Source organism: Struthio camelus, chromosome 8, assembly GCF_040807025.1.
Source record: "Struthio camelus isolate bStrCam1 chromosome 8, bStrCam1.hap1, whole genome shotgun sequence".
Classification (NCBI taxonomy): Eukaryota; Metazoa; Chordata; class Aves; order Struthioniformes; family Struthionidae; genus Struthio; species Struthio camelus.
The window spans coordinates 24,900,433-25,337,042 of NC_090949.1; the positions used below are offsets into that span (position 1 = coordinate 24,900,433).

General features: G+C 40.2%; 6 protein-coding genes across 16 annotated transcripts; 2 read left to right on the forward strand and 4 right to left on the reverse strand.

Moving 5' to 3' along the window:
• Positions 1–2,209: 2,209 nt before the first annotated feature.
• On the reverse strand, positions 2,210–73,687 carry ST6GALNAC5 (ST6 N-acetylgalactosaminide alpha-2,6-sialyltransferase 5). The gene is made up of 5 exons (XM_068952789.1): positions 73,151–73,687; positions 72,409–72,636; positions 16,617–17,026; positions 11,075–11,182; positions 2,210–3,738 (listed from the first exon to the last, which is right to left on the reverse strand). The coding sequence occupies exons 1-5, from the start codon at positions 73,217–73,219 to the stop codon at positions 3,507–3,509; spliced, it is 1,047 nt and encodes a 348-aa protein (XP_068808890.1). The 5' UTR covers positions 73,220–73,687; the 3' UTR covers positions 2,210–3,506.
• Positions 73,688–135,499: 61,812 nt separating this feature from the next.
• On the reverse strand, positions 135,500–381,739 carry ST6GALNAC3 (ST6 N-acetylgalactosaminide alpha-2,6-sialyltransferase 3). 6 transcript variants are annotated; one of them, XM_068952793.1, is made up of 6 exons: positions 381,709–381,739; positions 373,238–373,373; positions 256,071–256,265; positions 212,589–212,998; positions 145,676–145,783; positions 135,500–144,061 (listed from the first exon to the last, which is right to left on the reverse strand). In XM_068952793.1, exons 2-6 carry the CDS (start codon positions 373,265–373,267, stop codon positions 143,875–143,877), a joined length of 930 nt encoding a protein of 309 aa, XP_068808894.1. In that variant the 5' UTR covers positions 373,268–373,373; positions 381,709–381,739; the 3' UTR covers positions 135,500–143,874. The 6 variants fall into 6 exon arrangements, with proteins under 6 accessions (XP_068808894.1, XP_068808895.1, XP_068808891.1 ...); XM_068952794.1 differs by lacking the exon at positions 381,709–381,739 and adding an exon at positions 380,342–380,356; XM_068952790.1 differs by lacking the exon at positions 381,709–381,739 and adding an exon at positions 380,226–380,311.
• Positions 381,740–392,507: 10,768 nt separating this feature from the next.
• PIF1 (PIF1 5'-to-3' DNA helicase) lies at positions 392,508–400,913 on the reverse strand. Of its 2 annotated transcripts, none has more exons than XR_011142584.1 (12): positions 400,437–400,913; positions 400,248–400,353; positions 400,037–400,162; positions 399,760–399,913; positions 398,943–399,057; positions 398,763–398,869; positions 398,191–398,330; positions 397,378–397,484; positions 396,402–396,489; positions 395,805–395,912; positions 394,614–394,805; positions 392,508–394,274 (listed from the first exon to the last, which is right to left on the reverse strand). XR_011142584.1 is itself a non-coding variant. In XM_068952797.1 (12 exons), the coding sequence occupies exons 1-12, from the start codon at positions 400,911–400,913 to the stop codon at positions 394,218–394,220; spliced, it is 1,815 nt and encodes a 604-aa protein (XP_068808898.1). In that variant the 3' UTR covers positions 392,508–394,217. The 2 variants fall into 2 exon arrangements, 1 of the variants encoding a protein (XP_068808898.1); XM_068952797.1 differs by having other exon boundaries at positions 395,805–395,950.
• Positions 400,914–401,119: 206 nt separating this feature from the next.
• On the forward strand, positions 401,120–404,252 carry CFAP144 (cilia and flagella associated protein 144). The gene is made up of 4 exons (XM_068952804.1): positions 401,120–401,282; positions 401,613–401,672; positions 402,548–402,651; positions 403,723–404,252. The coding sequence occupies exons 1-4, from the start codon at positions 401,150–401,152 to the stop codon at positions 403,834–403,836; spliced, it is 411 nt and encodes a 136-aa protein (XP_068808905.1). The 5' UTR covers positions 401,120–401,149; the 3' UTR covers positions 403,837–404,252.
• Positions 404,253–404,257: 5 nt separating this feature from the next.
• Positions 404,258–409,001, reverse strand: EBNA1BP2 (EBNA1 binding protein 2). The gene is made up of 9 exons (XM_068952803.1): positions 408,840–409,001; positions 408,658–408,741; positions 407,834–408,000; positions 406,597–406,720; positions 405,931–406,020; positions 405,638–405,713; positions 405,278–405,368; positions 404,862–405,024; positions 404,258–404,529 (listed from the first exon to the last, which is right to left on the reverse strand). The coding sequence occupies exons 1-9, from the start codon at positions 408,921–408,923 to the stop codon at positions 404,479–404,481; spliced, it is 930 nt and encodes a 309-aa protein (XP_068808904.1). The 5' UTR covers positions 408,924–409,001; the 3' UTR covers positions 404,258–404,478.
• Positions 408,993–434,645, forward strand: CFAP57 (cilia and flagella associated protein 57). Of its 5 annotated transcripts, none has more exons than XM_068952799.1 (22): positions 408,993–409,223; positions 409,298–409,620; positions 411,766–412,052; positions 412,218–412,425; positions 414,467–414,619; positions 415,705–415,844; positions 416,533–416,698; positions 417,101–417,214; positions 417,658–417,870; positions 418,470–418,643; positions 419,789–419,950; positions 420,437–420,592; positions 422,069–422,162; positions 423,070–423,260; positions 424,410–424,583; positions 425,977–426,135; positions 426,581–426,724; positions 427,737–427,853; positions 428,845–428,979; positions 429,063–429,206; positions 432,983–433,048; positions 433,384–433,852. In XM_068952799.1, the coding sequence occupies exons 1-22, from the start codon at positions 409,067–409,069 to the stop codon at positions 433,402–433,404; spliced, it is 3,498 nt and encodes a 1,165-aa protein (XP_068808900.1). In that variant the 5' UTR covers positions 408,993–409,066; the 3' UTR covers positions 433,405–433,852. The 5 variants fall into 5 exon arrangements, with proteins under 5 accessions (XP_068808900.1, XP_068808899.1, XP_068808901.1 ...); XM_068952798.1 differs by having other exon boundaries at positions 429,063–429,191; positions 432,983–433,109; XM_068952802.1 differs by having other exon boundaries at positions 409,029–409,223; positions 432,983–433,109; positions 433,384–434,645.
• The last annotated feature ends 1,965 nt before the right edge of the window (positions 434,646–436,610 follow it).

Sequence of the window (436,610 nt, forward strand, 5' to 3'; positions counted from 1 at the left end):
TCTATTCTAAAGTCTGGTGCTAAAGTTGTAACATGGTCTTAGTAAGTTATATAACTTCTCCCTTTCTCGGTTTCTCTGTCCAGCTGGAAATAAACATTAACTTGTCTTTCTGAAGCTTTTAAGACTTTGAATGGACGGTTTTCTCAAAGCGCATCATATTACTATTTTATATCATGATGCTGTTAGCTGGGCATCTTGTTATCGTTGTGCCAGAAAAGCAGAAACCAAAGGCGGTATTTTTCCATTCTTAGTTACAGAGATATTTTTTTGTCTTCGTCAATTCCAGTTGGCCATGTCATGGCAAAAGAGCTGTGGTTCTTCAAGGTGAAAAACAGCCGCTCTGATGAAGCCAGGCATAAAAGGTTAAGGTATGATGGAAGTTCAGGACTAAAATAACATAGATCTTAAAATTGCTGATGTCTGTAAACATTGCTTTGCAACAGTTTTTAATATGTGAGGTGAGGCACACTGAAGATCATGAATCGATCAAATTATAGTGACAAGTGTAAGATGACAGCATAAACCAGATAATGGCGGTCGTGCCTACTAGCACTACAGATCTTTGGTCTGACAGTGTTTTCTATCGTAAATCCATACGTTTTATAACTAGGCCATAAAACCTTACTTCAGACTGAAATGTAACAGGATATACTGTAGTTCAAAACTGTGCCTTTATAAAAATACATTAGTAATTTGTAAGTTAAAATTACAGTATTTAAAAATTATTTACATTTCTTTTGCACTCTGGTACCAAACTTGTTCTTTTTGGACTGGAGAGAGGAGACAGTTATTGGTATTTAAATCTGCGTGTTCAATCCCTGTTTAAAACTTGCTGCGTTTTTGGATTCACCACATTGTGCAGCAGATTTTATAGATGTAGGCATGACTCACCCTTAGAAAATACTCCTTCACACATTTTCTAATTAAACTGGGGGGACGTGCTGAAACGTCGTAGGAAGTTGATGGGACGAAACTGAGTTTTGAGTTTGTTGTGCTGTTTAAAAGACTGGACGTGTATAAGGGTAACAAGAACACAGCTGTTACATTAACCCTTTACAATCCAGAGTTCTACCCACTGTTAGATATTAGGATCTATATCAGTTTATCTCATGTGTCTTCTTCAGGTTCTTAATGCTTCATCTGATCTGTTTTATATTGACCAATCCTGCAGACAGGAAACAGATGCATGTGGAGCTCAATGCAGTGTGGCAAGTCCCCATGTTCCTACTGAATACTAAAAATAGGTAACTACAATCTATTTTAAGATGGTCTATTTTTAACAACAACTGAACAATTTCAACACTTAGCGTACACATCCTGCAGCCATGGATTAATAGGAAAACTAAGTGCTCTACATTTTATCATGACAAAATCTTTTTATTATTATACCACTAATAAAATAACAAAAGGATTATGGTGTCAGAGGAGCTACTGTGATCAGTACTAATCTTTGCAGTCACATTAGAAATGATCTGTAAATCAGTTTGACAAAAGTTTTGTCAATTTGAGCAATATAGGCAGAATATATGCCCCCAGTACCCACGCTGAAAGGGATGTTCACATCACCGTTAGTTCAAAATCCATTCTGTTCTTTATACAATTTTGTGAAATCAAATGGAAGGAATACAGCACAATCACTGAAAGAGGGAGTTAAACATCAGCTGATGAGGCTGTTTACGGGTAATTGGCAATAGTAGTGCTTTGCGTTTTGTTTGTATGCTGAATGATGTTTATCGGGAAGAACACCGAAAGGCAAGTTTTAAGGCAAAATAGGCTATAGTTTCTTGCTCTTTGATAGTGGAGACAGCTGCAGCAAGGAGAATGGCTCTCTGAGGCTGGCTGTTTCGGTCCATAGGATTATGGGGGTAAGCGGGTGTTTTACCTCTGACGGAGCAGTTTGCTGCACTTGGTCCCCAAAGAACTGGGGCATCTTGAGGGCAGTTGCAGCTATTGCTGTCAGGTTTTGGCAAGAGGAAGATACTGGGTCATAAATGGGTTTAAATGATAGCAAGTTTGGTCCCGGTTCCATGTACTGCATCTGAGTTTGAGCTTCTTGGGTTTAGACATTTTAAGGTAATACATTGCTTTAGTAGCTGTCTAATGAGAGAGTTTCATCACCTGAAGTACAAGGCTCCATGCAGTAATTATTCCTAGTGATTACTTTGAAGAAATTATTTGAGTTTTAATATTTGTGAAGCAAAAGGAAAAATGCTGTAATTGAAATCCTCTTTATTCACAAGCCAAATATAACCCAGTAAGACACACTGTGAGGTTCCATATACAGAGCTAGTATTATTCACCACCTTCATTTGCAGGGACTAGCCATGTTCAAGTACTTCATGAAGAAACCGCCAAGTGGTGCTAACTTCATTGTTTTTAAGGAAGCAATCTTTCACTCACAGAATTTGTTTCATATCCTAGCTTCAGTGCAGTCCAGGATCTATGAGGAGATCAACAAATGATCTCGGAGAAGTGGAAGGCAGAGATTTTTGAAGGTGCAGTGCTGTAGACTATGTGATTCCTATTTTTGGCTAGTATGGTCAGGATTAGAGTACCTGGTAGTGTAGCTTCTTGGTTTCAAAAATCTGTTCATGTCATTGCAAGCCATTGTTTTCTGGTTTGTAGTTTGTTACTTCAGGAAGACAGTTGCTACTTCAATCTCTTGTAGGACCACGAGAGGCAAAACTGAATGCAATCCTCTGACCCCAGTTGGTCTCTTCTTCATTGCAAACATTTTGCTATAGACAGTGATTTTTTTTCAGATAAGCGTTGCCCTCTGTCCCTCCACCTCTAATTAAAAAACAGCAATTTGATAGCACAGCAGCAAATGCACATTCATATCAAAAGGAATTTCGTCTACCATTGTCATATTAAAATGAGGTGTCAAACTGTAGAGTTAGCTAGGTTTGCACAGAGGACCGTTCTTGCTGTAAAAGGCTTCAGGCTGGAATGGAGCCCAAAAATTTTGAATTTCCAGATCAAATATTAATTACATGCTATATAGAATATTTTTTTTCCCAAACAATATTTATAAATAAAAAGCTAGGCCTTTCAAACCATCAGCAATATTAATTTTGAATTTGAAGGATTATGAAAGGTAAACAACCACATAATTGTGAATTAGAAAAATACTGGCCTAGGTTGCATAAAAACCTCCATTAAATAAGTAAGTACTGTAAGTTTTCACTATGAAAATTCAGTGGCATTGTACTTTAAAAAACCATGATGAATTAACCATCCCATTAATGATACTCAAGTTGCTTTTCACAAATCACAAACACATACAGGAAGTCAGATGGCCAGAAAAGGCTATATATTAGTTTTATGTACAGTTCAGCACAAAGTACTCTTGATATACTCCATCCTAACTTCCTGACTGTTGTCGCAGTTCTCATCTGCAAATCCTGTTACCTTCTTGTCTAGGTTGCCTTGCTGTCCCAGAATGTCCAACACCCTGAAAGCTGATACAGTAGGTGATTGTGATTGCAGTCTTCTGTGTTCATCCCTCAGACCACTGGTTTAATCTCAGGGTGATTTACAGTAAGTGGTTCTGGTTTCCAGTCTGGTTGAAAAAAGTGAATATTGAATGTCCGTGCCCAGTTCTCAAACACTCGTTTCTCTGTGATGAAACGGTGATGGCTGCCCTTTCGGCCCCGCTCGTGTGATATGTACATTGTGCATTCATCAGGTCCCAGAGGTTCATAATAATGATAAGGTACTGAAAGATGATTAGGATCCCTGTGGAAGAAAGAAAATAGATGGAAGCCCCAGATGTTCCTTTTTACTGATTCAAAAGATGCCATCTTTAATAGGCTGAGCTTTTTCTCCTAGTTAAACCAAATTTCTAGATATCTGTATTTTTCTTGCATATTTAATACATCAGAATGGGACAAAGGTTTTTAATTTGCTCTTTCTGTTGTTTTCTTTTAATTCCCCTCCTCCCTGTTAAAGAAAGAAAGAACAGCAGTAGCTCAAAAATAAGGGAGAATGCCACAGGGCTATATTACTATCCTGAAATTTGAAGCACACTGCTTAAAAGAGATTCACATCTACATTGTGACGTGTAAAAAAGCCTTGCAGTGGCATTTACTGAACTGAGGGAAGAAAGGAAGGGGAAAGAGAGGGGAGGAGGCTACTGTGTCACTTCAGCTCAGGTGAACGTTACCAGCGTGGTACATAAGGATGTGTGAGTGCAAACCTTCGTTAGCACATCTCAGAGCAGTTAGGTACTTAGGACAAAGATCATTTTAACAGTTTTAACCTCAATATTTTGATGTTACGTGCTTCAAAAGGTGCATTTGTATTATGCTTGTAACATAAACCAGAGCAGATCATTCTCCTTTTGCCTTATTTATTCTCTCTACTAAACTGTACCCTTTGTGTTTTTACTTTGGGCACAAGTATTGTTCTGACAAGAGCGCATACACAAAACAACTGTCTCTGTCAAACATTGAAAGAGATATAACTGTCCAGCCAGAACAACCCAATTGTACTGACATTTTTCAAGCTACAGCACAGTAAGTGTAAAACTTGTATGCCAGATCTCTACAGTTACTACCAATGAACTATTTTGGGTGTAAAAAAGGATAACCAGAAGTTAATACAAATACTACCACTTAGTGAAGCCTTGGAATTGCTCTGTGTTAAAACCTGAGCTGGACAGGACCCCAGTACAGAGCAAAAAATCTAATGCAGAGTTCAGGTTGTCCACTCTAATACTGAGTTTATTATTTTTGTTTTGGTGAGCTAATATTTAAGCTTATTTTCAATTGAATGCATCCACAGTCTGTCAGTATTCTGCCCTGATCATTATTTTTATTATATAATTGTGTGACCTACACAATTCTCTAATTTTTCTTATTTTATCAGTATCCATGTTATGTACGCAATGGTAATGTATGATACTGCTGCTGCTTTCCATTTGTACCTGAGATTAACATTTTAATTTAGCTTCCTAGTAACATCACTGTGTGATCAGTCTTGCAACATCAGCCTAACAATAAAACTGCATTTCTAAAATAAGATGGATCCTAAATTTCGAGTATATATTTTCACTGAAATACCTAAGAGAAAAAAAAAGAAATCCATTAATACCTTATCTATATAAAGGATATTTTTTTTAATTTGAAAAATATGCTTTCATATATGTATTCAATATATATATATATTTTTGGCTACCACTGAATGCAGACTCTTAGATCTCAGTCGTCAGTTAAATTTTCACACGCTTTTTGAAACATTGGACCTTTTATTATTATCGTCTCAATGAATTGCTTATATGGTTACTATAAATGTCATAGGATACATTTTTAATGATGTGATTTATTTTTTTCTTAAAAACTACTAAACAAATAGGCATCTGCCTTTCATTTGGATTGCTCTTCCTTTCTGTACTGAAGCTGGATCTTACTCTTGTGTTCTCAAGTGTAAATCTGTGTAGCTCAGTGGCAATTCACTGCTTTAAAATAAAAATTAGTAAACTTGAAATCATATCTCCAAAAGACTTTGAGTAAATGCAGTCACAGTGGAAATGCGTTAACTGCTCAGGGCCCAGTACTGCAAAGTGAGCCGATAAAATTGCTGGCCCTGATACCTCCTGGCAGATTTGGTTAGAATTTTCCCCCCACTTTTTTTTTTTTAAGTAGTAGTTGCAAACTGTGACTATAGACAATACAGTAAGCCTGAGGTAGGTTTGCAGAACTAACCTCTGCTTGGCTTGCAGAACAGGAAGAGCACAAAGCAGAACGTGGGTTGTGGTGTGTCCTTTCCTTGTCCCTTTGCTGTATGTTGGAGTTAAGAGCAGATCATGGCGATTACTTTGATCGGAATCAGATTTCCCTCTAAGGATCTGTAGGAACTGCAGTCATTTTTTTTCCCGCACAAAATCCAAAGGATAGAGGTGTAGGGGGGGTGGTCTGTGCGTGTGTGTGTGTGGATCAGAGGGAAGGAAGGAGAAAGAGAGAAGGCTTGACAGTGGTCCTTTTTTCTTCTCCTTCTCTCTGATAACTTAGTATTTAGCTAGGGTTATACCCTTCCTCTTGCCTCTTTGAAGCACAATTTTGAAGCTTGTACTTCCCCTTGGGGGCTTTATCTGTTATGCTATTAATATTCTACAATCGATTTTTACCAGTGGATTTCCCTCTTGAAGACAGGAACTCCATGTTACATTAAATGTACTGAAGGCTAAAACCAGAGTATCCCAAGTGGATGCCCTTAGCTCAAGGCTATAATGGGTCACTGTATTTTGTGCACTGTCCTGATAGAAATGTTCCAGAAACTCCTGCTGCATTGGGCCTGGCCGGCAAGAGATGCAAGAGGAGCACCGTCCGGGCATCCTCTTGGGTTTGGGCTCAGACTGATGGGTACTGTCAAGGCTCGTATGCTGGTTCACTGGCTGAACTGGGGTTGAATTTTAACATATAAATCAAGATGCTGGTGACTTTAGGCCTTTCCGAGATTACTCAGTAGCTAACTGAGGTTTTGAGGCTAAACAGACAAAGCCTACGTTTTGGATTTAGGAACTCTGAAAGGCAGTTAGGTATCAAGAAAGAATTGTCTGAAGTCTTTCTCCTTTCATGGGAATTCTGGATTCCCCATTTCATGCAAGCAAGGTTTGGATTTGAACTCTGGCTTGAGTAACTACACCATAACCCAATTTAGCTGTACTGTGTTATCTTCTAACTCTGCAATTAGCTTGTGTCACCAGCAAATGAAATGCATGAGTAATTTCTATAAGGAAATTGCTTGCCACCTCATTCATTAACATTAAAACAGATGCTGTTTTATCACTGACTGATACTGGACATTAATCAGTATTTTGTCAGACTTTGCATGCATATTAATATCACAGCTGGGAGGAATCTAGGGAAAGTCCTTTGTAAAATATACTATACTTCCTGCCTAATAGCCTGCCAGCAGCAGCAGCAGCACAAGTGCTTGCACCCAGTGTCAATCATCTTCTCTTTGCCACTTCAGTGCACATTTTCCCACAGATGGTATCCACCCACACTAAAAGCTGAAAATACAGTAAACAGTGTTTGCCTCAAAAGAAACAAAGCAGAAGAATAAGGCCATCCCATATCACATTCTGGTCAACCTCTTCCTTTACAAACTAAAAGCCATTATAAATCAGCCCACAAAACTATATGTACTCACTTACTTTGTAAGAGGATTCATATTTTGAAGGGTGAATAAAATGTCATTATCATGTTGAGTGATGGACAAGGCGCTACACCGGGTCTATGAAGATTTCGGGATAATTTTTTGCCTTCTGTTCCCAGTATCGCATTTTCCTGACCTTCTTTCAAGCCCAGTTTTGCTGAGCTCTTTGTACATTTTTGTTCTGGCTACACAAAGCCAAACAATGCAGCAGTTACTAGATAATGAGGTGAGATGTGGGTGTAAGCACTAAAGGGCATGACTATCTGCCATACAGCTGAAGTTTAAAAGTCTTATGAACACCTCCCATTTAAGGCCCGCCCCCCCCAACATCCCTAAACCCATAGGAAAATGATCTGGCTCCATAGGCATATCAGTTAAAATAAGGCTCAGAATAAGCTTTAAGCTTCTATGAGCTCCAGAAGGCTCATGAAGAGAATGGGGAGAAAAGAGGGCTCTTCTCACTAGCACCTTGAATTTTCCTTGCATGGGTGAGAACCTGGAGATACCGAAGGCGATATTCAGCTAGACAGGGGCTGGTGTCATTCCAAACTGTATTAAGGCTTATCCATGTCCTTTCCACAGACGCTGCTGAGCAGCCACGCAGCAAAGTGGCAGCCCTGTAGCTCATTTAGGAACTGCAGTACTGTCTGTGCTGGGTGGCTACTGAAGTGGGGGAGAAAGAAAAATCTTTGCTGTCCCAGTTCAGGAGTCCTTGCCTGTGCATGGCGCAGGCTGCTAAGGGCGCTCCAAGAGGGAACCGCTTCCTGTCTGGGGCACTAGTTTGCTGCAGCAAAGGCTACGATTGGATCCCTGCACACCGAAAATAACACAGCAAGATGACTTTTCTGCCTCGAGTTTCTTGTGACAAAAGAGCCAGAGGTGCGCACGCTCTCCAAAAAAACAAAAAATCTTTCTTTACAGTGTGCATGCTGGCATAGGCTTTCATCTTATTTCTAGAATGTGCACGTCAGTTGTATTTAACAGCATGAGCGCAATATCAAAGCCATTAACCCCCTAATACAGTCCAGCATAAGTGTGTAGCCAAGTAAAGAGATTGCATATTACATACAGCTTTGCTGCAGCACGCTCAGAAGTTCACAAGAGTCAGGTCACCAATTCCAGCTCAGCTATAAAATCAATGTCCAGTGAAAGTAAATAGAAATGAATCTAAAACACGTTGTTGCAATTAATAGTGACAAATCGTTCTAGTCTATAATGCAGATTGCTTTAGCTGGACTGTTTCCTACTGGGTAGGAAGCAATTTGGTTAATGATCTTAAGCTAATAATTTGTAGCAGAATCAACAGTATGATATTCATGATACCTTTGAGATGTCCTTCATGTTACCAATGTGATACTAATTTAGTTCCATGACGGTGATCACCCACACTCATTACTTACTCCACAAATTAATACTTTAAAAAAAAAAAAAAGGGTAGCTGCTGAAGTTGTAAAGTTAGTGACATTGACCCTGAATAGAAATAAGAATATTAGGGTGGTTTTTTTTTTTTTTTTAAATCTTAGATTCTTTAGTTGCCCAGCAAATAAAATATCCTTGGCTCTTTATCATCTCACACACAATTAAAAGTGGAGATATAGTTAAGTTTTGTTTTGTTTTGTTTTGTTTTTCCTCTCATGGTAAATTGTATTTCAGCTGAATGAAAACCAGGGAAGTGTGGCTTAAACTACAACCATTTACAGAGTATTTCTTGACTTATGCTATTCTATTTTGTTGTCTTATTTCTTTGAAAGGAAGCACTCTTCTTTAACCTCTTAGTGAGCAGATAAAGAACAAACTGGGCGGGTTAATTATTTCCATTTATGGCAACACAGTCTTTCTACAGATCTTCATGGATGGCTTCTGCCAGGCTTGGCCACTACAGTTTTCCTCTTTGTCAGTTGAGGAATAAAACTAACGTAAAGACATTTCATACCCTTTTGTTTTTAAGAAACAGGTTTTTCCTTTTTTAGGACCAGATAAGTGAACTTTTATGTTGTGATTTGCTATACTGGCTATAAACATTAGCTGTATTTCTCAACAGTAGGATTGATTACAGTCTGTCTTGTGTTATGATTTAATATTATTTTAATTTGATTACAGTGTATTAATTCTATGAAAGCTTTTCATACAATCTCAGGGACAATCTTAGCCTCTCAGTTTTGTTCTTTGTTTTGTGTGTGTTTTTTTTTTTTAAATAAGTATACCTACCTAAGCCGATCTGACTTTAACAAGTAGGGACCCTTGCTTGGAAAGTAAAGATTGTGCCTTGTTTTATGCTGACTTGCAATCTTCCTGCATTTTTAGTTCATCCGTTCATTTAAGAATTACCTTCATGTGCCACTGGAATACAGCCTCTTCTGGAATAAGACAGAGTCACTGTAGTGATGCCAGGGGCATAACAATTTCAGAACAGGAACTGGAGACAAGTGTCTTGGCCAAATGAAACAACAGGGGAACTGAAGTGCTGTGCTGTGGAAGGTATTTACGTTGCCTGAACTATCTGATCTAGTTTGTTATTTTCCTTGGAGAATTCATGTTGAAATCTGGCAGTATGTCACTGCATTTTTCATCAGTGCTTTGTTATAATTTTTAGAAATTTTCACAAAGTGGAATGTAGGATTGACATTTGATATTGTAATTTCTTCAGGGATTTCTACTTCTTTTTGCCCAAGACAAATGCAGATGCCTGAGTGATCCTTGTCAGTACTCAAAAGGAGAAAATCAAACGAGTCCTATTTCTATGACAGATGAACTAACCTGTCATTGCAGCCTTGCTCCCCTTGCCCCTAAAAGGCATCTCACTAATGAACTAGACTTCAGTGAGGTCAGTAAATTTGCAAGAGAAAATTCAGGAAAGTACCTCCTAGCGAGAAAGGGTTCAGGAGCGGACAATGAAATGTCACACTGATCATCTTCCCATGACTGTCAATACCAGCTCTGGGTATTGCTTGATCACATAACAACACAAGTGGGATCAGGATGAGAGGTGGGCACATGGCCACATTTCTCTGAAAGACCAGAGAGTTAGGCCTAGTGATAGAAGGACAGATGACACTTAACTCAGCATAAGGACTGCTGATGCAAAAAAATTTTTATTAATTTTATACTGGATGGCTGCTTTGCATCATGTAGCTAACATGATTTTTGGTCCAGTAACAGGAATCTGGTTTCCTATCACATAGGAGGTTTCCTGTTACTGACCCATACTGAAACATTAACCAGCACCTGAGGCCTGAGTCCTGAATATGGCCAGAGGCATAACGTAGCTGTAAAATCTGTGCAAACCATTATAGTGTGACCCAGTCGCTTAGCTTCCACGGACGGAACGTGTGTGCTGCTTGTGTCATTTGTAACCCACATTTTGCATGACCAGAATGGGTGATCACAGGACTGACTCTCTATCTAGTCAGTAGGAGCAAATTATATTTTTTGTGGGGATTATTCAGGAAGCCATTCTGCTGGAAGACTGGGATTTATGTGAAAGAGATACAACAGTCTTCATTTTGGTTACATAAAAAGTTCAATTCAGAAAATAGTCACTATGAGAACTCCATTCCTCCATTAAGGGGCAGGCTGAACCTTTAAAAACAAATTAAAAGTAGTATTTTCCAGTATCCGTTACTCCTTTTTTCAGATTAATTTTGTGCCAATTAGTGCATTATATTCAGGTGATAAATATTCAGAAGCTAAAAGAAACCAACAATATGAATTAATTCTCCCACACTACAAACAAAACTTTTATATAACATAATTAAATGGTATTTATTGTTTTCAGAATCAGGTCCTGGGACATGTTAATTAATTGCTTTAAGAGGACTGAAGACATATTTCATAGAAAAAAAATTAAAGATTCAGATACCTATCTATAACGTTCAACCTTGCTGGTTAATAATGGTTCTGAAATAAATCCTACCTGCAGAAATCCGGTGGCACCATGCCATAAACATTTATCCTGTCACAGAGCTCTAATGCGATAGTCATTGTGAACCAGCCCGTGCTAAGCCAAGTGTTGGATATCTTCCTGAAAGCAAAAACATAATTAAGTTTCTAGCCTGACAAATAATTCTTGAGATATCTGAAGCAGTTTCTGGGCATTTTTTCATTCTTGTGAAAGGTTATGAAAATTGGCCAATGAAGACTACATTGGCTCATTCATCTTTTAATGATTTTACTCGTGTCTTCTGTCAGTGGACTAATCTATGCAGAAACCACCCTTGCTGCAATTAATTTTGCGCACAGCAAAGTTAGTTAATATTTAGCTGACCTTTTGGTAAGTTTACCTTAAGTGACTGAAACTTCATGTACTATATTTATATTCTTCTGATAGTAACGTGCTGGGAAAATACCACACATCTATAATCATTTAATGGAACTTGCACATTAAATATTCCGGAAAACGCATCACAGGGGATGAAGAGGGCTATTTAACATGCTACCTCCACCCCGTACAGAAGAAGTCATTTTCTGGAACAAGATCTGGCCTCAAGTGCTCAGTTTAGTCCCATCCTCCCCTTCCATGGTTTGGTTTCTGGATGCTCCCAGCCGTTCAGGCCTCCGTGCGCCCAGAAGCTCACTGTGACTGCTGGTAGGAAACTCCTCCTTTGAGAGCTGCTGCTGTGCCTGTCTCTGAGCCAACCTGGGAAACCTTCCTCCCAAGCCCTGTGTCCCATTCCTGCCCGGGGGAGCCCTGACTGTAGGGGAGAAATGTGTGAGGATGACCCTAGGAAGCCCTCTAAAGCAGCTTCTTTCCTGGCCTACTCTGCAGGCTAGGACACATCTTTAAAAGAAGCGCAACTGATCTCAGCCTTGTTTATGCAGAAATCAGTAGGTGCCTTTAGGTAAGTAACTGCTCACAAATATGAGAGATTTACAATCCAGGCTTAAATCTTGCTATAATCTCACAGGTCCTTAGCTGCAAAACGGGAACAGTAATGCTTCTGAGCATTTGCTTTACATTGCTGTTTAGCGTATAAGCAGTAGCTGTTGTAATGGTCATTGGTTGCCTGGCACATGCACTGAAATTCCCAGTCCTGGTTTAAGCGCCCACCCTCCCTGTATGCCTTGGGAGAGGTAGTTGTCTTGGAAGGGGATGGCCAAGGAAGTGCCAGTGAGGAGCGTCTTAAAAGGTGCAGTGGCAGATGACAGGACACCCTCTCAGATCTCTATTAGAAATGGAGTCACCGCCCTCAGTCCTCTTCTGGAATCAGATGCTTGCTCTAGAGAAAGCAAATTCACTCTTAGTTCTCTCTTGGAGTACCATTAAAAGAGGAAGCAGCAGGTCTCCCTAATGGCTACTCACTCCTTTAGAGAAGTCCCTCAGGAAGGAGAAGTTAAAACTAATGCCATCTGCTTTCGAAAAAGATGGCCTCATATGCCTGACTACAGCCTACCATAGTGGCTGGCACACCTTTCACCTCTTATTAAAGCTCAGCCAGTGTGAGAGCTAAACGCAGGCTCTTGTCTGACGCACAAGCTGCAGCAGATAATACTAATATGGAAGCTACGTTAACCCCACTCCTGTATACCCATGTCTGACACCTGCGAAATTCGGTGAGCTCCCCCCCACCCCCCCAAAAAAAAAAAGCACAGGAGTGAACACGATGCTCTACATCGGAGCATTCACCTGGGGAATCCAAGGTCCTGACCCCAGTTCCCCGTGCCGCCGTTGTAATTTATCCTGTGATAGCTGAATGCAAAACAGTTCTGGAAGCAGCGCCCTGAGCCCAGGATACCCACTGCAAGCAAGTGCCAGCATCACTAGTACTGTAAATGAGCAGGCAAGATCATACCATGCAGATTCCTGAGCTAACGCTAAACAAGTTGGTTTGAAACTGGTCACCTCCAGGGCCAGTAGGAGGGAGATGTTTTAAACACGCTCAGATTGAGGAATGTCTAGTATGGAGGTCTCCATTTGCCTCAATGAAATAGGCTGTTGTAAAAACAAGGAAATTCTTTAACTGAAAAGACCTAAAAGATGCTGAGTGAGCCTAAGAAGTTCGCCCAAGAAGTTCGCCCAGGCCTTTGTGGGTCACCTGGTAAATACATGAGCTCCTGAAAAGTACCAGTATGTCTTTGCTGCTCCTGACATATAGCTTTTCAGGCTAAGCTGGCGTTTTGAGAATAACGTGCTGTGATTTAAGCATCTAATTAGTCCAAATTATGGAGCCTTGCTTCTTTTCTGAATTTGCACTTAAGCTTGGGGGGGGAGGGGAGGGGGGGCGCCAATTCATCACAGTGTAGTAGCAGAGTCATAAGCTCAGCAGAGGCCTTCAGGCACTACATCGGTACGAAACAGTAAATAATTTCAGGCTCAAAATCATTAGGAATAGGAAAAGCAGGGAAAAAGCTTTAAAAAATTTGCTTTCCTGCCACTTGAGAGTTTTTGAGACTATGAATCACTAGGCAATTTAAGTATTTAGTCAGGCTAGCATACGTGGGAGCAGGCACATGGCCCTTGTTTTAGGTGACCAAGACTTTACCTTCCAAAACTGAGGGAACAATTACATTTACACCATGACCTAAAAGTGGCTAGGCTTTGCCCAGGTCAGGAAAGCTATCTTTCTAGGCTGTCTGCTAGGTTAGTTTTCATGCCACTTACATGCAGTTATTTTGTCCTTTACTGCTTTCAATAAATAGGGAAATAACTGATTTGACATAAAACTCACTTAAAAGCCAAACAATGGAGTAAAGATTTAAAAACTTACTAAAGTACCAGTCTAGCCTCTTTTTAAATACCACCTCTATAGGACAGCAGTACAGAGACAGGGTTGCAGCGTCTTGCCTTTTCATAGGAGATCTGAACAAGATTCCAACAAAAGAATACTGTTTTTATACCTAATCAGTTGTAATGAAAGAATATGAAGAACTGTCATGTGCTTATTAGGGGGAATTATCAGATATTCTTTTATATGATGAACTAACACACTGTGCTGATAATTCTGTAGTGCACACTAAATTACAATTAAAGGCCTTTCTGCTCCACCAAAATCTCATTTATAATCTCTATGGAAATACTCTTCCTGCAGTTATTTCATTTATGCTTCCTTTATCTAATTACTATAATATTGGTTCTGAATCATATTTTCTTAATGTACCCTTATTCAATTATAAAGTTATTTTCAAGTACAGTTACTTTATAATATCAACTATATTGCTCTGCAGCCTTTGTCATTCACTATACTGTTTAACTGGCACTGTTTTCTGAAGGTTTCCCTTCATCTTAAAATCAGCTTTTTTTTCCTCGTAAGGTACAATACATCCAGCTACCTTTTTCTGATCATTTTCAAGACAGAAATGAATGGTTTGGTTATTGCAACCTTGCAATCAGACTTTTCTCTCCCTCCTTCGTTTTTTGTCGGCACTAATGTTGAAAGCTCAGCAGAAACCTCCCAGTGAACACTCTAGGATGTACAATGTTCTGCTCCTGCTCTCACAGCTATGCAAATTGTCTTTCCTTACAAATTCCTTACTACCCATGTTTCTTTTCTCTCTCTTTTTCTGTGCTGCCTATTCATTTATTTTCAGCTCTTGTTTTAATCATTTCAGTCCTTCAAGTATGCTGTACATGCCCGCTAAAGGAGCAGTTGCTCTGCAACAGAGCCTACAATTTCCTAAATGCAACAGGACCCGTTTATGAGGCTGAATTTTGCTGGCATCCAAGCACCCTCGATTCACACGGGGAGCTTAGGGTGCCCATGACTGAGCCTGAGATAGCCTGTGATAATGCCACTGAAGTCTCAAACTCCTCGAGAACATTTCAGGAGACGAGACTGGGCCTGGTGCGTGTGCAGAGAAAAAAAATGCTCTTCTCATGTGCACAGCTATAGGTCTGCTCTGGACAGGTGATGCAGAGCAAGCAGCAGCAGCTTGCCTGAAAACACCAATTGCAAAGCAGGTGTCAGGAAGGAACTGGGATCCTGGCTGCTCACCGCAGAGCTGGCCAGACTGAAGCAGAGGAAGTAAGCTGCTCCTCAAAACCAGGGACTGCAAGTGGCGCTACACTAAAAGTGCAATCCAGGGACAAAAGAAGCAGGACGCGCTTCGCTGAGTGCAGCTCCTGGCCCTTGGGGCTGATGGTAACTTATGTCACAGCTCTGCTGCAGCTCTGTGTATTTGAATGCCTCTGTAAATACTAGGCATAGAGATGATCCTTTGCACGTTGCTGGAGAAGTCTAACTGCTTAATTCTCATAGATTATAACAGGCTCACTTGCTCTGCTCTAGATGAACAAATCTGGAGAAGACGTAACAGTTGAGCTGGCAGGGTCGCTGCCCTTGTTATCCTTCCTCCTACTTCCAGCAAAGGAGGAGATTCACAAGCATGAACTTCAAGGTGAAGAGGAAAGGACCTTTAATGGTAAGACAATGAATAGTTACTGTGCCTTTTAGCGTTAGTGTAGGTCAACGGAGAGTTTAGATACTTACTTTGATCCACTATGCCTGAACAGAGCACTGCAAGCAAAGCGTATGGCATCAGACAAAGACAGCCAATGCAAAGCAAAATTACAGTCCCCATCAGGTAAGAGGATGCAACAGTTTACTGTGTCACTTTCTCATGCAGCCCAGGAGACGGTCTGTGCTCCTGAGTCCTCCCTCTCCACAGAGGATCAAGCCCAGCTGCTAGTTTGGGCATGCACAGGTAATTTTTGTGAAGACACCAAATTTCACCATGAGTTACTGCACAATAAGCCTACCTCTTCATTTGCACCTAAGTGGGGACCCTGTTCTGTTTTTTACAGCTGCATATTTAGTATGTAAAAAAATATGAGTTCATTAAAAATAAATGTATTTCCCTCTAGGAAGTCTTTGGCTTAAATGCCAATTTTCAAACATTATATGTGAAAATGCTCAAGTCCTACAGTGGGTCACTTATTAAAAATTTGATTTGAAGATCAGCCTGCAAGTCATAAACAGTCTCATAAAGATGTAACTATCATAATAACTTTCATTTTCCCAGTTGGAAATGTAAGATGAACTGTTCAGAAGCACCTAATGTATGAATAATGTTTATTTGTTTTACAAGAAGCTTTACAGCCGCAATGTTCCAAGAATGCTTAAATTCAATAAACAACTATTCACAGAATGGTGGCATTTCCTCTGTAAGAAAACATAACCTATCCCTTCTGATTTTTCAGAATCAGTAGAAAACTTTCAGGTATATTACCCCAAAGTGAGATTTAAACATTCCCTACCTCTTTGGCTATATAAACAGTACATCCTGATTTAGGTATTATAAGTTGATGAGGCAATACTCCATGTAAATTATTTTGGTGCCTATTTTTTTACTTGCGTTACAAGTGATGTTACTTGGCGTGACATATCATATTAAAACTCATGAAGCAGAGCATTTAATGGGTATGATGTTCCCTCTGAACCAATCTGAAAGTGATGCATATAAACTACATTATTTCCCCACAGTATGATTTCCCCTAAATGTATCCACGTAAGTTTTCTCACCTGTCTTTCCCGGTTTCCCGTTTAAAAAGGTCATCAAATTGAAGCATCTTGTGGCGAGAAATCATATATGCTTTTAACTGAGGCAGTATCTGATTCATCAGCTGCAGGTTATTATACACCAAGCCTTTTCCATCTCTCCTCATGTAGCTGCTCGGACCCCAGAAGATAAATACGGCTCCATGGCTCATGTTTAAGAGTTCGTTCCGATTTCGTAAAATCCTCTGAATACTAGAGTGTGCAATGACTCGAAGGCTCGTTTTGTTTCCAACATCTTTTCCATAACCTCGAGTAGGTGCATCGTTCATTCGTATTACACACTCTGTCTGGTCGATTTTGTCACCCTGTTTACTTCCCAGAAGGTGTCCAGAACTGGTTACCAATGCACAACTCTTGCAGTGCATTTTTAAAGGCTGCAAAGACAGACATACTTCAAACGTTCAGACATACTTCACACAGACATACTCCTCTTCCAGTTTTTGCAGGAAATAGTCATTCGTAAGCCCAGCGCTAGAGAACGCAAGTGTGAACAGCTTTTCAACCCTGAGGTTAGGACATTTTGCTAAGGGAGAAACTTGTGGGTCCAATCCTGAGGTTAGGACATTTTGCTAAGGGAGAAACTTGTGGGTCCAGTCCTTCCATACTATTTCCTAATGAGTACCATAACCTCTGTGATGCGCTCTTTCCTTCACTGTGGCTCAACAGGCAGAGCTGGTCATTACTGTGTGCATATATTTACATGGCAGTGAGTTAATACTCTGAACTTTTTCTAGCTTGTCAGCTCATGTTTAAAAGTTACACAATAAAATGGAACAGGAAGTGTCTCTTCAGTGAGTGCCTGACCTAATGGAATTTGGAGAGTAAAATAAGCTTTCAGGAAAATGAAAATGCATTATAAATCATATTACCACCAGTATATATCAATAAGAGGAGTATGGAAGTGTATCTGCTTCTCAACATGAGAAATAAAAAGGGTTATCTAACAGCGTCCCAAAAGTGCTAATTCATAACAAGAATATAGTAAACTGGGAAGCAGTGCGCATCTTTAATGGGGCTCTTTGAAAGAAAACCTTGCAACATTTAAGAACAGTAATATGTGACTGCGGAACATCTAGATTATGTCCCCTGCGTAGGGGGAATGAAGTGGTCTGACTGCCTGCTTCTGTTAATGTGATGACCGGACACACTGTCGTTTCTTCTGTAATGGCTCTCCAGAAGAGGAAGAAAAGCCACCAAACTGAACTATGGCTTTCTCACCAGTCTTAGGTTTCTTGGAAGGACATTTAGATGTACTGATCTTCTCCGTGGAGGTCTATCAGGTTTTTATTTTATTTTCATCATTAACCATAAAGTTATTTTTCTTTGGAGATTCGGGTGCCGGTTCGTTTCTGGTGTTTAATAAGCTTATTTAATTCTAGAGGCTCCCAATCAGGCACAACATGCTGAGAGCAGTTGGTGCTGGCATTGCTGCATCGGCCTGATCCTGTAACGTACTAAGGACTCGAGAGAGCATTCGTTGGTTTTGGAGAATGCTAGCAACCTAGACCGCCCGTGGCAACACAGGCCTTGACACCTCTTGAGAGAAACTCTGTGGCTCCGCAGGGCAACTAGTTATCCATGCTATTACAACCAGAGCTAGCTAAAACTGAAAACAAGTCATAGTCTAGGTTTTAAGACAATCTCAGTCCACTGTTTGAGAATGCTTTTGCCTCTAGTATTTGAAGTGTTTGATTTAAATAACTGCTGTTTTTAATTCTAAAGTTTCTGAAAGAATACATAGGATGTCGTTTCGTGAGAGCAGTCTGAGCTTATTTTCTGTGAGAATAGCTAATGAATGATTATGTGATTTTTCATTAAAGGCAAAATAACTAAAATATAGAAAATTTGCATAATGATATAACCAATAAGCTTTATATCCCCATCTTCTCCAAACAACAAAGTCCATTTTCTTTCCTATATACGTATTGTAATCCAGAGCTAATGATATGGGTAGAAATGTTCGTGCCTTTGTGAGCCAAGGTTCCTAACACAGTATTTACATGTATTTTCCTTTAGGCTTTCATCTGCCACTTTGATGAATTACCTAGCAAAAGGCTCTAAGGTGAACTAGCTGCTCCACCACCATGCTTGGAAAAACAAGATGAAGTGCTAATGAGGTTAAAGGAAACGTGCTCAGCACCACTGTTAACTCACATGGGTTTGAATATCCACACAGCAAGACATTTTCACCTAACAATCTCTGCTGGTTTCTAGCCTACTGAGCTACAACTTAACTTTTTTCTTTTAAAGAGAAACCATCAATTGTTAGGAAACAAGAGCAAGCATCAGTGGAGACTTTTTTTTTGGGAGGGAAATAAGAAATCTCAACATTTGCGAAAAGAAAAACATTAACCCTTCCCCCAATACCTCTGTCCCAGATCTTGTTTCAAAACTGTTCCTTTTGGCTAAAAAGAACAGACAGAAACATTCAGGTATTGCCCAACGAATTCCTGAGTGATGCATGAGGACTGATCCCTTGTAGCTGCTCAGGGCAAGTCATTTCCACTGACCTTACTCAGATTCATTTAGTCTAGATCTACAAAACTCACACCCACATTCTCATACCAGCTGTTTATAATGCCTTGACAATATTGAAAGCAAGGAGAAAAAAGCTTTTGGCTGTAATATCTCATTGGGGGGCAGTGGTTATACCAGAAATGTCACCTACTTAAGCAATAATAATGGAGGCACAAGGCATTTCTTTGGAATTGATGACCAGCTGGGAAAAGTTGATGGCCTGAGAATAACCAGGGACCATTAAACTAGACGAACATTAACTCCACAGAAAGCTCTCTGTGAAGGTAATTATTACAGTAGCATGTGGAAAAAAGCAAACCCAGAAAAGCAAACCCAAGACATACAGTTTTTAGATAGGGAATGCAATCCTTAGGCCATTAGCCTTGCTTCAAAATGCTCAGAAAAGGGATAGGGTGAGAGGTAGGTGGGTTTCATGACATCTTTATTCATTACCTTGAAATGTATCATACAACGCGTGTAAAAGCTGCTGACACTCACTGAATGGTACCATTGTCACCAGCCGTCTTCACTGAGCGTGAAATATCCAATCACGTTTCCCTGGGTATCTGAACTACATGGAGGGCACCTAGCACAACGTGGCACAGCATGTGGCTGCTTTCACAACACAAATAAGTTGCAACAACGTTCAGGGCATTTTCTGAGACAGCAAATGATCCAAGAATCAGCCAAGCAAATTGAATTCTCTCTCTCAGTTCCAGTCCAGAAGGAGAAAGGAGATTTTTAAAAAAAAAAAAATCAAGCTCAGTGTGCTAGAACCACAGAAGATGGCCAAAATCAACCTCTGCTTTTCATCGATGGATGGGATATGCCAAGGCAATGAAGAGAGCAGGTGAACCTTGCTTGGTTCTGATAAACCCTGTAACAGCACCGTGGTGGCCATAACAAGCGAGTGCAACCTGGCACTTCTGTAAGTGTCATGGGCCAAAATGACTCCTGTGAACGTTGGTTTATATAACCCCAGTAAGTATTATTGCTGTGTCATATAGTCCTGTTTGTTTAAAACCAACCAAAAAACAGACAGACTGAAACACAAAACCAATGCCACAGTTGTTTCTGTGCTTTCCAATTTGAGGCAATCTCTGCTCTGTATTGACTGTAAAATCTATGTTTTGCAATAATAGAAAAACTTGGTTTTCAGACATTTTATTGCTTGAAAGAAATCAATGGAAAAGTGTTATTCCTCATTCAAAATATGTTACTCTTAGAGACGATTATTTTCTTTGTGGTGAAATCAAATGATCAATTTTATTTTTCTTGTTTTTGTCATAAAAGACTTTCGATTTTAAAGCCAAGAGATAGAAAACAAGACAATTCCCTCCAGTAAAATTAGGAACACTAGAAGACACACTTTTTCCTGCTGAGTACTTAATGACCTGCTTTTGAGAGCTTGAGATTCAGATCATTCCATTATCAGTAGTTTTTAAAATTTCCTTTCTAGAAATTAAAAAAACCCATATTTTATCTTGGCAGCGGTGACCTGCTCCCCACCCCCACAAAAGTTGATATTCTGGAGTGAAGAATATAGCTCATTACTGAGAAAAAGACCACCTGTCCCTTCATGACCAGCAGCATTCCTAAAAGACACAGCTGGAAGTATTACAGATGATTTCCAAGGTGTATTGGGAGAAAGCAAGAGAGACCAAGAAAGGTTAAAGAATATCCAAATTTCATATGGATGAATGACCTTTAACTAAGCATTTGAGGGTGCAAAGTGCAAAATATCAATAAGACTGCTCAAGTAACTCTGAAATACGGCTGCTACTAACAGCGTGCCGCAAAGCTGGAATAATTGACAGCCTTGTTTTCCTCTTACGCTTCAATACCTCTGCTGCGTGTTATTACCCAGGACCAGCATGGTTGTCTTCTAGCTGACCTAGAATGAAAGAAGAACTGTAGGTCTTCTTCACCCGGTACTAACTGACCCATATCAACAACCTGTTCTACAACTCCCAAACTGACCACTAAAGTAAAACCAGTGGTAGAAATAAGAAGTCTGATGTAAAGAAAGGCAAACTTTTCAATGCATGCAGTATCGAATTCAGTAGAGGGCCATATTAATGGTTAGAAAAGTACAAATGAACACTAAAAGAAATAGTCTTACTGGTTCAGGAGAAACCTGTCTTTCCTATCGTTCCACAGCAGTTTCTTGCCTTCCTTCCTTCTTTCCAGAAGTGAATTTTATTGGGAGGAGCTCACATCGACACTATCTACTTCCCGTAGTGACTCTCATAAGCCCAACAGCTTGCTTTGTCAAATGCCCCGCATGCTACCTCTGCGTTTGCTTTTTACATTTTGTGCCTTGTGCACAGAACTTCATCAGCATTTCATATGTGATGTTAAACGAACCCTGTGTTCACCCCATGTTCAATGTCATTTATTACTTGTGGCTGGTTCTTGACTGGGGGGGGTCGTGATCATCAGGCCAGTGGCAACAACACTGAGGAACTAATGCACGGCCACTAGCAGCATGCTCTGTCCTGGCAGCTTCATTTCTAACTTTTTACTTTCTTGTAGCAACTGTGGGGTTTCTCACAAGCAGCTGGCTGGGGACGACCGGCTGGCTGCTCCTTCCCAGTTCTCCTCTCCCGTGGCCGCGAGGAGAGTCCCCGTTGCGACGGGCACGCTGGCCCCTGCCGAGCCCCCGGTTCCCCCTGCACTGCTGGCTCATGGCAGACGGCTGCTCCCGCTCGCAGAGCCCTGTCCCTCAGCACGGCTCCTACTTCTCTTGCCGTTACCTCCGTTGCCCAGGTTTCTTTATTCATAGCACGCAACGAGTACTGCTGTCGACGCAGCAGCAGTGAGGCCCAGCTGCCCAGCAAACCACATCCATGGAAACCAAGCTACAGCTGCTGTTCCATACATCCAGCCAGTCCTTTTACACCGCGGCATGTATCCTCCTAGTAGGTATCATCTTCCAGCAGGACTCCAAGATGTCCTTTTTAGCTGGTTAATACCTGTCTCTTAAGCATCCATAAGCTCCAGTCCACAGCCACATCGTGTGTTTACTTCATGCTATGTATTTTAAATGCTATGCTTGGAAATCTCCCAGCGTGCACATGTTCCTCCATATGCTACAACAGGTGTCCCGTGTAGCCTCTCATTAGCTCTCTGACAGCCTCCTCACCAGCCTTGTGTCCGGCTGCATGGCTCAAGCTCCCCACTAAAACAGCAGCAGATCCACAGTAATTAGACTGCATATTTTTCTAGCTTGCACAGTATTGTTTTGGCCTAAGTGAATTAACCGCTCAGGATTGCCATTTCACTGCATGTCTGAGCAAGCAATACGCTGTTGCTTCCAAAGGCGTGTCTCCTTCCTTAATATTTTTTTCTAAAAATCAATGACTCCAAGACCAAATCTGCTCTTTGATAAATTCCCAACAATCACCTTAAAGTAGAATGGAAGCCTTGAAGCTTCTCATTTTCCAAGTTAACTTCTGGTCTCTGAGTCAAAGCAGCGACTTGGTGTGGCTCAACCTGTCTCATCAGTGCACATCAGGATTTCCAAAATACAAGTACTGTGGGGTACCTGATCACGTGAAAATAACCTAAGCGCCCTGATACCTTTTTCTTTGTAATATATTGATGTTGGAACAGTGCTCTCGTAATAATATCAAGAGAGGAAAAAAAAATGAATGGAAAATATAAAAGTACAGAGAATTTGCTTTAGTATTTCAAGTCCCATCTGACATGCTATGCAATGAGGGTCTCTGACTAGTCTCCGAATGTGAGAATGATTCAGATGTATATTGGGATAATTTAGGTAACGCTTCTGTATATAAAAAGCTGGAACAAAAAAGAATAGACTGAAACACTTAAAACAACTGGAGAGTTTAGAATAGGGACCAGCCTCTGCCTTCGGCAGTACTCGCCCTTCTCAGGCCGCTGAAAGTTTTGGTTTTGTGGGGCCAAGTTCTGATCTAAGATATGATTTTGCTTTCACCATGCAATTTTCATACATGTGTTCAGATAAGGAACATAGCTTAAATTCTGCCCTCCGCGTGCCAGCTCAGCCCGTCCCCTCGAGGTTCAGAGCTTTCCATCCCTTAACCTTTATGCCAGCAGGTACTGAGAGGTCTTAAAAAGAAAAGTATCCCCAGAGCAAATGCATTTACAATTTTTGTTGAAGTAGACTTCTGGAGCTTTAGAGAATCTGCCATGAAAACAAACCGCATTATCCACTGAACTAAAAGCACTGATTGCCCTGAAACACTGTAACCCAATGACTGATATCGCACAAGTAAACAGAGAGGGTTAGGAGATACCACTTCCCCAACATTGTTAATCCTTATGCAAATCCAAATAACAAGCATTTGCAGCAAAACTTTGCAATTCAAAAAAGGTCTGGCAGTCTGTTTATGAAGATAAATGCATGTCTGTTTAAAAAGATAAAAGATAAAACAAATGAATTTCTTATTATTTCTCTTTGTTTCTTGGGCTGTGAAGCTTCAATATGCAAATGTTGTGGAAATACTGGAAACATTAGCATCTTCATTTCCCATTGATTTTCCTGAGTTAATTAAATAACTGGACTCTGCCTTCAGATATTTAATACGTAGGAACAATGAAATAGCCAAACTTCAGCAAATGCATTCATCAGACCAGCGATCACTGCCCTTGTTTTTATTTCTCAGAGGAATGGCATTTTTTTTGTCTTCCAGGACGCTATACTGACAGGCATCTACAAAACATGTAGTAAAAATACAATAATTCTATTTTCAAATGGTCCTTAGACAAATCCAGTTCAATTTCAAAACACGAGGCTAGATTACAAAAAGAAAAATAATAACAAAAAAAACAAACGCACTCCATAAAGCTTTCACTGGGATAATTTTCTTAGAAAAAGTACCGTTAGGCACATTAGTCAATGAAGAGTCATCTGCTTGTGTGAAGTGTTTTCCAGCACATTAACTCTTTTTCAAGAGACTGCCTGCTAGTCAAAGCTTTCATTAGATTAATTAAAATATGGCTCCTCTCACTGGAAAGAAAAGGCATGAGTGTGGTTACAGGAGAGTGACCACCTACAGACACCAGGCCCTTATCAGACATGTAGAATACCTGCAGGAGCCTGAGCAACAAGGTAACTTTTAGTATATGGAGCACATTTCTTATTAGGAAGCATGATTACAAGGTGCTGATGTTTTCCCCTAAGCCACCTGAAGTGAATATAAGGTGCAACCTTGCAAATTGTCAGCACGTATAAAGCTAAGACTTAGAGAGTAGTTTCCATCCTGCACCCTATAAATGTGTCCCATGAGGAAGATTAGTATCAATCATAGGCTTATTGGAGAGGGAGATAGAATACAATGATAACCTGAAGCTATCAACTGGAGTAATGGCCTAAGAAGAAAAAGCAATCAAAGAAAGAAAAGAATACCCTCAATGAAAGACGGAACTGGAAAATCAGGGAGGAATGTATCACGTTGATGAACATGAGCTGTTATACAAGAGAGAGAATCATATGAACAATATACAGGCTCTAAAGAAATGGTTATTGCCTAATGTTTATCTTAAAAGGAGTGCAAATAGACATCCATATTACATCAAGCTGCTTTACTTTTGTTCTGTAGCTGAAGTGCTTGCACTAAAATGCAATAAAGCCACAAGCATGGGGTCTCAGCTGTGCAAATTGTTATCACTGAGGTTTCAGAAAAACAGATTATTTCAAGGGTCTACAGAAAAGCTATTGAACAGTTTGGATTTTTGCTTCAGAAAGTTTTTGAAGCTATTGAAGAGTGTGGATTTTTGCTTCAGAAAATTTGCTTTCAGAAAGTCGGCTTCTTCTTTTGTCTGTTTAGGTATGTTTTGGCAATTCTCCCCAGTTTAAACACTTCACAGAAGTACGCCCTCAGCTGCTCCCTCTGCACCTGTCATGGCAGCACAAGGTTTTGTTCGATACTTCAAACTTTACAGGGTCACTCTGAGCGATCTTTTATCTAGCCTAGCTTTAAAGGTGAGCATCACTGATCCTCAGAACTCCATGCCTCCACTTCCAACTTGAAGCATTTGTGTCCTGCTGTGACATCCTTCAGCTCATCCAAATGCACCTGCACTCTGACTAGAGCCGTACCTCTAAAAGGCAGTGACGTGCCAGGAACTGCAAGGACACAGGCAAACCTTTCCAAGGGCACCCCGTTTCTACATGGCAACTGCAACACAGCATGCTAAGTCTCTAGGATGGGCCAGACCAAATTTGAGACCAAATTCCCGATTAGGAAGAGTCCTGACCCCATAGAGAATTTTCTCCAGAATGCATTTTGTCTTGTTTTTCTCTATCGCATTGAAGTAGACCATAATAAAAAATAAGGCTCCTCATTCCTTTTTTGAAACAAAGACCTTTGAACAATGTCTGGCCTCCCTGTATCCTCTGAGGTCTTTCAACTTTTGTGCAACTAGCTCCATGTAATCTTCAGCAGTTTATTTCGTATTAACCCAGACTGCTCTACGCTCTCTTATTTCTGTCCCTCTGAGATCAGAGGCTAGCTCTTCACTCTGATGGGTAACACTACATCGGAAAGAAGGCAGATGATTAAAAATTTGTGTTTTGTCAAAAGATACCGAGTTTAAAACGTGTGGCGGAGAATTTATCAGGTTCAACAAAGCGTTACCAGCTCCACAGCAGCATCCCAAGGTAGCCTTCTGTAATTCCTGGCATACTGATGCCAAAGACTGGTACTAGATTTTTACTGGGTTCAAAGAGTCCCTGGGAATTTCTCCCATGCACGTATGTAGAGATGAGAGAGTGTGTTTTGGGCTAAAATGTTTGTGCGTATAGTTTTGGACTAAAACTAGATGAAAAGAAAACAAGTTGAAGACAGATGCATAATATCCCTATATATATCTGTAACTATGGCTCTCTATAATTTTTAACTTGTTTTGGACTACAACTAAATTTGAAAAATAATCCTGTGACATCTAGGTCTGTTTTGGGAAGGGGCGGGGGGGGGGGGGTGTCTCAAGCACTCCAAACACTTTCTCTCTCCCCAACTCATTGATTACTATTTTCACAGTCCTGATCAGGAGACAAAAATAAACATATTTATCCTATTCAGATGTTTGTACCTAGCCTGCTTGTCAGTGTGCAGGTTAATACAAAACTGAAGAGTCAGTGGATGGAAACATTTAGCACTGAAATGCCTCTATCACAAGGGTTAATCAGACAATCAAGTAAGAAGAAATCGCTGCCATCTGCCAACGTGGAATTTGATTCCCCAAAGACATGAGATGGTCTTCAGTTTACAGCAGGAGCATCCAAATTATCTTCTGAATAAATCAGGGGCAAATAAGTTTGGGGGGAAAAGGCTGAAGTTAACTGGAATCTCTCTGGAAGAACCAGAGGAAAAGGCTGGCCAGAGAGAAAGAGAGGCTCTCTCCAAGGAACGCGGCCTGAGCCATAGGGCAAATCTTTGAAAAACTGAGTCAGGAAAGAGATGACAGCAAGTCAGCTAGATACAAGGAGAGAGGGGATTTGACCTTACTAGAGATAGAGAAATGGAAGAAAATGCCACTTACTCTATCTGTTTAATGCACAGACATTTGGAACTGTGCCACCTACTGTGGCTGTGGCAAATAAATACTTTTATTTATATTTTACCATCATCTGATTTGAGTGAAGGGTGATTCCCAGGACCTTGGCTATCACTCCTTAGTACTATTCCTCACTTAAACATGTAGCTTATCTAAAAACTGAGGAATGATGTCACTTAAAACTCCAGTCACCCAACAGATTAGGCCAGGGTATTAGAAGGGTAGAAAGGTGTGCTACAGAGAAGGTACAAAACATGAGTTTAAGAACAGATATCACAGAAATGAGGAAAAAAGGAATTACAGTTTCAGTGAGCAGCAGCAGCCAGGAAACCTCCCTGGAAAGTGGTAAAGTAGTGTGGTGCACAAAGCTCCCAAAGGGTTTGTGGGTACTTTATATACCTACTTTACTCTAATAGTCCTAAATTGAACTCCTTGAATGTGATGTCTGTGTCATTTAGAGTGCATTTTCCCTCGTAGTGACACTAAAGAAAAACACTTCTTGCTCATTTTTTCTGTTTTTGGGGGGAAGGGGAGCTGGGGGATGTAGGAGAAGTAGAAGCAAGTCAGAAAAAACGAATCTCAGCGGATGGCATTGCTTTTTTTAGTGGCACTGAACATACATCAAAATTCAGCCCAAAGTGCTCCAAGAAGATAGGTGGTAGTGGAGGTAGAAGAATGAAAAGGAAAATTTGACAACATCACCAAGATGTGCTAGGCTGCAGATGTCTTTCAAAATATCTTTTAACCCTTCATTTTTTTAAATCACCATTAAAAAATAGCTTGTTTTGCTTCTGTCAATACTGAACGCCTGGACATCTAACTTAGATCTGTCAACAGAAGATTTTAAATTCCCTAACCAACACTGGTTTTCTCAGTCACTGTCCCATACCTCTGCCTGAGCCAGGCAGCAGCCCAGAATTGTAGTTTCACCTGGATGAACATTTATCAAACAGTTTCATCAGAGCAAAAGTTATATTCTAACTTAATTTCTCAGCACTGCACAAGCAGGTCATCATTCCTGCTTTAACTCCAGATAATGCCTGCTCGTCTTAACAGGGCCTCCGGCAGACCTCGCCTCTCCGGAGCCACAATTTCAAATCGCGTGAAGGACGGCAGAAACTGGCAGCCAAACTTGACAGACACGTCAGCGTGTACAGCGGTAGTTTGGTCCCAGTCATTCACTTTCTGCCATGTGTTGTGCTTCCCAAAATATATAAAATAGCAATAATGCAGCATATCTACCAAACAAATTAATAATTGCACTATAGCGCTACTATAATTGAATAGAAATTAAATTACATTTTATAGAATGGGACAAGTTCTGAAGGCTTAGCTAGTTTCCTTTTTAATTACTGTGTAACATCCTGAACAAAACATAAATCTTTTCGACATGCTAAACACACTGGGGTTTTTGTTTGTTTTAGATGACTGCAATGGATGCTTCATTTGCATTTAATTAGAAAAATAAGTTATTAAGACAGTTTATTTTGGTTCAATATGTATTTGTTTAGCATGTGGACGGTTTCACATCAGAAATCAGGGTCTTTTCAATCAAAATGAAGCAATAGACATCTGGCAAAGCAAATAAAAAAACAGATCAATATGTTTTCAAAGGAAAGCGTGTTAATGCAAAAATGTCTAGTCCTGTAACAACTAGATTATTCACTGTTTCTAAAGCAATCAATGGCTATCCCAAAAGCTAAATAAGAAGCTTTTTCACAGGAACAAAATAATGCAACACTAACAACTAGAATGCATGCAAAAACCTCACACTTTATGCTTGAAGTAACCTCTGGATAACGGTGTTGGGAAGAAGCAGCTCCTATAGGTAGCTGACACCATCCCCTCCAGCCCCCTTTTTAGGGCATCACGTTGGCTGTATGAGTGTACGGTTGACCTGCTTTACTAGACAGAGCACTTACGAGAAAGAAAGTCTAATTTCCATATCCTGAGCAGACTCGCTCCAGAGACGAAAAGCACCCGAGGCCTCTATTTCCCTTCAGAGTCAAATGGAGAGACAACTCGGTGGTTTCTGTGCCTCCAGGGTTAGGCAGCAGCTAAGCAAAGACTTCTGAAACTGCAATTTTACAGTTGGATCTAGGAGCCTGAGGTGGGCTCAAGTCCTGCTTTAGACACCAAAGCTCTTCAGAGGATATAGTGTTCCTATATTAAGGAAAAGTCCTAGGGAACCACTTCTTTGTATTCACACACCTGATTCATCACTCTTGGAAAGGCTGCAATAAATCTGTCATGGAAGCCTCCTAATTGCTACTAAGTCACCAAAGTTGGAAGGGTCACAAGCTCATCTAAGAAGAACAACAGTGGAGAGCGTAACATTCAGAGAGCTCTGGGGTGAAATCCTGTCACTTTACAGACAAACCTGTAATCTATGTGAAAATAAATGATGTAGAATGATTACTAAATTTGAAATCAAATCTTCACATGGAGACAATCCAATAAGGTTAGGTGATTATAGGACTATGCAGCAGCATCAATTATGGAACCAGAAATAGCCTCACATCTCCCAGAGGCTACAAAAATGCTGTATTGCTTTATTCAACACCATCAGAGGGCATCCACTTTTATCAGACTGTCTGAGGGGTTCTCATTTGGATCGGGGGGAAAAAAAAATGAAGGCACAAGTCCAAAATTGACTGGCAATTATCCTAAGTTATCATTTGAGCTCCCATTTGCTCTGCCAATTGATGGGAAATGAAGTGTGATCAATTTTAGGCCATTGTACATCGTTCCCATTGACTGACCTGCCAAATCCTTCATTGAATAATTAGTTAAGATATGAATGTCAGGCATTTTGCAGAGTGCTCGCAAGACAAAGCCCTAATGTCACCATAAAACGGACAATCGCCACGATATCTGTGACTTTATGTTTTTTTCCATGTGTATGACTAAGCCTTCATACTGCCAAAATACGGAATAAAAACATAACTGCACATAAGAAGTAGGAAAATCCAGAGGCATGAAATCTAGAGGTTAGTGCCAGCTCCTGAAGTAATACAACATACATATTTAATCTCGCAGATGGATAATAAGCCATATCAGGCGGGATTAGATCTGTGCTCCTCATTTACAACAGCTCACTTGAAGGAGCAACCTATTTTCCATTCTCAGGATCGGGGAGACAGCACTAAGTCGAGTGCAGTGACAGACTTGGTGACGTTTTAATAGCAGCCGCTGTTTAAGAACACTATCGCTATCCTGCGAGTCTGAAATAAAGGAAGATTTAATCTCGTTTTGATGCAGCAAAGGCTCCATAGACCACACAACCTGCTGTTGCAGCACGCGAAAGGGTGGCGGTGTCCTTCCTCGTGTCGGCCGTTCCCACCCCACGGCTCAGACAGGCCAATCCCAAGCCATAAACGCGGATAAGTGAGGCACTGCTCGACCTTGCACTTCACCTGCAATCCCAAGCCTGCAACTGCCAGTAAACAGGGACACTGCAGGCCCTTTTCTGGCTCAGACACTAATGGCATTAGCTGGAAATACAAATCAGTTATTCAGTGCAAAAGTCACACGTGACTTGTTAATTGGGCCTTTGATGAGTACCTTGGCTTTTTTATGTTTCGTTCACGTGCCTGGATGTATTTCCAAAGTATCTGGATGTCGCAGCAGTATATGAAGACACCACCTCTTCCCAAACCGTTTGGCGGTGGCCCTGGCTGTGCTCAACATCTTTTCCCTTAATTCTCATCTCTCTTCCTCTCTTATTCGCCAGTGCAGAGCAAAAACAAAAAAAGAAGTGCACAAACTGAAAATGTAAACGCATCTTCCAAAAGGCAGGAATGTGCCAATGCCTTACAAACCAAAAATGGAGAAAACATGCAAAAGAGAAAACATCCTACCCCACACAGGTGACTAGTGACTTCCCACACTAGGCTGTAATAAATTGTAGCCTCTGCTAACAATAGAATAGGAAAGCTCTTTCCTAGAGCCAATAACAACATGTCCTGCTTAGTGCTCACTTGAATGTGCATAAACGGGAGACGTTTCTGGTTTGCCAGCTAGTGGCACCTCAGATAGTCCAAGGAAACCAGGTTCATCTTTCCTTCTGGGCTGGCAGCACGTAAAAGCGTAATGCCACAGCTCTGGATCCACAAAAAGCTTCCGTGGGACATCACGCTGGCCCTAGCCAACGTCTTTATTTTTAAATTGGCAGAAAGTACCGTTCCAGTGGGATCGCAGCAAGCGTGTTTGCTGGCGGATGGATTTGGGGACTGCTGCACTGGGCAGGTGCAGGCCGTAGCCACTCGCTGTGGCTGCCGCCGTAGCGCAGCCGTTCGCACAGCGCTTCGAAGCGATTGTTCCTTAAGAGAGGAAATCCGCATTCCAGACCCAGCACTGTATCACATACAAACTAGACATGCAAGCTCAATGTGCATCTTTTCATATCAGACCAAACTTCTTCTGGAACTCTGAATCAACAGGATTTGCAAGTTAGGGAAGTGACACAAGTGGGACTGATCACCACCCTGAACTGCTTCAGCAGTATTTCCTGAGAAAGGACATGCAAGCTTTACACAGCATGTAAAAGCTCTTATTATGGAAATATGAATTACATATGTATTTACCAGGTATAGTCTGAAGGAATCTGGCTCTGTGTGTTTATTTTGCATGTTCACCTAGCCTTCTCCCATGTTCTGAATAACTGCTTTGTGTCCTATCTGAAGACCCAGTTTTCCATATATCATCTAGGAAATTTTTTACAATGTGTTTATCACTGCTGAGTGGGAGTACAGAAAAACCAACATAAGCCCATAGAAGGACAAAATACTAATACACTATCTTTAAATAACTGTATACTTTCTGTGGTTATCCATGGCAATTTGGGTCTATAGCAGTTAGTTGGTCTACCTCTTCTTTTCAAGAACAACAAGTTTTATCTGTAAGCTCTGGTGAGTATTAATTAAGCACTGTGAGTATCTCTGTACAAAAACGCCTCCTTTCTCCCTGCTAGCAAAAGCAGCAGCAAGGGGTATATAAAATAAAAATAAAATATTCTACCCTTTCCAGATCAGCCCAAAGCACAAACAAGTACCAGCATTCTCTTTTTTCTTCTTACCCAGAGCAAATGTTACATAAAGTTCAAGAAAGAGATGTGCGTCTTTAGCAAATTGGCTCCAGGAATCAATCAGCTTATCTCATCTGCGAAGAGCTCACATGTCTAGACTTTTACATTTGTGGAAATGGTTACTAGGCATTCAGTAATAATGACAACATGATGGGCTGACAGGACTATTTTCCTCCAAGACTGAAAAATTCTGATTCTGCTTGGCAAAAAATGTAAATTATTTACAGTGTAAAGATTTGGTAGATACCATGCAGCATACTACACGTGGATATATGTAATTCTTAGATACAATAATTGTACACTTTCTATGCATTGATAAAATTAATAGAACTGTGGACATTTTACTTCTGTCTTAAATAATTTTCCACGTATTAACCATTCATCTTAATACCATGTCTTTTCTTATTTGATTATTTTATTAATGATTGGCAATTTTTCACGCAGCTAAAGCTTACTAAATGAAGAAAAAAAAAAAAAAAAAAACTTACAATTGCTTAGTAGATCAGGTAAAAAAGCAGATGAAGGAGTCTCCATACCACACAAGATGCCAACACCTTCCAAAATAACATTTACTACATGGATTTTCACAAGCAGCAATTTCTATTTACTAAAGAGGTAAATGCCAGTCTTGCAATATCTGAAAGAATTTAACATTCTCTGTGAAAATGAGCCATACAGCATCACAGGAGGTTCCCCTTTATCCAGTACCAGTTAAAATTTGCTGTCTTCTAAGAGCGAGATTTAATTTCTCCTTTACAACTCTGTTTCCAACTGTCTAATGCACTTCAGCAAGCATTCAAAGGCAGGCTGACAGCACTGAATTTGCTCTCAAATCCAGGCTGTTTCCTTTGCACCAAGCTTCTCCCCTCCCAGTCCTTTCAATTTTTTTCCTCTTTGTTTCATGGTTGCTAACTCCCTGGTACATCTTTATTTCCTAAGATAAAATCTCTGTGCCACATATTCTAGTGTTACAATGATACAACATAAATGAAGCACATCTGGTAAATGAGGAACTCATTTGAAACATCCCTGAAATTCATTTTGAAGGACAAAGGGAGCACATCAAAAATTTAGGATGTTACAGAATGTGAATGTGAATTTTAGGATGTTACAGAAATCAGCTGGGCATGCTACAGATTTCAGGCTTTTTTCCTGTTCTTTTTACACTTGCTATTTGCAGTGGGCTACCAAACACTTCCTGTGACTGAACTGCAGCCTATGGACTGCTTATAAAATGTGTTTTCTGCAGGTATTCACCATTTCTTAAAGCTTTGTACAGCTGTTACTTTAATAAAGCATATTTTAGTAACTTGGATAAATTTACAAGTCCCTGATTATGAACTTTTCTAATTATCTCCGGGATACAGTTCAGGTTATGACTTGAACCTGCAAATTAAGAACTTTCCTGAACCTCAGTACATCTCCCTTTTGGCCACCACATATGGTCTTTCTTGACTTAGGCATCACCAACAGAAAAATGAGTTACTGCATATAGTAGTCTTAAGAGTGATATCTGTTTACTCTTGTTACCATATTGCCAAGTGTTACAATTTTACTATATATTTCATAATGTTGTATGCTTTCCTTAAATCCCCAGCTCCCAAAGTGGTGAGATTAAAAGAGAAGAAGTTTAGTTCTCAGCACAGCAGAGAAACTGAAAAGTGTAACGCTCGGCACTCAACGATACTCCAAAAGCAAAAGGAAGAATAAACTCCAAATATCCTATTAGCATTTAAATCTTACAATTTTTAAACTGATATATTCGGTTGAACACAATTTCCAACAGTTCAACTTGGATTTGCAGAGCTGTCATGTTTAGGGAAGGTGCAAAGCGTGGCCACAGTAGCTCACTTCGGGCTTTGGTAGCTACCACAGCTGAGCCACTGCTGGCTAACTCAGTTCTGCATCTACATCCACTCTCCACCCAGGCATCTGAATGGTCCTGACTGAGAAACGTTGCACCCCGCGCTCACCGACAACTTATGTTAGAGTCGGGATCTCCCCAGGCGTCTGGAGAAGAGCTGCTCCTTTGGGCGCTCCCCCTCCCAGTTTTGGTCTCTGTCCAGTGCCTGGCACTCACACATGGCACTCATAGTGACAACGTCAAGGAAAGGAATTTAAAAAAAAAAAAAAGAAAGAAAAAAGAAAAAGTGAGTGAGATTGTAAATGTCTCATTGAACCGCTTAGCGAAATCTTTCATGCCAAATGAGATGTTACAAGCTGCCTTAAAAATTGATCCCAAATGAATGAGTCACCTCCTTGGTAAGTAAGCCTTGGCAGGCTGATTTGCATCGCAAACCACCGCGGCCTTCTGGCAGCAAAAACCCCACGGACCAAACGGATATAGCCGCAGAGCAGAACCACTTACTCCTGGGGGAGCCTCTAGCTGCAGAGCTGGCCTGAACCTTAACTCCTGTCCCCAACACTGTCCTCCCCACGCAGAAAAACGCTAACGGCCCGTCTCCGAGAGCCCTTCCAGCCTGCGCTAACCCAGCGAGGGAAGAACCGGCTCGAGCCCAGCCTCTGGCTCTGCCAAGCTGCCAACTTACCCACCAGCTCTTACTCCTCAGTGTTGCTGGGCATTTCATCTGGGACGAGACGCTGTTGTTCTTGGGCACAAATCTTACATTTTCTGCAGTGGAGTGCAATCATAAAGAGTTGTTGGAGCAAAGATATGCCGTGAGAGGACACTATGGCTTTCATCCATATGTAATATCGCAATTTATCATTAACAATCCCATTATTACACTGAAACTATTTAACTCCATTTAAGGGACTTCCCGCCTCTCAAGGGTTTCAGGCAATTCACAGTAAATTTCCATGTCCAGATATGTCAATAAGCTCAGTCTCTTAAGCAGCAAGAATAATCCACCATGGGAAGAATACTGCATTTACCAATGTATGTGAACAAATTTGACTGACAGAAATACCAGTTTAAAAGCAAAAAAAGACAAAATTATTTGTATTTATGTATATTAAATATAATTTTGCCACATCTCTTGTTTCATACAGGACAAACTGCAAAAGTGTGATTATTTCACAGCCAATAATGCTGGCGAGCGTCACCGTTTACCCCCAGTCTCTTCATGAAATTCGTTCCAACTGCTGAGTGTGACAGGTATGCAGCAATCTACACTTTGGGATGAGCTTCTGTGACATCCTTTAAGCTGACCCAGTTTTTAAGGTAGTTCATGTATCTTACATGGGGAAAAGAACATGCCAATGAATAAATAGACAGGAATGCTCCGTACATTATCATCTCTACCAGCCTCTCCCCAAAGAGAGGAAGAGACACTCTTCTTCTGTATTCAGTCTTTCTAAGTCTTAGGTTATTTTTATTCTAGAGGCAAATTATTGCTATAGGAAAACAAGTATATTATGATAAAAAGCAATCCTAGCAGAGATATAGCTCTATGGTAAAGAAGTGCTTTGTACTGGGGGAGTTGCATCCCTCCCACACAGTCGAGCCAAATTCCACCAGATTTACAGGTGCAACGACTTCTATACCAGAGCCTCTTCCAGAACAACCGTGCCCGTCAGTGATGACACCTATTCCCCTCTCCCACCACCCATAGCACTCCTTAGCATAGATCTGGCTTCCGATTCCCTCCCTTCGCCATCAAAAACAGCGTGGGAAGTTATTCCCGTTATCCTCGTCCTACAGAAGCTCAGCAGCTCCCACTGCCATTGTGACCAGGCATTCCTCTCAGAAGCGCCAGAGCTTCCCATTTCTTTAGCTTTTCTTTTTGACAGACAAAAACTACACCAGGTCCTACCACGGACCAGCGACAAAACCAGACTGACCAGTAATGCTCTGGAAGACTCCTTCAGTCGCTTCTCTGTTTAGGCGTCACATTGGCGTAGCCTCGCTTACTTAGTATTAAATATGAATCCCACCTTACCATTTGCAGTCCTGCTTTTCAAGTGCTTTTTAAAAGCATGAATTGCTTTTAAAGCAATTGGTCTTGAGCCAAGTACTCTGGGCAAAAGCAGAAAAGGGACTATAAAATTCCTCCTCCCCCTCTTCCACGTCAGATTTGTTTAATAAAAATGCGGCTTTGTTCTTTTTCCGTGTAACTCTTAGCACCTGGGACACAAATGTCAAGCTAGGCTCTTTCTCTCTCTCTCTCTCTTATCTCAGAGAGTAGTTAGGGTCCTGCAGGCGGTGCCAGCTGACAGCTTGGCTCTTGAGGAGTATTGCTGAACAAAAGTTCAAGACTCCTTTCCACCCCACTGTGCAGAATCAGTCAAAGAAAAAGCAGGCCTAACATGAATAACCAGAAGAAATGGTAAACAGAGACTGTACAACAGGCTGGCCTGACAGCTAAAGAAGCTACTCTGCGCTCCAAGCACTTTAATGATTTGCACATAAAACGGTCGTTGGACAATACACGGAAAAAGGCAGGCAAGCAGGGGTTGAACGCATGCCCCCAAAGCAGAGGACCTGCTTCATTAGTTGAAGGCTTGGTGAGGGTTTTTTATTTATTTATTTATTTTAAGTGACCTTGCTCTCTGATTTCAGGAAAAAAAAAAAAAAAGAACAAAAAATGGGCAGAAGAACTTATTTCATAATCAGCATTTAGGTCAGAGTGAAGGAAGGAGCTTTTTCACAGACAAGAATAAGCTTTAAAAATACAGGATATTGAAGGCATATTCCCTCCTTCATCATTTTCTATTATCTCTTAGCTTGTCTTTCTAGATTTTTTTCAGGTAATTGTATATCATCTTGAACATGTTAATGGATATATGTTTACTGAATATTGCACAAAACATGGAAATTCGGCATCTTAAGCGCATACACAGATATACCTCCAAGGCTCAAACAATATCCATTCAAATATTTAGGATCTTCAAATATGTTATGGTGTTTTCCATATTTGGTTCACAGGCATTTCTGTAACACAAACTGTTCTTTTTAATAAAGAACAGATGTTATTCCTGCAATATAAATCCAGTGAAAAGTATGACTGTGGTTATGTAACCTTTTTTTTTTTATTTCTTCCTTGCATCTTTATCTCCATCATTAATTTTGTAATTTCAAGTAAATCCCAGTGTACATCTCCTGAGAATATGAAACACTGTATTCCAGTCACACTTACAAAGAAGCATAGATGATGCACTGTTTTTCTTGAATGTAGATTTGAACGTGCTGTTAACGGAAGTGCCCACCTTATTGATCCAAACAGTATCTGAAAGGCATCAAAACTGCAGCAGTAGTTTAGCTCCCAACGTGAAACGTAAACTGTTTTTCAGTGCATTTCAGCCTGGATCTTACTGCCCTGAACACCGATACATAAATACAATTGCCTGACATAATGTAATTTCAGAGCAAAATCACATCAGTGCACTGACTGAAAACCAGGTTCTATGTAAAAGTCTAATATTCTTTCCTGGTTACTCAGAAAGTGCAGCCTAAATAGCATTGCACACAAATATTCAACCTATAGAAAATACGATGAATAACCTTATTGGGCAGGTGCACTCTGAGATTTTAATTCTGCTTCAAATCCTGTTTAGCAGAAGTTCATTAAACTCCTACATCATGAGTCTGACCTAGAAAAGTAAATAAGTACTCTGTTATTCCCTTTAGAGCCCTGAGTTACTAATAAGGAATTATAAATCTCCAGTCACTTTGTCAAGCAGCCAAATACATCCCAAGTGAAACACAACTGCAAAGTTCATAAAAATGAGACCAATTGAAATGCAAGACTAAAAATGTGATTTTGTTTTATAGACCATGAATTAATACCACATTGTTTCCGCTTTTCTGAACTACAAATATGGACAACTAGGAATGAAGTGAACATAGCTACATTCACCAACCTAGTCAGCTCCCTCACTGGCCCTTATTTGTCTCCTCCTTAAAAATATCAAGTTATTGCACTTATATAGCACCATTCATCATGGATGCTAAAGCTTTTTATGAAGACAGATAGGTAGCTTAGCTGTGGAGAGACTCAGGAGCAAAGAATCATAAGCATTAACATGTGACTTCCCTACAGTCACCAAGCAAGCGAGCGAGCGATAGATTTGGTAACAGGACCTCAGCAGCCTGCCCCACCTTTCCCAGCTCTAGCAATGAGAGCGTATCATGGGCCCTGATCCAGCAAAACACTACATATATACATTTCTAGAAATCTATGAATAATCACATTAAAGCTGTTTTCTGAATCAGAGCCACAGTTCTTGCTATACATAGGGTGAAATCCTGGCTCTGCACTTGGCTTTCTTAATAAAACTCCTCTTGGCTTCAGGGGGTCTAAGACCCATTCCTTTCTAAACGTTCCTTGAAAATCTGCTTTGGATTTGTTGATTTGTTCATTGGATAACCTCAGTTATACTATCCAGGCGATGTTAAATATAGCAGCTTGAATTGTCATTACCTACAGCGATTAAGCCTATAATTAGATCCCCTTCAATGTTCTTCTTCGCTTGCAAATGTATCCCTCTAACCTTCCCTTCCCTGGAATAGCTCTGGTTGCTTTCCGGGTGCAATAGCTCCAAAGTCCTCTTTGAAGTAATCTGGCCAAAAAGCCAGACAGTACTTTTAATAGAGACTAGAGAGAGTTATTTATAAACCACTTTCATCCGCCTAACTACCAAAGACCTAGGGATCACTTACCCCAGTTTATCCCGCTGCTTTTGCGGCTGTCACTCAGAGCACGGCTCTGCCCCTAGAGCACTCTGAACCTGCCGAAACCTCCAAAGAGGCAACCGTCCAAGCAAACAAGGGCTTTGGTAGGACTCTGGCTATATTATGGATAGCAACTTAAAAGGTGATTGTGTTCAGGCACTCAGATACCACAGCAAAGAGAACAACGTAAATGTCTAAACAGGTGCAGATAGCAGCAACCATAACCTCAATTTTTGGCAGAATTTGTGCTTGGCTTCTGACCTATGCAAACTTTACAGAACAAACTTCTCTTTCCTTCGGTTTCCTCTGGCATAAACAGGGGCGGCAGAATTTATCTACCTGGGAAAAGGCACCAAAAGTTTATTTAAGGAACAAAAAAAAAAAAAAAATCGGAGTTCCCTGGCAATGGGCCCCGCTCAGTGCTCTGGCGGGGGGAGCCCTCCTCACGAGGCCTCAGAAGCCCCAAAGTCCTGCCTGCACCCGGAAAGGAAGAGGGCAGGCCCTTCTCGCAAGGCTAGGGTTCGCCTTTAGTCCATGAACGAACCTGCCTGGGGCAGATACTGTCTGCTTGGCTGCTGCTTTCTCAGGGCAGAACAGTCTGTAATATATGCATGCATTCTGGATATACTCCGAAAAGCAGTTTGGGACTTTGCAATATGAAAATAATTTAAGATAAGTTATAATGTGGCTTCACAATTTGAATTATACCTGATGTATTTGTCATGCTGATTTTTAATTCTCTATCCACCTCTAACGCTGAGATGGCACCATTAATTTACATGGCTGGAACACTGTATAAAAATGTGAATGAAATTGCTAAACTAAGATTGCCTCCAAGAAACTGCTGCTTAGTTTCATTAGTAATACAAAAGTGTAGTAACTGAAATGCATGCAAGAAGCTGTTTATTCAACTGGTCAAGAAACCTGACATTTACTAAAGACAATCTTAATCTAAACAAAGAGAGGGTTAATTAAAACATGCAAATAATTTGCTTGCTTGTATTCCAGGCTAGGCAGTTCCTTGTGTCCCATTTAAATAGGTGATCAGGAGACAACAAATGTTCCCCTTTGGAAGATCACAACAATGTGGGAAATACATTATAATGGAGGGTGTAAAGAAAAAAATCACAGGTAACATACGATGTACTAGGAAAACGGAAATTAAAACCTAGTATATTTGGTCCAAATTCTAAAGAAAAAAAATGCCTTCCCATGTATTTCAGCATCCCACTGGGGAAATAAAAATGTTTTGTAATTACTGACACCTGCACATCAAGTCAGAGCCCTAGCCACTGGGGGGGATTTCTGGCCACACGCAGTTTTGCAGACAGCATGGCAGTCTTTCCAGCTCTGACAGAAAAAAGATAGACATGGCTTTGGGCCATGGGAGAGCCAATATTTTACTCTTATATGGTTAAATCAGCTAAAAAACCCCACCAATTATTCTTTAAACTGAAGAATAATGCTAGCAACTGGACATTCTGTGTCTCCACTCCAGGCAATTTAATATCGCCTATCTTTTATTTTCTGTTTTCTCTCTGTTCCATAAAACACCAATAAATCCTCCTTTCCTTTAATCTAAGCTTAATTAGGTTTGGGGGGGAAAACTGCTTTCTCACATTCCTGAGGGAAACAGAGCAGCATCCTCAGGAGAGGTGAACACAACAGTCAGCAGCTGGCCAAGGGCAGGGGAAAACTGTTGTCTCCTTTCAAGGAGTTGCCTCCGAGGGTCAGCGGTATCGTTATGACCACAGGAAGGGGCCCTGAGGGTACAACCCACCACCAGGGACTTGCACACCTGCAAGAGACCACAGCCAGTGAGAGGCAGGATTATAAACAGGCATGACAGTAATAAGATGAATCCCTCTACAAACATTTCAAAAGCAGTGTGCTCACTGAAATATGGTCTACACACAGAAGCCAGATTGTTTTAACTGTAAAAGTGTAATGCAAGTGGAGCAATTGCCTTCGCGTGGGTGCAGATTTACAGGTATGAAGGTGTTTCCTCCATGATAAGCTACTCTTGGAAGACAAGAATGTGAAGCGCTGCTGGGATGAGGCATTCTGACGCCAACACATCTACATCCACGGCAGAGGGTAAGTATTTCAGTTAGGGATGTGAACATAATAGAATAAAAGAGGGCACATTCCAGCAGAATCGTGGAACATGGCGTTCTTGATAAAAGCAGCATAAAAAGCAGTCAGCTTTTGTTTGCATGTAAAGGGCACCCCAATATCGACACAAAGGCAATGTTTCTTCTCTTTGATGTCCTCCTGAGGGTTTTCTCATACAGGCATCATGTAATTATAGAAGATTTCTCTGCATCATGTAATTACAGAAGATGGAAATAGACCCACAGTAACGAGGTACTTTCAACAGAGTTCTCACTTTGCAAGTCTGAGCCTAGCATTTATATTATACTTGTTGCTCTGTATCACCGCGCTGTTTGGAATATTTATTCAGTACATTTGTGTTTCAAATATTTCCATTTTCAGAATACAGTTTAATATATAGACAGAGCAGCAGACTGTCTGCTTCCTGACAGGGCTGATAAGAACCGAAATGTTTACAACGTACAACTGTCGGAGAAGCAGAGCAGCAGACCTCTGCAGGACAGGCTCTCAGACAAGAATATCTAGTAGTAAATCTGAAACGCCTCACACTGAGAGAACCATCCTACCATCCAGAAATGCTCCTCTGAAATACTAAAATAACTCATGAGCACAACCAAAACTATTTTTAATGTAAAAATACTACATCTTCCCCTGCTATGGCCAGATATAAACAGGACACCAAGATATCAAGCATTTTGCTACGGCACTCGCCTACAGGCAGGTTGTTTTCTCCCAGCTGAAACAGTATGCAATCTGAGGTGCCAGGACAAACATATCTATTGTGTTATTCTGCTTAGATTTCTTCAACAAGTCTATAGAGAGCGGGAGCTTATTTTAACCTTTTTGCATTGAGTGCTGCTATCTCTAGCTACATTCTTAGGCATTAGGCAACGACTCCTGCAATCCTAACTTGCACCTGAGAACCACTGAACCACTTCCCAGTACCAAGCTGCCCTAACTCAAGCAATTCGCAGAAAGATCACAATATCCATAATTCTACTACTGCTACTTTGGAAGAGGGCTTCAGAGGAAATAAATAGCCCTGAAATAAACTCATTCTATGAATTATTCCGATGCAAATGCATACTCTAAAACACTCGTTGCATGCTAAAAGAAAGGAATGTAAATAACTGAGAATATATTTTTATATTCAGATTTACAGGGGCCATTACAAAAAACAAGCCTCTGAACAAATACTAATTTAAAGAGTCAGGTCAGAACCACAGAAGTGATGAACAGCTAACCAATACATTCACCTAAGACACAGTCACAGCTGAAAGATGTTAATTTCCATAATTCTTATTATGGATTTTAAAATATTTTGGCCTAGATCCTTAAAGCAGACAGGCACTTAAATCTGTTTGAACTCAGTGAGAATTTTCATCTACTTTCGAAGAACTGGGCCTCTGGATTTCTCAAGGTATTATCATTACAGTTAATGTATTCACATAGGAAAGAGTGGTCTAGGCACATAATCCATCAGCCAAGGTTGCCAGCACCCTCCTTGCTGAGGAAAATAATCTGATTCATAAACTTTCTCACATTAAAGTTTTGAACATTTTCAAACTGTTTCCAACAGTAATATTCTTCTGCGCCATCTGATCTCCTCCTACTGACGATGGGTAATGTGCTGGCATCACTCTGAGAACATGATTCCAAATCAAGGAGACGCTGAAGCGCACTAAAATTATTAACTATCGACTCAACTGTGCTGTTGCAGTACTCGTCTGCAAGGGTGCCGTACAGCAGCGGGCAGGGACAGCGAGGGCCATGTGCGCCTTCAGGGCCCTAGAACTGCATGATACTGCTCCTGAGCACTTCTCCGTGTCACCTTTTTCATGTCATGCTACTCTGTGCTGGGGCTTTGCTACCTGCACGGCCTCTCCAGTCCAACCGCAGGGACGATGGACAGCAGGACAGGCCTGTCCATCTTCCTCCCTCCTTTCATGCACCCCTCTGCGTGGCAAAGCAGAACTGCTGTGGAAATCAAGCCAAAGGCCCCTGCAGGTTTTGGGAAGAACGTAGATGAAGATGGTTGTACTGGGAAAGGGCCCTACAGTGAAAGAGAAGTTGGGCAGGAATGTCCCAGTACCGGCTTGTGCTGCCAGATCCCTTACAACATGCCATCAGTCAGGAACATGTCCCAGTCCACAAGGGAGATCGAATGATCTGGAAATTAGGTGTCAGAAGAGAGAGACAGGTCAAATGGTATTTATAGTATTTCGCATATTTAGAGGGATCGTGTGAAAGGTTCAGATACTGTTGCTCATCACTACTAGCAAAATTATTTCATGATGGTATGACTAGACCGAGTCTCATTAAATGATAAGTAAAGTTATTTCAGAAGTTCACCAGTCTAAGGCAAGTCAGGATAAGACACCAAGCTACGACCTCTCTCCAGTATCGTTCTGATGAGTTTTACAAAATGCCAAATGTTGTCCTGTGCAAGGGTCATTATTTTATAATAAGAGTTGAGATCTTTCATTTAAGGGCCCTAAATCAGATACCACATTCAGCCCAAGTAGTAACCAACTAGTATCAACTTGAGGCAGCTTGTGTGCATCCAACCAACGTGCAAAGAAGTCACTGGAAACAACCCAAGCCCTTTAACTTCTAAACACAACTTAACAATCAGCCTTTCAAAAAAGCCACTATGAAATTCACTTTGGAGAATTTTTTTCTTCATCCCTTCCTAACGCAGCTTTGAATTAACACATCCAACAAAGCGAGCAACACTCCAGCTCTAATAGCCAGAATCAGTCTTGACCCTCATTTTATCTTAGCTGGAGATAATTATTTGATACTAATGTAGGGTGCCAAACATATTCCTGAATTTCACTGAGTTATTATTAGACAGATTTTGGTTCAAATTACTCAGTATAACTCTACATAGATACATAGTCATACATATATATATATATATATGTGTGTGTCCATTTATTTTGTAGTATTCTTGGTTGCTAGCAGGCAGAGGTCATGATCCTTGACTGTACATTCAAGTAAATCCCCCAACTTCAGGACCAATCCCATAATCTGATACATGTAAGTAATCACATCAGTTGGCTTGCACAAATCCTTCTTAAACAGAAATGTGCACACTTGTTCCACTGAATCGTTTTAAGAAGTGCATTTATTACAGGTGGAGCGCATGGGTATTATATTCCGAATTGGGTACTGCGGCTGTCACACACGCGCCCAGGAGCAAGGAGCTGCTGCTTTTTGTTGGGGCGGAGGGGGGTTGTCACATGAGCTGTCAATAGAGTTTGTCAAGCAGTGCCTTGAAATTCAGTTATCTCTCAGTGGATGACTGGTTAATTTTAAAAAGTCTAGACGGAAAGTCTGAAAATTAACATGCATAAATTTGAATCAATCATTCCTGTGCATTTAGCAGTCCCTGCACTACCGACACCTATGGAAAAATGACCAGAGCCGTCTGGAATATAAATAAGCCGCCCCATAATAGGTGGTTACCTGTCAACAAACACTGAAGTACCCACGTAACCCCAATTCTGCTGCGTTTGAAGGGGGATACGTTCTCTCTAAATGAGGCAGCCATGCCCTCAGCATCTATTAGCATTAAGTAGCGGTCAGTCACAGCGGAAAATCACCATAATTCAGCCTTGGTATATGTTATGCTCTACATGAGCAAAGACTGGCTGGATTCTTACTAATCAGGTCTGAGATTGCCAAAGGCTCGCTGATTGTTTCATCAGCTCAGGTTTATTCCAAGTATAGCTCATGAGATTACGGCGGTCTGACAGCTGTTAAAGCACCTTACAGCGTTACACAGCTGATGAGCGCACAGTGTCACAACAGCAAACCAAAAAGGGGCAGAATCTTTCTTTCAAAATAAGTTCTACTAACTATTACACTTTCTTCTTCAAAAAAGTGCTTCAAAAATTAACTGTATCATGCAGAAGTGATTTAATATTCTGAGGCCCCTGCATAACTGCCTACTCCAAAGCATCCTTAACAGTTACTTTTACTGCACGTCTGCAGTGGCACCTCTATGCCTATTGGAATAATATGACAAATGTGGCCTTTTGTATTCTTAATGTATCACAGTCGCTACAAGGACACAAGATGGTTGATCTGAGAGAGCATCAAGCACACAGACATTAATTGAACAACGTACCTGATACATGACCTAATCCCCACAGTGGATGTTCCCCCATGCATCAGATGCACTGCTTTGATTTCAGTGCTGCAAAGAAACATTTCAACCTTCCTCTACAGTCCAGTAAGTATTTAATAACTTCAATCTTAGCTAATGTATTTTTAAACTTTGTAAAACATTTTATTCTCTTTTATCTACCATACACACTCAGCCCAAGCAGCAGCAACACATACAAGTGCATACACTCACACTTCTATTGTGAACCTCATGTTATCAATGCTTTGGATCACTTTGGATCATAGGAGCTTAGTGCCCCTGAAATATTTTGCGGTTCTGCAGGAACCTGCCTTTGAAGAGACACTTATGAGAAACACTGAAATTCTTAGGTAATTCGGTTACTTATTTTATCCTGTGATGCTCCAACTTTCTTTTTGACTTTTTTTTAATTGGTGTTTGATATAATAACATTACTTATTTAAATATACCAAACAGAACCTATAACACTTTCTTCTAGCACTTATAAAAACTCCTCATCATTGAGATGCAAGTGTACTATAACAGTCACCTGTTACCTTATGTTTTACCTTACATCTTCTTGGTTTACTTATGGTCTTTCATCTTATACTCAGCCCTCAGGATTTTTAGGTCTAGGTATTGTATTGTATGTTCCTAGCGCATTTGGGCTCGGTCCCCTAGCTGTGCCTTAAAATAAATACAAACTAATGGCAAAGGTTCGGTATTGCAGTTCCCTAGAGCTACCGCTCACCAAGGACGCCTCAGTGCTCCTTTGCTTCTGGTTCTCTGGCTAAAGCAGCGCAAATTCATACATTCAGCAAAGTTCAGCTCAGCAAAGCTTGACCCATACAGCCAAACGTAATAAGCAGAATTTAACTATCCTTAAAAAAAAGCCTCTAAAATCTATAGGATTTGTGAAATGTTTGCAGATTTATGCAGAACAGCAACTGAACCCACCCGCAGAACCAACCGGTATTGCCCTCTTTCATTCTGATCTTCTTCAAACAGATTCCGACCATCAGCGTACAAAAATCCAAGTATTTTATATATCACTCAGATACAAGATGAAAATAAAAGTGGGGGAGAGGGAGATCTTTTTATATCCACGGCTTCACTTGTGGATACAAAAACGTTCACACCATTTTCATGGATTACAGCATGTTGATAGCAACTAATAAAAAGCTACCCACACGCAGATTTAAATAGCTGCTTATTCCCAAAGGATACCGGATCACTTCATGAAAGACCTTCACTTCTGAACCCACTGAGGGCACTTAATACGCACCAGGGGAAGCTGATGCCATTTTGGAATTAGACCAGGACAACCAGGAGCCCAGCACTAATTATTATAGTCTTAACTCAGCAAGATAGTTAAGCATGTGCTTAAACGTTTAATTATTCTCACTGAAGTAACAGAATAATTCACATGCTTAAGCACCTCACTGAATTACGGCTGTAATTATGGTCTATTCTTCCTGCCAATATCTTTCAATATCACCGAAGATGGATTTCTCAAAGCGTGCGGACGTTTCTGGAGTAAAACTAAGAACGGCTGCTGAGAGGAGCTGCACCTCAATAGCAGAGTCGCCTAGTAATTTCTCAGCGTAACATGAGTTAGCACTCACATCCTAGTCTATCTCAAACATTATAAATCCCTAAGTATTTAGAGACGCTGAAGTCCCCATACCTAAAATCTTCTATACTGAACAAAAAACTGAATAAAGTCTTCATCCTCATAAATAATTCATGATAAACATCATCTTTGGAAGTGGAACACATAATTAAGTGCGGCAATCATTAAACATTTATAAAGTTTGAAAAGTATGGTGCAGCTGAAAATACCAAAAATGTTAGTTACCGAGAAATACGACTTGCCCTGATTATTCATTGAATCCCTGACGTGCCGTAACGCACAGTGCTAGTCTTGAAACACTGAATCACTTGAATTACTATGACCAATGTTTGTTCATAACGGATCTTTATGGACTATAAAGGAAGGCTTTTTTTTTTTTTTTTTTTTTAAAGGAAGCTGAAGCTGTACATTGAAGGCATTAACTGAGGGGGAAAAAGACCTGAGGGGAAGACAGCTACATGAGTCCAGATCTGAAAAAACTCACAGGTGTAGGCAAGTAGCTGAATTTCATTTTTAATGAGCAAACTTACAACCTTATGAGAGCACTGTGAAAGGCCAACGGGAATGATCTGGCAGGAAAAAGTTTTTAACAGCACGTCTTTACATCAGAAACTAACCTCCATCGTAATCATTATTAATTGGTTCCTTTAAAATAAAAGCCAAATACTGATGGTGGTCACAGTTATAACACAGATTGTCTCCACAGAAATCCTTTCACAACTTGCCCTCTCATTACTGTCATAACGTGGCTCACTGGTAAACACATAAAGTATCAACCATATGCGACGCTTTTAGACCCGTTCCAGTCACTTAAAAGCTACCGAAGAAATACTTCATGAACCATGCAAGCTAACTGATATTAAATCAGTAATTAAAATAAATTCAATGTCACTTGGGATTCCTTTTTATCTTAGAGTAAAATAAGTAAATACATCCCATTTGTTTTCAGTTTATCCTTTCTTTGATCTTCAATATACAGGGAAATATACTGCATTTTAAAATAATTTTGTACAGTCAGTATCATTAATTCCTACTAACAAAGTTGTCAGAACACAGCCTCATTTTAGGATAAAATACAGCAATGCCCAGAAAGAGAGATTACCCCTTTATCAGAGATTATTTATGAATCTGTTCTAAAATCTCCAAACGTACAGGCTATTCATTTATCCAATAAATACCTAAAATAGCATTCCCCACACCCTCCAACACTCACGACGCTAGATATCCTGTCTTCAGAAAGCCCTTTTTTCCTTCCATGCAATCACCTACATAGGAAATATGAATCTTCACAGTTGTCACAAGGTATCTAAAGCTGTACACAACTTTAGACAAACAGACCAGCTATCAATACCAAATACAAACAAACCAGCTATCAATAAAAACACCTGATACATAATAGCAAGGGATATTTACACCCCCAAATAACTGACGGCATATGATAGCTTTTACTTAGTAACTAATATAAAGATTTGGGTGCCTAACATCAAATTTAACTTCACTGTCATTACAGTGCAGTTTGGAGAGGTAATTAACTGTAAATTTGTTCAACATTTAAATTTAAACTGTCTTTCTTTGGGATTAATGCTTTCCGTGACAAAAGAAATGCACCTGCAGACACACAATTTAAAGACAGGCCCACATAATTAAACATGACTACGAAATTTTGCATAGCTGCAGCCTGGATGCCGGGCTGGATTCGCTCCAAGGAGGTGGCCTTTTCGGAAGCTCTGAGCACCAGGAAATTTGTAACGTGTTTCACAGTGGCCATGCAGAAGCTAAGGGCCTCCAAATCCCCAGCTGCTCCTGAACATTTAAGCTGTCTGCAGTAGTCTAACTACGGACACGATGTGTTATTGAGACTTATGGGGCTCAAACGTAATTCCTGCTTAAAGGCATGTTAGTCTGAGGGGGAAACCAGCTGCGGTATTCATCCTTCTTGCACGTAGTAGGCAAAACAGGCGTCACAGGCCCTGAATAATATCACAAGCCTCCAAGGTGGACTTAGCACAATGATACAACTGAGGGTTAGGCAAATTAAAAGACAGAAGTAGGACAAAGCATGAAATACAATGGTTAACTAAGCAGGCAGGCAGTAGGTAGCAAGCAAAGAGGAGGAAAGGGTTACAGGCAAGAAAATGGGAAATTTCATGAAGAGCATTACACTGTAACATGAAAGAAGACAACAGTACACCTATGGAGTAGGCAAATCTCTGCCAAAAGTCTCAAGGACAGGATCAGAAAAGTAAAAGGGAGGGTGACCAGGCATAATTTTGAAAGACAAAGGCTTCCCTAAGCAGGAACACAACTCATGATCCTTCATGCACATCTTAACGGTTGCAACTGGCATTCAGAAAGGATCAGAAAAACTAGCGCTCATCCACTTTTTGCCTGACATCAACACCTGGTTACGAAAGGAAGGTGATGAAAAGCACACTCCGCACATGAGCAGGCCAGAGAACCCAGCGGGGAGAGGTGCTTGCTGAAGAGACAGGGTGCGCGGGAGGGAGGCTGGAGGAGCGACGACCCCCCCCCGGACGACCCCAGGGCGACTCCAGCACAGCAGTCCTCAGCGTGGCACCGAGCTCAGAGGTCTTCCTAAGGGGCCAACCTGCAGCATTGGCTTCCAACCGCCAGGCAGCACGAGGACGCTTTCCTTCAAGACCTTCCACAACAGAAAACCACCTGTTTGGTAAATGAGCTGTGAGAAGTAACGAATGCACGCTTTTTGATTAAAAAAATGCTAGGATTATATGCTGTCCCTCAAATATGAATATAAACCAACCTATATCACATTTCTGTCTAGAGAGTTAAAATATCAAGCGCTAAGCTAGTGCAGGGACGCCTCACCTCTTCAGAGACATGCTTGCAGAACAACAATGACATCTCGCCCGTACGAACCATGGAAAGGACTTTTCACACGCCCAGAGCAAAAGTCCTAAGCTGTTACGAAAAGAATGGGAACTATATGAATGCCAGTCACATGCAGACAATAAGAATCATATGACAAATATTGTAGAAGTGTGTTATTCAAAGGACTGTATAATAATAGATTTTGCTCAGACCAGCTGAGAATTTAAAACTGAAATTTTGAAGGAAAAAAGAGCTCAGAGGGTTTTATTTCAGAACAAAGGAAAAACAGAAAACCTCAAACACTTTCCAGTTTCAAAAAGCCTGAAGTTATGCAAATGCAGAGAGGCATCACCGAACTATGATACAGATGCTTTGTGTTCCATCAATTCACTTCACAACTTTAAGTAGGTGGTATATGAACCAGGCAAGTTTCTAATTCAATCACCTCTATGATGTTGGAGCATTAAGATTCATGGCATAAGTTCCTCCATATTTCAAGTTTTCTCCTAATCCAGGAACCAAAAGAGTTTTCAATGTGCAATTTGCAATAATGTATGATATGATCACATATAATATGTAGATCCATATAGCTGTCTGGTGAGAGTACCTTCCACCACGGGTATCAGCCTGTTGCAACCCAGGCTAGAACAACTCAGTCCTTTAGCTCCAACTGCAGCATCCTCCAGTTTTAAACTTGCAGGTCTCCAATACAATCTTTGGTGTCTGTCACATACATTACTAAATATAATACTGATACCACTATTAGAACAGCTTAGAGTCTGCACTTATGCATACGTGTTGGCCGGATCATGGCTTTCAATTCGAAGTAATTGGAAGTTCTTGGGAAAGGAAGCAAAAAGAAGTGTATCTCCCAGTTTCCTGGGGACAAGAAAAGAGACCGTCTGTCCCAAAGCGAAGCAAGAAAATTTTTCTATCAATAGTAAAGAGAGCAGACAAATAACCTAAGATATCTTCAGTATTTATTACTGTCCCTTAAGATGACCCAGAACAGTCACTGACAAATTTGTTATTGACTCCAGAATCCAATGTAAGTCATTTTTATTTAATAAAATCTAACTAAGCACAAGATGAAAGCACTGTCGACGTTTCTGGAATGCCTAATGCTATGCTCACCACATTAGGCTATCTGACTTTCAGGCTGAAAACTAAGACAACTCTAAGGAAGAGCTAGTCATTAGCATCCCAGAAGACGTCACTGCTGGCAGAGGCTGGGTGTGAGCAGAGCGTGCATTGAGCGCTGAATTTTAGAGAATCATCTCACAGGATATGACACAAGGGGCTAGAATAGCTCCATGTGTATCCCCATCAAAAGAGGTGAACAGCTAAGGTATCCACTGGTCAACAGATTTTCAGGAAGTCACAAGATAAGACTTTGCAAAAGGTCAAGGAGAAATAGCAGGTTTAAGACTCGAAGTACGATATATGACATATGACATAATTCTCTATAACCTGATAGATATGTCAATAAGTGTCTGTCTTTCTGGAGAGGATGTGTACAGTAGTCAGTAGCTATTTAAACTCAAGATGATGGCACTGTAACTCTAGGATTACTGATTGCCCTTCCTCTTGTTTATAATATGGCTCATCTTCTATCATAAATCACTCAAATGGCACATAAAAGCCCTGACACTGGCCTGTTGCCACAGACCTAGAAACATCGTTGCTTCATTATCTGCAGCACTTCTACATTATCCTCCACAGTGAGACTCAGAGATCAGACTTACGTCTTAGTACACACACGCAACCCCATTGCAACCCCTCTCCAAATCTACATTTATGCCATACTTAAGTGTCAGGACAAAATGAGGGACGTGGAGGGAAGGAAAGACGTAAAGCAGACCCACCTGAAACGCCACTTGGCAAATCATTCCACTCTTGAGTGCCGATTTACCCGGTACGTTTTAAGGGTAACTGAGGTACGCACAAACGTACGCTTTCAGTAATAAGCCCTTAGCAACTCTAAATAACCAAAACATTACAACAAATGAGCATGGTGAATGGTCACATATCCATTTCGCATTGACTTCAAGGGGATTCAATGTACCATATCTGATAAATTATACTATACAGCTGATACAACACATACAGCATTATATTAATAACAATAATGGATATTTCCCTTTTTAACTCATAATTCTACAAATAGCATTTTGCATGTTATATTGATTTTAGGGCACAAATAATACATTATACCCCATTAAAATCAATGAGGGGTGAAAATACAATTACTGAAAATAATTTGGGTTAAGATAAATATGATTGACCTTTTAGCATTTTTTTCCATGTTTTCAACAACACAGCCTGAGAAACAAATTTAAGATGACATTTACATTTAAGAGTAGCACAAAGGGATGAGAAGATTTGTGACATCCAGAAGTATAGGAGGGACCTACAAATCAGACAGTAAAATTGCTCAGGTGAATAACAAATACCCAGAATTGCTCTGACATTTATTTCTTACCGTTTGCTTCTTGTTTGCCCCTTATCAAGCTTACTTTTCTACCGATAAATCAGATACTGAAATCATCAGCACTTTTCTTTCAAAAACTGAAATTCAGGTTCGACAGTATATGTTTAATCTTCTGGAAAACAGCATTAACACAAGCACAGGCAATTATATCCAAATCTGAAATAAATGGATTTAACAGACTTTTGCAAAAACCATATAGATAAACTCCTCAGTCAAATTTAAATGCTTGAACAAAACAATAGTGCTACCTACCAAACAAGCCTATGAAGAGCTGATAGATTCTATAGTTAGCAAGAGTAGCAACACACACCTGAGAATAACCATAAACACTGTAATTAAAAACAAAAATAGGGTTGCACATTCCTCTCCCAGACTGTGCGAAGATAAACAGCATAAAGAAAATTGACAGAAAGGCAAATTACAAATAATAAAAAATATCAACACGCCATCTTCTAAGTTGCATCATGAACATACTAATGCAAAATACTAAGCTTTCTCATGCAGGACACGGGCAAATTACTTTCCAAAATCAGAGCTTCTTCTATTGTCTTCCAGAACATTAATACTGAACTAGCATAAGTGTATTGTTACCTCAAAAGAAACATTTTCCTTCCTATTTCTATGAACTTAATCACATCTCTTCTGCTACTTGCTTTTCCAAAGTACCTAAGTGCTATGGGGTGGTTCTTTTGAACTAATGAGATTAGAGACTTCTATGATCACAGTCTACTAGTAAAAGGGAAAATATATCTCACTGGACTTTAGAGCAGAGGTTTTCAGTATTATATATCTTAATAGTGTATTTCATTTGAATGCACAGAAACAGACTGCACTGAGATGCAATGAGATGAGGAAATAACACACAGGAAAGAGGACTTTTTTTCAACAAAAACATCATACTGAGAAGATATATAATGTACAATTGGCATTTCTGAGATTATCTGTTCCTCCAATAGAGGATGTAACCTTTACTGAAGGAAGACTGAGCATCTAGTTTCTCTGACGTGAAAGACAAATTCTTCACTATGTCCCACTTTGCCTCTAATTACTTTGAGATGCTAAACACAGCTATCACAGATGATTTAAATTGCCACCATTAGGCTTCGAAGCAAAAAAAAATTTTTTTTTTTTTGGAAACTAAATTCACTGCATATCACAAATTCATTGCAGGTCATTATATTCCATTTGTACCCTCATTTTTACTGCAAACAACAAGATGGAGCATTTTGAAAAGCAAATCTGAACTTAATCAAGTGAGCTATTGCAAAAGCTGGAAGAATTCTTCCAAAAGCTTTAGCGGTGAGAAAGTACTGAATCTGGTGTCCCCACCCGTGACAGCTGCAAAGCTGGTGATTTCACATACATACCTCGGACTAAACGGCAAAGAAGGAAGTCTGCTACTTTTGCACTTAGGTATGCCACACAGAGTAAAGGCAAAATCAACGCCCTTGAATGGTTTCACAAAAAATAACAAGACAACCACTTGCGAAATCCAGACACTGAGCTGTGATGCTCTCTGTGCAGTTCTTCAGGGAGGAGAACGCTTCATCTGGATTTAGCATCTACACGGAGTTATGCAATTTTGTAGGACAACTGCTTAACAGAAAAGTGAAAACTTGTAATTTTCTTTCTCTATCCCATTTCACGGCTGAGTCAACCTCTCATCACAAATAAGAATTTGCTGCCTTTCTCTGACCGACCACAGCCAACAGGCAGCAGGTCCAGCAAGTGTGGGTACAGATGTGAAGGGAACCAACCTTATTCTGGCCTGCTGGGTTGCACCTCTTGATCAGCTATCAGCCTGCACTCTGGCTGTTCAGCCACTGGCCAAGGAACAGAAAGCGTCCAAGCAAACAGCACAGGCTGTCTTTCAGCCAAAGAAATAGCCTCTATGGACCACTTCCAGCCCATAGGCTGCCTGGCATATAGTGAAACAAATGCAAATTATTACTTTAAATTTAATCTTTCAGCTTTAAAATGAGACTCGTAACACCGAGCCATGCTTTATCCAGAGAGCTGAAAGTGCTTTAGGAAGAGCTATGCAAGTGCCAGGTGTATCACAGTAAAAGAACCAGCTGCAGACTGGGACCAGCTTCTTGCACTGTGTTTGGAAAGCACCTGGCACCCCAGACTCTGCTCTGCAAGAAGGCTTAAAGGAATAACGTTAACATAAATAAACACCATACTCTGTAAACGTGTGCTGTTTACATGGCTCTTAAAGCCAATTAGTTCATTGCCAGGAACAACAGCAAGGTCTGTTTGTTCATAGCAAAGTTCTCACATACTGGCATACTGTTTTCCTGTCTTTGTTAAGAACCTGCAGATGAAAAAAACTGCCAAAAATTACTCACTAGAGCCAGATTATCACTTGCCTTCTTTAAATGTTGCTTGCAATAAAAAGTATTAGGTAAGTGCCATTTGATGGGAGACATGTCCCGCACAAAACATCACTCCTAAAACAATATGTTCTCAGTGAGCGTTTCAAGAAAGGCTTGAACAAATTGTTTAAGAGAGGAAAATGTACTCGTTTTAACACTGGGGTTCTTGAACGTGTGGCTGAACGAAGACACCGAGAGCATTTGTTCTCAACGGTCCCTGCAGGAACGAGAGTTGCGTGTCGAACGGTGGGAGCTAGAGCAAGGTTAGAAGACACGGAGCTTTCAACACCTCTGTTCCAGCCCTCGCCCAAAATACATTGCTAGTGCCTTCTACTAGGGTTGTTATTGAGGGAAAGCATCTCAGGATGTCTTAATTGCCTTGGGCAGAGGTGGGGGCACTCTGAAAAGTGGCACATCTGGGCACAAACAGATTCGGCTTGAAACACTGAAATCTAAAGACTAATAAGCCTGATTCTCTTTTATCCTTTCATACTTTTAATATATTAGACAGGAGCCTTAAGCTAGGCAGACTTTGTAAGGTTTCCAGGAGCTTCACATCAACCTTTTCCTTAGCTACCAGTATAGGCTGGAGCAAACAGAACAGAACTAAACTACTATTTCTTAACAGAACAAAGGCTGCTACCAAAAAATCACAAAATAAAGTTAGAGACAGCATGGAGCTACTTTAACTCTCACCAGTAGGCAAAAACAACACATCCCAGTGCCAAAATATTCTGCTGCTTGAATTTCTCTTAGTCTCAAATACAGGACTAAAACAACCAGGAGTCAGTTTCAGTGGAGTAAAGTTTACAAACAGGATCTATATTTAAAATAAAATCTCCCCCCTAAAAGTGTACAAAAATATAATAATGCATTGCATTTTCACATTCATAAAGGGTTTTTGTGTCTGTATCTCCAGTTTCAAGTTGAGTGACACATCCTTCAACCTTATCAGACAGATGGGGTTTTTTGTTTGTTTTCTCAGTCTCTTTAAAACATACAAGTGCTCTTCTCCATTTCCTTAGATTTAGAATAACATATTTAAAAGGCATTCAGGACTCACATTAACATCTAACCAGCAGCAAAAACTGTCACTTCTATTTTAGCCCTCTTAGCTCTCCGATTAGAAAGTTCTATTAACTGAAAGACAGCACCAGTTCACAAAGATAATCAAGAAGAAAGGTCAGTGGTTTATGAAAGGAAGTTCTGGCCTTTCAGTGCACCGCTGGGACTTGAGCTCAGTGCTAGCTGGAAGAATAAAAAGGCAGAGATTCAGTGTCCTTCAACAGTAAAAGCCTCGCGCCACTCATAAAACCATACGAATCTCCTCAGATCGGAGAATGACCACTGAAACATCAACCCTCAAATGGAAATTTCCTATAAATGGTGGTTGCCCAGACACTATCAGAATAATATGTGACAGTCAGCATCACCAAAGTCCGTACTTTATTAAAACCTCGAACTACTGATAGAAAAACAAGTGTGACATTCTATCACCGCCACCACTGTTAAGCCAGAGAATCCTAAAAAACCAAAAACCAAAAAACTTAAAAAGTAATCTAATTATTTCCTTGATTATCACTGTGGCTCCATTGTCCATTAGCATATTCTGAGCTCTTCTGCTTCTTTAACAGTGAGACCCATAAACAAAGACTTTTAGAAACATTCAGTCCATGGTCGGAAGTTCCTGGCACCGGACAATTATTAGCCCTAGTACTGCAGATTCCCCCACTTTTTTCCCTAACCAGTATGAATTGAATAGAGAGGGCCTGACCCTACATGATTCATGCCCTTCTATCTTCAAATTTTATTGATCTGTAGATTTCAAGCAGAACCAGGGAACGGTCTACACACTCACGTAAGGGAGACATCTATTAGGGGTTCGGCAGCTGGTGCTTAACCTCTCGCAGGACTGAGCCTGCCGCACCAGCGGCCTTTGCTGAAAGCAGTTGAATGGGCTGCAACCTTGGTACTAAGCCTGCTTCTGCTGATTTTCAGGGGAGACTTCTACAGAGTTTTAGCAGAAGCAAGATTAGGCTCTTCGAATAGCGATATTTCATTCCAAGTGGCGTTTCCTGACTGTGCGTGCTGCCCCTGAGCTCTGCAAAGCTGCACATGAGAACGGCCTTAATCATCCAACGCTATGCCCGTGTTCTCCTAAGAAGCACAAAGAGGTAGAAGTTTACAAGAATATCTGCCAATATAAGACCACTATGAGACGCACAACAAGAAGTGATGGATTACAATAATGAAAAAAAAAAAAGTTGTTTGAGGCTGCCTTTCCTGACAGAGTCTCAACAGCACTTGATGGATTTTTTGTCAGAGCTCGCCATCGGTGAGTCACGTATCTCACTGGAGCTACACTGCTCGTGGCAGGAGTATGTGTATTTCTGTACCTAATGGAAATGCTCTGCTTTGTACACCTGGACTCTAAAAGCTGTGCAGTGCAACTTTTATTAGTCTTATTTTCCATGATGACAGAATTAACTACTTACAGTTCTCTCCTCCAACTGCCCTAATTCAAATGAGAAGGTCAGGACTGTCTTATCTACATTCTCACCCTCTGAAAGGGAGGATAAAAATATTTGCTCCTACTCCATAGGAAGGAAAGAAAACGGAGGTCATTCTTGAGACTTCAGCTGCATAATTTTAAGACTGAAAGACAACCTTCCTTTTTTCAAAGATGGCTACTCCATAAACCCTGCATTGCCACATCAAGTTGCTCATATCTCACTACTGCTATACAGAAAGTAATTGAAACTTTTTGTATCTGTGCTCTCGTATTTGTGTGTTTTTGTCCTTATTCTTTAGGCACTGCAAATTGTAGGCAAAGAAGAGTGAGGGATATCTAAACACTAAGCAAACATTGAGTGCCCTTTGAGTTTACAGAATTTCAGGAGACCTACCATTTTCATTTACTACATCAAATACAAGCTATGCTGATACTGACTCCAGCTGCTTTAGTACAGGAGGGCTGGTGAAGCATGTGAAATGAATGTAGTGATCTCAAAACTGAAACAGTCACATCACAAATTATTTTGCTGCCACTGAATAGCCCAGGAAACTCTGGACCAGCCTTCACAGAGAGGTTAAGGACTGAGCTGACCGTCTAAAGACCACTTCCACTTTTGCTCTTAAAGATGATCTTCCCAGGTATATGGTAAAACTCTTCCTGCTCTTCCTAAACTGTCCTTGTTTTATAGGACCCAGATAGACTCCAGCCTCCAATGCTGTCAGTCAGGCACGTTTTACAAGCATAACATTTACATTCAGATATATTTTAAATCATCTTCTTTCTTAGTTTTTCTGCAGTAAAGATTTTATTTTTCTTTACACTAAAATATGAAGGGATTACTTGAATCCACAAAGAGAAAAGGTTTTCACAATCTGAAATGCATTGCCATAGCAGTTCTCCCCATCATTTAAATTCACTTGTTTGATTGTTAACTATTTGATACATATCATATAACAGATATCAAATATGCAGTGCAGCACAATATAAAACATATACCAAATACTTTTCAGGTAAAAGAAACTGATGAACTTTTAAAAGTAGTCGGTGCTATCACAATGAATAGGCCATCTCCTAAGGACCTAAGTCAAAGGCAGGGGGGTGCTTTGTTCACACTGTTCAGCGCCTGTATTTGCACACCCTATTAAAGCTTATTAGAGCCCAAAATACTGTGCAGCCCTGCTGTGCACCATCAAATACCACGCTCAAAGAGTTAACCTGCCCTTAGTCACCGCAGTCGCTGCAAAACGCAGGTGCTCCACGTGCTCCGAAAATCCGGTCGTTCACGGAGGCACCTGCACGTTGCTTCGGAGCGAGATCACAGAAGCCCAGGACGCGTCTCAGCCCGCAATGAGACTCTGATGGGAGCTGAAAGCCTAAACCAAAGGCACGATCTGAAAGAGCCTCGTTCAGCTGCCACCTAAATCGGCACGTAAGCTCCCCTGCATCCCCGGGCCAGGCTGGGGCCGACACCGGCAGCCTCGCAGGACAGCTAGTGACAGCCTAGGCAGCAAAAGGGCTGAAGGAGGTGCACCGTTACCTAAAACCAAGCAGAAAGCCACCTCGGAAAGGTACACAGGGAGGCTGTAGCCTTCAGTCTATGTGGCCCAACTTTGCAAAATATTTATGAGCTTCACCAGTTTCTGGAGCAGGAACCAGAACGCTTTTCGCTCCATTTCCATGCAAGATTCCCAACTCAAGACCATGGACCGCATTTGCTTTTGTTATCTTTCATTTGGGCTAAAATACTGTCCACCGTGATCCTTCTCAAGCCAAAGGGCTACGCTGGAAGTGCCCTGTGGCATTTTTAGGTTCTGCAGCTCCACAGGGCAGAGCAAGTATTTTGTAGCCGTTTCTAGGCGCGGAAAATTCGGTGTTATACGCAAAAAGGTTCTAAATGTCATTTCCAAGCCAAGCACGAAAACCACGAATCCCAAGTGACTGCTTTTTGGACTTGTTCCTAATTGATGAGTCCCCACGGTTTTCAACACTTTTCAGACTCCCGCCCGAGATCCCTAGCTAGACACTTAAGGTCAAAAATGTAGTTTTAAGTTTGTGTTTCACTGTCCTCCTACGGAATAAGCAATTACTACTCCTGTACTTTAAGGCAAGAGTCTGCATTTAATATTTCTACAGCACTTTGAGATCCCCAAAAGCAAGGTGATATGTAAGTACAAAGTATTATTAATTAATGAGCTGAGGGAAAGTACCTCTTGTTTCAGAAAATGGGAAGGTTGTGTGTGCATAAAATATAAAAACAGCCACTCAAAACTACATTTGAAGGAGAAAAAGAAAAAAAAAAAGAGAGAAAATTAAGATTTGCTTCTTTTCCTATTATCTGAAAAAAAACATAGCCTGGCAAGCAAAGTAATATTTAGGCAACTACCACACCCAAAATCCTCTTTACTGTTTCTGCTACTCCTTTAACATCAAAACTGTAGCATTTCATTAGGTGATTATGTTATCACTTTTGATAATGACATATATTGCACAAATTGTACTATTTATGTATAATCAGATAATTATTCAAAAAAAAAATCATCTTCACAAGTTTCAGCTAAGACAACTTTAAAATAACTAAATATACCAGTACAGTTGAGACATCCAGAGTGAATCTAAACCTTTAATACCTATAAGCGCTACACAGCTTTCCTAATCACCAGTTTTATACCCTGCTGGGGCTAAAATATTAGCTTTAATCCTTCACAGTGAATTTAACTTTACCTCCCAACTTCACTGTTCTTTTCATATAGTTTTGTTTCAAGTCCTGCCTTGTCTAAATATGCTGCAACTATAGCACAGTTCTTTTGTGACTTAATGTTGTAATTTGAAAGAAAAATGTAAGAGTAATTACTGATGTAATAAAACATGAACATACTGTAGACAACTCTATGGAATTGTAATTAGGAAAAGTAGGTTCTTATGATTTCCCTATTCTCCTTTAAATGAGCTGTCACCCAGTGTACATCTTATTTTCATGAATTTATTTTGAACACTTTTTGTCAACTTTGGCTTCATATTTCAAAAGCATAAATGTAAAACAAATTAAGATGTTGCTAAATAAGGGTTTGAAATGCAATCTTCTTATAGAAATATGTATGTCTAACACAGCTTCTCTTTTTACTGATTGCTATGTGGAAAAATATGAAGGCATAAATATTAGCAGAGCTGGTTCTTTTTAATTTCTTTGCACTTAGATATGGCCTCAGCCTAAAGAATCTAACCAGACTCTGACAGTTAAAGATTAACAGTCCTGCCGTACCAACCAGCCTGACAAAGGAGCTTAGCTTAATCCTTAAGGCAGTATAAGAAGTCTTTTGTGTATTACTGTGTAGGAGCACAACTGTAATAAACAGTGTAATGTAATTTTTAGTATTTTAACGAATGTAAAGTATGGGATATGAAAAAAAAAAAGGTGATATATCTATTTGTTTTCCAAGGGAAACCAAAATTAACTAGGTTTTTTTTTTTTTTTAAGACATGACTTATTTTGAATTTCAAAGATGCAATGCTTTGCACATATTGGTATACAAGAAGGCAATTCCAATAAGAAAAGAAAAAAAAAAAAAAAAGGAAGTAAATACAGCCTCATCATTTATACTCCAAAAGAGATGGACTTACAATTTTGGCTGAACTGGCTTACACACCGTTTTGCTATAGCTGCCCTTAGTTTTCACCTCTGATCTCAGTCACAAGGCTTTCGTGCACTTCCTGTGAGCAATGCATGCGATTCAACAAAGTCTTGAGGCCTCAGATAATGGTTTGTCCTTGGACTTAGCATGACCTTGGCTGATATCACCTCTTGCACTTCCAAGTGGAATTAATCTTCTCTCATTTGCTACAGACTGTGCAAATTAACCATCACACCTGAAAGTTCACAAGTTAGGATTCTAACTGTCATCTTAAAGCAATTTTTTTCCACATTATGCACCACAAATAAGATATGTCATCTTCATAATACACTGAAAAATATCCCTAGGAAGCAGCATACTTATAAAAAAATCAGTTCTGAGAAACTTTAATAAAGCTGATGCATCTTATCATCCATCAATTTATTCTAGATGTGTCTGAGAGCACCACTATAGGCAATAGGCCTTTGTCAGTATTTTTGTCATAAACCCATTTCTAAGGTGTTCCCAACTCTGCAGTTTTACTGTATCTCTCATCAATATAAAACGTGGAAGACCAGGTTTCCAGGTCCTGTGAATTGCTTCAAATCTAGATTCGATCTGGAGAGACACGGCCAGTGTTAAAAAGCAAAGGAGAACATATTTTAGTGACTTGTTAGCAAGATTTTATACTAGAGGACTGTTAAGATTTTTGAGATGCAAAAAAAACCAGAATTAAGTTGTTAACCAGGGGTCCAGATATATTCTGGATTTCCTTCAAATCCAAGAAAGGCAAAGATCCAAGCAGTGTTATCCCACCTTGGCCCCAGCAAGAGCTCCGACGGGGACCGAGCGGTGGCCGCACCTCCTGCGGGCACCCAAGACACCGCATCACCGCTGCCCTTCGCATCACCGCTGCCCTTCGCAGCGTAAGCAGTACCATCCTTCCCCTCCCTGCCGCATAACGAGCCAGGAGTGAAAGGTGATTCTAAAGCATCATTTCACTTTCCAGGCCAAAATGGCCACAGGCATAATTTAAGATACCCTGAAAGCCGCTCTGTATTGCACAAATTGCTGCAGATCAAAAGGGATCACTGTGCTGGCAGAAATCAGACATGCTAATACCACATACACCCTCCTGGCCCTGATATCCCTGCTCCATGTCTACCAGCGGCACAAAGTACCTCATTTGTGCCCTTTAGCCATCAGGGACACACCAACACTACTACCGCAAAAGAATATTCAGCATATCTATAACTAGCCTCATTGCTTCTTTGCGCTACTACTGAGACATAAAGCAGATACAAGGAAAGTGAGGAATTTTGCCCTAGTTTTGATTCTACTTTTTAAAAACTATAGCTTTTGGCTATTCGCAAAAATTAAAAGAGAAATCAAAATTAAATCTATGAATATGATAACTATGTACAGGAAGAGGAACATTAAGGCTCAGCAGTCTTACATTAATTAGATTGTGAGGATATTAGTAAACATCCCATCATCTTCAAAAATTCTTCATTGACTGAAATTAAGATGCAGTTGTCAACATTTCCAAAGAAGTGAACATGATAAGAATACCAGAAAACACATTACAAATGACATAGCATATATGGATATAGAAATAGTCACATTACAAATTAAAAAAAAAAAAAAATACTTGGCCTGATTTTCAAACATACGTTTTTAAAGCAAAGCAACTTGCATTTTTTTCTTGGTTAAGAACATGCCCAGTAAAATAAGCATGCTTTGTAGATGATGACTTAGATGACTAATTTCTGCTCTGTAAACTTAATTTTGGCTATTTCCAACTCTGAAAACCTGATGTTACCTATCATATTAGGCTGTTGCATGTAAGATAAACGCTGAAAACCAGTCTTCTTTATAGGCCTACTAAACATCTGGCAATCTGCTCTAATGACCAGAATTTACGTAACAAGAGCCCTATGAAATACGTGACACTTCTGCCTAAGCCCTGAAAAGCATGCAGTTGCACAAGAAGTCTGCAGGCCAGAGTTCATATTCTCCTATCATATTAGTTAGGAAATTCCTGGTGGCGTGGCAGAGGGCTGAAAACACGCCTCTGAAGGAACATTAGGTGACCATCAGGATATGCAATAAGCAGGTTTTTGCAGGTAGATGCAGACAAGTGTTGTCCATGCTCCATACAACAAGAAGCAAGCTCTGCTCATGCATCGAGACTGTAGGACAAACAAAACTATGGTGTAAGCTACACAACCACACTAAAAGCGATGAACTCCAGGTAATAAACCCTTCCTCTCAGTCAAGCTTATTAGTGCTGGCTTAGCAACGTGCATATTGCAGCTCCTCAGCTGCCAGGGCAGAGCTGATGCCTCTCCAACCGGCTCAAAGGGAGGGCAGAGCATGCTCACGTCTGCTGGCAAAATCCTACACAGACATGCTTCGGCATCGTGTCAGCTGGCACTCAGCAAGAGGGGGAAACCCTGGCTGAAGTGCTGGTTATTATGCATAGTCCCATTCTCATTCAAGGTAGTTCTCATGGATAGCATAAGCAACATTAGAACAAATGGACCCAGGCTTCATAATGGTCATGATGCAAATGAATCGATATTAAAAACAGAAACAAAGCCAGAGCGCTGCTACAAAGAGAATACACAAGTAGATGAACAAACGGAAATAGTAGTGACTTTGCTATAGGTTTTTAATTTGCAAAATGTACTTTGGATAGTCATCAATAATTATAAGGAATATAAATGTTGAGAAAGAAATTATCTAAATTAAAAAAAAGAGACACTGTGTAATGTAAGGCGCTTGCCTACAAATACCCAGGCACAAACAGATGAGCTGTGGAAGGACAGGCAGCATTAATTCTTTGCATCACTCTGGTAGCTGCAGCAGACCACTGACTGCATTCTGAGATTTTATGTTCCTATTTTGGAGTCAACCAATAATGCTGAGATGTGTAACACTAACCCTTTTACAGTAGCATTAGGAATAAAATGGACAGCAACAAAATTTAGGAGCACGTTTGTCATTATTCTAATCTCCAAGGATGAAATCTGGCCAAGCATCTGAAGAACTGACCCAAAGATGCCACACTGCAAGCTACAGTGGAGCAGGTAAGGGGCAGCACAGGCTGCACAACAGCACGTACTGCCCGTGAGCCGCTATGCTCTGAATAAACCATCAGGGAAGGGACTGCACCAGACTTGCCAGAGGCTGATGGAGGATGAGGTCAGGGGAGCAGTGCCTCCATGGATGTGGCCAAAAGCTTTCTCATAAGGACTATGAGCGAGTCCTGGAAATAGTGGTTTTAAAAAAAAAAAAAAAAAAACACACATGTTTTTGCCACATCTTTGCAAACACAAAGTGCCTACAGTTTGGATGGTTAGAGCTGAAGAACAGCTAGCATTTCAAATGCATTCTCCTGTAATGGAGGTCCCTGGCCCTACGCCTGGGAACTGTTCGAAACGCTCTGGGCTCGTGTACACAACCAGCCCCACGACGCCCCAGCTAGCTTCAGCCCACTTTGACCCTGCGTGCCACAGAAAGCACAGTGCAGAGCCAGCCAGCTCCAGAAGAAACACTGCTGCCAAAGGTCAGGATTTATTTGCTCAGGTATGGTGTGATTATTCCGCTTCAAACTGCTAACAAGCCTGGCTCAAACTACACTACGTGGACTTACTGACCCGGTTTCCTGTAGCTTTGGGATCTCTGCATCGCACTTTATTACCCAATAACCACGTGCTGCCATCCTATCCGTTACCTTGATTATGTGTTACCTCAGACCCTTATGTTTTGTACAGGTCAAAAGGGTGAATTTCATCGAAATAGAATAAAAATGTCCATCCACAGAGAATGCAATGCAGGCAAGAAAGCTTAGAAGGAAACGAGCTTGAATGTAACTCATGCCACTACCAACGAAACACTGCCTGGCGCCTCAAACCAGGAGAAAAGGTTTTAACCCTGTGCAAGGAAACGGTTAAGCAGTGCGTCGCTGGTGATGAGTGCAATCTCCAGAAGCCTATTTCTTAGTGAGCAGTTCCCTAAGCGTAACAATACTCCTTTAACTGTCCTGTGCACAAAGCTTGATACGGGTGTACGTTTGCACAAACTTTCACTGCTTTCTGTTCCTTAGAGATAACTCTTTGGACCAATGCTCTGCTGAGTGTTATTACATCTACTGTGAGTACTTACGACCTGCTATAGCTGAGGGCAAGATATACTCTAATTTAATGCTGTCCGACAGTATAGGCTTTACCGAATATTTTGTTTCGGCAATATTAGAGTCATAACAATATCTGAGGATGTATGTAACACACTGAACTAAAAATATAGTATTTGCTAGAGTAGTTGGAAGTATCAGTAAACAAAACGCATAGTCTAAATGCACTGTTTACTGAGAAACTTTGTCCTCCTCTTTTTCCAGGCTATTTCTTACTAAACCATCCATTCTGTGATGGAAATGTTTCTATAGCTGCAATTAGTATTGTCTTAAAAGTGTTTTATTTGTGGATAAAGCACAGATTTATACGTTTTGTTTATGTTACTTACAACAATCTAGATCACTAAATCCAAATTAAAACAAAAACACAAAAACCCCCGCTGATCTATGCTGCCTGTATACCATGTAAACCCATTACTGTTCTCTTTCCTTGGCCAATGAACTTTTCGCACTACTGCACTGTCACTGTGGAAAAATACTCAAAGGTGATGTCTAGTAATTACATTGATCTACTCTCTCCATATTTTAAAGCAACCCAATCTTATCCCAAAGTTTTCTAATAATGTTCCTGTAAGAATCCAGTATTTACTGCTGCACTTCGTATACATCGTAAGAGAAGCACAACGTGTACGAGGAAAACTGCCTCCCTGAATCTAATCCAGGCATTAACGGTATTTAGCCAGGTTTGGCTAACCCCAGCTCAAGCACTGCTATGTTCCTTATAGGAACATGTATGTGTTTCTCAGAGCAGAACTCTATATTGCAAATAATACCATCAAGGGACACCTCTAAAGCAGCACCTCAGAGCTCTGCTTTGCCATTTGTGTTTCACACTTCTGTTGCGAAAAGACTCTATGAAGGCAGAAAGTTAAAGCTTTGGTTTGTCCCTTCTCTTTCCTTGCACCTCTTATTCTTGACTGTATTTGGATATTTTCAAGAGTGACAATGGAGACCAATTAATAGAGGTTTCTGAACTGAAAATATTTGCTCTACCAGCTGATAGAAAACTTCGGTAATTAACCTAGTCTTCACACTCTTAGCTTCAACTGTTAGAGCAAAACAGTGATGACTAATGTAGATTGCTTAGGGATGAGGTGAAGCAGCATGATGCTTCATCTCACCTTCAAAGTAGCTTTTGTGCTGTCACATCAGCTTATATCAGCACCAAACGACCGCTGATTTGATCATAATTGCCCTAATTAGAAGTTAAATTAATACACTGAGTTCTTCAGTATCAATGCCACCTCAGCATCAAGGATGTGCATACTGAGCATTACTGAGCAATGTAGGTTGAGCTAATCTGGAAGGTCACTGTCACAAGGAAACTCTTCCTTGTAGTCTGCTGTTCTGAAGATATCACACTCAAGTGATACTCGACACTTGATACTGAAGTTAAGGTGACACTCAACTTCAACTTACACCCCAGGACAGGGGCAAAGAGAAAACTTAGGGAACTTAATTGAGAGATATCCGTCAGTTGTGAACAAAAATGACATTTCCCATCAGTGGAAAACCTCATTTGGTTCAGGCTTACTTCCACTAAGGATTAAAACCCTTTAAAAGAACAATTTGTCTTCCTAGAAAGATGAAAATAGCCTAAAATGCTCACAGTCAAATGCAGCGTGCAAAAAGCATGCATTATGGCAGATTTAAATGGTTATGTCTTGGAAGTATAAATGTGGTCATTGAAAATGATGATGAAAATGGAAAGAAAAGACAATTAAGGGGTTTTGTATGAGACAGGCAAACCTCAGTAGCAGACAAAGTGACACCAATCTCCTATCTGGAAGTATTTTGCATAAGCATCAAATGAGGAATCTTACAGGTCCATAAAAGATGACGAGAGAGGGGAACAGACAAGGGAAAGAGGCAGTTCCCATTTATTAACATATGATGCATAGGATAGTCATAAAACAGGAAAGAGCATGTTTGCTGATTCTTCACTCTTCACAATTCAGAATAAAGGCTATAATCCAGAATCAGTCAAAAGCCAGAAGTGTAAAATAAATAAAAACATGTTCATGTTTCTGCAATTTTTCATAAAGTCTGTGAAGAAAAAAGGATTTTGTCTTAATCATTTGTAAAAACAAGATCAACCTATTATAACTGGTTTCATGATATTGGATATTGCCGTGAACTGTGACTTTCCAAAATGCAAGGAAATCAAAGCAGTGCTCTGAATTAACTGTCTTGATCTGACCATCTACTTACTATTTATGCTTGCACCAAAATCAATCACCAAGATTTCATGATATGGTATCTGAAATAATCTTTTTGTTTCAGGTTCAAACAAAGCTACATCACAGTTTTGGGTATTAGAAGTTCCGTGGGGCAAGACCTTCACCTGGCATGAACTCCAATACTTTTCTCCGCTTTAAAAACAACAACGATCATGTACTCTCCTTTATCTTCTCAAAAACCAGGAAATGATCAGAACACTGCTGGTTTGTGTTTGGGGAGGCTTTTAGGAACCACATTACATGAGTTAATGTAATTACACTGCATATTAGATGAATATTAAATGTCTTTCAATTTTCAGGGACATTTGAATATTTAATGGTACCTGCACTCTTTCCAGTCAGTTCTAAGCAACAAGTCCTGACCTCTGCCTGGAGTCACTATCTATCTCTATTAGTCAGAGTCCACCTCTAAGGCACGTATTTTAGAAAGAATTAGGTAACTGAGATAACAGTGAAATACTATCCTTTTCTATTTTTCTGTTGGCTAACATCGGTGTTCTCTCTCAAGCACATACTGGAGTCAAAATTCTATAAAAATTTTGTCCAGCTACAGAACATGGCCCCCTTCAAAAAGCTGAATAAAATAAAGGCCTAACTGCACAGCTAACTGATACCTAGTGCCAATAACATGCAAAAGACTTCAAGATACTGTAAGGAGAAACAGTGCCAAGCTGGGACTGCTGGCTCCTTGCAGAGGTGCCAAGCAATCTGGAAAACAGCAAAGGTACCATTTTCCATCGCTGTCGCAGGCTCTGTATTGCACAGGAAGTGTTATCACCCAGCCCACACAGAGGCTGCTAAAAATTTTCGACAAGAATCATCAAAACGAATGAACCCAGTATTACAATGTGTTAAGTTGAAAAAGCAGACTACTGCAGTAGCTCAAAAGCAAGAAAATATAAAACACAAGATAGTCATTATTCAAATAATGGGTGAATCTGGTAAAACATAACCGTCAGTGGGGTACGTGTTTATCCAATTACATTCTCCTGTTGTCACAGTCCTACTTTTTTTTTTTTTTAATTCTGTCAGCTTTATGAGGGTTTTAATAAACTTAAGCTTACTGTATTAAAAAGTAACTGCACTACCCCAAAGAAAAAGTAGTAACAAACAAAACACAGAAAAAGAGGCTTTTTGGAATCACACCTTGCTTAGATTTATGGCCCGTGGAAGTGTCCCCCAACAAGGTTATTCTAGAATAAAGTCTCCCCCTTGTGGATCTCTGACATTATAAAGGCTCCATCAACTACCAAGTACGATAAAGCACGCAACGCGCAAAGCGTTGTATCGTAAGGGCCGTGCTCCTTCCTTGACAGCAGAGGATTGCATAGGGGCTAACAGGAACCTGTAATGAAACCACAGTACACAGCTTGCTTCGGCTCAGTGGGTTCAACCCACTGCAGGCAAGACAAGCCGTTTTGCTGTAAGACGCCTTACAATTCGGTAATAAATGCAATTAATTGAAAGAGACTGAAACCGCAAAATAATTTCACTCTTTCCCATTTCTACTTTCCACAGAAGCTAGTTGTGAAGCTTGCGTTAATGACCCCACAAACCATTCAGACCAAAAACGGCAATGGTTTAACTACTTACGTAGTAAGTCCAGTTTCAGACCGTTTCTATCAGATACTTGTTAGAGAGAGCATAAAACACGGCAAGGTATTTCCCCCCTTTAAGTGGAAAAGATTCACTATCCTAGAAAAAACAGTTTTGTCTCAGAGTGAGTACTTGTATCTCAGAGCTTATGGGAGCTATAGGACTATTTGCAGAATGATTCTTCCTCAAGCACTTCATTAACTACACTATTCTCTGATCCACATTAATTTAAAGGGATCATAAAGATTTCTTTGCATATGATAATGCACTATCATAAATTAAATCATTGCGATCATTTAAATTATCATATTGCTTTCAATGCTCTCTTAAGGTGTTTAAACATGGGTCTAAACTCACACATTTGTCTGTAAGACTGATTTTGATATATTATTGTGTTTTCTAAGAAACAAAATCTTGGATGGCTCACAATAGTATTCTATTACATATATGATAAACTCATATTTTATTTGTAGCACCAACTGTTGAGTCAGTACTGGCTAAAAAGCTTTTTAAGTATCCAGAGACATGTTCTCCTCTCATTTCAGAATAGTAATATAATGGTCAAATATTTACTTCTCGTAAGTTTTAGAATAGTGCTAGGTTTCCTGCTCTCATTAATAGCTTCCTATTTGTATGCAATAATTGCTTTAAAAATATTAGCAGTGTGATTTCTCACAGTGCTAGCGAGGAATTAACAGAAAGTTGTATCTCCACGCCTCCTCACAAAAGAGCATAATTCTGCTTCCCTCAACACTGATGACAAAATCTCTCTAATTTCCAGATTACACTCAAAGAATTCATGAAAGACGTGTAGTTTGACAGTCTGGGGTGCTTGTCCTTCCTAAGCACCGAGGAGACGCGACAGCGAAGCAGTGCCGGCTCTGCCAGCGTGCCTCTGCCCAAAGCAGCAGCTCCTGGAAGCAGAGAGGAGCTGCTGTTTCTCCGCTCCTCTTCAGTCCTTGACCTCTCAACAGCAGCTATCAACAAACCATGTTCTCTGTGCCGATTGTGAGAGGGTGGGATATAAACATCTGGCTACTAGGAACAAACATACCATTCATTCATTTCAGATGTCAGTTAACAACAATTTTTAACTGCTGCTGTCCTGGACACGGTGAGGAAAAATGGCAAGAATCACTCACTGAAGCAGTTGTCTAATTTGTGGTTTGTTTTTTGTTTTTTAAAAGCGTTCAGTTCAACAGAAATGAAGTTTGCACTGCTATAACTGTGAAAGGCTGCTAAAGCTGTAAACATTGGTTCTGATCTCTGCTGCCTGATTCAGGGAAAAATGAGCTTGCAAAAACTACAGAGGCAAAACACTAAGAAACAAAACATCACAAATCCGACCAAGTGACAAGAGACTCCCGAACAAAGACTCTTCAGTGTAGTGAAAGGAATATTACATATTTTAGCTGTATTCTCAGAGATTGCCTGCTTATCTTGACAGGATGGATGAGGAACTACAATTCTTACTGAATGCAAAATAAAAGGGGTAAAGTAATTGGTAATTACAATACTGCAAGCTATATTTTAAAATCATTGGTGCTATAACCAAGTGCCTTGATTTTCCAGCAAAAAGTCTCCATACGTGATCAGCCAGCACTACTAAACGAGTTACACTGCTATTAGTGATAGATAGTTGTACTATGTGGTATTTCAATAACGTGGACAATAGTTAAGCTTTATCCTTAAAGAGAAATGTCTATACAGCTGTATAACATAACTTTGGTATGTGCCAATGCTCATAGTTGGATTAATAACTTCATCACTTGTCATATAACTTCTAAATATATGTGTACTCTTACTCTCATTAAGCACATCAGAATGGGAACAGCGCCACAAACATTGAACTAGATTTTCATGTTAAGCCAAACTATGGGATCCAGAGACATAAAACCTATCTAAAGTTGAGAACATGTTTTAGCTCCAGGATCCAGGATTTAGTCTACCGTTAACTGCATATAGCACATGAACGGATGGATTTTGTATAGTTTATTCATCTTCTTGACAGATAAACCAAGATTCTATCCAGGAAATTAAGGAAGCTGTATTGTGAAAAGCTACCGTTAATTGTCATTTCACACTGCCACCTCTGGGGCCATCAAAATGAGACACGTTACTGCTGAAGCCATTTCCTTCCTCACCTTTCCAAGCCTGTTGTCCTCGTACAACAAGCGCTTTTCCTCTTCTTCCAGAGCTCTCTGTCCTCCTCAGAGCTATACAATTTGATCCTGCTCTCCTCTTGCAGGTCTAATATTCCTTAAACTGCTCCGATTCCTTCATTTTCTCTCACTTTGGACTGGACTTACATGCTGCCATTCAAGCTGTCTCCCCTACAGTCTCCAGTGTCACACCCAACACTGTCCAAAAATGTTCCCCTCGCTTCTCATAATACCTCTCTTTTTCTTTCTCTAATTATTACTGATCCCGCATGCTTCATCTTCCAAACCACTGATGGCTGTGATATTTTGTGTTCTCCAGTTTTTATTCTGCAGGAAACCTATGTATTCTAGGATTGTAAATCCATGTTAAATTACTAAAACAAATACACTGTTAACAGTCAAATCTGAACCCTTCTCTCCCCATTGTCTCCCTATGGTAATACAGTCTCCACACTGCTTTGTGTACCACAGTGGCATAGCTCTCCGCATGATCTCATGTGCATTAAAATAAGACAAAGCAAGCTGGGAACACAGCAGGGACTCACATTATCTTCCTTTTGACCCACAGAAGTTATGTGGAAGAGCTATTAAAGCTTCAGCAGATTATTATTGTGAGGCAAGAGCTACGTGCAATGAAATTCAGAAATGTAGTATCTGTGGGTTTTGGGCCATAATACAAAATATTAAAAAGCTAGAGGAATGGGTCTTTCCAAAACGCAAGGAGACATTAAAATCACCTTGGAAAATAAGAAGCATGGAATATTGATTTTAAGCATGTTCTACTAACAAGGGGAGTTTTGTAGTCAGGAGAAACCAAAGAGGTTACCAGTGTCACATGGCTACTCACACAAAGGACCTTAAAAACCTGTAGATGGTTTCTTAATTATTATTACTGCTCATGAAAATCATTACTACAGCCATGTCAAAGGACAAAAGAATTACAAAAGAACATCTCACACTGTAGGAATCCAAGTGGCCAAACTTGCTTTTTCTATAGCCAAGAGCCATTACACTTGAGAAGTCCTGGGAGAACTGTGTAAGACAGCAAATAAAACCTGCGAGGGACTATCATGAGCTATTTCTCTGTGTTAAGAGCACTACAGATAGCTCTTGCATAGAAAGTGAAGCCAGAAGGAACAATAAAAATCACTGTATATCAAAGTCAGTAGTACCTCTAAACTCAGCCCAGTAACTTGTTTGACTGCAGAGCATCTCTCAGAGAGAGATCAGTCTTGAAGCGAAAACACTAAGTTGGGAATCATCACTTTGCTCGTTTTGCCCCTGTTTTTACTGTCAAACCTATGCATAACAAACATTATCCAGAGGTTTGGTAGAGAGGGGTCTTTGGAGCCTTCAGGTAAACGTGGAGGAACCTGGACACAACCCAGGGCAGAGGACTCTGCCTTCTGTGAAACTCGCTGAGGCTCAAGTATCTCTTCAGCAGGGCTGTTCCCACCTTGCCCACCTCACATCACAGTCTGTCCTAGAAAGACAGCCAAGCTTAGTCTGCCTGTGTCCAATAAAAGGGCATCGCAGTCTGGCAGTCCAGCCAGGTAATTCTTGTGCCAAGAGGAGGGTCATCAGTTTGTTCACCGTTAGGGAGCTGCCCCCAAAATGCTGGAGTGGAGACTAAGGTTGACACTTTCTGCTCCAGGAGGAGAATAAAAAGGTCATCCAGGCAGCAAATGCAGCTCTTGGCTTCCGAAGACTAAATGAGTTAAGGATAAACGCCTGCCTACCGACCTTTCCCTTCCAGGTGCTGAACCAACTTCTTTAACCCTGCCTTAATCTCACCCCAAGCTCTCACCCACCCTTGGAGGGTGCCTCCAACAGTCACACCTGAAAGAAAAAAAAAAACGCTTCGCTCTCCATCCTCCACCAGGCAACGGAGGAGGAAGGCGCTACCCCTCAGAGGCCCGGCCGCTTGCTAACCTGTGCCAGGGCCGGACGGGACGGTGGTGGGGAGGCTGCAGCGGGGCGGCCCAGGGCCGGAGGGGGGATACCCTGCGGGGCACCGTCTGGGCGCAGGGGGCGCGGGACCTTCCCCCGGGCTCACCTTGTGCTCCAGGACGCTGATGTAGCCCTCCAGGGGGCCCGGCTCGCCGGGGGGCGCCGGGCGCTGCTGGCCGCGTCCCGGCGGCCGGCTGGGCGCCGCCGCCGCCGCCACCTGCTGCTGCCGCCGCCGCGGCTCCGGGTGGCCCCCGCCGCCGCCGATGCCGCCGTACATGAGCAACAAGCTGGTGCACATGGTGGTGAGAGCCAAGCACACGGCCAGCCCCTGGCGCTGCGGGGCAGAGAGAGGCGGCTCAGCGGGCTCCCCGGCGCCCCCCGCAAGTTTCACGCCGCGGCGGACCCGGCAGAAGTGCGGCGGGAGGATGGGGGGCCCCCCCCCTCTCCCGCGGCTCCCCGCCGCCCGTTTCCCTGCCTCTCCTCCGGCGCCGCTCTGCTCCCCCCGTCGCACAGCCCGTTCGGGCGTTTGAACGGGCGCCGGGGACGGTGGCGCCCCCCCGCTCCGAGTTACCTCCAGCCTCGTCCTTCCCGCAGGTCGGCTTGCTATGCGCTCCTTGAAACGCGCACGCACCAGCACAACCCCCCGCCCGCGACCATTAGCAACATGAATAAAAGAAAGCAGGTGGAAAGTTCGTCTCCCGCCGCCTGCGGGGCTTTGTCCTCCGCCGCGCAACCCCGAGGGAAGCCGGCCGGGGCAGGAGCCGCCCGCCCGGCCGGGGCAGCCCCGCGCTGCGCCGCTTCTCCCGCCGCCGCCCGAGCGGGATAGTCGGTGCCAGCACAGCACTCACCATCAGCGTCTTCATTTTGTGCGGCTCCCGGCCGCCGCCAGTCCTCCCGCTCCCCGCTAGGCTCCGCATGGCGGGGACGCCGCAGACATGGCTCGGCCGGGGAAGCGCCGCCGTGCCGGGGATTAGGGGGGAATTACACCCGGCCGGACCCTCGGAGCCTGCCAGAGCCGGGTCCTCGGCTGCCCCGCCTGCCTCCGCCTCTGCCCCCGCCTCCTCCTGCCGGCGCAGCGGCGGCTCCCGGGCAGGTGGAAGTTAACTTCTGCCTCCCCCTGGGCCGCGCTGCTCCGCGGCGGCGGCCGGCGCCCCCCGCCCGGCCGGGGCTTCCGTCCTGCTTGCAGCACCGCGGCACGGCCCTGCCGCCACATTACTTGTATTTTCCCCTGGCGGATAATCCATCGCTCTCCCACCGCCAGCTGGATTTCCTGAAGCTGGCGGTGTTCAGACGACAGTTTAAATCCATGTTGGTTTATACATCTGTATAGACACCCTCCAACTCGGTGTTCGGCGCCAGCAGCACTTGTGGGCTCGCTCTCACGCAATCTTTCCCAAGCCCTCCCAACCAGTTTGAAGACCTTCTGACACAGACTATCTTCCTTTTCTAAAAGTAAACCTACAGTTTCTCATAGGCTTGCTCTCCATGCCGCCTTTTCGGCTGCTGAAAGTGGAATTTTTTCCAATCTCCTTTTGCAAGCAGCCTCCTAAAGTCTGTCATTGTTCCCTTCTTTGTATTAATGGTGCACAGTTCAGTTGTGAGAACTTTAATAAAGCGCTTAAATTGCACAGATTTCTTGCTCTGGGAATTCCACATTCATAAATGTGCCCCTTCAATTCTGTAATTCAAAACAACCCATTTAAGGTTGATTTCTTATGAAGTTATTAAAATGACAGCATAGCATTTAAAAAATAATCTATATCTTAATCATGAACATATTTCTCTGGAAATTACTCACGGCTGCATGTGTAGCCTATACCAATATAACATTAAAGATTACGTCAAGGAGAAAACGATCAGCAGGCTAACTCAACCATGATCACAACAGCAGCTTTCTCATGTCTGAAATTGTCATTGAAATCCATTTTCCCATCTTTACTAATCCACTGGTAGACTTACAGTGAAACGAATGCCATCTCTAGCAATGGCACAGCACATAGCACTGAAGTGCCTTTTAAGAAAGTAAAAAGTATGAAAGAAATAAAAACGTATTCTATGTCAGTAGATAGCACAGTAAACGCGCTTTATCATTTCCAAGAAGGATGTTCATATCGCATGCACACTAGCTATTTATTCAGCTTGCGGGTTTGGTTTCAACAGTACCAGTTGTTAAGACAAACGAAGCAATATACAAAGAATCTTATCAGGTCTTGGTAATTCTTTATTATGTGGCTGCACTTGACACTCAAATTAGTGAAACAAAGGGCCAACTTGATGTATCATTGAAAGCAAATTATCTGTGGCTCTCCAAGGCTTCCTGCAATAGACTACAAAAGGCAGCTCATGCATTTTACAGTGCTGTTTCTCAACTATCAGCAAGCAGGTTGCTGGTGGCTGACCTTTCTAAGCCTTTCTAATATATTTTGCCATGCCACACTGAAGCATCATTTTTATGATTTAGGCTCACAGCTGTATCTTAGACATCTGCTACACAGTATGTGTGACCAAATTCATTAAGCTTATGGTTTTTGGTAGAATACCCTGGTTCAAAAATCTACTGATAAAGGAGACAAACTAAATTTTCTAATTTAATGCTTAGCTTGACTTGAACAATGTCCAGCTTTCTGCTTCTCAGATATTTAATTAGATTGCTATGATGGTCATAGACACTGTATTTGGCAGTCAAATGCACGGTGAAACAAATACAGTCGTGTAATGTAAATCCTACAGAGGTTTTTTTATGTGTAAGCATGGGAACTTTAGAAGTCATCTGGAAAACAGCCCAGCTATTTAATTTAATGTTAAGTTCCTATAAATTAATAGTTTTAACTATCTGGAGGTGTGTATTTAACTGTATATTTGAGTCTATATATGTGTATGGTATGCATCTATATACACAATAGTTAGATTTGCAAGGAGTGGAAGAACATAGGCTGAGCTCATAAGCATTTAATCAACATGGAAACAAGTCAATAAAGAACATCCTAAAGTTGATCAGGTTTCCTGCTTCTACCATTTTTTTCTCAAAATGCAGGGGATACTTAACTGGATTTCTGACTGTTTAAAATTCTGCCATAATCCTGTACACGCAAAGCATTGCAAGCACTTGGTTTTCTCCATCGACAGTTTTGTTTGCCACTCTTGGCTGACGTGTTGCTCCATTTCCTTGACACTCAATTTGAAGCTGCAAAGCATAGGCAAAGACTGATACTGCTCTTCACAGCCCTATATACGTCACTGTCCATGCATTTATTTTCCTACAGAGCTTAGAAGTAAAAATAGATTACAACATACACAGGTGTTCTTGGCAGCCCAGCAGAAAAAGTGGCAGAGTTGTGGCTAATTGTTTTAATAAAACCTGACTAAGGAGAGCTTTCCTTCTGCTTAGCAGGGGACAGAGGTTGTCCCATCTCCCAATTTACTCTTTTCACGTACAACCTTCTGGCAGCTACAGGCTGACAAAAGAGTCACATGAGATAATAATCTGCTTGTGGCAGCAGGAGGCAGGTTCAGGAGGATCTAAGATAAAAATGACATAAAACAAAAATTCATGTAGACTGAGAAATCCATGTAAGAAGTGGTGATACAGACAGAAACAAACTTCTCAAAACTGACACTGGATCTGGAGTGACAGGGTTCTTTCATTGATTCCTAAATAAAACTGCTCAAACAGCAACTTTCCCTGAGCTGCCTGGATGAATGGAATAACTATCCTTTTACAATGCATTTTTACCCAGCGTGTCTTTCAGAGATTTCCATGTATAGATATAAAACACCCTTTCAAAGAAACTATTCAAGGTTGATTTCTCATGAAGTTAATAAAGTAACAACATAACATAATCTATATCTTGCGTTAGGAACAATTATGAACATATTTTCCACAGTATGGTTGGCCTGCAAAGAGCACTTGAGTGAAGAGTCTCTTACTCTTCATCCGTGCCGGTGCATCTCAGCCAACGGGGGCCAAAACATTCAATGCAATTTAGGATGAGGGCAACAGCTAGCATTCCTGCTGATGCCCCTGATGTTGTTTGCCACGACATTTTCCCTGAACCGGCTACCAGCTAATACCTATGTGACTTCAGCAAACACTGCTTTGGCCTCCCGAAGTCCTCCATCCTTTCCACCATAACAGGAGGCAGCGTGTTTGTGCCTCCAAACTGGAAGCTGCAGCTACTCTCCAGCCCCTTCACCTCCTCAGAATGAAAGCCCAGACAGTCTTAAATGTTTAATTATTTTGTGACTCATTGATGGCACTGTGGCCTCTTTGCTGTAAAAAAAAAAGAAAAAAAAAAGAGAGGATATAACTGATTTAGAGCTGTGCTCAGTTTAAAAAAGAGTAAGAAAATGAAGTTTTTGTTTACCTACCACCCTCTAGAAAAGAAGAGAGAGATCTGGTGTGATACAAGTAGTTAAACCCTGGGTGAATTCTGCACGTTACTCTGCAGAAGGGCTGAAAGTGCTTTAATACATTCCCAACATGCAATGGGTATATGAAGATGTTTTTCGGAAAAATATTGGTGATAGAAGTGCTTAAAATAGATTGGAGGGGGGAGGTTAATTGTATCAGGACCACTCTAATATCCTTTTGCCTTTGAAATGAAGAATCTCAGTTACTAAGACTCTATACATGACTAAGTATGAGAAGATATTTCTTAAAAATATAAAATTAATATAAAAATGACTCCTTTTAAAGCTGTATCATTATATCATTTCCATTATATTTCTGGGGTCTGTGAAGCCTTGGATCTGCCTCCTCCAGAGTAAAATCTCAGCCCCACGGAAATTAACTCCTATACATCTTTTATCCCTCTTTGCTCGCTGGGGCAAGGAGCTCACTAGCAAGCATAAAGGTCCCACTGTTAGCTTTGCAGCCTCATGAGATAGGAGCTTAAACCATGATCACTAGCTTAGAGCAGAATGTTGCCTGTCCTGGGCCTTAAGCCAGTGATATTTTGGAGGATGGCTGGGAGTGCCACATTTCGGAGGGAGAGAAGTAAGCATTTTTTGACAGACTGGTCAGAAAAATGAGACTAACGGTGCTAAGGAGGTTGGAATATGATGAAAATTTGCATGGATTATTGGAGAGAAGGGCAATTAAAGGTGTATGGGGAATGAAATACATCACACTGGTATCATCTGCACTCGTTCTCTTATTATATATGTTTATATATTATTTATGCATATACAATCCTCCTTTTCCTGACAGAAAGGGCTGGCAGAATGAGCATTTTTGCACTGCAAACACAACCAATGGAAAACATTCAGCAGCCAGCACGGTAATGAACTTACACTATAGATTTTTCACACTGCCTAGTGATTCATGAAATGCTTTTCAAAACTGGAAATATGCATCGAGGATTGGTCAAAAAAGGTAGAAACAATATTACAGATCAGTCAATACTGTCTCTCCTTGATGAAAGCAGGCTGCCTTTGAACTTCTGACAGAAGCAAACAGTGAGAGATGCATAAAAATATGAAATATTACATGGAAATAGAAGTGCAAATGAAAACAGAAAGGGGAAAATAGTGAGATAAGATCTGCTGAATCTGCTGTTTTGTTCTTTTCTATTTCTTAGTTTTCTCCCCAATCTAGGAAGCATAAATAAAGGTATTGGATATTTCAGAAGCAATCTTTCTAGCTCAACAGAAAAGACTCATCAGCTTTAAGACCACATGTGAAATATAGTGCTTCATCTAATCACTTTTTCCAGGAAAGCTAGACAAAGAGCATCATGGAATAAGCAACATACCAGTGGCTTACACATGCCAATAGTTCAAAATTCCACATGTCCAAAGTCAGAAAATATGATGATAAGAAATTAATCCAGGTGATCACTGGGGGAAGACACACGGTACCACAAGTGGAAGCCAATAGAGATGACTAGAAACTGTTCTTCATGGCCTTTTTGTGTTACTGTTCATTACCAAAGCACAAGAAGGAAGACATCATCTCTATCCACAAAGCAAATAGTTAACGCATGTATTAAAGCGATTGAGGACGTCATTACATTCCACTACATCATTACCACAGCTACTCGTACTCGTACCACAACTACAGCAGCTACTAAGACATTAGATACATTTTACTGCATTTTCAGGAGGACTTTTGCTACAGTGTAAGAGATTTCAATTCTGTTTTTTGCTACATTCAAGAATATTTCAACTTTCAGTGTGCACGTCTTCCTCTTCCTTGGCAGATAAAAAAAACACCAGTAGGAAGCCAAAGTGTTAAATGGAGCAAAAATTCTAAACTTAAAAAAAATTACCTGGTAAATAACAGGCATGAAGCATTAGAGCGAAAAAAAAAAAAAAGAAAAAAAGTGGAAAAGTGAAAGGATAAGTGCTCATTATGGATTGGTTTGCAGTTCATTATGTATTATTAGAGAGTCAATAAAGAACTCTCCTGCTATTACTAACACAAACACAAACATCACTTATGATGACAGGCTGAACAACAACTTTGGCAACAAGAGGATCCATTACCATCAAACTGAAAAGGCACCGTCACAGAATCACCTAAAGTCCTTCAGCGGTTGACTTATTTATATTTGATTTTGGTAGTAGCTAGTACTCTTACAGGTTTCTAGAAACTATCTTTACTATTCATATAGTTTATCAGTATATAAGCATATATGCAAAACCAGAGCAATAAATCAGTTAATGTACAGTGTGAGAAAGCTGCCAATGACTCCTGTGATAGCTCAGCAATACCATGCTTGTGTCCCTTGTGCTTCTGTTTGGTTAAATAATAGTATTTCTTAGAGTCTATGCTCTCTAATGATGTAATGTTTCATATTCAGCTTTCAAAGACAAAGTAGACAATACATTTAATTCACCGAGCAGTTAGGCTGAAATTATGTAGTGGCCTTCTCTGCTATGCATAAATCTCTTGCATTTACCTACCATACTTCAAATACAGTCATCCAAAAGAAGGAGGATAGTCTTGGGGACTTGGGCTCACTGCTGACAGGTCCTGAGTACTCTCATTTCCCAGGGAAGTCAACAGAAATCGAATGAGGCACTCTGCATTCAAGTGAGCTGCCTGTTAAAAGCCAATCTTGTCTCTAGCCATTTGCAAACTCAGATGATGACAGATTTCTGCTAAGAGATATCAGAGAGCATGAGCCCAGGGTACAGTCATTTAAAGGTATGGAGATAGTCACCACTTTTAAGTAACTTGCTTAAATAATTGCAACTGAACATGGAATGTGGATCTACATGTGAGTATGGAATGGCTGTAAAATGGCTACTTCCAGGTCAGGTTCTGCAAACCATTCCAGGCAACTCTTCTACTTAGGATGAGTGAGGGTTATAGGAACTAGTCTGAAACAGTGGGAGATTTTTTTTCACTGTAATAGGTATCTAAGTGAATGCTTTGGCTGGGTAGATGAGGGGAGAGCAGTGGATGTTGTCTACCTGGACTTCAGTAAGGCTTTTGACACTGTCTCCTGTAACATCCTTATAGGCAGAGGAGGCTAGATGAGTGGACAGTGAGGTGGATTGAGAACTGGCTGGATGGCAGAGCTCAGAGGGTTATGATCAGTGGCACAGAATCTAGTTGGAGCCCTGTAGCTTGCGGTGTCCCCCAGGGGTCAGTCCTGGGTCCAGTCTTGTTCAATATATTCATCAATGACCTGCAGGAAGGGACAGAGTGCACCCTCAGCAAGTTTGCTGATGATACTAAACTGGGGGGGAGAGGCTAACACACCAGAAGAGTGTGCTGCCATTCCGAGGGACCTGGACAGGCTGGAGAGGTGGGCGGAGAGGAACCTCATGAAGTTCAACAAAGGCAAGTGCAAGGTCCTGCACCTAGGCAGGAATAATCCCATGCACCAGTACAGGCTGGGGGTTGACCTGTTGGAAAGTAGCTCTGCCGAGAAGGACCTGGGAGTCCTGGTGGACAACAAGTTGTCCATGAGCCAGCAAGGTGCCCTTGTGGCCAAGAAGGCCAATGGTCTCCTGGGGTGCATTAGGCAGAGTGCTGCCAGCAGGTCGAGGGAGGTGATCCTGCCCCTCTGCTCAGCCCTGGTGAGGCCTCACCTGGAGTCCTGTGTCCAGTTCTGGGCTCCCCAGTACAAGAGAGACATGGCACTCCTGAAGCGAGTCCAGCGGAGGGCTACTAGGATGATTATGGGATTGGAGCACTTCTCAAATGAAGAAAGGCTGAGAGAGCTGGACCAGTTCAGCCTGGAGAAGAGAAGACTGAGGGGGATCTGATCAATGTGTATAAGTATCTGAAGGGAAGGTGTCGAGAGGATGGGGCCAGACTCTTCTCATTGGTGCCTAACGATAGGACGAGAGGCAACGGGCACAAACTGAAACACATGCAGTTCTATTTCTGTGAAATAGGCTGCTAAAATAGATGGTTTGTCTTCTTCAGTGATGTGTGGTGTCCTTGTTTAAACATTTCTTCCAGATTATTGATATTTGCCACTCTTAAACAAATACAGAAAGCAAGTTTTCTCTGTTTCATGCAGGATAGATATCTTGGGTGTTTACTCGCATCCTCAAGTCCTGGACTGGAGCAATTCCATATCGATATATACTCATTTTTTTCTCTTACACTTCAAGGCAGAGGACCAAGTCCGACTCAGCTGCAGAGCTGGATCTAACACTTCCTCTGCAGCAGATGTACTTTCCTTTCTTTGAACTGCTATTCATACTTGTTATCACACTCCTTAGCCTTTTGTCACCACCACCTGCCTCATGCTTTTCATTCAAATGATAAAACTTTTCCTGGTCACTGTAAATATTTTATTCAAGATGATGATTACATATCTATTCTATCCAGAAAAAGTACAGTGCCAGGAACGTGCTGACTTGAATTTTGCCGCAGTACTCTTACTGCCTTCCGATGACTTTCTTGGTGGGAATTGCATTTGGCCTTTTGTTCTGCTGAATTTCTCTCGCAGAGAGAAAGTCCTAAAGCATTCTAATCAAACAGTCGTATTTATCTAATTGTTTTATTTTGTCCTTTTTGCTTATGATTTATTTAAGTTTAGAAGGGATTATTTTGATGTCTACTTTCCCTAAAGTAGCTATTGTTTGTATGATAAGTACCTTATGTTTTAGCTGGTATCAAAAGCCCCCAAATTCTGTAAGGCTTGTTCAGTTTTTCTTGTGATCAGTTCTTGAAATGTGATAGTAAGCTCTGTACAGCATGTGTTGTTTCTGTCCCAAGTTCAAATAAATTAGGCCTTAGGCCATTTATGGTTTAGACCATAAATTCAGATGTCAGGGAAACAGGTGGTAACGTGACACAAGCTGTTCTTGTTCATTGTATGAGTTTCCTCTGCTCAGTCTCCTACTGCTTCATCTCTGTCACAATCTCGAATCACTCTCCAACAACGGTTACTCTATTTTGGTGGTTTCAGTTTCTATCTCTTAATAAATGAGAGCTGCTCTGCTCCTAAGCAATATTGGTCTGGGAAAGTGTACAGCTTGGAATCTGAAAGCGTGCTTATACTGGCACATTAACTCAGGCACAGCACTGCATTACTGTGACTAAAGCCTCTTCGGATAAAGCTGGTTCACATCTGTCCAGCTTGGAGCCTGTGCAGAGGAGCTTGGGTCCATTTGCATGCCAGCTCCAGTTGAAGCACTAATGGTTGTGGTTCAAGAACTTGCAAATACTAAAGAGGAATGAAAGCTTACCAGAAAAGTGAGAGAAACGGACATGAAGCATTAGTATAAAGGAATGTAACAGTTGCTCAATGTTTGTTCAGTCACCGATTTTGGAGATAGTGTATATAATGCTTGATATTCTGCTGGTGAGCATGTACAGACAGTGTGGGACTTTCCAAGGGAAGAGAGAAGGAATTATCTGCCAGTCGTGTTTGTGTAGCTGGTTCCATTGTTTTAACGAAACTATTGATTTTGTCAATTATCTTAAGTTCCTCAAATAATTTTTACTCTAAGCACTGTTAATCTTCAAAGCATTGTCTACACATTAACCTATCCTCACAAAACCCATGTAACTTCGTCTCCATTTATAGGAGATACTGGTGTAGTGATGGTTAGAAATGCTGCTCAGTCAACTCCAGCTGCAATCCTAGAGCTGTACCTTCAGTACTCTAGCCCTCAAAGCCTAAAGCTGGGCACAGAAAATTAGAAGCCTCTTTTGGAAATCTGAACCTTCTTGACTTGTCAAAACCCTGATATCTTATTTCTCAGAATCATTCGAGGATTGCTGAGACAGTAGCACCTCCCGTCTCAATTGGTAGGTGAACCATGACCGCATACAAAAGTTGGTCTGGAAGATTACTTGACTCTCTGATTCTGCACATTTCTAGCTACCTTAAGTTATGAAACTTCACAGTCTCTCCTCAAGTACCATCAGCCATTATCAAAAGCTGATGAGACAAATTTGAGACTAACAGGTCACTGAAAAAAATTATGTTCTCTTCCTTCTTCCCCAAGTGGCAAAGATGCACTGTGTATAGGCTCATTTCATGAGAAACTTGGTCAGTCTTCATTAGCATATGTGCTAGACCAGTTATGATCTGGCTCTTTGGTTTTCAGTTTCCTTTTCTCAGCTTCTGCAGGAGCCCCAAAGAAGTGGTTGCTTTGCTTAGCCCTGCATGACCTCTCCAGCCAGCAAAGGCAAAGGGACCAATCAGAAGCCAGGCAGAGCTGAACCGGAAACAGCTGGGAACCCTTTGTCACTGCATTCCTTTCAAATTCCCTGTACCTCCAACATTGATTGCCTCAACACATTACACCCACAACCAACACCTAGCACAAAAACCTTTGACAAATCCCCTCCCCTCCCCCCATCTTCATCTAGAGCAACCTGCATTTTTTTTTTTTGAACCAGGCCCTTGCACAGTCATGGAGCTGCTAGGCAGGGTCCTCCTTGGCTGCTGCTCCTGCCTACCCTCTACTCCACGACGTACTTCTCCCAATCCATGCAGAGCTCCATGATATAACTACCTAATGGTGGGTCCGCTGGGCAAGTGCTTCAGCACAGCACTGGCTGATTGCTAGCACAGCTACTTAGCCGTACCTCTATTATTACAGCATGTCTTTTTGATTAATTAGAAATGTAGTACTATAAGTTCTAGTTTTACAGTCAGGGTATTATTAACCAACATGCAGAAAAGAGCACCCCATCTGCAGCTTCCCATATTTGAAGGTGAGGGAGAAAAGAAAAAGGATTAGAGCGGGAGGGAAAGAGTTTAAGCAGCAAATACAGATACAGTAGAGAGTGAGAAGCACTTTGAGGGGTATGCCATGGATAAACAAGGTCTTAGACATCATCACAGAGGCCAAGAAGCCAAAAGAGATATTTATAAAAGTATTAAGACTGAGCTGCACAGTTTCACTCACACAAACAGAAAAGAAAGCTATGGGGCCTAAAGGTTGCCCTGGGCTGCTGAAATTTCAAGCCAGCTAATCAGGACTTAGCGAAGGAAGTGGAAGATGGCACACAGAAAAAGCATGGTATCACACCAAATGTAAGGGAAGTATCATTTCTACTTCTTAACACAGAGATGATTTAAAGGGCAATGACAGCTCTGCCTCATCCTTCTTGGAGCTCAAGATCCCTAAAGACAGAGGCTAAGTAGATTAAAGTATATTCCTAAATCCAAATGTAAATATTTCTATGTAAGGATGTTACTTCTCAATTGTTCTTTGCAGCCCAACTTGTGCTGCCTTGAAAAAACAGCTCTAGACTCAAGCTGGATCTTGGTCCTATCTTTCATTTCACCCAAAGCTGCTTAGTCTTTGTCTGCATGTGGACTGACCTTTCACTTTTCCAGTCTACTGCTATTGAGCTGTTCATAAATACTGTGATCATTAAGCAAGGTTATCCCTCACATTTCACAAAGGGAACATCTTTTTTTTGCAAGCTGATGTCGGCTGTTTTCATGTCTTGGTAGTACTAGATTATGTGAACCAGGTGCTGACCAGCAGATACTTCCCAGACCGTAGGTTGCTGATTGTGGCAACACGGAAATAGATTAAAACATACAAATGTGGGCTGCACGGATTCATTTTATTCCTGAATGTAGGTATTAAAAAAATTGGCGAAGTTATTGGCCAATTGACTCAAAGTATAAGCATTAAAATAATTCATCCTGAACAATGTGTGGTTTTATTTTATGTTTAGTACAGTAGGCTCACCTGCATGAATTTGCTGTGCTTATTTAATATCCTCTTTAAGATGAAAAATGATGCCAGTCCTGTGGTAATAGCATCTTTTGATGCTGAGAAAGCATTTCACTGGACTGAATGGCAGTTTCTCTTTACTATGATGGAAATTTTAAAATTTGTTATAAATGTATTGCATCAGTTAACACTGTTCTGAGCAAAGGTGCATACTAATGTCACAATACTATCTCAGTTTTGACTTTTGAGGGAGACTAGTCAAGGGTGCCCACTTTCAGTGCTATTTTTGCTAATGGAAGCAAACCAATCTTTGCAAGACTAAGGAGATTGGGTGGAGACTCTAAAATAGAACGCATTAGAGCTGAGAGATTATATTTGTGGAACTGCCCTTAAAATGGTGTACCTTTTTTATACATTAGTAACCCTTTGGAGACTCTAAAATAGAGTCTTCAGGAAGCTATAAATCCAAGACAACTTCCCAGCCACAGGGTGAATTAGGATTCAGTCAAAGATTTTTGGAGCTGAAGTGATGATAGTTGTGGAGCTGTTTGTGAGCCTCTTGCTGCTTGCTAACACCAAAAATTCACAAGTCTGACAACTTTCACAGTGGTTGGCATGGGGTATGGTGGGTCTTCAAATAAAAAAATGCTCTACTCAAAGCTTAGCTTTTCACACGATTGTCTGAAGCAAGAGTTCTTTAGGAACACTGTGAATTGTTCTCCTGTGTAATTGTCACTGGGATGATGCAAGGAAGAAGTGTCTCCTCCCCTTGTGGTCAAGCCTGTTCTCATGAAGAGAAAGGGAAAATCCTCAGGAGTTCTCAATAGGCTATAGGATTTCTTTATTACTTTTCCTCACTGCCCTGAAAGAGTTAGGCAGAAGTATTCCAGCAGCATTAGAATAAGCTTTTGCTTCTGCAAGCAAAAAGCAAGTAAGATCTGAAAACACATTGAGACCAACCAGGCTTTGTGTGGGCAACTGTGGTGCAAGCTCTGTCCCTCTTGTTTCCTGCCTTCCCGCTTTCCACATTTGAACCACGCTAAATATCAGACTCCTCTTCTGTAATGCTATAAACATTTCCTTGGCTGGTTTCCTGCATTATGTTCAAATCAACAGTGCTGAGAGAATGCCCTCCCATACTGGTGCTCCCCAATACACATCAACCCTTATGTAAATCTTTCCCATCCCTAGTTTTTGTTACTGTTGTGCTTAACCAGATGAGCTTGGAGCTTCTTGCAGATATGTGTTGGCAAAGCTCCTTCCATTGCCAGCTCACTTAAAGCTGTACCCCATAACCTCCACACCAGTTACAGTTACCATGTTACAGTTTTTGGAAGCTGAAATTAGTTCCTACAGCAACAGAGGAATCAGCAAAGTACAAGTGAAAATTTGAAAGGTACCTGATGAAACTAACTAAAGAGATGGATATGCGATTTATCACATGCTTCTGCAGTTAAGTGTAATCACGACATCATCTCACCACTGTGAAGCAGATTGGAGCTATCACTTGCACGGCCAAGGATGTGCTTCCTTGGATGGAGCACAGTCCATACAGTAGTACTCAGGAAAGTCGCAAAAGGTGACTGGGCATTTCATTTCCTCTGAAAGTCAGCAGTGTGTAACTGCCATTACAAAGGCAAACCTTGCCTTTCAGTTACATGGTTAACTGAGGAATCTACAGGGGGAGAAACAAGCTAAAATACTTAAAAAAGACATGCTTGTTTTCCATTCTCACACCGTTCCTGCAGTCACAACTGCAGGAATCATTAGCAAATTCATTACTTTTACTCTCCTCTTAAGTTAATCTTATTTATGGCCTTGTAATAGATTCCAAATATATGTTGAGGTAATTTAAATACATGCTATTTCAAACATTTAGGAATCAAGCCCTCTAGTTAGGAAAATGGAGTTTTCACTAAGTGCTTAGAAGTTAAACACAAAATCACTAAATAAAGTTTAACAAGGGTGAACTGAAAGGCAAAATGAACTCACTCTGATGAGTTAGTGTAATTCCCTTATGTAATGCTGGTTTCCTACAATAATTAATTTTAAACACTAAACTAGTATGTCTGTTTTTTGATAATTATAAAAATACATTCATCCATGTCCTTGTAAATTATTAATATTTATCATAAGGAACTTCCTGTAGACATTAAGAATCAAGGGAGACAGAGTTTTCAGTAAATTCTTCCACAGCTTTACTAAAACAATAATGTAGTTTCAAAGACTTCTGACTCCAAACCAAAGAGAAATATTGCTCTAAATCCTCAAGTCTCCTTCTCTTCATCTTCCTCACAGTCACTCAGGCAGAACTGCCACTGAACCTCAAAATCAAAGAATTTCAGGACTGCAAGTATGTGATACTCCCAAGTACCCTATGCGCTCACTTCATTACTGTTCCACTCCTGAGAGCCAAGAGTACCTAGTGTTATAAAGAGACGATGCCGTAATGATGTTATAAAAAGATTATGAAAGCCCCTGTAGTTCTGTTCCGTTTCAGGGATAACTTTAGTGATAAGAAAACTGCATCACGATACTTTTGAGTTACTTCTCTGACATTTCGGCAGCACTGATTATCGGTAGTTCTGTTCATGGATGTTTTTAAGCCTCTCAGCACATTTGAACATAAAGCTTCACACTCGTAGGAACTCAAACTCATCGTCAGTAGCAATAAGAAACTTCCCTTAAGTCAGTCAAAGTCACTGGGGGGGGTTGCTTTCATAGAAGCTGCTGGATCAGATGCACACAATCTACTTATATATTGGCTTGCTGGTTGTGATAAAGTAAGAACTTGAGAAGCAGAAACTGCAACCAAATATGAAGCACAGCATTTTCCATTTCCAGAAAGTTGGGTTCCAACTAACTTGCCTCTCTGTACAGAGGAGAAAAAAAAATCTATGTATCTTGCTACTTTCTGAACTGATATTTGGCAGGAATGTGCTTTCTTTCAAAATATACCCCAATTCAGAGGCAGGAAGCAGTAGCAATTTAATGGAAAATCTTATTCTATCACAACTTTATGTACATACTTTTTAAATATATATATACTATTATATACATACATATATGTGTGTATACATATATACACATACATAAAAATTTTGCTTGGTTGACAAGTTAGATCTTAAACTTTTGATCCTTTTTTTTTAGTGAAGAAGCACAAATACACCTACAGTAGCCTTCAGGGTTACAAAGCCAATGCCCAATAAAACCCATTGCACCCTTCCAAAACTATAAGCAGTTTATAAGTTGGGGAACTGGTGGGCAACCAGTGCCATCTCCACAGGTTTTCCAAAGGGAGCCGAACCTTGGTGGGGTATCAGGAAGCCTCTGCAACCTTTTCACAGCTAGTTCTTGCAACCAAGCGGAGGAGCTAGGTTATCAGGAAGCTATCTGGAGTTTTTCTTTTTTCATCTTGTTGAAGCAGAGAAGCTCAGCCCGGTTTCTGTTGGGGACTGTGAAAGCACAAAGGAGCAGATGAGACAGACCTGGATAAGAAGAGAGAAGTGCATTCCTTGTTCTAACGCTACTCAATAACTAGAGGAGGAAGGGGCTGCAGCAATGGCAGTACAGCTAGGTGTGCTCTGTTCCCTGCCCAAAGTGATGATGTAGCAACCTGGGATGCTACAACACAAATTAAGAACTTACTGCTGTTTCTTGTACCAATGCAAGGCCCTAAATCCACAAAGTGAGCTCATATGCTAAATATAGCTGTAGGCTGAGAACAGAAAGTATTAGATGTATTTTGACCAATCCAAAAGTATCAAGAGGTATACAAGACAACTGTCTTAGGGTAAGACAGGTGGAACAGGTAATGATGTTTCAAGGATGAATAGTTGTAGACTCTGAAAGTGAAATGTTGTAACTAGTTTGCTCTCTCCCGCTTTGATCTGACATTTCCAATTTTGTTCACCTTGCTGACCACTGAGAGAGGAGGATTGTAAAGACTTAGAGTGTGTGATTGTAGGGTGCAATCTTTTATGCCAGTGTTCTTCACTATTGAGTTGGCTCTTTATGCTGCTGATGAGTAACGTTGTGAAGCAGAGGAGCTGGTAAAGAAGGAAGGGTGTCCTAAAACCTTTGCTGTACTTTCAATTGCATTACAGGAACTTAGAATTCAGAAGGCTGCTCTCAACAAACCCAAAATACAGTAAGATAAACTGCATTAGGAACTGAAGTGCTAGGGCTGTTATTGAAGTAGGGCGAAATGGTCTAACTAACAGCTATTGCATCAAACTCGTGCAGCAGTTACCATAATAATACTGATGATATTGATGACATTGAAGATGGGGTTTAGTTCAGAATGGAAACGAGCAGAGGATTCATCTATCAACTGCAAATTGCTGTAGGCAGTAGGAGGCCTCAGAGTTTCTTTGTTCTGTTGTTCTCTCATTCAGCTGGTTTGCTTCGGTAGCGCAGCTCCAAGTGATTAATATATGTATTAGCACAAGATGGAGCCTGTTCATTTCAGTGGAGCCCCATGGCTGACACTTGGCCGTACCTGAAGAATAAGCATTTATTTGTTTTTATTCCTGCTGTTTGGTTTTTCAGCAACAGCTACATGTAGGTGGGTAGTTAGCTAAGGGGGTCTCCCAACTTCTTTATACTTTTTATAAAATATTTCTCTCTTCTCTGGTTTGTGAAAGCTGTTGGCAGCAGAGAATGCTGCATCCTGAGATAAGGTTTCTTTCTCATCAGTATTTGGTTTCCGTTCAGACTCCTGTTGATATCTATTTCTTTCATTCACTTTACTGATGTATCTTTTTGGCTTGTGTTATTGTTCAGAAATAAGCACATTACAAGGTCTTGCAATAACCAAGCTGATTTATGTACATGGATAAATTCTCCATCAAATGTGAGGCTCAGTCAAGCTCACATCTACTCTGATATTAGTGCCCACTGTCTCACAAACACCACTTATTAATATGAAATGTCAAATTCCAGAATTGAAACAGCAGTCATTGAATAGGACCAAAGGCTAACAAGGGAATCTAAAGCCTGGCATGTACCTAGAGAAATCATCACAGAACTGATGCCCATAACAGTAGCACTTTGATTCTGAAAGGGTCATAGCATACAACTAAGCTCAGGAGAGCCTTATGATCAAAAGAAGGAGTCAGAGCTAACATACACTGGACAAAATCTTTTTCTAGTCCCATTGAATTCGATACTAAAATTATTCCTGGCTTTAGCAGAGAAAACAATTAAATTTCTTGCCTCTTTCCAGACTTGCAAGTGCAGTTCCCAGGTGGGACAGAGAAGCATCCTAGAAGGTAACTCAGGTAGGCAGCTCTAAAATACCCAGGTAGACACAAGCTTACAGGTAAACAAAGAGTGTGCCAGGTCTACAGCTACATTGTAGGCCAGGCTTTCAGAGAGGCAGCTGAGCCTTTTTGGATAGGTCTTGCAGCACGAAACAGCTGTAGCAGTTATTTAGCTGGTAACATAGTCCTCTGGTGAAGATCTGGCATAAGAGCTCTTGAACTACTCCTTTCAAAAAAACCTGAAAATAAAATGGGACCTACTCTAAATACCTCCATGGCTTCAGGAACAGTCACTGTGGTAGAGGCCAACCTTTGATAGTGTACCCTAAGTCAGCGAATGGCTAATTTCTGTCTGCCCCAGGGGCAGGAAGATGCTGGGTCACTCAGTCCCTAACGCTTCCCAAACAGTCCTAAACGTTGCCTCAGGAGCAAAGACTTACTGCTTATCTTCTTTATGTTTTAATTTATCTTCCCTAAAGATCAACACTTCAAATCAGCAACTAATGTTCTTTGACCTCTTTATTGATCCATCTTAACACCTGTTCATCCATTTTCAAAGAGAAACTCCCTGTCTGTGCAGGAGGAAGAAAGGAAACATAGGAAGCATTTTAGAGATCTGGACACATTCCCACACTTCTCTGTTAATTTGCATGCTTAGAATAAAGAATGAGTGAAGGTTTCAGTCATTCTAAGTCATGAATTCGTACGCTACCTCAAACTCTTGCTATGCAGCTTCCTTCTCCTTGATGCTGCACATCATACAAACTCCCCAGTCTTTTAGTCCAAAGCTGCTAATAACATAGTTAATTGCTCCATTTCACCAGGTGTACATGCCACAGAGCCTGTAAATTCAGCTTTTCCAAGGCCTTCATCTGTCATCCCCTGTCTTTTACCATGAACATTTTTCATGTGTTTGCAGGAATTGCCCAACCAATTGTGTAGACGAGGAAAGGATAGTTGCTGAGAACCCACAGAGCAGTAGAAGCAGAGACACTGCTAAGCCTATTGTGTCTTCCCACATTTCCAAATAGCCATGATTTCCATGGTCTTCTTGGTTTGCAACCTACAGCCAACCTGCCAGATTACTCAGTACAGGAAAACCTCTACCACAGATTCTCAGCAAATGTCAATCAATGTAATTCCATCAACTCTGGAGCAGCTACCTAAACTAACCTCAGAAATGATTCTGCCCTTTGCTTTCCCCAGAACAGAGAGCACTTGTTTTTCATCAGTATTTCTGTCAGTACCAAGTGTCACAAGTACCAAGTACCAAGTCTCATGCTACGTTATTCTGTGGTCGTTTGTTCCCGGTTTGGATTAGGACTGGCTGGCAGGTGTTCATTCTGGCAAAGGTCATCAGCTTTGTTGTTACACTAGACTTGTAGGATTTCAGGTGAAATCAGACCTGGTTCCAGGTACTTTTAATATATCCAATTGATAGCAAATGATCAGTGCTAATACAGTTCATATAATACAGGCACATGCTATGGGGAGCTAGTTTGCTGGGAAAGACCATTTAATAAAGGAACACTGAACCAGGCAGGATTCAAAAGATTTCCATCCATTTCTTCAGCTCAGCCAAACATTTATTATGTGAGTAGGGACAAGTCATCTTATGTGCCCTATGTAAATGAGCATATTAAGTCGCTTGGTAGAAGATTTTGAGAAGAAAATCTCCTACTGACTGTGAGGCTCAGACACTGGCAATGAAAGCCACTCTCTAAATAGGTAATGTTAGACCTTTAAAGATCTGTGTTCTTCCTTAAGATCTGTGCAGAAGAGGTACAGAAATTTCACCTTCTGCCCTAACACGCAACAACTGAAGGAACCTTCAAACTCTCCAAAGCTTCCACTTAGGTGGGACTCAGCAGCAAGGAAATCTTCTTGCCTTTTTAACACAAAGCTTCATGATACTCCTTTTGTTAGTTACTAACTAGTTTGCCTTAAAACTTCCTTTAAAGCCCAGATCTGCTCTTATTTACAACCATTTATTACTATTTTAAACAGTATTTATCTTTTAGTATGTTTTTAGCAGGTACTCAAGCCACCTCAGGCTATTTTGCTTTCTAAATGAATACCACTGGTTTACTGTTTTTACCTTTCTATGAACCACAGCATGTTTGTTTTCAGCATCAGCTTCATGTGCGAGTTGCTGCATTCAACAGTGTTTTCTCCCTTTTCTGCTGTCGCATGCAGGGTGGCCGTTCTGTCTGGCCAAAGTAAACACAGCAAAGCCAAGGCTGCCAGCTAAGCAATCTGTGTTTTGCTTGGCATTGCTGGAGCAAGTGGTGATGCGGCAGGCAGTATGTGTATTATCTACATATTAAGAGTATCCTTCAGGGTCAAAAGCTGGCCATTGGAAAGCAAGGATGAGAAAGAATGCACAAAAGTTATACCAAAGTCAAATACTTTCTAAAAGTGCATCAGCTTTAATAGGAAATGTCAGCTCCAGGCACCACACATCTTTTTATATCACTGTCAAAGGTAAATGCACAGGAATGTACAGTACATGATTAACATGGGGAGTAACCAGATCTGCCAAGATATTTGTGCACCTTGCCAAATAACTGCCAGTCAGGTTAGGTGGCACAGACACTGACTCTGGCTTTGGCATCTCTGAACAGTAAACATTTGCCCTGCTAATAAATGGTAAACCACAATCCCATTTTGCTTTCCCACCATATGGTCAGGAACAGCTACGTAAGCCCTTGAAAGGAAGACTCACTCTTCTCTTTTCTTCCTCCTTCTTCTCTAGTATCGCTCTTGGATTTTAGAGAAATAAGTTCACGTTCTCTTTCCTATCAAGCTAGTAGTATGCTCCTCTGCTACCAGTCATCAGCGATATTCTGTGCACTGGAGTGCATGACCTGTTTTAATGAGCTTTGGCAGACCATCAGATTCATTTCTCCTCCCCCATCTAATTATAGTATGCCATTTGTGCCATTCTGGTTCAGGATCTATCAGGAGATCTATTCAAAACACCTACTTCTAGGGATTTTTAAATAAGCAATAACAACGTGCTTAAAAATGACTGAAGAGGGCATGCAGCTGCAATATTTTTGCATGCTTTTTAGGCTATTTATCCACTTGGTTTGAGATGTTTTTGAGGTCTTATAGACTACATAAAGAGCAAAATTTCCTGCAATTAACACAGACTGTAAACGAATTCCTCTTGGTACTTCAATATGTTTCACAAACTCTCGTAAAACAATTCAATGACAAAACAATTTGCAAAGTTTCACCCATGGTTCAAAGCCCTCAGCCTGCAAGGACTAACGCACATATTTTACTTTCTGTAATTTAACAGACTTGTTTACATCTAAAGGATGACTGATGTGCTTACAGTCAAGCCTGCTGCAAGTCTTCAGTAGACCAAGATCTGAAGAAAGAGGCTGAGGCCACTTTTGGCCTGTAAATACTGATAAATTACTTTAAAACAAAACATTTGAAAATTAATTTTTCTTTTACTCACCCAACCTTGGATTTCTCAGGACTCAGATCTTGACAGAGAGATAAAGAATATAGAAAGAGTTTTGTACACGGCCTAGCCAGGACATAAATTACTACAGTGCAGTGTATGCTATTCTGATGATTAGGGACAGAACATAGTCATCCTTGCCCAATCTTTCTGAACCAAACAGGAATTTTGCTCGAGTAAAATCCACACGAGCTAAAAACATGGTGCTCAAGTTACTTTTGAATTTTCTTAAATTTTGTGGATTGAAATACATACCCCCTTCATAACACAAATAAATTTGGGAGTGAAAAAAAGGGTATTCTGATTTTGTGAGCTGTTAGTCATTCTTCAGTAATTGCAGACTGTGATCCAGGACAAATTCAAAACATCATCCTTCCTGCTTATAGAGCTGGCTCCTAAAGAAGTTTTCTAGGGTTATAAAGCCATCAGCTTAGACACTAAGCAGATTTTACAATATTTATTATCTGCTAAGTAGGATTGAATTAGGGTCTGCTCAAGAGATTTGGAAAATAAAGGTATCTTGAGAGTTATCTCTCCTTAATGCAGGAGCCAGTCCTCTCTTTTGCTCACTCTTGTAGTAGGATGGCTATTCAACCTTCCTGTAAATTACAGTTCCAACTCCACCTAGTGACTAAGCAATCAGCTGCTGTGTCTTCTTATTAGCTCCTCTCCTTGGCAATTCTGCAATCTGAACCCCAGTCTGGGGGCTCCTAGCAAGCCCCAGAAAGGAAACCCAGCTGTGTGAGATGATGTCCAGCGTGGCTCCTTAGAAGCCAGTCACTGGGTGATCTACAGAGTTCAAGACCTGTAGATCTGGAAAGCACAGGTCAAAGATAGCTGAGAGGGTGGATAGAAAAGCATCCCTGCCCAGTTAACTCCTTCACCCAGTTTCATGACTCAGCTAAATGTTTTCACAAGTAAAGCTGTTCTGCCTGGGATCACAGAATCACAGAATCGTTTAGGTTGGAAGGGACCTCTGGAGATCATCTAGTCCAACCTCTCTGCTCAAGCAGGGTCACCTAGAGCATATTGCCCAGGATCACATCCAGACGGGTTTGGAATATCTCCGGGGAAGGAGACTCCACCACCTCTCTGGGCAACCTGTTCCAATGCTCTGTCACCCTCACAGTGAAGAAGTTTTTTCTCAGGTTCAGGTGGAACTTCCTGTGGTTCAGTTTCTGCCCATTGCCTCTTGTCCTGTTGCTGGGCACCACGGAGAAGAGGCTGGCCTCATCCTCTTGACACTCCCCCTTCAGATACTTATACACGTTGATGAGATCCCCTCTCAATCTTCTCTTCTCCAGGCTGAACAGGCCCAGCTTCTCCTTCTATTATGTTGAACAACTTCAGTCTTGAGAATACTAAAAAAGATAATAGGTCAAATGAATGGCTAAGGCAGAGTGATGGCAAAAAGGCTCCATTAAGGCTAGTGGAGCAGCAAGACTGCAACAGGAAAAGGGAACACCTTAAACTTACAGGTACAGGTTTCCCCTGTGACTGTACTGAAACAAGCCACACGGATGTTACATGGCTCCACGCTCCATGATTTATACGCACAGTCTGAGGGTTTGAAAGTTTCCACGGAAAATGGCTGTGCATCCCTTTACCCTTACCTACACAGGCTCCGTGCATCACTGGATAAGAAATCATTTTCATTTAAAAATAATAGGAACCCATAGGCTCTAAGTTTAGTCTGAAATGGTTTGGAATTTGCAATATACTAAGAATCAGTCTTCATCTACAGGCACATGAGATTTCAGTCATATATATATGTAAATATAACTATATATATGTGTGTACATGTATGTATGTATATATATGTATATATTTACGACTGTCCAGATAAAACACACAAGGGCTAGACGCAATTCTCTCCACCCTCTAACGCCCGGCTTGATTAGGTGGCCTAAATGTCACCGCAATGCAAAACCTCCTTTCTATTTTCTTTCAAATGTTACCTCCTTTGTATTCCACCAAGAGGACACAAGACAGGCCATAGTTTCTCTCTTTCTACATATGGAATTATTAAATGCAGCAAAGATGATACTGAAGAAAGAGGTGCTTTATAGGAGGTCCCAAATGAATAGCATTTTTTATTTTTGCAAGTCCACTTCACTCTTCACTCTGTACAGCTGTTACATTTTCCATTCTCAGCTTTGTTCTCTGAATACTGGATGTCACAGCTTAGGAGCTGACTTTGTCAGCCTTTGCCCAGTATCTCTCCCTCTCATCTACATAGCTCTCTCTGGCTGCATTATCTGTGACATGTTTCTCAAGAGCTAGTTTAAAAGGGGACAATGCAGGACTACAGTCTTTGCTTCCCTTACCCAAAAGACACAGATATGGCACTATCTGTCCTCTTCGCCAGGCTTTCTTTGCTTTTAAAACCAAAAATGTAATACAGTTTATAGTTTTTTCCTTGCATGCCTATTTACATTTCTACAGCTTAAGAACTTCCATAAATCAAAAGGTTCAAGGGGCTTTTTAAAGGCTGACAAGATCAAACTGTGTCTGCTCCCCTAAACTGAAGGCTGAAACAGTTGTAAAATCCCAATTTCCAGAAGCGTGTGGAGCTTGCAGACAATGGTATAATGGTAAACACAAATGTGTTTCAAACCACGTGGTGAGAAGTGGGTAGAAAGCTCTATTATTAAATTCTAAATTAGAAGGAGAGAAGCTCCATTTACCTGCATCTACTCTGCATCAGCGCCTGATGACATGTACCTCTGCAGCTTACTGTTTCGCCTTTCTTGTTGCCTGTCTTTTCATGAATCCCTAGGGCAAGTAAAAACTTTACTCTCTAAACCACTCTGACATGAACTTCTATATCTACAGTCCCAGTTCCGGGTTTTAGTAGCTGGGACTGCTATCTCCCTTTTTCTGCAGAACTGACTGACACTGTTTTATTAAAGGGACCGCAAGTGCTAAGAGAGTGATGTTTTAAAACGCAAGTTGGGGATGAGAGTCAGGATTTGTTGCTTTTGTCAATTTTTCACTTTTCAATTTCATTACAGTTATCAGTAAAGCAAACTGCTGCTTACTGTAGGGATAGAAGTTAGACTGCAGTGGTCACATCCAATTAGAAATTATTGCTGTACATCCAATTAGAAATTATTGCTGAACCTAAATGGTATTTAACCTAATTCCATCTTCATGTATTTCAATATCAATAACCAGTAATATAAAGTAATATAAAGTAACAGTAATATAAAATAGCTTGCGACCTATTGGATATGTCATTGCTTTGTGACCATTGATTAGGTCTCCTCTAGACCTGGGATCTGCCACAAAACTTTATGACTTTAAACATGACATTTACCTGGCACTCAATTTCCTATTTAGGAAGCAAAACAGTGGCCTCATAGGAATAGATAAAGTTAATGGCTGTGAGCCACTCCACTGCTGTTGAGAAGTGGCCACAAAAGAATTCAGGTAAAATTCACAATACCAATGAAGTAATCCAGGCAGGATGATAGTAACCATGTTCATATATGCTTCAGCTGGCCAAACACTTCTGGATGACTCCATCTAATTTCTGTTCACTCAAGAAACAGTGTGTGGGAAACGCAAAGGTAAGTTCACAGTTTTTCTGTTTGGTAGCTAGCTGAGGACTATTTCTTCATGCTGCTTTAACTTGAATCCTATTACCTATGTTAACAAAATAGTGACAGCTAAAATGAGCTGCAGGGTGCTTTTGGAATATATCTCTCCTGACCTTCTCTTTACGCACTTAATATTTCCTAGGGCTTGGTTATAGTTCCTGAATATACATAGAAGGCTATATAGGGCTTGAATATACTTCCTTTGTATTTGCAAGGTGGCAGAAATAATTAAAAACTGGCCTCATGGAATTTAACACCGAATCTGAAAATTAAATTATACAAAAGATAATTTCATGAATCATAAAAGTAAAGATTCCAGACAAAGCACGTTCATCATGGATCTAACTTTCACCTCTACAATTTTTCATACTACTAACTGATTTTAAATTATAGAGATGCTCTCTGGTAGTGCCCATTAGCCCCTTGGTGCATGCTAAAGAATGAGCTCCCCCAGCAGGTGGTACTGGAGTTCAAGTATGCTTTCTGACAGAAAAATGGAAGAAACCTTTGGAATCCTGAAAGGCATCAGAATATAGTATCATTCTGCTGATAAAGAAAAGCAAATGCCAAGCAGATAGCGTAGCTTCCCAAATATCTGCTGAAAGACTGAACGGCAGAGAGGATGTTCTGGAAATGGAGAGAATTAAATATAAATGCACAGAGCCGGACAAAGAAGAGACAAACCAAAAGTGCACTGAAATAATTTTAGGCAAAAAGATAACAGGGAAAAAAAGAACTTTTACAAAGATATCAAGAAGAAAAGATAGATACGCTAATGAGAAATTAGGGCAGGTAACAAATGGTCTCAAGGATTAACTTACTAGTGATTCAAAAAATGACCGAGGTGCCTACACTTTTTTTTTTCCTTGTTTTTTTAATCTGGCCTGTAAAAAGAGAAATAAAAAAAGGTGGTGCGGACAGTGAAGTAGCAAGAAAGCTATCACCTGTTCGTGCTTGGCTCAGGAGCCCAAAGCTTTTACCACCCTTCCCTCGGGCAGACTCATCTGGAGGCAGGCAGGTTTTCCCCAAAACTCTGCCTTTGCTTCAAGGAGAGTATGTTGAGCCCCGAAAGAGTTTCAATGAACCGGTGTTAGCAATGAAACTTGGTTTTGTCGTGTTTCTACAACGAGCTCCATTAACAGTCACAAGATGGGTCCTGAGCCTGGCTGGGCATAAAAGGAGCAGTTTGTACCAAATCAGACACATCTGACAGTTCTGTTTGATTTAATTCTGGGAGGTGGAAACAGGGCACTGTGAACAGAGAAATATGAAACTCTGGAGCTGGAGCCAGCCTTAGGAAGAGCTATCCTTGCTCTGAGACAGCCTGATTTCCTTTTCTCAAAACGTTCTTGGGAAAGATTGCACAACTTCCGCAGGTAGCCTGCTCAGATCCTTACACTCGTCCTTATAAATCAAAAAGTTTTTCCTAACATCCGTAAAATCCTACATATTTAAAACAGCCCAATTTCTTCCTTTTTAATTTAAGTAGATACAGGGAAATGCCCCTTATCACTGTCCTCTTCATTACAAACTTTTTCACAGATGATGACTATGACACTCAGCCACCTTCTGTAGATCTAACAGACAATTCCATCAGCCTTTCATTTCTAAATCTATTGTTCTTGCTGGTATTCTTTTGGCTTTCTCAGAATGGTCCACGTGTTTAAGTGTGAGGTTGAAAATTGAGTACAGTGGTCCCGGAGAGCCTTAGTGGTACTAAAAATCATGGCATAATGAGACCTCACTTCACTTCCACACTTCAGAATGGCTTTTTTTTTTTTTTTAAATACAGCATCACATTTGTGTGTAGGTGACTCCTGTTTGGTTTATGACCAGACAATTATCTGCAGTGACTTTGCATAGCTAATCACTTCACATTGTGTTGGTGTTTCCATCTAGAGATACATCTCTACTGGATGTTACCCTACTGATTTCAGAATATTTTTTCCAATTTATCATCAGCATGTTCAAGTCTAATGTCCCCCTCCAGATGATTTGCAGTCCCTCCCAATCTTTCGGTCTCATCTACAAATTTTTTTTTACCATGTTTTTCACCGTATCAATCAATAGTGGAAATGCTTCTACTACTGGACATAGAAAAGATCCTTGTGGGACTCCACTTGTTACGTCTTCACGGTCTGATATACCAATAAGCTTAAGCAAAACATCCCTCACAAAATCTTATGAAAAATATGTTCAAATTGTCTTGGATATGAGCACTGTCTTAGCAACAGGACCATAAACAAAAATCACCATGAACAAGAGGCTAGCATGCTTTATCTAAAACAGTAACAATTTAAAGGAAGTAGAAAATATCAAATATTTCATAAATCAGCATATTGTTTGACAATAAGTTCAGCACTTTTGAATTCTAATAAAAACAGAGAAATCACACAAGACCTCTTAGACATAAGAAATAAGAGTAAGCATAACAGGAATTAGATTCTTCCTTGAAAAATCAAAGTCATGCTTTGTTACGCTTCGAAGCACCTGCTGCCCAATAGGAAGGACATACTGGGAATTCCAAAGAGACAGCCAAGCACAGCAAATTAAAGCATCTCGTGAAGAGCTGAAGCAGCCAAAAGAAAACTGTGACTTGAGGTTGCAGAAATGTATCATAGCCCAAGGAGATGAAAATCTTTCTCCTTATGGCTTTGGTGAGACTGTACCAAGAATTCTATACATAGCTTTTGGCCCTGTAACACTGGGCAGATGTCTGAACTAAATGAAATACAAAAAAAACCCTGAAAGATCATGCGTAGATTAGAGAGGATGCTTTTGAAGAAGGACTAAAATAGTAAGTTAAGACTTGCTATGGAATGGCTATGAGGAATGTTATAACATCTACAAGTATTTGACAAAGAAGAAGTGAAATTGTTCTGAGTTACACAATGGACGATAGTAAGGAATTACAAAATGAAAGGAAGAAGCAGCCAATATAATCAGAATACCAGGAGAAATTTCTTAATTCCGTGGCCAAGGCTAGAATGTACACTTCTTTTCTACTGGGAATTAGAAAGCACAAGCAGAATTTGCCTGGGAAATTCAATGGAAGCCAGGAAACGGACGTCACCTTAACGAACCTCCTGAGCATACGACAGAGTGTTATCGAACCTTCCTCTTAATGTTCTATCTTACTTAACCAAATTGCAAACTGGCCTCCAGATTCAATTTGGAGTTCAGATTTTGAAAACTAGGATCTCTTAGCAAATCTTTCCAGGAGGCAATGAAAGATGATCAAGTCAGGCAAAACTACTGTTAAAGATGTCTCTAAAGCTTAACGAATAATCTTTCCTTGCTACTGTTAAATGACAAACAGAACATTTAGTTCTATTCTTATCTGAGCAGCCGACCAGTAAGAGAAGAAGTTACTAAAAGAAAATGGTGATGCCCTGGTCACCTGGATGACAAGGATAGATTAAACTCATTTAGATTATTGGCAATCATAGAAAGATCAGGGTCCTTCTGGTAAATCACTCTCACAGCTGCATTCATGGTAATGCACCTGCTATTAGACTCAGAAATAGTTTGAGCACCATCCTTTTTTTTTATTTTAAAGGAGATTTTCTATTTTCAAAATATCTTATTTATCTGGATGTACAATTTATACTTTTCTTAATGAGCATCCTCTGTCAGTGGAACTGAAATGTGCAGGAATTTGTACATACTGAATTATACAGTTAGCATGTGAAATATTCCACTCATTTGAGCTCAAAGCTATGAACGGTACTTTCACTGCAAGTGAACCAAAGTTATATACCAAGTGAGCTCACCTGCTTCAAATTGAAATAAAGAACATCCTATCAAATAAATGAGAAAGGGAATTTTTAAAATGTACATTATTTCCCCTGCCTTTCTCCACAAGTGATCCTGTCTTATGATTGAGATGGATGCTAGCTGGTGCACAACCATGTATTTTGATATCCATTATGTCTTTAATTATTGCACACAGAGTGTGTCAGGTGCTCTATAAACAAACAAGGAGACAAGCCCTGAGGAAGTGAGAATCTAAATAAGTTATAAGTCTTAACAAGATCCCTAGCGAAGCAGCCCAAAGTGCTGGGTACAAAGATGGGATGCAGATGACATAACACAACAGAGCTCAATTTCTGCCACAATGGTTTTCAGAAGGTGAAGAATGAACTGTACGTGAACATGCAAATATTTGGTATCACCATCACTTTACTCTTGAAAGCAATGGTGTAGCTTCTACCTAGAGCCACTCTAGAGATTACAAAATTTGCAAGTACTCCTTGCCTTCAAGATTTGGCCTTTGGTAAAAGAAATAATCACTTAATTAACTGAGGCCGCACTTAAATGGAGGTACAGAGAATATATTTAAAACAAGAATGCATATAAACAAGAGAAAAGTATGACGTTTTAACTAACGCAATTGAACTCTTTTTTCTATGAAAAAAATCACTTCCCGTTATTTCCAGTGCTTTGGCCACGCGTTGTTCCAAAAAATACTCCTGCCAGAATATCAAAAGTCAGAATATCAGAGATTCTGTGTTTAAGTACTTTGCTTAACTGTGGTCCAAATATTTTTACTCCTTTTTAAAATAACCTGTTGATTTTTTTTAATGACCAGCTGCAATCATAGTTCTCTAAAAGCTCACATACCCTGTTGGTGGACATCTTCCTAAAAACCTATACACAGGTAAAGGTTAAGTACATTTCTGTTCTGATACTTCAACAATCACTGCTGATACATAACAGAATTGGAAACAAAACAGATAAATTGAGGAAATTGTGTCCTTTGGCAGACAGCTCTGCATTATCTTGCACATTTTTATTAACATTCATATAGTGCCCTCAGGTAGTCACAAAATGCATCAAGAAAAATTTAAAAAGTGTAACTTATCAGAGTCTTTTAATCTGTTTAAGAGATTTCATTGAGTTATATTAAACTGGCAATGTTAAAAGTCAGACTGCTACCTGCCTCTGACAGTTACCAAAATCACATGAAAGAAAGCTGTGCTAGAGCTGTTAGGCAGGAAGCCTGGCCAGGTTTTCTGCCATACTTGCTGATGAAACAAAGGCTATAGCTTGTAGAGAACAAATGAATGTTTCCATGCGTTATGCCAATAATAGCTTTCCCTGTACAGAAATGTCTCTTGCTTCTAGCTGGCAGCTATGCTAGCTACCCAAAATCTGACAAATGGACTGTGTTCAAAGTTGGCTAATTGGAATCTCAGCAGCGTGGACGTGACTTTTGTCATTTAAAGCTATGACAGTTCATCTGTTCTCAACGGTAACTTAAATAGAAAGCAGAGACTATTCTTTTGTCATCCACATGTTATATAGTCACAAGTGTTGCTGCTGCAATTATCAGTATCTTCAAAACAGAACTATTGTGAAAATAGTTTCTATGCCTTGCTGCCAGCTGATTCAAAAAAGTCTCTTAAACATGAAGATAAAATAATATACCAATGCAGGTTCTATAATATAGTTCTTGAAGCTTTAAAAAAAAGCTGAAATTTAATTTAATTTTGGAATTTTCAGGATTGAAGGTTATCAGAATTGTGCAATAATTTCAATTTATGTTGGATTCTGAAATCAGCTGGCAAACGTACAGCTAGTAAGACCTGGAGGACCCACATTTAATCACTCCATCTAATACTATCTTTTCCCCTAAAATATGTGATAAATGTTGTCCATAAATGATGAAACCAATAACTAATTTTTTTTACACTATTATGGACTAGGTCAAACGGTCACTCCTCTGTCTGCTTTCAAATGGGAACGTACAATGTGCAAATTAGCAGATAGACATGCTGCACACACATTTGGGTTATGCCAGTTGTGCATGACAAAGAATCCTGATTAACATTTGGGAAAAGCATATTCCTATTTTTTACCCCCCAATAAACACTAAAAAATAAATCCGCGAGCTTAATCCCATTCTCACTGTTACCTCAGTTAAGCAGTAGCGCATAGTTTAAGCAGGCAAACTAGCAATGTCTTTAAACTCATGGCTCCATTCCCAGGCTTAAAGTTTGTTATTTGCCTACACTGGACGTCAAAGCAAGAACCTGTAGGAATTAGATTATTTTAATCATGCAGACAAACTTTGGCCTTCAAATAGTCTGACCAGTGATGAACTAATGATAAGGTCATGGGTATGTGTGTTTTCAGGATCACTGGCTTTCTCTTGGTTAGGAGTTAAAGCAACCTAAATGGAAACGTGAGCTGATGTTTCCTTCTTGTACCTTACATGGGCGCCTTCAGCAAATCTCAGACGCAAACAGAATCTATTAAAATTCAAGTGTTCAGAAAATGGAAAAACACATAACCTTTTTTATCTAAATTTTACAACCATTTTTAAGTGTTCCGTAAATTAATTATAGCAGACTTCGCAAAAGTTTGGAAGAAAAGCTGGTATAAACATGCCAAGAAACTCTTTACTGTCTATTCAAACTGAGCCCCCAGTCAGAGACCTTACAAATCTTTTCCATAAATATATTTTCATCCAAAGCTGTAGCAAATCATTGCTGAATGTATTAACAATTCCAGTAACCGCTTACGTACGCGAGTTCTTTTTCATATGAGTCATCACTATCACTATATCTCAAAAATGAAAGAGAATAAAAAGATTGAGTTGATCTGTAATTCATAAGTCTGTCAGAAATAACTTTTTTATAAACAGACTGTGAAACAGTCGAATCAGCCATAGTCTCAAACAAAAAAAAAAAAGCCTTCACCTCCTTCTAAAAAACTAAGTAAAATAAAAATAAATGTTTTGTATTTTGAAAGAGTATCTTGGCAAGCAGTGACTGAATAAAATAACCCTGTTTTACTTTGCTATTTCAAGGCAGTAATTTCCACTATACCTTCAGCCACCTCTTACTGCAGGCTAGTTAACAACAAATCAATCCAGGGATCTGACAAAAAGGGTACAACAGTCTTTCCTCCAGCTTCTCTCAGGTGCCTTGCAGTAGTCTGAAAACATGCTCTAACATATGCCAAGGCAGGTATCTTTTATTCTTATCTCCTTACTTACAGAGCATAGCTTGCTCTAGTTCTTGCCTTGCACATCTGGATGCAAATAAGGCTAAAGGCTCAATTCATTTCTAGAATAGTCCAAATTCTGTCAGCATCTCTCAAGAAGCCAAAACACTGGGGGTGAAAAAGCATCTGGGGCAAAGCACCATATTTAGGCTGTTTGTGAGCGCTTTTGAATTATGTGCTTGAAGCATGTTGGAAAAGTGACTTAGGGCAACACTTAGGCTGCCCAGGGTGAGCGTAACTCTCATGGATCTACAGTGATCTCATGTTAGCAGAAGACTCTGTGCTGCGGGTATGCTTGTATGTATATATGCACGTAAGTGTGTGTGTAGGTGTACGTATAAATATGTAGGGGTTCATTCCATAGATCAGCGGCATAAAAAAATGCAAGTTCATATTAATTCTCCACTCTCTTACGACATGTGTAGGCATTTACACCTGCAGTGCCAGAGTTTAAAATACATATACTTGAAAGTATTGGATCTGCTTTGACCATGTTATGGGGCCTTGAGTGGATAGATATCAGCTCTGCAGATCTTTTTAAAGACTCCTTTTCACCGCTCAACAGACGTCCTAGTCTTCATGTGAAGGAGAATCAGACCTTATCAAAAAGCAGGACAGTACATATTCAGATGAATAATTATTGTGGTTTGAATGCCTGCTAATATCTGCAAGGAGCAAAGTAACTAAAACAGTTCAGAAATATTTAAATAAAACAGTACATGATATTCGTAGTTTGATTCACAGAAAGTCAGATTAAACAGTGTTATTTTTCCTATCTGATAGAAGACCTTATTTATATTTTTTGGATATAAATGCTTTTTACAGAAGCATCTTCCTTATATAGTTCATGAAAATAACAGTATGTACACGTGTAGTCTTATTTGTGTAATAATCCGATTTAATTTCTGTGGAACTACAGACATGAGAAAGAGCAGCCAGTTAGAGTTTGAAGATCAGCCTGTGTCTATTTTCCTTATCCAGTATTGTTAAATTCGGCTCAGTGTATGTAAGCATTTGGCCACATAAGTATAAATGGAGGACTGAACCTCCTCCACATACTGGTTTATACTATAAAATAATCTTTCCTAATTTAGAAAAAAATTAAGAAACAACAAAATTAGACATGATATTTTCATTACATTAATAGTCTCACATAGAAAAACAAACAAATCCATTAAAAAAGAGTAAGAATACATGTACTCAGTTGAACGTCACCAAGTGACGTTGTGAGGTAGTAGAAAATGCAGTGTTCTATTATTATACTGCAAGGTAATTTTATGGTATTTATTTTCTAGAATTTTGATTAGAAAATAAGCATCTTTTTATTCTTTTATATCATCCAAAGAAAATCCAACCTGTGTCTCCCGCAATAGAGATATGCACAATGTACAGGACTTACATTTTGCCTTTTTATTAAACTAATCCTATTACAGAAACTTTTTAGCTTTGGATGAAGAATCACATCTCAATGGCTTTATAGAATGTCAAGACCTGTTAGGTTAATATAACAGATTTTTAGTTGCTTGCTTTTATTCTCCTGCATATTGCTCTCACTACCCCTATTTTCCTTCAATTGATCATAACACTAGCAATAAAACTTCACTTCACCTTAATAAAATGAAGTTAAAGCATCTCATTTCATACATTTCTATTTTATTTTAAATAGACACTGATTACTGACCTGAAAACATGCCATCCTATACTGCTATACCTTTCTACCTCATTTTTTCACCTTTTGGTTTATATCCATTGTTAACTGTGACGGAATTATACTAGGAAAACAATACGATCCTAGCCTTGAGAAGATCTCTCTCTGCTGGGTCGAACAATTTGCCCTAATGAAAATTGCGAAAAGAAAATAAGTGCATCCACCAAACAGTCAAGAACACTGGCCTTTCTTCTCTGTACTTCATGATAACAGATTGGGCTTGCCAACTTCCAACACAAAAACATTTTCATTTATAGAAGATCTTATAATTCTTGTTTTGAGTGATTGCTTTTAGATGACGCATAGCAATAAATATGAACTTTATTTTATTTAGTGACCAGTGCTTCTGAAAGCGTGCAAGCCGACTAAAGCAGCAGAATATTGAATACATAAGACTGCTATTAAAGAAGGTTAAGGCTGTGTCATAAACCATCTAAAATGTTATTATTTCAAGCTCAGCTATGTTCATGCACTGCTGGGAGAAAAGAAAAGGATACAACAGCAGGAGTGAAAGCACAGCTATAGTCAGAAAAATCACTGCAATAATGACTTTGGGATGAATTCAACACAAACAAGAGCAGAACCACCATTGGGTTATATGTTCTACTCCAATGATGTCATATCAAAGTTATTTAGCTCACAAATCACAAGAGAATTTTTTCTAATTGATAGCCTAGAAGACGCAAGGATTGGCTTCATTTGCAGTGAATAAAATGGGAATAGGAGCCGTAATTACGAAACTCAAAGTTAATCTATGTTTCTTCTGTCTTTTCTTTCTCCATTAGTAATAGAGATTTTAATGTAGCTCATAGTGTTCACGCAGAACAGAAAACGGAAAGCTCCTATTAATTCCATAAATGCATAATTGAATTGTATTAACAAGAAAAATTACAACTTAACCACTCAACAGACGTAATGCCTGCACACATATGCATTACCCCCACTGCCCAGCAGCATGCTAAAGGACAGATTTTTGGGGGTTCTTTGGCTCTGAAAGACTTAAAAATATTAGGAACCCATCAGTGCCCTAGAAGCATACTCCCACTGCTGTATATCTCTGCGTTTCTCCCCATGGATGGAGGCTCATCTCTGCCTTATAATACTCAGCAGCCAGAAGTGGTTTACATCCTTAGGAAAACATGCATCGTTTACCTCTACAAAACTGCCAAGAGGAAGCCTGTTCCATAGACAGAGGCTTTTCACAGAGCTTGGCCAGAATATAGCCTACTGGAGATATTTTTCTAATGCTTTTCAAGGGTCCTGATATTCCAAATCCCTATCCAGGGCTTCACCTCTCAAGACACTGCACTCTGGCACTCATCCTACATAGCACTTTACCTTCATATTTAGTTTGTGAATGATCCTATTTTTCCAGTGAAATTTAACCTGTGAACTGTGCACTAGAGCGCTCAGTGCCTGGAACAAGTGAATCTTTTTGATCCATATGTTAAAAACTACTGTAAAAGCCCTGCCATACTTTTCAGGTTATGTTGCAAGCTAATCCCCCAATGCCACAAGCCACTGCCATTTCTTACAGGTGTTAGCAAAAGCCTGCAGAGCATGGGCAGATCTGTGGGCTGTACAGACACCTAGGAGGAGTCTAAGGGCACGTAGCCTCTTCCTTTTAGCGCTGCTGAATTCAGCATATAGCTGACTCTGTTGAGAGTTAAAAAATCAAAGCAGGCAATTCCACACAGGATTGGGAAGTGCTATCCCTTTTTTGAGGATTCATAGCCATTACCTGATCAACTAGATGGGAGGTTTACTAATCTCAAAGAACATCAACAAGAGTTAAACTTTTTACAGCTAGACAGCTTTCTGGGCTTTCAGCCAAAAGGAAGCACTATGTTAGGGAGGATATTTGGAGGAAAGAAGTGTCAAATTTTGACTTTTAAGCACAGTCAGATATGGCTGCACCCAGCTTTCGTGATCAAGGACAATGTTCTCAGCTTGTTTGTTCTCCCGCTTTGCTCCAGCTTTTGATTTCAATCCCATCCCTTGTCACTTGTGAGGACTGTCTGACTTGCTGGAGTGGATTAAACTTCTAAATAAGTCCAAAGACACTGACCAGGTGACTGCAGTGATGCTTGCAAAATTAATGAACACAACCATGAAGGCCTTGTGTGCCAAGTTATTTACTCTATATTCGTTTTATACAAATATATGCTTATAGGGGGGAAAAAAAGATCTCCCTTTTTCCTGAGCTGGCTTTGGTCAATAGCACGTAACATAGAATAGACTGATGGCCTCTATTTAGTCATTTCTTAAGCCTCTGGAGTACAAACAGAGTCAAGGCATTGTCCTAGTTGGAGTTCCTAGGTATATGTTGGTGAGGTAGCGACCATCTTTTGAAGTCTCACCAGACAGGCAGAATGTGTTGCTGAACTCCCTGTCCACCAGACTTCTTGATGATCCTTCAGGAGCGTTTGTGATTTAATCAGCCTTTTCCAGAAATCTCCACTGGAAGATGTCCACTCATCCGGCTTACCGAAAATTTACATACTAAATATAGGCACATAACTGACAGATTCTGTAAAACACTTCTAAAACAATCATCTCTCTAATTCATCAGCCTGAGAAACATGCAGATGTATGCTCAAAATTAATGTTGTCTGCACTTCACTATTTTAGTTTCTTTATCACTAGTTCAGATAAAGCCCAGTGGAGTAACATATGATCTTTCTGTGCTTTTCAGGTTTTTTCAGCCTTGCTTGCTTAGTAGCCTTGGCTGGTTCTGCAGTTGAATTGGCTCCTGCTGTGGCATCTCTGTCCTTCACCTCTCACATCCACCATTTCCTGCATCTTCTTTTTAGAGGGGTTTCCAAATTAGTACCCTATCTTAATTTTGTATTTGGCAAATTTCCATTTCTCCAAAGTCAAGATACTTTCTTGCGATCTAGTCCTATCAGATTGCTTTGTCTAGGCTTTGTCAACCACTTGGTTCCCACTACCTTTCCACCATTAAGATTTAACTATCATGCACTGTCTATGGTTAGAGAAAAACGTGCTAAAATTTATGTCAGCAAGTTGGGCTACTCATTCATACTGGCAATAAAATGTAGCAATTCTATGCTTTCATCACATCTTTCAAGTTGCACAATTCTCCAACCAGTCATAGACAGAAGTCTTCCAGGTAACATCGATGGGCGTTGGCTCAGACATTCAAAGACCACAGAAGGAATCAATCACGCTACTGAATAGGCTACAACGGGACTGCTGTAGCCATGACGGTTTGTGGATGTAAGAGAGAAGTAGATGCAGCTACTTCAGTACTTGTAACTACTGCAATGAAAAATGCAAATGCAAAATATTTCTAGCCAGTGTGAAACATGAACTATATTTATTAAGTTATATGGCTTGCAGAATGACTTATGATATATATGTGAATTGTACATCTGGTTGAAATATCTGAAATTCACAATCTGATCTGTTGACTGTGAAACATTCTCTGTTCTGTCTTGGGTCTTGAATAAAGACTATGTTTCAATTTTTTGTGCCTATTCCTCAAATTGCTGAAAAGAGGGTAAAATTCATTGAATAAATCATTTCTGCTAGCTATTTGTTTATGCTAATACAAATCATATTGTAAAAAGACTTTTTTTTCCTCCCACTTTACCAGCTGGTGGGCTTTTTCTCTCTCTGCTTTTGCGTTTTCTTGAGTTTTTCAGTCCAGTGATCCTGGAAAACAAAGCCTGCTCTGCAGCTGTAGGACAGACATTTACATTAGAAATTTGCCACATCTATTCTCAAAAAGAACTCTCCCACAAGAGGATGGAACATCTGAATGGCATCTTCAACACCTTGGCATATCTAGTTTAGCTATAAGCTAGTGTTAGAAACTGAAGGAATTAATTACCCAGTACCCTAGTACTTAGAACTTGATTATGACGAACAGATACATTTCATATATGCAAACATGATGTGGTGACAACTTTCTAGTTTGATACTGATGTAGATTTGAGCTGCAGTCTAGAGGTAGAGAAAGTCAGGGTTTTTCTTTGTCTCCCTCTGTGAAAAGGTTACCTCCACACAAAAAAGAATCAGCTTTTTTTTCCTATATGTGAACCCTTTTCTTACCATTTCTATCTTTAGTAGATGTTCTATAATATGGGAAGGAATTTGGATCAGAAAAAAAAGATTCTCTTAAAAAAATACTTGAATAAAAATTCCTATTTTCTAAATCAAATATCTTTATCACTACATCATATTATTTTTGTTATAATGTATGAAGTAGAAGATATGAAATAATGATTTCCTGAATATGTGCTGCAGTTTTAGGTTAATCGCTGGAAAAGATTATAGATTGATAATGAGGTTAAAAATAAAAATGTGCTATACAAAAATGTTAAATGATATACATTTCAAATGAAATTTTAATGAAGCCCTCATGGAGGAGCGTAAAATCTAAGTAACAAAAAATGACATACTGCCCATCAGAGTTTTAAAGTGACATGAAGTTATACCCTAAAATGATCAATGGCTGGATAACCTCACAAATGGGGTTATTGGGCATGTGGTGTCAACTTTCCCAGGGGTCGACAGCTGCTGGTAGCAGTAATTTCCAAAACTTCTCCCCCACTCTCGTCAGCAACATAAACCAATGTAAGTGCTAATATAGGTATGTCAAAATAATTTTTCAGTGTCATTATAAAAAGACTTATTGAGACCAGATAGTACAGAGAAACTATATAGTTTGCAAATCTTTTATGCGATAGAGGCATTCTAATGGTTATGGGCAGAATGATAATCAGAAAGGGTTGTACTCATTTTTAATAAAGCTTATGTATCAGGTCCAAATATAACCTTTTAAAATCAACCAGCCCCTCTCATATAAGAAGTAAACCCTGGTACACTTATTAACTCACCTAGAAATGTCAAGCAATGAGACAAGGGGCATTAAATTGATCATTTTATTACTATGACCATAGGTAACACTAAGAACCAGGCTTCTCTTACAACAAAGAAAAAGCCCAACAAATTTAACATGACAAAAGATAAATCAGAGCTCTTGAAATGCTATTAAGCTATAAGTGTTAATTTCCTTAGTTAAATCTTTGCTCCATCACCTTGTTATGTATGAATCATTTCATAAAAGTGAAAAAATGGTGCCTTAGAAATATTAAAGTCACAGCTTTATGTCTTCCTGAATAGGTCAGGTTCTTAAACTTTCAGTAAAGGGTACCTAACTGCAGCTATCTGTGAAAAAGCTAAAAAAAGATGACACATATCGTGGAGTACAGAGAATCTGTGGAAAAAAATGAAGAATATAGACATATCTCAGATAGATCTCATTGACTTTTAGAAATGCTTTGAACAACAGCTGTCGCCACTGGGGTGCTGTAATGACATACCCCATTATAAAATGTAACACTAAGTAAATGTAGGAGTGGAAATTTAACAATTGGACGTTTAATGGCTGCAATTATGGCAAAAGAATAATGAACCTATTAGACAGAAGAACTGGCAATTATTCTAAGGCTCTTTGCAATACAGCTGTGAGAAAAGTAATACAGAAGCATACTTAAAAATGGTTATTAAAGGGGGATAATGCATTCTGTTTACCTTGACAGAAGCAATTTTTCTTCTGAAATGAAATGGAGCTTTTTGGCTATCAGACATGGGAGCTCAGATGTGATGGATCCTGCTATTTAAAGGTAATATATTTTCAGATATGCTTTTCTAGGTATAAATGATGTCTACACTAAGACTATAACAGCTAGATTTATAAGCCAACAAACAGACAGAGGAGGATGTTTAAGCACAGACATAAATGAAAAATACATAGCATGCAAAAATTTAAGGTACTTTCTAAGCAGTCTAAGTAGCTACTCTTCATCAATGGAAATGTTAAATATTAGTTGTCTTCTATCAAGACAGATTAGGTGCCAGACCCATTAGGCAGCCTACAAAATCCCCATATTGGGATTCAAATATAACTTATTTGACTGACTTAATTTTCAGTTGTACACATCCCAGTGAGGTTATAAGTAAATGGAAAGAAGTAAAACGTGATACAGATGCAACAAGGAAGACTGTAAAAGAAAGCCTTCAAGGTACTGCATGAAAATATGATATTTGGCTGAAATAGTATATAATTTTGGAAATTTCAATTTCCTTTAGATAGCCAGAGTGAATAACTGATGGTGTAAAACTGACAAAAGTGTTAGTAAATGATACAGGATATGTTGCTTGTCCACATAAAGTCCATATAATTAGCAAGCTGAGAGAAGTTCATAGAAGAGCCCTGTGTCAACTGTTTCCAGTTCAGTGATCTAACTGGTGCTTCTTTAGGCAAAAAATTCAACATTCTGGAAAGTTAAACATTCCACACCAAAATCATTGCAGTGTTCCTAAAACTTATGTCTCAAGCCTGACCAATAATCAATCTGTATGTATCAGCTTTCCACTTCATCCAGTGTTTCATAAGGGATTTATTAAATACTTTGCAGCCGTCAGCCATATATTTCCAAGAAAGAGCTCAAAAATTAAATATGGATCTAAATTTGGATGGCAGTGAGCACAGTTGAAGAAAGGGTCTCAGGGCCCATACCTTATCATTTGGTGCAGGCAGCTAAAAAGAAATGAAGACTTGCCCTGAAAAAAGCAATGAAAATAGCATCACCTAATTGAGAAAAAGAGTCTTAGAAGACACCAAACATGGCTTCATAAGGCCAGGAACCAAAGTAATCAAGAAGTTATGCAGTAACAAAAAAATCTCATCAAGAGCTTTTTCCTAAGCTTGCTTATACCATAGAAATGAGTATGTACAAAAACAGGTTTACTCTTGGCTTACACAGTATGACAGACAATCTGTGTGTATTCAGTTCAGGTTCTTGGACTGGCTTTGGTTGCTTTATGCTCCTGTGGAAGCTCAAAACAACTGGAGAAGTGGTATAAAGGGCCTTAAAAATGCTCAAGTTTGCTCTAAGTTTTTCAGTAGGTCACTTAGACCCAAGGCTGGTACATGAATAGGGATATGAAACAGTGGCTTTGAGTTAGCGCTATCAGCTGTTCCCTGCTTCCTAGTATGGGAACTTATTCCAACAATAAACTGGATGATATTGAAATTTGGCCCAGCAACTTGAAAAGGATTACTTCTCTTTTAGAGCAACAGAAATTGAAAACCAAACCTTTTTTTAGCGTGGATCAAATAACATACTCCTTTCTTGCTATATATTTTGCTTGCACTATGTTATGCATTAGAATACATACTTTCTGCATGTTCCTCTGAAAATATCAGGCCCAGAAAGTACCTAGATAACTGCAAGAGCAGGAGGGCTACGAGTCTAGAAGGAACAGACTCCTGGAGCTTAGGAGCTGAGAAACTATTGGGAATGAGGCAAGTTACAGAGACAACAGCAGAAAGACTACTAAGGAGCTCTGAGGTAAATTTTGTATTACCTGTCCACAATGATAACCCCACTGCTGCTGAAATGCAGGCTATTTATTTATTCTTAAAAGATACATACATATTTACAGATGACTTGTGGGCACTATAATATGAAAATAGAGTGTGATAATTCCCCTGAAAATGATAGGCATTCTTTTCACTTTTAAGTATACCCTGTAGGTAGTGACACACCATCACTCCTTGAGCATGCTTGCCAGACAAAATGCCGTGATACTGTAAAATGATGTCTCTTCTCCCACCTGTACTTCTTCTGCATCTCCCTCATCTTTGCCCAGGATACTGCTGCAGGGGTTTTAGACCATACTTACACTAGAAGTTTATTGCATCAGCGTACAAATTATACTTTCATCTTACTTTCAATCCGTAAGTGGCTATTTTTCCAGTGTTTAAATCATTAGACTTCTCCTCACACTGCAATGAATCAGTGGTGTCTGTGGCTGGAAAGATGGCCTTTTTACACATTCAGCCCCGGCATGACTGAGAATGTAACTTTAAAAGCATACTCTTGTTGACTGGTATTGATGCAAGCATCAAAACCTAGTAACAAACAGAAAATTCAAGAAGGTGAGTAAAATGGAAAGTAGAGAAGAAAAAAAAAACTCCTATGCTATGAAAAACTGCCATTAAGGCGGGATGTTATCCTCAGTTGTCATCTACTGAGAATATATTTGTTCAGCAAGTAATAAATAAACACATCTCAGGTGCTCCGCTTTGAAATGATAGCTAGAGAAAAGTGCATTGCTACTATAATCAAGCTTAGGCTTTCATTTGGTTTATGGAAAATAGACTGCATTAGTTAAGTATTACTTGAAGAAATGATTTATTGCAAACAGAGGAGCACTATCAGAAGATCTCCCTTCAAACTTCTCAGCTTCCCAGAGATGAAGCATATTACATGAGACTAGAGAAGGATACAGATTGTCTTTGAAGAAACATTAGCATGCACCACCAACTTTTAAAATTGTTAATTGCCGGTGTTCAGCATTTGTATGAGTAAGTGTTCATATCAAATTTCTCTTTAACTTCCTTGTTCTTTAGAAACTGTTGAGAGGAGTTTGTACTTTTTGTCTACGAGCTGTACAAATTCATCTGGATGCCCCTCTGTTTGGTTTTGTTCATACAGATAGCCATTGTTCCTACGCTTTCTGGGAGTTCTTAAAACACGTGCTTCGTATAGCACGGTCATCTTTCAAATGCGCCGAAAGTTACTATTAAAAAACAGAAAACAAAAATAGATATTATAAGGATGCATGAAGCCAGACTGGTTGAATTTGAATCTTCTTGAATGTGGTGATATAGTTGATTTCTTGAATTCTAAAAATTGCAGTTCACGTAGGCAATACACGAGGGACATACACTCAGGATAACGATTATCCTATAAAGGTTCCCTTTTCTTTTTTGTTTTACTCTTGTGTTAGATCAGACATTTTTAAATGAGCTGTAGGTTGTCCTGGTTCATTTAGCTCCATCTGTCTGTTTCAAATATGGTTTTATGATGTGGTAGACTGCCTACAAGTGTCTTCTTTCTACAGTAACCTTTTAAATTAAATACGTTAGCAGAATATGAGAGCTTGCTAACCAAAGATTTGCCCTGTTTTCCCTAGAGTTTTCACTCAAATAAAAATTCTCTTTTCAGAAAAAAATTGCAGAAATTCTGCTTACTGTCTTGGGCATGACAGCTCCATGCAGCAAAATACAGGCTGGATCCCCAAATTAGCAGCAATCTATAGCACACCATAGAGACTTAGTAGCTTGGATCTGGAAGCAGAATAGCTGTCTTCACATGGCCCCGTATCCAAGCTAAGAATTCCTGAATTCTTGTGGTGATACTGAGGAGACTGGATGCTTTCAGATCCAAGCTGCTTCGCGTAGACCCTACATGAGTGATCCTCCACTATGCAGTTTCATTAATTCCATCTGCAGAACCAGCTTAGGGGGTTGAGTGAAATCCTGGATCCAGTGAAATCAACTAAGATGCTCATCTACACCAACATAGCTAAAAATGCATCCAAAGGCATATCTGAAGACTGCAGTGCACAGTGAAGAAATGCTTGAGGTTACTTTAGACAAGTTAAATGGAGCATCTACAGCATTCTTGCCATGAGCTACTCAGTAAGGTGAGTGGGAAACCAGCCTCAAACAGCTCTAGGTGATGGCAGCTCTCAGGTTTGGTCCCTAAGAAGCCAAACTTTCCCTGACACAAGACTCCAGCACCGAACTCATAACTGAAATAACTTATAATACCTGAATTCTGGCTACTTGTGAGAAAATAAATGTGAACGATTAGCTTACAGATTTTTAATGAGCTTTGCAAACAGTAAAACATAACCCTTCATGCTGTTAAGTTTCCTGAGAGTGCAGCTAGGCTATATTGCTTACGAGGCAAGGACATTACTTGCTTAGCTTTTGAAAATTTTCTGTTCTTCAGAATTGGACTGGCGTCTTTGTAGTTAGAAGAGAATGTTGTTGTTTAGAAGAAAAACCAAATCCTGCCTCTCAAAGACTCATGAACTTGAACAACATCTGCAAACATCAGGAAATGTTTAGAAAGTCTGGCTAAGCTCAAATTTCCTGAGAACTGTTCATCACTGATTTGCATGCATGAGTCACGTAATTGTCAGCAAGTGATGAAACAGAGAAGCAGGTGGTAATGTCTGAGCACTGGCTTACGAGGGCACCGTTCTGAGGCAGGATGCGTTTCAGTCTGCCGGAGAGTTACTGGGAAACCCAACAGACCCAGTTCTTTCGCTTACTGGACACACAGAATAGATGTAAAAAAGCAGTTCAACAGGCCAGGAAGACAAGTGTTCTGGCTATGCTAGAAAGTCTGTTCTAAGAAAAAGAAACGATGATCTCTGGGATGACAGATATGAAAATATTGCAGGTGAAGAAATGTAAAGCACTCTGAGGGTGCCTCTTACAGCTAGCTCACCCAAAGATAAGATAATAAGGGAGATTAGAGTCCTACATTTGTACTGAGGGAAAAAAAGTCACACCCTTTTTATTCTAATGTCCTCATTAAAGGACAAGAAACGGTCTGTTATAAAATTAAGATCTGCTGTCTGTCTTCTGCCACTTTAGTGCAGCAGGTCATGTAGTCTGACCTTTGCAAATTCCCATAAAGTTTATACTGTTTGCAGATCTTTCTAAGCAGCATTATGCCAAAAGGGAGTAATGAACTAGGAATTCAATACTACAACATCCTTTGGACTAAAGGTTTAAAAAAAAAAAATCCTACATAATTAGCTACTTCCTATATGACATTTGCAATGTTCCTAACCACTAGTTTTATATTTTGTAGTATTTGGTTGCTAAATGAAACAGAGGAAGCAGAGATCAACGAGATTAAAATTCAGCTTCTTCAATCCAGCTCAGGCTCTGTTCAGAAATTATCTGCAGCATAACTGGCCATGGATACACATATGACATATGAGCTGTGAAAGCACTGCACAGCATTTCAAGTGTAAAATTCCCTACCTATCCTAAACTAAGTGACTCTGTAGGCTTGTTGATAGCCATGCTGATCTCAGATTGCAGAGCTTAGAATCAAAATTCTCTTAATTGCTGGGTCGCTAATGCAGATTAATGAAATTCAGTAGAAGCACTGCTAACTATGGGGAAAAAAAACATTCAAAAGTACTCTGAAATCAGCATTTCGGACTTGTCCATTTTGAAAGAAGATAGCTCTGTACTGAAAGCTAAAGGCAAATGTTTTGTCATTGGCTTGTTCCGTTATAAGCTCCATTTAGAGCTAAACCATCCGTACTATGCTAGGAGAAAGATACCATATAAACTGCTACAGACTTGAGAGTCATTGTGAGATCTCAACTGTATACATCTCTTCTTCATTGAAATAGAGTTTCCTAGTAGTAAAACCTTTGAACGGACACTGCAAAGAAACCTGCACAGGAAAGATGTGAAATTCTCCAGTGGTTTGCTCTAAAAGTTGCAGTTTGTCTACCCAAACACTTACCTTGAGGAGCTGAGAAGTTAAAGTCATTTTATTACAACAAGTAAGCAGAACTAGCTGGAAGAAGAAAAGGCAAGAAAGTATCCATTTTGACAATGGGTGCTAACCAAAATGAGAATCAAAGCTGAAGCAAGATCATTTTCTTCTTTTGAGGTTTTCAGTGTTCTAGGTTTTTTGAGAGAAAACGTCCCTAGGATGAAGAAATGCTTTGCCAGTGGTGTTTTGGTCTTTACTGCCTCAGCATCCACTAACCAACCAAGGCAGTCTTGTTCTGTCATGCCTTCTAAGGCATTAGCAGACCAGTGCAAAGCAAATGAACTAAGTCCTGTTCTTTACTTTATATGTTCTTCTTATGTTTCTTTGTGAACAGGTTAATGAGGCAGATTCAAATCCAGCAAAGAACAACCTAACAAATTCCAGCATTTGTGAGATGTCAAGTAAATTCGTCTGGTCCCAGAGTCCAGAGCTTATTTCTAGATAGAGAGAGGGGAGAGGAGGAAAAAAAGCACCACACTGCCATAGTAGGTGTAAATGGTCAGAACTATAATTGCCAAGCTAAGTAGCATCCTTCTGCCACCATTTGCTTAATTTATGAATACTTATATCTAGGAGATATAAGCCTGACCTACAAAATAATCTGCATAGAATGACAATTCATATAAAACACCACATTACTATCCATCAATGTTCAATTGTCTGCTCTGATTTTTTATTTATGATTTCTTCATATTGAAAATCTTTTGTGACCAACACGCCTAAGTAAAAGCTCATCTCTGCAGGAAGAGCAGCAAGCACTTAGCAAATAAAACATTCCTGGAGACAAGGTGGTTGTAAAATTGCACACAGGTCTATAGTTTTCTGCTTTTTGTTGTTGCTCAGAAATAGTTCTTTTCTTTGGCTAGATTAATTTCTTAATGAGAATCAATTACAATACTTGTTGCCGGTTTATATTATATTTTGCTGGTTTACAGTTTTGTGCCGCTAAGATGTAAACTTCCTGACCTGCAATACATTAAGCTAATGCACTACCGCATTAATGTAATCACATGATCACTGTACTTCCCACCATGTGCAATTTACTTTTAGAGTAATCAGGGCAGAAGCCACCATGTTTCAGTTGTATTGTCCAGTATAACAACCACCTCCTTGCTATGTGATTTTACTTCAAATCATTCTTGTGGTGCAGTCACACTTTCCACAGAAAGGCTGGTGGCTATGAGAAAATTTAACTTATCGAGTACAAAATGGAGGTCAGCTTTGATGAAAAACGTAAATTTTACACATTAGGAAGAGGTGACACCTTTTATTAGATAAGCAAACACAGTTAGGAAAAATAGACTAGCTTTTGGGTGCACAAGACCTTCCTCAGGTCATGCTTTTTTTTTTTCCCCCTCTCCCCAATTATAATAGCTGCTATAATAATGGATATCACTTTTTCCTGCAAATCTTGCCTCATCTGTATTCTTAGACCATCCCAGCAACAGCAAGTTTTACTATATGTGTATATAAAATTAGAAATCCCAGAGATCTCAAAATGATCTGCATCTTTTCCGTAGGCTGGAAAGTTTACCCACCTCTGAACCAGAAGCACTTCTTGAGCGGAGATGTAGATGTTTAATACTGGAAGTCCGACAGAAATGTTTGAGATAGGAAGTGAAGAAGTTTCCCTTGTTAGAAGTAACAGAAAGAATTAGGTTAGAATTCAATGATTGTAAGAACTGAAAACTTCCCGTTTTTCTACAACTATGCATGAAGCCAATCAGGAACTTAAGCCCCATTATATCCTACAGGGGAGAGGTAATCCTAAAGTGAACTTGCTGCATGTGAGCAGCATGTTCAGTAGCGTGATGAACACTTGTTCATCAGCAATGATGATCTTCAAGCACTTGGGCTTGGTTTGGAGGAATACGCTTCCTGTGGTAATGTAGGTGACAGAGCAATACAAATAGGAAGTGCATAATATATCTGCATACTTTGTAAAATCTCATATGCTTACCTTACAAGCTGGTTATATGATATATTCTCTTTGAAAATGTTATGGATAAACTTATGCCAGCCACAGTCCATCAATTTTATGAAATGATATTTAATGAACGTAATAGATTCCCATAGCATAGAAATAGCTACAGAACCATCATGAATAATGAACGTAATGAAAGAAACACACCTCCATGCATTGAACAAACTAGAAAAAGAGAGGATGACTTAAATAGCTATTTGCAAATATCATTCTGTAAACAAATTTGAATATAAAAGCCACACAGAGTTGGTTGTTCTTCAAATTGGTATAAAGGATTTGTCATCTCTGAAATGACAATCTATTCAAAGTACAAAGACAAATGTGCTGAAGGTGCCAGTTTGATTTATTAGAAATACCAGGAAATAGGGCAGAAGACAGCTGAGCATAAATTCCTACCAAAAGTTATCCCAAAGTGAATGATCACCAGAGAGTAAAAGGCACTTCACAGAGATATAGAACAACTACTGTGAACTTATCAGTACCATTGCCACCATAGTCCAGAAAAGTGCATTTAGAAAAGATTACTGTTTCCTTTGTATTACTGACCCCATATATAAAACATGGATTTAAAATGACCCTCAGCCTTCCATGAGCAGACGTACAAACACATAGCAAAAAACAGACCCATATGCCTCCCCAGTCAGAGAACAGTTTGAAAATAAACAGATTTTTCCTTTGTTTTTCAATGTACTGCATACCATATTCAGGCCAGCATAACACTATGAAAGATCAGATAGCTGATGGCATGACCACAATGACAGAGTTGACTTGGAGGCAGTTTCAAAGCCTGTATTTGCTAGCCAGCTCAGTTTGCCCCCCTGTATTAGGGTCACATCTGAGCCTAAGAAAGCAAGAGTCTGAGGCTGAAACTGGCAGTCTTACCTCCTTAGCAAAACGCAGGTTCCTCTAGCACCTTGCCGTCTTCAGCATCTCTCTCGCTGCCTGAACAGTTCCTCAGTGAAGGGGAAAGTGAGCACAGAACAAGGACAAAAGGAGAAACAAATGGCCCAAAATGGGGGGCAGCTTTTAAACTACATTACAGACAGGGGAGAGGCAGCCTCCACAGCAGAGGCTAGGTGAGTAATCCTCAAACTCCAATCTCAAAGTTAGGTGTAGCTCCACCTTAGCTGCCAAGTAAATGGCTGGCAGGGCAGGGCAGGGCAGGGCAGGGCAGGGGGGAGGAATCCGAGTTCATCTCCTCCAGCTTTCCTGCTCTGAACTGTGTTTTAAAATGTGTTTTAAGGGATCTCAGATTTAATCAGAGGCATGCTCACGCAATGCAAGGGCATGTGTGGGGCCCAGTATCAGTAATTTTGCTTTCCAGTGACTTTTTTAATATTCCAGGAAGCCCATTAAAAAAACAGAATTATAAGCAATCTGGCTATGTCATTTCATTTCCCGAATGGTGAAGCTGTAAAACGATGCTTGGACTTTGTATAATTGGGCCCACAGATGTCTCTCAGAGGAACTGAAATGTACCTAAAAAAAGATATATGGGTTTTCGTTTGAGTTTATTTGGAACAAAAACCCTACTGCGAAACATATTTGTAAAGCTAGGGGGAAAAAAATGTAGTTGTTGCCATCTGGCTCTTTCAAAATGATCTCTTCAGAGGTCTTTCTCTGTCTATGTATACCATATGCATTGTCATCATATCATATCTGATTGTCCTGTGTTACAGGACTCCAGGCAAGGAGCATATAGGACGATTCTCTGGTAGCTGATTCTCAGTGAAAATCAGCATAGCAAGGTGAAGTGAATGAATTATATAGTTTACACCAAATGAGAACCTGCCCTTTCGAAGGGATTGCCCATTGTTAGAAGTACCTTTGTCAAGGCTGTTCTTAGTGGGCTCATCCTGCCTCAGAGCAGAGGGATAAGGTACATGGCTTCTTGCTGTTCTTTTCTGACCTCCATTTCCATGTATGTACAAATAAAGCCTCATTCAGTATTCATGTACCTTCTGGAAGTAAATTTATGCACAAATACACATTATGTCAGAAGGCTTTATACATCCACCTATAATATTCTTTGTAAGAAGCAGGGCTAGGAAGAGGTTGGAGGGCCCTGAAGAGAGAATAATTAAAGATAAAAATCTGTAAATTAAATACAACTACCATGTAGCGAACAGCAATAGGGGTAGGCAGGCAGTGTTAGCTATTTTATGTCTACTATTCAGGCATACACAAAAAAAGAAGATTGTGCTCTTTTGAAAGGAAGGAAAGAAAACAACTGTGTGCAGCTTTTGCCTGTTTATCTCCAGGTAATCTTCTCCTTTATACAGCTCTCCCTCCCTCCTAAAGATAATAACACCCCCCCACCCCCAACAGGCCCTCTTTCTGCTTATAAGCACTCTGGGCATCCACGCAAGTAACAGGAACAATACCATGGGCTCTAGGCATCCATTCATGCAGTTCAAATGTTAATTATTTGCAGTAAAAAGTCCATGAGCGAACCACAGGAAAATGTGTTAACAATGCATTAACAACAAATGTTTTAACAAAAGATAAGTATCTGATTTTTTTTTTGGGGGGGGAGGGGAAGATTTCAACAGCTTAAAAGGGCCACATTCAACCAACCAGTTTCCCCTACCCTAATTCTATATTCCACCCAAACGATAAAACTGTTCAAAATATTTGATCAGTTAAAGGGAAAAAAGGAAAAAAACCCACACAAACTCCATTAAGCTTCTTTGTTACAAGTACTGTTCTATCGATCTTTGTAAACTATACCAGTAATACTCAAAAAATTAAAGGCCTCAAAAAAAGAAAAAAAAATCAACATAATCTTTAAAACTATAAAGGATTCTAATATTTTTTTCTTTCTCATCAAATCCAGTTTAATCCCAAGCAGGGGGAGTTTCCGCAACACCCCCTAACCCCTTTCCCACTTCTGTCCCAGCATCACTGTTAGTTGTGGCAAAACACTGCTCTGAAAATCTAGACAGCTATGACTGCATAAGTCAGTGGAAAAGATACAGGAAGAAGCATTTGACTGAAGGACTGGTGGGAATCCGTACAGCTTCATGTAGTATTATCACTGAACAGCTCATGGGCTTCACAGCAGAATGACCTGTCTCTGATTTACTGCTTAGCGCAAAAGGATATAAAATTTAAATCAAAATTAGTCAGGTAGGCTTCTCCCAGAGCCAGATCCACTCAACCATGTTTGAAGCAGAAGGTGTCCCTAACGCATCCACCAGGATTTTCACCCTAACCACAGCTGCCAACATTAAGAAACTAGTTCGAGGGAGTATGAAATAAGATAAAGCTTCAGAGATGGCTTATACAGGTGAACATAAGGTTAATATCAAAATCTTCACAGCACCTAGTCTTGGAAGGGTTGTGAAATGTGAATATTTATCTGGGCCAGATATATACTACACCGTAAGTCTCAAGTATACCCATTTCCTTTCAGCATTTTGCTATAAATAACTCCTCTAGAGAAGCCTGCTGGCTGATTCTTTCCCTACCTTTCAGCCACCTCTTAGGAGAAGAGATTCTACTTTCCACTCTTTAGGAATCACTTTTCTATCTTTTCTTTTAATCACAATTAGCTCCTTTGCTAGAGATCAGATTTTTCTTGGATTTCTTTGGATTTTTCCAGCTACAGCCTGTTGTCCCTTTGTCTTTTTCAAGTCACACACCTATCACCCTGCAGCTCCCTCTAAAAAACTTTCTGTTCATATAATTATTTGCAGAGTAAAATAGCATCGAATGTCCTTACTACTGGAGTTTTGCGAGTGTTTCTGGTAACTGTTTCATGAGAAAAGGCTTTGCACTATGGTTCTCTTGAGTCCTAGTCAGATATTACTTTTATATAGATTTTGACATAACAAGATCTTGAAATTAATTTTCATGAATATTTGTCGGAAAAAGAAGCCAAATTTGAAATGATAACATTTAGATTCTAATGAGGTGTAGTCAACTAGCTTGCAGACAGCAAGAAAAACAGACACTCAGGAAGAAATTACCTAAGATCCCTGTAGGACTCAATATTTTGGGCCAGATCCTCTGCTTGGCTTCAATGGAGCAATGCTGATGTACACCCACACCCAAGCTGGCCTCGTTCTCTGCAGTGCTACTGCACCCAACGCTTTGTTTTTAACAGGTTTGCTTTTGTCTGACTTAAAGATCTTTTCTATTTAAGAAACTTAATTTTTTCAAAAATGTGTGTGTTTAAGAGCTCTAAAATCCAGCCAATGAACTCTGTATCAGCCTCTTGGCTTAACAATTTCTGTTTCAGTTTCTGTGGACCAGTGGAGTATGCCACCTGAAAGACGTTCAATATCTGTTTCCCTTTCACTGCCTCTCCCACAGGTGCATAGCATTCCCTATATTCTCTTCCAAAGATAACTGTGTTGAAATTTCACAGTGCAATATTACATTCTATAATATTGAATTTTAGTCTCATAACAGAGATTTTCATCTGGAGATATCACAGCACCCAAAATGTAATTTCCCCACTTCTGTCTTCGAGAGTCAAGTATTTAACTGCCAAATAAACGCTCTCAGCTGGATCTCTTTGGAACTCTAGTGATATCTGGAGCTCATTAGACAATTCCCCCCCCCCCCCCAACCCCAGAATTTCTTGAGGAAGCATCTCAAGCTAGACCTTGCCTATGTAAAAGCAGCAGTCCAAAGCAGAAACAGTACTTGCATCCCACATGCCTATAAAAACATCTTCACTAATTTAGAGTCTAATATTCTGCAGTAACAGATATGAATGGCAGACAAAACCTAGAATTTAATAAGATCCTTTTATGCATGTGTCCACAGGGAGCCTTCATTAATATTAAAGTCAAACTCTGAAGAGATCGCTAGACATTTTGCATGGCACTCCTCCTGGCCTATTACTTACTGTATTTTATTAGCCTCGATACTGAGATATTACTTACGTAATAAGAGTTTATGACAGCACAAGTGCTTGTATGAGAGGACTGCACTTCATTAGAACATATTTTCTGACATCGTGTATTCTTCATTAACTTTTAAACATTTCACTAATTAGATTTCACTTTGTGAAATGGACACTAAGTAGGATGGCTTTTATCCTGGCTCCTACTCGGTGAAAAATTATGGGATTGTGGGCAGCAAACGTTAATTGAATATACAGCAGTAGCTGAGCTCTGCTGCTGCCCTTCTCTTCCTGCTGCCCTTTTCAAGGCTGGAGGCTGCCATTATTGTTTCATTCCTTTGACCTCTTATAAGGGCAGCATAGAAAGGTCAGGCTGCTTTTTTTTTGCCTCTCCTCCAGATCTCATGAAATCCAGACACAGCAATGGCAGTCCAGACCTCTTCATATATCTCCTCCTATAGTTATCTATCACCGAACACATCCCTGCATACCTTGCATATGTTCTTACCTCTGATTTATTATTCTAGTATTAATATGCACAAAATTAGGCACCTCCACGTCTCCAGCCCTTAGATAAACCTCTTAAAAAACAAATGACCAACAGTTGCTGTCTGATCAGATAGAAGTAAGAAAGACACCTGGAACAAAATGTGCAATACTTTCACTAAATACTTGCAACTTCTTCTCAGTCCATCTGTCTCTGTGACCAAAGGGGAAACAAGCTATCTATCTTGCAACTGGTCCCGAAGGTTAACGAAGATGTCCAAAGCCCCTCCTCCCATCTCTCCACCTGTTTTTGTTTAACCTTGATTTCCCAATGGAATCAAAGCATACATGATCACAGACAAAAAAAGCTTGTTTGTAAGCTTGCTCTGCTTAGTAACTTTGAATTCCACTGGATAATTCAAAACCAATTTCACAGAAAAACAGAAGTCTCAGATATAGGCCTAAGTTTCATACAACTCTGCAGCTGGCTACTAGGAGAGGGTCCCTACGAGCACTCTGAATGGAAGAAGGGCAGGAATAATTGCCTCTGTTATGTTCAGTTTTCCCAGAAGCTGTGAGTAAGCAGCTAACTGGTGAATCAGTAACCGTGTACTAACTGGCCGAGAAGTCTGCATGTAACTTTAAACCAGCCAAAGCGTGTTGTCTTTTGACCTCCTCGCAGGGCAAACAGAGGTTGGTAGAGGATACGGGAAGGAGCTCTGAAGCCAGCTTAACTTCCGAAAGCTGAATTTTCTGTAGTAGAAAGTAGATATGCGGACACAAGAAAGGGATAGGGATACTGTGGAAAAAGATAGAGGACCCAGAGATGTCACAGAATAGGAAGATTTTTAAGGGACATGGGAGAATCTGGAGCTAAATTAATGGAAAAATGGATAAATCCATTGCTAACCAGACTTCATTACTCACAGAACTACTAACATGGCTCATGCCCCTTCATTGGCGGTAAGTACTGCAACCATATCAGACAGAGATTCTTCAGAGGATCCAGTCAGACTATTTAGCTTTCTAGATCAGAGCCAACAACTTCAAATGAATCTGGAAGACAATGGCATGAGTGGCCTTAAGGGGTAACCAGCAACTTCAGCTTCTATTGATATCAGTGAAATTAGATCAATAAATGCAGTCACAGCACCTTCAAAAGCCCAACTAAATCTAGTTAACTCATTATAAATGAGTGTAACAACACTTGCTCTGTTCAGCTGTCATCCTTTTTAGGTTGAGCTAACATGCAGAATTCACTAGTAAAATTTTTATTGTATTACCCTTGCAAATAGCACAACTACTGTGGTCATGTTATTCCCTTAAGTTTTAGGGCTTTCAAAAGACCCTTGCAAATGTCTAAAAAAGGCCCTTGCAAAAATGTCCATAGAAGTCTCTGCATATAGAATCAGGCTGATTGTGGACAGTGATGGCCTTATTAATTCAAATATTTCCTTATTAAGAGATTTTTAGTACTCTCATTAACATTAATAGCATGAGAGAAATATCTTGAAGAGAAAATAGTTGAAGGAAGAACACTCCAGAGATGAGGATTTCCATGGGGCTTAAAGATCCTTGGCACAGGATACAAATGAGAGTGACTTAGTTTCAAAAAAAGCTAACTTGCTTTTTTTGAAAGAAGAAACATGTCTGACTCTGAGTTCAATGAAATATCCTCCTTAGGCTTAGATTCCTGCAGCCAATGAGTCTGATGTTAATTATGCCTTACAAGATATGAATACATGAATGTATTGATATTATATAACTTGGATACGGGTATCAGTACTTTGGAAAACCCAAAACAAACATGTTGTATGGATTTATCAAGTATCTGAATATGATTTGCAAATTTGTTCAATGGAAACTGGTAAATCCAGGGTAAAATTCAGGAAAAGGCATATCCTCCCTGTTAAACCTTTAGTGTTAAATCCTTAATATTAAAAAAGTATATTCAGCAACAGGCATCCTGGAGCCTGCTGATGCATATTCTGGTGCCTGTTGTGCCCATGCTGGTGATGTTCCTATGAAACATGAGTCTAGGCATCCTCAAAAGCGTGGCAAGGGAGGAACTGAACAACTTTTTTCATGTTTTCATAGCTAACACCTTTTATCAAGTTAGTATACAGACTAATCACAGGAAGAGAGTTTTAATACTTGGTAACTTGTTCTACTTGGGCCTTCAACTGTTCGGAACAGAAGTAGGTTATTTTCAGACAGTTGCTACTGCTCAGTCATGCATTTTTGTTTTGCGATGCATATAATCAGCCATCACATTCACAAATTCGACATTTCCCAGTGGCAAAAGTCTTAAAGACAGGACTTCTATTGCTTTCATACCTTATCAAAATGGAGGCAAACAGCACATATTTTCAGCAACAAATATCTTGGGAAATATATGTAGAGCCCAATCCTGCAGTCTCAGAAATCTTAGGATTTACTGCTACTGATAAAAAGGCTTAAGGCAGTATTCTAAGCCCAGATTTGTTCTGCATTCTAGACAAAATACTGTTCTGAGAGAAAAAAACAGGGAGGCTATCAAATTCTAGACCAAAAGGGTAATTCATGTGTGAATAAATTTATTCAGAAGAATTACCATTAGTTTCTTTGGTTTAGACAGTTTTCTTAAAGATGATTAAACATTTGCCTGATCAAATCCAGGAACAAAAACTTGTAACCAGGACCAAAAACTAAAGGAAAATCTCTTCCCAATCAAGAGAAACTTTCAGTTTTGCAGCTGTGCTTTACAATGGCTACGTGTGGAAGTCTGTGATACAGCCCATCAGCACTAACTGCAGACATGTTAAATGGTTGTATGCCTAGCCTGGGAAGCAAATGACCTTGGTGCCTGCCACCCCTCCTTTTGCCCCGACAAGCCTTTTACATTCTGTATCAAGTAATAAGGAGCCCATGTGCAAGTATGGTGGTTCACCAGTGCCACACAAAGAGAAGACACAGCTAACTTCTAGGCAGCCTTGGTACAGCAAACCCATCTAGATTTGTCCCATGCATTCCCCTAGAAGTTTAGATCTTTTGGAAAACTAAAAGCAGAAATATATTAATTCATTGACAGAATGAAACATAAATCCTGATACGTAGACATATGGTGATGTAACATCACTGAGGCCCAGACGGTTTTGAAATGTGAGTCCAAATCATAGCCTCTTAGTTCTCTAGATGCCGTCAAAATGAAACCCAGTATTTTAAGCCTTAAAGAATTCATGGGAGAGGAATATCAAAACACCGATCCAAGCTTTGTCTGGTATATCTACCCTTATTAATATTGTGTGGGAGGACCAAGGAGGAAGAGGAGGAGGAGGAGGAGTGTGCCAAAGATAAGATAGGCCAGCTTTGCTTAGGCGTTGTTACCCAGAGGAGACGGATATAAACACAGTTTTTACATTTCAAATCTTTGTTTTGCTTAACATCAAAGTTATTTCCAGAATTCCTCTGTGAAAATCAAGGCATCGTTATTCTCGGTGCTGAACAGACAGTTGGTATAGAGCTTGACTCTGGCCAGAAGATTTTTGCATTCCCGTAAGAGATAGATGTAGCCAGCTTAGACAAAAACATTTCATGCATTTCGTTTTGATTAGAACTGTGCTCAGAAAAGAGTCCGTTAAAACTGAATGAAAGGTCAAGTCTCCATTTCAGTAATTACGTCGTTTTCAAGAGTGATCAGAGAGAACTACGGTAACATATTGTGGATTAGTATCTGCCACCATATGGCACTTCAAAATGACAAATAGAAACAATACATATACTTTGTTAAAGAAGCAAATTGTTTGTAAGTCATTTTAAAGACTGTTTTACAAAACCAGTTCTTGGTATTGAGTACAGGAAATGAGTAGGTATTTTGTCATTCAAATTGTTGTTTGTCTACAGAAAGATCCAAGACCATCAAGTCCTGGACAATTTTCTTTCTAGTCCTGATTATTTAAAATTTTTCATCCATACTATCTACGAAATGTTTAAGGTACCTCTAGTACTAAGGAAATACCTGAGTTTCCTAAATACATGCTTAAAAGGCAAAGTAAAGGCATGCAAACACAAAAAGTGAAATCTTAATTCTATTAAAACCAACCGAAAACAGAATCCCAGTAAATTAAATGGGGCAGAGATTTCATATTAGGACTGCTGACAGCAGTAACAACTCCCCTCTACTTCTTCCCCAATTCATGAGATAGGCTTAAAAATTAAGACTAATAAAAGAAAAAAGGACTTTTAAACCTCTTTCTCACTTTTAAACCTCTGAAACACACATAGATCACAGTTCTGAGGTTTTTCAGCAAGAACTGCAACTTTTTTCAAGTAAGTGCTGATATGAATCAGGTTTTTAGGAAAATCAAAAAATATTGTGAAGCACAACGTCCTCACGAGTTCAGAGCACTGTCCAACGACCAGCCTCGGTAATCCTGGACAGCTCCCACTTGAGAGCTTGGTGCTCTTACTGCCAGGAGATGGTGAACAGCCGCATGGCAGCCCTTCTGGCACCGATGCTGGGAAATCGAGGGTGACTTTTCCAGCTCGACCCCCCATGCTGGCCATCCCAGGGGCCACACAAGGGCAGAAAGCAGGACTGCAGCCACCCCCAAATGCAGCTCCAGGGCAAAAACAGCCAGAGAGAACCCGAGAAACCATAAACACTTCCACACCATGGCGGGGCACGACCTGGCCCACCTCGGCTGCCCCACATGGGCCCAGCTCGGTGGGAGATGTCACCTCTTGGCCACCATGGCCGCCATCTTGTCTCCGCCTCCCCTGCTGAGGGAGCTGCTGCCCCCTGTGGCCCCCCTCAGGGGTTCTGCAGCCGCTTCCTCCAATGAAAGGCCTGGGATGCCTCACCTTGCTTTGAGAGTCACGGCTTCAGCCAAGACAGAGACGGACAGAAACGTCCCCAAACCAAAACAAATAGGGATCTTTCGGTGAAAAAAATCTGCAGATGCAAACTAGTAAGAAGAATTGCATGGAAATCGTGCAATCTCTCTCCTACCCTGTCATTCCAATTACATCCTACTAATCTACAAAATTGAAAGGTAATGAGCAGTATTTCCTTAAAACACATTAAATAACACTGTCAAAATGCAAATTTATTCATTAAGTATAAATGAGTGTGTTAAATATTCATGAATTGTTGCTTGCAGTATATAATTAATCCCATGGTCTATGTGTCCAAAAGCATTTAGAAGATAAAGAGTTGAGAAAACGCTGCTGCAGAATGATAACATTTAAACCATGTTTTTAAAAGTAAAGGTCTTGAGCCCTTTGGATCCTAAACTATTGCCAGTGCTTATAATTCATTGTAATTCCTCTTCAGCCTGTACACATGCTTTCATGATTCAAGGTTTGTATCCTCAACCCTTGCTGTCTAATAATCTATTCAAGGAAAGAAATACTTGAGAGCGGAAGGTGCTATTAAATTATCCTATTCACTACCAATGCACTCAAATTAATACTCTACTTTCCACATTTTAAAATTCCCAATGATTGTAAAGCTGCCCTTGAAAAATGATGGAGTTTGACTTCTTGGCCCTCCTTTGTCTGCAAAAGGAAACTGCATTCTGACAGTTACTTGAACTGTCAGTAAGGCTAGGTGACATTTCCAGTATCATGAAAGATAAAACAAAGATTTTACCACCAAAACTAAACTGGTCTCTTTTTCTGTGCTTTAGAACCATTTGCAGATATGAAGCTGCAAGCCCCAAGTCCCACACTAAGCTTCAGGTAGGAGCCCCTGTTGATTCTAGTGAGAAGAACAGTATGTAAAGGGCTGGAATGTTATGGCCCAATGTCCTTAGTTTAAATATTCACTCTCTTTGCCTTTCTTAAATTCCTGCTGTTCCCCTATATGTAACTGAAACTGTTCTTTTAGAAATTCTTATCTCTGTCAGTCTGTTTCATACTTTTTGGAAAGAATCTTTGAGGTACTGATGAAAAGAACTGATGTTTTAGAGATGGCATGAACAAATAACAAAAAAATATAAACTTTGCAGTGTCCATACTAATTCCCTTCACAATATTTTGATGATCACAAGTTGCTTATTGTATACAGCTGTTAAATAGTTGTGAAAATGTAAACTCTGTAGTCTCTTCTTGCGCCCACAGCACTTTCTGAAAAAAAAAAAGTACACGGCACAGGCTTGAGCTAGGATGTTTTGGTGCATGAGATTTTTTATCATGTCATTTTGTGTGTGTGTGTGTGTGTGTGGTGTGTTATTAATCAATGCAACACCAAAAGTGATTCAGACATCCAAGTAGCTCAAGATCTGTTATTCACAGTACAGCACAAGCCACCAAAATTAGTTATTTGAGAAGAGTTACAAAGCTGTGCTCTATTCATTACTTTTGTGTGTTTTTTCCTCGCAAAACTGTAACAAATGCTGTCAGCATAATTTGTGTGCAGACATGGTTTGTTTGCTTAGAGCCAGCAAGAGTATCTCTGCATGGCATGGGCTCATGCTGTACCATGTGGACATATCCTGCAAAGTCAGATCCCGGCAGATTTTCAGTTCCACAACAGTATCTTCAGGGGGACACATCTGCATAGCTCTCTTCCTAGTTCTGCAGAACTAATAAGTAGGACAAGGGAGCAATCAGACTTTGCACTGTGACATCACCATACATTAAGTGCCTTTCATCAATCAAGTCACTAAGATGATGAAGCAATGCAACTTCTAGAGCACCAGAACAATGATCTGAGCACCTGCTTTTTTGATGTGCTGACAAAAAAAGAAATGTGGGACCAAATGGGTTTGATTAGTCTTATTTCAAGGCCTGAGCAGCAGTGCTCGATGAACTGTAGGCTCTGTAACAATGGTTAGAAGGCAAAGTTGGTCACAGAATGCAGGATAATTTTCTAGCATACCTATTACATGGATATGTCATCAAATCCCACAGCCAGGCAGCTGTAGTTCAATCACCGTTGATGCTCAATTCACAGAAGGTATTTGTATGATAAGTGCTTTTTTTGTAATTAAAATACTGTGCAAGTCTACCCAGATGTGTTGTAACCAGTACATTATCTCCTGTGGCAAGATGAGGACAGATCTCACCTGTCAAAGACTATAAATTTAGATAGCTCTTCCCCGGTCAAGAGAAGAGTTAATCAGAAATTTTCTGGTAGAGTGTTTTGCTTTTGCTTTGGAGAATGCTAGTTGGTTGTCATTTAAATCTCCCATAGGAAGGTGCAGATTTGGATTGAATCTTCTGACACAACAAGTCACTTTTTAATTTTCTAAATTTTCTATCACTTCCTTCACTCACTTCATATACTGTCTCAAAACCTAGACTCTGTAGTTGCCAAACTCTGTAGTTTCAGAGGAGAGACGGGAGCTCCCAGCCCAGGAACTGGGCTGCCTCTGGAGCTCTGATTTCTCTATTCAACAATAAGGCGAAGGGAACTTTAAGATGGGTTACAACATTCTATGTTTTCATTTGAAAACAGAATGGCTCTCCCCCATCTCCCATTCCCCACCCCAAATTTCAGAATCCTCCAGAGGCAGAACCTGCTTTTCAAATAAGAGCAGTTAGTGATCATAGGTAGCCAAACCCATCTGGACCCAGCCAGAAATGGGAATTCATGGGTACAAATTTGAATGGAAGGGAGCAAGCAGAAGAGAAGCAGCTGCCCCACCTCATGGAAGAAGAAGCAGCAACAACAGCAGGGTGCAGAAAATGGTGGGAAGTTTTAAGAGTTTACATGGGGACTGGTAAAGATTTTAACAGCTTGTTTTACTGAGCTGGACCTAATTGCCTTCAGCACTATTTTGAAATGACTAGAGCTGTGGAGTAGTTTTCTAAGTGGTTCTGTCAAGGTTTTTCCTGCCAGATGCACTAGGTTTAAGAAAGCTTTATAGCTAGCTTGTGTCTCTATCTGTCAAGGTGACTAAACTAAAATTAATCATGGATGTAAATGTATAGATTTTCTATAAACCAATACTAAAGAACCTAGGTAAGAAAGGAAAGGAATCAGCATTATCTAGTTACAAATTCAGTTTAGGTATTATTGAATCTAGATGTGAAGAAAAGCCTAACTGGAATATTAAAATCAATTATTATAACTTAATTCAGAAAGCTCAAGTAGAGAGAAGGAGAGGATGAGTGGAACTCTAGGGTAAAAAAGACATAGTCTGTTTTCAAGACACTGATAACTCAAAAGCAAAAGATCTTAAATGCAATGGATCAATATTCTAACAGATAGTAGCTGTTGTCTGCAGCAAATCGCCAAATCATAGATGAGAGCAGGATGACTGCCTGCCTCAGCACCTTCTCTAATGTGTAGGAGCAAAAAAGCTGCACTGTCACATGAGATTCCAGTCTGCCTGATATATGCTGCAAGTTTCATGATGCCAGTACTAAAATCTCTGTAGCACTTTTAAACATATATATGAACATTTCTTAAACCAAAAAGTGAAGGCATCCAAAAAGGAAATTTTATATGCGATCTTGTCTCACAGAGAACAAAAACTTGATCAGAGCACTTAATATCAGTGGTTATGTTGATAGCTTGATTACTTTTTATGGGCATAAAAAGAATAAAGCCCAAATAGTAATAGGGATGATGCAGCCATTTGACAAAACTGAAAATGACTATAATGGAAAATCAGCTGGGAGAGAAAACAATTGATCAATAATTGGAAAATACTTACAAATATTTTATCATATATCTGCAAAGTTAGGAAAGAAAGCTATACATGTTAAAAAAAATTAGCTCAAAGGGTTAATGAATGCCTCTATATAATTGTAAATCAGTGGAAAGAAGAAACAAAGAAGAAAGAAGAAACTGAAAATAGAGTAGAAGTAAGGAATTACGTAAATAATTCCACTGGTAAGGGTAGCTAAGCTGTAAGGAGAAATTTATGGCCAGAGAATTAAGGGCAATATTTTTCAAATACCTTTCAGTGGTACCAGTTCTTTTTCAGATTAAAGCAGAAGATTTGTTAAGAAAAATGAAAAAAAGAAAGAAGTGTTCAATAAGTATTTCCATTTAGTATTTAAGGAAAAGACAGATAGTTAGTGATGCTCTGTAAGGACGATGATGAACTACCACGCAACAAAAAACGCAGACAATATCAAACGGAAGCTACGGAAGTCAGAAATATTTGTGTAAGAAACTTCAGGTAACTTATGTCCAAGAGTTCTAAAAGAATTGACTGAGGAATCCGTACTGTCATTACTGTTTTTTTGGCAAGTCTTGGAACAATTGGGAAAGTTCCAGAAAGCTGGAAGAAAGCTAATGTTGTGTTAATATTTAAGAAGGATAAACTTAATGACCTAGATAATTACAGTCCTGTCAGTCTGAAATTGATCTGGAGCAAAGTAATGGAATGGCTGACAAGGGACTCAATTAGTAACTAATTAAAGGAGAGAAATATGGTGTGTGCCAATCTAAGTGCAATATGGAAAATAGATACTGTCAAACTAATTTGCTGGCTTTTTTTTCTCAAAGTGACTACAAGGATGGTTGGAAAATACAATACCATTGTTATACTTCGGTTCTACGTAACATTTGATGTGGTATTCGTGACATTTGAGTTAAGAAACCGTGATAATACAAAACTGACATCTTATACATTAAATTAATTGAAAACCAGTTAACTGGCATCTCGAAATGTGGATTAAAGTGAGGAATGATCACATAATAGGTATTCTGTTGGGCTACCTTCCTGGACATATTCTGGTTAGTATTTTTATCAATGATTTGGAAGAAAACCCAAAGGTTTGCAGATGACTCATAGAGCAAGGGAGAAGTTGCTACTAAAAAGAAAAAAAGATCACTGAGACTGGTTTACCAGGATTACTGGATGATCTGGGGTGAGCTAATAAAATGAGTTCTAAACGTAAAGCCACAGGAACAAAAACTTCAGGGGGATACACTGGCTATGCTATAACATTTTGAAAAGATCTACTCGGGATAATTAAACTTTGTTAACTCAGTACCTGGTTCTGTGAAAAATAATTGCATAAGTTCACATTCACATCCTATGCCACTACTATTAAGTATAAATGTAGATCAAAACTAACATACAAAACTGACTGCCCTGCATGGAAAAAGGATGAAATGAATCCATATCACATCATGTTATTAGTATGTATTCACAGCTCACACTGTAATAGTTCTGAAAGGAACATTATGGTATATTCAGAGAGTATATCTGAAAAATAACACACAAATTCTTAACAAGCCCCTTGGCAGAATATCAAATTTGAAAGACCCTCATAAGCTGAGCATGTGAATGGCATTTCTTTCTTTTTTTTAGCTTTAGACTTACTACAGAAATTCCTTTTCCTTCCCCTCACTGAGGTAGCTGACAAAATGGCACAGCTTGTAAGGGAAATATATCTTTCTGTGCTGTGCTCTTCAATCCTCTTCTCAGGATTGAACCTGAGTACCAGAATGTGGCCCAAAGTGATATGGTAACAGTTGATGCGTTACGTATGCCAGTGCCGATAAATACACGTGGAATGTCCAGTCCTTTCACAAACCCAGTTGGTCCATACATGCGGAATTATTATTATAGCACTTAATTCGGCACATACAGACCAAGTTAAAATTTGTACATTAAAGCCTGTTGCTTTTTAATGATGGTCTTAACTGGGCAATAAAATAGGACAGTTGGAGACAAATGGGGTTATAGTTCCTTTCCTTCCTTAGCACCACAGGGTCTGCTGCATGATAGAAGCTAGGCAAGTTCCCCTCATACTCATGTCAAGATTATAGCTGGAAGTAGAAATTCACACCTTTTCATTAGACGTGATCTTTCCCACAGCCCTTTGCTCTTGGAGAACTCAACCATGTGCTGAACGTCCACTCTTCAGTGTTTCAGTGACTCTTACTTCTGAAAATGCTATGCGCTGAGGAGAAGTGGCTAAAGGATGTGCACTCTTTATGGATAGGATACAACGCACTTTTCCTACCAGTCTCCTTTTATTTGTATGTTTGTGTGTGCGTGTATTTACACACAGAAATGAAAATATGTGTGCTTGAAAGTTTAGGGTTTATGGATGAGTTTACTCGATGATACTGGAAACGTTTGAGATCAGTGCCTTAAAATGTTTTTTGGTGTCAATTAAGAAACCATTTAGGCATAGTTTATGTTTGTCTGAAGCAGATATAATAATTTCTGGAACAGGGATCTTGGTTTCTTTGAGTTCAGTGAACAGTCTTGGATTATTATATTGATTTCTATACACAAGTAAGAATAAAAGTTGTGTAGCACAAAATTATACATAAATTATGTCAGCTATAAGATAAAAATGTCCAACAACAGCGATTGGAAAATTGTACATATTTATTCGTATTTTAAAATATCCCAGGCACAATTTTGCAAGTACACAGAAGCACATTCTCCATACAGGGCAAAAACTAAGCAGTTTACAGCAGGAAAATACATGGCAAAACATCTAAAATAAGTATAAATAGTATGAAAGCTTTCTAAATCTATAGGATGAAAGTTTTCTAACTACAGTGATATCTAGTATGAATACACTAGTCAACACTACTTTCTAAATCAGCTCATATTAGGAGCAGCATATTCTAGCAACTCTAGAAAAACAGAACAGTGCTTGTATACTGTATATACGTGCACAAATGCACACACATACATATATACAATTGGAAGGCCACAAGAACAAACATATTCTGGAAAAATGATGGAGGGAATTATTGTGTGTCATGCAGTATATGAAAACAATGGATGCATTAGCAAGTATCTACCATGTTCATGATAAAACCACATCCATAAGCACAATCACAATTAACTACCTCAAACTAGGCACTTTCCATACTGTATCCTTGCTGGATGACACTGCCCTATACCATATTCCCGACTTACGGAGCACATTTGGATGCTAACTTTAGGAGGAGTCACGAGCCCTCTATTCTTATGATCTGACAAGGGGGACCAGATCTCAGATGTGGAAGAAAATGCTTATGAAAAGAAGGAACCCAGACAAAGCCTACTGAGGAAACAAACAACGGACTTCCATCTAGCCAAAGGTGGGCTAATGGGAATTACACTTTCCCATGGGGTAGCATATTACAGTGGCGTACTTTTGGAGCATTTAGATAAGAGTTTAGCTAAGAAGTGAGCTTTTTGAGTGACTCTCCCAAACACCTCCACTTACCAAGGTTTGGTTTGCATCATGGGGTGGCCTTGAGCATGTGAACTGGATTTCTTTTGGATAAAACTAAAAGACATGCTCCAATTGCTAGGTAATGGCATTTAACCCATGGGACCAAACCCATGGGGTGTATGCTGAGTTCACAGCACCAACAGTTTCAGGCTACAGATCTGATCCAGTTGTGCTCATTTGTCACTAACGTAGACACAGGCTTTGAAAATATACAGAACATACATGAATCAACATGTACTACACAACTTCTCTATTTAACCATGTAAAAAAAAGATTAACATTCTTTGTTCCAGCTTGCCACGATCTGTAAAAAGAGCGTCTACTTTCCCTGTAGACACTTTTCTCATCTGCAAATAAGTGTGTGTGCCTGTGTGTGAGGAGGGGTTAGAGGAACAGCCAAAAGAGCGCACACAATTTTTTCTCCAGCCATCCTCAGAAATACTATTTCCAGCAGCAACAATATGAAAAAAATTACAGGCATCTTAGCTACTCCGGTACATGTGGAATTCCATTTAAAAAGAAGAAACTCCCAAAGATGTTAAAAATTTGTGAGTGCTGCCCTGCCAATATCTTGATACTATCTATTTAAAGAAAGTCATTCCCAAGTTTACACCCCAATCCGAGTTTCCCTTAGAACAGAACACAGAAATGTAACTGGGAGCCCTGGAGTAGGTTCACAAATGCAAGTTTAACCCAAACTATTTCTAGTATTCAAGTGAAAAATGTTAAGTTTAGTAAATATTTCCTGATTCGTTTCAGGAGTTTATATCCTGCTGACTGCTAACGGCACTCGTAGAGGTTCAGCAAAGCACTCTTGACAATACATGATATGAGAGAGAAAGAAGGGTCAGTACTTCCCCTGCTTAAACTAAGTCTACATACAACTTACATTATTTATTACAGTGTGAGAATAAAATATACAACATGCTATCATGCATAATACATGGTAAGAACATGCATTGGTTCCAGTTTACAGTCTCTTTATGGCCAGTAAATTAGAACAGCAGTGGCTGATGCTGACGGCTGCTTGTCTGCAGGAATTCACAGAAATAGCAGCAAGTAATGCAAAAAAGATGTAAAATCAGCTGTTTAAAACACCCTTATATAAAATGGTGACTCTTCCTGAGTCCATCTTGCAAACAATAACAAAACCTGGTGACATCTTTCCCACCCACCCCACTCAAAGCATCTGAGTTCAGCACCTGAAGTGAGAGTGTGCCCCAAGTGAGGTCCTGCTGCTGACTTGAGGGAGAGCGTCCCTGCTCTGCTGTTACTCCTCACCCTCTGGTTTCGCGTCGCTGCTCCCCAGGTCCCACTGAAGGGGAGGATGGGGCAGACTTCATGCAGCTCACAGACTGCACAAGTCAGAGGGAGAACGTACCTCGTTCAGTGGGGCTGGCGGGGGCCCAGAGCTGAGGCTGGGTGGGCAGCCTACAAAAACTGGGGGAGCGGGCCCAGGGGTGCCATGCAGATTGCTATGGCTTCTTGCGAATCCTTGTCTTTCAGTGGGAACAGCCCCCTGCTTTCACCTTCAGGCCCTTTCTGGAGGGTTTGCCTGGGAGGCTCCAATCCAGAACATGAGAGTTCTGCGGATTACGCAATAAAAGTTTACAGAAAACTTGCTTTTCTCTGTGTCATTAGTTATGCATCACTGCAATAGCCAGGAAAATATATGAATCTGGTGGATGGCTATTTATTCATCATATCATTCTTCACTCCCCCATAGTTAAGTCACACTTCTCTGCATCCTCCCAGGAAAGAAGGAACAGAATGAGACACATCTGCTGAAAATGAAACACTTTCTGCTCAAAAGAACTAACTATGCCTAGTCAGGAAAAAAAAGGCCTTTTTTTAGTAAATACATGACAGTTGTATACTGTACACAGCAATGCCCCTAGACAGCTCCTGTGTGATCCTTTGGCATTGACACTGAGTTTCACTCTTGTGGGTACCCTAAGGTTCAACATCAACAAGCCCCAGACTTGTTTTAGCACCGTTAAAGGCGTATGCTATTTCTGAGATACAGGCATGAAAAAAAAAGTCATTGAAATACAACCATCAATACGTAAAGTGCTTCTGATTTTCTACTTGCTAAGGGCGTCAGCCAGTTATAATTCATGAGTGATTACTTATTCATCTTTTTGGTGTACCCGGACATGTCAACTGGTTAAGTGCATTTGTACTCTGCTGCCTACTGTCCTTATGTGGGGTCCTACTACTGTCCATCCCTCTGGCAGGTGACTGAGCACTGGCTGTGTCAGCCCTCCGAGAGCTGGATGGGCTCCTCTTTAACATTACTATTAACTATATAATGCATCACGTGCACGTGGTGCTTCTCAGACAAAACACTGCTTACCTTCGTACTAGGAGTGCAAAGATATTACCAGAATGGGTACTCATGATCTATGCTCACGATCCGAACTTGTCAAAGTGATTTCCATCAGTTTTGAATTGAGTCCCCAGAGATTCCCAAATCAGTGAGCATTCAACAGATAATTAAAGCAGTAGCAGGCTGACTTCATCCCTGGCATTGGCTATTCAGAAATCTTTGGCAACACAGAATTTGTCTCTGCCTTTTCCTGTCAAGGGCATTTTTTCCCATTGGTGGTAATTCCATTGGAAAGAGCGGAGCAATAGTTCTACATAGGAACTAACAGCATTCAAAAAACCAGAATACTTTGGAAAAGTATTTTGTGGAAAAATCAATGTGTACACCTTCCTAAAACATTTTAGGAGCATTTTTTAAGAAGTTGCAACACCACCTGCTCCTCAGTAGAACTCTTGCTCAATCCTTCCCATTTACTGATGTAACTGATCCGCTCGGTCTGCAGGTGGGAATTTCACTGGGCACACAGAATCCTTTTTTCTTTCTGCTAGAGGCCTTAGTTCAAGTAGGGGAGTGCAAAGCCAGGCAGGTAGCAGGGGAAAGTGGGAAGGTTGGCGTCATTTGGGGGTTTTTGTTACTCAGTAATTAGCTGTGAATCAGTACTTAGCTGATCAAAAAGTCAGATTTCTTTCTAGAACGGTCTCTACTATTCAATCAGAAATAAATGTAACAACGCATATTAAATTTTAAGCTTTTGCTTAAAGCTAAGGCTACGGCCTGCTAAACAATGCTTTTTTTTTTTAATAATTGTATTTGAAACAATTAAGTTATGAAAGAAAACTTTTGGTGACTACTTAGCTGACTCATGGCAAAAAAAAATGCCAAATTATTTGTGAGTATTCCTCTATTAGCAGCAATATGAAGACTTATTTTGAAATCCTCAGGTAAACTCCCTGCTTGTTTTATACACGAGCAGTTGATTAAAATAGGGCTGCTTGAATGAATAAGCAATTAGGATCTGATTACATTGAGGTAAACTGTAGTAGGCTTTCTTTTAAAGAATTAATAAATGATTCTCAGCTGATGTCTTAACTGCTCTCAGAAGGTGAATCATCAAGGTCTCTTACCCCACAGCCACACACTGAAATTCTTTCTTTAGCACTGCAGTGCTGATTTTTAACAGACTCCAACAAACTCATTTATTTACAGAATCATCTTTATCACAGTGGTCACAGTTCCTTACTCATATAATAAAAATATTTGTTTAGTTTATGCTAAAGACAGGCTCATTTAAATAAGGAAACTGATGTTCATTTGCTCTGGTGTGAATGAAGCCTGTTGTAATGTTTCTAAATGTGGATCTGCTCTCAGTGCAAATCCAAGCCCCTCTAAAAGTGGGAAGCAACACTTTTACATTTGCTCTGTGACAACTGCACTCTAATGATGGTCTCAATTCTGCTGTAAGAAGAACTCTTAGCTGCTGTAAGAGTTGTATTTTTCTTAGCTAGCCATTGCTGGGATATTGTCCCGTACAGCATGCAAGCATTCCACAAACAACTACAGTAGCTTCTGCTCATTTCCATGTTACATAAAAATGATATATTCTAGTTAATTTTCAAATAATTACAGGGTGGGGGGAAGGAATTCTTACGGAAAATTGCTTAGTAAACAGAAGCTACTTTAATGCATGGTAACTGGGACTGTTTCCTAGTCCAGCCTAGGGCTGGATGCTCATCCCGGCTCCTAGCTGCTTTCTAATTCCATTATGGAGCCAGAAGTGTTCGCAAGCTCACCCCATGAGCTAATTTTCACATAAAGGAAATTAGGGCATGCAGCCTGCACAGGAGCTGCAGTTCGACCTAAAGCCTGTCTGACTAGCGAACCAAACCCAGTCCATCCTGCAGCACACATTAATAGGCCAGTGCAAATGAAGTTTTAGTCTTCCGTAACTCATACATTTAGACCCTGTAGAGCACAAAAGCACTTGCCTAACTTCAGTGGGATGTAAAGGCTCATCCGTACGTGAACAGGGAAGAACTGATGTGCACAGTTAAATTATTTGGTAAACAAGGCCTTTAGTATTTAGTAAAAAGGAGCATACACATACATAGCCAATAAGGAAATACATTCTTCTACAGTAGTGCTGGATAGACGCTAAGTCAAAACTGGTTAAAGACAAAACGGTATCCTCTTACAACAGCATGTGGACTACCTCATTACAAACTTAGGTCTATGCCTTGTAAAATCTAATCTGACCTTTTGGAGGCTGCAAGTGTGTTCTCCCTCATTTCTCTTTTAGAAGCTGTTTTTAAAGATGTTTTTAAAGATTTGTATTTATACATGTTTATTTTTAAGAATAAAGCACATATTTTACAACTGATTTGTGGTCATTTGGCAAGTTTCAATTATTGTAAAAATTTTCTCAGGCTTCAAAATTGCCTTACATGTGAACATAACTCTTGCAAAATCCTTACGATATGCTTACTGAGGGGAAGGACCATGCATCAGGCAGACACTCTTCATGTAAGTCTGTCCAGCCCACCTGCACTTTCACGTGCAGCAGTTTCATAGTAACTTTCTACTACCCCAAAGACCTTCTAAATACAAGTCCTCTTGACTGACGTTCTCCCTTTTGGCTTCTCTTCCCAGAAGGGAGCTATAGATTTTCCTGGGCTGCCCTGTACAATATGTGAGGAATGTTCTCCCTAGCTCTGTGTGCCCAGCATCCTTCAAATCCTGCATTACAATTCTTTTATTAGCTTTCCATCTATCCAGCCATCCATCTGAACTGCATATGCATATAGCAATAAATCTAGCTCACTGTCTTTTGCTACCACAGCCCTTCATCCATCCATGACCCTTCCCCCATCTTGATTTCATCTGTGCTATATTAGCCTATAATTGGTTTTAAACTCCAGGGACAAGAAGCAGCCATTTAAAAAAATACTGTTTGTATATTATAGTAGTGCCTGTAGCCTTCAGTGACTTTGGGTACCTCTTTTGCAAGGCAGTATTGCACATATATTGCAAATGAGAGTATCTATCTGCCTCAAGAGCTTACAAGAAAGTCAGTCAAGACAGGGAGTACGAAAATGTTACTGTTCTCTTTTTCCAAACAGGAAGGTGAGGCTTCAAGTCACATGAGAAGCCTGGGATGGATATAGTATTTGGATATTGATGTTTGTCCGGGATCATAGGCGTGGCTCCTGCCTTTCACAACCAGCATGAACACTTACAGCAGTGAAAGCAGTAAGCAGTGAAAGCTTAGCTATATTAAAATTAAAAACAGGAAGATGCATTTGCAGTAGAAACTACAACAGATGAGAGACATGATACCCTGGCATCCCTACCAACAGGAACAAGAAACTAGCCAGCAGGAGAAGGAACACTGGTGCAGGGATTTCCTCTCCATACCTAAAGGGCTGAAGCTGATGATGAGAGAATATATATGCCATGAAGATATAAAACATAGATTTATATGTACAAATATACAATAGTCAGTATACAAATACTTACATGTAAAAATAGCTTTTTACTTTCTCCTCTTCATGACTTACAAAAGCATACAAAGTTTCCTGTTGGTTAATGTTTAAGTAGTGTGAGCAAACCCTGTGTGTCTTGTTCCACACATACTTCTTTCAAGTTTCCACAGTATTGGCTACTACAGTGTTGAATCTGATATTCCAGGTGTTAAAATATTCATAAGACACATTCTAAACTTAAAGCCTCTTAAGCACTAATTTAAATACAGTTTAAATAAACTTCACATGTTTAGTTGATTTATGGTCATATTACAGGTAAGTCTGCTGCAGTTGAAAACCTTCCATGAGAGTAAGCTTGGAACTATGTATTTCAACTAGAGACAGGCATACTTTAAAATTCTTGAACTGCCTCTTGATGTGCAGATAATACTGTGAGGTGGTGAGTTCTTTCAACTCCATCTGAGGCAATGCAATCTGAGAGAACTGTGTTACAAATTATCCTCAGTAGGAAAGAGGATGCACAGAACAATCTGCCATCAGATCCAGACATGCCATCGCTTTCTTCAAATACCCAACAGACAAGAATATATGACAGGTACCATTGCTTTTGCATTAAGAATAAATGCTCTGTAGCATTTTTCATCAGCAAAGTGCTTTACGGACTTAAATTAATCCTCACAACTCCCTTGTGAGGTAGGTAGATACTATCCCCATTTTTAAAGATAGAGAAACTTGGAGAGGTAAAATAAATTATGATGGCTGCAAGGGAAATACTGTCAAAACTGGCTGGTTTTAGAGTTTGGATGTTGGAGCTCTAAGCATCTCAAAGGCATGTCTGCAGTAAATGGAGATGTTCATGAGACAGCTTTACACTCACTAACTTGGGTACTGGTAGCAGGTTAGTGGTAACAACCAAAGTTTCAGCCTGGGCTGCAAAACACAGTTGCTGCTAAGTGCCACGCTACTGCGGCTACACTGTGGCACAACAGCCTCAAAAAGCACAAAACACATCATCCAAGGTGGTGCAGCCTGACCGGGCTGGAAGGAAGCTGCATTCTAGAAGTTCTGAATTACCCAGGAGCCTTGACCAAAGCATAGCTTTTCATATCTTTCAGTTGTGTGCGGTTCAGGAACCATGTTCAGCCCATCTGTAATTTTACCCTATATGCAAGTGCTCACATGTATCAATGTATTTAGACGGTTCTTGAAGTTTACTCACTCATGGATAAGACAAGTAGACCTCAGAGGTCTGTATATTTCCTCATATTTCCTTTGTGGAAAATTTCTGCTAATACTGTAAATCTAAGAAGTACTGCAGGACTCAGTACTGCAAAAGAGCTGCAAGTACTAATTTTAATTAACTAAGGCAATGGACAAGTTTTAAAGGACCGCCATGTTCTCTGTGTGTGCATGCGCACCTGTATATACTGGAAATCACAGCTGTCTTTAATTGCTGTTGTCTTGAAGTAATATCCAGTTACAGTATAAAGTGCATTATGAAGAGTAAAACCCTAAGAAACAACAAGCAAACTGTCTGCCTTCCACAGATTGATTAATTTTGCTTAACAGCTGAATCATCATCCTCTTTGTCTTCTAGATTTTAGTTTAGCATTACCTAGGCTGAGAAAGTCCAGTCAGATGTAAGCAAAATTACTGTAAACTGAGACATTTTTGTAATATTACACTATTAAGGAGGAGTTAAGAAAACCAGCATCAAGATACTGTCCAGTTGGGATGCGTGAATATTATTGTGTGCTTCTTGGCCCATTTAGCAAATACTTTCTTCTCTGTGATAAACCTATGGCCTCCATATGGAGCATTTTCATGCAGAAAGTACTCCTCACACTCATCTCTTCCTGGCTCATAATAATGGTAGGGAACTTTTCGAAAGCCTTCTGACCTAGAGGGGGAAAAAAAAAAGTTACACTTAAGTATTATTTCCAAGAAAAACATTAACATATCCTCCAGCTGATTTCACTGAAATCCTTTTCATGTGTCGGCACCTGAGCTCCTCTGCGGAATTGCATAATGGCTTTCCTTACAGCATGATTTGTATGCATTTTACTACAGAAAATGAAGCTAAGTATGCCTCTTGACATACACTGATCTCATCAGTCAGCAAGAAGCTAAGGGGCAGGCTCTTAGGAATAGTGCACATTTTGTGTAACCTGGGGCAACCCTTAGTCCATAATGCTCCGTCTCTAAGCAGAGTTGTGTCATTGCATAGTCCTAACTCTTGAAATTGGTTCCTGGACTGGCTGAATAGGGCAGTTATAGGAATAATATACATTATAAATAGGTACTGCAGTCAGAAATGCAGCTTTAAGGAAACCCATCCTTCTCTGCTGTCAACAGACTGAAGTGCTATCATGCCATTAACTGGTTTTACATCAGGGCTATGCAATGCCAGCTCTGCTGAACTCTGCGAGGACAACTTTAGCCCTGTCACCCCTCATCTCATGGTGCCTACTGTGTTTTCATAAACAAAGAACAACATATGTTCGTTCCATCTGGATGATTCACTCATTCAGAGGGATCTGCAAGTTCTAAAAAGTCAGTCTCTAATGTTAAGATACCCTAATTAAACAGCTGTGCTTAAAAATCTGACTCAAACTCCTTTCTTGATGGTACACTAGGAATGAATGCCACACTGGTGTAACACAGAAAACGGAGTGAGGCTCTGTGTAAGACTTCACTCAGGGAGATGAGGAACCCTCATAGTGGTTACATGCAAGGCCTGAACCAGCCTGGGCACAGAAAAATAGACTCGCGTGACTATTGTATATTGTTTATTACATTCCCTGCTTTTGTGAATGAGGAATATGTTCATTTTATATTTTGCTACTTTATATTGTAGATTAAAGCATTTAATTTGGAATTTTAAAAATTATGTTTAGAGTTACACTTCTGACAATGGGATTAATCCATTGTCACTGTAAGGTCACTAACAGTAGTTGGTTGGAATTTATGCCAGTTTACTGTGATAAAGCTCGCAGGTCTTGTTTTATTATCTAATTAGAACCCCCTTACTACTCAAAACAAGCCATATATAACCTAGAAAGTTCAGGTAGGTTGCTCAGTGGTGGTGAAATGTAATTTCAGGTAACTATCCTGAGCTAATCAGTTTCTTTCACTTCCAAGTGTACTTGGTATTCAGAGAACTAATATATTAGTATTTCCTCTATAGATTTGTTTTAGCAGTAGAACTAAGTACATTTTGTCAAAAGAGTATGAACATACTTCGTTTCCAGCTAACGCAGAAACTGCAAAAGATCTTTGATTAAAATAGTTCCTTATGACATCTCATGTTAGATTTTGTCAATGTTTTTATTTTATCAACAGCAAATGCCTTATCAGGGCTAAATATGCCGACAATACAGTGTCACATCAACGCAAAACATTGGGATGTGGCTGCCTGATCCATTTTTTGGATTTATGATATTAAAATCAACTGTGAAATTTTGACAACACATCAGAATTGTAGATGCATGAAAATAATTTCCTGTGATCTTACTTGCAGTAGGTGTCATTTATCATCCCATAGACGCGAATTCCATAGCAGGCATCCATAGCCAAAATTAAGGTAAACCAACCCGTACTGAGATATGAACCTGACTGGACTCTGTAAAAATATAACATACACAGAACAAATTGCAATGAGAAATTACCAACACTTTATCAAAGAAAAATAATCTATTACCTGGGACAGAAAGCATTACACAACTTGACAATCTGTCAAAAACATACAACTACTTTGAATTATTTATAGATAGGCTCACATTCTTGCCAGCTTGGGGCCTCAAGCTATTGCCCACAGAAAGCATGCCATGTTAAATATCTGAAGGCAAACAATGCGTGTCCCTTAAAACAGAAAATAATTTATTCGTACATTTGAAAAATAGACATTAGTAGAGTGGGTAAAATGAGAAATTCAGAAAGTCATCAAGAAATCAAACTAATCAGAAATTAAAGTTCAGGCAGAGTATGAGCTGTATGCCTGTACGTACTCACCGTCCTCTTTCACAACCAAAATCTGAATTTTCAGGGGGCTACCCTCAGCCTGAAAATTCACACGCAAGTGAAACTTTTAAGGTCATTTTGGCAGGAGACAAGCTGATACAAGGCTTTGAAAAATAAAACTTTGTATACCTCCCTTAACATAAGTTTGTGTTATCATTCTTTATGATAACATAGCAGAGAGAAAAGTGCAAGAGGACAGTGCCCAATCTGATAACCTTTGCTCAAATAACTAGTTCCATTAAATCAGTCCAAAAGTATTACCTGCATGAGTGAGAACAAATCATATGTGTAAGGATTTGGCTCACACAGCAGCTATGTGAGCAGATATATACATTGTTAATTACAAATCAAATCCTGTTCACTCTAGTCACACAAGTGTTACTGTCGAGGGGACCGGGAGTCAACAGAACAATCCATATAATCGGGGCAAGCCAGACTTACCGCTTTAAAAAGTCATAAATCACAAGAACACACTTAGCACTCACTGTTTAAAAACTGGTTGAAGCTGAACTTCTTATACGTATGATTTTCAGTGCTACTGAAATCAACGAAAATTATTTGCTAAAAATTATTAATAATATGTCCAAGTTCCAAAGAAAGATATCACAAAAGTCATGAAACCAGCTAAATACAGCCTTGACTTTGGCTCGGTTTGAGAGAGCTGGGTGCGTGTGAGAGGAGGGGATAGTTTAGCTTTATGCCATTATCGTTTAGCTCTTAGCTTTTGAATACAGCAGGGAGCAGTCTGTTCTCCATCATAAGTTAAAGCAGATTAAGGTTTGCACTCAATTAAGTTTTGCTGCGAAAAAACTCCCAGGTAGGCCTGTATGGGTATCTGTTTTCCCCATAAACAAAATCTTTTGCAAATATTTTCATCCTGGGGTAGGAATAAAGCTTTCATGTGAAAACAAATTCAGATAGCAACTCATCCAGCCTCCAGTACCCAACTTTCTTTCCCGTGAGACAGAGGAATCTATTTCAGATGCTTCTTCCTGATTGAGAGCAAGAAGTCTCCTCCCTGGAGATATTCAAAAAGCGTCCAGGCACAATCCTGGGCAACGTGCTTTCGGGGACCCTGAAGGAGCAGGGGGGTTGGACTAGATGATCTCCAGAGACCCCTTCCAACCTCAACCATTCTGTGATTCTGCGATTCCGTGATGTACCATAGTCTCCTGCCTTCCAGGTAATTCTGCTAACTTTAGTTTGTAGCTCAGACTCTGCATTACTTCCTTGCTCTTTCCTGTTAAGTTTGACTAAATATTAATTAAGAAGATGTGCAAAAAATGTACAGCCTCGATAGTGGTATTTACTTGACACATACAAGGCTGAAGTTCAAATTCCTGCTCCGGTAAATACTTAGTATTACGAAACGGAGGAAAGCTTCAAGAGGAATCTGTGAAGCATCCACTTCAGAATACTTAATATCAGGACTGAATTAGGCAGAGGAGGAACCTGAACTCTGGTCTCTGACAGCCCAGGTAGGCCCTCTCTGCCAGATGACTGCTTTTTCTGTGGTATTTCTTCTCTTCTACCTCACCCCCAAATTTCAACCTGGATATAAAAATAGAATGTACATTCCTAAAGAAGCTGGATATAAAAATAGAATGTACGTTCCTAAAGAAATTCCAGTAAATTTTAGTTCAAACAATTTTTTTTCTTTTACTGAAAACCTGGTTTGTCACAACTACTTCAACTCCCAGAGAGTTTTTCTATACTAAAGAACATCCAAAAGAATTTGAGTTACATCTTCTCTTCCTTGATGAGATGTCTAGCATCCCTCAGGGGTTAGATGATGTGGACTTCTATACACGCCTTTCCTGGAAAGTCTTTTCCCTGGGGAAACCCTAAGTACCTGTTGAGCTGCCTTTGCAGATTAAAGGATCATTCTGCAAGCTAGAAATGAAGCACTAACTTTTAACTTAGTGCTGAGGAATGACATGCTGGAACAAAACGCAAATTGGACGCCAGCTACAATTGTCCTTCTTTAACCGATACCTTTACGGCCATGAAACTGTACATCTCTTTATCTGTCCCTTTAGGAGCTCCATTTCTTCAGACAGAGTGTTTCGCCTGCTATCCAGCAAAGAGAATTCCCAATCCAATTCACACTATTTCAGAGTAACATTCTGCCATGTTAAAAAGCTGAATTGCTTCTAACCTGCTTTCTGCTCTTGCACCAGAAGGATGCTAGCCTTGAGCTTTTAAAGCTAACCATTTAAAATCATAATAACCATTTATAAGAACACTATGAAGATCAGGACCCTTCCGATAGCGGAGGTTTATTGGAGAGCACTATATTGACAGTAGCATCTGAAATTTGCTATACTCAGGAGTAAAAAGGATTTTTAAAAAAGAATTAATCAATATTTCATGTCTTGTTTTAACACCATTGAACCTTAGTCCTCTCATCTATATACTACACTGGCAGGATAAATAAAAACAGCAGAGTGAGTTCCCATATACCTTCCCTGGGAGATGAAGTACATGACAGAATACAGATTATGTGCTTTAAAACAAAGCACTTACATTCCTCTCATTTTTTCTTCTGAAGATATATAGGAATATGAAAGAATACAGTTAAACAGTGGGGATTCTGGATGATTTGGTAACACCTTAGAATTCAATCTGATATTGTAAACATACTTTTGCACTTCTAATGAAAGCAATATTAGAAGTATGAAAACAATTTTAGCTGTCCCTAAAAAGTCATAAATCTCTGAATACCTTTTAAAATATCATCCCATAAAACTATAGTGCAAAGCAATGTCTCCACTCTTGCTATTATGCTAACACTGCACTCAATTTCTTTCTCTATAGGAGAGTTTTACATGTTTTTGGCTAGGGCTTTTTGAGATTCATTTGAAAGAACGCCTCTTGTTACAGGAACTGCATTCAAATTTCAAATTGTACACACTGAAAGTAAAAGAATCCACCATTTATGTGTAGCGTAAGCCTATGCTTCTGCACAGATAGGAGGGAAGGAGAACATTAATCCTAAAATTGGGGAAAATATGAGTTTAAGCACGCTCTGTGGAAATACTGTAGGCCAATCTATTGTGATATATGCATATGCAGCAAATCCCAAATTGTTCCCTATGGCTCAGAGTGACTTTTTCTTATACTCTAAAATTAATGGGGCACCAGATCTAGTCAGGAAATTGTCTCAACAGCTCAAGAGAAAACAATGTACTGTTTTTCAAAAAACACATTTAAAAGAAGATGCCTTTGCTTTCAAGACATGATTTACAGCTGGCTGCAGCAATAAAAAGGCAAGGCTCACCAGAAGTTACTTGGTTTGTTCATCGTGAAAATGAAAGCTTATTTTGTGCACTACTTCCGCCATTATAAAGGTTCTTAGAGAAATGTGAGTTACTGGCATATGATTCATTCTGCTAAGTACAATTCAGCATTTCAGAAAAGTACACAGGCATATACTTAACATTAAACATATGGACAGACCAACGGAATCAATTTAATTAAGATTCTTGAAACAAGTATATGCTTGCCTATCTTGCAAGCTTCTTCACTTCACTAAGAAGTGAAAACTTACATGCTTAAAATGTCATTATTTCATCTCAGAATATAAAAGTAAGCTCCAAGATTAAAAGTTATTTGCAAATTTCAAGTCTCAAAACATTGAATTTGCATTTTAGTGGTTCTTTCCATAAATTTCAGTAGAAAAAACTGACTATAATTCCTCACACCACCTTAAAAAGGAGACTTCCCTCCCATTTTTTAGAAGAAAATGGTACAAAACATGTCTACGATTACTAAAATTGTAATGTGTGATACAGAAAACTTTATATTCATTCTGATTATTTCAAAATAAAACCTATTAGACAGGGTTCTTTTGCCTTAGGTTTCCAATATTCTATGAAAACCATGTGAAATTGATACAAGAAGATGGAATAGAGAATGCCCCCTCCAATGGTTTTGAAGATCAAAATTCATCTTCTCTGACATCTATAACCATGCTCTGGTGCAGGCTAAACAAAGGAAAAATTTACTCTTTCTCTCATCAGGGGAAAATGGAGGTGCATCAAATTTTCTCTAACGATCAAGGGCGGGTGAGTTCAAATCGGGTAAATGTTTTGTTGTCACTTGACTTCGGATTTTACCATAAAATTCCAGGAAGCTGTTTTCCTTATTCAGTTGTCCCAGGATTTTTTATGTGCGCAATCAATTCTAGTTTTATGGTTCAATGGACTGTATGGCTCCAGTGGACACTTCAGTAGTAAAAAATTACAAATTTTAAAAAAAGTTTGTAAAGGTGGAGACAAACTGTAGACAAGTAATTGCATGTCCATCTGATTCCAGAAAATAATTTAGAGCCTCTATTTCAGTTCTTTACTTGGAGAAATTAGGGAGCACAGAATGTCAATTAAGAGTGTTAATTAAGAAGAAAAACTAAGACATTTAGGACCTCAAGAAGGTATTAAGTGACAGAGAGCTTGCCAACAGGATTAACTAGACACTTTTTTGAATAATTTCAAAATATTGCAGTACAATGAAATTCAACAGTGACAGATCGAAATGACAAAAATTTCCAGGCCAATTAATTGACAAAAAATGTATCTTTTCATAAGGGCTGTTTATAGCCTCTAATCCTTACTTGGTGCTACTACCAAACTACTGAATCAGCAGCAGTTTTATCTGCAGCAGCTTGACTGATCCCTTGATTAATAAATAAATATAGATAAGGCTATCGGTCTAAACAAATTGACAGTCCTGCGATCCACAGAGTAGGAACTTCATAACGTCAGTGGTCCCTCCAACACGCTCAGACATTTGTAAAAACACTTTGAAACGAATAGCAATATTTTCAAGAACTGTGTCAGGATTAGCTTAGACCGCGTTCAGGGAGACCTGCTACTTCCGGATTTGTGTCTGCAGTGAATAGCAGTATGTTTCCTTACAACTGAAAATGATATGGAAAACGTATGTACTAGCACAAACTGGTGATCCAGCAATTAATTCTAAACTAGTCAAATTAATGCTACCATTCTCCTTGTGTTGACTGAGATTTCTCGTTTTCCTAAGGAAGCATCTCCGAATATAGCTGCTGAACAGCTCTTTTTGTTCACCCGGTTAAACGCCCACGTTCTGCAAGTCCCAGGTTTGGGCTATGCCTTCCCCTGCACGTCAAAGGTAGATTTGTAAATGACAGACTAGTGTGAGCTGACAGAAAAATGCCCCCACCTCTGAGAGAACGGCAAAGCCTGTGCGCTCCGCGTGCCTCTCCTCTCAGGAGAACATTTACTTCTCATGTCAGAAAGCTGTTTTCTGGAGAGGGAAAAGGGAAGTAAATTTGGTACAGGAGAGGGATAAGATGCTAAATGCTGAAGAGCATTAGCACTAGGCTAGATTTTACTTCTGTTTTCTGCAAAACTCAGTGCTTTGTTGCTAATAATTTCATTCTATACTTTCTGCAGAAAAAAATAACGTAAGAAGTGCAACGAACAAGACACAAGCATAGAGAATTGATTTCACCTGCTAAAAATCGTTGCTACTTCGGCATTATAAAGATACCTGCTAGGCAGTTGTTTATCGTAATTATTCACTCGCTTGTACGCGTGCGTGTGCATGCACGGGCTTGCTTTGCGTTCCATAACATGCAGGACATATAGTAATGAACACCCATGCCCCTCAAGCAGCGAGCAGACTGTTTCACACATTCAAAGCCCCACACGGTGCTTCAGGTCATTCTGAAAAGTGAAACATTTATGTACGGGCAGATGTTTTATTATCTATCGTGCATGGTTTTATGCAAAGCTTAAACAAGCGGAATGCATCAAGAACAGCACAGACCACGCTGCAGATTCAGATACTGACTGTGCCTGACAAGATGCACCTGGGAGTGGATAAGTGAGGCATTCCTGCCACCCTAAACACTCACTGAGTTCGCATTTGGCAGATCATTCTTACAGCGAACCCCAAAAATAAATTGCATGCAGGTGGTATGCTAGTCCATTGATCTCCAGAAAATACAGGTTTTCTGTCTAAATTAAGATTGCGCCGATGGAACACAGAGAACAAGAATCCTCTTCTATTGCACTGGGCACAAACACACAATAAAAGGCTACTCCTGGGCCAAAAACTAGCCCAGGAGAATCTCCCCTCCCACTCTAATTTAAAAAGAGATGTAGCAATTAGGGAAGTCCTATGTCAAAGCAGCCTTGAAGAGAGGACAGAAAGGACACTGCTGGATGATCACAAAAGGGAATAGAAAAATGATGGCTTTGTATGTGACTGCATCGGCTTAAAAAAACATAACTATCTGACGTACCGTTTACAATTTTTGGCAATAAATGTAAAAGCAACATTAGAAATACAGAGCACTGTGTGACTGCAATTACTGAAATCAGTACAGCATCTGCTTGGGTATGTAATTTAGGCATATAATTCCAATCCTCATGTTGTGCATAGTTTTCTGTTTCTTTCCTCTCTTTCTCTGCTCTATTCAACATATGCACAGAAACCTGGATCAAAGGAAAAAAGAAAAAAAAGCAGCTTAAAGAAATTGACTTCTTCTATCAAGGCTTCTTTCGTTTCCTTATTTCTGATTCATTGACCTGACTTTGATGCATCTCAGCTCAGTCATGAACCTAAGCAACAAGAGAAGGGAATTATTTCATCTAGGCAGAGTGGGCTCCTCGAAAGCCTGCACAACTGAGCTCAGGGAGAAATGGAGCAATCCTGTTTATCAAGAGGAATCATGGAGGTGCAGCTTGCTGCAAAGCACACAGAAAAGAAACTACACTACAAAATTATAATTGTAAACACTGCCTCCCAGCCAATATATATGTATTATTTTGAAGCTGATTCCTGTAATGGAAAACCTGCACTAATCTTCTCATGTTGCAGGGCATCTCCTGCAGAGAACAAAAGTTGCTAACTAAATTTCTTAAAACTGTTGGGATTCTGCAGCTTACATTGACTCTTCAGACACAAATTGTGATCTTGGTACAAAGGACTTACAGAACAGTAAACCACAAGTTTAGGATCAATAGTATATTAGGTTGTTTGTAGAAACAGATCCCAACCTCTTTTTCTTCCCTGCTCTCCTCCCTAATCCTCTTGGCTCCAGAAATATATACTCTCTTGAATACTTTTTAAATTTCCCTTTCCTAAGTACAAACTGTGCTCTGAGGTACAGTCCATGTCATTGCACGTGCTCCAGTTACTAGTAAAAGATGTCTTTTCTAAGTGCCCTGGTTGCAGCTGGCACCTGGGAGCTGAAGTCAAGCAGCTTATGCGCGATTACCAACAACCTCGACGCAGTGGAGGAGGCTTGCACGGAAGGAGACATTGAAGACTAGGACTCTGCACATCTCCATTGGCACTTGCATTTAGTTGACGAATGGATGCTTAAATCAGAAGAGAATACTTCCCACAGAAGTATTAAATATCACTGAGAGAAAAATGTTTTTTTCTCTTCTAATTTGTATTTTTTACCATACTAATAGCCATCACGGCCGTGCAATTATGTTTGGAAAGAAGGGAATATAAATTCACGTATGCAGATTTGAGGGCTAGGACACTGCCATTTTTACACACTAATTCGTCTCTTTGAAAATAACCTGCGTAAAATTCACTCCACCCTCAGGAAGACTGAGTTCCTCAGGAAACGCAGCTCTTCTGTCTTACCCAGCTAAGGGCTCGCACCGCAGTGCAACTAATTATGCCTGGAGTGTTTCCAGCGAGTGGGAGATAATACCAAATCTACTTTCCCCAGACAGTACTCAAGCCTGTGAGTTGGCTGTGGCACCAGGGGGTACTCTACCCCACCATTCTTCACTTTCCATTGGCCCATGGTAGGTCAAAGACTTTCTGCAGAAGAGCACATCTCTCTGATGGTTGGTGACACAGGGAGTAATGGGTGAAACCTCGACACAGGCTCCATGACTTGTGGCACGGGCCTTTGTAGGGCAGCTTTGTGCACTCTTCACCAAGAAACTGCATCCGTGTTTTCTGAGCATTGGTTCAACATTTTCACACAGCATGAAAGGGAGTAGAGAAGGATTTAGGTTTTTATCCTTTGTAACTAAAAATGAATCAAAACTCAAAAGTGTGCAGAGTAGAAGGAAAAAAATACAGCCATATTCTTCCTACCTCTACATTTAAATCAATACTTTCAGTCTTGCATCTGCACATTTTTTACATCCAGGGAGGATCTAAACTAAACAGAGCTGCAGTTAATCCAGGATCCCCAAAGAGAATTAATTAAGTAGACTTTACCACCCTTTTCTTTCAGTATTAAAGGGCACATACTACTCCTAGAGGCATATTTTAGTGAGATCTATTGTAGGTGAACACGGAAGAAATTTCTTAATTAGCTCTTACCTTGTCAAGACAAGGTTCATCTACCCTTGCCTGAAAGCAGTTTGTATTTTCCATAAAACATTTTCTATTAGTTTTCTTAAAATTTTTAAAGCAACAACATAAGAGACAACTTTCTAAAGGTGCACAGTGTATGTCTGTGACTTTGAGATGTGAACAGAAGCTCTTGCAAAGGGCTACGGTGAAAATGAGAAAACAGCTAGCATGAGACCGTATTCTAATCCTGTTCAGTTGAGGGGGAAGAAACTCTGGACTACATACTCAGCTGACAGAAGCCACGTTGATGGACATAAGCTGATACCCTTTTAAATTTTCTATACTCTGCAGTCATTGTGCTAGTTTAATTACTAACTCTTTGATGTTAATACATAGGGAGGGCAGTATCGCATTTTTCTCCCTAGATTTCTTATTTATCTGAGAACTTTGCTTTTCACCAGGATGTGTGCCTATCCACAAAAAGCCTACAGAGGACCAGCCACGCTATTGACAGGAAGTTGCATTTGTGAAGGGAAAATATTCTCCGAAAAAAGAGAACTCAGACAGATGAGGCCCTGATAAACAGTGCATATCCCTCTAGCAGTAGTTTGTGTCTCACCCAGTGTGGTATTATTGATAAGAATGTTTCCAGATATTCTGAAATTAATACTTAACAGTGATTATTTACATTACAGTAGCACCACGAATCCTCACTGTTGTGTGCTAGGCACTATGCATGCACATGTGACAGGTAGTCCTTGACCCAAAGACCTTACATGTCAAATAATTAAGAGAAACAGATTTTTAGGAGAAAAAACATAACCCTATCCCTAGCTCACACAGGAAACTGATGCATACTGAGATTTCCTCCCTTATATTTAAGATATGTGCATAAGTTGTAATTCAATATGCATACCAAGTTCTCTGCGCTGACTATAGTAGATAGAGTGGAATAAAACAAATGCAAGACCTTTTAGTACTATTCCATAGAAACTTCCTACAATACTTTATTGTGTTATAAGCCCACATTCTGTGAAATTGAATCTACACCTACAGAGAGTGAATAGTGTTCTCTATATGACTATTTGTACAAACCAAAAAGCTCATATTGATGGAACATCAATATTTTTAGCAAAAATGAAATCTTAAATCCCGACCAATTATTCCAATGTGAAAAAAGGAGGTAAAAATAGAACTTGCGTGGGTCTGAATTTTAATTCAAATGCAAGAGGTCATAATGTAACCCATCAGTCAAGCTTTTAAGATGAACTACTAATTAACACAGATGTTGCCTTCCCTTTTACTACTCTAACTTTCTCCAGATTAACTTTTTTCTTAATGGGAAAAAGGAACAAAATTTCTCGTCTTCTCTTTTTTTCGACATACAATTTAATGAACCACCCACTCATGATGTTACTTTTTGTATCACTATTGGGGTCTTGCTGAGTCTCTACCTTCCATCCAAACTTCTCAATTACTGAAACTTCTCCTTCCTTCTTCCAGCTCTATTTATTTGGCCGAGCTCTCCTCCACTACTTTAATCTAGATCCACATCTCATAAAAAGAAAGAGCAGACAGGAATGGTTAAAGTCATTCTCCTATCTTTCGGATTGTCAGGTAGAGCTAGAATAACCCTTTTTCCTTGTTTTACCCTATGGCACAGGTTCAGTGAAAGCATCCTCTGGGCATGACTATTTTTTCTGGACTGATTTTCAGGAATGCTGGAAAAGGACAGTTCAATGGCATTTCATTAGCACAATTTCCATTGCTCTTGGAGAAGACCAGAAGACTGTGCTGCCATTCAGAGGGACCTGGACAGGCTGGAGAGCTGGGCCGAGAGGAACCTCATGAAGTTCAACAAAGGCAAGTGCAAGGTCCTGCACCTAGGCAGGAATAATCCCATGCACCAGTACAGGCTGGGGGTTGACCTGCTGGAAAGTAGCTCTGCGGAGAAGGACCTGGGAGTCCTGGTGGACAACAAGTTGTCCATGAGCCAGCAGTGTGCCCTTGTGGCCAAGAAGGCCAATGGTCTCCTGGGGTGCATTAGGCAGAGTGTTGCCAGCAGGTGGAGGGAGGTGATCCTGCCCCTCTACTCAGCCCTGGTGAGGCCTCACCTGGAGTCCTGTGTCCAGTTCTGGGCTCCCCAGTACAAGAGAGACATGGCACTCCTGGAGAGAGTCCAGCAGAGGGCTACCAAGATGATTAGAGGGCTGGAGCATCTCTCCTATGAAGAAAGATTGCAAGAGCTGGGCCTGTTCAGCCTGGAGAAGAGAAGATTGAGAGGGGATCTCATCAACGTGTACAAGTATCTGAAGGGGGAGTGTCAAGAGGATGAGGCCAGCCTCTTCTCCGTGGTGCCCAGCAACAGGACAAGAGGCAACGGGCAGAAACTGAACCACAGGAAGTTCCACCTGAACCTGAGCAAAAACTTCTTCACTGTGAGGGTGACAGAGCATTGGAACAGGTTGCCCAGAGAGGTGGTGGAGTCTCCTTCCCTGGAGATATTCAAAAGCTGTCTGGATGTGATCCTGGGCAATATGCTCTAGGTGATCCTGCTTGAGCAGGGAGGTTGGACTAGATGATCTCCAGAGGTCCCTTCCAACCTAAACGATTCTGTGATTCTGTGAAATGAGAGTAAACAGACATTATCTGCTTTCTACAGAGAACGCCTTTAATGTCGACGACAACTGACTGTTTATATCTCCGTAGCCTAAAACCTCTGCACTTTTGCTGCCTTAGCAGAAGGCTCCCAAATAGGAACCATTTTTCCTGGGTGCCCCTATCCAGGGTACTATAAGCTGGCTTGCAAGAGCTAGCTGGCTTTTCAACTGGCACTTCTCTCTGACTTGCGCTGTCGACAAAAGAGGTTGAGGTCTAATTAGAGGGTTCCTTGAAATAAAAGCTCCCACATCCTCAGGACGTGTAAGCTTTTGTTTTTGTTTTGTTGTTCACCAAGAGCCACCATATTTATGCAACAAGATCATATGAAGGCCAGAGACCTGCAGCCATTCATGTAAGCATCTACACTGAGCCTAGCAACTCAACCGCAGACAGATGTATTGCAGACAGTTCCTTCAGCATTGGACTATTTCAAATTATTTTCTCCCCGTTTTCATTGAATAAACTGCAGGAGGGTAATTGCACAAATGGAAGCTGGGAGAAAAATCTCTGTACGTATTAGAACTGCAGTGAAACGCTCTAAAAGAGAATTTTAACGGCTTCCCTGCCATCAACTTAAGTAGCAAATTAGTTTATTTTCTGAGAGCTTCACAGTCCAGCTTCTTGAGAATAGGAAACTCAGGAATTATCAGACTAATCAGCCAGCTCCCTGTCAGTGTAAGCTAATGCCTAATTATCAAATATGGTGAAGAATTCAATTAGCTTCAGTGATTTGATATTTCCCGTGAACCAAAGTTATTAGAACACAGTCACGAAGCAGGATAGTGGTCTTCTACTTTATAAATAAATGCCCTGATTTCTCCTCCACATATTACATTGCTCTTAGTGACATTATCGCTTCAGTGATCCCCAACCAAGATCTGGATAGGTTGCCAATGAAGCTCTGCAGGCAAGCAGTTCTTTAGCAGGCATGAGCCACGTACCTGAGAGCATACATCAGAGCAGGCTGCTGCTGTTCTCTCTGGGTATCAAAGTTCTGGGCATCACAGTTAACTGAACTCATATCTACATAATTTGCATTACACACGTTAAAACAGGCTAATTCATTACAACTAGAACCTACAGCCTATTTGTTACAATGTAGATGACTCAAGACTACATGACACCTTCTTGGAACATCTTTTTGCAATCAAATTGTAGAACTCAAAACTACCAAAAGTCTATCATCTAGTTATACTACACAGAACCTCAGGTAACACTAATAGCTACATTGCTGGAAGGAATACCAGATTAAAAATTAACAGTTCAATCACATACACCAGAGATAGCATCACAATTAGCTTTACAAAACAGCATCATTCTTTATGAGGCTTTTTCTTTGCCTCTTCACGCTATTTGCCTGATAAGCCCTTGCCAACAAAGACATTACACTAATTACAATTAGTTATACAAAGTGTGGGACAACTAAAATGATTTAATGATTTTTTCCCTCACAAAATAAATCTTATTTTGAATTCCAAATATACAATAAGAAAAATAAAGTCGAAGCCCCAGATGGCATGTTTACTGCAGACACATATGAATGTGAGACATCCAGAGACACTCAATCCATTTAAAACTTTAATCTTACAATACTTGTCTGGAAAAATCAGTGCAGAGTAGGTTTTGTGCAACTAAATTCCTTTTCCCCTGAGCAGAGACTTTTAAGGTACAAAACCAAAAGCTGAACTGCTTTCTGAAAAAGTCTCAGAACTAAGAGTCTCTTCCAGCAGTAATTAAAAATAAAAGTGTCCAGGCCAACAAATAAAAGTCTGCACATTTGTCATGCAATATTAATGTAACACTAAGTTTGCATTTGATATAATCTATTATCTACAAGCAATCTGCAGAGATAAAAGAATAAGAAGCTGTGTCAAATGTATTATGTTTCAGTGATTCACTTCATATCCAGGCTTGGAAATAGCGAAGGAATCCTTCTGCTTCATTTCCTTTGGAACTCCTCCTAACCTTATCTGCAAGACCTTCCTAGGGACAGCCCCTCTTTCTTTGTCCTCCATCATGCAACGTCATTAATATTCCTCAAATCACGTTAAGAATTGCACATCCTGTGAATATTACTAGTGTTCAAATGTATTTCCATCAAGGATATGTGTGGCCTAAGAGTCTGAGTGGAACAGAGTACAGTGCTTGATACTTCACAGGGCCCCTCCTTACAGAGATGTATATTAAATTACTTTGAAGTTCTCCCCAAAATTACTTTGAAGTCCCCCTCAACTTATTGAAAAATGAAGAGCTGATCCATGCTGAGGTTCTCCCAGTCCTTTTTATATCCACCAGATATCTCCAGAACTCCACCTCATTCAAGCACATAGATATTAAAAACCTTCTGTAATACGGACAATTAATCCAGAAAAGTAGAAAAGTAAACATGCTTACATGACACAGCCACACTCAGAAACCAATAGGTTTCCTCCCTATTCTATGCAGTGCCTTTTGCTACTATGGCTAACCATTTTGTCTTCAGTATTGCCAAGAAAAGGCACAAGCACTTAGGCAAAATACATTTCTTCTCTCTCTGTTTTCTGCTCTGCAAGTCAGCATTATCTGATTAGGTCTACTTCCTGTGGTTTGCTCAGTCTCGCTTATCAGACACACTGGAAAATATTTCTAATAATAAGCTACCAGAAATCTGCTTTCATATCTGGTGTCAGGCTACATATAACAGAAATCTTTTCATTTTAGTTTTAAAGTATTGCCTCATTCAACAAGCTGACTGTTCCCTGACACACAATCTAACCTAAAGGCTATGGATCAGCAGGTAAATGCAGAAATTCTATTAGTTTTCAGGCCTGAGGTTTACGCCTTTCATTTCAAATGAAATCAAAATCCTACACATGAATAGGTAAAGCACAGAGTAAAGATCCTTTCTTAAAACCATCCATTACCTATTACATGAGTGCAAGGAAGAAAGCAGTTGCTGCATCTTGTATATACTGCATTTCTTGTGCTCAATGATTCTGGCAAGGATGTTAAACAGCAGACATAAAAGAGATTCATTTCGAAGAAAAATTAAAACCATGACGAATGCTATGTTAGGCAATGTGAAATCTTGCTAAGGTACAAAGACAGGCACATTCAGGTATGCTTGGTACTAACAAAACCTCTCCAAACTTGTATAAATCTGACTTCCTTACCTAAATCCAAACTTAAAAGTCAGAGGCAAACTTGTCTATGCTTTAAGGGGTGTTAGAAATGAACCTCCCCATTTAGCACCAGAGTGAGGAAATAGTGCAAAATCGTGCTTTATAAAGTGTCCAGAACGTTTATGAAAACATTTTTTTCCCAAACAGAAAAAGATGGTAAGAGAGAGAGAGAGAGAGAGAGATTTCATTGCTTAATTATAGAAGTGTACATACTTTGGATCTGTAATCAGACTGCCTACCCAGATTTATGTATGACTGACACCTGACTCCACTGTACTGTTCGCTCTAAAGAGATACGTTCACTGGAAGTTCTTAGAGCACACGCATCAGCCTTTTGACACAACACACAGTGTGAATCTCAAAACTAACAGCAGTGAATGTAGCTCACTTTTGGTGTGGTCAAGCAGAACTCCACTGAAGTCACTGGAACCACTTGTGCCAAAGCTGAATTTCTCTGTGAGACTGGTATCCTGCATATATAGATATAAGTACCTTTTGGAGATGGGTCCTGTATCCTAAACTTGTGGAAAGAACACATCTAGATTCTGGTTTGTGGCTCGGAGCGATTTCTTTTACTACATACACAGTTACTATATAATTATGCCACACACTGCTTTCCAGTGGGTGATTGACTTAGAGAAAGAAAATCAGTCGTGATTAGCTAACCACAGTTGTGATCACCCTAATGCACACTGGGTTTTGCTGCAGGTTTTATTCTGTTTTTTTCAGTTAAGGAAATTTTTCCATGGTTTTGTTATTTATTCATGAAAATATACTTCAGAAAAGTATGACTCTTCCTTCTTTGAACACATCTATCTGAAATATTTGTCTTCAGATTACAGCATTCAACAGTAAAGAAGCTGCTCACCTTAGTGGGCTTACTCTGTCATTATACAAGCCTACTCATCCCTTTCATTTGTATTTCATTTATATTTTCCTTTGGCAATAGGTTTAATAGCCTCTTCTCTCATTTTGCACTGACGCTATCTTATAGTTTGATGATTACAAGTGAGTAGGTATTCCTTACTCTAGCTCTCAGCTATTACGCTATTCTTTTCATGTATAGATTTCCCAACATTTCTCTCCCCACTCTTCCCCAAGTGAGGTAGAATCATAGCTTTTACAGAGAACTGAGAAGAAACAGAAGTCTACATAATGCAAGAGGATTTTGGCCTATGTGTTCAGAACAAGAAATGCTGCCTCAGCTGACTTTGAGGAAAAGCAAACAGAAACCTTAAGGTGTATCGGCCAGTTCATGTCTCAGTAAAGTCCAGTACTCCAAATGAATCACTGACAAAAGAATACAAAATAACTATGATCACTCTCTTGTCTTACAGAAGATGATAATGGAAATGCTGTTTTATCTTGCCCTTCCTGAAAGCTGTACACCAGCATTGCTCCTGATTCTACGTAAGTACTTTTGACAAGGAAAACGTGCTCCTCTGTACTGTCCAGTCAAAGGCTGCCCTAAATGGTGCTTGATAATTGACATTCTGCTGGGATATACTAAAACCAGGGCGGTAGAAAGCTGGTATGAAATCCAGTGTCTGTGCTGCTACCATTACTTATGTAGTAACTTTCATCCCTGGTTCTTGGTAGACTGCACACACACTGGAAAATGCAGCCACCTGAGGAGGACTGTGGAAACCATGCAACGGCATGCCAATGATAAATGGCAACTTAGGGTGGGGATGAAGAACCATGCATCAACTGATCTCCCCAACAGCATGGGAGATGCTTGCTCAAGCTGGCATGAGAGAAGAATACTGATGTTGAGCAGTTTCCTAATACATTTTTGAATTTCCTTGGGAATCACTCATCTAAGTATTGACCGGATCTGACTACATTTAACTTGTTCGATCTGATGAGATTAGGTAGCATAGCTGCAAGTTTGTGATAAGGAGTTAAAATGTTAGGAAGAAACTACAGATTTCAGAAAAGCAAAGAAGCAAAACCCACAACCCTAAACCATTCATATGGAAATTATTCAATGTAAACAGATACTTCTTCTCAGAATACTCAAATAATACTCTATGTCAACTGTTACGGAAAGTACAGGGATACACAAATTATTACCACATGCAGACCACATGCACAATGCAGACCTCTTATGTCTCCTCATAGGTTGACTAGCATGGCTCAGGGCATTGCCATTCTACTTTATGTCATTAAATGTCATTATTCTTTATCTTTGTGCTCTGTTGTATTGTCCTCCCTCATGCAGTATCCATTATTATACACTTTCTGTCATGCATTATCTCTGCAGATGTATATAGAATACGTATAGATTAAGCTCACTGATATACTGATAGCATAAACACACACTGCACTGAGATACTATCACAGGTATTCCTTATACTTTACAATAGGAAGCAAACGAATTATCTTTTATATACTAGAGGATCACTCTTGGTAAATGTTGAGTGGTTGCAGTGGTGACATTATGATTTTTCTTTCCTTTAATTTGTTCCTAAGCAGATATAAGAAATAAAAACTTACTGGTAGGGAGAAGGAATACCATTTAAACTAGTTTCCTTAAAACGACTCAATCAATAAATTTCAGCAACTGTTCAGGTGCAAAAGCTTTCATAAGTACCTGAGAACAACAATACAGATGGAGGAAGAAAAGAAAGCATCTTCACCTGAGCTAATGTGAGTTTGCCTTTTACCTGTAAAAGCATAGCCAGGGAACTGCACTTCAGATAGGGAACTATCATTTCTCCTCTAGGCCTTGAGTGATGCTTTGCTATTATTTTAGCTCGGTATTTTTATTTTGCTTCTTTAAGCATATGCAGAGGATTAGCTTGAAAACATGCTTGTTTTCACACACTGGAATGAGTTGCTCATTTCTACCTTGCAAACTACAATGTAGACTAGACAGTCTACATAGCATTTAAACAGAGTTTATAGTGGCTGCAAGAAGCAGCTGGAGTGGAAGCGTTTTGTGAAGAGCAGTGTTTGAAGAGATGCTAGACATCACCTCACTCAGTCCCCAACTACCACAGAAAATGAACATGTAAGACAAAGCAGACAGATGTGTGAAGCTCTCATTTCTCCTAGGAAGGGTTTTTTACTTACCTTCCTAGAAATTTCTGGAATTTTCCTATAAGAAGAGAGTCTGGGATGAAGGGATAATAAATACTAAACTATCTCCTCTTGATAACTTATTTCAGTAGTGCAAGAATTGTATGAAATGCAGTTCTATATTGCCTGAATGTATGAAAATTAATCATGGAGGAAAACCCTGCATTTTATACTCCTGGCTAGAACTGAAACATTCATTGCTGAAATGCTCCTTGCAAAGGAGTTTAATACTGCAAATAAACAAGACCTCACAGCGTTAGGCAAGGTATTCAGGGATTAATATTACAATTTAAAAGGAGAAAAGTGGGGACCCAGGTGGACAAAGCCAGATCTACATGGTCCAGCTAAATGTGTGCTGAGCTTATATAGCAGTTGAACTCATGTTCAGTGGCCAGGATTTGTCAGACACCTTCTGAATCTAGCTGTGTGGTATATGATGCTACTGCTTCAACTGTTTATCATCACTTAACAACTGGAGGTTACCAACGTAAGAGTTCTGCCTGTGAAATACGTCCATGCAATGCAGGTCCCTACTGTGCCCAGCGACAGGACAAGAGGCAACGGGCAGAAACTGAACCACAGGAAGTTCCACCTGAACCTGAGAAAAAACTTCTTCACTGTGAGGGTGACAGAGCACTGGAACAGGTTGCCCAGAGAGGTGGTGGAGTCTCCTTCCCTGGAGATATTCCAAACCCGTCTGGATGTGATCCTGGGCAATATGCTCTAGGTGACCCTGCTTGAGCAGGGAGGTTGGACTAGATGATCTCCAGAGGTCCCTTCCAACCTCAACGATTCTGTGATTCTGTGATTCTGTGAAGTAAAATGAACCAGACTAGGCCAAGGCACCTTCATTGGAAGCGTAAGCTAAAACTGCTGACTTTGCACTGGGACAGTAACCCCAGCAGAGAGACAGCCATAAGTACCTAGGAAGTTGCCATGTCTTAGAGCAGTCCAGCCAGGACCAGGAATCTTGACCCCTAGCAATGTGCTTTCATGAGCCTTGATAGAGCAGCTTCTCAGAATTTTATATTAATAGAAGACTGGGAAAGTAAATGCTTCTGAGAAGGAGAGCAAAATATCCGATATTTTCATTATAGACAAGTAAATGGTTTCAAAAATACTTTGTGACTATAAAGACAGTTATTGGAACCAGATCTTTTTCAAGCCTGGATTGAAGCATGCCTGGCATCCACATGTAACAATGATCATTTTAACGGTAATTGCTTTACCACTCCAGGAGCCCACTCTAGGAGCCCAAGTAGCACACAGAGCAATGACTGAACATCATTCAGTTCACCTCTTTGTATCTTTTACCTGCCACCACATTGTTATTTACCAGAACAGTCGTTATAAACCCCCACAACTCAAATACTACAATACAACGGGAGAGAATATTACCAACTTGAGAGAAGGCCACTAATAAACCATTCCTCCCTAAGCAAAAAATGGTGAGAGCTTTCCAGTACTTTGCCTGAGGTGCTTAACTTGGTTAAAAAATAACTGTCAGGAGAGGCAGAAATAATATTTGACACAGCAGTTGGGTGGAGGCCAACATTACTATGGATTTTCGTTCAGTGGCAGCACGTTGGAGGTGAGTTCCATGCACCTTCTAGAAAATGGTCTATCCTTTTCTCCTATTGTTAAAAACAGAACAGTTCTGATTAAAATTCTACATTTTCCAAAATGCCATAATGAAGGTACAAGGTGACTTATTTTCTTTGTGATCTCCTATTTTTTGGTATGACATTACATTGCACTGTGGACAGAGGATACCTGTGGACTGCATGGATAGAGGGCGTCAGCTGCCCAAGTGCTAAGAATTAGTGTTTGCACACAGTTGTGTTGAATTATTATTAAGCTGCCTTTGCATTTTGGAGTGTTCTAAAATGGAAGGCAATCTTTCAATTTATGTTCAAAGTGCTTTCTAAGAACAAAATGGGTTAAGCTATTAGCACACCTGTAAATTAAGCAGGCATTCTGACTTACTAACTGAAACACAGAGAAGCTATCTGAGATATCCAAATGCCTTGATCTTGCTCCTATTGAAATCAACAGCAATACTGCTACTGACTTCAGAGGCAAAGGATCAAGGCCAGAGTCAGTAGCAAATCATCCAAAGATAAATCTAACTCTCAGTGAATTGTATTAGCAATGCATAGCAGGACATAGGACAACAGGAAGGCAATGTGCTTCACAAACAGAAGTTGCATAAAGCAACAGACAAATACAGCATGCCCCACAACAAGGTGTAGGCACGCATTTGCAACATGACCACCTGTACACAATTTGTCCTGGCAGTGCTTGAATGTCTCCCTTACAGGTGGGCAATGCAACAGTAACCATGCAATTGTGATGAAAAAAATAAAATTGGAGAGGTCCATTCAAACACGAACATTCCCCCCAAATGTACCAATACTCTTTTTTCAAGTTCCAACAGAAGACAGCAATTACTAATGAGAAAAACAGTGCAAATGTTGTAAATACCACAAATATTCCTTTGGCATGAAGTAGAAATTATTTTACATCTTTCTTGTGAGCAATTCTGAAATCCACTTTTTTTTTCTTGCAAGGAATACTAAAAATCTACTGAAAATCTTTAACTCTAAAATAAACATTAGGCATAGCGATAAACTGTACTAAAAACAGTAAGAAAAAATCTAGGGAAAAAGGTTCTAAGCATGGAACTCTACTAAACTACCCTACCGCTTTCTTCTGGGATAGAAATGAATATTGGAGTGATTAACAGACTGAAAAAAAAATTAATTTGTACGGACAAAGGAATAAAATCCTTAAAAACTGACATGTATTCCCATGGGTTTTGCTGAGCCATTTTACATCTTCTGAGATATCTGCCAAGAAAAGGTCAGCTGAACTAATCCGTGTGTATGCCTTGGCATCTCCACTGAAACATGTCATCTCTCTACTGTAGAGTTATTACTTGCTGCCTATGACACTAAGTCTCAGAAACAGGCTAGGACGTGATCCTGAATGGAGGTGTGACTGATGTGCCTTTTATAAGCCAAAGAAATCTATACACTGTGTGTCTCAGGAGACTAATAGTTCAGCTTGCCTTGGAGTATTTTCCACTTCTGTTTGGCTTTCAGAGTACTCCTTTTCTGGATGCTGTAGCTAGATCGCGGAAAAGGAACCATCAATTAAAATTCAACATCAAAAAATTAACTTTGTGGGACACAATTCAAAGGAAAGATACCTGTTTTTGCTTATATTCAGTTACCTGAAAAACAGGGCTTAAACATTCACTGCTAGTTGTGAGTTCATCTTTTCTAATGGTGGAACCACAGCTTCCCTGATTGCTGTCATAAACTTTTCCCACACTACTGCAAAGCCATCCCTCCATAAATCGGAAATCCTAGAATCTTACAGCAAATGCCTGGTAGCAAACAAACAAATGAAACAACACATCACACAATAAAAGCAGCCATAAAAAACCCTCACATATAAAAATTAGTTGTCACATAGCTGACAACTCCATTCTGTCTTCCTGTAGCATGAAACACCTAGGAAACAAACCACTCGCATTTATCACTATTTACCAGTACCACACTCTCAGGTCTCAGAGCCTGGACCAGCTACAATCGCCACCCACTCCACACTCATGAGATTTATCTCCTTCTTGGGCCATCTGTTCTTTGTCGCAGACTAATCATGATCTATTGGTTGATGTGACTGTTACCCGCTCTGAACATTGCTCCCAGTGCCTTACCGCAGGTTTCACCAGAGCCAGGACTGTGAAGCTGTGCATATCAGCTCTAAACCTGATCAGCATAAAACCACCGGAGCAGAGAGGCAGGTTTTAGGACGAATATTACTTTTTATGCTATTATTGCTCCTTGTCCAGTGTTAGGAGAGAGAGATTCTCTCTAATTTGGTACCACTACTATCCTTCAAAGCAATGTTAGGAACAAACAAATCTAGTTGATAACGGCCTCTTGGATAAGACAGGGTCATGCTTTTGAAACTCGACTTCAAAAGGATGCTAAGATTTACCTCTGTAAATTAGGGTTTGATCGGTCTGTTTGGGAGAAAGGCTGGCTATCATCCTCGGTGATAACACATGGATTTAGACTCTTAAAGAAACCTGACAGTTGCCAGACACAAGAAATTATCATTTTCCTCTGTGAGTCTGGCTCCATTACACACATGTTCAGATCCCATTTTTGTCAGGCAAACTTCTGACATTTTATAGGTTTTAAGCAGCCCTTAGTCATTTATTCAGAATTTTTCCTTTTTATTTCAGTCAGCTATTAACAGAACAGCAAAGAAAAATGTTCATATGGTTTGAAGAACATACTTTTCTCTTCCTCTGCCTCTGCTTACATGCGAGAGGAAAAAGGCTCTGATAATCTATGGTACAAGCAGGAAAGGCGACAAGGGAAAACTGAGCTTTTGCAGTGTTTTCCTGTTTTACTTCAGGTGAAACAGGCAGTTAATATGCTAGAGGCTGTTTTTTGTGTAGCCTGAGACACTAAAGAGGAAGTTTAGAAACAGCATGTTCAATATCATACACAGAGTCTGCATCATTAGGTACTGCAGGAGAATCTGTGACTACTTGAGATGGATGGACAGGAATAAGTTTAACCAATTTTGAAGTAAAAAGTTAAAAACCAGAGGGAATGTTTCTCACTATCTGCCCAACATTTAAGAACACTAAATAAATTGAAGAACTACAGCGAGGGTAATATATGCCACAGTGAGGGTAATATATGCAGCAAACCACACAAGACCTTACCCTTGCAAACAAAGTTCGACAACACTTTTGCTCATAGGAGAAGCATCTTAGTTTGCATTGGTATGATAAGTAAATATTCCCAGTTCTCTGTTGGTTTGGAGGAGAGGTTAATAGAGGTGAAACATTCAGCCATCATCTCTAACATACAAATTTTTTTTTGTTCAAGAAATCGTTCTCTGGTTATTATTCCCACTTTATGATTTTATCATCCTGCATGCAAGATCTGCAAAATGAAGAAAGATTTGCAAAATGCAAAAAAGACTTTTAGAGCAAAAAAAGAATTACACGTTTGTGATTCTGTTCAGAAAAAAAAGCTCGGGCAGTCATTTCACTGAACAAACCAAGACCTCTCTCTTTGCTAGGGTTAAAATCAGGATTTGCAGATCTCATCCACTAAGACGTGGATCTGCAGACCCATCCAGGCTGATAAGACTCAATCCAACCAGTAGTAACATTTAAGTGGATTCTATTTCTGTTCCGCTTGAATTAACTGTCTGAAAGATTCATTACTTATACAGTTCAAGGCTCTGAACAAATCTGAATTAACTTCAGTGGTTCATTTTCATGGGCCGGTTTAGTTTGTACACAAGTTTAACTAAAGCTTTATCAGTGACTTACGCTGCTTTGCTGCGCATGGGACAAAAAAACCCACCGATACTTGAGGATGTTTGAATCTGATTTCCTTAATTCACATTAAAACCAAAGGTGCAGAGTATTGTGGTTTAAAAAAATCTTTGATGCTAATAGCAGAAGCGATAAAATATGGGTCTAATCAAAATGACTCAGTATTGAACATTAAACCCTGCAGTATCCAATTACTCATTGCTGTTTCTGGTGAGAAATGTGATATTCAAGGGTATAACCTAACCTACAGCCATAAATAACACACATATTAAAAAGAACAGGTTGATGGTAGGGCTACTAAATGCTGTTCTTTTACTGTGTGATCCTAGCTTTGAATCCATCTGAAGAGTAGTTACATGGCACAGTTTTATTTAAAAGCAGACTCAGCAAAATCATAAAGCGGTTATGCTTGTCAGAAAGCAACATTAATAAACTTGGCTTTGGTATGGGGACGGTGTTCTTTTTAGAAAAAGGACTCGTGTGTTTGGTCTGAACTTGTCATTTTGATTTGTCTGGCTGTCTTCTCTTGATTTGCCTTGAAAAACCTTACCAGGGATAAAGAGAGACCTCTTTGGGATGTCTTGTCACATGAAAAGGCTTTATCTTACTGTCCACCCAGTTTGCTAAGTAAGTAAGTGACCTGTCATGCTTGTATTAATTCACTCAGGCCAAGGCTGAAATTCATTTTGAAGCTCATATTTCAGCATTTTTCTCCTTGAATTTATTGAGCTTGTTGTGTACAAACACAATGCTGTCTGTCATAGAACTCAAAAAAAAAAAAAGAGGAAAAAAAACCTGTCATACGCTTCGGGTTGGTTTTCTTTTTCCTCTTCAGTTCAAACAACTTTCTGTTTTGTGCAGTAGATTGGTACAACACCTCATCCATTTCAAAAGAGACTGCTTTATGAACTCATGGAAACGGTTATTTTATACAGCAACTTGCAGAGATGATCCTCTGACAAGCAGCGCTCATTAAAAGAGCATCAGCTGGCTCAAGCAGTAGTCTTGGTTGTTACTGAAGTAAGTCAGACCCTCGGGGATTTTAGCACCATTTGTTCAACAAACACTGTCTCATTCTGCCCAGCTGTAAAAAAAATTCCAATTTAAAAATAAATCTTTTGTAATGGGCTCAAGGAAATATATGGTGCGGGAGGATTGAGAAGGTATCTCTTATACAGGCATTCTGCTCACATCGAAGATGATTCTGCCTCGATAAACCAACAGTGACACTATTGGCAAACCAGGGACTTGAAGTAATGGTTCATTAATGCAACTGCACACTAAGTAATGTACTTGGGTGTCAGTGTTTTGCTGAGTTTTCTTCCTCATTATAATGCTCTTTTTCCGCCTATATACGCTTTAAAAATATCCTGGTACTCCTGTCAATATATTAGTTTGAAAAATGTCACCATGTGCCCGGAACTGTGGTCTGTACATGTAACTGTGCATTGGCACATGCATCGGCTTGATGCATTGTGGTGATGCGAGTTCAGTCTCCTGTAGAGATCCCAATTGTGATACGATTGGAGTGAGCTTACAGACTTCTCTCATGCTGGGATGGAGATGGTGCGAGGAACTAAATTCACAAAACAGAGCATCATGCTCATACTGCACTGTTTGAATAGCTCTTCCAACCTCACACAGTGCACATCTTACATCTCTTTAGAGGACTGTGGAGAGGTGATATGGCTGAGCTGGGGAAGCAGGGCATTCAGTTCTTCCCCTTCACTAACAAGATCCTTTTCCTTCTGACCTAAGCTTTCACCATTCACTCCTTTCCTCTTCTTCAAAATCGTCTTCGACGCCTCCCACATATACCTGTCAGGGGCCAAATGTCTAAAGGAACGGTTTGTGTAGCTCATGGTTCTGTCCCAACAGCGTGAGTGCTCAAAGACCCTGGCTATAATATGTTAACATCATTTACGATTCAGACTTTGTTTGAAAAGACAGTTGGAATTGGTACTGCTGGCAAGGCAAAGTTTTAAAGTGCACATAGGGAACTAATGACTAGGGGAGGATTCAATATCAAGAGGAACGACATCCAAAAGGGTCAGTCTTAGTAATTCCTTTCATCTGTCACCTGTAGATGACAGAAAGCTGATTAAGCCACCTTTGTGCTATCAGAGGGGAAAAATACTTTTTCAGCATAATTATGTAGCATCATGTTTAACTATTATCATATTTGTCAGTAAGAATTGCTAGTCATTGGCTGGCTTATATACATTTATTATAAGAAAAACTCAGAAAAGGTGTACGTAATTGTTTCAAACATGTTTCATTAGATTTTCATTTGTAGACTGATGTGACTGGTACAGAATAAAGAGACCTCCTGTTTCCCGCCCCAGGAAATTCTTGGAAATTAGATGTTTCAACTCAGTTGGACTCACATTGCAATATATTGTAAATTACGAAGAACTGAGTCTTTTGCTCGCTGTCATCCATCTGTGTGACACTCCTTGATTTACCCCTATACACAGAAATTATAGATCACTTCTTATCTACATAGCTTACTGCATCTTACACAAAAATCATGAAGGAAAACTCAAAGGCAATTATTTTGGAATTAAACAGCTGTAAGGAATTGTCAAATGCTTTCCAGCTAGACCCACAGGGAATGCTTGGAACAGCTTGAATTCATATGAAAATTCACCTCACATAGAGTTTTTGAAGAAAGATACAACTCTTGGGGATTTTTTTGAAATTTTATAGAATTGCTCAGTTTTCCCCAAGCCTATAAGAGTCAGCAGAGCTCTCATCTGCTTGTGGCTGCTGACCATAATCCCCTTCCCCTGCCCCCAAAGTCAAGGAACACGAACAAATATCCACTGCAGTTAATGGGATCATCTTAAACCCTCCAGAGACAACTATCCGACTCCATTAACCCACTGGGGACTGATTGATGGTAAAAGAGGCCAGAATGTGGTTCAATTCCTAACCCACCTCCGCTGCCACACTGTTTCTTAGGGTGGCATTTACTGATGCATCTGTGCACACAAATGAAGCCAAATGCACTGAAACAGTGCAGATTACCTACTGTTCAAACTGTAAAGCACGTCAAGAAGCGTGCCTAACTAATTCCATCACTGGGCTAGGATCATGCTGTGTATTTGACAGTAAACACAGTATTCCCAGCTTGCCCAGGGGAACCGCCACTCTTATCATTTTGGCTTTTGATGTGCAGCACCTATAGAACAAAAATACTTAGCAAGTTGCAAACATTAAGGGTGAACTTGAGAACCTCTTGTTCCAGGCCCAGATATCTGATATTAAATTCGCCCGTTGGCACATTCCGGGCAAGAGCAATTTAAAAAACTAAAACAAACATACATTGATCTGATCTTGTCTGCTATTCAAGGTGCAGGCTTTTCCCCCTGAGGTACCTACGCAGTTCACATGGCTGGCTGTAGTCCGAAGGCCACAGAGTTAGAGAACAAGCCGATTGATTTCCTATTTCTGTCCAACAGCATTTTAGTCAAATGAAATGTTATTTAATGGCACTGATTACATTTTTAATGAAATTGTCAAAAAAAATCCAACCAAAAACAGCAACAACAACCTCTCCCCTAACCTGTAGCATTGTTCTACGTATGAAGCAAGCACACTGTCTGGTTGCATTGGAGGGTCACATCTTGATTAAGCAGAGCGTCAAGAGTATTGATAGCATCTTTTCAGTATTCTGGGGAGCAGCCATCAATAAAACCCTAACAGAGCACAATGGCTTCTACTCACTTTTTATTAATCATGAAAATACATTTACAGTTGGAGCTGAAGTGCATTGTACAGAAGCATCAGTTCTCTCTGCTCACATCCACATCACAATCCCCTTTCATTTTACAGGAACTGAAGTCTAAAATGGAAGTCAGTTCACATGAATCTTCCTGTTGGAAACAACGATTGTTACCAGAAATCTTCAAGGAAAATCAAAACAAAGCTCATAGGCAAATCAAATTGACAGATTCAAAACAAAAGCACATTAAAGCATAAAGAAAAAAAAACAGATCTATTTCCTTTACCAATTCCAACTTAATAAAGAAGCTTCTGACAAGCACAGTCCTGTTTTAAGTACAGCTGCCTGAATCCACATTCCTGATTGTTTTATATGAAATTGTTTCTAATGGAACTAAATGGGAAACCTCTCAAGTGTATTTACTTTAAAAACCAAATGCAGGTGAGAAGACGGTAGTTTACTTTCTTTTTTACGGTAAAATTTCCCTCTTATTCCTGGACTGCAGACTGTTGGTTTGTGGATTGTTTGACTTGTCCCCAGTATGCAGAATGTGGGCAGAGGGGAGAAGGTTTCTCCTGCAGATTAGCAGTAGGTGGTGCAGGTCAGACAGGGAAGTTTACCTGTTCATGAAAACCTTCAATATGGATAGATACGATGCAAATAAAAATCCCTTCCCTCGCTCTACAGCGAAAATGTTTTTCTGGAAAGAATTCACGCCAGCCACTTGCTGCCTGATCTCTGAGTTACTTGTTTTACCAGTACCAGGAGATACAAATCATCTCCTGGGATATGACCAGATGCCTCATCTCCCACTAGGGCATGCAGCCCCTCACAGGAGACATTCAGCATCTCACATGATTTGGCCCTGACTGCACAGAGGTGAAAAAAAGGGGAAGCATAAAACTAAAATGAAATACTTGCATGTATGTAACAAGGAATCCTGCTGAATACATGCTGCGGAGGGTGAGCAGCTAGTGAAATACGAGTTTCTACCTAGAAGGGGAAAAAAAGTTCTGTCTCCTATGTCAATCCCATGGCAAATATTTGCAAGGACTAAGCAAGCAAACTTAATTGGCTACCTCCTTTTGTAAGCAGAAGCCACAGAAGATGTTCATCTTCAAATCTGATTTCATACCTTAGCTGTCACCAAGGAAATTAAACATTCAGCAAGTCACTCTCTCTGCCAAATATGGAGACAGTTGGCAAATGTAGGCCATAAAGATAGAGATTAATTACCAGCTGTATCAACTGTTGCTGTTTTCCTGCACCACTTACGTCATGGTTAATCATGGAGTGAGCTCCTGAGAATTTCATACCTTTCATCCCTGCGTTTTTCACAAATAAAATGCAAACAGAAATAAACAGGTCAGTCTAAGCTGTTTCTATCGAGCTGCAGGAAAAAGTTCTGGAAGTCGCACCATCCCTCTGAGCGAGCATGAACTTAAATGTTTCAATCAATTTCATGAGATGATTTAAACCCAACAGATCAAGGCACGTCATGATTCATTTTATGAATTTTAATACTACTGTTTATGCACAAGTACTTCTGGTAAAAGAACTTCTATCTACTGTTTGTAGCTGTTTCTTGCTATTTTGGCCTCAGACTTGTTTACGCTGGGCTACATAAGACTTGTCATAAATGGTCCACAGCAAACATTACCAAAAAGAAGAAAGAGAATGCGTATATTGCATACGTAGCTGCCTAGTCCTAATTACTGAGCTGAACATTTCTCCCCGTGAGGCCACTCTGTACTGGGTCTCCACCAGAAATGATTAGATATATAAAGGCTGACTTTCATAAAAAAGTAGAAATATGGGTTAGTAGAAAAAAGGAACATATCAGCCTATGTTGGGCAGCCAGCACTGTATCAATACTCCTTTGGGACTTTAGAAAAGACAAGCATCCCAGTTTGCTCCACAGTTTTTAGAAAATATGTGTTATTGCAACTAATTCATCACATAAACCTGAGTATCAGCATAGGATAATAGCTACACAAAACTTCCCACAGGAGACTACATGAAAAGAATGTACACCGAATTCATGACTGCAAAAACGTCATTAAGGTACATGGATAGATGAGGGAAGGAAATCTTTAAAAACACTAGCATAGGGTACTAGAAGCACAGTTTGAGGTAAGCTTCTTTCAGACCACAAGGGTGGTCTGATCTCACTCCCATGTGAGTTAAAGGGTCTTCTTCCATCAGCTTTGATGCCTAGGACCAAAGCCACAATAAGCAGATAGATGAGGAAACTAGTCACACCTGCGAGAGTTATCCATCAGTTCTTTCCACAGACAGGTACGGTCACACTGTAATTAGCACAGTGTCTATCAATACTGCTGAAAGTACTTTGCAAAAGCAACCACTGTTCTCACTCCCACATTATAAATCTGTAAACACTTTTACAGAAGAAAAGTGTTTTCTTCCTTTCACCTGACACTAAGGCATAGTAAGTTAAAAAAAGACCTGCTCTAAATCAAATGACAATTCTTGCTGACAGAACTGGAGAAAGACGTCAAGGATTCTGATTTCAAATATGGTGAAAGCCCTGTGTACTGCACTGCACTTCACAATTTTTTACATTGTGCATTAATAAAGCAAAAACGCACAGATAACTGCGTCTAATGACATGATCAAAATTATATTTAAATGGGGTGGCTGGGAATGGTTTGCACTTGGCACTGCTGAGCGGTATAGCCTGGGTATGAGACGCAGTCTTCACGCAGTTCTGTGTCAGAACAAGCCATTTGTCCCATTTGAATGACTAAGATAACAGCATCTGAGTTTTATACTGGAAAGCCTGGCAATGTGTGTGATAAACAAGACGTGCGGTTCAGATAAGAATAAAAACTAGCAATTATTCAAGGGCTGTCATATGAAGTTGCTAGACATAAAACTAAGACCATCATCAGCTTTCTCCTCTGCGCCAGGAAGGCTGGCTGACGTAGGATCTCTGTTGTTTCTTGCCTTTACATTGATACCTGGGTAGTCTGTTTCCAAGTACTTGTGGGCATATAACAGAGGCTAGCAAATACATTGCCTTCATCTGGCAGGCCACCGTGCACTTGCTGGAATGTGTTAAACATGTAAGGCTGCTAAAAACATGACATGGTAATATCGGGCAATAAGGCTGAATTATTGTAGTCAATTCATATCATACACAACCTGAAAGTCACATATTTCAGCACGTACCTAGCTGGTTACATTCCTGTCAGGAATATGCATTTAAAATTGTGTTCAGTGCATGGTGGAGAGAGGTATACTGGTTATTTCTAATTCATTTCTAATTATGAACTAGATCCATGCGATTATTTGAAAATTTAGCATGAAATAAGCTTATTGTTTCAGTATTTATTTCTTACGCAGCAAAAAAGAAAAAGAAAAGAAAAAAACCCATAGAAATGACAATTTGATGGGATTGCAAGCTTACTCAGACATCACTGGGGTGCTTCAAAGGCCAGGCTGTCCGCTTTCCTTGGTACAGATTAATTAGCCAGCTGTGACTCCTTTTAAAAATTTTTAAATCACGACTTGCATAGATCTCTAAAGACAAGAATCTACCACTGCTACATGACACAAAACCACCACTACAAGTTATTACTTCCAGCAGAAATTCAAGTTTGCAGGAAACTCATGTAAAGTTTTCTCATGAAGAGTAAGAAAATTAACCCTGACACCTATGTAATTCCATATGTGCTCACTCTCATTTCAGATATAACACTACAGCAAATTGCGTCCTCATATACAACTGTGGAATTGCTAACATTCAAAAATCTAGTAAGGCACCTGTGTTTTAGCTCAAATATACACTTATGTTTGGGAAAAAGCTTTGGAAATGTTGCAGTAAGCAATGGTAGGTGAATTTGTCCCACAGTTCATGAAAACTACATTACACACATTCCTGCATTGATACTTACAACTTCAGCGAAGGCAAGCAGAACTATTTTGTCATTTTTCAGATTGTTTTTGTATATTTGTGCTTTCCACCATTGGGCTCACAGCTCTCTCTCATACTGAGCAGAGGCACTGAAGTGGGTTTAGCTACCTGCAGGTTTCAGATAAGACTTCTTCCTTACTCCTGCTCAGGTTTGGATTCCCTCATTTCGTGTAAAATTTCTGTCTGTAGTCACGGTAAAGACAAAGTGCAGGATGAAAGGAATAGCTGCCTGCAGAGTGATCCTAGATAACTGCATACCACAGGATAATGTCGCTGCCTGGAATAGCATTTGGGTTTGAGGTGTCATTTGTAAATGTGTATTTTAACAGAACGATATTCAATAGAACTGCCGTATCACTAAAGTGGGGAGAAGGAGGAGATATGAAACACTTCAGAGCTGACTGTGCTGCAGTATTAAGTGAATTACCAACGTTCTGCAATAGGTTTGTCTCAAGGTATACAAAAACATTTGAAACATTGCAGTACTTATTTAATAGGCGCAAAGGATCAATAGATAATTACAGTGTATTTTGGTAATTAGAGTGGATATGATTAATGTTAGATTTTAATTACCACAGGGAGCCTAGCATGAAGGATGAACACTTAAAAGTCAAGATAAATATATGAATACATTATCTATAAAAATAAATCCATTAAGTAACATGTACTTCAGGGATATTTGTAAGAAACTGCACAGCTACGTAAGAATAGCCCATTTCCATTCGTTATGTAAATTGCTGACGAGTTACAGGACGATATGTCTCTCACTACTGACTATTTGCCAGATTCAATAACACTGTTATGCTCCCCATCATGAGCATACACCTTTAAAAAGTCCGAAGGAAAGAAAACACCTAGTGCTTCAGTCGAAGCAGGTGACACCAAATGCTATCTTAGCATTATTTCAGCCTTATGCTAATGACTTCCAACACTGTTGTAGGTGAGTCTCTCCTCAATTATGCAAACTTCAGTCTTTAGTATAGAGGTCATTATGTGACACACAAAAATTGTATAGTAATGAGGTTATTCACATTCTGTTACAGTGCATAAGAATCGAAAACCAGAAGTGAAATTAACTTTCTTCCAGGTCTTTTTTGTCTTCATAGATTTAGGCTAATAACACAGTGGCATGGTAGGACTGAAATAGGAATATTTTAGAACGCAGCATCATACTAATATCACAAAAGCAAACATCATAGTGGGGAGTATTGCATTAACACCCTGCTTCTGAGCTCTAGAGATGAATTTCATATATAATACAGTGTGATGTTTACCAATTCATTACAATGACCTGGCTTGCTACTTCCTCAGAAAACTGCAAAAATGAAAATGTCACACACATTTGCATTCAGGAGGTTACTGAGTATCACTGCACACTTCTCATGCTGTCTAAACAGCAGTCTGCTTTCTGCTGTCAGTCTAATGGCTCAGCTGCTGAGCTGCCTTTGGGAGGCATCAAGGAACTCTAGATAGTGGTAGCTTGAAGCACGAAGAGGATGAAGCACTTTGTTCCCTAAAGAAAGAGAAAAGCTACTGTCAGGTCAGCCCATACCCCACAGGACCTTTTTCTGGATGTTATTAGAATGTGCTGAAAACGTGACTAGAAGCAAGAGAGATGGCAGAGGACGCCTGGTGTGGGAGGCTGGAACTAGTTAGTGCGATGGAAATGGGTCTGAACTGATGAAGAACAGGAATACAGATGATGAAGTTGCTTTAGCTCAGACTGATCCAGAATATAGCTTCAAGGATATATGACCATCTTTGGTATGTGTATGGATAAGGCCATCCACATGCTGGTATCTTGGCTTAAAGGCCACCTGTTTCATCTCACTTCTGCTGAATCTTTCTATACCTAAAAGAATAGCTCCATGAAATGTGTGTATAGTACATGGCCATGGCGTGTATTAAAGAGATATTATGCTGTAGCAATCCCAAAAAAGAAATACTACTATATGAATTAAGACAAAAATAGTCTGTTTTTCTAAGTGTTCATTAAAAATGTGCTGTAAATCAATTTTGAAGTAAGATTCCAGTCTGGACAGGGCCAACTGCCCAGTACCCTGATTTGGTGGAATATCAACAGCAATAAGGAACACTTAGCTTCCAAAAGAGAGAGAAGAGCTATGGTCAGGCCATCTCATATCCCACAAGATCTTTTTGAGGGAGTTTTGAGGATATGCTGGATGCATATTGCAGCAGGAAGCAAACAGATATGGCCAGAACTTGATTTCCATGTTATGGGAATTTTTGACAGTCCAAAATGTCAAATTCTACACACTAGAAATAGTGTTTTCCAGAGTAGAAGTTTATAAGGTGTGTCATCAGCCCCTTTTCATCCTGGAATTTCCATTTCAAAATGAGTTTTGAATTTTCATTTCATTATTATTTTTCCAGTAGAACTGCAATAATCTGTTATGCACTATTTTAAGCATACTGTAAATATGACCTATGCTATGCTTACCATATTCATATGGCTGACTAACACTCAGCAACAATTGACATTTTCCTCCGCTTTTCTGAATGAAGGGTATAAATACACAGCACAGATCAGTGCAATGTAAAATATAGAGATATTCAAGTTTAGCTAAGGAGTGAAGTGCAAACAAGTCCTATGTCTCCTGTCTGTATAGTAATAAAACAGTGCCAGAAATGCCTGTACAGACAGCCTGACCTTCTAAAATAATGAATACCCAGCAGCTACAAGTGAAGATGCCGCACCTCAGAATTTATTTAAACTAAAGCCATTTATTAAGGGGAAGATTTTCACATGGAAAACATGGAGTTATGGGAATAAAAATGCTAGGTGTACCTTGGGAAATTCCTCACTGTCAAAATCTGGAATGAATGTTCAGTTTTTGGTACGTAAGTGGGCAAATGTTGGTTATATTTCCACTGTGTTTTCTACACGATGGCTGACAACTGAAAAGTAATTATTAATTTGTGGTGAAACTCTTTTGGGCAATGCTGAAGTCAGAACTCCTAATCCAGCATTTATTCTCTCTGCAATTCTCTCTTTTTCCCTCTTGCAGGAGGTCTGTGGCCTTGCCAGTATGTGTGAGAAAAACCGTGACATAATTCAGTTACATAAAAGTGCTCTTTAAAAATTAATGCTTCCAAAACAATCTCTTTTGTGACTTTTCTGTGGAGCCATGAGGGGAAGAATCCCATCATGTCTTAATGCACCTTCCAGAATTTCTCAGCTTTTGCGAGATAATAGATGTTCTCTGAAACTTTTGTGTGAAGCGCCAACATATTTATGTTGAGATTGAGGGTCTGAGGTTGAAGCATTATTACAAAAGCAGCAAAGTAGCAACAAGCTCTAAATGCAATTTTCTGTGAAATAGAAATACATTCTGTTCCACGTTCACACTCGATGATCTTTGTATGCTGAATGCAATGCCATTATCACATCTATTTGAATTCTTTCCCTGCTAAGGCACAAAAGAAATAGTTCCTAATCACACAGCCAACTTAGGCTTGCATCCCATTAGGAGACCAAAGTTTCCTTCTGAGCTGGAAGTCCTGCGTCACGAGAGATGTGGAGGCAAGGGAAAAGTACTGTTTAGCTGCAGGACAAATCCTGTGCTCTAGACTCTAGACCGCTGACCGGCAGAGAGCCCAGTCCTGGGCTGCTCTGCTCCCACTCTCAGTTCAATGCAGCTTCAACCTGAAAGAATTATTCTGTTTCCAGAAAAAGAAACTTTTCATTAAGACTGTGGCCATTGTTTAGCATCTTGCCGATGGCACTCGTGCCGCTACTGAGTACTTAAGGTCTGGAGCAACACCATATGAACGAGGGCACAAGCTAGATGGCTCACTTGGCTATACGCTTTAACGTTATTTGGCCCAGGCAGGCTAGAGAAGGATTCTACCTGTCGGTATTTGCAAGAAAGGATCAGTTCCCATTAAGAAATAACATCTGAGATCAACAAGTCTGTTTATTCAAGTGCAGGTGCAGCTGCAATGTGGAGATGAGAGACTGTGTTGTAATTGTGTCTGACATTGAGAGAGAGTTTTCCAGGGAAACTCTCTCTGGGCTCCTCCTTCAAGGACGGGAAGCAATGAAGATTACAGCCAGCTCTTCTCACTTTGTATAGGAGTCTGGGAAGGGATAGGGTCTTTATTCTGCACAGAGAAGCAAACAGCTTCACTAGGACAAAATCCCGGAATAAACGTGTTCTGCTGTAAAAAGTAACTTGGATCAATCTGGCTTTCTGTACTGTTAAATACCAGGAGTAGCGCATTGCACCGTTTTCGCTGAGTGATCCAGCATAGAATAGATGCATACTTCAGTACTACTTGAGGTAGGACTAAAGCTAATGCACTACACTGGCACTTTGGAGGCAGGTAAACAGTGGGGATGGGTAGTTCCCATGAAGGACAGCTTCAGAGCTTCTGGACCTAAATGATTCTTTCTCTGAACCCATGGGACTGGGAAGTGCCAATCTCATCTACTCAGAAATTAAGGCACCTTCCTCATCACAGAACTGCTATATATTATCCATTCAGCGACCTTCTGGGCCATCCTCCATCAGGGTTGCTTCCTGTTTCCCTTATACCGTTACCCAGCGCTAAAGCTTCAGCCTCATGCTTACTTTAACACCTTTAATTAAAGGCTTTGGGGAATGGCCTTAGTAGCTGCTGAGCCTAAAAAATCTTAGCTCAAACTATGTTCAAAACCTTCCTAATCATTCACTCTGTCATTCATATACATATAAATATATTTGCATATGTAATTTGAAAAATTTATTCTGCAGTTGACTATGATGACGTTTCCAGTTTCTTCATTAAATTAGCTAAAGCTTTAATTCATTCCATCACATAAGAAAGCAAATAGTCTATACTCCAGACATGCCTCCGTTTTTCAAGATTATGCTTACAGGGCAAATTCACCTCATGGTTTTAACAGAGTGCAATCTTGAATCCTTTGAAACAAACTCTTTTCCAACAGTGCTGAATTCTACCCACTACTGGCATTAACATGCAAAAAATCTGCTGGAACATGCAATTTTTATCACTACTATTAATGAAATGCAACATCATAAACAATAAAGCTTAATTAGTAACTAAAGTGTCTATGGCAATTAAATATGAAGGAAGTGTTCTGGAACACAGCAGGATGGATTATACTTTGAGTAATTTACATTGCAAATGCATCTTAAAGATGTTATTGATGGAAGTTTGGGGAAAACTGAGATTTTTAGAATACAAGACATTGACTGCATGACACTCAAATGCATAACTTGGATAAACAAGAACCCAGTAACTGGAACTGCAGGTGGAACTAATGGGAGCTGCTAATAATATGAACTGCACTGAGGAAACATTAAAAAAATAAAAACTTAAGAGAATCTAGTGTAATGACATGACTCACTAGCGTTAGGCCAAAACAGCACTTCAAATTACAGAATTCATCTTCAGTTATACGGTAAGGAAAAAATGTTAATATATTTCATGCCTCAGTATTTGAAACTGAACACAGCTGCTTACCATATAGCCATAACATTACCTGAGACACTGTAATCATTTAAGAGTCAGAGCAAAGGTCCTTTTGCAAGGCAATTTGTGTATAACTTAAGTGGACAAGTGGTGGAACACTGTCTACTTGTTTCAGTTCACAGTTCATTCCACCTGAATTATTCAACCTACAACAGCAAAGCTGGATAATCGTCAAGAGAGGTCTGGGTAAGAACGAAAATAAAGAGCAAAAGAACCAGGCAGCTGACTTGAGGCCAAGATTTCTCCTCTGTGATAGGAAGGTAAAGAAAGCATTATCATTTGCTCCTGTGTGGAAAAAGTTGATGAAAGCAAGATGGGGAAAAAGAATTATCACTGGCTGATTCACTGGGAAAGTGAGTTTTACAACTTTGTACAGGCTGTCCTGAAACTGAGGGAATCCTCCTGGGTTTGTGAGAAGACAAGGTCACCTCCAAATCAGGCACCTCACCACACAGTCTGCTTCAATGCACAGTATTTCCGTGATCCCCTGGGAAAGGGCACTCAAGTATGCTACAGTGTATTGCTGGTCCTGGTGTGGTGGCTACTAGCATGAAAATTGCACCAGGCAGCTTCACAGAGTGACTGGCTTTGAGCTACCCATGAGGGTATGTCCAGGAAGAGGCACTTTGTGGATTCAAGTTCTCTGTCTCTAGGGGGCTGGAACTTGAATCATTCCCTGAGCACTGAGATTAGCTATAAGAGGAGGTTGTGGTGATTCATTTTTATGATACTAAGAATCGAAAAATATTGTTCTTTTCATCCTTCATTTCACAGGCTTTCCATGAACCCAAAGTGTTTTACTTTTCAGACCAATTTAACCTTTAAAACACTGTCTGAGCTCTCAAATTAACCTTGTGCTCAGAGTTTTTTTCTATTGTTTTCTCATGTCTCCCCCACTATTCCATACTCATACCAATCTTTATTAGCATTTCACCCAATCTTTATTAGCATTTCACTTGGTTTCATAAAGATCCTCAAGATTGTCTACTCTCTCCTTAAGGGAAGAGGCAAGTAAACAGAGTGAAAGGCATTTGTCAATTGGTTCATAAATAAAATCCCTTGACACTTCTGCTCCTACTCGCATCCCACTTTGTTTGCATATTTACAAACATCCCAGCATCAAAAGACAGGATTTTTCAAAAGCATTCAGGTATTTGTTTACTTTGCTCCCAGTGCAATAGGAGGTAAAAGTGCCCCTTACATAACGGGAGCACTGATAAGCCTTTGCAACAGTAAATCTCATCTCACCGGTTTTTCTTCCTGAGGAGGTTTGTAGAATAAGCGCCATAAGGAGCTCATATCTTAGCCATGCGGATGTCTGCTATATGGGAAAGAACAGAACACACGGAAAATCTCATCTTGCAAGTGCTGGCTGCTCCCTGCCTGGTGCTGAGCACTTCTACTGATTCTGAACTTCAGTGCTCAACGCATGTGCTTTGTGCCTGCAGGATCAATCTCATCGTTTATAATTTTCCTATTTTAAGGTGAAAGAAAAAAACTGGACTCTCAGAGTTTGTATCGTCAATAAGCGGAGTGGCCACAGAGCTGACTTCTGGAGCAAAGCTTAGCAACTAGAGGGCACATACCAATGTCTGCATACAAGGTGGCTCACAGCTCATTTTTCCTTGAACTCAAACTTCAGTCAAATGATGTGGCATATAGACAAACGGCTGCTTCTGGATTGGCTCATCAGAGCTCTCAGACCTCTGATTCACCTACCATTTTAAATGCAAAAGCTTCCAGAATTTTTGTAAATATTAAACAAAATATCTGCTCATGCGCAAACATATGGACAGGTTTCCAGCCCACTTGGATAAAAACACTCTCAGTGTTTGTTGCCCTGAAAAAGCACCTTCTTTCCTCTGTGAAAGTCAGCATGTTATAAGCGGTGGTGAATTCTGACACCCAGAGATGCCTATATACTTATTCACCCCTGCATGGATGGGGGAAGAGGAACACAGTAAATGTAAACCAGGAAACATCTACATTTGGCAAAGAGTTTTGAAAAGGTCTTTAAAATGAGCCAAATCTAAAGCCTGAGTCCAAGAAACACTTGACTTTGAGATGTTGCGTTAACACATAGGCTCAGATCAGAGGTCTAGAGTTTGAACCTTTTGTTCTCTGGCACCTGTTTCTTTCCTATGCTTAACAATGCAACTAATAGAGAAGAAAGGTTCCCGTATAATTAGAGCACAGGACACAGCATGGGGAGGGAGGATATGAGCTTAACTGAGACATTTCCCTAGGCTTTCTACAGTCATTTGAACAGAGAGAACTCCAGAAGGCAACTCAGGGCCCCTGAGTAGGCTTCTAATTTTAATCACCTATCTCTCAAATGACTCTTGAAAGGACTCTACTGGCTGTGAAAAGAGGCTTTCTCTCCAACGAATACAGAAGGAGTGAGAAAGCCAGGTCTTCTAATTTAGGTCTCTAATTAGGAGTTTAAATCCCTCTAGTTCTGTTTTTGCTTATTCCACAAGACTACGTGCCTGAGAAAAAGTAGGTGCCTCAGTTTTCTCATCTGCAAAATCGGATAGTTGGTCCCCCTTACATCCACAGGCTCCAGGGCTGTGAGGCTGATGTTGACGCCTACAAAGCACTGCAGCTGTGCAGTGGGAGCACACCATGCAGGACACAGGAAATGATGCTTGGCACCACAGTGCATTGGATCCTGCCTCTAACAGCAGATGTCTGCAGATAACCTAAATAGAGGGAAGGCTGCGCTGCCAATCCTTAGCTGCTACTTACTGAAACTGGACTATGAAGAGACATAAACACTCTGTATTGTATTGAGAGGCAGTTTTCCCCATACTAATGCTATCCTGGATGTAGCATAGCTATTTTAAAATGTTTTATGATTTTAAAGCATCATAAAGGTCAAAGTTTAATAACGGTGGCGTATAATTCCCTCTACCTTTAGCTCTACTTCTAGTGCTATTAACTTATCCACAGTCTAGACATAATATGCAGTGCAGCGGTTCGAGCAGCGCTCTGCCAAGCTGACAGGATCAGCTTCTCAAGGGATATAAGGGTAATTCAGCCTCCAACTTTCCTGAATCCTCTTTGGACCAAAACCTGCTAGTTGAACAAAAGTTGCCACAATGTGTCATATGCTACAGCGTATAAGAGATTTGAGATGTGGTGAACATTTGTAAGTGAAAACACTTACTTGAGTGCAGCAGGAAGCCGTACTTCAGAAGATGAATAAGATCATTCCACATTAATAGCATTAATAGTATTACATACTATATATGTAATAGTAATTATAGTAATTACATACTATATATGTAATACTATAACATATTAATAGTATTAATAGCAGTTTTAATTAACATTACCCAACCTCTAAAAATAAAAGGCTCACTTTCGCTTCCACTGGACGCAGGTTCAGGCTCTAAATGCATTAGCTTAGCCATTTTTCTCAGACTACTCAAAGAGCACAACATGGCCTGAGTGATCTTGTCACTGTGGAAGAATCCATGTTCTCACAGCATCAACACAATCAGTCCCCAAAATTCAACTAAAATAAAGATTTATTCAATTAACTTGACAACTTAACTTTCCTAACTATGGATTTCCTCGACTACATCCATGATGAGACTCATCTAAAACCCACCCAAGCCAATGAATGACCACCACTGGCTTCAATAGATTTAGATCAGCACCTGCTCAAAAGAATTTGGACAGCTTTTATTGTCTTTTGCTCTAAGAACTGATCACAGATATTTGCTAATAAAAATTTCAGCTGTGCTGCATTTTTAAGTGAACATGTAAAAATAGTGATTTTTCACACAGGTCAGAGAGAGTTGTGTCTAGTCCACAACTGGATGAGCATTAACAAAATGAATTTTTGCACATTCAAAATTAAAACTTTTGTTTCCTCAAATACTCATATGTGAAATGTTAAAATTTACTTTCTGCAAACGTTTATACCAGCTGCGTTTGCTTCGTTGTTTGCAGTGTTAATGTAAGAGTCTGAAGTAAATTAATTAAAAAATTAAAATGAATATTCATAAAAGTTTTTAGTTCACATTATTCATCCAGCTTTGTTTAATATATACGCCAAGGAAAAAATGTGCATAGAGGCAAGAACATAATTCCAGTCTCCTTTGCTGCCTGATCTTTTACGCATTCTGGGCATAGCCTGCTCCTCGCCAGTACTAGCAGTCAGAAAACCTTCACTGGCAATAACATTTATACCAAAAAAGGAAGAAAATAATTTAATTTTGCTCATTCCCAAGACACAAATGGGGAGAGAAATGTGGCATTTCTTAGCTGTAGACACACTGTACTGGGCATAACCTCCCTTCCTGAGCTGGAGTCTATCTCCAGAATTAGCATTAATGCCGTGACACCATGAAACAGACATATGGAAGTGTTATTTGTTTCTCATTTACCAAACAGATAAGAATATGGAAATAGTTTCAGTCCATTTGTTTGATGAGCTTCCTAAGCCAGTAATAAACAAATCAATACAATTAGTTTTGGCTCATCATCATTAGGAACCTTCGCTACTGGGACACAATTTAATTATACCTCTTGTTCCGCAGCAACAGAAAACCTTTGGAAACGGACTACTTCACCAGCTGTCGAACCAGGAGGGAGGAGCAAGAGGATACAACAGTGATGGAGGAGTTATTTTCCAACCAGGGTGTACAACATGTAAAGCATATTGTGCAATACAATTTCCTTGATTACAAGTTTAAAATATTCCTGCTGTTAAGTGCTCCTGAGCAATCCAATGTGAAATCCAGCTGTAAAATTACTGTGTATATGACATGCTTCATGTGAATGTTGCAATTAATATGGCATGCATCAATCATTCTTGGACTTGATTGCAAACGCACTAATTCTAATTGATTAATTATGCTGCAAAGTTACATACAGTAATGTAGGTTAAAAAATTCTCACCATATGTGCACTAATGTCCTCAAATACTATGAATACCATTACTTCGCTCTTGGTCGTGCACCTACATGCTAACAGTTAGGGCTGCCCTAGACATGGACACCCCCGAAACTGGAAGTTCTTCAGTACAGGCAGAGGAATGCAGTGAACTGCAACAACTAGAGGTAAGGGAAATAAACCTCCAGATTCAAACCGCAGAAATATCTTTGGGAGGGAAGAAGCACTGAACTCTAAACCTGACTCCCGTGAAAAAGTCCCGAATCACAGCTCTGCTGTGATGATACCAGCAGCAGAAAAGTCCTCCCCTCCGGGGGGCACGGCAACGAATCTCGAGTTTTAGGTGCACTGTACACGCACTTAGAGGGGTCACTTCTCCAGCACCATCCATCAATGCCTTAAAACGAACTGGTGTTTGAGCACCATCACTTTGTGCCACTGTTGCACTCTTCTCTGGAGCATGTCTGCCAGGCTGGCCAGAGAAGATGACTGCGGAGGAGGGAGCAGCCGGGGGCAGAGCAGTGCCAACTCATGCAGGGGAAGGGGCCCAAATAACCTGTTGCTGGAGAGGAAAGAGCTACACAGGAAATGAGAGAAAGCTCTGGTGAGCTCTCCATCTTGTCTTACCAAAGGCTAGGTTCGCCAGGCTTTTATTTGCCACTGATTCAATCCTCCAGGCAAAATAGCTTTGTGAACTCTTAAGGCGATTTGATAGATAAATAATGCAATTTGGGATCACTCAAAAAAATCACATTCACTGGACATCCAGTGCAACGCTCACTATTGTATTTATAACAAAACATCTCTGGATGTCACACATTTTAGATTGACTTGTAGGAAGTTTTTACAAAATCAATAACAGTTATCTCCAAATTAATCGCCTGGATGTTTAAACGTTTATTTCTGCTCAGTGCTCAGTGAGGCACTGGTGATCAATGCATTCTACTGTATCATTATCATCCTAATTATGACCTTATTTTTGAACGGCTCTAAAAGTTTAAAAAAAAAAAGAAATCAGGTGGTGCTGGATTTGTACTTAGAATTTTTTTTTCCATATTTCAGGTGTCTAAATCCAGATTTAGAAGTCAACTTCAAACAGCCTTTTCTAGGTATCTTGCTGTAAACAGACACATCAAAATTATAGCACATGGTCTCAGAAGAAATTCAAGTAAGTGCCATAATGACAATACGGATACTGCAGGATCCTGAGATGTGATTCATCTAAGGCTCTGCTTTCAAACTCCATGAGACTGGTTTTCAGTTTTTAGCTGGACTCCAGTGTTATCAGAAATGACTAGTCCATCCTGGAAGGCAGATAGGGAAGAAAAATTACCCTGTGCTTCCCCAGCAATGCCAGAGTGACACTGCCAACTAAATGCTGCAGAGTGAGCATCTGAAAATTTCCAGAAAATAACGGGATTTTTAAAAAGCCTTTTACATAGGTCTCTACGTTTTGCTTGGCAAAGTCTGTGAAAAATGATATGTTCTATTTCCTGTTTGTTTATGGTTACTTTCGCCATCAGGATTTCAATGCAGTCTCAGCAGTCTCATGTATTTTTGATTGCACACATGCATATGCATTTGCCCTTCCTAAAGTTTAACATTTGAGCTTCTCTTTCATCAGATCTCTGGATCATAATCCAAAAGTAATGGTCTAGCATCAGTTAAACTGTCAGCAGAGTACAGAGCTATTAAATATAGCTGAGCTGAAAAAAGAGAAGAAGCCACAACCAGTGAAATGTATTGGTGGCTGAGCTCTGTAACAAATTCATCAGTCTCTTCCACAATGTATTATGACCAGTAACTGGGGTGGCAGAGTGGAGAGGGCACCGTGTTGTTGGTGCTATTAAAAGCCCATTTTTTTTCCAAGGAAGTTTGCACTGTTCAGATTGAAGCGTTCGGCTTTGCTGTATTGTCTTTGTAACACCTTCCTCAGCCTCACAGGACATGACATTGGCTGCAGGCCAACAAAGCAAGTCGTACAAGACGCTACAGTTAAGATGAAAAGGATGTGAGCATGGGGGAGGAAATGCAAGTTTATTAGCGCAGTCATGGCTGAAGAGCATGGGGAGTTCAACCTTCGGCTCAGTTCAAGGATCCCTCAATAGCCCTGCGCCTGCCACGCTCATTACCTCTGCTGAGAGTCCAGGGGAAAGCCAGCAGTAACCTTAACTCAAATGACCTCTTGCCCCACTTCAATGTGAAAAAAGAAAAGTTAATCAACTACAGGGCTGCTATATTAAAAATCTGGCAAGGTCATTTTCCAGGATGTCTTCTCTGCTATAATGCAGTAAACCATCTACACAGATACAGGAGATTTTTGTCTCCTTGAACCCTTGTATCCTTTCTTGCTTGAAAACCTGATCCAAACACCTTTGGATTTGATGGTAAGACCCTACGGCTGTCAGATTCCACACTCTCAGTGCAAGTTTTGCAACATTTAGTATTCTTTGAGCCTTGCTTTCTGGAATTAGTTGACTATTTTGGAGGTGCCACTCTTGATAAAAAAGGATACATTTTTTGGCCATTGTAATTTCAGACAACTGCAAAACCTGAACCCTGGAGTCTCAAGAATAAGAACACAAATTGATACAATTCCATGTTTATCCTTCTGAAACCTCATCATCTCGGGAGGCTCAACTCCAGATTTGAACATCTGGGAATGATGATATTAAGACACCTATGTACACCTCAAACAAGCTTCTATGGACGCCCCAGAATCAATATACAGAACTTAGATAAGAAGCTCCGCGGCATGTGTCAGTGCAGATGTGAGGATGAGCACATAAGCCATTTCCAAAGAGACATCTCCTTGCAGCGTCTGGCATTTCTGCCAGCAATACTGTCTTACACTGCACCAAAGAGCCCAAGCTCAAAAAGCAAGAAAACCAACACACTGTGCGACTGGTAGGTAAGACGGCTGACGGAAGCTGTGACCTTGCATGCCAGTGGAAAAATGTAAGGCTTGCTACTACATGCCTAGAAACCCTTTCTGAAAAGAAAACATAAGTGCATTTATTTCAATGGGCATTCATTCAAAAGAATGCACAGGTTTTGTGCTTTTATCTGAACATCTGGTTTTATACATATACATGTATATATATGCAAAACTACATTTGATTCTGTCATCAGCTAGGTAATTTTGTTGTTTTGCCGTTTCTTTTAAAACAGATGATAGCTGTGAATAGTGCAATAACAGGCTAAAAGCTTTAAATGCACAGAAGCTAACCTATGCATTTTCTATAGTGCCTCTCAATCTGACAGCTCCTCACTGAGCGGGTCATTCAGATCCACAGTTACGATGCCCATTAGGGTCTTGTGGTGATTTCTGCTGTTTGATTGTTCTAACAGTTCTTCCTAAGAGGATAAAGCGGTATGGCCATATTCTCTGTTTCTATAATGTACTTCTAATAATAGCCCCATAATTCCTGCAGCAACCACTCAGCCATATTCACATGCTGTACAATTTAGCAGCTGTGAAATAAAACAGTCATAACTTTGAGATCCCTCAAAATTGCCTCTGCTTCCCAAGCTTTAGTTAAGATCATCTGGGATGTGTATGCCAATGGGAATCACACATTTGTCGGCAGATGCCAGTTCAAAGGACAAGTCTCATGATTTCTGAGCGTATTCTTCCATTTTAATTGAATCCAGTCTAGCTATAAGGATGTTGGACGCATACTGTATAACTCAGTTCTTTACCAATGGCTTTTTTTCTCTAGAATCGAGTGGTTTGAGTGGATGATTGTTATGGAAATGAGTGAAAAATGTCAAGAGATTCTGGATTTGGAGTGTTCTGCTCCTGATATCAGATCAGATTGTATTGTAATATGTAATTAATTGTGTGCCTGCCCAGTGTGCTCAATTAGAGTGCTTTTATAAACTGAAATAAATATTTCTTGTATGTATACGCCCAGATGGCTGACTTACATTAGATGTCTGACCTATAACACCGAATATCTTTATGTGCAGTTAACATCTCACGCATACCGCTCCATCACCATAGTTTCTTGAATTTAATATGATATTAATTCAGCAAGTCACTTTAAAAGCCTTTGAGCTGAGATAAAATAAACAATATGCAAGAATTTCACCTAAATCTTTCATCTAAAGATCCAGTCACAAGGGACAGCTCCAGTTGTATAATCTTGCTTCAGAAGAGAAAGCTTTTCACATAATCACTTAGAATTTTAATTTCTCTGCACAGAATGAAATTCCAAATGGTTTTTGACAGTAGTAACTCTTATGCAAACCTATTTCATTTTAGTAGCTGAACATCAATTCATATCATAATGAAAAGCAAATCTTCAAAGTTCTCTCTCTCTCTCTTCCCTAGCATTTAATACAAATGTTAGGGATGACACAACGTGACCGCTATCACAGCATCTTTCCTTGCAGATTATTTTCTTAGTTAGCTTCACACATTTAATCAACGATACTAAGATACTAAAATCACTGTGCTGCCTTTTTTCAACTTACTAAGACTCTCCGTCTCCCTCCAACTTTCAGTGAGCATCAAAGTAAAACGATACTGCTTGAATGTGGATTGATTTGGGGGTAATAGTTCTATGTGAAATAGCATATAATGTATTTTAATTCAGTGATCTAATTTAAGCAGAGGAATTTTTGAGTAGCCGCATCACAGATGGCATAGTAGCTTATCTTTCAATAGGTCTCCTGTTATAACCCATAAACTTCACTCAACAAGCTGAGTAAAACATTTTATATATATAAACTGACTCCTAATTGTGTGCTGACATTTGTAATAGTGCAACAATCCCACGGATCTTTCTATTTTATTTGGCAAAGTGCTCTTTACAATATCATTCATTCTCTCCCCCCTGAGATATATAAAGGTTTAACTGGAGCTTTAAGATACACTGCACACAGTCAGAGAACTCATCAACAGCCAGCCAAGCTCTTTATTACTCCTTCGTTCTCTGGGCTTATGAGAAGTGCTGTTAATTCAGCAGGTAGCACCCTCACCTCTGTCCCAGCGCTGCCGGAGCGATGGCCCTGATTCCTCTCGCACTCGCGCTGCACTAAGGCTGCAGGAACTTCAGTGAAATCTTCAGTAAACCTGGTCTTTGTGAGAGGAAAAGGAAGCCCTTTATCTTTTCAATGGTAAGTGTTTTTTCTCACTGTAAAGTAAGTGCTTTTTCTATATTGAGGTTATTAAAAATGTCAGAGCGCACCTTGCAAGGCCAGAGACATTCTACTTTTATGGTCAAATTCCAGTTTGAATAATTACAAGAGCCAGTTAAGAAAGACACGCGTGTTCAACAAAAACAGGGGCAATGTTTTCATGAAAACATTTCCTTCCATGCTGTGTTTTCCCCACCGCCTCAAACGCATATTTGTTCTCTCCTTTCATTCCTAAATGTCTATGCGCTGTTTAGCAGCCATTGCATTTCATCCCAGAGGTGGCTGCATTTCACAGCGGATAAAAGAGACTCTTTTATAAATAGTAAAGTTAATTATTTCATCTTATTTCTTCATTTCCACCAAGATTAGCTGTTATAAATAAATACATTTAAAGTCATCAAATAGTACTGCCTAATTTCCCATTAGATTCATTCTCTACACTTCTTTTCCATAAAATCAGACTCAGCTTTTTTATACAAAGAGGGCACATGATTTTTAATTCCACTAGGATTATGTCTTTGGGTCAAAGCATAATTGCCTACAATAAACAGAAGCATAAAAGACTGACTTGGAAATGGTGAGACAATATGCTGGACCTGTTCAAAAGACATCTGGTGCCCCAGTTCACTGATAGCGTTGCTGAAGGGCATTTGTTTTCCCCTGCTATGTGAAAATTCAATTTCCTTTGAACTAGGGGGAAATCGTATTTTTATTGACAAAAGGAAAAAGAAAAAGCAGACAGATACCCAATTTTGTGGGTATAACGCACAGCATCTCTGGCCTTGCACATGGTGCACTACTGCTCTTAATAAAATACTGCTGGTCTTAATTTCTTTAGACAGCAGCCAGATCTAGGGAGCCAAGGGTGTATCTGTGGGAAGACCAACGGAGAAACAATTCCAAATCTTTGCATTTAGAGTTTGCCTCGGGCTCTAACTATTATTCAGCAGAGCAGTTTGGCAGGGAAGGTATTACATTTTGTAAGGTAAGAAAGGGCTTCCACTCCCCCACCCTGATGCCAGATGGAGCCAATGAACTACAATTAAAGTAATGTTTACTCCATTCACACATGAACTGGCAGACTATAACCTACGGGTGATGTGTGCCCAGCACTGCTCTGGAGAAGTATGCACCGAGCTTTTCAGACCCTGGCAGACGTGCGCCAAGTACCCCCTCCTCTGACACCCCCAGCTCTAAATTCACCCCCCTCGCTGCAGCTACCTGCCAGTCCCCAAAACACCACCAAGAAGCTCTGGCAATGCTGGTGTCCTCCCTACATCTCCTGGACGCTCCTCTTGCACTGACTACACGTGCCTTGCACACCTGCCTTTCTGATCCCTCAAGGTTATTCCCACAAAGCGGGTAAATGCCTTTAAATCAGCTTTAGAGCAGCTGTGAACAGCTGGAGCAAGGAAGGCAGCCTTCTGGGGCTGGATCCCCTCAGTTCAACCGTGGCACAGCTGGGGCAACACGTGAAGCTCCCAAAAGCACGGGAGGGTGAGAGGGATTCAGCATCCTCAGCTGCTGTGGGGCAGCAACCTTGCCCTGGGCTGCCGCAACCCAGCAGCGCCTCCGCGCCGGCGGAGGGGAGCCGGGGCCCACGCGCCGAGAGGGCCGTAACGCCGCCAGGACTTACCGCAGGGGCCCCGGCCTGGCCGGTGGGTGCGCTCTTGTTAACAGCTCCAGCACTTGTGAGCAGCAGGAACAGCAACATTAAGAGCTAAAATCTGCTCAGGACAGATGGGAAGCTTAATTCACCCCTGGACGGCAGACTCTGCAAAAGGTTCCTCACAGACGTAGGTCTGAACAGGCACCGTGAAATACGGTCAGGCATCAGCCGAAGGTATTTGACTTCTCTGTGAAGCCAGCTTCTTTTCCACCTCATTCCCTCCAGCGGGTCCGCTGCTCTGCCTTCCTTCCCACATCCCAAGAGGGAACCCGTAATGATGCGAAGCGCCAGGTAGCTTCCCAGCACAGTCTACAGACCAGTCTAGCCCAGCTACAGCTCTCTGGGTCTGGCAGGGTGGGATTGCCAGGGCAGGACCGACAGTGTGACAGCGAAAGCCCAGAGCTGTCTGCACCCTCGTGTTGCACAACTATCGATCCGCTGGTGTGAGAAAGGCTGACCAGGTGAGTTCGGCAGCAGAACAAACCACGCACCTCTCGGTGCAGATACTCTAGGCAACGTTATGTATACCTGTCAGAAAAAAAAAGACATTCCCTAAAACAAACACCTTTGCAAACAGTCTTTTTCCCATTCTCTTAAAAAAATGCAAAAAATGTAGTCTGCGCCCAATACTCTAAAAGCTGAGAAAACCAGACGTCACTGTACTAACAGGAGGAATATATTTCAGTGGAAAAGGCAGTCCGCTAAAACTGCCAGCTGTAATCACATGCTTAAATCCACAACGCTGGGACAGGTTGAATGTCCCACTCGAGTTCAGTCACCGCAGAATTAGTATAAAGCAATATCAGCCATTTCTGAACTTGATTTTTGCACTGGACAGATCCCAGACAGCTTTGTACAGTAATTTCACCCCAGTGAGATATATCAAGACATTCCTATACAAAAGTGAACTCTAATACTTCTAGGAAGTTTGTGGGACTTCTGTATAACAATTTAAAGCTTGCGGACATTATTCCCTGTAATTAATTCTGTGGAGAAAACCTTACAGTTATCACTCCTACACTGTGAACACATACTCCAGCTATCTGGCCAAACTGCTACAAACTGCCTGGTTTTTTACCTCCTCTCTCACTCGCTTTTCCACCAGCGTCACTTTTTCCTCTGCGCCAGGGTGGAATTCATTTTCAGACCCAGGTTTTTGTTGCCAGAAATAAATAATTATTGAGAACCAGAATGGCAACCAGATTAAAAAAAAAGAATACAATATAGCACATGAACTTTTTGCCATGTTAAGAATAAGAAAGATTCCACCTCTGTTTTGCCTTTACCAAAACCTTGAAACATGTACAACAGGATGCTGAATGACTGCACACGCCTATTAGATATGATGCATAGCCAGAGGTCACCAGAGCTTCTAAATAAAATTTACCTTATCTGCCTTTGCTAATGAAGAGTTAAGTGTCTGGGTCAGGCATCTAGACTCTCTTTAGTCTCTCCAGAGAGAGGGCAGACAATTTGCTTCATCTATCTTAGACAGCTCTTTTAGAATAAAAGGCTTTTTGGAGATGCTTACTGAAAACTGCCTGAAGGGAGGTGAGAGACTTATCTAAACCAAATACCTCCAGGCTGCCAACATTGCCAACTGAAAGTCTACCTGCATTACCTGAGATTTTGCACCTCAGCCTTATGTCATTTCAATGAACGTCTCTATATTTTATATGACAAACGATAAGAATAAAAATTCACTTAACTACATTTAATTTAAGCCTTTTGTTTTCACTGGGTTTGGAGCTCTTGCCTGCAGTAGCTAACTCATGTTACATTAGCACTCTTTTTCAAGAAGCTGCACCCTATGACATGAAGGGCCTAAAAAGTTTATGGCTGTATTCTGTAACACTAAAATCAAAGAATCCAAATCAATGCTACAGATCACAGGATGCATCCCTGGGAGTTTCTCACTATTAAAAAAACATGTCTCATGATCCATCTTGTAAATACACACTCAATCAATTTTTAAAACATATATTGCTCCGAGAGTGTAGTGATGGCCAAGGGAACGGCACGGATGTCGCTGAGACATTCCTTCCCAAATGTCTCCCCTGAGTGAAAGATATTTTATTGAACTGACATGCGAAGCTATCAAGACAGGGGTTATACATACCAACAGTTTTTTAGTTATAGCCAGAGTCTTATGTAGAGTTGTCGACTAATGTTATGGCCAATAATAATGCGAAAAGCTGATTCTGTGAGACCAGTACTTTTATAATCCATATTGGGGGGATCACACGAAGAGATGCAACTTATCTTTACATCATCTTCCACACAAAGGCTTATACGTTTTCCTCTGATAGATAAGCTAATGGTCCAGCAAAATTTGACTTATTTTCCAAAATGTATTTAAACTATGACGAAAAACAGGCAATTCTATTACCCTTGTTATTACAGGGGTAATCACAGCTGATCTTTTAAGAATCAGACCAGAAGGCCGACAAAAAAAAACAATCCATGAATGAAACCAACCCGAGCCATTTTGATTTCTCCTCTTCTGCTGCCATGCACAGAAACAAAAGAAAGGAAAGCATTTAAGTGTGAGATAGCAAAGGCTGCTGATCAGACTTCTTTGCATCCAAAGGGCATGAAACACAGAAAAGAAAAGGCCCTAAACTGTTGATGCATGTCTGCAACCCACTCAGTCCCACTCAGCGCTAGTCTGTACGACTTTTTAAACTGTAACACTGTAAGGAAATTTGGAGTTCAATTGTACTTTAAGTAGAGACGGCTCCCCTAGGAATTAGGAGAATCAATTACTGCATATTAGACTCTTCAGATACAATTTTTGTGTGAACCTTTAATTTGAAACGAACAGGCTTGGTTGTCAGTAGAAAAGTCTGCACTTTGCCACTTTTGCCTTTAACAGTATTTTCTCAGACGTTTCTCACATGAGATACTCTGTACCTCTTGTCTTCCAACCCACTCCTTCCGTTCATTGCTTTTGCACATCAGAGACCAAGTTACGCTTTGGAGTCTCACTTTTAGAGCACTGAGTACGCAGTATACGCTGATACTGCAGATTTCTTTAAAATATTTTAAAACATTACTAAATTCTAGAACTGTTTCCAGCCTTTTACCTGAGAGACTTAACATTGAATGTAGATTACTGCTAGGTTAGCAGTTTCACCAGTCCCTGGTGTTGGTTCACGTACCTCACGAACGACCCGCGCATGCAAGTTGGACTTGCAATTTTTGTATAAAAGAGAGAAGCTGAAGCCCGGAAAAGCAGAGTTACAGTGAACTGGGACTGATGCAAACTCACAGAACTGTAAAAGGACTACACCAGGGTTCGGTGCATGACGTTAGTCCATCGCTTTTGTGGGCGCTTGAATCATTCAAGCTATTTAAAAATAAGCTAAGTTCTCAGAGAGTAAGAAGGATTTAACTTGTCAAAGCAGATCAGGAATCTAATCCCAGTATGCAGCAACAGAAAGTAATTACTACTAGATGGCCAGCTCCACGCAAGATGAATTGTTGGTCTGTAGTTTGAAAAGGCAGGGAATGTCCATACTGCAAAACTATCACGCCTCTCAAAGTACATATTGTGACAGGCTGAAAAGGAATGAATGGGCAGAGAATGAGCATTAGAAGCAATGCTTTTATATTTAAAGTACAGTATCTAGATATTTAAATGCCTCTTTTTGCTATGATATTGGAGTACCTCACTTTTCTAAATGGACAAGATACTCTGCAAAAACTGAATCATCAGTATGTTCCCAATATATCCATCTCTCATTTACCTAACAGCATTTCATAATATTAAGTTACCTGCAATACCAGCAATCATACAGAACTTCATAATCATATTTAGCAAAAACCGCGCAAGAGATTTAGACAAATGGAAAATCTCTGTTTTTTCAACTAAGTAAAACACCCCAACATAGCATTCCAAATTCCACTTTCTAGATACTTTCCACTTTCTTCTCTTTGAAGAGAGGAACCAGCTCCTGATACAGCATCCCAATGAAGCAACTCTTTCCGTTAATAAAAGTGCAGCATGAACTGACCTCCTGACTTCAGTTGGGAAGGCCTATGATAAAACCAGATTAAAGATAACGCTATTCAGACCAGGCTTGGATTTACTGGGATTTGGTGGCAGTGAGGAGAGAGGGAGGAGAAAGTAAAGGCTGGCTCAGAAGGCTGCAGCACTGTTCAGTGCACAGTCCAGGTCCAGGGGAACTTGCAGCATGCGGCAGCGCAGCTTTCCCAGCTTCCCCCAAAGGAAAGCTGGGATCCAGCTCTATTAATGCCATCTGGATGCCACTACAAATGCATCTGTGCTCTCCCAGGTTGCTATGCTGAGCAAGAAGAATAGCAGCATATTGTGGGCCATTTTCATCAGGTTTTCTTTAGCTAATTTCATTCATCTCATGCCATAAGATCACTCCTAGCAGCCCAGAAATGCCTAATGAAAAGAGAAATAACTGTGTCTGATTCCAGTCATGCTATTCTAAGGGAATTAATCGGAGTCATCATTACCTTAAACACTTCCATTCAGAATGGTTTTTATGATGAGCTCAAGAAAAGTAAATGCCATTTCAAATAGCTACCTCTATATATTAAATCAAATAAACTGCTGCCACTTTTTGGCTATAATCCTGTTATTGCTTACAGCCATTTCTAATGCATATGAAGAATGATGAAGCAGGGCTATTTAACAATTTTCTTTGATGGGCAGTGCTGACTGCTGGAAAGTGGCAAGAATGGATCTGCTCAGATGCAGAGCGCTCCAACACATCTTGGTAAGATTCCTGCCCAAATCTAATGATCACCTCTCTCTCCTGAAAAGCATGATCCTTAAACAAGTCTCAGCTGAGCAATACAATATCTTTGCCCCGAGGCCAAGAGGCAAGAGTTGTGCTGAGTCATACAATACCTTAGGAAACGTGCAATTTCCAGTGAATTCCACTTAGAAAGTTCCACTTTTTTTCCATTTTTAAAAATGTCTTTGACATGGATATGCTCACCATTTGCTCAAGTCTCTCTTCCTGCTTAGTACGAGCTTAGGCGGGCAAGAATACACCTTTGCGTTTAATAAATGGCAGGGTCACACATCAGGAGCCAAAGCTGGGAGCCTATAGTGGGACCCCTGACCAAAGGATGCATTCACAGCTCTGCCATAGACTTGCAGGATGATACTTGTGCACGACTTGATAAACGAGTCTGTGCATGAGTTTTACTATCATGAAAACGGGAAAATTAAAGCTGATTTGGCTTCCTGTAGTACTTTAAGGTCTGTGGATGATATGCACTATGAAATGCTAGGTACTATTAATGAAATACAACTGGAGGAAGAATACTGATTTCAATCTTGTAAATGGGCTGGGAAACTATCCCCCTATTTAATAAAACATTGCCTAAGGCCAGTAGGAGGTTGTCATCAAGGAAGAGCACACAGATGAAGCATGGCAGATTATATGTCTACTGTAAATTTGAGCACAGAAAACTTCTTTGGAGACTGCAAACCATCTGGATAATATGAAATGGTGCCTAAACATCAGCCACAATCCCCAATTCCCTGAGCCTCTTTGATGCTTCTGTCTGAAGAACGTGGGACTTCTCCCACGTTGGGCTTGCACTCTGGGCTACGCTGCGGGGGCACCCCGCTCCCACAGGGGAGGCTAAAATGTCCTGTCTCCACACCAGCCTTTAGCATATACTGCTACATGCTTGGAGTAGCAAAGCTACTGACACTTCAGCATGCTAAGAAAAAGTGAGGCACGATATTCCGAAGCGAATGAGAGCATCAATGAAACCGTTCCCACCAGGCAAATAAGGCCTGGAAAATTAGGCAGAACTTCCTAAAGAAACTGTCTACGACTGTTTTCAGGTCCAGAAAACAAACAGGAAAAAAACCCAAAAGCAGAGAAAGTCATTTTTCAGTCAAACTGACCAGGTTTCAAGGATGCTTACCAGCATTTTTGCAACAACATTTCACTACGTTTTTGCTCAAACTGTTTCCCACCCGAGGAACAACTTCAGAAACAGAGGAGCAGGGCTTGCTGAGATCCACATGTTGCGGTGAGAGGAGATGTAGCTCTGAGCTTTTTCCACAAGAGTGGGCAGGGCAATCTGTCCTCAAAGGGCATATTTACAGGAAATCATCAGAGAGAAATTTGTGGTTTCCACTTTCCTGATTGGGGCGGATGGTACTGTATGATTGCTATTCCAGGTCTTCAGGTTTCCTGCTGTTTTCAATACTTTGCACTTTAAACTGTCTTACAACTGACTTTGTTTGTTTGTTTTTGTTTTTTAAAATTCTATCCCTTTAACTAGTTAATGCTTTTGCAGCCCTTTCGAAGTTGTAAAGCACAGCAAATTTAGCAACCGTTCTTAATAATCACTTGGACAAATGGATCCAGAAAATTGCATATTGATGGAAGGAGTTTATGTTCTTTGCAGTCAAATATTTTCTCACTAGTTTCATGCAAAATTGCTTGGCCAAACAGATTTTCCCAAGGCTCTCTCAATAATGAATGTAACTTTCTTTTGTTCCTGGCTCCTCTCCAAACCCATCAGGAAAGGGTGAAGCATAATGACAGAGGACGGTTGTCTCCTGTAACCCTCTGGGACTGTTTCCTCTAATGCAATTGTTAGAAAACGAGCAGTTTTCTGCCAGGAAATAAAACAAGCCATTTCCCTTCCAAGTAACACTGAAAAGGTCTGAATGCTGTAGAGCCTGCTCACTCGTGCTACATTAATTTTTAAAAGAATCAATTTTGTAATCTTTCAATTATGGTTTATTATAATCATAATAATCACAGAGAAACCAGTTTTTTTCCTTTGCTAGTGCTGGTGGCTGTCATCAAACCACTTCCAGCAATACTGAAGACACCTGGACTAATAAACCAGGCATTATTTATTTATACTTTAGTTTTACTTATTTAGAACCATACTAAATATCAACTCCCTTAGCAGTTGGTGATGTTGCAAAAACTAAAAGCAAATGAATTGTATCGAAAGCACATAAAGACCTAGAAGTCACTGCCAGTCAGGCTATCTTCTACTGTCATAACTGAAAGGTATTTACAAAAAGCCAAACGAAACCAAACAAAACTTGCTCATTGCTAAGATGAGGGAACATACGGAGTAAACCTCTGGATGAATACCTCTTGTGTTGGCAGCTCGCAGAAAGGCTGTCGTAGCTACAGTCAGGCAATAGCAAACCAGCTTACTTTGCTTTTCAAATTGAAACCATTGCACTGAGGGGGTGTTTGGTACACCTGAGCGAGGACCTGAAGCATTTGTGATAGCTCACCTCACTTGGTGCAGTGGACTGGGGCATGCACCTAGCATGCTTTGCAGTGCTGTAATTAATAGGTGGTAGGGCCTAAATATCCACTAGGTCAAACAAATGCTTGCAGCTGCATGTATTAAACTTCCTGGGTATTTTTTAATCTTTCTTTTGGTGTTTCTGCAGCCTAGAAACTCGGGAAACAGTATCTCCCCACTGCATGTCACTTCAAATCCATGTGTTTGTGCATCTAGTACACACACACACATGTGTTTGTGTGTGTGTGCCTGTGTGTGTATAAATTGCCATATAACAGCTCCAAGCCTATATCAACACTCACATATACAGAGCTACATACTAATGAAACTGGGAACACATGTTGCTCATACAGTAGGTCACGCAGAGCTTAGCAAGTAACAGCATGATCACAATGGGCTTACATTATGTTCACATTTTAAAAAATCATACAAGAAATCAGTTGGTTTTTGATTAAAATCTGAAATCCCCACTGTTTTAATTCGTGTAATCAACAACCATCAATAAATAATCAAGCACAGCTTCTACATCCCACTGTGATTTTTTTTCTTTTTTATGTTTTAAATAAAGGACATATTGACTTGGGATCTGCAATCTGAGATCAATCTTTCAGGTGTTCTGTTCCAGCATTCAAGTGAAAGAGCTAGGGAAAGGGAAAGGCAATGGGAATGGGAATGGAAAAGGTAGCATGAGAGAGAGCTGTTCCTCATCAGCTACATTGCAGGTCAGTGAACCATTTGAAAAGAGGTTGTGCTGAAAATAGGAGGTGTGTTTGAGGCAATACGTTTCACAGTAAAAGGATAAAAGGCTGAGAGAAGAAAGCTACATATATATATTTATATTAACAGAGTTGCATACAATGAGGCAGCAAATCAAAGAGAAAAAATGTGAAGAATATTAGTAAAGTTATGATAGAGAAGGAGAAAAAAATTGAAGGAAAACAAGAAACATGCCAAATGGGAACTAGTATCGCATTAAAGAGAAACATGTACAAGGAAGAGTTTGTGACCAAAATACATTGACAGCTTCACAGCCTGTGATTTCAGTTAGCTAATCCGAACGGAAGAGTCTGAGATGGTGGAAAAGAGAAGGAGGCACAAGAATGGAAAACCTTCAGGAACTGCTTGAAGCCAGGCCCAGGCCTCATGCACAATGTGTGCCTTAGTGTGTACCAAGCTCTCCTGACATCCAAACATCAAAGACTCGCAGAGTAACCCGGCGCTGAACAGCACCATGCAACCCTGCACAGTTCGGCTCACAAATTCAACCTGCCTTTTGGTTCAGTGGAACGGAAAATTAAACCCTACCCTTGCAAAGATACTAGACTCTGAACCATCACTGCCTGGGAGATGATCCTGTAGGTGGACTTCACCACCCCTGGCCTCACTCTCCACAGCAGCACCCCTACCCTAGTCAGGCTGAGATGCCTTAACCTTCCCTTTGTCTGCGGTCAGGAGAAGCAGAGAACATGATAAAGGGACAGAAGTCCATAATCCCTTCCCCTTGACTGGAAAGACTTCTCCATCTCTGCGGCAGGGAAGGCAGGCTGCCATGTGCCTCCGGTAGCAGAGAGGCTCCCAAGTGTATCTACGTCTCTGCTCACCCCCCTTCTATCTCCACCTTTATTTCCTAGTCCGGCCTAAAGTACTCCCTGGGTATACAGGGAACGGGGGCATTTGGGCAGTGGCTGAAAGAACAACAGAAAACCAAGCATTAACTCATTTGCTCATTCAGTAAATAAAGAAATCAAAACACTTGTTTCTCAAATGTATGCTTTTAACATAAGCTAATTAAAAATCACACTGCTAAACCAAAAACATTTTCTGTTGATGTCATTTGGTATAATACCTATAAAAATCAATGCAATTACATTTTTAATACCTAGTTCATAACTGCTTTACTTGCATCTCTCAGTTCTACTTTGGAGTGATATAGACTAGATGAGGTAATTCCCACCTCCATGAGTCTGGTATTTAAAGGTAACATTCAACCACGTTATTATATTTGGAAAATAAAGAAAGTGTTAAAAAAATGGGGGGTAATCTTACTGCATCTCTAAAAATCAATGTAATCTGATCTGGATAGACAAACGCCAAAACGTCTTAATTGTAATCAATTTCTTGCTGTTAGGAGTATTTGAGAACTCTGTCTATGCATTTCTGAACTAAGCACTTTCAACTTTGAGCTCAGTATCCCAAAATACAAAATGAGAGGCTTCTATATCCATTACAAAGCACACAACTGATAGAAATAGAACAGCTGAAAAAAAAGTGGAAAACGTTTTTTCATATTTGTTCTCAAATGTTCTGCCTCTGTATACAACAGAAAAGGAACTTGATCATGTGGCTGAGCCGACACTAAAACAAAATTGCCACAGATGATAATGCATCTATTTTTTAATGTTTTTCATTCACCTAAAGAGAGAAGATTTATATTCTAGTGATTGATTCAAAGTCAGGCTACCTTCATTTTTCTAATACATCAGTGGTAACATACTGGCCTAAAATTTATTTTGCATTTTTCTTCGATGCAATCACGTCCAAGATGTGACTACTTCTGGTAACTTCCTTTCAGGCTAATATAAAAATGTTTACAAACTTAACATTTGATACAAAAGAATTTGTAGCAGTTGCTTTTAAATTGGTCACATTTCCAAGAACATAAAGAATGGACACAAACTTTACTGAAATATACAAATTTACAATTCCATGCAAAATATTCCCTCTTTACAGGAAAGGCAGTAGTATTGCTAAAAGTAAGTAGATATCAACTTCCCTATTTTCATTAGCTATTAACATTATGTAAAGATAAACTAAAGTATAATGACCCTTTTCATTATCACTTAATTGTTATTTTAATGGTTACATTATGAGCAATATAATACTGTACATATTTCCTCCTTTCACATTAGTGGGCAATTATTTTCAAACGCTCTATTATAATCCACCCACAGAGACCAAATTATTAATGCCGCCATTTTAGTATAATGGTGACCATGGCTTTGAAATCAATATGACAGCTTCGGGGAAAAATGTAAAGTAATAATGAAGAAAATATTTATATAACATGCCAATCTCAGTCCTGCTACACAGGCAGACGGAGAAGCTTCAAAGGAAATATTTGGAATTGCTCTTGCTAATGCCACCCTGAAACCGGTCAAATATACGTGAGGCCTGTTGTTACAATTTCAAAAACAGAGGAAGACTTTAAGCGGTCCAGAACTGAAAGCTCAGAAATGAAACTGAACTATTATATCCAGCCTTCCCTGGATATAATATCCCCAAGTAACATCCTCTACCATAGCCAGTTGCCTGAAATTCTTTCTTCCACACTGGTAAGGAGTGAACTGGCCTTATGTATTCACCCGTTCACCACTTCTCTTCTAACCAAGCAAAGCAACGTAGCTTGGCAGAAAGCCACTGGTGCTTAGTGTAGCTTAGACAAGTCTAAAGCTAGAGGATAGCTCATGCAATGTTAAATTAAGCTCCATATCCGCAAGGCGCTCCATGAGCGAGGCCCAAAGTACCTCCAGCAGTGAGAAGGCTCTGGGATGCGACTGCAGCTGAGAAACCCTGGCAGGATCTGCACAGCAGAGCCGAAACCCAACTCTGTTGAACACCATCCTTTCTCGGAAGAGCAGGAAAAGGCAACTTAAGAACATGAAAAAAGCCTAGAGGAGTTAAGGACCACTGCTTCCTTCTACTCCAAATACAAAGCATGTTTCAACAGTGTCATCACTAATATAAAATCGGAATAGTGCACACAGAGAGAAGAAAATCTCTGAGCTCCAGCAAAGGCACAACTCTCCCTTGGTGAAAGAACAAGCTACACATGATAAACGTTAGTCACATTTCTTTATGCACTAGAGGAAGCTGTTGAGACAACGCTGAGATGGATAGACACAGGATAGGAAAATACATAGTGAACGCACATTTGAATACATTTGAAGTGAACACACTGAAGAAAAAAAAATTTTTAGAGGAATTCTGCTTTACAAATACTCTTCAGATGATTTTCTTTCCCTAATATTTTGATTGATTGCAAAATGTCAAGAGACTACTACCAATTTCATGTGGAAGGAAGTGCCAGAACATTAACGTGTTTGGCTGAAAACAGGTTATAGAGCAGCAGAAATTGGTTCCAGTGTGTTGTTCCAGACCATTCCAAGCCCAAATTAGCACTGTAGGAGACTGAAATGCCTTCACGGTAAGCATACAAAATTCAGAAAGCCCTATAGGCATGAAATTTCTGCACAGCAAGAGCTGCTGCTTTCCCCCCGTGTCCTTTTCTCAGGGAAGTCAAGTTGTAAAAAGGGGATAAATATTCCTTGCCTCACAGAGGCATTCTGAGGCTTAAGTGATAACTGCAATATTTTTGGAAATGCTCTCATGGAAAATGTCTGGGATGCTCTCTGGAGACAGGAGCGCCAGCATCTCTAATGAATGTACTTCAAGGAAAACTCTGAAACAACATATGGGGAGGCAACTGAACAGAGACCACATATTTCTGACACTTACCCTTTTTTTATTGCTAAGATAAAAGCATGCCGTTTGTTTCTGAGGATTTCATCTGCTACTCTTCCTATTCATTCTCTGTATCTTATTCTACAGTAGTGACATCATTTATAGCAACTTTTGAAGTTTTGCACCAAGTACGGTGTTTGCAAGTTTTAATGAGTCATGCAGAGAATGTTTATTAGGCAGGCAGTTCATGCCTTCTTTCTGTAACCAGTATGACCATAGCACAGAGCATATGCTTGCTGGGTTGACTGACTCTTGAAATTTAAAATAAAGAAAAAGATGTCTCCAAAGATCAGGATGGGACAGTAACAGCAAAGGTGCAGAGAACAAATATGGGCATTTAGAAACCTTTGCTTCTACTGTAGTTGCACTTCTCCTGAATACTAATGCACTGCATAGGGTTTCTCACCACACTGAGAAACGTGTGGTGTCCCTGGCATGGAGAACCAATTACAGTGAATGCTACTATAAACTAGAATTGCTTACAAAATGTTGAAAATGGAATGGCTGAATCTTTGCACACCTGAGTCAAAAAATGTTCCCTTTCCCCCATACTAAGCCACCTGCTGGTCAATACCCAAGACATCAAACTGTCTGAGGATACTCCTCAAGATTCAGAGTAAGTCCCCACAGATGCTGTTACATTTTTCCAAACTGTTTTAGCTTCCAAAACCTGCTGAAGATGTGAGTGTCTGAGTAAAACTGCACATGCTGCTCTTGTGCATACTGTTCTTTAAATGTATAGCTGCCCACCATTAAAAGCTCAGAGAATTTGAGTATTACAGGAACCGTATAGGATGTAGTCAGTGACCGTTTTCGAAACACAGGCTGTACAACATCAAGTTCTCGGAGAAGCACCATTGTGAATCCTGAGTTACCTTCAAAGATGTGCACTACAAATCCACGTGCACACACAGATATAGCTGTACAGTTGCACTGTTCTGAAATTGCAGCTTACCTGTAAGCACTGGGATGCACTGAGCTGCCAGGACTTCTCCCACATTTATCGCTGTCTTGCCTAATTCTTCAGCAGGTAAATGTTCAAGGGGTGCCAGAAAAGTGCTGGCAAATCTCATCTATATGAGCAATCCCAGCGTTGCTCCTGAGAGATATCAGCAATGCTATCTTCACCATAAAAGTTTCAGATTTCACGTTTAAAGGACAGGATGGGAAAGCTGTGTGTGTAATTCCAACAATACCAAACACTGCACAAAGCTCTCATGTCTGGCTTGTCAGGACGAGAAAATGGATTCAGTGGCACTTTAAGAAGATGCGATAAATTAAAAGCAATAGTTGCTGGATTCATTCAAAATGCAAAAATGCAAGGCCAAGAAAAAGTAGATCCTGTTAATGTAATTTTTGACTTACATCATCAAGTAAAAATAAATGACTCCATGGCTAAAGTTAGCAATCACTAAAGAATCAATCGGTTTCTGAGCCCACACAAATCTATATCCAGCCACAGCATTATCACAAAATATTAGCTAATATTGATCTATTTTTAATAAAGTTTCTTTTTACTAGCTAATTAGTGTAATATGTAGTGGGAGCTCTGTTTCTTAACAAAAGTGCCAGTTCTTTGTACAGCATTTACTGGCATGTTAATAAAAAACGGGCTTCTTGTATTGAGTTCCATCTGCCTAATAGATAAAAATGTTCATCTTAATTAGGAAAATCTTCATAAAGTAAAATAAATGCAGTTACTAATGGGCTGCAGGGAATAAATCTAAGACACTCATGAACAACTGATGTTTTATCAGGAAATGGAAGAGCGAGTGCAGAGAGTGTAAACCCCAAAGCAGTTGTTACCAGTCTTGTGATTGACCATGAATAGCAATAGAGGTTGAGGTTTTAAGTGTTTTTTAATGAAAAATCTATTTATTTCATTAAGCTTTCACGCTGTAGACCCTTGTTTTTTTCAGGTAATAAAAGGAGTCTTAACTGACAATGAAAGTATTTAAGTCCTCTATGAATTAAGATGCACAAATCTATTAACCTTTTTTGAAGGAATGACATTATAAAAAGAAAGAATAGAAGTGCCAAGTAATGCTTCAAGAAAAGTCCACAGTCGAGTATATGAAAAATGTTCTCTATATCAAATACACATTTTGGGGCCCACTAATGCTCACAGGTATGGAGAACTTTTTGCTGACTTTTTTGGTGCAATAAACTATTCACCCTAACTATATCATCATAATACAAACTGTATCAAAGAGTAAACGGCAATTCATTTTTGTCCTTAAAAATGCTTAAACAAGCATTTCTATGTCAGTCTGAATCATCATTTAAAGATGCTAATATTCCCTTACTCTATTCATTCTCCTGAAATGAAATGAACGCTTACTCATCTTACAGAATTTTTCAGAAGAAGAATGTTAATGCAAAGCACAGATCAAAAGTCCTTCTCAGCTCCAAAAAATTAACTCTCTGAGGCCAGATTTTAGCATCAACATTTACAACTTCCCACTGAAAAACTGCTTTTTGCCCATGTTGTGCACTCTGGCTAAGATTTTATATTTTTTCTGAATGGCCCTGGTAGAGAAACTAACAAGTCTATGTAAACAAGTGCAAAGGCAGAAGTAGCCTAACTATAATATTTCAATCAAGCCAACATCCAGAAATACAGTGTAAAACTCTGATGATCTGGCCACTGACAGCTTTAATACCTCGATTCATGAAGAATACCACCAAACAATAGAAGTTGCAGCTACCTGAGACTCAGCAAATGCAATTTCATTTCTTCATTTCAGTGGCATCGTTACCAGACTACAGCTTTGTGTAGATTAGTCAGACACATCAAAAACCACATATTAGTTGAGGTGAAGCTGTGATGACTGCAGTCGTCTAACAGTGTCAATCTGAACTTTAGAGGAATATAATTTCCTAGCTCTAAGTGACAGAGATACAATATAAATCTCAAATATTGCCAAAGTAGTAAATAATTAGCGAGCAGAACAGAGCAAAATAGCAAGGCTGAGCACCCACCCAAATTTTGAATCCTGACTCAGTGATCAGAATGATCCATCTCTTTGCCTTGAATGATAAAGCAGCTCTCTCACAACCTAACACACAGCACCATCTGGGCATGAACAGAGGAAACTGAGAACTGGAAGAGAAGCACAAAAGCAACTTTCTTGCTTCAGGATTGTCCAAGATACTAACGAAAATCCTTTAAACCAGTAACACCTTTCTGACTGCAAACACGCAAAAACGAATCCACTTCTTGTATAGAGACATACTCCTATAACTAATCATCTCAATGCAATGGTGCTGAATCAAACTGAATTGTTTGGACTATGAGCATTCATTAGAGACAGTGTGTGTGACAGGTCAGTCGTCTACGGGACCAGTCAGGTTTCTGAACGTCACCTTGTGTCTCTCAATGAGGATTTTAGGAGAACAGAAAACCTCCTCAGCAAAGCTCACCATGCTCTTTTTTTTTTTATTTATATGAAGTGTGACTAGAAACACCATGTTAAGCTGTGCTTAGACCTGTGCCTGGCACACGCACTACTGGCTGTTTGCCGGGGCTCCACGTCCTGCTGGTGCGATGGGATGGTTTGAAATGGTCTGACCACACCACAGGCCCAAGAGGAGACATCGAGCTGTACCACCTATGTGGATGGGCTGTGCTGAGTTGTTAGCATGAGATGCTGGCAGGATAAACACCAACGGAGTCTGCAATCTGGATGACATTAGACTGTCTCACTGATGGTAGCACAGATTTATTTTATCATTGCTTTCTGAAAGTGACTTTTAACGCAGACTGTTTTCTAAATGATCCTTAAAAGACACTCCCTTCTTCCTCATCACCTTCACCCAAGGCAATAACATCCAGTAGCACTGATCTATTTGCTGCTAGTTTTCATTAATTTTACCCTCCCTAAGGGTGGTGCAGCTTTGGTGCCAGCTAATTAAAACCTATTTAGGGCTGTTCAGCGCACTCTATCAGACCAGAATTATCTCTGCTGCTTTAATGAAGACTATAGTTTTCTCTGTTATTGCCAATTAAATGTTGTTATATGATCTTATGTTATAGTTACAATGCACGAGAAAGTTATAAATGACTTTAGAATTGCTTACCTGGATTCAGGTAAGCTGCATTTAATAACTACCCAATGTTTCTTTAAATCCTTTCACCTGACTCAGTACATATAATATACTAAAACATTAGCAAAGTATTGGAAGAAGCTGCTAGCTTTATGCTTCCTCTAGGGAAGCACCAAGTAAAATGCATTAATGAAAAATTGTGAATGTGTGGTAATGAATATTATTTATGTTGAATAATTATTCAAAGCAGATGAACATTCACTGCCTTGAACTCAAATGCTTCACTAATGAAGACCCTCAGAAAGAACACATGTCCCCCAGATTCGTAACACTGCATGCAGGGTTCACTCTCCAGCAAGGACAGTCCATATCAGAGGATATTTTGTACTGCAGGAGAATTGAAAAATGCTTTACTCTGAATTAATAAAATATATTTGTTGGAAGCTCTTTCGGTGCAAATCTCATTTCTTCCATGACCCAATAATAAACACTTTGTCCCAAAGCAAAGCTGTGGGTTTGGAGCCTGCACTCACTGAAGTCAGTGACGAGGGTCCCACTCCCGTGGTGCAGGACCAGAGCTCGTCTGCAGCACAGCAGTGACCACAGCACACACCTGTTAGCTGCTTCCTGTAACATCCTCTACAGTTTGAGCACTATTAGGATGCAACTACTTAAAAGTCCCACTAATTGCCTAAAGAGATGGTACATCAAAGAGCAGAAACAGAAAGCTCATTAAAGGCTTGACAGACCAGAAATCTGTTGCAATCTTAGTATGCACTGGTAGCATAACACTGTACATAAGGATTGTATTTTAGGATCAGACTGAGAATAGATGTGGTTACCTCTCACTCGGTGCGTTTTAAAATATGAGTTGAACTTGGTTTCCTTCCAGGATTTTTTGCTGGGGACATGTTGAAATAGACCTCTGTTCAAACTAATATTGGAAGCAAGAGTTGATGTTTCTCCTAGGAACTGAAGGAATATCTGGCTGAGGAACCTGAGTCTCTCTCAGCATCATAATAGTCTGGCATAATGCGTGAAACTATTTGCATCACCCACAAAGCTCTTGTGTTTTCCCTTTCCTGCTTCCACAAACACCACATTCCTCTAACAGCCTTATGAACCCCTTTGAAACAGCAGAACGGTCTCTGAAAGATGTTACAGAAAAGGAAAGCTTCCAAACCGAGGTCCTCTGCTTAGTAGGGAACTGCAGGGTATTTTCTAGCGATACAGAAGGTGTTGGCTGGTGACATGTTGATTGCTTCCCTTGTTTCCAGCTGACAAGCTGCACCACTTAGTATTTTATGTAGAAAAGCAGGTGAAGAAAATAAGTGTTTCAATAGAAACAAGGATCTTACCTGATTTCTACTGTGAGAACTGTAGTTTTCTGGTGAGGTGAAAGGGAGGTGCTTGCAAATGCAATGTGAAGTGGATCATGAGGCAGTTTGTTCACACTTTGCCCCTGATGGCCATATGAAAGTTTTAGTTGTTTCAGAGGATTAAGGAGAAAGGTATTGAGCCACTTTGAAGTCAGGCTGCTCAAGAACTTTGTTAGCAAGCACAAGGAAAATGGAAGTTCAATTTGCCTTTGACTTAGAAGGAAATATTTGTATTTTGTTAATTGGGTAATAATAAAACTTTGTGATGCGTTAATTTGTTGAACTGGAGTGCATTAGACTGGACTTGAGGACGCTCTGATGAAATATTTGATAAGAAAAACTAAGATACCCATTGCAATTGGCTGATCTCACAGTAAAGATTTTGATAAAAATGTTGTCAAGTCACCGTGACCTTACTGATTTTACTAAAAGGGAAGTGCTGTAAATATAAACAAATTTATCTTTAGTAATGCAACAGAAGCACCTATGATCATATTCAGCTTGATTAATACGTAAACTAGATGACCTGGATTATCAGAGGGCACTTTTGAAGAATGGTTCTGTGTTTTCTCTACTAACCTCTATTGATCATATGTTAAACCAAAGAAGCTGTGAGAACCTGGACACCTTTATGGCATATAGGAGCTCCCTCCAGTTCCAGAATCCCAGCAGCAGTATGTGCCCACGGTGAATAAGCTGAGGGTCAAGTTCTTCCCTACATTTTAGTGCCTTTTAAAAAAGGCAAAACCAAGTTTTGACAATTTAATAACAGAGAACATCATGAAGGAAGTTTCAGAGAACAATCTCTTCTACTTCAAAAAATTAAATAAAAACTTTGGACTAAGTTCAACTGTTTGTGTATACCTGTATTTTCAGTTTGGTGAGAGAGCTACAGTTCTTGACAGCTGACACCCAAACTGAAATAATAACAGTAAGGCAGAAGAGTGATCCGGAAACTCCCTGCTAGCTAGCTCCAGTGAGTATCTGTGACAGCTTCTTTTTCATGCAAAAACACAGAGGATCCGAACTTTTGCAGATCATCTACAAAATTCTGTGGTTTGTGGACTGAATCCCACAAATCCAAATTCAGCACTAAAAGTGCTAGCCAAAATAGCGACCCTCACACTTCCATCTCTCTTACAGCCTCCACTTGAGCAGCATAAACACACATTCTCGGGCAAGGAGAGTATACCAACATAATTATGGTAGAAACCTAAATCTGTTACAGTATCACTGATAACCTATTCTCACCAAGAAATACAATAATCATTCTGTACCCTGAAGTTGGTGTTTGAAGTAAAGCTAAAGCAAATCTCAGCAGAGGAGAAAATACAATATCCAGAGCTATCCTGAGGCTGTGCATTTAGAAATGTTGTTTGTGTAGGATTATCCTCTTCAAATAAAATGTCAATTTAATCAATAGTAAATTGAGCTGAAAACAACACACAGCTTTTAAAATGTTTCAGGAAGACATCCAATATTTTTGGGACTCAAGCCAACAGAAATGGAAAGAACAGAAGGTAGCGTAGGTGGGGTAAATGGGGCCTAGCTGCTGCCTCATCAAGTGCTTATAACAGTCAAAACCATATAACAATCCATTAAAAACATATCTAGGGACTCATTTAGTAGCTGGCATCCAGCATGGCCTGCTCATGTATCTTTTTTCAAATATTATAATTGCTCTTCAGCAGTAGGACTTACCGGTCTTTTCCTGTTTCCTTCTTAAACACGGCATCACAGTAACCCATGCGCTTTTCTGTTGTCACATAGATTCTGGCAGCTGGGTAGCTGTCAACAGTTTTCTTCAGCATGTTGTACACAATGCCATTTCCATCTTTCCTCATGTTCCGAAAAGGCCCCCAGATCACATAGGCAGTGTTGTTGGTTTCTTTGAAAAAATACTCGGGATTCTTGAGTAACAGAGGCACGCTCGTGTGAGAGACCACTCTTACGGTTGTCCTCTTCCCAACATCCTCCTCATAGCCCTTCGTGGGAGCGTTGTTCATCCTCCATATGCAGGAGGACTTGTCTATCTCAGCTCCCACTTTCTGGCCAGCCATCTGTCCTGAGTTTGAAACAATGGCACAGAGGTCACAGTCTAGTCGTAGAGGCTGCAAGACAGAAAACAAAAATATATGGCAAGTTCTTCTCTGTAAAACATAAAGGCTGAAAATTCATTTAAAAGAAAGATGTCCAGCAAATTGATAGCAATACTTCTCTTAAAATAAATATCAATCCCCATGTGGCAGAGCTGGTGTAAAACTCTACTGCTACAAAGTTCTGAATGCAATTTTTTTTTTCCTGAAAGAGGCAGTAGTTGTAATCTTTTTCTTTGTTCTCCTCTTTGCAAAGTCAACTAGAAAAAGAATTGTTCCTTTTGCTCTCTAAACATTACTCTTCCCACTAGAAGAGAAAACAAAGAAAGAAAGAAGCAGCAGAAAACAGGAGTTAGATCAATGCCTTTTTCTCTTTTAACAAGGTGTCGTCAGCAATAGGAAAAAAGTACCCCAAAATGCTAGAAATTTAACTATACACTGACTATGTTTATGTGTTTGAACGAATAGTTCTCACGCTTGTGATAGGAGTCAAAAAGGAAGTGTTACTCTAACAAGCAATCTGGTAGCATGAAAATCCTGCACTTGGAAAGGAGACATGTATACAAGAATACAGTGCTCTCCCCAAAGAATAGTTATGACCCATGAAAAACAAGGGGCAGAGGGACCGGTGATGTGTGAACTAGGAACGTAATCCCAGGCACAGTGCGGTCAAAGACAGTATTTCCTGAGTGCACTCTATGATACTGTTTCTCCTACATTAAATGGCAATAGGAACAGTTACCTATCTTACAGAGACATAGGGACCTATCTGATCTTCCATTCGTAAAACTATAAACAGCAAATACATCTTTTGTGTCTTTTGCACCAAAAGAATAAGAGGAAATGCCAATATATTTAGGTTGGATTTTATGAACAGTTTGGCTGGCAGCCTGAGCCAAATGAAAACGATATCCATCCAACAAAAACTACAGAAGATGGTCCAGGCTACAGATTATTTACAATTTCGTGCATGGTCACAGACAAGATCTTCTGTCTTGCTCTTGACTGGGAGCCAGTGACTTCAGTGGTATGTCCCTTAAGGATAATTCCTTCATGTTTTTCTGACACTCAGCCTGACAGGATGCTAAGTGCTTTTCTGATCAGCCGTGTGGTTATTTCACTTCAAAATCACACCTTCATTTAGCTGATGGCGACGAATATCCTGGACACGTTTGACTGTGGTAACTCTTAGGACACGGTGGCCAAGAAGACATGAAATTTGCTTGGTAATGGTACATATTATAAGGACATGAGGTAAACATCTGAAGAGAACCAAATTATAACAGCTGAAGTAGCTTATATTTGGTTGACAAATATTTAACTTAACTAAGGTGCAACCTGCAAGATTTCTGCAAGAATCCTAGCCGTTGCAAAGGCCCACTTCTCTATGTGAGTGGTTCCTGAAAATGTTTTTTCTCATTTTATCAGGAGTTAAAGATGCTTGACTACATGCAGAAACACTGGCAATGTTTTATTTAGAGAACATCATGTATTTTTTTATAGCTATTGTAGTTTTAGAGAGCTGTCCTGCCTAGCTCTCTGAAAGCAGAGATGCAATCCCAGGAGATGCAGCTGAACACAGCAGTCTTTCTGTTTACCACTTAGTTACAGAAATCCTCTCTAAGATACTTTATGAGGACATGGCTGGGTGACCTAAACAAATCCATAAACATAACTTACATCCTAACATGAAGTGAATTGTTAAAGCCCCAGAAGATTAATTTATAGCTTTCAGGGTGAACTTGCAAACTAACAAATGCTGAATATGAAACGGCTGGATAGGAAAATGCCATTTTGGTCAAGAATCTGGACCCATTTAAATTTGCCTCAACCTCAGTGTGTTGTTTTTTCATAATACTCTTTCTCCATTAAAATGAAGCTGCTCTCTCAAACTTGGAATTGTTTGATTTCTGACCTTAGTTAGAAATGCATTGCACATTTTCTGTTCACTGAGTGCAACTGTTCTGCTCGAATAAACCAAATACACTTGCTCCTGCAATCGTGTCCCCCAGTTTTCTAGCTCTTTTGTTGTGATTCATTTATCTTCCTCCAATTTATAAAACACTTTCGTAATATTGAATGCCCATACTAGGTCGCTCTTCTTCAGTAAAGAAGAGGCTTAACCTCTCCCAGCCTTATCTCAAAACAAATATTTTAAAAATTAAAGAATAATTTTAGATGTCCTAATGTGCACCTTTCCTAACAGAGATCCCAAAGAAAGTTAAGACAGGACTCAGTGTTCTCTATACCTCTCACCCAAGCCTTAAATACACCCATGACAGACAGTCTACTGACTCCAGCATCATTCATTGACTGCAGTATCTTCTTGCATGATATCTTTCGCAATTTATGAGAAAACACACATCAATACTCATTCATTGAACCTCCACATGGAGATAGCCCAGCAGCTTGTGGTCTTAATTTACAGCTGTCACAAAGGGGACGGTTTCAGTAATCCACATATAACAGCTCTCCTTTTCTTCATTTAACGCAATGTTCCCATTTGCAATTGCACCCTCACTCAGGAACGGCTCTCCCATCACTCTCAGACATGAAAGCTGCTCAAATGTGGCTTCTCTTTCGAGTGACTACTGAGGGAGATATTCAGGGACAGAGGGTCGGGTATCCAGCATGGCCAGAATTGGGAAGCAACAGGACTGTCAGAGTTGCTACTTCCGATACTGAACTAGGACCTGGCTGATGGCTCCTGACAGCACTGGGACTGTGGGACCCTTGAGGAGCTGTAGCGATCTGCTGTGGCTCCCATCACCCCACTTTCTGGCGTGTATGCTACGAACCTCACACGTACATCTCATGTGCAGATATTTGGTTCTTAACATGTTCAAAGTTGCCCATGACAGCCCTAACCAGTACAAGAAGTTGGTCACTTTTCTATTTAACTTGCTGTACTGTTTGTGTTAAGCATGAGCAGAGGCAGAGGAACAATTCTTATACACAGAAACCTGAATACAGAGAGACAGAAACTGGAGAATTACAGAAAACTCACTTTGTCGGTGATCCGTTTTGCAGTTAACAGTAAATATTTACAGGTGTTCGTATCACAAACACCAGGATAGCAATTAAATACTAACCCATCAGCAGCCTAATCGGAGAAGCCAAAGATGGACCCGGCAGCTAGTCCAAGCTGTCTCTCAACCGCAGCGAGGGTCCAGCAGCCGCTAGGTCGGCTAGATTGGCAGGACAGCATGGGAACCTGCACTGTTACTGTTCATGCTTTCTGGCCAGGGAATGTCAATTAAGGGTTTACCTGTACCTCTCACAAGATCTGTGTTTGCTTACATTATAGCCATATAGCTAAAGAAGAAAACAAAGAGAACCATTCACCTTTTCTTCTCTTTTTGTGTATTTAGACACGTATATCACCTCTACACACCACGGTCTCTGAGCTTATCCTTGATAAGATGCTTTTACTCTAGAAAATTATTCATTTCATTGCTAACCAGAAGGACATAAAACTCAGCAGTGCAGTTGGGCATGATTCTGACAAATTGTCCCGTCTTCTTCTTGAATGATACATTGTAACTGTTGAGCAGCACTTATATTTTAATCCGTAAAGAAAATGATGTCTGACCTTCCCATTTCCTGTGCAAGCTTACAGACAATAGAAAAGATAATTAAAATTGTGAATTAGAACTTGCAAAACAGTGCTGCTTCTCTAGCGAAGAGAAATAGCCGTGTAATAAAGGTCACTTATCAAACAGTTCTAGCTATTATATCTTTGCATTTAGCACTGAAGTGGCTTCACAGAATCAAAGGTCAAATCGTTAAATAACAAAACAGCCAGAATTAGAAAAGGTCACGAGCAAATCTAACTAAAAGTAGGTCACAAAACATGATTCAGTTCCACAGAGGAGTTTGATATTTGGAAATTTGGTTACTTTCCAATTTGAAACAAACTCCCAACATTTCAAATGTCTCCATCAAAAGAATGAAACTCCAGCTACAGGATCATTTGCATGTTTGGGTTTCCCAGAGGCACCCAGAGGCCCTTGGGATCTTGCTTCACCAAGTTCCCAAGGGCTGCTGAAGATCCAAGTGGGCATGGTCTCCTAAACCCGTTGGCCAAAACTTCACCACAAACTTTCTGATCTGTCTGAGTCATCGAGGTCTGAAAAACAATGTCGTGATTGACTGGCTACATTCCAAGCTGCAATCTTAGCAGAGACAGCCAAATTCACTCTTTAGCTGGACCAAATCTAGCTCAGGATCTAAGGAGATGTAATTTATACTAATAAAAAGCTGAACTACTCCAGCGAGTTCTTGGCACCGCAGGTTGGTGGTGCACTGCAGAACTCACTCCAACCCGCAACTCTGCTTTACTCTGTGAATCCCACAACTAATCATACAGACAGTTAGGAAATTCAGATTACATTTTCACAATGGCTACTTTAACAATATGATTGTAATTTTGTAAATTGGACACAATGCCCATTCACGAAATAACGAGGCAATTATCAGCAGCTCGCCACATATTAATTTGCTCTTTTAATGTTGAAACAAATGAGATCTTTTCTTATAATCATCCGATTTTAGTGAATCCTAACAAAACTGATTGAACAAAGCTCCAGAGAGACTTTCTTTATTTCAGTGCCGTTTATTCTTCTACTCTTCTTGGATGTCTTTAGAGTTTTAGAGGATACAACATTTATAATGATGCCAATAGGGAATAGATTTTGCCTTTATTCTTCTAGATGTTCTTTGAGGTCTTTCAAATGACAGGTACAAGAGAGGCATTAACCGTCTGGCTTTGTTTTTATTGCTTTTCTCTACTTTTCAAGCAAAAAATGTATTTTAATTTTTCCTGCGTTTCAGTAATGATTAACCAAGCTGTTTTTATCTACACTGACTCATTTTCTTCAGAGCTCTAACTTAGAGGAAAGACTTGCCAGGGTTCTCTGAGAGAAAACTCAGCACATGTAAAGAAAAGAAAGACAGTATTTTTTTCGCTTGTGTGTTCACCCAGCAAGAGTTATCAGTTTAATACAGCACTCAGAAGCACTGCCTATAAATCATATTATGGAACCACCATCAAGCAATGAAAACAAAAACGATTAAAAAAAACACAGGTCTGATTACCCCGAATTTGTGGTGGCGACCCTTTCCCACTTGTGGTAGCGTTGTTTTTTTAATCTTCAGGAGCTGATTTTGGTCCTAGCCCCCGGCATCACATCCCAGTAAACATCTCTGTCTTCATAAAATTTAATGTTTCATACAGATTTTAACATTTAGACATTATTTCAAAATAAGCCCTATGTCAACATGCATCCTATTTCCAAATAGATAGAGTATGATCTGCCTCTTCCTCAGACTGTTCCTGAGACTCAAGTGGCTTGGATATTTTATTTAGATGACTGTCACTGATAGGTATATAAGTGCTAGCAGAAAGTTTTTATTTAGATTGAATAAATTGGAAAGGAGCGCATAGGAGCCACATAATGGGACTAATCTTGCAGGAAGAGACTGAATAAATAAAGATCACTGAAATCCTTTCTAGATACATTGACCCAGTTGTCACAGAACTGCTATTCCTTGATTTGCAGCTCATGTCGCATTTCGTCAAAAGGGCTGTATCAGTCCTTCATTTGCACAGGTAGTTTGTGCATTCTTGCTGTCAATGGAAAAAGAGACAGAAAACGGAAGGAAGCTTGGACTCTGAGCGGATGCGTGTCAAAATCTCCAGCACCATTTAAAATTTTTTATTTTTAAAACATTTTAGTTCTCTTTCTCAAGGAAAGAAAAAAAAAGCCTTCTTAATATAAACCAAAGCGCAAAGTGATGCAGTGTCATCTTTCTCACTTTGAAGACAGTTCCAGTTACTCCATGCCAGCTCATACCTTTTTCAAGCACTAGCAGAGCAAATGCTCATCAGAATGTTGTTGATTTTACTGCTGCTGTTGGGAACAACAAAGGCAGCTTTGAAACAAGGCAAGAATCAAGTACATCTCATGTTATTCAGAGCTGAAAAGTAAATGCCTCAAATATATGTGAGAAAAGTCTGAGTAGCAACAGGGTCAAGCATACGATCTACAAAGAAGAAAGCAGAAAACCAGGTCTTTTTGTGTATTTTCTTCCTGAAAAGTCAGATAATTTCCCTCTGATTATCTTATAAAACAAAGTTCTAGTAAGGATAGGCCCAGGTCGACCAAAATATTTCTTTCAGTTTTTTAAATCATATTTAAAGAGCTTTCTAAAATTGAATGAAAATACTCTTTCATGTGACAATTATGCTGCATTATGGAAAGATTAAACATAGCAGTTCACATTATCAGAGTAGTCTCTTCCCTTTTTTCCCTTCTTCCCAAATAAAACCTCATTGAAACTGACTTTTTAAAAAAGCTTATACTAGTATTTCCTTCTGGAAAAATAGTCTACTGAAAGATTCCTGATAGTGCTATTAGGAAATACATTTCCCGAGGCTACTGGGGAAGACTCAAAAATACAGACACGGCAGAGAGCAAATAAAGAACACCAGGAACTGCTCTGTCCCTGCATGAAGGGTTAATGAAGGAAGGAAGCCATCAGAGAGAGATTCAGTGTTTCTAATACAATAGTAGACCTAGCAACGGCAGAGCTCTCTAGAGGACTGACGGTCAACTGACCTGCTGGACTTTTAGCATGCTGCGAGTGGCAGGCAATGCACGTTTTGCCTGCAGGCAAAAAAATCCAGAGAAGAATTGAAACATGCCATAAAAAGGGACTGGCAGAATAGAATTTAGTGTTTGAACGAAAGAGGTATAAATGGAAAGAGGATTTGGGAAAAGGTGAAATACTGACCTACAGCTTGGTAAGAGAAATCATGATCTGTGGGGATGAAATCTAGGAAAAGAGATGATCCAGAAGCACCCAAAGATAGATGTTAAGGTATAACCTAAAATGACTTTTGCAAAGAAAGCTCATACCAGACAAGTCAATAAAACAGCTCAGCTTTACTCAGACAGAACAGCTTTCTTCATTTAAACTGCAACTTCCCAAGCAGCAGACGGACAGAAACAGATACAGCCACTCCAGCATACAGTGCTGCAGGCCTAAAGCTGGTAGGCAGCCAGAAACCCTGGTGTCTGTAGACAGACAGGTGCCCGCGGTTCCAGATCTACCTAGTTAACACCTCTGAATCCAAAACGGAAAAAGTCTGAAAAAGAGCTGCAGAATCTTCTTTGGCATGTAAAACGCTGGGATAAAAATGTCAATATGCCCAAGTATCTTCTTTGGAAATAGCCATGTCAAAAACAGTTGCGGATTGAATGCTTAATTGTTGTGGAGGGTGGCAAATGCCTTCATGCACTCTCTACACAGCAAGTTCACAAGGTAGGCACTAAAATAACACTCGCTATGAAAAACAGCCTATGAAAAAAAAATTTCCCAGTTGCTCAAATATTATCCAGGAAAAACAAACAAACTACATTTATTAAGTACTCTTAATTTCATTCCAGTGGTCTAGCTAATGGCCATAAATAACCAGAATGTTTGTCACACTCTATCTATCACTCATTTGCAAATATACAGCCTTTGAAATATCATGGCTTTGTAATAGTTCAAAAGCCGGGAATTCTTCCAACCAAATGCTGCTTGCTGAATGCTGAATCCAATAAGTCATTTATCTTAATATCCCCCGTGTTGCTCGCTTGCCCTCATTAGTACTTCATACTCTTGAATTTTGTGCACAAAAAATTCACCAGAAGTATACTATTTAAACCAGACACTGTCCCTCAGACTTCATGAACGACTCCAAACACAACATTGATCAGCTAGTCTTAACTATGGCACTCCTTTAGTCACTCTGCTGTAAAACTGTTTTTGCAACAGGATGTCTAAAAATGCTTCTTACCAGTAAAAAATGTTATTATTTGATCCAGCAAGCTATCAGTATCATAATTTTTAGGTTTATTTTATCTTCTGCAATTCTCCATTTGTATTTCTTTTTTGGTTTTTATATGTAGCAATAAGGAAGATTAGAGCATTTCTTTCTTCTGTACGCGGGCAATATTTGCTAGACAAACAATACAAAACACAAGGAGGTAAAATGTCAGTTACAACTCAAGGAGATATAAAAAGGGGGAATGTACACGGACTGAATAGTGAATGAATCACAGTACAAAAGGACAAAAATGATTTATCACATCCACTACCTTGCACGGTAGCAGAGTACAATTCCAGGTACCGCAACACACAATCCTTCCTTACAGAGGGGACTTTAGAATGACATCCTTGAAAGCAACCAAGGCCAAAAGGATTCCCTCCACAAAAGCTGTCTTTTCTTTGCAAATAATAAGTATCTATGCAAAAAATTAATGGAAGTTCTTCAGTATGAGGTTGCCTCTACTATATTACTAATCCTAGGAACTCTTTGTCACATATGCAAGCTATTGGTGAGAACAGGAGATAGGGCTACTCTAACCACTGGCTTTAATTTGTATTGGTCATAAATACCCACAGATGGCGGTAAAGTTTATAATGTATGCAGCAGATTTGTTCCAAGTTTGCTTCCTCTAATAACTTCCTATTATCAGCACTCACCATTAATCATAGGCCATTATCTGGGAACTTATTTGGCTGAATTACAGATGCAAGACTGCCTGTTTGGACTCCAATCTAAATATGTTTGAAAAATTGCACTCACAAATAAATTATGGGTCTTCTAATAGGAAGTCCACATCTTGTTTCAGGTCAATTTATTTGGGATCTGATACGGAGAAAGGATATTGAGGTAAACAGCAAAAACTGTCAGAAAGGCTAGCTTGTATTCCCTTTTTTTGCATGAAAATCCACTGAACAGGCTGGAAGCCTAACCTCTAATTTACTTCAGTTCCATGCTGTCTAGAACTATTATTTAATTTTGTCTCTCTTGGTGGTCTATCTACCAAAGTATTTGTATGCATGGAAGGAAAGTGATAAGCTAAAATGCTAATTATCCATTTTTCTGGAAAAATTCCATGCCAGGAATAACAATAAGGTTTATTATAATAGCATTAAAACCAGTAGCATTTTTCATTTGACAAAATAAGCCTTAAGAAGCTTTCCAGTGGTTTTAATTGCTGGGTGCCTTATCTAGAAGAGAGTACCTACTTCCTTCTGGCTACATTCATTTCTCTTCCCCTCACTGGTATATTGGGAATATTTGCTGTACTGTGCTATGACTGTCAGCTATACAAATAGTTAAAATCTTTGGTAAAAAAGTCATTTCAGGTTAAATCTTAGTTTACAAGGTCCTAGACCAAAAATTAAATTGTTTTACATATCTTTTCAATTTAAGATATTTAAATCAGTTCAATTGTAGAAAGATACAAGGTGAAATTACCATTTTTCAGACATCTGAACTTTCAAACACTACAGCATTGAGTACTAGGACAGAAATTTAAGCTGGATTGGAGGGTTTTGCTTAAATAATTAGGAAGCTTTATTTTAAGGTCTTTCAAGTTATTAATGGAAACTGTTGGAGCATATCTGCATATTTAAAAACTCTGAAGCTAAAGGCCTGTTTAAAACATAAAATTGGTTGTACGTATACTCCATCCTGATTGCTTTTACGTCACTGACTCAGTGCATGCGTCCACTAACCAGATTTTAATCAGTACAAAAGATTTCACTGCAGGCACTAGTTTCCATCATGGACTAACGTTACTTGCAATAACTTTGCAAGCACTCTCAAGTGGGAAATTACTGGATTAACTGACTTGTAAATAATTCACACATCATTCTGTATCGGTTCTACTTCCTCACGGGACTCAACAGCCTAGCTTCTGCTACCACCACACTCCATACCAGCCCAATTTCCCCCTCACTTAGAAGGTTGTGCTAAAGAAAAGCCCCTGAGCACATTGATCTCTGCCACATTCTACCCACGTCAGTGGGGCCTTGTGCCAGTCAGTGCATCATCACTGCGGAGCTCAGAACAAGACCAAGGCCTGAGGAACAAACGTACATGAGGTGATAAGTTATGAGCTAAAGCATGGTAAGAAGCAACTGTGGAATAAAACCTTATTAAAAAGAAAAATAATAAACCTATCAATCATTTCTCCACTACATAGTCTGGTCTAACAATGATATAGTTGCAAAGTATAAACAACACCTCCTGCAAAATGAGTAGGTATAATCTTATAGCTCCTCTACCTATAGTTTAAAATGTTTAAGAGGGAAATTAATTTTCAGTCTGGCACGTATCTTAAGGACAACGCTATTCTTTTCCACTGCAATGTACCTATACCCCAGCTTTGTAGCAAAATCTATGGCTACTTCATCGCCTGCATAACAGGCAAAAGCGAAACTCCCACTGACCTCACTGGAGCCCTGATTTCACCTAATGCCTGGATTTTGGAAAAGGAAACTTGGATTCTTAGTTCTTAGATGGAAAAGCTCTGCTCAGGCACAAGAGAGACAGCAAGAAAACATCTTAACTGACGCGTCCAATTTGCGGTGAGAATCTGTGCAGGTCTGCACTCAGCAAGACATTCTGTATTATCAAGAATAAATTTATACATGGGACCATAATGGAACAGCTCAGAAAAGCGTGTTCTGTGCCACTACATACATCATAGCGCTGCTCCTTGGCCTGGACAGCAGCTGAAGAACCTCAGCTATGAATCTCCTTCTACCTGTGATAAGGATGCAGGGTGTTTTCTTAATGTAAGTAATTATGAAGCCAGATGGCAGTCTGTCTTTATATGCAAGCACGCATACAAATGTTCTGTACAGTACAGACTTATCTACTGAGGACTGAAACCATTTGTCCTCAAAGTCCATTCCTGAGATCAAGACCCAGGAGCCCTGTTTGCTTCCTGCTTTGGCTGGTGTCTTATGGGTTATACCAGAGCATATATTTCAACCTTGCCTGAGGGCACACCGGGTTTGTGTCCTTTTTTTTTTAATCCCATGACTTTAATGAAGCTTGTGATTTCTTATGCTTCCAAGGACTGTAATGGCAACACGATCTTCATTGTCTGACAATTTGAAAGGCAACATTAAAGGTCAACATCAAAGCTCAACAGCTGCTCTGTAACTTCAGCTGATACAGCAAGGACTACTGTGGTGCTGATGAAGAAGCTTCTGGGGGGCACCGATAAGGAAGGAAAGTTGGTGCCCCTTGGTGGCATCCATCTGCTGACTGCTTTGGCTTGCTGGCATCATAAATATGTCAGCTGATGGCCTTGCATTCTAGAAAGCAAGGTAAGAGATCATGAAAGATTAAAACCTATCTTCTACAGCAAGCAGATTGTGCCTCTCTTTTCTGCCCCTTACAGAACAATGCTGCTCTGTGCTACTGGCTCTGTTATACTTCTAGCTACCAATAGCTCAGAACTACACATCTGGAACTGGAGAAGCTAAGCGCAGCCTCACTGTGTCAAAGAAGGACTGAAGGACTATAACATACAGCTAAAAAAAAGTCCATTGAGGCCATCAACTAATTATAAAATAATCCTGCAAAACAAATGCCCAAGCAGATTACAGCTGATGTCCAGTGAAAAGCCCAGAGAACGTCAATGAGACCTTCGCTTGCACAGAAATAACATGTAGTGGTTCTTCATTTCCAAAAACAGCATAGATTGGAAAATTTCATTTCTATAGTCATGTTAGTCCTGTGGTCTTCCATAGCACTCTTGGCTGCTTAGTGGCTTTTAAAAAAATTAAAATGTATTAACAAAACTAAAAGCTGCAAGAGAAGTGTATGTGGAGGGGTTAGGCAAGATATATTAATTCCACTATAAGAAAACATTTACAAATCACATGTGAAAGCTTTGGCATCTCTTCTCTATGAATCATACTAATGCCGAGATATAGATGCAGCATGCGGGAAAATGTGTGTGTATGTTCAGCTAGTACCTTATATGGGATCTCAGACGTGCAGTTTTAGTTCTGGTTAAAAAGGACCGAGGGAGATGAGCTGAGGAAGGAATACTGAGGTGCTTCGTATGTCAGACAAGATCCATTTTTATGGAAATATACCTTCATAATAGAGGTATAAGTGATTAAGCTTTGGAACAGGTGCTCAGGAAGACTGTGGAGACTCTGTCCCTAGAAATTCCCGAAACTTGACTAGACAAGGACTCAAGACCATAATCTAACTTTAATGTTAGTCCTATGAGGAAGATGTTGGACAAAATGAACGCCAGAGTTCTTCTCTAATCTAAGTTTTTCAATAGTTCTATAATTCTATCACTTTAAGAGCCAACGTCTGTCAGTGGAAGTTGGGTGCATTTCTGTGAACACAAAGACTCATGTTTTTAATAGTGAGGACTATTAATCACCGGAAAAGAAACAGCAAGAGATTGAAAGCTGAATAGTTAGGGAAGAATAATTCACTTTCTCCTTGTGCTGTTTCTAGTTGTTTCTACTGCCTCTCACGCACAAAATCACACATAAAGCACAGCAGGAGAGACAAACATTCCTAAAATGAAACATGACATGAGAACATTTGATCTGCGTGTTGTATCACAATCCTGCACAGAACCTGCACTTAATAAACCTTATTCCTGATAAAGCATTACTAGACATTGCTACAACACTGGAATCCAGATTGGCCTAAGATCACAACTGCAACTCCACTCTGGCTGCTACAGTACAGGATATGCACTGGCAACACACAGTAATTTCCTTCCAAACAGACGTGAACTAGCTCTGAAGACTGCTAAACTGGGTGTTCCAAACAGTGTAGGTGCATTACTTTATAGGATATTTGTAGAGATTGTAAATTTTAGTTGAGTTCTCCTTGTAATTCTTGTTGCTGAGGCCTGTTAATAATGAATGCAAGGTGATAAGAAGCACTTTGCACCTGGAGAATGAGGCTGTGACTTCTTGTTACTACTTCCAACTTTATTAACAGCGGTGCCTCCACCAGCACTGCAACATGGCTGAGATGTAGAAGTGGTAGCTCAACAGACCCTGAGGTCAGGAGAAGGGACACTAAAAATCAGTAAAAAGAAAAAAATCAACAACTACTCCAGAATGAAGAAAGCTCCAAAACAGAAGCCAGGACTGCTGTCATGTACCAGTGATCACTGAGCAGTGAGCTGGAGCTTCACAGCTGGGGAGCTGTGGAGACTGTGAAGTCCAGGCTGGGAGAGAGGGCAAGGAAGAGGAGAAGGGGCATGTTGCAAGAAATCAAATGCACATTGCATTCTGGAAAAATGAGAACAACTCCCATTCAATCAGACCTGCAAAGTTGCAACTGTAATACAGCAGAATTATAGAGGCTACTAAATGTAGGAGGGTAAAAATCAATTCTGAAAGAGTACATCACAAGTAAATATACTTATCCCCCTCCCTTAAAATAATTGCACTGTAGCAGCAAAAACACTGCTAGTTCTGTCTTAAGATTCTTGCAAAAATCCTGTAGACCTGTTTTTCAAAAATAAAGTCCTGTGGTGCTTTTCCTCTATCAGCCCTGTTTATGAATTCATAGCACAGCATGAAGGTTATTAAAATCCCATATGTGAGAACCACACACAGCACAAAGAGATATGAATTGGCATTCCATGGAGATAATGCTATCTAATGGGCAAAACAAGTAGCATGGTTTCATTCTTATTCAGAGTACATTTGAAAAGGGCAAAGCATCTGGCTGCTACTCATGGATAGCTGACCAGACACAAACTATTTCTTCTTCTTACCTGTTGATTCTTAACTTAAACATAAAGAGCATGGCTGTTATCTTGCTGGGCCTTGATATTCCCAGGACATCTTTTACCCGCAACCATTTGACACGGAGTGGATTAAATGTTATTTAGGCTACCCAGATACAGTAGCAAACTATGAACCACGTTGCTGTTTACTTCCACGTACGTGCATTTCAAATCAAAATGTAATTAACTGCGGAGATAACCAGTACACCTCACAAATTAATTCCACAGTCCTGCCTGACTGATAATTTATTATTTTCCAGAATTATTCATTTAATTTCTGTTTTATTCTCGAAACAAAACAGTTAATGCTGTGCTCTGTTTCCTTGCCATAAATGATTTGATCTCGAGCAGCAGACAGTGCCATTTTGAACACTATCAGCATCTGGAAGAACTTCAGGGAAAAAAAAATGCTAGGGAAAAAAATGCTTTACCTGAAAAAGTAAAACTACTGTAACACAGACATATACAAAAAGTTTTCCCACTTTTTGAGTGCTCCGAAACTGTTGTTAAAGAGAGAATAACCCCCACTCCATGATTCTAAAAACAGTGACAAGAGCTGAATGCACTGTCTAAAACATGCTCTACTTAAGGACACAGAGGCTGTTTCTCTGTCTCGCATGTATGATCAATCAGCTGTCACAGTGAAACCACAGGTGTCTGATGCTAGTCATCACTAACGACAGAGATGGAAGCACTCCAAATTAGGAAAGGCAGGATCTGCCGTGAAGCGATATGATGTGCAACCATCTTTTGGAGGGATTAAAATCCATGTGGCCATTTGGTACTGTACATTACTGCTGTATTGCCGAGGAAAGCTTTCCTTCTCATACCACGTCTCTGTGATCACACGCTACTGCTCGGCCTCCCCCACTTGAGCAGTCGTTGCTGAAATTCAGAACTGGGCTGATGCTGTGAAGTTTGTGTTCAGATCTGAACTTTCTCTAATTTCAGGAGTCTTCAGATTCAAGATTCTCATTTATATAAAATTATTCACTCTTTCAGCTGCACCTTTCAACCTTGTCACTACGTGATAAGCTCCATCACAATATTACACCATCTTTTTTAGCTGTTGGTACTACTTACATGCTACAATCAACATCACTGTCAGAAATTATAATCTGTATCAATATTTTATGGAGGCAAGGGAGGGAGGACAGTGAAAAGAAATTAAGTTTCGTAACTACAATGAAAAAATCCTTTTCCTCTGACTCCTGCCTTCCAAACTGGCTTTCTTTATGCATGAGAGAATTTGACTTGGGATTTGCTACCTGACAGGGATTAGCTACATAGTTTGGAACAGAAGCCACCCAATGAGAAATACACCAACGGCAAGAATAATTTTCTGTGGCATGCCATTCCACGGCTATCCTTCCTATCACCCTCACAACTAAAGCCACAGACAGGGATCTAGTATTTTTTCCACAAATGAGAGCTCTTTGGCTTTTGTTCAGCATGCAAAAATGACACTAGTAGCTGAAAATATCAGGATCTTTGTTAGCAGCCAAGTCCTTCTATTTTTTTCAATTGAAGAGGAAGAATGGACCTCAGGGACAAGAGCTGGATAACATTTTGTTTTGCACTTGAATGCCAAGATGAGCTTTGTAGATGCCTCCATGATCTCATGAGTATTGCCTCATCATCTAACAAATGTTTACATATTTAATGCCAAATCTGAAAAGAAATTTAGATGATCTTTGGGTGACTAATCCAATAATTGAAAACCCTTTCCATCACCATCACTTAGCACTCACTCAAGCTCAGACTTGCAAGGTGTCTTCCTTCTCAGATTGAAACGTTCCTCCAGTGGCTGAAGTTCCCCACGATGTCCAGGCTAGATCCTTCCGTGGCACCAACCCCAAATCTCCATCCCACTGACATTTGGGAACCACCTTGTGCTGCAAAAAGTCTGATCCAGCAGATGAGATCAGAGCAGGCCTTTCACAGATCCTCTTGGAACCCCCGTATTTCTTCCTTCCCTCCACCAAGTAAAAATTGATGATTTATTCTTATTTCCTATCACCTTACCAGTTATTAACTAACAGGAAAACCCTTCCCTATGATGCTGAGACAGTTTATTTTCTTCAGAATCGTTAGAATTCTGAATTTTGGTAACAGTAAGCAATTTCTTTCCAGATAGATGAAGGAATGATTTGTAGTTTTGAAAAGGCATGGCTTCAGTGCAATTGCTCGTGCAATTACAGTCACTGTGCTTTGGAGGAGGTAGAAGGTTAGGTCACCTTCCAGATCACAGCAAATGACCCTTTTTAAAGAAGCAGATGAAGAAACCTGTTCTTCAGGGTTGGAAGATTTTCTCCGTGCAGTGACCTGCAGGTCTGAGTTCAGCACGCTCTGAGGATACTCAGTTGCTGCACAATGCTTAGGGGTGATGCCCAAGCAAGTCACATCACTTCAAGGTTCAGATGTTGCAGAGTTACTAAGATCACCTGTTCTTTTTCTCATGCTGTTGGATTAGTTTTGCTTCAAACACAAACTCACAGAGTTTTGCTCTATACTGCAAAGAAGAGTCCACCCCTATATCTTTTTCACTGCTACAAATGTTATAAAACCTGAGGAAAATCACTCCATGTTACTTTTACCTTCGCTCCCCAAAAGAAGCCTCACTGCAGCTCTATCAAATCAGATCAAAAAACAAACAAATGAGGAGAAAAATGACTTTTGTTTTCCTGACCTTGGGAAATCAAAATTCACTAGAGCTTCCCTTCATCTTCCTACTTTGTTCCTGTCGAGTCATAGAAGAAAATAAATGTTCAAGGAAAAAAAGACTTCTATCAGTCTTTTGAATGCTTTTGGGACAGAAATAACTTAGAAGTGATGTGTCAGGGCATCTTGTCTGTTTCCTCCTCTCCCTTTCTCAGTCTGAGGATGGTATTGAAAAAGCAAAAGCACTTATAAGTGCTGTTTAGGGCATAAAATCCCCTGCCATTCATCTCTCACTAGGACAAATTTTGAGAAAAGCACTTAGAAGTCTCTTTTTGCCTCCATCTACATTTTTTGCTTTTCTCAGAGGTGTTTTGAAATAAAAATTGAAACGAAATGCTATTTTCACTGTTTTGATGTTCAAATCAAGCATGTCTCCTCTAATTTCTTCCTTTTGCATTTGCTCTGTAGCAAACATCACTTTCAGTCTATAGTTCATTCCACTTCTCTCTCTTTTTAGTACAAGGCTCCATCCCCTGCCTATCCTAAAATCAAATAATGAGATTACGATGCTGTAATCCTATTCTGAGCATGACCTTTGATTTCTCTGGATTTCTATTCCAAAAAGATGTATCTGTTCTGGTAGCCAGATGACTGGAATATAAACATTTAGCTAGTTTAATTGAGGTATTAACTTTCTAAAGCAGGAAGAACCTGACAATGGCAGTATCTCCTGTGGTACAAGTCATAAGCATCTGTCCTCAGCAGCAACAAACTCACCACTACAGTTTTAATTACTAAAAAAGCAATCATCCTGAGACATAGGGTTATGAAGCGATCTTTTCTCTCTGTTCAACAGCTATGATAGTAAATTCAATTTGGGCAATTGACTTCAGCACAGATTGGGATCAGCTGTTGAAAGGCCGGAAAAAGTAAAAAGAACAATCTATGGCCTGGAAAACTGGACGAGCAATGGAAGAACTGGGTTAGTGTCGATCAAAGAAAAGGGAGAAGACATGATAAATGTTTCTAAATATTTAAAACACACTGTAGAGGACTCTCCATGTCTGCTCTGCATGATCAGGATAGCACCAAGTGAGATTTGGGTTAGATTTCAAACAGCTTTCTGAAATGTGAGGACAGTGATACACTAAAACATAGCTTTAATTGATCTTCCCAGAGGCACATGTATGAACTAGAGAACTCCTGAGGTCCTTTCTTGTCCTATTTTCTGTGATTCAGTGAGTTGTAGCAGGTTGATATACATACAGCACTCCACAACTTACCTTTCTTGGGGAACACCAAAGAAAGAAAGTGATATTCAGGACTGTCCAGTGAGAGTTTCTAGCTCAGCATTGTGCTATGCATGGAAAAGCAGATATCCACGTATTCTTTAGGGAAAAGGTAGCTGGGGAGACTTTGTGTGTGTGTGTGTGTGGTGCGTGCGTGTGCTGCGCCACATGTAGGTAACTCATGTACTAGAAAGCATCCTGCAGTTTGAGGAGTCCTATCTCCAGACAGAAAAATCAGTAAAATGAGAACAAATCTAACTCTCTATAATGCAGTAGCAACAACAATAACAGCTGAAGAAACCTCCAATTTTTTAGAAACTCCAGAATATTTTGCTAAATATTTCTGGCTGTTTTAAAAATTGCCATGTGCTTCTCACTTTCAACTTCACGCCAAATCAAAATGAAAGTAAAATGTAAGAACTCCCTAGCCCATCTCTTTTTAAGATTTCTGCAGAAATCCTGCTTAAATGTAAACAGAAGAGTCAACCTTTTTCTATCTAAATCTACTCAAATGTTACCTTAGTATTCCTAGCAAACCCCTACTTTTCCACAACAGTAGACACAAAACTGCTCTGAGTAAAAGCTGCATTGTTTCTTAATGTATGATAGCTATGTGCTATTCTTATTTTCCAGTAAAAAGAATGGGAATAATTGTGGAATAAAGTACCACTTTATTGGCATTGGCTTAAATAAATAATATGTGATATGAGTTATTTTTCAGAAACTGCCTAATGTACATATCACAGCCTGGTACGCTGACTACGGTGTTAAATGCATATTTCAAGTATAAGAATTTCTATCTGTGCAAGAAAGTTGATTTTATGGTTGGTCTGAAGGTGTGCATTTTCACATATCTTTCTGATCAGCTCTTCACTGCTGCTTTTCCAAAACCTTTGCCATATTGTCAGTGTCATCTTCATATATAGCAATCAGTGGAAAATAGATCAGATACTACAAAGTGCTCAAGGGCAATGAAGCCTTGAAGAAACCTTCTGCAGAAAGTTTCTGCAGAAGAAACAGAGCCTGAGCCTGCTGCACTCTAAATTTCCTTGGCGGGATTCTCCTGCGATGGCAAACATACGCTTGTTTTCTGTAGAAGCAACATGCATGTCCTAGAGTGAAAAAATGCTAGTTTATAGCTAATACACTGGATAATTTATTCAAGAAAAATATAGTTATGAGCCCTTTAAAAACACGAAGTGACTTAGCCTACTGACCTACAAAACTGATTGAATCTGCACTCATGCACTGCTTGGCTCCGAGCTCTTAATGAGCTTATACGCTAATCAAGTAACTTTACTTGGAAAAAAAAAAGAAGATAAAGGGGTTCCAATGGCAATAACCCTTGATAAAATGTGAATATGTTGTGTGTAATCTCCAATGCCCTGTGGCTCAGAGAGGTACTGTAAATCAGTGCCATTCAGTTTACCCTCAAAGAAAACCCGTCCCTTGTGGAAATGCACATGTAGAGATTCTGCTGCGGTAGCTTCCAGCACCCTTGCTGCAGCTGAACTTGCCCAGTGAACTACTGAATGGCCTCAATACACGCAAATCAGTTGAAACACTGAAGAGCTCTCTCTGGCAGAGATCAGTCTGTCTTCTCGACTTCCCGTACGTGAAGCAAATACCGCAGTCACACAGAGCGCTCTGGAAATGGAAGCGCTTACATGTAGCTGCACAGCCAAGGGGTCCTGCTAGGGCAGGAACGAGAGGTTTGTAAGCCAAAGTAAAGACTAGAGGCTTTGGGAAAGACAGGCCGGAAATGCTGGTGGGCTTTGACCACTCTAATTATTGCCACTGGGCTGTGAGAGTTAGATTCCTAAAAGGTTTTGCTCTCTTTGACTTTACACTTGTAAATATTAAATGTAATAGCACAACAAGGTAACTCTACATAGCACAAGGACGCTGAGATTTTCTCTAAGATGCAACCTTTGGGCCACTATTCTATTTATTCACTTATTGCTTCAGCAGGATTACTCACATGGTCAAGAAGAGTTGAATTTAAACCACTGGTAATTTTTTAAAAAATCCCAACTTTGTATGAGGCTGCTAATGCACACAAGCTCATTGCAAGGAAAAGGAACAAAGGGCCTCATTCTCCATTCACACTAACATAAACCTGAAATCCTAGGTAAGGCATTTATGCCACTGGTAAAAATAAGAAAAGTGCCCTGTGAATTGTAAACCAATGCAAGAAGATCTAAACAAAGGCAGGTAAAAAGAACGCACAGGTTCCTGCTGAAAATTTGCTGGGCTGAGGGAAGATTTTTGTCCTGATTTATAATTGTACTTTTGTCCCTGTTGCTGGGCAGGGAAAATTCCAGTTCTGTCCCCCAAAAAGCGATACGTGAGAAATAGTAACAGATGCAGAAATCTTTTAGACTAAGGTCAACGTGTTTAAAAGATCTTCTTTATAAAAAGCTGACATTGTTTCAAGGGGTATTGAAGAGAACAGAAGGGTAATTTTCACAAAAGGCAGGTATGGAAACAACCCCTGTAAAGAAACAATAGATAGCACAAGTGGAAACGGTTGAGTCAGTCTGTGTGTGCATTTTCAAATTTAGGAGTCTAAACTTGGGAGGCTATTTCCATTTCTGAACTTCTAAATTAGTGATGTGGCCATCAGGACTACCTTTGATTTTAAGTTACTTTTCAAATAAACGTAAATCCTTTAAGTCTTCAAGCAAATGCATAACAAACGGACTATAACTCACAATCCCTTTGACATTAAGTCTGATAGTTTTAACTTAAATAGCACTTCCTTCTGAACAGGCCTACTGCAATAAACAGGATTATTACTGGAGTGAGCTATGGCTTATATTCAGCAGACCCCAGAAAATCACAGTTTGAGGCAACATTCATTTTCATGCAATTTTGTCTGTGCTGCATAACATTTGCCCTCCCTTATGGGGAAATTGCATAGATGGTTGCAGGCAGGAAGAGCCAGAAAGAGAAGTTTAACTATAATGAGATAGAAGGTAGGCAGGGATGGCAGAGCTTACAAGGAGCCAAAGTCTAAAAGATGGTTTTACCTTGTGTATCTTGGCCCAGGGGAGCTATTCTGAATTGACAACTTTTAATGGCAAGATACAAGGGGGGAAAACAAAGCTTTGCAACTGAATATTTTAAGCCTTACCAGGGCTGCCTAGTAATTGCATAAAGTATAAAAGCACCAAGTCAAAATGCTCCCATCCCTCTGCACCCACAGTGAAAATAGATCACAGATTTTAAGGAAAGCTCCAGAAGTGGAAAGCTGTGTGACTGGAGCGCTGCAACGGCTGGATGCAGACTCTTTGGGAAGAGCGGGCCAGGAAGGCGAAGAGGGAGCCCTTTATGTGAGAGAGCAGCAGGGATGTATGGAGCTCTGCTGTGGGAGGGATGATGAGCCAGTTGACAGCTTATGGATCAGGACTAGAGGGCAGATGAACATGGCCAATGCTGTTGTGGGTGGCTGCTACAGACCACCTGATTACAGTGACGTAAATTAGACCTTCCGGCAATTAGAAGTAGCCTCATGTTCACAGGCCCTGGTCCTCACAGTGGACTTTAACCACCCCAATATCTGCTGGAAGGGCAACACAGCAGGGCACAAGCAATTCAGGAGGTTTCTGGAGCGCACTGACGACAGCATCCTGACAAAGGTGACTGAGGAGCTGATAAGGGGAGATGCTCTGCTGGACCCGATTCTTACAAGCAAGGAAGAACTGGTCAGGGAGGTGAAGGCTGGAGGGAGCCTTGGTTGCTGTGACCATAAGATGGTAGAGTTCAGGATCTTGAGAGGAAGAAGCAAGGCAAAATGCCTGATCACAACCCTACACTTCAGGAGCAGTCTTCAGCCTGTTCAGGGATCTGCTTGGAAGAATCCCATGGGATACAGCCCTGGAGAGAAGAGGGGTTCAGGAGAACTGGTTGATTTTTCAAAGATCATATCCTCCAAGCTTAAGAATGGTCTATCCCAATGAGCAGGAAAACAAGCTAAGGTGGCCGGGGGGCCTGCGTGGGTGAACGAGGAGCTCCTGACAAAACTCAGGCATAAGAAGGAAGCATATAAGAGGAGGAAGTATGGTCAGGTGATCCAGGAGGAATATAGAGACGCTGTCCAAGCATGCGGGGATGAGGTTAGGTAAGCCAAAGCTCATCTGGAATTGAATCTGGTGAGGGAAATGAAGAGCAACAAGAAGGGCTTCTGCAAGTAAATCAGCAGCAAAAATCTGAGTCCACTGCTGAATGGGGCAGGGGACCTGGTGACAAAGGACACAGAAAAGGCCAAGGTACTCAATGCCTTCTTTAGCTTGGTCTTTACTGGTAAGACTTGCCTGAAAGAATCCTGGGCCCTTGAGACAAGTGCAAAAGTTTGGAGCACAGAAGACACCCTTGGTAGAGGAAATTAGGGAATGCTGAAACAAACTGGACGTACACAAGTCCCTGGGACCAGATGTGAGGCACTCACAAGTAGGCAATGGGCAAAAATTGAAATATAGGAATTTCCATTTAAATATAAGAAAAAAACTATTTTACTCTGAGGGTGATCAAACACTGGAGCAGGTTGCCCAGAGCAGGTTGCCCAAAGAGGTATTCAAACCCAACTGGACACGGCCTACAGCAACCTGCTTTAGTTGATGCTGCTTTGCACAGGGGTGTTGAACCAGATGACATCCAAGGGGTCCCTTCCAACCTCAACTGTTCTGTGAGTCTGTGGAACTTGACACATTTTCTGCTCCAGATTTTCCAGACGTAGGTGGAAATACCTTGAACAACGCCAACTGAACTGTGGTCACATCACGGATCAGCCACAATAGTTTTCTTTTAAAGGAAGGTGGTATATGACAAAGCTGTTTGAAATCCTCTCACTGCTCAGCAAAGAGAAAGGTGTAAGGGTGGACATAATTTTTCTGCATCTCAAAATAATGATTTGATACTGCTTCATCCAACAGATTGATTTCTGAAGTGGGAAAGCATGGCACTGAGGAAGACAGCAATCAGAAATGGTTATAAATCTTTCTATAGAGAAGAAAACAAGGATGTCTATAAAAGAAACATTTCAAGGTTTTAGTGTAGAAAATATGTAGTACCTACTAGAACCACATGAGCCTTTTTATACCATTTGTAACCACTACCAAGAAAACAAATCAGGGCATCTAACATAAGTCTAACATAAAAATAGGAAAAGATAGCAAAAATTTTCCTGCATAAGGGAAACAAATGAACTTCAACCTGCTATGCTAGCCCGTGTGTCTTTCTTAGACATACAAAGTAGGGTAATTTTCAATCTGACAAACAGTTTCAGTCAGTGATCTTCAATATATATCTGAGATATGCAAATAGCATGCAGATAAAAGATTGATCTTTGCTATGTATTATAGTTTCTCCTAAATGTATTTTTACTGTTCTTCATTGATTGCACAGAATTTCAATAAGCTGAGCCTTTACTGAAATTTGGACAGGGAGAAGCTGGTCCTAAGGAGCTGACCTGAATTGATTGTTTTTAAATGAAAGGCTATTGGAGAGGTAAATCTCCAATAAAAAATAAAGTTTTGTGACCAAATAATAGTAAACTCCACTAGCATTGCCTAGTGATTGCATAAAGTATTATGAAGACAAAAACCAAATGTTATCACCTTCTCTGTATCGACTGTGTAAATGATTACACCAAAACAATGAAGAATCAGGGATAACAGTTTATACAGATTGACATCTGTTATTTGTGGTTTTTCGAAATTTTACAATTATGTATAGGTATCAGCCCATGATCTGGTTAACTATCCCCAAAATTAAAACATGTACCGACAACACATATTCAAGATCACTTTGATAGAGGAAACTCACTGTTTTACAAAGGAGTTCAGGAAGAACAGTAAAGTGAAGTGTGAGCTCCCAAGATGGAATGATAATAAGAATCCTATATATCAAAGCATAAAGGGAAGGAATGAACAGAACAACATCCAGAACAAGGAAAGGATTCAGAGGTGATGATGAATTACTCATTAAGCCATCTGTGTGGTACAGTTTCAATTGATGTTATTTCCTGAAAGTCTCAGGTTGGTAGGACCATATTAGAAATACTTTAGCAAGTAGCTTGAGCTCTGTTATTGCAAGAAAGAAGTTTAATGTGGATTAAAAATACAGGAGATCATCCAAAATCATGCTTTCTGTGGTAGAATTAAGAAAAAAAAAAAGAGGAGACAAAAGGGGGGGAAAGAGAGAGAGAAAGAGAGACAGAGAATGAATATCCTTAGGTAGTGCAAATGGCTCTTAGCTTCACTGCCTTTGCTAACTTCTGTGTAACCCCACTGAGAACCTCCCTTTAAAATTCTACCTATTAAAAATTGGAGGTAATTCAGCCAATAAGGATAGAATTTAGCATGTGCTTAAATGCTTGGGGACCCATTCTAAAACATATGAAAAATCAATGTCTTTATCTCATTTTGGATTAGGCCCCCGTCAAGTACAGCTGCTGCTAAGCATGAGCTGAAATGTTTTGCTAAACAAGCGTCAGAGAGAAAGCAGGATCTAACAGAGGTAATTTCTATCCTCATATAAGCACTTAAAAGCTACTAGTCTATTGAGATATTAAGTTTTAAACAATGTAAGGTGAAAGCGTTTGGATACTGCAAGAACAACTTCTTGAAGAAGCCTAAATATAGCAGCGGAAGAATTCATAAAATGTTCTGGATAGATACTGAGCTCTGCATGTCCTTCGGCTTCACTTGTCATCCAGCACTTGTTATCATCTGAACATCTACGTGCAGTTCACCATGTTTCTAATCCTAATTCACATGAACAGGGTGTTACAGGAATATGTGACTCCACAAATTCTTATCTATAAAAGTGAAAAATGTGTCACGAAATTCAGATATGGAGCTCAAAATAGTACTCCTGTATATCAAAATAATAAAGGATAGGGAAAGCTTCAGTAACTTACAGTTATTCCAACACTGTCAGAAACTGTACCAACCTAAGTCTTAAAAAAGATTACAAAGCATTTCACAATATGAGATAAAACAATAATTTTAGGCTATGCTATAATATAATTCATTGCCAAATGATTTCCATATAGTTTCTAAAAGAGAGCTTTATAAAAGTGGAAAGCTTCTTTATAAAACTGATATAAAAACGGCAATAAAAGAGTCAATATAATTTCAGAGTTAGCCATCTATTTTCAACACTTCTTTAGGTATTTTGTAAAAGGTTTTCTGGGTCTTAGAGATTTTTGTTAATGCACCATTCCTGAATGCTATACAACAACAACAACAAAAATACAGCTAAAGACAATTCCAATAGAAAACTAAAATAAAGAGCAAGTACTAAGTGCAAGTGAAAGGGCACTTGCAGGTTATTTACTGTCATTTAAAAGTTGCATTATGCTTCATTTGTTCCATTACTCTGCTAAAACTCATGTTCTCATAGGAGGTTTAGGGAAAAAAAAAAAAAAAAAAAGATCCCTTCATTCCTGTGCAGCAATGTTTAATTACTTAGAGTTTTGACAGTAAGTCCAAGAACTACTGGGTTCTGGGAAAAAATATAAATACATAGGTCTTAAAGATGCTGTCTGCATGGTTTGATACATGATATAGAGACCTCTGTCCCTGACTTCTTGTCCCCACTATGACAGCTTTTTATTTCAGGCAAAATCTTAGAAAAGGGAAGTAAAATAACTGGGTTATCAGGTTGTGGAGAAGCAAGATGAAAGGAGGCTGATTTTTTCAGGCTTTCCAATCCTGAACCTATCATTTGGGTTTTTGTTTGGATCCTATTACTAATGCTGAAGATCTCCTAGTGACACCAGTGGTTACACTAGCATGAAGATAGATATATCATGAGTAGGGACATAAAAATGTAGTTTTACAAAGAAACCTGACAGGTTTAACTCTGCAAAGGAGACTGAATGTGGATGTGTTCTGGCGCAAGAGAGGTGCCTCTGGGATCATCCACTGAAGAAGGTGATTCTTTAACTCAGATATGTTGTTCAATTCCAACATCCCCTCTTTCACCCATTTGCTCCAGCAGGTTGGAAAGGGCGATCTGGCCTCTGACAACAGCAATCGAGATACCCAGTCTTCTCACCTCACTAGAGAAGCACAGAGAACAAAGCCCTTGGTCACCCCTTGGCCATATTCAAGAGAAGGCATATTTCACAGGGCTGGCATCCTACCTCAAGGAGACCATTTACTAGCATAGTCACACAATCCCATTTTATAGCACAAGCACAGCTCATGAGAACAGTATCACTGAAGCACTGAAACATTTTATTTACATATGCAAGACAAAGGGTCTGGATTAACCTTCCTTATTCTACTGTCTACCCTTCTGCTGTCTCTTCAGTGATATTCTGAAAAGTTCCAAATCGCATAAGCACACAATGCTAATTAAAGCTTCTCTTTAAAAATAAAAAATCATCTGGTTCCAGATAATATTTTCCCCAAAGGAAAAACAGATGAAATAAAATTATACTCTAAAATGAGGGCCATAGCCAGAGACTGCTCATACTCAAGGGAGAAGAGTCTTAGGAATGCAGTTCTCATTAAAAAGATGTTTCATCCACATCATCATCAATAAGCTGTGAAAAATAAAGGTAGAAGCAGAAGGAGAAAAAATTTATCATACTGTTTAAGAAAAGAGACTGAAGTGATTATGCACTAATAAAAACATTACTAACTTCTTAAAAAATAATTAAGCGAAGAGAACAGACTCACCACCACTGATCTAAGACCTCCAAAGCTGTGACAGCCTGAAGTTTCCTGCTCTGCAGCATGCTATCCAAGGCTCAGTGCAAAACTCCTGTTTATCCAACTAACTGCAGTTCTCAGTAGTTCTACCTAATTAACGGTGTGGCAATGAAGGAGGCAATAGGGAGTATCTACATGTAAATACACCAAAACTATGCTAGAGAACATTAAATGTGTAAAATCAAGCCTTGACAGTTTAGGGAAGTGTCAGAATTAAGGTTGCCTTGCAGCCCTAATTGGGCAACCTTGTGTGCATGTATTATGATACTCCGTTTAATTACCCGACCACCTACTATTTTTTCCACTGGACCCCTGCCTGCACTGACTGACATAATGAGCTGCTACTCGATGCCTTTGTTTTCTTGTTATTATACAGTGTGTCCCCATGCCTCGTTTATTGAGCACTGTTCTCACCCTGCTCTGAGACTTATTAATTTCTACCTAGGCTGTTGTACAGTACTTATATTCTAGTAGCTCCTCACTTCTCAAATATTGTTCTAAAGAGAAATGAGAGAAGAACTTACTAGTCCCTTTCAGCAGAAAGGGTCTGAGAAATTAAGGCAAAAGTTATAAATCAAATTTAAAAGTATATACTCGCTGATACGGGATCTGGAGCAATCAGAATCCTTTGGTATTTTATATATTCAAAAAACTGCTATTGACTTCAACTATCTCTGTGAAAGACCAGTGCTTAATAAATCAGACCAAGGGTCACAAAATAAGCAGTCAGAAAGCAAACAACACACAGTTAGCAAACATATGGTTTGATTAGACTGGGATCATACAGAAATTCTGTAACAAGCAAGAATAAAACCTAAGAACTGCTATTTAATCCTTAACCATGACAGTCCATCCTTCCATTCCTATAATGTCCTGTTTTCTTCACCACACCTTGCCATTTCCTCAGCAAATGAGGTAGCAGCCCTAGAAACTTTTTTTTTTTTTTTTTTTTTTTTTTTTACACATTTCTAGCTCATACCAGAAATAATGAAATCTGAGCAAGGAGTGAGATTGAAGTCGTCCAACATGCACATCCACAAATACACCAAAGGAGTCTGAATCATGGTGGACAGATGACTTCAATTATGGCGTTTCCCAATTCCTGAACCTTGACTTTGCAACCCTACTAGTATTATGGCAGGGTACTTTTCATAAGTCAACTTCAAAATTACCTAATCAACCCCAAAACCCCAAGAAGCATGATACTGACACCCACACTGTCCATGGCAGGGCCAGAACCACCCTATCCACCACATAGATCTCAGTCACTTCAACTAACGTAAGAAGCGGCAGTAACAGAATACCACCTTAAACTTTACTAGCCACATTATTTTTTTTTTTTACTGTAACTTCATGATTCTTACTATAATCTCATGATTTTTATCACTAAAATGTTTTTTTCCAGCCAGCTCTGGCAAAAATAGTATTCCCCCCCCCCCCCCCCCCCAAAAAAAAAAACAAATATGTCATTAAGAAATAAAACAAAAGAAAAAATATTAAGGAAGCTTCCAAATTTTTGAGTCTACCAGGCAGCCATATTCCAAAACATCTCATGTAAACTAACTAAGAGCCATTTAGTAAGACTATGTTTTAAATTGCTTTTTGTGCCTCTCACCCACAGTATCCCCTGGAGATACGAGGGCCTCCCTTGGGAGGGAAACACAGGTCTAATGCTCAGAAGAGGGGCCCTGGACCCAGGAAGTCCGGCCTGGTCTGGCCAGCTTTGCAGTCTCAGGTAAATAACAAACTCTAGGTCTCATTTTTCCCAAAGTGCAAAATGCATAAACTAAAACCAAAACTCTTTCAGAAAGAACTGCATGGAATTTGTGATATTTTTGTTACTCAGAAAGAGCTTCCCCATCGTAAACTATCTGTAAAACCATATGTGAAGACTAAGTATTAGTATGGTCTGTTTATTTAGAGAGGTATTAGGAGTTCTGCAAAAACCCCATTTTCTTCTCAATTATGCAGATTTGTGGAGTTCCAACTTTGACCTATCAGGCATCACCCTACAAGGAACGGGGAACATAAGGGCACATCCATTCCAGGGAACCACAGTGGTGCATGTTTTAGGCCCTGAAACGCCCTCCAGGAGTCAAAGTTTACATGAACTAACATTTGTTTTTGCAAAGTGCTCCTTTCTTGATGTGTGTTTAGCTACTGGTCAACCATAGACATAATGAAAGCCAATAGAAGGATCCTACAATGAAATGACAGGTAAAGTATTTCTCCCACGCTCCATTCTAGTGCACAGCAGGAGCTGGAATACTAGAACTGAAAACTTAAAACAGTAAAATCTATGTAAACAGATGTTCTTAAACAATAATTTCATCTGACTATTCAAAAATATAAGCAGGTCATCCCCCTGCTGGTAAAACATAATTAGCAAAGTGACAGAGCATACATATTAATTATATTTCTTTTATATCAACACTACAGGAATAGCAGCATAAAAAAATTCATAATCAGCAAAAATCCTTTCTGTTGACAGATTTTTTTCTCCCGTTAGCCCTGCAAAATGTAGTAATCCTGGAAGAGTGATATTTCCTTTCAGTTTTGCATAGCAGTATGTACAAATAAAAACCTTAACTGCCAGGACATAATTTTCAGTATGCTTGTCTTACTTCAGATGTATGCTTTCTGTTTGGAGCGCAGCTGTTCATATTTCCCAACATGAGCTTCAGTGCAGTAAATATCTTCTCTACTGAGGGCCCCATTCCCAACGTACTGCACAGGGGCCACATGTACAAATTGTGCTAGTGCTAATGAAAGCTGTGGGCATGCAAATCCATGCACAGCACTTAGAAAACGCAGACCACAAACCCTGACCCCACCACTTTGCCGAATACTGAACCAGAATTGCACTATTTAATTGTGTCTATAACATAAATCAAATGGGTCAAAGCACATTTATTCAGCTAAAAGAACTCATTCTGGCGAAAAATTTGAATAGATCATGCTGTAGAACTGTATTAATGAAGCAAATTACTCCCACCAGCACGGGAAACAAAACCATCGGTAACCGAAGGCAAGATTTCCTGGGACTGTACTGCCACATTTTTCTGAACAGCGTAAGTCTGTGTTTTTATCTCTGTTTCTTTACTTTTGGATTTCAAAAATAACTCCTCTGCTGCCAACGTAGCAGAACTGGCAGCACTATTGCCTCCATGCTAGAAGGTCAGAGATGCACATCTCTAGGCATGGGCTTGTATCCAATGCTGATGCTGCAACAAAGCGTTTGGGGGATGCTGTTGCATGGTTAGAACTGCCTGCCTTCAGAGGAGACATTAAATTAAGGTCATTTCTGCCCATCAGTGGGGACGTGAGTAAAAGGTAACAATCCTATGGCAATTTTCACAACAGGTAGGACATAAGCATGATGGTCTTAATGACATTTGTTCCTAACAAACAGCTTCTGGTATCTGAGATGCTTTGGCAGCAATTGTTAAACAAAATAATAGATATACATGGACTATTCAAACCATGTCCATGATTGTGACCTCCTTACTTTGCAAAGCTTTTTCTGTTTAGGAAGAAGTGCAGAGCAATTGTAAGCATAATTAGAGCAGTAAGTCCAAGAATACATTAACATGCTTTGTACAGACATAGCATATACTGTAAGTGTTTAGATACATGGTTCCTGAATTTCCATTTTCCTGAAGGTAAATTTGAAACAAAAATTAGGCAATTAAGTTAGTGTCTTTCACTCAGTCTGCTTGCAAAGGCAAGAAACAGAAGAGTACAGGAAATAAAAGTAATTTCTACACCATCTTCCTCTGAGCCCAGCAGCTGAGTTAACTCTACGGCTAATGACAAAAGTGATGGTGGGTGGCCATCTACTCCATTTGTGCCCTGGCATTGTGACTAGGAGGAGAGAAGCTGATGAACAGACACAGACATATTTAGCTTTTGTAGGATAAAACTACATTATAAGATCAAGAGTGGACAGAAAGAAAGGTACAGTTATAAATGGTTGTCAGGATGTCACTCTGAGCATTGTGAAATGTCCCAACTTTCAATAACAACTAGAACAATACAGAGATGATACATGATGGCATGAACACATGGTGCACTGCACACAGGTAACATGATCAATCACTGAAATCCTCCACGCTGATCAAGGGTTTCACTTATTCTGCCTGAATCATAATCAAACAAGATTTCTTTTCATTTTTTTAATCAGATGCTATCTGAACGAAAGATGAGGGAGAAATCACAAGCCTATGAAGAAATATTTGGGTACAGCAAGAGATTTGATTAAATAATAACAATAATGGGAATTTGAACTGATTTGCAGGCAAGAAATTATAAAGTACGTTTTGTTTTTGTTTTTTTCTCCCCCAAAGAAGCTCTCAAAAGAAAATTACTAATATTGATAAAATCGTGTTTTCCATTGTGTTAATTTGAGCAACCCTGGGCAGCTCTCAAGGAAGAAAATATGTTGCTTTATTATTCATGTGGACAGGTAAAATAAGAATGGAAGAGCATTAGGTAAAACGCAACCTAGACCAAAGTTATTTTGATGCACAATTGAAAATGAGAACCAAATCCTAACATATATGTAGTAGGTACGGACATAAACATACAAATAAGAACGGCACTTCTATACAAATAAAGAATACACATATAGTTAACTTCCAGCATGGGAAAAATTCCAGTGAAGTTACAATTAGATTTGGAGAACAATTTCAGTAGCAACTTATTTCATTTCTATAAGACTATAATGATTTCATCAGTAACAAATTCTCTAGGTAGTATCACACTGGAAGGTTTAAGGATGGCACCATTATATAGCATCCATAATTGTTACAATCAGTTGTACACTACAAAAAAGGGTGCATTTGTGGATGACTGTTAAATGCACCCATTTGCCAGATTAGCATTTTGCTGGAAGTAACGCTCTAAGCCTTCAAGAACCTATTACCTACAGACCGAAGCTCACGTAAAGTTCATTTTCTGCTGCAAAATGAAACAGAGCATCATTTCACAGTAGAGTTTATACAACATCCATGAATATTACTGATTACCATAAGCAATTTAGTTATCATGGGACAAAATACGAGTTTTCAAAATACCACTGAGCGTAGGCTGAGCATAACAGCTGTTAAAAGGGATGTTTCCCCTTCGTCTGTGAGCCACCTTTGCTGCTAAACTAGAAAGACTATAACGAGAAACGTAGGAAGCTGTGACCAGTGCTTTACAAAAGGTGACAGAATTTAGAGTGTGAATCTGACAAAATGCCAAATCTATTACACAGGAAAAGGCTCACAGACACACACTCAGGTTCCCTGGAGCAGGAGAACCTGAGGTAACGTTTACAGGGATACTGGGAGCAGATGTAAAACAAGGAATCTAGAAAAACGTTTACCCTCCCAAATTCTCTACACTGGTAAATAATAGACACTTCCTGATATGTAGAACACATTTTTTAAAGATTATTCTCTCCTGAATACATATGAAGCAATGGAACGCTAGGACACCCATAGGTAGACAAATACTTCATTGCATCCAGAAGTAAATAATGGTTAAGTATTGAGATATTCAGAAAGAAACAGAAATGCTGCACTCATAAATCCTCTAGCAATTTAAACATATTTTAAGAGGCATTATACAATAATATCTACCCACTCCCATCTAATGCAGAGAAGCCTGTCAGTGATACGTAATTGCAAAAATTATATTTATGTTTATGAAGATCTTGCCAGACAAACTAGATTTTTCAAAGGAAAATTGCATACTTCAGTGGGTGAAGGGATATCGCTAGATGCACTTTTGAATTTAGTAAAGACTGATAAATGGACTTATTTTCAGGAATTCAGAATATAACTTCCGAGACAATTGCACAGTTAATCAGAATGTACAAGAAGTACAAACGTATATACAAATCAGGTGTTTATGTACATAAAATGAACAGCTAATTTCTTAATAGATCTGGCACATTCCATAATGAAAGCTGTTCCTCTAACGACTGTATAACCATTTAAACTGCAAGAAAACTACTTTTGTATGAATGGAAAAAATAAGGGTAAAAATCTTACTTCCAAGACTAACTCAAATCAGTTTTGCAGGACTATGTCACGTGGACCAAAATAGAACAAAAAAAAAATCACTTTGCCTTTTAGCCATAAATCTTTTTTAATTGGTCTCATATAGCACAAATCTTTGTGATGCCTTCCTAGCTAAATCATGTTTGTGCCTTATTTTTAAAGATGATCTTCAGGAGGAAAAATAGTGGAATTTGCAGAAAGAGCATAAAAGCATGAGGAAGGTAATAAGGTGGGCATCAACCTGGGAAACTGTGAAGTGATACATCTGGCGAAAAACACATTTTAGGAAAAATAAATCTCAGGTAACATAGGATCTACAGGCAGAGCTAACATGTTCTGCCATAGGGAAGCAATACCTCCTCCCTGCCTTTACAGCTGAATGCTGTACAAGCTCCGGGAAACTGAGAGACAGCTGAGAAGGGGGTGGGCTTTTGCTACGGATGGATTAGGAAAAATAAGGAGTACCTGGATAATGTTATGGTAAAGGTGGACCTGCAAGTATCTATATCTGAAGGGAGCAGAGAATGAGGAGGAAGTGGAAATACTTAATATGTTTAAAGAAGCAGGAAGAAAAGAGATATAAATGGGTGTAATATTTCCCACATCTCAGTCTATGAGGAAAAACTGAAAAAGGGAACTATTAAGTCCACCGCATGACCTTCCAAGGGATGGGGGAGAAGCCCTGTGAATTCTAAAAATAAAAGCAGACAGGTAAAGACTTGCGTTAATGTAGACTAAGGATCATTTATGTACTATCAGGGAGGCAGCGGAGCCAATTCACTTTTTGCAGCTCTAGATTTTATGTTTTGTACATGCAACTATTTAGCACACAGTGAAACTGGCAGAAAAATATATACATTATTCATGCTACTTGTGGTAGACACGCACTGTAGTTTCAGTGAACAGGATTGGAAGTAATACCAGAGGAGGCCTTAAAGGAAGACACTAATCTCAGAAACCTCAGAGTGTCACCGTTATTTTTTTTTAAGGATTCTGTTATGCTAATAGTTAGGTTTGCAGAAAATGATTTCCGTGCTATTCAGCTAAATGACCTCACAGAAGACTGTTTCCTTCCCACAAAAGGAAGAGTGGACAACACCCACCAGAGCGGGAGCAAGTCATTAAATAGCAAGTGGAAGGAGTGCCACAACATTGTTTGCTATGTGCTTATCAACAGCCTGAACACTGCAAATGTTTTCGATTTCACAACAGAATTTACCTTGCATTGCGCGCAGCAAAGGTGATTCCTCATTTTAAACAAGAACAATGTCACTCTTATCCACTGCTTGAAAATTACTTCTCATCTGCAATTATCTGTCAGTTTTGCCTTCTCGTTTTCAGCTATCACCAGCCTCCATAGCTACAGAAGTCTATTTTTCCTTGATTCTTGTGCTCAGCTCCAAAAAAAATTTATTAGGAGTTACACATGCTTATCAAAGACAGACAGAATACATGCAAAAATTAATGACAGCCTGTGAAAGTTGCTATATATCATTACACAATCTATGCCAACACTACTGCATCAGTACCCGGATTACCTCGTCCTTTGTCAGTCACAATAACGCATTAGTACAGTGCAAAGATTATTGTTGTTGCTATTCTGGCAACAATGCTGTGGCAGTTATACACTGGTAATAAGTGATAATATAACAGGGACAGCAGATCCCTAAGCATTTTGCAAGGAGAGTCCATTTGATTAATGCCAGTTTACTTTTTGAACTTGACAAGCTCCAGAAGTGTTATCTGTTCTTTATAAACATGAATCCTTCATAAACATGATGAAACTGAAGCAGTGAGGAGAGGAAGTACCTTGGTCAAGGCCAACAGCAGGACAGCATTCGAGACTGCTTCTTAGGAGTCCCAGCCCGCTAGTTCCCTATTCATTAGTTCCTGTTCCTCCAGCTGTTCTTTTCCAAGTAGCAGGTCAACACTAAACATCACTATTTGTATTACAGTAGTGGTATCAGCTCCATCAGCTGTCACTGATGCTGGTGATGACAGAGCACTTCCAACACCATGGACCAGCTGGAGCAGAAATTAACAGGACAGCTCCAGAGTGGACTCACCTGTATGGCAGATCCACAGCACTGCCTCTCCAGCTCCAAAGTAATCTCCTGCGGGACTCCTCAGAGCCCTATCTTGCCTCTATCCTTTCTTAATGTCTTTATGATTGAGAGCCTTAATGAAGAAGCACCATCTACGATGTGCTTGAGAAACTTGTATTTCTCTGCCTTCTAACCAGGCAGCCTGGTTAGCCTAGAAAACAATGAAAAAGCACCAGTTCTCAACATTTGGGAGACACCAGCATGGCTGAAAATGAACTTTTTGAGACTCAGTCCATTTGAGAAATAAGTCATGCTTGTAAATACATCTGAAAGAAATTCAAAAATGTGCGTGAGCTCTGAGCTGAGATGTGATTTTTCATGGGTTCCTCTCGTTTGAAATCTAAAAGTCATATCAATTTGACAATTGCTTCTCAAAAACTCATTACCCAAAGACCGGGTCAATATAATGCATTCATCTTGGGGCACATCTTTGATGCCTTCAGAAACCAAACCTTGTGCAGAATGTAGCAGTAGCTGGCTTGCTAAGAACAGCCTCTCAGCTCCCAAATCTCCAAGCTGTGCCTTAGAAGCTGTCCTAAATGGTGGGGTTTTTTTGATTGTTTTTTTTTTTTCTGGAGAAGAGGTAACCTGACAACTTACTGAAATAAATTTTGGCCAGTGAAGAGCAAGTCAAACATGAACATAGGCTGAAGGAAGGAACTAGCAGTTTCGGAGAACGTGCATTGGATCTAAACGGGGAGAGTTAGAGGAAATGGGATAGACATTACACACCTTTTACAATTCCATGCTAGAAACAAGATGACAGGAGAAGCTGTATCTTAAGCTAGAAAATGTTACCAAATCAATAAAATAAATTAATTAAACAAAAAGCACTGGAAAACAAAATTGTCAGTCATCAGTCAGTTCCATAATATACTGTATGTCATCACATCCTGGGTTATTGTTTTTATTTAAAGGCCAACCTTTTGTCCTTCATCATTATGTTTAATTTCTATTGCAGGATATTTGCATATGCTGATCTAAGCTTTCAGTGCACTCCACTGGAAGTATTTTCAGGTGCTTTTTGTATATGTAATCAGGCATTTCATAGGAATCTGAAGGTACTTGGTATTTTCTAAAAGTTTAGAAAAATACTTTTGAACTTGACACACTCCAGAACTTTTATTTTCTCTTTAAAAACATGAACCCTAGGCACAAGTACTCAGAAAGGCAGAAGGGAGGGAGTGCTGATAGCATCACTGAACCAGAACCAAGGAACCCAAACCAACCTGCACTTTGGCTGGTGAAATATTAATAAAAGGCCCTTGAGAACTCTTTGCAGCCTGTAACTGGAGCAAGCAAGTTCTACCCCCTGGAGAAATATTGATCCAAGATCTGTGGCATTTTCTTCAATTTCACATCTAAAACTCTGGGTCCTAACTGCAAGAGCCTCTCAAAGACAATCCTGAGAAGCTGTACTTCAAAAAAATGATGCTATTACTTGGAGAAAAGAGGACTGGAACTGGTGTGGACAAGGCAAAGGCAGTAATGCGCACCCCAGGAGCGGGGAATAAAAATGGAGGATCGGTTGTTGTCATTAAGCGGACAATCCCAAAATGACTCTAGTGATTTTTTTATGCTGGTTTGGGAATTTCATTTAATACCATATTTATTCATTTAACAGGCATCTCAACCACAATTTGACTGCTTTCCTGAGTGGCAGCAAGCAACAGATTACTGTGATCTTTGACTACCTGAATATGACAAATAGATCAACTAGGGAGGGGAAAGGTAAGGCTGCAAGAAAGAAATACTACCACTTTCTGAATAAACACAGAACTTCATTTTCCCCCTATACCTCCCCAGATTGAATTGTTTTTCATTTTAAAGTGCAGGATTTACCATGAACTTTCCAATGTTACTGGTAATATCACTTATTGGTATAGAGGTAACTGAAAAAATGATTTATGATAGATAGACAGACAGAATTTATAGCCATATCTGTAGAAAACAGGGCTCCTTGTTATACATATGGTAACACTGTGAAGTAGAGCTCTATGAAGCATACACTGCCAGCGTAGTAATGGCAACAGGAGGCACGAGGCTTTCAACATAGCTCTGTAGGGCCTCATATAGACCAATATAAGGCATACTTGGTATTACAGATTAATGTACTCATCCATACAAGAAAAACTCTTCCAAGGAAAGCAATTTTTGCTGGTACAGTCTACATCTGCTCGAAGAGCGTCTATGAGCTCCCTTGCAGCACTACACCAGCACACCCGTTTCAGCCTGGTCTGAGAGGGGGGAGCATGGATCAGCAGCTGAAGATGCATTTAACTCCAAAGGTTCACATTTATATCTAACAAAAAGCCTAACAGAAAAGGCTTGCACGGTACAAACTTTTCACCAACTCTGACAGAACAGTACAAGAGACAAAAGCAATATATGCAACCCACAGAATCTGAAGCTGCCAAACGCAGGCTATGACAGATGGCCAAGGGAGCAGACTTGGAAAGCAAAGGCCTTCAAGGAAGATGGCAGTGGCTTTTAAACTGGCCAGTAATTGGCACGGCTGTCAGTGCTAGGGGTCTGTCTCTTGAGCAGGGTCTAGCTTCTGTGTTCACGTGTGCATCTGCGTGCATATGTGTGACTGTGTGTGTGGCTGGCACTCTGCTTCCCTGAAGGGAAATATTAATAGTCTCAGAACAGCTCAGTACTACACATCTCTGCCAGAATAGCTACACCGGGCAAGAGCACAAAGGGCTAAAATTCCTGAATTTCATAGCCAACAGAAACTCCTTGTGTAGAAATAATTATATCAGCAAAACTCCATTTTCTCTGGCTCTTTTTGCTCCTTGGTGTATTTTATATACCAGTACTTAGCTATCATCACTGCATCCAATTTAAGGACACTTTGCTGGCAAAAGATACCTTGAGTCTCTATGAGAAATATGCTCCAGGTGTAAACACAGTAGGGTGGCACTAGACATGTTACGATGGAGGCATCTTAATCTTTAAAAAGCAGCAGTGGGCAGAAATTCAGTGCGTAAATGATGAGGCATTGTTCTCTCAGCTGATGAAATGAAACACCAAGAGGACAGCTTGCTTGCTATTAATGCAAACCAGCATACCCTTCATTTAGCAAATATTACCGATAAAGAAGCTGAAAACACATCACAGTAACAGAGTTCAGTTCTCATCCAGAATAAAAGCATGCTCAAGTTATATTGAGTTTCTCCTCCCTCCCATTGAGTGTAAGCCTCATCCTTGTCTGTTTATTACATCAGCCAGGCCACCTTTCATGATTTCCCTAGTGGTTTGGACTCATTCAAGAAGTTGTTATACCAAACCTCTCTTCCTTACCGGTCCAAAGAATACTTCATTCACCTTGACTGGCCCTTTTATACATCTGACATTCAGCTAAAAACAAACTTTACTGATAGAAATTTGTCTATGAAGCTGGCTAGCTGAAAACTTCAGTTCTGTCTCTGTTTCTCTCTCAAGCCAATTTTCACGGCGTCTCTCATTTGGAGAGGCGTCCTCCACGCTTCTCACGAGGAAAACCTAACTGGCACCTTCCAGTACGTAGTCTACTATTATCTAACATAAAACTTCCCCTTTGCTGGCAGTACAAAATCCTCAAGAAGGAAGAAGAAATCTCTGGAAGTTTTTATAACTAAGGTAGATGGCAAATCTACGACACCAGGCAACTCTCCTAGTATAGCCTGTAAGCTCTCATCAGCAGTGACCCAGCTCATGATTCTGTGCATCATAAACACTTATTTCTACTAGTCCAGATTCTTTTGGGATGAGACGGATTGACTTTTGATGGCACAGCTCAATGACTGTCAGTAATCTCTTGGCAAGTCCCTTAGTCTTTCTTAAAAAAGCAGAGCTGCTATACAGGCACCACTTGCTTGGCTCATCACATTCAGGCTCTGCGTGGAGCAGAGTTAATTCCTTTGTACAGAATAGCTGATATATTTATCCTGGCACTTGACTTTTTCCTCAGGAGGTACCACCAGAGTTGTGGCTGCTTTAAAAACCAGAGCTAATTCCAAACACACAGAAGGAAAAAGGCTAGGCTGGCAAGATTTACTCTATCCAGGACTCTCATCATCTGTGCTTGCTCCCTCTTTTCTAGGTTCGTAACAGTGGTTTCAGGTCGACCTTGCAGCTTATTCTGAAAGTTCTTCTTCTCCCAGGCAAAAAAAGGGTTGGGTAGAGGAAGAGGGTAGTGGGGACTCCAGCAATAATTTGTTTAGTGAATGCTTCTTATGTTAGTTATTAAGATATCAGTTCAGCTGCTTAAACACAGGTATCTTGCATCATTTCAGGTCTCCCATCATGTTTGAGATATCCACAGAGAACTAATGGGTTTCTCCTGGACAAGCAGCTGTAGACCAGTCTGCACAGTCAAAAAATTTCAAATGACAAAAAATACTTATGTCTTGGCAAATAGAGTCTTCAATGGCTTTGGGCAGGTAACAGCCTCACTGTGCCACAACTGGCAAACAATTAATGCAGGTCACAGAACAAAACTGTCTGCAATAATATGATCCAAGTTTATTTCTTAGCTATTAACGCTTATTGAGGAGGGGTTTGGGTTTGGTTTTTGTTTTTGTTATAATAGAATTAAAAAGAATCATAACTGCTACAACACATGTTCCTTTACGCTGTGCTCATCACTATACCAGGAGATCCTTCAACGTCCATGACAAAAAAACCTCTTCTCTCCCTCCGAATTCATTTTAGATTAAGCCATTAGATCTCTCAAAGTCGCAGTTTAATGTAGGGACTTTAGGTCATCTCAGAAGTTACCCTTTTCCAAGAACAGTTTTAATCTTGTATAGCACTCGAATATACTTCTTATAATTATGTTTCACATGTTACTGCAGCTATATTTCAAATTTTACGTATGTAAGAAAATGCTATATTATTTTAATAGTGATGGTAGAATAAAAATCTATTCAAAATTCACCTTTCTGGAAGCACACTCAAATATCCAAGAACACTATTAGACTTGCTCAGCATAAAGTTTCAAACTGCTAATGGGTTTTAAATTGATGTCATAATGCTGCAATTTAAATACATGATGTTCATTAATTTTACCAGAACTCTCTGTAGAGTAGGAGTGGTACAAAAGAGGGAGGAAGGTTATACTTTTTTATATCTAGTTCTTTCTATCTGCTTGCCTGTTCTTGATACACAAGAAGAATCATCACATCAGCTTAGGGCCAAGGGACTGCAAAGTTTACCCAAACAACAATAGGTTTCAATTAGGCAACTGCTGTGGTATTATATCAAAATAATACTATGAAAAAATACCAAGAATAAGATAAAAATAGCTTCACAAAATAGGCAGGGGGTATTTCTTAAAGACAGATTTCATGGGAACTGTCACCAAAATCTGAAGATAAAATGTAGAGGAAATAACGGACAGAAAAGACTATATGGTCTTCTTATCCATACACCTCCTTTTCATTGTAAGGTCAAAATTCATGTAGCTGGGTGAGAGAGCAACACTGCCAAACAGGCAGCCAGAGTCTCTCTCAGATCTCAGGGAGTCCTTTCAGAAGTGGGTGTTGGAAGGGGAGAAGCGATCACCCTGGGGAAGGGATCCTCTTGTATTGAGGGGAGGGCGAGGGACTGGATGCAAATATTCTAGGTGAAGAATCATCTGTTTCAGAAATATCTCGTCAAAAAATTAAAATGTGCCTAGACTTAACAGGCCAGTATGGTACAACACATAACATGTATTTATACTTCAAATATACTATGTTTACTGTACATAAAGTCAGTTTTTCCAAAGCTGTTGCTATAGCTACAAATCAAGGAAACCATAGCAACAACACTGTATTATGCACAGCCTTAATTAGAGATTAAGTTATGTCTCTCTTCACAGTTTCTATTAAATACTCCCATATAATCTAGTTATAGTCATTTTAAAACATTTTCAGACTTTTTTGTAATAAAAAATTCCCTAGTATTATACTGTCAAGTCAAATATACATCTGAAATATGCCTCTACTGCATTATTTTGATCATACCCAATAATATACATTTCACTAGTTTCTACTTGAGATAAAAATGAATGTTTGTATCACCACATCTCCTGAACTTCTCTAATACGAAGCACTGATCCCTTCAGCCTTATCTACCAAGTAACTGATTTTAAAACATCTCTTAAGGTTTCCAAGTCCCATCCCGTTCAGCTTTACCCAAAGGAAAGGAACTCCTCCTATCTTCACTTGTTAATCCCAGGAGAAAGGGCTGTTCTTCCTTTTTCTTCAGAAAGTAAGTATGCAAGGGAGGGATGCGAAAGGAAGAGTAGTAGCGCATCTGGATTTTCTAGCTTCCCTGTCATTTCAAATGACTGACTGGGTTGGTGCTAAATTACTCTGGTTTTTTGGCCGTATATACGTACTATTTTAGTAATGCATTGAGAGGTTTGGACTAGAAGGCCTCTGAGATGCTGTACGCAGCCAGGCTTCCCTGTCTCAGGGACGAGACTGAGGGAAACAGGAAAAGGAGAACAGAGAACGGTAAAGAAAGAAGGACAAGGATGGTAGAAGCGGCTGACAAACAGAAGGGAATCCTATCGGACAGCAGGAGAGACATTGGACCCAGCGGGGTGACAGCCTTCCAAGGAGATCATAGAAGACCATGAACATATTCAAAAGGTGTGCGTATAGTCTCTCAATAAAAGAGAAGGCCATAATTTATATATTTAAAAACTTTCTCTCCTTTCCTCTGTTCCATCTTACAATCTTCTGATAATTCATTACGGTATAATTTTATCACTTTTTGGATCTTACTATTGACGAGATGGCAGGTCTCCCAATTTGCAAAAGTGAGTGTGTGTAAGAAATATAAGCCATGTAAAAGCTTTTCACATAGGCAGCACAGTAAAACTTCCCTCAAAAAGGGAATAATTAAATCAGAATATAGTGCTTTCTCTATTATTAAGGCATGTTCAGTTTTTTCGTTATTATTTTAATTAGCAAATATTAATGTAATCTGCAAATACAAGGGGAAAAATTAAAGTTACTAAGTTTAAGGAGTCCTTCGTGACTTAAGCTAAATTGAGACAAACGTCTTGCTGATCAATACTGGCCACCAACTTTCAGGACATTCATTTCCATTTACTGTTAGAACTTCCAAGTGTGTTATCAAATTTAAGAATGAATTAAGGCTCCCACAAGCTACATCTAGCCTCTGATGAAGGCAGTAGTGAGTAAAAAGAGATTAGCATGCTCCTCTCCTCTCCAGTTATCAGTTAGGCTGATAGTGATCAAGTGACCACGGCAGTACTACCTCGTTCCAACTCCCTGCCTGGCACAGTGGCAATCGTGGGACCCAGGGACATGCAGAACAAACTGCTCTTCCATTTTCAGGGGGTTCCTGGCCCTTTCATATTTAAGATATGCTGGACAGAGCCCCGTGAACTCAATAGCAGAACTCCCATTCATTTCAGTGGGATTGGATTCACATCCTGACTCAGCTTTATTTTCTGGCGCTTGTCTTCTCTCTGCTCTATAGATAAAATACTCTGGCCTCCAGCGTGCTCAGTGCTGCATCTTACGTGGACATAAATTAGAAGATGCAGAGGTTTAAAAGAAGTAAAAACCACAATTCTTTCTCATTTTGATTTTCATTTTCAACACACTAATGGTAAAACAATAAATGACTTGTTCAATACATTCATAGGGCTGGCTACCATGAAGTGGTAAAATGCTTTCATTCGCTATAAAAGCTATATTTGAATGCATTCCATATATGAATATAATAATTGTTATTTAAAAAAAAAAGAATAATACTGGTACGTAGGACTTTTAATATTTATCATGATTGACAGTGATATAACGAACCAGGAATAACTTTTAGAAAGAGTTACATTTTTTGTGTCTGCGTATTTCTTTTCCGAGTTCGCAGCTGTGTTAAGCGGCAAACACAGAGAAAGGAAGATGGGGGAAGGGAATCACCACCATCACCACTAAAACCCAACGTCACTAGGTATTTTGCCTGCTGAGATAGTTTAAACCAGGAATTCCTGTAAAATGTTCTTTTACCAAACTAAAAGTAAGTATTTTGCAAGGTGTCTACGGGCCAAAGCACTTTAAAATACAGACCTGAAACACACACCTGGCCTTCAAGTAACTATCAAGTGTTAATGTAATACTTTATAAAAATCCAATAAAACCTCTAGCTACATACCTTCTCTACGTTCATACGTTCTTTTTCATAAGTCATTCTCTTCTATGCACACAGAAACACAGATAAACTAGCTCTTACTTAGCTATGCTAGACAAAATTAAAAATTTTTAGGACTTCTATCAGAAACACACCCAAGAAAATTTCCTTTTGAATTTGAGGTACTGAAGGCCTGAAATTAATTTGAAAAATTCTCTCACTTGTATAAATGTTAATCTTCACTGTAACCAAGCATTATTTTGAGACCAGTCCACTATTCTATCTACTTCAGGCATTACAGAAATTAAAGGAATTCAGTGGTCGTTTAAATGGTCACATGCTGCTAAAAAATATTTTACGCAGAAACTTGTTTGCTTTGCTCAGAAAATGCTTGCTTTAGTTTTTCCACTGGACAGCTATGTGGGATTAGAGAGAGAAAGACAGGTCTGCTGGTCCTTTTTGCTGCACTGTTTTGATACGAGGTCTTACCTCTTGCGTTTTCACATTTATATATCCATAGTGAGTTCTCATAGGCCGCCTATGACCATTAGAAAACGGTATCCACTTGACACTGGTTTGTCCAAAGCAGTTGAGGATCAAAGGGAAATTAACTTCATTTGTGAGACGAACGATAATCAGACAGAGGAATGCTGCAATGAAACTCACAGCAACAATGGACTTTCTCTGTAATGAAAAGAAGGAAGAAAAAATCATTAACATTAAAAATTGTTTTTAAAAAATTGGTAACTTCTATTGTAGGACGAGGGAAAAGCTTTAGAAAGCTTTAGAAAGGTGGTGGTCACCCTGCTGCTGGAGTACAAAGAGATGGGTGGCCGAACAATTTTTTTACACTAAATCTGCATTTCAGAGGTTTCAAGAGTTTCTTCTACAACTAGTTAGAAATGAATCAGTTCTGCTTAAAAAAATAACTTTTTCAAAATTAAGTTTCAAAAAGGTCTACCAGTTTTACATTTTATTTGAATTCGGAATGAAGTGAGGGTTTTTTGTGTGTAAATATCCACACCAAAGTCTCCATGCAAAATCACCACTGTTTGGGACACGTGACAAACAAGAAAATACAAATGACACTTGTATCCATACAACACCAAGTTTATTGTGAAGAGGAAGATCAGTATAGATTTTATGTATTGTATGTTAATCTTAAATCATTCCCATGCAACAGAACATAAGACTAATCTTAAATATTTGAGAATAAATGGTTGGCAAACTCAACACACCATTCTGCCTTTTCCCAGGATCACAGATTTACAAAGTGAGGCACTATTATCTTGAACAAGATGACCTCCGTTGTTAATAATGTAACAGGTCTGAAGTCTGTATCTAATTAACCTTTGCTTTCCACCTCTAACCTATCCATCTGGTTGGACTGGTTAATACAATCATGAAAACATATCAACTTTTTCCCTGTGTAACTCCTCAGTCTGCAGGAGAACAACTTGCAAGAAAACAAAATGTTTCACTCACTTTTAGCAATTTCTGAAATACTGCACTCAATTACTTCTAGACAAATTACCTGGGGACAAACATGCCGTGTTAGATGGTATATATAAAGATTCTTGATGAAATACTCTATTTCAGAGGTCATTTTTGCCATCTTCCTGAGGGAATGGGCCAATGATCACTTACAGGTGTTTTTAATAGTACTTTAATTACAACGTAACTTTACCTAATTTGCCACAGTTTAATCACCCTACTGAACATAATTCTATCATTCTAAACAGTAATATAAATAGAAAATAAGTACATAGTAACTCTTAATGCTGGATGGCACAATGCGATCCCTGCAGTTCCTGTCTACAGACACCAACGAACGAACTCACAGCAACCAGCACGTTACCGGTGTAAGATGGCTTTTGTACATGAAGGCAATAAGATCACAGGTGTTGCAACAGCGATGGAGGGATGAAAGGAGAGCTCTGGTCGCAACCATATAAGACAACAAATCTGTTCTTTGCCTGGGGGTTCATTTGACAGTCTGGAGAAACTAAAACGCCGAGCAGAAGAAACAATGATATTTACGCAGCAAACATACCACAAAAGATAGAAAGTTTTACTGAGCATAAACCACACGAATGGCCTAGGTACAGGGTGCTGCTGTTCTTGGGTTCTGGAGATTTCTGAACACAGAAGACGGAGAGCATCACAACAGGCACGCAGGAAATCTGCAGGGATATTACTGTATTCCTACACACACGAGTTGACAATATAGTGCATTGCGGCGGGTCAGTTGCATGGTTCTACCTGTTTCAGTGCATTAGAAGGCCACAGGTTTATAAGAAAAAAAGAAGCAAAAGACTGGGATGGAAAGCTTGGCTGGACAAGATCACTGGGAGGAGAAATGGAACACAGAGACCAAGAGCAGCAGTATTCTGGCGATGGGATTCAGTGAGGAGGAGTCTCAGTTAATTAATGGCAGTGTAATGTAAAATTAAAAGTAGCAAAGCTTCAGAGGGCAGCATAACAGCCTCCAGGGTTCATGGAAGTCCCTGCACTTTGCATCAACTGCGTTATAACAGATTTACATTATATTGCAGTAAACTGGCTGGGGAGCACTTCTGTGTCACTTCTCTTTGTACCAGATGGAGTCAGAAATGTTTAGCTATATATCAAGGCCTTGTAAGTGTGAAGAGCAGCCAAGATGTGCAGTAGAAGTGATAATTATAAAGCACTGAGAAGGAGAATGGATTTGTCATATTACTTATTGCAAATCAGAATAAAAATATTGCAAATATTCAAAGAGAAGACTAGAGTCTTATTCCACTGCGCGTGCATGCTTCAGTTAAAATGTCCACAGTTGGAACCAGTGATACTGCACCGTACGATGCCACTATCAGATTTCCACACATTCTACCTTCCCAGCTTGCTGAATATCCTTGCCCAATTTTGTGCAGATATGTTCTGAACTTGAAAACGTTGTAATCATCTCTGTGTGCTTCTCCTAAGGAGCTGTTTAAAGAGCTCCTGCCCCACATAGAATTCAGATTGTGTAGCCAGAACTCTTGGCCATCTGCCTTTTATAGTCCTTCTCTTTAAATACAAAGGGAAAAAAGTGGGTTTGCGGCTTTGTTTTGTTTTGTTATGTAATAAAATACTGTTTGAAAAAGAAAACAGCAAAGACTTTTATATGCGTTTGTTGTTTCACCAGAAAGAACCTGTAGTAGCTGAAGAAGAGTGCAATGAGAGAAAGGAATTTTTATAGCTGAAAGGAATGAAGGCATCTGTTACAATCGTTTTGAAGAAAAAAAAAAAAAAGCTAGGCATATGCAAACCCAATGTCTACTTAACAACTTGTACAAAGAAAGTTTGTGTTAATGATTCAGTTCCACTGCAGATTTTATTAAAGGCATGAGATTCAACAATGTGTGTTCTCTGAGGGAAGATTACTACAAACTAGAATTTCACTGGCTTCATAAATTTCAGTGTAAAAATAATTTTTAAAAAAAGCCTGCAACACACCTGTATATTATAATTTTAGCCTTCTTAAGGATCAAGTAAAGCAGTCTGCTGAATGGCCAACAGTGTTCTGAAGGGCACCTTTAAAAAGAATTTGCTCCTTCACCTGCTCAAGAAAAAAAGTACCAGCGCTATTTATCAGTAAGTTCGCCTTGTAAAATCTCTCTTTCTACAGAGAAATGGACTTTGCTGGATTTTTCCTCTGATAAAACAAAATTCAGCAGTGGAGATTTCAGGAATTGTAAATGACATTAGGACATGACAAAAAGTATGGAGAGGAACACCAGACCCTAATTTGTCTCAAGCTTTGGGCGTATCAACATTTTTAAACACTTTTAAAGCATACCATTTGGGAGAGAGAAACCAGTATTCACTAGCAACTTAGCACAGAGACAAATCTTATTCCTTTTTAACTTTAAATTCTCATGGATGCAAATAGTCTTTTAACAGAAGAAACTTTCCTCCAATATGAAAACTCTCCATATATAAATCTCAATCTATACGCTCTTCCAGCAAATTTAATATAGATATTTTGGTACCGATGACACTTTTAATTAAAAATATATATTCAGTTATAAACTTTTTTGACACATAGTGTCAGTGTGAAGTAGACAATAATATGTATTTTTAAACAGATTAATAGCTGGAAGACTTGGCAAGGTATATTAGCTTTCATAAGATTTTATTCCATTTACTATAGTATTAGACTAATCTAGCTGACAGTTGCAAGAAGAAAATCACCAAACTTATAAAAACAAGGTCCTATACTAGAAGAGTGATGGGGTTTCTTATTTGCTAATGACATTAAGCCAAAGTAGACGGTCATTCAAGGTAAAAAAAAAATCAGATAAAAGTTGACACACTTTAGATTGGAATACATGCAGTGCAATATCTGTGGCCCTGTTGGGCAGAAAACACACACTAGCACTATATAATTTATTCTCAAACCCTTTTATTCAACCTCCACAATAATATAATTCCAATTTTGGTTTTGGTTATTTCTCAGACATCAGGCTCACTCTGTCTGGTATGCATTTCAAAATCCATAAGCAGCAGACAAGATTCACACCTTTAAGGCTTGAATTTATATTTATGTTGTTAAAATAAGAAATGAAATAAAAACAGGACTGTCATACTACTATTACTGGTTAGGGTTTCATGGAAAATTTAGTGGAAATAAAACATCAACAATAATACTTTTATGGATGTGTATGTATCTGAATTAGGCAGCTTGCTTCCTAATACTATTTCTAACCTTCATATCATCTGTTTTTGGCTAATTACCAGTTGCCAGGATGGTTCATTAGCATTAGATTGGCAAGAACTTGACAGTCTGGGTGAGTATATACTAAGTAATTTTTCTTTCATAATCTGTTAAGAAGCATAGAGAAGACACGACCATTTTTTATAGTTTAATAATGCCTGATAGAATAGTAAGACACAAATGTCTTTGTTTTGTATTCACTTGCCTCATGGGGAGTAAAAAAGGAAATATTTTCAGCATAAGAAGAAAATTTCACGAGTTGTAAATTTTTCTGAGGTATGTAGTAAGCATCTCTATTATGCTTTCCAGCCCAACAGCAATACTATGCCATTTTTAATATATTATATGGCAGAGACTGTCAAAACACTTTACAAGCAGTAATAAATCCTCATCCTAGCAATATTAACAGTAAAAACCCATTTTACAGACACACAAACTGTGGCTGAAAGCAACTTCCCTAAGATAACAAAGCAAATCAATGGAATCTGCTCCCAAAACTTTACTCTAGAACAATGTGTTTTCTCAGGACTGTTATTTCTGTTATTTCCGCCTGCATCGGTACCTGTTAACTGCCAAAACTGAATATGATACTGTGGAAGACTCCAGTAAAGACCTCTTGGAACTTGCAAAGCTCCCCAAACAGTAACTGAAATTAAACATTTTTTCAGAAACGGTTTTTTACCGCACTAAATTTTTCTGTTACTTACACAGACGCGTGATACCACTGTGCTTGGAAGGACAAATGAAAGGTAATGAGTGACATGAGGGTTTTGAGTCTCTTGGATGACAAGATATGCTGTGATACCGTATTACTTTCTCAATATCTACCTTTATGAGTATACTGAAGAACTCAAACACTTTTTTAATGCCTCTGCACATTATACTACATTTATTATAGGTACTGATGCAGGTTTTCAGGCTTTTTACTCAAGTATAATACCAACTGAAAGCAATAACGGTTAAACGTACTGCATTTGCTTTATTTTGTAGACAACTATATGTAAAAAACAGTTTTATTTAATTTTGTCTTTTATAGTCTTGAGCTTCATCTTCAACTGCTGCTTTCTGTTACAGCAGAGCATAAAATGAAATTCTTTCAGCACCCTAGTTCAGCATTTCCCCGGTACTGGAATAAACCCACCCTCCCGCTATTCCTCTTGGCCTGAGCCTCTCTCCAACAGGGCTGCTGCAGGGACACCCAGGCAGGGGCCCTAAAATTCTTCAGACACAGAGCAAAACAGCTATATAGCAAAGATCCTTTCAAAAACAGAAATGTGTCAAACAACGTTTGCATCAAACTGGCAGCTTTACTTTTTTCTCCTCAAGAAGTGAAAGTTAACCTGAATGTGTTCAAAGGCTCCGCAGGACAGAGCTGGCAATGTTTTCTCTCTCAGCATAAGAGAACAAAGCAAGTAAGAGATTTTATCAGCAGTCAGATCTGGTTTGGGTTCAGAAACTAGTAAGACTAAGATGAAAGCAAGATTTGAATTTTTTCCAGAAAAGGGCACCTTTGCTAAACTGGAATGTAACTAGCCAGGAAGCCGAGGAGTAAGAGCAGAAATAAAGACCAGTGATATAAAAGCAAGACAATAAATGCAGTGTACGTATAAAGTAGATAGAAGAGGTATCATGAAAGAAACATATGAGTTACAGTCTCCTGTATAGCCTGGGAAGTATTTCTTCCAAGAATGCACCCTAAATCTGAACTGTGTTCATACTTTATGATGCTTTGAGAAGGCATGAATAGAAAATCCATTACTTCCTGCATTCCCGATCTTTGGGCGCTCCAGCCTTTTTTATATCTAATACAGTCAAAGAGCTTTCAAGAATACAGTTATTTTCATTGTACATCTTGTATTGTTTTCATCTGCTGAAAACTTACGACGTAATTTAGTTTTCACCATGATATTCTCAGTTTGATCCCATATGAATGGTGCTGTGACAGCTCTTCATAATGTTTTTCACAGCAAAATAAAACATATGCAAACAGCTCTTTCATTAAAAGCAAAAGATCTGCAGATAATGCTGAAGATGAGGCTCACTGGGGAAAGTCAAGTGAGAACTCCCATACCACTCTGGAGACGTACTGTTAGACCCGAGCTCCTCCTAAGTGAATAAAAAGGTGGATCAGCAGACAAAATACTGTCTGCACAATTGATGTAACAGCAGCAGCGGTTCTGTAGTAAAAGCTTCCATTGCTTACACATAGGTGGATTGTTGGTATTGCCAGTTAGACTCAGGTAACCGTATAACTTTGTTACAGGTAGTATTCCCAACAGAAATAGCACAGATATATGGGTAAAGTTGTGAAATTACGTAAGGTGAGGAACTTGAAAACTTCAAGGAGTAACCGTAGAAATATTTTGCAGGTCTCCCTCTAGCTATCATGCATAAGAAGTCATTACATTTGAAAGCCCCAATGATACCGAGCACTTCAAATTGCAAAATGCTGCCAGATTTCAAGAATTAATCTGCATCGCTGTTCCCCTTCTTCATTAACTCAAAGCCTGATAAGAAAGAACTTTTTTTTTCTAAAGATCTTCTTAGCTCTTAGACTGATATCAGGCTTTCCAGCATTTTCAGTTCTTCATATCCTACGGCCATTCTTTCTCCCACTCCTTTCATGCTTACCCAGAGCTGCATTTGGGCTCTCTTCAGCAAACTGCTGCTGGCCCAGGGTTCCCTATGTAACAGCCTCTGCTCCCCCAAAGGCACAAACACATCATTAGCACAACTCAAATTTTCTATGACCGCAAAATCACAGTATCAGTGAAGCAAGCTGACCTTCTGAGCAAGGCATCGCTCCTGTCAATCTGCTATTTCATTATATACCATAACTGAAAGCTGTCCAGTAGCTTAGAAGATCTAGCCTATTAAAATGCCAATGGCAGAGAAGTACATACTTGAAATAAGGTTGTTGATTTTTTATTCTATCAGCTAGGGATATTTAATCTAAAACTGCTGTTATTGATTTGTCAGTGTCCTCCACAATTGGGTTGAACTTGATCAGTAGCTGTAGATGCATGTTATAGAAATACTAATGCAGTCTCTCCATGATAAGCGGGTATTAAAAAAGAAACAAAAAAAAGCACCTCTGCAGTATATTTCTCAAATGGTGCTTTTTTACTCTGGATTATTGCCCAGCTCTTCTTATCAATAGCTTGGCAAGCTTTCAGACGCGCACACACACAGGCTGACGTCCGCTTCCCTATAACACAACTGCTGGTACAAGTATTTGTGATCTTTCAACCTGGCAGTTGGTTGCTACTACTTACGGAAGAACCACCTGATTGTAGCTGTTTTTCACCTGCTGGGAAAAAGTTCAAAGAAAAAAACACTCATATCTGAGTATTAACTCTTACCCTGCCAGATATGCCTCATCTAGGCAACCTCTGTACACATACAGAAATACATTGAGATTCACAATAGGCAACATCATAAGAATGAATGACCAGTGTTACGAGCATTCTGCCAGACATCCTACACTCACCAAAATTTTCATGCGTAGTCCCTTTTAAAAAGCTGATTCTTTCACCAGAAATAGCCCTGACGATACATGCACCAGAAGAAAAGCAACCACAAAAAGCCCCACAGATACATCAAGGAAGACTGCTAGAAAAAAAAAAAAAAACCAGCAGAGCTGTCTGCAGATCTCTATGTATGAAAAAAGTGTAGTTATTAAAAGCCTCCTGCATTTCTTCATTATTTTATATGAAATATTAGAAATACTCAGTTTCTTATTACAAAAACTTACAGCAAAGGGAATGTGATAGCTTATAAAGTCAAACCAAGAGAAATTCTATTTCTGCTCCTGTGCATTTGGTACACAGCAGGAGGAACGAATGCTAATCACATGCCTACATGCTTAGCACACTCTACAGTGTGATGTAACCTCCTGAAGTACTAACTTCTAGATAAGAAAACAAATAAAATTAAATATATGGCAGCAGCCCAGAGGCAGAAGAAATGAGAGTAAATAAAATGTTCCAGCAACCTCATGTTCTCAGGCTGCACATCTGTGAAGAAAATGCCTTTTGCTGGAAACCTGCACTTGCCTGCAGCTCGCTTCCACCTATTGGGGAAAGTTTATGCTACAGAGCAAAAACTGCATAACCAGAAATTCACACAAATGAATTATATATTCACACAAGTGAATATAACTGCCTATCACCATCTGGACAAGCCTGAGCTTCCTGCATTGAATTATCCTGTGTAAAGTCCCTGACTGCCATGCTGGACTTGAAGATAACAAGAAAGACTAGCCTCATGCCTCAGTTTCTTTCCAGTTAACACTGGAAGAAGTAAGAGATCTTGCTCAGCCTGTTGCTTGGCAGGACCCTTGCTCTGGCCCTTTACCCCCGCTTCATCCCACACTGCTCTTTGGGAGGTCTGTACTTTTGAAAACTTGCTCTGGCTGCTCTCTTTGCCATGGTGCACCTGCAATTCAAAAGCATGAAAAGGAAAACAGTAGCAGGGGGTCATTGTTCAGTTTAGTTCATTTTAGGCATCCTCACAGCCAGCCAGTGCACCTTCGAACGCAGTTCAGGTTAATGACTTGTTCCAGTGGCGGGGATGCACGCTCACCTTTCAGATCAGCTGTGTTAAACACTGTATGCACATACAGGCAGACCCAGGAAGTTTATGATCCAAGTGAAAAATAGTAGTCAGGCCCACATTTTAAATCTTACTCGTAGGAGGCGCTGCACTGAGCAATGCAGGGTCTGCTCAGAACTGACACAGATGGGCAAATGGCCCGTACAGTTTTTGGCAGAGGTTTTCCCTTCAAGTACTGGCATGATCTGACCCTACTTAACTCACTGCTGCCGATACAATCACAGGAGAATGTTACAAACCAGCAGGAAGTGGAACAAAACTTCTTGCCTTTTGAGTACAATTGTATTCCTACTACTTGTAAGAATCTGTTCATTATTCATCTTTGGAGAACGTGAGCAAGAGGTTATCAAAAGCCGCCACAAGGGAGACTCTCCAGATAGCGAAGAATATGCAGCATTGCAGTTGCAGAACATAGTGCCTGCTCAGATACTGCTCAAGAAGTTGATGACTTATGCCTCAGTTGACTAGGGAGCTCCTTAAATCAGGGCACTGAAACTCAATAAAAGCACTGATCAAGGCAGTGGCTTCAATTTAATTATGAGCTTTATTGATCATATCTTCACTTTATTAAAAGAAGTGTTCACAAAGCGCTGGCATCGCAGCAAGGCCTTGTGGGACACTGCAGAACAGACTCCTTGGCTGTTCTGAAAACTAGCGACAAACCCACAGTGGACAATCTTTGCCTTTTGTGCTGGCCTTTCACTTCTAGGAATTTAGAAAAATTATTTCATGCGAACTGGTTTTCATCAGAAGGAAGCAAAATGCAATTTTGCATTTACAATAAAATCCATGTTCTGAGATTCTGTATTTTGTGAATACATACAGTTGAATGGTATACTTGTAGTGGAATAGCACCCAAAAGCCACAATCAGGAGCCAATCTCCATTGTACTGAAAGCTGTAAATGCTTTGGATTCATTATTTCTGCAGAGCATCTCAATAGCAGCTAGAGGAAATCATAAAAATTGATAGTTTTCCAAAAGAAATTCTTCCAAACAGTGAAGTTTAATCTCTCACTGATCTGTTATCCTGATAGAATACTACAGAGACAGTAACATATATATCCTACCTAAACACACATTTTATCATCACATCATACTCCTCTCATGCTGGGTGAGCTAACTGAATTGAACTTGACCTTCAAAGCCCTTGGAATGCAACAAAATATCTCTGTTTTCTGACATTTATGGGTGGCTTTTCTGCATGGCTGCTTTTATTGCCTAGAAAACAATGGTGAAAATGGTGTGTACAAGCCTACTATAAACACTGACAAATCACATGAAAGGAAGAGAGATTTATTCAGGGTAGATTAGATTAGAGCTAATCTAATCAAATTCAAGATTTACATTTTTAAAGCAGATCAAAAAATTCTTAGAGTTAGCTTTTTGATATAATAGATAAGTATAACGGTTTTATTTTAATCTGAAAGTGTAATTCAACTGATTTGGATTATCTGTACATTTATTTTTGTTTAAAAAGGCTTCGTATACTTCATATAAAAATGCGTCTCGGAACTAGCACATACACAAGAAAAACTAAGGAAAATTCATACAGAAGACTATCAATCTAATGTCTATGTGTCTATGCCTAATAAAGCTTAGATACAAAATACATTTATCAGGAATCTATGTTAAAAACTGGACATGCTGGATGTGAAAAGGCAAACACATCCCTCCCTCTGGCTTTCTTCGATTCAAAAGAATCTACACCTAGCCAGTGTACCACAGGTGACCCTGGACATTTTGCTGACAGTCTCCATCCGTCTTGATGGAAGAAATGTGATACAAACGTGCATCTAGCGCAGTTTTCCATCCTGTAGTCTGGGAAATATGGAAGGGAAATAGGGAAGGGTCCACAAAATGATTCCAAACCCCTCAGCTCCCTTCACACACATTTTCCTTATTTGCATGCAAGAAACAAACAAAAGCAATAAACAAACATTCAAACTGAGCTTAATTTTTACCTGGTTGTAAATGAAAATGACACGGGCAACACTGCCCTGTACAGTCTGTGGCTTGCTCTCTAGAAGACAAGATGGACTTGTGATATAAAGCATACAGAAGGCTCTTGTTCTGCTGCCTGACCTTGGGCAAGTCACCTCTACTCCGTACCTCATTTTTGTCATCTGTAGAAGTACCCTAACGTCACCAGGCACTATTTTTTTTCAAATAACAGCAGAGCTTGACCCAATTAGAAACAAGTATTTCTACCAAGTATTTTAGCAAAGACAACCTACTCTCTGGGTGTGTAGTTCTATGCCAGCAAATCTAGTTACTTTAACTGAAAAAACCCCAGCTGTTCAGACCTGTTCCTCCATCATTTAAAGACATTTCTAATTGATTTCAAGGAGAGCAAGAGAAGGCCTGAAGCAGTTATATCTGAAAAGGAATATTAGGAAAAATGTCATTATAAAATTTTATTTTTATTCCTTCCCACATCAGTTATGCACTTTGTAAACCCAGGATCCCTCAGCTCTCACCTGAGTCAAGCCTGGCCTCACCAAACCCAGTTCCTGAATGCTCTTCCTGAGTTCTGCAGGACTGAATACTGTGCTTGGTAGCTTACAGCCATAAGGACACTTCCCTAACTGCCAACTGTGCAAGCTCAGGGCTGGATGTGAAAAGCAAACTCTCACTGTTAAGACATTTGCCTTCCGTTTTGTTGCAGATGCAGAAACAGATTCTGCCCACCAACTTCCTGCAGTATCAGGACACCTCACACATAGTAACACCCCAGGGACCATATATTTTCAAGCCCCTTTTCCACTGCTCTGGTCTAAAGCAGTAGTGTAAGGCCACTCAGACCCTAATGAACTCATTGCAATGTCCCAGGAAGTAGAAGAGTGGAGATTTCCTTTCCATCAGGAGAGCTGTGTCAGAGACATCACTGAGATTAAATATTTTGCCTAAGAGCCCTTAGAAGTATGAGGCAAAGTTGACTTTTCCTAAAGTTCAATTCAGAACCATAATCATATTCAGTTGTTAAAAAACTAGCTCATGCTTCTGCTGTGCTAATGGATAAAAAGAAGCATTATTTTTAACGCTGGAGCGTCTAGGAACTAAGACATTCATAGAGCATATATAATGAAGTAATAGCACTCGTGCATTTACTCTTTTGTCTGCTTCCAATATTTTCCATTATTTTTCCTCAAAGGACTTTAGTTTTAGGTAATTATTTCTAGTTTGTGTCTCTAGCTTTGCCTCCATGCTGCTTAAACAACAGTTCCCAAAAAAAGAATGAATCCAGACAGGATACACTACCCCAACGTCCTGCGGCCACATGTGACCACCTTTCCCTGTGCCCATATTCTCCATCAGAATATTTGGGTTTAGAGTAGTTTGTACAGTCATTACAAGTTATGAGAGTATTTTATGATCTGCTACAATCACTACAAGTCATAAAGATTATCCCACAGTGCTCAGAAAAAAGTAGCACAAGATTTCCTCAGTGAGCCTGCATGTCTTTTAGCCATAAATCTCAACAAATAATACCGTTTGTTTAATTTAAAACTGCTATACAGATTAATGAGACAAGTTGTCCACTCACGAGGGAAGGAACGCAAGATCCATCCTAACTTATTTCATCTCCAGGTTTATTCATTGCAATGTTATATAATGTGACATTCACACAGTACTGGAGAAGTTAAGGAACAAAACGCACATCACTAATCAGCAGATCATTTTTCATTTGGTTTTAGATGCCAAAACTAATGATGTCCTTCCTTTTTCATTAGATCTCTTTTTTTACTTTCTTTCATTAAATCAGAAACAGAATATGTGAGCAATGAGAATATCTCTTTGCAATGTCATTGCTTTTGTGCATATAACCAACCCCACAGAGTTAGAAAATACATTTAATCAGCTTAAACCCAGTAACTCTTGGGATTCCAACAAGCTTTTTTTGGCTAGAAAATCCAACTTTAGAGGTCAACACTTCGAGACATTAAATCCTGATATTTTTGATTGTGTATTCTTGGTCATTCAACATTCACCACAAATATCACCAGTTACTCCACTTTCTCTTGCCTGAAAATTTACTACCTCACCGAGTGCCACAACATCTAACTTTATTCCCTCTGACCATCCTCAGATACTCCGATCCTCCAAAAAGTCACACAGCACTCTCCATTTTGCTGTGCCGCAGAGTGGCTCTGCTTAGTGACTTCTTGCTATCCACACTGCTGTTTCCAAACATTCCTCTTTCATTTATCTGATGAAGTTGCCATCATTAATTCTTTAACCTCACAGAATTCTTCTGCAGTTATTCCCCATCTGGTTCAACTCTTAAACCTTCCTGACAGTTTCTCTTTTCAAATTGTTTTTAAACATCTTTTCGTAGTTCTCTTAATTATTCTCCATTTATATGTACTCCCCTGTCTAGCTGGCTAATTGCATCCTTAATTCTCTCTCAAACATTATCTTTCCTCTCAGACAAAAGATCCTTCTTGTTACCATACCAAATACCCTTTCTCTTTTTGAAAGGGTCACTCATTCCCACTCCAGACCACTCACTATGTATGCCCTGATTTACTGTATTGTTGGCATTTGTTTTTCTGCTATGATACTACTCCCGTTGTCGCTATAATGGTTAAGGGCTCCTGTACTACACCTCTCTTAATATTTTTAAGCCTTTGGTACTGAGATCCAGATGTTTTGATCAAATTGTGCTATATTAAGGAAAGTAAGGTACTGTTCCAGTTAGGAACCAGAGCAGTGCCCCTAGAGTCGGCTAGATGTATGCAGTTGGACACACGTAAGGTAGCTGGGAAAGACTTCCTGGGAAAGGGCTCTCCACTACTGGGAGAATCATAATGTATTTGCCGAAGAAGCATTAATCTAAATGGAAAGCCATAATTGGTAGGAGCAGTTTCCTAAACAACAGACTTCATTTTATGCTTTTAAATAGTCCTTATGCTTTCTAACTCATTTACCTTCTATGTAGCTCCTCTGAACCAATTTTGGCAAGCTAATTGAACCAAATTCTTCTTATACCTTTTTATAATGCGGGTCCTCTGGTCTCCTGATAAACTAATTTCTTAACCCTGTTCTGGATTCAAGTCATTTTTCTTGAATATAGGTATTGCACTCAGCATTTCACAAGGGATGTCATCAGTGCTTTTTATATTGGTTATAATACTTCCTTCAGCTAAAGTATTTCATGGTTCCATTTTATTTGAATTCCTAACCATCCTGGGGCCAATCGGCACACCCAGAACTAGGGCTATTTCTTTTGTTTCCAACTGATGAGCTCCCAGTGCATCAAGCTTTCTTTCACTGCTTTCTTTTACTTCTCTGGAGTTCCTCTAATTGTTAATAGAATTTTTTTTTTTTTTTAACGTTGCAGAACATCCCTGGAGCCTTCTGCAATTCTAGCTTTGGTATTAACCGTAGGAGCCAAACGACCTGCAGAAAGCTTTTAAGAAGATATTTTCAGAAAAGCTCAGATCTCACTAATGCCATGCTGGACAGCATGGGCCACAGCAGCTAGAATAATGGGAGATGCTGGGTTTAGGGTCAGGTTTGCAAAAAGCATTCTTCCTTTTGTGACAGACAAGTTACAGAAATGGTTCTCGAAAGCAGCATTTCGATCTATTTTTAAGTCTTTAGACAGTACTTTGAAGATGCTGTGAAAATGGCCATCCTCAACTCACATTACTTTAGATATAGCTCAAGGAACCATGATGTGTACTGGCTGTACCCTGACTCCAAATCTGCCACAGTCACGCCCCATTACATAAGAACACCCACTCTGCTTTTAAGTGGGGTTAAGAGGATTTAGGGTTTCACCCTAAATGATTTAGCCTCTCAAATATCATCCAAGATCGTACCAAGGGATGTCATATGTTGTCCATTGAAGGGTAAAAGCGTACAAAGCATTAGGGGGTGAAGTAAACTATTAGCGTTATGCACATTTTATTCCATCCTCCTTGCCTTTTTTTTTTTTTTATTTAAGCAGCAGAGCTGTCATATCCTAAAAGCCTTGTATTGTCACCTTAAAGAGACAGCAGCTGACATGTCCCTTTAAAGTGAAAGGAAAAGGAGAGTTTGTGACATTAAAAAAAAAGATGGGGATGGAAAAATCAGTTTAAATAATGATAACTACAGAAAGATGCATTTGCTGCCCATCTTCCACTTCCGTCTCTTCTTCCTGTTATTGAATGCTCACAGAAATAGAGAAGTACTGTAACTTGCTCTCTTAGCTCCAAAGTACTTCCCTTTGGTAATCCAAAGAGCACTAAAATCAATACAAAAGCTCTGTATTGATTAAAGATCTCAGAGTTTTCTCTGTCTTCCATGACCACAGCACAGACTGCCCACAAGATACTTACATATAGAAAATCATGGATAAATTACTGGAATATTTTACTGCACACAAACCTGTAAGCAAGGAGAATCAGAGAGGTTTTGACAAAATAACTATGCATCAAAAAGCCCATAAAGTAATCAAACAACCAGTTCTGGTACCCAAGCTCAGTTAGGGAATTTCCTCTGCACCATTAAAAAGTAAACACTTTTAAGACACCCTTAGCCATTTACAGCAAAAGCAGCTTTTACCAGGCTAAACTACCAAATGGCGTGAAATACTGTTCCTCTATTACACAGTGCTAATTTGTTTGGTTTTGTTTTAACCACATTGAATGCAAACAGAGCTCTTTTTAAGAATCAATAAACCAATAAGCCAGACTAAAAGCCTGTTAAAAATTGTAGTATAGAGAAAGAAATGATACAACAATAGTCCACCAAGGTACATACACAAAATCAATCTGACCAAAATGCAAACAAGTTCAAGAATTTCTAGTTATTTAAACTATCCAAGATTCAAACCAGGTAAGGTAAGCACATCACTAAGAAAGTAAAATTTTATTTTTTAATTATGCTGTTGTCTGGTAATGAATAAATTAGGTTTGATTCATTTTAGTCTCCCCTCCTATGCAGCACAATTACAACATCACTGAAATGAAATGAAATCTTAACATCATTATAGATCAAATTTGGGGATTGAATTAAATCATAGATGGATATTAAAAGCCTTTGATGAAACGGTAATTTATTTTTGTTAAGAGATAGAAAAATCCATAGTAGAGTCCATTATTGTTGAACTTTATCATCTTTTTAAAAAGTACAATAGTAAAATTACCTATTAATTAGATTAATTTCAAGGAAGTGTAAATTATCCCGGCCCATGATACTTGCTCACAAAACTATTCCGAAAGAATAATTACTAGGCAGTAGTCCAGGAATATTATTCTGAGCAGATGTAAGCCTTGAACTTCTAGTCACTCAACTTCAATTCTAACTAGCAATGCACCGTTTTATAGAAATTAAACATCCTAGATCAGTGCAGGAAGAAGGAGAAGAAAATGAAGTGGGTTGTTATTACTGTGTATAGTCCGTATTATTAGCAGACATAAACAAAACCTCTGAATTTTAGAACTCCAAGGTGAAAAGCACTGTGCCACTCGAATAATAGATCCCCACATAAAGAGCACTTCTTACAAGTCATTTCCTTTGTAACCTATTCCACTGGCAAACTGTATGGCCTTGGGCAAGTTGTTTAACTCTAAGCAGTATGCGTAAAGCACATATACAATAATGAAGATGGATAAAACACTTAGGCATAGCTTTGCAATTTTTTCCTCATCTTTCCATTGTTTGAAATCAACTTCTACAGATTCTGGATTAGATCCATCCCAAACATATATCCAATTCCTCGATCCTAGTTTAAAAAACTTCGCTGTTAAAGTCTTTATAGTAGTGATAGCATCCAACAAACAATGAACAACAAGCAATCAAGACTAGAACCTTGTAGGCATATGTAGATTTTCAGCCTAAATTAGTTACTGTGTTTTCTGATGAACTACATGTCACAGTGTACTATCTAGCTAACAAATTGCAAAACGTCTTCAGTAGTGACGGATGGTGCACTTATCCATAAAACCTCCTTATAATATACTGACAGGCTACCAAAATGGAGTGTGTATGTCAAGAGCTGAAGAGAGGACAGAACTGTTGTTACGCACACATGAACTCCCAGAAGCACTTTGTAAACATGGACCAATGGAAGGCTCTCCTCTCTGCTCTCCTATGATATTCCCCTACATGATGATTCCTGCCTCACGTTTCACAGCATCCAGGTTTTTAACACAGATAGCATAGCTAAGATGGCTGTACAGAACAACAGAAAGATCACTGAACTGAAGCCCTTAGAACTGGGCATCCCGAGACTTCACTAAAGATGAAACGAAATGACCTTATATTTAGAATATTCTGACTAAACAAAGGAAGAAAGGGTGGAGGGAAGGCAGAGAAAGAACTTTCTTCCCATCCGTTGAATTCCCAGTGAGTTTTAAATTCTACGTAGTGCAATATTTTGAATAATACAACATGACAAACACAACTGCTTTAGCTGTAATTTCATGAAAACTTGTGGCACCAGACACGAACATCTTTCCTTAGAGAAATACTACGTTCCTCTGACGTACTATTTAGCAGATACCAAATGTACTGAATTCAACAGGAACGTGTGTAGGGCAGGGTCAGTGGGAGGAAGGGCCTTGCAGGACAGCCCTAGACAGAAGTGTTTGGCTTAGCATTCAGTAAGGACTGTGGTTCTTTTACAACAAACCTTCAAGAACAAACTCTACCAGAAATGCCTCCCATACTTTTGCTGTATCTCCAGGGAATCTAGTGAAGTGAAATCGATTTTCTTTTTTTCTTTTTTTTTTTTTTATTAGCAAGGCTATTAAGCATGAGGCACCCAGAGATGAATGGAGAGCAAGCCACATAAAGAGACAAGCACCTGAAAATGCCTTTTATTTGTTGCACACTTGCTTTTCGAGAGCTAATACTTGCATGTGTGGGAGACTGACCTCCACCCAGACTCCCCTGGGAAGACACACCAGTAACTCTAGGAGCATGCATGCCTGCTCTGCCTGTGCAGTAAGTGGCCAGCTCCAGAAATCTGATCCTTCTGAAACTGTTAAATGAACAAATACGTTTCTTCTGACATCTGAAAGACAGACTAACCCACTGAAGCCTGTTCCAGTACAAGCCACGTACTGCTGATGGCCCCTCTGACTGTTCAACATAAAGAAATTTGAAATTAGGGGCTTGCAGTCAAGGTTATGAAACTCATTATCCACAACCTCCCCCTTTCCATCTTTATATTTTAAGCTCATGGCCTCATTTCTTTTTCTTTGATTTTTCCTGCTTTGATCATCCAGAGCTGACCATATGGATTTGTTCCCTAACCCATCTTTCAATGGAAGCAGAAATGGTAGGATACCTGGCAACCAAACCTAAAAGGTGTTGGATGAGATTGGCACATCACTGCTATAAAACAACAGGCTCTTATTCTCATCTTGCTTGCTCCTGATACACTGTTTTTCTGGCTGGTCTTTTAGACAGCCTGATAAAAAAAAAATTGTAAGCATAGTTTTTCATCTTCTAGTATTAGAACAGTTTGACACACAGTGACAAAGAGAACAAAGGAGACCCCCCCCCCCACTCCCCGCGATTTCAAATGCACTCATGGTCCTATGAGATCAGAATGAATTCCTGCAAGCAGAATTAATAGGATACCTTATTCTTTAACATTGGCAGAAGGCAGAAGAAAGAGAAATGAAACTTAGTGTCTTTTATTTCAAATAAAAGTAGGGTATTTAAACAGGAGATTCCCATGGGAAACAGTCCATATTACTACAAACAGTATACTGGTTCAGAATATAATAATAATGATAGCATTACCAACGGAAGTAGGACATCGACATCCTTTCAATTTCTATGTGGACCATAAATTATATAGAATAAGAACCAGAGCCAAGATATCCATGCATGCATGTGCACATGCACACACATATACACTGCTCACCCCCTGCAATTACTTAACTAATGTCAGATCACAGATAGTCAGAGTACAGATGGATGATTCCTCATCTGCATCTAGCTGTGGACTTTATGTTTGTCATTGGGTCTAGAGTATAGCATGAAGCAATTTTATACTCATTAGTCCCTGGAGGTTTCTGCAGTTTATGATGAAACAGAAATGAGTTTTCCATCTTCCCACAGCTTGTATATCATTTAGTATTACAAGATGTTCCATGAATAATGGAAATAATCAAACTATGTCCTCTAGGACGCTCTTCCCAGGCCAGAGAAAGCATGCACTGTATTTATTAAGGAATTATATACGGGTTGATTAGCTGGCAGCTACAGCCAAACAGAATGTGTATTACAGCTCAGTTTTGCCTGCCTTTCTTTCTGTTGGGACGTTATTTTGGGTGTTCCTCTGCTAATATAGCTGCTAATGTTCACAAACCTTTCAGGAACTTGAGTAGCTCTGAGAGGGCCAGCAAATGCAGAAGCGATTGGAAAAAGAGGACTGGACAGACAGGTGAATAGACAGATAAACAGCATGCTTGTATACGCGTTATTTCCTTGAAAATCAGGGTAAATTTTAGACAGGGACTATTCTTCTAATAGTTATTTCCCTACTGGTTCTTGCATATGACAGTTTTAAAATAAATAATCATTAAAGAGAGTGAGTGAAGGAACTCTTAAAGTTCCTATTTTTCCTCATTTATCTATAAACTTGAGGACAAGAAAGAAAGTCCATGCTCCACCTGTTCTTCACAAGCATTTACAAGCATTTCTTGGCAGTCTTCGTTTTTTATAACGGCACAGGAACAGTGAGACAGGATCCAACTTACAGACTGTTGAATAGTTTTTTGTAGCCGTTAAGTATACTGTAATAGTAAAAGCCCTCAGAGACTTATTTTATTAAGTATCCTGGAATACTCTAATTCTGGCTCCATGCTGGCTTTAGAAAATAGTATAACAAATCCAGGGCCGTGCAGGAGTTCATGACTGTAACTGCACTGAGCAGCATGGCCAGAAGAACACTTGAAAGGATTCAATTTCGTATTGGTTGCTTTAAAGCCAAAAAGGATTTTTCCAGAATTGTGGCCAAAACCAGCGCATGATACGCAATTCTAGTTCCGTTTATTAGAATACTATAAGCATTAAACAGTTCACTGTTTCATGAAAGGAAGGTCTGCAGGAAGTATACATCTTCAATACAAGAGCTCAGTAAAAAAATATGCTAACGTTAACCCTTCTTTTGCTGATAGCTTGGTGTGCCTTACCAGTTCACCATCCCTCCCTTTCTACCCCTAGCATCTTAGGCACACATTTGCAGATTTCAACAAAATCAGAAAAGTGCCAGACTAGTTTCTTATTTCAGAGGTAACCAAATTCCCACAAGAAAAGTCAGCAACTGACCAGATCAACACCCACACGTGGGGTCAGGTAGGCACAAATGCAGCTATTTTGCATTTTGTGTGACATTTTGCTGGCTGACCAGCGTACCCACATAGCTGCAGATTAGATGCATCCTTTGCCATCTTGCATGCTGAGAGTATAGCAGGAGAAAGCAAGTGAGCAGGAGTGGGCAAGGAGGATAAAGGACACGTTACGTTACCGCTCTCAGAATAAAAAAATAAAATAAAATAATATATAAAAAATACTGGTGATCTTATGAAGAAAGTCTAAAATTCGCACAGTATCTCAGCAGACACTGCTAGCTAAGAGCCCCACAAAAGAGCCCCACATGCCATTATACAGGTACACTTCAAATTTACTTCAGGATAAGACACGTTAATGTAAAAAATGTAAATGTTTGTTAAATCATGTGAGAAGAATAGTTCTGCAATCACGCTGCACTGACAGAGCTCGATTTTCTTTTCACGCACACCAGCTAATGTGATGTCTTGCAATTCATGTCAAATGAACGACTCCCAGTTTTCATCAGCGTGAAAGGAATTCACTTCAACATTAAGAAACAATTAAGAAGTTTTTAAAATACCCTGAGCTGAATGTGAGGTTGAAAGACATATACGCTAGAACTTTAGTAAGTCCACTGATCTTTATTATTTGGCTGTGTTATCTTTTGTATCAGTGGTGAGAATTACAAACTGATAAATTGACAAATACACATTGTTAGATGATCTTGCTTATACTGATACCTCAGAAATGAAAGATAAACTACATTACATGAGGTCTGGGTGCGTGGGAGGGTTATACAAAAAGTCTCGGGGGGGGGGAGGAAACAAAAGCAAAAAAAAAAAAAAATTCTCCTGAATTTGAGGGATATACCGTACACGTGGATAGAACTGCACAGTTTCTATTCCCAGGGATGTGCTTAAATACATCCTCAAGGCAGCAACACGATTACAATGAACTGGTGCATTGAAATGTTCTGAGAATGGAAGCTGATCCAGTCCAAACAAGTGAGAAATGAGGATGCTACAATGTTGAATATTTAACTAATGAAAGAAAAACAGGGAAGATTCACTAGAGACAACTGTTCTGCTTTCCCAGGCTTTAGCTAGCTGGCTTGAGAAACACTTCCATTGTTAAACTCAATTTAAAGAAAGGAAAAGAGATACAGACATGCAAGAGCTTGACATTGTTCAATTAACATTTTAGTTTAAGATTTTAACAACAGCATCTTGAACAAACTGATATAACGTTGAGGAAAATGTCTGCTCCCTACCGGTTTGGCATGTTCTGGAAACGCTGTCTTGACTATACCTTAGCCCAGAAGATTGAGAAAGCTGTCTTAAGGATTACAACCTATACTTCTGGCTTACACTTCTGATTTGCACAACTGTTGGAGGGCATCACTGAGTGTAAGCGTTTTGTGAGGGTATCACACAGAACATTCATCTCAAGTGCTTCACACATATGAATTCAGCAAACCTGCCTTCCTGGACAGCAGCAAATCAAGGGCCTAAGCATCTTAGAAATAGGAAGGCGAAAGTAATATTGTATATATTTTTCTCTATTTCCTCCTGTGAAAACACTCTTCTGATAGTGTGGAGGTCTGTTTGATAAAGCAATTTGATAGATAACAACTGTGCCATTCCTCTGAAGAGTCCACATGAGCATCACAGATGGTGAGATAACTTGCTGTAATTTCCTCACCAAAGAACACTGAATCAGGCTTTCAGCCCACATAGCAGTCAATAATTTCCAATAAAATTCACTAAAGGAGTTTTCTTTTTTTTTTTTCTTTTTTGAGGTAGAGAAAGAATTTTGTGCTTGCACTGCTCTCAGTTTTGGATTATCCCAAGATGCCCCTCTCTGCTGCAATGCTGGAATGTATTCTGTACTCAGCATGTCGTACGCTTCTGCCCTGGTGATTCGAAGCACACACGTAGGCTAATGTCAGATTTTGACAGTGATGGAGAAGCGAAAATACGGGAAAGAGAAAGGGGAAAAACAGACATAAATGATTATGAACTACAAGTAACTTAACTGAAATGCCTGGAAGACCGTAGAACTGAGTGTCTAGTAATCACTTTTTAATCTCTTTACATTATATTGTGCTAGCTGGGTAATGTGGTATCATTGCGCCCTGCTACTCACAGTCCAACTAGAATAACTGAACTCAATTACATTTAGAGAGGATTCGTGGAGTGAGGCATCCAAATCTACAAATAAACTAATTTTATTTCACTGTACCGAATGATTACCTAAATTGGAAAAATCAAGTATAGCATTTCTATCATCCAAGCTACTCAACTGCAGCTACTCCTTCAAGTTTTAAAGGGTTTTTTACCAAGTACACTGATCATAAAGTGGACAAGCACAGAGAAGAGCCAATTTTGCAGCTGCACTGTGGACTCTAAGAAGGTATAGGATTGTCTCTTACTGTCTAGAAATATCCATAATTAGGGCCTTCAAAATACGTACTACCACAGACCTCAGGGACAGCATTCTGCAAATTGAAAGAATAAGGGTTGTGCTTTCCAAAGATTTTATTCTTAATTCTCTCAAAAACAGTGCTTCCTGTTTCACTAGTGATACCTGATGTAAGACAAGGTTCTTCTGCTTTTCCCATGGTTGCTTTGGTATCTTAGTTAGCTCAAATTTATTCATATCCTTCTATAGTCTTTCTAAAGGCCAGTCTACTGATAAATATTCAAACAGTTCTGTTGCAACTAGGTTAAAATTCCAGTGATAGAGGAACATGCTGTCTCTCTGGCGTCCAATACAGTAGATCCTTATGAGGCTAACTACTCTATTCTTTAAATGCCGAGCCTCTTCGTATTTCTTTTGATGTCCTTTCTTTTTCTATTTTTAAGGAAATAACCATTTATTTCATAACCATTTTTCAATAAAACCATATTATTGACATTGCAAATGTTTGGAAACGAGGGCAAAAAGAAAGTTTTGCATCTTCCTCCTCTCTTCTTAGAGAGTTATACCTATAACCTCTTAGTTATAGGTTTGTATTTTAAGGTCAAACAGTAAAGAATTTTGGCAACAGCTAGCTCCTCTCTAGGTTGCAACAACGTCTTTCCAAAGAACAGACTTAATGGTAGATTTGGGGCACATCAAGAAGACTTTTGCTGGACAAAAAAAAAAAAAAAAAAAAAAAGATAGTAAGAATAGCAACCAAGATATCAAGGGTTGTAGGAGAGAATTAATATATTTGTTCATCTCTCTTGTGCATTTTCTCATGTGCTTTCCCCATTAAAGGGTACTGCCTGACCATTCTGATGACCTGAGACAATATTTCATTTTAACTTCAGCTAGCTTACTCTTTTTTTCCAGGTAGCCTGCAACACTCCGTTTTGCAGATACAATGGGTAACATTTGAGTTGTTACTTTGCCTAACAGTGACAGTTACATAAATCAGGCCATTGCATGTAATTCCAGAGGTAGGAACTTTGCCTCCCTCAACACAGGTTCCTTGCAGCAGAAGTAGCGTTCTTCACTACCACCACAGACTCCTAGCTTACCTTCCTTAAACCATGAGTGGCATCGGTTCTTTCCTCAATTATAAGCATCAAGGCAAAAATCAGGATAGACTGTTGTTAGTGGATAATAACAGACAACTACTTTTAACATGTTCTTTGATTTCTTAGTGCAAGTGACTGGCTGCATAACAGTTATCATCTAAAAGCCGTTCCCTTGTTCTTTGGCCTTCCTTCTCTTCTTCCCTCCCCAGGTCACTTACTGTTGGTTTACAACATGCTTTCAGGTATCTTTGGTAGCAAGAACAGTCTCTACAGTTGCCTTTATGTGTGTTTGCTAGTTTTTCTGCAAGACCACAAATAACAGATCTCGCACACACCCAAAGTCTTCAGTAAAGATGAAATAGCTACATCTAAAGTCAGTTTTGAAGATAAATCTCAAATTTTCTGTAACTGTTTCACTGGTTGTCTTGCTTTCTCCATGCATTCAAGGTACAGCACAGTGCCGTGCCAGGACCACAGCGAGGAAGAAACCACACACCTAAGGCACCTTTCGCCTGCTGCTGAAAGGCAGCGAGGGCTTGGTTAAATGTAATAACACTCCAGGCCACTTACACGCTGACCCATTTACGCTGTAACGAAGGCACTGAGGTGGCAGCTTTGTTTACCACGAAGCCCTTGCTGACAGGGCTTAAAACCCGCCGAGTTCCCCTGCCTTTGTATCCCTTCTCCCTATTTTAAATGCTCAGGAGCTATCCTTGGTGTTTATGGTAATGAAATTCACCGAAGCCACCATTTTTGCTGTTCCAGTATGAGGATAGAGAAATGCTATTGCAAATGAGGTCAGGTCCTAGTATTGCATTAAAGCTTATTACTGCACCGGTGTTTAGTAATGTCCAAAGAAAGCATAGAAAGACAGGACACAAATACGTTCACATATTAGCAGAGAACACTCAGCAACAGAAGAGCCATCGCTTAACTGAAGCCAGACTATGGTGCATTCTTTGCAAGGGATTTTAGTTATATCAAGCCAACCTTCTATTTCCAGTGACTCTGCACATTTCCTAAGGTGCACGCAGGAGACATCATCTAACCACTGGCATACCTGGATTCTAACATCTCACCAGACTCGCCTATTTACTCTCACGAGGGAACGCTGTATCACACACTTAGGTAGTCTTGGGTTTGTTACCTAAGAGGCAAACAAGAAACATAACTCACTCCTCAACTCCGATGCTTCAGTAATTTTGTTCCTATAATTCATTTCCTGAAGACCACAAAAATTTGGAGCACTGGAGTTGGCCCACCAGTGCTCGTCACGCAGGAGTATCGTTCTCCTGCCACTCCAGGTTTCTTACAAGCTCCTTCTTCACACAGCACCCTAAAAGCATTTCCACTGGGAGCATCCTTAGAACATGCGCAAAATTGGCTGCTTGTCTGCAAGTCTCCTTCCTCTGCCATTGCTTCAGTGAGCTGTCTGAAGAGCTTGCTCTAATTTCTACTCTCACACCTTTCATTTCCTGGCATTTAGCTCCATTCCCAATGGCTCACCTCTGGAGAGTTCTCTCCCTTGGGAAGAAATGCCGCAGCTTCATCGATTGGTCTGCGCGCTGTAGACAGCAATTTCACAGGAGTATACTATATTGCTTGAACTCCATGGCACAATTTCCATTGTTTTGCAACAATGCAAAGCTGTTGCTTTAAGTCTCTCAAAATGGTCTCATCAGCAACATGATTATCTTTTTAAAAGGCTGCACTGCTCTTCAAGTGCAGGCATTCAGTAACCCCACCTGCATGGGGTGGAATAGCATCCCTGGTGCAATTCTAGATCATATTTTGGGTCTTGAAAAACAAACAGCGCTTTATCTGAAATAGAGAGCTCCAACTAAACCACCAAGGTGTCTTTTTATCCCGCGCTGCTTTTGATTACAGCTGATAAAATTCCAGCTGCGTGTTTTTCCTAGTAATGAAACTTCAGAATTTGCTTCTGTTTCGGCAAGTTCGAAAGAGCTTCTGCTTCAACCAACTCCTGCACTGGGTCCCACTCAAATTAACATGACTAGCTTTCTTGACCGTTTTCCATGCAAATCTTATTTCTAATTTTATGAATCAATTTACAAAAAACTTATATTTGTTCTTTGTCAATCTACAGTTTTAAAGTCCTTAACAATTCTGTTTCCAGGAGCGGGAATATTCCCTCTTTCACAGAAGTTTACCTTTTCATTTCCTTTATGCTTTCCTGTAGCTGTATTTCAGACACGTTTAATTTTTATAACTGTTTCTGAAGTGTCCATTCCTTATGTACTTCACTCTACTCCTGGTAATTTACCACTCATGTGCAAAAGGCACATTTTTAACTCCAGCAGTGCCCAATCTCCTATATCTCCATTATTGAAAAAAGAATATTCTGGGGGTTTTTTTAAGCCAAGAAAGTGTTTTGCTGCAAAGTGCCTGGAATTTGTCCCTCAACTTCACAAGCTTGTCTAAAGTTATCGCTCTTCAGACAGAAAAGAGGCCCTTCTCTCACCACATAAAGGCCTTGCCTAGCCATAGTTACTTGCAAAACTGAACCTGCCATGGCAGCTGCAGCCTGCTACAGTGTGTTGGTAAGTTCTTGGAGAGGTCAGATCTCAACATTTAGCCTTTTCTACCTGCTTTTACCAGCGTTACACTCCTATGCCAGGAATGAGATTTATTAAACTTTGTATCCAAAATAATCAAACAGCAATTAACTGTTTGCAAAGGAACCCACAGAGGTAAAAGACCTTGTATTTTAATAGAAATATGAAACTTATCAGCTAAACATTATCTAAACAGGCAACATGCAGTGGGTCACTCCAAACATACCTGTTGTTTCAGTTACAGTAAACTTCAATGACAAAAAAATTTTGACTAATACAGACTGAAAGTCAGCCACCAGTTCTGTGGACCCTTTCTGCCAATAGTTAAGTTCTGAACCTTTTCTTAAAGTCATGAACAAAGAGCTAAACTTTGACCTCTTAACATCGAGAAGTGCAGGATAAAAATATACAAGCAAGCCATATTAACTCTGCCTCATCAGAACCATCAGCATCTAACAGGAATTATGTGTAATTGTATTTTCACTCTATCAGATATAGCTGTATTTGAACAGCAAAGGTATAGTGCAATTGGGGCAGCATCCCAAGAGGTCTGTGGCCTTGCTCACCGCCCAGCCACTCGTGTGACCCAACAGAAGAAACACACATACCTGAAGGAGCTAAGGGATCCCTTTTGTCTTACGCTCCTAGCACGGGAGAACAGCCTCCTTCCTACAGACCATCAATTAATTAAAGGCTGAAAGGATAGACTTTGATGTCAATGAACACATGAATGAATTACAGATTTTAGCAAGCAGTTGTCCATTCTGTGGAGCGGGCAGACCCTTGCTCAACACTCTGTGAGTGCAGACCCAGTGTGCCTTACAAGGATATTGAGGACTTTTCAGAGGGAGCGGCATTGCCACATACCAGTGTTCTTCGTTCCCTGGTTGCACAGTGTCTGTTTGGGCAAGCCAGTCTGGAAGGGCAAGAGACACCATCCAGCAACTTCAATCTGGTTAATAAAGTTTTCCCTCACTACAGCTGAGTGTTTTTGTTTCCGAGACAAAACGTTTCTCCTAAGAGTTAGCAACCATGCATGCAACTGTGCTGAGCAGGTCATTAATTGACCACCTGTTCAAACATTCCCCATACCAAACAAAATGCTTTGGGTATGCTGCTAGCAGGCCTGCTTTCAAGTCCTACACAGAAGCACAGGGCTTCCCCAGAGGCTTGTCCACATGGTGAAAGAGAAAAGGCCTTATGTCCCTCTAGAAGGGCGATGACTAGACTCTGAGGCTAGGCAAGGCAAGTCTGGCTTCTGCATTCACAGAGGGCTTCTGTCTCCTGATGCTACTTCTGCAGCAATCCCATTTGGCCCAGTGTTTCTTCAACTCCAGCCATCAGTTTTAGCTCTGCAGATATAGAGCAAAGGGGTTCTCCAAAAAGTAGCTATTAAAAACTCAGAAAACTGCTACCACGGTGTACGTGTTTCAGTGGGGAAACACTGTCCTACCATGCAAACTCAAGTTTTTCCCCAGGTTACTCATTAGGAGCTTAAAATAATTCCATTTCATATTTCTGCACAGACTCCCCAGACTTTGAGCCCCATTCCTGTTGCTAACAATAATGCCTGGCAGGAGGGTGAGGTGGTAATGACTCCATTATAAAGCAAAACAGAAGGAAATAAGAGTTAAAGGTTTTACAGCTCAGCCACTGCTTGATGTTTTGGCTTTTGAATTCTTCTCTTTGCATCTTCCTTTTAATATTTTTACAGGACTTGCTACATAGATTGTCCATTAAAATAGCTGAGTTATTTGCTAGATAAAAAAATCTAACATAAGAGCAGCTCCCTCTTTAGAGGAAATCAAAATAAACGCAACAAATGCTTAGTTCCACTCTTGCCCTATTGATTTCAAATCCAACAGGAGTTTCACTATTTTATTACCATTTACATGATAACTCAGAATAGAAATTGTTCAGCGAAAAGCACTGAGGTACACCTTAGGAATTGACCCTGACAGGGTTCCAGTTCTCTTGCATTTTTCATTTTGCCATCAAGTTGAGTGTTAGCTTTTCAACTGCACCAAAGCGTACGCATGGTTCCACGATAAAATTCTCAAGAGGGCCTGAGGCCCACTGGTTTTAGGAACTACAGTAGAAAGAACACAAACAGAGCAGTATGAAAAGAAATCGCAGTAAGGCTCTGCTGACTGAAGTCTCTTTTGCATTCAGCATTTGAATTTTGTACATTATTTATTGCCATCATCGAAACTTTAATCCTTAAGGCGTCACTCTGCATGCACCCTTACACTCTTTGTAAGCACAAGGAACCCTAAGTAGCTTAATTCCAATACAGTTATATAAATTATTAACTTCATCTCCAAATACGATGTGCCTTTCATCTGGGGAATTGCCTGAAATCCCGAACTTCAGCGAGGAGTTCGAATTTCTTTATATTCAGTTTCTTTTCAAGAACACTGTTAAGGGATCTGCCATTTGAAGCATACAGACAAGAGCCATCTGGTAAACTGCAAGCAAGGCCAAGAAAAAAAAAAATTATCTACTGGAAACTTGTTACTAACCTCGATGTACAGTTACATTTCTGAATTTCCTCTCTCAGTCAAACATTCTACTCATTCTAATTCTTTTTAACCTTAAAAAAAACCTTAAGCAGATTAACCTACAAGTATCTAATTGTAAGGTACCTTGACGTAATTTACTTACTACTCCAGGTTTATCACACATGATGACTTAGCATGCGACAGATCTCAGAAGAGAAGGAACTCTGCAAACACTACTTCTATTATTCATTCTCTACTGTCACCCTGAGGGTTCTCAGAAGAGCTCTCCAAATGTCACCTTCCCACTAACTTTCACATAGCTACATACATGTGGCTACAAATGTTGTTTCAAGTATGTCCCAGTGTAAACATTCAGTTTCCAGATACACAGAAAATGCATTAGTTTCTCCCAAAGAAAAAAAAAAAGAGAGAGAGAAAAAAAAAAAACTAATTGTGTCCACAGAGCCAGTACATCCTTCTCTGTTATCCTCAAACCCAAAAGCAGATAGAACGAACAAAGTTATTTTTAACATCACTCAAACTCTACAGAGCTTCCTTCAAGGGTCACTGAAGTCAGCAGAAAGACATGTGTTGACTTCTTCCTGCAGTGGCCCTAACCACGCATTCAAGTTCTTAAGTAGTTACTCAAGTTTGGCTGTATTTGTGTCTCAGATGTGATTTCCAATATTTCCCTCCAAAATACACATTCACATCTGAGTACTACAACGGTAATACTTTGTACAAATATCTATATTCCTGTACATGAGGAAATATGTATATTCTTTGCTAATATCAGTCTTTCTTCTGCTTGAAAAGTTTCAGCCATCTAGCTAAGAAAAAGGAACAAGCTAAAAATGATCAGTTGTCAAGAAGAGTGCTATATATCCAGAAACGGACTATTTGGCTAAACTACCAGTAAATATCAAAGGATAAATCAGCAAAGACCAGGAGAATTCAGTGTTTGCCCAAAACGGGAATAAAAAAGGTGGTATTTTGAACGAGGAAGAAAACTCAAGCCAAACCACTTGCAATTTTTTAAGTGTAATATCTTCAGATCTCTTAAGCGGAAAGAAAGCAAATGTTAGAAGATACAGGAATGAAAATACTGACAGCTTCTCAGTTGAATTCGTTTTAGGATCTGATCCACAACTCAGTAAGGTAACGAAAGACATGGCGGGTTTCTAGAAGGTATTAGATTGTTGTTTGCATAGGCAATAAGACATCACATTAAGTAAGGAGTGGTTGTGAAGCAGGCAGTGCGTATAGAGAAACTGCACTGCCAATGTCTGCATTTAATTTTTTACTTTATAATATACCCTTTGGACATAAGGAATTTTGAGAATCCCAATATTACAAGTCTTTTAAGTTTATTTCTGAATGTCTTGAGCTAATCTACTAAAACACTAATCTTTCTTTCAAATCTCAGACAACTTGAAGTCGTGAGTTTGCTCTGCATGAGCAGAATGATATACTACCTCCACTGATTTCTTTTCACCTCTGTCTTTGGAGAAAAGCTTAGATTCTCATAGTAACTTCTACTGTCAAGGTCTTTACTATTCTTAAAAGCATTTATAACGTCTGACCCTGTAAAAAACGCTTTCCACAATCAAGGCTTTATGAACATTCCAATTCTGTTTCATTCCAGGCTTAGTGAGGTATATATTATAATCCACAGTTTGAAACTAGGGAAACTAATGCAGATACGCTAAATAATCTAGATCGGGATGGAAGCCTGAACACACCAGATCAGTGCTCAAACCGCAAGGTCCATTACAGTCTTGTTTAGCTTAACTTCTTTCTGTACTGCTTTAACTACAATACTGTCTTGTTGTAGAAGTAATGCAAACACCACTGATTTCTCTTGCATGCTTTCTTATTTTAAAATAAATTTTAGAGTATCTTTTTCCTTTGAGCACAAAAGAAACGCGCTTCTTAGAGTTTGCTTTTCATTAGAAATCAGGAGTAGTATCAACTTTTCTCCAAATTACCTTTGGAGGCTGCATCTGGTTAGTTTAATTCTTCAAAGATTGCCTTGCTCTGTCTCCTTGGCTCTTTATTCTCTGTCATATACTGGCTCATTTTACGTCTGACAGTTCTTTTATAACCAGATTTCATTTTGAATCCGATTTCCCCTCTGTCTCATTACTTTCTGTCTTGCTCTCTGTTTGTTCTCTTTTTCTGTCTGACGGTTCTCTTATTAGTGGATTTGGTTTTGCTTTTGTTTCATGTTTTCTGGTTTTATTCTCTTGTGTCTTTCTTTTGCTCTTTTCCTTATTTTCTCTCCTGTCAAGACCTTCTTTTCTTCCTGCCTATTCTCTCAAAAAACGTATGTACTTAAGCTTTTGTTTAAGGTTACCAGATTTCAGCATGTGGAGTTGGTTTACTGTTAGATATCACCGTGCAGGAGGATCCTGGTTTGATTCTTAATTCCTTCAGCTATTTGGTCTAAGAGGACAACCACTAATCTAAGGACCACCCTACTTGGCCATCAGCTCTGATTCTCAGCCACTAGAATGAGCCCCAGACCTAAAGTAACTGAGTTAAGAGTAAGGTCACTCTGCTTTTAAATTCATTACTTTCTCTCACTGTTGTCCATAAGCCATAAGGTACCTTTCAGTCAATAGAGAGAGAGGGTGACACACAGGCTACGCCTTCACAGTTCTGCGTCTCCATTCCACTCCTTGCAGGTTCTCCTAACGCCTTCTTCTCTACAGGAATTGAATACTGTCCCGAAGCACAGGAACAGACACTTGCAGTTCATTGTCTCTCAGCTCCTCCCTAGGGAAAGAGTTGTGTACACACACACATCACGTAAGTCTTGCTGCAAGACATTTCAGAGGGAAGACGAGAGCTTTCCCGTGTACTTCACTGGTAAAAAGGTGAAAGAGCTGCTATGAGAGAGTTTTGTCCATCTGGGCTGCTAATGCTTTGAAGAACCCAATGAACTATGAGCATCACACGTGTCCCAGGGGCTAGCGAGCCTGCACTGGAGCAGAGCGATCCTTTCCAAGCAGTCAGGACTCTGAGTGAATCTCAGGGAGACCTCACAAATTTGTCACCTGCATCACTAACCTGGGTGACGTGCTAGACCCTGACGCAAGACCAAGCAAGTACTCCTAGCACAGGAGGCTGATCTGCAAGGAGGTGCTTGGCCTATACCGACACTTGTAGATCCATTTAAGTATGGGATATTTATATTTATGGGAGTGGAAAAGAAAAAAGTGGAAAGTTGGATGAACTTGCTGCCATTGACTGCAAGGAGGAGGAGAGGAATATATTTTCACCACCACACTTTACTCCTGCATATTGCTGTTGCTGTGTTTTTCAAATTAAAAGGGAAGTATTGCAGTCATAAATTTTCTCCTCCATGATTACGGATGGAGAATTTCTGCTTCTGAAGGCACCAAGGAAAGGAGCTTTCCTAGATTTCTGGGTGGCAGCTCAAGCTGATTTAGTATTTGTCAAGAGACACATTAAATAGACCTGGCCTTTTTTGCTGTCATCAGCTGTCTGAAGGACAAGTTACAAGCATAAGAGTTTGTTTTAATGCCACGGCACTTATGTTAGAGAAAGCACAGCTGAAGCATCTTACATTTGGAAGGAAGGTGGTGATGTCAGTGATGATGATTACTTGCTGGGGCAGTTCATTCCTCAGTGGGGGACTGGTCCCTGAGCAGTGTCTCCCGTACATCTTTACACTGGTGGTGAACAAAGTAATAAATTGCCTCCTGTAAAATAAAATTTGGCAAATCAAGAGAAGGATGAAGTGCCATGTCACTTTCATAGCCCGTAAAGGGGATCTCTACCAAGTGACTCAGCATTTCTTTAAAGGTCAATACTGGCCCAGAGCAAGGAGCGTATTTCCATTCAAGCATTTTTAGAACACAGCCTCTCTACTGTCTTCAAAGAAACTTTCAGGACATTGTTTTGTTGACATGTCAGGGAACTTCCTCAGTTTCTACTTCTGTGGACTTAAAAACCAAAAGCAGTACTCTATACAAACACCAGTTCAGAGTGCCAGAACAATGTTTTCTGCTTAAGCTTCTGAAAAATAAAGACAAAGCAAATCATGTGTGGTGCATGGTGCACTCATCATGCCCTAGCACCCTGTCATAGCAGCTAATGGAAGCTAAGAAATCAAAAGGATATGATGCATACAATGATATGGGGCAGTGCAACATAAAATGTAAAGTCATGCTGCCATGCACCATTATCTGCCATATTTAAATCCAGTGGACGTACTAAAAGATGCAGCCCTGTGTGCCAGATACCAATTTTGTATTCTTGGGCCAACATCAGATTCATCAAACTGAGTCCAGGATGAGAAAAAAGTAAGTAGAAGTAAAAGTAGAAGAAAGAAAATGCTCAAGAAACACACTGGTGAAGCAAGCTTTTTTTTTTTCTCTTCTTTTTTTAAATAGAAGTGTCTGCACCAATTTCTCAGGCTAAGTGCTATTAATCACATTACCGCAGTAATTCCCACCAGTAAAGATGATTCATCTGATCTGTTGATAAGAATGGTCACCTCAGTTTCTGCAATCCCTGCCCTTTTCCACATCACTTAGTTTCCTATCTTGTGATTTAAATAGAACTGGGACTATATGGCACACCCTTGATACAGCAGTCCCACCAGCATTTGAATAACAGCTTACCATATGCATAGAAGCTCCCATTAGCGGTCTTTGAGCACTTCCGAACCTGACATAGCACTAAACTGCAGCAAGCAGACAGGGATTAGAAATTTCAAAGCCATTTAGATGCCTAAAAGATGCACTGTCATAATCTGCCTTTGGGAATGATCTGCCCTCATAGCATACACTACCATGTTAGCAGTGCCCTCTGATTCCCACAGGCTCTCCTGCAGCCCAGTAACAGCCTACCATAGGCCCTGCTTCAGCATTCACTGCTGTCTATGCTGGATTTGATCACAATAAGCACCCCAGGCACCTTTACTAGAAACAAGTATTTGTGGATACACACTGCTTCTAAACTAAAACCATATGGCTGAGCTTCTGCTTTTTCCAGCAGCCAGAGAAATGCAGCCTGCTGCCCCATCCTTCCAAGGGGACACGTGGCCACCGAGCTCTGCAACCTCCTCTCAGGTGAACTGTATCTGTGTGCCCGTGAGTCTCAGGCCCATGTCCTGCCAGGTAGTGGTAGAGACTCTCCCCTCCTACTTCCTAGCAGTTAGATGCCTAAGTCTGAGACTTGATACAATTAGCATAAGATCAAGCCCAATATGAGTCTAAAACATGGTCTGAGACCAGCTTGTTAACCCACTATGTTATTTGCCTCAGGAGTTCGCTCCACTCTCCAGGGCAGCAAAGAAGGCAAGGGAAAGGCCCTGTCCTGCCCCTTATCCTGCTAACTGGCAAACTGTCTCAACATGTTTCCAGCTGTCACTTCAGTAAATAGGTCTGTCTACTTACAAATGAGGTATGTCTTTATCAGTTGCAGTTCCTGGGCATAGCTAATCTTAACACAGAAATTTGTGGCGTAGGTATAAAAAAGTCAAATATTTCATAAGAGACAGGCTATGATGATACAAGTCCACAAGAGGAAAAACCTTTGCAGTATACAGGTTATACAGCATTATAGAACATCAGCTGATGCAGCTGAAACAAAACGTCTCACCAGCCTTCAAAGTAGGCAGTCAGAAAGGCCTTAATTAGATGTAGAGAACCACAGACAAAACTTCAAGAGATCCAGCCTGTGGCATCAGAACTATTTGGGGCAACCACACCATGACTGAAAGGCAAGATTTATACTAAGGCATTGACAGAGCAGCTTGGAGTGCTTATCTGGCAAGGTGATCTGAAACAATGAATTTGGTCTTAGGATTTTGATCTACATTAGCATAATTTTTGAACCAGTCAAAAGGCAAGTAACAAATTTCCTAAAGTAAAACCTGTGCTCCATAGAAATTAGAGACTGGTCTGCATTCAAACACAAAACTCTGTAGGTCAGCTCTTGCACCTGCTCCACCCTGCCTGAATTTAACAGTCTGATATTCCAAACTGAGACTGGCAAGTAACACCACAATTTGCCTCTGTACCACAACATTAGCAGAACCCAAACAATCCCAAATGGAAGATTCGTAAGACATCCTGGGTCCTCAGTTTCTCAACCTTTGTGTATTGAATTCAGGCCAAAGCAGTGATTGTTTTGAGTCTGAATTCTGATGTAGAGTCAGGAACTGCTTCTAAGCTTCTGCCTGGAGCCCATCTCCACCACATTCAGAGTTACTGCACGTGCCAAAGCTATCACGGACTCTGCATGGTCCTGCCAAAACTCTATTCACTTCACTGAAACTTAATTTGGCACAGTTTAAAGTTGCTTAATCCAAACAGCATCTTGTTAGAAACTTGTTGGGAACTATCCTCCAGTTCTTTATCAGCAGGAAAACACAAATTTAGAACAGAGTTTATTATTTTCAAGGCCAGGAATTGTAAGCCTTATAGTAGCACTACTGACTTGTAAATAAACAGTAAAAAGGAGGGGGGAAATCTATCGTGCATGATAATATTTCTGTCGTAAATACTGAAATTATATCTACCTAGCAAAAAGAGCGCAAACAATGCTTCTGAAATACTTAACACTTCAACTGTTCAGAGAAACACTTGGATACTGCTACCAAATAAAAGATAACAAATTGTGAAATGAATATCCCTTCTTTTCATTCACACTTACTTCACATTACTTGAGATAACAGGAGATTATCTCAAATTCATCCCTTGTAGAAAAAACAAGGATACGTTCCCAACCGCGGATGTGGTATACTTCCACACCGTTAAAACATTTATATTATCAGTTTACATTTCCTCAACAACTTTTGTCATAGAGATTCACACAGTACCAGTATTTTCCCTACTGAATCCTATCCTCAAGAAAAGCCTACTGTATACAGAAAGTCAGTGCCAAACAAGGACAAGGACAGGGCCAAATTTACAGATCCTCATTTTTCCCCATTCATTTATTCAGTTTCCCCACAGTTAAGAAACGTTTAGATGCAAATGTCAGGTTAATGCATATGAACAGAATACCTCAAGTGAAAAGGAAAACAATCTATGGGTTAAATATAATATTAAAACATCTACATACTTCAGGCCATACTTCAGGAAAGCTCTCTACTACCTACTACAGAAAACAGCAAGAAAGCAAACCCAACTATCTCAGAAGCCAAGGATCAACTTTGTGCCAATTCCCTAATCTTGCAACTCCCAACCAGGAAATCTCACGATTGAAATACTTTGATAATTGATGACGATGGGTACTTCTCTACTGTAGAAGATCTCATCTACACAAACATGAGGCAGGCGTAGGAGACTAAGTGCTGAACCTGTCATCCTTAGATGAAGTGACTGAGATAGGTGTCCCTTACAACACTGCTTTTCATCATCACTGTTTTAAAAGTGTCTCCAGATGTTGCACGGGTGAGCTACAGAGCCTCTTCAGCACTGAACTGTCCCAAGATTGTAGAAGGAAAAAAAAAAATTTATATATGTATGTATATGTATCTGTCTGGCTCTAAAACTTCTTCCCCAATTTGAAAATACTTATTAAGAGACAGAAACTCTGAAGGAAATGAAAAAGGCTCTACCATTGCTACAAGGCAAAATAAATTGACAAATGAACTATATTCCACCTAGTTTTTATATCCTTATCATTTCCAAACAAAAACACACTCTTTTGTGGGAGATAATTTCTGATCAATTGGTTCTAATCAATTGTTTCAAAACAATGACTGAATTTTGTTCAAAACACAGTAAGATTGCCTATAAAGTCTCTGCTCACCCCTAGTAAGATGGTTTTATGAGCCATCATATTCTGCAAATCTCATCTAAAAGTCAGCTCTGCTTCTGAACTATTTACCAATTAGATGAAAATGACTTACTACAGTTTCACTGTAATTCAAGTGAGAAGAGACTAAGTGAAAGAAAACTTCAAAATGCTGCGATATTTGTACCCATCTGTATGTTACCTGAGGTACCCAAGACCAGTTTCAGCAAAAATTTCAATTGCCGCAAAAACTTAATGGGCCTTAACATTTCATATACCACAAAGCTAAACATGGTCAGACACACTACAGGTTGATGTTATTTAGAATACTGTAGGACACAGAGAGCACTTCAGGGTAAACAGCTGCCTGCCGCTAATGGTCTGTGTTTGAGCTGACAGCAGTGACATACATACACAGGGTGAGAATTCCTGGGGGCTAAGTAGTGATGCAAACGAAACAGGAACAGACTGTCTTCAGAAGGGGAGGCACAGATCTGCTGATGTCTATTGTGAATTTGCACACATACATGAGAATAAAAAAAGGTTAACAGCAAACCAGGCTGAAAGTTATTCTGAGGAATAAAGAAGCTGAAGCTGAAGTATGAATTTACAGTCCCATTGGAAAACAGAAAATGAAATATATGCATGCAGAAGGGAGAAGGAAGGGATGGCCTTAGACAAGGGCAAACAGTACTCAGTCAATTGACTGATGGGTCATTACATTCACACTTGACCTGATCGCCTAAATAGAAAGAAGCTTCATGAGCCCTACCTACACAACATCTGACGGTCTACAAAATCTGAGTGTCTAGGACTTCTGTATTAGTTTGACTAGTACAGAAGTCACTTTTTACTTGCCATAAAACAAGTAGGAACTGACCGAGTCTGCACCAGTACGTGGGATTTAGCCGACGGGCCACCAGAAATGGTGAATGTCATCCTATTACTTTTCCTGCATCTCCCCTCTCTTCCGTTATTTTCAGCTTGCTGACCTAAGAGAAGAAGTCACAGACAATTATACCCTGCCTGTCCTTTCACCACCTTCAGTAATCTTACTTTCTTACGACCTGTGTGAAGATCATCTTCGCAGCATATTCTTCAAAGTTACATGTACTCTGAACTCCTGGTTCACATCAATACACATGGACTAGCCAGCGAGCCGGAGCTCCTGCAGTTCACAATCTGTCCCAGTACTGGTTTGGGAGAGCCTTGCTACTAGGGAAAGGAGCTAAATAGCATGGGGGAAACCAAAAGCACTCCAAGGAGATGCTGTTTCAGAGAGGCTATGGGGGAGCAGGGAGAAGAGCAGGAGATATTTTGAGATGGAAAGAGGGAGGGAAGCATAGAAGGATGCAAGATTCCTGTTCCCCAAGTCGCCAGGTTTTATAGACTCCAGGCTTTATAGAGTACTGATGGAATGACTTTTTACTCATTAAGCAGCTCAGTTCAGATGGTTAGTTTGTGTCTGTTCTGATTGTTTCCAGGCCAGAGAGATTCATTAAGAGGGTTAAATAACGTTCATGAGACAGAGGAGTTAATGCAGAGGTGTATCAACGTCTGCTTAAGGTCAAAAGTAGAGCGCACAGACATCTATCAGCAGTGCAATACCTGTTCCACATAGGCCACCATAAAACAAATCCAGTGACGCTATACACAATACAGTAGCCATGTTCATGGCTTATAGTCCAGTACAAACCAGAAGAGACTGGTAAATTTAAGTACAATAATTCTTACCTGTTACAAGGAAATGAAACATTTCCATGGAGAAAAAGTAAGATTTTGCTTACAGCAACCCTTGACATGAGAACAAACTCATAGAATTCATGTTTTTGATAATTCTTTTTGATAGACTTGATTAGTCAAACTCTGGAGTCCTGCACTTTATTTCAATTAGGTGAGAAATTTATGCTAAAATCAAATATTTCTGATGCAATTCTGTTTGCTTACAAAAAGTGCAGAGTCCTGCTTGCCTTGAATGCAACAGAAATTAAAGCAGAAGGAGACACTTCCTTTACTTGCAGCTCCAAACTTCTTTCTAGCCCACACTGAATCCAGAAGCTCTCTCTTTCTGGCTTTTCCTCTGGACTAGACTGCCAAGGATTTAGTGACTACACCTGATGCTTTAAATACAGCTTTCTCTTGCTGCTCTTGTGCTTTTTCTGCCTTCTCCTCTCCATATGTCCAAGCCTTCATAAAACGACATGCAATGAAATCTTCTGCCCACATGCACCCTGTGCTTGCTCATGTTTGAAGTGGACGCTGCTGTCAGTCTGCCATCTGTTCTCCAAAAGAGCATCTCTGTTTCAAACCCAGATGAAGGGCAACTATTGTTCCCTATTGGTAGCAATTTAGTCCAATCCAGAACAATACCTAATGGCAAAATACTACAGGGCAAAAACACTGTATTACATCCTGAAAAAATAATAGTTTAAAAGTATCCTGGAGGGCAACCCAAAAGACTCTGAAGAAACTATGTTAAGGCTACGCTTGACTGTGTAGGTAAGCTCTGTTTCAAACTCTTTAGGCAGAACCTTGCTGATGCTAAAGAAAAGCGATAGCATGACAGTGTTTATTGGTAAAAGGCCAACTCAGATGTCCTTAGCTCAAAGGCCATCCAAAGCCACCTTGTCTTTGCCCTGTGTAAACATAAATTTCTGCACTTCATTCATTTCTTTTTAAACCATAACTGAAAGTGTGACCCAGTTGTGGTAATATGAGAGTAAATTTAATTTTAAGAAAGGGTTTCCATTTTGAGTGTCTGATCCTACAATCTTAGTACTATATCAAACAATCAGTTAAGAGAGCCCTATTTTCTTCTAGTAAAACAACAGGTTAACTAATGCATTCTGGCACTTCAGCACAGTGCTGTGATGCTTCCACACGACCATTTTTCTCTCTTGTTCAGACTGATATCTCTGTTTAGCCTCAGTGGCTTTCCTCTCTCCTCTCTGATCCACGAGCAGATATTATGCATTCCTTGTACTGTGAATTTGCAGTCTTTGGTCCCTAGCTATAGACCTCTTTCTTTTTCTTTTTTTCTAATTTTCTTTGAAAAATTCTGATTCACTGTCCATTTTTAAGGTCAGGCTTACAAAATATGCACGCTCTACCTTTGCTTGATTTAGCTTGTTAAATATTTTATTTTATTTGTGTTTTTATTAGCTGGATACAGCCCTCTGGGGCACTCTTATGAAGGATGCTTTTGAAATGTAAATGTGATTGATTTGATATTACAGCTTACGTTATTCTGCTTGCATACTGCCTTTGGGAACAAGAGAATGGAGTTTCTCTTTTTACTGATGAAAAGGTCCGATGGTAGGTATTTTTCTCTCTTCAACACACAAATACAAAAAACCCACCAGTTTCTAAAAAAATTTAACAAACTTCATATGCTCATACCAACCAACTTTTAGTGCTTCTTTCATTTCTGGATTGTTTCAGATCATAAAAGTAGTAATTTTGATACTCCTATTTAAGAAGCAAGTTAAAATTGCACTGTAAGGCAAAGTTCCACGTTTAATAGGCTGAAGAGCACAAATAACATCATTCTTATTACAGTTGCTAGTGAAAAGTGCATAAAGTAGGACAACTACGTGGTCTAAGAACATGTTGCTGGGTTTGCTATTGCAAATGAAAAGTCATAAGAGCCAACAAAAATTTGCAAAATCTGTTACTTAGTTACGTGTGAGAATGATTCAGCTACCTCTGAAAGATAATTAAATAAATGGCCAAACCCTTTGCATAACAGCAAGTCTTTTAAGAACATATTCCAGTAGAATACTCAAAGGTCCAGAAACGATGGGGTAGCACACTGCCACATCAAAATGTCATATTCTGTTTTCCCCTGCCCCAAAAAGGGCCTCAAAGAAAAAACAAAAAAAAAAGAAACCAAAAAAGGGGGGGGAGGGAGCAAATACATTTTACTGAAAATCTGCCACAAAAATCTTCAGCTGGTTTCAGATGAGGCAACTACGTATGACTTCTACAACCCATCAAATCCCCAAAATTTAACAGAAATATTTTGCAGTATTATAAACAGTGGAAACCATTTCAACACAGCCACGTATTATCCAGGGAGATATTAAAAGTAAAGCTAGTAACTAAGAAGCTATCTGCATTTCACACACACACAATTAAAATACACCCACAAGAACAAAAGGCATTTGTGTAAAATTTAAGCAATATTAAGGGTGCAGTTTTTCCAGCGAATCGGTGAAGCTCAGAAGATGTAACTAATTAGAACAGAAGGCTGCAACAGTTAGACTCTTTCAGAAAGAAGAGTTAAGGTACGTTGCCATATGGTTCTGAAGACTCATTTAATGCAATCCAAATAGAAGAACATGTGCATGCACCCCTGTGAGTTGCCCAAGCATTAATACCGCCTTTTAACGCAGCCATTTAGTACAGGCACAACTGTTACTGAGCTGCATGACTTTAGACAGTGACGGTAAAAGATAAATGAAACGGGGAAAAGATAACAAAAGCTGTGAAAACAGTACAACTCAAAATCTAAACTAAATATTCACCTATGTGATCTACATTACTGAAATACACAGGATTTTCCACTCTGCTGAAATAGCTAGCAATGTATAGCAAGAAACCTTACAACTCCAAAGCAGTGACCCTGTCTTCGCACATATTCACACAGTGGTTAGAACAGCATGGCCATGGAGTGGTTCTGAGGTAATGGATGCATTTTCTACATAGTATAAAAGTTGCAAAGCTTCAGGCTCAATATGTAGAAAATGCCACAGCTAAAGTCTCTTTCAGAAAAGGCCCTGGTGTTCAAAAGTATCAGGTGCCATCTGGTCCTATTCAAATATGCTCCTTGAAAAAAAATCAGGAAGAAAATTTTGGAATCTAAGAAAGAAGTTGGTGTGACATTTACGAATCTAAGGAAAAGGGCGCAGTAGCATTTAAGATCCAGGCCAACAAAATCTGGCTGTCATTCACTTTTGGCAAAATATAAGCTCTTTCTTACTAATGAAGAAGAAACATTGTTGAAAGTTAGTCTCACTTTAAACTAGGATTTTGCATCATTGATATATTCTAGAAATAACTCTAAAACATAACTTTGGTTCTTCCTCCATCAACTTTCCACAACGTTTGTAAACTAATTTAAATATTGAGGTTCAGTTCACTTCCTAACAAATAATCCATTCATCCCACTACCCTAGCAAACAAAAAACCCTACCAACCATGCAGTATTTCCGAGAATGAATAGTTTGAGAACCTTATTTCTCTTTTCTCCTGCAGGACCTATTTTTACCCACTGTGTCAAAATCTATTATTGTATAAATCCTTTCACAGCTATTAACTTTAACACTTAGCACCTTTGGGTGTTAAATAATATACAAAATAAGCCCTTTTACTGAATTCAAAAGAATGCGATAGAAAATTATTTTTATCATTATTTGACAAAAAATTGTCTCAGGCCCATAATCCCTGGCTCATCCATTAGGAGGTAGAACATAATCCCCTGGGAGGTTTCAGTAAAAATGGAATTGTGCCCCAGTTCTGTAGCTACTAATTGCCTTCCACGGGCTCTGCGCTGACGCAAGGAGACTGCACAGGAATAGCTGTCTCGCTCACATGACCGGTGATAGGATAACAGCCCTGTATTTGTTACCTGTTCCAATTCCTGAATTTTAATCAGCTGAGGGCTGTAGACACTCCCTTAATTGCGTATATTTTACAACCAGTCAATGCAAAATTAATTACTAACTCTTCCGTTCCTCCAAAAGACATTTTAAAAGATTTTTAGACTTACACATTTTTTAAAAAGTGTCCTCCATTGATCTTTGTCTTTGCCATAGATTTGTGTGCTGCTTTCTGTTCTCTTCAATCTCAGTCTTGAAAACGAGGTACCTTTTCTGAATCCCAATGCCTAAATCTGTTCACTGACATTTAATAATATGTTTTACTTACTCTAGCCTTTGAGTATTTTGTGATGCAACTGCCTGGTCATCCCATAGCTTCCTCATAGGTCAACAACACTTCTAAGGAGGGAAGATGCACAATGCTATTGGAGCTGATGGTATCACTTTTTAATTTTCATATTGCAAAGCCTTTGAATTAGAGGTTGCGAATAACAACAACAACAAAAGCTCATTGCTTTTGGTGTCAGCTCCTTTGAGAAACAACCTTAGTGCCACCAGTGAGGCCAAACTCGCAACGATGGGCTGTACAAGAAAGCTGCCCTGTCGTTGCTTTTAAGACGACAATAGATGATTTTGCAGAAAGTTAATGATGAAAAAAATGGGATGTAAACAGTATTTTCCTGAAAGTTGCAGTGCTTATTTTGAAGGAATCTATGTGAGACAATACACAGAAAAAACCACGGTGAGCATTAGGTTAAGAATCATTCTTTTATATAACTTCTCTGACTGATAACATTTAGCTAGTGTGAAAAATAGCCATTTAAAAACCTGTATGTAAATATGTAAGACAAATTCAGATATTTTCATAATCCTACGCACTGATCTTACTAGTAGAACTTCAGATCATCGAGCAGTCTTTGAGAAGAAGACTTTAGAAGTCTCCAAAGAGAACAACATAAATATTACGCTAGAATTTATGATTGATTTATTTTTATCCCCAACTGTTTCAGAGATTATTACGTTCTTTTAGAATATTGAAATCCAGCCATGTCTGTAACAGAGAATCCAGCCATCCAGGGCCAAAACAGCGTACTTTGGGAGAAAGCTGATGGAAAGACTGCCAGAACAGAAGTCTATCCGAGAAAAAGGTGCCCTAGGGATCTCAATTTCATAAAGAGAAATATATAATTTTTACAGAGGCCTCATCTGAAAGCCTCCAGTTTTGAGGGAACAGGTACAAGGAAAATACAACATGAGCGCACACGTGTTAGAGAAAGGGACAAGCCTTTTAATTCTATGTAGGTAATTTATACATACAGTGAACAATGTTTTCTTCCTTGAAATCAGCCCATTGATTTCCATGGGGATAGTAGCACTTTCTCTCCCAGAGGTATGTTTCTGTAGAGGAGACCTTAAGGAAGAGTGAATCAAAACCACTTCTCAGAGGACTCTTTTGAAAATAACTATTAAAGGCCGTTCTTTGTCCTTACCCCTCATTTTTTTTCTCCACAGAAGAAATCCAAATTAGGTCTTTGTCGTCTTTGTTCAGCGTTGCCTGTTGTTAAAACTGTATCAAAGCTGACGGACTAGCTTTGATTCATTGGTCAGCCATTTCCCACAAGGGCCTACGACCTTTATCCTGACAAATCCTCTAGACAAACCAGCTGAGCTTCAGCTGCCTAAACATAAGGGTCTACCACCTTTTTACAAGCCTTGGTTTCTAGCTGCTCTTCAGCAAGGCGCTGTGCCACGCTCGCCTGCCCAGCGTGCATGTCTTGGTTGTCTCAGAGCATCTGAAACAGTACCAGGCACCTATGTTCATGCAACTGAGTCTCACTGTTCAGTAGAGACCTTCCCGAAGAAGGAAATATGATAACAGCCTGATAATACCAATTCTGAATTTAGCGCCGAGAAGGAAGCGCAGAGTGTTAGGTATTTTTACATACAGTTTAATTCCAGTGATATTCTAAGGACAGATTCCCCAGAGACCATATAAAGTTTATAAATTTAAGAGTAGTGTATTCTGTATAGTCAGTGTACACTTGAGTTTACAGATTAGCTGCTGCTATATTATAATACTAGATGGTTATACTAATAGTATTTCATGTTGTTTCACAGTTAGGGAAGATAGAAAAAATCATCTAGGAATCCACAGGGGGCTATGGAAACCAAATAAATAGTTTGCTATTCAAATCTACAGCATACAAGCAAATTTTTCATCAAAAGTATCAGTATAGATTTTTCAAAATTTATTTAAATACCTTTCCTATAAACCATCATAATAGATAATAATGCTTTCTCCTGATTCCCAATCATGAAATTAATCATTGAATAACCTAATGATTTCTCAGAAATCCTTACAGTGCTTAGCATATATTTCTATACCTGATTTGCCATTGTGTTTTATAAGCTAATGATCGCAAAGAAAAATTTTAAAATATGCACTACTTAGGAAAAACATTTTGGTAAGAATAACCAGTGATCACTTTCTGCTGGCTGAAAAACACTACAACCAGTTATAATAGTTTGACTCAAAGTTGAAATGAAGTTTGGATCACAGTATTCAAGGTGATAGTACTTGGCAGAAGAAAACTGGATCAATTAGAAAAGAAGGCAAAACAAAATGTCTGGGAAGAAGTCAGAGGAGCATCTATGGAGAATTCCCTGTTGAAAAATAAGCTCTGTGGCTCTTTGAAATTTGAACTTACGTTTACACTAAACACCAAGTTACAATTTGTCATGTGTGTATTTTAGGACAAAACAAAAACAAAAAAAGTAAATTCTTCTAGAAGAAAAATGTATTAAATCATATTTCAAGATATTTCAAAGCCTCTATTCTCTTAGACTAGGAATAAAACCCTTGTGCTTTGTACTCCTAGTTTTGGTGCAATTGATTTACTTCCACAGAAATCATTCATCTATCAGCATGGAAAACATAAATGTCAAAGCAGCTATAATATACGTGCACCAATAAAGTCATCTGTTATTTTTTTTTTCACTAGTGAATAGAAAAAGGCTTTAATAACCTTCACTAAAATTAAATGTGGATTTTTAAAAGATTACTGGGGGACTTCTACCCAGGAGTCCTGTGGAAGGGACAATGAGCCAAGCTACCAATCAGCAACCAGAAACTGTCAATTCCTTTTCTGGCCTTGGCAGCATTGTTTACACTTTCCTGCCTCAGTTTCTTAATTATCATAAATAAGATCATAAATAAGAGTGTTATAATGCTGAAGATCTCTGAGGTCAACCTAGTCCCATGGCTAAAATTGTCAGGTAAATTTAGCTATAAAAGAGTTAGGCAGCAGTGATGTGTGTGAAGAAGCACACACAGATGCACGTATCCTGGGAGGACAATTCAAAGAAGCCTAAGTCACTCATTTCTTCTGTGTTTCCTACCTGCTCCCAAATCACTTTTCTACCTGTTCAACCATCTCCAATTCATTTTCCCCTTTAGCTACTTTGACTAGATTATTAAGAATTACCCAAAGAAGTCTCTGCTCAAGATGTTTCTGTGTCTGAAAAAAGCACAGTTAAAAAGCACAGTTCCCCGAAAGGAAATTGGCTTAAGAGTGCCAACTGGAAAACATGCTATTTTAACCGTCCAATTTAAAAATGTCAGAAACAATATCACATTAGGAGGACGTGAAAATGGCAAAGGGTTGCTCATGGATTTACCCACGCTCACAGGACAAAACGCAGTTTCACATGTATAGATAACCCCCTTACTTTAATGGCAGCCAAACTTGCAGCACCTGAAGGCTACACTTCAATATAACCCACGTTGTGCAGGTCTAGCTTTGAGTATCCCTATGGTGCTGTCAAGGCCTTGCTAAATATATTGCTTTATGTTGAATTACGTAAGCTCTCGAGGGGACTGTCACCGCATGGCTAACTGGTAGCTCTGTGTGATGAGCCGCTAGGTGAAGCTCCAGTGCGAGAGACAAATCCATGCTGACCAGTTACATCCCACGGATATGGCTCTAGCAAGGGCTCATCAAACATGCTCAGCATCATTAGGTGTTCCAGGAAGAGCCACACGCTGTAAAGTAGGAAAAGTGGAAAAGAAAAACAGTATGATCCTACCACTTCTGAAAGCTGCGTGATTGAAAAATGACTGAGAGCAATGAAAGCTGACGTTCCCTCAGGAGAGGCCCCATATATCCACTCTTGTTCAGGGACTGCACACGCAAAGACCCACCCTTAGTAGACTCTACAGTCATAATACAGGTCTTGGACAAGCCCTCTGCAGAAACCCCTGCCCAGGCTTGGTAGGACTAGGCCCTATGTTTAGTTTTAACTCTTTGCTCACCACTAGAAAACAAAAAACAAAACCCAACAAAAGATGGACTGAAAGACTAGGCAAACAGGAGGACTGCAAGCCTAGTAACATTTTAGAAGTAATCTGAGCAATCTCTAAAAAAAATTGCTCTGACATACAGAGGTAAAGAATAATAAAAATAAAAATCAGACAGGAAGTGTACAGTGAACAAAAGGACCCTGGCCCACAAAAATATTTAAATATCAAAGTCCACTGATGTCCATGTGAGTTAGGCATCTTCATACTTTTGGTCCAAAGCGTTTACAATAAAACAATGTGAGAATCACAGTTCAATTTATTCTAGGATCAGTGGTGGCTCTAATGTTCCTTAGCTGGTGAAGGATTTCCAGTTTTGTAGTAGACGTGTGCGTGTGCATACTTCTGTGTATGTGCGTAATACAACAGATGTTAAAGAGAGTGAATTCATACCAAACTGGAACAGCACAGTCAAGAATATTTAGTTGTTATATGCTGGAAAATAGGGGGGAAAAATGCTATCTTGCAAAGGACCTTACTTCTGCCTACACACCCCGCCTGCTGCCCAGACTGCAAGGCCACATGCTCACCACTGGGAGCTTGAGGACAAAGTCCCTTTTGAGGGCTAGGGAGGATAAGATGCACTTTTAATGTTAAACATTGCAACAAATTGTTGCATGTTGTAACTCACTGCACGTTATGATACTTGTTCTCTTAAATTTTCACTGTATTATGGCACTACAGCAGCTTACTATTACCGCAGAACGCCAAAGAAATATTTTTGCCGTTTTTGTAAAGTTCTGGTGAGGAAAGACCCTACGACCCCCAAGGTAAAAGCCACCCTCATCTGTATAATAGCAGTATAAGTTTAAATACATTTTCCACAACTGCAAATAGATTTTGATATATTTTTAACAAATATGTCAAAGTTCACATAGGCTAATCCTGTTCCAACATAATTGAAAAATCCCACTTACTTTAGTAGTACAGGTTAAGGATTAGCGTCTTTTTCAGTGTTATCAGTTGTTTCTGACCTTGATACATGACCTTGAGAAAGCTCTTTTGTGTCCCAGAAGATCATACCAAAAAGTTGACTTGATACATCACAGCCCTATATACAAGAAAACCTGAGGCATAAAGTAAGGAGTTATTTTAAATGTCTAAATTCTTCTCAAAAGCTCTGCTCAGAATACAGTTTTAACTCTGGACTACCATATATCCAAGAAGTATAACACACTTCAGTCCTCTGTGACCTACTGGGCGCTCTACTCTGAAAGAATATCGGTGAGGTTTTTCTTTGTTTTCTCATATAAATCCAACAGATTCTAGCAGGAAGAGTCTGTGTTATGGACCTTACCGCTACAAAGAAAACAGGTCCAAGTCACTGTAAGGTTAATCATTCTTCACAGCCATCTCTCATCACTAGAAAGGCCAAATTCAACACCTTCCAAATGACAAAAACAGGCAAAGAGGAAAAAAAAAAAAAAAAAAAAAAAGACATGACAAGACATGAAAAATAGGGCTTCTTCCTTTACAACAGAAAGGACATGAATCTGAGATGTGTATCTAATGCCTACACTTTGTGGCTTACAGAAGCTTTAAAAATGTATAAACAGAATTTGAAATAGCTTTAAGAACCACAAAATATCACATCTTTTAACCAAATGGAAAATATCTAAAGAGGTGCTGGAAATCATTTGCTTCATTCTTTTGCACTGCACACAATCATTATACGTCTTCTGTTCTGATCGAGTCCTCTTAAGCTATAAGAGTTTAAATAAACACAAGTGTCCAGCCGTAACGTCTGTTGATATCAGTCTTTGATCAAGCCTAACTGCAACAAATTAGGAAGAGTCTTTAAGTAGTAATTAGCTGCATTATTACAAAAGAGCAACAAAATATTTGCATAACATACTTCTCACAGACCACAGCTACCAGGGGTACTAAGGGAGGTGATCTAAAACTGCTCTTGAAAACCTCTCAGTAAATAAGTGTGAATTGACTTATGGCAGTCCCAGGATAAGAAAGGGGTACAACATGCTCAAACTTACTCTAAAATAAGCCAAAACAAAGCAACATACATAGCAAACTACATTTTACTGTTTACATAGGCTCCATTTTGAGGTCGTCAATACACTGGAAGTATCCACAAGAAAATTAATGTGATATTGTAAAGCAATGACAAAGGTATATTTTTCTTCTACGTCTTGTTCTACTTCATTAGGCAGCAGGAGTAAAGTCTTGGAGTGTGCAACTAGGCAATTTGTTGTCTCAGAAACATATCAAACATTTGATATGTAGGAGGAAAAGCATCTCTCCTTGACTTTCTTATTGTCCTGCATCCGAGAAGTCATGCAGTTTTCATGCACCTGTACCTGAAAAGTCAACAAAAGTGAGAAAACTAGATGTCTATGTCCTTTGGTGATATCAACTAGACTTTCCATTCTGAAAAACAATCTGAGGAGCGGGTCCATGTATTGAGGAAAACTTAACTAGGCTTTTCAATAGCACATTACCCTTTCATAAGTAAAACTACGACAGGCGCTACCACTTCATAAAACGGCAGATAATTTCACCAACCCCAGAATTGTTTTTTCAATAAATAGACCTATTTTTACTTCTTCGATACCATTAAAATATGTCCACAGCCAATCCTTACTCAGAGCTAAAGGCAGTTTTCAAATTACCAGTTATGATGCTAATTCTTTGCTAACAAGATTTGTGATTTATACAGCAAGAACAGTTTAATGTAAACATAATTTGCCCTCCTGCTGCTAATTGATGACAAAGCACTACATACTTTTTTAGTTTAAAGAGAAATTAAACATCATTTTCCAGTGCATTATTGACCTTTATTGTTACATAAATTTCTCAGAAGAATAATGTTATAGTAATCTACAGTCAAGTTCTGGAATACCTTTGACTTCCACACCCTGAATAACTCTGTAATGCACTATCAATCAATTAATATAACCTCTTTATTTGTATGTTGAGGAAAATGGCAGGGTAATGTAACGTGTGATCAGAATAATATGTTTCTGAATGTATTTTCAAACTTGAGTCTTTTTTATTTGTAATTTCTGAAAAAGTAACACTGATACAGATACGTATACAACAAATAAAGTCTTACTAAACTTGATTTGCTTTTAGTTAGCGTACTGAGATTTTCACTTCCATTAAAACACTCCTTTTTATTTTAGCTAGTAAGAGTTCTGGTAAAGGTAGCCAGTGTTTGTTCCCTGACATTTCTCCTGAGAAGGAAAACAAGGATTTGCTCATCTCACTCTCCGAATCCACAGTACACAAGTGAGAAACGATCAATAAATCTGTGTTAATACCGCAGAATATTTCTGTAAATAATCACTGCAGTTGTGATATTCAGGCCCATAGTCATGGGAGTCATCTCTGGCTCTTCCCCTTCAAGAAACCTTTTCATTCAGCACCTCAAGGCTACTTCCTATACACCATTTCCACAGCACGTTCCTGTGGTGCGTGGGCATCAGCACAAACTGATCTGGGTCCCCATTATTTCAGTTTTGACAATTTCTCCTGCCTACTGCTGCCACAAATTCATTCACTTCAAATACAGAAAAAAACTGCTGCAAAATTTATCTTCTAGTTTCCCAATGCTGTACCTGCTCTTGTTTTGATTATGTCCATTGGATCCCCTTCCAATCAAAATAAAAAAAATGAAGCTACTGTTCGGCCTTGCAGAACTCCACTTCACCCTCTCCGTGCAACGTTCACCCCAGTTTTTCTTTCAGAAACCCCACTGGCATCTAGCTCTGCCCATTAGCATTTGCACGGCAATATAGCTCACCTGACCAGCACTTCAGTCTCCTCAGGACTCTACGCAGCTTTGAGGCCTATGAAGCTCATCTGATAGGAATGAAATGAAATATCCTCCTTCTCTTCGTAATACTGCCACATCTGCCATTCCTAGCTCTGCCTTTATACTGAGTTCAAATATTGAAAAATTGCCCCCATCCTCTCATATAATTAGCTTGGGCCAGACCTTCATGGTTTTGAAATTGTAATAAAAATCATTTCAGCCATGCTTGCTCTCCTTTGGTGCATCTGCTTTCTGTCAAAATTTCAGAGGTGATGTTTATGCACTGAAGTTTTAGCAGAGACAATCCAAGACCATCAACAGTTTTCAAGGTTGCCTACAATGTCATCTCTGCAAACCAAGGCCTATCTTTGCATGCACACACTGGAAAGCTCAAATTTTCTTAGGTCCAGAGAATAAAAATGACTGCATGCATCTTATCTCACACATCATAAGCTACAGATCAAATATTTAAAAAAGTCTTCAGTATTAAATGCTTGCATAAAACTAACAAGGATCTAATCCAGGGAACACTCTCTACTAGACATGAGCTGACTATTTCCCTCTATCAAAGTCTACATGCCAAAAAAAGGAAGAAACAAACTAAATATATTACAAAGTTCCTCCTCTTCAGACAACATTTTCCACAGAAGCACAGCATTCATATTCATGTGAAAAGAATTTTGCTTAGAAATTCATACTGTGACTTTATATGTTACCTCCCTCCATTTTTTACATCTTTACCTCCATATAAAATGGAAGCTCCTCTCAGCTCCTTGGAACAAGCATTGCATTCCTTGTTCTCTATTTCATGAATGACTAGTACAAGTTCTAGTCCTGGATTAGGCTCTAGAGAAAAATAAATAATTTTTACCACCACCTCAATTTAGATGGATAAAGCCTAAGCCTTATGATATTAGTAGAGAACTTCATCCTACAATCCAGACTAAAAAATGAATTGCTTGTTCCCTCACTACAAAAATTATCTCAGCGGGTAAGCAATGAGAACCTAGCAGCCAAATAAGATTTTGTAAAGGAAGAGAGAGAGACAGTATCCTCTCCCCACCTTCTGCACTACAATCAGGACCTTTGCAAATGGAGCATGCACTTTGGACCATATCCGTCAGTGAAAGCTGTGAAAATCTTCCAGCGCACGTTGCAATTGTTACAGTAGATTTCCCGCTCTGATGCGGGCAGGTCCCTCCTAGCGATCCCAAGGCCCAGCTGAGAGAATTGAATGCTGGCACTGGAACAGACTCCAATTCACATTCAGACGAATTGTTGGGGAAACTTGGACCTTTCTGGAGACTAACCCATGCCCAACAAGATCCAGCAGTTCTGAGGAACCAGGATCAATACCGTCAGATTGGATATCAGTGTTAGATAACAGATGGGAGTGGAAGATTTGACTTTTAAAATATCAGTGGTCATAAATAAGTGAGCACTGCAAATTATATCAAACTCAGAAGAAGACAGGTCATTTAAGGGCAGGTGCATAGGCTAACAAGTGAAGCAGCGCAATACTTGATAAGCGTCAACAAATATATCCTACAGCAAAAGGAGAAAAAATTCTTGCAAAAATCTGTCCATAAATAGATGCTGAAGAAAATAAGCAGGAAAATACCTCTAACCTCTCCGAACTCCAGTGATGGTGGATGCTAGGGGATTACAAAGGATCACACACAGTGGCCACGCTCAAGTGCTATCCCTACACAGCACCTCCTGCTGCCTCTATTGCAGCAGAGTACTGGGCTAGATGGACCACTGGTCTAACGCAGCAATATATTTATGTTCTTAAAAAATGAAAGCTGTTGAGACTGTTGTGCGCAGAGAAGGAAGTGCTTAACTACGGGGGAGGAGGGGAAAGAGCTCAGTGTGCAGCTGCAATAATAAAGCTGAGCGTGAACAAAAACAGCCATCATCACCACCAATTTTGCAGTTCAATCAAGTTTTTCATTCACAACTCTCCAAGGATTATACAAACGTTCATTAATGAGGTAACCAAATCTCTTTCCAATTCATTTTCACTTAACAAAAAAAATAATAATAAAAGCACATTGTTTTACAATTATGCTGCTACCCAATAGGAAATTTCACAGCATATTCACACGTATGGCAACATCCAGAGAGCTCTCCATTTAAAAAGCACTTGATGAAATGGGATAATACATGAAAAAAAAGGAAAAAAGCTTGAGTGTTAGACTTCTTGGCTCCATCTTCCTTTCAGTCTTCGCAGTGAACGTAGTAACAGAAAAAAATTGGCTCCTTCAGGTACCTGAAAGCAGAAGCTAAGAGTACTGAACGGCCCTCCCTCTGCACACACACCAAGAGCAAACAGTAACCACGGCAGCGTACCAGAGTCCTCTCCCTGACCAGACGGACATGAAAAGAATATAGCTAGCAACTGGAAATCCTTCTGATCACAATGAAAAATTGCAGTGTGGCTAGATAGAAAGAAAACTTGAATAAGAGCAGCCACATTATTATCTGTAATGGGCAACGGCTGCCACAGGTGCCAAACAGCATTTGGATTTTTCAGCACAAACCAAGAAGATCCACATAAAATTTTAAGAAGCATTTCAACCCACAATGTCTGTCATATGCCAACAGAGTATAATCAAGAACTTGCAGAAAGAGCAGGTTGCTAGATTGCCAATCTACATGAAATGGCCAAGTCATGCTATTTTGATTTCTTATACAGATGAACTGACGTGCAGTAGATTAATAATGGGAAATGAAAACATAGGAAACAAATGAGAACGCTCATAAACACTATTAAGAACTAGAGATACACGCAAAGCTAGTGAGCAAGGCGACATCCAAACACAGATCATCTGTGGTACAAACTTAAGAGTCTTTTCATCCAGTACCCCAGAAGTATGGGGGAAAAAAAAAAAGGCAAAAAGTAAATGTACAAATACAAAACAGAGATAAGCTTAATACAAAGACCTCTGGGGATTGGGAAGGAGAACATTCATGATAATAAAGCATTGTTTTGTATGAGGGATCACGTGCAATAACTGTGGTAAGAGGAAAAATTATGCCACAGTTTGCAGACAAGAAAATATGCAGTATATTGAAGTACGGAGCAGTGGCAACGGGAAAGGAATGTTTTGCACCTATATGACTTTAATGCAGGACCGAGTTCACAAAGCAAAGACCGCACAAGGTGTAGAGAGGAGACATATACGCAAAGTCCAGGCAATCAAATGCAAAGTGAACATTAGTGAATACAATAGACTATGCTAATTTATTCAAAATTATGCAAGAAAATAATGCAAAGTTACAATCAAACAAAATGAAATAGTCATAAAACTGACAAAAGTACACTGGTTATAATAAGAATATATAAGAACACTAAAGAATATACAAGAACATTGAAATTCCAGGAAGAGCAGACAACACAATCATCACCTTCAGTTAAAACAAATGAATGAGTGCTCCTAGCAATGCCAAAACAAGGAAAATATTCTTATGAGACACACATCAGTGGCAAATAAAGATGCAGCATGAATATGCTTATTTCAGCTTGATAAAGCCATCAAGAGATAGCAAGAAGCTTATTACCAATCATCCCACCTTGAAGCACTACGTGAACGAAAAGGCAATCATACAATGTGATGCCAGGGAGATGGGGCTTGAAGGATCTTTCCTGTAAAAGGTGCCCCTTGCACACATCACATCACACATCAGTACCTTGCGTGTGAAGGTCACTATCACCAGAGGAAAAACATACACCTGATGGAAAAGGAAGGTCTTCCAACAGTGCTTGCATGTGAAAAGTTTAGTTCAAAGATAGAAAACCGTTCTAGGGGAAAGAGAACATAAATCACCAGAGAGCTTTAGAGCTTCAAAAACAAAAACCCAAAACAAAACAAAAAACAAAACAAAAAAATACACACTCCACAATCCTCCACTGAAACTGCAACAGTGCAATGACATGCAGTGATGAGAAAAAGACTGACATATACATAACTAATTTTCCACCCAGAGCAAGATTACAACATTAAAACATAATATATAAAATAAAACCTCAACAGTAATATTAACTCCTCAATGTGATGGCCTCATCTGGACCGGTTTTATGCGTGTAAAAGGCTAAAAAGAATCACAGAAACTGTAAGAAAGAAGAGTTTATTCAGTCTTGCATCCACCATCTTTTCAGGATTAATTTCCCTCCCAATAATACACATTCCCAAGAAAAGAAAGACCTTCCTCCCAAGCACACCAGAGGTATGAAGTAAGGGTCCAAGACACCGTAAGATGCGGAGGTGGCTGAATCATAGTGGCCAACAACTGTAAGCAGAATTTTTCTAACTCTTAGAGGACTCATAGCCTTTTTGTAACATGAACGATGGATGCTCTGCAGAGCTCACGCATGGCGAGAGATACCTGAGCCTGGTGAGCAGCACTAACTCATATGATGGTGTCCAGCCTAAGCAGAAGGGGACCAGGGGCATCGTTTTCCTACAGGCATTAGTGCAACGTAGGAAGAACCTTTTTCATGGCCAGGCACATGAATCCTCAGGCTTTAATGCAGATTGCTCCTGGGAGTTGGCTAAACTGTCAAATACAGCAAAATTATTCTGTACTGAGCTAGCAGCAAAATGAAAATCAGAAATTAAAAACTAAAAGAAAAACCTTTGGGCTTATTTTTTTACATCTTTAAATAAAGACATTATGTTAAATGTCAGCCCTTAAAAGAGAAGGCCTATTCCCAATTAACTTTGAAGACAAAGTCTGTCATTCAATGCAAATCACACAGCAGCAAAGCTATGCGTGCTCAACAGATATAACCTTATTCTTTAAAAAAAATAGCAGTGGATGGGCATAAATTTCACAAAAAAGGCAAGTCAATTTATTCATGACAAACGAAGTCATAACCAGGGATGTTAAAGAGGGAGAAATACACTCTCGAGATTTGACCACGAGACCAGAGGAAAAAAAAAAAAAAGGCCAAGTCCTCGAAAATCCTAACCTGTCAAGAATTTCTTGTCCAAAAAGGAAGATTCATAGTTCAAAAACAAACCAACCAACCATAACCACAACTTGTTTTACTTTTCCTTGTATGTTTATATAATAAAGCTCAAACAGATTTTAAAAGTGTAATACTATAAAATCAATGGTGCACATTTCTCAGTGTTACTATTTCAATTGCAACAGAAGGGTGGGCCAGGTTCCTAGCAGAGGGTGTTGTAGTCGGACAGAGTGGCCACATACCTACCTGGTAGTGTCCAGGGATCTAGCTTCAGACAGCACTCAATGCTAGAAGGAACAAAACCCAAATATTACATGGCCTCGGCAATGGATGCGGCGCCATTAAACGTAACACGCTGTATTTTGCAGATCCCATAGGCCACCACATGTCTTTCCAGCATGGGTCTCACATATGCAGGTTCATCCTCTGCTGGTGGCTGAATTCAGTCGTTAACAGCTGACTACATTTAGAGGAACTCCTCTTTTATTCAAATTATATAGAGGGTGCGTTGGGCACTGGTCCCTGGTTCGGTTCCCACTGACTCACGTAGTGTCTTTTCTTTATGCAGCTATGGTCCATTACTCATCCGCCTGCGGGGTTCTTCTGTTCTCATCTCTGCCTCTAACTACTAAAGCACACTAATATGGAAGATTTACAGGAAATGGACCACACTGCCTTGGATAAAAACAGTATTAATCATACCAAGATCTGCTCTGTGCATTTGTAAATGTTGTGGGGAAACTAAGAAGTTTGGCTGTGATCCAAGAATGTGCTTATAGCACTAGAGCTATCCAGTTTAAAATCTCATTTTCTGAGTACCAGTTTACATGAATACTGCAGCCCACAAGTGGGGAAATCTGAAGTATTTTTTTCCAGAGCTATTTTACAATATTAAAATAAAATGTAATTTCTCATCCAAGGAGCCTAGAATCTGTGGAAGGCCAAGTAAAGAAAAAAATATCCTGCCATACTTCCCAAATAAAACATCAGATTGGGCAGAAGCATGATTTAAGGCAGAAGTAGATTCCAGTAATTCTTCCAGCTTTTGCATTCTTTGCAATTGCAAGAGAGGACAAGACTTCAGAAGTTTAACATGCTGGGAAGCTGAAAATATCAAGTTTCCCATCCCTTCAATATTATTACAGTGTTAGAAAATCCTCCTTTTGCAGGCATTTGGATCATCTCCATTCAAAAATTGCTTCTGCAGTGCTGGAAGAAAAAGTCCATCTATAGAAGTAGGGCAGATGCTTGTGTATGAATAAGACATGGTTTTCTGCTTGAAAAAGTTAAGTAGCTTTCTCAGCCTTTTTTTGCTTGGCTGATATATTTGGTTAAGTTGTTGGAAGAGTTACTCTGCTGTACAGTCTTCTGGAAAGCACTAATTCACTGCATATATCTCAGTCTGGAGAAAACACAGGCAAAACACTAAGTCTGTCCTTGGAATCATGATACAGCTTGGATACACAGGGCCACCTGAGAGAAACTGATGCTAATCTCAGTTACTCAAATGCTGGGGATCAGGCTTCTACACCCTTATGTTGTTTTTGCATAACAGAGCTACATACGCTAATGACCTAGGGCAGAGCAGATCTTTAGATCATATAATTTGACCTCTATGCCACAGACTACTATGTTTCACCTAAATAAATTGTATCCAGCTGAAAGACTCAAGTCAAGACTCATAACTTAAAATGTGTATGATAACTACAGAACAGAAGAAGCCAAAGCAGCAGTGTTACACAAAGCCCTTGCAATGGGCAAGAACTAATGCACAGAGTGAAGTCCAGCTAGTTTCAACGTGCAACCACACCTCTGCAGCACGCAATGCAGAAACACTGCCAGGCTGACCCAGAGGAAAAACCTGAATGATCACAGGGCTACAAACAAATCTCTGCCCAGACCCACAAGAGGATTTCTCTGTACCAGCTTCCTGGTGGTTACATGGAGCTGACCTATTTAGTATCCAGATACCAGCTGCAACCCGTTTTCGATGCTCACAAGGAATCTTTATTTTGCCAAAGTCAAAATACCTATGGGTATTTTGGTACCTATGGGGTATAGGCAGAGTACAGGAGAGGCATTCATTCTTGGAAGGCAATTAGCAGAAACCCTAATATAGGAAATGCAATATAACCATCGTATTAATGAAGAGTTCTGTGTACTAAAAACAAGTCCTGTTTTCTTCTAGGATTCCCTAAAGGAAAGGGATAGGCCAAGGAGCTTTTAATTCCATGACCCCAGCACATTCAGATTACAGAACGTCTCCCAAAAACTGGAGTTAAAGCATACATTTCAAGAAAAATACAGAATTTCTCCTTAAAGACTTATGGTGATGCGAGGCCACTGTCTCCACAGGGCACTGTTCCAACGCTCCATCCCTTGACACCATGAAAACTAACAAGACTCACTAACGACACGTTTGCTACAAAGGATAGGCCTGTTTGTGATAATAGGACTAGACTTCTCAGCAGCACTTGCTACTGTTCAGCAGATCCTGCTGCCTTGCTGACTAGCAGCCATCAGTTATGTATGGGGAGTTTTGCTCAGAACCGGCTGCAGTCTTGCTTTCAGCTGGTACAAGTGAATTCATCCTCTCACTTTGCCGGGTTTACGCACATAGCTCACTTCTCCCTACATTGATTTTAAGGCCTCAGGGTAGGCCATATTTATTTTATAGCTTTTAATTGTTCTACATGAATTCATATGCATACTTGCAAAATGCATGTGAGATGAATATATAAAAACATAAATTAGTAAACTATGTGAGTGCTAGCCAACTATGAGCAAAACCTACAGAAAGATGGCAGCTCTGACAAATATCAGATACATACAATACAACTCTCCCAAAGCCATGTCTCATTTAGTTTTCCATCTCTACTTTCCTACTTTTATTCTGCTACTAATTTGTCTCCCTTTGATTCCTACTCTCAAATCCTCTTTCTCCTCCTCTCTCAGATTCAGCCTAAAGGCCACCTATCTAACTCGTGTAGTGGGCTCCCAGCCTTAAATGGCCTTTCATGTTTCTCCTGCATCAGTCATGGTTCAATCCCCACAAAAAAGAACAGTGTAAAAAATGCCAATTTGAAGTAGTCAAAATAAGAGAAAAGGGGAACACCAAAAAAAAAAAAAAAAACCCAAAGGAAGAACAGGATAATATAACGGTCCATGTTTTTATGTGAAACATAAGGCAGCTAAACTCAGCACTATGATGTAAAATAGTACTGACATCTGCACTTTCCAAATGTGGTCTAATCTTTGGAATCCCTAGTGCTTAATCTGCCCATCACCCCACACAGATTTAGTGTTTACTGCCAAGTATTAATTCTCAACTCTTTCAAGCATAAAAATCATCAGGATCAGACAATATAGCTAAGGAAACATGCTTTTTTATTACCTCTTTTACCTTGTTTTAAGGCATAGAAAAGCAATCCTATTGACTAAAAATTTGATCTCACACTAGGTATTTTACTAGTGGGACCACAGAAACGTATCTGAACCAGACAAATTTGAGGCTGTTAGGATGTAAACCTCTCATTAAAAAACAGTAACAAAATAAACCCTAGGTAGTGGCAAATGATAACCAACTGGATCTCCTTTACTGCAAGTAGCAGAGGATTTTGACAGGGATATTTCTGGGAAGGCTTTTCACTTCTGGATCATGACGTCTTCTCTGGTTCAGAACTACCTTGAGGTTTTGTTGGTTGGTTCGTTGGTTGGTTTTTTACTCCCCGGGTTGCTGTTTCTCCCTTCACTCAATTACTCTGGATGTGGATCATGAGGAGCTAAAAAATGACAGTGTTCCTTAGACAGGATAAAACAAACATTATTTATTATAGCCTCATGCAGGTGTCCATTAACCTCAGCCATTTGGAAGAAGAAAGCTTGTTTCTTCTTCCTTCCTACTGTTCTTAGCCCTCCGTTTTCTAAAAGGGAAAGTAAAAGAGATAGCTGTACAAAGAAAAAAGCAAGGAAAGATTATTTCCTTTTGGAAGGACAGGAGAAGTTGATCTGATAAACAAATGTAAATAATTATCTCCAGCTTCCAAGTCCAACGAGTATAAGCTAAATTGCACAGAGTTCAAAGGGCTTCTTTGCTTTACTTTTACTAGCGCCACACAAAAACGTTGGGCCAGAGGCCCCAGAGAGAATATGATGCTCTCTGGACAGCTCACTAGAGCTCACTCGCAAGAACCCAAAACGAGAAAAGGGGCACTTTGGTAAAAACACTGGCAGCACATGCAGTGAGAGAAATGAAATTCCATGTCTGTCACCATACTCTGATTTTCTAATTTACAGGATGACTATCCTTAAGACTGTGCTGGCCTATTCGCAGCGTATTTGGAATAGGCTACATGGGCTACACTACATCGGCCTTTCAGGCCGTTGAAGAGTTTTCAAACTTCCATAAAAGTAACTTATTTAGGACTTCCATTTCATGGCTGCAGTAGCCCTCATTGCACAATCTGGCACAAATAGCCACTGGACATCAAATTTCTTCCCCTTCCAGTCGCATTTTCAAGGGAAAGGCTACAAGAAATAACATCCCTGAAGATGTCAGTTCCTTCACTGACTAAGGCACTCTCATACATTTTATTCTGCTAAAATCAAATCTCTTCTTTTCCTTCTCATTTCAAGGAAGGTACAAACAGACAACGAGCTTTTCCCAGTGAATTCTTAGCAGCGCTGCTTTAAATACCACTACGTTTTTCTGCTTGCCAACTCATACTACATACTTTCTTTTGAATTGGAATGACCCCAACTGCAGTAAACTTTTACATGTAAATGCAGTTGGCAGACAGCCTATATTTGCCAAACTAAGAGCTATACATTCATGAATAGTTCTGTTCCTAGTAAGCAGAGAATGCAAGACTAAGTGTTTATTTTATTTTTATTCATGATAATGTATGTGCTTGATGAAAAGCTAAAAGCTTAAACAAAAAGCCTCCTTGAAGATCAGCACAATCAGGTATTCAATACTCAACATTTAACTCACAATACGAAGGTTACCTGCTAAAGTAAACCATCAGATGCTACTTCGCCCAAGGTTACTGACACAGAAAGGCTCACATGCTATCACAGCAACAATTTTTTATATAGGGTTCCTGAAACATTTACATCAACACAGCATCAATTTAACTGCCCAGTGTCCAAACAATTATAAATAGCAACCCTGAGCAAGATGGCCTGCTAACTGAGAGCTAATACAGAGCTTAAGTACTACATCCAGGTAAATGGTCCTTTGTTATCACTACAGAGACTAGCAGGAGTGCTATTTCTGTACCTACTACTGAAATACTTTACATGTGCAAGACCAGCATTTGAAAATGAATGTATTTTTTAAAAATTACAAAATATTTAAAAACTTCCCTTATAAGAACTACAGTCATGAGCTCAGTAGACAGCATATTGAAAGAATTATTTTAAATACCTTGCACTTTCTAATCAAATTAAAAAGCTACAACCCTTAATTCTGCTATGAAAATATTCCAAAACCATCAACTGCATGCAAGCCAGATATTTGCAAATTCAGGTTAGCACTGTACGTAACCAAAGGACCTGCGTTTGCAACAGCAAAGATAAATAGCAATGATGGGTTTTAAGACGTCCTAGGACTCAGTCACAAATTAAATAATACATCACCTTCTTCAAGGAGAAATCACGCAGCTAGAACTTCATGAAAGGTTTGATCTAGCTACAGCCTAACTGCAGAGAGACATCTCTACAGTGTTATTGATATTGACAAAACTTCCACAACAGGGATACAACCTAATAAACCAAAAGGATCAATTATATCTGTGCTACATTCTTTACCATCCTAGTTCTCCAAGCCCTTTAAGTAATTTCCTCGGGAGTAATTCAAAGCTATGGCAAAGAGTCCTTGGGAAAGTTTGCTTAACTTTATCAGACTTGTGGAGACTTCTACAAGCTAAGACTGGGTCTTTATAAGCGTATTCTGCAGCCTTTATAGCACATGGTTATTCTAAATGTCAGTTTCTTTTCTCAGCAGTTCCTCTGCCAAAACACTCGACAGGGGATTACAACAACCCCCTTCTCCCTGACACTGCCCACAGGAGGTGGCTCCAGCAGAAACATAGCCCCTATGTGGTCCACTCACGAAGGGGTAGGAATAATCAGTCCCAAATTCAACCGCTTCCAAGAGCCACTGTACCTGATGTGCACGCTGATGCAATACCTTTCCGAGGGCTCCTTCAGAAGCAAAGCACGATACAATATCAGCAGTATGTCACTGAATACCCGTCCCCCATGAAGATATCTGATCCTGCATACACAAATGACTAAATGCCAAAGTTTTATTCCAGCATGAGCTACTTTACTCTGTTGGGTTACTCCAAACACCTAATTAAAAATATGAAGATACTTTGAAAAAACAATCTTATTTACAAACCCCTTCTTGCATAGTAGCCAATTCAGACCACGTTTCTCTTAAATATTATCTTTTATCAGCACTCTAACTTTATGCCATTTTTTTTTTTTAACCAATGACATATGGAGGCACTCTAGACACTGTATCTTCCCAACTCTCTCAGAAGAGAGCACAGTGATATCTAGTGATGAAAATGCCAGGTATTTAACACCCTCAACTCCTTGAAATTACAGGCTTAAATACTATTGATAATCTGGTAAATACACTGAAATTCTTGAAATTTACTACAAGAAATTTTTTTGTAGTAGGGACCATAAAATAAAAAGGGAATGCCAAGAATATAGTACAGGCTAGGAAACTATAACAGCCAAATTTCACCCAGATTAATCTACTCACATTTGTATATAAATGAAATAAATAATTGATCATCTTCCTGACAATGGCCAAGAATTATCTTCATTGTGCCTTTTAAAAAGTCAAGATCAAAAAAGCCAGCTTAATTCTTACAGTGAATATAAAGACAGAGAGTAATTACAGAACTATTGGATGGAAAACAATCACAGTATTTTAGATAAAGAAGCTGAGACTAAGTAGTATAATGTACTCATCTCTTGTCTATCACAACGAAGACAGCAATTTGTTCCAATACCATTTAAGTATCTTAAATCATTTAGAATGCAGGGTAAACTTCTCAACGACATTGCAAACATTTAAAACGCTATAATTTTGTTGGGAATCTGAGTTCCGGATTAGGGTGGCAACAACACACAGTGCAATTTAAAGTGAGACACTTCACTTACAGAATTTCCACGAGGGGTTCAGGGGCAGGGGAGGGAACGCTGTTTCCTCGGAAACTAGCCTACAGGTATAGTTGCAACACTTAATATGGATTAGATGCATAGTTAATACAAAGTAAATATAATTATTCTTCTTTAAACTGGACAAATCTAGAATACAAAAGTTTACTATCTCTCCCAATACTTTATGTTTCTTAGAGATGAAAGCAGAGAACAAACAACTGTGCACAACCGGAGCACAGGAAAAGAGTCACCAGTATCCAGGCTGTAATAGTGAGAATAAATCCCTCTTTGCGATGAGTGACTGCCACAAGCACAGCTCCATCCGGTGTTTGCTTGTTCTCCCTACAGTCCCAACTGGAAAGATACGTTTCACCTGGCAGAGGTCTGGGAAGCAGGCTGCATTTCAGGACAGTGAAACTCATTTAAAGACGTTTCCGTTAACAAACAGATCTTTGATAAGGTCTATACACGAGAGACTTACAAAGAACCTTGGTGCGTGAAGCAAATTTCCAGGAAAAAAGTGTTTATATAGAATACCGGTCGAACATTTTTGCTATTAGCTTAGTTAATATTTTTCTTGCATTCTGGAGGCCCAAGGACCTCTGCACTTGGGGACAGCCAGCCTGGGCGAGCTGCTAGGCAGGACAGCTTGTGGGATAACTTCGAAGTGGCTGTTAGACATAAGATTTCCTAATACAGTGGCTGTAAGACCCGTTAGTAGAAAAAGCTACAGAGGGTATGTGTTTTAAGGGGATATATTTTAACTCCAGAACCACCTGCTCCTGATCTGGAAAATACTTATGAATGATTTTGTCATCACTGGGGGTTTCTAAGTTAGCAAAAGCATTGCAGCAATGAGGTACCCTACCAACATTCATACACACCATTAAATCCTTGGATTTGCACTCTAGCCTCCAAACAGGACCCTACTGCAGATCAGGTAAAATCAAAGTTAAAAAAAAAAAAAAAAACACACACACAACAACTCTCACATTCTTTACCCTGAAGTCAATTATTTTAAAAAAATAAAAAAAAGCACTGTTATCATTTTACTGGCACTATTAAATTTACATGAACCAACAGAAGAGAAGATTAGGTGTAAGAGAATATTTAAATCATTGAGTTTTTTTAAGCACTCAAAACTATTAATCACCTGTGAAAAAATCAATAGAAAGATAAAACTGTTTAGGTTTTAAGTCAGAGATAGATCAAAGTTGTCCCAGTTTGAAAGTCTATTTAAATCAATTCTTGATAAAATAAATTAATTTTCAGATGCAGGATGTAAAAACTCGATAGAAATTTGATCTACAAAAACATTCTGCTACATGAATACTTTTCCTGATTACTAGGCACCTAAACTGTTGTCAACTCTCCTAAACAACTCTATGTTAAAGACATGCACTCCTGAGAGAACAAGAACAACCACCACCATGCAAAACAGCCACAATCATGCTCCCCTTAGTAGCTCGCTATTTCCCTTCCTTTCTTAAGGCACAGAGTTACTTATTGAAAGGTGTTTGGTAAGGAAATACTGAATAAGTACTGCAAACAAATTGTCAGTGAGAGTCTGCTCACATTTAAACGTGAATTTAAATTTGATTGCAATTTGTTTTCCTGATCAACAAAGCAGTGCATTATATTAGTGCGCTATATTAATGGCGCCAAATTTCACTACATATTAGTCTGTGAAATTCACAGCCCATATTGTTTTGCCAGGCTCTCCAAAGAACACTACTTCACAGTTTGGAAAACATTCACAGCAGTCAGCCCATGAAATTTTTAAATTTCCTACAAGTTGTAAAATTCAAAAATTCACCTACTTTTAATAAGAAGTGTAGGGATACCTAAATAAATTACTTTTTTAAAAATAATTTCTAACCCTTGGCTACATCAGTAAAAATTTAGAAGTATTTTAAAATTTGCTAGCTTTTAAGCATATCAAACACGAAAATGTAATGTAGCCCTGTAACTGTTACAAGTTTGTTTATTCCTAGCAAAATCATTGTCGTCATTTAAAACAGCTGTCTCATAGAGCAAATATGGTGCATTAGTATGAAAACTGTATTTTAACAAAATATATGAGGGACTATTGTCCAGTTCGTTTATTGTTACTCTGGTATATGGTAACACGATGATCATCCTAGACACAACGGAGCCGTATCATACTCCTAAAGACAACCGTAATTAATAACTACTACACATTTCTCATTCTTAGCAGTGATTTAGGACAAAGTCTTTCTAGAATGTAACTTTTGCAAAACATAGCACTGTCAAAATCCAATGCAAAATTTCCAATGATTTGAAAATATTCTCAGATGGCACTGAGTAAAGAGTAGCTCTAAATCAGCTGAATACTCCTCTTAAAAGTCTATCATCTAGAGAATGGTATCACAAAAAGGAGAAGAAACCCCAAGATTTATCTAAAGTTAAATGAGTTTCAGATAGCGTCAGTACTTCCTGTGCTAACAAAGGTAACACGTCGAGTTGGAGATGGCATAATAAAAAACAGTTATCTAACAGTTATGTTTAGTGAACACATCTTAAGCAGCAGCAACCAAATACTTGTACAGACAGATCATTTTCACTTTAAAAAGCACGTAACAGTAATATTCAAAAAACAGGTAGATAAGGACAATGCTTAGAGAATAAAAATAACCCAGAAGGCATTCCTTACACCTTAAAAATTCATGATGAAAATAACAGTTTTCCTCAGCCACTGGGAACAGGACATGAAAAATCAAATGGCCCCTAAAGAGAGCCTAAGAGAGGGGGAAATTATTATTTATTTTGTTCACTTGCAACTTTATGTCTTCTTTTAGAAATCCTGTCTCCAAATATTTAAGAGCTTGCTTTATAATTTTGGAAGAAATGAAGACATTCCAAAACTAAAAAGATTCTTGTAAAATCTATCTGAATAAAACACTTAGATTTTTTGTGTGCACTTTTTAACGTCCTTTTCCTCCGCTCCATTTCACCATCCAATGATCCAACTGAGAAAACAGATTTAGGCTCATGAGTTGTTTCATTGTCATTAACTCCATAGTTTTTTGGTGAAAAAAAAAATTAGCTTCCTTTACGAAATATTTTCCCTGCAACTGTAGCTTTCAGGAAGGTCTGGATACACAGAGCAACCCTCATTCTTCCAATCCTCATCCATAAAAGACAGAGGTTCCCCACTGGTTCCAGGGAATACAAAAATTATGCCTGGAGTAACGTTTGAGGTTGCATCTTTGCTTACCCCGCTTGTTCCCTTCGCTGTTCTTACTTCAACAAACCTCCCACCGGGGCCAATTAGAATTTTTTCCTGAGTAAGCACTGCAGGGCATGGCCTGTTGACGTTAAGTCAGTCATCGGTTTCAACTGGTATTTTAAATTCCATCAGATCGCAGCATATACCTCACATTGCCTTAGTATTTGCACAGAGTAACAATTTTGATCATGTTAATATTCAGGAGTGATCCAAACACACACTGTACAAATACTGAGGTTAGACGTGTTATCTGAGCGCAAAAGATATCTAGATCTATGCTTCTTAAATTAGTATGTATTTTGAAAGTCATAAGCAAGACCAAAGTTATTTATTTTGGGGCATGCGCATGTTTCTTCTAGATTATTTGGTCCAGTGCCAGTAAGTACTGCATACAGTGAAGGCCTTATAAAAAGCCTGTTTTATCAGTAAATTCTTCTTAAACTTCATTTCAAGTGTAACTTCATTCATCCTGAAAAGACTGTAACAGCATGCTAACCACTTTTCATGATTACACTTCCTGCTATCAAAACACCCCAAAATCTCTCGTTATCAGGATTTCTTGTTGGGAATTCATCCCTGATCTCATATTCCTTCCCTTCCAAAAGTAACATTGAAAATAAGCTTTTGATTTAATATGCTAGCAGCATTATACACTCAGGACGTCTATTCTTTGAAGCACTCTGGGATTAGAACTTGTATAAACCTGAACAGATGTTGTACAACATAATGTCAGATTTTTTAAGATCTTAAAACACTTATATAATGCCATTCTGGATATGTGAAGGACTAACAAAATGTTGATCAATGGCCTATTTGACAATTCCTTTTCACACATGTGGTTGTTGCCTTCTTTGGTTACACCTAAGAATTGAAGTCCCTCTAACCTTCAAAACCTAGTTTTTCTCCCATTTTCTTCAAATAAATTAACATTGAGACTTTACTGAGTCTTATGACATATATTTTAGGCTAGAAAGATTTTTTTTCTTTCCTGTCAGCTCATTTATAAGCCTAAATTAAGCAAACAACTTTTTTTTTTTTTGCAAGGAAGTCCCCACGTCTTAGAGCATGGATCCATTTCAAACACCAGTCCCTCCTGCCCCCAACGCCCAGTTCCTGGTGTAGCTTCAGGATAAGCTTGTGTAAAATTAAGTTGTGCTTACAGAGAAAAGGTAAGTAATAACTCAAAGGAGCACGAGTTCGCATACGCTACACTTACGTACAGGCAGAACACAAACTGAAAACACTTGAAGAGCCAAATGAAGTGGATTGTTTCTGGGGCATCCTAGAGTTAAAAGGCAAATTACAATCAGCCCCTCAGTAAAATTGAATTTGACACCTCTTTTCTATTGAGATTAGGAATTATCATCTTGCAAACCTGCACTTTGGAGCATCAGTGTCAACCTGTCTGGAATGCAATTTAGATTTTTCAGTAACATAAAATGCCTACTCTTCTGTAGTCATTAGTGGCTGGCATAAACAGTCTGACAGTATTATAAATGAAGGCCCAGACAGTTTGCAACACTAATCCAACATTTTTCCAGTAGCTCTAAAGCTCTCCGTGAAAGGGAAAAAATGCACCTCTTCAATCAGAATCTCTTTTCTTCATTCTTGTACACAAGGTTTGAAAGTCTTTTCATGGGACCAATCTGATTTCTGTTGAAAAGCCAGAAAACACACAGTGGAGTTAAGAATTAGAAAAATTTATGCACATGCTTAATGCACTCATCATAAAAAAGATGAGCTAATATAGATTAGTGGTTATTTCTTGGAGATGAAGCTGAAACTAATGAGAAAAAAAATGTTTCTTTTGAAATGGAAATGGAATGAGAGATCTCATTCCCTCTAGCGGCCACTGGCGCTTAGATGCTGGACTTGGAAAGGTATGTGAACTGCATCCTTTCATTTGATATATGTAAACTAGACTGAGCTCTGCCGTGCTGTCGCATTTTAAGTGAAGCTCCCTAGAAATCAATGGGGAATTCTGCTTAAAAGCTGGTGGCATATTACGGCCTATAGTTGCTTAAGGAAGAGTTCTTCCCAGCAGCGACAAAAATGAAGGTCATTCTCTAGGAAGAGAGAGTAGTAGGGCTGGACTTAAAGTAATTTAAAGTTACATTAACATTTTGATTGCTTCTCATGTGTTTGTGCTGGCCTGGGCCTCCGATCAGAAAATATAAAAGCAAGACTTAGAAAACCTGAAACAAGAGAGAACTGCTGCAATTCACAGAGAAAAGTAGGTAATACAAAACAAACACGGAAGGGTGAACTGCTTTTTAACAAGATCAACGGTGATCTGACAGATCAAGAAGCTGGAAAACCTTCTCTCTCCTCCCCCTCAAAAAAAAGAACAAAAGAGACTGCGTTTTGTGCTTATTAACGTGTTTTAAACTGCACTGGAAAGGGAAAAACTGCTCTAAGGAAAGAGGAGAGCAGCAACGTGTACTACAGCATTTAATTGTGCAGGTTAAGCAGAGAAGATTGTTAGGCATTACAGAAATTTCTATCCCAACTGTGTGACTCTCCATCAAGATGGAGGAAAATTCTGAGGAGTGCAAGATATGCAGAAAAGAGCAATTTAAACTACTAGTGCTGGCTTCCAGGTTAACGGTAAGCACTGAGGGGAAAACAAAACAAAACCCTACGTTTCACAGTTCCTGCTTATTTTTATTCATTGATCCAACCTGAACAAAATGATCAATGTACATTGTACAAGGAATGGCAAATACTAAAAGCATTCAATTGCTAGTAAACTGACAGCAAATGGTACGCAGTTAGTTCCGGTATGGCTGTTATAGAACTAATAGAAGAACTGGATTTCTACAACTGGACTATGCAGAAGAAATTGAGATATTTGAGATTAATGGGTTCATAAAAAAAAACAAACACTGGACTCATCAGACATAGACAATTCAGTTAAGAGCAAAAAAAAATAGCAAAACTGAGCTCCCCTTGTGTGAAAGGTCTGAGGATTACTGTGGAATTAAAAAATGCCCTTGTTTGCTCTGCACAGAAGAAATAAATGTCATACTGGATATATAAACAGAAGAGTTGTCTGCAAAATATTTCTGTTCTACTATGAGACCGTAAAATCACTTTTGAAGTACCATTCCCACTTCTGGGCACTACACCTCAAAAAACAGAGAGCCAAAGGGGGAGTCCAGAGAACGATCAGCAACAAGAATGACCAGAGATTTGGAAAATATTACCTACAAGGAAAGGTTAGAGCAAACGCTCCAAATTATTCAAAGGGGAGATGACATGGTGATATGCTTCAAATATATAAAAGGCTACTGTTCTTCATATCTGGTGGACAGCACAAACAGTAAAGGGATTAAGTTTCAGCAAGAATGATAAGGCAACGTTTTCAAACAGTGATGAAATGCAGTAGTATACCCTGCAGAGTCTGCCTTATTGTTTCTGGCTATGAGAACTACGTAAACAACCTGTCTGAAAGGACGAGTATCCGAGTATCGCTGATCTTGCCTTAGGGCAAGGGGATGAACTAGATGGCAGAGAAGTCCTTCCAGACTTGCAAGCCTATGAGCAGAAGAAGAACAAGAGCAGTCATTGAATCTGAAAGGGAAAAGATAAGAAACAAACCAAGTGAATTAACAGAAAATACTAGGCTACAGAACTCATTATCAGGGGAAAAAATAGAGGCTGATGTTAAATACCTTACTAAAAGCAATCATTCATTTTTACAGACACTGAAAAATATCCTCAAGCTTCCCAGGATTGTGCAGCTACACCACTAGTAATGTCACTACTTATGGCTATTTAGCCGGTAATTTTGTAAAGGGAAGAAAAGGTCAGTCAGAAACTAAGCAGGGATGCCCGGACACCATGAGTGAAAGGTAGTGTTTTCTCTGAAGAGACCCGGAGTAATCCTGCATTCCAAAAAAAGTATTTGAAAGCAATGTTTCTACTGCATTAACATCTGCTTTACTGTGGTTTGTCTTTTGGTTAGTAAGTGTTCTCTTTTTAAGAATAGTATAGGTAAGAGATGGAGAAATTCATGGGAAACTTGTTCGTATTTCTGGAAAGAACATGCTCCCACAAGCTCCAAAAAAAGCCAGAACCAGACTTAATATGTTTATCTTCCCAGAAACCTGAACCTTTGCTCACCAAAACGAAATATTTCTTACCGTGGGAACTGGATATAAGCAGTTGATGTTAATGACCTATGCAGCCTTTCACCTTTATGTTATCTGGTCTGAATCCCAACCAGACCACTGAGCAATCAAAGCTCATTATATCTAAATGACAACAGATGAGATTAACTAGGCAGGAAACAGAATTTCTGCCTTTCACAAATTTATCACTGTGCTTTATTACAAGTGCATTACAAGTTCTTCAGCTACGGGCCAGATCTCCTGTCCTGCATTTGGATTGTACCCAACACAGTGACTTTGGCTGAATAGGCTTCCTTACTCTGTAAAAATCCCTTATGGAACAACCTTCCCACCATGATTTCCTGCAGAGATTCTGTTTTTTAATCACCTTTTCCTGTACATTAGCCTAAAACCAGACGCTTTTCTCCAGACACTACAAATGCAATAATACTTGCCCAATATAAGGATTTGCTCTGTCAGTAACCTGAAACTAGGTCACGTTTTAGACTGATACCATTCAAATATTACATCGGGGGGGGGGGGGGGGAACCATTATTTACACAGCCCTTATCAAAAATTTTCACAGTTATGTTGTTCAATTTTGTTGCCAATCATCCCTTCTCATTAAGGGGATTTAGTGGTTAAAAGTTGTAATATGAACAGATATTTATTCTGATCAATGTGCAAGAGAATACAGAAGGAAGAAGCACTTCTTCAGGTATAAGACAGAATCCTAGTAGAAAACCATGGTAGCTTTGGAAATGGCATATTAAGAAACGTGAATGTAAAAAAAGGCCTTAGTAGGTCCTAGCAGTGCTTCCAAAATTGCAAGAGCGCCCTCTCGTGGCAAACCGGCACGGAGCCGCTGCGTGCCACGGTAAAGCGTGCAAGAGGCAGGTATAAAGTTTGCAGCAACATAATTACATTCTGTCGTATCATCTCATAACTTTTACCCCTTTCTGATATTTTATTTTTCTCTTCCAACCTTTTAAAATGGATTTTTATTTTCATAGACATGTGAGCAGGGAAAGTCAAAGTAAAATCGGTGTAAAATAATCTATTCCCTGTCTTGCCTCACAATTGCAAAGCCTCCTCTAACGTTCACCATCCTTAGTGAGCTCCGTAGGAGTCACTTTTCCTCCAGGCTGAAACGTTGACATATACTAGACCCTAATAAAAATAATGAGAAAACATCAGCCAACACCTTTAAGCTGACAGGAGACAACAGAAAAAACTTAACTAAAACTGTGAGAGGTGGGAGAGTGGGGGGAAATCAGTGCACTTTTCATTGTCCATCCTCAAATCAGATAGTTTGTAATGGGAGATTTCCAGAAAATAATGGCCTATTTACACTGGAACATCACTAGGAAAGCATCGCTTGGCACCGAGGAAGATGAAAACTGAAAGGCACCACAGACACTCACCCTGAAGTAACATATTGACTAATGCCACAGATTTCAAATCGGCAGGTGCTCATTAAAAGCCAAGTATGCTAGCAGCCAGAGTGAAGCCAGATTTACTAGGGAAAATGCACATATTGCCTGTTAAAGCTGCCACAATTACCAGAAGTAGAACAGACTCAGAGCTACTGTGGAAGAGAGCGTAAAAGGAAATGCAGTGAGAGGCAGATGGAAAGATCTAAAACAAACGTAGAAAGATGAAAAAGAAAAGAAAGAGTTTATAAGTTGAATCCACGTAGAATATGAAACCTCATCACCCAAGTTACTTATTCTTTTAATTCTGTGTTTGCCTTCCCTTAGCAATTAAACTGAACGTCCTTGACAGCCTGTCTTCTACAACAGCACAGAGCTGAAACTAGTCATCAGCTTCAGCCCTTTGTGGTCCCCATAGTATTTTAATTTTCTAAATTGGAGATTTATGGAAATGCTGACATTCATCTCGGTTAAAATGCTACCATGTTGCTTACAAATGCAGACTTTTTTTTTTTTCCTTTTAGCTAAAAGGTTGAAAAGAAGGGCTTAGCTGCCTTCTAATCATTATGCTGCACATGTTGGGCTGTGAATTTTATGAGCTTTATCATCTTACTGCTTACATCTTTAAAAGCTGTCTAGCCACAGACATGCTTTTGCTCTCTCTGTTCCTTAAACAACAGGGGTAATAATTAGCAACTGCGAGCAGCCTGATTCCCTCTGTCCTAGAGAAACAATTCTCTATTAAAAAGACAGCAGAACATCTAAACCTAAAGTAGTAAACATCTAAATCTTCAAAATTACATCATCTTTAGCAGCAGATGTCATTCAAAAGAAGTTCACCTGCTACCACACCGTTACATTAAATATTACTGACAGTAGACTCCAAATTGCATCACAAAACTTCAAATTTGATTGAAAAGAGATCATGGGATGACCTCTTTCCCTATGCAGACGTGCAAACAGGATTCCTGCTGTCAACTTAGTATGCTTCCAGCAGGTTATGCTTTTTGTCTCTTAGCTAGTTTTGTCTTTGCTTTTTGTCTCTTGTCAGATATCAGAAAGTAAATCTTCATGTGAGTAGTTCTGCCTGCGCGTTCACAGAATAGCTAAAAAAAAAAAAAAATCTTGACGTGGTTGAGAATCTACTGTTATCAGAAATGCTATTGTCCATGCAAAGTGAGAGAAAGAGGAGCGACAATCATTCCTTGTATGCTAAGGAAAGAAAAATCATAAAATATATGGATTAGAAGGCTAAACTGTCTTACTGATTAGTAACTGGCTGTATTTCTGCCTTGTGCTTCAAGTGTCTTCTACAGGGAAAAAGGTTAAAAAATACAAACAATATATAAAACCTAATATGAAACATCAAGACTTCTAATTCTGCTTTAATTATCCTTGACAGAGGAAAATGGACTGTTGTGCTGTGGAACACTGTTAAAGCGTTAATTAAAGCTAAAAGAAAATGCAAATTCTGTGATTGTCTGCAACCACACACGTAAAAAGACAACGAAGTCAGACCAAGACACAAAATTACTGAGACAACAGGGACACTGATTCAGACAAGAGGCTATCCATGAAAATTAGATGGAAAACAGCTGAAATTGAGTATAGGTTCTTCTACACAAGAATTAAAATGCAGAAAAATGATCAGCTACAACCAACAGCGTACACAGACTGGACAAAATACATGCACAGCTTCCCCAGAGGTATGGCATGATATTGCCCTGGATGTTAACTGTCACCAATGGGACTCCAAGAGACATAATGCTGTAATGGCATTTTGAAGGCTACTGATAACAAAAGGTGTTACCTATTTTACCAGTATCCGTATGCGAGACCCACTCACTGCCTTTCCAGCTATCCAACAGAGTCCTACTGCACTAACACAAAACGTGATGAAGCCTTGCTGTAAGTGCTGGCAGTGCTGGCCATAAGCCAGCGCCGACATTCCTTCCACCTTGCAAAGACATGACCCCTAAGAGGATAGGCGTGTAACTGCTACCCCATTAACAGTCTCTTCCTGGTACCCAGGTCCTTTCTCGCTGTCATAAGCCAGCTAGAGGTGGGCTGGGATCAATCTAAATATTTACCTACGTTTCTTTCATATGCATATCCTTCCTCCTTTATTACGTGCTTCTCCTCCAGACCATGATAATATTTACATTTAATGTTCCCTCTGTGAGCACTGAGAGGCAGATAATAGCATACGTAAATTATTTTTGACGGAAACAGTGAAATTTCACTTTTTATTAGTGAATTTATCATCTCGCCTCTTACCACAACCCAGAAATTCAATCCATCTACAAAACTGTAAATTGTATCCTCAGAAATTTCACATTTTACTTGCAGAGTAATTTAACCACCTGAGAGTCATAGCAATATTTTAACTTGCCTAGAAAATGGCTTCCTGCTTTCGCTTACAGCAAAGACCAAAAAAAAAAAAAAAAAGAAGAAGAAGAGAAAACGCAATGGTTCCCCACATACGGTAGCCTGCGACAGCTAGTCTTGGCTGCTGACAGTTCCCTTCCCCTCACAGCTCCAACGGCAGAAACACGAAGAAAAATCACTCTACAGCACACAGTGGCTCTGGAAGGTCTCCAAATCCACAACAACACTCCTCCAGGACTTAGGGGACTGACAGACAGTGCACTGCAAACAGTACCCACTGCTTTTTCCACAAACGTTTTTAAAGCCCAGCAGTGCCACTGTCACCAGTTAACATACCAATCGCCTGAAGAACGATTTCCCCGGCCTCAGGTCTCCTGCAGCACAAGGCACAGAGCTGTCACAGCTCATGTAGGTTTGCTGCCTCAGCAAATTCAATTTACGCTTTTATTTATTTATAAGTTAGATTACCTCCCCTAGAAGGAAAAGCGATGCTAAAAATCATCTGAGTTTGTCTCTCCTAATAACGTTCTAAGCAAGGGGCGAAGAAACAATTTTCCCTTTATGAAAAAAAAAAAAAAAAAAGGAGGGAATTTAAAGGTTTAACAGGCAACAGCTTAGATCATCCCAGCAATCAATCCCCACCAGCCAAATCTAGGTCAGTGACACTGAATGGAGTCAGAAGGCTCCAAAGAATGAAACAGTCGATTGTTAAGAATTAAGGAAAAGCTTAAGATCTGGTCAGGACAAAGGTCATATTAAAGCTGCCAAGTGGAAACACATAACCTAACTGGTAAGTAATCCCCCTTCCAAGCCCCCAAATACAAACTACTCAGGGAGTGTGTCTTGAAACAACAAAAAAGAGACTTTGCAGAAAAGAAATAATAAAGGCAGCCATCTTGAAGCCGTAAGTAAATATTCACTACAGCGGTCACAAGCCTCACTAAGACCTCTGTCATCATCCCAGGATTGCTAGCATCAGATTATTTTCAAAGCGTTAAGAAATGTCTACTACTTTCACAGACAGGTGTCCTCTGTCCTTACAGATGACTAGAAACATTGTACAACTTTCAAGTTAAGACACGTTACAGTAAATTAAAGCAATACGTACTACTACATTTTCCTTGCTGCTGCAGGAATTTAAGACCTCCCAACGCTGCCTCCCACGGAGGATTACTGACTGCGCTGTGGAGCTACCCCAAACAGTCTCTTCTCCCCTTCTCTGTACCGTAAGCTCCAGCTGACCTACAACTCCACATAGATATTGCATATTTTAAACTGATCAAAACTTTGGAAATCAAAGCTTCTAACGGGACTGTCGACAGAATCTTGGCTACTGGAGTTTTAGTTAGTGCTCTGACTGAATCGCCTGTCCTGGAAAGTCAGCTGAATGAGATAATTCAAAGTCCCAGTTATCAAATATGTTTTGCAAATGCCCTAACCAGACCCTACAGCTCTTTAGCAATTCTGCACTATATGCAAACAAAACCTAAAAACCAATTAAACCTACAAATTACCATTAACGGTTGATGTATGGGTTTTTTTTTTTTTTTGAAACACCCACTTACAGCTACCTTTTAAGTTTTTCCGGGGGGGGGGAAGATACCTCCAAAAAATGATTCCCCCTGCCATAGCAACAGAGAAAAGCTCTGAACTCCAAGCGCAATATACACAAGGGCTCCTGGATTGTCAGCATGGAGTTTGTTCTTCCTAGCATGTGAAATCAAAATAACTAGACCTGTTGTGCTCCTGTGTTTCTTTATAGTATAAAGCATAGTATAAATGCTTTATAGTATAAATCCTGCTGATGATTCCTTATCAAAAGATTGTGACACCTTCAGAACTCTTTAAAAAAGGGGGATCTGCTTTGCAAGGGCAGGTTAAAGGGCAGCTTTTCTTGAACCCTCATTTTATGTTGCTCTGAGAGCACTTTGCAGTAGGCAAGAAAGAACAGGTCATACCTTGCAAGGTAAAGACATTTAAGTGATAGAAACAGCTTTGATGTGCTCCATTCCTTTTTTAAACCATGCACAGCCTCACAATGAACTTCTACTGTTTCTGTACGCCCTCCTGTGAAAGGACCTTCAGCCTGCATAAGCAAGATGGAAAAAAAAGATTACTCTGCACTTGCACCATTCTCTCAAAACTTTCATCAGGCCCCTTTTTTTTTTTTTTTTTGTTAAACTCAATGTGACAAGGACAGAGGATAGAAACATTGAGACGAAGAGAGGTCATATCACTTGACTCCAGCCGCAGAGATGCAAATGGAGACACCTCTCCTTGGTCTACGGAGCTATGTTGTAATAAAACTATACTTGCCATGACATTATAATAAAATCATAGCTATATAGTGTTATCTAAATGGAATGTAGAACATTTGGTGTGGACCAGGAAACTTCAAAAAGGACACTGACTGACCAGGGCAGTTAACTACCGCCCTGCTACGTTATTTCAAAGATGCTCACCACCCTTTTTTCAGGGCTATACTGCTCATCAACAAAACTCTTCCGCCAAGGAGGTGATCCAGCACTAGCGGGTATATTACTGAAGGCTGATTTCACAGCAGAATAGTTCAGTTTTCCGAATTCAGTTCAATCTGACTAATCTGCTGATTGAAAAACGTAATGTTTGGGAATGCTTAGAAAGAGGTCAGAAAGGCACACCTTAGGAGGTGAGAAAATACATTTATATTTTCTAGAGAACAGGAGGCTATGAACCACTGCTCATGGACAACGGATATTGATGTTTATCTTTGTTTACGCTAGGTCTAGCACTGAAACATCTAAACAGTTAGATGCCACAATTTCATCTCCCAAACCAAAACGGGACTTGAAGAGACCGACTGGAGGTTGTGGACACTCCTTGCTAAAAGGTGTTGAACGTTGTGAAGTACTCATTGATATTTAAACTTAATATACTGCTTTCATAGCGCTCTACCATTTACTTAAACGTCTCCTTATGCAGACATATATGTGCATAGTTTAACATGTGGCATTATCAAAACTATTATCATTTTAAAATAAAAGAAACAAAAACAAGTTATCAATAACAAAATTAAATAATGCCCTTCCATGTTTACAAAGTACTAACTGGTTGATTCTCAGGTTAAAACACAATGTTATTCTTTAAATAATATTTTAATTATTTAAGGAGTGAGAAAATTGAATGCAAGCACATTGGCTTACATTTAGGAAAACAACCTGAATGAGAATGAAAATGCAGGAATACCTGTCTCCCCGCCCAATACTCAGGGGTAATCAGAACACAGATTACTAATACAGCAGGAAACAAACAAACTTCAAGCCTTTAACAGCCACATTTGCAGCTTTAAGAGCAACAACCTCTCTCCCAATCCAACAAACATTATCCAGATGGGTGCCAAATTTGTTCATACTGAATGGCACAGCAGTGCTTTCCACAACCAAAAATCAGCTAAAACACATTTACAGACTACCAAGTCCTTACTCACAGAGGAGCTTTGCTACATGTAACGGTAGTTCAGACTTGTCTCGACCGTGCTGAATCTTTTCCTTCCCCATAAGCAGCTGAGGGAAAGTATTTGGAGTAGTGTAGAGAGGCTAAGCAGGGATGATTTTCATCATCTCTTTCAATACACCAAGTAGAGGGCATTGACTGAAGTTAGAGGTGATCTCCCTGTGTGTTGCTTCTATAAGCTGTGGAGCTCCTTGCCACAGCATGCTGTGGATGCTACGAGATTACGCGAGTTCATGAGAAGACTCCACAAGTTCATGAAAGCAGATCATTAAGGGTTATGGAGCTGCTGGTTCAACTGGTCCCTGAGCTGCAAGCTGGCAGATGCTGGGAGGGTAGCGCGGGGGAAGCGTTGCCTGATGCTTGCTCTGTTCTTACACTACTGCCAAGTGGGCCTTTGATGTCACCTCTCACAGACAGTCTTATATTTGTATTAGTATCATTTACATCTTTGTTATTACAAAGATATTCAGAAGTCCTCATTAGCATAGGAGTATCAACATGCTGGATGAGCACAAAACTTGCACTGCTTACAACGTGAACAGGATTGATACGTTGCTGGCGGGCCTAAAGCACCTGCAAAGCATGAAAGGGAGGGTTCAGCTCTCCCTGGCTCACTTCACAAAACACCCTGAACAGCTGCTGAAAATGCTTCATCATATCTGTGAGTATTCGTTTAAACCGTCTTATTTGAAATAAACATCACTTCAGGTAAGATACTTGAAAAGTAACTCAGAGGCATTGGGATCCTAACAAATAACACCAGGACTCCTAGATCTAAATTCTCACTGGAAGAAATGGAAATCAGGCATCAAGTATACTTGTCAATATGGGTCCAAATGCTTAAATGGCTTTTCAAAAAATGAGATGGAGCCCTAGCAATTCTGCAAGTATTCTTTAAATCCTGGGCCTGACGAGCTTTTGAAATGCTCCCCTTTAGGACAACATGATGCCATCTCCAATACTTTATGTCCATCCTTATCAGTCCTGGCAGAGGCCTGGCTTCGCAGCTTATAAATCTGTGCAGAGACAAACATCTGGCAGCAAGCTGATGCGGCTTCTCTTCAGCTGCCTGATTAACAGCTCACACTGAGTCTGGATAGCCACACTGGACTATTTCAGACATCTCCTTATGCCTCTAACCAGACTCTCTGTGGGAGGATAGTAGCAAGCCACAAAAACATATCCATACAGCAGTCTCTGGAACCAATCAAACGTTTTAGTTACTATTCTTCACTTATAAGAATCAGGGCTTGGATTCCAATTCCACCAAAAGCAACAAAAGTGTGACTGATAAAAGTAGGTTCACAGGGAAGGAAAAAACTAATCTGTTCCCCCACTCTCTCCCCAGCTCCTTCTCCCCATTATCTTGTGTCAAGACCCTCTGGTAAAGATGGCTGACAGATAACTGCGGTCGCAGGGCCATGATCTCATTGCAGAGACATGGTGGGATAGTTCACATGACTGGGATGCTGTCATGGATGGCTATGTGCTTTTTAGGAAAGACAGGCCAGGAAGGCGAGGTGGTGGAGTTGCTCTTTATGTGAGGGAGCAACTAGAATGTATGGAGCTCTGCCTAGGGGTGGATGAAGAGCAAGTTGAGAGCCTATGGGTAAGGATTAAAGGGCAGGCTAACATGGGTGACACTGTTGTGGGGGTCTACTACAGGCCACCTGATCAGGAGGAAGTCATCGATGAGGCCTTCTACAGACAGCTGGAAGAAGCCTCACGATCACAGGCCCTGGTTCTCATGGGAGACTTCAACCACCCTGACATCTGTTGGGAAGACAGCACAGCTAGGCACAAACAGTCAAAGAGGTTCCTGCAAAGCATTGATGATAATTTCTTGACCCAGGTGGTGGAGACGCCAACGAGGAGAGGTGCAATGCTAGACCTTGTACTAACAAATAAAGAAGGTCTAGTTGGAGATGTGAAGGTTGGGGGCAGCCTTGGCTGCAGTGACCATGAGATGGTGGAGTTCAGGATCCTGCGAGGAGGGAGCAGGGCAATGAGTAGGATTGCAACCCTGGACTTCAGGAGAGCTAACTTTGGCCTCTTCAGGGACCTACTTAGGGGAATCTCCTGGGGTAGGGCCCTAGAAGGAAGAGGGGTCCAAGAGAGCTGGTTAATATTCAAGCGTCACTTCCTCCAGGCTCAGGATCAGTGCATCCCTCTGAGGAAGAAGTCGAGCAAAGCGGGCAGGAGACCTGCATGGATGAGCAAGGAACTGCTGGCAAAACTCCAGCAGAAGAAGGAAGTGTACAGAATGTGGAAAAGGGGACAGGCCACTTGGGAGGAATACAGGGACGTTGTCAGAGCGTGCAGGGATGCAACAAGAAAGGCTAAGGCCCATTTGGAATTAAATCTGGCAAGGGATGTCAAGGACAACAAGAAGGCCTTCTTCAAATACATCAATAGCAAAAGGAAGACTAGGAAAAACGTGGGCCCGCTGCTGAATGGGGCGGGTGCCCTGGTGACAAAGGATACAGAGAAGGCAGAGTTATTGAATGCCTTCTTTGCTTCCGTCTTCACTGCTAAGGCCAGTCCTGAGGAATTCCAGACCTTGGAGAAAAGAGAGGAAGGCTGGAGAAAGGAAGACTCTCCCTTGGTGGAGGAGGATCAGGTTAGAGATCTTTTGTCCGAACTTGACATCCACAAATCCATGGGCCCCGATGGGATGCACCCACGAGTGCTGAGGGAGCTGGCGGATGTTATCGCTAGGCCACTCTCCATCATCTTTGAAAGGTCCTGGAGATCAGGAGAGGTGCCTGAGGACTGGAAGAAAGCCAATGTCACCGCAGTCTTCAAAAAGAGCAAGAAGGAGGAGCCAGGACACTACAGGCCTGTCAGCCTCACCTCCATCCCTGGAAAGGTGATGGAACAGCTCCTCCTGGAGGTCATCACTAAGCATCTGGAGGACAAGAAGGTGATCAGGAGTAGCCAGCATGGATTCACCAAAGGGAAATCATGCTTGACCAATCTGATAGCCTTCTATGACGGAATGACTGGCTGGGTAGATGAGGGGAGAGCAGTGGATATTGTCTTTCTGGACTTCAGCAAGGCTTTTGACACTGTCTCCCATCACATCCTCCTAGGTAAGCTCAGGAAGTGTGGGCTAGATGAGTGGACGGTGAGGTGGATTGAGAATTGGCTGGATGGCCGAGCTCAGAGGGTTGTGGTGAATGGCGCAGAGTCAAGTTGGAGGCCTGTGGCTAGTGGTGTCCCCCAGGGTTCAGTCCTGGGCCCAGTCTTGTTCAATATATTCATCAATGACCTGGAGGAAGGGACAGAGTGCACCCTCAGCAAGTTTGCTGATGATACTAAACTGGGGGGAGAGGCTAACACACCAGAAGAGTGTGCTGCCATTCCGAGGGACCTGGACAGGCTGGAGAGGTGGGCGGAGAGGAACCTCATGAAGTTCAACAAAGGCAAGTGCAAGGTCCTGCACCTAGGCAGGAATAATCCCATGCACCAGTACAGGCTGGGGGTTGACCTGCTGGAAAGTAGCTCTGCCGAGAAGGACCTGGGAGTGCTGGTGGACAACAAGTTAAACATGAGCCAGCAGTGTGCCCTTGTGGCCAAGAAGGCCAATGGGATCCTAGGGTGCATTAGGCAGAGTGTTGCCAGCAGGTCGAGGGAGGTGATCCTGCCCCTCTACTCAGCCCTGGTGAGGCCTCACCTGGAGTACTGTGTCCAGTTCTGGGCTCCCCAGTACAAGAGAGACATGGCACTCCTGGAGAGAGTCCAGCGGAGGGCTACCAAGATGATTAGAGGGCTGGAGCATCTCTCCTATGAAGAAAGACTGCAAGAGCTGGGCCTGTTCAGCCTGGAGAAGAGAAGATTGAGAGGGGATCTCATCAACGTGTACAAGTATCTGAAGGGGGAGTGTCAAGAGGATGAGGCCAGCCTCTTCTCCGTGGTGCCCAGCGACAGGACAAGAGGCAATGGGCAGAAACTGAACCACAGGAAGTTCCATCTGAACCTGAGAAAAAAATTCTTCACTGTGAGGGTGACAGAGCATTGGAACAGGTTGCCCAGAGAGGTGGTGGAGTCTCCTTCGCTGGAGATATTCCAAACCCGTCTGGATGTGATCCTGGGCAATATGCTCTAGGTGACCCTGCTTGAGCAGAGAGGTTGGACTAGATGATCTCCAGAGGTCCCTTCCAACCTAAACGATTCTGTGATTCTGTGTGATTCTGTGATAACTGAAAAATTCCCCAGAGACTGCAGTTGCTATGAGACATGTCCTACATAGTCCAAAAAGAGCGACACCACTGCCACCCCTCTCCTGGGCCGTTCCACAGGAGAACGGAGGCGGCCATGGCACAGATACATGTCTGCTGGAGACTGGACAGATGGGAACAATGCAGATTTTACCATTTTACTTTATGGAGTGGGATCCAAGAGCTTTCACATGATGGATGTCACAATGCTCCTGTATCGCATCTGCTATCAGGAATCAAAGTGCCTTTTCTCCAAGTCATTATTGACCCAGTTAATCCTCACATTGTGAAAATGCAGTTTTCGCAGGGTTTTGTTTTGTTTTTTTTTTAATTCACCAGTAGAAATTGTCTTAGCTTGTGGTGAGCTGTACACAAACCAGATCTGGTGAAAAGAGTAAGGTGGCTGAAAATAAAATAGAAAGTGAAAACTGCATTAAGAAAGGTAGGTCTGTAGCAAAAGGGAATCTTATTGTATTTGCCAATACCATACAGCTACAAAGGGAGGGAGAAAGCGAGACATGAGCATCAAACAAGGATCAGAGGTTTCTGAGATGGATGCAAGGAAATTAATCTAACTCATGAGGCTAAATCTAACCCAGAGCACTCCAAATCATGTCAATGCATTGAAAAGAATGGCGTACACACCGTCGTGTTGACACTGCTGGTAACACAAGCTGACAAATCTTCTCATGTACTAGACACAAATATTTTTTTCATGCAATATCAGACATGCATGGCTTCTTATCCCATTGATTTCCTTCCCCTTCCTGCTAGCAAGAGGATTGAGTTAAGACCCGGTTAAGTCAATGAGATTCTTTCCATTGACTTTAGTGAGCTCTGGCTCAAGCCCGTAATTGTCACGGCCAATAGATGGTTTACAGCATTTGTCGTTCACTATGCAAAGAGGGAAAAAAAAATATTTCAGTGTTCCACATACTCATTTGCTGAATCAGAAAGCAAGCAGATTTTGCAAACAGCAATGGGAGAATAGCTGGGAAGAGAAGAGGCTGAATTGATTTTGAGCTTTAACAAGCCAAATTATTAAGCTATTCAATCACTAACTGAAATGCTGGAACCTAATAACAGGTCCTAAAAGACTATGAATGCACCCAGGTCACCTATACAACCATTTAGTTGGGGAGGGGGTCTTCTCACTTGTGCTTCTTATTCTAACCTATAGTGCCAATGCTAGCACCTTTACTTTCACCTGACTGCAGAGTGAGCTATCTCATGCTCTTCCATATCATTTCTCTTAGTGGTAAGTGTAACGTGATACTTCCAAAACTATCATCACCTGCTGACTCCCTCTTCTTCCAAGTCACAGTCAAAAATATAAAATGTTTTCATATTTACTCTTATTTCTTCTGTCATGTACACAGAATAGCATCTTAATATTTCCAGTTTTACATGCTTTCTCCAGACGGAGTCCTCAAGAAAATATTTTGACATTCATTTATGTTTCTACACGACAACTCTAAATGACTTTTCATCATTTTTTGATTTAAAGATCAGGGGTGAAATACATATGCAGCTGTGCATTTAGAGGGTACTTTCAGCTAAGTTTTCTGATGATACTCATTATTAACATTTATAATATAGCACCATTTTGCAGAACAACAGTCAAAATAGAAAAAAACATCACATTCTATTTTACGGGTTTCTTAAGAATATCTGTAATTGGCTCTGCAATCCCTTATCTTTGCCTCAGTCAAAGCGCTTCAGAGAGTTTTATGATACCCACAAAAATGCTTTTTGCACCCATAGCATGCTTAAAAGCTCTCATGTGCTGGCCCCACACACAGAACCACGTTCAGAGGGCTCCATTACACCCAGAAAGTCTCCAAGCAAGATAAGGGTACGCTGGCATGGTGATGACAACACTAACCGGCTGAGAAGCAGAACAGTTTGAGGGTCAGCCAAGGAAAGTAAAAACTGAACGTGTTAGTCCACACCACTGCTGGAAAAGCAAACAAAAAAGCATCAGTGCTAGAAAAGAACATGGACCCTTGGCCCAAAACAGTCACCAGGCCGCTCCCAGCCCCTTTTTCCCCCTTGTGTTTCTCAAGGTCTATAGGTCATTTCTCTGTTCCAAGCTCTCGTTTCCTTCCCCAACAGAGCTCTGCCTGACAAACTAGTTCTTTCCGCTATCCACATCCCAGCCACCAGTGACATCAGCAACAACCATGAACATCAGGCTTTAATGTAGCTGATTTATTCTTTTCCTAAAGATCACTCTTAACCGCTACAGCAGAAAAACTGTCATTTTTGCTGGTGTGCTGGAAAGAAAGAGGAACTGATTCTCAGAGAAAGATAAGAAACCCACCTCCAAGGCCCAGTCTTTTAAAAAAGATCAAGCACCCCATACCGTGATACATCTCTAAGGACAGAACATAAGGTAGAATAGCTTTCAAAACGTCATAGCGCTACATGTGTTGTCTTCCTAGGCTGATGCTGCCTATGAAATAGGTTCTACATAGTTGTCTTTTCCTCATGCAGCGTTGAATTCATTCCTGTTGCATAAGGAAAAAAACAATAGTATACTATATGGGACAAATTCCCACATACCCCTTTCGCTAACAAATGTGAACTACAGAAGCACCATATGCTACAGATTGAATCTAATGTTTTAAATAATCATCTACGATGACTTCTAAAGAGCCATGCATAAATAAACATTTTCAGATGATGTTCAGTAACCTACAACACTGCTCAGTTTGCCAACTGTTAGCAATACCAACCCCTACTAGCCGTGCATTCATTTTAAAAGACAGAACATAGTTTATTAAACTGGTTTACACACGTTCAATAAATCATTTATAATGAACTGTGAAACCCTTTGGAAAAAAAGGCAATAGATTAAGTTCATTCAGTAAATGCAGTTATTGACTAGCTATTTAATAAGGCATTCATAACAGACTATGAAGAGTCTGTCTATAGCACCACATGCTTACTAAACTATTCACCATGGAAATATGCAACTTCTAATAAAAGCCACTGTAAATTTAATTTTAAAGATTATTGACCTGCTCTAGTAGTTAAATACATCATTCATGACACAGTATTTAATGAAAAATTTATTCTGAGATATGCAGCCCTCAAAACAAATGCATTTCCGCAGCTGTTGAAATAGCATCAGCCTTCTATGCAGTAACTACTTTTTAGACAATGATGAATGTATTAACAATTTATAGGCCATACAGAGTTAGGATAGAAAACACTACAGAAGCCATGCATTCGGATATCTAGCAGAACTGAATAGCAGGGCAGGAAAACAACACATGAGCACCTTGGGGATTTGTAGAGTAAAATCTCTTCTTCCTTTGGTCCTGGAGGGATCCTCTAAAACGACCTTGGAGGAGTTGGTAGTTTTTACATGTCTTTGAGTCAGCTTCAGAAACTACCTTAAGATTTGTTATTTCACTTGTAGATGTTCAAAGTTTACCTTCTCTATAGCGTGTTTATGCCTTAGCAGTGAGCACAGAGTTCTGGGCTCAGTATGAGACAGGGAGTTGGTGCAGTCCCTTTAAATAAGACACGTTGAAGTTAACAGGTCAAGATCCCTGCTCTTTCAGCAGCTGGCAAAATTTACTAGGAACCACTCTTTTCCATCAAATAAGACAGAATGAAACACCTTTTCTCTGTTCTGTAAAACAGGACGATTTCCAGGTAATAGTTTGATTCTTCTTTATTCAAATTTCATTCACATCTCCAAATCAAAAACGCCGCTGCAACCACGTTCTCTCAATTTATTAAAAACACACTAAGTCTGCACAGTTTCAGCAAACTATTGCTTTTTCCATTAAAATTTATGAATTTTACTGACTTCTCCCCAACTCAGGCCAGAGATATAGCTGTGTCACTACACCCGATTTCAATTACGCTATGCATTTTTCTCGGAAGTACAGAGAGAGCATTACCATGCTGTTTTGCAGTGTCAATAACAACAGCAGCTCTGTAGAATTCAATTCTGTTCTTTCTTACTCCAGTGAACCTTTGCTGATGTTAATAAAGTTGTACTGTTATATCCAGGAATTAAGTCCTTGGTATGCAGATGAAATATTTAAAGCAACTGAGTTTCTCTCTTACGTTTTTAAGGAGCTCTTCGCTGCATCTTTTATACAGTGGAAATGTGTTCCGGTTTATAAAAGCCCCGAAGCCTGCTGGTAACACCTCCGCAGACTGACACGTGACTGCTCAGAGTACCTGATATACTTCATGCTCTGTCCCAGCACTGTTGTCTTCTGTTTCTATTTCAGCAAGCTTTTTCACTCCACCTTCTGAAGACCAGAGTCTACTTAAAAAGCAACAACACAATATAAAATGGCTTCAGACTCTTTTAAAGCTAGTAAAATGGCTAAGGCCAAGCAGCTTCTCTACACTGGGGTCACCAGTAGTCTGGTTACTGAAAGTAAAGTCGTCCTTCGTATATCTGCCCAGGAAAGCCATTGCTACAGTAAGACAATTCTGATGACACACCAATTTTGGATAAGAGTCATCAGAGCAGCATTTTTTCTTTTTTTTTTAAAGTTATAACACTGCTCTGCTATGGTACTCGTGTAAAAAGCAGTGCTTATTCTGCAAGATAATTCTGGGCAGCATTGGTCAAGCCTCACAGAAAGCAGGCTAATTAATCCTATTTGAGTGCAGCCAGAGCTGACCTTGCACAAGTTCACAGAAATACACAAAAGCTTAAATAAGAGATATCCAAAGAAGCAGAGGAGACCAAGACCTCTATTTCTTGTGGTTGTTTAGAAGCGTTCTTGTTGCTGTGAAACCATTTGTAGTGAAAAGCATCTTCTTCCATTAGAATGAAAATGCAGATAAAGAATCTGCAGTTTCCTGTTTCCTCCCATATAGTCAGTCCACCCAGGTGAAATCCATTATTGGCTTTTAGAGACAGCAATTCCCCCATGGATCTGCTCCCATGGCAAATAAGCACTACTTGTATCTTTAACTAAAGCTTATTCGCTTTGTGAAAAAGTTAGTAACCTCAAATATGGTTTTTAAATATGGCCTTTGGGGAAAATGGGGCAGGATCATGAGTCATTGAACTGCAGAAAGAAGAACTGAAAAGAAATGGACTGATTTCGTACTTGCCCTCATACAAACCATCAAATTACTACAGAAGTTGTTCAGTTTAGCTAGATTTTCCTGCCTAGTTAAAAACATACAGCAAGAAGAGTTAAAACATACAAGAGTTAAAACTCTACCCCTTGAAAACACTTTACTGAGTGCCTTGGGCATGAAAAAATTAGAATTAGGCTATAGGATAAAAAAAGAGCTGCCAAACTAAAGTTTGCTGCCAAATACAATTCTGCAAGCTCTCTTGCAAATATTGCAAACCGTAATTCCTTTCAAGAAAAGCCTACACTTCACTGCAGAGACCTTAATAAAGGATCAAGAATGCTATACTCAGGACAAGCAGTCAGTAATTTATCATTCCCTAAGCCAATTGGTAAAGGGATCCCCTACTTCATGACTGATGGATCATCATTTCCAGCTCTTAAATCTACCCCTCCACATATAAAATAATTATACTTCCAATGTTCTTAATTGCTGGAGTTAACACTATGCCACCTCAGCAAGATTAAAGAGAGAACCAAAGAGCCACAAGGGTGCTTTTCTCTTCCTGCGCCTTTGTGCAGGAACCAGGACAAGGGTGAGGGTGATTTTGTCAATACCGCTATTAGATATGTTTCAATAAACCTGCTACATATGGTGTACTACCATTACGAACAGCAGCAACAGCACTGTAGAAATCATAAAATCACAGCACAATTCAGACTGGGAGACCTCTAGAGATCACCTAGTCCAATCTCCTCCCTAAAGTAGGCCTAACTTCAAAGTCAGATCTGGTTGCCCAGGGCCTTTTCTTGATTGGTTTTGAATATCTCCAAGGATGGCTATCCCATGCCCCGTTACAGTGTTTTTCCACTCTTATCGCAAATTTTTTCTCCCTATATTCAGTAGGAATTTCCCTTGCTGCAGACTGTGACCACTGACTCTCGTGTTTTTGCTGTGCACCTCTGAGAAGAGTCTGGTTCCATCTTCTCTCCTCCCCTTACAGAGGTGGCAGAGGACTGCTTTTAGCTCCTTCCGAAAGCCTCTTCATTGCCAGGCTAAAAAAACCCCAGCTCCCTCAGCCTCCACTCATAAGATTTTTCTCGTCTAAAAACTAGGACATGTATCAGTGGATGTTTATCACACTGTCCTTTACAAAGGAGAAACCTCAGTTAGACTTCAGTATGTTTCACTTCTAATTTTAATTTCTACAGAAAGAAAGCACACACACACACGGACTACCTTCCTATACATGCGTAGATATACTTGCTGTTTGTTCTACGGGATGATGACGGGGATAAACTTGCCCAGCAGTTCACCTAACAAACGTTTTCAATCTGAGTAGCTGTATTTCAGAAATATTCTTGGCCTATGGCAGGAAAAGAGCAGGGACAAGCCCTGACATCCATTGGCTACCTACATTTGCCAGAGAATAAACAAGCTTTAAAACTCCCTACAGTACTTACAGAACTCTCCTTCTGAATATAGGCCTTAATTAAGCCAAATGAGAGGCTCTCATTAAAAGATGTGCCCTCAGGTCCCCCATATATTCAGTCAACCCAGCTACAATCCAGTATTGGCTTTTGGAGAGACAGCAACAGCCTCATGGACCTGCTCCCATGGCAAACGAGCACTGCTGTGCGCAGATGCCTTAGTCTGCGCACGGCTTTGGAGGCAATCATCGGGTGTCACACAACCAGCCCTCCTGTGGCTGCGTTTCATGGAACAATGTCCCCCTCAGCAGAACAAGAAACAAACAAACAAAAAAAACTGTCTGAATCCTTTTTGTCAGTCAACACACAAAACAGAAAAGCTAGTGTTATAACACAAAAAGAAAAAGCCAGTTTCATCTACCCATCCTCCCACAAGGAAATGACATCGGAGACATTTGGTGAGGCAGCCTTCCTGCGTTATTCATCATTGTCATAAAATCCCCACCTGTGGCATAACTTACCCAAGGTCTAAGATACAAATTAACCCCAAGAAAACATTCAAAACGCAGTCCGTCTAGCACTTATGCAGCAGCTCTTGTTCTACTCGCCCACACTTCTTTAGTGCTCCAGTAGCAGCAATGAAAGTAAACAGAAAAAAAGCTCATGCTACCATTCTGTTATTTCTTCCTAATGACAAGTACTGGAAACAATCAGCACCTGCAGTACCCTTCCCACCTGCACGTGGCTGATCACCTTTTATCACTGTACTGCTGGAGCCTTCTGTCTGCCCATCCACATGCAGCCAGTGACCCGGGTTCCCGCCACAGAGCTCAGCCCTTGGCACCTCCTCGCCCACCGCTTCCTTCCACCACCAGCCCATTTCACGGGGCCGGCTGTCTGCTCACAGCTCTTCCTTCTATGCGTGTCCCTCAGGGAGGGTCTGGGAAGGAAAAGATGTACAAATACCTAGCTGCTTTAGGAGTCTGACAGAGCAGTTAGGCAGCTGAAATATTTGACAACTTTTATATTTAGCATTGATGTGCGGGTGGAAGCAAATTAGCAATTGGTATTCTGAAGCACTAAAGAGTAAGAAAACAAGATTTCACATTTATGCTTGAAGTTTTCCTGTTTGCATCAGTGCTGCAAAGAAATATAGCATAAACATGCTGTAAATTACAAAGTAACATAGATAAAGTTTATGTGAATTTCATATTCAGTTCTTTACCCAACAGAAACATGTTACTGCAGAAACAGATCAGGTAACCTAAGCTCCTGATGTAAAACTGGCTGAATCTCCAAAATATTCTTGTAAGTACCAAAATATGTGAAAATTTACACCTTGAGAAGTAACATTTGCCAAATATAATATAATTTGATTTCATAATTACTAATAGAGTTTTTCCTATAATTTCCAGCTGAGGTCTTAATAACAGCTGATGAAGAAATTACTACTACGGAATATCTTCAGGGATACCTCTAGCTAGGTGACAGCTCTAACACAGCTGTTTGATAGAAAGTTAAGATGTGAACAACACTTCTCAGCTTTGATTTCTGACCCCCGTATCAAACCTTAACCTCAAGTGTCTATTGAGACCTGATCGCCAGGATCAGTTTTTAGGAGAAAGTTTCTGATAACTTTATTCAAAAATTGGTAATAATTACCTATTTGCAAGCTAGCACTTCAAAACATGTGTTGCCAAAACCTGCTTTGCATCTGCTATTATACGTCAAAGAAATGGCTTCCATTAAGCTTAACTAATTCCCTCGATAGCTTTGGACGCAGCCCTTATTATATTTCATTACCTTTTTTCATAGACTGCATGGCAAATAGATGACCAATAAAAAGTACACAAACAAATAAATTATTAAGCAGATACGTTACATACACATAACATGGTCTCCAATCACACAAACAGAACATTAATGGGGAGCTTTTCACACAAATTAGCAAAACCTGGCTCATTCTTTAAAGCTTTTAATATCTTTCATACTTGATAAATATTGTTTTAAAATCCTGAAAGCAAACAAATCTATTAAACCACAAAAATAGTTTATATTTTTTCAACAATAGTATGTTGAATTATACAGCATTCAGGCAGTGAGTTGGTTATGAGTTATTATATTACTCTGTAACCTGCTGATCTAGTAGTTCCAGAAATGTGCAAAACAGCTCAAACCTTTCCGCTCAGCTGGAACACCATACTCATGATTCAGTATGGATCCTACAATCTCACTTTTTTCCAACCCCAGAAAAGATGAGGTAAAGTAATGGTAGCACTAAGTAAGTAAAGCAATTCTTGCCATTCCTTTTGGATGAGGCGGTCTTAAGTATTTTCTTGAAATGCAAGGCATAACTCTCATTTATATAGAATTGTTAATGACCATTTTTGTCAGAGATGAAAGCAATCCTATGCCATCTAAAGCAAAACACTAGAGTAATGTTATCATGCCATTTTTGTTTCAAGCAATGGGATAACAAAAACTTCCTGGTTTGAAATAGGTTTATTAGTAATAAAGTAGTAATAAACAATATACTTAATGAATAAAGCTCACGGCTGTTTGTGCAATTCTACTGTGGGAAGAAATATACTAATTAGTTGTCACACATCAGGCTACTAGAGCCATAGGCCTTAAAGACTGAACAGCAATTTCCCCAGCTACAAAACTCATTTTCACCTGGTGCCCAAAAAAAAGAGTTTCCTCCAAGTAAACAATTTTTTAATCAATTATTAAAAACAAAATAAAAATCTGAACATCCAAGTAGACCTCATTAGTTTTGTCTAAATCATTGATGAGTTTTCCATTTTCTTCCCTACAAGGATGTTTATTTCCATACATGGATCACATTTTCCCATAAATTGCTTTAGACCACTTTCATTCAATGCTTCAAAAGATACATTACAAATAAAACAACAGTGGCTTAACGGTGCCATGACAAGCCATGGCAACCTGCCTTAGGGCTCAGAAGAAAATTCAACTCCGGGGCCTTATTCGCAAAAGGCTGAGTACCTCCCCTCCAGAGCAAGATTTGGCAAACAGATGGAAAAAATTAAAAGCAACAAGTCTGTCAAACTCAATTTTCTTTCAAAGTCTTTTCTTTCACGATAACGTTTCCTGCAGATTTTGAAAGTTAAAAGCCATTTCCATGTGTCTGTGACCTGTGCGATACCTGTTTTTTGGGAGATTCACTTCTCATTGTATAGCTGTTCCTCACTGCAGTGGGCTCAAGCAGACTGGAAACTGATGTTCAGACTTAACGAGTGAAAAACAGCAGAAGTCTGTAACTCCCAGAGCTCTTACAATTTGCCCTCAGAACGAGCATACCAAAGTCAGCCTCCCCCCCTGGAATCAGTGGATGGCTAGTAGTAATAAGGTCTCATGCAGGATCTCAGTGGGAAAAAAGGACAGTCAATCTTCTGGTTAATTTGTAAGTGCCACCAAGTGTAACACCAGTGTTAGTAAATACTCCAAGGTGAATGTTTAGAAACATTCCTTTTCTAACCCTCAACTCAGATACCAGACGCATCAAGTGGCAAAGAAAATTCTGCAAGTAAAGCTCAAACAAAATGCCAATGAGATTCACCCAGTGTGCCTCAGGCACCAGCACCCTGTGAACAGCAGTTCAAACGGCACACTGCCTTCTAGGCACATGGTCAGACTTGGAATACCTAGAGTATTTCAGTAAAAACAGCAAAAGAAAAGTATTTATAAGGCCAGCCAAGTGTAAGAACACAAGCAGTTTTATTATCCTTACTGTACTTGGCAAGCATCCAGTGTTACCCTCGTGATCCAATATCACTCTTTTGATAAAGGCCAACTAGAGTGCAGTCACTGTTGTCTCTTGTTCTTTTGAACTCCAACAAGGAAAGTTTTCGTGAAGCCTTTTTTGGCCATGTTATGCAACAAACTGAAGTAGAGGAGACTTAAAATGGCTTCTTCCAGATCTGTAATTGATACAAATACAGGTAATCATTCTTTTTCCGTTAAAAAACAAAAAAAAACCCCACCCACAAAAGCATGAATTCAGCCATACAACACAAGTCTCTAGTACTGAAATTTCTGATCTGCACAAACAGGAAGTTATAAATAGGGATAAAAAGACATACTGATGCGCTGAATGACAGATCACATCTGAAGAAACACAGGGCCCAACAGCAAAAATCACTGCTGACTGATTCTGTCAGTGATCACTGACATGATCACAGAGTGTGTCTGCTAGATAGATTGAGTACAATTACTATCTAAAACTACAGCATTGGTGTTACTGGAATTCAGTAATGCTTCCTAAATAATTCGGCTATCCCTTTATCTACAATCAAGTATAGAAACTAAGCTATACAGATGTTTTACAGTACCTGGAGTTTGTGCACATTGCAAGGCGAGGAAGTGGAGGCATATACAGACAAGAGACGGCCCAGAAATATTGTTCAAAGGTAGCAGCAAACCTTTGGAGGGCATGCAGCCAACTCAGCCAAGCATAGCTGGAAGGGTAGAGAGGTGTTTACAAGTCCAGGACAAATGACGACCTCTGTCAGGGGTAGATGAAGTAAGGGAGGACTCACTTTTTCCACTGTAGGCACAGCAAAACCAATGCGCAGGAGGCACTGGTTTGTCACGCTGGCCACGGGGACGTGCCTCCTCTCTAACACAGGGCAGTGGGGCATACACGTGATATACCCACGTTTCAGCCACAGAACTCACCATACAGCTTCTCGTCCTCATTCAAAACGTGGCTGCATCCCATCATTGCCTGTACATTGGCAACTGATCTCTTTCTTAAGGACAATTAACAGCAGAACAGGCTACCGCTCCCACTGTGGCTCTGCACCTAGAGGAAGCATGTTTCTTATGCGGCTGTTTTACAGGTAGTTGCCATGACCTCTTTTTTGGTAGTAGTGCCAACTTAAAGATTTCCTGCCCTGCATGCAGGCTGCTCTTTCCCACTCTAGCACCACCTCCTCAGCCGGGCTCACTGCAACCCCTGCAGTACTCGGGGAACGCATCGGTCTTTAAAATAACACTGGAAAGCAAAAGAGTTGTTCTAATCCAGCTCCATTTTCTGGCTAGGTTGGCACAGCCCCACATACAGCTGTGCTGGCACAACAGAGGGGAAAGCGAGCAGCCCTGTGTGGCTTGTCAACGGTAAAAGTCTCCGAAGGCAGATTACCCCGAGAAAAGGGCGAGCAGGGCTGCTCCCCGGGACAGCAGCCGCCCCGTGAATATCTGCATCTGGCTCTGGGATTCGGGTGCGGTCTCGCGGTTAAGGCACTAGTTACAGGCAAAGAGACCAAGTCTCTATATTTAGTATTCTCAAAAGGGAAGCGTGGTTGGATAGGGGACACTTCAATGGCATTTCAAGGAGCTCAGTTCTCCGGTTTCATCTGAGGTGACCTGGTAAAACCACTAAGATAGCTTTACTGGTTTAAAGAAACGTGTGAGTGGGCAAGTGGTAGTGAAAAGGAGGAAAGAACAGTCTGCGCTGTAGTTCATAGTGAGAGCTGTGAACTGCGCAGATAGACTGCTTCGTCTCACTAAGAGGTACGAATCAGCGTGTGCCTTCTCCCAGCTAGAGCTGACTGAGGGAAAGATACAGTTCAAAAATTATTCCTACCAATGCCATTTCTTTTATCTTGTTGGGAATGTTCAGTGGCTCTTTTCCTTGCCCAACCCCTTGCTCAGGAAGAAATATACTTAGTAGGGTAAAATTACTTCTTCTGTAAATATATTTTTCTACCCTGTAGAAAGGCAGAAAAAAAAAAAAAAAAAAAAGGAAGGATAACAGAGATATGCAGAGACAGCTGCCTGAAATTTTTTCATTAATCGTATGGAAAAAAAATTGCAAAAGCTTTTCTTCTGGTTAAAATTCCATAACCTAATACATGAGATACATCTTTAAGCATTTTCTTTTCCCCTTACACATTCCACAGATTCTAAGGATCCCGCTGGAGAATGAGTCAGTCTCATCCTCCACTCCATCTTTCAAAAGGCAAAGGGTTTTCTTGTCTCCACACAATTAGCCATTAACAGAAGAGAGCTTCCTATTACTGCTTATTACCTGAATTATTTGGTATTTGCCACAGACCAATGCAAGCACAGGACAATTACCGTAGATCAGCTGATGCTTAGTAACTTGTGAAGTAACTTACTCTTGTGGCTGACAGGCAAGCACTAAACTAGAAAAGTTTAGTAAAACTATGATGGATTTTCCTGGTCGCATAAGACCTAGCATAGACACACATGAAGTGGGATACAAAACCTTCATTTGTTTGTCAAATTAGAACAAACAATACTGGTATAAGAACTTTGTACTAGTATAACTGCATCCCACTGCAGAACATCGACACGATAAAACATCAAAACCTTCTAGCACAAATCCAGAAAATAAAGTGACTTCCAGTTATGAAGAGAGGCCAGATCTTAAAAATCTGAAGGAGCATATACAGAAACCATAGGCACATAATTTCACAGGGTGATGTAAAGTAATATAATATTATTTAAAATAATCCAGGTGGTATTTTAATGGCACAACTGACTTTAATATACAAATTAATATTATTACAAAGAGCTAATAAATACACCCTGTCATTTCTTAAACGCAATATCATCCCATCATTTTGACAATGAAATTATGTTCAAATGTCAGTAAACAATAGATGTGAGAAAAAGTAAAACTGATGATAAATAGAAGGTTGGGAAACTTGCAAGAAAAATAACATAACATTTGGTTTCCAGCTTTTCTTATTAAGGGTTAAAACACGAAATCTCTTGGAATGAAGTCTCATATTGTTATATGCTCAGGAGGACATTCCCTTTTGCTAAAAGCCTGGCAAACTTTTGCTAGTAGTGATATATGTGTTTTTTTTTTTTTTTTAAAGAAACCATGACAAAAATTTCAGAGAAAGATGGAAGATTCCTAATCTTATGCCAAACCAACATTCACAGAACGCATCATTAAAAGGAACAGGATCTCTAAATATTTCATTCTGCATTTCTTCTTTACAAATTGCTATTCCCATGAAATAAACATGTTTTTCTGATTACTTCCAACTGCTTCTTTTTTCCCCAGCTGGCCCACACCTGGATCTTACCTGCCTATACTCGCATTCCACTGCCTGTTGCTAACGCAAACTGCTTCAAAATGCATCTTTCATAAGAAACTACTGCTTAATATTTAACTACTAGTGAACGTGGTGCTCCCATGTCAGTTTTAAAACATCGTACGTACTGCACAAATATACAAAATCTGCTTAATAGGGTTGTCTGTAGACAATGTCCATTGTCTCCAACACAATCCTAAATGGCAACACAAAGGATTTCACCTCCCAAACCCTTCCATTTCAGTTCCTGCCTTATCATCTTTCTTCTTGATAGGAAGGAAAAAAAAAAAATCCAGTAAGGTATTTTATCCAATCTCAAATATATAAGCCCAATGCTTCAAATCCTAAGTTCTTCCTCCAGTGCTACAAATCAGGCCATGGATGAAGAGCTCTTCATCCAAAGGGCAGAAGAAAGTATTGGGAAAGGGTCACAACCGCAAAACACAGGATCAGTTTGATTCATAGTCTGGACTTCTTCCTGGGTACTGCTAACTCTACACACAGCAGCACCCATCTATAGCATCTTATATATCATATATAGCCATCTTATAGCAGGCCTATAAGATCTGAAAGTTAAATTAAAAATACAAAATACATTTATGATCCATATTCCCACTTGTTGTGCACAAAGCAGATCTTTATAGCATAGGAAAAGCTTCTCCGGATAGGAGACTGGTCCAAAAATTATATTCCTCTGGGAACCAGGAAGATTAAGAACTTCACTTTCTATTCTGTGCATGAGCATTTTGACCTTTCCTTTTCAAATAAATATACAGAAACATTTATTTTTAAAAAGCCACAAAAAATCCCTCCAAAATAATTCAGCCTGCTGCACAGACATGGCTTCCTTCAGAAAAGATGAAAGAACAAGCCCTGGACAGATCACTATGTCCAGCGTTACGCTTCTGGAAGGTACACAGAGACTGCTGGAACGAAACATGGCAGAAGAACAGAACAGATGCTGAAAGCTCTGCCTTTTCAAATTAACTGAGCAAACGTGACAAAAACTAAGACAGAAAAGAGAGAGGAAAAAAAAAAGCTCTGAACTGCATTTCACACCCCCTTATAATCAATCATACAATCTACTTTTCCTTTGTTTATATTTGCTATCATCTCACTAAAAATAAGGAAGAGCACATCTGTCTTTTATTTCAAGTGTTTTAATATCTTATGTCAACGTACAAGAATTTGATGCTTCCTATGATGTTTTACATCATACCATGACGTACCAATTTATCTGGCACTCACAACATGTCAAAATAAGTATTAAAAACCAAACAGGACACAAACTGCTGCAGCTCATGCCCAAGTCTATAAAGCGACTGTATTTTGAGAAGGCTTCTCTGCCTTTAATACGTGATTCCATATCCCTGATTATACACACAACATTGTGCATCCAAAGGGACAAAAAAACCCCAAGACATCTGGATGACACATGCTTCATTGCTTAAAGATGAATTGCAAAACAGAAATCTATCCCCCATTACTGTTTTATCACATAGCTACTTAAATGCAAAATTTTCAAGGTACGAGACAGGTTCTGTTTTCATCCTAGTTTTGATAGCATTCATACATGTCTACCAAACTATGACAGTGAAACTCCAGTTTTAAATCACTTTAAGTATGCTTACACTGGAGGTTGTCTTTGTTTAGCTACATAAGCATCAAAAACTAATTCATTCAACTGAGGCAAATCCTGTGTTTACAGGACTCAATCTGACTATATTGCAATTTCTTTCTGCTTGCGGGGGGGGGGGGGAGGGAGGGAAAACCAACCACAAAGAAGACATTTGGGATACACTGTTATACATCTTTGAGAAGCACTTCCCCTTCTGCATGTCCCCTACTACATTATCTTTAAAGGATAATTCAAGATCATTGCAAACATGAAAGAAAAGTGTTTTTAAAATATTTCTTAAATTTCACTTTCCTCAAATTTTCAGGAATCCAATATAATAAAAAACAAATTGCAAAATTTCATGTACTACACTCCATAAAAACTGACACGGTAATTAAGTTCCATTGAACCATGATACAGTCAACTGTAGCCCTACACCTTGTCAGGCTCATTAATTCAACTTCACTCACCCTGGAGAAATATATAGGTAAACAATTAAGAGGTACAAAATGAATTTAGTTAGTTACAGAATAATTTTATGGAATTTATTTAAAATAGAAACATAGAAGGTAGAAGGAGCACCAGGAAGAATTAATTATGGAGTTTCACTAGTATCAGTCAGATTATTTCTGCCTACAAAAGTATCATATTTGGGGGTGGAGGGGAAGAAGACACACCATCCTTATATGCTATGGTTGTTATCTAACAAGAGACCTGGATACTGCCTCAGAAATCTTGATTCTGCTCCACGCTATTTGTTGCATCCACCTGTTACTTCCCAACTCATTTCTGCATACTCTGTATGGGACAGCTCTACCTATTTACACCATAATTATGATCATTACGGTCTCTTGTCATTTCAACATATATTCCAGAAGAAGGAGCACATATACCTCTAAAGACTTTAGAGTCCAGAGGAAAGATTTTTCTAGATTTCTGAGACCTTAGGGTCAAGTCTGATGAAAAAACATTTTACAGTAAAAAGCAAGACATGAGTTGTCATTGTTCCAGTAAGATTTTCTCATTCGATTTCAAACACAGTCCATCTCTGACTATAAGTGGCCCTGCCCAAACCCGTGGCCAGGCTTGCTGCTTGCATGAGCAGTTCTGAGAACAAATATCACTAAAATTTCCCATTACTAAAGACACCGAGATGCCCGTTGACTCTCCATTTGAGTCCCCATTGACCTAGGGGTCTTGACTAACTCAGCAGTCACTGTAAATATCAGATTTGTGGAGACCTCAGTTGGAGGCTGGGTGCAGGATACTCCTTCTGGCCACGTGTGCATTAGAGAGCGCGTACTGCCATAAACCTAACTAAACCTCATCTGGTCATCCATAGTTTTAGGCACTGAACATCTGTCCTGCTTGCTAGCTCTGGCCACACAGCTTGCTTGACAATTGCTACCCTGTTTTTCAATGATAATAACTACAACCTAAACAGTGCCTATATAAAAGCTAGGAAGCAACCAGAATAAGCAGCCTTTTCAGCATGTGACCTATATACTGTAGGACTGAAAGGACCTATATACTGTAGCAGGAAAGATTATCAAAACACAGAATGTATGAACCATTCAAAAACAGAGCACTAATGTTACAATGACCACTACTTCTTGAAGAGAGTTTCAAAACAACAGCCATGCACCAAACCGTGCGCATTTTGCCATTAACTGCATTTGCAATGAAACAGATTTTCAGGACTCCTGAAATGGGTACAACTCTTCTTGTATTTTCTTCACATAACACTTTCCCCCTTAAACATTTCATAGCTAAAAACAGAAACAAAAGGAAAACTTGCTGATGACATGAAGGGTGAAAAACGGCAGGAACTGGAAGCTCAGAAGACTGATCTCTTATATTTACATAACACTTTTCATCCCTAAAGATTTAACCATATACTCATAGCAAGGGTTTCAGTCACAATGGAGATACAGCAGCTCATAAAACTGTTGATCATCGGGTTAAGATAGGCACAATAGAGAATTCATATTACAGTGAACTTGCAGCAAATTTTGAAGTTAATGGGAAGTGACCCATCAGATGGGCATCCTCCCATGAGGAGGAGAGGTCACCTTTGGCCCTCTCCCTAGGATCTCTCCATTTCCTGTTATGTCAGAGGAAGAGGGCAGTGTGAGAATCAAACAGGATCCAAGAACAACTCTCAGCACAGGAAAATGGATGGATCCCATGCATAAACACTGCTGCAGTTAAATTAACAGGGAAGAAGGGGGTATGTGAATTATCTTAGACCTCAATCAAACAGGATATACAGGTCATCTCCATGGAAGGCCCCACACTGCACAAATCCCTAGGAGCTAATGGATTTACAGTGAGGCACATGGTCTACTCTGCAGAACAGTGCAGAGGTGAAACAAGTAGCATGCTTCTGATGATGTAGAAATTTTGGAGGAAATATCCAGGCTCCTCCATGCAAAAAGGGTACAAAATAAAAATAAAAAAAAAAATCATATTAGTAACTAAATATCTCAAATGACAAGTGTCCAAACACCAGGGCTAGATTCTTTTAGACATTTTGCCCTTCCACTCTAAACAACTACCTGCCAGGATAGAAAATTCAATAGAATGAGATCAGCTTTGCTATTTCAGTCTCCAAAGTACAGATGAAGCACATGCCTGCAGATAGGAACGTTATCTGTATTATTTTAATGTCTGGTGACCCCAATCAGATGCAGACCACTGAACACTCAAGAGAAAAAACTCAGAAAATTCCTGCCAAAACAGCTTACCACGTGAGTTAAGGACAAATGCAACCTGTGGATTTAACTACACCAACTGAAAGAATCACAGAGAGCGAACATGCAAAACAACTATAGGTGAACCCACAGGTATGGCCAGCTTCAACAGCAGCCAGCAAAAAAACTTTGACAAGCACCTGGCTTTAGTGTTTTGCTTGGCTGACCCAGTAAGTTACCTTTTGCAAAATGTAATCTTTGGACCTTTCAATTAGATAGAACTAATAGTAAAGAAGCTATGGATGTCAGCTGGCCACCTGCTTACTTTGAGAGAAGTGTTCTGTGGTAACAAGACCATTCCTCACAGTATACAAATCCTGGGTATGACACAGGATTTCACTGAATGTTTCAAAACTCTTGTGATCTCTGCTGGTCAAGTCTAGCGTATAGACACATATGAAATCACTTTTCTTCACTGCACTGTAAACACACAACATAGAAGCGGAAAGAAACCTCTTCCTAGATTTCACAGTCAGCCTTCACTGGCTTATCGCACTTGGGACATTGTTATGTTAAATTCTACCACATTAAAACCACATAGTTAAAACTGTACGATGATGACAATCCATCTCCATCTTCCTCTTCAAAATCTCCATTTAAAAATGAGCCTGTGAATAGGTGAAGGCATAATCCACTGCAAAGTAGAACATTTGTTAACTAATATTACCCATTCCATTTGTTTTAAAACATCGTGGTCCAACCATCAGTGGGGGATAGCAACATTTTATAGGGTATCATTAATATTCATATTTATTTATTGTAAGTCAACAGGTACACTGAATTACCATGTTTCAGCTAAGCAACAGCAAAGGTTTCATTGAGGTAATTTATTGAATAACATCTGTCAGCATTTTAAAGTGTCAGTGGCTGATACAGTGGAAGTTACGAAGTTCAGCACCTTTAGGGACAACAGCGATTACACAAATAGTAATCATTCTGTTAAGCTAGTAATCAGTGAGGTGGCACGTCACAGCCATAGTAGCGATCATAAGATCAACTGTTTGCTTTCAAAAAGTGTCTACACTTCATTCAGCTACTGTGCTGTTATTTTTAGAGATCAGGTTAAAAAAAAAAAAAATCCACCTCTTAGAACTCGCCTCTTTCCCTGCATTTTCTCCAAAAGAAGAGCCAAATCCCCAGAAGAAGAGAGCTTCACTGGTTTTAATGAGGATGCCCCACTATTAAGTTGAAAATAAAGTTTCTGGAGCTGTGATCAGTGACAGTCGTCCCAGTATTAACAAGGAGGAATGCATATTCAAACACCACAAAGCAAACACGCTAGGAAGGGTCACCTTCCCAAGCATTCTTGTGAATACTACTACATACAGAGACTATTTCTTACAGTGGTCATAGTAAAAGGGGGTGTCTTGGTATCTAAAGGTTATATATTTTTTTAATATGCTTTTTAAAAAAAGTTTTAACAGGTGTTTAACCAATGCTAGTTAATTACTAATAGCCACTTCTGCTCTTAGTACTTTAAGGACATCTACATCCAATTCCATTTATATTAAAAACTTGCACATACAGAACTCCAACATTCAACAAGTCTTAGTATCTTTTTGAGACAAAGAGGAATGAATGAAAAAAAAAAATCTAGGACAGAGGCAGAGTGAGCCACAGGTCAGAGCCACAGATGTGCTCAGGGCAGAACTGGCAGGGGAACTCAGCAGCTCTGGCTTCCCACCCGCTGTGCCCACAACTTATTTAAATATCCGCACTCCCGGCACAGACTTTTGGTCCACGTATACATTTCCACATACAGGCGACCGACTGCACAAAACTAGAGAGCCAGGGCAAACCTAGGAGAAAGAATGAGGGTGTAGCTAACAGGTTGGTGGTTTCAGTAAAGAGGATTTTTTTTTTTTAGGTTTTGCATAAAAACATACATATTGTTCTGAATTTCCTTGTTGTGTTCAAAGTTTGAGGAACACCTGTAGTCCCTTTAGGGCAACCAGAACTTACAGAAAACTCCTACCTATGTGGAAAAAAAACAAAACCACATAGGCATTATGTCAAAAACATACACAGTCAAGACATTTAGATTATTCCTAAAGAATCCCTGTCTAGGAAAGTCCAGCGTGCCTTAAGGCAAAGCTAACCTTCACATATCTGTTTCACTTTCTATCCTTGCACCTGCCTGTATTAACAAGATTAAGAATTAGGCTGGCAGAGGATTGTCTGTCAAGGAATACCAATTTATCCATTGATTTAAACATCAGAACTACAATCAAATGGAGCTCCAAGATTGGGCAAAGGAAAAAGCATTTACTATGTTAGAGCTAAAAGTCTAAAAGGAAGGCCCTGCAGAAGTCACGCTTGTAGGCAGCCTGGGGAGCTTGTGTCACAAGACTGCGCGGCGTTGAGGGAGGAAGAGAGGGGGAGAGCGAGAGAGAGAGACACTGGAGTTTTCTTGCAAAAGGATATGCTTATTTAACTGCCAGGGCCAGAGGGAAGGTTTTTGCACGTGATCTTTCCACAGAGCCCAAAAAAGTAAAGAAATCTTGTCTTGTGGGTTGTTTGCAGAGCCAAGCCAGGGCATCCAGGGTTGCTTAAAAAGTAACACATATGCTTATCTGTGTGAAGTCAGGCTCCATCCACAGAGCTCCCATCTCCTCAACCCAAGACAGAACGTAACTCTCGTTTGCATCAGCGCTCTCGGCTTAACGGAGTTTGTTGCTACCTGTGTCCAAGAACTCCTCCCTGCTTTACGGAGGTTTCTGCACTTGAGGCAGACTTTGTTGTAATTCTTAATAAAAGCAGGAAAGAGCTACACGTACATGAAAGGAAACTCAAAAACATCCATATAACCGCAGACCCACTCGTAGGAAATGAACGAAAGGGGAAAACAGTGCAGCGTTACAAGCATTTTCCTTTCAAAGTGAAATGCTAAGTAAAGTGATAAAAATGAGGTTCAAGGAGACAAAAGGATGTTTATTATTTGGGAACTGTTCTGAAACTTTACAGTTTTTCTATTCTGCTGATATGCTGAAGGCAACTGCAATGAGAGGCCGTCCCAAAGTCTGCAATAATCAGCCCTTTGTTAGGAGATCGATCAGCTTGAAAATAACAGAGCATTCACAGATAAGGCTTATTTACTAAAAGGAACAACGTGTGAGCGTATCAAAAACATACACAGAAAGGAGCAAGGCAGAGAGCGAACGAATCGGCATCATTTCCGACCCAGGGACACGCGAGTGACTCCCCACAAGGGACAACGCGGTAAGGCAACAAACACTGTTCTCAACTGACTGCACTTCCGCCTCCTCCCCTTTCATTCAATACTTGGGGCTAGCGATGCTCCATCTCCATGACACGCTGCTTGTAAATACTTTTCTCTACGTGCAGAAAGCAGGCTGGGGAAAGAACACCATCACATGGTGAGCTTGTGCTTGTATTTGCTGGCACGAAGAGGAAAACCCCTCTATCAAATAGGTCCCTGAATTAGCAAGGGCAATTAAATACTAAATATAATTGCATGGAGCATGTGGATCTTGGGTAAATTCAACAGGGGAGCGTGTGCTTAAGGAGCAACTGGGACAGCTGTGTACATCTGCAGCCTCTGCTTTAAGAGCAGTAAATGCTGCACAGCGAGAAAAGAAAACAGCTTCCCCCGTTTTGTCCTTTGTACTGGGAGCGTGTTGCCTGCGTACTATAGCTCCTGAAGGAATTCAGCTCAAAGTCAACTGAGACAAGCCAGAGCCCCTCACCCTCCTCCTGTTATTCGGCACACAGTTCCCTTCCCACTAGCTGGGAGCTTGCCGGTCTGACAAGGCAGGGAGAGAGGAAAAGAATGGCAGAGGGAAGCAGAGCGCAGCTGTACATTGCAGAATCTCTCCATATTCATTTGCCAAACAAAACCGCTATTCAAAAAGACAGCGAAGATGCAATAGGACCACGCTGAGTCCACGCCTCTGAGCGGCGAGGGGCTCTCTCTAACAATGCAGTCAAGCAACAGATAGAGATTTACCTTCAAAATGCAGGCCATGTTCTTTTTCTATCCTTCCTACCACCAAGCAGCAGGGTTCTACTTTGTGAGTAGCAGTCCCAGCGGCAGGCAAAAGGCTCGTAGGGCTGCAGAACTGCTAAAGCCTACATTCCTGTAGATCCAAATAAGGGTACCACACATCCAGGATCCGTTAGTCATATCAGTCTTTTTATGCCCCGTTTGTTCCACCCATCAGCTCCTGCCACTGGCTAGGAGCCAGCCCAGTACCTCCCCTCCATCACATGACCAGTTTGATTCATGGCTCCAGCCTGTGTTTTTTTAAGCTCTGGGACGCTCTCGTGCAATACTACATATACAAATGGCAATCTATAGCCTGCAGATGTTCTGCAATATTTGGAAATCAAACTGCATGCTTGAAATTAACCCCTGTGCAGCTCTCTAAATGTTCTCAGTAGACTTTAACTGTCTGCTGGGCAGAAAAGTCCCAACTCTCTCTCTCTCTTATTTGGGCTCCGAAAGTCTTTGGGCTGTTTGTTAGTGTGAAATACTGTTTTATGATCAGCCATCTTCATAGTACTGCAGGTTTCTCCTTGTCTGAAGGCTGCAACTCTTTCCTAAAGCGAGCTAATCGTTATCAGCAACCAACACACATATCCCAGCAGAGGTGCTGGTGGTGCACTCTGCGTGCCGTTCCATAGCAAGGGCTGGCATAAACTCACGGGGAATGGAAAACGATTTCCATTTCTGCAAGTCTGATAAAGGCTCTCTGAACTTTCTCTGGACTTTCCTACACTGCAGTCGGATTAACTTCAGATTAATCAATTTAGCGGTTGAAAAAATTTCTTTCGCTTGGACTTTGGCTGTATTTCTCTACCTCTTTTCAAGAAATTCAAACTCTACTCTTAAGTACTGGGCTCTATATAACACTGAGATTTCACTTCATATTTGTTGCTTTTCCTGCAGTCTCTTTCTCCCCCTTTTACATTTCTCCAGTACTTCTGCGCATTACACTATGTCTTGGAAGGCTTTGCATTCTCTGCACTTGGCACTTTCTCTGTAGTCCGTGTGCACTACATTGCTTCATTCCTACTGCTCCAATAGCACCCCCTCTCCCTTAATAAATTCCTTGAATTGGATGTTTTCATCCTGCCTGCAGTGATTCAGGGTACCTGCTTACATGCAGCTAATACATTCCAATTAACGTTATGAAACTGCTTATCCATCAAGTTCCTTAATGTGTGGAACCCTTAGTTCTGTGTCACACATTTAATGATGGACACTGTTTCCTGCCTGGTAAGCCTCTCCTATCCACGTGCAACCCTTCGAGGCAATAGGTAGGCTGAAGTTAAGGGAATTAGCTCTCCCCATTTCTATGCAAAGGCAAATCATCCCCAACAGCAGAACACAGAGGGACTGTGGAAGCTTTCTCCAGCTCGCGCTCCTTGGCCCCCTATGCACTTCCAAAGATGCCAGTTTGTGTTTCACCTTTGCAGCACCCCTCCAGAGTGCCATAGTTTTATAGAGGTGCTGCAAACTCCTCAGCCTCTCTTCCCACTGGAAGTGCACCTCTGTGCTCAGCTATAACTACAATTTTCAGCCCCAGGGCCTTGGGTTGCAATGTTCTTGGGGAGAGTAATGAAAATTCCTTCCCGAAGTTTGCAGCTATGACTTGTCTAACATAATGGAATAGACAAGTAGGAAAGGGGATAAAAGCTTGTGAGCTTATTATTATTCGTTTTTAAAAAAAATTAAACAGTAATTGCCTATTTATTTCTCCAGCAATCAAGCTTCTAGCTCTTCTGGGATGAAACGATTCCCTCCCTCTGTGTGGCAGGCATGGGGCAAGTCACCACCTGGTAGAAAAGAAAAATAGTACACTCCCCTTCCTTACCAAGAGAAAGGGAGAATGAGACTTGGAGATAAACTTTCCTGAAAAGGTCAGGCACAGGTTTATTCAGATATGTCCAAAGCATTGGGGGATTTCCAGTAAACAATACGCCTTATAGAAACATGGAGATGTAATGTAGGTAGTTGTCTTGTTTAGGCACCTCTGACAGGCTTTGATTCTAAACACCATATCAGGCAAATATATGGTGACCTTTAACTTTTAGACTTTTTGTAAATGGACCCCCAAGACATTTATTATGAAGAAACAAAACCTCTTGAGCATTCCCTTGGCTTATCTTTCCCCAGCTCCATGTGCAGCCCTGCAATCTACACCCTAAATATGTTTATAGTATAGTCTCACTCCTTACCATCCTTCGTGACTTCAGTCTCAGCAGCCTTTCTCCCCTCCCTCTGCTCCATCCCTAAGTGATTCTCCACCTGCCTGGTGGCATAGTCTTTTTTAGGGGCATGACAAAGGTTCTCTCTTAAGTTGTCCAAGAGCACTTACAGCCCCTCTAATTTGTCTTAGTTTAGTAAAATACAGTAAATTTGTATTTAGCAAAATGCAAATAGATTTTCTGGAATACTAATGGTGCTGCAGCCTGTCTGTAAGCACCCATGAGATGCTCACAGTGTGCAGGGACCCCTGCAGCAGCAGCTGCCATTGTAATTTCAGACAGTGCTCTGCTGGTCCTAGTAAAGGGGACAGGCATAACACTGTGTTTGTATTCTGCAAATGCAGACAAAGTTAGTTTTTTTCCCCCCAGAACTTAATTTTGGGAGGAAAAACATGAATCTATGCCTTTCAAAACATGTACTTTTCTTTAAGGATGGATATGGGATTCCTCTCTCTGCTTCTGGGTAGGGGGGAAAGGGGAAAGGTATGACCCTATGTGACCCTAGCTGAGATAACAGTAAACAGCAGCTGAAGGTCCAGTCTCAGGTCAAGGGAATTTCATCTTAGAGAAACTACATGAAGAGACCAGGTATTACAGTAGGTGCAGGAGATTGCTGTTCCCATTTCACAGATGTGGAAATGCAAATTAAAGTTAAGTCACATGCTAGAAGTTACACAGCAAGTTGGTGAACTGACAGTAAAGGCCAGGTCTAAATTTATTATTCATTTGCCAGGAGAAATGCACCAACTATACAATAAATGAAAACAAACATTGTAAGTACAACTTTTCCATGAGCCTCATGAAGCATTTTACTTGAGCCTAAAGTACTCTTCAAATCAGCTTTAGGTCAAATACGGCTCATTCAAATTTCAGTCATACCCGCAACTTTTCTTCCAAAGTAAATACAGTTATTGTTGCCAGGTAGGGATGTCAAGGACAGTATGAGACTGTCTTTCAAGTCTGAGTCACTGAAAGGCCACAAAAAGTCACTACTTCCAGTACTGCAGACAAAGACCTTGCACATTTGCCATCTAGTTCAAACCCTGCCAATGCATTCCTATGGAGATTGGGGAAAATACAGTTTGGGCAGCAACCATTTCCAATTCAAAGTCTTAAAAACTAATTACTGTCATAATAAAAATCAATCCTTTGTGCAGAAGACTGGTTAAACCGTAATTTGGAATGATTAATACAGTTGCACAATGCCAGTACTCACGTAAGAGTTTCTCTGTACTTCTCATATAGCTAGTTATGCTGGGCTAGGCTATGCCATGAATATTGCCTTGACTGGTTTGTTAGGTGAGCGGACATCATGTAGCTGAAGAGACTATGATTTCAACTATGATAAAGACTTCAAAGCTAAAACACCACAAATGAGTAACATGCTATATTTATTTGTTCAATCCCGTACTTATTTTAAAAGTGCATACTTGTAGAAAGTTTGAAAACTATTTATCTTCTCACTAACTGTTGAACTCTACGTTTTATTTCATCTAGTGAAACTGAGTCAAAAAGGAAGAAGCTATTTTTCATGTTTGCTACCACTACAAAGTTTTGTCAGACAGGGGGTGACACAAGATGGCATTTCTCACCCTTCAGGTACGACCTGAATCAGCAGTGGAGTCGCCAATCCACTCTAGCACTGTCCAGCCATCTCATCTTCCCAGCCTTCCATGTCAAGTTTTCCTTATCTCACGTAACTTCCTATTAGCTGTAAGCAATATAAACTACCCTGTGGCCCAATGGCACAACGGAAGTAGAGGATAAGACGATATGAAGACAGCAGGCTATTGTTTGAACAGGAAATCTTATCGGGTCATCAAAATGTTCCATGTAATCTTAATTCAAACCTCCTCACTAGCCTGACTTTTCAGGCAAGGGAAAAAAAGGCCCCTAACTCAAACTGGTAGGTTTCGTTTCAGATGTGAACTCCTGCTACACCTCGATTTCAAGTCTGGAAGCTGAGGAGATTGCGCATGAGATTTAATAAAGCTTGAACTCTACTTTTACTTTTCAGAAAAAATCTTTACAGCTTAAAACAAGCACGCCATGCACGCATTAGTGAAAAAGCCTGGATGGGAAATACATATTGCCCTATCCAGCTTCCTTCTCAGGGCAACTCATCTAAACCTCACTCTACAAGCAGGACAGTTGTACTGCGTAAAAACAAACGAAAGAAAAGAGCTGTGGAGCACTTGTGCACTTTTCACCAGTCGGAGGCAGAGATTGCTAGACACCAGTAACACTATTAGAAATCCAGCTTACCACCTCACTGCTATTCAGTGTCATGGTAACAATTTCGCATGGCCACACAGCATTTTCAGAGCTCGCATGTTCTTGGGTTTTTTCCCCTTTCTAATAGACACACACAAACACACTCAAATCCGTGACTCGTAACTTTCATTCAACTAAATATAGTTACAAAAAAGAAGTTCAAGGGTTAGCCAGACCTAACGTCAGACAAATCTTGACTAAGGTAAACACTAGACTATTTTATATCTATAGGATATAAAGAATATGATCTATCCTATATCTATAGCATATGGCTTTTGTGCAAAGTACACTATGTCGTGCTTTAAAAACAAAACAATATTTTACATGTACGAAAATACAGAGATTAAAAGACAAAGGTCCATGGAAATTCCTGGAAGAACCAAGCAAGCTCTAAGGAGCACTAATCTTTTCAGAATATTGCCATTTATTTTTTCAGTTCAAATTCACCTGAGCGCTTCAGCTTTCCATTTCTGAAGTTGCTTATTGAACAGCAATCATTTTATACTGAACTACAGATTATTGTTTTACCTTAAAGAAAAAGTGTCACATCTGTTATTTGCAAATCTGCTTCTACAAAACAAACTGAATTTGAAATGCAGCAAAGAAAATGTGCTCAGAGAAAAAACTCTGGCTTCCTCTATAGCTTTCCTCTAATTAAAACAGACTAAGCAACTCTGAATAGTGCTATGTCCATTTATGCCACCAGCTGTTTTGCCCGTATAAAAATAGTAAGAAAACAAATGTATAACTTACTGTGGCCTCTTGTAGAAGAAAAACCATCAACAAGATTCTCAAGGGTACTCAGAAACTAAATGATCCATTTGAAGATGCACTGTCAGTTAAAGGTAATGTTGCTGATTACAGAATTTTGTCAGTTAATATATATTTCTTGCAGCCTCTTTAGCCAAGAACACGTTTGTTTTTTTTTCTCCACTGTTAACTTTTTACATCCTTTGCTCCTATTATCAATACCTTGCACGCCCATGATTTTTATAACATATGATTCTAACATGACAAAAATGTTAAAGTTATTTCGCTGGTAGATACGTCCATGTCAACCTTCTACCTAGATTTTATCTTAGGGAGTACAACTCTTCACATAAAAGGAACTTAGGAAAAATGAACCAGTGAGTACCTCAATCACAGTATATAAGGCCCTAAACTGGAACAGAAAATTTATATTCCTCTTTTCAACTTGTGAGAATGCCATACTTCTCCCATCTGCAAAAGCAGAGGCTGTCCCCTACCATGCTCCCTCCAAAGATCTAGTCAACTACTGATTTTCAGGGCTAAGCTCTGCAATTATCCAAATTGCCATTCACTTCATTCTATTGAAGCAGTGTAAGTCCTTTATTTTTTAAAGGCATACCTCTCTTTTGAAAAAAAAAAAAAAAAAAAAAAAACACACTGTCCCAACCCCTTTCATGAGGCTTTCGCGAATGTTTCTTTGCACTTGAAAGGAAAACCTTAAAGCACAGCAGTAAAAATAGATTTATTTAATCCAAGAGTGAATTACTTCTGTTCTGAGAGCAAAATAGAGGGGTTTTTTTTGTGACCACTCATACATATCATATCTAGAAGGGCCTAACCCCAGCACTGTCAGATCTGAGCCACCTTGCTCAACAACATTGTACTGCGCAGCACAGCACCACAAAACTTGGGGATCTCTAAGGCCTCATTTTGGTCTTGAATGAAGAATTAGCCTCCAGAAGAAGAAAAAGTAAAATCTATATTCTGGTAGTGAGATGGGAACTTGGGAATCCTTGGGTTTGTCTGTTTGTTTTTATGAAGAACAGGAACTCATCTCTACCTCGTGGGCTGGAAAGTAGGGAAAGAGGGGAAAGGCAGCCCTGGCACTTACCTTGCCCAGCCACCCTCCCATACACTATCCTCTTAGGCACCACAGAGACCTCACCACTGTCAGGATCCTCCGTGGACTTCTGGAGGTCTTCCCATTTTGGCCAGCAGGGACAGGGCTCTGAGCGGGGACAACAGCAGCAGCCGCCACCCGACAGAGCTAAGCTCCACTCTGCTATAGACAGAAAGCTAGAGGAACATGCCATGCCACCGGGGACAGCAGATTGCCTGCCCCACACCTTCTTAAGAGACAGAAAGACAGCATGACAGCCAGGACAGAGGCCTCCCATGGCTGCATTCCAGAAATATAAGATCCTGAGGCCAGATTTGGCCCATGGTCTATAAATTTCTATTTTTGATTGTAATTAAAACCAGCACAACAGCAATATGAAAACAATCACAGCATTCTTCTAATCTCACTCTCAGGTTTTAGAGTTCTGTATAGTTACAGGCTTTCAAAAGAAAAATAGACAGATGTAATCAGAAATAGGTCCAATTCTGCAAAAATGTATAGCCTCTGCCAGTTCTGTCAAAGCTAGCAGAGTATACTCACGGTAAAAACTAGCAGCAAATTTAACTCATGGTCGTCTTTTATTGAGCGTTATGAATTAGCGTTACTTCAGTACACTATAAATACATCTGTAACATGATGATAGTAATTTTAGGAACCAAAAAAGTGTTTCCACAGGTGTTTTCTGGCTTTGATATATTTTATTCAATTATGATTGCAGTGTTTAAACATAGAGCAAAAATTATTTTTTATATGCAGCAAAAGAAAGAAACATTTTCCTGAGTAAGAGAGGTGTCATCTGGAAAGCTTTACAGAGAAGATCAGAAACTCCCTGGAATCCACAATCCACATCTTCCCATTTTTACACCTCATTTTTCACTTGATTCCTAAGCTATGAAATCAATCACACACTATCAAACTGAAAAATCAACTGCACTCCTTCTACTAAAAAAAAAGAAAAAACCTTTCAACAAAATTCACCCCTTAGCTTTTTTAAAGTTTTATGTAGCCACAGCTTGAGAAACATAAACAGCAAAAGCTGCATACAAATCTTCAATTATGAACTTTACTCCTTTCAGTCAGAATAAGCTGATACCCTACTCCCCTATAAAATCTACCTTCTTTGTGTAGTCTTTAGACACATTAGCCATCATGACGTATCCTAATGTCAACAGATTTTGCTCCATTGAATCAAAAGAGAAGAAAAAGTCTACCTTGTTATTAAAACTACCTTCATCTACGAAAATTGCCAGGGGTAAAACTCTGCTGTACTTTGAAGAATCCATCTCAAATTATAAACATAAAATTTCAAGGAAAAGGCTTCTTTTTATGTCTTCTAAAAGATTTGCTAACTATCCTACCAGATTTTTAAATAAAATATATTTCACACAATGCTTTTAATTGATGGTAACAAATGTTACAAATTTACAACTGATAGCAAACTTGCTTTTAATGGTTTTCTATACCTCAGTGTAATGCTGAAGAGAAGATACAAAGATGCAGTTATAAGGGGATATAATGTGCCTAACAAGTTGAAGGTCTTTTGGATATTGTCTTTACTGGAATAATCAGCAAAATCAACTTTAAGGGGAGATCAGGTCCCAAACACATAAAAATTGAATTACACACAAATGGTACTATTAAAGACATGCAATTAATGTTTTAGAATCAAACACGCAAGAATAAAGAAATACAAGAATCCAGTTTGTCTGTGCAACTTAAATTCAGTCTGGGTACGTCCGTCTCAAATTTTTTAATGACATAATGACACAAGAAAATTTTATCCTTTTTCATATCCATTTCTAGTTCAAAAGATGGACTAGTGAAAGATGGGACTGAATCAGCATTACATGAATATGCCCTTTCCTACAGTATCTCTGCTTCCTTTACTAGAAAAAATTAAGAATTATGCAGTGAATGAGAAAGTGGTCTTAGGGAAAAGCTGCAGAAGTAGTCTGATGGTTTAGATCACTGAAGGCAGCTGCGAAGAGGTGGATTCTGTACTTGCCTCTACCAGAAGCCCTCTGCAAAGCCTTCTGAATTAATAGCTAGTCACCAATATTCTTTTCCTTCATTTTCTGACCCCCTACTTTGAAACCGTAAGATCTTATTCACAGATGCGCTGGGTACATGTATCTGCAATTGAAGGAAACAGGAGTTGTATTTTGAACATATTAATTGCTGCATAACGCTAAGTAATCTGGAAAAAAAAAACTTAGGCACCCTGTACTAGACACCTAACATAAGTAGATATTTTCAACTAATTTTTCTGTGACTCACTTTCTTTCCTATAAAACCATAATAAAGATTTTTAATGGAGATATGTCAAATTTCAATGAATGGCATAAAAGAGTCCATTAGGAAATTAGGCATCCTGTCTTCAGGAAACACTTTCAGGGCCACACTTGGACAAGGAGGAGCAAACAGGAGAGGTTGGACAAGGAGGAGCAAACAGGAGAGGTTGGACAAGGAGGAGCAAACAGGAGAGGTTGCTCCCCACCCGCATGCGGTCCAACCTGTGCACGTAAACAAGGCAGGAGCATTAGAACTAGACCAAATTTTGATCATGTAACTTAAAACTATGCACAAAGTTTATGCTAGAACGTGACCAAATTAAAACAGGTAATTAACTTCACAGTTCAAACATTCCAATGCCTAGGTTTGCTATTTTTTCATTTTAATATCCCAGAAATCATAGGCACAGATTCCGTCTCCTGCTGTTCCAGTCACACTCAACCAGGATGCCATACAGTTAGACCTGAAGGACCATGCCAGAGACCACTCCTTATGCACCTACAGCTCACATGAAAGCAGTCTCTTCTAGAGCTAGAGCACAAGGCACAGACTTACCCTGATACTTGGCAATAGCAAAGACAGGCAAGATCCTGTCCTGTGACAGACCTCAATCCAGTTAATACTAATTCTGCTGAATCCACCAACTCTGCCAGTTACCAGAATACAATTTAGGTCGTCTTTATCAACACATTATTTCTCAATGAGAAACTACAGAAATAATATGTGTCACTTTATGCTAACTTGGAAAAAAAAAATTTATGTTAGACATTACTTTAAGCAGTCCCAAAACCTTAAGAAACAAGGAGTCTCAGAGTAAATGTGTAGCACCTGCATCATTATAAAAATGATATCTTTGTGAATTTTGATGATTTATAATTTCTGGTGATCCCAATGATTTGTTAAAGGACATTTTATAATTTTCAGCAGGGCAAGAAGCCTTTGTTGTTTCCCAGACTGAAAAATAGAAGATGCATACATTCACAATAGTGGTAAAACACAAAGATTTGGTGGGTAAGATTTGACTAATTTTAAAAACCATTTTTAAAGCAATTTAATCCTGCCATACATCACCCTTAAGCTACTGAGAGTCTTTACTGACTCAGTGGCCTTTGGTGTAAAATACTGATTTTTGCAAAGATTTTGCTAATTCCACTAGCAAAGTTTTCACTGGAAGTAAATTGTGTATCTTCAATCACATGATCCTTTACAACCTTCGTAACTCTCATTCCCCCCAAATCAAATGCCCAATATTACACCTCTGTAAAAACATTCTCAGAAGCACTTTCAGTACGCACGTATTAACATTGCCTTATAGTCACAGCCTACTTTGCAACAGCAAAGGAAACGGAACTTGAAGCTAAAGACGTTTGAGAGCATCCAAGTGCAATGTGTTGCAGTGCTCATAATGCTGATTTTTAACCTTAATGCATAAGTAAAGAACTTTACTGCCACTATATTTTCAAGGTGATTATCTGCGTATTTTTTTTTGTATGTTTATTCTTGTTTTTGACAGCTGAGCCATTAATATTTGCAGATTGCATAATACCTTAGTTCTCTTGCAAGAAAAGTGAAAGCAATGTTGCATGTGAACACTAAGGAGGAAATAGACTATCAACTATGTAAGAGTCATTTTAAACATAAAACTTCAGGATGATTAAAATTTTTTTTTTTTTCCCCCTCTGAGTGAAGCTCCTCATTGCATTCTTCCCTAGAGGTTTATTACTAGAACTCATGTTAATCTCAGTAAAACTGCAGTAATTCTCTTAATCCACCAGAAAGTTTCAAAGTTAAAAAGTTATAAAACTGTATTAAGGTGCATAATTTTAACATTTTTTTATTTTTGAATCCTTCTAGGATTTTTCTTATAAAGAACTGACAGAAGTCTGCCCATAGCTCAGTTGTCTCTTTAAAATACTGCTGTACATGACAAAAAATGTTTTCTAGTTGGAGATAAATGTACAGGGTCTGGCTTTCCGTTTTACTAAAACTTACAACAGCATTTGAAGAAACTACAGCACTACAGACATTCAGATTTCATTAACTCTGAGAAAATACACACAAGGAGCAAGAACTGACTTTAGGTCCACTTCAGCCTTTTTTTGTAGCGCTCATGGAAGCAAGTTGCTATCGACACAAGGGTAAACTATGGACCAGTTCAATTTAAATTCTAATGTCCCAATGCGAGGAGGATGGCTGCTCACACCAGAAAGTGCCAGAATACACAGATAGCGTAGAGCTGGAAGTTAATACTTACCTATCTTCTGCTAATAAGAATAATGAGGATTGAGAAGAATCTGCATGATGCTTTGGTCCTCCAGAACTCTTAGTGTTATAAAAGCGCAACCAGTACAAAGTTGCAAAGTTGCCTTTGGAAAATCAGGCCCTGATGTCTGAAGATTCAGAAGGGACAGCAGCCTTTTCAGTCATGTTTCCCGTCTGTGAACGTCTCGGTGGTTTTGTTACTATAGCCTAAGGGCTGTAAATTTAATAAAGTTTCATTCAGGACTAAAATGTCTTGGAAGAATAAAGAAAGAAAAATAGAGAAAAATCAAGATAAAATAGGAAATTACCCTTATTGCAACTCTGAGAGCATTTCTTTCTTTTCCCAGTTGTTCAGTATTTTAGTTATCTTTCAGTCCCACAGAACAGACTCCTCCAAGGGGACAGTAACTCTGTATTAGGAGAGTAAAGATACCAGGCCACTGACTGTCCCGTCAGTTAAACGGACTGGCGTCAGGGCTGGGTCTGCAGGCAAGGAGCTGACAGGTTTGTGTCCAATTCTGTTTGCAGAAACGGCAACTGGTTTTCTAAAGTAAAATTCTTTCTTTAGCATAACCTCCAGGGAATAAGCCTTAGGTAAGCAAGAACAAACGTGTGACTTTTCGAAAGCTGCGTCTTAAACCCACTAGAGATTTCAGCAACATTTACATTTCTGCAGTAAGCCCAGTTTATTTCTATCTGGGTTTCAGAGGAAGGCCATCATTTGCATGGCTCGAAGCTTTTCTCATGCGCAGTCAAAACAAACATTGTTATACAAAACAAGCCCAGTGGAAGGGCAGGAGAACTTAGCTTTGAATACATTTCAGACACTATCCCTGTTTCCTTTTCAACAAAGCTTTTGGAGTTTTACAACGATATTTCGTCTCCCTTTGATAATAGCTGCAAAGGGAGAGATGCAGGATTCCTCCCCCTCCTCCTCCCCCTCTCTCTCCTTCCCCGCACTCCCTCTCTCCCAACTAGCCCAAAGCAGGAGCAAGGATGACTCACCACAGCCCAGCGGAAAGAGCTTCGGAAATTGCCTAGGTAGTACCACGCTCGTGTGCTCAGGTAAATAAGTAAGTGCTGAAAAATAGCCACTTCGGGATAGCAAAGGCAGAGAGGTCCTCAAAGGAAATTATTTCAGCTGGAAAGCGAGCAACAGTCTCCAGAAAGCCAGCGTTTCTGCTTTACTATGTGCTTGTTACAGTCCACAAGAACAGTGAAAAAACTTTCAAAAGACAAAATGAAAGTGTAGCGCAGGACTCTGCGAGTGTGAGAGCAGGCACCCGAGAGAGAAGAGCGAAAGAGGAGGTCACTAACACCCAGCTCTCACCATAAGACAAATGAAGATTTAAAACTTTAAATCTTTTCTGTATTCATTTCTGTTCCCCGTTTACAAAACCTTAGTTGTTTTTCAAAGAAACAATTGACTCTCTGTAACCTTTCCTCAGGCATAAAGCGAGCCCCCGAATAAAGAAAAAGCACTTTTAGGAGGTATTTACTCAAGTGTTTAGCACATATTTACAGTTTGTGTCTAAAGCCAAGCAATAATTTTCAATAATGTGTGAGAATCACTGGAAAATTTTCCGAAGCAGAACGTGGAGCTGTTTACAGGAAAAGTCTACATTCATCTATTTCAAAACTAGTCAGAAAGTTTCCTAATTGTGGCTGAAATGCAAGTAAACACTATCATGATTAATTCCACTAAGAGACCAAACACTGAGGACCGCTCAGGAAAACAAGGAAGTCGCTAAATATGCCATAAAAGGGTGCCACTATTCGTTCACAAACAATTTAGGAACATACACACTAAACTTAGTGGCTAATTACACTGGCTGTGATAAAATCAGAAAAGGTCTCCTAAGGTTCAGGCTTACATTGGTCCTTTCACTTCTTGTTTCAGGCTGCTACTTCTGCATTACAACACTGAGTACAAAAGAGGCCAAATTTCAGAACTGCAAGTTGCGAAAATAAGCCCCACCAGGTAGTCACATCATCCCCCGTTTCACAATAAGTGCATGTATTTGTGGTGAGGTAAATGCCATTAGTAATGAATCTCTTTGCTTGCACTGTTAGAGCAGAATTTTATCATAAAAAATGTTATATAACACCCTTTTATCCCAAACGTGTGCTGTTGCTCGTTACTCTTGACTGACTACTCAAGGCACGGCTGAAGAGCAGTGCTGCTTAGGGGGCAGCTGGCTACCTGCACAACCCTGTGACGCAATTCAATCAATGGAGATGACTACTTTCACCAACACTGGAGCATACTTCAGTACAAGAGCCAGTAATTTCACTAAGTATATAGTTGATAGGATTTGTTAGTATAAAAAGCTGTTAATTAGATTATCATCTCGAGAGCCATTTGTCCTCAGGAGCAAATACCCTAGTTAAGAGATTATTCTGCTTTACCCTTAGCAGATTCTAGTTTCTGTATAATATTCTGCTTTGGATTATCCGTGATACACCCAGGCACGATAAAGTCTTTCACTCCTGTTTCTGCTCATAGGCTCTAGGTTCTTCCACACAGTATTACCAACAACTAATCACATAAAGAAATATTTCTTTCAGGAAAAGATAAAGATTGTTTTTAAGTAAGAATGCAAAATAACAGGGAAAAAATCCTGCTGATCCTAGTCAGTGCTACTTGTCATTATGCCAAGAATCATAAAGAAAACTGGTGAAAGTGAAGAACCACACTCGTCCTCTTCCTCTAAAACATCATTAGCCTGGTTGTAGCCTGCTCTGGGATCTACGCCCCGGGCTGGGATGAGCCCGAGCTACCACTTCTCCCAGAGAATGATAAAACTGTCCCCTCTGTTCCAGCAGACACCTTCACAACAGCAGCACATGAATTCACTCCCAGGGCTGGAAGGACTCCTGAACTCAGATAACATCCTCAATAAGAGCAGCAGCAGCTGCTTAGTCAGCTGTTTGGGCAGACTTCACGCTGTACTAGTGGGGCATGTACCTTAGGCTGATAAGCTCTGCAGTGAAACATGAAACCGCTGCTAGACGGTGCTTGAGGCAGGACGACAGAACACGGGAAGCAGCGAAGGTGCAAATTCTCTCTTCGGTGCTCGAGCAGTGACAGAAGGGAACCGTTCCTGCACGTAGGAAACAACAGAAGCTAAAAATTAGGTCCTTAAAGGAAACAACGGGCATGGATTAGAGTCCTGGTCCAAGTCTGTGGGCCCAAAAAAGCTGCTAGAAAGCCCTTGGAGGGCAATGTAAAGAATGCAGAACTGCAGAAAGGAAGGGTGTAAGAAAGAGCAGCTGCACCATTACCCACTATGTACCAAGTCTGGCACATTTGAACAGAAGACAGAGGAAGATCCATGTATAATCAATTATCAGTCCAAAAATTTTTTTTTACTCTAGATGGCTCTCCTCAGTCACAGAGACAGTAGACTGGCAAACTACATGAAACTGTCTCCCCATACAAAGAAGAACAACTAACTTCATAGCAGGTTCGTACAAGGACAAGAGATGCAAACGATCACATTCAAACTGTGGCTCCACTGCAGCTTGAGCTGATCTAAATTCCTTGCCGCCCCACCCCCCCCTTAGGATTAGTTTTCAGCCGGATCAACTCTGGAAGCTGGCTCTTGCTTACACAAGTGCTAGTGCCAGTGAAAAAAAAGTGTGCATATACATGTGAGGGGAAGGCAGAAATGTAGAGGGCGGGCTCTGGGGACAGGACAGTGACAGCTTAGATTTAGATTGTCTTAAAATACCGTGAACCCTTGGAATGACCACAAGAGTTTTAATCAAGAAATGTGCAGAGCGGAGAGAATAAACGGAGCAGACGCTTAATTCATCAAATACTACAAGAAAGAAGAGGAAAAGGAGAGGAGAAAGGAAGGAGGGGGGAAGAGACTACAAAAACTGTATAGCAAATATAAAGTAGAAGTAGTAAACTAAATGCAAAGTAGTACTCATGGGAGTTAAGAATTATGGAGAGAAAGACAGTAATGAAAGTGTTCCGAGTATGGGGTGACTTGACCTAAAGGTGACAGGGAAAGTAAAAGTGCCATCTAAAAGGAGTAGTATAATAATTCAGCAAATGATATTCTGCATGTAAGAAAAATGGACATGATGCCAGTAAAATATACTTAATGCTTGGATTAGGCCCAAGATATGACCTCAGCATAGAGAGATAGAAAATTGGATGTAAAAGAGACAGAAGGACACCAGTAAACGTAATATAGTAACTACAAAGACTAAATCAGCATCATGCAAGAGAAGAAAGCAAAGCCATGCATCCAAGATAAAAGCCGACAGGATGTTAAACCTCTGGGACAGTGCAAGTTAAAAAGAAAAAAAGATTATACTGGCCTAAATTTCAGTTCTAGTAGACTTTTATCAACCAGCACTGCTGGACAGCACTGTTACTTCCTTGTTTGCTTTTGAAAACGAGCAGAACATATTTTAATATTAAGCTTACAGTTGAATCATAGCAACATGACCAAGATGATCTGTCTCACAAGACTTGGCATCATGCAGAATAAAATTTTGGTGTCAGATCTGAAGACAACGAGACAGAAACTGTAATACACTCACAGTTACAACCCCATCTGTCAGCTGGAAAAAGCCAGGAAAATAAAATGGCATTATGATAGGTTTTTGTACTGCTATGAAACACAGTACAGGGACTCCTGACCAGAGGCTGAGTACACTGGTATGGCTATGTGGTGCAAGGTAATACATTGCAGATACCATAAAAAGAGTCCTGAAAGCTTGACACCTACATTTACTCAACATTGTGACCAGCATTCTGCAAAAAGTGGGAGAACTGTGGGAGAAGAGATGCAATAAAAATTTTTTTAATTACAAAATGTCTTGAAGTGTGAAATATGGATGATGCTATCACGTAGCGCGCACACAAATTTCTCTAGGTGCATGCCATGACAAGCTAGAAGGGTTTATTTCTTTACCTTCAAAGGGAATGTTTCAAATTAGATATTCCTATTTGGACATTGCAACCTAGAGGTCGAGCAAGTTGTGAAAAAGTCAAACTCTTTGCAATATAAGATGATTTGCAATATAATTAGCCACCAGTATGGGTATGTGTGTGCACGCAGGCATCTGAATGTATGTATGTAGAAGACTCTTATATTATTAACTTATTTTCTGTTACTTTCTCCAAACATGCTTTGATTACCTCACGTTGACTTTCAAAATTATTTTACAGTATTTATCTCACAGACTTTATAATGGCTTAGATATCTGACAAAGTAAAAACTCAGACAGTGAACACCTAGATCTGCACGTGTTGGGAAGTATGAGAGAAGAGACCTTGCTAAAAATATCATACACAAAATTTACACTCTACAGTATTCTAGCAGTAACAGAGCATGAGAACAGTACCAGAGGCTGGCACTAACAACTTCCAAGGGAGACTGTGATCGGTCTGTGCTGTGCTTTTAGAGAGAAATGCCTTTAGCTGTGGCTTTCCCCTTGTGGATTCAAAGGGGAACCACTGCCATGGAAAAAGAAATCCTGCTTTGGTCAGGATTTCAGCAGAGACAAGAAGGCAATGAAACATAAAATAACATTGTAGAATGAGCTTCTTAGCATCAGAATCTCCAATTCCTACTAGAGACTTTTGCTTAGGAGCCTAAGTGCATATGGCAGCATTCGCAAAATCTATACTTCTTAAACTGATAAATTTAAGAGGCATCCAAGCACACATACTGACCTCCCTTCCCCTTCATGGTGTTTGGTTGGGTACAGCAGCTCACTGCAGTTCTTAAATATCATTCAAAACTACAACAGTGCAATTCATCGCTTGTACTTAACAGAGACTCTCCAGGTGAGAAGATTCAATTACTTTTCTGAGTCAGCAAAGCTTTCTAACCCGCCCTCTATAACCTTACTGCTCTCCTTTTCAGCCTAGTCTTAAGTGTAGCATTCTGAGAGCACAGAATATGTGAAATCAGCCTGATTTATCCAAATATTATCTATTTTTATATTTAAAAATTGTTACAGAAGTCTGGAGAATGATGATTAAATCAGACATTGCTTCTGTATTCCTATATTCTGTGGCCCAACCAATATATATATATTTTTTGAGAATTATGAGAGTTTAATCGTTTGGATGTGGGTTATGCTGTGCAGTTGGCCTCAACGTCAGAGAATAGTCTTGGGCACATTTGATTTACTCATACTGGCATAGCTAGAAGATCACAGACCAAAAATTGTCTGGGCCACACTGAGCTGAGCAGGATTGCCTAGGCCTATCTTGTTTTACTTTGAAATCAGTCTCAAGAGGAGAACAAATAGAGGAAAGATAGATATCAGGTATCCTAGAGCAGATAGCAGTAGCATGTTGAACGCAGACCAAGAACCAGTCTATTTCTTGCTGGATTGAAATACTAGAATAGGCACATCTACCCAAATTTCCCGCTTCTGAGCTAACATGTGATGTTGCCCGTTAGAAGTATTCAAAGACTTTAGGAGATAAACCATAGAGAAAGGGATGTGCTTAAAAACAAACAGACAGACAAAAGCACTCGGCCTTCAGGGGCCAAAGTCATGCTTCAAATCAGGTGCTTTGATTTCTAAAGAATGACTGCTCTTTTCACAAAGTTGGGAGGATATGAAACATGGCAGTACTATTGCTGTGACTATCTGAACATGGTGTGAGATAAGCAGGAAACTGTGATACGACTGAATACTGGGCCAGGTAATTCAGTATTAACTAGACACGTTAATGTAAATATAGATAGCTAAAACTCATGTGTAGCAATTCAGTGGTCCATCATGCAACACACTGCTGGGAAGAAAATAATAATGGCTTGCACTAGAATAAGTGAATAAATAGAAGAATTCAAAATTCATACCTTCATATTCATATGCTTCTCTGTACCATATTAAGGTAGTTAGGTATTTCTGCAGACTTTGTGAATTATCAAGTGAGTTGGAAGCTTATGTGCTTTACTCCAAAAAGCTAAGCAAGGATGCCTGTAGAGGTCACCCACATGCAACAGTGAAGCATAGACAGTGTTCACTTCTTTGCACAAGTGCTTCCAATAGGAGCTTTTATTTTTGGCTCAGGCTGGTAAAGCAGTGAGTGCTGCATGCAAGTAACTTAAAGTCTGAGAAGCAGTCCAATGCTAAGGCAATGAACACCAGGCAAGAGCCTGGAAAAAACAATTGCACTGTTGCCTATTTATCACAATTGTATTCTCTCCTGTCATTGCTCAGGGCCATGAAGCAGTCTGTTTCAACCAGCGCCTGAATGAAATGCTTGGCAAAACAGAAGATGGGCTTTAAAACAGACTGTCTTTTCCAGATACCTTATGCCAAAGCATTATAAAGGGTACACCTCCCTATCACATGCGGGTCACACCAGATTAGATCATCTATTTCAACTGGTAACTTCAAACTGAAGCCTTATAGTGAAACTAAGCGGCAGCCTAAGCCGCTCAATGGAGAAAAAATATCCATCTTTATCATAAAAATCAAAGATTACCCTGCCTAGTACAACACAAACGTATGCAGTATATAGTTCTCCTTATTTTGATACTTGACTTTGCTGGCAAACTTAACCCCTTCTACCCAGCGTCAGCAACATCTAGATGTTTTCATACAGTAACACTCATATCCCAGCTACAAGTTCTCCTTACTATCCAGCACGCTCACAGAACACGCCCGTCTTTATGGCTAATCAGCAAAAATAGAGTTTAAATCATGCCAAGGCCTGTGTTGAATCAACAACTTAAATTTTAGCTTTATGTTTTAAGAAGTCCTCCAGAACAGGAAATGCATCTTGTTATTGACAGCTTCTACACAATCCCATCACATTTTTGGCAAGCTATAGCTATTCTGTGTTTCACAGTGCTTATACCTATGCTCTATCAAAATATGCTTGTAAAATCTCTCAGGAAAGGTAGAGGGAAAAGGAGACAGAAATCCTAAACAAGTATTCATTGGTCTTCCGTTCTCTTCAGAAGTACTGGTTGCTTTGAGAACAAATTTTTGGTTTCTTTTGAAACATCTTTACAGCATCCCACTCCCAGAACGTGCTACAAGGATGACTCTATGTCAGATCAAGTATAGTAAAATACAGTTACATGAAACAGTTTTTTGCAGACAGATACAAAAGAGATTTGCTTTCAACTTTACGCTGAAATAATAAATCACAGAATCAAAATGATATAAGCTATTGCTCTGGCTGTCTGCAAATGTGCAGGCACTTCAGAGAAGTAGCGTCATTCTTTGATTAAGATATCAGATGATACACATTAAGACCAGGATTGTGCAAATAATTGATTTTGGAGTTTACTTGGTTAAAAAGAGAGAGAGAAAGAGAGAGAGAGAGAGAGAGGGAAGGAGACAGAGAAGAATTAATTTCAGATTAATCTGAAACATTCTCAGTTCTTGGAAAAAAAAATTCAAGCCAGAAGACATTTTATACTTAGATTTTTTTAACTACCTGAAGTGTGTCTATTTGTGAAGTTAACAGAGAAAACATTTTAAATGTCTTTTGTAGAATGTACAATACAGTCACCAATCCTATTTTTCAGACAGTCTTTGAGATGGTCACTACTTAAATAGCAAGAATTAAAAACACATCAATCCTTTTGCACATACAGTATTAAGTAGCCATTATAATTTCATTATTTAGTAATAAAAGGAAATTTGCAGTATGAGTTTTATACCTGCTGCACAGACTTCAACACTGAATGTAATCCTCCCTAAAGAAAATTTGAAATAATTTGTCGTGTTTCATGGAGATCTGGTAATATATTTAGCAGAACTCCTTAATCCCACTATATCTGTGCAATAGAGGTCTACAGAACAGCATCAAATTCAAAAGGAAAATTACAACTTTTCCACCTGAGGCCTTACCATCTGTGCTTCCTTGTCCTCTGGGCTCCAATGCACAGTGTAAAGTTTTGGGGTTTTTCTTTAAACACACATGGTTCAAAATTAAAAACAGAGTATGAAATGTAGATTAGTCTTTTCCTCACTGGTGATACAAGAAGTAGACATAGGCCAAATTAGTTTGGAGCATCTCTGCACTGTCTTTAACTGCTGTTCCTATCACAAGCCCTTAAATATTCTGTGTAAGTCTATCAGGTTACCCTAAAAGTTTCTAAGTATCAATAAACCAAACAATGGCTTATTAATTTCTACAAAATCATTAATAAGCTTTCTCTATTGCTCATACTTCAGAAAAATTTTCTGTGGCTTTGATTTTACCTTTAAATGGCAAACTCGGTGTTATCTAACATGCAGTCTCTGAAAATTCAATCAGCAGCATTCCTTTGCAACCTGCATTTGAATCTGAACACTTGGATCATTCCCATTCTACGTTTTCAAAACACTGTACAACTCTTTAAACTGATCCTCATGATACTTCAAGTCCACACTAGCCCAATAATTTAAAACAAAGACAAAAGATTTCTGCTGAGCATGAAGAACAAAACAGTTCTGAAAAAGGAATCCAAATATAGTATATGCTCCTTACCTTGAACGTGTCCATCAGTTTTTACTATAAGCAGCAAAGGTACTTTAGAGATCAAATTTTACTGAGATTTATTCTTTGAGTACAAGCTTTCACTGGAAGGAAAGACTTCTAGAGCTTCAATCATCCTAAAAGTTAACTTCAGATTATGGACTGAGCGTGAAACAGGGTTCCTTCTGCCAGGACCTACAGGCAGCCTAAAGTCAACAGCACCAAGACAGAATCATCTCTGAAGGGATTCTGGCACAAAGCCCAAGCAAAGCTCACGAAAAAAATCAATTTAACTGCTGTTCCAAATCCACTGAAAGACATGCAGACATCACAGAGATCTGGGCCTGCTTTAGAGACAGCAAAGCCTGACCAGAGCGAGAAGGATACTCTAAAATGTGTTAGTGTTAAAAAGCCAGCGCTGCACCTACGATGTTTTGAGAACAGAAATACTACAAATAATATCCCATCTATACAGTTTCATTTGTTAACCAACCTTGATAAGCGCATCCTACAGCTTCCGTACACTCCTCGCTTTAGGCAAGCCCTTGTATTCTCCTCACTATGATCCCTGAAGGAAAAGCTATCCCATTTAGAAAGCAGCTGTCTCACCTGAGTTAAAGCAATATACCCATGGAAGGTCAATGTGCTTGTTAAGTACTTAGCAGTAAAAAAAAAAAAAAAAAAAAACCCACTCCACTATTTCCTGGGCCGTCAGGAGGCAGCTGTGACTGGCTTGGCCTGAGTTTCTGTTCTGCAGCTGTTTTGACAAAGCCAGTATTTTTGGAAGACCTACGTGTTTAATTCTTTAGTAACTATGAGGAGTTTCCAAGTTCTATAACTGCTATAAACATTTAAGCATTTTAAAGACCAGGTTTTCAAAGGTATTTAGGCATGAAACTCATTTATTACAACCAGAGTCAGATATCTAACTCACTCTGTGGCTCTGGGTCTTCATTCTATACAGTCCATTATCTCTGAATCCCAGTTAGATTTAGCCTAGAGATCTGACCCAAGTGGGTCATTTGTGCTACTTCCTCAAATCAAGACTCTCTTTTCCTTCCCTGCTTCTCTCTATATATGCGCTGGTTTCTTCTTTCAGTCATGCCAGATTTACACACAGCAAGCTCATCTCTGTTTATTGCAGTGACTGCTGGGTCTCTGTTCAGTATTTCATTTCACCTTGAACTTCATTTAAACTATATGCTAGAAAGTCAAGATGGACAATTGGAATCTAATTTAGGTAATTAAACTTTGCAGACAATGCAGTGTGCTGACCACTTCCCTGGAGATACTGTGAGACTGTCGCATTCAAATTCAAGTTTACAAACTGTCCAAGTTCAGTAAAGACAACTTTGCTATACATAGGAAGGCCAGCTCACTCCCTCATGTGCTACTCTGGATAAAAGGATAAAAGATAAAAGGATATTAGAGGAGCTCCAACCACAGAGAAAGAAAATGTTCTTAATAAATGGGCTCATTGGGACAGATTAAACAAATCCGGACATTCCTAGGGCCATGTGTTGCTCAGGGCTGGCACAGGTGGGGCTGCATTTGCAGTGCTGACTATCAGAGCTCTAGACCATAAAGTAGCCAACAGAAAATTACTGTGGAGTCCAAGTAGCCCCTAATTTACCTTATCGATACTTTTGATCTATTCAAAAAATTGTAGAAAAATTAATGTAAAGATCTTCTCCCCCATCCCTGCCAGCTATACCTTCTATATAGCAGAATCTCTCACAACATCTTTCATACAAACTATCTCCCAGATCTGCAGGAGATACTTGACTGCAAAAGGGAAAGATGCAGGAGGCAGAAGACACAGATATATTTTTCCTGAGGAGGCTTAATTAATTGTTTTTATAGAACAGTGATGACCCGAGTTTCTTCAAAAGTGCCAAGTTTTTTTGTTTTTTTTTTTCTAAATCATTACCACCACAAACAGTCATGGAACACAAGAAATAGTCAGACCACTGTACCTGATGCGTTGGCTTCAGCCTGCAACTTCAGTGCTCTGTAGCTTTTTCTTTCAACAGATAACCACAGACCATGTGATACTACAGCAGAAAGCCCTTCTGGTGCAGGGAAAGGGTTGGGGAGGGGCAGAAACGGGACAGAATGTTTTTTCCCAACATGTTTCTGAAGTGGGTATAGGAACCTCAGCCCACCTTTTATGTATTCAGTTGAGTCCACGCAGCTTTTATTCCATTCTGAAATTATCTTGGTTCAGTCAGAAGGCACTGCTCTCAGCTGAAATAGATAAGTGCAAAGGATAAGACAGTAATTAAAGGATGCTTTTTTTCCAGCCTCTGCATACAGTTTGTCCTTACTGGCACTCAAAGATAGAGGACTACAGTGCCATCTCTCTGTCTGAGCAATGTTTGCAACGTAATTTAACCTGTCTGCATCACAGGGAAAAGTTGTCGTGAGGATGAATTATATTTACGTGTTCATATTAAGCAGGTAATCATTAGAGCTCTTGTGTGTCCCACCATATCTTTTATATAGCTACCAACAGTTGCTCCACTGCCATTTCACCATGGTCTTCCATGTTTCAGTAATACCTTATTCAAAAAAAGTCAAATCCCATTAGTTTGTCCTCTATGCTATGCGATTGAAACACTGCAGTTACATATAATGCCAAAATAACTAACTCCTGCAGAAACAATACTTTTGGATTACAAGGGGATATAGCTGAGACAGGCCAACAGACTTACATAGCTGGCATACCTCATCTTAGACAGCCTTTGCTCAAAAGGACATTAGGACAGCCCGTAATGCAATGTTATGTTCTTGGCTTTTATGTTTTTAATTGTCAACTTAGTTCTCTTAAGTGTAGAGGAGAGAGAATTTTTACCATACCAATTCTGCCATAGGGGGAACAGGTTGTTTCTAAGGAAGCAATCTGCTGGACAACTGGTTTGATGCTGAATTTAAAAGATCTATGCAGAAACCAGCAAGTTAATCTATCCTGACTTAACTGCAAGGGCTTGGTGGCATCTCTTTTGTGTCCCAGAAAATATAGGTCTGCATACCTCTAACAGCACTGGAGAGGCTGGAAGAAGTCCAAACTCAGATAAACTACTACGCCAATGTTGTGGTAAGCTATAACTGTTAACATCCTTCCTTGCGCTGCCTTCAGTGTTCCAAACACCCCTGTAAAACAGTAATACCTGGAACCCTCCTGCTCTCATCAACATCATCTTTGGATATTCTGTAGCAGTCCTTCTTCTCCTTCAGCGCTTGTCACTGCATTGAACTGCCAGCTTCCTGAGATTTGCTGACCTCCACGAACAAGCACTGACAGCAACAGTCAGCACCCTCAGCTACGCCCAGTTACCGTTCTTATAAGAGGCATCTTAATTGGGCAAGAAGAAGTTTCTCAAAACAAGCTGGTAACCAAGAAAGTGACTTGAAAAATGAACCTTGCGTAACAGGCTCCAGAAGCTTAGACCTAGAGACGGCTTCCAGCTCATATAATCTCACTGCACGACCACAGTAGAACTGCAGAGAAGGTCTTGATGTGCAAGGCCTGTCCACTGCAAAATTACATTGATCTTTGTTCATATGAGCAGTTACACAGTTAGCCAACATGATTCAGAAAGCATCCTACTCAGCCTTAGGTTACAGGTCAACTCTAAAAGGCGGTGGAGATCTGGCTGGCCAGATACATAAGACAATCATGTTAGGAGAAACACAGGATGAAAATTTCAACTCCAAGCTAGTCTTCTGAATTCAAATGCAACAAGCCTGTACAAATACTAGTAGCAGGCAGCTCATTGCATCATGGAATTGGAGTTTAAAACAAAATATTTTGCTTCTGTATAGTAGTTTACCTTTTTCATTCAGGTTATTAACTTAAGAGGGTGACAGGAAAGGAGAAGGTAAAATGAATAGGGACACAAAACCAGGATACTCTTTCCCTTTGTGTCCCACCAGCTATGTCTTTTTCCATACAAGCACAAAACTCCAAGGAAAAATTAATTGTGATTTAGTGACCTTAGAAGTTTCAAAGTTATTAAAGCAGCAAATCAGGACAAGCAGGCCAGAGCTAACAAAGCTAACAAAGAACAGGTGCTACCAGTTACACAGACAGAGGCTAATTTTCAGTAATGCTGAGCACTCACAATGACAGCTGAAGCCACATGGAATGCTAGGAGATCACACATCAGAGTATCAGGTTCTTTGATTTAAAGACTATCCTGAGGCACAGAAGAAGTACCAGTGGGATGAAAGAATGGAGGACAATGACTTTCAGTAAGAGTCAAGCATTCTGGGAAAACCAGTTGAAGCCAATAAAAATAATCCCCTCTGTGTTCCCCCTCAAAAAAAGGAATGGAATTCAGTACTCTAGAAATCCAAAAGTAAAAAATGCTTGTTGAGAGGAAAAAAAAAAAGTGATAAGAGAGGTGCAATACAGTAATATCTTAGAGCTAGATTTTTAGGGTGACTGCTGAACAGATGCTTCATTAGAGACGAGGGGAAGGTTATTATGTTCTCCAACTGGTAGAACCCATCTCTCCACATGGATGATGTAGAAATTCTACTACTGCAGGAGATAAAGCACAAGCAGATATTCGTGCACACAGCCCTGTAGCTCACCTGCCCAGCTGTTCAGCAATTTCCAGATCTGCATAAATAGCAAATTATATTTTGCTATGAAATATATTCTCTCTAGCACCTATGACAGTTTATTGCAGAGTCTTGATTCAAGAGGATTTCTACAGCCTCACTTAGTAATTGCATTACACAGTGACAACTAAAACTCTATCAAGAGGGCCCCTCCATTATGCAGTATATACAGTATTAAAATATTAAACTACTAAATACTAAAAACATGTCAGTCCCCTACTCTTTCTTCTTAGCTTCCAAAATGAAAATGTGAATAAAAGCTTGGTTTTTTTGGTGTCCAAGAGGGAGGAATTAAATACGTTTATATTAAACACCAGCCAAAAATTACAGTACAAGTCCTTTCGGTTTGTAAATTAGCACACTCCCCATGTGACAAACCAAGCTGTAGGCTCAGGACTCAATCAACAATCTCCACAAACAAGTAAGATTAGAACAGTGTATTTCAGACTATGCTGTCAAACTGGAGAGACTCAATGCTTAACCTCTTTTTTAAGCTTTCCTTTACCCTTCCCTCATGCTCAAAACCATGTAACAGCAGGCATTGCCCTTGGCTGTGTCCTGCTGCTATCTCCTTAGGATTGCTTCCTTATTGTGATCATTGTTTCCATTATTGGAACTAATCTGAGTGAACTGGCCTCCAGTTCACTCACAGGGAAGCAGCAGTAGCAAAGTGTCACGTTCTATCAGATGCAGAACATAAGATTGGGAGAGAGAACTGGTTTGCAGCTCTCTGGAATTTTTTTTTATTTTTATTTTTTAAAAGATGAATCTCTCCATCTTCTCCTATCACTTAGGAAGAAGAGTTGGAACATACACATCTAGAAAGTGTGATACTCCCAGAAATTGTATGAACCACTGGTCATCCACATGAAACTCTTAGCTTCTGTTTTTGCAGTATGACCTATACTGTAGTTCTTTAAAGCATGAATTCCCAATGCTTCCCTGATTGTAGCTGCCTTTTGAATGAAGGCTGTGTATTGCAAATTCTCATATTCTCAATGAACAGAGAACATATCTGATGAGCCAAAGATTAGGCTGTTTAAGATGGATCAGGTAAAAGTTCTTCCAACTCTAGCTAAAGCGATTGGCTACACACAGAAGCAGCAGCATTCGGGGAGCTTTTTGTAAAAGTGCAATAATTTATACCGGTTAATGGCTACGTCAAAGCATCAGTGTTGCAAGGATACTGCTATCTTACCTTTCAGGGAACCAGGTTACTGCGTGCAGAAGTGAACAAGGAATTTACCCCTCTTCCCTAAATGAGTGTTCCTTCTCTCTGAGCCACTTGGACACCTCTGCAGAAGGGCAGTCCTTCATTCTCAAAATAACCTAATTATAAAACAGTAGGCATTGCCAAGAGCAAGACATCAAAATTGATGGTCTGATGCAATATGGCAATTCCTACATTGCTACTAGTAGTTCTTTTCCATACAAAGGCCCTTCAAAAAGCTAGACAACAATTCCACACTCCCTTGGATACCTCTGTCAAAAGAATTTGCACTGCATGCAACGTTTATTACATCCTTCAGGCATTGCACATCACTTGTTTCACACTGGCATCTGTACAGCTCCAGGTGCATTTCACAGTCCCTGAAAGGGTATGAAGGAACCTCTTGAGAAAGGAGCTCCAAGAGGCAGTCAAGGGCCTAAATATTGAAATGGTGAGTTGGGATTGCACTGAGACTGTAAGATTTTATGACTTAGCTCCATGAAAATACCCGTTCAAGGTGAAAATTAAGACATAGCCAACATGCTGTATTAAGGAACAGGCTGGCACACTGGTAGCTAATTGATTATTCGTGTTCAGTATATTTGCAGAATGGAACATAAGGAAACAATTAAGCCTCCATACTGCTTATAAGCTGTAGAACTGATCTTTGAAAATCTGCCATATCTTATTTGATAGAAAAATAACAGGAGATTCCATCTTGCCATCAAAGTTTATGCAGCTAAATGAAACAGGCAATGCAGTTTTCTTTTGACAGTATTTTTCACTTGCATGGCATTTAAGATCAAAATGTGCATTCTCCCCATGCTTTTATCATCAATTATTTTCTCTTTAATGAAACTGCAAGTTTTAGAGATAGAAAGCAATCTTACTCTTTTAAAAAAGTAAACAGAATGGCAGCTGTTTACTTTAGAGTTCAGTAACATCAGAGGAGCTTCTATTCCCCTCCAAAAGAAGGGCTGGGTTGTAAAGTCCATTCCCTGAGCAGAGTTTTCTACCAAAATACTTGTTGTTAGGTAGCTCTTTTTCTCAGAGTTGTTGGAAAACATGCAGAACGAATTTTGAAAATGTGTCGCTTTTTGCTACAGAAAGCATACTTTTTTAGCAGAATTATATTCTCTTTGAAATACTGAGATGCCTCTTATTGGTATACCAAAACAAACAAGGAAATTACAGCCAAGCCAAGAGAATGGAAAGGAACAGATGTGAAGCAGTTATCTTCCCTATCAGCACACTAAGCAAAGAATTCACCATTGATTTCCAGCAAATATTTCAGTGAGAGCAAGATGAGGCCCATCAAGATGAGATGTAAAGAACCACCATGCTTCATCTACCTGTGCTCTGGAAATAAAATGGCAGGGCTCCATACTTAAAGTAAACTATGTTCTTTTGAAGAAAAGGTAGCATTACAGATTTTAAACCCTTTTCCTTTGCGGTATCTGCTCCTCCATTTAGACTCTGTTCTGCTTGTTACTTCTTTCCTTTGGTTATTGACTCTTTTGTATAAGTCTTTTTCTACTTGTTGGCGCTGAAACCTGCCAATACATAGCCACCCTAGGGATGTTTTACCATCATATCAAGTATCTTATGTACCTACATGTAGCACCTATTTTATGTCACTTCTTAAGTGTCCTGGAAATACAGTTTTCCCCCTTTAAACAGCCCATCCTCCCACAGAAGAGCTCATGACTGCTAAAAAAGATATACTGAAGCATGTTGGTAGGTTTCCTTCTGTTCGTACAGCTGTCTACGCTATAGTCTGGACAGCATGCCCTACACAGCATATCTGCCACTAGCCATGACTTTCCTGGGGAGTACCTTATCGTCACTTCATTGCACTGGTATATATGTAACAAAGGTTACAGTCATTTGGCTGCATTCAGCACTGATTTCATCATAATGCTTCCTAATGGCTTCTGAACAGACTGCACGTCCATTTGGTGCCCAAGGTGAACTGACAAACTCATTCTGTGGCAGACATCACAGCCAGAGCTCCTTTTTAATTTGAGCTTCTCTCTCTTCTGTGCCCATCAAAGCTCTGCAAGTTCTACCAGACTGGCTTTGCCTCAGTGTTGCTCCTAGCCCTAGGCATCGTTACCTCTATATTATACCTCTAGCTGTTCAATGAGATTGAAGGTGCTAAAGGATGGGACTGATCTTGCAACTTTTCCTGCTCTTTCAGCTACTTCTCTGCTCATGCTGTATCTCTTAGTTGTCACAAAAGTCCATAAGCTATGGCTAGATGCGTGTCAAATCTGGAAATATGCTTAGTCATAAATCACTGTACTCCCTCCACATGCCTTGAGCTGGACACATTCCTTATCCCTCTTAGTGTCTCAGGTTCCAGACAGGAGCCTCCGGATGCCACATGTTCTCTTCACCTTCAGCTCCAGCTTTTCTCACTTTAGCTTGACATTCTGCTCCCAGCACCCTATTTGGAGTTGTCACAACTTGATAAGCCTTACTTGACTCCTTCTACTGCGGGAAAAACAGTATCAAATGTAGTGTTAGTGCCTGAGGTTCTCTCTAGCCCAAATTGCAGCTTGCACTGAAATAACCTCTGGAGTCAGACTGATGATCAGACATGTTTTCCTATAAGAATGCCTAACCACACCCATGGCAAAGGTTGTCGGGGTTCAATACTTCCTTTTTGGGATCAGGACATTAATATAAAACTTAGCACCATAAATGATATGATCTAAACCTTGTGGAAATATTAAGTGCTATGTTTAAGAGTCTTTTTGCCTGATGTTTATTGTATGTTAAATTTTATAGTTGCTCTTGATAACACTCCAAGGACAAGTGTCAAAATCAGATCATCATTTCTTTTGACAATATTTCTATTAAAACAGATAACAGGTCATCATAGACAGTATTTTTTGACCTTGGACTTTTTGGAGGTCTCAGAGCGTACAAGACTACGTAACAGTCTGTCAGAAGTAATATTCTGTCTGTGACATGACACTGAAATTGTTTGTACACTAAGTAATTTTTCATCCTTTATTTTAAAAATGAAAATATGAATAATATTTATCAAAAAGTTTTCTTTTAGCTTACAGCAATAATTACAGCTAGCAGGAACAACAAAGAAACATTATGGAAATTTGCCATTTTGACCTGACTGGATCATCTGACATGTTCTTTTTTCTGCGTGGATTTTATGTAGAAATAGACATAGCTTGCTATTATCCTAAGTAAAATGTTTAGGATTTTAAGATCGCTCTCATTTAGAGAGAAGACACATGAAAAGCAGACTACTTCAAAACGTCCTTCTTTATTATTAACTCATTCTGTTAATGACTCTCTGCCTAAAGCAGTATGCACTGAAATTCTAGTAATTCGATACCAGCCCATCGCTCAAGATTCAAGATGTATTTTTTAACTTAATTTTGTATTGCAAAGCGCCGGTGGAAAGTATCTGGTATTATTACGGTTAAGTATTTTATAACAGCGTGTCCCACTAATCTAAGATAAACATGAAGGGTGCTTACTTGGAATGTTTTCACGGAATAAGTGAAAGACCAGAAGATGATTGTCTGTGAAAGTGTGGCTTCCAATATATAATCACAAAACCTAAAAAACCTTTTTTTTTTTAAACTAAGTTATCCTTATATTAATCCAATAAGTGTTTTTTATTGAATATAATAAATCAACTAACAAAGCTGTCCAGCCTTCCCTTAGGGATATTAAGTGATGTGTGTTGCCTCTCCTTTGTGAATGGTTAGCTATTAGAATAATCTTAAGAAGCCTTACCTATGTTTTTACTTGAATGCCTGACATCTGCTGCAAAATACACTCTGCCCTATCTAAACTGGTATTTTATGATATGGAACACAAATCCTTCAATAAGCAAAGCAGGATCCAGAGTCTTTGAAGACTTGGAGTAGCTTCCAGCCTACAACTGAAGGGCTGGCCAAATCTCCTATCATTCTCAGGGTCTTGATAATACTCAATATTTCTAATTTCAAATTATAATCTACAGAAAATTGATAGTCCAGTGGCTTGGGAAGAGGAGATGTAAGACATGTTAATACATGTATGAATCATACTACTTAAAAAAACACAAATTTTTTTAGAAAACAAAACCCCAAGCCCTCTAGACTTTACATGGCAAAAAAAACTCTTAATCAAATTTCAGTCAGAGGCATTTCTATGTTAGCTCTACATTCTTGCAAAAAGATGATAATAAACAATTTAGTATACAAACGTACATTAAGGTTAAGTTCGCAACGTTATGGACTGAATTCAGTTGCTCACACAAAGGCATGTGGTACCTTTTAAAATGTTCTTGGGAGCCACCTAGTCATTCCAGGTGGTCTCGTACAGGTTTTTTTGTCATATCTGACAGCGCCCTGCATCAATACCATAATAGGTTAAAAAACGCCTCAGATTATTTGCTTTTAATTATTGAATATCACACAACTTTACTATTAGTCTTGTTACCAACTTATTACGCTTGTATAACCAGATTGCATAAGTCAAGTACCAGTACCAGCTTAGCTAAAAAATTCCACCCAACATATTTATAATTTGTATTAGAAAATAAAATAATCATACAGAATTTAAGGAGATAGAGGTTTTACACACCTAAATGCAGTCTCTAGTAATTCAGGTCTTTTCTCATGTTAATAATACAATTGCTTAGAATTACCAGCAGAAGACAATTGCTCGTCAGAGTGGTATAATGTAATTTTTCTTAAAGATACTAAAAGTTTCTCCTTTTGTATCACTAGCATTCACAACATAGTCTATGATGAATCATATTGGCATTGCTCGAGTGGTATTTCTTTGATCTATTCAGAGTAATTCTGGATAGGAGGATCTGATTCATGGGAACAGTCTTATTAAAATATCTGAGACCAACAGGAATATTGCTCCCTTCTCTAGTCATCACAGAATTTCTGGGTACAAGCTGTAAGGACATGTTCACTTTAATTATTATGAATGTCATGTAAAAATGAGAAGTGAGTTAAATCACCATACAAAGATTTAAAATGGAAGCTGGTAGGGTTTTAGTAGCACTCTACATGTGAATTATGGTTCCAACAACACATAACTATTATGAAACTTTACCTGATAGAAGCCAGTTTCTGATGGTTTAATGTATTTGAAAAGAGCACAGCTGTATTTCATAGTAACAGAAAAACCAATTATGAATAAAACCCATAGTTTAACTCATTTAATTATACCTACAGTTGCTAAGCTAAAGCAAAAGCTGTGTTTCAATAATTTATCTTCAGCTTATAAAAGTGGAGAGACCATATTCATTTCCCCATATTTGTCATAATATAATAATGAAATCCCAACCATTCACTGTTAGCGATGAAGCCTGGTAGTGCTAGGCACCTGCTTGGCCTGCCTCTCAGTTTTACTGCACTCCAGCCACACCTGTAGGCAAAGCACTAAATCTCATTCTCTCCAGCACACCTCATCCTCACAGCACACTTCACATCTCAGGTCCTCTCCTTTCCCTACACCCTATCATCTGCTACACAGAAATAGTAGTTCTTCTATTATATGGAATTTCTCTTTCTATATACCACAGCACTTTGGGCCTTACCTCCGTATTCTGACAGATTTAACTCTGAATCTAGTGTTACCAGATGTTGCATCTACAGAGATGCAATTTCAAAAGTAGTGGACACTAACACACTTGATACTTGACAAAGGATCTTTCTTCTATCTTTCCTTGTCTCCCCACCACTCCATATGCGCACTGCAAATGGCAAAAGTACAGTTCTAAAGGTACAATGCAGGACTGAAGAGGAAAAGCTGGTAGTCTGTAGGAAGTGGAAGCCTGTAGGAAGAGGAGTCTGTAGGAAGGAGAAGCTGAGGATATAACAGAGCTTCAAAAACCACTTTACCTCCTTGTGCGTATTGCAAATCTTAATTAAGAACACCTAGATTAACTACCTAAATCCCAAATTCTTAGCATACATAAGCCTTGGTCTACCGTTACGCATCAGCTCTAGATTGTGTAAGCTGAGAAGACCGCAAACACTTGCTCTGTTGCAAGCCACGTACACCGTTTTTGAAAAAAATCCAACCTGCTAAAACCTCCTTGCTTAAACAAGTGAAAGCAGTAGTATTACTGGAAGTTTTGAAGATACCTTGCGGTGGCCTCCTGTAAAGTTTCTTGCTCTTCAGATTCTTCTTCATCTTCTCACTAATGAGCAAAGCACGAGCAGCTCTGTTTTTTCAGTATAGTCACCAGGCCAAAAAAAAAAAAAAAGGTTTCCCATGTGTTAGTCTGCCATGTTCTGGCTGTAGACTAATTAATATGCCTCTATTATATATCTATTATATATAATAGATATATAACTATTATATATATCTATTATATATATTATATATATCTATTATATATATTATAAAATCTATTTAGCATTTTAAGTAGTATTTGGCAGAACAGAGGATTGTGTGTGCAATACAGGACTTTTACCTCATATATATGGCAGCATTATTCTATAAGAAGGTCTCATCAAAATCCTAACTGACTGTAACGGAGCTGTGACAGAACCTGACAGCTCAGATACTTTCTGACTTCTCCCTTTGCCATCTGAGTAGCAATCTTCTACCTCAGCTCCCATCCCCACACCTACACTAGCTAGAAGTGTGTGAGGACATACAAAATTTACAAGAAAATTTTGTAAGATTTACCCTTTTCAGCCTCAGGACAGCTGCCAGCCCTTCAAAAGCCACTGCTATTCTGTTCCCATTGCTTCACCTCTGGGAAGGTGACCACAACATTTCTTGCATGTTTAATTCCAGCTGTATTATAAATAGTTGTATAACCCTTTCCAGCTTTAAGTTTTACTGTGAATTTATCCTAAACCTCAGATTAGCACCAAAAGATACATACAGTTGGAAATATTTCAGTCCCTAAATACATGAAATCTGCAGTTAAGTCAGCTGTTTCAGAAGACAACAGTTATTTTTGAGTTTATTTGCATTTTACATAATCAGGCTTCCTATATGTTATCTTTACAGTAGTACAGAAGTTTTAAAAAGATGCTAAAGGATGTTAACCCGCATTATCTCATCCCTTTTATGTAACTTGCTAATAAATCAATATATTCTGTATGACTAGAAGTGTCTAGCATGTTCTTATTACTTTTTTTAATCCATAATGGTAAATCTCACTTTAAAATTCCCTAGCCTTTCTGATCCTGACACCTCCTCTTGCTAAACTTCCAGCCTTTACAGCATACCTTGTATCCCCTGTTCTCCCCTCACCAGAGTCCCATACCCCAGCCTCCAGGAGAGGCAGAGCCTCCAGGATCGCAGGTGCAGATGACACAGCACTGTAAGACAGCTCCAGGCCAGGGAGAGGGATCACTGTGATGCAAAAGGCCAACCAGACCTGAGAGCAGCTAGGTCAGACACAGGATTGACAGCTGGCAAGGCCTTAGCACTGCAGCTCCCAGTGAGGCTGAGGCAGGCAGCACAAGAGGAGACACTGCTGGAAAACCCTACAGGGCAAAACCATGCGATACAGAAAACAAAACCGCGCAGCCCGGAGGGTGGAAGGGGCTGCAGCTGCCTGGCTCCGAGTTACCCATTACATTTAGGTCGCCCATCCTGCTTCTCTGCCTGCAGCCGTGCCCCTGACAGTTACGTTGCCCACAACCTCTGATTGCTGGCAGAAGAGGCACGAGGGGAAGACAGGCGCAACATGAGTAGACAACCACAAGAAGCAGGAACTCAATCCAAGAACGCAGGTGGAGGACAGGAGTTGAGAGGCACCCGGAGAACAGGCCGGGAGCGGGGCGGCAGGCAGGCACAGGCTGCCCTCAGTCCCCCGCACAGCGACCACCCCAACAGTTACTGCCGCCCAGCCAGCCCCACTGGTGCAGATCTCCTCCCGCTAAGGGTCCCCCCCCTTTAATAGGGTCAGCTCCTCACAGAGGCACCAGATTTTAAAAAAGTAAAAAAAGATTCTTAAAAAAAACACATTATTGCATGTATCAGGTTAACAAAGACATGTATCAGCATAACAGGCAATGTACAGCCCTCTGCTTCTGGATGAATTACACAAAGCTTCCTGCTGTCAAACACCTGGAAGACTTAGCAAGAACTCCCCAGCATAGCATGCAGTGATAGCCTGGCTCCTAGCAGCTCCTTGCTGGCAAGAGAGCCAATCATGTGTTCTGGGTACCCAGAACACGCCTCCTCTTGTGTCAACAGCTCCACTGAACGGGTCCAATCCATCTAGACAAAAGGGACACAAACTTTTTGTCTCTCAACCTGGGGATACACGCTGAAGAAAAGCGGGCAAGTTTCACCATCCACATATGTGAAGAATAAAATGAAGCCTTTCCTCCAGGCAAGCAGGATATAACCCATAGGAAGGTCTCTCAGATGCATCCTTGTTTAGTTAGTTACTGTGCTAGAGTCACACGTGAAACCCAGAAGTTCAAGACTGTAGGCCCAGCAAAGGGCTACAGAAGCCTCCCAGCTCTCAGAGACATGGTACAGGGAGACTTCTATATATCCAGAGTCAGCTGGATGAAACAAACTTTAAAAAAAAAAAATTCAACTTCACTATGATTCGAGATATACTCAATGGTGAGACTGCTGACACATAGTAGTCTATGCTGATGCCTCACAGAGACCAGAAGGGCATTGTCAGCTGTATTTCCAGTTCTCCTTGTCATCAGCTCCTGAATGGGTGTGCAGAGAATCCTAGAGAGAGAAAAGAAAGTGAGGGAGAAGACACTTCTAGTATGCCACTTCTTCCCCTTTGGTCCTTACTACAAGATGAGGATCAAAGCATCCCAAACTCTCCCTTTCACCCAGAGGGCCAAGGAGTGACATACTACCCAAACATTGCACCAGATGCTTTTTTTTTTTTTTTTTAAATTTTTAAACCTCAAGAGCTGCTGCTCCACCACCTTCCCTCTCCTGCCGTTACTTGTCTTAATTCGAATAGCCTTGCTCAGGAAGACAGAGGAGCGTCCAAGCCCAGACATCTTTGATCCTCCTTGCACAAAGCAATCTTTGATAGCACAGGTTTATCTTTACCTGCTTTAGAAGCTGATGACTTCTCAGCTGTCTGTAGAAACGCAGCACAGAAGGATCTGCTCTCACAACTTTTGGGTCAAAATCAAGAACACGGAGACCTGCAAGGCTTCGAGCTCGGGAAAGGGCTACATAAGCCTGTCCACTTTCAAAGACACGAGAGAGGGAGATTTCCACACAGTCTAAAGACATGCCCTATAAGGGACAGGGAGAAGTTTGTTACAGAACAGAAAAGAAAGCTATGCTATATCAACACTAACCTGTCCTGTGGGTCTGTCAGAGGTACTGTCCTCAGTGTACAAATCTGATAAGAGAGGAAGTCTGTTGTGTGACTAAGTAACAGATTAAAAATGGGAATCAGTAGAAATAAGTGGGCAGTTTTCCACTGTAAGTTGTAAGCAGACAGTAGTGTCCCCTAACTCCGATAAGCCTTTCATTGGATGGCGTTCAGAGTGTTCTGCACATCCAACATAGCAGGTGAAGAAATTGCCATTTTCAGTCTTAGTAATTAACTGAAGGAACAGCCAGTCCCAAGCAGTCCTCAGGCAGACCATCTGCGAAAGAGTTCAGGCTAGGCCTGGCCAGCTGTCTGCACCAAGAGACAAGAGGCAACAGAATTTACAATATGGCTCGATTTAAACAGTGGTGTGACAGCAAACTCATAGCTCTATTACTGAGAGAAGAATTTATCACCAGAGCGTACAAAGTCTTCTGGAGAGGCAGGAACCACGTTACTTGCATTAAAGAGACTCAACACACTACCTGAAAGGAGAGTCCAGCCCAGAGAGCGCAGATGTGACTCCTGCAGCTTCCTCAGGTACACAAAGCAAGCCTCAGGGTCAGTAATGCTGGTGACTAACAGGGAGAAACTGCCCTGCTCAGCCTGCAGTAGGAAGCAATGCTGCTTTACAGTCCAGTGCGGACCATTCGGATGCTAGCACCCTTACGGGAACTCTAAGGGCAAAGATGGTCCAGCAGTCCTGCTGCCTACCACAACAAGCAAACAGACAAGCATCGCTAACAGAAGAAGAGATGCTGCCTTCTCCACAGCTTGAGATGCACATGCCCTCGAGTTCCCCGGCAACAAGGGCCTTTTAATTTTCCCCTCTCGTTTTACCAGCAATAAAAGCTTGCCCAAAAGATGAGGCTTATCTACAGACTTTTACACCATCGTATCTGTATGAAAACACCCACCTGACTCTTGTGAATGGAAATGGCCCATGCAAGTTTTAGGGGCAGCTGTTGGCGACTCAGATAAACTCCAGATGGCCCTTTGAAGACCCATCGCTCCACCTTGATGACCTGTGTGACCCCACAGAGAAACCTCACCTTAGGCAGTCCTGTAGGAGCAGGAGAGAAACAGGAATGTTTTCCTGACCACTCAGTGGCCAGAAAGCCAGCAGGCTAAAGACTAGTTCTTTCCCCTTCCCACCTCAGTCTTATCTGACTCTTCTTAATGTAGCCCTAAAATTCCTAAGTTACGTATTTTCTCTGCAACTCTACTGATAATGCCAATAAGGGAACACTATCCTCTGGAAAATGATAAAAATATCAAGATTTGCTTCAGCTAAACAGACAGCAAAAGAGAATGAGCATGCATAAGCAGAGAACAAAGAAAGCAAATCAGGAGACTTCACAGATAGCTGCAGCTGATGTAGGGCTTGACGTTACAGCCCATCAGAACCACAGACTTCTTGCTGCAGAGAAGACCTCCTCCCTGTTTTCCTTCAGCAGGAAAGAGAATAACAACAGTCACCAGCAGTCAACAATATACTTAAAGAGTTAACTCACCTTTCTGTTCACTTTCAAACCCTACAACAACTCCCCGTGCCCCGTTCACCAGCCCTTGTGACACATCCAGATTCTTAGCCAGCATCACCTAGAAGGTAAAAGAAGCCCTCAAGTGCACTGGCTTTACAGCCTATTCAGCAAGCTTCACCTATGCTGTTTGGCAAACAGCATAAGTACAGCAGGCTGATGTGGCCATGGCCCAGCAACAGAGCACTGCCTCCAATTTGACTGGAGCCATCTCACAGCCCTTCCTTCCCAGGATTCCCAGCCATGGGATTCTGCAGTGCTGAACACTACTCCCCCGAGCTGTTTCTGTCCACAGCTGCAACCATGCATTAGCACCTTGGACCTAGGCAACAGATTCCATCTCCTGAACACCAACAAGTTCACAGGACTAAAGATCCTGGGAACAGCCAAGAAACAGCTTCCTGAGGTAAAATGTTGCTGCTAAAAGCAATCCTATGGTTTTTCAGTAGGAAGCAGTGCTGCTTTACAGTCCAGTGCGGACCATTCGGATGCTAGCACCCTTACGGGAACTCTAAGGGCAAAGATGGTCCAGCAGTCCTGCTGCCTACCACAACAAGCAAACAGACAAGCATCACTATAGCCCTAGCTGATAGCAAGGAACCAGAGTATCCAGTGCCACATAGCTGGCAATCTATACCATGCTCTTACAGGTCAGGAGGGCTGCTATAGCTGGAGATGATACTCCAGGCAAGTACACTTTACTTCCACTTTGTGGTGGAAGACACATGTTAAAGTCATAGTGGTCACCACTGTCAAAGGAACACGTACCTCAGCTTAAATTCTCTGTCCGGATCAGGTTCCGAGTAGAAAAGATACAAAAATATAGCCTTTTGTTGCTTGGCACAGCTGTTCTATACTTAATCTGCTCTATATTTATCTGTTTATCTGCTATTCCTTTGTTTTTCCTTATGCTATTTGGTGTGCTGGTCTTTCCTATGCGCATACTCACCTGAGCTCCAAGCTTTAGTTCAACTCTGCAACCCACAGGACACTGAGCATCAATTAAATTAACCAGCATTGGGTCACTGTCCAAAGCCTCAAAAGTATGTACTTCTCCTATTAAAGGAAGAAAGAGATGACAAATCGCAGCCATTGAACATACGCTACGAAACGTTTGCGGGAGGCTCAGCATTTATTTCTCAGAGCCATCCTCCTCACCACCAGCCAGAACTGGCTTTTAATATCCATTCTGCTCTGTCCTACCAGCAGGATGCAAGAGGCATCTTCCAAGAAGACTCACTGTTGCCTCTCCTCCCACCATACCTCCCAGAGCATTAGAGGGTTTGGGAATTGAAGGCCAACAGTAAGAAATAGCTTATCAGTTGCCATTTTGAGCGTATGGACAGTTTCACTTGCAGCAAACACCAGATTTCCAAAGAGGACTAAGGAAGAATCCAGAGCCAGATAGGGAGGCAGAAATGGAAGAGACTACAACTCAGGCAGTGGCTCATTTGAGCATGGTCTTTCTAAGATACTAGAAAAGGAAGAACCAGGGGTATGAAGGCATTAATAACCCACCCTGCCCCACAGAAAGGTTGGGCTATCTGAATATTACCCACTGAGAAGTAACAACGGATGAAGATTTTTAAACAAAGAGCTGTGCAATTTTTGCCTAGGCAGGTCTACTCCAACACTCACAGCTTGGACTGGTGCTGTTGTACACACAAGAAAGCCAATTCCCCCTTCCCTGTCACTATAGTAACCCCACTTCATCCACTCAGAGCGTAGTCCTGAAACAAGCAGTTTCCTTCAAGAAATTCACCTGACAGCTGCTGCAAGCATCTCTCATTAGTTAGTTCTACATCATCCTTATGGGTGCAGAGCCGAGTAGCCAGGATCCCATCACGCTCAGCCCTGTTGGTAGCTGTCTGCATCAGCAGTCTGGCAACCTCCTCTGTGCACCTGGTAACCAGGAAAAGGGGAGTATTGTTTAAACTGAGAAGGAACAGGTCTTGAGCAGCAATAGCTTACACACAGCTGGTTCTAGGAAGAACCAGATTAGGCTCTAGCAAGCCCCAGACCTCTAGAGAGAAGGGTGGAGAGAGGTAACCACACTAAGTAGGAGAGCAGCATAAGTGTGTGCCTCAAGCTCTGCCCTGGCTATCACCAGCTCACCATCCATTGCATTCCTTGGCAAAAGTTGTGAAGACTAACCCTAGAAAGGGTCTTCCTTACCAGAGCAGCACATGTGAAATCTACTTACGTTAGCTAAAACATCTATGGCTACTGCCCCAGCTACATTCCTGGTGGAAGGCAGCTGTAACAAGACAAATATCTCTTTCCACGGCTTCATCAGTAAGGGAGCAGGGACAAAAGAGCCAAGTTTCTCCTCACCTGCCTAGACGGACTGCACTGAGGAGTGAGATAAAGGTCCTATCGGTCTGCCTCCGCACTTCAGTCAGTTCCATGTTTATCTGGATGCACTTCCTCCAGCTTTTTGCCTGGAAAATCATTCCCTTGTTAAAAAACTGGCAGAGCTGGAGTGCAAGGGTTATCTGAGAGATAGTTTTGTACCTGGAAGCAGAACTTGGTTTCTTCATTAGCCTTACAGACTGGGGGTAGCTGTAGGAAGTCCCCACAGATGATTAGCTGAATTCCTCCAAAAGGGTCATCCCGTTTTCTTACCGCCCTGAAAAGGAGGAAAGGCCTTTGAATGCTCTTCAAGACCTAGTCATAATCAGAGTCTCAAAAGTTACTGTATGGTCTGCTATGATATTTGAACACACACCACCTGACACAGCTGAAGGAAATCATCTCTTCCTGTAGAAGGGTTCAAGTAATCAAGCAATGCTACTACAGTATTTATTTTTTTTCTGGACATCTTCATCCCCCAAGATGTCATTGTCAGTCTTGGTACTTTCCTAGCTGTTACACTACTGTATATTCACTGCAATGCATTTTCACTCTTCCACATGAGGATGAATTGATTGATTTACCATGCAAGCTCCTATACTATGAGATACAGTCAGAAAGCACAGGGAGCCCAAGCTGAAATCCAACTTGGAGGGGATGTGAACACAGGGAGCTTGGTCCAGGAAGCAAGACAACTGGGCATGGCGCAAATGGACGCATGCCCACAACTCTGAGGACAACACTCGACTCCAGAGATGGAAATGGCAATTGGTACAGCTACAACTGAGGAGTGAGACATGATCAAAACTGATCTCAAGCTATAAAAGTCTGCCCAGATGCTGGCTATGATCTTGAGCTTCCTTCCAGTCCTATGCCAGTGGTTACCTTGTGTCCATTCACACAATCAGAGGAAGAAAGCAGCCTGGGAACTTAGAAAAAGTAGCTGCTGTTAGAGTTGCTTAACCTGACAATCACTTACCTGGCCACTGCCTCCAGCTTATCAAAGAATTTGCCATCCACCATGGAGATCTCATCAATAATTAAGTGCTGACAGGCCAGCCAGTGCTGACGCACTCCAGGTCTCTCAGCCAACTGAATACATTGTTCTAGCGGTGCCTTCCCAGAGCCGATCCCTGGGAGAAAGGAAGAAAGCAGAGCCGATAACCATCCCGCACCTTTAGGAAGGGAGCACGCTCTCAGCTCCCTGCTGCCCAGGGGCCCCGGGCTGCTCCTCGGGCAGAAAGGCACGGCGTTACCTGCGAAGGCATGGAGCGTGGTGCCGCCGACGTGGCAAGCTGCCACTCCCGTGCTGGCCGTGGCATAGGTGCTCTTGGGCGGCAGAGAGCCCACGATCCTCTTCAGCAGGTACGACTTCCCCGTGCCTTGGAGGGGACAGAGAAACTCCTTTCACCGCCGCCCCCCCTCCCGGAGCGGCGGGCCGCGGCCCCCGGCCCCCAGCCCCCTCACCCGCGCAGCCCGTGAAGAAGACGCTCCTGCCGCTCAGTACCGCGCTCAGCACCGCGTCCTGCTCCGCCGAGAGCCTCGCCGGGGGCCGCCTCCCCGCGCCGGGCACCTGCGGGACGGGACGGGACCGGACTCGGCGTGAGGGCGAGGCCGGCACCGAGGGCCGCCGCCCGCCCCCCGCCGCGGACTCACCTCGGCCGGGCGCCGCTCCTGCGCCTCGTCGCCGCGGCGGCGGCGGCCGCAGGGCAGGTCGCGCTCCTGCAGCGGGCTGATGGCGGCGAAGGCCGGCGGCGGCCGGTCCAGCAGGCGGGGGCCGCGCGGGGGGGCGCGGCGCGGGCCGGCGGCCAGTTTGAGGCGCAGGAGGCGGAGGAAGGGGCGCAGGGCGGCGGGCGGGCAGTTGGAGAGCAGCAGCTGGGCGCCGCCCGGGCCCAGCCGCACCGCGGCCCGGCCCTCGCCCGCGAAGCGCGTGAAGAGCCGCACGGCGCCGCCGCCCAGCGCGAAGCTCAGCGGCGCTGCCGCCCCGCCGCCGATCACCCGCAGCACCGGCTCCCGCAGCTCGTTGCGGCCCAGCACCACCAGCGCGTCCCGCACCACGCGGCGCCGCGGCCCCTGCGCGCCCGGCACCGGCTGCTCCACGGCCACGGTGCACCGCAGCTCCGCACCCTCCATGCCCGCCCCGGCCGCGCCGCGCCGCACCACGCTCCGCTCCTCGCCGGCCAACGGCGATTCAAACCCGCCGCCCGCGGGCGCGGCCAATCAGCGCCGGGGGAGCTTTAACTCGGCGGCCAATAGAAGGCGAGAGGAGAAACGGTCGGCGGCGGGGGCGGAGCGTCGTTTCCGCCAATCAGCGTCCTCGGTCCGCCCCACGTGAGGCGTTGCCGGGACACGGGACGCCGCCCGGCGCCATGGCCGCCCTCCGCGGGGAGAAGGAGCCGCCGGACGCGGTGCACCAGGACCAGATCTTCTGCGAGCGGGTGCGGCGGGAGCTGCAGTGCCAGCGGCTGCACACGGAGTACGGCGTGAACCCGCTCAGGCGGGGTGAGCCGGCCTCGCGGGCGGGGCGGGGCGAGGCGAGGCGAGGCGGCCCCCAAGCGGGCGGGGACCCAGAGGCCTCCCCCTCCTCCCCCGCCGGTGGCGATCAGGGCCCGGGAGCTGCTACAGAGCCGGGAGAGGCGCAGCTCCTGCGGCGGGACGGGGACCCGTCTGCCAGCACTCTAACTCATTTTCTTTCAACCACATGCTGTTTTTCCCGTAACAACTTAAAGTGGGGAATAACCAGAAAAAAACATTCGCAATGATATATGCCCTTTACCTAGTTGTGATGCTAATTACACGTTAAAGCAATTCATCTCCATCATTTCTCTCCAGTTCACATGGTCGCCAGGAAGCCTATGTCTTGGCATGACAATATAGAGGAGCCTGCAGACGGTAAGAAACCTCCGAACAGCTTGTGATAATTAAATAAGGAAATGACCAATAAATAAGATTAAAACATTCCAGCTAGTCTCAAAGATGACCTACATGGAAACATCCCGGTGAGAGTAGAAGAAAGTTAAACATATTCATGATTTTTATTAACTATAAGGTATTTTTTCCATTTTAAGGCCCTGCCTATTACTTTTGTCAGTACAAGCCTGCCTTTATGAGATTTTTTTAATCTTTATTACACCATATTGCTTGAGAACATAAATTTCATTCAGAGGAAAAATCTAGAAACATTTTATACATATGTGGTGCCTGTCATTGCAGATTCTACCTAGCAACTGCATATGACAAACAGTGCTGAAATAGCTGCTAAGTTCTGCTTTAGAGCACCAATAACAGGAAGTCTTACGGCAACTGCTCCCTTATTTCTTACAGGCTCTATTTAAAAACATGATGGTAGGTTAAAGCTGGCCTGCTGCAGTAAAGGACTAGGGGAAAAACAGAGGGAGCAGGTCTCAGGCAGCTGAGAAAGATGACAGCTAATGTGGAGGTCTGGTTGTATTAGATATGGCATGAGAAAAATAAGGTATTACAATGTAGTAGACAAGGAAGATAGAATTAACAAGATACCATAGAAGGACAGATTTTGAAACCTGACCAAGATCTGTTTGAGCAGAAATGTTACCCTGCAGTCTCTTAGAAGATCATTCACAGAAGCACAGGGGTTGCCTCCAACCTTGGCCTCCTTGCTATCACTCGGGCAGGGTTAGGATCTCGGATCTCCGTTCCTTGCATACATCCACACGTGACTGGTTTGTCCTTTGTTTGTTTAAAAGCATACTTTCTTTCACTTGTGTCTGTCTCTCTTAAACCTACAGCCAAGTTCCTGAATCTTATTCACCATGCAGCACTGGAGCCAACAAAGAAATACTCAGAGCCACAAACTGAAAGCCAGGAAATTGGCTGGAACACAACACCTTTGGTGAGTAGGGTACTTAAGGAATCAACTCTGCAGGATTCAGAGTGGTTCAGCCCATCATATTAAAGGATATTTGTGCCAGAAAATAATTTGTGACAAAGATGGAGATCAGGAATGACTAGGAAAGAGCAGAAGTGTTCATGGACAGCAAGCTTTTAAAGTTTAGCCTTCGAGGACTCTCATACTTACATAGGCTTGTGAACACAAAAACAGCAGACTCCCCACCTGAAAACTTGCATGCAAAATGCATACAATGACAATTCAACCCAAGCATATTTCCAAATGCCATGTGTTCAAACCTGCTTATGAAATTATTCAGCCAAGAGAAAGTGAGCAATATGAAGCAACATACGTAAGTACTGTGAGAAGTGTGCAACTGTACTGTATCTTTCAGATAAATTGAAAGCAGAACCAGAAATTTAATAATCAGCTAAGTACACCCCAGGCAGAATATACCAATGAGGATTCACTTGCGGGAAGCTGAATAATCAGGAGGAAAGGGGATCTTATTAACAAGCTAAAATATGATCGTATCTGACAAACCAATAGCCATGACCATGACTGCCTTTATAGATAGGTTAGTGGTTCCAGGAAGGCAAAAGAGGGCCTGATTAATTCTGGCCTGTTACCAAAAAAACTGCAAATAAGATTAGTCTTTCATAACTACTCATATTAGACTTCCAGTAACCTAGTTATTGGTGACAAGCCTAGAGCCAGGCAGCCGAGCACAGCTTTAAGCTTTTAGACAACGGTTGTTGGGTTTGCCAGGCAGGAAAGAAGCAACTAAAACCGAGTGCAGGAAACTGCATTAAATTTGGGGAGTCAGGATTCATGATGCTGTTTTTAAGAGGATCACTTTTAAAGTGAATTTTTCAGAAATTTGTCTCCTTTTTCACCAAGTCCTACTGCTATGAAACAGCAAACTGTTCTAAAATAAGTAGTACTTGGCTCCTTAGTCATTTGGGCATTTCTTAGAAGTATTCCAGGCTATTCTTCTTCTCAAGAGGGAATACTACTACTAATGCTAGTAAAAGCACATGACTACTCATGCTATGATAACTTTTTTCCCCCCAGATTCACGTGGACCGCACTGACTGCAGACTGCACTTCCCACGCCGGAGCACTGAGATCACTAGATATATGGCTGCCTTTTGGCGCCTGAAGGAGCAGTCTGAGAACCTGCAATAGCGTAGCAAAGACACTCAACTTAGATAGAAGCAGTTAATGACATCTGTCTAATGTGTCAGTCCTTGCTCGTTATTAAGTGATTCTGGTAGATTTCTGGCAAGAGAAGGTAATGAGAAAAGTGGAGAGAGAATCCCAGACTGGCCAAATTTGCAGCCTGACAACAGTTCCAGAAATAAACTTATTTGTAAGACTGCTGCTTTTGGCTCTGTAGTTGCCAAAACCATCTACGCAAAGCACCTAAAAAAAGCTTTAATTCCTTGATGGGTCTCAAGACATCTTATTTCAACATCAGCAACATGACCCAGAACTCCAGTGCTGCAAGTACAAGTCAACAGTAGCTGTGGTAAAAGCTGCCGGACTGAAAGGAACAGAAGTTTTAGCCACCGTTCACAACGTAAACACGAATTAGGCATCAAGGGAGTTCTGTGTAAACTATTTAATTTATTCACACCTGCCAAAGGTTTAAGTGGAAAACAGTCCTTCAGGAAACACACAAGAAATTAGCGATAAGTCACTAGTTTCCACTGACTTTCTTCATGTCACACAGAAGCATCTAGCTTGCTCTGCAGTTAGATGCTTGAAGACTGCAGAAACATTTTACAACGCAGAGACATAGGAACCCCGCTGGGGAGCACAGTCCACTTAGCGTGCTCGGCTTTTCATTTTCTGCCTTGCTCTCTTTCCAGGTCTCTTCTGCAAAAAGAGAACAGATTCAGTTAGTTTCTCCTGTCCCCAAACTTTCTTCTGGTTCTATAGTATAGGAAGATACCAAGGAGAGGATATTTGTCAGCCTCTCTGGAGAGGGAGGTTTCAGAACACAGGTAACAATAAACAGTATCTGCTCACTTCCCTGCTCAGACACCGAACCACCATCTTCAACAGCGTCTGTCACTGAGTTATGCTCAGTTCCCAAAGACAGACGTTTTCACTTCCTGGAGGCACTGCAATGCGCTCAGGTTGCTCCTACCAGACCAGGGCTGGCTTCCCAGCCAACTGCGATCATTCGCACGCAACATTTTACTTACATTGAGGGCTTTTTTCCCTGCTTTTCTTGGGCCTTTGTTGTGAGCCACTTTTGCCTGAAAGCTGGATACGTCATTAAAACTCTCCTTTGTGTTCCACTTTGATCCCTTCTTCTTCCCACCAAAACCGAACTTCTGATTCTTGTATCGTCGTTTGGCATTTGGTCTGAAAAAACAACCCAATGGGAAGCTCCCAAGAAGGCACGTACATCTGCTGATAGACTCCCTTCAGCTAGCATAAACCTTTCCCCTCTTACTGAAGAGACAGAAATTAAAACACTTCCACCTTCTCTCCATTCTGTCCACATTTCTCCTCTAGAGAGGGGGAAAGCAACCTGGAACTTACTCTTAAGGAACACTAATTAGAACAGCTTTCACTGTTCCACAAAACAATCTCTGACAAGACCGGAAAAAATCACCCTCTCTTTATCCGTTGACTTCCACTGCCTTTCTTCTTCCCCTGAGATGAAGTCTGCTCTTCCTCTAGGAAATCCAGCTTGTCAGAGAGACCTGCAAGAGCAAAGACAAAACAGTTGCTCAGCTGCCACCACAGAACATAAGAATATTCAGTCTAAGCAAGTAATAGCAACAAGTCACCCTCACTGGAGGGCAGCTAGGTGGGAGGCTTTTTGTTGCTACTGGTGTGTGACTGACTAGCAGCAGCCTTTCAAGTTCACTGCCCACCACTACAGATTGACACCACACATCACAGTGCCTCACATTCCTCACACCCCACTATTCTGATTATGCATTTGCTCTCCTAAATACGTTAACTTTACCTTTCTGATATTTCTTGACTGCATTCAACATTGATTTTTTCTCCTTTTGTCTCTTCTGCAGAATCTCTGTTTGCACCTGAGGTTAGAGATAGAGTATTAGTGTTGATCCTTCTAGCACCCAAGACTTTTCTAAGTATTCCATCTTTTGCTCTCTCTCCCTTCAAAGTAGCTGGATAAAAAACTAAACAGATTCCATTTATTTTAGCCTGCCTCATGTGGTCTCAATTTCTATGTTCCCCATTCAGACTCTAGATTCTTGTCATAAATGGGTCACGTCTCTAGCTCCTCCTCACCTTCTTGCCATATTTTCTCAGTGCACGGAGCTGTTTTGCTTTCTCAGATTTCTCCATTGCTTCCTGTTTACTCTTAAGCTTCTGTCGAATCTTTTTAGGAGGTTAAAAAAAACAAAATGAGTCAGTAATGCAAAGGAAAATATGAGTACTTTATGATGGCTGTGCAACCCTCTTACAACAAAACTACTACCAAATCCCACTTACTACCCATGATAAATTAGTTCAATTACATAGAGTTTAAAATCACTAAGAATCAAAATACACCGAGCATAAATGAAGAGTGAGACTTAAACTGGGAAAAGAGATCACACGTTAATGCCACAGTTGACTGCAAATCTTAGGGCAAAGAGCACAAACACAGCTGACTTTACAAGCACTCTCACATACATGGAGAAAAAGTATTTTTAGTATTAGTTACACTTAGGAGAGACTACAAATTACACTCTTCTACCTTATTTTCCAGCCTGTTACGGAAACACCCCCGTTCCAAAGGGATACTTAAACAACCACAGAACAAATTCCAAACGCAAACATTGTCACAGGCCTTTGCCACAGACATGAAGGTAATTATTAAGTGAACACAATCAAACCTCAAAGTTAGTTACCCAACACAAGCTAAAACCAATCTATAACACAGGAAAGAAAATAATCATTTAAACCACATACCTTCTGCATCTGTTGGTCAGATTTGGCCATCTCTGCAAAATAATCATCTGGCCTTCTAGTAGGAACCTGGAGCTTACGCAACCTTGGTAGGGCATCCAGGACTGCGGCCTGAGCCTGTCGGTAACTAGAAAGACAACGCAACACCAGCTGAACGTCGCTGAGTAGCAAGAATATCTCACAACAGTGACAGAAATTCTGATCATATCAGCTAGTTGATACTAGATAAATATTTGTTATATCCCAGAGTTATAGCAACATTCTGTACCCTACCGCACCACTACTACTAAAAGCAATTTAGGTGCCAATACAATGTTAACATTGATAGCTTGCACTTACAGTTTATCCAGTTTTCAATTACAGTTTTACACACTGTATTGTACCAGGAGGGGAGAGGAGAAATTGAGAGAGAGAGAGAGAGAGAGAGAGAGAGAGAGAAAACTGCCATAACACATTCATGCAGAAAAATTCATATCCATAGTGCTGCAGCACAGGAACTTTTTAAAGAAAATCTCCAACAAATGATGAAGAGTTTGCTGCAAGGAAGGGAATTTTTTCCCATCACAAGACAAGTGAAACATAAAAGCATCCATTTGTAGTTATTTTGCCAAAAATTCAGCACTATCAAATATAAAATACTTGCATAACCTACAGTGTTTTTGGACCCACATTCTAGTATCCTTGAAATTAAGGCATCTTGAATGATATTGTTACATAGGTTGCTCAAGAATTCCTACAACAAACAACTGCAGCTTCAATCCAAGACCACTGAGCAGGTTAGAAAACACTCTAGAAATCTAGGAGCCTAAATATTTAATATTATATGACTATTTAATATTAATGAAGTAGTTTTCTAGTTAAATTTTGGCAAGATAAAACTACTTTAATTTTTAATTTTATTTTATTTAATTAAAAATTAGCCTTTTTAATTAAAAATTAGCATTCTTACTTTTAAGTGATACAGTAAAGCCGAGTTGCTGAAAACAAAGAGGTGAGATTTCAAGCTTCAGTGTTTCACTCAAATTGTCACACACACAATGCATCAGTGCTACAAAGCATGCTGTGGCACACAACACAGAGCAGAAGCGACAAGATACCAGCGACAGCCAGTACAGCAGCCTGCAGGATACTGTGAAACATGACAGTGAAGCAATACCAGAACTGCGTACAGGCAAGGGATTCCGAGCTTGTAGTAGTATGCTGAAACCCTACAAGAAATCTCTTTTTTTTTTACGCTTACAAGCTCATCTCTCTCTGGAAGTCATTCTCAGGGTCAACAGCATCTTTGTCAGAAGCACTGTGTGAGACTGGACCTGTGACATCTGTTACTGGACCCAAAGTCACATCCAGCCTTTCCACCCAAGCTAGCTGCCGCTTGAATTCAGAGAGGCACAGCTTCAAACCATCCTACGAAAAGGAAGCACAGCTCTCAATATCAAGGCACAAAACAAACTTTTCAAGGTTGGCACAAATGAACACCCAGGCCACAAAATGGGCTAGTCCTCAACGGCAGTAGGGTTGTACCCCAAATTATCACAGCAATGCTGGTTGGAAGGCACTCTGGAGACTATATAGTCCAAATCCCACTTGAAGCAGGACCAAAACCAACAGCAGATTGGGTCAACTTTGGCTTTATCCATCCAAGTCTTGCAGGCTTCCAAGGATGGAGATTACAACACACTCCTGAGTAACTCTTTGAAGCCCTGCACCATTTCCAGGTGCAGAATTCTGTCCTAACACCCAACCTGAACTTCCCAAGCCACAAGGTGCGACCCCCATGCCCTCCCGCACGCCCTGCTGCAAACAAGGGACACTTGGCTCCCTCGACTCTGTAGCTGCGCTTCACGTAACTCCAGCTGCGGCCACCTCGCCCAGCCAGGGCAGCCCGGCTCTCGCCGGGCCGGGGCCGGGGCCCGGCCACCTCGGCCCCCCGGCCCCGGCCGCCCCCCGACTCGCTCTGCCCCCTCCCCACCGCGGCGCTGCGCCCAACGCCCCCCGCCAGGGGAAGCAGGCCCCGGCCCGGCCCCACCCCCGGGCGCCCCGCCGAGGCCCCGGGCCGCTCACCACGTCGTTGGGCGCCCGCGGCCGCCCCTCCAGCACCACGTTGAGCCCCGGCTTCAGGGCGCCCCTCGAAAACGCCTCCTGGAGCTGCGGGGAGGAGAGCAGTCAGACGCCGCCGCCGCCGGGTCCCCCCCGGCCGGCGCTGCCCCGCGCCCTCGCGGCGGCGCTGCCCGCCCGCGGGTCACCTCCGAGTCCGAGAGAGCGGAGCCCTCCGACGCCGAGTCCGAGTCCCACGCCGCGTCCGAGAGCGAGCCGCGCCGCGCCATCATGCCGCCGCCGCCCCCCACCACGCGGAGCCGCCGCCGCTTCCGGCCGCGCGCGCGCACGCCGCCGCTTCCGGCGGGGCCGGGGCCGGGGCCGCGGTTGCCGTGGCGACGGCGGCGGCGGCGGCGGCGGCGGCGGCGGCGGCAGCATGTCGGTGGTGGTGGCGCAGCCCGTGGCCATCTTCGGCTGCCGCTCGCAGGTCGCCGGCGGCCTCTGCTTCTTCGACGAGCAGATCCTGCTGTACGCGGCGGGGGCCAACTGCGTCCAGTTCCACATCGAGCAGAAGTGGCAGAAGTTCATCCCAGGTGGCCCCGGCCCCGGCCCCGGCCCTGCCGCCGGCCGGGCCCTGCCGCCGCCCTGACCCCTCTCCTCCCCGCAGGCTCCGAGAAGAGCCAGGGCATGCAGGCGATGGCCATCAGCCCCAACCGGCGGTACCTGGCCATCTCGGAGACGGTGGCGGAGCAGCCGGCCGTGACGGTGCACGAGGTGTCGTTGGTGCCGTCGCGGCGGCGGAGGACGCTGGCCGCCGCCGCCGCCGAGCTCCCGGTGCAGGAGTTCGTGTCCCTGGCCTTCTCCCCCGACTCCCGCTACCTGGCGGCCGCCACCGGCCCCCCCGAGGTGCACCTCGCCTACTGGCTCTGGGAGAAGCAGCGGCTGATGGCGGCCATCCGCATCAAGGCCCCGGACGGCAGCCTCTGCCAGGTAACGGCTGCGGCCCTCGCATCGGGGCGCTGCCAGGCCCGGGGCCTCTTCCCAGCTTCCCCCCGTCCGCTCTGGGAGACAGGGGATGCACGCAAGTCTGTTTTTAAAACCGAGTCGCTGCAATGCTGGGCTGTTCTGGAAGGGTTTCCGCCACTCATTCATAATCTTGTGATTCACAGATGACTGATTCTTTTGGCAGTTGGCCCAAGGGAGCCTTTTGCACCATTTCAAAATGGAGGGGAAAAAAGTTGAAATTTCAGATTAAGAAGTACCACATGCCAGGTAGCAGCACTCAAAAATTGTCATGATACAGATAAAAGACAACCTAGAGAAAGAATAAGGGCTTACTACAGATACCACAACCAGCTCAGAGTTGCCACGAGCGCAAGGACGAGAGCACTTGACCTATAAAGAGGGGCTGAGGGAGCTGGGGGTGGGGGTTGCCTAGAAAAGGCTAATTGCTATCACCAGCTTCCCAGTGGGGGAATTGTAAAGAAGACGGAGACAGGTTGCTCACAGATATGCACAGCAAAATAATTAGAGGCAATGGTCACAAGCTGCTTAACCGAGAAATTCCTTCCTGGATATCAAGGCAGAAAAAAATCACAGTGAGGGTGGTGGAGCACTTGAAAACAGCCCAGAGAGATGTACTGTCTCTGTCCTTGGAGATACTCACAACTTGACTGGACGCGGCTCTGAGTGGCCTGATCCAGTAAGACCTCCTCTGAGGTGAGAGTTGGACCAGATGACGTCCAGAGGTCCCTTCTACCCTAAATTACTCTAGGCTTTTGGGATTCTAAAAAGGGGAGCTAGAACAGCCACAAATTAGCACTCTAAAAATGAACAAAGTTTCTTGTAGACAACAAATCAGCCAAGAGAATTGAGATCAACAGCCCCTTAAATATTCCACTATAACATGTGGAAATTACATCAGTCTGAAGAATAAGTGCAAAGTGTATTATTCTGTCACCAGTCAGAGTATCCTTCAAGCTTCTAAAGATTTGGAAGATAATTTCTAACTAAAAAACAACTCAGCTAAGTCCTATGTCCGGTCTCATTCTGACAGATAAGCATAATATAATTACTGACCTAGAAACTGGTATTTGTTTAGATCAAGGGGTCCTGAGTTTTCCCGTTGTCATTTAGCTTCTTTCTAGGGCCTGAGAGGGAGGAGAGGGATCTGCACTGTAGATTATGTACAGTTTCCATAGCCTTTCTTGGCATCTGCTATTGGCCTTTCTCAGCAATAGGATGCTGAGCTAAATGGATTTTTGCATTGACCCGTTATGGACGTCCACGTTCCTAAATCACACGAGATCTGTGGTATGTGGGCTGTACAGCTGATCCGCGTATATGCAGTTTGTTTGTTGTGTCCCTGCAGGAACACCCATTAAATATATTGGCCATGCTCAGTAGGCCTAACACATCACAGAATCACAGAATGGTTGAGGTACAACTACAAGCAGAGATTGGGTGAAATACTAACTTCATGAGCTCCATTCCTGCAGAGGAGAAAATGACTAGGAAAAATGACTAGGAGAAAATGAAGAGGAGATCACTGCTGTCTAAAGTCCCATTAAGCATGAAAACCTAGGTCTCTCTACCCCTGCTATCTTTTCATATTAGATGTTGAGACGGCTGCTCCTCTGTTTTCACCAATAAACACCTAATTATGCAAATTAATATGTGTAATGGATAAGAGTTGCCTCTCCTGAGATACAGAAATTCCATGTGGCCTTTAAGAATGAATAGCCTGCAACCTGAGAAACTTGCTGGTCAGCTGGAAAGATGTATTTTGGCCTTACTTCTGTCATTTGATCCCAAGGGCAGAATCTACTTCCTCTTCCATACTACATTGTGATTCAGATGGCCTCATCTGGCTTCTTACCTTAATAGAATTTATTTATAACATTCTGTGTAAAATTGGTACACTTAGTTTGGAAAAGAAGAAAACTACAGTATGTAGTAATGGTGGTTATTTCTTAGTCTCTTTTGTCTCTTTCTGTGAACCTTTTTTCCTAGCTTGTCTTCCTGTTTCTGATATCTGAAGTCTTTGGAACAGGTGTTATATTTGCTTATTTGCTTTTAAAGCTCTGAGAGTGTACATAGTCGAATGAAATAATTTCTCTCTCCTCTGTTCCACAGGTGAGCTTCAGTCCTCAAGACAATGCACAGGTTTGTATCACTGGAAATGGCATTTTTAAACTTTTTAGATGTAGTGAAGGAACTTTGAAGGCAACGAATTTACAAAAGGGAGAGCCGCAAAACTACCTATGCCATGCCTGGCTGTCTGCGGAGAAGGTTGTATGTGGCACTGACACAGGCAAACTTATCATATTTGAAAGTGGAGAGGTGCGCTGGGAGACAAGTGTTGAGTACAAAATACCACCCAGGGAAGCAGAAGAAGATGCAACAACAAAAGAACCTGGGAGGTAAGTCTTTGCGGCCATTACTAGTAGATTCATGCTTGTGCATGAAAATTACTTGCAGGTCTTTCATTTATTTCCTTTTTGTCCATTTTATGAATTGGTTATAATATTTTGGTTGCTGCTGATATGAATTTTTGTTTTGCTTTGTCCTTTTTTATTCCTCTTAAGTCTTACTGCATTTCCTGCTTACGATTCTTCTGATATCTCTTGTGATCTGCTCTCTGATGATAATGGCTCACAGCAGGATTCTTTGCCTCAAATACGTGCAGTTGCAGCTTATTCCAAAGGCTTTGCATGTTCATCTAGCCCGGGGGTTGTTCTTCTGTTTGAGAAGACTGAGGAAAAGGAAGTCTACAAGGAGAGTCAGGAAATCTGGGTAGGTGACTGTCTATGAAGGGGGGAGAAAAGCTTTTCCAAACGGTTACGCACCTGAGGCCTCTTCCTTTTTGCTTCTGATTCAGTTATCAATAATAAATTTTAGCACATCTTTAAAGCACACTATAAGCATTAGCTAACTGTCCTAGTGGTGCGGAAACAAAGTGACCTGTCAGAGGTCTCGCTGAAAGTCAATGACAGTTGACCTTTTGCAAGGTAGCTCTGCATGTTCCCACATGAGAAATGGGCTTTGAGTTAGCTGAACTTCAGGAAACCTTTAAGGATTTTTTCTTTTTCTGTTGAGCAGAACATCAGTTCTGAAGGACTGGGCTGCTTGTTTTTTTCCAGGGCAAAGCTTATTTCCCCTCAAATCCTTTTTATTATAACTGTAATGACACTTATGCACTCTTAACAGATTAAGTAATCTAGCACGATTTCTAACTGTTCTATAGAGAGAGCATTTACTTACTGAATTGCCTGGATGAGATCACTTAACTCTGTGATGATCTGGTTATGCCTTTATACTCTAATCTTAATAGGTTAGATCTTCCCTGTGCAGGAGATCCTAAAAGTTAGGTCACCAGGTCAAAACCTTGTTCGCCTATGAATACTTAGTACATCTTTGTCAGCTTCCAAGGCTCTGATATTGGAAATTGAAATCTGTTAGGACAGTACACTACTGCCATATGCTAGGCCCTGGGTCTTGCTGTTTCTGTGCTGGAACAGTTTACTTCATCCTGATTCTGCCTGCCTTGGGCTTTTCAGTACCAGGATGTTGGTGGCCCTGACCAGTGCCTAAATGCTGGAAGCTGTCTTGGCTATGAAGGCATTAGTTCATCCTTCTGTATTACAAGCAGTACAAGGATATACATACAAATATGATGTGTGAGTGTCTTAGTACACCAAATGTAGATTGGTTATTTCTAGTGCTTTCTCTCTAGGGAAGATGTATATACAATGCAGTTTGCTTTAACTGTTTTTTTAATAAACATGGTCCTATGCAACTTAAAAAATGCCAAGCCAAACACATTCGAAGTAGAATGGAAGATTTGTTCCGTAGTTTTAGACCAGTCCTCAGGAAAGTTTTATTTTCCAGGTGAAAAAGTTTTTCTGTTGTTACAGAAAAATGTATTGCAGCAAAGCAGTTGTCAACTACAACATACATACTGCCGTTGTAAATGATCTTCTTGGTAACCTAGACTCCAGGCAGTGAGCAATGTGATTTTTTATACAGTAAGACTGTACTGTTAGCCAATGTTGCTGGTTATAGGTGTCGTGGTTCTCCATACTGTTTGCTGTGTCAAATGCTGGAGGCTTCATTCTGTAGTAGGTGACACTGATATAGTCCAGCTAACAACATTTGTCTACCAGGATGCCAAAGCTGAAGTGCTTGTTTTGTTTAGGAAAGAAGGTAATCTTGTGGGATGTAAAAAAATAGTGATTATTCTCTAAGGAAGAGCTAATCCTTGTAACTTTCCTTAAACCCCTTTTGGCCATGTCTCTGTCCTTCAGCTGGTCCCCCGCAGTATCACAGTAGCATAAGATCTCTTCTCCCAAGCCCAGGTCTAAAGCAGGAAGAGCTCATGAATTGCAAGTGGACATGTCACCCTTGTGGTCGGTTGACCAGGAATGTTTTGCATGTGGGACACTTGAAATAAGACTTTTATGCACCTGAATGATACCCTGCAAAGAACTGCTATTATGAGACCACAGTTTTCAGGCGTTTTTAATTCTGACATTTGCTAGGCTTTTTGCTTGATTTTCTTCTGCTACCATTTTAGTTTTTGTGTAGATCAATGCATTTTTTTAGGTTACTCCTGAAATGACTGCTGAAACTTTTTGAACTTTAATGGCTATAGATACGGTTAGGTTATCTTGTCCTATATTCTGTCACAGAGGTTATGTGCTATTTAATATCCAAGTTTTCTTACTGATATTATGTATATGCTTATTAGAGTAGCATTGCATGAAAAGTGTGTGTGTGCGCCTACTGCTAGAATATGGAGACCTGGAATATCCTATGGGATGCATTCCTTGTGCAGATTCCTCGGAACTTTTGCAACAGTGAACCAGAGCAGTCAGGCAGAGAGGACATTATATGTATATGCTTCAGCCCCTCTGAGGAAACGATGATCGTTAGCACAACTAAAAACCAGCTTTACATGTTTACCATGCCCTCCACTGAGATTGTGAAAGTGAGTACAATCTTATCACATTCCACAAGCAGTACATGCAGTAAGGGCTATATTGTCATTGCACAGACTATTCAGTGTCACTTTCCATAATATGTTCTTGTAAAATCCATTGACTAGGGTCTGAACCTTTAAAGTATGGCATAAAGTGCTCTGGATGCTTCTCTGAGGGCTGTATTTCACAAGTCCCTTGTTCAAGCATACCTACATCTGAGCACCTGATGTTATTCAGTAAAACTGTAAAGAGCACTATTAAGACCATTTATGTGTGCCTGTCACTGTTGGAGCAGTTGATTAAAAGAGAGATTTTCAGTGCAAATGTGTTAGAGTTTATGTTCCACTGTAATATGCAGAAATGTTAATGTAATGAAAAAGCCAAAAGTTAGCCATGGGAATCTCATGTTACTCTAAAACAGTAGCTGTTGAAGTCCTAATTAGAAGTGAAACCCTACTGTGATCAGCACATTAATGAAATACATTCTGTACTCTAAAGAAATTACAAAATACAAGGACAGGAGATAAATGTAGTGTCATGGAATTAACTGCCATGGAATTAGTACTTAACCTATTTGTAGTCATGCAAAAAGATCTTTACCGAAAGGGGTTATATAATTATAGGATCTTTCTGTGCATGCAGCCCAAAATGTTACTGGCTCTTCATTTCCAGCATGCTATAGCTGAACATCCCGATTGATTTGCTTATTACTCAGCACTTGATTATTTTTAAATGTCTGTCTAACCAGAAAGTAAGTGTCTTAACTGCATGCTTGCAGGTCCAATTTTATTGTTTTTCTAACTTGCATTTCTTTGGACACCTGCAATTATGTTCTGCTCTCACTAGTACGTGAGACCTACCCAGCCTACATCTTCCCTACATCACTTTTCTGGATTACTAATTAAAAAGTTAAATCTGATTCCAACATTGTTAGGTTTCTAGGGCTTTGTTCAGACTAGTACGGTGATAGAATTAAGTGGTTTCCTCAAATCCATTTGATTACTCTATTCAAAGAGCTATGATAGACTTCTCACCTGACTTGCTGCCTACAGTGACATACTTATGATTTGTCTATGTTCTCATTGCTTCTCAGGAGAAGTCAGCTCATTTTATACATCTGAATTTCCCGTTACATTCCGATTCGATCACTGGTCTGGACATCTGTATTCGGAGACCCATTGTTGCTACTTGTTCTCTGGACAGATCTGTCCGCATCTGGAATTACAAGACGAAGTAAAGAGTTGTTTGTGTTTGTTATCATCTCTTGCTTTTTTGAAGATTGTATTTAGCAGGCGGCAGCAGCAGTCTCATATATGAGCAACTGTATTGTTTTGGTAACATTCTTGTGTGGGATACAAAAGGTCTTATTCACATAATTTGGGGAATATGAAGATGCAGTCCCTTTAAAAGCAATATGAACAGAATCAAAGCTTATCTCTGTTATGCCATTTTTGTGTCAAACTTCTCATAGGTTTTAGATGCAAAATCTTTAGGAACGTCTCATTCAACTTTGTCTTAAGGTACTGTTGTCCTATTTCCTGCTTCATGGCCGTAGTTCTTTGGCAAAATGAGCCCAGATTTTAAGGCTCTTTGGAGAGGGAATATATCTTAGAACACATGTTTGTGTATGTATGTTTGCAACCAAAAGTTCATTCACATTCTTCACTGTATTACAATAAAAAAAGCATTTGCTGTTGCACCTTCCCCGTCTTGTCTGTCAGCCAGGGAGTTCAGATTTGCCTTTGTTTCTTGTAAGATCTCTGTGATCGTGACTTAACTAACTGGCAACACATTTCTTCAAGGATGATAAGGCAGAGTCAGATTGCAGCTGCAGTTGTCCCTGCTGGGCCAGATATTGTCCCATCAGGCATGCGTAGGGAGTTTGTACTGCTGCATAGTGTGTGATGGTTCTCTCTTTCAGCACTTTGGAGCTGTATAAGCAGTATCAGGAGGAAGCTTACACAGTATCACTTCACCCCACTGGCCTTTTCTGTTTGGTTGGCTTTTCTGACAAACTACGGCTTACGAGTCTACTGTATGAGGACATGCATGTTTTTAAGGAATTCACTGTGAGAGGTTGTAGAGAGGTAAGTAGTAATTCAAAAATGAAATTGGGGAATTCTGGAAGTTATAGGGAGCAGAGTGATGAAGAACATGATAGGGGATAGGATCCTCTTCAAAAGATCCTAATAGGAATTGGGATATCAAAGCAGAGAGGAAAGGATTCTACGTATTGGAAAATGAGCCTGGAGACTGGTGCAGAACTGTGGACCAGGGAACCTGTAGATGGGGTGCCCTGATCAGAAGTACCGAACGAGTGAGTGCTATAGGGGAAAGCACCAGTTAAGAAAGCAGTAAGAGGCAAATGATATCATGGAATTTTATTTTTGTGTAGCATTCAGATATTAGATGATGTCAGTGGAATTCAGTGCTTGAATTTTTTATACCCGCTGCATCTTCAGTAATGAGTAATAATGTTCTTTTTGTAGTGTGCATTCAGTAATGGAGGCCATCTTTTTGCTGCAGTTAATGGAAATGTGATTCACATTTATTCCACCACCACTTTTGAAAATGTTAATAATCTGAAAGGACATAGTGGGAAGGTCAGTAAACAAAGCCTCTAAAATATGACTGTTTTAAATAAGAACTAATTGATAAACTTAAGATATGTTTTGAAAAGCTAAAGTGCAATCTTTGATCAGAAATGCAGCCAAAAATTCAAAATAGAAATAAAAAGGTTGGTTTTCTTTGTGTAGAGATCAACTAATACTCAACATGTGAATGCACTAGATGCATACAAAGAGTCTGTGCTTAAATTGAAGGAGAAGGGTTGGCAGGTAACGGTACCAGGATAAAGAGAAGCTTTTGTCTGTCAGTGAGGTCGTAGCGTAATTCTTACTGGTTTTTTGATGCTAAAAGGGAGTTAGTTGAGAAACTTTTTTTTTTTTTAATGAAACTTAGGAGTACGATTCCAAAGCTATCATGGATTTGCCAGTAAAATGACTTCTTGCTATATGTCTGTAACTTACACATTGGATTTCCCTAGATACGTGCAGTTAAATGGAGTGCAGATGATGCTAAATTGGTCTCCTGTGACACACATGGTGCTGTGTATGAGTGGAACTTGCTGACAGGTAAAAGGGAGTCAGAGTGTGTGCTCAGGTCCTGCAGCTACAGCAGTATTGCCCTGTCTCCCTTTGCCAAAATCACCTTTGCTGTTGGATCTGACCAAACACTTAAGGAAATTTCAGAGTCTTCGGTGAGCTAACAAACATTGTACGATTTTGCTAAGTTCTTTGGGGAGGGGACTAGTGCTTTGCTTTTATCATCATCCGCTTGACGAGTAGGAATCAGGCAATTTTTGGTAGCTGCAATGGTTACTGTCACTTCTCTTTATCATAATGTCCTGATGTCCTTTACCATGATACTTGAGATTTTGTTGCAGTTTTATATCTATAACTTTACTTGGATTTCTGTAAAAATCTTCTGCCTCCGCTAACCAAGTAACTTTGCAATATCATATTGACTGTTTTGCTGAACTCCAAATTGATTGCATCTACTACTGGGGGCTACATCAATTTTTTTTATCCAGAACAATAGTAAATTGTATGTGATAAACATCGACATTTTCAGAAGTGATTAACTGATGGAACTCAGTTCAAATTTTTAAGAGTGTACACTTATAAAGCGTAACACTGATTGCTGTTCATGGCTTTACTCCTGTAGGCGTGCAGATTCTTTTAACTGCTTTGTTTCATGTAGTGATATGACAACTGGTTATGCAGTAAGTAGTCATTGCGTAATTGCTTAATGTTAAGTAACAGTATTGTGGAACATAGTGTAATTTTTGTTTTCTAGATCCTGCATGAAGTGCCCGCTTTTGATGTTGTTTATACTGCAATAGCTGTTTCTCGTTCTGGGCACATGTTATTTGTTGGTACATCTCTGGGGACAATCCGAACTATGAGGTACCCATTGCCTTTGCCCGAGGAGTTCAATGAGTATCAGGCCCATGCAGGTCCTGTTACAAAGGTAAAGTAGAATATGTTCTTCTCCCTGTCATGCCAGTTGCACTCTTCTCCTTTCACGCTGTGCTTCTTGTTTGATAGTATAATATGTTAAAACTAAGGTTAAGCCTGCATGTGGAGAATGAGGTTTAAAACATTCATAGGAGTCCTATCTATAGAGACAGACATTACTGGGTAAGCTGTTGCTGGCTAGAAGGTAAAGGGTTAAGTCACGAAGCAGGCCATAGAAGCTGCTATGCACCAGGATACCTAATGTGGCATGTCCCTGATGAAGAACTTTGATATAGCTCATAAAGAGGAAAATAAAGCTATACAGGTTTGAAAATCTCTGGTGAGAACAGAAGGGGGAATGAGATAAATGTATTAAGCAGTTTGCTGCCAGGGTAAATTGCAGAAGAGATTGTAGCACTGATTTGCTAACCACAGTGTATTTCTTAAAGGCTGAGGAACAACATCTAAAAGATAGGGTAAGGTGTGTGAAGCTTCCAACTACGGGATATTTCAGCATGCTTTCTCCAGAAAGCTGCATGTTCTATCTTCTTAAAACTGCTCGTAATTTTGGCATTTTAAGTATCACTGTCAAATACAGGACCTTGACTTAGAGCCACATGGTCCAGCATTAGGATCTGAGTTCCAGTTTTTTAACTCCTACATTCACCTCTCCCACAAGCCTTGTCAGTTCCCAGGTACTCTGTGCCACGCCACATGGCCACAAGGACGTCTGGAGGACGTGACGGTAGTTATTACTAGGTAGCTCTTGGTGGGCTTATCTGCAGATTCAGAAGAAAACGTTAAGCTGTCTGTTGCGCAGCCAACTTTTCAAAGACAGTGAACTGCCATTCTAGGCTCTAATTATCTAGAAGATCTCGTCTGTTCCAGGTTTTGAAACTCTTCCTACTGCTTAGACGATGGAAGTGAATCTGGTGTCTTCCTGTGTTCTCCTTTTCTGTCCCTTCCCATGTTGTCTGGACCTGGGTGAAGCAGGAGTAGAGGACATGATCAAAATGGTGGTAGCAGGGCTGTGTTAGGACTTCCATTAGTAGAAATGACAGGAAATATGTGGGTGGGAGGGGAAATTTGGTATCAAAGCAAGCTGTGTCTCCATTCTTCCTTGTTTCTATTGTCATTTTGCTGTCTCTTCCTTCTCAGATGTCCGTAACAAATGATGACCTATTTCTACTGACTGCCTCAAAGGATGGCTCTTTTTTGATCTGGAAAGTGTATGATAAAGAAGGTCAGATACTGAAACGGGAAAAGGAAGCTGAATATGCTGAAGAAGTACTGATCATGAGATCAGATATAGAAGAGAAGGTAGGAGGAGCAACCTGTGGACATGAACTCTAGGCTTCCTAGTCTACAGCTTATGAATTACATTTGCAAGATGTTTGTGACTGTGCCTGTATGACCCTCTGTCTAAGAGGGCTGGCATAGCTTTCTTCATAAGAAAAGGCTACAGTCAGTAGCTGGACCTGCTTGTTCATATACAAACAGCACTGTAGGAGCAGTGAGGATGGAGAGAATTCTACACTTTTCTCTAATACTTTCTCCAGCCCCTTGAAAGCGGTTTTAATGGAGCTGAGAAGTCAGAAGTTGCATTTTATGAGATGGTGAAGCATCTCATAAGATAGCAAAAAAATCTTACTTCTGAAACTTGATCTTTTCTTGATCTGTCTGTCTGAAAATTATCTTTAATGGCTGTCTTTCCTAAATATGTGTGTGTAGATCTAACATCCTTAACAAACTATTACTAAAGGCAAATAGTATCTCTGTTAATGGTATCTTGTCATCCCTCTCCAGGGTCAGGCGATGCTAGACCTGCAGATTCGTGTGAAAGAGCTACAGACAGAAAATGATTACCAGCTACGTCTCAAGGACATGAACTGTAATGAAAAAATAAAGGAAATAAAAGAGATTTTAACCCAGGAGATAGACTCCCTTAAAACCAAATATGAGGTATGATTCATACGGCAGCAGTAAATATCAGGAAGGCTTTCCCTTTCACTAAAGGGTTAAATTCAAGCTTGCATTATGTATGTACAAATGCCATAAAGCATCTGAAAAAACCAAGTATTCCTTTCCAATAAAGATGTTTAGGGTATTTATAAATCATAAATCTATCTTTTGAGCCAAGTAGCTGTTATGTACTGAGGGGATGCTAGAGTTTTCCCAAGTAGGCTGTAAGTAAGTATCTTCACATAAAAACAGTTTCAGCAATGAATGCTGCCTTAGACTAAGGGTCAGTAGAAATGGGACCATACCATTAAGGCTCCATCACGTGTAAGTTGCAACTGCTGCAGGATCCAACAGTTGTTCTTAAATACGACCGTCTTTATGCCTTGACTGCTTAGCTTCTTCAGGAACACCTGGTGAGGTGCCATGTGAGCTTTTTGAAAACAGAAGAAGACTGTATCCCCTGGATTTCTTTTATTTATGTGCTTGTTGATTTCTCTGTGGTCATGGATCAGGACTTCCTTTTGCAAAAGCCATGATAGTTATTCCTAATGTCTTTTTTATCTGTGTCCACTCTTTCTGTTTTATAAATATCTATGCATCTGTCTAGAGCGAACATCAGTCGTTGCTATATTTCTGGACCCTTTGTAGATTTAGGAGGCGGGTGATGCAACTGCAGTACCACTGGTAGTAAGATGGCTTGGAGTGAGAGATTATGTATCATAGTTAATGATTCAGTTCTTTCATCCTTCTGTTCCTGTTGAGCTCTTGGATGAATATTATCCTGTCCTGGTAATTTGTTACTGCTTATCTTGTCGGGATGTACCATAGTCGCTTCAACCAGTGTTTCAGTGTGACTCCCACATAAAGGATTCCAGTGTGAAAACTTACCAAGTTACTAACTATATTTTTTATGGTCTTGTCATCTCCAAGTGCTCCTTTTATACCTTTTTCTTCTCTCTTGGCCCTACAAATGTTCTGGCAGGCTTCTGCTCTGGAAGCTTTTGAAGACTTTTACTTATTCATTTTTATGCTTTCTGCAAGTTTTTCCTCAGACCGTTTTGCTCTTTGGCTTTTCTCATTGGGTATTTTGCATTTAAGTAGCCAGAGTTGGAGCCCTTCTATTTTTCCTCATTGTTATATAGCTTGAGCTTTCAGAGGGAAGCCTTTTCAGAGGGTTTTGTGGCTCTTGTTTGAATTATGAATATACAATGTATTATGACTATACGATGCTCTGTATTATATGAATGCCACTTGCTACTTTCTCTTGGCTTTCCTTAATTTTGTCGTAACAAACTAATCTCAGGGAAAACTTGGCTTAGTAACACATGGCATCTGCCTTTTTTGGTGAGCGATTTCAAAGGTACAAATTCCACTGTGTATGTGTTCTCCATCACAGGCAAGAGCACAAAGAATTTGGACGCTTGTTTGCCTATTTTCAAATTAAAAATTATTTTTCTTAATTATTTTTTTTTCCAGATTTTACAGGCAGAAAAAGAAAAACAGGAGCTACAACACCAGTATCAACTGTTTGAGGTGATGAAGAAACAGGCCAGGGAATTGCAAGACCTAGGTTAGACTATAACGTATGTTTATAACTAGAATTTGGAGGAAGTGTGTTAGATTCATGGCAAGTAAGGAGGCAGGGAGGGGTGACCACCATGCAAGGTACAAGGAAAAATGGGTGGCATATGTGTCATATGGATGTTGCAGACCAAAAGTATGTCCAAACTGCAGTGCTTACATGTCCGTGAGAACAGGCACAGAGGCATTGTATCTTAGATGTCTGGTTCCTGGGATGAGTGATTTCTTCATTTATCTCATAGCTGACTATGTACAAACAACAATGTCGTACAGTTCAGCAAAGAGGCCAATGTACAATGCACACACCATGGAAATATCTGGGCCCGGGTTTCATGATCAAGACAAACCAGAAATACTGAAAATTAGTACCAAAAAAGAAGTCTGGCAGTAAGAAAGGCCATTGCCTGCTCGTACTCTGTAAAAGTTTTGCTTATACAGCTCTGTCATGGTTGTTTTATCAAGAGGATGCATAGATAGAGTGGCATTCATTTGTTGTAATGGCAGACTAGGAGATGGCAGGCTTTTCACTTATTCAGACCAGGACAAAACAACATTTTGTTCTGAGGCAGCAGGCAGGGATATGGCGGAGTATGCAGAGATGCAACTGATAGAGATGAATGACAGTTTTGGAACAGGCATTATTAGTGAAATTAAAAGTAGAAGGAAGAGCAAGAGACTCAAGAGATGGTTTTCTGATGTAAATTTTTTGGTTGTCACAGAGCCTAAGCCCACTGTATATCTGTTGAAGAAAGTGAAGAGGTGCTTCTAGGGTAACTGATTGCAACCAGCTGTCAAAAAGACCAAAGCAGAAAATAAGACATTAGTAACTGTAGAAAGATAGGATACACCTCTCTTTCCTATTACTTTTATCAGTTCCATATCTTTCCCATCACCAGAATCTGGCAATAATCAGAAACTGTTAATGGAAAATGAAAAATACCAGGAGCTGCAAGTGAAATCCCAGAGGATGCAGGAGGAGTATGAGAAACAATTGCATGATTTAGAGGAAAGCAAAAGCAAGGCTCTGGAGGAGCTAACAGAATATTACGAAGAAAAACTTAATGAGAAATCTGTTTTGTTGGAAGAGGTAGGAACTTGATTTGCAGTTTGAATTATTGACTGTATTTTTATTTCCAACTGTGATAAAATATTCCCCAGGGCAGGGGAAATTGTCTTCCTGCATGCAAATCCTAATCTGCTTGTAAGCAAGGAAGTATGTTGACAAATAGAATAGCAATGAGGAAAAACCTGGCTGAGTTACCAATTTATCTGGGCCTTGTGCCTTCGGTAAGTAATCTTCTAAGCAGAACATCTTCAAGTGTTCTCAGCTTTGCCTCTCTTTCCCCTGGGTGCAAGAACTCCTGTTCGTTAACATGGTGCGGACGATATATTTACTGTAATTGGAGAAAGAGAGATTCAGTGAATCATTTGTTCTAGTGAAGAGATAATATTTCTGCAATGGTGGATGCTGTGACGCATCAGCTCCCGGGCTTTGAAATTGCCAACATTACTAAGTCCTCGAGGTTCCTGCCTCCATAATTTGGGGAGCAGAGAGAAAAACCCTCAGTACTTCAAAAAATCCTGCCCAGTGCGGTCAAAGAATGTAGCTCAGTGCACTCCGTGCCAAAGCCTAAAGCGCAGCCAGGTAACTGATGCTGATATCCAGGTAATTGATGCAGATATATCCAATGCCAATACATTCCGTCAGCTTTACTGTTTCCAGACTTTCATTGCAGTACCAATTTGGAGAGAATGTGTGGAGAGAGTGTGAGAAAAGAGGGGTGCAGAGACTTGTACAAAACTAAGCGTTTGTGGGTCTTAATGCACTAGAAACAGCAATTTTAAAAGATCCTTCCAAGTCTTACTCATGCCTGCATTTTCTGCTGCCAGGGCAATCTCACTGATGTTAATATTTGGTCCAAATTTTCAGCTTGTAAGCCTAAGTCTTTGTACTTACTTTGCACAACGCTGCTGAGCTTTAAGTTAATATGTATTTCCCCCTAACTTAGAGCATCCAGTCGTTAAAAGCAATTTATGTTTGTCTTAACAGTTTTTAAAGTGACTGGGATTCCCGAAGAAGTTAAGTTAGTCTAAATGATATTCCTGCATTTGTAGTTGAAGAATCCATTAAATATAGGCCCTCTTAGGAGAAATGCAGTTACAAAAAAAGAATTCTCCTCTTCTTTATTAGACTGTGACTGTTATCTTCTCTAATGTTTGCTTTCCCTAACTGCAGACAGAGGAGACTATCAGGCAGCAGCTTCAAGTATATGAAGAAATTAAGAAACAGATTGAAGATGATGAAGACCGAGAAATCCAGGAAATCAAAATCAGATATGAGAGACGGCTCCAGGAAGAAAAGGAATCAAATCTGCGACTGAAAGGAGAAACAGGAATCATGAGGAAAAGGGTATCTCTTCTTCTGTGATAAGATCAGACCTACTCATGGAGACCTATAGCTGAGGACTGAATATGATTTGTGACCTGTCAAGGCTTGTTAATTTAGTCTAGAAATACTTGACATTTCTGTCACATACAGGAACAATTGCCTCTTCTTACATCAATTTGCATGTTTTACAATATTTGAACAGTAGAAGAAGCTGTGTGCCAATTTCATGACTGATAAGACTAAAGAAAGAAGAGAGATGATAGAGCATATGTGTTTTTATTAGTATACTTTCCGCTATCTTGCATAGTTTGACATTACAAATAATAAACAGTATTGTTCATCATATTATGGGAAAGAAATGCACCTTTTCATTTCTTCAAGTCTGCTCCATTACTATGTTAGAAAAGTACTTCTACTACTACTTCATTTAATGCAATAGACACTTGGTGGTTTGTGTGCATCATCATTTTTTATTGGTTCTACTCCTAGGATTTTTAAGGAGAGATAAAACCTTTTAGTTCTTATACTAGCTGGGTGTTTTATTTACCTAAGGATGTTAGAGGGACATTTTTATTTTCAGTTTCTTCAGTATCTAGATGGAGGCACAGAGGCTCTCTGCCTTCACGTCCTTTTCTATTGCGGTACTATCTTCAGTTCTGGTATCTTTTAGAGACCAGAATGGTGCAAGATGGGTTCTTGCAGTTTGACCAGCACCATTTCTTCATTCTAGCCTTCTTGGATTTTGCAGATCTTAGCGCTGAGGCAGGGCTTTTGAGGAAGAGCTATCAAGTGGGCACCCTTCCAGACTACTTCTGACATTTTTACATTTTCCTACCTCTGTCTCCTAAAGGCCTATATATTTCTTGGAATTCTGCAATTGAAAGGAACTGACATTTTAGCCTTTGAATCCTGGTATTTTCTTCAAGTTCTAACTTACCGGATCCATGTAAACCAACATCTTGTTGTCTTCTCTCTTGCTTACTCCTCCCATCTTCCTTTATTTCTCCTACTTGTAGCACTAAAATTGTCATTGTCTTACCTCCTCTTAATTACTGCCTGTCTGCTTTCCTGATCCCTACCTTGCTTAAGTGCATCTGCTAAGATATCTTTCTTGCACGTTATTTCTAGCTCTTCCTTTAATTGTGTGAAATGTATGTCTTTGTTTTTTTCAAAGCCCATCTTATTACTCACAATTGTCCCCAACATTAACATGTTCATCTCTCCTTCAGTTGTTTACTTTATTCCATAAAGTCTAGCATGTTAAAACCCTTCCTACAGTGATAACTAAATCCTGTAGTCTCTCAATTTGCTATCCTTTCTTCCACACTGTCTACAAGATCTCTTACAAAGTACGGTGGTTAAATTTTGCACAGCTTTTGGAGATTGTTAAGCTCTTACCTGTTTTCGTCTCTAGTTCAACAGCCTACAGAAAGACATTGAGGAGCGAAACAGTGAGATTGAGGAAATGAAACTGGAACAGCAGAAGCTGCAAGGCATCATTACGTCGCTGGAGAAGGACATCTTGGCGCTGAAGAGGGAGATTCAAGAGAGAGATGACACTATCCAAGACAAGGTGGAAAACACAATGATTGATTCAGATCAGAGTCACCTTCCTTTAATTTCATACTGATATTTATGTTAATAGTATTGCATTACGATAGTATCCTGTATCCTGAGTATCTCTTCTGTCCCAGACGTGACTGGAAGCTCAGCTTTAACATAAAGAGTTTGCAGTCTGTAGTTTGGGAACTTAATGTTTTCCCCACATTCTAAGCTTTCCTTGGGGAGCTGAAGTTCAGGCTGTTGAGTTTCTTATCCCTTGCTCCGGGTTTTGTAGATGGCTCTCTGCATTATTTGACACCCCTTCCCCAGCAGTCTGTGTTAGATGTGTGACAAAAGTCAATTCTTCCACCAGATCTGCGCCTACTGTGTTTGCCTCTGCTATATTTGTGCCTTGTCCAAGGAATCTGTTCAAGAGTGCTATGTCTGATTCAGATCTCCATACCCATTTCCCCCAGGAGAAGCGGATATATGACCTAAAAAAGAAAAATCAGGAACTGGAAAAGTTCAAGTTTGTACTGGATTACAAAATAAAGGAGCTTAAGAAGCAAATACAGCCACGTGAAAATGATATCATGCTAATGAAGGAGCAGATCCGTGAGGTGAGCATCACAATCATTTGGCGTCTGCTACTCAGCCCTTTGTTTAGTTACAAAGATGGCCAGGCAAATCCCTTGGAAGACTCTACCCTATTTGTTCCTTGACTTCTTTGAAGGATACACAGCACTGATTCTATAACTTTGTTTCTAATAATAGTTATGCACAGTAGCTGCTATTTAGTTTTGTATCACGTGCTACCAGTGATGGATATGGTTACTTAAACTCCTGTTTCAGTATGTAGTGCCAGACTCTTCAGTAATGTCGGTTTTGATTAAAAATACCTTTCATCCATATGTGGTTGCCTCCACATACCCTGTAGAGCTTGCGAGACACTGCCTTTCCTGGTTACTATATCCACATTACTATAATGTCTCCACTAACGTGCCTTTAGCTCAGTCAAATTAGGACTATGGTGACATAGCTAATCAGTGACCTGCTAGTTCTCCTAAGTCTGTTTATTCAGAAGAAAAGCCTTTTTAAATAAAATGCACGCTAATGACCATTTTATATGCATGTCAGACTAGCATGAAGAAGGTCCAATCCTCTCTTTTGGTCACAAACTCACATTAGTAAATGCTGGAGTATACTTAGGGCCTCTTATCCACCTGTTTTGCATAAGCAGTCACAGATTTTCATGCGTTTGTTTCTTTTCCGTGCTGAGTTCTTCTCATTGCTGCGCTTATTCTTTCCAGTATTGACTGTTAATTTCCACCTCCACCCATCTTTATTCTGATAGAACAGTACAGCTCCACTGCAGCTCAGGCAAATGAAGGAATGTCACTTAAATACCCGTCACGGAAAAGGGTGTTGACTATCCAGTTATGCATTTTCTGTATGTTCTGGCAGAGGGCAGTGTTGTTCCAAAACTGACTTGAAGTTTTGCGTTGCAATTCAACCCGAGGGGGGACCTACTCCCTCATGTCTGTACTTTCATTCTGTGGTTGTCTTGTTTTGTGTTATTTTTTCAGTAATGTCTACTTTTAGTCTTGATTTCCTCCTCCTGTTTCCTTTCAGATGGAGGGGGAACTGGAACGATTCCACAAGCAGAACGCGCAGTTGGAACTGAACATCACAGAGCTGCAACAGAGGCTAAAGGCAACTGACCGCGAGGTGCACAGAGAGAGGCAGAAGGTATGGCATATGACCACTGTGCAGTGGTCCACAGTTCCTGCAGAATGAAGCTTGTGGGGATAGGACACTGCAGAAGCATTAATCTGAGCAAAATGCTCCTTTATGGATCCTGTGTACAAGGTCCACGAACAGGAGAGTCTCTGGTAAGTGGAGACAAAGGCAGAAAACTTTCAAGCGTGCAACTGCATTGGAGAGTTGATATTAAACAATTCCATCTGTTTATATGTAAGTTTGTTCAAAACGTCAACACGTATATTCTCCCAGGTTTAAAAGAGCAGTGAGGTAGATGCCTAACGTACTGCTCCTTCCTGCCCAAGCTTGAAATCTCAGGACAGTGGACCCAAATAGGAGCAACATGTGGGCTAGCACCTACAATGATATGCAGGTGTTAATAGGATGAAATGAAGGGTGGGCTTATTCACGGAGAAGACAAGGGCTCCTTGTGTTTGAGAACAAGTAGGTCAGATGTGAGGGAGCCAAAAGGACTGAAATTGAAGGTGAAGGAGCTTAGCAGGCAGTGCAAGACTGGAGAATAAGGGACTGTCAGAAAGCAAATAAAAGTGAGAAGGGAATCTTGATGTGAAATTATCAAGTTGTGCATGTGTCTGATATATCCTTTGTCCCTTGCCATCTCTCATTAACTGTTTACATCTTGTTTCTAAATAAGAATGTAGGTTGTTTGGGAAAGGATGTTGTGGGACAGTGTTCATGACAGTAGGCCGCTGTTCTTCACTTGAGGTCTCTGGGTGCTGGCACTGGCATTACCTCATGCAAGTATCTTGGATTAAGTGTTACTGCTAAAACTGTCACTACTATTCTACATGCAGCGCTCACAGCTCCAGTAGGTTTTCTTTAGTGACATATTTTTAAAAAATTAATGGACTTAAAGTATATGAGAGCTTTTCACCAATTCAGCTAGACTTTCAAGGTATTACACGATGTATAGTGCTCTGATCAGTCAAATAAGAGTGTACCTACATAACTCTTGCAGGAACAAAATATGAAAGCTCTCGTCAAACGATTTAAAACAGATCTTCATAACTGTGTGGGCTTCATTCAGGATTCCAAAAAACTGAAGGATGGGATCTGTGAGCTCTACACCAAGTATGTGCATCAAACAGACATGGTGAGTCAGGGCCTTTGTCTTCTCCTTGCAGGTAAGCTTATCTGGTAGTGTAATTATTGAGGCAACATGCTCTTGCCCCTCAGGTGGAGACTGTAGGGTTAGACACAGATTTGCAGCAGGAGTACCTCAGACAGCGAGAGTATCTTGAGAGGAATTTGGCAACCTTAAAAAAGAAGGTGGTGAAGGAAAGTGAAATCCACCGAGCCGATTACGTGCGTATCATGCAGGTAATGAGCCTTTTCCCTGTGGTGTGGGGAGGGAAGAAGGAAGCAACTGCACAAAAGAGACTTCAGCAGCCTTGCTGCTATAGTTTCTTAGGACTTTGAAACAATTTTTGTTTGCTCCCTTGCCAGATATTCCTAGGTGTATCAAATGCTTCCATTCAAGGGTAATATTCATTGAGCTACTGAAGTTCTGCAATTTCCTAGACAAAAAGAACAAGACCTCTGAAGCAAGAAATTGCTGCTGTTACGTGAGCTGACTTTTTTGGTGATATAGTCCCACAGCCACTTGCCTGAATTCGAAAACTTTCTGCTTTTCACATCCAGGTTTTCACAGGAAGTTCAAAAACACATGATGAATACGCCCATTAGTACGAAGACCTCTTGCTCAGAATCTTTGTTCCTTACGGGGCAAGATAAGCTTGTGCCTGCTGGGCCCAAAGATCCCACGTGTTTTCTCCTGGAGTGAGAGAATGTAAAGCCCCACAGCTAACTTCCTGGGAGGGCAACACTTCCACACTCTGTTATTACCACGATCTCCTTCTGCTCAGTCAGCATTTCCCTTTCCCCTCGCTAGCCCTTTCTTCATTGTTCCTTTAATATGCTTCCTCAGGATCTTTATACCCCTGTCTCCTCTTAAGTCCTCTATTCTTTGCTCTTTCTTCATAGCTGTCCTTCAGGCCCAGGCAGCAGTGATCTTCTTCGCTGGCCCTGTTTTAGTTTCTGTACTACTTCTTTGGGTTAGAAATTTCCTTGTGGCACAAAAGGAGATGGCTTCAAAAAATAACCTGGAAAATTTCCCTGCTGGAATAGGGTGGCAGATGGTGCTCACAATGATAATACTTGATGTCTTGGATCAGTAAGCCTAACATGAAATGATGTTTAAAACTGAATAAATAAAACATCTGGGAGATGAAGATATCAAAGGTTCTAACCAGCCTGGTTTCTTCAAAAAAAAAAAAAAAAAAAGGCAGTTCTCTGAAGTCTAGTAGATTAATGAGTCTTTATGGCCAGGAGGAATTATCATGGTCTTCCAGTCCTTCACAGTGGTCTTTTAAGACTAGTTTAGATGAACTTCCGGCAGGGCTTTCTTTGAACACGTGAATGACATCTTGAAGGCCTTCTACCTCTGTGTTTCTATTAGTTCTCAGTTGCAATTACATTTTCAGAGCTGTGCGTTCCTCTTTGAGTGACTATTCATAGGTACATTTCATTAGTGACTGTTGCAACAGCTGATGATAACCATCAAGATAATTTTTAATTATTCTTGCCACTTGGTAAGTTGCTTGTTGTTAGTCTGTTAGCTTTCCCTCCAAACCTTGTATCTTCATAATGGCTTCTTCAGTCACTCGGATACATAGGAACAGGCACACTGAATAATCTTGAAGTAACAGTACTTATAAAGTATAAGAAAGAAGCACATCTAGCATGATCCTTTCTATAATATGTCCTGCGTGTCGCTGGCAGTCAGCACTGTAGGGGCTTCCTAGGCTGTAGATTGCATCCAGACATCATGTGCAGCCCTTTCGGATGGCCTCATCCTACATGCATTCAACCAATCCCTTTTTTGAAACAATTTCTGCTTTGCCACGTCCTTTGACAATAAGTTTTATAATGTACAGTTATTTTAATTCACTGCACGATCATTTTGTTGCCGTGCAGACTTTCTGTGAGATTGCAAAGGCTGAATTAAAGGCTTATCTCTCCAGATAGCATGCCGCTGCAGAAAAATATTGTCACTGTCAACAAGCAGCCTTTTGACATACAGCAAGCTAGACAAGACATTTCTACATAGCACAGACTACCTCATACAGGAGACTATGTATTATGCTGTGCAGTGGACCTAAAGCAAGATCTTGAACTGACAGCAGGCGTTGAGCTACATCAGTTTACTCAGAGTAAACTTAGGACTCATGCCCAAAGAAGTGCAGCTAAACAAAAATGGTGTGCTATGATCCTGAAAGCTGGTCAAAAGAGCATCGTTCTGACTGAGTCTTGGGAGTTATCCTCCTCATGTGTTCAGGATCAAGCTCTGGGATAAATGCATAATTGTCAAATTTCATCTGTGTTTAAAGACTTGAATTAATCAAGTCGGAGTCTGCAAAATACTATGGTTTACTTATTTCGGAGCGGGCTCCAGAAGCTCATCAACTCATCCTGCATCTGGAGTCTAACACAATCACTGCAAGTACAACTATTCTTGCACAACAAGTTCAGACCTTAACACGTTCCACAATCTGCCTCTATGTCAGTGTCTGGTTCTGTGGAGGGGTAACCTTCAGCTGAGGGGAAACTCAAGCACAGTCAATATATTTTCCTTAGTGTAAAGTATTTAGAATCTTGCCACATGCATGCACCTTGAGTTACTGCTGCTGGCTTGAATTCCTGGAGCGCATTTATGTACAGGTAATTGCTGTAATTGCAGTGCCTTGTTACTAACCAGTTCTGAGTTGTCTGATTGTACTGCATTGACTCTCGTATGATGCTAATACTCTATCAGTATACTGTATAGAAACAAATTATGTGCCTTATAGAAACCTCGCAGAACATGGGTGTATCAACCCCAATTGCCATCTCATCAAAAAAGTCAAGATTTGAAAAGACACCTTTTTCATAGGAAAATGTCATTAATCTTTTTTTCTGATCTCCTACTGTTTTGCTGAGTTCCCAGTTGCTTGGGATTGGCATTAGGTGAGGCAGCCTATGTTTGCCTTTTGGCCATTTATCCTTTTAAAATATGCCCATACTTAGTGAAGTTCCAGAGGCTGGAACGATGCTGTGTTCTAAAACGCCTGAAAAACCACTGCAGGTAGTTGAGGTCATTGCTATTCTTGGTACGAGTATGGTAGCAGCTGTTGAACATTCCCACTCACTGTTGATATGATAAGGTAGTTCGTTGTCTTTGTATGAGACAAATATACAATTCCACTTCTCTTGAGGTCAGAACAGAAATATCTAGTTAATGGTGCTCCTGTTTCTGAATCACAGGCAACAGTTTTATTATCCTTCACCAATATCAGCTCCATACTGTTATTGTTGAAGTCTTTGAAGCTGTCAATACAGTGGGTAAAAGAGAACCCTATTACACTCATCTGTACTTTCACAACTATTTCAGCAAGATACTTTGTAGCAGGCTATTAACAAATTATACGGTTGATCTTCTGTAGATTGAAAATTGACTAAAAAAAGAAAGAAAGATGAATAAATGGCCAACTTTTTCCCATACCAAATGTTAGCAGTAGGTATTTCAAGGCTGCATATGCTGTATATATTTCTTAATAATTTAAAAGCAGTGTTGGAAAGTGATGTTAGTCATAACTAATGAAGAGGACTCTGAAGAAATGCAAGGAGATACAGTTAATTTAGATGAACAGACACGTGGTGGCAAATGAAAAGTAGAATAATGCATGCTGGAGGGAGAAATGGGAATTCTTCACATTAATTCTGAATTAATTGAATCCATCTCAGAAAGGGATCTGAACTTCAATGTGGAATTGGCAAGGAAGATGATGTCTTAAAGTGCAGCTGCAGTCAGAAAAACAAAACAAATACTAGCTTCTTGAGGAAAGTAGTGAGAACACTGTCATGTTTTACACCAAATCTGTACTGTAGCCGTGTCTGAAATATTGTATGGTGTACTGATAGCCCTAGATCAGTAAGCATATAATATCTTCCGCTTGTGATACCGATTCTGCTTTCCTATGGATAGGAAGATATGTATTGCCAAGCCAGAAGATATGTATTACCTGTGCTTTTTGTCATGTAGCATATTGTTATTGCAGGAAAATGTGAGTCTGATTAAGGAGATTAATGAGTTGCGGCGAGAACTGAAAGTGACCCGCACCCAGGTACATGATCTCCAGTCAACACTGGGATTAACCAAGAAAAAGCAAGTAATTCGAGACCCAGGTGCATGTCTCCATATTATCAGTTTTCATTCCAGAAGCCCTCTTTGTTCTCTGCAAACAGTTCTGTTACTCTCTCTGTATAGTTCCAGCTTGTCTGCCTGGTGGTATCTGTTACATTGTAATATAGGTTGTAGAAACTGCTGAATACTTCAGAGTCTTACTGTTTAGCTCTGTTCTTTCAGTCCTGAAAGATGACTTTCCTTGCTCGTTCCCAAGAACCCTGCAAGCTGGGATCTTTGTTACTCTGTTCTCTCCTCTCTGATTTTATCTTCTAGCTCCCTCCAGTGAACTGCTGACCAGCCCAGCTGTGCTGAGGTTGAATGCAGAGAAGGAAAGTGAAAAAATCATAGAAATGCAACAGCTAGAAATTCAACGCCTGCGAGACCAAATCCAAGAGAAGGGGCAGGTCCTTGCAATTCAGCCTGTCTCTGCTGGAAGGCTTCCTATGCTGAACGTGGAAGGAAGCCACAGGACATAGCCAGAATGAGCTGGTTCAAGAACACCTTAGATTACTATATTCTCCTGGCAAGATCAGAAGTCTGACGGCATTGATTAGGCTTGCCCTATCCTAAAGTCTTCCACTAGGAGCATTTATGCAGCGCTCACTACTCTGAAACACAAGGCACTTGCCTTCTCTCCGTCTTTCTTTCCTGGAATCTACTCTTTCCCTTAAGCATGCATGGTCTGAAACCTGCCTGCTGCCTAGGAGTCAAGAGAAAAACAAATAAACTTATGTTAATGCAAGTCTGATCGTTGTGCCTTCATGCTAGGGCAGGTACACACCTCTCCTGAAAAATACCATGTCCTAGTCCAAAAGACCTAGTCAAGCTCTGTGAACCTTTTCTGCTAGAATTTTTATTTGGTGCCATATCATGCTGCAAAAATAAGAATCAGCCTTTTATTTGCAAGTATTGAATTGCCTATCTGTACACATGACTCTTATTCCAAGCACCTATCTAGTCACAGACTAAAAATAACTAGCCTGTGAAGGTAGCCTTTAACTAGTGGTCAAGTATACTTGAGCTGGAGCCCTTGCTCAAGCTCCTGCCTCATGTCTAGAGATGTGTTGTCTCATCTATTGTAATCATTTCAGTGGAACAAAAGGGTAGCCCAGTTTCAGACTCTGAAATCTGCAGTGAAGTCCAAACCTTATGTTGTAACTCTCCTGTTATTTAGATATATTCATCTTTGCCTATCTTCTTTCTAACATCTGCTACTGCTCCAGTTTACTTCTTCAGTGAAATTCTGCTAACAAGTTGCTTTGCTGTATACTCATGCATAAAAAAGAAAAGGAGTCATCTACCTAATAATTAGGGAAAAAAGAAAGAGAATTTTTGCACGCTTTGTTGTTAGTGCGTGATACACACCTGCCTCGCTGAGGGATGGTACTTGTACATCGTAAGCCTAAGCTACTGATTGAGATGGGAACTGTATGGTGCTCTAACTGTCAGTGCATTATTGTTTCCATTTCCTATTCTGAACTGTTGAGAAGTGACATGTGCTTTCTACATACTCCTAATAATACTTTTTGGAAGATCATGGTGTCAGGACTGGATAATGTGTAAGCTGTATTACCATTAGCGATAGCAGACTCCTTTCCAGGCTAACACCATGGTAAAACAGATGATTCCATGAGCTGCTGCAGCCTAGATGTCAGCTGAATGTTTTGTCCGTGAATGAGGAATGAAATTTCTTTAGTCCTACTTTTTTATTTTGCAGCCTTAACCTGAATGAAGCTCAAGTTTGACAGGAACAAAAGGAAGAAATAGAAATGGAATGGGTCTCTTAATGGGAACACTTAACACTGTTTCTTCCTTCCCCCCTCCCCATATAATCATCTTGATGCTTCCTGTACAGAAAGAGGATGTAATTAATGTAATTATCAAATATTTTAGAAACTAGTTCTCTTTTAAATGTTCAGAACACACCCATTTTAATTTGCTAGACTTCCATGTGGTATAATTTTCCCTTCACTTTGTCAGAGTAAATTGAGTGGTAGAAGCCACTGCTTTAGTAGATGTGGTTTTAGACAAATGGAATCAATCTTTCTAAAAAAGAAGAACCCTGTCCTAATAAGAGGAAGAAGCATATGCAAGTGAAACATGATTTCTGAGTGGTGATTCATATGCTTAAAAGTATGCCCCTGTGTCACCCTCATTAGAAAGATATAATTTTAAAGACAGTACAGGGCCTGCTGGTTGAAGCCTAGATAGACAGCTGGCAAACAGGATTCAAGAAGATTTTGAACTTGATCTTGGCTGGAGAGAGGCAACTAAAATATTGTTTATAAGGGAGAATGTTAAAAGTCAGGCATAGCAGAATGTTATAACTGAGTTTTATCAGAGACCCACTGGAAGCAAAACAGATGTACTGACCACTTTTATACTGGGGAAACTAAACCAAGGTCAATCTCCCATGCATATGCTGTGGAAATGTTTTCAGAATTCAGTTGTAACTGGATTATGGTTTTGTATGCTGATGATCTTCTGAATTCTGTTGAATCTTTTGTCTCTAGAAGTATCAGCAATTTACTTGCTGTAATATATCAAGAGATACCCATCTTCTGAAAAGCTACAAGAGTAGCTAAAAGTATATTCCTCAATGGAGAGTAGCCATCACCATCCCCCTTATGCCATGGCACTTTGTGAATCATCCCTTACTGAGGATATCTGCCTTTTACTTTTCAACTCATTGAACTTACCATGAGGAAAAAGTGTAAGCACCAGTAAACAGCTGCTATCCAGCCTCAAAATGTTTCAGCTAGTGTCTGCTCCAACACTAGGTAACAATCCCTGTTGAGCCCTGCTCCCTGAATAGGTTGCTCTGAATCCTGAGCCATGTATGACAAAGCTTTCGCAGTGTCCAAACACTGTCCGTCCCCCCCCACCCCCACCCCCCCCGGCTGCTTGCAGGGTGCAGAGCTCCATCCTGGTGCCTGTTCTTGCAGTGTATTTCAAAGTCCTGCTATTCTTAATGCAAAAGTCTATTTAGCTAGAGCATACTCAACAGAGCTCTGGCCTTTGCAAATATTAAATGGATAAGCATGTAGTGAAAAACATGATGCTTGTATGCTGTTCTCTGCCTGCATCCTCATGCTTTGAGATGGGTTAAAGTTCTCTCAGGGTGCAAAGACACCTCCTGCCTTCATCCTCGCCTAGTCTGTATTGTCTGTTTCTCCTCTTGTTGCCTCTTTAAAGGAGCTGATGAACATCTCACACTTTGTAAAGTTACGGGCCACTTTTTAAAGCAGCCATATGGCCATCTTTAAAGCTGAGCAAGGTTTCCTGTTGGATTATGTGTTTGTTAACTGGTCCAACAAAAGGATGGGTTTTTCTGGGTAGGGGTAAGCTCATTGTTCGAGTGTTTGTACAGGGAAATCCTCCACATCCCTTTTGTTGTTTTAGGTCGAGGACACCAGGCACCGGATAGATTATATTACACAAGTTTCATAAGATCTGTCAGATTTTACACTGACAAATTCCTGAAGCTGTCACACTAGTTG

What these genes read in the sequence shown, in the direction of transcription:
- ST6GALNAC5 (XM_068952789.1), bottom strand. Translation starts at nt 73,219, where the DNA reads ATGCGGAGCCTAGCGGGGAGCGGGAGGACTGGCGGCGGCCGGGAGCCG. An exon ending in CGGGAAACCGGGAAAGACAG is followed by an intron (nt 11,183 to 16,616) that starts GTGAGAAAACTT and finishes TTTTGCTTTCAG; the next exon opens with GAAGATATCCAACACTTGGC. An exon ending in GTGCCACCGGATTTCTGCAG is followed by an intron (nt 3,739 to 11,074) that starts GTAGGATTTATT and finishes TTTCTTCCACAG; the next exon opens with GGATCCTAATCATCTTTCAG.
- ST6GALNAC3 (XM_068952790.1), bottom strand. An exon ending in GCAGAGCTTATCAGCCTAAG is followed by an intron (nt 256,266 to 373,237) that starts GTACATGCCCCA and finishes TTTTCATTACAG; the next exon opens with AGAAAGTCCATTGTTGCTGT. An exon ending in ATAAATGACACCTACTGCAA is followed by an intron (nt 144,062 to 145,675) that starts GTAAGATCACAG and finishes TTCCCCCTCTAG; the next exon opens with GTCAGAAGGCTTTCGAAAAG.
- PIF1 (XM_068952797.1), bottom strand. Translation starts at nt 400,913, where the DNA reads ATGGAGGGTGCGGAGCTGCGGTGCACCGTGGCCGTGGAGCAGCCGGTG. An exon ending in ATGCTTGCAGCAGCTGTCAG is followed by an intron (nt 397,485 to 398,190) that starts GTGAATTTCTTG and finishes TTCCTTTAATAG; the next exon opens with GAGAAGTACATACTTTTGAG. An exon ending in TTTCCATTCACAAGAGTCAG is followed by an intron (nt 394,806 to 395,804) that starts GTGGGTGTTTTC and finishes TGTCCCTTATAG; the next exon opens with GGCATGTCTTTAGACTGTGT.
- CFAP144 (XM_068952804.1), top strand. Translation starts at nt 401,150, where the DNA reads ATGGCCGCCCTCCGCGGGGAGAAGGAGCCGCCGGACGCGGTGCACCAG. An exon ending in CGTGAACCCGCTCAGGCGGG is followed by an intron (nt 401,283 to 401,612) that starts GTGAGCCGGCCT and finishes ATTTCTCTCCAG; the next exon opens with TTCACATGGTCGCCAGGAAG. An exon ending in GCTGGAACACAACACCTTTG is followed by an intron (nt 402,652 to 403,722) that starts GTGAGTAGGGTA and finishes TTTTCCCCCCAG; the next exon opens with ATTCACGTGGACCGCACTGA.
- EBNA1BP2 (XM_068952803.1), bottom strand. Translation starts at nt 408,923, where the DNA reads ATGATGGCGCGGCGCGGCTCGCTCTCGGACGCGGCGTGGGACTCGGAC. An exon ending in CCGCTCTCTCGGACTCGGAG is followed by an intron (nt 408,742 to 408,839) that starts GTGACCCGCGGG and finishes TCCTCCCCGCAG; the next exon opens with CTCCAGGAGGCGTTTTCGAG. An exon ending in CAGGGAAAAAAGCCCTCAAT is followed by an intron (nt 404,530 to 404,861) that starts GTAAGTAAAATG and finishes CTCTTTTTGCAG; the next exon opens with AAGAGACCTGGAAAGAGAGC.
- CFAP57 (XM_068952802.1), top strand. Translation starts at nt 409,067, where the DNA reads ATGTCGGTGGTGGTGGCGCAGCCCGTGGCCATCTTCGGCTGCCGCTCG. An exon ending in AGGAGAGTCAGGAAATCTGG is followed by an intron (nt 412,426 to 414,466) that starts GTAGGTGACTGT and finishes TTCCTTGTGCAG; the next exon opens with ATTCCTCGGAACTTTTGCAA. An exon ending in ATGCAGGTCCTGTTACAAAG is followed by an intron (nt 418,644 to 419,788) that starts GTAAAGTAGAAT and finishes CTTCCTTCTCAG; the next exon opens with ATGTCCGTAACAAATGATGA.